This window comes from Pristis pectinata, chromosome 1, assembly GCF_009764475.1.
Source record: "Pristis pectinata isolate sPriPec2 chromosome 1, sPriPec2.1.pri, whole genome shotgun sequence".
NCBI lineage: Eukaryota > Metazoa > Chordata > Chondrichthyes > Rhinopristiformes > Pristidae > Pristis > Pristis pectinata.
The window spans coordinates 4,707,916-5,258,024 of NC_067405.1; the positions used below are offsets into that span (position 1 = coordinate 4,707,916).

The 550,109-nt window shown below is 46.4% G+C and overlaps 9 protein-coding genes across 14 annotated transcripts; 3 read left to right on the plus strand and 6 right to left on the minus strand.

Annotated features, from left to right (window-relative positions):
- Positions 1–25,900: 25,900 nt before the first annotated feature.
- dnpep (aspartyl aminopeptidase) lies at positions 25,901–82,542 on the plus strand. Its single transcript, XM_052014378.1, is given in 16 exon segments — positions 25,901–25,958; positions 29,802–29,892; positions 36,757–36,845; positions 43,089–43,202; positions 46,760–46,885; positions 47,734–47,858; positions 51,273–51,295; positions 51,298–51,356; positions 54,204–54,311; positions 54,540–54,617; positions 56,786–56,869; positions 58,337–58,497; positions 63,288–63,327; positions 73,991–74,092; positions 75,233–75,400; positions 81,980–82,542. Coding segments are annotated over 16 exon segments (1,425 nt in total). The 5' UTR covers positions 25,901–25,952; the 3' UTR covers positions 82,031–82,542.
- A 15,791-nt stretch (positions 82,543–98,333) lies between these two features.
- Positions 98,334–330,554, plus strand: LOC127569516 (receptor-type tyrosine-protein phosphatase-like N). The gene is made up of 22 exons (XM_052014237.1): positions 98,334–98,577; positions 146,298–146,348; positions 157,605–157,718; positions 161,667–161,778; positions 162,724–162,895; positions 170,739–170,946; positions 179,675–179,709; positions 185,376–185,689; positions 187,289–187,375; positions 188,236–188,315; positions 199,268–199,332; positions 282,524–282,736; positions 284,487–284,684; positions 286,755–286,902; positions 300,264–300,337; positions 305,891–305,968; positions 308,999–309,118; positions 309,728–309,894; positions 320,229–320,282; positions 322,352–322,416; positions 327,291–327,364; positions 328,297–330,554. Exons 1-22 carry the CDS (start codon positions 98,481–98,483, stop codon positions 328,366–328,368), a joined length of 2,598 nt encoding a protein of 865 aa, XP_051870197.1. The 5' UTR covers positions 98,334–98,480; the 3' UTR covers positions 328,369–330,554.
- Positions 330,555–340,253: 9,699 nt separating this feature from the next.
- dnajb2 (DnaJ heat shock protein family (Hsp40) member B2) lies at positions 340,254–385,326 on the minus strand. 5 transcript variants are annotated; one of them, XM_052014763.1, is made up of 11 exons: positions 385,196–385,317; positions 372,702–372,788; positions 369,662–369,771; positions 368,581–368,634; positions 366,171–366,287; positions 363,437–363,529; positions 359,341–359,446; positions 353,513–353,583; positions 345,209–345,400; positions 343,426–343,478; positions 340,254–341,224 (listed from the first exon to the last, which is right to left on the minus strand). In XM_052014763.1, the coding sequence occupies exons 2-10, from the start codon at positions 372,764–372,766 to the stop codon at positions 343,450–343,452; spliced, it is 837 nt and encodes a 278-aa protein (XP_051870723.1). In that variant the 5' UTR covers positions 372,767–372,788; positions 385,196–385,317; the 3' UTR covers positions 340,254–341,224; positions 343,426–343,449. The 5 variants fall into 5 exon arrangements, 4 of the variants coding, with proteins under 4 accessions (XP_051870723.1, XP_051870693.1, XP_051870703.1 ...); XM_052014756.1 differs by lacking the exon at positions 340,254–341,224 and adding an exon at positions 342,969–343,270; XR_007956247.1 differs by lacking the exon at positions 340,254–341,224 and adding an exon at positions 342,959–343,270 and having other exon boundaries at positions 343,426–345,400.
- A 13,159-nt stretch (positions 385,327–398,485) lies between these two features.
- Positions 398,486–409,365, minus strand: LOC127569673 (tubulin alpha-1C chain-like). The gene is made up of 4 exons (XM_052014477.1): positions 409,330–409,365; positions 406,578–406,800; positions 401,758–401,906; positions 398,486–399,454 (listed from the first exon to the last, which is right to left on the minus strand). The coding sequence occupies exons 1-4, from the start codon at positions 409,363–409,365 to the stop codon at positions 398,486–398,488; spliced, it is 1,377 nt and encodes a 458-aa protein (XP_051870437.1).
- Positions 409,366–412,923: 3,558 nt separating this feature from the next.
- LOC127569602 (tubulin alpha-1D chain-like) lies at positions 412,924–442,960 on the minus strand. Of its 2 annotated transcripts, none has more exons than XM_052014399.1 (4): positions 442,822–442,960; positions 415,981–416,203; positions 415,687–415,835; positions 412,924–414,703 (listed from the first exon to the last, which is right to left on the minus strand). In XM_052014399.1, exons 1-4 carry the CDS (start codon positions 442,822–442,824, stop codon positions 413,729–413,731), a joined length of 1,350 nt encoding a protein of 449 aa, XP_051870359.1. In that variant the 5' UTR covers positions 442,825–442,960; the 3' UTR covers positions 412,924–413,728. The 2 variants fall into 2 exon arrangements, with proteins under 2 accessions (XP_051870359.1, XP_051870352.1); XM_052014392.1 differs by lacking the exon at positions 442,822–442,960 and adding an exon at positions 423,846–423,917.
- On the minus strand, positions 427,174–442,967 carry LOC127569623 (tubulin alpha-1D chain-like). Its single transcript, XM_052014425.1, has 4 exons — positions 442,822–442,967; positions 433,325–433,547; positions 431,050–431,198; positions 427,174–428,518 (listed from the first exon to the last, which is right to left on the minus strand). Exons 1-4 carry the CDS (start codon positions 442,822–442,824, stop codon positions 427,535–427,537), a joined length of 1,359 nt encoding a protein of 452 aa, XP_051870385.1. The 5' UTR covers positions 442,825–442,967; the 3' UTR covers positions 427,174–427,534.
- Positions 442,968–461,749: 18,782 nt separating this feature from the next.
- On the plus strand, positions 461,750–471,920 carry LOC127569641 (tubulin alpha-1 chain-like). Its single transcript, XM_052014444.1, has 4 exons — positions 461,750–461,820; positions 467,015–467,237; positions 469,967–470,115; positions 470,946–471,920. The coding sequence occupies exons 1-4, from the start codon at positions 461,818–461,820 to the stop codon at positions 471,918–471,920; spliced, it is 1,350 nt and encodes a 449-aa protein (XP_051870404.1). The 5' UTR covers positions 461,750–461,817.
- A 10,910-nt stretch (positions 471,921–482,830) lies between these two features.
- Positions 482,831–494,807, minus strand: LOC127569662 (tubulin alpha chain-like). The gene is made up of 4 exons (XM_052014466.1): positions 494,721–494,807; positions 489,084–489,306; positions 486,317–486,465; positions 482,831–484,429 (listed from the first exon to the last, which is right to left on the minus strand). Exons 1-4 carry the CDS (start codon positions 494,721–494,723, stop codon positions 483,455–483,457), a joined length of 1,350 nt encoding a protein of 449 aa, XP_051870426.1. The 5' UTR covers positions 494,724–494,807; the 3' UTR covers positions 482,831–483,454.
- Positions 494,808–506,145: 11,338 nt separating this feature from the next.
- LOC127569652 (tubulin alpha-8 chain-like) lies at positions 506,146–518,524 on the minus strand. Its single transcript, XM_052014455.1, has 4 exons — positions 518,390–518,524; positions 514,526–514,748; positions 512,682–512,830; positions 506,146–507,467 (listed from the first exon to the last, which is right to left on the minus strand). Exons 1-4 carry the CDS (start codon positions 518,390–518,392, stop codon positions 506,493–506,495), a joined length of 1,350 nt encoding a protein of 449 aa, XP_051870415.1. The 5' UTR covers positions 518,393–518,524; the 3' UTR covers positions 506,146–506,492.
- Positions 518,525–550,109: the final 31,585 nt, after the last annotated feature.

Sequence of the window (550,109 nt, forward strand, 5' to 3'; positions counted from 1 at the left end):
GTTCAATTCCGGCCACTGTCTGTGAAGAGTTTGTACGTTCTCCCAGTGACTGTGTGGGTTTCCTCCGGGTGCTCCGGTTTCCTCCCGCATTCCAAAGACGTACGGGTTAGGAAGTTGTGGGCATGCTATGTTGGCGCCAGAAGCATGGCGACACTTGCGGGCTGCCCCCAGAACACTCCACACAAAAGATGCATTTCACTGTGTGTTTCAATGTACATGTGACTAATAAAGATATCTTATCTTGTCTTAGAGGCTACAGGTGGATATAGATAGATTAAGAGTGTGGGCAGGAATCTGACAAATGGAACTTAAGGAATACCCTCCCATCAGGCAGAAGATACAAAAGCCTGAAAGCACGTACCACCAGCCTCAAGGACAGCTTCTATCCCGCTGTTATGACTAGTAAACGTCCTCTAGTACGATAAGGTGGACTCTTAACTTCACAATCTACCTCGTTATGGTCTTGCACCTTATTGTCTGCCTGCACTGCTCTTTCTCTGTAACTGCAACACTATATTCTGCATTCTGTTATTGTTTTACCCTGTACTACCTCGATGTACTGTTGTAATGAATTGATCTGTACGATCGGTTTGCAAGACAAGTTTTTCACTGTACCTCGGTACATGTGACAATAATAAACCAATTTACCAAAGGTGGAAAAATGTAAAGTTGTCTATTTTGGCAGGGCAAGTAAAAGGAAGCATAACTGGAGAGCAATTGGAGCACCTACTTAAGGCAGTAGAAAACCTGATTAACTGTTTTCTCTCTCAGACGGCTGTGAATCTTTGGATCTCTCTTCCTCAAAGAAGAGTGGATGCCAATTCTCCGTATATTTTAAGGCAGTGTTTAGATAGATTCTTGATAAGATAAGATATCTTTATTAGTCACATGTACATCAAAACATACAGTGAAATGCATCTTTCACGGAGAGTGTTCTGCGGGCAGCCCACAAGTGTCGCCACGCTTCCAGCGCCAACATAGCATGCCCACAACTTCCTAACCCGTATGTCTTTGGAATGTGGGAGGAAACCGGAGCACCTGGAGGAAACCCACGCAGACACGGGAAAAACGTACAAACTCCTTACAGACAGCAGCCAGAATTGAACCCGGGTCAATGGCACTGTGAAAGCATTACGCTAACCGCTACACTACTGTGCCTGCCTGGTGGTGAAAGAGTCATACCACAGGGAGATAGGAATACGGAGTCAATGTTACTATCAGATCAGCCATGACCTTATTGAATAGTAGAACCAGCTCGAGGGGCCGTGTGGCCTAACTCTGCTTCTAGTTTACAAGTGTGTACAGGTGGACTGAAATGTTGAAAGGTGATATAAAAATGTAAGTCTCTTTTTTTTAAACAAACTAAGCTAACTTGCAGGAGCACAATCGGAGAAAGATTGTCAAAGGAAACATTTGGACAGAGTTTGTTCAAAGCGTTGGAAGTTAACGAACATGAGGAGAGGGGCGCGGAGAAGTTTGAAGGTGGAATTCCAGAGCTTAGGGCCTGGGCAGCTGAAGAAGCCATGCTATAAATAGGGCACATGTTTAACCTGCCGTACACTCCATCTTCCCCTCCTGTCACCTCATTGTACTCCTAAACATGTCTCGGTTGACACCAGAGATGTCTGGAAAAATTCCAGGGAAGTTTTGCTGTTGTCAATTATCCTCCACACGTGTTCCGTGTGCTGTTATCTCCCAGATAATTTAAAGCTTTTTTCGTCCTTTCCCTACTGCCTTCCAGACGAGAACAACTCGTTACAGAGCAGCATCTCAGAGCGACGTTATTCCGGTTTAATTCACTTCCCTTCTAATTAATTCTTCGAATTGGACGTTTCCACATTTATCGTCCCAGAAGGCGAGAAGTTCTGCTTGGGCTCCTGGCTAAGATTGATCCCTCAAACTATAGTCACTTAAAAAGATAATTATCACACGCTGTTTGAGGGATCTTTCTGTGTGCACATACGTGTCCATATTTACTGAAGAATTCTGACTGTATTACAGAAACACATCACCAGTTGGGAAGCCAGAGGGAAATTTAAATTCAATAATTAAATAAATATGGAATTAGAAGCTGGTGACCATGAAATTATCAGACTGAGAGAGTGGTGGGTGCCTGGAATGCGTTGCCTGATAGGGTGGTGGAGGCAAATTCATTGGGGAGTTTTGAGGGGCTTGGATGGGCACATGAATGAGAGGAAAATAGAGGGATAGGGACATTCTGTAGGTAGGAGGGTTTAGCTATGTCGGCACAACATTGTGGGCCGAAGGGCCTGTTCTGTGTTGTACTGTTCTATGTTTATAGAGATATATAAAATAATGAGAGACGTGGGTTAGGTGGATGGTCACATTCTCTTTCACAGGGGTAGGGGAGCCTAAAACTAGAGGACATAGGTTTAAGGTGATAGGGGAAAGATTTAAAGGGGACTGAAGGGGAACTTTTTCACCCAGAGGGTGGTGGGTATATAGAACGGGCTACCGGAGGAGGTGGTGGAGGCAGGTACAATTAACATGTTTAAGAGACATTTGGACAGGGACATGGATGGGAAAGGTTTAGAGGGATATGGGCCAATTGTGGGCAAATGGGATTAGTGTTAGATGGGCATCTTGGTCGGCATGGACAAGTTGGGCAGAAGGGCCTGTTTCTGTGCTGTGTGACTCTATGAATGGTGCATTTTGGGAATTTAAACCATACTGGGATGTACACAGTGAATGGCAGGGCCTTGGGGAAGTGCTCTGAAGCAGAGAGACTGAGGGGTACAGGTACATGAAGATACAGGAGCCTCTGAGGGCACATACCACCAGGTTCAAAGACAGCTTCTATCCCACGGTGATAAGACTATTGAACGGTTCCCTTATACAATGAGATGGACTCTTGAACACACAATCTACCTTGTTTGACCTTGCACCTTATTGTCTACCTGCACTGCACTTCCCTGTAGCTGTGACACTTTACTCTGTATTCTGTTTTTGTTTTTACCCTGTACTGCCTCAATGCACTGTGTAATGAATTGACCTGTACGATCGGTATGCAAGACAAGTTTTTCACTGTACCTCGGTACAAGTGACAATAATAAACCAATACCAATACCATAGTTCCCTGAAGGTGGTGACCAGGGTAGACAGGATGATGAAGAAGGTGTGTGGACGGGGCATTGTGTATTGGAGTTTGGACCTCATATTACAACCGTACAAGACCGCTCTAGGAGCACAGTGTGCAGTTCTGGTCACCATACTGTAGGAAGGATGTGATTAGGCTAGAGAGGGTGCAGAAAAATTCACAAGGATGTCACCGGGACTGGAAGGCTTGAGTTATAAGGAGAGACTGGATAGGTTGTAACTCCCTTGAGTACAGGAGGCTTAGGGGTGACCTTATAGAGGTTTATAAAATCATGAGGAGCACAAATGGAATAGATGGTCACAGTATTTTTCCCAGGGTAGGGGAGTCTAAAACCAGACGACATTGGATTAAAGTGAGGGGGGAAAAATTTAAAGGGGACCTGAGGGCCAGGTTTTTCACACAGAGGGTGGTGGATGTATGGAACCAGCTGCCAATGGAGGTTGTAGGTAAAACTACAAGGTGTAAAAAAAACATTTGGGCGGCCATATGAATAGAAAAGGTTCTGAGGGATATGGACAAAACACAGGCTAATGGGATTAGCATTGATAAGCATCTTGGTCAGCATGGATGGGATGGATCCTTGGAACTGTTTCCATGCTGTATAACTCTATGACCCTATGAATGTAAGATAGTAGATAAGATAAAATATCTTTATAAGTCACATGTACATTGAAACACACAGTGAAATGCATCTTTTGCGTAGGGTGTTCTGGGGGCAGCCCACAAGTGTCGTCACACTTCCAGCGCCAACATAGCATACCCACAACTTCCTAACCCGTACGTCTTTGGAATGTGGGAGGAAACCGGAGCACCCGGAGAAAACCCACGCAGACACGGGGAGAACGTACAAACTCCTTGCAGACAGCAGCCGGAATTGAACCCGGGTCGCTGACGCTGTAATAGTGTTATGCTAACCGCTACACTACCAAGCTTGTCATATACTGCTATGCCTGCCCTTATGTACTCAGCAACTGAACAGCTACAGCCCTCCTGGACAGAGAATTCCAAAGGTTCACCACACTCTGGGTGAAGAGATTTCTTTTCTATTCTGTCCTGAATGGCCAACCCCTTAATTTGAGACTGTGACCCCTGGTTCTAGACACCCCAGCCTGGGGAAACATCACCCCTGCATCTGACGAAGGGTCTTTGACCTGAAACATTTTCTCTGCTTCTCTCTCCACAGATGCTGCCTTACCTGCTGAGTGTTTCCAGCATCTTCTGATTTTAAATTTCCACATCTGCAGTTTCTTTGTGATTCTCCACTCGTTGCAAGCCTCTCTCCGCAGATCTACTCATTACTTTTACTATGATCGTTCTAATCGGCTCGGTAGTGTAGCGGTTAGCGTGAACCTATTACAGCGCCAGCAAACCATGTTCAATTCCTGCCGCTGTCTGTAAGGAGTTTGTACGTTCTCCCCGTGTCTGCGTGGGTTTCCTCCGGGTGCTCCAGTTTCCTCCCACATTCCAAAGCTGTACGGGTTAGGAAGCTGTGGGCATGTTATGTTGGTGCCGGAAGTGTGGTGACACTTGCGGGCTGCCCCCAGAACACCCTACACAAAAGATGTACTTCACTGTGTGTTTCGATGTACATGTGACCAATAAAGATATCTATATATCTATGTTTAAAAAAACTTTTAAATTTAAATTCTATGTCACTAACTATTTTGTGACACTTTACTCTGTACTGTTATTGTTTTAACCCGTACTACCTCAATGCACTCTGTACTAACTCAATGTAACTGCACTGTGTAATGAATTGATCTGTACGAACAGTATGCAAGACAAGTTTTGCACTGTACCTTGGTACATGTGACATTAATAAATCAGTACCAATACCAATACCAATCTATCCTGTCAAACCCCTGTTGCTATGACACCCATGGTCATCCAGGCCTTTTACTGATTGTGCAATGGAATAACTGATACAGCCCAAGAGCATTGTTTTAGGAGCTGTCAGTCACAGTGGAATCTGGTGCTGGGGATAGGTCATTGAGAAGTTTGGCGGCATGGAGTGCCTGTCAGTGTGATATCAGCTTTCGAAGCTGTGCAGGACAGGGGCAAGATGACAGGAAAAAGGTCTGTCCTTGCCAATAACTGTTGCAGTTAAAGTTACTTTGAGGTCAAGAACCTCAGTGTACAACACAAGGCTGGGGTCTTCGGTGAAGAGTTCCCTTTCAGAAACAAGAGAAATTAAAAACAACCTCTTCAAATCTAAAATTAAATGAAAACGAACAGTTTTGAGTCACAGATTCGTTGAGTAATACAGCACGGAAACAGGCCCTTCGGCCCAACTCATCCATGCTGACCAAGATGTCTTCCTGAGCCAGTCCGATTTGCCTATGTTTGGCCCATATCCCCCTAAACCTTTCCTATCCATGTACCTCTCAAATTATCTATTAAATTGCTCCAGCATTTTGGGCTGGTGCATGTTCCAGATGGAATGTCTTACTAGTGTTCCGTCCATAGGATTCATCTTGTTTGGTCACAGAAATATTGTGTTTGAGTAGGAACATTGAATCTACCCCTTCACTGCTCATCTCAGCACCACTTTCCTGCACCAACTCTTTATCCCTTAATATCTGAATGATCTACCTTGATTATCCTCAGCAACTGAGTCCCCACATAAGATACCTTCATCCGTCACATGTACAGTGAAATGCATCTTTTGCGTAGAGTGTTCTGGGGGCAGCCCGCAAGTGTCGCCACTCTTCTGGCGCCAACATAGCATGCCCACAACTTCCTAACCCGTACATCTTTGGAATGTGGGAGGAAACCGGAGCACCTGGAGGAAACCCACGCAGACACGGGGAGAACGTACAGACTCCTTACCGACAGCAGCGGGAATTGAACCCGGGTTGTTGGCGCTGTAATAGTGTTACGCTAACCGCTACACTACCATGCCTGCCCACTTGGGTGAAGAATTCCAAAGATTCCCCATCCCCTGAGCCAAGAAATTTCTTCTCATCTTAAACTGGAGAAAGATGTCATTAAATGAAGAGGGTGCTAAAATGATTTACGAGGACGTTACTGGATCAGGAGGGCTTGAGTTATAATCTGGGACTGTTTTCCCTGGAGCGAAGGAGGCTGAGGGGTGACCTCACAGAGGTTTCTAAAATTATGGGGGGCATAGATAAGGTGAGTAGCCAAAGTCTTTTTCCTGGGGTAGGGGAGTCCAAAACTAGAGGGCATAGATTTAAAGTGAGGTGGGGGGGATGATTTAAAGGGGACCTGAGGCGCAACTTTTTCACACAGAGGGTGGTGGGTATATGGAACGAGCTGCCAGAGGAAGTGGTAGAGGCGGGGGCAATTATGACATTTATAAGACATTTGGACAAGTACGTGGGTAGGAAAGGTTTGGAAGGGATATGGACCAACCTCGGGCAAATGGGAGTCGCTCAGTTAAGCAACTTGGCCGGCATGGACAAGTTGGGCCGAAGGGCCTGTTGTATAACTGCATAACTCTACGACTCAACACCCTGAAACCTCATATAGTGACAAGAGTACAAAGGATGGAATTGGTCGCAAGGGGTCAATGATCACAACTTTGGTTTGCCTTATACTTAAATAGGAAAACTAATACTCAAAATCCCAAACTGCAGCAGATGCTGGAAATCTGAAATAAAAACCAAGGATGCTGGAAATGCGCAACAGGTCAGGCAGCATCTGTGGACAGAGAAACAGAGTTAATGTTTTAGGTCTTTGAGGCTTTGGAGAGGAGGTTCACCAGGATGCTGCCTGGATTAGAGGGTATGAGGTTGGACAAACTTGGGGTGTTTTCTCTGGAGTGTCAGAGGCTGAAGGGAGACCTGATAATTATAAAATTACATGAGGCACAGATAAGGTAAATGGGCAGAATCTTTTTCCCAGGGTGGCAATGTCAAATACTAGGGGGCATAGCTTTAAGGTGAGAGGGGAAAGTTTGAGGGAGATGTGCGGGGCAAGTTTTTTTATACACAGTGGTGGGTACCTGGAATGCGCTGCTTGGGGTGGTGGTGGAGGCAGATATGAGCTTCTTAGATAAGAGTTAAGAAGCAGTTAAGAGCTTCTTAGATAGAGACATGAATGTGCAGAGAAAGGAGGGATATGGACATTGTGTAGGCAGAGGGGATTAGATTAGTTAGGCATTTAATTACTAGTTTAATTAGTTCGGCACAACGTTGTGGGCCGAAGGGCCTGTTCCTGTACTGTACTGTTCTATGTTCAAACATGTTTAAGTTGCAGAGAAGTTGTGGCGGGAGGCGGGAGGAGTGGAGAGAACAGAGGGAATGTCTGTGATGGAACAGAGACCAGACTGAATGCGACAAGGGGTGACGGTGCCTGCTGAGAGAGGGTGAGGGGTTCATCGCAGCTGATCGGTCTGGGGGGGGGAGGCGAAAATGGGAGACGTATGTAGGAAGAGAAGGAGAGAGAAAGAAAACGGGAAACTGCGAGATATGAAACCCACAAATACTGGAAATCTGAAATACTCAGCAAGTCAGGCAGCATCTGTGGGGAGAGAAAGACAGAGTTGAGATTGATGACCTTTCATCAGAACTGGTCAGTTGTTTATTTGTTGTTGTTGAATCAAATGTTGAGCCCTGAGGGCTACAACGTGTCCATTCTGAAGGTAAGGTGCTGATCCTCAAGTTGAGCTTCACTGGAACAGCGTGGAGTCATAAATTTATACAGCACAGAAGCAGACCCTTCGGCCCAGCTCGTCCATACTGACCAAGGTGCCTAACTGAGCCAGTCCCATTTGCCTGTATGTGGCCCATATCCCTCTAAACCTTTCCTATCCATATACATAGACATAGAACATAGAACAGTACAGCACAATACAGGCCCTTTGGCCCACAATGTTGTGCTGACCTTTAAACCTTGCCTAAGACTATCTAACCCCTTCCTCCCACATATCCCTCTGTTTTAAATTCCTCCATATGCTTATCTAGTAATCTCTTGAACTTGACCAATGTACCTGCCTCCACCACCACCCCAGGCAGCACATTCCATGCCCCAACCACTCTCTGGGTAAAAAACCTTCTTATGATATCTTCCTTGAACTTCCGACCCATTACTTTAAAGCCATGCCCTCTTGTATTGAGCATTGGTGCCCTGGGAAAGAGGCGCTGGTTGTCCACTCTGTCTATTCCTCTTAGTATTTTGTACACCTCTGTCATGTCTCCTCTCATCCTCCTCCCCTCCAATGAGTAAAGCCCTAGCTCCCTTAGTCTCTCCTCATAATGCATGCTCTCTAAACCAGGCAGCATCCTGGTAAATCTCCTCTGCACCCTCTCCAATGCTTGTACCTGTACTTGTCCATGTGCCTGTCCAAATGTCTTTTAAATGTTGTAATTGTACCCACCTCTACCACTTCCTCTGGCAGCTTGGTCCATATACCCACCACCTTCTGCGTGAAAACAGATCCCCTTTAAATTTTCCCCCTCTCACTTTAAACCTAGGGCCTCTGGTTTTGGAGTCCCCTAACATGGAGAAAGACTTTGGCTATTCACCCTATCTATGCTCCTCATGATTTTATAAACTTCTATCAGGTCACCCCTCAGCCTCCTACACTCCAGGGAAAAAAGTCCCAGCTTATCCAGCCTCTCCCTATAACCCAAGCTCTCCACTCCCCGTAATATTCTCATAGATCTTTTTTGCACCCTTTCCAGTTTAATGACATCCTTCCTGTAGCTGGGTGACCAGAACTGCACACAGTGCTCCAAGTGCGGCCTCATCAACCTCACGCTACAGCTGTCCAAACCCTGTACTCAATATCCCGACCAATGAAGGCCAGCGTGCCAAACGCTTTTTTCACCATCCTGTCTACCTGTGTCACCACTTTCAAGGAACTATTTACCTGCACCCCTAGATCTCTCTGTTCTACAGCAGGTGTGTAGGAGGGGTCCTGACCCGAAACGTTGACCGCCTGCTTTTCTCCACGGATGCCGCCTGGCCTGCTGAGTTCCTCCAGCATCATCGTGTTTTTCATCTAGATTCCAGCATCTGCAGTCCTTTGTTTCTCTAGCTTCTCAACATTCCTGTTAATCATAAAATGGGCTCTCCTGGGATAGGAGCTTTCCCAGCTTGACATACAGTACTTGGCAAGACTTCTCTCTGCCTGTCTGCTCAGAGGCTGCTCAGAGGCTGTCACCTTGATTTGTGTCACCATGGATAGATTCAAAAATAGGAGCAGGAATCCAATTCCCCTCCCTCACCCGCCTTGTGAAATAAGCTCTGTTTTGCCCTTGAAACGTTCCCCACTCAGAGATTAATTACCCCCTACTGTGGCACATTTATAGCAGCACAAGGGTCTTGTGGTTTGGACCTGCTCTGTCATTTAAAGTCAGTCTGGTGTTTGGTGCTGACTGAACGCACCCTGACTCACCCAACCTGTTGCTGTCATTTCTCTGCCATCGCTGCCTTTCTCAGAAGTAGACGCTTGCTAAGGGTTTGTGCAAACAATTAGTTAGGTCTTGCAGGGATGTCTTGCAAGAGGTTTTCTTATGTTCTTGTGACTTGAATTTTGACTGTTAATGAGGTTTAGTGCAGGAACCTGGCACTGAGGTAAAAGATCAGCCACGATCTTCTGAATGATGTCAGGGGCTGAATAGCTTGCCACTGTTCCTTCTGGAGTCTTCTGCAATAATTAGCATCTATTTTTATTTTATTTTACTGCCTGTCAAACATTCCTTGGGCTGGAGGTGATGGACTTTAAAGTGAGTGGCCATTAGGGTCAAGGGTTAGTCAAGAGGAGATCATTGGTCAAGATCGTTGGAGAACTTCTTCCCTCCACCCTGGACGTCCACAACACCCGGTGCACACGCAAGGTCTGCAGAATCATAGGTGACCCCTCTCATCCCTCCCACGACCTATTTGTCCCACTGCCGTCTGGCAAGCGGTACCGGAGCATCCAGGCCAGAACTACTAGACTGTACAACAGCTTTCTCCCCCAGGCTGTCAGGCTCCTGAATACCCTGGAGGCAGTCTCAGACAAATGCCGGGTCAAAAGCCTTGGTTTGCACAATGGCGTACAAGAACTTTGGCTGCTGCTGACCATGTTTATACAATTAGTGCAACGCACTGAGTTCTGTATTTTCTTCGTCCAACTCAGTTTTGCACTAACCCTGCACTAATTTTGTATCCTGTATAGACCGTTTTTTGCACTATATGTGCTTGCACAATATTTTTATCTATGTTTATTGTATGTCCTCTGTTCTATGTATGTCCTCTGTTGTGTGAGTCTGGGGGAAACGACGTTTCGTTCGTCCGTGTGTTTTTATAGCATGTGGGTGACTGACAATAAAGTAACTTGACTTGACTTGACTTGAAGTGTCACGAGTCACAGAGTCAGAGTGTCATAGTGTCACATAGTCCTGGAGTCACACAGCACAGAAACAGGCCCTTCGGCCCACCAAGTCCACGTTGACCATGAGCTACCCATCCCTATTAATGCCTCTTACCAAAACTTGGTCTGTAACCTTCTCTGCCTTGGCAATTCAAGTGCTGGTCTCCCAGTCCAGCAACTTCTTAACTGTTGTGAGTCTCTCCCACCCCAGGCAGTGCGATCCAGATCCCAACCCGATCCCAATCTGGGAGAGAAAATATTCCTTGGATCCCATCAAAACCTCTCACCCCAACTCGAAACCCACCCCCTCTGGTTTTAGACACCTTTGTTATGGGGAAAAGTTTCTACCTCCCCTATCTATGCCCTTGTCATTTTGTACACCCCTATCAGGTTCCCCCCTCGGCTGCCTCCACTCTGGAAAAAAACAACACCAGCCTCTCCTCATGTCTGGAACATTCCATCCCAGGCAGCATCTTGGAAGGCTGAGGGGTGACTCCATAGGGGTTTATAACATCATGAGGGGCATGGGTAAGGTGAATGGTCACAGTCTTTTCTCCAGGGTAGGGGAGTCTAAAACCAGAGGGCAGAGGTTTAAGGTAAGAGGGGAAAGATTTAAAGGGGACCTGAGGGGCAACTTTTTCAAGTACTAGAAGACGTACATTTAAGATGAGATGGTGAAAATATAAAGGGGATGTGTGGGGCATGTTTTTTTACACAGAGGGTGGTAGGTGCCTGGAACGGGCTGCCAGGGATGGTGGTGGAGGCAGATACAAGAGGCCATTGGATAGACACATGAATGTGCAGGGAATGGAGGGAGGGATATGGACCATGTGCAGGCAGAAGGGATTTAGTTTAATTCAGCATTGATAGCTTCTACCCCACTGTGATAAGACTATTGAACGGTTCCCTTATACAATGAGTGGGGCTATGACTTCACGATCTACCTTGTTGTGACCTTACACCTTATTGCACTGCACTTTCTCTGTAGCTGTGACACTTTACTCTGTACTGTTATTGTTTTTACCTGTACTATATCAATGCACTCTGTACTAACCCAATGTAACTGCACTGTGTAATGAATTGACCTTTAAGATCGATATGCAAGGCAAGTTTTTCACTGTACCTCAGTACAAGTGACAATGATAAACCAATGCTAATGCCAATGCCAATACCATTGTGTTCATTGTGGGCCGAAGGGCCTGTTCCTGTGCTGTACTGTTCCATGTTGTATGTTCTAAAAGGTGGAGGTTCCTTTACTTGATTGATATTGAAAGAAAAAACCCTTGGGTTTCTATTGCACTTCACACAATCTCAGGATGCACACGCTCCTGTTTACATTAATGGTGTTGAGGTCGAGAGGGTTGAGAGCTTCAAGTTCCTCGGTGTAAACATCACCAATAGCTTGTCCTGGTCCAACCACATAGACGCAACGGTGAAGAAAGCTCACCAGCGCCTCTGCTTCCTCAGGAGGCTAAGGAAATTTGGCATGTCCCCTTTGACCCTCATCAATTTTTATCGATGCACCATAGAAAGCATCCTATCTGGATGCATCACAGCTTGGTATGGCAACTGCTCTGCCCAAGACCACAAGAAACTGCAGAGAGTTGTGGACACAGCTCAGCACATCACAGACCCCAGCCTCCCCTCCGTGGACTCTTGTCTACACTTCTCGCTGCCTTGGTAAAGCAGCCAACATAATCAAAGACCCAACCCACCCAGGTCATTCTCTCTTCTCTCCTCTCCCATCGGGCAGAAGATACAGGAGCCTGAGGGCATGTACCGTCAGGATCAAGGACAGTTTCTATCCCACTGTTATAAGAATTGGCTGCCTGCACTGCACTTTCTCTGTAGCTGTGACACTTTATTTTGCATTCTGTTATTGTTTTCTCTTGTACTACCTCAGTGCACTGATGTGTATGGATGGCATGCCAAACAAAGTTTTTCACTGTACCTCAGTACATGTGACAATAATAAACCAAATACCAATTACCAAGAATCTCAGAAACATTATGGATGGAATTTTTTCCATAGCCACTCACCAGTTCTCCTGGCATCCCTGGGAGTGATCACTCTCCTGACCTTTGTGTTAGAGCATGTTCTGATGCATCACATGACCAAGAATCCACCAGTCTGTCCCCTCCTGGGAGAAACAGAAAACCTTGGAGATCAGTTGGAAAAAATGGGGAGAAATTTCCATTTGACTGTCTTATCTACTCAATTAAAACCTTGCAGTTGTAACTATAGAAAGCATCCTATCTGGATGCATCACGGCTTGGTACGGCAACTGCTCTGCCCGGGACTGCAAGAAACTGCAGAGAGCTGTGGACACAGCCCAGCGCGTCACGGAAACCAGCCTCCCCTCCATGGACTCTGACTATACCTCTCGCTGCCTTGGTGAAGCAGCCAGCATAATCAAAGACCCCACCCACCCGGGTCATTTTCTCTTCTCCCAACAGGCAGAAGATACAGGAGCCTGAGGGCACATACCACCAGGCTCAGGGACAGCTTCTATCCCACTGTGAAAAGACTATTGAACGGTTCCCTTATATGATGAGATGGACTCTTGACCTCACAATCTACCCCGTTATGACCTTGCACTTTATTGTCTGCCTGCACTGCACTTTCTCTGTAGCTGAGACGTTACTCTGCATTCTGTTATTGTTTTACCCTGCACTACCTCAATGCACTGTGTAATGAATTGATCTGTACAATTGGTATGCAAGACAAGTTTTTCACTGTGCCTCGGTAAAAGTGACAATAATAAACCAATACCAATAATTGCAGATAACCAGTTAAACCAGCAGGTAACCAGATAACTGCAAGTGATTGTCAGCCACCTGTGAGGTTCCTTTTCAATGGGACCTCACAAGTTCTCAGCCACTGAGGCTGATATGTTTTTGCCCACGTTATTATTTATTAGACTTTATAGAGACACGAGACTGCAGATGCTGGATCTGGAGCAACAAACTACATAGCTATATAGGACCCTGGTCAGACCCCACTTTGAGTACCGTGCTCAGTTCTGGTCGCCTCACTACAGGAAGGATGTGGAAGCCATAGAAAAGGTGCAAAAGAGATTTACAAGGATGTTGCCTGGATTGGGGAGCATGCCTTATGAAAACAGGTTGAGGGAACTTGGGCTTTTCTCCTTGGAGTGACGGAGGATGAGAGGTGACCTGATAGAGGTGTATAAAATGATGAGAGGCATTGATCGTGTGGATAGTCAGAGGCTTTTTCCCAGGGCTGAAATGGTGGCCACAAGTGGACACAGGTTTAAGGTGCTGGGGAGTAGGTATAGGGGAGATGTCAGGGGTAAGTTTTTTACTCAGAGAGTGGTGAGTGTGTGGAATGGGCTGCCGGCAATGGTGGTGGAGGCGGATACGATGGGGTCTTTTAAGAGACTTTTGGATAGGTACATGGAGCTGAGAAAAATAGAGGGCTATGGGTAAGCCTGGTAATTTCTAAGGTAGGGACATGTTTGGCACAGCTTTGTGGGCCGAAGGGCCTGAATTGTGCTGTAGGTTTTCTATGTTTCTAAACAATCTGCTGGAGGAACTCAGCGGATCAAGCAGCATCTGTGGGGGGGGGGAAGGAATTGTCAATGTTTTGGGTCGAAATCAATCCTTCAAGCTTCCCAAACAGGTCCATTTTAGGAAGAGTTTTGTGGGACCATCCATTACAGTGTGGGGATATTGCCATATTTGTTGTTGAGCCATCTTTCTTTATGACACAACACATAAAGGTGCTGGAGGAACTCAGCGGGTCAGGTGGAGGGAAACGGACAGTTGACGTTTCGGGTTGAAATCCTTCATCGAGACTGGAAAGGAAGGGGGGAGATTGCCCGTATAAAGAGATGGGGGAAGGGGTAGAGCAGGTAAGGGGAGTGATAGGCAGATTTGGGGGGGGGGGGGCGAGAACGGGAATGATGTAAGGAGCCGGGAGTTAATAGGTGGAAGTGACGCAGGGCTGAAGAAAATGGAATCTGATAGGAGAGGACGGTGGACCATGGAATAAAGGGAAGGAGGTGGGGAGGGGAACCAGAGGGAGGAGTGTGTGGGTGATGACAGATGGAGAGGGAGAGAGAGAGAGGGGAAAGAGATGGAGTAATGGGGACCAATAAGGGGAAAAGGGGACAGAGGGAAGTAGTTACTAGAAGTTAGAGAAATCGATGTTGATGCTGTCAGGTTGGAGACTACCAAGGCGGGATATGAGGTGGCATTCCTTATGGCCACTGTTTCTTTCTGCAAATGCTAAATTTTAGAGCTTAGAGTTATGAAGACAGGCTGGAATTAAGATTAAACAAAATCAGAAAATGTTAGATAAGATTTCTTTATCAGTCACACGTACATCGAAACACACAGTGAAATGCATGTTTTGCATAGGGTGTTCTGGGGGGCAGCCCGCAAGCGTCGCCACGCTTCTGGCACCAACATAGCACGCCCACAACTTCCTAACCCAGACGTCTTTGGAATGTGGGAGGAAACCGGAGCACCCGGAGGAAACCCACGCAGACACGGGGAGAACGTACAAACTCCTTACAGACAGCGGCCGGAATTGAACCCAGGTCGCTGGCGCTGTAATAGTGTCACACTAACCACTACACTACTGTTTGGCCAGCAGGTCAAGCAGCATCTGTGGAGAGAAAAAGAGAAGAGGAACTGAATTAACATTCCAGATTTTTTGGCTTTTTCATTGACGTTGGTTGAGGGATGGATGTTGGCCAAGTCATAATGAGTAACTCACCTACTCTTCTACTCCTACTCACCTAACGACTTGGATGAGAGGGTAGAAGGGTGAGTTGGCAAGTTTGCAGATGACACAAAGGTCAGTGGTGCTGTGGATAGTGTGGAGGACTGTCGAAGATTGTAGAGGGATATTGTTAGGATGCAGAGCTGGGCTGACAAGTGGCAGATGGAGTTCAATCCGGAGAAGTGTGAGGTGGTACACTTTGGAAGGACAAACTCCAAGGAGGAGTACAAGATTAATGGCAGGATTCTGGGTAGTGGAGGAGCAGAGGGATCTGGGGGTTCATATCCACAGATATCTGAAAGTTGCCTCACAGGTGGATAGGGTAGTTAAGAAAGCTTATGGGATGTTAGCTTTCATAAGTCATGGGATCAAGTTTAAGAGCCACGAGGTAATGATGCAGCTCTATAAAACTCTGGTTAGACCACACTTAGAGTACTGTGTCCAGTTCTGGTTGCCTCATTGTAGGAAGGATATGGAAGCGTTGGAAAGGGTGCAGAGGAGATTTACTAGGATGCTGCCTGGTTTAGAGAGTATATATTAGCTAGGGCTTTACTCTTTGGAGAGAAGGAGGATGAGAGGAGACATGATAAAGGTGTACAAAATATTGAGAGGAATAGATACAGTGGACAGCCAGCACCTCTTTCCCAAGGCACCAATACTCAATACAAGAGGGCATGGCTTTAAAGTAATGGGTGGGAAGTTCAAGGGAGATGTCAGAGGAATGTTTTTTACCCAGAGAGTGGTTGGGGCATGGAATGCGCTGCCTGGGGCGGTGGTGGAGGCAGGTACATTGGTCAAATTCAAGAGGTTACCAGATAAGCATATGGAGGAATTTAAAATAGAAGGATATGTAGGAGGAAGGGGTTAGATAGTCTTAGGCGAGGTTTAAAGGTTGGCACAACATTATGGGCCGAAGGGTCTGTATGGTGTTGTACTGTTCTATGTTCTGTGTTGTCTATGTACGCTCCTTTGAACTGACTCTGCAGGTTATCATATCTCTTTGAGAGAGCAGCGGACAGACTGGATTAACATTTCATCTGATCCTACAGTGGGGCCATGACCCGCGTATTAGGGAGCAGGGCAAGGGAGCAGGTGGAAGATGTGGAGGAGGCTAGTGTGGAAATTAAGCACCAGTGTAGCCCCCTGGGCTGAATGGCCTCTTCCCCTGCACTGGGTGCAGAGGAGAAACCTGTCACTGTCCAGCAAGACAACGTCTTCATTAAGGGAAGAGATTAGAGAATTGGGAAGGCGTGGGAGAAGGGAGATGAGACAGAGCAAGGGTAAAGCTGAGAGGGCAGTGGAGCAGCATGTTGGGAGATGAGGACAGAACATCGAACATAGAACAGTACAGCACAGGAACAGGCCCTTCAGCCCACAGTGTCCGTGCCACATTAAATTAAATCTCTTCTGCCTGTACATGATCCATATCCCTCTGTTCCCTGCGTATTCGTGCATCTATCTAAGAGCCTCTAAAACGCCACTATCATATCTGCCTCCACCACCACCCCTGGCAGCACATTCCAGGCACCCACCACTCTCAGTGTGAAAAAACTTGCCCCGCACATCTCCTTTAAACTTTCCCCCTCTCACCTCAAATGCATGTCCTCTAGTACTTGCAACACTCACACTCAGTTAGTGTTAAAGATTCATGGTGTAGTACCACACAGAAATGGGCCCGTCAGCCCACTACATCCGTACTGACCCTTTCTTGCCCTTCTACACTAATCCCAATACCCGCACCAGATGAGATAAGATAGGATATCTTTATTAGTCACATGTACATGTTTTACATGTACTGGTTTTAGATGTTTCAGAAAGGACAGGGTGGGAGGCAAAAGAGGTGGGGAGTGGCACTGTTGATCAGAGTGTCACGGCTGCAGAAAAGGTGGACGTCATGGAGGGACTGTCTATGGAGTCTCTGTGGATGGAGGTTAGGAACAGGAAGGGGTCAATTGCTTTACTGTGTGTTTTTTATAGGCCGCCCAGTAGTAACAGTGATATTGAGGAGCAGATAGGGAAGCAGATCCTAGAAAGGTGTGAGAATAACAGAGTTGTTGTAATGGGAGATTTTAATTTCCCAAACATCAATTGGCATCTCCAGACAGTGAGGGGTTTAGATGGGGTGGAGTTTGTTAAGTGTGTTCAGAAAGGACTCTTGACACAATAAGCCTACAAGAGGAGAGGCTGTGCTTGATTTGGTATTGGGAAATGAACCTGGTCAGGTGTCAGATCTCTCAGTGGGAGAGCACTTTGGTGACAGTGATCATAATTCTGTCTCCTTTACAATAGCATTGGAGAGAGATAGGAACAGACAGAATAGAAAGGTGCTTAATTGGAGTAAAGGGAATTATGAGGCTCTCAGGCAGGAAATTGGAAGCTCGTATTGGGAACAAATGTTCTCAGGGAAAAGTACGGAAGAAATGTGGCAAATATTCAGGGGATATTTGTGTGGAGTTCTGCATAGGCATGTTCCAATGAGACAGGGGAGTCACGAGAGGATACAGGAACCGTGGTGTACAAAGGCTGTAATAAATCGAGTCAAAAGGAAAAGAAAAGCTTACAAAAGGTACAGAGAGCTAGGTAATGTTAGAGAACTGGAAGAGTATAAGGCTAACAGGAAGGACCTTAAGAAGGAGATTAGGAGAGCCAGAAGGGGACATAAGAAAGCCTTGGCGGGCAGGATTAAGGAAAACCCCAAGGCATTCTACAAGTACGTGAAGAGTAAGAGGATAAGATGTGAAAGAATAGGGCCTATCAAGTGCAGCAGTGGGAAAGTGTGTATGGATCCAGAAGAAATAGCGGAGGTACTTAATGAATACTTTACATCAGTATTCACTATGGAAAAAGATCTGGGTGATTGTAGTGAGGACTTGCAGCAGGCTGAAAAGCTTGAGCATGTAGATATTAGGAAAGAGGAGGTGCTGAAACTTTTGGAAAGCATCAAGTTGGATAAGTCACCAGGACCGGATGAGATGTACCCCAGGCTGCTGTGGGAGGTGAGGGAGGAGATTGCGGAGGCTCTGACGATGATCTTTGCATCATCGATGGAGAGGGGAGAGGTTCCAGAAGATTGGAGGGTTGTGGATGTTGTTCTTTTATTCATGAAAGGGAGTAGGGATAGCCCAGGAAGTTATAGACCTGTGAGTCTCACCTCAGTGGTTGGTAAGCTGATGGAGAAGATCCTGAGAAGCAGGATTTATGAACATTTGGAGAGGTGTAATATGATTAGGAATAGTCAGCATGGCTTTGTTAAAGACAGATCCTGCCTTACGAGCCTGATTGAATTTTTTGAGGATGTGACTAAGCACATCGATGAAGGGAGAGCAGTAGATGTAGTGTATATGGATTTCAGCAAGGCATTTGATAAGGTACCCCATGCAAGGCTTATTGAGAAAGTAAGGAGGCATGGGATTCAAGGGGACATTGCAATGTGGATCCAGAACTGGCTGGCCCACAGAAGGCAAAGAGTAGTTGTTGAAGGGTCGTATTCTGCATGGAGGTTGGTGACCAGTGGTATACCTCAGGGATCTGTTCTGGAACCCTTACTTTTTTACTCTTACTGAGTAAGTTTTTACTCAGAGAGTGGTGAGTGTGTGGAATGGGCTGCCGGCAACGGTGGTGGAGGCGAATACGATAGGGTTTTTTAAGAGACTGTTGGATAGGTACATGGAGCTTAGAAAAATAGAGGGCTATGGGTAAGCCTAATAATTTCTAAGGTAGGGACATGTTTGGCACAGCTTTGTGGGCCGAAGGGCCTGAATTGTGCTGTAGGTTTCCTATGTTTCTATGTACATCGAAACACACAGTGAAATGCATCTTTTTGCATAGAGTGTTCTGGGGGCAGCCCGCAAGTGTCGCCACGCTTCCGGCGCCAACATAGCATGCCCACAACTTCCTAACCTGTACGTCTTTGGAATGTGGGAGGAAACCGGAGCACCCGGAGGAAACCCACGCAGACATGGGGAGAACATACAAACTCCTTACAGACAGCGGCGGGAATTGAATCCGGGTCGCTGGCACTGTAATAGCGTTACGCTAATCGCTATACCGTGCCTGCCCTGCCACTAGGACTGTAACCTTCTATGCCTTGCCTATCCAAGTGTCTGACTAAATGCGTCTTAAACATAGTGATTGTATCTGATTCCAACAGCTCATCTGGCAGCTCATTCAAGGTATCAACCACTCTCTGTGTGACTTTCCTTTCAGACCCTTCCTCTCACCTCTTGTTTCGGATGACCTTACCATGGGAAAAAGATTTTGACAAACTGTGAGAGACAACAGACGAATCGCTGCCCCACACACCCTTGATTTTTTTGCTTCTGGGGAAGCTCCTGAATAAAATTCTTGGCAGCAGCTTCAGAGTTTTTAATGTGTTGGATACAGCACTGGAGTTGGAGTCATCTTTCAACAGGACGCCAAGCTTCTTACAACAGGTCCATTTTAGGAATACCTTGTCTTGTTTTCTCTGGTTCTTTCTCATCTTCCCTTCTTGGGGAGATGGAGTTGTTTTGACAAGATTCCCAACATCTGATGAAGGCCTTTGGCATGCACGCTGATGTCATCCTGTTCCCAGAATACCCGAGAGACGAACTGTCCAGAGGTTGGATACTGCTTGTCACGTTGTGGGTTACTGGGATTGTCAGTATGCCAGAACATGGCAAAGTCTGGATGGAGCCCTCCAGAAACTCATCACCAGGACACCCCAGGGCAGAGGTCTAAAGCAGAACATAGAACATGGAACATGGAACAGTACAGGACAGGAACAGGCCCTTCAGCCTATGATGTTTTGCTGCTGTTCTAAGTCTATTGAACTGTGCCCTAGTATGATAAAATGGACTCTTGACCTCACAATCTACCTCGTGGTGACCTTTTTAAGAATCTTTATTAGTCACTTATACACTGAAACACACAGTGAAATGCATCTTTTGCGTAGCGTGCTCTGGGGGCAGCCCGCAAGTGTCGCCACGCTTCTGGTGCCAACATAGTGTGCCCACAACTTCCTAATCCGTACGTCTTTGGAATGTGGGAGGAAACCGGAGTACCGTGAGGAAACCCATGCAGACACGAGGAATGTACAAACTCCTTACAGACAGCAGCCAGAACTGAACCTGGGGCACTGGCGCTGTAATAGCGTTACGCTAACCTCTACACTACCATGCCTGCCTTGCACCTTATTGTCTGCCTGCACTGCACTTTCTCTGCGACTGTAACACTTTATTCTGCATTCTGTTATTGTTTTCCCTTGTACTACCTCAATGCACTGTTGTAATGAAATGATCTGTATGAACAGCATGCAAAACAAAGTTTTTCACTGTACCTCGGTACATGTGGCAATAATAAACCAATTCCAATTCCAAACAAGTAATTAAACGCCCAACTAAACTAATCCCTTCTGCCTGATCCATATCCCTCCATTCTCTGCACATTCATGTGCCTATCTAAAAGCTTCCTAAATGCCTCTATCGTATCTGCCTCCACCAACACCCCTGGCAGCGCATTCCAGGCACCCACCACTCTCTGTGTAAAAAAAATACTAGCCCTGCACATCTCCTTTGAACATACTCCCTCTCACCTTAAATGCATGCTCTATAGTATTAGACATGTCAATGCTGGGGAAAAGATACCGACTGTCTACTCTATCTGTGCCTCTCAAAATTTTATAAACGTCCATCAGGTCTCCCCTCAGCCTCCGATGCTCCAGAGAAAACAATCCAAGTTTGTCCAACCTCTCCTTATAGCACCAGGGGTGCAGAACCTCTTCTGTACCTTCTGCAAAGCTTCCACATCCTACAATGTAATCGTAGGACAGATTAGAGGGGAGGTGAACAAAGCTTTCTCACCCACTGCGTGGTGGCTTCCCATTTCAACTGTACTTGGGTGTGAACTTGAAACACCCAGCGTCTCCAGAAAGTAAACAGATTTAATGCTTCAGGTCAAAAACCCTTCGTCAGAACTGGGAAAGAGGGAAAACCAGTTTGTTTTAAATTATAGAGAAGGTGCTGGGAGCAATGAGGGAGCCATGATTACAGTGGGGATAGGCTGTGGATGAGGACAACTGGTTGGTAGGTGGAGACAGAATGAACTGAGGGCAGTTAGAGAGTAAATTAGTGTGGCTACACACAGAGGAGCTGGAGGAACTCAGTGGGTCAGGCAGCATCTATGCAGGGAAATGGACAGTTGATGTTTCAGGTCGAGCCATTCATCAGGACTGGAAAGATAGAGGGGAGATAGCCACTGTAAAAAGGTGGGGGGGAAGGGGTGAAGCAAAACAGGTCTACAGTGGATGCCATCTCCCTGGCCCTGCACTCATCTCTGGAGCATCTGGACAGTAAAGGCACCTACGTTAGACTATTGTTTATTGACTACAGCTCTGCCTTCAATACTATAATTCCAAGCAAACTCATCACCAAACTCTGAGACCTGGGACTCAACACCTCCCTCTGTAACTAGATCCTTGACTTTCTGACCAACAGACCGCAATCAGTGAGGACAGGCAACAACACCTCCAGCACAATTATTCTCAACACTGGTGCCCCACAAGGATGCGTCCTCAGCCCCCTACTCTACTCCCTATACACTCATGACTGTGTGGCCAGATTCTGCTCTAACTCCATCTACAAATTTGCAGATGATACCACTGTAGAGGGCTGTATCTCAAATAATGATGAGTCAGGGTACGGGAAGGAGATAGAGAGCTCAGTGACATGGTGTCATGACAACCTTTCCCTCAATGTCAGCAAAATAAAAGACTTCAGGAAGTGGGGTGGTGTACATGCACCTGTCTACATCAATGGTGCTGAGGTCGAGAGGGTTGAGAGCTTCAAGTTCCCGGGAGTACACATCACCAATAACCTGTCCTAGTCCAAGCACATAGATGCCATGAACAAGACAGCTCACCAACTCCTCTACTTCCTCAGGAGGCTAAACAAGTTTGGCATGACCCCTTTGAAACTCACCAACTTTTATCAATGCACTACAGAAAGCATCCTATCTGGATGCATTGCAGATTGGTACGGCAACTGCTCTGCCCAGGACCACAAGAAACTGCAAAGGGTTGTGAACACAGCCCAGCACATCACGGAAACCAGCCTCCCCTCCATGGACTCTGTCTACACTTCTTGCTGCCTTTGTGAAGCAGCCAGCATAATCAAAGACCCTACCCACCCGGGTCATTCTCTCTTCTCCCCTCTCCCATCAGGCAGAAGATACGGGAGCCTGAGGGCACGTACCACCAGACTCAAGGACAGCTTCTATCCCGCTGTTATAAGATATTGAATGGTCCCCTTATATGGACTCTTGACCTCACAATCTACCTTGTTATGACCTTGCACCTTATTGTCTACCTGCACTGCACTTCCTCTGTAGCTGTGACACTTTACTCTGTATTCTGTTATTGTTTTAACCCTGTACTGCCTTATTACGCTGTGCAATGAATACAATCCAAGACAACTTTTTCACTGTACCTCGGTACAAGTGACAATAATAAACTAATTCCAATACCAATAATTACCTGTTAACTTCTTGTGATTGTTTTTTGTGATTGATGCTGGAGAAGTGTAGTTGTGAGAGTTTGTTATTAGCTGCGCACTTCCTCCATTGCCTCAGTGACTGCAGCTTAGAATGCTCTCCGGTGCTTGTAAAACACTGGGAGGACCAGGCACTGTGATGTGTCTATCTAAATGAAGCCAAGTTGTTGTTGTATCACAGGTATTTGGTGACTGAGCTGGGATTAAGACACAGATAGACCCGGCCAACATTCCCCCGCCCACCCTTCCCTCCCCCGCATCCTTGTGACTGGAAAGTCACACATTTTTTAATATGATTTATGTTCTCTGTGGAACCAGACACCTCAAAAGCGAAGCTCTGATTTCATGATGGAATTACACCAGATGCTCCCCCTGGTGGACAGGCTGAGTTTTGCACAGACAGACCCCAAATGAACTCTCCAATTTCCCAAAGAAGGGTCCTGACCTGAAACGTTGACCGCCTGCTTTTCTCCACGGATGCTGCCTGGCCCGGTGAGTTCCTCCAGGATCATAGTGTTTCTCATCTAGATTCCAGCATCTGTAGTCCTTTGCTTCTCCAAATGTGAACCCAACTACAGTCTATGCCTTACCCCGTCCACAGTCTACAACATCCCAACCCATAGTCTCCACTACCATCACCCAGTGTTGAGGCCGCACTTGCAGTACTGAGTACGGCTTTGGTCACCCTGTAACAGAAAAGACGTGGTTAAACTGGAAAGAGTGCAGAAAAGATTTACGAGGAAGTTGTCAGGACTCGAGGGCCTGAGTTATAGGGAGAGGCTGTCCAGGCTGGGTCTTTATTCCTTGGAATATAGGAGAATGAGGGGAGACCTTATAGAAGTGTTTAAGGATATGAGAGGTGTAGATAAGGTGGACGATAACAGTCTTTTCCCCAGGGTAGGGGAGTCCAAAACTAGGGGACATAGATTTAGGGTGAGAGGGGAAAGATTTAAAAGGGACCCGAGGGGCAACTTTTTCACACAGAGGGTGGTGAGTGTATGGAACGAGCTGCCAGAGGAAGTGGGTGAGGGAGGTACAACAGGATCATTTAAGAAGCACTTGGATAGGTACATGGAGGGGTGGGGCTTGGAGGGATATGGGCTGAATGCAGGAGATTGGGACTAGTTGGGTGGGCACCATGGTCGGCATGGACTGGTTGGGCTGAAGGGCCTGTATCCGTGCTGTATTGTTCTATGACTCTATGATATTGTCTATCCCAACTCCACACATAGTGTACCCAACCCCTTGCACACAGATTACCCCATTCGATTCTGATCTCCCACCCCAATATACACCAACCACCTCCATAGACTACCCCAAACACACCCACAGTCTACACCGCCCTAACCCACAGAAGGAATGCAGCAGCTCTGCAAAGCCTTCTCAAGAGCATTTGGGGATGTGCAATAAATGCTGATGCCAAGATTCCAATAGAGGAATTATTGCCACTGGACAGCACAGTAGCAGGGCAAGAAGGGCCATTGCCTTCCTACTCCAGCAACCCGGGTTTGATCCTGACCTCCGTTCTTCCTGTAACTGAGTGAGTTTCCTCCGGGTACTCCACATTCCTCCTACATCTGAAGGACGCACAGGTAGTTGGCCGTTGTAAGTTGCCCTGAGTGAATTATAAGACTATTGAATGGTCCCCCTGTACGATAAGATGGACTCTTGACCTCACAATCTACCTCCTTATGACCTTGCACCTTATTGTCTGCCTGCACTGCACTTTCTCTGTAACTGTAACACTTTATTCTGCATTCTGTTATTGTTTTCCCTTGTACTACCTCGATGCACTGATGCAATCTGTATGGATGGTATGCAAAGCAAAGTTTTTCTCTGTACCCCGGGACATGTGACAGTAATAAACCAATTTACTGATTTATATTCTGCATTCTGTTATTGTTTTTCCTTTTGTACTATCTAGATGTACTTATGTATGGAATGATCTGTCTGGATGGCACACAAACAAAAGCTTTCACTGTACTCTGGAGCATCTGGATAGTAAAGACACCTACTTTAGACTAGTGTTTATTGACTACAGCTCTGCCTTCAATACAATAATCCCAAGCAAATTTGTCACCAAACTCCGAGACCTAGGACTCAACATCTCCCTCTGTAACTGGATCCTTGACTTCCTAACCAACAGACTGCAATCAGTGAGGATTCTCTCTTCTCTCCTCTTCCATCAGGTAGAAGATACAGGAGCCTGAGGGCACGTACCACCAGACTTAAGGACAGCTTCTACCCCACTGTGATAAGACTATTGAACGGTTCCCTTATACAATGAGATGGACTCTGATTTCACGATCTACCTTGTTGTGACCTTGCACCTTATTGCACTGCACGTTCTCTGTAGCTGCGACACTTTACTCTGTATTGTTATTGTTTTTACCTGTACTACATCAATGCACCTTGTACTAACTCAATGTAACTGCACTGTGTAATGAATTGACCTGTACGATCGGTATGCAAGACAAGTTTTTCACTGTACCTCGGTACGAGTGACAATAATAAACCAATACCAATACCAATACTTTGGTACATGTGACAATATTTGGTGAGTGAATGTCCATCAGACCACCTTCAGGGGTATGGATCTCCTGGTAATGACCATCAATCAGAGGAGTCCATGCCCAGTGATCTCAATGCCCTGACTGGTGGAGTGATGGTCATTCCTTCACCCAACCAGTATGTCCCTGCCCCGCCCCTACTCTCCACGACCACCAATCAGGGAATGACCATCAGTCTTGCCCGCCAATCGGCCTGGTCTGTGGATGATTGACAGGCTGAACCCGCCCACTTGGGGAGTGATTGACATCCCTGCTCCACCCCTGGGTGAGTGATTGACATCCCAGCCTCCTGCTCCTGAATAGCGATTGACAGCTAGGTCCCGCCCCCGCTCTATCCATTGATTGACAGGTACGCCTCGGTGTGATTGACAGCCCGGTACCGCCTCCCTCATCTGGATTGACATGCTAACACCCCAGTGATTGATTGACATCTAGGTCACGCCCCCTCGCGTGATTGGCTGATTGACCGTCCGTCCACGCCGGATGAGTGATTGACATCCAAACGCCCGAATGATCGATTGAAATCTAGCTCACGCCCCCCTCAGGATTGGTTAATCGTTATTGACGTCACGCGCCCCCTCGGGATTGGTGGATTGGCAGACCGGGCCCCGCCCCCCGTCTCCTCACTCCCCACCGTGGGTCAGAGTTGGGAGCCGGCGGCAGCGATGCAGGTGAGTGGATATGGCGGGGGATCGGGGAGCCCGGGCCGGAGCCGCTACCCGGGTCGGGGGAGGTCGTCCACTCGAGGGGAGAGGGGGCGGGATGACCCGGGGCAGCTGCTGCCACCCCGCCGCGGGTCAGCCGGGGGCCGAGTGGCCGCAGGGCCTGGTCGCCCGGTGAATTCTGACCCCCGCCGACTGGCTCAGGTTAATTGATTGGTATTGATTTATTATTGTCACTTGTACCGAGTTACAGTGAAAAACTTCTCTTGCGTACCGTTCGTACAGGTCAATTCATTACACGGTACAGTTACATTGAGGTGGTACGGGGTGCACTGAGGTGGTACGGGGTGCATTGAGGTGGTGCAGGGTGCATTGGGTTAGTACGGGGTGCATTGAGGTGGTACGGGGTGCATTGGGTTAGTACGGGGTGCATTGAGGTGGTACGGGGTGCATTGGGTTAGTATGGGGTGCATTGAGGTGGTACGGGGTGCATTGAGGTGGTGCAGGGTGCATTGGGTTAGTACGGGGTGCATTGAGGTGGTACGGGGTGCATTGGGTTAGTACGGGGTGCATTGAGGTGGTACGGGGTGCATTGGGTTAGTACGGGGTGCATTGAGGTGGTACGGGGTGCATTGGGTTAGTACGGGGTGCATTGGGTTAGTACGGGGTGCATTGAGGTGGTACGGGGTGCATTGGGTTAGTACGGGGTGCATTGAGGTGGTATGGGGTGCATTGGGTTAGTACGGGGTGCATTGAGGTGGTACGGGGTGCATTGAGGTGATGCAGGGTGCATCGGGTTAGTATGGGGTGCATTGAGGTGGTACAGGGTGCATCGGGTTAGTATGGGGTGCATTGAGGTGGTACAGGGTGCATTGGGTTAGTACAGGGTGCATTGAGGTGGTACAGGGTAAAAGCAATAACAGAATGGAGTAAAGTGTCACAGCTACAGAGAAAATGCACTGCAATAAGGTGCAAGGTCTATTGAAATCTCTGGCTTGCACGGAGCTCATGATGAGCATGATAATAATAGTGCAAAACAGCAGAATGGTGCAAACACACGCAAGGTGCTGGAGGAACTCAGCAGGTCCAGCAGCATCTATTGGTTTATTATTGTCACTTGTATTGAGGTACGGTGAAAAACTTGTATTGGTTTATTATTGTCACTTGTACCGAGGTACAGTGAAAAGCTTGTCTTACAAACCGATCGTGCAGGTCAATTCATTACACAGTGCAGTTACACTGAGTTAGTACAGAGTGCATTGAGGTAGTACAGGTATAAGATAAGATACTTTTATTAGTCATATGTACATCGAAACACACAGTGAAATGCATCTTTTTGCGTAGAATGTTCTGGGGGCAGCCTGCAACTGTCGCCACGCTTCCGGCGCCAACATAGCACATGCCCACAACTTCGTAACCCGTACGTCTTTGGAATGTGGGAGGAAACTGGAGCACCCGGAGGAAACCCACGCAGACACGGGGAGAACATGCAAACTCCTTATAGGCAGCGGCCGGAATTAAACCTGGGTCGCTGGCACTGTAATAGTGTTATGCTAACTGCTAAACTACCGTGCCTGCCGTACTGTATAGAGTAAAGTGTCACAGCTACAGGGACGTGGATTGTAGGTAGGTGCAAGGTCACAACAAGGTAGATTGTGAGGTCAGAGTCCATCTCAACGTATAAAGGAACCATTCAATATTCTTATCACCGTGGGATAGAAGCTGTCCTTGAGCCTGGTGGTACGTGCCCTCAGGCTCCTGTATCTTCTGCCTGATGGGAGAGGAGAAAAGAGAGAATGACCCAGGTGGGTGGGGTCTTTGATTATGCTGGCTGCTCCACCAAGGCAGCGAGAGATATAGACAGAGTCCATGGAGGCGAGACTGGTTTCTGTGACGTTCTGGGCTGTGTCCACAACTCTCTGCAGTTTCTGGAGGGAGATGAACAGTTGACGTTTCAGGTCGAGACCCTTCTTCAGGACTGGAAAGGAAGAGGGCAGAAGCATAATGGTGCAAAGATTGTAGTGCAATCTGAAGTATTGGTTATTGCTTTATTACTGTCACTTGGTAGTGTAGTGGTTAGTGTAACGCTATTACAGCGCCAGCGACCTGGGTTCAATTCCCACTGCTGTCTGTAAGGAGTTTGTACGTTCTCCACGTGCCTGCATGGGTTTCCTCCGGGTGCTCCAGTTTCGTCCTGCATTCCAAAGACATACGGGTTAGGAGTTGTGGGCATGCTGTTGGCGCCAGAAGAGAGGTGACACTTGCGGGCTGCCCCCAGAACATTGTCAGTAATGCAAAAAGACACATTTCACTATGTGTTTCATTGCACATGTGACTAATAAATAAATATCTTATCTTATACCGAGGTACAGTGAAAAGGTTGTCTTGCATACAGTGCAAAAAGAAATGCTAAAGTGACAATAACTGGGTAAATTAGTTTATTACTGTTACATGTACTGAGGTACAGTTAAAAACTTTTTTGCATGTCATCTATACAGATCATTTCATCACATCAGTGCATTGAGGTGGTACAAGGGAAAACAATAACAATGTGGAGTATTGGAATCAGATTAGATAATAAGGTGCAAGGGCCGTAACAAAGCAGATTGTGAGGTCAAGAGTCCATCTTATCGTACTAGGGAACTGTTCAATAGTCTTAAAACATCGGGATAGAAGCTGTCCTTGAGCCTGGTGGTACATGCTTTCAGGCTTGGGGGGGGTGGGGGGAGGAAGAGAGAATGTCTGGGGCAGGTGGGATCTTTGATTATGATGGCTAATTTACTGAGGCAGTGAGAAGTGTAGAATAACTGAGGGAAGATAGAATTAAGAGTTTGAGAATGTAGAAAGTAATTCCACAGCTAGTCTGTCAGGTCTGCAAACTTTCCAGTGTTTATTTTCATTTCAGGGTGCGTCATCTTCCTCATCGTTGGCAGGTGTCCTAAAGAAAATAGACTGTAGATATTCAGGAAGGTCAGACAGCACCTGTGACGAAATAAAAGAGCTCACATTTGCACCTTGACTGTTCCCAGAATGTTAATTCTGTTTTGCTTTTGTCCATATTTTTATTGCAGATCTGCAGTATTTTGTTTTTTAACCTCCAGTGTCCAGTTTGCTTCCCACTGGCTCTCGCTAGCAAAGGACAGTACAGTGACTTTAGTTGAGGATGGAAGTAAGGATATGGAGGCTTTGGGGAGTGCAGAAGAGGTTCACCAGGATACCGCCAGGACTAGGGAGTATTAGCTATAAGGAGTGGTTGGGCTAACTTGGATTATTTTCTCTGGAGTGCAAATCCTTCCTGTAATGGGGTGACCAGAAATGAGTCCAGTACTCCAGTTGCGACCTAACCAGAATTTTATGAAGCTGCAACATAACTTATTGACTGGCCTGCTGAGTTCCTCCAGCATCATTGTGTTTTTCATCTAGATTCCAGCATCTGCAGTCCTTTGTTTCTCTAACTTATTGACTGTTGAACTCAATGCCTTAAGCATGCCATAAGCCTTCTTTACCACCCTATCAACCTGTGCAGCTACTGTACTTTCAGGGAGCTGTTGGGCTGGGACCCCAAGATCCCTCTGTATATCAATACTGTTAAGGGTCCTGCTATTAACAGTATACTGTCCCTTTACATTTGATCTCCCAAAGTGCAACACCTCACATTTAGCTGGTTTAAACTCCATCTGCCATTTCTCTGCCCATATCTGCAATTGATCTGTATCCTGCCACTCCAGTGCACGTTGCCATTGTCTACCTTGGTAGAAATGGTCGCAGATTTGGGGTGTGACGTTGAAGAAGTCATGGTGAAACTGGAATTGTAGTCTTGTTGCTTTTAATCTTATGCTCTTCAACTTTTAGGCCGCAGCTAAGAAAAGTTTGAAAGACGCAGTGCAGAATGCTGCTAAGGAGTTCCTGGCCTTTGTGGATGAGGGGGTGTCTCCTTATCATGGTAAGTTGATCCTGTTGTTTTTTTTAAACCTGAGGACATGCAGCTACCTGTTCCTTTCTGAGCCCTTATTACCATAACTACAGACCTGTATTCAAAGTCAAAGTTCAGTTTATTGTCATCTGCACAAGTCCATGCATGTACAGGTGCAATGAAAAACTTAACTTGCAGCAGCATCACAGGCACAGAGCACCAGATAAGCAGCATTCACATAAATTAAACATAAATTATGCACAATTTTTACAAGAAAACACAACAAGGTCCATTTTAGTGCAGAGTGATCCAAGTGGTCATAGTGTTGCTAAACTGTAGTGATTGGTTGTGCTGGTTGGTTCAAGAACGAATGGTTGAAGGGAAGTAGCTGTTCCTGAACCTGGTGGTGTGGGACTTCAGGCTTGTGTACCTCCTGCCCGATGGGAGCTGTGAAATGATGGCACGGCCTGAATAATGAATGTTGCCACCTTGAGGCAGTGCCTCCTGTAGGTAGGACTGATTGTGTATCCCAGTGATTGTGTAACAAAAGAAAACTACTGCAATCATTCGCTATGTGAAATTGAAACAAAAATTGCAGATCTGGTATAGTTTCTGGAGAGGGAGTTACCATTTCGAGTCTAATGTCTTTTCATCAGAATTGGAGCTCAAAGTGTACAATTTTTGAATGAATAGAGAGCAAGGCAGGGGGTAAGATCCTCCTGGTGCTCCAGTTTCCTCCCACATTCCAAAGGCGTACGGGTTAGGAAGTTGTGGGCGTGTTATGTTGGCGTCGGAAGTGTGGCGACACTTGCAGGCTGCCCCCAGAACACTCTATGCAAAAGACCCATTTTACTGTGCGTTTTGATGTACATGTGACTGATGAAGAAATCTTATCTTGTAGTTGGAGTTGAGCAGCATCTGTGGAGAGCGAGAAGGGGTTAAGGTTTCACTTCTGATGAAGGGTCATCAACATGAAACATTAGCTCTGCTTCTTTCTCTGTGGATGCTGTCTGACCTGCTGAGTGCTTTGAGCATTTCCTGTTATTTCTGTTGAGTCCAGAGGTGTGTCTTCATCTGAGGGACCGATATTTCCTGTCTGGCCCATCATCTAGTACAGCCCCTATCATTTCAATGGGGTTGCTGGCCTATGTTAGAAAGGTTGGTTTAGTCTTTTAGTTTATTGTTCTTTATTTTGCTATATATCAATGAATCTAATATGTTTTTAAATACTGTACATTTATTTTAAATTATTATTTAAATCAATTTCAACTTTTTTTAAGTGGCTCTAATTATCAGAGCAGTTCTACGTTGTTACCATACTGATTTGAAGGAGAGATGGGCATTCTTCTGGTGGTCTGGCTTGTATTTAGCAGTATAGTTCACAACCTGATATTAATGCTACGCACACAAAATGCTGGAGGACCTCAGCGGGTCAGGCAGCATCTATGGAGGGGAATGAACAGGCGATGTTCCAGGTCGAGACCCTTCATCAGGACTGGAAAGGAAGAGGGCGGAAGCCAGAATAAAAGGGTGGGGGGAGGAGCACGAGCTGGCAGGTGATAGGTGAGTCCAGGTGAGAGGGGGAGGGTAGATAGGTGGGGGAGGAGAGATGAAAGGGAATGATGTGGGAAGCTGGGAGGTGTTAGGTAGAAGAGGCAAAGGGCTGAAGAAGAAGGAATCTGATAGGAAAGGACAGTAGACCATGAAATAAAGGGAGGGAGGTAGGCAGGTCGTGAGGGCAGGGGAGGGGGAAGAGAATGGGCCACAGGAATTCTGCCTTCTTCCTTTCCAGTGCTGATGACGGGTCTCAGCCCGAAACATCGACTGTTTATTTCCCTCCATAGATGCTGCCTGACCTGCTGAGTTCCTCCAGCATTTTGCATGTGTTGCTTCAGATTTCCAGCATCTGCAGTCTCTCTTGTGTCTCTGATATTAATGCCATTTGTGGGAGCTTCCTGTGTACAATTTAACTGCCACATTTCCTGCTCTACGGTGGTGTTTACACTTCTCGGCTCCTTCATTGGTTGTTTAGAACCTTGAGATGCTCTGAGGTGTGAAGATGCAAAGACACCTTTGTTTTGAAGTCGAGAGTTACCAACTCATTAAAGCTGTGTGGTAGTAGTAGTTTGAGGGACTGTTGGTGAACTCCTCCACTTAATGCAGGAAAAAAAACTGCTGGGGGAGCTCAGCGGGTCAGGCAGCATTTGTGGAGGCAGGGAGTTGGTCGACGTTTCAGGTCGAGACCCTACATTGCATCATCTGTACTCACCTGCGTCTCCTCCACTTACTATGTCTCTCTCACATACCCTATCCTTTTCACTCTGTCGGGGCTGAAGGTGCAGTAGCACTAAAGCCTTTGTATAGGTCTTCCATTTTGCAATGGAAGGGTGGTTTAGTGGGAAGCGTACCTGCTCTGAGTTGTGCACTTGTGGGTTCAGATGTTCAAGTCATTCCACTAACTGCCTTTTGGATGACACATCGAGGCGTGGCCAGCCTGTCTCTCAAAGTGAGAAAATCTCACTGCATTCACTGGCAAAGGGAGGGCATTCTGACTTGATCCTAAGCCACATACCTGCCTCGTTGCCAGAGGTCGTTGCTGTTTGGAAAAAAAGACTTGTGCATTGCTTCTGTTTTTCTTTCTATTTGGGGTAAGTTACACCCAAAACATTAATCTCTCTCCTTGCACCACAATAAACATTACTGTATCTGAAGTTTCCTTTAAGATTTATTGCACCTCCCCTTCGTGGTAGATGTTCCTTAATGGACGGAGATGTTTTGTTGTTGTTTCCCCAAATTTTGATCAAAGTCATTAGAGACTCAGAATATCAGGGATAACTTCTAGGTTGAGACGCAAGAGGCTGGAATCTGGAGCAGCACCCAAGATGCTGGAGGAACTCGGTGGGTTAGGCAGCATCTGATGAGGAAAATGGACAGTTGACATTTTAGATCGGGACCCTTCTGAATGGAACGTGCTGCCAGGGTTGGTAGTGGAAGCAGATACAATAGTGGTGTTCAAGAGGCTTTTAGATAGGTGGATGAACATGGAGGGATTTGGGTCATATCCCACAGGCAGAAGCAATTAGTTTAACTTGGCATCATGCTCTGGGCCAAAGGGCCTGTTCCTGAGCTGTACTGGTCGATGTATAATGGGTGATTGTCATCTAGAATTGCACAAGGCTGGGGTCAAAAGTGAAAGTTGGTTTGCATAATGTCTGCACTAAGCTCAGAAAATATCAAACTCAGCAATTCCATTATTGTGCAACTTTTCTCTCCAAGATCTCGTGCTGGCTGTGTTTGTCCAGCTTATCTCCTTGTAACCACTGTAAACATGTGTTTGCCCTGAAGGTGACTGCCATGAGACCCAGAGTTGACATAGGAAAAGCTTTTTTTAATACAGTGAGTCACCAGGAATTGGAATGCACTGCTTGAGAAAGTGCACTTCATAAAGAAGGTGCTTTACTTTCTCAGAAGGTTAAGGAGGTGTGGCTTGTCATCTAACACTAACAGACTTCTACAGATGTACTGTTGAAAGTATCCTGACTGGTTGTAATTTGAAATCACAGGAACATAAGCTGCAGAGAGTAGTGGACTCAGCCCAATACATCACAGGCACATCTCTCCCCACCATCAGTAGTATCTACAGGAGCTGCTGCCTCAAGAAGGCAACAACCATCATCAAAGATCCCCACCACCCGGGCCATGCCATCTTCTCGCAGCTACCGTCGGGCAGGAGGTACAGAAGCCTGAAGTCCCACACCACTGGGTTCAGGAACAGCTACTTCCCTGCAACCATTTGGTTCTTGAACCAACTTGCACAACCCTGATCACTACCTCAGTCCAGCAACACTATGAGCACCTTGCACTATAATGCACTTTGTTTTTATTTTGTTATAATTGTGTTCTTCCTTGTAAAATTGTGTATAACGTGTTTAATTTGTTTTCTTGTGAATGCTGTTTATCTGATGCTATGTGCCTGATGCTGCTGCAAGTAAGTTTTTCACTGCACCTGTGCACACATGGACTTGTGCATATGACAATAAATTTGACCTTGATAGGGAGGGAAAAACAGGCGTAATAGCAATTCTCAAAGGAGTATTGGATAAATACAAGTTGGAAAAGAATTCTAGGGGCAGATCAGGAGTATGAAACCGACTGGGTTGCTATTCATGGTGTTAGGGCAGGCTCGAGGGGCTGATGGCCTTGTGTGGTGTTCAGCTCTGCGATGTTTGTGCTGCTGCCCATTCACACCTAATCATTCTGAGCTTGCCAACCTATCCTGGTCCATCAATGCCTTGATTTTAAAATTCACTGCCATGATTAGAACATAGAAAACCTACAGCACAATTCAGGCCCTTCAGCCCACAAAGCTGTGCCGAACATGTCCCTACCTTAGAAATTACTAGGCTTACCCATAGCCCTCTATTTTTCTCAGCTCCATGTACCTATCCAAAAGTCTCTTAAAAGACCCTATCGTATCAGCCTCCACCACCGCTGATGGTAGCCCATTCCACGCACTCGCCACTCTCTGAGTAAAATACTTACCCCCGACATCTCCTCTATACCTACTCCCCAGCACCTTAAACCTGTGTCCTCTTGTGGCCACCATTGCAGCCCTGTGGGGGAAAAGGCTCTGACTATCTACCCGATCAATACCTCTCATCATCTTATACACCTCTATTAGGTCCCCCCTCATCCTCCGTCGCTCCAAGGAGAAAAGGCTCAGTTCCCTCAACCTGTTTTCATAAGGCATGCTCCCCAATCCCGGCAACATCCTTGTAAATCTCCTCTACACCCTTCCGTATCTTTCCTGTAGTGAGGCGACCAGACCTGAGCACAGTGCTCCAAGTGGGGTCTGACCAGGGTCCTATACAGCTGCAACATTACCTCTTGATTTTAAAACCTTTCATGCCCTCGCCTTTCCCCTTTCCCCATTTCCACCTACAGCACTAAATAATGAAACGAAATAAGCTGGGGCTTTTTTTTTCCCCTGGAGTGAAGGAAGCTGAGAGGTGACCTGTTAGATGTATTTAAAATCATGATGGGTATTAATAAGTTGAATGCACAGTCTTTTTCCCAGGGAGGGGAGTCCCAAACTAGAGGGCAGAGGCTTAAGGTGAGAGGGGAAAGATTTAAAGGGGACCTGAGAGGCAACTTTTTCACGTGAGAGGGTGGAGGGTGTATGGAATGAGCTGCCAGAGGAAGTGGTAGAGGCGGGTGCAATTGCAATGTTTAAAAGGTACTTGGAAAGGTTCAGAGAGATATGGGCCAAACAAGCAAATGTCTATCCCAGCTATTCCCATATTGGTTGGCATGGATGAGTTGGGCCAAAGGGCCTGTTTCTGTGTGAAGTAAAACAAAATAAAATGGGATTAGTTTAAATGGGTGTTTGATCAGTGTGGACGCAGTGGAACATAGGGCCTAGTTCTGTGCTGTATAATTCTATAAACCCCCACCACATCCCTCCAAGATCACTATGGTCGTCCACTACAGAGAAGGGTGCTGAAATGTACAATTTGGATGGGGACAATGACAGACATTTACAGAGGGAAGTATTTTCAAGATCCCATCAGAACATTTGATATGGAGGCTCTGTACTAAAACACAGACTGTGAATTCAAATCCCAGCACGGCATGCTGTGGATTTAAATTTCAATAAGTTAACTTGTAAATTGGAACAAATGGAAATCGTTGTTAAAAACAGTAAAAATCAGCAGCTCGTTGTTTGTGGAAGGGTCAGCTGTCAATATACAACTGCTGATCAGGCACTTGGTGGCTGGTTCTTACAGACTCATAGAGTCAAACAACATGGAAGCAGGCTATTCAGCCCACCATGTCCATGATGACCAGCGTGGGCACCCATCTGCAATATCCCTTCTTCCAGCACTTGGTTCATAGCCTTGTTCCCCGCAGCTTGTGTATGAAATGAACACAACCCAGGTTCTTGATTGGTAAGGCTCTGTAGGGTTACAAGGAGAAGGCAGGAGAATGGGGTTGAAAAAAAATCAGCCATGATTGAATGGTGGAGCAGACTTGATGGGCCGAATGGCCTAATTCTTCTGCTGTTGGCCGAATGGTCTAATTCTTATGGTATTGCCCATATCTTATGAGGGCATTTATGAGGGCAACAGCTCTGCCCGGGAGCGCAAGAAACTGCGGAGAGTTGTGGGCACAGCTTAGCACATCACAGAAACCAGCCTCCCCTTCAGGGACTCTGTCTACACTTCTCGCTGCCTCAGGAAAGTAGTCAACATAATCAAAGACCCCACCCACTCCAGACATTCTCTCTTCTCCCCTCTCCCATCAGGCAGAAGATACAAAAGCCTGAAAGCAATACCACCAGGCTCAAGGACAGCTTCTACCCCACTGTGATAAGACTATTGAACAGTTCCCTTATAGGATGAGATGGACTCTTGACCTCTCAGTCTGGAGGCAAACAGGACCAGCTGTGATAGACATAACTATAAAATGTTGGCCTAGTCGAGTCAAGTTGAGTTTATTGTCATGTGCACAACTACAGTGAGGTACAGGTACAGTGAAAAACCTACTTGTAGCAGCAGCATCACAGGCACATAGGTACAGACAACACACAGAATATAAATTATACCACACAGTGAAAACAAAGCTCTTCCAAACCAAAACCTTGGTACAAAAACAAAGACACAATCGAAGATAAGTCGATGGTAGGCATGGCTGGAGCACTGTGTGCAGATCTGGTCACCACACTATAGGAAAGATGTGATTGCACTGAGAGGGGACACAGGAGATTCACTAGGATATTGCCTGGGATGGAACTGTTATGAGGAGAGAGTGGAGAGGCTGGGGTTTCCGGTCTGAATGGTAGGTATCCCGTCATCAGTTCATTGACTCACGATATCCGTACTTTTGTTCTTGCAGTTGTCGAAGAGTGCAAGCGGCGTCTCCGATCAGCTGGCTTCAAGGAGCTCAAGGAGACCGAACACTGGGATGTGAAACCTGCCAGTAAGGTGAGAGGCTGGGTGGGGAGGTGGGAAGCAGAAAAAAGGCAGTGACTCTCCCTGGGTTTTTCCGTCAAAAGCTGCCCACCCAGAAGCATGCACTAACAATCCAGAGAATCAAGCAGTGGTCGAGCATTGAGTTCAAATCAAAGTCGATTTTATTGTCATCTGCACAAGTACATGTGTGCACAGGTGCGATGAAAAACTTACTTACAGCAGCGTCACAGACACATAGCATCAGATATCCAACATTCACAAGAAGAACATAAACAATTTTTACAAGAAAGAACACAATTAGAACAAAAAAAATCCATCGTAGTACAAAGTGGTCATAGTGTTGCTAAACTGTAGTGATTAGGGTTGTGCAGGTTGGTTCAAGAACCAAATGGTTGAAGGGAAGTTGCTGTTCCTGAACCTGGTGGTGTGGGACTTCAGGCCTCTGTACCTCCTGCCCGATGGTAGCTGCGAGAAGATGGCATGGCCTGGATGTTGGGGATCTTTGATAGATCAACTGTTCTGGTCGCCTCATTATAGGAAGGATGTGGAAGTGTTGGAGAGGGTGCAGAGGAGATTTACCAGGCTGCTGCCTGGTTTAGAGAGCATGCATTATGAGGGCAGACTAAGGGAGCTAGGGCTTTACTCCTTCTCTCCAAAGAGAAGGATGAGAGGAGACATGATAGAGGTGTGCAAAATATTCAGAGGAATAGATAGAGTGGACAGCCAGCGCCTCTTTCCCAAGGCACCAATGCTTAATACAAGAGGGCATGGCTTTAAAGTAATGGATGGGAAGTTCAAGGGAGATATCAGAGGGAGGTTTTTTACCCAGAGAGTGGTTGGGGCATGGAATGCGCTGCCTGGGGCGGTGGTGGAGGCAGGTACTTTGGTCAAATTCAAGAGGTTACTAGATAAGCATATGGAGGAATTCAAAATAGAGGGATATGTGGGAGGAAGGGGTTAGATAGTCTTAGGCGAGGTTTCAATGTTGGCACATTGTGAGCCAAAGGGCCTGTATTGTGCTGTACTGTTCTAAACTGTCATAGCTATGGAATTTAAATTCAGTTCATTAAATAATCTGGATTAGCCTAAATAATATGACGGTGAAACTGCTGAACTGTCATAAAATCCTATCAAGGTCACAAATGTCCTCCAGTTGTTCTTACTGGACATTGCCTACTCAGGTTTCCAAATCAGATTTATTATCAGTAGCTCGCTCTGTTCCTGCACCTCTAAAATGGCGATCTGGAACTCCCAGTTGCAAGCGATGTTAATTCTCCCTTCCCATTCCCACACCGATCTGTCTGTCCTCCTCCTCTACTGCCAGAGTGAGGCCAAACACAAATTAAAGGCACAGCTCCTCATATTCTGCCTGGGTCATCTACAACCCGATAGTGTGAACATTGAATTCTCCATTTTCAGGTGACCTGCTCCCCTTCTCTCTCCTCCTGATCTACCCAGGTCTCTGTCTGTCTGTCTGTCTGTCTGTCTCTCTCTCCCTCCCTCCCTCCCTCTCTCTCTCTCTCTCTCTCACACTCACTCACACTCACACACACACTCACACACACACACACACACACACACACACCCTTCTTCCAAAGTACCCCCTTCCAACCCAGCTCTCCCATCTCCCAGTTTGTTTCCCCTCCCTCACCTACTCCATCACCCACATGCTCCTCCCACTGGGTCCCCCTCCCCTCCCCCTCCCCTCCCCCTCCCCCCCCCTCCCCCCCCCTCCCCTGTTTGTCGAACCTGCCACACATGTCAGATGGTGGGTAAACCAAATCAAAACCCCTGTGGCTCCTTTGAAACCAATTCCTGCTTTTGGTGAACCCTTTTCGAAGGTGATTGTGGACTGTGTTGGTCCATTACCAAAGGGACTTTCACTGAGTCTGTAACACCTCCCACCTAAAAAAAAATTTCCCAAGAAAATTTTAACCGCGCATAGTTAGTAATGTTAATAATTATCCTGCTACACAACTACAGGACTATCAGATTAGTACAGATACATGTTTCCCATTTAACATCGGGAAAGACAATCAGCAATCACATTATCTTTGCCTTTAATGTGAGTTATCATGAGATCAAACTCTTGCAAAATTAAACTCCAGTTTAACAGCCTTCTGTTCTTGTTCTTGACCCGGCTCAGAAACACCAATGGGTTATGATCTGTATACACAGTCAATGGTTTCTGAGCGGTGCAAACATATACACTGAAATGTTTGCAAGGCTAAAACAAGCGACAGTAATTCTTTCTCTATGGTGGAATAATTCTTTTGATGCTCATTAAATTTCTTTGAAAAGTAAGCTACAGGATGGTCAATATCATCAAGGTCACCCTTCTGCAACAACACAGCTCCTGCAGCTTCATCACTGTCATCTACTGCTAATGAAAATGGCTTTTCAAAGTCAGGTGTTTTGAGCACAGGATGGTAGCATAAAATGGCTTTCAGCTTCTTAAATGCTTCTTGACAAGAATCTGTCCAAACAAACTTTACTCCCCTCTTCAGAAGATTAGTTAGGGGAAGAGCAATATCAGCAAAATTTTTACAAAATTTTCGATAATATCCAACCATTCCCAAAATCTTCTAACAGTCCTCGTACCTGTGGGAATAGGGAACTCAGATATTGCTTGAACTTTTGCCTTGACCTACAACATAACCAAGATACGTCACAGTGGCATGGCCAAATTCACTTTTAGCCAAGTTAACTGTAGGGTTAGCCTTGGAAAGTCTTTCAAACAACCTTTCTAACGCAGAGATGTGATCCTCCCATGTATCATTCCCAGTCACTAAGTCGTCAATGTAGGCATCTGTATGTTTTAACCCATGAATCACTGAATTAATCATTCTTTGAAATGTTGCCGGAGCATTTTTCATTCCAAATGGCAAAACATTGTATTCATACAATCCAGAAGGGGTTACAAAGGCTGAAATTTCCCTTCCTCTATCTGTTAATGGAACACACCAGTACCCTTTTAATAGGTCAATCTTTGTAAGAAATTTTGCCTTTCCCACTCTGTCTATGCAATCATCCACCCTAGGAATAGGGTAAGCATCTGACTTTGTTACAGCATTCACTTTCCTGTAATCTGTGCAAAATCTAACAGTTCCATCAGGTTTAGGTACAATAACACAGGGCGAACTCCAATTTGAACTAGAATGTCTAATAATATCATTTTCCAACATGTATTTTATTTCCTGATCAACAAGTTGACTTTTTTCCACATTCATTCGATATGGGTGTTGTTTGATACATACACACACACTCTCTATCTTAAAGGGACTTTCACTGAGTCCATAACACCTCCCACCTAAAAAAAAATTTTCCCAAGAAAATTTTAACCACACATAGAGTTAGTAATGTTAATAATTATCATGCTACACAACTACAGACTATCAGATTAGTACAGATACATGTTTCCCATTTATGCAGCTGATTATACCAAGGTAAAACAAGCTATTTTGAATGCCTATGAATTGGTCCCTGAGGCTTATAGACAAAAATTCAGAGACTTGAGGAAATCTGCAGATCAGACTTATATGGAATTTGCCAATGGAAAGAGAATATGTTTTGAACGATGGTGCCTGGCTAAAAATGTAGATGGGGATTATGATAAATTGACAGAATATGTTTGAAAGATGGTGCCTGGCTAAAAATGTAGATGGAGATTATGATAAATTGACAGAATTGATACTAGTGGAAGACTTTAAAAGATGTGTTCCAGCTGGATTAACAACATATTTAAATGAAAAGGCAGTGGAAACTTTACAAGAAACTGCTTAGGTTGGCAGATGATTATGCTTTAACCCATAAATCCAAATGGGGACAACCTAAAACCTTTCAAAAGAGTTACAAAGACAATCCAGGTACACCAGAGATTAAATTGGGAGGTAATCAGAAAGGAAAAGATGAAAAGAAGCCAGGGCTGGAGAAACCTGTTGAGCGTACTTGTTATTACTGTAGGAAACCTGGCCACGTGATATCTAATTGTGCCCTTTTGAAGAAAAAGAAGGGAGCTGGGCCCAATGCTTGCTTTCAGGCAATTAAAAATCAAAAAGGTTTAGAGCCTCTATCTTTGCCAGCTGCACCTGTGCCTCAGAAATTGCTATTTCACTGCCAGGAAACTGTTTTAACACTTCCTTCTCAAACACCTTCTTTTCCACATAATGGCCCTATTCCCATCTGCTCCTCCCCATCTCCCATATTTGGATCCTTTCCTAGCAGATTCCACCAGCTGCAGCCCTTTGTTATTCCCACCCATCACCTCCCAGCCTCCTATCACGGTCTCCACTCTTCCCTTCCCCACCTGACTCCATCTGCCAATCAACCCTGGATCCACCTATCAAACTGCCAGCTCTTGCCCCACCCCTTTCCCCTCACCTCTTTATACTGGCCATCTCCCCTCTTTCAGTCCAGCTTGAAGGCTCTCGACCCAAGTCATCACCTGTCCCTCTCCCTCCACAGATGCTGCCTGACCTGCTGAGTTCCTCCAGCAACTTTTTTTTTGTTCCAGGTTCCAGCATCTGCAGTCTCTTGTGTCTCCTCTAAAATTTTGTCATTTTGTTCCTACTTCCTTTAGTATCTGACCTAAATTTATCAGCTCACTCCTGCTTCTTCAGCTATTAGAGCTTTTCCTTTTTGAGGAGATTTGGGCATCATTGGCAAGGCAAGCATTTATTGCCCCTCCTTATTTGCCCTTGAACTGAGCGGCCTGCTGGGCTATTTGAAGGTGCATTGAAGAATCAACCACGTAGTTGGAGCCAGAATCACATTTCGGCCAGACCAGGTAAGGACAGCAGATTTCTTCCCCAGATGATGTTAGTGAACCAGATTGGTTTCAACGACATTTGTGGTCATCGTTACAAATGACGATTTTATTAACTTGCAGAGTATTAACTGAATTTGAATTCCACAGCCACCTTGGTGAGATTTGAACTCAAACGAATCCAGTCATTTAACTGATGGACTACTGGTCCGTCTCTGTCTTCCCATCTGTTGTATGCAACATTTGCACAGTTTAAAACAACGCACTGTTTACATCTATGAGAAATGCAGTGGTTCTAATGCTGGCTCCTGAGTAACATCACTCAATCCCTCTGCCAGGTTCAAGAACAGCTACTTCCCTTCAACCATTCAGTTCTTGAACCAACTGGCAAAACCCTAATCACTACAGTTTAGCAGCTCTATGACCACTTTGATCACTTTGCACTAAAATAGACCTCAGTTTTTTGTTCTAATTGTGTTCTTTCTTGTAAAAATTGTGTATAATTTATGTTTAATTTATTTTTTTCTTATGGATGCTGCTTATCTGATGCTATGTGCCTGTGATGCTGCTGCAAGTAAGTTTTTCATTGCACCTGTGCACACATGGACTTGTGCATGTCACAATAAACCCGACTTTGATTTTGACTTTGACTCTGGTCTGGAAAAGCAGCTGTTCACCACTGTTCTCTGCTTTCTGTGCTAAGTGTCCCTTTAATCTCATGGGCTTTAATTTTGAGAGCTATTATGTGGTGCTTTGCCATCTGAAAGTCTACATCAAAGGTGCCATCCTCTTCAATGCTCTCATTACATCGTCGAAGGACTTCTGAGACCCTGTAGTCAGAAAGTGCACGTTGCACAAATTTACTACTTACCAACTGAACTTTGTTGTTCTATTTCTGCGGGAATGATCATTCCAATGAAAGATAATTGGAGTACCTCTTCCCTCCATCCTGGATATCTACAATACACGATGCACACACAAGGTCTGCAGAATCATAGATGACCCTTCTCATCTCTCCCACGACCTATTTGTCCCACTGCCGTCTGGCAAGCGGTACCGGAGCATCCGGGCCAGAACTACTAGACTGTACAACAGTTTTTTCCCCCAGGCTGTCAGGCTCCTAAACCTTGGAGACGGTTTCAGACAAATGCCACATCAAAAGCCCTGGTTTGCAGAACGGCATACAAGAACTTTGGCTGCTGCTGACCATGTTAGTACAATTAGTGCAACACACTGAGTTCTGTATTTTCTTCGTCCAACTTGGTTTTGCACTAACTCTGCACTAAATTTGTATTCTGTATATACCGTTCTTTGCACTATTTGTACTTGCACAGTTTTTTTGTCTGTGTTTATTGTATGTCTTCTGTTTTATGTATGTCCTCTGTTGTGTGAGTCTGGGGGAAACGACATTTCATTCTTCCATGTGTTTTTATAGCATGTGGGTGAATGACAATAAAGTAACTTGAACTTGAACTATTTGTTTTAAACAGTATTACATGACCAGGAATTACTCGACAATAATCGCCTTTGCCGTGGGGGCCAAGTACAAACCAGGGAATGGATTCAGCATGATTGGAGCACATACAGACAGTCCCTGCCTGCGGGTGAGTTTGGAGTAGCAGCCAGCCTGGCTCTCGATCTGCAGGGAGAGTCTCTGAACATCACAGCAGCAAGGATCGAGTTGATTGCAAAGCACTCTCTATACCTAGCCATTTGAAGTTCATTGGTGCCACCTGGAGGTTGATATATCAGGACAGTGGGTTGTCCCAAAATGCTTATGGCTAGTGAAGTACTTTCTGAAGTCTTGTCATGTTTAAGATAATAAGATATCTTTGTTAGTCACACGCACATTGAAACACACAGTGAAATGCATCTTTTGCGTAGAGTGTTCTGGGGGCAGCCCGCAAGTGTCACCACACCTCCGGTGCCAACATAGCATGCCCACAACTTCCTAACCCGTACGTCTTTGGAATGTGGGAGGAAACCAGAGCACCTGGAGGAAACCCACGCAGACACACGGGGAGAACGTACAAACTCCTTACAGACAGTGGCCGGATTTGAACCCGGGTCGCTGGTGCTGTAAAGCGTTATGCTAACCGCTACACTACCGTGCCTGTAATAGAGGAAATGTTACAGGCCTTTTGAGCACAGCAAGATCAAGGTAGTGCAAGGTAAAACAAAAACAGAATGCAGAATAAAGTGTTACAGTTACAGAGAAAGTACAGGCAGACAATAAGATGCAAGGGCATGACGAGGTAGATTGTGAGGTCAAGAGTACATTTTATCATACTAGGGAATCGTCTTATAAAACCGTCAATATAACAGTGGGATAGAAGCTATCATTGAGTCTGGTGATACGTGCTTTCAGGCTTTTGTATCTTCTGCCCAATGGGAGGGGGGAGAAGAGAGAATGTCCGGGGTGGGAGGGGTCTTTGATTATGCTGGCTGCTTTACTGAGACAGTCAGAAGTGCAGACAGTCCACGGAGGGGAGGCTGGTTTCTGTGATGTGCTGAGCTGTGTCCACACCTTATAGAGGTATATAAAATCATGAGGGATATATATAGGATGAATGCACACAGTCTTTTTCCCAGGGTTAGGGAATCGAGAACTAGAAGGCATAGGTTTAAAGTGAGAGGGGAAAGATTTAAAAAGGAACTGGGGCGCAACTACTTTATGCAGAGGTTGGTATGCATAAGTGGTTGAGGCAGGTACAATAACAACTTTTAAAAAAAATTTGGATAAGTATTATGGATAGGAAAGGTTTAGAGGAATATGGGCCAAATGCTGGCAAATGGACTAGCATAGGTGGGTAACATGGTCAGCATGGAGGAGTTGGATCGAAGGGCTTTTTTCCAGGCTGTATTACTCTATGACATCGGGGATAAATCCTTCCTGTTCAAAATGGTGCCCTGGGTCACTTTCTGTACAACTATGAGAGCAGACGGAGCCTGGATTTAATGTGCTATCAGAAGTGCAGCACCCCTGACAGTGTACTGTTAGCAGTGCTGTGGTTCTGAACCACATTGTCTCAGCCGATTGCGAGTTCTCCACTGGGACTTCAAGCACTCAACTTTCTGGTTTTCGAGCCAGGGTGCTACTCACTGCAGCCAGCTTTGTTGGGCTCCTGCAGCTGGTGTGAACGGTGGACTGGTTGGTGGAAGAGGTGTAGTTAGTCTATGGATCACCTTGTTGCTGCCCTGAGTGCAATGAACATGCGGAACAATCTGGCTTTGTATGATTGGAGAGAAAGGGAACTGGATAAAGGTTTGAAGATAAATATTTACAGAGCTGTGGGGAAAGAGCAAAACTGCTCTTTCAGTGAACTAGCACAGGTGTGATGGGCTGAATGGTGGTCCTATGCTATCTCATTCTGTGGCTGCTAACATCAATGATTCCTTTCTGTATTCCTTCCCTCCCACATAGCCGCCCATTTCTCTATCATTCATGTGTCTATCTAAGAGTCTCTTAAATGTCCCTAATGTATCTGCCCCCACAACCTTTGCTGGCAGTGCATTCCACGCACCCACCACTCTCTGAATAAAAAAATACATACCCTTGATATCCCCCTTATACCTTCCTCCAATCACCTTAAAATTATGCCCCCTTGTGTTAGCCATTGTCGCCCTGGGAAAAAGTCTCTGATTGTCCACTCGATCTATGCCTCTTCCAACTTAGTTCCTTTCCCCTGTTGCACACAGTTTCTCTTTAAGCATTTTCCTTTTTTGTTACTTTTAGTCTGAGTAGCAAGGCTACAGACGTCACTGGGAATGAAATATTTGGTATTGGTCCATTATTTTCACATGTGCTCACATACAATGAAAAGCTTTTGTGCACTATCCAATTAGTTCATGCCATACCTAAGTCCATCAAGGTAGTAAAAGAAAAACAGAATGGAGGATGTAATGTTACAGTTACAGAGAAAGTGCAGTGCTGGTAGGCAATAAGGTGCCAGGGCCACGACGAGGCAAAGTGGGAGATCAAGAGTTCACTTTTTAGTGTATGGGTGGTCCGTTCAAGAGTCTGATAACAGCGATTAAAGTTGTCGCATGTTTTTGAACCGGTGCCAGTGGTGAGTGTCATTGTGAAACGAGCTGGATACAGTGCAAAGTTGGCTGAAAATTGCCTGCAGGGTGTGAATTATCCCCAGTCACAGAAGAGTAGCCCCTACTACGGCCCCACAACTTCTCAATCAACCTCACACAGAAAGAATAATACAAAAGGCCAGAGGCCATAGACACTGGAAAATTGAAGTTTAAAAGGATGGATTAGCTGGTGAATTTGGAGAGAAAAATAGCGTTAGCATTTCAGGTGGATGATCTTTCATCAGATGAAAGGTCATCACTTTATAAGGTTATCTTGCTGATGAACTAAACATTTTAACACTGCCCATACCTATTGCATGCTGTGCTGGGACTATTTCAGCTGGATGTAGTGCCCTCTAGGTTATATAATGGAAAATTCAGCCAGGTTTATTTCTACACTATAGGAAGGATACACTATATTCCTACGCTATATCACCTAACTATAGGAAGGATATCAGTAAGATTGAAAGAGTGCAGAGAAGATTTACTAGAATGTTGCCGCATCTTCAGGAGTTGAGTTACAGGGAAAGAATGAACAGGTTAGGACTTTATTCCTTGGACCCTAGAAGAATGAGGGGAGATTTGATAGAGGTTTACAAAATTATGAGGGGTATAGACAGAGTAGGCTCTTTCCACTTAGATTAGGAGAGATAAGTACGAGAGGACATGGCTTTAGGATGAAAGGGAAAAGGTTTAGGGGGACATTAGGGGGAACTTCACTCAGAGAGTGGTGGGAGTGTGGAACGAGCTGCCATCTGATGTGGTAAATGCAGGCTCACTCTTAAGTTTTAAGAATAAATTGGATAGATACATGGATGGGAGAGGTCTGGAGAGTTATGGACTAGGTGCAGGTAAATGGAACTAGCAGAATAAAGTTTCAGCACAGACTAGAAGGGCCAAATGGCCTGTTTTCTGTGCTGTAGTGTTCTATGGTTCTACAGACAAGCATGTTGTGTGTCTTCCAAGGTGTGCATACTTTTGTGCAAATGGATGTGCGTCAAAGGGTAATCTTGTATGTAATCTGTATGTAAACTGAGTGCTTAGCTGGTACGGAAGGTCTTGAATTCGTCTTCACCAGGTGAAGCTCAGGTCAAAGAAGACGCAGGTGGGCTACCTGCAGGTGGGAGTGGAATGCTACGGTGGTGGAATCTGGAACACCTGGTTTGACCGCGACCTCACCGTGGCTGGCAGGGTTCTGGTAAAGGTAAGCTGGCTTCATTGATGCCTGGTTAAGTAATGCCCCGAGCATTTTTGACCTCGTTTTCGAATCTCTACCCATTTCTATCTCTGCAAACGCCTCCAGTCCTATAATTCTCTGGATTCCTCTCCTCTCCAGCTCTGGCCTCCAACTCAAACACTAAATTTAATCACCTGCCAGCTATGGCCATGCTTCCAGCTGCTGAAGCCTTAAGTACTGGAATCCTAAACCTCTCTGCACCTTTCTCTCCTTCTGTCCTTTAACGTAGAACATAGAACAGTACAACACAATACAGACCCTTCGGCTCACAATATTTTGCCGACCTTTAAACCTCGCCTAAGACTATCTAACCCCTTCCTCCCACATATTCCTCCATATGTTAAATTCCTCCATATGCTTACCTAGCAATCTCTTGAATTTGACCAATGTACCTGCCTCCACCACCGCCCCAGGCAACGCATTCCATGCCCCAACCACTCTCTGGGTTAAAAAAAACCTTACTCTGAAATCTCCTTTGAACTTCCCACCCATTACTTTAAAGCCATGCCCTCTTGTATTGAGCACTGGTGCCCTGGGAAAGAGGCGCTGGCTGTCCACTCTATATATTCCTCTTAATATTTTGTATACCTCTATCATGTCTCCTCTCATCTTCCTTCTCTCATGCCTCTTAGAAGACTGTCAGAGTTCCTAATACCTCGTAGCTTGTTTGATAATGTCCCTGCAAAGTGCCTCGGTGCTCCCTAATGCCTTTGTGTAATTAGAAATTGTTTGGGCCCTTCCTCAGTCTCCTGTGCGTGCAGACTTTGTGCTTGTGATTTTCCACGGTGCTTATGATTTTCTGCTTCTGTTCCCAGACCGGGTACGGTATGGAGCAGCGTCTGATCAACGTGCGTCACCCAGTCCTTCGCATCCCCCACCTGGCCATCCACCTGCAGAGAGAAATAAACGACAGCTTCGGACTCAACAGGGAGACTCAGCTGTAGGTTTGTGCAGTGGGCGACCCTTGCAATGCAGTCTCTCCCCTTGGCTCAGCTGTCTAGCGGTTCAAGTCAGAGGCTGAGGGGAGACCTCATAGAAGTACATAAACTTATGAAAGGCATGGATATGGTAGATAAGAGTCTTTTCCCCAGGGTGAAAATGTAAAATACTAGACGGCATTGCTCTAAGGTGAGATGGGGAAGCTTAAAGGAGATTTACGGGGCAAGTTTTTAAACAGGGCGGTGGGTACCTGGAACAGGCTGCAAGGGGTAGTGGTGGAAGCAGATACGATAGCAACAGATAGAACATTACAGCACAGTACAGGCCCTTCGGTCCACAGTGTTGTGCCCACATTTTATCCTGCTCTAAGATCTATCTAACCCTTCCCTCCCACGTAGCCCACCCTCTCCCCCCCCCCCCCCCCCCCCCCATTTCTATATCATTCATGTGTCTATCTGAGAGTCTCTTAAATCGTACCTAATGTATCTGCCCCACCAACCTCTGCTGGCAGTGCGTTCCACGTAGCCACCACTCTCTGTGTTTTAAAAAAAAGATTTACCCCTGACATCCCCTTGTATCTTCTTCCAATCACCTTGAAATTATGTTCCCCTCATGTTAGCCATTGTCGCCCTGTGAAAAAGTCTCTGACTGTCCACTCGATCTATGCCTCTTATCATCTTGTAACCTCTATCAAGTCACCTCTCATCCTCCTCCTCTCCAAAGAGGCAATTTAACAGGCATTTAGACAGACGCATGAACAAGCAGGGAATGGAGGGGTATAGATTACGTACAGGCAGATGGGACTAGTGTGGATTGGCATCATGGTTAGCACAGATGTTGTGGGCCAAGGGCTTGTTCTTGTGCTGTACTGTTCTACGTTCTAAGTCTCACTTCGGAGACTTAAGCACATAATTAGTATGTTGCTTCATTTCAGTACTGAGGGGAATGCTGCACTGCTGGTGGTGTGTTCCTGGGATCAGACCTTAAATCCAGGTCCCCTCTGCCTGTTCAGGTGGGTAGTAGGAGAGCCGTGGGGTGTGACTGAGAAAGTATTTTACCTTTACCTGCATAATTCACAAGTAATATTTCACTGAGCATGGATGATGCCTTGTAATTATTTTGCAGGCATTTCTTTGAAAAGAATCTTTCAAACTCTTTCTAATCGCCCAACTTTGGGTCAAAAACAAAGTCTAAGTTGAACCTTGTGAGTGGGTTCATGTGGGGCACTGCATTAAACATGTAGATGAGACTTCAAACCGTCTGCCCCCTCACGTTGATGACCTGAAGATTGTTCATTCAAAACAGATAGCCAGATTTCTGAATATTAGAGGTATCAAAGGTATGGGGATAGTGCAGGAAAATGGCACTAAGAAAGGTGATCAGCTATGATTTCATGATGGTGGGGCAGGCTCAAAGTGCTAAATGGCCTCCTGCTCCTAGAAAATAGAACAGTACAGCACAGGAACAGGCCCTTCGGCTCATGATCTCTGTGCTGAACACGATGCCAAACTAAACTAAATCTCTTCTGCCTGCACGTGATCCATATCCCTCCATATTCATAAACCTGTCTTACAGCTCTTAGACACCAAATCGTATCTGCTTTCACCCTCTACTCCCGGCAGCCCGTTCCAGCACCCACCACTCTCTGTGTTTATAAACAAAACTTTCCCACACATCTTTAAACTTTTCCCTCTCTTACCTTAAGTGCATGTCCCTCTCGCTGTCTGATGTTCTCTGTCTATCATAAAACATATCCTTCCATTACTTGGTTCCTCTTACATTTGTCAAGCTGCTCTGTGAATGCCCTCAAGCTATTTACCTCAGCTACCCCAGCAAGAGTTTCACATTCTTGGCACTCTCCAGATAAAGAACTTCCTCTCGCAACTCTTTTGGATTCATCAACAACTTCCTTTGCACTTATGGGGCCAGTTCTGACCTTAGTCACACAAGGAAGCATCTCTTTCAGACCTTTCTGTAAAGATCTCTGTCAAGTTTTTCCTCTCAAATAAAAGATCCTTACCCGTTCAGTCTTTCTTGATTATAGTGACTTAATTCAATTATCTACTTTAATCTTTTTTATGCACTTTCCCAGTGCCTTTAAATCCCTTTTCAGCTTTGGGGCCAGAACAATTTGCAATATTCCCAGGTTGATTTAAGCAAGACAGGACAAAGGTTCAGTTTACTTTTAACATTATGCTTTCAATTCTATTCCTCTGCAAGTTAACCTCAATGATGTATAATGTTTTATAATTTTTATTCCCTTTTGTTAAATGAGTGGCTGTACTGCTAGATCAACACACAAAATGCTGGAGGAACTCAGCGGGTCTGGCAGCATCTATGGAGGGAACTGGACAGTTGATGTTTGGGTCGAGACTCTTCACCAGGACCGGTGAAGCATCTTGACCTGAAACGTCGACTGTCCACTTCCCTCCACAGATGCTGCCAGACCCGCTGAGTTCCTCCAGTTTCTTTGTTGCTCCATCTTCCAGCAACTGCAGTCTCGTTGTGTCTCGGTATGCTAGATTATTTGTTGCTGTACCTCTTTAAGCTACTCATTTTCCATAAATATGATGCCTCCTTACCCCAAAATATGTCATCCTTACTTTATCTGTATTAGCATCCATACCAAATACCCAGTTCTGTTTTGAATATAGTTCAGTGGCACAATGGTGCAGCAGTTAGTGCCGCTGCCTCACAACACCAGTGACCCGGGTTCAACCTGACCTCAGCTGCTGTCTGTGTGAGTTTGCACATTCGCCCTGTGACTGCATGGTCCCCACTCCTTCCAGGGTACTCTGGTTTCGTCCCACATCCCAAAGATTGTTAGTAGGTTAATTGGCCATTGCAAATGACCCTTGAAGTAGGTAAGGAGCAAAGGAATCAAAGGGGGATTGAAATGAATCATAGAACAGTACAGCACAATACAGGCCCTTGGCCCACAATGTTGTGCCGACCTTTAAACCTCACCTAAGACTATCTAACTCCCTCCTCCCACGTAGCCCTCTACTTTAAATTCCTCCATATGCTATCTGGTAATCTCTTGAATTTGACCAATGACCTGCCTCCACACCGCCCCAGGCAGCGCATTCCATGCCCCAACCACTCTCTGGGTAAAAAACCTTCTCTGATATCTCCCTTGAACTTCCCACCCATTACTTTAAAGCCATGCCTTTTGTATTGAGCATTGGTGCCCTGGGAAAGAGGCGCTGGCTGTCCACTCTATCTATTCCTCTTAATATTTTTGTACACCTCTAATGCATGAGGAAAAGAGAACAAGTTACGGACTACAGGGAAATAAGAAGAGAATGGGATTGAGGGAGCTAGTGGGCTGATTGGCCGCCTCCTATGTTGTAATGACTAGATTCCTTTGCTATCTGGCTGGTGGAGCTAAACACTACCTTGTCTCTCTTTCAAGGGTTCCGATCATAGCTACAGCTGTGGGGAGCAGCTGGAAACAGGAGTGCAAAGCACCGGGAATGCCTGTGAAGCCACCCAAATGGTAAAGCAACCTGTCTAAAGGGATTTTAAACTACAGATTCATCCTCTGCATGGTGGGGCATGGTAACATGATAATGGGCTAGTAATCCAGAATTGGTGGGGGTGTTGGGTATAGAGTAAGGAAGTCATGCTGCAGCTGTGTAAAACTTTGTTCAGACTGCACTTGGAGTATTGAATGCAGTTCTGGTCACCCCATTATATGAAGGATGTGGAGAGGGTGCAGAAGGGTTCACCAGGATGCTGTCTGGTTAGAGGGTATGAGCGAAAAAGTTGGACAAACTTGGGTTGCTCTCCCTAGAGTGGCGGAGGCTGAGGGAGACCTGATTTTTAAGATTATAGAGGCACGGATAGGGTAGACAGAATCTTTTCCCCAGGGTAGAAATGTCAAACACCAGAGGATGTGCTTTTGAGATTAGAAGGGGGAAGTATAAAGGCAACATCAGAGGCAAGTCTTTTACGCAGAGGGTGGTAGGTGCCTGGAATGGGTTACCAGGGGTTAGTAGTGGAAGCAGGCAGTTTGGTGGTTTTAAGAGGCTATTAGATCGACACATGAATATGAAGGGATGGAGGGATGTGGATGAGTACACAGGAGGAGGACATTTAGTGTAAATTGGCATCAAGATCGGTATTGGTTTATTATTGTCACGTACCAAGTTACAGTGAAAAACTTGTCTTGCATACCGATCATACAGGTCAATTCATTACACAGTGCAGTTACATTGAGTAGTCCAGAGTGCATTGATGTAGTACAGGTAAAAACAATAACAGTACAAAGTGTCACAGCTACAGAGAAAGTGCAGGGCAAATAAGGTGCAAGGTCACAACAAGGTAGATCGTGAGTGTCATAGTCCATCTCATTGTATAGGGAACCATTCAATAGTCTTATCACAGTGGGTAGAAGCTGTCCTTAAGTCTGGTGGTACATGCCCTCAGGCTCCTGTATCTTCTACTGATGGTAGACGAGAGAAGAAGAGGAATGTCCCGGGTGGGTGGGGTCTTTGATTATGCTGGATGCTTCGCCAAGACAACAAGAGGTAAAGAGGAGGCGAGGCTGGTGTCCGTGATGCGCTGGGCTGTGTCCACAACTCTCTGCAGTTTCTTGCAGTCCAGGGCAGAGCAGTTGCCGTACCAAGCTGTGATACATCCAGATAGGATGCTTTCTGTGGTGCATCGGTAAAAGTTGGTGAGAGTCAGAGGGGACAAACCAAATTTCTTTAGCTATGGGCCAAACGCGGGCAAACGGGACGAGCTTAGATGGGCATCTGGGTTGATGTGGATGAGTTGGGCCGAAGGGCCTGATTCCGTGCTGTATAACTCTGACCCTAGACGCTCATTAGTTCACAGGTGTCTAGTGAAGGAAATCTGCCTTGTTATACATTCTGGCCCATGTGCGATTTCAAGACCCTGACCAAGTAACTAGTCCTCATCGGCCCTGATGAGCCTCATTAAGCTGGTCAATTTCAGATCTGTTAGGGGAGGGCAGTAACTCCTGACCTTGCCAACAAAGCTCTCATTCCTGAAGGAATAAAAGAAGTGATCTAATGGTACTCATGTATATTCTAATTGGGAGATCGTTAGTTATTTTGTCAGAGTGTAGGAGAAAACGTAATGCAACCTGAGTGGTTAGAGATGAGGGGAAAAGGTACTTTAAGTGTAGACGCAGAGAGTGTCATAGCATAGTTGTTGCGTTAATAGACTAGTATCAGGAACGTGAGTTCAAATACTACTGAACAGCTGAGATTTAAGTTAGTTTAAATAATTTAAAGAGCAAGTATTGGTAAAGGTAACCACATTGCTGCCAGATTGCTGCGTGTAAAAAAAAACACAAATGTGGTTCACTAATCATCAGGGAAAGAAATTTGGCTTACATGTGTGATTGGTTCTTAGCTACACTGAAAACTATCCCAGCAACCCATTTGGTTTAGGGACAGGCAATAAATACTGATCTGGACGGTGAGATCCAAATCCATGAACAAATATATTTTTAAAAAATGGAATCAAAAATGCTTGAAGCATACAGCAAATGATGCTTGCGTCTTATTAGAATGGGTTTAGGGATATTGTTGGAACACAATTTTGGAGTTCAGGGCAGATTAATTAGGTGATATCACTAAAGATGAACTCTCAATGTACCTCGTCATGGCCTTGCACCTTATTGTCTACCTGCATTGCACTTTCTCTGTAACTGTAATACTGTATCCTGCATTCAGTTATTGCTTTTTCTTTTGTACTACCTCGATGTACTTGTGTATGGCATAATTTGTCTGGATGGCACGTCAACAAAAGCTTTCACTGTATCTCGGTACACATGGCAATAATAAACCAATTACAGTTTAAACCAAGATTAGGAAGAGCACAGAGTATTGACCTCAGCGCAGAGGCAAGAGGAGAGAGATTCGTAGGGTGATGTTCAGAGCAATAGAAAAGGTCTGCAGAGTCATCATATTGGTTGGGAGATGGGCCTGGGCCTTGTAGAAAACCACTTGTTGGATGACTTAGATTGCTGCAGTCTGTACGGATGTCAGACTTTGCAAATAGCTGTTTGCATCATTTATCAATCTCAAAATATAGAAGGCCTTCATTTGTTTTTAAATGAATATTATGTGTTGTGCTGACTAATTAAACTAGTAATTAAATGCCTAACTAAGCTAATCCCATCTGCCTACAGATGTCCACATCCCCCAGTCTCTGTACATTCATGTGCCTATCTAAGAGCCTCTTAAACGCCTCTGCCTTTGCCTCCACCCCCCCCTGGCAGTGCATGGAAGTCCACCTCTGCAATAAAGCGGTCTGTTTACCACGCCCATGTTGGTTTCACTGAGTTCTTGCAATGTGCTTTTGCCTGCAGTGTAATAAGCACCATCCTGTCCTGCTGAACCTGATCTGCACAGAGCTGGGAGTGAGCATGGAAAACATCATGGACTTTGAGCTGTGCCTGGCCGATACACAGCCTGCGGTGAGTCCCTGTCCGAGGTGGCTCAGCAGACTGCTGGGGAGAATGGAATGAATGGGCTGGGAACAGACCGCTGGGCAGTTTGCTCTTCAATGGGAGCCAGCCACAAAATCAAGGGGGAAAAGGATACACATGCTAAAGCTCGTGATGTCGGGATGTTTCGGATAGATTGAAGGGGTTGGTGACATCTTGAGTGCTGCTCTTTCATGAAATCCCTGTTCTTCTTTCCAGGCCCTGGGCGGTGCTTTCAAGGAATTTATATTTGCTCCGCGATTGGATAACCTCCACAGCTGCTACTGTGCCCTCCAGGTATAACAGGGAAGTTGGAATTCACTTGCAGAAGGCTGCAGGGACACAAGAGACTGCAGGTGCTGGAATCTCTGCAGCAAAAAGCAGACTGCTGGAGGAAGTCAGCGGCTCGAGCAGCATCTGTGGAGGAAGGGGTGATGGACATTTCATGTCGAGACCCTGCATCACGACTGATTGTGGACCTGAAACATTGACCGTCTGTTTACATAGAACCGTTTTGATGATAAGATATCTTTTATTGGTCACATGTACATCAAAACACACAGTGAAATGCATCTTTTGTGTAGAGTGTTCTGGGGGCAGTCCGCAAGTGTCGTCACGCTTTCAGCGCCAACATAGCATGCCCACAACTTCCTAACCCCTACGTCTTTGGAATGTGGGAGGGAACCGGAGCGCCCAGAGGAAACGCATGCAGACACGGGGAGAATGTACAAAGTCCTTACAGACAGTGGCCGGAATTAAACCAGGGTCAGTGGCGCTGTAAAGTGTTACGCTAACTGCTGCACTACCGTGCCTATCAGTGTTGTCACAAGGTGGAGCATCTTGCACTTATCTGCATTAAGTTGCATCTTCCACCAATCTCTGGTTTAACTTGTCTATGTCCCCTCACAGTTTGTATGTTAACAACTTGCAGAACTGTGTGGCAGACCAGTGGCAAGGAGGATACAAACAGCCGAGGTATTGATCGGTGAAGTGAGTGAGGCACAGAAACAGCATAACGTGGGGAAAATGCCTTCATTTTGGAAGGAAGAGCAAAGAACAGAACATTACTTGAATTGAGCATTCTGCAGCGCAAGGGGATTTGGGAGTCCTTGTGTACAAAACACAGAAAGCTAGTACGTAAATGCAGCAGGTAATAGGGAAGTCTAATGGGACGTTGACCCTTATTTCTAAAAGTGCCCCTGTGCTCACTTCCCCTAACCTTCCCATAATTCATCATCATCCAATGTTGTGCCAAACTAATTAAACAAGTAATTAAAGCCCCAACTAAACTAATCCTTTCTGCCTACACAATGTCCACATCCCTCCATTCTCTGCACATTCGTGTGCCTGTCTAAGAACCTCTTAAACATCACTGTTGTATCTGCTTTCACCACCACCCTTGGCAGCACATTCTAGGCACCCATCACTTTCTGTGTAAGAAAAAAAACTAGCCCTGCACTTCTCCTTGAACTTTCCCCCTCTCACCTTAAATGCATGCCCTCTCGTATTAGATATTTCGAGGGGAAAAGATACCGGCTGTCTACTCTGTCTGTGCCTCATAATCTTACAAACTCCTATCAGGTCTCCCCTCAGCCTCCTCTCAACCCAAGTTTGTCAAACCTCCCCTTATAGCATGTGCCCTCTAATCCAGGCAGCATCCTGGTAAATTTCTGCACCCTCTCCAAAGCCTCCACATCCTTCCTGTTATGGGGTGACCTGAATTGAATGCATTTTGTACCTAGTTTTCCCAGCACTGACATTAGACTGAGTGTTGCTTCCCTTTCATCATCCCTGCTTTCTCCAGGCCAGACTCGGCTCAGTGAGTCGTCTGCTCATCTCTAACTCTGAAGGTGAGTTCACGTGCTAAGGAAAGCACAGTAGCTCCAGTGACCCAGGTTCGGTCCTGACCTCCAGCGCTGTCTGTGTGGAGTTTGCACGTTCTCCCTGTGACTGTGCGGGTTTCCCCCGGGTGCTCCGGTTTCCTCCCATGTCCCAAAGACCTGCAGGTTGTTGGGTTAATTGGCTGCTGCAAATCCTATTCCCCCCCCCCCCCCCCCCCCAAGTGCAGGCAAGGGTTAGAATCTGGGGGGAGTCGATGAGAATGTGGGGAGAATAAAATGGGATTAGTGTAAAACTGGAGAAGTAGGACATTGAGAGAGATTGGTGTAAACCTGTGCTGATGGTCGGTGTGGGCAGTGACTGAAGAGCCTGTTTCTGTGCTGTGTGATTGGATGTCACTAAGGCAAAAGTAAAATGAGTCAAAAGTGTTGTTCACCAAACTATATAGTGGACCCGCCCCCCCCCCCCCCCCCCCCCCCCCCCCCCCCCAAGCAGGTGAGGGGGAGACCCGGTCATGCGCCAGTTTGTCTACCCACTGAGCCGGAGTGTTGCACAGCCTCTACGCTCCCTGTGCCATAACACCTCTACGATAAGACTTCATTCTCTTTATTTTTTTCCCCCCACAGGGCTTGATAGAATCAACTAAGGACAATGGGACGCTGGCAGAAGACACCAATATCCGAATGATTACGCTGTTCGACAATGAAGAGGTAAGGGCAGACGCAGAGAGGATGTTTCCAACTAGGTGGAGGGTCTGATAAGACCACTTAAAAATCATTGTGAAATCCAGGAGAATCTGCCTTACCCCACGAGTAACAAGGAAGTGGGGTTTGCCAATGCAGGGGAAGCAAATAAAACTGCAGATGCTGGAATCTAAAACAACAATGACGTGTGAGACAAGATGATATGGATTAAGACCACTGCCATAATGAGGTCCAATATAAACAAGAAGAACAACACCTTCTGTCTAGGCACTTTGCAACCTTCTGGAATGAACAGAGGAGGAATTTCTTCAGCCAGAGGGTGGTGAATCTGTAGAATTCATTGCCACAGATGGCTGTGGAGGCCATTGGGTGTATTTAAAGTGGAGGTTGACAGGTTCTTGATTAATAAGGGCGTCAAAGGTCGCGGGAGAAGGCAGGAGAAGGGGATTGGGAGGGAAAATTAAATCAGCCATGATTGAATGGTAGAGCAGACTTGATGGGCGGAATGGCCTAATTCTGCTCCAATGTCTATATCCCACCAAATCAACATCCCGTTGACACTAATCCAACATTAATCCCATTTATTCTTCCCACATTCCAATTAACTCTTAAGATTCATAGATATTTATTTATTAGTCACATGTACATGGAAACACACAGTGAAATGCATCTTTTGTGTAGAGTGTTCTGGGGGCAGCCCGCAAGTGTCGCCACGCTTCCAGCACCAACATAGCATGCCCACAACTTCCTAACCCGTACGTCTTTGGAACGTGGGAGGAAACCGGAGCACCCGGAGGAAACCCACGCTGGCACTGGGAGAACGTACGAACTCCTTACAGACAGCGGCCACAAAACAAAATTGAATAACGAGGTAGTGTTCGTGGACCATTCAGAAATCTGATGGCAGAGGGGAAGAAGTTGTTCTTGAATCGTTGAGTGTGGTCTTCAGGCTCCTGTACCTCCTCCCTGATGGTAGTAACGAGAAGAGGGCATGTCCCAGATGCTGAGGGTCCTTAGTGATGGATGCCGCCTTCTTGAGGCATTGCCTCTTGAAGACGTCCTCGATGGTGGGGTGGCTGAGTCTACAATGCTCTGCAGCCTCTTGCGATCCTGCACATTGGAGCCTCCATACCAGGCTGTGATGCAACCAGTCAGAATGCTCTCCACCGTACATCTGTAGAAATTTGCAAGAGTCTTTGGTGACATACCAAATCTCCTCAAACTCCTAATGAACGAGGGCAACTTGAACCATTACTTCATATTTTTGTTTCCACACACGGGGAGGACATTCAGCCTAATGAGTTTGTGCTGTGATGTCTTTGGATTAATAACAAGTTAGGTTCTTGTTTGGTTAACGTTCCGGTGGATGCTTTACTGCACTAAAGAGCAATTTAAGTGAAATCTCAGAAGCCTGAATGTGTCTCGAACCCGAGTTCTAATCATGTTCTTCCCCTTCTCCCCTGCCGTGTCGAGGTTGGTAGTGGCAGTGCTCAAGGTGCAGAGTCCTGCTTGACAGAGTTAGTCCTTCGCCGACTGTCCAGCAGCAACCACAACCTGACTGCGTACGAGGAAGCCATTCCCAAGTCCTTCATGCTCAGCTCTGACATGGCTCATGCTGTGCACCCCAACTACCAGTAAGTGTTCTGTCTTTGCATGCTTCCTAAGCAGGAATACATGTGGCCATTGGCCAGATTATCTGTAGACTGTTGATCTAGAGTCATACAGCATGGAAACGGGCCCTTCAACCCAACTTGTCCATGCTGACCAAGATGCCAGTAAGCTAGTACCATTTGCCTGCATTTGGCCCATACCCCTCTTAAATATGGAACATACAGCACAGAACAGGCCCTTCGGCCCACAATGTTGTGCCGACATAGCTAATCCCTCCTAACTACAGAATGCCCATATCCCTCTATTTTCCCCTCATTCATGTGCCCATCCAAGCCCCTCCTAAAAGCCCCCAATGAATTTGCCTCCGCCACCCTATCAGGCAATGCATTCCAGGCATCCGCCACTCTCTGAGTTAAAAAAAACTTGCCTCTTGCTTCTCTTCTGAACCTACCCCCTCTCACCTTAAATGCACGCCCTCTGGTATTGGATCGCTCAATGATGGGAAAAAGATTTTGCTTGTCCACCCTATCTGTGCCTCTCATAATTTTATACACCTCCAACAGATCACCCCTCAGCCTCCGCCGCTCCAGAGGAAAGATCCCAAGTTTGTCCAGCATCTCCTGATAGCACATGCCCTCTAATCCAGGCAGTATCCTCTGCACCCTCTCTAAAGCCTCTACATCCTTCCTATAATGAGGTGATCAGAATTGCACGCAATACTCTAAAGATGCAGACTAACCAGAATTCTATAGAGATGCATCATAACTTCTTGACTCCTATACTCAATACCTTGATTAATGAGAGCAAGCATTCCATAAGCCTTCTTAACCACTCTGTCTACCTGTGCAGCCACTTTCAATGAGCCATGGACTTACACCCCAAGGTCCCCATCATCATATCTGTCCAAATGTCTTTTAAGTATTCTCAATGTACCTGCCTCTACCACTTCCTCTGGCAGCTCATTCCATATACTCACCACCCTCTGTGTGAAGAAGTTGCCCCTCGAGTCCCTTTTAAATCTCTCCCCTCTCACCTTAGACATATCCCCTCTAATTTTTGAATCCCTTTCCCCTAGGAAAAAGACTGTGTGCTTTCATCCTATCTATGCTCCTCATGATTTTATACTTCTCAGTTCTATGCTCCAGGGAATAAGTTAGATATCATTAGATTAGTCCCTGCAGATGTAGGGATAGAACAGGAAAATAGCATTGAGGTGGAAGATCAGTGGTGATCTTGAATAGCAGAGCCAGCACAAGTGACCATTTGACCCAACCTATTTTTTTTGTTGCTGAGGAGGTGCAAATGAAATGAAATTTTGCACAATCAACAGCTAACCTCCCTGCTTCTGACTTTATAATGGAAGGGAAGTCACTGGTGAAGTATCTGAAGATGATTGGATCTGGGATACTCCTGCAGTGCTGTGCTGTGCTGGGCTGATTGATGTCCAACGATCGCAGCCGTCGTCCCTGGTGCTCCAGTCCTTGATGCCCTCCCTTCAGTTTTACCAGGGCTCCTAGATGCAATATCCAATCAAATGCTGCTTGATGTCACTCTCCTGTCACCTTTGGAATGCAGTTCTTTGGTCCATGTTTGGACCAAGGCTGTCATTAAGTCTAAAGAAACCTCGTCTTTATGGTTAACACGAGGGGACATAATTTTAAGGTGATTGGAGGAAGGTATAAGGGGATGTCAGGGGAAGGTTTTTAACACAGAGAGTGGTAGGTGCGTGGAACGCACTGCCTGCAGAGGTTGTGGGGGCAGATACATTTGGGACATTTAAGAGACTCTTAGATAGACACATGAATGATAGAAAAATAGGGGGCTATGTGGGAGGGAAGGGTTAGATAGACCTTAGAGCAGGGTAAAATGTTGGCACAACATTATGGGCTGAAGGGCCTGTACTGTGCTGTAGTGTTCTATGAAACTCAGGGCATCAATGAGCAGGTGAAGGTGCTGCTTGATAGTACTGCCAACTGATTCAGAGTAGACTGATTGGACAGTAATTAGCTGGTTTGGATTTGTCCTGCTTTTTGTGAACAGGACATATCTGAGCAAGTTCCACACTGTTGGGTAGATGCCAATGCTGCAACTGTATTAGAACAGCTTGACGAGAGGCGCAGCTAGTTCTGGAGCGCAGGTCATCAGTGCTGCAACCGTGCTGGATGTTCAGGTTCCACGTAAGCTCTCCTCATCACACTTTCCTTACACATGTGTTCACCCTGTTCCTTTTAAATGTAACTGGACTCTTTCCCTCAGCCCTGCCTGTGGCATTGAGCTCCACATTTTAACAACCCTCTGGATGAGGAGGTTTCTCCTGAATTCCTGATTGGATTTAGTAATCTTATATTTATGGAAAATAAAGCGCCTTGGTAAACTGGTTTATCATTGTCACATGTATTGACATACAGTGAAAACTTTTCATGCCATCCATACAGATTATTTCGTTAAAGTCTTTGAGTTTATTGTCATATGCACCAGTCTATGTGTGCACAGGTGCAATGAAAAACCTACTTGCAGCAGCATCACAGGCACACAGCACCAGATAAGCAGCATCCACAAGAAAAACATAAAATAAACAAACAATTCTTACAAGAAAGGGGACAGTTATAAAAAAAAAAGTCCATCTTAGTGCAAAGTACAACACTGCATCAAGGTAGTACAAGGGAAAACAATAACAATGCACAATAAAGTGTTATAGAGAAAGTGCAGTGCAGGTAGACTATAAGATGCAAGGCCATAACAGGGTAGATTGTGAGGTCAAAAGTCCATCTTACTGTTCTGGGGACCTTTCAGTAGTCTTATAACAGTGGGATAGAAGCTGTCCTTGAGCCTGGTGGTACGTGCTTTCAGGCTTTTTTATCTTGCGTGCCTCTGGTTTATGGACTCATCGGCAAATAGAAACATCATCTCCGTGTTTACCCTATGTACCACCAGGCTCAAGGACAACTTCTATCCCACCGTTATAAGACTATCGAACAGACCTCTAATAGGCAATCTACCCTGTTATGACCTTGCACCTTATTGTCTGCCTGCACTGCACTTTCTCTGTAACTGTAACACTTTATTCTGCATTCTGTTATCGTTTTACCTTGTACTATCTCAACGCACTGTGTAATGAACTGATCTGTATGAACTGTACGCAAGATAAGTTTTTCACTGTAACTTGGTACATTATGAAAGGATTCAATAGGGTAAATTGGTTTATTATTGTAATAAAACCAATTTATCCTATTGAATTCTTTCATAATTTTAAGGATCTTTATCAGGTTACATTTCAGACTTATCAAAAAAGCCCCAACCTTTTTGATTTTACCTAATTTTGATTCTATTGTCTTCATCATAAATTATAGTCAGCCCACCAGTTTATGCCAATCATCAAGTACCTATCCCTAATCCCATCTGCCAGCACTTCTCTACCTTGGTGAATTAAAGTACACGTCTAGATACTTGCTAAGTGTTGTGGGAGTCTCTGCCTCCACCACCCCCTCAGACAGTGCATTCCAGATTCTAACCTCCCTCTGGGTTCTTTCTCGGGTCCCCTCTAAACCACCTGCCCCTTGCCTTACACCTCTGCACTCTGGTCGTAGACACCTCTGCTATGGTGAAAAGTTTCTCACTCTCTACCCTCTCTGTGCCCCTCATAATTTTGTACACCTCTGTCAGGTCCCCCTTCAGCCTCCTCTGCGCCAAGGAAAATGGAGAGGTTTATAAAATCATGAGGGGCATGGGTAAGGGGAGTCTAAAACTAGAGGGCACAGGTTTAAGGTTAGAGGGAGAAATATTTAAAAGGGACCTGAAGGACAACTTTTTCACACAGAGGGTGGTGAGTATATGGAATGAGCTGCCAGAGGAAGTGGTAGAGTCAGGTACAATTACAATGGTTAGCAGACATTTAGACATGTAGGAAAGGTTTAGAGGGATGTGGGCCAAATGCAGGCAGGTGGGACTAGCTTAGGTAGACAAATTGGTTGGCATGGATGAGTTGGGCTGAAGGGCTTAATTGCTTGATGTACAACTCTAAGGAAAACAAACCCTTTAGAACTCTGGTTAGGCTGCATTTAGAGTATTGCGTGCAATTCTGGTCACCTCACTATAGGAAGGATGTCGAGGCTTTAGAGAGGGTGCAGAGGAGGTTTACTAGGATGCTGCCTGGATTAGAGGGCATGTGCTATCAGGAGAGGCTGGACAAACTTGGGCTCTTTTCTCTGGAGCGGCGGAGACTGAGGGGTGATCTGTTGGAAGTGTATAAAATTATGAGGGGCATAGATAGGGTGGACAAGCAATATCTTTTTCCCCATTATTGAGCAATCCAATACCAGAGGGCATACAAAGGTGAGAGGGGTAGGTTCAGAACAGGCATGAGAGGTACGTTTTATACTCAGAGTGGTGGATGCCTGGAATGCGTTGCCTGATAGGGTGGTGGAGACAAATTCATCGGAGACTTTTAAGAGGGCCTTGGATGGGCACATGAATGAGAGGAAAATGGAGGGATATGGACATTCTGTAGGTAGGAGGGATTAGCTATGTCGGCACAACATTGTGGGCTGAAGGGCCTGTTCTGTGCTGTACTGTTCTATGTTAAACCCAACCTATCCAATCTCTCTTCGTATCTGAAACACTCCGTCCCAGGTAACATCCTGTTGAATCTCCTCTGCACCTCTCTGGTGCAGTCACTTCCTCCTACAGTGTGGAGACCATGCCTGTATTGGTAATGCACCTTCTCCAGTGTCACTTGCAGCAAGAATTGTGGACTTTAGACAAGAAATAACAAGCCAGAACTGAGTGAAACTTGCTTTGTTTTCAATCTTTCCAGAGACAAACATGAGGAGAATCTGAGGCCGGCTCTGCACAAGGTGAGATATCTGGGTCATAATTAAATCCCACAGAGGTTTCGTAATGAATTCATAAAGGGACATAATTTTAAGGTGATTGGAGGAAGATATAAGGGGATGTCAGGGGTAAGTTTTTTTTACACAGAAAGTGGTGGGTGCATGCAATGCACTGCCAGGTTGTGGGGGCAGATACATTAGGGACATTTAAGAGATTCTTAGACAGACACATGAATGATAGAAAAATGAAGGGCTATGTGGGAGGGAAGGGTTAGATGGATCTTAGAGCAGGATAAAATGTCGGCACAACATCGTGGGCCTGTACTGCGCTGTTCTATGTTCACAAATCAACAAAAATATTGGGGGGGGGGGCGGTGAAATGTGAGATTATTCTTCTAAACAAATCTGTTGAAATTTTTTTTAAGATGTGAAATATTAGTAAGTCTTGGTGGCATCTGGGTATGCTGGTTCACAAAACACACAATGATAACTTGCAGTTACAGCAAGCAATCAGGAAAGCAAGTTTTATATTGACCTTTATTTCAATGGAACCTGAAGTAAAGGAGTAAGGAAATCTCACTGTAACTGCACAGGACTGCAAACAGCTTGATCTGAATGCACAAAGCTTGCTCGGTTAGTTTGCAAATGACCAGAAATTAGGAGGTGTTGTTAATAGTGTAGAAGGTTATCGTAGATTACAGGGGGATCTTGATCAGTTAAGAAAGTGGGCTGAGTAGTGGCAAACAGATTTCAATACCGCTAAGTGTGAGGTGATGGATTTTGGAAAGTCAAACCAGCATAGGACTTCTGCTATGAATGGTAGGGTACTAGGGAGTATAATGGAACGGAGGGACCGAGGAGTACATAGTTTGTTGAAAGCAGTGTCACAGGTAGACAGTGTGGTGAAAAAGGTGTTTAGCACGCTGGCCTTCATCAGTCAGGGCACTGAGTATAGGAGTTGGGACGTTATATTGCAGTTGTACAAGTCATTGGTGAGGCTGCACTTGGAGCACTGTGTACAGTTTTGGTCACCCTGTTATGGGAAAGACATAGTTAAACTGGAAAGAGTGCAGAGAAGATTTACCAGGATGTTGCCAGGACTCGAGGGCCTGAGTTATAGGGAGAGGTTGGCCAGGCTGGGACTTTATTCCTTGAAACGTAGGAGAATGAGGGGTGATCTTATAGAAATGTTTAAAATGATGAGAGGCATAGATAAGGTGGACGGTAACAGTCTTTTCCCCAGGGGAGGGGAGTCCAAAACTAGGGGGCATGGGTTTAAGGTGAGAGGGGAAAGATTTAAAAGGGACCTGAGGGGCAACTTTTTCACGCAGAGGGTGGTCAGTATATGGAACGAGCTGCCAGAGGAAGTGGGTGAGGCAGGTACAACAGTATCATTTAAGAAGCACTTGGATAGGTACATGGAGGGGTGGGACAGAGGGATATGGGCCGAACACAGGAAATTGGGACGAGCTGGGTGGGCACCATGGTCGGCATGGACTTAATGGGCCAAAGGGCCGGCATCCGTGGTGTATTGCTCGATGACTCTATGCCTCTGGTAAAACCATAGAACCATACAGCACAAAACAGGCCCTTCAGCCCACCATGTCGTGCCGTCCATCAAACCACCCTCACATTATCTAACCCTTTCCTCCCGCATATCCCTCTATCCCACACTCCTCCATATGCCTATCCAACAAACTCTTGAACCTGTCCAATGTATCTGCCTCCACCGCCACCCCAGGCAGTGCATTCCATGCACCAACCACTCTATGGGTGAAAAACCTCCCCCTGACATCTCCCCTGAACCTCCCACCCATAACCTTAAAGCCATGCCCTCTCGTCTTGAGCATTGGTACCCTGGGAAGGAGGTGCTGACTGTCTATCTATTCCTCTCAATATTTTATATACCTCTATCATGTCTCCTCTCATCCTCCTCCTTTCCAGTGAATTAAGCCCTAGCACCTTAAGCCTCTCCTCATATTCCATACGCTCTAATCCAGGCAGCATCCTGGTAAATCTCTTCTGCACCCTCTCCAACGCCTCCACGTCCTTCCTATAATGCTGCGACCAGAACTGAACACAGTACTCCAAGTGTGGTCTAACTAGAGTTTTGTAAAGCTGCATCATCACCTCGCGGCTCTTAAACTCAATCCCGCGATTTACGAAAGCCAACATCCCATAGGCCTTCTTAACTGCTCTATCCACCTGTGAGGCAACTTTCAGTGAACTGTGAATATGAACCCCCCAGATCCCTCTGCTCCTCTACACTGCCAAGTACCTTGCCATTTACCTTGTACTCTGCCCTGGAGTTTGTCCTTCCAAAGTGTACCACCTCACACTTCTCCGGATTGAACGATTGAACTCTATCTGCCACTTGTCAGCCCAGCTCTGCATCCTATCAATATCCCTCTGTAAGCTCCGACAGCCCTCCACACTATCCACAACACCGCCAGTCTTAGTGTCATCCGCAAACTTACTAACCCAGCCTTCCACCCCTTCATCTAAGTCATCTATAAATATCACAAAAAGTAGAGGTCCCAGAATTGATCCCTGCGGGACACCACTAGTCACTGCCCTCCAATCCAAGGGCACCTCCCTCCACCACAACCCTCTGCTTTCTACATGCAAGCCAATTCCTAATCCACACAGCCAAGCTTCTCTTGATCCCTTGGCCTCTGACCTTCTGAAGAAGCCTACCATGAGGAACCTTATCAAACGCCTTACTAAAATCCATATAGACCACATCCACCGCACTACCCTCATCAATCTTCCTCGTCACCTCCTCAAAGAACTCTATCAGGCGGTGAGGAAAATCTTCCCTTCACAAAGCCATGCTGGCTGTCCCTAATCAGTCCATGATTCTCTAGGTGTTCATAGATCCTATCCCTTAGAATCCTTTCTAACAGCTTACCCACCACAGACGTGAGACTCACCGGTCTATAATTCCCTGGACTATCCCTACTACCTTTTTTGAACAAGGGGACAACATTCGCCACCCTCCAATCCTCCGGTGCCATCCCCATGGACAACGAGGACTCAAAGATCCTTACCAGCGGTTCAATAATCTCCTCCCTTGCCTCTCGAAGCAGCCTGGGGAATATCCCGTCAGGCCCCGGAGATTTATCTGTCTTGATATTATTTAACAACTTCAACACATCCTCTCTCTTGATGTCTGCAACCTCGAGAACATTACCCTTACCAGCACTCCCTTCCGCATCATCAAGACCCCTATCCTCGGTGAGTACCGAAGAGAAGTACTCATTGAGCTTCTCCCACTTCCGCCGCCTCCAGGCACGTTCTGCCACCTTTGTCTTTAATCGGACCTACCTTTACCCTAGCCATCCTCCTACCCTTCACGTACATGAAAAAGGCCTTGGGATTTTTCTTAACTCTACTAGCCAACACCTTTTCATGTCCCCTTCTAGCTCTCCTCAGCCCTTTCTTAAGTTCCTTCCTCGCTACTCTATATTCCTCACAGGCCCTGTCTGAACCTTGCTGCTTATACCTCACGTATGCTACCTTCTTCTCCCTAACAAGTCGTTCCACCTCTCTCGTCACCCACAGTTCCTTCACCCTGCCATTCCTTCTCTGCCTCACCAGGACATATTTATCCCTAACATCCTGCATAAGATCCCTGAACATCAACCACATCTCCATGGTACATTTCCCTTCAAAAAGGACATCCCAATTTACACTCCCAGGTTCTCTCCTTATAGCCTCATAGTTCGCCCTTCCCCAATTAAATATCTTCTTGTCCTCTCTGCACCTGTCCCTGTCCATGAGAATTTTAAAGGTTATGGAGCAATGGTCACTGTCCCCCAAATGCCTCACCCACCAATAGATCCTTCACCTGTCCCGGTTCATTTCCTAAAACTAGATCTAGCATGGCATTCCTCTACTCGGCCTGTCAACATACTGCGTCAGGAATCCCTCCTGGACACATTTAACAAATTCCGTCCCATCTAACCCTTTTGGCACTAAGCAGGTTCCAGTCTATATTTTGGGAAGTTGAAGTCTCCCATTATAACAACACTGTCATTTTTGCGTCTCTCCAAACACTGCCTGCCAATCTGCTCCTCTATATCTCTACTGCTGCCGGGGGGCCTACAGAATACTCCTAGTAGAGTAACTGCTCCTTTCTTGTTCCTTACTTCCACCCATACGGACTCTAGAGATGATCCTTCTACAACATCCATCCTTTCCACAGCCGTAACAGTGTCCCTGACCAGTATCGCCACCCCTCCTCCTCTTCTCCCCCCTTCCCTATCCCTCTTAAAACACCGAAAACCAGGAATATTCAATATCCACTCCTGCCCTGACGTCAGCCACGTCTCAGTAATAGCCACAATATCATAGTCCCCCATACTTATCCAAGCCCTCAGTTCATCTCCCTTATTGCTGACGCTTCTTGCATTTAAGTAAACACACTTCAGTCCATCTACCTTACTACTTTTATAGCCTGTATTCTGCTTCTCCTTCCCCAAAGCCTCTCTACCTGTTTGATCTAACTTTTCCCCATCCCCTTCTTCCTCTGACCTACTCCTCCGGTTCCCTTCCCCCTCACAAACTAGTTTAAATCCTCCCGAACCACCCTAGCAAATCTTGCCACAAGGATATTGGCCCCCTTCTGGTTCGGGTGTAACCCGTCCTCTCTGTACAAGTCCTACCTTCCTGAGAAGAGATCCCAATGATCCAGAAATCTAAAACCCTCCCTCCTGCACCAACTTCTCAGCCACGCATTTATCTGCCACCTCCTCCTACTCCTGCCTTCACTATTGCATGGCACCAGCAGCAATCCTGAGATTGCTACCCTTGAGGTCCTGTTCCTCAATTTTCTGCCTAGCTCCCTGAACTTGCTCTTCAGGACCTCATCCCCCTTCCTACCTATGTCGTTGGTGCCAACATGGACCACAACTTCTGGCTGCTCTTCCTCCCACTCAAGAATCCTGTGGACCCGATCAGTGACATCCCGGACCCTGGCACCTGGGAGGCAACATACCATCCGGGATTCATGCTCACTGCCACAGAGCCTCCTATCTGTTTCCCTGACTATCAAGTCCCCTATCACTACCGCATGTCTCTTTCCCACCCTTCCCTTCTGAGCAGCAGTACCAGTCCCAGTGCCAGAGACCTGGTTACTGCAGCTAGGCCCCTGCAGGTCATCCCCCTCAACAGCCTCCAAGGCGGAAAACCTGTTACTGAGGGGAACAGCCTCCGGGGTTCCCTGCTCAGTCTGCCTGCCTGACTTCTTCTTTCCTCTTCCCTCCCTGACAGTCACCATTCTATCTGCATCCTGTACTTCAGATGTACCTGCTCTAAGGGGGTGACTGCCTCCTGATGGACCGTGTCTACATAACTCTCTCCCTCCCTAATGCTGCGCAGTGTTTGTAGCTGCGACTCCAGCTCATCGACCCTGAGCCGAAGTTCCTCCAGCCTCAAGCACTTACTGCAGATGTGGCCATCTTGGACCGCAGCAAGGTCCACGAGTTCCCACATCAAGCAGCTGCAGCATATGACCATGTCCTCCATCTGACTACCTTTTTTTACCCCTAGTTAATCCCACCTACAAATCTATAATAGACAACAGGTACCACACCCATTGTACTATGCAGTTTTGGTCTCCACGCTAAGGAAGGTTATACTTGGTGAAATTGCCACGTAGGTTTGGCTGCTTAGCCTTTTAATTGCCCCTGAGAAGGTGGTGGTGAGCTGCTGCCTTGAACCGCTGCAGTCCTTGAGGTGTGGGAAGACCCACAGCGCTGTTTGGAAGGGAGCTCCAGCAGCGACGATGAAAGACAGGGATATATTTCTGTCAGGATGGTGTGTGGCTTGGAGGGCAGCTTCCAGGTGGTGGCGTTCCTGTGCTTTTGCTGCCCTTGTCCTCAGGAGGTGCTGCCTAAGGAATCTTGATGAGTTGCTGCAGTGCATCCTAAAGAAACTGCTGCGACTGTGCGTTGGTGGTGGAGTGAGTGAAGGTTGTGGATGGGGTGCCTATCAAGCGGGTAGCTGCGGCCTGTATGGTATCGAGTTCCTTGAATGTTGTTAAAGCTGCACTCTTCCAGGCAAGTGGAGCGTCTACCATCACATTGATGTAGGCGTACGCTATTGGGAGAGATTGAGTAGGGTAGGATTATACCTGTAACTTAGAAGAGTGAAAGATGAGATGAATAAAATTATCCGAGGGGTTCAGAATCAGGTTTATTATTGGTTTATTATTGTCATTTGTACCGAGATAGAGTGGAAAAATTTGTCTTGCATTACAGTTCATACAGATCAATTCATTACACAGTGCAGATACATTGAGTTAATACAGAGTGCATTGAGGTAGTACAGGGTAAAAACAACAACAGTATAGAGTAAAGTGTCACAGCTACAGAGAAGTGCATTGCAGGGTGTAGGGTCATAACAAGGTAGATTGTGAGTTCAAGAGCCATCTCATCATATAAGGGAACCGTTCAATAGTCTTATCACAGTGGGATAGAAGCTGTCCTTGAGCCTGGTGGTACGTGCCCTCAGGCTCCTCTGTCTACTGCCTGATGGGAGAGGAGAGAAGAGAGAATGACCTGGGTAGATGGGGTCTTTGATTATGCTGGCTGCTTCACCAAGGCAGCAAGAGGTATAGACAGAGTCTATGGAGGGGAGGCTGGTTTCCATGATGCGCTGGGCTGTGTCCACAACGCTCTGCAGTTTCTTGTGGTCCTGGGCAGAGCAGTTGCCATTACCAAGCGGTGATGCATCCAGATAGCATGCTTTCTGTGGTGCATTGATAAAAATTAGTGAGTGTCAAAGGGGACAGGCCAAATTTCTTTAGCCTTCTGAGGAAGTAGAGGCGCTGGTGAGCTTTCTTGGCCGTGGCATCTATGTGGTTGGACCAGGACAGGCTATTGGTGATATTCACTCCAAGGAACTTGAAGCTCTCAACCCTCTCGACCTCAGTGCCATTGATGTAGACAGGTGCACATATACTGCCCCCTTTCCTGAAGTCAATGACCAGCTCTTTTGCTTTGTTGACATTGAGGGAAAGGTTGTTGTCATGACACCACTCCACTAAGCTCTCTATCTCCTTCCTGTACTCTGACTCATCGCTGTTTGAGATACGGCCCACTACGGTGGTATCATCTGCAAACTTGTAGATGGAGTTAGAGCAGAATCCGGCCATGCAGTCATGAGTACATAGGGAGTAGAGTTGGGGGCTGAGGACGCAGCCTTGTTGGGGGCACCAGTGTTGAGAATAACCTTCATGGAGGTGTTGCTGCCTGTCCTCACTGACTTGCGGTCTGTTGGTCAGAAAGTCAAGGATCCAGTTACAGAGGGAGGTCTTGAGTCCCAGGTCTCGGTGTTTGATGATGAGTTTGCTTTGAATTATAGTATTGAAGGCAGAGCTGTAGTCAATAAACAATAGTCTAATGTAGGTGTCTTTACTGTCCAGATGCTCCAGAGCTGAGTGTAGGGCTAGGGGATATCACTGACGTATGTCGTGAAATTTGTTGTTTTGTGGAAGCAGTACAGTGCAAGACATAAAAATTACTATAAGTTACAAAAATAAATAAATACTGCAAAAGAGGAATAACGAGGTAGTGTTCATGGGTTCATGGACCGTTCAGAAATCTGATGGCAGAGGGGAAGAAGCTGTTCCTGAAACGTTGAGTGTGGGTCTTCATGCTCCTGTACCTCCTCCCTGATGGTAGTAATGAGAAGAGGCCGGGTGGTAAGGGTCCTTAATGATGGATGCTGCCTTCTTGAGACACCTCCTCTTGAAGATGTTGTCGATGGCTTTGGAGGGGCTGTCTCCCCCTGGCTGGGACGTCTACAACCAAGGGGGATAAATGATTGAACGTTTATGACAGTGAATTTTTTTGCTCAGTTTGTGAATCGTTGGAATCCCTTTCCCGGAGAACTGTGGAAATCTTGGTTATTGAGGATATTTGAGGGTGAAAACAGCAGGTTTTTTGACACTGATGGTATTACAAAATATGAGAAATAGGCCGAAAGATGGCTGTTGGTGGATCATCAGTCACGATCTTATTGAATGGTGGAGCAGACTCAAGGGGATGAATGGTCTCCTGCTATTTTATTTGGCTTGTGAAACTAAAGAGTAAAGTTGAAAGAAATGTCTTGCTTCTGTTGTTTACTGCTCATGAAAACGCCCATTTACATGGGTAAAATGTTTTTCAGAAGGCCTGTAATCTGCTAAAGGTGTATCCCTCCCTAGTCCTCTATCATTCATGCGTCTATCTAAGAGTCTCTTAAATATCCCTAATGTATCTGCCCCCACAACCTCTGCCGCCAGTGCGTTCCATGCACCCACCACTCTCTGTGTGTAAAAAAAACTTAACCCTGACATCCCCGTTATACCTTCCTCCAATCACCTTAAAGTTACGTCCCCTCATGTTAGCCATTGTTGCCCTGGGAAAAAGTCTCTGACAGTCCACTCAATCTATGCCTCTTATCAACGTACACATCTATCAAGTCATCTCTGATCCTCCTCTCCAAAGAGAAAAGCCCTAGCTCACTCAATCTATCTTGTGTCCTAAGGCTGCAGCATCCACCACCTTGAACATTCTTTCCTTCTCATGCCAACACACAGCATCTACCAGTTATTGGCCTGTGCTAATCAGACAGCACCTCCTAAACCTGGCACCTACCACTGAAACATATCACCACTCGCTCATGATGTCTGGGTTTAAATTCACGAAATCCCTCACCAACAGCGCTGGGGGGCACCTTCAACATACGGACTGCAGCAGATCAAGAAAGCAGTTCATTCCCACCTTCACAAGGGCAAAATGGGGTGAGTGATAAATGCTGTTCTTGCCAGTGACACTCATGAATAAAAAAAAGAATTAGGTGATCTGGCAGTGATCTCATAGCTGGGACTTGTTATGTATAAATTGGCTGCCGTGTTTCCTAAGTTACACTTTCCAAGAGATGCCCTGAGGTCTTACTCCACACAGTGTGAAGTCCTTTTGAAGTGTAAGGAAGTCATGGGATCTCTAACACTCAGCCAATGGATGGAGCCTTAATGCGACTTCTGGGTGTCACCTAATAAGCCGGGTGGGAATACTTTAAAGCAGGTCTAGCACTTGTTGCATTTGCAAACACAAGTGAAATATTACAGCATGTGTGACATTGTTGGGGTCTCGAAAAACAATCTTTGAGGCTCCATCCAGCTCCCACACCACCCATCCGTTAAACACACAATGTCGTAAAACTTCATGCTGAAGTGGATCAATGGAATGTGTACACAATGCATGAAAAGAACAAACGTACTTGTGTGGCCACTTCTGACGTATTAAGTCATTCTGTCAGGAATTATCAAACAACAAGTTGCATAAGCTGGTGTTCGAGCAGCTGATCAAAAGCTTAAGAATGTAAGAAACATCAGAATCAGGTTTATTATCACTGACTTGTATGTCATGAAATGTGTTTTCTGGCAGCAGTACAGTACAGAGACATCAAATTACTATACCTTGCAAATTAAAGTGCAAAATAAAAAGGAATAATGAAGTATTGTCCATGGACCGTTTAGAAATCTGATGGCGGAGGGGAAGAAGCTGTTCCTGAAATGTTGAGTGTGGGTCTTCAGGCTCCTGTACCTCCTCCCCGATGGTAGTAATGAGAAGAGGGTGTGTCCCGGGTGCTGAGGGTCCTTAGTGATGGATGCCGCCTTCTTGTGGCACCGCCTCTTGAAGATGTCCTCGATGGTGGGGAGGGTTGTGCCTGTGATGGAGCTGGCTGAGTCTACAACCCTCTACAGCCTCTTGCGATCCTGTACATTGGAGCCTCCATACCAGGCGGTGATGCAACCAGTCAGAATGCTCTCCACCATATATCTGTAGAAATTTGCAAGTCTTTGGTGACGTACCGAATCTCCCCAAACTCCTAATGAAGTAGAGCCACTGGCGTGCCTTCTTTGTGAATGCATCAATGTGTTGGGGCCAGTTAGATCCTCCAAGATGTTGATGGCCAGGAACTGGAAGCAGAAGTAAGCCACTACGCCCTCTGCTTGCCCTGATTACACTAAAACCATGGTTGATCTTTTACCACATCACCACTCTCCATTTCCTTTTATTCCCTTAATGTTTATTAATCTCAGAATTCCACAGTGTTCTGTCTCCAAATCCCATTCACCTGCTACTCCCAGTTTACTGATGTACATTGGTTCAACGCTTTAATTCTCTCATCCTCAATTCCCGCTTCCCTGTAGCGTCCTACAACCCTCTTCCACTTTATTTATTTGTTAAATGGTTGCTTAAAGAAATTTTAAGAAGAACAATTCTACAACTTAAGCTGAAGGCACAGCCTTCAGTAGTGATGAATTCATAGATGCACGAGGGGGCAGAATTGGAGGAGGGCAGAGATCTTGGAAAGTAGTGGGGCTGGAGGAGATTGTCGGGGGTGGGGGTGGGGTGGGTTCGGGATGAGGGAGTGGGGTTTTGAATCTTTGAAGATTGAGGTGTTCCTGAGCCAGCCTGGATCAGTGAACTCCGGGTGACGGGTAAAGGGGTCCAAGAGAGTGGTCCATGATATAGTGATACACCTCGTGAAGTAGAAAGGGCCCAATGCTTAATTGCAGTTCTGTGTTGTTAATTTTAACAGTATCCCCGGTCACACAGCGCAATGTCCTTTCTTTTGGTTCTGTCTCTCTGTGCGATCTGCTAACGAAGCCTTCCTCTTTCCTGTGCAGGGTCCAGTAATTAAATTTAACAGCAACCAGCGATACGCCTCAACGGCTGTGACTGTGGCGATAATCCGAGAGATTGCTAATCGTGTGGCAGTCCCGCTTCAGGTAATCTTGTGTTGCCCCTTCTCTCAGGGTTGTTGGAGGGGGTAAAAGGGGAAATGCATTCATCCTGTTCACATATTGGGAATTTGAGTGAGTTCACTTCAACACCACAAGGTGGCACAGAAGAGCCGCTGCCTTGCTCTGCGGGTTCAATCCCGACCTCCGCTGCTGTCTGTGTGGGGTTTGTGACCACATCGGATTCCATCCACATCCCAAAGACGTGGGGGTTGGTAGGTTAATTGGCCACTGAAAATTGTGTGTGAATCAGGTGGGAGTTGGTGAGAATTTGGGGATAATAAAATGGGATTAGTGTAGGACGGGTGCTTGTTATTCAGTGCAGACTTATTGGGCAAGAGGCCAGTTTCTGTGCTGTATGATTTGATGACCACCAGTAGCCCTGCTAGTAGAGCCACTACCTCACATGTCCAGCGACCCAGGTTTGATCCTGATTTCCGGCTCTGTCTGTGTGGAGTTTACACATTCTCCCTGTAACCACGTGGGTTTCTCCAGTGTGCTCTGGTTTCCTCCCACATCCCACAGATATGTGGATGGCTGGGTTAATTGTCCCCCCTACGTAGGTGAGTGGTAGAACCTAGGGGAATTGATGGGAATGTGGGGAGAATAAAATGGGATTTTTTTGATCTCGGTCAAAGTCGAGTTTATTGTCATATACACAAGTCCATGTGTGCACAGGTGCAATGAAAAACTTACTTGCAGCAGCACCACAGGCTCATAGCATCAGATAAGCAGCATTCACAAGAAAAACATATATTAAACATAAATTGTACACAATTTTTACAAGAAAGAACACAATTAGAACAAAAAAGAAGCCCATTTTAGTGCAAAGTGATCATAGTGTTGTTAAACTGTAGTGATTAGGGTTGTGCCGGTTGGTTCAAGAACCGAATGGTTGAAGGGAAGTAGTTGTTACTGAACCTGGTGGTGTGGGACTTCAGGCTTCTGTACCTCCTGCCCGATGGTAGCTGCGAGAAGATGGCACAGCCCAGATGGTGGGGATCTTTGATGATGGATGTAGGATTAGTGTGAATAGAAAGTTGAATGTCAGCACAGACTCGAAGGGCAGGTTTCTATACTCTATTCTACAATCTCAATGAACTCTGATCAGCTTCCAATTGTTTTTAGGATGTCATGGTGAGGAACGACAGCCCGTGTGGGAGCACAATCGGCCCGATTCTGGCCGCTGGCCTAGGGCTGAGAGTGGTGGACCTTGGCAGCCCACAGTTGTCCATGCACTCCATCCGGGAGATGTGCTGCACCTCCAGCATCCACCAGACCATGGCGCTGTTCAAGGTGAGCGACCCATTGGCAAGATGCTTCACCCTGTGTTCGGTGACCTTCCTTCACTCTTGGTCAAGCATCGACTTGGTTTTAAAATGCTCAGGCTTGTTTGCTGCATGACCTTGTGACTCTATCTATGAAGAAACATAGGCAGGGGTGTTTAGGGAGGAGAAGCCAAAACTTTGGGACCTTGGCGATAGGAGGCATGGTTACCAGTGGTGAAGTATTTAAAATCAAGTTCCAAGTTTATTGGCATACAGACCCAGGGTATAAATGCCATGAAAGTTAGCTTTTTGCAGCAGTAGCACTGTACGTTAGAAACATGAGTTAACATTAATGTTACGTACCAGCAACAAAAGAAACACACCGAGTCATGTATAAGTGTTAGAAACTGTCTTATTAATAACTACTTATGATAATGAGGAAAAAGTAAAAATGTTAGATATTAAACATTAACCCCCCACCCCAAAACTAAACCCGAAGTGTTAGTGTGTGTGGCAAATTCCCAAACTCCAAGTCCAGGAATAGTGTTCAAAGTTGAGTTCAGCAAACCATAATGTGAGGCGTGAGCAAAAGGCTTTTGCAAAACCACCGTTGACTGAAGAGAAAATGTAGAGAGAGAATAGAAATACGAAATCCAAATCCAAATGTTCCCCGATGGAACCCATACAACAGCTCAGTCACTGATGATCTCCACTGCTTTGTTCTGAAGTATCTGCCACCCCGAAAGGCATTCGAGACGTGGCCGTCCACAGAAATACCTGTTTCCTTCTACAGGTTAACGACAAAGTGGACTCCACCGGATTATTCCAAAAATCCATACGTGGATTGTAGTGACACACAGTTATTGTTCTTCATCCATCGATACAGAGACCAGCAGGCAGTGTCTCTCTCTCTCCCTCTCTCTTTCTTTTCTGACTGAACCAAAACGTCAGCACATCGTTGTCTTCTGCTGTTGTCGTAATGACGCCTCACACACTCACACACTACTGTACTATGCCTTAAAGGGATATTCACCAAATAGCAACCTAATCCATAACATTAACATCAAAGATACATAACCTGAACAACAAAATAAACATAACGACACCAGTGTAAGTTGAGAGAAAAAGAAATATAGTCTGAGGTAGTGTGAGGGTTTTTCAGGTGGGTTCAAGAACCTGATGGCAGTGGGGAAGAAGCTGTCGTTGAACCTTGAGGTGTGGGTCTTCAGGCTCCTGTACCTCCTGCCTGATGGCAGCGTTGAGAAGAAGGCACGGCCCAGATGCTGGTGGTTCCTGATGATGGATGCCGCCTTCCTGAGACGTCGCCTCTTGTAGACGTCCTCAATGGTGGGGAGAGCTGTACCTGTGATGGAACTGGCTGAGTCCACCACTCTCTGTAGCCTCTTCAATCAGGGATTGGAGCAGAGAACTCCAGAGGGATTTCAGGCTGGTGTAGATGAGAAACGGAAAAGACATGAAGGAATTTAAGGACAGGTATCGCCAGGATTTATTTCCTTTGCTGGATGAGCTGTGGTCAAGTGTTTGTGTCATGGGGCTGCTTTTAATTTTTAGTGTCATCTCCAGGCCTGCCAGGTGGTGGCAGTCTTGGTCTGTGTTGGAGGGATAGGTTGACGTTTGGCCCGTGATTCACGGAGCATTCCAGCCACTCGCATCATACTGCACACCCCAGGAGCCCCAGCAGCAGATGGCTGCACTCCAGCGCACCTGGGCTGATGTGTCCCTCCCTCTGCACCGCACCCTTCGAATTAAACGGTGCCACGCAGGACATAGAACAGTACAGCGCAGGAACAGGACCTTCGGCCCACCGTGTCTGTGCTGACCACGATGCCAATTTAAACTAATCCCGTCTGCCTGCACATGATCCCTCTCCCTCTGTTCCCTGGACGCAAGAGAGACTGCAGATGCTGGAATCTGGAGCAACAAACAATCTGCTGGAGGAACTCAGCGGGTTGAGCAGCATCTGTGGGGTGGTTGGTGGGGGGGAAGGAATTATCGATGTTAGGACCCTGCGTCAGGACAACAGCATTTCGACCTGAGGTGATCTTGTAGAGGTGTATAAATTATGAGGGGCATAGATAATGCACTCAGGGATGGGGTATCAAGAATTAGAGGGCATAGGTTTAAGGTGAGAGGGGGGAAAATTTAAGAGGAACTTGAGGGGCAACTTTTTTTTTACACCAAAGGTGGTGTCTATGTGGAACGAGCTGCCAGAGGAAGTGGTTGAGGCAGGTACAATAACAACTTTTAAAAGACAGTTGGACAGGTACGTGGATTGGAAAGGTTTAGAAGGTTATGGGCCAAACGCTGGCAAATGGGACTAGCTTGGATGGAGCATCTTGGTTAGCAAGGACCAGTTGGGCCGAAGGGCCTGTTTCCGTGCTGTGTGATGCTATGAACTCTGATTCTAACCTTCTCTGCTGCAAGGTGAACAACCCCAGTATATCCATGGAATTGGTCCCTCACCCCTGGGACCGTTCCAGTCGCTTCCCTTGGTGCCGCTCCAAGGCTATTTTTAATGTTCATTCAAGGGACGTGGGCTTCGCAGGCTGAGCCAGCATTTAATTGCCCTCCCTAGTTACCCTTGAGAAGGTGGTGGTGAGCTGCCTTCTTGAACCGCTGCAGTCCTTGAGGTGTGGGTACACCACAATTCTGTTAGGGAGGGAGTTCCGGGATTGTGACACAGCAACGGTGAAGAACAGCGATACATTTCCAAGTCAGGATAGTGTGTGGCTGGGAGGGCAATTTCCAAGCCACACACCATGTTTTTTTCCCCGTGTGGTGTTCCCCGTGCTTCGTCTGCTCTTGTCCTTCTAGCTGGCAGCGGTGGTGAGTTTGGAAGGTGCTGTCTGAGGCGTCTTGGTGCTTGTGCCTAAGATTCAGAATCAGGTTTATTATCACTGACGTACTGACATGAAATGTGTTGTTTTGCGGCAGCAGTACAGTGCAAGACATAAAATTACTATAAGTTACAAAAATAATAAATGGTGCAAAAGAGGGAATAACGAGGTAGTGTTCATGGACCGTTCAGAAATCTGATGGCAGAGGGGAAGAAGCTGTTCCTGAAACGTTGATTGCGGGTCTTCAGGCTCCTGTACCTCCTCCCCGATTGTAGTAACGAGAAGAAGGAATGTCCTGGATGGTGAGAGTCCTTAGTGATGCATGCGGTCTCCTCGAGGCACCGCCTCTTGAAGATGTCCTCGATGGTGGGGAGGGTTGTGCCCGTGATGGAGCTGGCTGAGTCTACAACCCTCTGCAGCCTCTCGATCCTGCGCATTGGAGCCTCCATACCAGGCAGTGATGCAGCCAGTCAGAATGGTCTCCACCCATCTAGACAGATCATACCAATCAGTACATCGGGGTAGTACAAAAGGAAAAGCAATAGCAGAATGCAGAATATAATGTTACAGTGACGGTGCAGGTACACAAATAAGGTGCAGGGGCCATGACAAGGTGGATTGAGAGATCAAGAATTCATCATTATTGTACAAGAGGTCGATTCAAGAGTTTTATAACAGGTTTTCAGCTGTAAGGTTGAGTTTGAGGAGCTGGTGTTGTTCTCCTTGAAGCAAAGGTTGAGATGAAGTTGAATTGGGATTACGACTATTTAAATAAGAGGGACAAAGAGAATATGTTTTGTTAGCCGATGGTGCAAGAGCAAGGAGACACAGGTTGTGTAGCGGTTAGTGTAACGCTATTACAGCACCAGTGACCCGGGTTCAATTCCGGTCGCTGTCTGTAAGGAGTTTGTACGTTCTTCCCGTGTCTGCGTGGGTTTCCTCCGGGTGCTCCGGTTTCCTCCCACATTCCAAAAGATGTACGGGTTAGGAAGTTGTGGGCATGCTAGGTTGGCGCCAGAAGCGTGGCGACACTTGCGGGCTGCCCCCAGAACACTCTACGCAAAAAGATGCATTTCACTGTGTGTTTCGATGTACATGTGACTAATAAAGATATCTTTGTGCAAGAGGTAAAGGGGGTACAAGGAGCAGGGAGTGGCAGAGACCTGGAACACTGCCTACGAGGGAGGTGGAAGCAGAGACGATCAATGCTTTCACAGGGAATTGGCTCAGAGAAAGGACCGCAGATGCTGGAATCTAGATGAAAAACACATCAGCATCCGTGGAGAGAAGCAGGCGGTCAACGTTTCGGGTCAGGACCCTTCTTCAGGATTGAAGATAGGAAAAGGGGAAGCCCAATATATAGAAGGGCAAAGCAGAGCAGCAATAGATGGACAGAAGAGGGGAGGCGGGGTGGGCACAGGGTGGTGATAGGCCGGTGCAAGTAAGAGATGGTGATAGGCCGGTGCAGGGGAGGAGGGGAGAGCAGGTCCACCGGGGGATGGACCAAAGGTAAGGAGAAAACAAAAAGGGATTAGGAAAAAGAGAGAGAGGCTAGAAAATTGGCTCAGCACTAACTTTTCAGGTCCCCGACAGAGAGAGAATAAAGCTCATCTGCAGGGAGCTGTGATTGTTCCAGTGGGTGGGATGGTGTCCTCCTGCGTGGTGATAATTCTATGCATCTTCAGACGGTCAGGGAACTTTTACATCCAAGATCCAAAGACACATGGTTTTATCATTTCACCCGAAGCTAGTGCAGTACTCCCAGTGGGGCATGAGACCAGATGATATGCTCAAATCCCAGGGAATCTGCTGACTTGAACTAGTGTGGTGCCACTTGACATTCTGCTCTTCATAAGCTGATGTCCATGCTCTCACCTTGCCCAATCCTTTGGAAGTCAAACCAGGGTAGGACTTGTACAGTGAATGGTCAGACCCCGAGGGGTGTTGTGGAACAGAGGGACCGTGGAGAACAAGTACATAGTTCGCTGAAAGTGGTGTCGCAGGTAGACACGGTGGTGAAGAAAGTGTTTGGCACACTGGCCTTCATCAGTCAGGGAGTATAGGAGTTGGGATGTTATGTTGCAGTTGTATAATGCATTGGTGAGGCCGCAAAAGAGTATTATGTTCAGTTTTGGTATTGGTTTATTATTGTCACTTGTACTGAGGTACAGTGAAAAACTTGTCTTGCAAACCGATCATACAGGTCAATTCATTACACAGTGCAGTTACATTGAGTTAGTACAGAGTGCATTGAGGTAGTATAGGTAAAAACAATAACAGTACAGAGTGAAGTGTCACAGCTACAGAGAAAGTGCAGTGCAATAAGGTGCAAGGCCACAACAAGGTAGATTGTGAGGTCAGAGTCCATCTCATTGTATAGGGGAACCGTTCAATAGTCTTATCACAGTGGGGTAGAAGCTGTCCTTAAATCTGGTGGTACGTGCCCTCAGTCTCCTGGATCTTCTACCCGATGGGAGAGGAGAGAGAATGTCCTGGGTGGATGGGGTTTTTGATTATGCTGGCTGCTACACCAAGACAACGAAAGCTAAAGACAAGAGTCCAAGGAGGGGAGACTGGTGTCCGTACTGCGCTGGGCTGTGTCCACAACTCTCTGCAGCTTCTTGCAGTCTTGGGCAGAACAGTTGCCGTACCAAGCCGTGATACATCCAGATAGGATGCTTTCTATGATGCATCGGTAAAAGTTGGTGAGAGTCAAAGGGGACAAACCGAATTTCTTTAGCCTCCTGAGAAAGTAGAGGCGCTGGTGAGCTTTCTTGACCGTGGCATCTACGTGGTTTGTCCAGGACAGGCTGTTGGTGATGTTCACTCCCAGGAACTTAAAGCTCTCAACCCTCTCGACCTCAGCACCATTGATGTAGACAGGTGCATGTACACTGCCCCCTTTCCTGAAGTCAGTGACCAACTCTTTAGTTTTGTTGACATTAAGGGAAAGGTTGTTGTCATGACACCATTCCACTAAGCTCTCTATCTCCTTCCTGTACTCTGACTGACTCATTGCTGTTTGAGATACGGCCTACAACGGTGGTATCATCTGCAAACTTGTAGATGGAGTTAGAGCAGAATCTGGCCACACAGTCGTGAGTGTATAGGGAGTAGAGTAGAGGGCTGAGGACGCAGCCTTGTGGTGCACCAGTGTTGAGAATAATCGTGCCGGAGGAATTGCTGCCTATCCTCACTGATTGCGGTCTGTTTGTTAGAAAGTCAAGGTTGCCCTGTTATAGGAAAGACATCATTAAGCTGGAAGGAGGTGCAGAGAAAATTTACAAGAATGTTACCAGGGCTCAAGGACCTGAGTTATAGGGAGAGGTTGGGCAGGCTAGGCCTTTATTCCTTGGAGCATAGGAGACTGAGGGGTGACCTTATAGAGGTGTATAAAATCATGAGGGGCATAGATAGGGTGAACACGCACAGTCCAAAAACTAGAGGGCGTAGGTTTAAGTTGGGAGGGTGGTGCATATATTGGAATGAGCTGCCAGAGGAAGTAGTTGAAGCAAATACAATAAAAACACTTAAAAGACACTTGGACAGGTACATGGATAGGAAAGGTTTAGAGGGATATGGGCCAAACGTGGGCAAATGGGAGTAGTTTAGATGGGCATCTTGGTCGGCATGGACCAGTTGGGCTGAAGGGCCTGTGACCCGTGGAGACTGTGGTGGGGACGGAAGGGGCTGTAATTCCATGTTGATCCTCTGGATGTTCCGTTTTAACCTCTTGTGTTTCCTCCCAGGGATTCTTTGACTTCTTCCCATCTGTGAACGACACTCTGACCATTGACTGAGGCCACTGCCTTCCTGGCTCCCAGACTGAAGGCCAGTCCATCAGCGGTCAATGTCTCCGGACTGGACACCCCAACTAAAGTGGGCCCAACCCACACAGCCACCTCTCTCTTCCAAAGGACAGCGACTCTTAATAATGTAACGTCTGATTTAGCAAGGAATGGAAACTGCTTATAATCACTGCATTGGGTTGCTTGCAACATTGTGATTTGGGTCTTTGTAACTCTGGATGGAGCCCGTCATGGACACTGGAGATGTTGTACTTGGGGAGCAGAAACTGGGGATGCGACTGTGCTGTGTTCACATAAACCGAGAAGGCTTCTCTCTGTGTGGTCTGTGGCTTCTTGGTGGCAGTGTGCTGTGGGAGCACCCACAGTGTAATGCACCACACTCTCAGGTTGATCGTGCTGCCATTGCTGCCTTCTCCCACTGTCGTGGAGCCTCTGGAAAAGGGCAAAGACACGAGAGACTGCAGAGGCTGGGATCTGGAGCAACACACAATCTGCTGGAGGAACTCAGCGGGTCGGGCAGCATCTGTGTGGGGGGTGGCGGGGGGATTGTCAACGTTTCAGGTCCTGATGCAGGGTTTTGACCTGAGACATTGACAGCTCCTTTCCTCCCACAGATGCTGCTCGACCCCCTGAGTTCCTCCCACAGACTGTTTGTTACTTTGATAAAAACTTTCACTTAATCCCACTCGCCTAATCTCTCCTCATAACCCCTACTCGTTTTACTTTCTCGACATGCATAGGCTTGTTTGCCGGATCCAGCCCTTGTGTAGGAGGGCACAATCTCTAAGTGTACAGGTGGAACGGAGGAGACGGATATCATCCCAAGGACCCTTTCCCCCCATCCCCCTGCAGTGATTGAAATTGTAGAGAGGGCACTGTGAACCATTGGAGCCTTATTGTGTGCAGTTCTGGTCACCTACCTACAGGAAAGATATCAATAAGCTTGAAAGAGTGTAGAGAAAATTCACAAGGATGTTGCTGGGACTTTAGGACCTGAGCTATAGGGAGAGGTTGAATAGGTTAGGACTTTATTCCCTGGACTGCAGGAGAATGAGGGGAGATCTTGCAGAGGTATACAAAATTATGAGGGGTATAGATAGGGTGGATGCATGCAGGCTTTTTCCCCTAAGGTTGGGTGAGACTAGAACTAGAGGTGACAGGTTTAGGGTGAAAGGTGAACTATATAAGGGGAATCTGAGGGGGAACTACTTCACTCAGAGGGTGGAACGAGCTGCCAGCGGAAGTGGTGGATGTGGGTTCAATTGTAACATTTAAGAGAAGTTTGGGTAGGTCCATGGATGGGAGGGGTTTGGAGGGATATGGTTCAGGTGCAGGTAGATGGGACCAGGCAGAAGATCGGGTCGACATGGACTAGATGGGCTGAAGGGCCTGTTTCTGTGCTGTAGTGCTCTATGATTCAGCCATCAATCTCAACCGAGTGCATAGAATTGAACGTACTTGCGGGCATTCACTGCGTCTGTACTGCTGCAGGTACAAGTCTCTGGGTGGGGTTGGTGACAGCTTGAGTGAAGGGCACCGGAGCTGTGATCTTCCTTGATTTCGTTCCTGGATGCAAGTAAATCTTTACCGATTGAACAATCATCGAAGCTATGTTCAAAAATAGAAGAACATGTCATTTGGTACTGGGAGCAATACTAGAACATAGCAGGGGCACAGGCCCTTCAGCCCACCATGTCTGTGCTGAACACAATGCAAAATTAAACTCGATTCCTTCTGCCTGCACATGATCCACATCCCTCCATTCCCTGCCTGTCCATGTGTCTATCTAAAAAGCCTCTAAATGCCACTATAATATCTGCTTCCATCACCAGCCCGTTCCAGGCACCCACCACTGTGTGTAAAACAAAACTTACCCCGCACATCTCCTTTAAACTTCCCCCCTCTCACTTTAAATGCATGTCCTCTTATAGTTGACATTTCTACCCTGGGAAAAAGATTCCGACTGTCTGTGCTTGATAATGTTATAAACTTCTATCCGGTCTCCCCTCAGCCTCCTGCACTCCAGAGAAAACAACCCAAGCTGGTCCAACTTCTCCTAGTAGCCCAAACCCCGTAATCCAGGCACGATCCTGGTGAACTTCTTCTGCACCCTCTCCAAAGCCTCCATATCCTTCGTGTAATGGGGTGACCTGAACTGCACACAATATTCCAAGTGTGACCTAACCAAAGTTTTATACAGCTGCAACATGACTTCCTGCCTCTTGTACTCAGTGCCCCGTTTAATGAATGCAAGAATGCCATATGCCTTCTTTACCACCCTATCTACTTTGGGTGGTCACTTTCAGGGAGCTATGCACCTGAATCTCAAGATCCCCCTGTACATCAATGCTGCCATTAACTCTATACTTTCTGTTTACATTTGACCTCCAAAGTGCAACACCACACACTTGCCTAGATTAAACTCCATTTACCATTTCTCCTCCCATATCTGTAACTGATCTCTATTCTGCTGTGTCCTTTGACAGCCTTCTTCACTATCAACTCCTCCAATCTTTGTGTCATCTTTGAACTTACTAACCCACCCATCTACATGTTCATCCAAGTCATGTGTATGTATCTCAAGCACTGGGATCTGCTGTTTCCGGACAGATATATCCCTGTCAGTGCTGTAGGTGGGATGGGAATGTCTCATAGGCCGCTCAGAGTTGAGGGTCACAGTGGCTTTGCCCTTCTCCACTTCTGACAAGTGGATCGTCCCTGATCTCACTGCCGTTGGCCATGCCTTCAACTGTCCGCCTCTGAACTCTGGAACTCCCTCCCGAAACCTCTCCTCTGTAGAAGATCCACTGTAAAAGGCACCTCTTGACCGAGCTTTTGGTCAGCTGACCAACTAATGTGATTGGCTGCCGTATCCTGTGACACAATAAAAAAGGAGCAAGAGTAGGCCACTCGGCCCCTCAAGCCTACCCTGCCATTCAATATGGTCATTGCTGATCTACACTGGCCTCAACTCCTGTGCCAGTTCCCCATCACCCTCAATCCCTTGACCTGTCAAATGTTTATCTATCTGCACCTTAATGATCTGACCTCCACCACCCTCGGGCAGAGAACTCCAGAGTACTCCACTCTCTGAGTAAAAAAACTTACCCCTGACATCTCCTCTGTACCTACTCCCCAGCACCTTAAACCTATGTCCTCTTGTGGCCACCATTTCAGCCCTGGGAAAAAGCCTCTGACTATCCACACAATCAATGCCTCTCATCATCTTATACACCTCTATCAGGTCCCCCCTCATCCTCCGTTGCTCCAAGGAGAAAAGGCCAAGTTCACTCAACCGGTTTTCATAAGACATGCTCCCCAATCCAGGCAACATCCTTGTAAATCTCCTCTGCACCCTCTGTATGGTTCTACCCTTGTTATGGTTCTCTATGAAGCAGTTTTGGACAGTGCACCTTGTTAAAAGTGCTAAATAAATATTAATTGCTGTTGAGGCTGGCCCTGCCGTTTCCTCCCTCATTTCTCTGACATTGGTTCATGGACAGAATGGGATTCCTCTTTCTTGGCCATTGTTGGCAGCCCTGGTGAAGCTGTCCATGGGGGGCTGTGTTTAGAGTCATATACAGCACGAAAACAGGCCCTTCAGCCCAACTTGTCCATGCCGACTATGTTGCCCAGCGAGCTAGTCCCATCTGCCTGCGTTTGGCCCATAGCCCTCTAAACCTCTCCTATCCATGTACTTATCTGGAGAGCTTTTAAATGTTGCTAATGTGCCTGCCTCAACCACCATTTCTGGCAGCTCATTCCAAATACGCACCACCCTTTGCGTGTAGAAGCTGCCCCTGATGTCCCTTTTAAATCTCCTGCCTCTGATCTTCAACCTATACCCTCTTGTTTTTAGCTCCCCCTCCCTGGGAAGAAGACTGTGTGCTTTCACCCTGTCTATGCCCCTCCTGGTCTTATTTATCTCTATCAGGTCACCCCTCAATCTCCTACGTTTCAGGGAATAAAGTCTTCGTCTACACAACCTCTCCTTGTAACTCAGGCCCCCAAGTCCAGGCGACATCCTGATAAATCTTTTCTGTGCTCTTTCTGGTTTAATAACATGTTTCCTACAACAGGGTGATCAGAACTGTACACAATGCTCCAAGTGTTTGATTGTGCAGGGAAGCAAGGAATCCATTCGGAGTTGCTCTGGCAGCTCCACAGTGGGAAGATCGTGTAAGAACATAAGGAATAGAAGTGGGAGTAGACCATTCAGCCCATCATACCTGCTGTCTTTTCAACAGGTCATGGCTGACCTTTGACTTCAGCACCACTCTCCCTATAATCTCTTGATTCCCTTGGTAGCCAAAATACCATTCTCTGCCCTGAATTTACTCAGTGACTGTCTCCACGGTTCTCATGGGTTGGGAATTCCAAAGATCAGAATCCAAATCAGATTTATTATCACTGACATATGACATGAAATGTGTTGTTTTGCAGCAGCAGTACAGTGCAAGACATAAAATTACTACAAATTACAAAAATAAATAGTGCAAACGAAAAGGAGTAACGGGGTAGTGTTCACGGGTTCATGGACTGTTCAGGAATCGGATGGCAGAGGGGAAGAAGCTGTTCCTGAATCATTGAGTGTGGGTCTTCAAGCTCCTGTACCTCCTCCTCGATGGGCGTAACGAGAAGAGGGCATGTCCCGGGTGGTGAGGGTTCTTAGTGATGGATGCCGCCTTCTTGAGGCACCGCCACTTGAAGATGTCCTCGATGGTGGGGAGGGTTGTGCCCGTGATGGAGCTGGCTGAGTCTACAACCCTCTGCAGCCTCTTGCGATCCTGTGTATTGGTGCCTCCAGACCAGATTCACTTCCTTCTGGGTGAAGAAATTTTCCTTCATCGTGGTGCTACATGGAAGTCGCCTTTTTTTGAGACACTGATTCCTCCAGACACCACAGCCAGGAGAAATATCTACTGTCAACCCCAGTGGGAATTTTGAGACAAAACTGCAGAGGCTGGAATCTGGAGCAAAAAACTTATCTGCTGAAGGAACTCAGCGGGTCGAGCAGCATCTGGGAGGGAAAGGAATTGTCGACATTTTGGGTCCAAATGCTGCACTCAGTCTTGATGCAGGGTTTCTACCCGAAGCACTGGAAATCCTTGACCTCCCACAGATGCTGCTCGACCTGCTGAGTTCCTCCAGCAGATTGTTTGTTGCTCCTGTAGGAATTTTGTACGTTTCAGTGAGATGGGACTTATTTTTCTCACCTCTAGAGAGGGTATAGGTCCAGTCTATTTAATCCCGTTCCTACCTCCTAGGACACATTCTACATCCCAGGAATCGACCTGGTGAACCATTGTTGCATTCCTAATATCCCTCTGTCCTTCTTCAGGCAGGGTGGGGGGGGGGGGGGGGGCCAGACCTCCACACCATTGCAGATATGGTCTTGCCAGAGCTCTATGCAATTGTCATCAGTATTCTAGTACACGAATCCTCTTGCATTGAAGGCCAGCATTGGCCTTCCTGATTCTTCAACGTACTGGAGAGGTGTTTGGGTTTCTGCCTTGGTCAAGCAAAGGATTGCAGTTGATTACTCCTCCACTAGGGAGTGGCTAGAAGAGTGCGGCAGCTTGAGTCAAAATTGGTGCAATGATATTAGATGTTATTTATTAGTCACATACATCGAAACACAGTGAACTGCATCTGTTGCGTTACTGAGAGTGTTGGCAAGTGTCGCCACGCTTCCGGCGCCAACATAGCTTGCCCACAACTTCCTAACCCGTACGTGTTTGGAATGTGGGAGGAAGTCAGAGCACCCGGAGGAAACCCACGCAGACACGGGGAGAACATACAAACTCCTTACAGACAGCAGCGGGAGTTGAACCCGGGTCGCTGGCGCTGTAATAGCGTTACGCTAACCGCTACACTACTGTGCCGCCTCAATGATCTTTCATGGATAAATGAGGATGCATTATGGGCGGGGCTGAGAAAGGGGTTGTTCCGGATATAATGCTGCATCAATATGCACAGTAGTGTAGCGGTTAGCGTAACGCTATTGCAGCGCCAGTGACCCAAGTTCAATTCCGGTATATAAGGAGTTTGTACGTTCTCCCCATATCTGCGTGGGTTTCCTCGGGGTGCTCTCGTTTCCTCCCACGTTCCAAAGACGTACGGGTTAGGAAGATGTGGGCATGCTATGTTGGCGCTGGAAGTGTGGCGATACTTACGGGCTGCCCCCAGAACACTCTATGCAAAAGACACATTTCACTGTGTGTTTCAATGTACATGTGACTAATAAAGGTATCTTGTACTCTGTGGATGGTACAGTGGTGCAGCTGTAGGGCTGCTGCCTCACAGCTCCAGTGACCCGGCTTCAAAGCTGGTCTCCAGTGCTGTCAGTGTAGAGTTCGCACGTTCTCCCTTTCTTTTTCAATCTTTTTATTAATTTCCAAATTAATACAGATTAATATATAACATCGATGATTGTACATGTAATACAAAGTGATCAAGAGAACAGCCATGGCATAGATAATCATAAAGAATAATAAAATATATTTAAAAAATCTTTAGATCTCACGATCTCTTATTAGATGAATATAATATTAAAGAAAGGAAAGAAAAAGATTTATTGTGTATATAAAAGAAAAAAAATCCCCAAATCAATAAAAAATTATAAATAAACCAAACTAAAAAGAAAATTTCAAAGAAAACCAAAAAAAACTGGACTGAAATTTCTCAGTCAAAACAGAGCAATATTATGTCGTCAACTCCATTCCTCTAAATTGAAAAGTTATTGTAAAGGGATCTATATCATATGAAAGTATTGAATAAATAGACTTCAAATATCTTCAAATTTAAGCAGAGGATCAACAGCATCACTCCTAATTTTTTCCAAGTTTAAACATGATATAATTTGAGAGAACCATTGAAAAGTTGTAGGGGGTATTGGATCCTTCCATTTAAGCAAAATGGATCGTTTGACCATTAATGTGACAAAGGCAATCATACGGTTAGCGGAAGCAGATAAATGGCCAGATTCTGTCCTTGGTAATCCAAAAATTGCAGTGATAGGGTGAGATTGTAAATCAATATTCAACACAGTTGAGATAATGTTAAAAATGTCTTTCCAATATTTTTCCAAAAGAGGACAGGACCAAAACATGTTTGTCAGAGAAGCCACATTCGATTTACGTCTGTCACATATAGGATTTATATGGTGACCACGTGGGTTTCCCCTCCCCGGGTGCTCCAGTTTCCTCCCACATCCCAAAAACGTGCAGGTCGGGAGGTTAATCCCCCATGTGTGTGGGTGAGTTGCAAAATATGGGGGGGGGGGGAGGTGATAGTTGATGGGAATGTGGGGACAATGGGATTTATTGAGACACAAGGGACTGCAGACGCTGGGATCTGGAGCAAGAACCAAGCTGCTGGAGAAACTCAGTGGGTCGAGCAGCATCTGTGGGGAGGGGAAGAAATGGTCGATGTTTTGAGTAGAGATCTGCACCAGAACTGGAATGGGATTAATGTAGGATTAGTGTGTAGGTGGTTGATGGTCAGCATAGACTCAGTGGGCCGAAGGGCCTATTCCCATGCTTTAACACCCTGACTGTGGTTATGGTAAAGGGGATTTTCTCCTATGAAGGACTATTTCCAGTGCAGTGTTTTAAGATGAATGGTGTCATCTCAAACCTTGACGTCAATGCTGGCAGTAATTTCTAGCCTCGGCAGTAAGACAGAGAATGCTGAAAATACTCAGCTGGTCAGGCAGCATCTGAGGAGGGATGACCAACGTCAATGGGGACACAGGGCACACCAGATGCCGGAATCTCGAACAGCAAACAATCACACGGGGTTTTGACCAGAAGCGTCGACAATTCCTCTCCTCCCACAGAAGCTGCTCGACCCGCTGAGTTCCTCCAGCAGATTGTTTGCTGCTGAACAATGTTAATGTTGGAGGTTAATCACCTTTCTTCACAACTCCAACTTGCTTTCTGCACTTAGTCAATTAGTTACCTCCCTGAAGTGGAAAAGTTCGACTGTAGCCCAGTTTCGAAGTGAAGTAAATGTTCACTGTACTAATGAAGAAAACCTTCATTTTTCTTAAAATGTATTGCTTCTCTTTGAACAATAAACCTTAAAATTAAATAATGTTGGAGAAATGCCTCTAATTGCTAATGCACAGTGCTTCGTAATAGATGTTATGGGCATTACATAAATTGGTAAATTGGTTTATTATTGTCACATGTACTGAGGTACAGTGAAAAACTTAGTTTTGTATGCCGTCCGTACAGATCATTTCATCACATCAGTGCATTGAGATGGTACAAGGGAAAACAATAACAGACTGCAGAATAAAGTGTTATAGTTACAGAGAAAGTGCAGTGCAGGCAGACAATAAGGTGCAAGGCCATGACGAGGTAGATAGTGAGGTCAAGAGTCCATCTTATTGTTCAATGGTCTTATAACAGCAGGATAGAAGCTGTCCTTGAGCCTGGTGGTACGTGCTTTCATGCTTTTGTATCTTCTGCCCGCTGGGAGAGGGGAGAAGAGAGAATGTCCGGGATGGGTGGACATTTGATTATGCTGGCTGTTTTATCGAGGCAGTGAGAAGTGTAGACAGAGTCCATGGAGGGGAGGCTGGTTTCCGTGATGTGCTGGGCTGTGTCCACAACTCTCTGCAGTTTCTTGCGGTCCTGGGCAGAGCAGTTGCCATACCAAGCCATGATAAGTGATTGTAAAGAGTAGCAGAAATCTTTGAAGATCCTGAACCCCGACTCCACCGTATCCTGTGGGAAGTGGGGTCAGTGGTAGAACCTCAAAGCCCAGGGGGAGCCATTCCATCCTTGCTACACATCCCAGCTAAATGAAGTGGCCAGCAGTGGTCACTGCCCCCTTTCCTCAGCTGACATGGTTTTTCCTGTTCAGAGCTTATGTTGCCAAAGTTACCAATGAATCTGGTTGCCCCACCATTTCAGCCAGCACGTTTTCGGGTAAAAATTAAGACCAAAATGAAAGTGGCGACACAGGAAGATGATGGTGAAAAAGGCACCTTTCACACTTGCCTTCATGTCAGGGCATTGAATACGAGAGTTAGGATGTCGTGTTGCAACTTTACAAGATGTTGGTGAGATCACATTTGGAGTATTGTGTGCAGTTCTGGTTGCCCGGCTATAGGATGGAGGTCATTGAGCTGGAAAGGGTGCAGAGATGATTCATGGGGATGTTACTGGGACTGGAGAGCTTGTGTTATAAGGGGATTGGACAGGCTGGGACTGTTTTCCCTGGAGCGGAGGAGGCTGAGGGGTGACCTTATAGAGGTTTATAAAATCATGAGGGGACATAGATAAGGTGAAGTGTCACAGTCTTTTCACCAGGGTAGGGGAGTAAAACTAGAGCGTATAGATTTAAAGTGGGAGGGGGGGAGATTTTAAAGAGACCTGAGGGGCAAGTTATTCACACAGAAGGTGGTGGGTATGTGGAAGAGCTGCCAGAGGAAGTGGTAGAGGCAGGTATATATACATTTAAAAGATATTTGGACAGGTACACAAATAGGAAAGATTTAGAGGGATATGCATGAAACTTAGGCAGTGTAGCGGTTAGCGTAACGCTATTACAGCGCCAGCAACCCGGGTTCCATTCCCGCCGCTGCCTGTGAGGAGTTTGTACGTTCTCCCCGTGTCTGCGTGGGTTTCCTCCGGGTGCTCCGGTTTCCTCCCACATTCCAAAGACGTACCGGTTAGGAAGTTGTGGGCATGTTATGTTGGTGCCGAAGTGTGGCGACACTTGCGGGCTGCCCCCAGCACGTTCTCAGTAATGCAAAAAGACGCATTTCACTGTCTGTTTCGATGTACATGTGACTAATAAATAAATGTCGTAAAATGGTAGGATCAGGTAGGCAATTTGGTCAGTGTGGATGAGTTGGGCCAAAGGGCCTGTTCCCATGCTGCAGAGCTCTGTGACGATACTAAATGCGTACCTTACATTAGTCTCCACCCAAGGTGAAGATGCTACTGAAGTCTCAGCAAAGGAAGATGCAGTTGAGATCCTGGATGGACTAAAAATTGATAAAGATTTACAGAGGATAAGGTGCCTAGAGAAACAAAAGGACTGCAGTTGCTGGAATCTAGATGAAAAACACTGTGACGCTGGAGGAACTCAGCAGGCCAGGCAGCATTTGTGGAGAAAAGCAGGTGGTCAACGTTTCAGGTTTTAAATCTCCCCCCACTTTAAATCTATACCCTCTAGTTTTAGACTGCCCCTCATGATTTTATAAACCTCTTTAAAGTCACCCCTCAGCCTCCTTCGCTCCAGGGAAAACAGTCCCAGCCTGTCCAGTCTCCCCTTATAACTCAAGCCCTCCGGTCCCGGTAACTTCCTCATGAATCTACTCTGCACCCATTCCAGGATAAGGTACCTGGTCTACATGGGATGCAACCTAGGTTCCTAAAGAAAGTAAGGGAGGAAATTAGAGATTCCCCTGACTGTAATCTTCCAAATATTTATCGATTCCGGTGTACTACCTGAATTTTGGAAAATTGCAAATGTTACCCCTTCTTTAACAATTAATCCATTATTTATTGACCACTCTTGTGGGGTCAATCTTAGACATAATCAGAGTCAGTATCAATAGTCACGTGGACAGGTGTGGATTGTGCGAGAAAGCGATGGTTGAGGTACATTCCCATGGATTTGTTAAAGGTAAATCATTAAATGTTAATGGTGTCAAATTAACAAGGTAGTTTTTTAATGAAGTAACGGGGGAATCAATGTGGGAAATGTGGTTCGAAGGGGATTCAATAAGCTGCCACATAATAGACTTGTCATCAAGATTGAAGGACCTGGAATGAAAGGGACTAACAGCATCGATGGTAAATTAGCTCCGCAGCAGTAGAAACAGAGATTAGACTTGAAAGGTAGTTTTTCAGACCATCGGGAAGTGTACAGTGGAATTCTCCGGGGATTGGAACTAAAGCCACTGCTTTTCTTAATATATTATTAATTATTTGAATTGGGATGCATGGTGCAATTTTCAGATCTGTGTAGATGACAGAAAACTTGGAGTTGTAAAACACGTGAGAAGAATATACTATACCTCAAAGGGAAATAAACCTGCTGATGGAATGGGGTGAAGGGCGGCAGGATGGAATTTAATGCTGAGAAATGTGAAGTGTTACATTTTAGTAGGGAGAATGAGAAGAGACTGTACAAACCTGAAGGCACAGTTCTAAAAGAGATATGGGTATGTACATGCATAGTTCATTAACGGTGGCAGGTGGGTTGAGAAAGTGTTTAAAAAAGATCACAGAGTAATACAGCACGGAAACAGGCCCTTCGGCCCAACTTGTCCTTGCCGACCGAGGTGCCCACCTGAGCTAGTCCCATTTGCCCGCATTTATCCCTCTCTCTTCTCCCCCCTCCCGTCAGGCAGAAGATACAGGAGCCTGAGGGCACGTACCACCAGGCTCAAGGACAGCTTCTACCCCACTGTGATAAGACCATTGAACGGTCCCCTGGTACAATAAGATGGACTCTTGACCTCACAATCTACCTTGTTTGACCTTGCAACTTATTGTCTGCCTGCACTGCACTTTCTCTGTAGCTGCGACACTTTACTCTGTACTGTTATTTTTTTTTACCTGTACTACCTCAATGCACTCTGTACTAACTCAATGTATCTGCACTGTGTAATGAATTGACCTGTACGATCGGTATGCAAGACAAGTTTTTCACTGTACCTCGGTACAAGTGACAATAATAAACCTTTCCTATCTACTGTATGTACCGTCTAAACATCTTTTAAATGTCGTAATTGTCCCCACCTCTATCTCCCTCTGGCAGCTCGTTCCATATACCCACCACCCTCTGTGCAAAGAAGTTGCCCCTCAGGTCCACTTTTAAGTCTTTTGCCTCTCATGTTTAACCTTTGCCCTCTAGTTTTTGCTTCCCTTTCCCTGGAGAAAACGTATGGGACACTAGGCTTCATGGAGGATACAAGAGTAATGAAGCCACAATGAGCCTTTCCAAAGCACCGGTTCAGCCACATGGGGGGAACTATTCTGGGCACCACATTTTAGAGAGAATATGAAGGCTTTGGAGAGGTTGCAGAAGAGATTTACCAAAGTATTCCAGGGATGAGGGAGTTTAGTTCTGTGGACTGGAGAAGCTGGACTTAGAACAGAGGAGAGGGTGAGGGGATCTAATAGAGGGATTTAAATCTATGGAGGGTACAGATGGTGTAGAGACGAGAGAGAGGAACTGTTTCCAGTGACGGAGGGGTCAGGAACAAGGGGACAGAGAATGAAGGTGATGGGCAAAAGAACCAAATGTGACATTTTTGAATATTTGTTGTTCACTGAGTGGTGATGGTATGGAATTCATGTCCAAGGGTAACAGTAGTGGAAGATTCAGTTGTAGCAGTCAAAAGGGAGCTGGATGTATCTGAAAGGAAGGGATGGACGTGAACGTGCAGGGATGTGGGGAGGGGGCAGAGCAGTGGGACTGGCTGCAATGCCATTACATGGAGCTAGTAAGGACTTCATGGCCCAATGGCCTCTTTATGTACAGTAGCCACCCAGTGATTTCGTGTCAGGTGTCAGTCACAGGATCGCCTTGTTCTGATGACAGCCCGGTGTTCATCTGGCTGGCCCAAATGAGCTTCTGGTCACTGCTGACTACCCAGGATGTTGATGGTGATGGAGACCTCCCAAGATGGGGATGTTGATGCAGACCTCTGATGTTGTTGGTGGTGATGGAGACCTCCCAGGTTATTGATGGAGACGGAGACTCCCAGGACGTTGATGGTGATGGAGACGGAGACCTCCCAGGACGTTGATGGTGATGGAGACGGAGACCTCCCAGGACACTGATGGTGATGGAGATGGAGACCTCCCAGGATGGTGATGCTGAGGGAGACGGAGACCTCCTAGGATGTTGATGGTGATGGAGACGGAGACCTCCCAGGACGTTGATGGTGATGGAGATGGAGACCACCCAGGGTGTTGATGATGATGGAGATGGAGACCACCCAGGGCGTTAACAGTGATGGAGATGGAGACCTCCCAGGACGCTGATGGTGATGGAGATGGAGACCTCCCAGGACGTTGATGGTGATGGAGATGGAGACCTCCCAGGACGTTAACAGTGATGGAGATGGAGACCTCCCAGAATGCTGATGGTGATGGAGATGGAGACCTCCCAGGACGTTGATGTTGGTGGACACCTCCCAGGACGTTGATGGTAATGGAGATGGAGACCTCCCAGGGTGTTGATGATGATGGTGACAGAGACCTCCCAGGACGCTGATGGTGATGGAGATGGAGACCTCCCACGATGTTGATGGTGGTGGAGATGGAGACCTCCAAGGACGTTGATGGTGATGGAGATGGAGACCTCCCAGGACGTTGATGGTGATGGAGACAGAGACCTCCCAGGACGTTGATGGTGATGGAGACAGAGACCTCCCAGGACGTTGATGGTGATGGAGATGGAGTCCTCCCAGGACGTTGATGGTGATGGAGATGGAGACCGCCCAGGATGTTGATGGTGGTGGAGATGGAGACCTCCCAGGATGTTGATGGTGGTGGAGATGGAGACCTCCCAGGATGTTGATGGTAGTGAAGAAGGAGACCTCCCAGGATGTTAATGGTGATGGTGATGGAGACCTCCCAGGACATTGATGGTGATGGTGATGGAGATGGAGACCTCCCAGGACGTTGATGGTGATGGAGATGGAGACCTCCCAGGATGTTGATGGTGATGGAGACCTCCCAGGATGTTGATGGTGATGGAGACGGAGACCTCCCAGGATGTTGATGGTGATGGAGATGGAGACCTCCCAGGACGTTGACGGTGATGGAGATGGAGACCTCCCAGGGTGTTGATGATGATGGAGATGGAGACCTCCCAGGACGTTGATGGTGATGGAGATGGAGACCTCCCAGGACGCTAATAGTGATGGTGACAGAGACCTCCCAGGATATTGATGGTGGTGGAGATGGAGACCTCCCAGGACGCTGATGGTGATGGAGATGGAGACCTCCCATAACGTTAATGGTGATGGAGATGGAAACCTCCCAGGATATTGATGGTGGTGGAGATGGAGATCTCCCAGGACGCTGATGGTGATGGGACTGTTTTCCCTGGAGTGAAGGAAGCCGAGTGGTGACTTTATGGAGGTTTTTAAAATCATGAGGTACATAGATAAGGCGAATGGTTACACTCTTTTTCCCAGGGTCGGAGAGTCTAAAACTAGAGGGCATGAGTTTAAGATGAGAGGGGAAAGATTTAAGGGGGACCCAACGGGCAAGTTTTCCACACAGAGGGTGGTGGGTATATGGAACGAGCTGCCACAGGAAGTGGGTGAGGTGGGTCCAATTTCAATGCTTAAGAAACATCTGGACAGGTACATGGATAGGAAATGTTTAGAGGGATATGGGCCAAATGCAGACAAATGGACTTGGCTGGCTTGGACGAGTAGGGCCGAAGGGCCTGTTTCTGTGCTGTGTAATTCCCTGGAGGCTGAATCAATTGCTTATTTTTTAAGAAAAAAACTGCAGATGCTGGAAATCTGAAATAAAACCCGAAAGTGCTGGAAACACTCAGCAGGTCAGGCAGCATTCGTTGGGAGAGAAACAGTGTACGTTTCAGATCGTAGACCCTTGGTCAGGAATTTTCATTCCCCTTGTCTCTGAGCTCTTGTGGAACTGAAATGATTGATTTCCCCCCCCATTGGGCGAAGATAGAAAATGATTCCTTCACACCGGAAGCCCCATCACACACATAGCCCTTACGTACATTAAGGGCTTTGCATTCAGTTTGCATTTGACTTCCTGCTAGAACAGACTCCTTCAAAGATGCAATTCTCTCCGCTCTTGTTCACTAGTACTTTAATCAGCTAATTGAATAATGTGTTCATGTAATTAAATATAAATGCTATTTAAAAAATAGTATATGCAGAATTTAAATAATTGTACACAACTTATACAGGAAATATTCGCATAATATATTTGCATTAAATGCAATGTCAACAATTATGCTTACCAATTGAAATGCATAACAATTCGACCGTAGATATAGAATCATAGAACAGTACAGCACAATACAGGCCCTTCGGCCCACCATGTTGTGCCGACCTTTAAACCTTGGCTAAGACTATCTAACCCCTTCCTCCCACATATCCCTCTATTTTAAATTCCTCCATATGCTTATCTAGCAATCTCTTGAATTTGACCAATGTACCTGCCTCCACCACCACCCCAGGCAGTGCATTCCATGCCCCAACCACTCTCTGGGTAAAAAACCTTCCTCTGATATCTCCCTTGAACTTCCCACCCATTACTTTAAAGCCATGCCCTCTTGTATTGAGCACTGGTGCCCTGGGAAAGAGGCGCTGGCTGTCCACTCTATCTATTCCTCTTAATATTTTGTACACCTCTATCATGTCTCCTCTCATCCTCCTTCGTAGCTCCCTTAGTCTCTCCTCATAATGCATACTCTCTAAACCAGGCAGCATCCTGGTAAATCTCCTCTGCACCCTTTCCAACGCCTCCACATCCTTCCTATAATGAGGCGACCAGAACTGGACACAGTACTCCAAGTGTGGTCTAAGTGTGCTGGTTGGTTCAAGAACTGAATGGTTGAAGGGAAGTAGCTGTTCCTGAACCTGGTGGTTTGGGACTTCAGGCTTCTGTACCTCCTGCCTGATGGGAGCTGCGAGAAGATGGCACGGCCCGGATGGTGGGGATCTTTGATGATGGATATAGGATTAGTCTCCCCTCATCCTCCTTCTCTCCAAACAGTAAAGCCCGAGCTCCCTTGGTCTCTCCTCATAATCCATACTCTCCAATCCAGGCAGCATCCTGGTAAATCTCCTCTGCACCCTTTCCAACGCCTCCACATCCTTCCTATAATGAGGTGACCAGAACTGGACGCCTCATTATAGGACCAGGACCAGAACTGGACTGCATCCAGAATTTAAATAATTATACACAACTTATACAGGATATATTCCTGCAATATTGAATGCAATGTCAACAATTATGCCTACAAATTGAAATGCATAACAATTCCACCGCAGATATCTGGTGTCTATATTATAATTAAATATGCATTCATATTTTTTAATTTAGTTTAATGCAGTTTAATTAAATAATAATTAATACGGTTTAATACAGGGTTTGAACATTCAAATGCATGACCATAATGAACTAGGTGGTTATGTAAATGCAGACAAAGTGGGGTTTGCAACGAGCGATGCTCCGAAGTGAGTTTGCAGGGGGGCGAGGGGATGGTGTTTGATGTAATGCGCGCCCCCGGTTGACGTCATCCCGCGTGCACGCGCCCCCGCGGGCGGACTGCGCGCACCCGTGCGGCAGCGGAGCGCGGCTGGCGCAGCGGAGAGCGCAGCCCGGGAGCGGCACCGGGGCATGTAAGCGGCTGAAGGTCACCCCCGGGGTCCTGCCTTCCCTCCCTCCCTCCAGCCGCCAGCCCGAGGATGAGGAAGCCGAGGAGCGAGCTCCGTGCCCTGCTCTCCCTGCACCTGCTGCTGCTGCTGGCCCCGGGCACGGCCAGACCCGCCGCCCGCATCCACGGTAAGGCAGAGCCGGTCCGACAACGCACGCAGGTCCCGGGTCAGCGGTGACGGACGCACCGGGTGTCAGAATGGGGCTGGATTGGGGGCGTTACTGAACATACCGACAGGGAATGGGGAGGGGTGGGGTTAATGTCTCCACTATGGGGATTTAGGGGGTTACTGTCTCTACTGTGGGGATTGGTGGTGGAGGGGTTACTGTCTGTACTATGGGGATTTAGTGGGTTACTGTCTGTACCATGGGGATTGGTGGTGGGGGGGGGTTAATGTCTGTACCGTGGGGATTGGTGGTGGTGGGGGGTTAATGTCTGTACCGTGGAGATTTGTGGTGAGGGTGGGTTCATGTCTGTACCGTAGGGATTGAGGGGTTACTGTCTGTACAGTGGGGATTGGTGGTGGAGGGGTTACTGTCTGGACAGTGGGGATTGGTGGTGGGGGGTTACTGTCTGTACTGTGGGGATTGGTGGTGGGGGGGTGTTAATGTCTGTACCGTGGGGATTGGTGGTGGGGGGGTGTTAATGTCTGTACCGTGGGGATTGGTGGTGGGGGGGGTTAATGTCTGTACCGTGGGGATTGGTGGTGGTGGGGGGGTTAATGTCTGTACCGTGGAGATTTGTGGTGAGGGTGGGTTCATGTCTGTACTGTGGGGATTGGGGGTTACTGTCTGTACAGTGGGGATTGGTGGTGGTGGGGTTACTGTCTGTACAGTGGGGATTAGGGGGTTAATGTCTGTACTGTAGGGATTTAGGGGGTTAATATCTGTACTGTGGGGATTGGTGGTGGGGGGTTGCTGTCTGTACAGTGGGGATTGGGGGGTTACTGTCTGTGCTGTGGGGATTGGTGGTGGGGGGGTTAATGTCTGTACAGTGGGGATTAGGGGGTTAATGTCTGTACCATGGGGATTGGTGGTGAGGGGGTTAATGTCTGTACCGTGGGGATTGGTGGTGGTGGGTTTAATGTCTGTATCATAGAGATTGGGGGGTTAATGTCTGTACAGTGGGGATTGGTGGGGGGCGGTTAATGTCTTTACTTGGGGATTGGGGGATTAGTATCTGTACTGTAGGGATTTAGGGGGTTAATGTCTGTACCGTGGGGATTGGTGGGTATTAATATCTGTACCTACAGGGATGGGGGTGTGGGGAGTCTAATGTCTGTACTATGGGGGAGTTTAATTACTATCTCCGGGGTTGGGAGTGGTTCATGTGTGTATCTACGTGGTTTGGTGGGGCGGGGGGTAATGTCTGTACCTACAGGAATTGGGGCAGCAAGGGGAGGGGGGAGTTTAACGCCTGTATCTACAGGGAATCGTCAGGGCTGAGTGATGTCTGTGGATTAATGGGATGTGATGTGTGTAATATTGGGAGTGAATTTCAGGCGAGGTTTGTTTGTGAATGTTTACAGCAAGTGGATTTGGAGGCCTTTTACTCTGGGAGTGGCGAAAGAAGGTGATTCAGGAGCCGATCGGTGTATTTGAGTTGAATCGGCAGTGCAAGGGAAGGGCTGAATTAATCCGGACTTCGGCGAGGAGATACCAGGGCAGTGGGGAGTTTGTATCCCTCAGCAGCTCTGAAACTTAAAAGGTCAAGTAATTAAATAAAATGTAGGGTGAAATGCCAGCCTTGGTCATGGTGTTAATGAAGCTAGGAGACTGTTGTAAAATCACATCTGGTTCATTATAGCCTTTCATGGATTTCCCGAATCCAAGTTGCTCCGTGTTCTCTCCTGTTTGTGACTCCAGAACCATCACTGTGATTGATTCTTCCATCCTCGATAATTCAAGATGGATAACAAATGCAGGTGTTGCTGGACAAGTCTGCATTCTATTACCCAGGAACCGGTTTGTCCAACACAGTGTTCCCAAGTAGGTGGTTTTCAGCCTGTCGCAGTGGTTGTCTCATCAGTCTGACCCTCTCCAAACTCAACTGGGTCTGAGGCTCGACAGATCAGAATGAGGAGAGGTGAGACATGGTGACAGCAAATACTGATGCCGGTAATTGGAGTGTCTGTGTGCTCAGGAGGGTGCTGGGGAAGCAGTATTAACCTGCACTGCTTCCCTTTGTCACTCTAAGTATCACCATGCTGCTGTCGATTTCACTTTGCAATCTGCTTCTTCCAGTTAGTCTTGTGTTTAAGCAAAAGAACGTTGCTTTTCCTTTGGTAATCATTTGACCTTGGCAGTGGTCGCTGTCTGGTCCCAGGCAACGAATCTGTGATAATGTAACCCGCAGTGATGGACTTGGGAAGTGTTTTGTTGCTTTACAAAAGGGGCTGTGATGTAAGATTGGTTCAAATGCACGGTAGTGTAGCGGTTAGCGTGACGCTATTACAGCGCCAGCGACCCGGGTTCAATTCCGGCCGCTGTCTGTAAGGAGTTTGTACGTTCTCCCCGTGTCTGCGTGGGTTTCCTCCGGGTGCTTCGGTTTCCTCCCACATTCCAAAGACATATGGGCATGCTACGTTGGCGACGGAAGCGTGGCGACACTTGTGGGCTGCCCCCCAGAACATTCTACGCAAAAGATGCATTTCACTGTGTGTTTGATGTACATGTGACTAATAAAGAAATCTTATAATAATGCCTTCTAAATGTGGCAGGAGTAGAAAATACCTGCTGCTAGAACATAAATAGAGTGGTGGGTGTGTGGAACGCACTGCCCGCAGAGGTTGTGGGGGCAGGTACATTTGGGACATTTAAGAGACTCTTAGATAGACACATGAATGATAGAGAAATGGAGGGCTATGTGGGAGGGAAGGGTTAGATAGATCTTAGAGCAGGATAAAATGTTGGCACAACATTGTGGGCCGAAGGGCCTGTACTGTGCTGTAGTGTTCTATGTTCTAGAAGCAGGAATAGGCCATTTGGCCTCGCGTGTCCATTCTACCATTTACTAAGATCATGGCTGATCTTTAACCTCAGTGACACTGCACCCAGATTTCTCGATTCCCTTTACATTAAGAAATCTATCAGTGTCGGTCTTGAATATAATCAGCAACTGAATCTCCACAGCAATCTTGGGTAGAAAATTCCAGAGAGTCGCTATCCTATCTTCACTCAAAGACATTTCACTACATCTTTGCCCTGAATGACCAGCCCTTTGCACTGGAGACACTGCCATATGCACTATGTCCGACCCTTCAATAATTTTGTATATTTCAAAGCAATCCACTCTTATTCTTCCAAAGAACACAGAGCCTGCATAATCTCTCCTTGTAGGACAATCACACTGTTCCTGAAATCAGCCTGTTGAACCTTTGCTGCACTACCTATCTCCCTTAGATAGGGAGACCAGAACAATGCACAATATATCTGGTGCTATCTCACCAGGGCTTTATATAATTGGAGCAGGCTGTATATCCTGGAGAGGTTGGAGAGGTGAGGACTTTTTTCCTTGGAGCGTAGGAAAATGGGGGGGGGGGTGATCTTATTAGAGGTGTATAAAATCATGAGGGGCATAGATAGGGTGAATGCACTCAGCTTTTTTCCCAGGGTTGGGGAATCAAGAACTAGAGGGCATAGGGTTAAGGTGAGAGGGGAGAGATTTAATAGGAACATGAGGGGCAACTTATTTATACAGAGGGTGGAACGAGCTGCCAGAGGAAGGTTGAGGCAGGTACAGTACATTAACAACATTCAAGAGACACTTGGACAGGTACATGCATAGGAAAGGTTTCGAGTGATATGGGCCAAATGCAGGCAAATGGGACTAGATTAGCTGGGCATCTTGGCTGGCATGGACCAGTTGGGCCGAAGGGCCTGTTTCCTTTCTCTGTGACTCTATGAGAATGTCTCTACTCTCCCTGGAAGATTTTATTTCCAATAGTTTCACGAACCCATTGTGAATCTAGAAGATGACCCAAATGTGGCAGCACAGTGTCACCGCTGTTAGAGCTGCTGCCTCACATCTCCAACGACCCAGGTTCGTTCCTGACCTCCGGCTCTGTCTGTGTGTGGAGGTTGCACGTCCTCCCCGTGACCACATGGGTTCCCCCGGGTGCTCCGGTTTCCTCCCACATCCCAAAGTCTGTTAATTGACTGCTGTAAATTGCATCCCCCATCCACCCCCCCCCCCCCCCCCCGGCATGTAGGTGAGGGGTAGAATCTGGGGGCATGGAGGGAGTTGATGGGAATGTGAGGAGAACCAAATGGGATCCATGTGGTATGTGTAAATGGGTGGTTGATGGTGGGTGCAGAGTCAGTTGGCCAAAAGGCCTGTTTCCGTGCTGTGTGACTGACCCCATGCCTGCTGTGGGAACAAGCACTTTGGGAATCCCATTTGTGGATGAGATCGTGGGTTCAAGTCCCACCCCAGAGAACAGGGTATACAATCCAGGCTGACACTCCCACTGCAGCACTGACAGATGCTACACTGCCAGAAATGCCCTCTGTCAGATAAGATGCCCTCTTTCTAGAGGAATAGAATATAAGAGCTGGGATATGATGTTGAGGCTATATAAGGCATTAGTAAGACCTCACTTGGAGTACTGTGTGCAGCTTTGGGCTCCTTATTTAAGAAAGGATGTGCTGATGTTGGAGAGGGTTCAGAGAAGATTCACTGGAATGATTCCAGGAATGAGAGGGTTAACATATGAGGAACGTTTGACAGCTCTTGGGCTGTACTCCTTCGAGTTCAGAAGAATGAGGGGGGGACCTCATAGAAACATTTTGAATGTTAAAAGGCCTGGACAGAGTAGATGTGGCAAAGTTGTTTCCCATGGTGGGGGAGTCTAGTACAAGAGGGCACGACTTCAGGATTGAAGGGCCCCCATTCAGAACAGAGATGCGGAGAAATTTCTTTAGCCAGAGAGTGGTGAATGTGTGGAATTTGTTGCTACAGGTGGCTGTGGAGGCAAAGTCATTGGGTGTATTTAAGGCAGAGATCGATAGGTATCTGAGTAGCCAGGACATCAAAGGTTATAGTGAGAAGGTGGGGGAGGGGGGCTAATTGGGAGAATGGATCAGCTCATGATAGAATGGCGGAGCAGACTCGATGGGTCGAATGGCCGACTGCTGCTCCTTTGTCTTATGGCCTAAGTGGGTGGCACTGCTGGTGCTTTCCCTAAACCAGAACTGACCTAATATCTTGCTGTTGGTCAGATGTTTCTGTCTGCATATTGGTTGCCACTTTTCTTGAATATCCCCAGGGATGCACTTCAAAGGGTTTACCCTCTGGATAGCCATCTGGTGGAAATTCGTTCTGTCCATGAAAGTTCTGTCTCTACCACCTCCTTCTCCTCCCAAGATAAATCGTCCGGCAGAGTAGACTTCTGACTGGCTTCACATGTCAAGAAAGGTAGTGACATTATAGGGAGGTCCAGTGACCATTGATTGCTACCCCCACCATCCAAGTCCATAGCTCCCAGAAAGATAACATGGTAAATGCGGGCTCACTCTTTAAGAATAAATTGGATAGATACATGGACGGGAGAGGTCTGGAGAGTTATGGACTGGGTGCAGGTCAATGGGACTAGTGGAATAAAGTTTCAGCACTGACTAGAAGGGCCGAATGGCCTGTTTTCTGTGCTGTATGGTTCTATGCTGCACAAGTTGATAGGGTGGTAAAGAAGGCATGAGGCATGCTTGCCTTTATTGGTTGAGGCATTGAGTTCAAGATTCAGGAAGTTATGTTGCAGTTTTCTAGTTAGGCCACATCTGGAGTATTGTGTTCAATACTGGTCACCCCATTTACAGGAAGGATGTGGAGGCTTTGGAGAGAGTGCAGAGGAGGTTTACCAGGATGCTGCCTGGATTAGAGGGTATGTGCTATAAGGAGAGGTTGGAAAGACTGAGGTTCTTTTCTCTGGCGTATCGAAGACTGAGGGGAGACTGGATAGAAATTTATAAAATTATTAGAGGCTAAGATAGCAGATAGTCAGTATCTTTCTCTCAGAGTTTAAATGTCTAACACTAGAGGACATGCATTTAAGGTGAGAGTGGGAAAGTTCAAAGGAGATGTGTGGGGCAAGTTTGGAATTGGTTTATTATTGTCAATTGTACCAAGGTACAGTGAAAAACTTGTTTTGCATACCATTCGTACAGATCAATTCATTACACAGTGCATTGAGGTAGTACAATACAGAATGCAGAGTAAAGTGTTACAGAGACAGAGAAAGTGCAGTGCAGGCAGACAATAAAGTGCAAGGTCATAACGAGGTAAATTGTGAGGTCAAGGGTCCATCTTAACGTACTTAGGAACTGTTCAATAGTCTTATAACAGCGGGACAGAAGCTGTCCTTGAGCTTGGTGGTACGTGCTTTCAGACTTTTGTATCTCCTGCCTGATGGGAGAGGGGAGGAGAGAGAATGTCCGGGGTGGGTGGGGCCTTTGCTTATGCTGGCTGCTTTACCGAGGCAGCAGGAGGTAGAGACAGAATCCATGGAGGGGAGGCTGGTTTCCGTGATGCACTAGGCTGTGTCCACAACTCTCTGCAGTTTCTTGCGATCCTGGGCAGAGCAGTTGCTGTACCAAGTCGCGATGCATCCAGATAGGATGCTTTCTATGGTGCATCAATAAAAGTTGGTGCCAAAGAGTGCATGCCAAATTTCTTTAATGAGGAAGTAGAGGGACTGGTGAGCTTTCTTGGCTGTGTTATCTACGTGGTTGGACCAGGACAGGTGACTGGCGATGTTCGCTCCTAGGAACTTGAAGCTCTCAATCCTTTCGACCTCAGCACCATTGATGTAGACGGGTGCATGTACACTGCCCCCTTTCTTGAAGTCAATGACCAGCTCTTTTGTCTTGCTGACATTGAGGGAAAAGTGGTTGTCATGACATCACGTCACTAAGCTCTCTATCTCGTTTTCTTTTGCAGTGTGCTATCTCGTTTTCTTTTGCAGTGTGGTGGGTGCCTGGAATGTGCTGCCAGGGGTGGTGGTGGAGGCAGATACGATAGAGGTGTTTTAGAGGCTTTTAGATTACATGATATGCAACGAACACAGACACTGTAGGCAGAAGGATGTAGTTTAATGTGCCATCATTAGCTTAGTTAGTTTGTCACAGTATCATGGGCCAAAGGGCCTGTCCTGTGTAATACTGTTCTATGTTCTAAGTAGGCACCTTGACCGTGAGCCTGGCTCTCTGCCCAAGTCAAGGGGTTATGCTTTGTCATGCATCAGGAAGGTCAGCATAAAACACTGCTGTGCCAATACTGAGGGAGTGCTGCACTGCCGGGAGTGCGCGTCCAGCTATCTAATGTTTGGCAAGTCAGATTAAACTTTTAATCTTATCCAGTTTCAAATTTAAGGGCGACATGCGTGGGTTTCCCCCGGATGCTCCGGTTTCCTCCCACATCCCTAAGATGTGTGGGATGGTAGGTTAATTGACTGCTGTAAATTGCCCCTAGTGTGTAGAATCTGGGGGGAGTTGATGGGACTAAATGTGAAGTTTTTAAAATAAAAAAGGATTAAAGTAACAGTTGGTGTAAATGGGTGTTCGATGGTCAGCATGGACTCAATGCACCGAAGGGCCTGTTTCCATGCTGTATCTCTCTTAGATTCTGATAGCCATAGTTTTACAAAAGCCTTTTAGTATGGTGTTTGTGGATCCTGTGTATGTGGAGTGACTGTGCTGATGGTGTTCATGGACTTCAGTCTTCGTGAATTAAGAATATACCAGCTGAAAGTTAAACGGTGAGATGAATTTTTGTTGGACAGATTTGGAAATTCCTGGAGGAGTTTGTTCAGCCCATCTCATCGCTGCTGGCTCTGTGCAGCAGCACTTTAATTAGTCCCATTTCCCTGCTCTTCCCCTGCAGCCTCACAAATCCCTGCTGTAAGGGCACGATGGAATCTGCCTGTTCTGTACTGCAAGCCCCAAGTGATGGTAGCCTCGAGCACATCAAAGTGGAGTTTATTGTCATATGCACAAGTCCATGTGTGCACAGGCGCAATGAAAAACTAGCTTGCAGCAGCATCACAGGCACAGAGCATCAGATACGCAGCATTCACAAGAAAAACATGAACAAATTTTCATAAGAAAGCACAATTAGAACAAAAAAAAAAGACACCAAGTCCATTTTAGTGCCAAGTGGTTGTAGTGTTATAGTGATTAGGGTTGTGCTGATTGGTTCAAGAACTGAATGGTTGAAGGGAAGTAGCTGTTCCTGAACCTGGTAGTGTGGGACTTCAGGCTTCTGTACCTCCCACCTGATGGGAACTGCGAGAAGGTGGCACAGCCCAGATGGTGGGGATCTTTGGATGTTGCTGCCTTGAGGCAGCGCCTCCTGTAGATACTACCGATGGTGGGGAGGGATGTGCCCGTGACGTATTGGGCTGAGTCCACTGCTCTCTGCAGCTTCTCGTGTTCCTGCGCATTCAATTTGCCGTTTCACACCATGATGTACCCAGTCAGGATAGTCAGAGACTATCTGTTGCGGGCACATACCGCCAGGCTCAAGGACAGCTTCTATCCCACAGTGATAAGACCATTGAATAGTTCCCTTATCCGATGAGATGGACTCTGACCTCATGATCTACCTTGTTGTGACCTTGCACTTTACTGCACTGCACTTCCTCCGTAGCTGTGACACTTTACTCTGTACTGTTATTGTTTTTACCTGTACTGCTATTGTTTTTACCTGTACTGCCTCAATGCACTCTGTACTAACCCAATGTAACTGTGCTGTGTAATGAATTGACCTGTACGATTGGTATGCAAGACAAGCTTTTCACTGTACCTCGGTACAAGTGACAATAATATACCAATACCAGGACAGTCAGAGACTTTTCCCCAGGGCGAAAATGGCTAACACGAGGGGCCATAATTTTAAGGTGACTGGAGGAAGGTATAAGGGGGATGTCAGGGGTAAGTTTTTTTTACAGAGAGTGGTGGGTGTGTGGAACGCACTGCCTACAGAGGTTGTGGGGCAGATACATTAGGGATATTTAAGAGACTCTTAGATAGACACATGAATGATAGAGAAATGGAGGGCTATGTGGGAGGGAAGGGTTAGATGGATCTTAGAGCAGGATAAAATGTCGGCACAACATTGTGGGCCGAAGGGCCTGTACTGTGCTGTAATGTTCTATGATACTTACAACAGTATATCTGTAGAAGTTTGTTAGAGTGTTCAGTGACAAGCTGAACCTCCTTAACCTCCTAAGAAAGTAAAGATGCTGGTGTGACTTCCTTGTGATTGCATCTGTGTGCTGGGCCCAGGACGGGTCATCCGATATGTTAACGCCAGGAATTTAAAGCTGCCGACTCTCTGCTGCCAACTCTTCTCTGCTTTTCCTGACTACTTTAGGTCTGTGCGCACTGGTTGCTAGCCCCTCAAACGCAAATTTAAGCAAATTATCTGGTTATTGATCATTGGCACCTGCAGTGCTTGCCCAATGCCAGTGATTCAGTGGGAACTTGTCGGTGCTATATAAATGCAATCCCTCTGAAGTCCACTTTGCTGCATTAGACAGACCGTGGCATAAGAACTAGAAGCAGGAGAGGATCATTTGGCCCCTTGGACCTACTCCACTGTTGAAGAAGATCTTGGCTGATTTTTTGCCTCCCCATTTCCTTTGTGTAACAACCTCCTGTCCCTGACTCCCTGAATATCTAAAAATCTGTGCCTCTCGGAGCTGAATTTTTTTTTTCCACCCAGAAGGTGCTTGGAATCCAGAGTGCACTGCCTGACGGGGTGTCAGAGTCATACAATACAGAAACAGGCCCTTCGGCCCAACTGGTCCATGCAGACCAAGATTCCCATTTAAGCTCGGCCCATTTGCTTGTGTTTGGCCTATATCCTTCTAAACCTTTCCTATCTATGTACCCGTCTAAGTGCCTTTTTAAATGCTTTTGATATACTTGCCTCAACCACTTCCTCTGGCAGGTATATTAAAAGCATTTAAAAGGCATTTTTAATCCTTTTAAACCTACCATTTACAGACTACCCTCTGGGTGAAAAAAATTGCCCCTCAGATTCCTATTAAATCTCTCCCCTCTCACCTTACACCTATGCCCCCTAGTTCTTGATTCCCCAAACCTGGGAAAAGACTGGGCATTCACCCTATCTATGCCCCTTGTGATTTTATCCACCTCTACAAGACCACCCAATCAGTCTCCTATGCTCCAGTGAATAGTCCCAACCTCTCCCTAAAACTCAGTCCCTCAAGTCCCGGCAAAGTCCTCGTAAATCTCTTTCCAGTTTAATGGCATCTTTCCTATAGCAGGGTGAACTCAATACTCCAAGCCTTGGTGCAACTGTAGCATAATATCCCAACTTCTATACTCAACGCTCTAAATGGATGGTGGAGTTCGAAACTCTCGCAATATCTAACAAGTGTTAGGTGGTCACTAGAATCACTGAAGCATAAAGGCTGTGGACCAAGTGCTGGTGATGGGACTAGTGTAGATGCATACTTGATGGTCAGCAGGTACAAGGGCCTGTTTCTGTGCTGTATGACTCCTTGACTGTGAATATATCCAATATCTGAATCTCCACAGCCCTCTCGGGCAGAGAATTCCAATGATTCATCACCCTCTGGGTGAAGAAATCTCGTTCTCAGATCTGCATTGCCGACCCATTACTCTGAGGCAGAAAGAATTGAATGACTGCTTCACGAGGATGTGACCAGAATTAGAAAGGATGTCACTGTCAGGGAATATTAAGAGAGCTGGGGAGAAAATGTTTTTCTTCACGTACCTTCACAGATAAGATTAAAGTGACGGAGTCTGATGGGGGAACCTGGTGAGTGGTCCAGAACTAAGAAGGGAAGGAAATGCAGAGAGCCACAAGCAAGCTAAAACCTGATTTGCACAACTCCATTCCTCCCCTTGGGACATCCCAGAGTGCTTCACACTCAATATTGTCCTTTATAATTTTTCAAAAATCATTCCACCTCTTTTTAAATAGATCCGGCCTCCACAGCCCTCCGGATCAGAGAATTCTGGAGATTCGCCACCCTTTGTGAGGAGTTATTCCTGTGTGCCTCAGTTTTGAATGACTGTCCCCTAATCTTGTAACTCAGACATACAACACCACAATACAGTACAGGCCCTTCGGCCCACGATGTTGTGCCGACATTTTATCCTACTCTAAGATCTATGTAACCCTTCCCTCCCACCTAGCCCTCCATTTCTCTATCATTCATGTGTCTATCTAAGAGTATCTTAAATATCCCTAATGTATCTGCCCCCACAACCTCTGCAGGCAGTGTGTTCCACGCACCCACCACTCTCTGTGTTTAAAAAAAAACACTTACCCCTGACATCCCCCTCGTATCTTCCTCCAATCACGTTCAAATTATGTCCCCTCATGTTAGCCATTATCGCCCTGGGAAAAAGTCTCTGACTGTCCACTCGATCTATGCCTCTTATCTTGTACATCATGTTGTAGGAAAATGTAACATAATTTGAGGTGATGTGGAGCTGATGGTTTGAAGGGCGGGAGTTGGATGTCCCTGGGGAAAAGGGAGGTAAGAGGTACTGGTGTCGGGGTGGGACGAGGGAGTTAGACCGGGAGGGCACTGGGGTGGAGTGTCCAAAGTGGGTGGAATGGCCTGCCCCCATGTCAGAATCAGGTTTATTATCTATGATGTGAAATTTGTTGTTTTGCGGCAGCTGTACAGTGCAAAGACATAAAATTACTGAAGATTACAAAATAAATAAATAGTGCAAAAAAGAGGAATAATGAGATAGTGTTCATGGACCATTCAGAAATCTGATGGAAGGGAAGAAGCTGTTCCTGAATCGCTGCATGTGGGTCTTCAAGCTCCAGTACCTCCTCCCTGAAGAAGACGGCATGTCCCGGATGGTGAGGGTCCTTAGTGATGGATGCCGCTGCCTTGAGGCACAACCTCTTGAAGATGTCCTCGGTGGGGAGGGTTGTGCCCGTGATGGAGCTGGCTGAGTCTACAACCCTCTGCAGCCTCTTGTGATCCTGTGCATTGGAGCCTCCATACCAGGCGGTGATGCAACCAGTCAGAATGCTCTCCACCGTACATCTGTAGGAATTTGCAAGGGTCTTTGGTGACATACCAAATCTCCTCAAACTCCTAATGAAGTAGAGCCACTGGCGTGCCCTCTTCATGAGTGCATCAATGTGTTGGGCCCAGGATAGATCCTCTTGAGGTGTTGACGCCCAGGAACTTGAAGCTGCTCACCCTTTCCACTGCTGACCCCTTGACGAGGACTGGTGTGTGTAACCAAAGTAGGAAGGAGCCCAGAAGCCAGCACAGGCTGTCTAGAGGAAGCTAATCTGTTGATGAGGGTGTCCGCTGTTTTCTCCATAGATGCTCCCTGGCCTTCTGAGCAGCGAGTATGTGGATACGGCTTCGGAATCAGTGTACCCTGGCCCCTTACCGACAGACCCTATCGTTGTTTTTGATCGCTGTGCTTGGGGATGGATTTAGCCGGCCTTCGATTGGAAACCTGAGACTCGGCTGGAAGTTCACAGGAGGTCACTACCGTCCCTTCCAGAAAGAGAGATTGCTCGCCCTTCCGTCCGTCGTACCGGCCGGGATCTCCCGGTGGCCAGCCGTTTCGATTCCACTTCCCATTCCCACATTGACATGTCTGTCCACGGCCTCCTCCACTGCCAGGTCAAGACTAGGCACAGATTAGAGGAACAGCACATATTCCGCCTTGGTGGTCTCCAACCTGACAGCATGAACATCAAATTCACTAACTTCTGGTAATCGCTCCCTCCTCTGTCACTTCCCTCTGTTCTTTCCTCCTGATCCTACTGACCCCCATCACCCTATCTCCTTCCACCCCCCTCCCACATCTCCATCTGCCCATTGCCCACACACTGGTTCCCCTCCCCACATCCCTTTATTCCCTGCTCCACCATCATCTCCTGTCAGATGCCATCTGCTTCGCCCTTTGTCACTTACACCTATCACCCTATCTGCCTGTCACCACCTCTCACCTGGATCCGCCTGTCACCCGCCAGCTCTTGCTCCCCATCTTTTTATACCGGCTATCTTCCCTCTCTTTCCAGTCCTGATGAAGGGGCTCGACCCAAAACATCGACTGTCCATTTCCCTCCATAGATGCTGCCTGACCCGCTGAGTTCCTACAGCAACTTTGTGTGTTGCTCCAGATTTCTAGCATCTTGAGTCTCTTGTGTCTCCTTGTTTGCCTTCCCAGCAACTTTAATCCTTTATTAAATGGATCTGAGGCATTTTACTGTCTCCATCTGCCTCAGTTACTATCGCATGCTTAATGTTTTCTCTGTGAAAGCATAAAATCTTTAATTATGTATGGTTATAACCCACTGGTGTAGTGTTACACAGGAGGCTTCACTGCCATTTGGAAACATGGGATAGTTACTGCACAGGAGGAGGCCACACAGCTCAACAAGCCCATGCTGGCTCCTAGTAGATTGATCCCGTAGCACTAAAATCTCTCTATCTAGTTGCCTTTAGACAGCTTGATTAACTCTTCTTCTGTCCCGAAAGGCTTTTCATAAAAATCAAACTCGCTCTCTCTCGCCTCACTTTGAATTTGTGCTCTGTGATCTTCTGATGGGAGCAGTTTCCCTCAACAGCCCCTGTCCGAATCCGTCGTGATCCTGTCCATCTCCATCCAATCTCGTCCAACCTTCTCTCATCCCAGGAGAACAACCCCAGCTGCTCCAGTCCAAGCCTGGAATGGATGTCCCTCATCCTTGGAGAGCTCTGAGATGCAGAGGGATCTGGATGTTCTAATAATTCAAAGGGCTAGTATTCAGGTACAGCAAGTAATTAGGAATGATATCTTTATTGCCAGGAGAATTTAATACAAAAGTAAGGTTACGTTTCAGGTATGGACATTGAGATCTCTTCTTGGAATCTTTCAAGTCCAGGACCCTTATGGAGGCTCCAATGTGCAGCATCAAAAGAGGCTGCAGATGGTTTTAGACTCAGCCAGCTCCATCACAAGTGAGGACATCTTCAAGAGGCGGTGCCTCAAGAAGGCAGCATCCATCACTAAAGACCCTCACTATCCAGGACATGCCCTCTTCTTGTTACTACCATCAGGGAGGAGGTACAGGAGCCTGAAGACCCATACTCAATGATTTGGGAACAGCTTCTTCCCCTCCGCTATCAGATTTCTGAACGGTCCGTGAACCGATGAACACTGCCTCGTTATTCCTCTTTTGCACTATTTATTTATTTTTGTAACTTATAGTAATTTTTATGTCTTGCACTGTACTGCTGCTGCAAACAACAAATTTCATGACATATGTCAGTGATAATAAACCTGATTCTGAACGGTCTCAGACCTGAAACATGAACAGTTTCTCTCCCTGCAGCTGCTGCCTGACCTGCTGAGTGTTTCCAGCATCTGCAGTTTTGTTGATTTTTCAGGGAGGTTAATGTGTTGGAAAGATTTATGAGAAGAAAAGTGTCAGAGAAGATTTACGAGACACAGCTGGAATGAGCAGGTTGTCTTTTGAAGCAGAGTTGACCAGGCTAGGTTTGTACCCACTGGAGTTTAGAAGAGGTGGCATAGCTGGTAGAGCTGCTGCCTCACAGCTCGAGAGACCTGGGTTGGAATCTGACCTCGGGTGCTGTCTGTGTGGAGTTTGCAAGTGGGTTTCCTCTGGGTGCTCCGGTTTCCCCATACGTCGTCGAGTTTATTGTCACGTGCACAAGTCCATGTGTGTACAGGTGCAATGAAAAACTTACTTTCAGCAGCATCACAGGCACAGAGCATCAGATAAGCAGCATTCACAAGGGGAAAAAAAAACAAATTATACAAAGAACATAATTAGAACAAAAAAGTCCATTGTAGTGCAAAGTGGTCAAAGTGGTCATACTGTTGCTACACTGAGGTAGTGATTAGGGTTGTGCCGGTTGGTTCAAGAACCGAATCCTTGAAGGGAAGTAGCTGTTCTTGAACCTGGTAGGTTGGTGGGTTAATTGGCTGCTGTAAATTACCCCTAGTGTGTAGGTGAGTGGTAGAATTGGTGGGGGGGGGTGGGGGGGGGAAGTGGATGCAAACATGGAGGGAATAAAATAGAATGGAATTAATGTAGGAATGGTGGTAATGGATGGTTGATAGTAAGCGTGGACTTGGTGGGCCGAAGGGCCTGTTTCCATGCTGTTTCTCTCTGTGACCAGTGGGATGATGGAAGTAGCCAAGATCCTGAGGAGTCTTGAGATGGTGGATGTGGAGAGGATTTTCTGTGGAAGGCATGTCATTAAATATACTCAAGGTTGGAGCAGACCTTCAAGCTTGGGGGGAGATGGGGGAACGGACAGGGAAGTGGAGCTGAGGCCAGGAGGGAGAAGCAGATTCTCTGAACGTTCTGTATCTCCAAACAATTCCAGTGTATTTCCACGCTTCACATCGGGAAGCATTTGGAAGGGGAGGGATGAAGTATCCGCTGTGCTGGTTGCTACATCGCTGGCCCATTCCCAGTGTCCGAATAATTAATCCAGTTTATGTTTTCCTTTCAATGAAGCTACAGGATTGCTTTAGGAGACTTGAACCTCTCTCAACATATCAGGTATTGGAGTGTTGCTCTTCAACATCTTCTGTTCTTTCTCCAACAACAGAAGAAATAGGAGCAGGAGGAGGCCCTTCAGCCCATCGAACCTGCTTCACAATTCAAGAGGATCAGGGCTGATGTTGATCTGCCTGTTCCCCTAACATTTATTATCACTGACAGATGACGTGAAATCTGTTGTTTTGCGGCAGCAGTGCAAAGACACAAAATTACGATAAATTACAAAATTAAATAAGTAGTGCAAAAACAAAGGAATAACGAGGTGGTGTTCATGGACCATTCAGAAATCTGATGGCGGAGGGGTTCCTGAATCATTGAATATGGATCTTTCAGGCTCCTGTACCTCCTCCCCGATGGTAGTAACGAGAAGAGGGCATGTCCCAGATGGTGAGGGTCCTTAGTGATGGATGCCACCTTAAGGTACCGCCTCTTGAAGGTGTCCTCGATGGAGGGGAGGGTTGTGCCCGTGATGGAGCTGGCTGAGTCTACAACCCTCTGCAGCCTCTTGCGATCCTGTGCATTGAAGCCTCTGTATTAGGCTGTGATGCAACCAGTCAGAATGCTCTCCACCGTACATCGATAGAAATTTGGAAGAGTCTTTGGTGACGTACCAAGTCTCCTCAAACTCCTAACAAAGTAGATCCTCTGGCGTGACTTCTTTGTGATTACATCAATGGTTGGGCCCAGAATAGATCCTCCGAGATGTGGACACCCAAGAACTTGAAGTTGCTCATACTTTCCACCTCTGAACCCTTGATGTTCAACTCCCGTAGTGTCTGAGTATCTTTTCCAACCTTGAGTACATTTAATGATATGCCCTCCACAGCTCTCTGGCAGAGAGAATTCCAAAGGTTTCCCGAAAGTGGTGTCACAGGTAGACAGGGTGGTGAAGAAGGTGTTTGGCACGCTGGCCTTCATCAGTCAGGGCACAGAGTTGGGGTGTTATATTGCAGTTCTACAGACATTGGTGAGGCTGCACCTGGAGTATTTTTATAGTTGGGAGTACCTGAATACCTGGAGTATTTTCTCAGTCACCCTGTTATAGGAAAGATGTCACTTAAAGCTAGAAAGTGCACAAAGTTTTACAAGGATGCTGCCAGGACTTGAGGGCCTGAGTTATAGGGAGAGGTTGGCAACCTAGGGCTTTATTTCTTGGAGCGTAGGAGACTGGGGGAGGGGGTCACCTAACGGGTGTATGAAATCATGAGGGGCATAGAAGGGGTGAATGCCCACAGTCTTTTTCCCAGGGATAGGGCATCAAAAACTAGAGGGCATAGGTTTAAGTTGAAAGATTTAAAAGGGACCTGAGGGACAACTTCTTCACTCAGGATGGTCCGTATATGGAACGAGCTGCCAGAGGAAGTGGTTGAGGCAGGTACAATAACATTTAAAAGAGACTTGGACAGGTACATGGATAGGAAAGGTTTAGAGGGATATGGGCCAAATGTGGGCAAGAGGGACTGGCTTAGATGGGCATCTTGGTCGGCATGGATGAGTTGGGCCGAAGGGCCTGTTTCCATGTTGTATTACTCAGGCAAGTTTTCATTGCACCCGTGCATTCATATACTTGCGAATATGACAATAAACTCGACTTTGACTCTGAGAGAAGAAATTCCTCCTCATTTCTGTTTCAAGTGGGTGACCCCTCATTCTGAAACTCTGCCCCCTTTTCTGAATACCCCAGTCAAGGGTGAACAACCTCCCAGCATCCTTGATGTTAGTCCCCTCAGAATGACATTAAGCCCACAATGGGTCCTTTTGGGTGTGTTAACCCAAGATTGTTGATGGTAGTGCATTTCTATAGCACCCGCCACAGCCTCAATGTCCCAAAGAGTGAGTCCCAAACAGGCAGTTTGAGTACAATTTTAAACTCTATGTTGCTGCGATAAATGTTGCAGCTAATTTGCACATTCCAAAACTCAGCAAGGAGCAATGTGAGAACCTGTTTCTGAGTGATTTAGTTGGGGCCCAGGTGAAGGTGACAAGAGGGCCGCAGATGGCGGAATCTGATAGGAAAGGAAGGGGGAGCACGGAACCAAATAAGGGAGGTGGGGTGGGCAGAGGGGAGGGGACCCAGTGGGAGGAGTGTGTGGGTAATCGGCTGATGGAGTGGTTGGAGGAAGGGAAGGAGGTGGTACTGTGTGCAGTTCTGGTCGCCCCTTCACAGGAAAGATGTGGAGGCTTTGGAGAGGGTGCAGAAGAGGTTCACCAGGATGCTGCCTGGATTAGAGGGCATGTGCTGCAAGGAGAGGTCGGACAAACTTGGTTTGTTCTCCCTGGAGCGTCGGAGGCTGAGGGGAGACCTGATAGAGGTTTTTTTAAAACTGAGAGGCATAGATAAGGTAGACAGTCAGAGTCTGTTCCCCAGGGTAGAAATGTCAAACACCAGAGGACAGGCTTTTAAGGTTAGAGGCAGGGAAGTTTAAAGGCAATGTGAGGGGTAAATTTTCTACGCAGAGGGTGGTAGGTGCTTGGAATGGGTCACCAGGGGTAGTAGTGGAGGCAGGCGGTTTGGTGGAGTAAGAGGCTTTAGATAGACACATGAATATGGAGGGATGTGGATGATACACAGGAAGAGGATATTTAGTATAAATTGGCATCAAGATCAACACCACATTGTGGGCTGAATGGCCTGTCCAGTGCTGTACTGTTCTATGTTCTAAACGGAGTGTTGGGGTGGGTGTCGAAGGAACTGGGTAGATCAGAAGGAGTGAGAGAAGATGGGGAGCGGTTTACCTGTAATTGGAGAATTCAATGTCCATACCATCAGGTTGTAGACCACACAGGCGGAATGTGAGGCACTGTTCCTCAGGATGTTGCCTAGGATGGAATGATTCAGTTATGAGGAGAGACTGGACTTGTTTTCCTTGAAGCAGTGAGGGCTGAGAGGGTTCCTGAGAGAGATGTACCCATTATGCGGGGAGGGTAGATAGCAAGAAACTCTGCCCCTGAGCAGAACTGTCTAAAACAAAATGGCATGGGCTTTAAGCTGGCGGTGGGAGATTTGGAGAGAATCTGCAGAAGATCTTTTATACCCAAGGGTGGTTGGACTCTGGAACACACTGCCTGAGGGAGTGGTGGAGGCAGAGACTCTCACAATGTTTCAGAAGTATCTGGATGAGCTCTTGGTCCATAGCCTTCTCTGCCTTGGTGATCCAAGTGCTGGTAAATGGGGTTGGTGTAGATGGCTACGATGGTCAGCATAGACAATGTGGGCCGAAGGGCCTGTTTCCACGCTCTGTGACTCTGACTCCAAGACAATGAAGTAGCAGTCCTCAGCCAGGTGCGTCTATAGCCGGCAGGGTTTCTGATCCCACACTCGGACTCGGGACGGCGCTCAGCTGAGACGCTGTTCAGTTGCCAGTTGTGGACACTGCCGGGCTAGGAAAGGTGACTGGAGGAGCAGAACGAGGGTGGTATTGGTTGCGGGGGCAGGAGAGGGGGCTTTGGCTCGGAGAGGGGGCTTCAGGTGGAAGATGTGAGAGTGGTCCTGGGAGATGGGAACTACAGCATGGAACTAGGAGACTGACGCCTCAGAGGAGATGGTCAAGTTCGTTTATTGTCACAGGTGTATATAGGGTATAAATGCCATGAAAATTAGCTTTTTGTGACAGCAGTACTTTACAAATGTGACAAACATAAGATAACATATGTATAATTCATGTGAATTTAAGTTTAACTTACACGACGCAGTGAATAAAAAAAAATAACATAAAATCAGTGCAAGTTGAGGGAAATGTAGTCTGAGGTGGTGTTAAGGTCTTTCAGGTGGGTTCGAGAACCTGACGGCAGTGGGGAAGAAGCTGTTGTTGAACCTTGAGGTGTGGGCCTTCAGGCTTCTGTACCTCCTGCCTGATGGCAGCATCGAGAAGAAGGCACAGCCTGGATGGTGGGGGTCCCTGATGATGGATGTCGCCGTCCTGAGACATCACCTCTTAAAGATGTCCTCGATGGTGGGGAGAGCTGTACCCGTGATGCAACTGGCTGAGTCCCACTGCTCTCTGTAGCCTCTTGCCTTCCTGTGCACTGGAGTTTCCAGAAGACTGGAGTATGGAGCAGACTCGATGGGCCAAATGGCCTACTTCTGCTCCCTTGTCTTGTGAAGATGCATCCAAGTTTGAGTTGCAGGCCTCTTTCCCTGATGTAGCCTTGTTGGAGATGGAGAACAGGAGTTGGAGGCCTGATATCGAGCAGGTGACAGAGGCAGGGGGAATCCAGTGGACCTGGGATCTCTGTAGTGGCCACCAGGAGGAATGCAATATCCCAGAGGGGTGACGCTGGCGTTAAGGAAATGTGAGATCAATCACATGTCCAGCAGTTATCTGAGTTTAATTTATAAATTATTAATATCTGATCATATGTTTAAGTTTAGGTAAATAATTGATGCAATTTATGCAGATTGTCATTAATAGAAGTTTTGATTTAAGGTGTCACGAACCAGCAACAAAAGAAACACACTGAGCATGATTCAGTGTTAAAAACTATTTTATTAATCACTACTTATGACCATACGTAAAATAAAAGTAAAAATGTTAGTATGTTAGAATTCAAAAATGTTAAACCTCGAACGTTAACCCCAAAACTAAACTCTTCGTGTGTGTGACAAAGTCCCAAACTCCACGTTTAGGAATGGTTCTTAAAGTTCAGTTCCGCAAGCCATAAGGTGAAACATGAGCAAGGGCTTCTTCAACAACCACCGTTGTCTGAAGATAAGATGTAGATGTAGAGAAACATAGAGAGAGTAAATACGAAATCCAAATGTTCCACGATGGAACCCAAACGACACCTCAGTGTTTACTCGGTAGTGACTTCCTCACCCCGAAAAGCATCCGAATCGTGGTCGTCCACACACAAATACCTGTTTCATTCTACAGGTCAGCAACAAAGTGAACTCCACTGGATTACTTCCAACTTCCATACATGGATTTCAGTGGCAGACACAGTTATTGTTTCTCATCCATCGATAGAGAAAACTAGCAGGCTGGTGTCTCTCTCCCTTCTCTCTCTCTTCTGACTTCTTCAACAACGTCATTACGTCCTTTATCTTCTATTGACGCAAGCACGCCACACACACACACACACACACACTCTCTCTCTATATCTATCTAAAAGGGACATTCACTGAGTCCGTAACAAAGGGAAATGGATTTCAGCGAAATCTGGGTGCTGACTGTTGTTCACCTTCAATAAAGGATGTTTGACTTGAGGATCTAGCCTCAATCTGAGCAGTAATTACAGGAGAACCCACCAAGGTGTCAGTTTGGGGCTCCCCTGCCTCTGTGGTGTGGACAGGTGGGAGGTCCATTGCTCTGCCGCCTTACAGCTCTCCATCGCCAGCCCTGCCTTCCTAGTGCATGGGCTGACCGCCCTCTGCCTATCATCGACCATCAGATATAAGAGAATTGGGCCATTCGTCCCATCGAGCCTGCTCCACCATTCAATCATTGCTGATTTTTTTTTCAACCCCATTCTTCCGCCTTTGACCCCTTTCCCCTCCTGCCAGTCAAGAACCTATCAATCTCTGCCTTAAATACACCCAGTGACTTGGCCTCCACAGCCGTCTGTGGCAACGAATTCCACAGATTCACCACCCTCTGACTGAAGAAATTCCTCCTTATCTCAGTTCTAAAGGGACGTCCCTTTATTCTGAGGCTGTGTCCTCGGATCCCAGACTCTCCTACTGATGGAAACATCCTCTCCATGTGCACTCTATCCAGGCCTTGTAGTAGTCCTTCCACTGTGGGGTGATGGAAGGTGAGCTGGGTCCCTTGTGTCCGCTGTTGTAGTTCAAGATTGTTGGGTCCATTATTCCCAAACCTGCCAACCTCCGAACTTCACTCAAGTTAGTGCAGTCTCTCTAGGTCATGACCTTTCACCGGTGACCCTTGACCATCAGGCTGGTTGCAGGGAGGATGTTTCTGCTGGGTGGGAGTCTACAGGACAAGGGCTCTCAGTCTCTGAGGGGTGAGTTCCTCAGGCAGAGATGGTGAATCTTTTGAATTGTCTACCCTGGAGGTGTCGGTCTTTGAGTTCATTCAAAACTGAGATTGGTTGCATCGTGGTCTGGTACGGCAATTCGAATGCGCAGGGTGTAGTGGACTCAACCCAATACATCACAGGCACATCCCTCCCCACCATCAGGAGTATCTACAGGAGGTGCTGCCTCAAGAAGGCAACGTCCACCACCAAGGAACCCCACCATCCGGGCCATGCCATCTTCTCGTAGCTCCCATCGGGCAGGAGGTACAGAAGCCTGAGGTCCCACACCACCAGGTTCAGGAACAGCTACTTCCCTTCAACCATTCGGTTCTTGAACCAACTGGTAAAACCTTAATCACTACAGTTTAGCAACACTATGACCACTTTGATCGCTTTGCACCAAAATGGACTTTTTTTATTCCAATTGTGTTCTTTCTCGTAACAAAAAAAATTGTGTATAATTTATGTTAACATGTTTTTCTTGTGAATGCTGCTTATCTGATGCTGTGTGCCTGTGATGCTGCTGCAAGGAAGTTTTTCACTGCACCTGTGCACACATGGACTTGTGCATCTGACAATAAACTCGGCTGTGACTTTGCCTTCTGGACGTTAACGGAATTAAGAGATATCGGGATAATGCTGGAAAATGATGCTGTGTAGGAGGTCAGCCATGATACTGAGTAGGCTTAAGGGCCGAATGGCCTTTTCCTGTTCCTAACTGTGTTCCTATGTTCTTTGATCATAAACCTGTGCTGTGAGAAGTCGGTTGCCATGGTTGTTGGTGGGATTACATGGATGTGAGATAATTAGTGTCACATGGACCAGCTACTGGGGTTTAGCGGAACCTCAAGTCAAGATTATTGTCATGTGAGCTGCAGGTACAGTGAAAATCTTGCTTGCAGAAGCATTACAGGCATGTAGATTCGGACAATACACAGAATATAAATTGTACATAACTTTGTATAACTTGTATAACCTCTCGCTGAGGGCGGCACAGTAGTGTAGCAGTTAGCGTGATGCTTTTACAGCGCCAGTGATCGGGGTTCGATTCCCGTCGCTGTCTGTGGGGAGTTTGTACGTTCTCCCCGTGTGTCTGCGTGGGTTTCCTCCGGGTGCTCCGGTTTCCTCCCACATTCCAAAGACGTACGGGTAGTGTTATGTTTGTTCTTCATCAAGAGACAAACTTCGCGTGGGTTTAACATCTGAACATTTTATTAACCAACACCAGACTGGCTTGCTTTCCCTCTCTTTTTACAGCCACCTCCTGTTCCTCCATGTGACCCCTTGCATTGCCTACTGGGAACTGTAGTCCTTTATTATAACTACATAATAACACAGGTAGATTAACATGGGTTTAAGTGGGCGGCGCAGACTCATTGGGCCGGAAGGGCCTGTTACCATGCTGTATAAATAAAGTTTTAAGGTTTCATACAAGACAGTGAAGAGAGAAAAAAGATATTAGTGCAAAACCAAAAGACACAATCAGACACGAGTCCATGATAGTGCAAGGGGTGGTCTGTAGTGTTCCGTTGCTGAGGGAGGGTTAGGGTTGTGTGGGTCGGTTCAAGAACCTGATGGTTGTAGGAGAGTAGCTGTTCATGAACCTGGTGATGTGGGACTTCAGGCTTCTGTACCTCCTGCCCGATTGGAGCTGTGAGAAGATGGCACGGCCTGGGTGGTGGGGATCTTTGATGATGGATGTTGCCTTCTTGAGGCAGCACCTCCTGTGGATGTTGTCAGTGGTGGGGAGGGCTGTGCCCATGATGGACCAGGCTGTGTCCACTGCTCTCTGCAGTCTCTTGTGTTCGTGTGCGTTGGAATTGCCGTACCAGACTGTGATGCAACCTACTTGTGAGGATCAGTCTGTGATACACACTGCACCTGCTTCCTGTCCATTAATAATACCAGTATGTTTACATAGCTCCCACATCACAGTGAAGTATCCTGGGCCATTTTACAGGAGCATCATGGAACCATCTCTGACACTGAGCCCCACATGGTGTTGGGTCAGCGCCCTGCAGACTGTGGACTTGCTAAGAGGGTGTGGAGAAGGATGCAAGGGTCCTTGTCATGGTCCATCCCTAGCAGCCGCGTTACAGAGGAATTTACGATCTACGGGCTGTTCCCAGGGACACATGCAGAGACAAACATCAACTGCTGATGGAAGGTCATCAACTGGGTGAAAGATGCCCTTTGGTCTGCGCAAAACTTGTTGGTCTCCCGGCACAGCGAGATGTCCGTAGGAGTACGTGCTGAAGCACTGAAGCTCGGTGGAGCCAATGCAAAGGCTCTGCGGAGAAGGACCATAGTCTGGGCTCCTTCCGCTACCACACATGGAGGGGCTAAGCCTTGCGGGGAATCCCCTCAAACATTGAAATGGTGTATCACCCCAGGGGGCCACATAAGTGACAGCGGTGCTATGGAAAATAATTGCCTTCATTAGTCAGGGGATTGAGTTCAAGAGCCGCAAGGTGATATTGCAGCTCTATAGAACTCTGGTGAGACCACACTTGGAGTATTGTGTTCAGTTCTGGTCGCCTCATTATAGGAAGGATGTGGAAGCTTTAGAGAGGGTGCAGAGGAGATTTACCAGGATGTTGCCTGGATTGGAGAGCATGTCTTATGAGGATAGGTAGAGTGAGCTAGCACTTTTCTGTTTGGAGAGGAGGAGGATGAGAGGTGTACAAGATGATAAGAGGCATAGATCGAGTGGACAGTCAGAGACTTTTTCCCAGGGCAACAATGGCTAACACGAGGGGACATAATTTTAAGGTGATTGGAGGAAGGTGTAAGGGGGGATGTCAGGGGTAAGTTTTTTACACAGAGAGTGGTGGGTGCGTGGAACGCACTGCCGGCAGAGGTTGTGGGGGCAGATACATTTGGGACATTTAAGAGACTCTCAGATAGACACATGAATGATAGAGAAATGGGGAGCTTTGTAGGAGGGAAGGGTTAGATAGATCTTTGAGCAGGATAAAATGTCAGCACAACATTGTGGGCCGAAGGGCCTGTACTGTGTTGTAATGTTCTATGTTCTAAAATGTTTGCTAGCATTACAATGTATAGAACCAGCAATACTGAATGTATAGACAAAACAGCACTAAGAATGTAAAGAGCATTGCACTGTGTTCTTCTTTTGTATATTTTTTTATATAATGAAGTTTATTTTTGAAATTTAAAAAAATTGGGGCAGGGTCTGTGAGCTTGGCCTGTGAGCTTGGCTGGAGCGTTTGGTTTCGAGAAATAAAATCCTGGAGACGCTGAAATCCAGGGTCAAAATGAAACGTGCTAGAAATGTTCAGCAGGTCAGGCAGCCTCTGGAGAGAAGAGCAAGGTTGATGTTTCAAGTTAATGAACCACATACTCTCTGCTTTCTGATGAAAGATCATCCATGTGGAAGTTTCTCTCTTGTGCTCTCTCACCATTTCAAGGGGGCTCTTGGAGGGGTGCAGCTGAGGGTACGGCCAATCATTTGTACATCGCTTATATCAGGGGATAAGATAATATATCTTTCTTAGTCACACGTACGTCGAAACACAAGTGAAATGCATCTTTTTGCATAGTGTTCTGGGGGCAACCCGCACGTGTCGCCACGCTTCACGTGCGAGGGTGGACTTGAGAGATGTCGTGATCCGAGTGTTGTAGACCCTGGAGGATGTAGAGTGAGAGAGTAGGTGAGCAAGGCTTGTATCCTAGCAAGTAGAGTGCCATGGTGGGGAGGGTGGTGCCCGTGATGGACCAGGCTGTGTCCACTGCTCTGCAGAGCTGTAGGGAGGGTTCTCGTTGCAGAGGGCTGTGGAGGCCAAGTCATTGGATGTATTTAAGGCAGAGATTGATAGGTTCTTGGTTGGTGAGGGGGTTAAGGGTTACGGGGATAAGGCGAGAGAATGGGTTGAAAAAAATCAGCCATGATCGAATGGCAGAGCAGACTCGATGGGCCGAATGGCCTAATTCTGCTCCTATATTTTATGGATTTGTGGGATTTCAGCCCAGGAATGGAGCAGTGTGTTATTGGCTGCGGCAACTTGCTGACGAGTTAGAGGTCGGGTCAATGTTTCAGCGGCAAACCGAACATTGTACGACCGCAGGCGATTTATTTAAAATGGAGTCTGTTTGTTGAGCACGGGAGACAGATGTTGCAGTTCCCCCTTGGGTTATGGACGTCCCGTACATCCGGACGAGTGTTTGGGAGACCGGCGGGATGGATGGGGACTGATTTGCCGGCTGCTGCGGGGGTGCAGGCATTCCTCCTGCCTTCCCTACCCCTCGAGCCGCAACAATCAGGGGCAGGGAGCGCCGAACAGACTCACTCGCTGAGTCAGTGAGACCGAGTGCCTGCTCGCGCTCTCGTCACCGCTGTTTCTGTGACCCTCTGCCACACACGGTCCATTCCCGACTTGCAGACAGTTCGGGTTATGAGCTGTACTCGGGAACAGAGCCCTGTCGTGACCCGGGGACTGCCTGCACAGCGACTTTTCCCAGTGTTACTCCAGAACGTTGCAGTGAGGGGTGGATTGTGCACAGAACTATCCAAACATCTCCACACTGTGGGTGTGTTCTCCTGTCACACACCCTATTTGTTACAATGCTGGATGAGGCAATTCAGTCCATTCAGGTCCCGCTCTCCCCTCATACAGTCATACAGCAAGGAAACAGGCCCTTCGGCCCGACTCATCCATGCTGACCAAGATGCCCGTCCAAGCTAGTCCCATATGCACTCTGTACTCGGTGTAACTGCACTGTGTAATGAATTGACCTGTACGATCAGTACGCAAGACAAGTTTTTCACTGTAACTCGGTACAAGTGACAATAATAAACCAATACCAATACCAATTTGCCTGTGTTTGGCCCATATCCCTCTAATAAGGATTATTATAATCTAATAAGGATCTAATAAGGATCCTCTAAGGATTGGGCAGGCACAGCAGTGTAGCGGTTAGCATAACGCTTTACAGTGCCAGTGACCCGGGTTCAATTCCGGCCACTCTCTGTAAGGAGTTTGTACGTTCTCCCCGTGTCTGCGTGGGTTTCCTCTGGGTGCTCCGGTTTCCTCCCACATTCCAAAGACGTACAGATTAGGAAGTTGTGTGGGCATGCTATGTTGGTGCCGGAAATGTGGCGACACTTGCGGGCTGCCCCCAAAATATTACGCAAAAAGATGCATTTCACTGTGCGTTCCGATGTACATGTGACTAATAGAGATCTTATCTTATAAACCTTTCCCATCCCTGTGCCTGTCCAAATGTCTTTTTAAACTTTGCAGTTGTACCCACCTCAACCACTTCCTCTGGCAGCTCGTTCCATCTACTCTCTACCCTCTGTGTGAAAACCTTGCCCCTCAGGTCCCCTTTAAATTTTTCCCCTTTCACCTTAAACCTATGCCCTCTGGACTCCCCTACCCTGGGGAAGACTGTGACCATCCATCTTATCTATGCACCACACACCCCCCCCCCCCCCCCCCCATGACTTTATAAACCTCTATAAGGTTGCCCCTCAGAGAATCCCAGCCTGTCCAATCTCTCTTTATAACTACAGCCCTCCATTCCGGGCAGCATCCTGGTGAATCTTTTCTGCACCCTTTTCAGTTTAATGACATCCTTCCTCTAGCTAGGTGACCAGAACTGTACATAACAGTCCAAATGATCTCCGCTTCATAGTATAGCGGTCAGTGTAATGCTGTTACGCTGTGACCCGGGTTCAATTCCGGCCACTGTCTGTAAGGAGTTTGTACGTTCTCCCCGTGTCTGCGCGGGTTTCCTCCGGGTGCTCCGGTTTCCTCCCACATTCCAAAGACGTACGGGTTAGGAAGTTGTGGGAATGCTATGTTGGTGCCGGAAGTGTGGCGACGCTTGCGGGCTGCCCCCAGAACACTCTACGCAAAGGTGCATTTCACTGTGTGTTTCGATGTACATGTGACTGATGAAGAAATCTCACAGAACATAGAACAGGACAGCACAGAACAGGCCCTTTGGCCCACAATGCTGTGCTGACATTGCTAATCCCTCCTACCTACAGAATGCCCATATCCCTCTATCTTCCCTTCATTCATGTGCCCATCCAAGCCCCCAATGAATTTGCCTCCACCACCCTATCAGGTAACATGTTCCAGGCATCCACCACTCTCAGTAAAAAACGTACCCCTCATGTCTGTTCTGAACCTACTCCCTCTCACCTTAAATGCATGTCCTCTGGTGTATTGGATCTCTCAATAATGGGAAAAAGATATTGCTTGTCCACCCTATCTATGCCCCTCATAATTTTATACACTTCCAACAGATCACCCCTCAGCCTCCACCGCTCCAGAGAAAAGAGCCCAAGTTTGTCCAGCCTCTCCTGATAGCACATGCCCTCTAATCCAGGCAGCATCCTAGTAAACCTTCTCTGCACCCTCTCTAAAGCCTCGACATAGTGAGGTGACCAGAGTTGCACGCAATACTCTAAATGCGGCCTAACCAGAGTTTCACCTTAAAATGTTTCTCGAGAACTAGTTCCATCCTAGCTGCCTTCAAGAGTCCTCCACACCTCGATTACGTCTCCCAGAGCCGTCATTTATTCCAGAGAAACAACTAAGCTTGGACAGTCTCTTCCCCATGGTTACCATTCCACATGACGAGCTAAATCCCTGTGAATCCCCCTGCACTCTCTCCAGTGCTGTCACACACCTCCTGCTGTGTGCTGACCAGACATTGTCCCCTGCTGTGACTGTTTTACACAGTTTAAACCAGACATTACTGCTCTGGACTAAAGGATGCCACTGGGAAATGTAATCGAGGTGTGGAAAGTTGTGAGGGGCTTCCCCAGATAGGAAAGAACCAATTCTCTTGAGAAAAGTTTAGAAGCCTCAATTATTTAGAGTCCTGTGTGGAGATCCAGACAGGAAGGGTGTGGAAGCTTTAGAGAGGGTGCAGAAGAGGTTCACTAAAGGAAGGGAATAATATGTTTTCATGATTTATTCCTTGATAACTGTTTTTCATCTTTTGAACAATTGTCTAACAAATACAATCTGTCTGGATCACACTTTTTTCGATATTTGCAGATTAGAAATTTCTTAAAAGTTACTATACCCTCTTTTCCGACACCATATAAAACTGAAATTACGGAAAAAATTTTGGGTCTTAATCCTCATCAGAAGGGCTTGATAGCAATAATCTATGATTTAATTATGAAAATATGTCCAGAATCACTGGACAAAATTAAGAACAATTGGGAAAGTGAGCTCCAGACATCTTTACCTACAGAGACATGGAAGAAAACTCTTTATTTAGTTAATACATCTTCAATGTGTGCCAGACACTCTTTGATACAGTTTAAGGTAGTTCACAGGACCCATATGTTAAAAGATAAGCTAGCCTGTTTTTATCAACATATAAATCCTATATGTGACAGATGTAAATCGAATGTGGCTTCTCTGACACATATGTTTTGGTCCTGTCCTCTTGGAAAACTATCGGAAAGACATTTTTAACATTATCTCAACTGTGTTGAAGATTGATTTACAACCTCACCCTATCACTGCAATTTTTGGATTACCAAGGATAAGAGTCTGGCCATTTATCTGCTTCCGCTAACCGTATGATTGCCTTTGTCACATTAATGGCCAAACGATCCATTTTGCGAAAATGGAAGGATCCGATAACCCCTACAACTTTTCAATGGTTCTCTCAAACTATATCATGTTTAAACTTGGAAAAAAATTAGGAGTGGTACTGTTGATCCTTCGCTTAAATTTGAAGATATTTGGAGTCCATTTATTCAATACTTTCATATGATATAGATCCCGTTTCAATAACTTTTCAATTTAGAGGAACAGAGTTGACGACATAATATTGCTCTGTTTCGACTGAGAATTTTCAGTCCAGTTTTTTTTTCTTTTTTTTGTCTATTTTTTGAAATTTTCATTTTAGTTTGGTTTGATTATTTACAATTTTTTATTGATTTGGGGATTTTTTTTCTTTTATATACACAATAAATCTTTTTCTTTCCTTTCTTTAATATTATATTCATCTACTAAGAGATCCTGAGATCTAAAGTTTTTTTATATTTTGTTATTCTTTATGATTATCTATGCCATGACTGTTCTCTTGATCCCTTTGTATTACATGTACAACCATCGATGTTATATATTAATCTGTATTAATTTGGAAACTAATAAAAAGATTGAAAAAGAAAGAAAGAAGAGGTTCACCAGAATGTTGCCTGGATTAAAGAGAATCTGTTTGAAGGAGAGGTTGGACACTGAGACTGTTTTCTCTGGAGCATCGGAGACTGAGGAGAGACCTGAGAAAAGTTTATAAAATTATGAGAGGCATAGACAGGGTAGACAGCTTTTTTTCTGGGATTATGTTGCTTGACAAAACATTGGTGAGGCCGCATTTGGAATATTGTGTTCAGTTTTGGTCACCCTGATCAGTATTGGTATTGGTTTATTATTGTCACTTGTACCAAGGTACAGTGAAAAGCTTGTCTTACAAACCGATCGTACAGTGCAGTTACATTGAGTTAGTATAAAGAGCAAAGTGCATGATTAAGCTGGAAAGAGTGCAGAGGAGATTTGAGATTGTCATCGGGACTCAAGGGACTGAGTCATGGAGAGAGGTTGAGCAGGTTGGGACTGTTTTCATTGGAGCGTAGGAGACTGAGGGGTGATCTTATAGAGGTGTATAAAATCATGAGGGGCATAGATAGGGTGAATGCACAGTCTTTTTCTTAGGGTTGGGGAATCAACAACTAGAGGGCACAGGTTTAGGGTGAGAGGGGAAAGATTTAATAGAAACCTGAGGGGCAACCTTTTCACCCAGAGGGCGGTCCAGTATATGGAACGAGCTGCCAGAGGAAGTGGTTGAGGCAGGAACACTAACAACATTTAAAAGGCACTTGGACAGGTACATGGATAAGAAATTTTTAGAAGGATATGGGCCAAACACTTGGGCAAATGGGGCTAGCTTGGATGGGCATTTTGGTTGGCATGGACCAGTTGGGCCAAAGGGTCTGTTTTCATGCTGTATGACTATGACCAATAATGTATGATGCCTGAGCCCATATATGTCTGGTTCTTGTTTGGTGGGGTGCGCCTTCTAATAGGACAGAGGTGGCACAGTCACTGCCCTACAGCTTCAGACCCGAGTTCGATCCCGACCTGTGGCACTGTCTGTGTGGAGTTTGCACGTTCTCCCTGTGACTGTGTGGATTTCCCCCTGGGTGCTCCGGTTTCCTCCCACACCCGAAAGACATGCAGGTCAGTAGGTTAATTGGCCGCTGTAAATTGCCCCTAGTGTGTGGGTGAGGGGTAGAATCTGGGGGGCAGTTGACAGCAATGTGGGGAGAATAAAAGGGTGGGCTAGGATAAGTGTGAGAATGGGTGCACTGTAGTCAGCATATATCAGTGGGCCGAAGGGCCTGTTTCAGTCTTGTACCTCTCCCTCTCCCTCTCCCTCTCGAGTGTTTGGGGTTGAGGCAGGTGCCATAACAGCATTTAAAAGACACTTGGGCAGGTACATGGACAGGAAAGGTTTAAGAGGGACATGGGCCAAATGCAGGCAAATGGGAGTAGCTTAGATGGGCATTTTGGTCAGCATGGACTAGTTGGGCTGAAGGGCCTGTTTCCGTGCTGTATTATTCTATGACTTCCTTTGTTCCTGATCAGTATTTGTAGTTTCACCCCTCAATAGATCAGCAGCCTGTTTGAGATCATCATAGTGATGGGGCCCAGGTAGAAAGAAAACGGTAGGTTGTCAGATTTGAAGACCATTCAGAAGGATGAAGGGGGCATCTCATTGAAACCTAACGGCTATTGAAAGCCTTGGATAGAGTGGACGTGGAGAGGATGTTCCCACAAGTAGGAGAGTCCAGGATCCAAGGGCACAGCCTCAGAATAAAGGGACGTCCCTTTAGAACTGTGATGAGGAGGAATTTCTTCAGCCAGACGATGGTGAATCTGTGGAACTTGTTGCCACAGAGGGCTGTGAAGGCCAAGTCATTAGGTGTATTTAAGGCAGAGATTGATTGGTAAAGGGGTTGAGGGTTACGGGGGGAGGGGGGGAAGAAGGTGGGACAATTGGTTTGGAAAAAAAAACCAATCATGATTGAATGGTAGAGCAACCTGATGGGCCAAATGGCCTAATTCTGCTCCTATATCTTTTGGGGTGGGGTGGCGAATTGTATTGGCTGAGTGTGGCTGTGGTGTTAATTTTGTACCCCAACAGATCCCCAATTCCTCCAGCTCTCTCCCACCTCCACAGTGTTGAAAGGGTTAAAGTGTGAAAGGTTATCTTCTCGGCTGGTCACTAGGGTGGCTTGAGCCAAATTTTCACCCTGTTAAGGGGAACGATAGCCTGGATGGAGAGAAACAATTTTAGCCCACTGGGGAGCTTTGGACGGGCGGAATCTAATGATTGCAGGAAGGGTCCAGGGAGTCGTCACTGCTAGGAGAAAGTTGGAGCTCTCCTCCCGAGAGGACATTGATCAGTTTTAAATGGAGATTGATCATCAAGTCAAGTTTATTATCGTGAGATACAGGTACAATGGAAAAACTTGCTTGCAGCAGCAGCACAGGCACATAGATTCAGATATTACACAGAATATAAATTATATATAAACTACAAAGACAGTGAAGAGAGAGAATAAAAAGATGGTGTGAAAATAAGAGCTTGGTGCAAAAAAAAACAAAGACACGATCAGAGACAAGTCCACGGCAGTGCAAGAGGTGGTACGTAGCGTTCCGCTGCTGAGGGAGGGTTGGGTTGTGCAGGTCGGTTCAAGAACCTAGTGGTTGTAGGAAAGTAGCTGTTCCTGAACCTGGTGATGTGGGACTTCAGGCTTCTGTACCTTCTGAGGTCCTAATAAATGGAACAAATGGTATTGGATCACAGGTCAACATGATCCCACTGAACATTGTAGCAGGACATTGGTTTTATTTTTTGAGATGTAGTCATCGCTGTGAGGGAGGGCATAAAAGTGGGGTAAGCATGGTGCAGGCAGTAGTCCGGCTCTGCAGTGTAGCTGTGGCCTACTTTCAAGCTGCGTGACTTGGATAGTGGCTGACAAGGGACTGAGGCAGAGCCTTGATATGCAGCTGAGAAAACGAATCAAATTGAGGACGTGTCAGTACATTGGCTGCTGTTTTTTTTAATAAGCAATACAAAAGTTTATTCAACTACGACAATAATCACTACAAAAGAACTAAACGGATAAAATATCCTTATTAGTCACATGTATATAGAAACACACAGTGAAATGCATCTTTTGCGTAGTGTTCAGGGGGCAGTCCGCAAGTGTCGCCACACTTCTGGCGCCAACATAGCACACCCACAACTTCCTAACCCATATGTCTTTGGAATGTGGGAGTAAACCGGAGCACCCGGAGGAAACCCACGCAGACACGGGGAGAACGTACAAACTCCTTATAGACAGTGGCTGGAATTGAACCCGGGTCGCTGGCACTGTAATACCGTTACGCTAACGCCTGCTTACATATTCATAACTACATCAAACACACCATTTACACTTTCAAGTTAAGTGCTGCTAACGTTATCCACAACACCGATTCCGGGAATCTCCCGTGGAACCCGCTGATATTGCGCAATAATAACTACAAAAACTATACAGGTACAAAACTACAGTAAACACACTATTTACGTTGTCAAATCAAAATGCCGTCATCGCTGTCGGTAACACACCCAATGCCCTGGGGGGCCCACCGTTCCCGGAATTACCCCAGGGTGCCCGCGGATACCACGTGCTTCCTCTCCAAGGACACCCTCTGTGGTTGCATGGAGCAGGGTGACGTGACATGGATCCCCAGACACGGATCACAAACCGTCAAGGAGTGAGAAGTAGGTTTCTGTTTCTGTGTCACTTTGATCAGATGCAGAGGTTTCCCGAACTTTAGGCCATCCCTCACCACTCAGAACTTTGTGATTCCTATCACAAGGACCAGGAATATTGTTGGCAGTCTCCAGTCACATGTGTGCTCTGGCATGGATATGATAGACTTAATGGTCTCATTTTTTGTGTGAACCAGAAGGGTTTTCTTTAAAACAAGAATCCAGTAGTTTACGACTGGTGTTTTAGTCCACAGTTTATTTAATTGAAGCTATATTCTCGAGCTGGAGCTTGTCTCATTGGTCTGGACTTCTGAACGTAACTAGGATATGGTTTAAGGTGCTGGGGAGTAGATATAGAGGAGATGTCAGGGGTAAGTTTTTTACTCAGAGAGTGGTGAGTGTGTGGAATGGGCTGCCGGCAACGGTGGTGGAGGCGGATACGATAGGGTCTTTCAAGAGACTGTTAGGTACATGGAGCGGAGTAATATAGAGGGCTATGGGTAAGCCTAGTAATTTCTAGGGTAGGGACATGTTCGGTACAGCTTTGTGGGCCGAAGGGCCTGGATTGTGCTGTAATTGTTCTATGTTCTATGACCCTGCCCCACGTGACAAGGACAGGCTATTTGGCCTATTTAAAGCCTGTCTCCCAGCGGCGGAGGTGCTGCCTTTATGTCTGCTCTTCAACTGTCACCCTCCCCCCACAGATTCTATCATTCACCCACACACTGGGGGCAATTTACAGCCGCAAATTAACCTACCATTCCACACATCTTTGGGAAGTGGGAGAAAACTGTGGAGCACCCAGAGGAAAGCCACACAGTCACAAGGAGAACATGCAAACTCCACACAGACAGCACCAGGGGTTAGGATTGAACCCGGGTCTCTGGAGCAGTGAGGTCGAGGCTCTACCACCTGAGCCATTCTGTGGCCCATTTAGAATGAACCTGCACAAAGGACAACTGGAGTGTTGAGTGAAGTTCTGGCCTCCGTACATTAGGCAGCAGGTGAGGATGTGAGAGAGATTTGCTGGAATATTTCCAGGGATGAGGGATTCCAGCTCCGGGGTCAGACTGGAGAAGCAGTGGTCATTCTCCCTGGGGCAGAGAAGGTTGGGAGGAGATTGGACAGAGGTCAACGGGGTTAGAGAGAGGGGATAGAGGGAAGTTGTTTCCATTAGCGGATGGTTCAGGGAGCAGGAGATACAGACTGAACATTTTGGACTAAGAGGATATGGTGAAACACTTTTCCCTCTGAGTGGTGACGCTCTGGATTTCTCAGCCTGCGGAAAACAGAATCAATCCGAATCTTCCAAAGGGAATTGGACAGATAATGACAATAACTTGAATAGTAGGGGCTGAAGATAGGGGAATGGGACAAACGGGGTTGCTCTAGTAATCCAATGGCATGAACATTGAATTCTCCAACTTCCGGTAAACTGCTCCCCCTCTGTCCCTTTTCACTCTCCTGATCTACCCAGTTCCTCCCGCACCCACCCCAGTCCCCCATCTCCCAGTTTCTTTCCCCTCCTTCAACCACTCCAAAGGCCCATCACCCACACACTCCTCCCACTGGTTCCTCTTTCCGCCTCCCCCCCATTCCCATCTACCCTCCCTACCTCCCTGCCTTGATTCCATGCTCCTGTCTTCAGCTCTTTGTCACCGCCACCTCTCATCTCCATTCTTCCCTCTCCACTTTGCCAAACACCCCTATCACTTGCTGCACCTCTTTATACGGACTGTCTCCCCTCTACTCTTTAAGTGCAGGTGAAGGGTCTCGACCCGAAATGTCGACTGTCCATCTCCCTCCACAGATGCTGCCTGACCCGCTGAGTTCCTCCAGCAGTATGCATTTTGTTTCCTACATTACGACGCTGGGAATGCCCCAAAGTGTTTCATAGCTTTGGGGGAGCCTCAAGTTGTGAAAAATGCTGTCGAGCTTAATATTTCATACCAATCTTCTTGCTACTGGAGGAGGAACCAGTTAGTGGGTCAGTTACAAAATACTGCCCGTGCTTAAAATAACTGTCTCCTGCTGGGGATTGCGATGTTTCGAAGGTAGCTGATGGAGCCTGGGTCAGAGAGACCAGAATGTTTTGCTGTGATTTTGTAACCGTCACGAAGTACATGGGAAGTGCTGAGGGACAGATGGCAGATGCAGTGCCCTTCTTCGAAAGGGGTGTAAGGACATGTCTGACAACTAGTGACCAGTTTAACTTCACTGGCGGAGAAATTTTTATATCTTTATTAGTCACATGTACATAGAAACACACAGTGAAATGCATCTTTTGCGTAGAGTGTTCTGGAGGGCAGCCCGCAAGTGTCACCACGCTTCCTGCGCCAACATAGCACGCCCACAACTTCCTAACCCGTACGTCTTTGGAATGTGGGAGGAAACCGGAGCACCCGGAGGAAACCCACGCAGACATGGGGAGGACGTACAAACTCCTTACGGACAGTGAAAATCATTAATAGACATTTGAGTTTAGAAGAATGAAGGGGTGACCTTATTCAGACATATCCTGACAGGGTAGTTGTCGAGGTGTTTCTGCTGAGTCTTGAATGAGGGGTCACCGTTATAAGACTAAGGGGCAGTCATTTAAATCTGAGGTGTGTAGGAACTTCGCAGAGTGTGGGCGAATCTCTGGAGGTTGTGGAGGCCGGATCATTAGGGTGATTTAAAGAGGGAGTAGATACGTATTTTGGAAAATGGGGAACTAGCACAGAAGAGCTGGAAAGGATGCAGAGGATATTTATGAAAATGTTGCCAGGACTCGAAGGCCTGAGTTATAGGGAGAGGTTGGACAGCTTAGGTCTTTATTCCTTGGAGTGTAGGAGATTGAGGGGTGAACTTGTAGAGGTGTATGAAACCATGAGGGGCATAGATAGGGTGAGTGCACTCAGTCTTTTTCCCAGGGAAAGGAAATCAAAAACTAGAGAGCATAGGTTAAGGATGAGAGGGGAAAGATTTAATAGGAACATGAGGGGCATAGGTACGTGGATATGGAAGGTTTTGAGGGATATGGGCCAAACGCAGGCAAATGGGGATTAGCTTAGATGAGCATCTTGGTTGGTGTGGACCAGTTGGGCCGAAGGGCCTGTTTCTGTGCTGTATGACTCAATGATAACTTCTTCACCCAGGGGGTGGTGGGTATATGGAACGAGCTGCCAGTCGAAGTGGTTGAGGCGGGTATAATAACAGCATTTAAAAGATATTTGGACAGGTAGTGTAGCGGTTAGCGTAACGCTATTACAGCACCAGCAACCCTGGTTCAATTCCCGCCGCTGTCTGTAAGGAGTTTGTACGTTCTCTCTGTGCCTGTGTGGGTTTCCTCCGGGTGCTCCGGTTTCCTCCCAAATTCCAAAAGATGTACAGGTTAGGAAGTTGTGGGCATGCTATGTTGGCGCCGGAGTCTGCCCCTAGAACACTCAACGCAAAGATACATTTCACTGTGTGTTTTGATGTACATGTGACTAATAAAGATACCTTATCTTACCGAGGAAAGGTTTAAAGGGGTATGGGGCAAATGTGGGCAATTGGGACTAGCTTAGAAGGAAATCTGGGTCAGCATGGACCAGTTGGGCTGAAGGGCCTGTTTCTGTGCTGTATTGTTCTATGATTCTATGACCCCTCTTAGAGATGAGGCCTGGGACAGATCAGTGATGATCAAATTGAATGGTGGGACAGACTTGAGGGGCTGAGTGGTCTATTGTTCTTTTTTCCTTATGTTTTAAGTTTGAACTCCTAAAGGGGAATCAGTGCAGATTTGTTCAAGGCTAATCGTGACTAACCAGCTTTTTACTTCTTCAAGAAATTCAGAGAAGGTTGATGAAAGACATGTAGTGCATGTCGTCAGCATCAAATTTCAGAAGGCAGTTAATAAAGTCAGACATACGAGGCTGGTTGCAAAATATGTCCATGGAATTATAGGGTGAGTAGCTGAATGGTTTGGAAATTGCCTGAAAGGCACAGAGCAGTGGTTAATGGTTGTTTTTCAAACTAGGGTTGGTAGGCAGTGGTGTTCCCCAGGCATTAGTGTTGGGACCATTGCTTTTTAGAGTCTTAGTCAAAGTCGAGTTAATTGTCATCTGCACAAGTCCATGTGTGCACAGGTGCAATGAAAAACTCAATTGCAGCAGCATCACAGGCACAGAGCATCATGTAAGCAGCATTCACAAAGGAAAACATAAATTATGCACAATTTTTACAAGAAAGATTGCACTAAAATGGACTTCTTTTGTTCTAATTGCAAAGAGATCAAAGTGGTCATAGTGTTGCTAAACTGTAGTGATTAGGACATAGAGTTGTACAGCAGCAAAGCAGACCCTTCAGGGCATCTATGTCGATCCCATTTTGCTCTCCCCACATTCTCATCGACTCCTCCCAGGTCCCACCACTCACCCTCACGTGAGGGGCATTTTACAGTGGCCACTGCACCTACCGCACTGCACGCCTTTGGAATGTGGGAGGAAACCGGAGCACCCGGAGGAAACCCACGCGGTCACGGGGAGAACGTGCAAACTCCACACAGACAGCGCCAGAGGTCAGGATCGAATTCGGGTTGCTGGAGCCATGAGGCAGCGGATCCACTGGCTGTGGTACTGCGCCACCTGAGTACATTGAACATTTATGTTGGGAATGGGTGTGCGAGATAGAAGCTTGGAGGTGTGGCCGACACCGAGGAAGATTATAATCAAGGTGCAGTGGATATAGGTTGGGTGAATGGGCAAACGTGGCAGATAAAGTTCAGTAGAGTGAAGCTTCACTTTGGCGGCAGGAATGGGGGTCGACATGTAGAATGAATGAATGGCAAAGGGCCTTCAGGAATGAAGGGACCGGGGTGTACATGTTTTATCTTTCGTTCTTTGAGATGTTGGCATTCAGATTATTGTCATATACACCAGGGTGCAATGATATTCCTTGCTCGCATGAAGCTCACAGGGTAAACAGTAAAAAAAAGTTCCCATTAAATCTTTCCCGTCACCTTAAACACAACAATGAACACAGTGACGAGTGCAAAGACAACAGATTCTCGTGCAATCTGAGGTAGTGCAAAAAAAATTTGCTGAAGTGACAATAACAGAAGAGGTGGAGTTAAGAGTCGGAGAACGTGGCAGCCCCACCAGGAAGGGGATGTGAGAGAGGTGATTGGTTCAGGGGTCTGACAGCAGTGGGGAAAGAAACTGTTCCTGAGTCTGGACATATGGGCTTTCAAGCTCCTGTATCTTCTCCCAGAAGGTAGATAGGCCAGCATTTAATTGCCCATCCCTGCATGCCCTTGAGAAGTTGGTAGTGAGCTGCCTTGTTGAACCACTGCCATCCTTCTGGTGAAGGTGCTCCCACTGTGGTGTTCTGGAACCAGCAACAATGAAGAAACGGCGGTACATCCAAGTCAGGATGGTGTGTTCCTTGGAGGGGAACCTGCAGGTGGTGGTGTTCCACGGGCCAGCTGCCCTTATCGTCCTCGTCGGTAGAGGTCTCGTGTTTGGGAACTAAAGTGCGATGGCCTGACATGGATACAATAGTCGAGATGTAGCCCAACCGGAGTTTTGTTCAGGTTCAACCTAATTCAGGAGCTGCAGTTCACGTAGCTCGGGCAGGTAAATATTTACCTTGTGCATAAATCCTTGAAAGTTGCAGGACTGCAGAGAGTTGTGGACACAGCCCAGCGCATCATGGACACCAGCCTCCCCTCCTTGGACTCTGTCTTTACCTCTCGTTGCCTTGGTGTAGCAGCCAGCATAATCAAAGACCCCACCCACCCGGGACATTCTCTCTTCTCTCCTCCCATCAGGCAGAAGGTACAGGAGCCTGAGGGCACGTACCACCAGGCTCAAGGACAGCTTCTATCCCACTGTGATAAGACTATTGAACAGTTCCCTTATACGATGAGATGGACTCTTGACCTCACAATCTACCTTGTTGTGACCTTGCACCTTATTGTCTACCTGCACTGCACTTCCCTGTAGCTGTGACACTTTACTCTGTATTCCGTTATTGTTTATGCCTGTACTACATCAATGCACTCTGTACTAAGATATATCTTTATTGGTCACATGTACATCAAAACACACAGTGAAATGCATCTTTTTGCGTAGAGTGTTCTGGGGGCAGCCCACAAGTGTTGCCACGCTTCTGGTGCCAACATAGCACGCCCACAACTTCCTAACCCGTACGTGTTTGGAATGTGGGAGGAAACCGGAGCACCCGGAGGAAACCCACGCAGACACGGGGAGAACGTACAAACTCCTTACAGACAGCGGCCGGATTTGAACCCGGGTCGGTGGCGCTGTAAAGCGTTACGCTAACCGCTACACTACCGTGCCTGCCCTAACTCAATGTAACTGCACTGTGTAATGAATTGACCTGTACGATCGGTATGCTAGACAAGTTGTTCAATGTACCTCGATAAAGGTGACAATTATAAACCAGTACTGATACATGCTGTGGTCAGTGAAGTCTCTGGGATCATGGGGTTGAGCTGGAGTTTACAAAAGCAGGGAGGAAATGTTGAACCTGTACAAAGCACCGGTGAGGCCATAACTGGAGTTGGTGCCCAGTTGTGGCCACCACACTTCAAGCTGTGTCGGTCCCAGTGAGGGTGCAGGGACCGTGCTTCATGGGATGAGGGCCTTCAGCTCCAGGCCCAGGATGGAGAAGGGACCAACAGCTCAACCTAGCAGAGCTGCTGCTGTTGGTGTGGAGTTTGCACGGTCTCCCTGTGACGGCGTGGGTTTCCCCCGGGTGCTCCACTTTCCTCCCACAACCCAAAGTCCTGCTGTTTGGAAGGTTAATTGGCCGCTGTAACTTGTCTCTAGTGTGTGGGTGAGCGGTGGAATCTGGGGGCAGTCGATGGATGGGAATGTGGGGAGAACAAAGTGGGATTAGTGTAAATAGGTGGTTGATGGTCGGTGTGGAACCAGGGGGCTGGAGGTTCATTCCCTGCCGTGTGGCACTAATATCCTCACTGCCACCTCCTCTACCTTCATCACCTGCTCTCTGTCTTCTTGACCTCTCTCCCCTCTCTTCAAACACCCACACACACTCCCCCTCCCTCCTCTCTCTCCTGCCCTCTTCCCCAACCCCCTCCTCGTCCCCCTCCCTGTCCCTATTCTTTACCCCTCTGACCCTATCTCCCTCCACTCTCCCCTCTTCCCCCCTCTCTTCCCCCCTCTCTTCCCCCCCTCTCTTCCCCCCCTCTCTTCCCCCCCTCTCTTCCCCCCCTCTCTTCCCCCCCTCTCTTCCCCCCCTCTCTTCCCCCCTCTCTTCCCCCCCTCTCTTCCCCCCCTCTCTTCCCCCCCTCTCTTCCCCCCCTCTCTTCCCCCCCTCTCTTCCCCCCCTCTCTTCCCCCCCTCTCTTCCCCCCCTCTCTTCCCCCCCTCTCTTCCCCCCCTCTCTTCCCCCCCTCTCTTCCCCCCCTCTCTTCCCCCCCTCTCTTCCCCCCTCTCTTCCCCCCCTCTCTTCCCCCCCTCTCTTCCCCCCCTCTCTTCCCCCCCTCTCTTCCCCCCCTCTCTTCCCCCCCTCTCTTCCCCCCCTCTCTTCCCCCCCTCTCTTCCCCCCCTCTCTTCCCCCCCTCTCTTCCCCCCCTCTCTTCCCCCCCTCTCTTCCCCCCCTCTCTTCCCCCCCTCTCTTCCCCCCCTCTCTTCCCCCCCTCTCTTCCCCCCCTCTCTTCCCCCCCTCCACCTCCCTTTCTCTCCTTCCCTCTATTTTCCTCTCCATCCCCCCCCTCTTTCTCTTCCTCCCCCTCCCTCCCTCCCTTCCTCCCTCTCCCTCCCCCCCCTCCCTGTTTTTCCTCTCTCACTTCCCTCTCTCATTCCCCCCATCGGATGACTAGTTTGCATCTTATTACGTTTTATGTTTTGTTCGTCATCGGGCGTGGGGGTGTAAATCATCTTTAGATAGGATTATTTCAGGACAGAAATAAACTCTCTTTTTATAACTGGAGAACAGTTAAAACAATGTCACTTCTTAATTTAAATTACTTCTGACCTGACAGTTCAAGCAAAAGGAAGCTCTAATTCTGAACCTTTTGTTGCTTTCTCTGCAGCTTTCCTGAAATAATTTTCTTTCTGTAGGACCATTTATATCGAGGTTTCCAGTTTATCTGTCAAGCTTCGACACTGAGGCACATGAAAGATAGACAAGCAACACATGGTTAGAGGGGAAAATTCCTCGGGCTCTCACAGAGACTGTAACACTTTATTCTGCATTCTGTTATTGTTTTCCCTCGTACTACCTCAATGTGCCGATGTGATGAAATGATCTGTATGGACGGTATGCAAGACAAGTTTTTCACTGTGCCTCGGTACATGTGACAATAATAAACTAATTTACCAGAAGCAGAGATGATTTGTAATTGGTATTGATTTATTACTGTTTCATGTGTACCGAGATACAGTGAAAAGCTTTTGTTTGCGTGCCATCCAGACAGATCATTCCGTACATAAATGCATTTAGTTAGTAAAAAGAAAAATGAATGCAGAATATAGTGTAGTAGACACAGAGAAAGTGCAGTGCAGGTGGACAAGTCAAGTTCAAGGGCCACGACGAGGTAAGGTATCTTTATTAGTCACATGTACATCGAAACACACAGTGAAATGCATCTTTTTGAGTAGTGTTCTAGGGGCAGCCGCAAGTGTTGCCACGCTTCCGGCGCCAACATAGCATGCCCACAACTTCCTAACCCGTACGTCTTTGGAATGTGGGAGGAAACCGGAGCACCCGGAGGAAACCCACACAGACACGGGGAGAACGTACAAACTCCTTACAGACAGTGGTCGGAATTGAACCCGGGTCGCTGGTGCTGTAAAGCGTTACGCTAACCGCTACACTACCGTAGGAGATCAAGAGTTCATCTATTAGCGTATGAAAGGGCTATTCAGGAGTCTGATAACAGCGGGATAGAAGCTGTCCTTGAACCTGGTCGTACGTGCTTTCAGGCTCTTGAACCTTCTGCACAATGGGAAGGGGGGAGAAGAGAGAATGACCAGAATGGGAGGGGTCCTTGCTTACGTTGGCTGCTTTCCCGAGGCTGCGGGAAGTGTAGACAGAGTCAGTGGAGGGCAGGCTGGTTTGCGTGATGGACTGGGCTGCGTTCACAACTCTCTGCAATTTCTTCCAGGCTTGGGTAGAGCAGTTGCCGTACTGAGCTGTGATGCACCCAGATAGGATTCTTTCTGTGGTGCATCTTTCAAATTTTAAGGGTCACTGGGGACATGCCAAATTTCCTTAGCCTTCTGAGGAAGTAGAGGTGCTGGTGAGCTTTCCTGCTCATAGCATCCACATGATTTACAGAAGATCCAGATGTTGCAAAGGATATATTCACAGTCGCCGAAGAGAAATAGAGGAGGTGGAGATCAGAGGGCTGTAGCTAAAGGAAGGAAGATTAGGGAATTCGCAAGTGGCAAGACTACCAGCATCATCTTGCCTATGAAAATCAATAAATAGCAGATGCTGGAAGTCTGAAAGCAAAACAGAAAATGCTCTAAACACTCAGCAGGCCAGGCAGCGTCTGTGGAGAGAGAAACAGAGACAGTGTTTCACGTCCGAAACCCTCCGTCAGAGAAGGGGGAACGGGTGGGGAGAGAAAGGGGGATGTCGGTGACAGGGTGGAGACTGAGAGACTGAGCGGCACAAGTGTTGGGGGTGCCTGCTGCGAGAGGGAAATGGTTGCTACGTGGTGAATGTGTTGTTGATCGGCGAGCACGGGTGATGGGTGAACAGTGTGTGTAGCAGAGCCTGGGTGGACACTGGTCCACTGAAGTAGTTTGAGCTAAACGGTTGCTATGATCCTGTTGCTATGATGCTGTTGCTAGGCTGCTGGAGGCCTTGAGGCCTGCAGTGCACACAGTGTCTCAAATGCTGTGCATATTTGATAGAAAATCCAATATTTCTGCTGGCTTACTTATTTCCCTTCCTTTCTCGAAATGAGGAGGCAGGAAAGGGTCAAAGTCGAGTTTATTGTCATATGCACAGGTGCAATGAAAAACTTACTTGCAGCAGCATCACAGGCACATAATGTTCACAAGATGACCATAAACTAAACATAACTTGTGCAAGAACACAATTAGAGCAAAAAGAAGTCCTAATGAAGGGTCTTGAACCAAAACGTCGACTGTCCATTTCCCTCCATAGATGCTGCCTGACCCGCTGAGTTCCTCCAGCATTTTGTGTGTTGCTCCATTGTAGTGAAAAGTGGTCACGCTATTGCTATACTGAGGTAGTGATTAGGTTGGTTCAAGAACCGAATGGTTGAAGGGAAGTAGCTGTTCTTGAACCTGGTGATGTGGGACTTCAGGCTTCTGTACCTCCTGCCCGATGGTAGCTGCGAGAAGATGGCATGGCCTGGATGGTGGGGATCTTTGATGATGGATGTTGCCTTCTTGAGGCAGCATCTCCTGTAGATACTCCTGATGGTGGGGAGGGATATGCCTGTGATTTATTGGGCAGAGTCCACTGCTCTCTGCAGCTTCTTGCGTTCCTGCGCATTCGAATTGCCGTACCAGACCGTGATACAACCAATCAGGATACTTTCAAGAGTACATCTGTAGAAGTTTGGAACAATAGAGAATCTGCTGGAGGAACTCGGCGGGTGACACCTGTGGGAGGAAAGGGATTGTCGAAATTTTGGGTTTCAAGTCCTGATGCAGGGGTTTCGACCCAAAACATCAACCAGTTCCTTTCCTCCCACAGATGCTGCTCGACCCGCTGAGTTCCGCCCACAGATTGTTGCTCCAGATTCCAGCCTCTGCAGTCTCCTCTGTCTCATCTGTAGAAGTGTGTTGGAGTGTTCAATGACATGCTGAACCTCCTTAACCTCGGGCGTCTTAGAGAAACAGAGTCTTTTCGTAGCTTGGTTGGTTTGTTTAGTGCTGGGCAAACTATCTAGGTGGAGGGAGGAACGACTCCCTCTTCCATCTCTCCCATATATTTCTGCAGATTATAAGGTGTCAGAGAGAATAGGTTGCAAGGAAATAGAGGGGGAATGGGGCTGGTCGAATCGCTGTGAGATCCTGCACAAACTCACTCTGCCAAATGGTCACGTTTTTAGGAAATATGAGCAAGATTCAAGGAAAATATAAAATATAAGTATCTGTTCACATTCCCTCACACACAGAGTGGTGGGTATATGGAATGTGCTGCCAGAGAAAGTGGTTGAGGCAGGTCCAATAACAACATTTAAAAGGTACTCGGACAGGTACATGGATAGGAAAGGTTTAGAGGGATATGGGCCAAACACAGGCAAATCAGACTAGTTTGGATAGACATATCTTGGTTGGTGTGGATGAGTTGGCCGAAGGGCCTGTTTCCGTGCTGTATTGCTCCGTGACTCTATATATAAACCTCCGAACCCCTCGATTAGGTTCCAGCCTGTACTTGACGCATTTCTGTTTACATTTTAGAGTCATTCTTTTCTATGTAGCTTGTTACCTTTGTGTAATTTCTAATCCATTGAGTTTATGCAGACTCTGGGGTGGCGCAGTGGGTAGAGATGCTGCCTCACAGCTCCAGTGACCCCGGTTCAATCCTGACCTTGGGGTTTGCACTTTCTCCCTGAGATCAGTGGGTTTCCCCGGGGTGTTCAGGTTTCCTCCCACAGCCCAAAGACCTATGGGTCGGTGGGATAATTTGCCGCTGTAAACTCCCCCTAGTGTGTGAGAGGTAGAATCTGGGGGGGACTTGATGGGAATGTGGGGAGAATGATTGGATTAGCAAAGCATTAGTGTGAATGGCTGGTTGATGGTTGGCACAGACTCGGTGGGCAGAAGGGTCTGTTTCCGTGAACTACATTTCCCAGTGTCATTCCACAGTCACCAGGAGGCAGCTCTCCCTGCCTGACCATCGAGGAGGAGGTACAGGAGCCTGAAGACCCCCACTCAATGATCTAGGAACAGCTTCTTCCCCTCCGTCATTGGATTATTGAACGATCCATGAACACTACCTCGTTATTTTTTTTATGCACTATTTGTTTTTCTAATTTATAGATCTTTGTCTTTGCATTGTACTGCAGCCGCAGCACAACACATTTCACATCATGTCTGTGATAATAAACCTGATTCTGATTCTGAACTGGGCTCTCAATCCCATCTAACCTGACGGATTCCCTGTACCCCACAGACGGTGAAACACTTGCCACAAGTAATGGGCAATGTTGCAATGTGGGAGACGTGGTAAACAACTTGTACGCGGCAAGACCCCACAAAACAGCAATAACCAATCAACTCACGATTATTGTGATATTGATTGAGGGATCGATTTTAATTTCATCTGTGGTTCTCAGTGTCAATGTTAGCATGAGTTGTTCATCCCTAATTACCCCTAAATGTGGTGTTATATTTATAATTTATGTTAATTTAAGTTTATGTTAACTGAAATTTGCCGTGTTTATAACATACTGAGCTGATGCTGCAAAAAGCTAGTTTTCATAGTTATACCCTGGGTATGTTTGCCTGTGATAATATAGAACATTACAGCACAGTAAAGGCCCTCAGCCCACAATGTTGTGCCGACATTTTATCCTGCTCTAAGATCTATCTAACCCTTCCCTCCCACGTAGCCCTCCATTTCTCTATCATTCATGTGTCTATCTGAGAGTCTCTTAAACATCCCGAATGTATCTGCCCCCACCACCTCTGCCGGCAGTGCGTTCCACGCACCCACCACTCTCTGTGTAAAAAAAAACTTACCCCTGACATCCCCCTTATACCTTCTTCCAGTCACCTTAAAATTATATCCCTTCGTGTTAGCCATTGTCGCCCTGGGAAAAAGTCTCTGATTGTCCACTCAATCTATGCCTCTTATCAGTGTGTTCACCTCTATTAAGTCACCTCATCATCCTCCTCCTCCTCCCCAGACAGAAAAGCCCTAGCTCACTCAACCTATCCTCGTGAGAATGAACTTGAACTTGCGGTGGCAAACGAAAGTCGACCAATTGGTGGGTCTGGAGCTGAGGGTAAGGGCTGCAGATCTCTCTACTCACAGGATGTACATGAACCGGATGGTTTCCTACAAATGAAGGGTCTCGGCCCAAAACGGCGACTGTCCACTTCCCTTCACAGATGCTGCCTGACCTGCTGAGTTTTTCCAGCTTTTTGTACATGGGGTTTCTACGTCACTCTGATAGTTTCATGGTCACCGTGACTCAGTCGAGCTTTTTATCCTGACTTTCAGTTCATGATGTTACAGCGGTGCAGCCAGTACAGCCGCTGCCTCACCGCTCCAGAGACTCGGGTTCGATCCTGATCTCTGGCGCTGTCTGTGTGGAGTTTGCATGTTCTTCCCGTGACCGTGTGGGTTCCCTCCGGGTGCTCCGGTTTTCTCCCACATCCCAAAGTCGCGCTGGTCAGTGGGTTAACTTGCCGCTGGAATCTGGGGGGAGTTGATGGGAACCTGTGGAGAATAAAATGGGGTTATTGTAGATGGGTGTTTCACGTTCAAGGACACAATGGGCCAAGGGGCCTATTTCCGTGTCTGACTAAATTCCCACATTTCACGTGGTGGGATTTGAACCCGTTTCTCTGTATCAGCAGTCCAGAATCCTTGCTGCTAACGCACTCCCATACAAACCCTGCACTATCTCCCACTAAGAAAACCAGAGGTACATTCACTGCTGTTGGATCTTCTGTGTCTCTCCCCAAGAGAGACCCGTTTCGCACGTTCTCTAAGAGGCAGCACCACTGACAGTGCTGCCCTCCCTCGGTACGGCCCAGGGTTGCATGTTCATGTGTCCGGAGCAAGGCCTGAACCCATGGCCTTGAGTCTGGAGCAGCCTGGAGAAGGCCTGCTGTGGATGTGTCAACACAGGAGCCCGCCCCCCAAGGGAGGGTGAGTCAGGTGGAGGGAGTGGGGGTGGGTTGATGGGGAGGCGGGGGGAGAAAACTTTATCTCCATCTCCTACTGCCAGCTCCAAACTGCTGATCATTCCCTGATGTAGGACGCTGTCCAGTTAAGTAGGCATCAGGAGGCCATTCGACCCTTTGTGCTTCCTACACCATTCTGTGAGATCGTGGGCTGATCCTTTCCCTCAGCACCACTTTCCTGCACCAGCCTCCCCTCCATGGACTCTGTCTATACTTCTCGCTGCCTCAGTAAAGAAGCCAACATAATCAAAGACCCCACTCACCTCGGACATTCTCTCTTCTCCCCCCTCCCAATGGGTAGAAGGTACAAAAGCCTGAAAGCACGTACCACCAGGCTCAAGAACAGCTTCTATCCCACTGTTATAAGACTACTGAATGGTTCCCTAGTATGATAAGGTAGATTCTTGACCTCACAATCCACTTCGTTATGACCTTGCACCTTATTGTCTGCCTTCACTGCACTTTCTCTGTAACTGTAACACTGTATTTTGCATTCTGTTATTGTTTTACCTTGTACTGCCTCAATGCACTGTTGTAATGAATTGATCTGTACAATGCAAGACAAGTTTTTCTCTGTACCTCGGTACGTGACAATAATAAACCAATTTACCAATTGATATTTTTCTCTCTCTGTTGAAGGATGTCTGTTTGACGAGAGGCTCTGCTCAGCTCAGGAGCGCTGTGTGATTGGTGAGTCTTCATCCAGCTACCAATGCAATTAAAATTCTCCTTAGTTATTGTCTTAACAACGCATTTTATGTTTCTCCCAGAAATGGGACAATTAGACTTCCCCAAATTCCCAAAATAAACCCCTCTATGCTGCCCCATCACACACCCCCGGGGTCAGCCACAGAGTGAAGCTCCCTCTACACCGTCCCGTCACACACTCCCAGGGTCAGACACAGAGTGAAGCTCCCTCCACACTGTCCCATAACATACTCCCAGGGTCAGACACAGAGTGAAGCTCCCTCTACACCGTCCCATCACACACTCCCAGAACATAGATTAGATGTAGAGTGAAGCTCCCTCTGCACTGTCCCATTACAAACTCCCAGTTCAGGGAGAGCATGGATTAAACACAGTAAAGATCCCTCTCCACTGACTCATCGCACATTCCCAGGAACAGCACGGTTTGGGTCCAGGATGAAAAGCCTGCCAATGATCCAACACATTAAGAGCTCACGACTCGGCACCAATCAGAAGGGGCTGTGTACTCACATTTTCCCTCCTCCCTGTCCGATGGTCGCTGGATCAGACCAGCACCAAACCCAGAGTAAGACCTCGAGCGGCTGAGGATCAGAGAGCGAGCAGGAGAATATCCAGTCTGTGCTCAACCTCTGAGAACAGTGGGTTTGAAACGCTTGACAACTGAGTCTCCAGCATTTATTGATCAGGTCCCTGTTTAAGATTGTGGCCCATTGAATGGGGGAGGAAGGGTTGTTGAATCCCGGGATCCCGTTGTTTCGGAATGTGGGCACACTTTGTTCATCTCGGTTCTGTGACCTCTGTGTCAGCTGTCAAAGGCTTGACGTGATGCAGTTTACTGTATGTGGGAGATGTTCTCAGTGACTGACTCTCACTGGTCCAGTGGCCTCTGCCCAGTCACAGCTTTTCAAGGCTCTGTACGCCCAGTTCCCACTGATTCCATTTTATTTCAATTAACTCGGCATAATAGCCTTTTAAAGAGCTCTTCTCCTGGACAGCAGGTTCAAAAGAATGTAAAGAACACATCACACGGTGGTGGGTTGCTGAGGTGTGAGGGGGAACAAGGGCATCTCCACAGACCCCTGAATGTAACACGGCAGGTAGATGAAGTGTACAGGACGGAGACACAGGATTAATGAGGAAGGAGGCACATTGGAACAACTGGACCAGGTTCCCTCCCATTCACTGCTGATGAACAAAATTCCAAATGCCCCTTCCCATTTACTCCCAATATACAGAATCCCAACATACTGAATCCCCTCCCATCCAATCCCAATAACCAGAATTTCAAAGGCCCCCTTGTCTAACATGTGCTGTCCAACACAGAGTGGTGGGTACCTGGAATGCTCTGCCGGGGTGGTGGTGGAGGCAGATACGATAGAGGTGTTTAAGAGGCTCTTAGATAGGCATGTGAATATGCAGGAAACAGAGGGATATGGACCACGTGCCGGTAGAAGGGATTAAACGTCATTAGCTTAATTCGTTCGGCACAACATTATGGGCTGAAGGGCCCGTTCCTGTGCTGTACTGTTTAAAACTTTCTTTATACATCACGGTAACAGGCCCTTCCTGCCCAACGAGCCCGCACTGCCCAATTACACCCATGTTAACCTACTAACCCGTACATCTTTGGAATGTGGGAGGAAACCGGAGCACCCGGAGGAAACCCACGCAGTCACGGGGAGAACGTACAAACTCCTTATAGACAGTGGCCGGAATTGAACCCCGGTCGCTGGTGCTGTAATAGTGTCACGCTAACTGCTACACTACCGTGCTGCCCTTGTTCTATGTTCCTATTCTCTCCCAATGTATCGAATCCCAGTAGCCAAACCCCGTTCACTCCTGACGTTCAAATTCCAAACGTCACCCTTCCCATCCACTCCCAATATAAGGAATATCAATAGATCAAAGAGAAACAAAGGACTGCAGATGCTGGAATCTAGATGAGAAACACGATGATGCTGGAGGAACTCAGCAGGCCAGGCAGCATCCGTGGAGAAAAGCAGGCGGTCAACGTTTCGGGTCAGGACCCTTCTTCAGGACTGAAGATAGGAAAAGGGGAAGCCCAATGTATAGGAGGGAAAAGCAGAGCAGTGATAGATGGACAGAAGAGGGGAGGCGGGGTGGGCACGGGGTGGTGATAGGTAGATGCAGGTAAGAGATAGTGATGGGCAGGTGCGAGGGAGGAGGGGAGAGCAGATCCACCGGGGGATGGGTCAAAGGGAAGGAGAGAGAGAAAAAAAGGGGGGTAGAAAAAAGAGACAGAGGCTAGGAAGGGGAAGAAGAGAAGCATGGGGGAGGGTGGGTTTGTGGGGAAGGAGGGGTGGGGATTACTTAAGGTGAGAATTCAATATTCATGCCGTTAGGCTGCAAGGTTCCAAGACAGAAAATGAGGTGCTGTTCCTCCCGTTTGCACTTGGACTTCTCCCAGCAGTGGAGGAGGCCGAGGACTGACATGTCAGTGATGGAGTGGGAGGGGGAGTTGAAGTGACGGGCAACGGGGAGATGCAGGTCGCGGTTACGGACGGAGCGCAGGTGTTCTGCGAAATGGTCACCTAGTCAGCATTTGGTCTCGCCAATGTAGGGGAGGCCACACTTGGAGCACTGAACGCAGTAGATGATATTAAGGGAGGTGCAGGTGAATCTCTGTCTCACCTGAAAGGACTGTTTGGGTCAATAGATCAAACCCCTGCCCATTCACACTCATTGGGCCCCAAATAGACCAAACTTCTGCCCATTCATTCCCAATGCATGCAATTAACTATCCCAGCTTCACACCTTGTAATACCAGCTGTCCTCTCCTACAATTCCTACTGTAGGGGACCTGAGACAACTTTTTTACATAGAGGGTGGTGGGGATATGGAACAAGCTGCCAGAGGAAGTGGTAGGGGCAGGCACAGTTACATTTAAAAGACATTTGGACAGGTACATGGGTAGAAAAGAGGAATATGGGCCAAATGCAGGCAAGTGGGACTAGATCAGGTGGGCACCTTGGTTGGCATGGACTAGTAGGGCCGAAGGGCCTGTTTCTGTGCTGTATAACTCTGTGATTCCATGACTGTCTATAATGACTGGCGGGTGTACCATTTTTGGTTTTCCCATCGATCCCTTTTGGAGATGGGACTGTTCCAGCAGCAAGAAGGTCAGGAGGCCGCAGAGAGAGAAGGGCAGAGGTTGGCACGTAAATTGGTTTATTATTGTCACATGTACTGAGCTGCAGTGGAAAACTTGTCTTGCATACTGTTCGTACAGATCAATTCATCACAACAGTGCATTGAGGTAGTACAAGGGAAAACAATACAGAATGCAGAATAAAGTGTCACAGTTACAGAGAAAGTGCAGTGCAGGCAGACAATAAGGTGCAAGGTCATAACGAGGTAGATTATGAGGTCAAGAGTCCATTTTATTGTATTAGGAAATCGTTCAATAGTTTTATAACAGTAGATAGAAGCTGTCCTTGAGCCTGGTGGTACGTGCTTTCAGGTCTTTGTATCTTCTACCTGATGGAAGAGGAGAGAAGAGAGAATGACCTGGGTGGGTGGGGTCTTTGATTATGCCGGCTGCTTCACCAAGGCAGCGAGAGGTATAGACAGAGTCCATGGAGGGGAGGCTGGTTTCTGTGATGCACTGGGCTGTATCCACAACTCTCTGTAGTTTCTTTTGGTCGCGGGCAGAGCTGTTGTTATACCAAGCCGTGATACATCCAGATAGGATGCTTTCTATGGCGCATCGATAAAAATTGGTGAGGGTCAAAGGGGACATGCTGAATTTCTTCAGCCTCCTGAGGAAGTAGAGGTGCTGGTGAGCTTTCTTGGAACTGCTGTCATCCGGGTCATCTTCCTGAAAGGGCAGTGGAGGCCGATTCAACAGGAGCTTTCTGAAGGGGTGTCGGATAAATACTGCAAGGGAAGGAATTAACAGGATTGAGGAAAAAGAACAAGAGTCGATTCAGAACAAAATCGGGGGCATAGATCGAGTAGCTCGCAGAGACTTTTCCCTATAGTAGAGGCATTTAACATTCAACAAATATCTTTGAATACCCAGTAGGAATCTGCTGTAGGAAGGCTGTGATTCAGCGGGAGATGGTGCAGAAAAGATCCACAGGAACGTTAGCTGGACTGGGCTTGAATTATAAAGGGAGGCTGGATAGACTGTTTACCCTGGAGCATAGGAGGCTGAGGGGGTGACATTGTAGAGGTTTATTAAATTATGAGGGGCATAGATAGGGTAGATTGTCAGTCTTTTTCCCCAGGGTAGGGGAGTCTAAAACTAGAGGCCACAGGTTTAAGGTGAGAGGGGAAAGATTTAAAGGGGACCTGAGGGGCAACTTTGTCATGAACAGGGTGGTGGGTGTATGGAACGAGCTGCCAGAGGAAGTGGTAGAGGCGGGTACAATCAGTGTCTGAAAAAAACATTTGGACAGGAAAGGATTTGAGGGCTGTGGGCCAAATGCATGGTTAGTTAGGCATCTTGGTCGGCATGGACGAGTTGGGCTGAAGGGCCTGTTCCCGTGACTCTATGAATCTATCGAAGAGGACTTGAATCACCGAGGCATAGAAAGCTACAGACTAAGTGCTGGTTAATGGAATTAGAATGGATGGGGTACCTGATGGTCTACATGTACATAATGGGCCGAAGGGCCTGTTTCTGTGCTGTCTGACTCTGTGACTCTCTTTGAAAGAGTCAGAATGGGCTCAATAGGTTGACCGGCCTCCCGAGTCCTGCCTACGCGAAGTGTTGGAGGGATGAATCACTGGCAGTAGTCAGCAGACGGGGTAGGAGAGGGTGATTAACATTACCTTGTGCTGGAGCCTCATTGGTTAACGCGGGAGTTGCTCCCCACAAGTGTGACGTGATTGGAGGCATCCCGTGGAGGCTCTCAGCCTTATTGGTTCCCCAAATGTGCGTCTGATGATACAAGAGAGGGGCGGGCCTTCTGCGACGTCAGGTTCCTATTTTCAGTGCAGGTGGCTTCAGTTGGAGCTGGTGATGTGGATCTCGGCTGCGTCACTGGGGCTGACTCACCCCTGCAGTGGCCAGCGAGGGAGAGGCTTGAGATAAAATGGGGAGGAGTGGGAGAGAAAGCAGCCAGTGCTTTATGTTAAACCAGGTCCCAGGGGGTGTGGAGGGGGGGGGGAGCATGTGCAGACAGGCCCTTTGCATGGGATGGAGAGTGGATTTAATTTAGCCTCGCGGCCAGAGCTGCATTAGAAATGGAGGCTAGGGTTAAATGTGGGCTCTGTCTCCACGGCAACGGCCAAGAAACTAGTCGGCAAATGTGTCGTCAGTGTGCCTGTCTTGAGCGTGAACTGAGAGAGTCAATCGTCACTGAATGCGAACTCTCTCTCCTTTTCTGCATCAATTGTCTGAGTCAAATTACTTGTCTTTTTATTCATTGAAGGAGTTTTGTAAAAAAAAAACATTTATTACAAATATTAACAGTGAGCGAATTACAACGTAGAACAGTCCTACAGGCCCTTCAGCCCACAATATCTGTGCCGGGCATGATGCCAATTTAAACTAATCCCACTCCCTGCATCTTGAATTTATTGTCATGTGCACAAGTACGGTGAGGTACAGGTACAATGAAAAAGTTGCTTGCGGCAGCATCATAGGCTCATAGGTACAGACAACACACAGAATATAAACTATACATATACCATACAGTGGGGGGAAAAGGCTGCAAAATCAAGATCTTTTGTGCAAAAAAAACCCCAAAGACTATTTCTTTCATCCCCTGCCTGTTCACGTGCCTGTATAAGTGCCTCTTAGACATCGATATCGTATCTGTTTCCAGCACCACCCCTGGAAGCATGTTCCAGGCACCCACCGCTTTCTGTGTGGAAAAACTTGCCCCACCAATCTTTAAACTTTCCCCCTCTCACCTTGAGCCTATGTCTTCTAGTATTTAACATCTTTACCCTGGGAATAAGACTCTGGCTATCTACCCTATCTGTGCCTCTCATAATTTTATAAACCTCAGGTTGCTCCTAGCCACCGACACTCTCAAGAAAACAATTTTATCCAACCTCTGCTTATAGATAATACTCTCCAATCCAGGCAGCATCCTGGTGAACCTCTCCTGCAGCATCTCCAAAGCCTCCACATCTTTCCTGTAATGGGGTGACCAGAGCTGCACACAGTGCTCCAAGTGCGGCCTGACCAAAGTTTTATACAGCTGCAATGTGATGTCCTGACTTTTATACCAAACACCCCGACCAATGAAGGCAAGTATGCCGTATGCTCCTTTAGAGTCCCATCTACTTGTGTGGCCACTTTCAGGGAGCTATGCACTTGCACCCAAAGATCTCCCTGTACACCAGTGCTTCTCAGGGTCCTGCCATTTATCATTGTTCATCCTTCCTTTGCTGTCTGACCAGTCCCCACTGGCAGGAGGCTCGGTGAGCAGTGATATCGAGATGATCACCACAAGAACTGGAGGGGGAGATGCGCGGGGACTGCACTTGAATGGCACTGCCTGAAAGGGTGAAGAGTGCCAACCCAACACAAGCTTTTGAAAATGGAAGGGATAAATTCTTCGGGGTGGGGCGTGGGGGAGGGTGGGTGTGGGAGGACGGTGGAATCCACAGGGCTTTGTGGAAAGAGCGGGCAGCGAGGCTAATTAAGGGGCTTTTTCAGAGTCAGCAGAGGCAGAATGGGCTGCTGGGCATCTTGTGCTGTATCATGTTCTGATGCTTTCTCTATCCCCTGCGCAGTCCTATAATGCCCCGTCTGCGGTGCACAATAAACAACAAACATCTGCAGATGCTGGAAACCTGAGGGAGAAGAAAACAGAAAATGCTGGAAACACTCAGCTGGTCAGGCAGCATCTGTGGAGAGAGAAATGGGGTTACTGTTTAAGAACTGGGAAAGTGAGAGGACTAGTTGGTTTTAAGTTGCAGAGAAGGGGGTGTGGATAGGACAAGGGGAATATCTGGAATAGGGTGAGAACAGGGTTGCTATGGGAATAAGTAGTCTTCACTGACCATAAGACATAGGAGCAGAATTAGGCCATTTGGGCCATCGAGTCTGCTGCACCATTCGATCATGGCTGATTTATTTTTCCCTCTCAACCCCATTCTCCTGCCTTCTCCCCGTAACCTTTGACACCCTTACGAATTAAGAATCTATCAACCTCCGCTTTAAATACGCCCAGTGACTTGGTCTCCACAGCCGTCTGTGGCAACGAATTCCACAGACTCACCACCCTCTGGCTAAAGAAATATCTCCTCATCTCAGTTCTAAAGGGATGTCCTTTTATTCTGAAGCCATGCTAATGGGGAGAGCATAATAGAACATAGAACAGTACAGCACAGGAACAGCCCCTTCGGTCCACAATGTTGTGCTGAACCAATTACATTAGTAATAAAATGCTCAACTAAACTAATCCCTTCTGCCTACACAATGTCCATATCCTACCATTTCCCTCACATACATGTGCCTCTCTAGAATGCCCCTATCATATCTGCCTCCACCACCACCCCAGGCAGTGCATTCCAGGCACCCACTGCTCTCTGTGTAAAAAGAAACTTACCCCGCACATCTCCTTTCAACTTTCCCCCTCTCACCTTAAATGCATGCCCTCTGGTATTAGACATTTCCCCCCTGGGGAAAAGATACGGGCTGTCTACTCTCTCTATGTCTCTCATAATCTTATAAACCTCTATCAGGTCTCCCCTTGGCCTCTGCCGCTCCAGAGAGAACAACCCAAGTTTGTCCAACCTCTCCTCATAGCAAATGCCCTCCAATCCAGGCAGCATCTTGATAAACCTCCTCTGCAGCCTCTCCAAAGCCTCGACATCCTTCCTATAATGGGGCGACCTGAACTGAATGCAGCACTCCAGATGCGGCCTAACCAAAGTTTTATAAAGCTGCAGCATAACTTCCTGACTCTTGAGCTCATTGCCTTGACTAATGAAGGCAAGCATACCATATGCCTTCTTTACAACCCTATCAACCTGTGTAGCCATTTGGTATTTGTTTGTTATTGTCACTTGTACCGAGGTACAGTGAAAAACTTGTCTTGCATACCGATCGTACAGGTCAATTCATTACACAGTGCAGTTACATGGGTTAGTACAGAGTGCATTGATGTAGTACAGGTAAAAACAATAACAGTACAGAGTAAAGTGTCACAGCTACAGAGAAAGTGCAGTGCAATAAGGTGCAAGGTAACAACAAGGTAGATCGTGAGGTCAGAGTCCATCTCATCATATAAGGGAACCGTTCAATAGTCTTATCACAGTGGGGTAGAAGCTGTCCTTAGCCTGGTGGTACGTGCCCTCAGGCTCCACTTTCAGGGAGCTGTGAACTTGGACCCAAAGATCCCTCTGCTCATCAACACTGTTTCTTGCCATTAACAGTGTGCTGTCCCTTTACATTTGATCTCCCAAGGTGCAACACCACATTTAGCCGGGTTAGACTCCATCTGCCATTTCTCCGCCCATATCTGCAGCTGATCTGTAACCCGCTGTATCCTTTTCCAATCTTCTACAACACCACTAATTTTCGTATCATCTGCAAATTTACTAACCCACCCGTGTACATTTTCATCCAAGTCATTTATAACTGAGCCAATATCACGTAGCTGACTTACAGCAGGCACAGCCAGTTCTGATACAGGGAAAGTGAGCTCTGGTGACCTGCTGTCTGGAAATGATTAACGGGCTTCCCATCTTCTCTGCTCCTCTCGGGGACCAGAGGGGTTTGGAAGCCAGCCGGAGCTCCCATTTATCATCCAAGCCCTGTAGTTCCTGACCAGTGGCTGCTTGCTCAGGGTTTTGTCTGTGTTGCTCTGTCCTGTGGAACTTACAGTAAAGAGAGAGAGCTCTGTGCTGCCTTCAACCTCCACACCTCCTGTACAAGACATCGGCGAGGCCAATTTTGGAGAATTGTGTTTAGTTTTGGTCACCCTGCTACAGGAAAGACACTATTAAGCTGGAAAGAGCGCAGAGGAGATTTACAGGCAATGTTGCCAGGACTCGAGGGACTGAGTTATAGGAAGTGGTTGGTCAGGTTGGGACTTTTTTCAGGAAAATGAAGGGTGATATTATCGAGGTAAAATCATGAGGGGCATGGATAGCCTTTTTCCCAGGGTTGGGGAATCAAGAAATATAGGGCAAATGGGGCTAGCTTGGTGGGCAACATGGATGAGTTGGGCCAAAGGGCCTGTTTCCCTGCTGTCTTACTCTATAAATGCATCTAGTTCACAGGTATCTAGGGAAGGAAATCTGCCTTGTTACGTATTCTGGCCCATATACGCCAAACACGATGCTGAAATTAAACTAAATCTCTTCTGAATGCACATGATCTATATCCCTCCATTCCCTGCATATTCATGTGTGTAACAGCCACTATCGTATCTGCCTCCACCACTACCCCTGGCAGCCCATTCCAGGCACCCACCACTCTCTGTGTTTAAAACAAAACAACTTGCCCCACACATCTCCTTTAAATCTCCCAGCCTCCCCTCCTTGGATTCTGTCTTTACCTCTCATTGCCTTGGTGAAGCAGCCAGCATAATCAAAGACCCCACCCACCCGGGACATTCTCTCTTCTCTCCTCTACCATCAGGCAGAAGATACAGGAGCCTGAGGGCACGTACCACCAGGCTCAAGGACAGCTTCTACCCCACTGTGATAAGACTTGAACGGTTCCCTTATACGATGAGATAGACTCTGACCTCACAATCTTCCTTGTTGTGACTTTGCACCTTATTGTCTACCTGCACTGCACTTTCTCTGTAGCTGTGACACTTTACTCTGTACTGTTATTGTTTTTACCTGTACTACCTCAATGCACTTTGTACTGACTCAATGTAACTGCACTGTGTAATGAATTGACCTGTACGATCGGTATGCAAGACAAGTTTTTCACTGTACCTCGGTACAAGTGATAATAATAAACCAATACCAATAAACCTTCCCAATGATCCAGTACCTGACATTTATACCCTGGGGAACAGACAGTGGCTGTCTACACTATCTATGCCTCTCATAATTTTATAAGCTTCTATCAGCTCTCCTTTCTCGACCCCTGACACTCCAGAGAAAACAACCCAAGTTTTTTCCCCTCATTGCTGTCATACCACATGCAAACAGGCCTTTTGGCCCATTGAGTCCATGCCGACACCAACCATCCATTGAAAATCCCATTATTTATTCTCCCCCTTGGTTCTACCCCTCGCCTACACGCTGGGGGCAATATACAGCGGCCAATTAAACTACCTGTCTTCAGGATGTGGGAGGAAAGAGGAGCACCCAGGGAAACCCACGCAGTCAGAGGAGGAACGTGCAAACTCCACACAGACACCGCCAGAGCTCAGGATCGAACCTGGGTCTCTGGAGCTGTGAGGCAGTGCCTCTACCCACTGTGTGCTGTGTTGTTACTGAATTTTAAACATAAAGACCACACCAGATTTTCCTGTGGCCTCATTGTTCTGATAAGCCACCTGACTGATGGGTGTGCTGATAATGGTTCTTCATCCAAGGGATAGATGTGTGGCTGACCCCAGGATGCTGGGGCGAAGGAAGGGACTGGATGGAGTAAGTTGGACATGGTATGTCCGTTGATAGGAGGGCAGTAGCCAGAGCACAGAATGTCATCGTAGACCTGCCAGAAGACATCGTGTGTCTCCCCTGATCTGGCGCACATTGCCCAGAAAGGCAATGAAAGTCAAAGTCGAGTTTATTGTCAGATGCACAAGTCCATGTGTGCACAGGTGCAGTGAAAAACTTACTTGCAGCAGCATCACAGGCACATAGCATCAGATAAGCAGCATCACAAGAAAAACATAAACATAAATTTTACACAATTTTTACAAGAAAGAACACCATCGGAACTAAAAAGTTCACAGAAATGCAACACACACAAAATGTTGGAGGAACTCAGCGGGTCAGGCAGCATCTATAGAGGGGAAATAAACAGTCAATGTTTTGGGTCGAGACCCTTCATCAGGACGGGAAAGGAAGAGGGCAGAAGCCAGAACAGGACAGAAGCTTCTGCCCTCTTCCTTGCCAGTCCTGATGAAGGGTCTCGACCCGAAATGTCAACTGTGCACTTTAGGAATCCTGCACTTGGGAATGGTACTATATAAATGCAAGCCTTTCTTTCTCTGTGTCTGCCAGCTTGGCCAACAATTTCCTGCTCCGGGCATGAATTTTGGTTTTGTTTTAGATGTGGTGGAGGTTGAGATGATTGACCCAGTTTAAAAACTAAAGAGAGATTCCTTCTTTGTCTAGATGGACTCTTCGGGCATTGCCAGGATGCCTTGCTGCCAGTCAGGACCGAGTATGACGTGTCCCCTGCTGTCCTGGGGCGACTTCGGGAGGTGTTGAGGCAGCTGTTGCTACAAGGTAGGGGGCAGTGGATGGAGGGACCTCGGCTCTCCTCGCACCCAGTCACACCATGCACTCCTGGGGACGCAGCCCCTTCCCACTCACTTCCCTTGTACAAAATCCCAGGAAATTCAGCCCCTTCCCAGTCACTCCCATTGTATGGAATGTCAGTGGACCCAGTCCCTTCACAGTCACTCCCGTTGTATGGAATCCCAGGAGATCCAACCCCTTCCCATTCACTTCCATTGCACAGAACTCCAGGGGATCCTGTCCATTCCCATTCAATCCCGTTGTACAGAATTCCAGGACATCTAGCCCCTTCCCATTCACTCCCATTGTACGGGGTTCCAGGTGGTCCTGTCCATTCCCATTGCGCCCATTGTATAGAATCCCAGTGGGTTCATTCCCATTGTACAGAATACCAGGAGAATGAATCCCTTCCCATTGACTCCCATTGTAGAGAGTCCCAGGGGACCTTGTCACTGCCATTCACTCCTATTGGGCAGAATTCCAGTGGGTTCACTCCCATTGTACAGAATCCAAGGGAATCCAGTTCCCTCCCATCCAGTCCTTTGTCTGAAACTCCATCACACTGTCTCTTCCTGCTCACCCATTCCGCCGATGGCTACGGAGCAGTGACGGGACTCCCTGTTTGAACTGCCCTGTCACCGTTCACTCCATCTCTGCAGAGATAAGATACCTCATTAGTCACATGTACATCGAAACACACAGTGAAATACATCTTTTGCGTAGAGTGTTCTGGGGGCACCCGCAAGTGTCGCCACGCTTCCGGCGCCAACGTAGCATGCCCAGAACTTCCTAACCCGTACGTCTTTGCAATGTGGGAGGAAACCGGAGCACCTGGAGGAAACCCACGCAGACACGGGGAGAACGTACAAACTCCTTACAGACAGCACGGGAATTGAACCCGGGTCACTGGTGCTGTAACAGCGTTACGCTAACCGCTACACTACCGTACCTGTTGTTGTGTCTGCTTCCACCACCTCCCCTGGCAGCCCACCTTAGGTACCCACCACTCTCTGTGTGTAAAAAAAAACACTTGCCCCGCACATCTTTAAACTTTCCCGCTCTCACCTTAAAGCTATGGCCTCTAGTATTTGATATTTCCACACTGGGGAAAAAGATTCTGGCTGTCTACCCTATCTGTGCCTTGTATAATCTGCTAAATTTCTGTCAGGTCTCTCTTCACACTCCAGCGCTCCAGAGAAATCAACCCAAGTCTGTCCAACCTCTCCTTATAGCTAATACTCTCTAATCCAGGCAGCATCCTGGTGAACCTCTTCTGTACTCTCTCCAAAGACTCCACATCCTTCCTCTGATGAGGCGACCAGAACTGCACACAATCTGTGGAGAGAGAAACAGAGTTAATGTTTCGGGTCAAAGACTCAACTCCACTTCTTCCTCCGCAGATACTGCTGAATGTTTCCAGTATTTTCTACTTCTGTTGTTGGAGATCTCAGTCCTTGGCATCCTGGACCTATCCAGATGCATCACGGCTCGGTACGGCAACTGCTCTCGCCCAAGACCGCAAGAAACTGCAGGGAGTTGTGGACACAGCCCGGTGCATCATGCAAACCAGCCTGCCCTCCGTGGACTCTGTCGACACTTCTCACTGCCTTGGGAAAACAGCCAACATAATCAAGGGCCCCTCCCACCCTGGGCATACTGTCTTCTCCCCCCTCCCATCGGGCAGAAGGACAGCTTCTATCCCACAGTTATCAGACCTCTCATACACTAAAAGATGGACTCTTGGTCTCCCAGTCTACCTCGTCATGGCCCTTGCACCTTATTTGTCACACTGCACTGCACTTTCTCTGTAACTGCAACACGATATTCTTCATTCTGTTTTCCTTTTCACTACCTCGATTACTTACGTATTTCATGGTCTGTCTCGAAGGCATGAAAACACAAGCTTTTCACTCTATCTCAGAACATGTGACAATAATAAACCCAGTTACTGATACCTACGGTAATAGATGGTTACATCGGATTTCCCTACCATTCCGTTCATTGGTATTGGTTTATTATTGTCACTTGTACCAAGGTACAGTGAAAAACTTGTCTTACAAACCAATCGTATGGGTCAATTCATTACACAGTGCAGTTACATTGTGTTAGTACAGAGTGCATTGATGTAGTACAGGTAAAAACAATAACAGTACAGAGTAAAGTGTCACAGCTACAGAGAAAGTGCAGTGCAATAAGGTGCAAGGTCACAACAAGTGACGTGAGGTCAGAGTCCATCTTATTGTATAAGGGAACTGTTCGAGTCTTATCACATTGGGGTAGAAGTTGTCCTTAAGTCTGGTGGTACGTGCCCTCAGGCACCTGTATCTTCTACCTGATGGAAGAGGAGAGAAGAGAGAATGTCCTGGGTGGGTGGGGTCTTTGATTATGCTGGCTGCTTCACCAAGACAACGAGAGGTAAAGACAGTCCAAGGAGGGGAGGCTGGTGTCCATGATGCGCTGGGCTGTGTCCACAACTCTCTGCGGCTTCTTGTGGTCCTGGGCAGAGCAGTTGCCATACCAAGCCGTGACACATCCAGATAGGATGCTTTCTATGGTGCATCGGTAAAAGTTGGTGAGAATCAAAGGGGACAAACCAAATTTCTTTAGCCTCCTGAGGAAGTAGAGGCACTGGTGAGCTTTCTTGGCCGTGGCATCTACGTGATTTGACCAGGACAGGCTGTTGGTGATGTTCACTCCCAGGAACTTGAAGCTCTCAACCCTCTCGACCTCAGCACCATTGATGTAGATGGGTACATGTACACTGCCCCCTTTCCTGAAGTCAATGACCAGCTCTTTTGTTTTGTTGACATTGAGGGAAAGGTTGTTGTCCTGACACCATTACACTAAGCTCTCTATCTCCTTCCTGTACTCCGACTCATCACTGTTTGAGGTACGGCCTCCAACGGTGGTATCATCTGCAAACTTGTAGATAGAGTTAGAGCAGAATCTGGCCACACAGTCATGAGTGTATAGGGAGTAGAGTAGAGGGCTGAGGACGCAGCCTTGTGGGGCACCAGTGTTGAGAATAATCGTGCCGGAGGTATTGCTGCCTATCCTCACTGATTGCGGTCTGTTTGTTAGAAAGTCAAGGATCCAGTTACAGAGGGAGGTGTTGAGTCCTAGGTCTTGGAGTTTGGTGACAAGCTTGCTTGGAATTATTGTAAAGGCAGAGCTGTAGTCAATAAACAATAGTTTAACGTATGTGTCTTTACTGTCCAGATGCTCCAGAGCTGAGTGTAGGGCCAGGGAGATGGCATCCGCTGTAGACCTGTTTCGCCGATAGGCGAATTGCAATGGGTCTAGGTTGTCTGGGAGGCTGGAGTTGATGAGTGCCATGACCAACCTCTCAAAGCACTTCATGATGGTGGATGTCAGAGCCACTGGTCGGTAGTCATTGAGGCATGTTACCTTACTTTTTATTTTTGCTTTTATTGCGCAGTGCTAGCGTTTTAGCTTCAAAGGAGCCTCCTCACCCCTCTCTCCATCAGATTCTCCCATCCTGTTTCCCTTTAAGCCCATTCCCTTATTCCCCTGACCATTCGCAGCGGGAGTGAGTTTCACTCTCACTGCTCTCTGGGTAAAAAGATTCCCCTGAATTTCAGATTAAGGTTAAAGTCGAGTTTATTGTTGCATGCACAAGTCCATGTTGTGCACGGGTGCAATGAAAAACTTACTTGCAGCAGCATCACGGGCACACAGCATTTTCTACACAACGTTAACAAGAAAAGCATCAATTAAACATAGATTATACAAAATTATACAAGAAAGAGCACATTAGGACAACAAAAAGAGTCTGGATTTATTGTATTGCTTCTATCAAAGACTTTTACTGCGCTTGTGCTGTTAATATTTTTCTGCCTTCTTGCCAGTACTCAAACCTTTGTGGATTTTTTTTTTATCTGGAATCTCTCATTCCTCCTGCTATTTTTTCTTTAGGGTTGTCATGGCAAGATGACATCACCCAGTATGTGATCGCCATGGAGATGGAAAAGGTCCCAAAACTCCACCCCCAGCAGCAGCAACTGTCCACTGTGATGGGAGATGAGAGGTAACAGCAGATTGCTTGGTAACTGGGGGAAGGGGTAGGGTCAGGGGCAGGAGAACACACGTCAACACCCACTGCAGGACAGCTTTGCACGGGCAGACCATAGCCAGACCCGAATACTCACAGCATGATTCATCCCTGGTGTAGAATGGGCATAAAAACACTCCCTCAGATTTGCACAAAGCCAAAAGTCACCTCGGTGGAGCTTGCAATCCGAGCCGGAATGCTAGTGCATTCCCCTGGCCAGTGCTGTCAGAGTGTGCACCTTGCAATGAAAGCACTTTCCCCAAAGTCCCGTGGGGCCTCATAGCCAAGGTATCATTGCCGAGTTATCCCACTTGTACCAGGTGCAGAGAAGATTCGGCAGGATGTTACCAGGACCTTGAGTTGTAAGGAGAGGCTGGATAGGTAGGACGTTTTTCCCCGGAGCGAAGGGTATAAGGTTTATAAAATCATGAGGGGCATAGATAAGGTGGCTGGTCACAGACTTTTCCCCAGGGTAGGGGAGAGCACAGGTTTAAGGTGAGAGGGGGAAGTGTAGAGGGAGCTTCACTCTGGGTCTGACACTGAGAATGTGTGATGGGACGGTGCGGAGGGAGCTTCACTCTGTGTCTGACACTGAGAGTGTGTGATGGGATGGTGTAGAGGGAGCTTCACTCTGTGTCTGACCCTGGGAGTGTGTGATGGGACAGCTGTATTCTGAATCTAACTCCAGCTGACACAGTACCAGAAATAATGGGCAAGTATAAAAGTGTACCCCCCGATAAGCAATTAGTCTTTTTATTAAATTATTATTGGAAGCAGCGATTACCGTGCTGAGGTTAAATTTTCCGGTGCAGATCCGAGACCAGCCTGCAGCACACCCTGGAGGCAGACGCTGCCCTGGCACTTAGCTCCACACGTTCCTCCGATTGGAATTCCCAAGCTAACGACAGTTTCCCTTTTCAGATTCCCGTTGCCCACAGGCAAAGGCCAGCGCCCAGCGAGCGTTCCTCTGGAGCAGTGGCCGGCCACAGAGATTATTCGCTACCTGAAGTTCATTCTGTACGGCAGCAAACCCGAGCTGTCTTTGGGTCATGGCGTTAACAGGGATCTCGTGGGGCCCTATCCCATCGGGAAGGTATGTACCGGGGTCACCCTGTAGCCTCCTCATGAGGTTAATCAGCTGGGTAAGTGGACCAAGGAATGGCAAATGGAGTTTAATTCAGCTGAGCATGTTACATTTTGGATAGGCAAATCCAGGGTAGGACTTCCAAAGTGAATGGCAGGGCCTCGGGATGTGTTGCAGAATAGAGGGACCTCGAAGTACAAGTACATAGTTCTCTGAAAGTGGTGTCGGAGGTAGACAGGGTGGTGAAGAAGGCTTTAGGCATGCTGGCCTTCATCGGTCAGGGCATTGAGTTTAGAAGTTAGGATGCTATGTTACAGTTGTACAAGACATTGGTGAGGCCGCATTTGGAATATTGTGTTCGGTTTTGGCCACCCTGCTATAGAAAATATGCCATTAAGCTGGAAAGAGTGCAGAGGAGATTTATGAGGATATTGCCAGGACTTGAGGGACTGTTATTGGGAGAGGTTGGGCAAGTGAGGACTTTATTTCTTGGAGCTTTGGAAATTGAGAGATGATCTTATAGAGGGGTATAAAACCATGAGGGGCATAGATAGGGTGAACATACACAGTCTTTTTCCCAGGGTTGAGGAATCAAGAACTAGGGGGCGCAGGTTCGATCCCGACCTCCGGTGCTACCCGTGTGGACCATTTGGGTTTCCCCTGGCTGCTTTGGTTTCTGACCACGTCCCAGACTGATGGGCACCTGAGAGAGAATCGATCGCAGGGAAATAGTCTGGGGATTGGAATTTCTCTGATAGCCAGCATAGACTCGATGGGCTGAATTACCACCTCCCATGTGGTAAGGAAAATGTGGCCATTCAGCCCCTCAAGGCTGTTGCACAGGAGGATTGGGGGGTGGCAATATTAGTTAAAGAAACAATCAGCTGGGAGAAGGAATGATTTCCTCAATTGAAAATTCCAAATTAAATTCTGAAGAACCATTTCTGCCTGTAGTGTGTGTTTCCAGTGGTGGGAGAGTATTGGTATTGGTTTATTATTGTCAATGTACTGAGGTACAGTGAAAAACTTGTCTTGCATACCAATTGTACAGATCAATTCATTACACGGTGCAGTTACATTGAGTTAGTACAGAGTGCATTGAGGTAGTACAGGTAAAAACAATAACAGTACAGAGTAAAGTGTCACAGCTACAGGGAAGTGCATTGAAGGTAGACAATAAGGTGCAAGGTCACAACAAGGTAGAAAGTCTAGGATCCGAGGGCACAGCCTCAGACTAAAAGGATGTCCCTTTAGAACAGAGATGTGGAGGAATTTCTTTAGCCAGAGGGCGGTGAATCTGTGGAATTCATTGCCACAGACGGCTGTGGAGGCCAAGTCATTGGGTATATTTAAAGCGGAGGTTGATGGGTTCTTGATTATTCAGGATGTCAAAGGTTACAGGGAGAAGGCAGGAGAATGGGGTAGAGAGGGAAAAATAAATCAGCCACGATCAAATGACGGAGCAGACTCGATGGGCCGAATGGCCTAATTATTCTCCTATACCTTATGGTCTGTAAAGTGGGTGGCACTGCTGGATTTGGCTTTGGGTAATGAAGCTGGAAGGTATTCATCTGCGAGCATTTTGTGGGACTGGTAAATTGGTTTATTATTATTGCATGTACTTTGTTTTGCATGCGATCCATATGTCATTTCATCACATCAGTGCATTGAGGTAGTACAAGGGAAAAGCAATAGTAGAACATCGAACACTACAGCACAGTACAGGCCCTTTGGCCCACAGTGTTGTGCCAACATTTTATCCTGCTTTAAGATCTATCTAACCCTTCCCTCCCACATAGCCTCCCACTTTTCTATCATTCATGTGTCTATCTGAGAGTCTCTTAAATGTCCCTAATGTATCTGCCCCCACAACCTCTGCCGGCAGTGCGTTCCACACACCCACCACTCTCTGTGTAAAAAAAAACTTACCCCTGACATCCCCCTTATACCTTCCTCCAATCACCTTAAAATTATGCCCCCTCATGTTAGCCATTGTCGCCCTGGGAAAAAGTCTCTGACTGTCCACTTGATCTATGCCCCTTATCATCTTGTACACCTCTATCAAGTCACCTCTCATCCTCCTCATCTCCAAAGAGAAAAGCCCTTAGCTCGCTCAACCTATCCTTATAAGACATGCTCTCCAATCCAGGCAGCATCCTGGTAAATCTCCTCTGCACCCTATCTAGAGCAGAATAAAGTGTTACAGTTACAGAGAAAGTGCAGTGCAGGCAGACAATAAGGTGCAAGGTCATAATGAGGTAGATTGTGAGGGCAAGAGTCCATCTTATCGTATGAGGGAACCATTCAATGGTCTTATAACAGGGGGATAGAAGCTGTCTTTGAGCCTGGTGGTACGTGCTCTCAGGCTTTTGTATCGTCTGCCCGATGGGAGAACATAATGCAGTTAGATTTAGGACTGTTATGAAAAAGGGAAAAGATGGGCAGGCACAGGGGTGAAGATACAGCTTCAGCTCCAGAGACCAGGGTTAGCTAGGGTAGACAGTAGTAAACTTCTCCACAAACCCAGGTAGGACTTTCACAGTGAACAGCAGGGCCCTGGGGAGTGTTGTAGAACAGAGGGACCTTGAAGTAAAAGTACATGGTTCCCTGAAAACGGAGTCATAAGTAGACAGGGTGGTGAAGAAGGCTTTTGGCAAGCTGGCCTTCGTCAGTCAGGGCACTGAGTATGAACGTTAGGAGATCATGGTGCGGCTGTACAGGATTCTGGTGAGGCCACACTTGGAGTATTGTGTTCAATTTTGGTTGCCCTGCTATACGAAACGTGTTATTAAATTGGAAAGAGTGTAGAAAAGATTTATAAGGATGTTGCCAGGACTTGAGGGACTGAGTAATAGGGAGAGATTGGGCAGGCTGGGACTTTATTCCTTAGAGTGTAGGAAGGACTGAGGGGTGACCTTATAAAGGTGTAGAAAATCATAAGGGGCATAGATAGGGTGAATGCACACAGTCTTATCCTAAGGAAAAGAAATCAAAAACTAGAGGGCGTAGAGTTAAGGTGAGAGGGAAGAGACTTAATAGGTACTTGAGGGGCAACTTTTTTTTTACACAAAGCATGGTATGTATGTGGAACGAGCTGCCAGAGGAAGTGGTTGAGGCAGGTACAATAACAACTTTTAAAAGACAGTTGGACAGGTACATGGATAGGAAAGGTTTAGGGGATATGGGCCAAACACTGGCAAATGTGACCAGCTTAGATGGGCACCTTGATCAGCATGGACCAGTTGGGTTGAAGGGCCTGTTTCCATGCTGTATGACTCTATGACTCTGACTCTTAGAGTCTATAACAAGAGAGAGGTTTAAGGTAAGGGGTAGGCGGTTTAGATAAGATTTAAGGAAGAATTTTTTCACCCAGAGCATGGTTGGAATCTGGAACACACTGCCTGAGGTGATTCAAATGTAGCTAAATACATTTTAGAAGTATTTAGATGAGAACTTGAATCACCAAGGCATAGAAGGCTACCGACCAAGTGCTGGAAAGTCGCAAAGAGCAGGCGTCTCCAAGTGTGGTCTGACCAGAGTTCTGTAGAGCTGCAACATCACCTCGCGGCTCTTGAACTCAATACCCCAACTAATGAAGGCCAAGCCTTCCTAACAACCCCGTTGACCTGCTTGGCAACCTTGAGGGATCTATGAACGTGGACCCCAAGATCCCTCTGTTCCTCCACACTGCTAAGAGTCCTGCCATTAACCTTGTATTCTGCCTTTGAATTCGATCTCCCGAAGTGTATCACTTCACACTTATCCAGGATGAACTCCATCTGCCACTTCTCAGCCCAGCTCTGCATTGGTGGTGTTGTGAATAGTGTGGAAGGTTACTGTAGATTACAACAGGATAATGATAAACCCTCATCCAAGTCATTTATAAAAATCACGATGAGCAGGGGTCCCAGAACAGATCCCTGCGGAACACCACTGGTCACCGACCTCCAGGCAGAATACGCTCCATCTACCACCATCCTCTGTCTTCTATGGGTGAGCCAATTCTGAATCCACACAGCCAAGTTTCCCTGGCTCCCATGCTCCTGACTTTCTGAATGAGCCTTCCATGAGGAACCTTATCAAACGCCTTACTAAAATCCATGTACACCACATCCACTGCTCTACCTTCATCAATGTGCTTTGTCACATCCTCAAAGAATTCAATCAGGCTCGTGAGGCACGACCTGCCCCTCACAAAGCCATACTGACTGTTCCTAATCAGCCTATGCTTATCTAAATGCCCATAAATCCTGTCTCTCAGAATCTTCTCCAGTAATTTGCCCACCACTGAAGTAAGACTCACTGGTCTGTAATTCCCAGGGTTATCCCTACTCCCTTTCTTAAACAAAGGAACAACATTTGCCACCCTCCAATCATCTGGCACTAATCCTGTGGCCAGTGGCATAGGTTAAGGGCAAGAGGGGAAAGATTTAATAGGAATCTGAGGGGCAACTTGGACAGGTACATGGATAGGAAAGGTTTTGAGGGATATGGGCCAAACGCAGGCAAATGGGACCAGCTTAGATGGGCATCTTGGTCAGCACGGATGAGACGGGCCGAAGGCCCTGTTTCCATGCTGTGTGGCTCTGAGTCAATAATCCATGTTTTCACAGTGAGAAGGAAAATTGGCCATTAGTTTATTATTGTCACATGTACCAAGATACAGTGAGAAACTTCTGTTTGCGTGCCGCCCAGACAGATCATTCCATACACAAGTACGTCGAGGTAGTGAAAAGGAAAACAGAATGTAGGATGTAGTGAAGACGCACAAAATTCTGCAGATGTTGGAATCTGGAGCAATATATAAAAGGTGCTGGAGGAACTCAGCAGGTCAGGCAGCGTCTATGGAGGAAAATACACAGTCGATGTTTTGGGCCAAGACCCTTCATCAGGACTGGAAAGAAAGAGGGCAGAAGCCAGAAGAAGGTGTGGGAAGGGGGAGGAGCACACGCAGGCAGGTGATACGTAAGTCCAGGTGAGGGGGGAAGGTAGGTGGGAGGAGATGTAATAAGCTGAGAGGTGATGGGCAAAGGGCTGAAGAAGAAGGAATCCGGTAGGAGAGGGCAGTTACAGAGAATGCACAGTGCAGGCAGACAAATGAAGTGCAAGGGCCATGACGAGGTAGATTGAGAGATCAGAGTTCAAGAGTTCATCTTTTAGTGTATGATATCTGTGGGCGGCTGTGGAGGCAAAGTCATTGGGTGTATTTAAGGCCGAGGTTGATAGGTATCTGAGTAGCCAGGGCATCAAAGGTTATGGTGAGAAGGCGGGGGAGTGCGGCTAAATGGGGGAATGGATCAGCTCATGATAGAATGGCGGAGCAGACTCGGTGGGCCGAATGGCCGCTTCTGCTCCTTTGTCTTATGATATCAGTGATCTGGTCGGTTGGACAGAAAAGTGGCAAATGGAATTTAACCAGAGAAATGTGAGGTAAGGCAGAGTGAGAGGTGTCTCAACTGAAAGGAATACACGGTGGATAGGAGGGGACTGAGCTGTGAAGGAACAAGGGGATCTTGGACAACCTACAGGTCCTTAAAGGCAGCAGAGCAGGGCAGTAAAGTGGGGAAAAAGACAAGTGGAATGTTTTCCTTCATTAGCATGAAATATAAAAGCAGAGGGGTTATCTTTATTTTATGAAAAAAAGCTTTAAAACTTATATAAAAAAACACTTTATTAAAACTTGTATACAGCACGGTAACAGGCCCTTCTGGCCCAACGAGCCCACGCTGCCTGATTACACCCATGTTAATGTGGGAGGAAACCGGAGCACCCGGAGGAAACCCACGCAGACACGGGGAGAACGTACAAACTCCTTACAGGCAGCGGCCGGAATTGAACCCGGGTCGCTGGTGCTGTAATAGCGTTATGCTAACCGCTACACTACCGTGCACTGTGGACAGTATACAACATGAAGGTGATTGATGAAGGTAGAGCTGTGGAAGTTTTCTACGTGGATTTTAGTAAGGCATTTGACAAGGTCCCTCATTGTAGGCTCATCCAGAAGACTAAGATGCATGGGATCCATGGTGACTTGGCTGTTTGGATTCAGAATTGTGGGTGCTGGAATGCACTGCCAGGGTAGGTCCTTGGAGGCAAATACAATAGAGATGTTCAAGAGGCTCTTAGATAGTGTCGGATCCAGTTATTTTTGAATCCGCAGGTTCTTTCGGGAATCCAAGAATGAGTTGAAAACAACTTGGTGCTTCACAAAGTTTTATTGGAAAAGTTTAAAACAAAGAAACAGTCACAGAGCAGATGGCACTAGCTTTACTGGGAGATGAGCCGAGACAAAAGGAACTAAAATGACCTAGGGGAAGAGAGCAAGATAAGCAAGAGAGAGAGACGATAGGGAGAGTGAGAGGCCAGACGGTGATTAACAAAAAACACCTATTGGATACCTCTGGCAAAACCAACCAATGAGAAAACACGTATTCACCTGATGGACGAACCAATAAGCTAGGAAGCGGCCATTCCTCGTGCAGCCACTTGAGGTGTATTAAACACTATACATGTTAACAAAAACTACTTAAAACAGTCGAATCCAACAATAGGCACATGAATATTCAGAATATAGAGGGATATGGACATTGTATAGGCAGAGGAATTAGTTTGGTGTTTAATTACTAGTTTAATTAGTTTGGCACAACATTGTGGGCTGAAGGGCCTGTTCCTGGGCTGAATCGAGTACTGCCTACAGTTCTGGTCACCAGGTTACAGGAAAGATGTGACCACACTGGAGAGGGTGCAGGGATTTACAAGGATATTGCCAGGACTGGGAGGAAAGCTCGGATGGGCTGGGGTTGTCCTCTTTGGTACAGAGGAAGCTGAGGTGAGACTGAATGGGGACAAGATTCCGCAGACGCAGGAATCTGGAGCAATCGACAAACAGCTGGAGGAACTCAGCGGGTCAGGCAGCATCTGTGGAGGGAAACAGACAGTCGACACTTTGGGTCGGGGTCCTACGTGTGGAGACTGAATTGAGGTGCACACAGTGAAGAAGGGTCCAGATAAAGTAAGTAGGAATGGTGTAATTCCTTTAGCAGAGGAGTCAGAAATGGGGGATTGTGGAGGAGAGGAGGAGGGGGCTGGTGGGACCTGGAATTCACTGCTTGGATATAGGGTGCAGTTCTGGTCGCCCCATTACAGGAAGGATGTGGAGACTGTTGAGAGGGTGCAGAAGAGGTTCACCAGGATGCTACCTGGATTAGAGGGTATGAGCTATAAAGGAGAGGTTGGACAAGCTTGGGTTGTTTTCTCTGGAGTGGCGAAGGCTGATGGGAGACCTGATAGAAGTTTATAAAATTATGAGGGGCAGAGATAGGGTGGACATTCAGAGACTTTTTTCCAGGGAAGAAATGTCAAGTACTGGAGGACGTGCATTTTAAGGTGAGAGAGGGAAAGTTTAAAGTTTTTTATGCAGAGAGTGGTAGTTGCTTGGAACGAGATGCCAGGGGCATTGGTGGAAGCAGATACGATAGAGGTGTTTAAGAGGCTGTTATGTAGAGGCATGAACATGCAGGGACTGGAGGGATGTGGATCATGTGCAGGCAGACGAGATTTAGTTTAATTTGGCATCCTGTTCAGCGCAGACGTTGTGGGCCGAAGGGCCTGTTCCTGTGCTGTACTGTTCTACGTTCTATGGAGATAGAAACCTTCCCCACATTTAAACAGTATTTCGGTGTGATGTCAAAGAGCTGTGACCTGTATGGGCCAGGGCTGGAGGTGAGATTAGGTTGGATGGCTCCTTTTTATTTTCAACCAGCACAGTCTCGATGGGCTGAATGGCTTCCTTCGCCGTTGTAAGGTCTCAGCACTGCCCCAGGCGTTAACAGAGCCCCTTTTCTCCGAGCAGAGTGGGAACGTGTTGGACCTGAGGGGCGAGGAGGAGAGGAGCCCGCAGAGGAGGGCAGGCCTCGATGGGGTCAACGACCCGGACTATCCCAGTGACCACGGCAACCGCTACTGGCCAACCTATGACGACTCCCAGGACCAAAGACTAAAATACCCAAACAGGATAAAGGACATCAATGTTGGGTCCAACACACCTCGACCTCAGGCAGGTAAGATCAACGTGTGATACACGTACTGATGTTGGTTCATTATTGGTAATTGGTTTATTATTGTCACACGTACCGAGATACAGTGAAAAGCTTTTGTTTGCGTGTCATCCACAGATTGGAATTAGTTTATTATTGTCACTTGTATCGAGGTACAGTCTGTGCTCAGTTCTGGTCGCCTCACTACAGGAAGGATGTGGAAGCCATAGAGAGGGTGCAGAGGAGATTTACAAGGATGCTGCCTGGAACGCGGAGCATGCCTTATGAAAGCAAGTTGAGGGAACGCGGCCTTTTCTCCTTGGAGCGACGGAGGATGAGGGGGGACCTGATAGAGGTGTATAAGATGATGAGAGGTATCGATTGGGTAGATAGAGGCTTTTCCCCAGGGCTGAAATGGTGGCCACAAGAGGACATAGGTTTAAGGTGCTGGGGAGTAGGTATAGAGGAGATGTCAGGGGTAAGTTTTTTACTCAGAGAGTGGTGAGTGTGTGGAATGGGCTGCCGGCAACGGTGGTGGAGACGGATACGATAGGGTCTTTTAAGAGACTGTTGGATAGGTACATGGAGCTGAGAAAAATAGAGGGCTATGGGTAAGCCTAGTAATTTCTAGGGTAGGGTCATGTTCGGCACAGCTTTGTGGGCTGAAGGGTTTGAATTGTGCTGTAGTTTTTCTATGTTTCTATGAGTTAGTACAGAGTGTATTGATGTAGTACAGGTAAAAACAATATCAGTACAGAGTAAAGTGTCACAACTACAGAAAAAGTGCAGTGCAATAAGGTGCAAGGTCACAACAAGGTAGATTGTGAGGTCAGAGTCCATCTCATCGTATAAGGGAACGGTTCAATAGTCTTATCACAGTGGGATAGAAGCTGTCCTTAAGTCTGGTGGTACGTGCCCTCAGGCTCCTGTATCTTCTACCTAATGGAAGAGGAGAGAAGAGAGAATGTCCCGGGTGGGTGGGGCCTTTGATTATGGTGGCTGCTTCACCAAGACAATGAGAGGTAAAGACAGAGTCCAAGGAGGGGAGGCTGGTGTCCGTGATGCGCTGGGCTGTGTCCAAACTATCTGCAGTTTCTTGCAGTCCTGGGCAGAGCAGTTGCTGTACCAAGCCGTGATACATCCAGATAGGATGCATTGGTAAAAGTTGGTGAGGGTCAAAGGGGACAAACCAAATTTCTTTAGCCTCCTGAGGAAGTAGAGGCGCTGGTGAGCTTTCTTGGCCATGGCATCTACATGACTTGACCAGGACAGGCTGTTGATGATGTTCACTCCCAGAAACTTGAAGCTCTCAACCCTCCCGACCTCAGCACCATTGATGTAGACAGGTGCATGCCATCCACAGATCATTCCATCTGGGAGTACATCAAGGTAGTAAAAAGGAAAAACAACTGCAGAATATATTGTTTGTGCACACAGCAGCCATGGCTTGACCAATGGTAGCGTGAGCTGGTCAAACATACCCAAATATGGGTATGCCTGTGTAGTAGGTGGACACCCACTGGAGAACAATGTATTTGAGTTTGTTAGCACCCTGTATTCCTTGAGTTGGGCCATGTGCAAGGAAGAGCAGCACTGACTGTTTGCTCCTCCATGTACCCTCACTCCCGCTAGTGTTAAACTAATAAAGCATTAATCGTAAGTTCTTTGGTTCTGCTGTTGTCTGATTTACTACAGAGTGCTGGTTGACTTTCACAAAGGTAGGGGTACCTAAAACAAGAGGGCTTAGGTTTAAGTTGAAAGGAAGGAGGTTTAAAAGGGATCTGAGGGAAAAGTTTTTTTTACAGAGAGCGGGTGATATCTGGAACTTGCTGCCAGAGGAGGCGGTGGACTCAGATACAATCACTCTGTTTAAGGGATATTTAGACAGGTACTTAAATAAGCAGGGTGTAATAAAGAATGGACAAAGTGCAGGCAAATGGGATTAGTGTAGATGGGCAAAAAGGTCAGCAGGGAATGGTGGGCTGAAGGGCCTCTTTCTGTGTGGTATAACGTGATTTGAGGGTATCCAGCATCATTGAGTCTGCCATGTAGTAGCAACCTCTGTCCACTCAGTGGCAGTGCGGAGCACATTTCTCTCGTACCTCCAGTTGGTCTTTGGTGATAATCCCCTCCAGGTCACCAGTGCCACAAAGTTTTGGGATTCCCCAAACCAAGAGGGTTATTGAGACAGAGGTCAATGGATTTTTAGATGTTAATGAAATCAAGGGATCTGGAATCGGTGGCAGGTTAAAAGATAAGCCATAATCCTAATGGATCGGAAAGGTTTGGAGGGATATGCCCCAAACATGGGCAAATGGGACTAGTTTAGATGAGTATCTTGGTCAGAATGGACTGGTTGGGCTGAAGGGCCTGTTTCCACGCTGTATGACTCTATTGAATGCCAGAGCTGGCGTGAGGGGCCAAATGGCCTCTTCCTGCTCTATTTCCTATTGGAGACCCATCTCTGATGGCCCCTGAGAAGGTTGAGGAGGTGACCTGCCTTCTGGAACCACTGCAGGCCTTCTGGTGAAGGTGCTTCCCCAGTGCTGACGGGCAGAGATTCCAGCATTCAGACCCAGGGACGATGAAGGAGCAGTGATATATTTCCAAGTTGGGATGGCGTCGACAGGAAGGGGAATGCCCTCTGGCAGGTTGTGGGTGAAAGTCCCAGTTTAAGCTGGCCCAGCACTGAGGGAGTGCTGCACTGTCAGAAGTGCCATCATTTGGACACAGCGTCTCATCAGCCCCCTTTTGATTCAAAGTCAAACTGGAGTTTATTGTCAGATGCACAAGTCCATGTGTGCACAGGTGCAATGAAAAACTTACTTGCAGCAGCATCACAGGCACAGAGCATCAGATAATCAGCATTCACAAGAAAAACATAAAAACATAAAACATAAATTTTGCAAGAAAGAAGACAATTAGAATAAAAAAAATTTTCATTTTAGTGCAAAGATGCTAAACTAGTGATTAGGGTTGTGCCGGTTGGTTCAAGAACCGAATGGTTGAAGGGAAGTAGCTGTTTCTGAACCTGGTGGTGTGGGACTTCAGGCTTCTGTACCTCCTGCCCGATGGGAGCTGTGAGAAGATGGCATGGCCTGGATGGTGGGGACCTTTGACAATGGATGTTGCCTTCTTGGGGCAGCACCTCGTGTAGATACTACCGATAGTGGGGAGGGAGGTGCCCGTGATGTGTTGGGCAGAGTTCACTACTCTCTGCAGCTTTTTACATTCCGGTGCATTCGAATTGCCGTACCAGACCAGGATGCACCCAGTCAGGACACTTTCAAAGGTACACCTGTAGAAGTTTGTTAGCATGTTCAGTGACAAGCCGAACCTCTTTAACCGCCTAAGAAAGTAAAGACGGTGGTGTGCCTTGCTTGTGATTGCATCTAAATGCTGGGCCCAGAACAGGTCATCTGATGTAGTGTCATGGAGTCATACAGCACGGAAACAGGCCCTTCGGCCCAACTCGTCCATGCCGACTGTGTTGCCCAGCGAGCTAGTCCCATTTACCCACGTTTGGCCCATGGCCCTCTAAACCTCTCCCATCCATGTACTTATCTAGATGGCTTTTAAAAGTTGCTAATGTGCCCGCCTCAACCACTATTTCTGGCAGCTCATTCCAAATACGCACCACTCTTTGTGTGAAGAAGCTGCCCCTGATGTCCCTTTTAAATCTTTCGCCTCTGATCTTAAACCTATGCCCTCTTGTTTTTGGCACCCCCTCCCTGGGTAAAAGACTGTGTGCTTTCTCCCTGTCTATGCCCCTCATGGTCTTGTACACCTCTATCAGATCACACCTCAAACTCCTATGTTCCAGGGAATGAAGTCCTCGTCTACGCAACCTCTCCTTGTAACTCAGGCCCCTAAGTCCAGGCAACATGCTGATAAATCTTTCTGCATTCTTTCTAATATAATAACATCTTTCCTATAACAGGGTGACCAGAACAGTACACAATACTCCAAGTGCGGCTTCACCAATATCTTATATAGCTGCAACATAACTTCCCAACTCTTTTACTCAATGCCCTGACTGATGAAGGCCAGCGTGCCAAACACCTTCTTCACCACCCTGTCTACCTGTGACACCACTTTCAGTGAACTATACTTTTGTACTGCTAGGTCTCTCAACACTCCCTAGGGCCCTACCATTCACTGTATAAATCCTGCCCTGGTTTGATCTTCCAAAATGCAGTACGTCACATTTATCTGGATTGAAAGCCATTTGCCAATCCTCAGCCCACATACCCAGCTGATCAAGACCCCCTATACTTTTTCATAACCTTCTGCACTATCTACAGCACCACCTATTTTAAGTATCATCTGTAAATTTACTAACCACGTCTTGTACGTTCGGATCCAAATCATCTATATAACTTACAAACAAGATATGTTAATGATATGTATTCAGTGTGGGAGACCACTTCAGGCAGTGCTCCTCTCTTCCTGGAGATGACACACTGGCCGTCGCGGTGCTGTGGGATCTTGCTGTGTGAAAATTTGTCTGCCATGTTTCCTAGATTACAACAGTTGCTTCAAAACCAGAACTGCCTGACTGGCGGGGGGATGCTGTAACAGTTTGGTGTCCCGATTTCCCAACGGAGCCCTCCCTGCCTGAGTCACAGTTGACGTTGTCTGCACTTCTCCCACACAGCCTCTCAACTAAAATTAAACCTGCGTGGGTTTATTCCATTCTCTTCAACACACTGGTTACACTTCTGTGAAGTGCGTATGTGGTTATTGCTGTCACAGAGAGAGTGACGAGATTACTCCCGGTGAGTCACTCACTCAGAGCCAACAACTTGCACCTGTTTTTAGTTCACATGGGAGGAACTCTTCCTGAATAAATTTCATGAACAGAAGTTTGGAACTTTGCATCAAACTTTGAGGGCAAGTCTCTCTGGGATCTCCATCTCTCCGCTTTGGCTGTTGGAAGCTGGGATCGGTTTATTTTGGTATTGGAATTGGTTTATTACTGTCACTTGTTCTGAGATACAGCGAAAAACTTGTCTTGCATACCGATCGTACAGGTCAATTCATTACACAGTGCAGTTACATTAAGTTGGTACAGGGTGCATTGAGATAGTACAGGTAAAAACAGTAACAGTACAGAGTAAAGTGTCACAGCTACAGAGGAAGTGCAGTGCAGGTAGACAATAAGGTGCAAGGTCATAACGAGCTAGATTGTGAGGTCAAGAGTCCATCATCATATAAAGGGACCGTTCAATAGTCTTATCATCGTGGGATAGAAGCTGTCCTTGATGCTGGTGGTACGTGCCCTCAGGCTCCTGTATCTTCTGCCTGATGGGAGAGGGGAGAAGAGAGAATATTCAGCACAGGCTTCTCGGCCCAATTTGTTCATACCGACCAAGCCGCCTTCCTGAGCAAGGTGCCAGCCGTCACTAAGGACCCTCGCCATCCGGGACGTGGCCTCTTCCCATTACTACCATCGGGGAGGAGGTACAGGAGCCTGAAGACCCACACTCAGCGATACAGGAACAGCTTCTTTCCCTCCGCCATCAGATTTCTGAACAGTCCATGAACACTACCTCTTTATTCCTTCTGTTTTTGCACCATTTATTTATTTATTTTTGTAATTTATAGTAATTTTATGTCTCTGCACTGCACTGCTGCTGCAAAACAACACACTTCGTCTTATAAGTCAGTGTTGATAATTATGATTCTCGTCCCTGTTGCCTGCATTTGACCCATATCCCACTAAACCTTTCCTCTCCATGTACCTGTCCAAATGTCTTTTAAACGTTGTTATTTTACCTGCCTCAACCACTTCCTCAGCTCGTTCCATATACCCAACACCCTCTATGTGGAAAAACCTGCCGCTCAGATCTCCTTTAAATCTTTATCTTCTCACTTTAAACTTGTGCCTTCTAGTTTTAGACTTCTCTATCCTGGAAAAAAGACTATGTCCCTCATGACTTTATATCAAACTCCTACACTCCAGGGGAAAACATTCCACCTTATCCAGCCTTCCTTTTCACTGAAGCCCTCCAAACCCAGCAACATCCTTGTGGATCTTTTCTGCATCCTTTCCAACTTAATGACATCCCTCCAATAGCTGGGCGACCAGAACTGCGCACAGTACTCCATGTGTGGTCTCCTCAATGACCTGTCCAGCTGCAACATGACATCCCAACTCCTGTACTTAACGCCCTGACCGATGAAGGCTATCGTGCCAAATGCCTTCTTCACCACCCTGTGTCGCCACTTTCAGGGAACTATGTGCCATACCCTTGCCTGTTGTACAACACTGTCCAGGGCCCTGGTATCTCCTGTGTAAGTCCTGCCCAGATTTAACCAAGGTGCATCATCTCTCACACCCAAGTTAAATTCAATTTGCCTTTCTTTTGTCCACTTTCCCAGTTGATCTAGATCTAGTTGTAATCTTAGATAACTATCTTCACTGTCCACTGTACCATCAATTTTCGCGTCACCCACAAAGGTACTAACCATGCATTCAAAACTGAGAACACTGTCTGTATCAATGGTATTGAGGTGGAGATGGTTGAGAGCTTCAAGTTCCTGGGTGTAAACATCACCAGTAGCTTGTCGTGGTCCAACCACGATGACATTACAGCCAAGAAAGCTCACCAGCGCCTCTACTTCCTCAGAAGACTAATGAAATTTGGCCTGTCCCCTTTGACGCTCACCGATTTTTACAGATGCATCGTAGAAAGCATCCTATCCGGATGCATTGCAGCTTGGTATGGCAACTGCTCTGCCCAGGACCGCAAGAAACTGCACAGAGTTGTGGACACAGCCCAGCGCATCACTAACCCTTCCCTACCACATAGCCCTCCCCCATTTCTCTATCATCCATGTGCCTGTCTAAGAATCTCTTAGATGTCCCTAATGTATCTGCCCCCACAATCTCTGCCGGCAGTGCGTTCCACGCACCCACCACTCTCTGTGTAAAAAAAAAACTTACCCCTGACATCCCCCTTATATCTTCCTCAAATCACCTTAAAATGATGTCCCCTCATGTTAGCCATTGTTGCCCTGGGAAAAAGTCTCTGACTGGCCACTCGATCTATTCCTCTTATCATCTTGTACACCTCTATCAAGTCACCTCTCATCCTCCTCCTCTCCAAAGAGAAAAGCCCTAGCTCGCTCAACCTATCCTCATAAGACATGCTCTCCAATCCTGGTAAATCTCCTCTGCACCCTCTCTAAAGCTTCCACATCCTTCCTATAATGAGGCGACCAGAACTGAACACAATATTTGGCCCACTCTCTCTGTTGTGCGCAGTTCTGGTCGCCCCAATACAGGTGGGAAGTGGAGGCTTTGGAGATGGTGCAGAAGAGGTTCACTGGGATGCTGCCTGGATTAGAGGGCATGTGCTATAAGGAGAGGTTGGACAGACTTGGGTTGCTTTCTCTGGAGTGGCGAAGGCTGAGGGGAGACCTGATAGAAGTTTGTAAGATTACGAGAGGCAGAGGTAGACAGTCAGTATTTTTTTTTCCCCAGGGTAGAACAGTCAAGTACTAGAGGACATGCATTTAAGGTGAGAGAGTAAGGAGATGTGCAGGATAAGTTTATTTTACACAGAGTGGTGGGTGTCTGGAACAGGCTGCCAGGAGTGGTGGAGGCAGATACGATAGTGAGGTTTAAGAGGCTGTTAGACACGTGAATGTGCAGGGAATGGAGGGATGTGGATCATGTGCAGGCAGAAGGGATTTAGTTTAATTTGGCCTTGTGTTCATCATAGATATGGGCTGAAGGGCCTGTTCCTGCACTGTACTGTTCTATGTTCAATGTACATGCTGATGACAAAGTACTCATCCCGTTTACCATCACCTAGTACGGGGGTCTAGTACAAGAGGGCACGACTTCAGGATTGAGGGGCGCCCATTCAGAACAGAGATGCGGAGAAATCTCTTTAGCCAGAGAAGTGGTGAATCTGTGGAATTTGTTGCCACGGGCAGCTGTGGAAGCAAAGTCATTGGGTGTATTTAAGGCAGAGATTGATAGGTATCTGAGTAGCCAGGGCATCAAAGGTTACGGTGAGAAGGCGGGGGAGTTGGGCTAAATGGGAGAATGGATCAGTTCACGATAGAATGGCGGAGCAGACTCGATGGGCCGAATGGCCAACTTCTGCTCCTTTGTCTTATGGTCACCTGTAGCCTCTCCGCCTTGACGATTCAAGTGCTGGTCCAGATATTTCTCAAACATTGTGAGAGTCTCTGCCTCCATCACCCCCTCAAGCAGTGAGTTCCAGTTCCAGCCACCCTCTGGGGCAAAAGGTTCTTCCTCAGATACCCCCCTAACCTTCCAGCTCCTTACCTTAATCCTATGCCCTTGGACTTCCGATATCTCCGCCGTTGGGAAAGTTTTCTACCATCTACCTGATGGCCGTGATGTTTCTTTCATTGGACAGAGTTAACGTTTGGGGTCTAGAGAAGGATGATTCATTGAACGCGGAGGCAGCTGGGGTGGGAGATGAGGACCAGGGGACCTCTGCTCGTGCTCAGTAGGAGAGGAGGGTGAGAGCAGAGGTGCAGGAAACAGATGGGACGTTGACAAGGATAGGTACATGAAGGGGCAGGGCTTAGAGGAACATGGTCTGAACGCAGGAAATTGGGACTAGCTGGATGGGCACCATGGTCGGCATGGACTGGTTGGGCCGAAGGGCCTGTATCCATGCTGTATTGCTTGACGAACTTGTAGAACTTTCTCTGTTTTCTTGCACTGAGTGGTTTCAGGAATAATGTCTCCTTATTTCCCCTCCAGCTGCAGAGGACTTGGGCGGCCTACTTCAGAAGAAGGTAAGACCCATCATCTATAAATGGGGTACAGAATGCCAACTTGTTGGTATCACGGAGGCACCTCAGAGGTCGATAGTGTTGTTAAGAAGGCATATGGAGTGTTGGCCTTCATTAGTTGGGGTATTGAGTTCAAGAGCCGCGAGGTGATGTTGCAGCTCTGTAGAACTCCGGTCAGACCACACTTGGGAGTATTGTGTTCAGTTCTGGTTGCCTCATTATAGGAAGGATGTGGAAGCTTTAGAGAAGGTGCAGAGGAGATTGATCAGGATGCTGCCTGGATTGGAGAGCATGTCTTATGAGGATAGGTTGAGTGAGCTAGGGCTTTTCTCTTTGGAGAGGAGGAGGATGAGAGGTGACTTGATAGAGGTGTACAAGATGATAAGAGGCATAGATCGAGTGGACAGTCAGAGACTTTTTCCCAGGGCGACAATGGCTTAACACGAGGGGACGTAATTTTAAGGTGATTGGAGGAAGGTATAAGGGGGATGTCAGGGGTAAGTTTTTTTACACAGAGAGTGATGGGTGTGTGGAACGCACTGCCAGCAGAGGTTGTGGGGGCAGATACGTTAGGGACGTTTAAGAGATGCTTAGATAGGTGAATGATAGAAAAATAGGGGGCTATGGGGGAGGGAAGGGTTAGATGGATCTTAGAGCAGGATAAAATGTCGGCACAACGTTATGGGCCTGTTCTGTGCTGTAGTGTTCTATGTTCTTACCCCTCGATCCTTCTGAGGAGTTCCTTTGGGATCGGTGGGGGGGGGGGGGGGGGAATGACTTGATTCTTCTCTGGTTCTGTAGGTTCTGAGGTAGCTGATGAGGCCAGTGTTGGAACCACAGACTCTCCTGCAGATGCGTCAGGAGGAGGCTGATGGGGTGGGTAGGCAGTTTGTGAGGGGCAGTTTCCTTCTGACCCTGAGCCCCCTACCATATGGTCCCAGTGCATGGACTCAAGGTTCTCCACACCATCCCGAATGCTCCTTCTCTATTCCAAGTGGTCATGAGCCAGAGATTCCTGGGATTCAGTGGGATTGTTGCATTTCTCCAAGGGATCGTTGAGCTCACCCTTGAATCTTTTCCTACGTCCATTGGTAATCTGTTCCCGTGACGGAGATGCACGCTTCGGGAGACTGGTGTTGGCCGTGCTAACAAGACCGGCTGCTCAGTGGATCTGACTGAGTGTAGGTAGGACCTCGTTGTTGGGAATGTTGTCTGAGAGAGGACACTGACATCAGTGCACTTTCTCTTCCAGGGAATTTTGGGGGATCTTATGGATACCGTGTTGGTGGTATCTCTCCCATTGCCTTGGGATGTCTGCCATAGGTAGTTCAGGTCTCAGACACACAAACTAGTGCAGAGATCACTGCTGCCAGGTAGCCTATGAGTTTTAGGTCATCGACCATAAGACATAGGAGCATAATTAGGCCATTCGGCCCATCATGTCTGCTCTGCCATTCAATAATGGCTGATTTCTTTTTTCAACATCATTCTCCTGCCTTCTCCCTGTAACCTTTAACCCCCATAGAACAGAGAACAGTACAGCACTGGACAGGCCATTCGGCCCGCAATGTTGTGCCAATCTTGATGCCAATTTATGTTAAATGTCCTCCTCCTGTGTACCATCCAAATCCCCCCATTCCCTTCATATTCATGTGTCGATCTAAAGCCTCTTAAACTCCACCAAACCGCCTGCCTCCACTGCTACCCCTGGTAACCCATTCCAGGCACCGACCACTCTCTGTGTAAAAAAAAACTTGCCCCTCACATCTCCTTTAAACTTCCCCCCTCCAACCTTAAAAGCATGTCCTCTGGTGTTTGATATTTCTACCCTGGGGAAAAGATTCTGATTGTCTACCCTTACCAATCATTAACCTATCAATTTCTGCCTTAAATACACCCAATGACTTGGCCTCCACAGCCCTCTGTGGCAATGAATACCACAGATTCGCCACCATCTGGCTGAAGAAATTCCTCCTCATCTCAGTTTTAAAGGAACGTTTCTTTATCCTGTGCCCTCGGATCCTGGACTCTCCCACTGATGGAAACATCCTCTCCACGTCCACTCTATCCAGGCCTTTCAGTATCCGGTAGGTTTCAATGTGATCTGCCCTCATCCTTCTGAACTCCAGAGTTCAGGCCCAGAGACACCAAACGCTCCTCATATGTTAACCCTTTCATTCCTGGGATCATTCTTATGAACCTCCTCTGGATCCTTTCCAGGGCCAGAATATCTTTCCTTAGATACAGGGCCCAAAATTGCTCACAATATTCCGAACGCCATCATACTAATGCCTTATAAAGCCTCAGCAGTATATACTTGCTTTTATATTTCCAGTCGTCTCGAAACGAATGCTAACATTGCATCTGCCTTCCTTATTAGTGAATTTTGTGCTGGTTTGAGGTCCTGATTTGAAATGCCCTTCTTCCTTTGGCCAAAGTCTGCACTGGTGACTGAAGCTGATGATGAATTTTATTATTGGTATTGGTTTATTATTGTCACTTGTACTGAGGTACAGTGAACGTACAGATCAATTCATTCACAGTGCAGTTACATTCAGTCAGTACACAGTTCATTGATGTAGTACAGGTAAAAACGATAACAGTACAGAGTAAAGAGTCACAGCTACAGAGAAAGTGCAGTGCAGGTAGACAATAAGGTGCAAGGTTCCAACAAGGTAGATCGTGAGGTCAGAGTCCATCGCATCGTATAAAGGAACCGTTCAATAGGCTTATCACAGTGGGATAGAAGCTGTCCTTAAGCCTGGTGGTACATGCCCTCAGGCTCCTGTATCTTCTACCTGATGGAAGAGGGGAGAAGAGAGAATGTCCCAGGTGGGTGGGGTCTTTGACTATGCTGGCTGTTTCACCAAGGCAGCGAGAGGTAAAGACAGAGTCCATGGAGGGGAGGCTGGTGTCTGTGATGCGCTGGGCTGCGTCCACAACTCTCTGCAGTTTCTTGCAGTCCTGGGCAGAGCAGTTGCCCAGGTTTGTGGAGAGAACATCGTAGCTTCCCGGACACAAGGCACTGAAATTCTGATTGACAAGTTAACGTCAGATCCCCCTCAACAACCTACTCGTGACTGCACCGCTGGCTCTGATACTGTGTCTCACATGTTAGGAAGTCTTTCTAATTACTCTGATCCATGGTTAATGCAATTAGAGTCATTCTTCCCTTGGATATTTTCCATTGTTCAGCCAGAACACATTCTGATTCACCCCAGTTTCTGTTGCTGCACTTGGCCCTCAGTTATGGAATTCCCTTCCTAAACTGCTCTGCCCTTCAGCCCATCAAGTCCATCCCGGCCCTTTGTAAAGCATTGCAATCTGCCCCATTTCCTACAACGCTGGTGTATTTATGATACAGAATCAGATTTATTATCACTGATTTTATATGACGTGAAATTTGATGTTTTAAGATAAGATATTTATTTGTTAGTCATATGTACATCGAAACACATAGTAAAATGTGTATTTTTGCATCACTGAGAACCTGCTGGGGGCAGCCTGCAAGTGTCGCCACTCTTCCAGCGCCAACATAGCATGCCCACAGCTCCTAACCCGTACGTATTTGGAATGTGAGAGGGAACCACAGCACCCGGAGGAAACCCACGCAGACACGGGGGAGAACATACAAACTTCTTACAGACAACGGCGGAAATTGAAACTGTGTCGCTGGCGCATTACGCTAACTGCTACACTACCGATATTGCAAAAAAATAGGAATAACGAGGTAGTGTTCATGGGTTTGTGGACCATTCAGAAATCTGATGGCGGAGGAGAAGAAGCTGTTCCTGTATCGTTGAGTGTGGGTCTTCAGGCTCCTGTACCTCCTGCCCGATGGTAGTAAGATAGAAGATATAAGATTTCTTTATTAGTCACATGTACATCGAAACACACAGTGAAATGCATCTTTTGTGTAGAGTGTGCTGGGGGCAGCCCGCAAGTGTCGCCACGCTTCCGGCGCCAACATAGCACGCCCACAACTTCCTAACCCGTACATCTTTGGAATGTGGGAGGAAGCCAGAGCACCCGGAGGAAACCCACGCAGACGGGGAGGACGTACAAACTCCTCACAGACAGCGGCGGGAATTGAACCCAGGTCACTGGTGCTCTAATAGCGTTATGCCAACTGCTACACTTGACCAGTTGAATTACTGGGCTAGTCATCCAGAATCAAATCCCACTGTGGCAATCAGTGCTGCTTAAATTCAGTTCATTAAGAAATCTGGGATTGTTTTAAATTAAAACTGTTCTTGGTGTAAAAGCCAGCCTGGTTCATTGATGCCTGTCACCAGAGGGAACCTGCCATCCTTACCCAGTCTGTGACTCTGGATCCAGCAACGTGACTGCCCTCTAGAATGACCCAATTGGCTGGCTTCTCGAGGGTTGTTTGGGACAGGCAAAGGACACGCAGTAACACCTCCACCCCCCACCCCCACCCCCCCCCCCCCCCCCCCCCCCCCCCCCCCCCCCCCCCACAGTCTCCTCCCTGTCCCTGTCCCAATAAGGAAAAGCCAAAAAATAAACCCTTTTGAAAGCCAGGGTTGTTTCCACTGCTCCTACCGTCAGTGACTTCCATTCAACGCCAGACTCTACCTTAGAAACTTTCACCTCATTCCCCCCAGAGCAGAACAGTGACACAGCTGGTGGAGCCGCTACCTCAGCGCCAGAGACCCAGGTTAGATCCTGACCTCAGCTGCTGTCTGTGTGGAGTTTGCATGTTCTCCCTGTGACTGTGTGGGTTTCCTCCCACATTCCAAAGACGTGGGGTTTCAAAGTCAAAGTTGAAATTATTGTCACGTGCACAAGTCTGTGTGGGCGCAGGTGCAATGAAAAACTTACTTGCAGCAGCATCACAGGCACGTAGCGTCAGATACACAACATTCACAAAAAAACCCATAAATTAACAACATAAATTAAACAAAATTATACAAGAGTGAACAGGACACAATTAAAACAAGAAAAGCTTAGTCCATTATAGTGCAAAGTGGTCCCAGTGTTGCTATACTGAGCTAGTGATAGGCAGGTTGGTTCAAGACCTGAATGGTTGAAGGTAAATTGGTTTATTATTGTCACTTGTACTGAGGTACAGTAAAAAAAACTTGCCTTGCGTACAGTGCATTGAGGTAGTACAAGTGAAAGCAATAACAGAATGCAGAATAAAGTGTTACAGTTACAGAGAAAGTGCAGTGCAGGCAGACAAGGTCCAAGGGCACAACTAGGTCGATGGTGAGGTCAAGAGTCCACCTTATCGTACTAGGAGGGGGGAGAAGAGAGGATGTGTGGGGTGGGTGGGGTCTTTGATTATGTTGGCTGCTTTACCGAGGCAGCGAGAAGTGCGGACAGAGTCCATGGAGGGGAGGCTGGTTTCCGTGATGTGCTGAGCTGTGTCCACAACTCTCTGCAGTTTCTTGCGGTCATGGGCCAAGCAGTTGATGTTCTTGAACCTGGTGGTGTGGGATTTCAGGCTTCTGTACCTCCTGCCCGATGGTAGCTGCGAGAAGATGGCATGACCTGGATGGTGGGGATCTTTGATGATGGATGTTGCCTTCTTGAGGCAGCACCTCCTGTAGGTACTACTGATGGTGGGGAAGGATGTGCCCGTGATATATTGGGCAGAGTCCACTACTCTCTGCAGCTTCCGGCTAAATCTAGTTGTGTTGTTAAAGGCCTCTGCGTTGGATGGACACAGGCAGCAGCGGAAAGGGGTGGAATCCCGGATCATGGACACACCGCCTCCCAACCGAGCTGGCGCCTGGAGCCAGGAGTGGAGGGCTGGCAAGGAAGTGGGATCCGCCGGGAACAGGGAGGCAAGCGGCCGGAGAGTCCAGGCGGCGGCTGTGGAGCTGGGGCTGTCCCAGGAGGAGGTGGATCTGCCCCCCAAGGGCTTTCCGAAAGCCGGTGAAGGTCACCAACCGGAGTGGGCTCCCACTGCAGCCTCACCCAACAAGGAAGAGTACGCCTACATCGTCACTGACAAGAAGTAAGTCCTGGTTCCATCACAAGGGGGTCGGGTTGATGTTTCCAGGGCATCAGCTGGTGGGGTGGATCTGGGGAAACAATAAGATAAGATATCTTTATTAGTCACATGTACATCGAAACACACAGTGAAATGCATCTTTTGCGTAGAGTGTTCTGGGGGCAGCCCGCAAGTGTCACCACATTTCCAGTGCCAATATAACATGCCCACAACTTCCTAACCCGTACGTCTTTGGAATGTGGGAGGAAACCGGAGCACCCGGAGGAAACCCACGCAGACACAGGGAGAACGTACAAACTCTTTACAGACAGTGGCCGGAATTGAACCCGGGTTGCTGGCGCTTTAATAGTGTTACGCTAACCGCTACACTACCATGCCTGTCCAAACAATACAACCTGCGATGGCTGGGAAGTGAACCGGGGTCAAATGCTTAGGAAGCAGCTACGCCCACCACTATACCACTCGGAGACTCTGGGAAGATGGGAATGGGGGAGAGACACAATGCAAGGTCGGGAGAGAAACTTGGAGCTCTCCCCTGTAAATGGTGGCAGATGTGGGGGCAGTTGGTGGAATTTTGTTAATCAGAAGTGTTCATGGATACAGGGAAAAGCCAGGAGATTGAACAAGGCTGGAGAGACACTGTTTCTTTCCATGTAGTGACTGGGTTGGGCTGCTTCTGGTGGCCGAGACCCTGGGCAAGAGCAGTGACTGAAGTTCAGTCGTGAGGGTGGGGCTCTGTGACGACGGACATGACGGGTGGCCAATGGTGGGCGTTATGCAACGTCTAGAATTGCATCCAATCACAGTGGACGACACCTGGGACAGCCCAGTAGCGCAGCTGGTAGAGTCGCCGTCTCACAGATCCAGCGATGCGGGTTCGATCCCGACCTCTGGCGCTGTCTATATGGAGTTTGCACGTTCTCCCTGCGGCCGCGTGGGTTTACCCCGGGGGCTCCTCCCACATCCCAAAGACGTGCGGGTTGGTTAGTTGGCCGCTGTAGGTTGTCCCTGGTGTGTGGCGGGGGGGGGGGGGGGGTGGTGTGGTGACAGGAAAATCAAGAGGGAGTTGAAGGGACAGAATAGGCTACTGGGAAAGAAATAAGGGCCAGAATACAGTTGATGGGCTGAATGGCCTTCTGTGTTGTGAGGGATATGTGACTGGTATGCAACATGTTAATATTTCACCATAGAGGGATACTTGCTGATACCAAACTCGCACTGTCCGATGGTGAGTGCAGACTTCTGCTGTTTCCCTGCTGGTCTATGTTAACACTCTCTCCCTGGCTTCTCCTCTCCCTCCCCTCTCTCCCCCCCTCTCCCTTCTCCCTCCTCTCTCCCTCTCTCTCTCTCCCCCCTACTCTGTCTCTCTCTCTCTCTCCCCTCTACTCTGTCTGTCTGTCTCTCTCTCTCCCCCCTACTGTCTCTCTCTCTCCCCCCTACTCTGTCTCTCTCTCTCTTTCTCCCCCCACTCTGTCTCTCTCTCTTTCTCCCCCCACTGTCTCTCTCTCTCTCTCCCCCCTACTCTGTCTGTCTCTCTCTCTCTCCCCCCAACTCTGTCTCTCTCTCCCCCCCACCTCCTCCCCCCCCCTCGTGTATGAACAGACCCCTGACTCTATCCGATGGGATCAAGTTACTGGAATCCTTGGCTCTGAGGCTGCATCTTGCCACCGTGAATTTCATCAACATCAGGCAAGTGTCCACGCTCCAGAGCAGGGATGAGATAAGGGAACATAGCGGGTCGGGAACTGTGGATCAGACACACTGCATCCCCTCCCTCCCCAAACCTCGAACCCCTCACCAAATGACCGAGGCTCCTCACCCTCTGCCCTCAGAGATGTCAGTTCGAAATCACAGAGGGTTGGAACTGCTGATGTTTCTGACGGATCCGATCTCCTTCCTCAGTGATATTGGTCCCATCTCTCCTTATCCCTGTCTGCACCACTCCCACCTGACCAATTCCATGGCCGGTGAGTCAAGAACCAACGTCAAAGGGATGCAAAGACTTCACTCCCACCTTCGAGCCCCAACCCCCTGAAATCTTGCTGCCCCCAATCCTAGTCATCCTCATTTAATTACCCTGCCATTGGCAGCCATGCCTTCTGCTGTCTGGGTCCTGAGCTCCATCCCTAAACCTCTGCCCCTCTCTCCCCTTTTTAAGGTGATCCTTAAAACTGACCAGGTATGGTTGACCTGCCCCAGAACCTCCATTTTGTGGCCTAAGTTTTCTGCTTTGGAAGTTGACTATATTAAAGAGTGCAAGTTCAAGTTTATTGTCACAGGCAGACATACCCAGGGTACAAATGCCAAGATCCCTCTGTACATCAGTGCTCCTGAGGGTCCTCCCATTAACTGTATACTTACCCCTTACATTTGACCTCCCAAAATGCAACACCTCACACTTGCTCGGATTAAACTCCAGGCAATCAAACGCCCAACACCAGACCACCAAAGCAGACACTCTATTCCGGGGAGCAGCAGGGGATGGGATTGGGGACTGTCGAGTCGCTAAATGAACGCCTTTGTCATGAAGATTTTCCTTTTTTTTCCAGTGTCATTGGACCAGCGTTGACTTTCAGACTGAGGCACAATGACCACAACCTGACGGTCGAAGAAGTGGCCAGTAAAGCTGGTGAGTGGATCGAAGGCTACAGCACAGGAACGGGCCCTTTGGCCCACTATGTCTGTGCCGAACAGGGCGTCAAATTAAACTAAATTCCTTCTGCCTGCACATGATCCACAACCCTCCATTCCCTGCATGTTCGTATGTCAATCTAAAGTGCCACAATTGTATCTGCCTCCAGCACCACCCCTGACAGCACATTCCAGGCACCCACCACTCTCGGTGTAAAACAAAACCTGCCCCGCACATCTCCTTTGAACTTTCCCCCTCTCACCTTAAATGCATGGCCTCTAGTATTAGACATTTCTACTCTGGGGGGGGGGGAAAAGACTGACTACCTACCCTATCTGTGCCTCTCATAATTTTATAAACTTCTATCAGATGTCCTCAGCCAGTCCCCTCCATGGGCCCTGCATCAAAAGCACGGGAGAGACCGTGCGTACTCAGTGGCGGAAGTGCAATGGTAGCCAATGGCTCAGTTCAGCGAGGGTGTGATGATTCTGGAGAAGGCCACAGGAAGGATGTGACTAACCCAGAGAGGATGCAAGAAAGATTCATAGATAGATGTAGATATTTCTTTATTAGTCACATGTATATCAAAACACACAGTGAAATGCACTTTTTGCGTAGAGTGTTCTGGGGGCAGCCCGCAAGTGTCGTCACGCTTCTGGCGCCAACATAGCACGCCCACGACTTCCTAACCCGTACGTCTTTGGAATGTAGGAGGAAACCGGAGCACCCGGAGGAAACCCACGCAGACACGGGGAGAACGTATAAACTCCTTGCAGGCAGCGGTGGGAATTGAACCCGGGTCGCTGGCACTGTAACAGCATTACGCTAACCGCTACACTACCGTGCCGCCCACAAGGATGTTGCCAGGACTGGAGGGCTTGAGTTATAAGGAGGGACTGGACAGGCCGGGACTGTTTTCCCTGGAGTGAAGGAGGCTGAGGGGTGACCTTGTAGAGGTTTATAAAATCATGAGAGGCGTAGCTTGGGTGGGTAGTTACAGTCTTTTCCACAAGGTAGGGGAGTCTAAAACTAGAGGGCACAGTTTTAAGGTGAGAGGGGAAAGATTTAAAGGGGACTTTTCACACAGAGGGTGGTGGGTGTGTGGAACGAGCTGCCAGAGGAAGTGGTAGAGATAGGTTCAATTACGGTGTGTAAAGATACTTGGACAGGTCCATGGATGGGAAGGGTTGAGAGGGATATGGGCCAAATGCAGGCAAATAGGATGGGCTTAAATGGGCATCTTGGTTGGCAGGGACGGGTTGGGCAGAAGGGTCTCTTTCTGTGCTGTATGACTATGAATCCAAGGCATGGAAGCAATTCAGTGGTAGTGTTCTAGAGATGAGTGGTTAGACAGGAGAAGCTGGGGACATTCTCCTTGGAGCAGAGAAGGTTGGGAGATTGGATAGAGGTGGACAGGATCATGACACATGTAGAGAGGGGACAGAGGGAAGTTGTTCCCGTTAGCCGATTGGTCAAAGACCAGTGATACAGATATAAAATATTGAGTAAAGACATGAGAGAAATGCTTTTACTAAGCACAGCGACAATGAGGGCCTTTGAGAGGGAGCTAGACCAGCAGGCAAGGATAAGTAATTTGCAAGGCTATGGGGATGGAGTGCGGGAATGGGATTAACGGGAGCGGTCTACCAAGGGCCAGCACTGTCTCACTGAGGTGAATGGCCTCTTCCTGTGCTGAAACTATTGGGTAATTCCAAGTTACAGAAACTTGCACCGCGCACTGATATAGAACATAGAACAGTGCAGGAAGAGGCCCTTCAGCCCACTATGTCTGTACTGACCATGATGCCAAAGTTACTAATCCCACCTGCCTGCACACGTTTCATATCCCTCCATTCCCTGCCTGTTCATGTGTCTGTCTAAGTGTCTCTTAAACATTGCTGATGTAACAGCTTCCACTGCCTCCCCTAGCACCACGTTCCAGCATCCACCCTCTGTGTAAAAAAGACTTGCCCCACACATCTCCTTTAAACTCTGCCAGCAGTGTGTTCCATGCACCCACCACTCTGTGTGAAAAAACTTAGCCGTAACATCCCCCTTATATCTTCCACCAATCACCTTAAGATTATGCCCCCTCGTGTTAGCCATTGCCGCCCTGGGAAAAAGTCTCTGACTGTCCACTCGATCTATGCCTCTTATCATCTTGTACACCTCTATCAAGTCACCTCCCATCCTCCTCTCCAAAGAGAAAAGCCCTAGCTCACTCAACCTATCCTCATAAGACATGCTCTCCAATCCAGACAGCATCCTGGTAGATCTCCTCAGCATCCTCTCTAAAGCGTGCACATCCTTCCTATAACGAGGTGACCAGAACTGAACACAATGCTCCAAGTGTGGTCTCACCAGAGTTCTATAGAGCTGCAACATTACCTTGTGGCTCTTGAAGTCAATCCCCCGACTAATGAAGGGCAACACTCCATACGCCGCCTTAACAACCCTATCGACCTGTGTGGCAACTTTGAGGGATCTATGGATGTGGGCCCCAATATCCCTCTGTTCCTCCACACTGCTAAGAGTCAATCCTGGAATGCATGCAGGAATTGAATCTTCACAGGGTGGGCGATAATTTTCTGGGATTTGGGAAAAGAGTGGGTGATTAGGTCTGAAGGGATTGCATTGCAGAGGGCTGACATAAACTGGATGGGTTGATGGCCTCATTCTATGGCCAATGTAGAAGACTGGCGATGGATACTGCGTGATATAGATCAGTTGCAGATGTGGGCAGAGAAATGGCAGATGGAGTTTAACCCGGATAAATGTGAGCTGTTGTGCCTTGGTAGGACTAATGTCAAGAGGCAGTACACTCTTAAGGCAAGAGTCTTAACAATGTTGAAGAGCAGAGAGACCTTGGGGTGCAAGTCCATGGCTCATTGAAAGTGGCTACACAGGTAGACAGGGTCGTTAAGAAGGCTTATGGAATGCTTGCTCTCATTAATCCAGGTATTGAGTACAGGAGTCAAGAAGTTATGATGCATCTCTATAGAACTCTGGTTAGGCTGCATTTAGAGTATTGCGTGCAATTCTGGTCACCTCACTATAGGAAGGATGTCGAGGCTTTAGAGAGGGTGCAGAGGAGGTTTACTAGGATGCTGCCTGGATTAGAGGGCATGTGCTATCAGGAGAGGCTGGGCAAACTTGGGGTCTTTTCTCTGGAGCGGTGGAGGCTGAGGGGTGATCTGTTGGAAGTGTATAAAATTATGAGGGGCATAGATAGGGTGGACAAGCAATATCTTTTTCCCATTATTGAGCAATCCAATACCAGAGGGCATGCATTTAAGGTGAGAGGGGGTAGGTTCAGAACAGACGTGAGGGGTAAGTTTTTTACTCAGAGAGTGGTGGATGCCTGGAATGCGTTGCCTGATAGGGTGGTGGAGACAACTTCATTGGGGGCTTTTGAGAGGGGCTTGGATGGGCACATGAATGAGAGGAAAATGGAGGGATATGGACATTCTATAGGTAGGAGGGATTAGCTACGTCGGCAGAACATTGTGGGCCGAAGGGCCTGTTCTGTGCTGTATTGTTCGCTGTTCTATGTTCAAATGCTTCTGGTAACATTGGTTTATTATTTTCACATGTATCAAGGTACAGTGAAAAACTTCTGTTTGCTTGCCATCCAGCGGATCATTTCTATACATCAGTACATCGAGGTAATACAAAAGGAAAACAGAATGCAGAATATAGAGCAACAAACGATCTGCTGGTGGAGCTCAGTGGGTTGAACTGCATCTGTGGGAGGAACAAAATTGTCAACGTTTTGGGTCGAAACCCTGCAGCACTCCTGATGCAGGACTGTCGTCTGTTCATTTCCCTCCAGAGATGCTGCCTGACTCGCTGAGTTCCTCCAGCATTTTGTGTGTGTGTTGCCCCAGAGTTCCCCCAGCAAATTGTTTGTTGCTCCATATTCCAGCATCTGCAGTCTCTTGTGTCTCCATGCAGGATATAGTGTTACAGTTACAGAGAAAGTACAGTGCAGGTAGACAAATAAAGCACAAGGGTCATGGCGAGGTAGATTGGGATGTCAAGACATTTTAGCGTCCGGAGCCTGGTGAGCAGCCGCCACCCTTGCTCATTTATAGGGTCCGATATCAAGGTGTGGGGTGGAGCTGCTGTAATGTCTCGCACTCCGTGTGCTGGAAGTCCTCGCACACTGAACGTTTACCTCCTCTCTCCTCCGCTCCTTGGACGGTGCAGTCACCTCTGACGTGGAGGGGAGGGAGAGGCGTGTGTTACTCAGCAGACATCTCTGGCTTTTCCCCCACGTCCCTGGGTGGCCGTCTGTCCCCACCCCACAGCCACGATCCAAGGGCTGCGTGCGGGGCTCAACACAGCTGCCCTGAGCCTCGAGAGTCGGGCGAGGAGTGCAGGGCGGCCACGCTGTACAACGCTGATGTGTCAGGTGTGCTGCAGTGGCCACCGCTTTCTCCTCGAGAGTTGAGGGTCTGTAGGTCCTCCCCACGCACTCGAGCCCAAAGTTGGGCTGGAAGTGCTGATGGAGCAGAGCCTCGGTGCTGAGGGAGTGCTGTACTGCGGAGGGAGAGCTGCAGTGTGGAGGGAACTCTGCTGTGCAAGGGAGTGCTGAGGGAGCACTGCAGTAGGCGGGAGTGCGGAACCACAGTGCTGAGGGCATACTGAGGGAGTGCTGCACTGCGGAGGGCATGCAGAGGGAGAGCTGCAGTGTGGAGGGAACTCTGCAGTGCGAGGGAGTGCTGAGGGAGCACTGTATTGCTGAGGGAGGTCTGCAGTGTGGAGGGAGATCTACATTGCTATGGGAGTGTTTCAGTGTTAAGGGAGCACAAGAAGTGTTGCAGCGGGAGGGAGCGCTGCATTGCAGAGGGAGCACTGAGGGAGCGTTGCAGCAGGAAGGGGTGCTGAGGGAGTGCTGCATTGCGGAGGGAAGTACTTCAGTGTTGAGGGAGCATTGCAGCAGGAGGGAGCGCGGCATTACTGAGGGAGCGTTGCAGTGCTGAGAGCATGCCGCAGTGTCAGGGAGCTGTAAGAGGTGACATGCTCTGCACGAGATACCCAACAGACAGTGGGTGGAAAAACAAAATCACAGCTGTACTTCCAAACAGCTTTCTCCGCTGCATCCTCTGGCCAAGGTTTACCCCTCAACCAACATTGTCATGGGCTCGTTGTCACATGGCTGACTGTGGGATCTTGCTGTGTGTTAGTTAGTTGCCGGTCTCCTACAACAACAGCCACCCTCCAGAAAGCGCTGCATCAGCACTTGGCTGGGGAGGGTGCTACAGAGATGCAAGTTACTATTTTTACATAAACAAGTTTATTACAAGTGCTACAACAAATCACTGCAAACTACAACAATAAATAAATTTCAGCTAAATTAAAGTATTACCATCTCTGATCCAGGATGCAGTTAATTCCCCGTGGCGCCCAATGGTCTAGGAACACCTCTGTTTTTTTTTACGAAAGTAAGTTTATTTCAAGTGCGACAATACTACAATAAAACACTATTAACTACAGCAATAATGAGCACCAACTAAATTAGAATATTCCTATTCCTTTCTAGGATGCAATTTATTCCCCGCGGTGCCCAACAGTCCCAGACACCTCCATGGTGTCCGTGGACACCGCGTGTTCTTTCTCAAGGGATACCCGAGCACAAACATCGCCCCTGGAAGATGGGCAAGCAGTCAGCTTGGGGTGGAGCCCTTGGCTGTCTGCCTCCCTGACCCGCGAATAGCCAGTTTGGCCAGGGAGATGCAAGTCACAACAGAAAAAAAGCAGCAATAGTCACGTCTCAGAGAGAAGGGGGGGGAGGGCGGTCAAATTTCTGCAAGAGCTTCAGACGGTTTCGTACTGAAATGAGCGTCTTGGTCTATTGAGGATGCCTCTCTCCGCCTCATTCATCTGGAATCTTAATAAAGAAACATGGGTGATTACTGCACAGTTAGCAACGCCATCGACTGTCAGTTTTCGATTAACGGGTGGCTGTGAGCGCTTGACAGAGCAGTTTAGAAAAGGGATTCTGTATTCTGTGAACTCCCGCTGAATATGGATGTGACCTTTAGGTTGAATCTGGGTCACAAGAAGTGCTGGCAAACTCCTGCTACACCTGCTGCAGAGAGTGAGGAGGATTAATTAAACATCTCCACACTCGGAACAAGGGGCCAGGGACACTCCAGTGTCACAGTCGCCCCGGCAGAGCCCCCAACTCTTTGTCTGATAATCCAGCAACATTCCCCCTCCCCACCCCCTCACACAACCAGTCTGTATGCTCCTCCCACTCTGAACCTGCCTGTCTGAAATTCGGAATGGGTCTGTTACCCATAGTTTGGGGGGAGGGTGTTGTGTGGTGCTGAAGGATTCCAGTGCTTTCCTTCACTTTATGGCTTTAGAACATAGGACAGAGAACAGTACAGCACTGGACAGGCCATTCGGCCCACGATGTTGTGCCGATCTTGATGCCAATTTATACTAAATGCCCTCCTCCTGTGTATCATCCACATCCCCCCCATTCCCTTCGTATTCATGTGTCTGTCTAAAAGTCTCTTAAACCACCAAACTGCCTGCTTCCACTACTACCCCGGTAACCCATTCCAAGCACCTGCCACTCTCTGCGTAAAAAAAAACTTGCCCCTCACGTCGCCTGTAAACTTCCCCCCTCTAACCTTAAAAGCCTGTCCTCTGGTGTTTGACGTTTCTACCCTGGGGAAAAGATTCTGATTGTCTACTCTATCCATGCCTCTCATGGTTTTAAAAACCTCTATCAGGTCTCCCCTCAATCTCCGTCAGTCTAGGGAGAACAACCCAAGTTTGTCCAACCTCTCCTGATAGCTCATACCCTCTAATCCAGACAGCACCCTGGTGAACCTCTCCTGCATTGAGTGAATGCACTCAGGCTTTTTCCCAGAGTTGGGGTAACAAGGGCACAGATTTAAGGTGAGAGAGGAAAGATTTAATAGGAACTTGAGGGGCAACTTTTCTACACAAAGGATGTTATCTATGTGGAATCAGCTGCCAGAGGAGGTGGTTGAGACAGGTACCGTAACAATTGGACAGGTACACGGATGGGAAAGGTTTAGAAGGTTATGGGCCAAATGCTGGCAAATGGGACTCGCTTGGATGGGGCATCTTGGTCGGCATGGACCACTTGGGCCGAAGGGCCTGTTTCCGTGTTGTACGACTTTCTGCACCCTCCCATAGTCTCCACATTCTTCCTGTAATGGGGCAACCAGAACTGCACACAATACTCCACGTGCGGTCTGACTGAAGTTTTATACAGCTGCAGCACGACTTCCTTAGGCTTGGACCTTTCACCAGACCTTCGTCAGGGACCAAGGTCGAGCTGCGTGTTCTCAGAGAGTCAGTGAAGGCTGTTGGGACATTGAAACAACGGTTAAGCAACTGCTTCCTGCTATTCCTTGAGCCCCACCCTGACCTCTTTCTCTCCACCCCTCCCCATCCCCATCTCCTCCCTCCCTCCTGTGTTTCTCTTCATCTTGAAACCCTCTTTGCTCTTCCCCCCGAGTCCTCCCGTAGGAGTGGCATCCAAAAGACCATAAGATATAGGAGCACAGTTAGGCCATTCAGCCCATCAACACTGCCCCGCCATTCAATCCTGGCTGATTTTTTTCAATCCCATTCTCCCGCTTTCACCTCGTAACCCTTAACCCCCCCTTACCAATCGAGAACCTATCAATCTCTGCCTTAAATACACCCAATGACTTGGCCTCCACAGCTCTCAGTGGCAACGAGTTCCACAGATGCACCACCCTCTGGCTGAAGAAATTCCTCCTCACCTCAGTTCTAAAGGGACGTCCCTTTATTCTGAGGCTGTGCCCTTGGATCCTAGACTCTCCCCCTGATGGAAACATCCTCTCCACGTCCACTCTTGGCCTTTAAGTATTTGGTAGGTTTCAATCCTTCATCCTTCTGAACTCCATTGAGTACAGGCCCAGAGATATCAAACGCTCCTCATACGTTAAGCTCATCATTTACAGTCTCACAGCTTCCTGGATAAAAAAGCCTTTCTTTCAAATTCTCGATGGATTTCTGAGCATCTATCTTCCATTTATGAGACCAGGCCTGGTTCTCCCTATCTGCCATATTCCTCTCAATGCCTTTTAGAAGCACAGAAAATGGGAGCAGACCATTCAGCCCATCATCTACTTTACCATTCAACATGGTCATCACTGATCATCCACCTTCAGTCCCCTGTTGCTGCTTTTTCCCTGCATCACTCGATCTCTTTAGCCGTTAGTCTGGTGAAACTCCACTGCACTCCCTCCACAGCAAGAATACCCTTCCTTAGGTAGAGAGACCAAACCTGCATCCAATACTCAAGGGATGGTCCAACCAAGCTGTGTACAATTGCAATAAGACATCCCTGCTCCTGTAGTCAAGTCCTCCCATAATGAATGCCAATATATTATTTGCCTTATTAAACTCTACTGCACAAACAATATCTTTTTCCCATTATTGAGCAATCCAATACCAGAGGGCATGCATTTAAGGTGAGGGGGGGTAGGTTCAGAAGAGATGTGAGGAGTAAGCTTTTTACTCAGAGAGTGGTGGATGCCTGGAATGCGTTGCCTGATAGGGTAGTGGAGGCAAACTCATTGGGGGCTTTTAAGAGGGGCTTGGATGGGCACATGAATGAGAGGAAAATAGAGGGATATGGGCATTCTGTAGGTAGGAGGGATTAGCTATGTCGGCACAACATTGTGGGCTGAAGAGCCTGTTCTATGCTGTACTGTTCTATGCACCTGGATGCTGACTTTGTTCGACTGGTGTACATTGACCCCAAGGTCTCGTTACATCTAAATCCCTAATCTAATTCATTAATATGTAATGTGAATAGCTGTGTCCAGTCACTGAATCATAAGATACCCCATTACTCACAGCCCGCCACTTGGGAGAGGACCCATTTGTTCCCAGGCTTCGTTCCTTGTCTACCAACCAGTTCTCTATCCATGACTGTACATTGCCCCCAACCCATGTCCTTTAATGTTGCACACTAACATCTTACGTGGGACCTTGTTAAAACCCTTCAAGTACCAAACCCCATATCCACTGGTTTTCCCCCATCCAGTCTACGAGTTACAATTCTAAAACTTCCAGTAAGTTTGTCAAACATTGATTTCCCTTCCATTGTTTGAACGGTCCCCTTGTACGATGTTGGACTCTTGGCCTCATAATCTATCTCGTCAGGGCCTTGCACCTTATTGTCTGCCTGCACTGCACTTTCTCTGTAACTGTAACACATTATTCTGCATTCTGTTATTGTTTTACCTTGTACTATCTCAATGTACTGTTGTAATGAAATGATCTAGCTGAATGGCATGCAAGACAAAGTTTTTCGACTGGACCTCGGTACATGTGACTATAATAAACCAATTTACCACTATAAATATCTGTGCTGGCTTTGACCAATGGTTCTCCAAGTGATCTGTTATTGCATCTTTATTAACGGACTCTACCATTTCCCCACTATTGACGTCAGGCTGACTGCTCTCTAATTCTGTTCACTCACTCCCTCCTTTGTTTCTTAAGTGGTGGGCTTACATTAGCTACCCTCCAATCCATTTTAACTGATTAAAAGTCTAAGGAATGACCGCCAATGCAAGCAATGGTTTTAGAGCCACTTCCCTCTGATCTTACAAACCTCTGCCCAGTCTAACCTTCTCTTTTGTAAAACAAGGGAGCCCCAACCTGTTTGACCATTGTTACTGATCACCTTGTCTCTGTTCTGGTATCACCTCTGTGTCATTCCATCCTTTCATTATACATAGTGATCTGAACAGTGTAAGGTATGGCTCTACTGAACTCTCTGGAGATCCTCAGAAAACTGGATGGTACCCCAAGTGTAGTTCAACTGAAAGCTATGTAGACCAGTGTACTGTACTCCAAGTGTGGTTTGACTGAACCCCAGACCCCAAAATAGTACAGTTCTCTAGTTGAAGTCCAGCTGAATACTATGGAGACCAGAACAGTAAATGGTCCTCCAAGTACAGTCCAACTGAAGTAAATTAGTAAATTGGCTTCTTAGTATCACATGTGCCAAGGTACAGTGAAAAACTTGTCTTGCATACTGTTCATACAGATCAATTCATTACACAGTGCATTGAGGTAGTACAAGGGAAAACAATAACAGAATGCAGGATAAAGTGTTACAGTTACAGAGAAAGTGCAGTGCGGGCAGATAATAAGGTGCAAGGTATTGGTTTATTATTGTCACTTGTACTGAGGTACAGTGAAAAACTTGTCTTGCATACCATTCCTACAGATCAATTCATTACACAGTGCATTAAGGTAGTACAGCGTAAAAACAATAACAGAATACAGAGTAAAGTGTCACAGCTACAGGGAAGGGCATTGCTGGTAGACAGTAAGGTGCAAGGCCATATCGAGGTTGATTGTGAGGTCAAGAGTCCATCTTATCGTACCAGGGGACCGTTCAATAGTCTTATAACAGCGGGATAGAAGCTGTCCTTGAGCCTGGTGGTACGTGCTTTCAGGCTTTTGTATCTTCTGCTTGATGGGAGAGGGGAGAAGAGAGAATGTCCAGGGTGGGTGGGGTCTTTGATTATGTTGGCTGCTTTACCGAAGCAGCGGGAAGTGTAGACAGAGTCGGTGGAGGATACTGAGTTGTAGAGCAGGAATGAGGGGCTGAATGGCCAACTCCTGCTTCTATTTCTTGTCTTCTTGTGTGAGAGGTTGGATGAGGAGCCAGCAACAGGGTACAGCTGGTGTGTGTGGATGAGCTCGTGACAGAGGACATAACGCCTGCCGTTTGTGGCACCGTGTAATTGCTCGAGCAACACACAAAATGCCTGAGGAATTCAGCGGGTCTTGTGTCTCCATGTAATTGCTCAAGGTGCTACCCGCACGTGTGGTTACTGGGTCACCAGTGTGTGTGTGTGTGTTCCCCCTTCCCCCAGTACTGAACTCCTCTCCTCTCTCCCCTGCAGTTGCTGACAAAGCCGATTTGGAAGCGGAGACTGGTCTGAAGATCATCCAGGCGGGTGTTGGTGAGGTAGGTGGTGATGTCCATCTCTGAGCGCTCAGCCGATGGAGGGGTAGGAGGGGGGAGCTCATCTTCCAAGGACCGCAGGCCAAGTGGGGGTCCTGGCTACAGGAACTGGCTCTCCTGCCGCCTCCGGATCAAATAGGCCCTTTCCAACTCTCCATGAGCTCAAGGGACAGACAGCACCGAAACTAGTGTAACACCGAAGTGAGTACTTTGTGCAGTTTTGGGCTCCTTATTTAAGAAAGGATGTGCTGACGTTGGAGAGGGTTCAGAGAAGATTCACTTGAATGATTGCAGGAATGAGAGGGTTAACATATGAGGAACATTTGACGGCTCTTGGGCTGTACTCCTTGGAGTTCAGAAGAATGGAGGGGGACCTTGTAGAAACATTTTGAATGTTAAAAGACCTGGACAGAGTAGATGTGGCAAAGTTGTTTCCCGTGGTTGGGGAGTCTAGTACAAGAGGGCACGACTTCAGGATTGAAGGGCGCCCATTCAGAACAGAGATGCGGAGAAATTTCTTTAGCCAGGGAGTGGTGAATCTGTGGAATTTGTTGCCACGGGCGGCTGTGGAGGCAAAGTCATTGGGTGTATTTAAGGCAGAGATTGATAGGTATCTGAGTAGCCAGGGCATCAAAGGTGAGAAGGCGGGAGAGTGGGGCTAAATGGGAGAATGGATCAGCTCATGATAGAATAGCGGAGCAGACTCAATGGGCTGAATGGCCGACTTCTGCTCCTTTGTCTTATGGTCAGTCTCCGCACCTCTCCCCTTGGTCTCTCCCTCCATTCCTCTCCCCTCCCCCTCTCCCCCTCTCCCTCATGTGTCTCTCCAGCTTCCCCTTAACCCACCCTGTTTCTGTGAGAGTGAGTTCCTCACTCCCTCCACCCCCTGTGGAAGGATCTTCCTCCAGGATTCTTGATTTGATTTATTGGTGACCGACTACAATAAATCTCTCCACAGCCCCACCTACTCACAAGCAGTGAATAAAGTCAAAGTCGAGTTTACTGTCATAGGCACAAGTCCATGTGTGCACAGGTGCAATGAAAAACTTGCAGCAGCATCACAGGCACATAGCACCAGATAAGCAGCATTCACAAGAAAAACATAAATTAAACAATTTTTACAGAAGGTACACAATTAGAACAAAATGAAGTTCATTGTAGTGCAAAAGTAGTCATAGTGTTGCTATACTGAGGTAGTGATTAGGGTTGTGCCGGTTGGTTCAAGAACCGAATAGTTGAAGGGAAGTAGCTGTTCCTGAACCTGGTGGTGTGGGACTTCAGGCTTCTGTACCTCCTACTTGATGGGAGCTGCGAGAAGATGGCATGGCCTGGATGGTGGGGATCTTTGATGATGGATGTTGCCTTCATGAGGCAGCGCCTCCTGTAGATACTCTCGATGGTGGGGAGGGATGTGCCCGTGATGTATTGGGCTGAGTCCACTGCCCTCTGCAGCTTCTTGTGTTCCTGCGTATTTGAATTGCCGTCCCAGACCATGATGCAACCAGTCAGGATACTTTCAAAAGTTTTGTAGAAGTTTGTTAGAGTGTTCGGTGACAAGCCGAACCCCCTTAACCTTCAAAGAAAGTAAAGTCGCTTGTGCACCTTCCTTGTGATCGCAACTATGTGCTGGGCCCAGGACAGGTCATCCGATATGTTAACGCCCAGGAATTTAAAGCTGCTGACTCTCTCCACTGCCAATCCCCCAATGTAGACTGGTGCATGTTCGCCCTCCTTTCCCTTCCTGAAGTCAACAAGCAGCTCTTTAGTTTCACTGCTGTTGAGTGAGAGGTTGTTGATGGGGGCTACACTCATCTCGCTCCTGTATGCTGACATGTTGTGCCCCCTCTCATCTCCACCCCCCCCCCCACTGAGTCCATTTGCCTCCATTGCCCCCCTAACTATCTCGACGCCCCATTTGCTACATTCTGCTCCTGTCAGGTGCCGCCCCAGGGGTCGGATCTGCGACACTTGGGTGCGGAGGGTGCTAAGGTTAATTGAGCCATACATGCCCCTCCTGCATGCACACCTTGTATGCGCGTGCCTCCTGCATAAATCCCTGTCACGTGCATGCATGTACATGCACACACAAGTGTGTCTCTCACATACATGTGACTTTGCACACGTGCTTCCTACGCACACACCCTTCCCACCTGCAACCCTTGTATGCACACAAGCATGCATTGCTCACAGCACATGCCTCCCTTCTGTGCTCTGGTACACACACGCCCCTCCCACACACCCGTGCGTGCACCCATCAAGTTCAAGTTGAGTCTATTGTCATGTGCACAAGTACGGTGAGGTACAGGTACAGTGAGAAACTTGCTTGCAGCAGTGTCACAGGCACCTAGATTCAGACGACATGCAGAGTATGTTATACATAAATTATACCCTACAGAGGAAAAAAGCCCTCACACACATGGCTTTTGCACTCACACCCTTTGTGCAGACACACACACACACATACACACACCCTTTACAAACACTCTCTGTACACAAGCACTCTCACACTCACCCTCGCCCCTCTGTGCACTGCAACAGTTACACAGACTGAGTTGAACAAAGAGGGGTTGACACGTTTACTGGTGCTCTAATGGTTGCCTGCCCCTCTCACCCATTGTGTTACACTGATTGGGGAGGTGTGGACACCTCGCGCACAGTGACCTCATAAAAGGCAAAGAATATATTCCAGTTGGCACTGTGCCAGGCCTGGCTCCAGCTCCATTGTTCGGGTAAGATTGGATGTTTAAGATTCTTTACAAACCTCGTCAATAAAATGCTATTTTTATTTTAATTATAACTTCCATTCATTTAACTCCTATAAAGTGGTTACAAAAAAATATTCCAAGGCATTCGTAGAGTCATACAGCACGGAAGCAGGCCCTTTGGCCCAACTGGTCCCTGCTGACCAAGATTCCCATCTAAGCTCGTCCCATTTGGCCCATATCCCTCTAAACCTTTCCTATCCATGTACCTAAGTACCTTTTAAGTGTGGCCTCAACCACTTCCTCTGGCAGCTCGTTCCCTACACTGACCACCCTCTGGGTGAAAAAGTTGCCCCTCAAGTTCCTATTAAATCTCTCCCCTCTCACCTTTAACCTGTGCCCTCTAGTTCTTGATTCCCCAACCCTGGGAAACAGACTGTGTGCATTCACCCTGTCTATACCACACACATGATTTTATACACCTCGAGTGAGTATTGAACAAGAGGTTAATTCCACAAGAGAATCATTAATACTGTTTGACATTTCCGTAATTCCCCAATGACGTGTATTGATCCACACACGAGGACAGGTGCCAGAGGAAGTGGTGGAGGGAGATACAATTGCAGTGGTTAGAAGGCACTTGGACAAGTACTTGGATAGGAAATGAGTGGAGGGATATGGGGCTACTGCGGGCAAATGGGAGAAGTGTGGGTAGACATCACGGTCGTCGTGGACAGGTTGGGCCACAACAACCTGCTATATGATTCTGTGACTCTATATCACCAAATGTTAGGTCAAAGAGGGCAGATGTTAAAGGTACCTCACCCATTGTTTGGTGCCTCATGCTGCCCCCATGAGAAAGGAGCTCAGTCTGGTTCATGCCTCACATTTATCTCGTTCATAAAAATTAGTAAGTTGGTTTATTATTGTCACATGTACCGAGGTACAGTGAATAACTTTGTTTTGCGTGCCATCCATACAGATCATTGCATTACAACAGTGCACTGAGGTAGTACAGGGGAAAACAATAACAGAATGCAGAATAAAGTGTTACAGTTACAGAGAAAGTGCAGTGCAGGCAGACAATAAGGTGCAAGGCCACGATGAGGTAGATTGTGAGGTCAAGAGTCCATCTTATCGTACCAGGGAAACGTTCAATAGTCTTATAACAGCGGGTTAGAAGCTGTCCTTGAGCCTGGTGGTACGTGCTTTCAGGCTTTTGTATCTTCTGCCCGATGGGAGGCGGGGAGAAGAGAGAATGTCCAGGGTGGGTGGGGTCTTCGATTGTGTTGGCTGCTTTACTGAGGCAGCGAGAAGTGTAGACAGAGTCCATGGAGGGGAGGCTGGTTTCCATAATGTGCTGGGCTGTGTCCACAACTCTCTGCAGTTTCCTGTTGTCTCGGGCAGAGCAATTGCCGTACCAAGCCGTGATGCATCCGGATCAGATGCTTTCTCTGGTGCATCTTTAAAAATTGGTGAGGGTCAAAAGAGACATGCCAAATTTCTTTAGCCTGAGGTTCACCTCCCCAGCTCATTTGGGTTGAAACATTCCTGGATCAAATAAACTTGAGCCCAGAATCTTTGTTGACAACCCCAATGAAGAGCTGAGTGTCTTCAGGAAAGAAAATCTCACCCCTTCTGGTCCATTTTGAATGCACAATAACTGCCAGCTACATGAACTGAGAATTCTTCTGAGTCATTCAGTTGTAGTGTCTTCTCCTCGAGGATGTTGAGAAAATTCACAGAGGCCATGCCAGTGAAGGTTAAGGGCCACAAGTGAATGGGTGACTTCTTCTAAGGTTAGGTAAATATCGACTCCCTCAAGGGCTCAGCCGTGCTCAAGGAACCTTGGCTTCAGTTACAAGTTCCCGTCCTCCAGAGATGGAAAAGGTGGAAACTCCTTTGGGAGTCCAAAGCAAACAGTTCAATGGAAAGAGATGAGTGATTCACCCCCTGACACTCCCAAGACCTTTCTATCATTCACGAGGCGCAAGTAACGGAAAATTCTCCACCTGCCTGGATGAGTTCAGCGCCAAGAAGCTCGACACCATCCAAGACAAAGCCTTCCACTCGATCGGCACCCCATCCACCACCCTTCACGTTCATCGCCTCCTCCACGGGTGCAGTGTGCGCAATCCACAGAACGCACTGCAGTTGCTCACTCATGATACTCTGACAGCGTCTCTTAACCCCATGGTCTCCACCAGCAAGAAGGAGAAGGACAACAATGCAGGAATCACCACCACCTGCAGGTTCCTCTCCACGTGGCGCACCATCCCCACTTGGAAATGTATCACCGTTCCTTCAGCGTCACAAGGTCTCAATCCTGGAACTCCCTCCCCAACAGCACAGTGGGAGCACCTTCCATAGAACCATAGAACAACACAGCACAAAACAGGCCCTTCGGCCCACCATGTTGTGCCAACCTTTAAACCTCGCCTAAGACTATCTAACCCCTTCCTCCCACATATCCCCCTATTTTAAATTCCTCCATATGCTTACCTAACAATCTCTTGAACTTGACCGGTATACCAGCCTCCACCACTACCCCAGGCAGCGCACTCCATGCACCAACCACTCACTGGGTGAAAAACCTCCCTCTGACATCTCCCTTGAACTTCCCACCCATTACCTTAAAGCCATGCCCTCTTGTATTGAGTATTGGTGCCAGGAGGACTGCAGCAGTGCAAGAAGGCAACTCACTACCACCTTCTCAAGGTCAGTGAGGGATGGGCAGTAAGTGCGGCCTTGATCAGACCCCAAAAAGTAAAGGAATAAAGAAAAATAAAGGTACTACCTCGCACAAAGAGGGGTGGGAATTTGGCCCTCTCCCTTTCCCTGCCCCACCCCAGTGTGACGGTGCGGTGGAGTTTCCAGATCGGGAGAATTGTGTAGCCAGTGTGGCCACATGGAATCAATGTACAGACACAGAAAGTGACCACCCAAGTAGATAGGGTGGTAAAGAAGGCATACGGCACGCTTGCCTCATTGGTTGGGGCCTTGAGTATAAGAGTCAAGAAGTCATGTTGCAGCTGTATAAAACTTTGGGTTAGGCCGCACTTGGAGCATGGTGTGCATTTTTGGATGCCCCATTACAGGAAGGATGTGGAGGCTTTGGAGAGGGTGCAGAAGAGGTTCACCGGGATGCTGCCTGGATTAGAGGGTATGAGCTACAAGGAGAGGTTGGGCAAACTTGGGTTGTTTTCTCTGGAGTGTCAGAGGCTGAGGGGAGACCTATAATTTTATGAAGTTATGAGAGGCATAGATAGGGTAGATAAAATCCTTTACTCAGAATAGAAATGTCTAATACTAGAGGGCATGCATATTGGGTGCAAGGGGGAAAGCTTAACGAAGATGTGCAGAGTAAGTTGTTTTACACAGAGAGTGGTGGGTGCCTGGAATGGGCTGCCGGGGATGGTGTTGGAGGCAGATACAACAGAAGCTGTTAGACACATGGATATGCAGGGAATGGAGGGATGTGGATCATGTGCAGGCAGAAGAGAATTAGTTTAATTCAGCATCGTGTTTAGACCATAAGACCATGAGACATAGGAGCAGAATTAGGCCATTCAGCCCATCGAGTCTGCTCCGCCATTCAAACATGGCCGATCTTTTTTTCAACCCCATTCTCCTGCCTTCTCCCTATAACCCTAAACCCCCTTACCAATCAAGAACCTGTCAACCTCTGCCAATGGCTTGGCCTTCGCAGCCCTCTGTGGCAACGAATTCCTTCTCATCTCAGTTTTAAAGGGACGTCCCTTTATCCTGAGACTTTGCCCTCGGACCCTGGACTCTCCCACTGATGGAAACCTCCTCTCCACATCCACTCTATCCAGGCCTTTCAGTATCCAGTAGGTTTAAATAAGATTCACCCCCCCCCCACCCCCATCCAAAACTGTGATAGATCTGCATTGATTTGTCAGCCCCAGCTGGGCAATTTCCAACCATTTTACCCACACGTTCCACTGGCCACTCAACACCTACATCTTCAGGGCAGACTGCCTTCCCACAACAATTGCAATGAGATCAGAATGTCCATTTCCTTGATCGGCTGTTGTAGGATTGTAGAAATCCATCGCAAAGATGGAGGCCATTCAACCCATCGTGTCTATGCCAGCCAAAAAAAGAACGTTAAATTAATCTAATTTACCAACTCTTAGTCCATTGCCTTGTAGATTATGGTTCTTACAGCCATCCATATATATCTTATCTGTGATGATAACTTCTCCATTCACCAGTCTCTCCGCTAATGAGCTCCAGAACTTCAACATTCATTGTTCCTCTATTTCCCCATTTGTAATCTTCCTAACAGCATTAGTCAATGTGCCTCATCGCTGCCCTCTCTGCTAGGGGAGATAGATTCTTGTTCATTATTTCTCAGGGCTTTAGAAACCGCAATCAAATCTTCCATCTGTTCCAAAGAAAGCGACCCTTGCCCCCGTCAGTCCGTCAGTTGTGGCACAGTAGTGTAGCGGTTTGCGTGACGCTATTACAGCGCCAGCGACCCAGGTTCAATTCCCGCTGCTGTCTGTAGGGAGTTTGTACGTTCTCCCCATGTCTGCGTGGGTTTCCTCCGGGTGCTCCGGTTTCCTCCCACATTCCAAAGACGTACGGGTTAGGAAGTTGTAGGCATGCTATGTTGGTGCTGGAAGCATGGCGACACTTGTGGGCTGCCCCCAGCACATTCTCAGTAATGCAGAAAGATGCATTTCACTGTGTCTTTCGATGTGCATGTGACTCATGAATAAATATCTATATCTATATATCATACTTCAAAGGTGATGCATTTTGGTCAGCCAAGTAGGGGTGGGACATATATATGGTGGGGCACTTTGAGGAACGTTGATGAACAGGGGGACCTTGGGGTTCAAATCAATAGTTCTCTTAAACTGGCCACATGGGCAGATGGGGTTGACGCAGACATTGTAGGTTGAAGGCCTGTTCCTGTGCTGCACTGTTCCATGTTCTGTGTTCTAACAGCCATGTTCTGGTTGAACATGCAGGATAGATTCAGGGGATGGCCACCCATCAATCCTCCCAGATGAGGTGAATTCCCTTGTCTCGATTGGCAGTTGCTTTTACACCAGCCTTTCGTGATTACTCCTGGTCTAAAGATAGAAGGGGGTAGTCTCTAAGGGATGATGGGCTGAATGGCCTCTTCCTACCTGATGCTTGGGAGTCCGTTGGCCATGGGCGGGGGATGAAAGAATTGATGGCAGCTGTGAAGGACTGTTAGCTCTGGGAAACTGAGCAGAGTCCCTCGGTCATCGCCCCTCCTCCCTCAAGTAATTGCTATAGATGTACAAGACGTTGGTAAGGCCACACTTGGAGTACTGCATACAGTTCTGGTCACCCTGCTTTAAGAAGGATGTCACTTAATGGGAGAGGGTACAAATGAAGGTTGAAAGGAGAGGCTGGATAGACTGGGACAGTCTTCCCTGGAGCGAAGGAGGCTGAGGGGTGACCTTATAGAGGTTTATAAAATGTGAATAGCTGCAGTCTTTTCCCCAGGGTAGGGGAGTTCAAAACCAGAGGGCATAGGGTTTAAAGTGAGATGGGGGGGTGGATTTAAAAGGGATCTGAGGGGCAACCTTTTCCACACAGGGTGGTGGGTACATGGAACGAGCTGCCAGAGGAACTGGTAGAGACTGGTACAATTACGACATTTAAAAGGCGCTTGGACAGGTTCATGGATAGGAAAGGATTAGGGGGATATGGGCCAAATGAAGGCAAATTGGACGAGCTCAATTCAGAAACTTGGTCGGCATGGACAAGTTGGGCCAAAGGGCCTGTTTCTCGTGCTGTATAGCTCGATGACATTAATTATTACTCATGCTTTGACCTCCATGCCTCTCCTGAAAACCACTGAATTCTCTCTTGGGATGTGTGCCCTATTGATTGGCATGGGCAGTGGTGGCGCAATGTTTACATCACTGGCTATTGATCCAGAGATGAGTTCTGATCCCACCAGGACAGCTAGGGAATTTTAATCTGGGATCAAAAGCTGGTGTTAGTAGCAGTGTCCATTAGACCTAATGCTTCACCCACAGTTTTGTGCATAGCCTTAGATGACATTGAGGATCTGTGCACGATTCACATAAACTCAGTAAGCAGGGCCAGTGAGTAATTAAGAAGGCTAACAGAATATTGTTTATTGGAAGGGGAGCTACAAAAGTAGACAGATTATGCTCAAGTTCAAGGACATCTTCAACCTCTCACTGCTGCAGTCGGAGGTTCCCACCTGCTTCAAAAGGGCATCAATCATACCGGTGCCCAAGAAGAGCAGGGTGAGCTGCCTCAGCGACTCACCCAGTAGCACTCACGTCTACTGTGATGAAGTGCTTTGAGAGGTTGATCATGGTTAGAATTAACTCCTGCCTGATCAAGGACCTGGACCTGCTGCAATTTGCCTACTGCCACAACAGGTCTACAGCGAACGCAATCTCACTGGCTCTCCACTCAGCTCCGGATGTACAGCAAAACGTACATCAGGCTGCTGTTTATCGATTCCAGCTTGGCGTTCAACACCATCATCCCCTCAGTACTAATCAACATGCTTCAAAACCTGGGCCTCTGTACCTCCTTCTGCAGTTGGATCCTCAACTTCCTTATTGGGAGACCACAGTCAGTGCGGATCGGTAGTAACATCTCCTCACTGACAATCAACACAGATGCACCTCAAGGATGCGTGCTTAGCCCACTGCTCTACTCTCTCTACGCTCACGATTGTGTGGCTCGGCACAGCTCAAACAGCATCTATAAATTCGCCAATGTCACCACTGCTGTTGGATGAGGAGGTGTACAGGAGTGAGATAGATCGGCTGGTTGAGTGGTGTCGCAACAACAACCTCACACTCAACATCTGCAAGACTAAGGAATTGATTGTGGATTCAGGAAGGGGAAGTTGGGAGAACACACACCAGTCCTCACTGACAGGTCAGCGGTGGAAAGGGTGAGCAGCTTCAACCTCCTGGGTGTCAACATCTCAGAAGATCTATCTTGAGCTCAACACATTGATGCAATTACGAAGGCATGCCAGCGGCTCTACTTCATTAGGGGTTTGAGGAGATTTGGTCTGTCACCAAAGACTCTTGCAAATTTCTATAGATGTCCTGGATGGTGAGGGTCCTTAGTGATGGATGCCGCCACCTTGAGACACTTCCTCTTGAAGATGTCCTCGATGGCAGGGAGGGTTATGCCGTTGATGGAGCTGGCTGAGTCTACAACCCTCTGCAGCCTCTTGCGATCCTGTGCATTGGAGCCTCCATACCAGGTGGTGATGCAACCAGTCAGAATGCTCTCACTGTACATCTATAGAAATTTGGTGACATACCGAATCTCCTCAAACTCCTAACAAAGTAGAGCCTCTGGCGTGTCTTCTTCGTGATTGCATCAATGTGTTGGGCCCAGGATAGATCCTCCGAGATGTTGACGCCCAGGAACTTGAAGCTGCTCACCCTTTCCACCACGGACCTTCGATGAGGACTGGTGTGTGTGCTCCCGACTTCCCCTTCCTGAAGTCCATAGTGGGGTGGTACAACATACTTGCCTTCATTGATCAGGGTGCTGGGTATAAAGGTTGGGAATTTATATTGCTGCTGTATAAAACTTTGGTAAGGCCACATTTGGAATATTGTGTGCAGTTCTGGTTGCTACATTACAGGAAGGTTGTGGAGGCTTTGGAGCGGGTGCAGAAATGGTTCACCAGGATGTTGCCTGGATTCGGTATAAGGAGAGTTTGGACAAACTTGGATTGTTTTCTTTGGAATGTCGGAAGCTGAGCGGAGACCTGATTGTAATATATAAAATTATGGGAGGCAGAGAGAGGGTAGATAGAGTCTTTTTCCCAGGGTGGAAGTTTCAAATACCAGAGGACGTGGGTTTAAGATGAGAAGGGGAAAGTTTAAAGGAGATTTATGAGGTAAGTTATTTACACAGAGAGTGGTAGGTATTGGTATTGGTTTATTATTGTCACTTGTACTGAGGTACAGTGAAAAACTTGTCTTACATACCGATCGTACAGGTCAATTCATTACACAGTGCAGTTACATTGAGTCAGTACAGAGTGCATTGATGTAGTACAGGTAAAAACAATAACAGTACAGAGTAAAGTGTCACAGCTACAGAGAAAGTGCATTGCAGATAGACAATAAGGTGCAAGGTCCCAACAAGGTAGATTGTGAGGTCAAGAGTCCATCTCATCATATAAGGGAACTGTTCAATAGACTTATCACCGTGGGATAGAAGCTGTCTTTGAGCCTGTATCTTCTGTCTGACGGGAGAGGAGAGAAGAGAGAATGACCCGGGTGGATGGGGTCTTTGATTATGCTGGCTGCTTCACCAAGGCAGCGAGAGGTATAGACTCTGTATAGTCCCTGGAATGCACTGCCTGGGCAAGTGCTCAAAGCAAGTACAATAGGCAGCTGAACAGGCAAACAATGGAGGGATATAGACCACGTGCAGGCAGGTGGGATTAGTTTGGATTTGTGTCATGATTGGTACAGCCTTCGTGAGCTGAGGGGTCTATTCCTGTGCGATACTGTTCCATGTTCTAGGTAAGGATGTTTGTGCATTGCACAGGTTAGATTTAAGTGACATATCTGAAATGGGTGAGTTTTCTGAAATGGTAAGGTTGAACAGGCAAGAGCCAGAAAGTGATAGATTCATATAAGCATGGGAAGAGGCTCTTTGGCCAACTCTGTCTCTGCGAGCCAACGATGCTCATCTCATTTTCCAGCATTTACATGGATATATACACTGGAGATCAGAAAAGAGGGAACAAGATTTTCCCTTGTGGGAAAATCTAGAACAGGGGTCACTGTTGAAAAATATGGGGTCACCCATGTGAGGCAGAGATAAGGCCAGGGTTTCTCTGTCAGAGAGTTGTGAGTTTTGGAAATTCTGAAGAAGAGAAGAAGAAGGGCAGTGGAAGAAGAATCTGAATATTTTTGGGTAAATAGAAAGGTCACCAGGGTTAGAGGGGAATACAGAGTTGAAGTTGCAGTCAAATCTTATTAAATTGTGGGGACCTGAGACTGTAGATGCTGGAATCTGGAGCAACACACAATGTGCTGGAGGAACTCAGCGGGTCGAGCAGCATCTGTGGGGATGAAAGGAATTCTCAGTGTTTCAGGTGGAAACCCTGCATCAGGTCTGGTTGAATTATCCCTTGGGACAATGTTTGCAGACGACACGAAGGTCGGTGTTGTTGTGGATAGTCTGGAGGACTGTTGAAGATTGCAGAGGGATATTGATAGGATGCAGAGCTGGGCTGAGAAGTGGCAGATGGAGTTCAATACGGAGAAGTGTGAGGTGGTACACTTTGGAATGCTTGTAGTGCGCTGTACTTTCTATGATTCTATGAATAGGGAGCACATTCCTCTTGAATGAGTGTGGGTTGATCAGGGAATTGAGGGTGATGGGGAACTAGCACAGAAGAGGAGTTGAGGCCTGAGGCAGAAATTCAATGGTGGGACACGCTTGAGGGGCCGAGTGGCCTACTCCTGCTTCTATTTTCTTGTGTTCTTTCACAATCCTGCCAGTTGACAGTCCAAGGAAGGCCTTTAATGAGTCAGAATTCTACAGCACAGAAACAGGCCCTTCGGCCCAACTCATCCATGCTGCCCAAGATGTCTACCTGAGCTAGTCCCATTTGCCTGCATTTGACCCACATCCCTCTAAACCTGTCCTATCCATGTACCGATCGGTGTCTTTTAATTTTACCGCCCTCTGGCAGCTCGTTCCATATACCCACCACTCTCTGTGTGAAGTTGTCCCTCGGATCCCTTTTAAATTTTTTCCCTCACCTTAATCCCATGCCCTCTAGTTTTAGACTCCCCTACCCTGGGAAAAAGGCTGTGACCATCCACCTTATCTGTGCCCTTCATGAGTTTATAAACCTCTGTAAGGTCACCCCTCAGCCTCCTTCACTCCAGGGAAAACAGTCCCGGCCCATCCAGTCTCTCCTTACAACTCAAGCCCTCCAGTCCCGGTAACATCCTCATGAATCTTTGCTGCACCCTTTCCAGCTAATGACATCTCAGAATCAGGTTTATTATCACTGACATAGGTCGTGAAATTTGTTGTTTTGCGGCAGCAGTACAATGCAGGATGTAAAAATTACTATCAGTTACAAAAATAGATAAATTGTGCAAAAGAGGAATAACGTGGTAGCGTTCATGGACCTGCAGGCTTTCTGAAGTGTTCTCGCCAAAAGTTAACATGCAGATACAGCAAGTGTTGGGAAGGCAAACAGTACATTGGCATTTATTGCAAGCGGATTTGAGTACAGGAATAGAGCACTGAGACAGAACGGTGCAGTTTTAAAGTGGGTGCGGGATTCTTCCCCCCCCCCCCCCCCCCCCCAGAGAGCTGTAGGTGTTGAGTATATTTGCAGTGTGTTAAGGATTATGGGAACCAGCAGGGGAATTATTGGATCACCCATGATGTTATTGAACAGTGGAGCAAGCTTGGTTGGTTGAAGAGCAAACTCCTCCCATTAGGTTCACAGAGAGAGATTGCGTCACAAGTCTTTGACTGTGGCTTGAGATAAAAACTGTTGAAAAAGGAAATACATGCTGCCCTTGACTTCATTAACAATTTCAAAATCGATGAAGCTACGTCAAGCCTTTAGCATCATATCCAATCCTGCATATCTCATTCTGCGAGAAGGACATCCAAGGTTTTGGAGAGTGCATAGGATGGATTTATAACAGCGGTCCCAAGGATGAAGGATTTCAGTTCTGTGGAGAATCGGGAGAAGTCAAAGTAGTGTGCTGTACTTTCTATGATTCTATGACTAGGGAACACATTCCTCTTGAATGAGTGTCGGTTGATCAGGGAATTGAGGGTGATGGGGAACTGACACAGAAGAGGAGTTGAGTACAGTGTCTCAATTACAGAGGAACTACAAAGTCCCAGGTTAGGGAAGTCAAAATATTGTCACATGCACAAGTCCATGTGTGCACAGGTGCAATGAAAAACTTACTTGCAGCAGCATCACAGGCACCTAGCATCAGATAAGCAGCATTCACAAGAAAAACATTAATTAAACAGAAACTATACACATTTTTTTTACAAGGAAGGACTCAATTAGAACAAAAAAAAGGCCATTTTAGTATAAAGTGGTCATAGTGCTGCTATTACTGAGGTAGTGGTTAGAGTTGTGCCGGTTGGTTCAAGAACTGAACGGTTGAAGGGAAGTAGTGGCACAGTAGCGTAGTAGTTAGTGTAACGCTATTACAGCGCCAGCGACCCAGGTTCAATTCCCGCCATGGCCCAACTCGTCCATGCTGACCAAGGTGCCCACCTGAGCTAGTCCCATTTGCCTGTGTTTGGCCCATATCCCTCTAAACCTTTCCTATCCATGTACTTACCCAAATGTTTTCTTTGTTGTACCTGCCTCAACCACTTCCTCTGGCAGCTCATTCTATATTCTCACGGTGGTGTAGCGGCTAGCGTAACGCTATTACGGTGTCCGCGACCCAGGTTCAATTCTGGCCGCTGTCTGTAAGTTGTTTGTACGTTCTCCATGTGACTGCGTGGGTTTCCTCCAGGTGCTCCGGTTTCCTCCCACATTCCAAAGAAGTACGGGTTAGGAAGTTGTGGGCATGCTATGTTGGCGCCGGAAGCGTGGTGACACTTGCGGGCTGCCCCCAGCACATTTTCAGTAATGCAAGAAGACACATTTCTTTCCGTGTTTCGATGTACATGTGACTAATAATATCTTATCTTGAACGTAGTGGTGTGGGACTCAAGGCTTGTGGAGAAGCTTGGGGTTGGAGAAAAGGTTCATCGAGGCTTGTCAAACCTTGCTGTGATTTCAGTTGACTGTTTCCTGTGTTGGGGTGGGTCACTAACCAGAGGATACGGATAGAACAGGGACAGAAGCAGGTTCAACAGGATTGTTCAAAAGGCAAAGGGGGGAAGATACCTGAAAACGAGAATTTTTCAGGGTTGCATGGAATGGGAAGACCAGTAGACAAACTGGAGAACCTCCTTCACAGAGCCAGGACACACACAAAGGGCTGAATAGCCTCGCTTTGATTGCATGTGGGAAATTTGCTGTGGATTGGGTATTGGTATTGGTTTATTATTGTCACTTGTACCGAGGTACAGTGAAAAACTTGTCTTACAAACCAATCGTACAGGTCAATTCATTACACAGTGCAGTTACATTGAGTTAGTATAAAGTGCATTGATGTAGTACAGGTAAAAACAATAACAGTACAGAGTAAAGTGTCACAGCTGCAGAGGAAGTGCGGTGCAATAAGGTGCAAGGTCACAACAAGGTAGATCGTGAGGTCAGAGTCCATCTCATTGAATAAAGGAACCATTCAATAGTCTTATCACAGTGGGGTAGATCTTCTACCCAATGGAAGAGGAGAGAAAAGAGAACATCCCAGGTGGATGGGGTCTAACTAAACTCAAGGCCAGCACTACACACCAAGGTGCAACACACAACATGCTGGAGGAACACAGTGGGTCAGGCAGCATCTAGGGAGAGAACTAGACAGTCGACGTTTTGGGCAGAGACCCTTCATCAGTCCTGAAGAAGGGTCTTGACCTGAAACATCGACTGTCCATTTCCCTCCACAGATGCTGCCTGAACTGCTGAGTTCCTCCAGTGTTTTGTCTGTTGCTCCAGATTCCAGCATTTGTATCTCCATTACATACCAAGCTGCTTGGGAAGGAGAAGGCGAGAGGTGGGTTGTTGCAAACCCAATACACAATATGGGTGGCCAAACTGTTGGAAACAAGGCCAGTCTCTCACTAAATTTGCGATGTCAAACAAAAATTGCACAAACATTACATGCAGGGTGCTTCAGCGGAGTATTATCAGATGCAGTTTACTGAACCACCTATTAGGAGACCAGAATCTTGCTTGAAGAGGTCAAGTTGAGTTTATTGTCATGTGCACAAGTACAGTGAGCTACAGGTACAATGAAATCTTGCTTGCAGCAGCATCACAGGCACCTAGGTACAGACAACCCCACACAGAACGTAAGTTGTAGGAAAAAATGTCTTTAACCTCTTGTTGTCTTGGTGTAGCAGCCAGCACAATCAAAGACCCCACCCACCCGGGACAGCTCTCCTCTTCCATCGGGTAGGAAATACAGGAGCCTGAGGGCACGTACCACCAGACTTAAGGACAGCTTCTACCCCACTGTGATAAGATTATTGAACAGTTCCCTTATACAATGAGATGGACTCTGACCTCACGATCTACCTTGTTGTGACCTTGCACCTTGTTGCACTGCACTTCCTCTGTAGTTGTGACACTTTACTCTGTACTGTTATTGTTTTTACCTGTACTATCTCAATGCACTCTGTACTAACCCAATGTAACCGCACTGTGTAATGAGTTGATCTGTACGATCGGTATGCAAGACAAGTTTTTCACTGTACCTCGGTACAAGTGACAATAATAAACCAATACCAAATTATACAGGACAGAGAAGAAAAACAATACTGTGCCAAACAAGATATTGTTTTAGGGAACGTCTTAAAGGATACTGAGAGGTTTGGGGTTTGGGGGCAGGGTTGTAGGCAGTGAAGTGGGGCCAGGTCTGAATCGGGGCACGGATGTGTGGCAGATTCCAGGCCTGGCTCCAAACGGAGCTGAGCTTTCACCCGCTCTGCTGAGCTTCGTTGCTCCCTCCATCAACATCAGCACAAGCAAAGGCAGTTTGGCTGGTGGTTGCTAATGGTGGGATGCTGCTGTGCACAGAAGTGGCTGTGGTGTTCGGCTGGAGGATGGATCCTATCCAGACACAATTTCAGTGCAGGACCTTTCTTACGGTGGGTGGTGAGGCTATCAAAAGGTAGTGTGAGCATTCAGTGCATCCAACTGAAAACCCTGCAAAATGCACCCATTTAGCACTTGTTCTTGTTGTGGGAGTTGGTGACACCAGCATTTATTGCCCATCCCTAATTGCCCTTGAGAAGGTGGTGGTGAGCTTCCTTCTTGACCCACCTCTGGTGAAGGTGCTCCTATGGTGGCACTGGGGAAGGAGGTCCAGGATTCAGACCCAGTGACAATGAGGGAACGGAGATGTGTTCCCAAGTCGGGGTGGTGTTGCGACTCGGAGGGGAACCTGCAGGTGGTGGTGTTTCCCCTGCACCTGCTGCCCTTCTTGGTGGGAGATGCAGTGGGTGTGGGAGGTACTGGGTGAGCAACTGCAGAGCATTGTGTAGACAGTGCGCACTGCAGCCACTGTGCGCCGGTGGCGGAGGGAGGGGAGTGTTTAGTGTGGCAGAGGGGGTGCCGATCGAGCGGCCTGCTCCGCCCTGGATGGTGTCGAGCTTCTTGAGTTGTTGGCGCTGCATTCAACCCGAGTGGAGAGCATTCCGTCGCTCTCCTGACTCGTGTCTTGTAGATGGTTGAAAGGCCTTGGGGGTTGTCAGGAGGTGAGTCACTCACCACAGGATCCCCAGCTTCCGATACTCTTGTACCCAAGGTCTTTATGCTGCTGATCCCGTGGTGTTTGATGCAGATTCGTGGGTTTCTCCCTGATGTTTGTCTGCCAGTAAGATCACGCATTCGGTCTCCTCCTACGCTCGGACGTATCCGCAACCTTCACCTGTGCTCACCCATCAATGGCAGAGGACACTATCAATGTATCTGCCCTGGGCTCACACACCCCACCCCACCCCACCCCGCCCCATCCCTTTGACGTATCTGCCCTGGGTTCACCAACCACCCCCCCCCCCCCCCACTCCCCGCCCCATCCTTGGCAGGCAAGGGTTAAACCCCAGGGTTCCTGTGCACAAGGGTAGCGTCACATTGCATTGAATGCTTCTTTTTTTAAAATGTAGGCAGGACGGAGAGAAAATCCTTGGGTTGATCAACAGAAACGTCCACTAGCCGTCAGCAACATGTGGAGAGGCTACCATGGCAACTCTCCTTTTTGATGTTTGACAAGGCAAGAGGAAACAAATGGTGGTGGGGAGCTTATAAGGCGGGTTTGGAGCTGACTGGGAGCATTACAGGCCCCTCTCGCTCTCACAGTCTCTGCTTCGCTCTCTGGTGCTGCTCTCTCTCGCTCTCGCTCTCTCTCTCTCTCTCTCTCTCTCACTCTCACTCTCTCTATTTTGTCCTCTTCTTTCCCTCTTGCAGTCTGCTCTTTTGCTCTTTCTCCGTTTTCCATCTTCTGTCTTTCTTATCTATCGCACTCTGTCTTGCTCTCCCTCCCCCTTCCCCCTCCCTCTCTCTCCTGTATCACTCTCTCCCCTTCCCCCCTTTGCTTTACCCTACCCCTCTCCCTCCTCCCCATCCTCCTCTCCCTCTCTCCTCCCCACTCTCCCTCCCTCTCCCTCCCCTTCCCTCTCCTCATTTCCCCTTCCCTCTGTCTCCTCTCCCCCTTCTCCCCATCCTCCCCTCCCACTCCCCCATCCTTCTCCCCTTTTCCTTTCCCCTCTGCCTCCTCCCACCTCCCCCTCTCCCTCTCTCCTTTCTTACCTCTCCTTTTCTCTCTCTCTGCCCCCACCCTCTCTACCCGCCCACTGTTATATTTTGACTCTATTTTCAACAGAGATTCTTGTCTAAAGACAACCAGGGAGAGGTAAGCCAAGCGTTACCAAATATATTTCCTTCAGATCGCCTGCCAACATTACTTAGTGTTTGTCACTTTAGTGTGTAATTATCTTTTATTGTCTACAAGTGTGAAAGCCCTAGGGGCGGGGGTGGTGGGGTTTGGGCGGGCTGTGGGATATGTGCCTGGGGAGGGGAGGAGGGGGTGGAGACTGGAGTGTGCAATCCCTCCCTTGTACTGACATGGGGACAGAGGAGGAGGCTGAAAGCTCGCTAAGTCCTGAGCAAACGGGGAGAAACCGTGGGTGAGAAGTGAAATTAGCAAATAGATTTACTCCAGGGTTTGAAGGGTCTTTGCAAATGCGGTCCGAGGAACGGGGAGGGGGGTGAACGAGGAGACTGCAGGTTGGATTTGTGGCAGTTGTTGACGATTGTCAAAAGGGACATAAATTGTGCAAAAGCAGGTATTATTGTGGGTGAACATTGTGACTGAGGGGATTTAATGCTTTTGTTTAATATCTTGAGTAATGTTATACATTTGTTAAAGGAATCAACTATACTTCATACTGGACTTTGGGGAGTATATTTAATATATATGCATGTGTATATTACAGTGCACATACATGGTTTATACACAAGTACTACCTGTGTTATATATGTATACTTGTACAATGAATTTTTAAAACTTGCAATCATTCTGTTATCTGTAAGATGTACAAAACGGAGGGATGTCCATTCTGTGTGGTTCTGTGATTTCTCGGACAGGATGCAAAGTGCCATTAGCAAGTGCAATAGTTCCTGATTTCTTCGGAAAAATTCCTGCATTTTTCAAACTCTTCCCTTCAATGTATATCTCGCCCACTCTCCCAGTCCCTTTCAGTCCCCTAAGCAAAGCTGAGAGTTTCTCGCTCTGGGACAATATTTCCAATCCCATTTCAATGCAGAATCTGTTTCTAACCAATCTCTCTCTGATCTGCAGTTCCAATATTCCCAATTCACAATCATTTGCAATTCCAACATCTTTTTAATCTTCTCAATTATCGATTCCAATGTTTCTCAATCCCTCTTTAATGTGGAGTTCTGGAATATTTATCCCTGCCTAACAGAGATTTTAAATATTCCCCCTCCTTGGTTACTGATTTCTGAATGGTCCATGAACCCATGAACACTACCTCATTATTCCTTTTTGCACTTTTATTTCTGTAATTTATGGTAATTTTATAGCTTTGCGCTATACTGTTGCACAAAACAACAAATTTCACGACATATGTCAGTGATAATAAACCTGATTCTGATGATGTGTCTGTCCATCCATGTGCGTTTGGAAGGCTTGTGAGTGACCTTATTTCCCTTCACACTTGCCTCCACCATATCCTCTGGAGTGTTTGCTGTTGCGGTCACTGTGGTTTCCGGGTCTTTGTCTGGGGTTGGGTTGCTAAAGGCACCATTGTCATCAGTGTGGCAGGACTGCCGTACACTATTCCCTGCTTCACAGCTTCAAAACATCAGTAATTAATCATGCAAAATATGTAAAGGGAGAAACACGGCTTGGCCCAGCAAAGTGCATGCATGTGGCACGGAGCCACTGCCTCACATCTCCAGAGACACTGGTTCAATCCTGACCTCCAGCACTGTCTGTGTGGAGTTTGCACATTCCCCCTGTGACCCCGTGGGTTTCCCCCGGGTGCTCCGGTTTCCTCCCACATCCCAAAGACGTGTGGGTTGGTGGGTTAATTGGCTGCTGTAAATTGACCCCATTGTGTAGGTGAGTTCGTAATTGGTTTATTATTGTCATATGTACAGAGGTAAGTGATAAACTTTGTTTCACATACAGGTTATTTCAAGACAAGGCAAGATTTCTTTATTCATCACATGTAGATCAAAACACACAGTGAAATGCATCTTTGCAGGGAAAAGAAATAACAATGCAGAAAGTAGTATTACGGTTACAGAGAAAGTGCAGTGCAGGTAGACAATAAGGTGCAAGAGCCACAATGAAGTAGATTGAGTAATCAAGAGTTTGTCTCTCTCATACAAGAGGTCCGTTCAAGACTCTTATAACAGCGGGATAGAAGCTGTCCTTAAGCCTGGTGGTACGTGTTGTCAGGCTTTTGTATCTTCTGCCCGATGGGAGGGGGGAGAAGAGGGAATGTTCAGGGTGGGTGGGGTCTTTGATTATGCTGGCTGCTTTACCAAGGTAGCGAGAAGTATAGACAGAGTCCACGGAGGCTGGTTTCCGTGATGTGCTGAGCTGTGTCCACAACTCTCTGCAGTTTCTCGCCGTCTCGAGCAGAGCAGTTGCCGTGATGATGTAAATTGTACAATCTGAGGAGAGTTGATGAGAGTGTGGGGGGGATGAAAGGGGATTAGTGTAGGATTAGTGTAAGTGGACCGAGTGGCCTGTTTGTATGCTCTATTACACCCTATGGCTCTAATGTATGGATGGAGGGTGATTAAGTAATATTAGAACTGCAATTCCACAGCAGCCTACACCATCCTCCTCGAGCATCACATAGCCAGTGAAGTTCGGTCCTTGTTGTAATTGTAGGAAGTGTCAGCCATTTTGTGCACAGCAAGCTCGCACCCATGAAGACACAGGAGACCACAGAGGCTGGAATCTGGAGCAGCAAACAATCTGCTGGAAGAACTCAGCGGGTCGAGCAGCATCTGTGGGGGAGAGGAACATGGCTTGGCCCATGCTCCAGAGACGCGGGTTCACTCCTGACCTCAGCTGCTGTCTGTGTGGAGTTTGCACGTTCTCCCTGTGACTGCATGGGTTTCCCCCAGGTGCTCCGGTTTCCTCCCACATTACTTTCCCCCCCAACAAATGCTGCTCGACTTGCTGAGTTCTTCCTGCAGATTGAAGATCCCACCAATTATGAGTCACAGAGCAATACAGCACGGATACAGGCCCTTCGGCCCAAACAGTCCATGCCAACCATGGTGCCCACCCAGCTAGTCCCAATTTCCTGTGTTCGGCCCATATCCCTCCAAGCCCCGCCCCTCCATGTACCTATCCAAGTGCTTCTTAGATGATCCTGTTGTACCTGCTTCACCCACTTCCTCTGGCAGCTCGTTCCATATACTCACCACCCTCTGCGTGAAAAAGTTGCCCCTTGGGACCCTTTTAAATCTTTCCCCTCTCACCCTAAACCTATGCCCCCTAGTTTTGGACTCCCCTCCCCTGGGGAAAAGACTGTTCCCATCTACTTTATCTATGCCTCTTATAATTTTAAACACTTCTATAAGGTCGCCCCTCGTTCTCCTACGTTCCAAGGAATAAAGACCTAGCCTGTCCATCCTCTCCCTGTAACTCAGGCCCTCGAGTCCTGGCAACATCCTCGTAAATCTTTTCTGCGCTCTTTCCAGTTTAAACACGTCTTTCCTATAACAGGGTGACCAAAACTGTACACAGCCCTCCAAGTGCAGCCTCGCCAATGACGTGTACAACTGCAACATAACATCCCAGCACCTGCACTCAGTGCCCTGACTGATGAAGGCCAGTGTGCTAAATGCCCTTTTCACCACTCTGTCTACCTGTGACGCTGCTTTCGATGAGTGATGTACTTGTACCCCTGGGTCCCTCTGCTCCATTACACTCCCTAGTGCCCTACCGTTCACAGTACAAGTCCTACACTGGTTTGACTTTCCAAAATGCATCACCTCACACTTATCTATATTGAAATCCATTTGCCACTCCTCAGCCCACTTCCCTAACTGATGAAGATCCCCCTGTAATCTACGGTAACCTTCTTCACTAGCAACAGCACCTCCTGATTTCACGTCATCTGTAAACTTACTGATCAAGCCTCGTGAGCGGACTATCTGTGTTGGTTGAAAGTTTGCTGTCGGTCAGTCCACAGGAGAGAACTGCTGTTTTCTTCCATGTATCTTATGCCCACAAGGCAGCGTCCTGATCTAATTTTTTAAGGATGGCGCCTCTGACAGTGTGGCACTCCACCAGACCTGGATCAGCCTGGAGTTCTCCATTCCGTCCTCGAGTGAGATTTGAACCATAACCTCTCTGACACCGAGGCAGGAGGGAATGCTGTCAACTCAGCCATAGCTTTCTCTTCCACATTGAGCCTGTTTTCTCTTGTGCCCATACGGGCAGTTTCATAGCAAGCACAGGAAGAGGAGCAGGTCTCTCAGACCCTTGAGACACCAACATAGATCATGGCTGATTTTCATGTGAACTCTATTAACCTGCTGTGGTTCTATGACCAGTAACTTACCCCCCTACACCATCCTTACCCTGGCCTATATGTAACTACAGACCCACTAACAACAAGATGCTGGAGGAACTCAGCAGACCAGGCAGCATCCGTGGAGAAAAGCAGGCGGTCAACGTTTCGGGTCAGGACCCTTCTTCAGGACTGAAGATAGGAAAAGGGGAAGCTCAATATATAGGAGGGAAAAGCAGAGCAGTGATAGGTGGACAAAAGAGAGGAGGCGGGGTGGGCACAAGGTGGTGATAGGTAGACGCAGGTAAGAGATAGTGATGGGCAGGTGTGGGGGAGGAGGGGAGAGCAGATCCACCGGGGGATGGGTCAAAAGTATGGCACCCCATGGGGGGAGGGGAGGGGAAAAATATAGGTGATGAGAAAAGAGAGAGATGGGCTAGGAAAGGGCAGAAGAGGCGGGGTGGGGGGGTGTGGTTTACTTTACTTAAAGTAGGAGAATTCGAATTCAATGTTCATGCTGTTAGGCTGCAAGGTTCCAAGACGGAAAATGAGGCGCTGTTCCTCCAGTTTGCGCTTGGAATTCTCCCGGCAGTGGAGGAGGCTGAGGACTGACATATCAATGATGGAGTGGGAGGGGGAGTTGAAGTGACGGGCAACGGGGAGACGCAGATCGCGGTTACGGACAGAGCGCAGGTGTTCTGCGAAACGGTCACCTAGTCTGTGTTTGGTCTCACTTGGAGCACCGGATGCAGTGGATGATATTAAGGGAGGTGCAGGTGAATCTCTGTCTCACCTGGCTTTCCACTCCAGGACATCAGAGATGTCTCACTTCTTTACTAAGCATGGCTTCCCTCCTCATGTGGTCGAGAGAACTCGCACCCACATCTCTGCCATTTCCCGCACCTCTGCTCTCACCCCCACCCCTCCCAGACCCAGCAGAGATAGGGACCCCCTTGTCCTCACATTTCACTCCATCAGCCTATGTATCCAACACACCATTCTCCGCCACTTCCGCCATCTCCAACGGGACCCCACCACTGAGCACATCTTCCCCTCCCCACACCTTTCTGCCTTTCGCAGGGACTGCTCTCTCCGTTTTCCCTAGTTCACTTCTCCCTCCCTACCCATCCCGCTCCCACCCTGAGAACTTTCCACTGCCCCCGCCATAGGTGCAACACCTTCCCCGACACCACCTCCATCCAGGGACCCAAACAGTCCTTTCAGGTGAGACAGAGATTCACCTGCACCTCCCTTAATATCATCTACTGCATTCGGTGCTCCAAGTGTGGCCTCCTCTACATTGGGGAGACCAAACGCAGACTAGGTGACCATTTCGCAGAACACCTGCGCTCCGTCCGTAACCGCGATCTGCATCTCCCCGTCGCCAGTCACTTCAACTCCCCCTCCCACACTATCACTGATATGTCAGTCCTCGGCCCCCTCCACTGCCAGGAGAATTCCAAGCACAAATTGGAGGAACAGCACCTCATTTTTCATCTTGGGATCTTACAGCCTAATGGGATGAACATTGAATTCTACCACTTTAAATAAATTAGCCCCCCCCACCTGCCTCTTTTTTTCCCCCTTTTTTTGCCTCTTTTATCTCCTCTCTTTTTTTCCTTCCCTCCTTTTCCTCTCCTCCCCTCCCCCCGTGGGGAGCTTGCCTCCATACCTTTGACCCATACCCCCGTGGATCTGCTCTCCCCTCCTCCCCCACACCTGCCTATCACTATCTCTTACCTGCATCTACCTATCACCACCCTGTGCCCACCCCACCTCCCCTCTTTTGTCCACCTATCACTGCTCTGCTTTTCCCTCCTATATATCGGGCTTCCCCTTTTCCTATCTTCAGTCCTGAAGAAGGGTCCTGACCCGAAACGTTGACTGCCTGCTTTTCTCCGCGGATGCTGCCTGGCCTGCTGAGTTCCCCCAGCATCTTGTTCTTTCATCTAGATTCCAGCATCTGCAGTCCTTTGTTTCTCTTTTTCCACAGATCCATTAATGTGGCTAACTCTTAATTACCCCTCAGTTTAGGGGAAATCAGGGACGGACAATAGTTCAGGATGGCTGCACGGTAATATACTTTTCCCCATACAGTGTCTTATGAGGAAAGGTTGAGTGAGATCGGGCTTTTCTCTTTGGGGGCGACGCAGGATGAGGGGTGATGATAGAGGTGTATAAGATTATGAGGGGCATAGATAGAGTGGACAGCCAGCACCTTTTCCCCAGGGTGGCAACGGCCGATACCAGAGGACATCGGTTTAAGGCCAGAGGAGGAAGATTTAGGGGAGATGTCAGAGGTAGGTTTTTTACACAGAGAGTGGTGGGTGCCTGGAACGTATTGCCGGGAGTGGTGGTAGAGGCTGATACAACAGGGACATTTAAAAGACTCTTAGATAGGCATATGGATGTAAGAAAAATGGAGGGTTATCGGCTAGATTGATCATAGAGTAGGTTTATATAGGTCAGCTCACCACCATGGGCTGTAGGGCCTGTACTGTGCTGTACTGTTCTATGTTCAGTAGTGTCAAATACCGAAAGGGCATAGGTTTAACATAAGGAATAAGAGGTTTAGAGCAGGATACAAGGAAGAATATTTTTCACTCAGAGGCTGGTTGGATCTGGAACGCACTTCCTGAGGGAGTGGTGAAAGCAGAGACCCTCACAGCATTTAAGAAATATTTAGAGCAGCATTTGAATCACTGAGGTACAGAGAGCCACAGACCTGCCAAATAGAATTAGCTAAATAGGTACAAGTGACCACCACATTATGGGAGGGTTACGTTCCTAGAAAACAGTCTTTATCACGATCTTCCGTGACGCAAATCACGTCATCTGTGCAAGCGTCAAGAAACGCAAGTTGAAAACAAAACCGTGTTTACTTATTTTCACATAAATTCCATGAGAACGAATTTTATTCCATATCTCATAGTGATTTACGAATTCAGTAAGGGCGAGTTTCTGTTCCACAAATAGCCGTGACGCAGGGTTCGCCTGCACTTCATGTCGGGTCTTAAGGAGTTGAGTTACAGGGAAAGATTGAACAGGTTAGGACTTTATTCCTTGGAGCATAGAAGAATGAGGGGAGATTTAATAGAGGTTTACAAAATTATGAGGGGTATAGACAGAGTAAATGCCAGTAGGCTCTTTCCACCTAGATTAAGGAGAGATTAGTACAAGAGGACATGGCTTTAGGGTGAAAGGGGAAAGGTTTAGGGGAACATTAGGGGGAACTTCTTCACTCAAAGAGTGGTGGGAGTATGGAACGAGCTGCCATCTGACGTGGTAGATGCGGGCTCACTCCTAAGTTTTAAGAATAAATTGGATAGATACATGGACGGGAGAGGTCTGGAGGGTTATGGACTGGGTGCAGGTCAATGGGACTAGTGGAATAAAGTTTCGGCACAGACTAGAAGGGCCGAATGGCCTGTTTTCTGTGCTGTAGTGTTCTATGGTTCTATGATGGTCAGCATGAACAAAGTGGTCCAAATGGCTCCATGACTCTCATAAATGCCAGTGACACTCACATCCAGTTAACAAAAAATCTCGATCGTAGAGGGAATCCCTTTATCAGATTTAACCCAGAACCATAAAGTCACGGAGTACTACAGCACGGAAACAGGCCCTTCGGCCCAACTCGTCCATGCTGACCAAGGTGCCCACCTGAGCTTGTGCCATTTGCCTGTGTCTGGCCTATATCCCTCTAAACCTTTCCTATCCATGCACAGTACTTATCCAAATGTCTTTTAAATGTCGTTATTGTACCTGCCTCAACCACTTCTTCTGGCAGCTCATTCTATATAGTCTCGTTAGTGTAACGCTATTACAGTGTCAGCGACCCGGCTTCAATCCCGGCTGCTGTCTGTAAGGAGTTTATACGTTCTCCCCGTGTCTGCGTGGGTTTCCTCCGGGTGCTCCGGTTTCCTCTCACATTGGTATTGGTATTGGTTTATTATTGTCACTTGTACCGAGGTACAGTGAAAAACTTGTCTTACAATCCGATCGTACAGGTCAATTCATTACACAGTGCAGTTACATTGGGTTAGTACAAAGTGCATTGATGTCGTACAGGTAAAAACAATAACAGTACAGAGTAAAGTGTCACAGCTACAGAGAAGGTGCAGTGCAATAAGGTGCGGGGTTAGGAAGTTGTGGGCTTGCTATGTTGGCGCCAGAAGTGTGGTGACACTTGCGGGCTGCCCCCAGAACATTCTCAGTAACACAAAAAGACGCATTTCACTGTGTGTTTCGATGTACATGTGACTAATAAATAAATATCTTATCTTATCACCACCCTATGCGTAGAAGAAGTTGCTCCTCATGTCCCTATTAAATCTCTCCCCTCTCACCTTGAAACCTATGCCCACTAGTTTTTGGTTCCCTTTCCCTGGGAAAAGACTGTGAATCCACCCTGTCTATGCCCCTCACGATTTTATACACCTCTAAAAGATCACCCCTCATTTTCCTATGCATGAAGGAATAAAGACCTAGCCTGGCCCTCGAGTCCTGGCAACATCCTCGTAAATCTTCTCTGCACTCTTTCCAGCTTAATGACCTCTTGAACATTTCCTGTAACCTGTCCTCTGCTCAAAATTTTAGATATTAAGGGAATCAATGGATGTAGGTTGAGTGCAGGAAAGCGATTGGTGCTGAGGTGGGAAGTCAACCGAGATCCTATTGAACAGCAGAACATGGAACGTTACAGCACAGTACAGGTCCTTCGGCCCACAATGTTGTGCTGACATTTTATCCTGCTCTAATATCTACCTAACCCTTCCCTCCCAAATGTTACCCCTTCTCTCCCATTTCTTTATCGTTCATGTGGCTATCTAAGAGAAGACATGAAGGGCTGAATGTCCTCCTATAGCCTTGTGTAAGTAAACCTGGTGAAGTGGAGCCTTTGTGAATCAGGGCCAAGGTCATAGACCGGCGGTGGGGAGGGACTGGGAAGTGGTGATGAGTGATCATCGAGGCCTTGAGGAGATGGTTACACAGCAAGGTGCTAGTTCCTGATGAGCGCAGAGTCCTGGGAGAGGGGCAACTCATTGCGTTTAGTAGCACCTCTAACATGGGTAAAATAAAAGCCCAGGCACTTCACCAGAAGTGATTGTGCATTGAGGTGTTTAAGAGATTGCAGGGGTTGGCTTTAAAGGAGAGGTTATAGAACATAGAACAGCACAGCACAGAAACAGGCCCTTCAGCCCACCATGTTGTGCCGAACTAAGCTAATGACACCTCATCCCTTCTGCCTGCACAAGGTCCACACCCTCCATTCCCTGCACATTCATGTGCCTATCTAAGAGCCTCTTAAACACGCCTCTATCGTATCTGCCTCCACCACCACCCCTGGCAGTGCACTCCAGGCACCCACCGCTCTCTGTGTAAAAAAAAATTCGCCCCACACATCTCCTCTGAACTGTAATAGCGTTACGCTAACCGCTACACCCTCTCCAAAGCCTCCACATCCTTCCTATAATGGGGCGACCAGAATTGAATGCAATACTCCAGATGCGGCCTAACCAGAGTTTTATAAAGCTGCCACGTAACTTGCTGGTGGAGGAGGAAAATCCCTTGGCCATTGAAGGAGCAGCACCGATACTGCAGAAAATTGGGAGATGGATGGGAAGCCAAGGGAATGTTTTAGGACTGTAGGGGAGAGCGGGTGCGGAGGCATTTGGAAATGAGTGTTGTAAAGTGGTGGTGTTAGGAACTGTGAGGGGTGGTGGGGTTTTGACAAGAGGAGCAGGTTCTCCCAGTGACAGGAGAAAGGCACGAGTAGAAGCTGATCTAGCTCAGAGACTATCATACAGCACAGACACAGGCCCTTCAGCCCATCGAGTCCATACCAACCATTGACCCCCCATTTACACCAATTCTACACTAATCCCCACATTCCCATCAACATCCCCCTTTTCCCCCCTCCCCCCACCCCCACCGTTTCCCAAATTCTACCCCTCATACGCACACCCGGGACAATTTACAGCGGCCAATTAACCCACCAACCCCGCACGTCTTTGGGACGTGGGAGAAACCGGAGCACCCGGGGGGGAGTCCCACGCAGTCACAGGGAGAACGTGCAAACTCTGCACAGACAGCGCCGGAGGTCGGGATCGAACCTGGGTCACTGGAACGGTGGGGCAGCAATTGTGCCACTGAGCCAGGCCAAGGGGAGAACCACCACCCCCACAGAGGGGGTGGGAATCCCTGTCACTCCAAGTCAGCAACCCTGCTTGGCCAGGCGCTTCCATCACAAGGTCAATCAGCTTCTCTCACCCCAACACTCTCCTCCGCAATGGCATTTTGGTATTGGTATTGGTTTATTATTGTCACTTGTACAGAAGTACAGTGAAAAACTTGTCTTACAAACCAATCGTACAGGTCAATTCATTACACAGTGCAGTTATATTGAGTTAGTACAGAGTGCATTGATGTAGTACAGGTAAAAACAGTAACAGTACAGAGTAAAAGTTTCTCAGCTACAGAGAAAGTGCAGTGCAATAGGGCGCAAGGTCAGGTAGATCGTGAGGTCAGAGTCCATCTCATTGTATAAGAGAACTGTTCAATAGTCTTATCACAGTGGGGTAGGAGCTGTCCTTCAGTCTGGTGGTACATGCCCTCAGGCTCCTATCAGGGGGATTGTTGAAAGGAAGTCAGGGTTAAGTGCCACATATGACTTTTATTTAAGATATTCCTCCTGAATTATTTCCCCAAGGCGGAAGTGAATTGTGGACTCCAGGAGCCTCCTGGATTCTGCAAGGATGGATGTGATTGCCCTGGAGAGGGTGTGGAGGAGATCCACCGGAATGGTGCCCGGATTGGAGGGCTTTAGTTATGGGGAGATATTGCATAGGCTGGGCTTGTTTTCCCTGGAGTGAAGGAGGCTGAGGGGTGACCTGATATCAAATTATGAGAGACCAAGACAGGGTAGAGAGTCAGAATTTCTTTTCGATGGTGGGAGTGTCCAAAACGAGGGCATAGGTTTGTGAGAGGGAGGGGGCTTAAGAGGGGATCTGAGGGGTAAGTTCCTCACACAGCGAATGGTTGATGTCTGGAATACGCTGCCAGAGGAGCTGGTGGAATAAAACTACATTTAAGAGGCATTTACGCAGGCAGTTGAACCACCAAGGCATAGAAGGATACGGATCTAATGGGATCAGTGTAGATAGGTGCAGCGGTCAGTATAGACATGATGGGCCAAAGGGCCTGTTTCTGTGCTGTAGGACTCTATGACTCTGGGACCCCTGAAGTGTAGCAGCCAGGCAGTGGCCAAGTGTGAGGCTTCCTCCCCAGGTTGAACAGCTCACTGTCAGGACTGTCACTGTGGGATTGGGTAGATGGGAGACATCTCAATAGAATGATACAGCACAGTAAGCTATTCATCCCATTGTAATCCTGGGAGCCCAGAGATATTCATTTAGTCCGAATGCCCTTGACATTCCCACTCCCACATTCCTCAAAGGCCCAAGATTCTCCTGCCCCTCATACAACATTCAAAAGACAGGTACATGGATGGGAAAGGTTTAGAGGGATAAGGGCCAAACACAGGCAAATGATACGAGCTTAGAATCCCTCATCCCCAGAACTGTGCCTGCATCTATAGAACTCTGGTTAGGCTGCATTCAGAGTATTGCATGCAATTCCAGTCCCTCACTATAGGCAGGATGTCGAGGCTTTAGAGAGGGTGCAGAGGAGGTTTACCAGGATGCTGCCTGGATTAGAGGGCATGTGCTATCAGGAGAGGCTGGACAAACTTGGGCTCTTTTCTCTGGAGCGGTGAAGGCTGAGGGGTGATCAGTTGGAAGTGTATAAAATTATGAGGGGCATAGATAGGGTGGACAAGCAATATCTTTTTCCCATTATTGAGAGATCCAATACCAGAGGGCATGCATTTAGGGTGAGAGGGGGTAGGTTCAGAACAGACGTGAGGGAAACTTTTTTTACTGACAGAGTGGTGGATGCCTGGAATGCGTTCCCTGATAGGGTGGTGGAGGCAAATTCATTGGGGGCTTTTAAGAGGGGCTTGGATGGGCACATGAATGAGAGGAAAATAGAGGGACATGGGCATCCTGTAGGTAGGAGGGATTAGCTATGTCGGCACAACATTGTGGGCCGAAGGGCCTGTTCTGTGCTGTTCTATGTTCATATGTTCCAACATTCCTTTTGATGGGCAGCGTCACCATCTCTTCCTAGCCTATTTCCTTGCCCTTTTTAAGCTTTCCCATCTTTGTTCCTTGGTCTGTCCTGCCTCTTTTCCTAGCTTCCAATATCATCCTTTATCTTTCCTCTTTCCCAACCTTTGCCCTGGGAAACTCCCTATTTTGGGGCAGGTTCCTTTCCTAATCGCTGTTAAACCACATCTCGTCGGTGAAAACATTGTGGAGGACACAGGAGGGACGGGAATTATTTTCTCTGATTGAAAGAAACAACAAGATGCTGGAGGAACTCAGCAGGCGAGGCAGCGTCCATGGAGAGAAGCAGGCAACCCGTCTTCAGGAGGGTCCTGACCCGAAACAGTGACCCGTCTGTTTTTCTCCACGGATACTGCCTGACCTGCTGAGTTCCTCCAGCATCTTGTTGTTTTTTCATCTAGATTCCAGCATATGCAGTCCTTTGTTTCTCTACGATTATTTTCCCTGCCATGTTCTGCTTCCTTTACCCTGCCTATGAATCCAACAGAGGGTCCGATCCTGGTACAGACCAGTAGAACCACACACCTGCCTGTCAAGCTGTTCCTGCACTGACAATCAGAGAGGGCAAAATCCACTTCGTCCCTCAAGCCTACTCCACCATTCAAAGGTATCTGATCATAACCACATCTCCGCATACCCCCAGTAACCCTTGCTTATGAGGAAAATTATCAAAATTACCGGGGGGATCTCGATCAGCTGAGTAAGTGGGCCGAGGAATGGCAAATGGAGTTTAATTCGGAGAAGTGCGAGGTGTTGTAATTTGGAAAGTCAAATCCAGGTAGGACTTTCACAGTGGTAAATTGGTTTATTATTGTCAGTTGTACCGCGGTATAGTCAAAAACTTGTCTTGCATACCGTTCATACAGATCAATTCATTACACAATGCATTGAGGTAGTGCAAGTGAAAACAATAACAGAACGCAGAGTAAAGTGTCATGGCTACAGAGAAAGTGCAGTGCAGGCAGATAATAAGGTGTAAGGTCATAACAAAGTAAATTGTGAAGTCAAGAGTCCATCTTATCATACTAGGGGACCATTCAATAGTCTTATAACAGCAGGATAGAAGCTGTCCTTGAGCCTGGTGGTATGTGCTTTTGTATCTTCTGCCTGATGGGAGGAGGGAGGGACCCAGTCAGAGAATGTCTGGGCTGGGTTGGGTCTTTGATCATGTTGGCTGCTTTACTGAAGCAGCGAGAATTGTAGACAGAGTCCATGGAGGAGAGGCTGGTTTCCATGATGTGTTGGGCTGTGTCCACAACTCTGCAGTTTCCATACCAAGCCGTGATGCATTCAGATAGGAGGCTTTCTATGGTGCATCAATAAAAATTGGTGAGTGTCAAAGGGGACAGGCCAAATTTCTTTAGCCTCCTGAGGAAGTAGAGGCGCTGGTGAGCTTTCTTGGCCGTGGCATCTAGATGGTTGGATCAGGACAGGCTATTGGTGATGTTCACTCCTAGGAACTTGAATCTCTCAACCATGACGAGGTAGATTTTGAGGTCAAGAGTCCATCTTATCGTACTAGGGGACTGTTTAATAGTCTCATAACAGCAGGATAGAAGCTGTCCTTGAGCCTGGTGGTGCGTGCTCTCAGGCTTTTGTACCTTCTGCCCAATGGGAGGGGGGAGAAGACCCTAAGGTGTGTTGTAGAACAGAGGGACCTTGTGCAAGTACATGGTTCACTGAAAGTGGAGTCAAAGGTAGACAGGGTGATGAAGAAGGTTTTGGCATGGTGGCCTTCATCAGTCAGGGGAATGAGTATAAATGTTGGGAGGTCATGGTGCAGTTGTGTTCCATGGCATGGCTCTGTTCTGTTTTGGTTGTCCTGCTATAGGAACGATGTTGTTAAACTGGAAAGAGTACAAATGAGACTAGCTGGATGGGGTATCTTGTTCAGCCTAGACCAGATGGGCCAAAAGGCCTGTTTCTGTGCTGCATAACTCTTTAACACTTACCAAGAATCTATCTACCTCCACCATATGCATTTCCAGTGTCCCTTGAGGAAGACAGATCCAATGACCCTGGCCTTCTGACAGAATATATTTTGCCTTATCTCTATCTTAAATCTTTAAAGTGACTCCCCCAGTTCTGGATTCTCCCACAGGAGGAAAAAATCCTCTCCGCATCCATCCTGGCAAGACTCCTCAGGATCTGATGTGTTTCTATCAAGAAGTTGTTCCGATATGTTTCTCCTTAATTTTCACAAAAGAACTTGGCAGATGTGCAGAGACCCGGGTAAAGTGCGTCATTTAATCGGACATGGCATTCTGGTTTAAGGCTAAATATTTTTTTCTCACAAGACATCCTTTCCCTCCGAAGGTTTGATGCTGATGTGATGGAGCATGTTTAAAATGAAATGAGATCTTTTTTTTAAAATTTCAAACCCAACCGGATTTCGGAGGAATTTTGAAACTTGTGGCAAAATGCATCTGTTTAGCAGCAGGGTCAAAAAGATAAAGCCATTGGACACTTGAACCTTCCCTGGGCCCCATCCCGACCATCTTAAAAGCTCTTGTTGTCGACAGTGCAGGCTGCACACTGATGCAGCTAGCCTGCTCTCAGCTGCCGCCAGTGAATCGGCTTTCAGCTTGAAACAATAGGCTACATGATCTCAGCAAGAGGACCAACAAAGGCTGGATTGTGGGAGGGAGGGAGGGAAGGGAATCCAACGTCAAATTAATAACCTCCTTCATGGGAAGAGAAACGGCCGAGGCAAGACCCGCACTGGAAGAGGGAAAGCACACTTCCGTCTGGGTAAATCTCATCTTTATCGATTCTGATATTTTGTTAAGCTCTTCTGACATAATCACTTGACCAATTCTTCAATGTCTTCATTGAAGATTGAGCGAAGAATTGTGGGACCAGTTTCTTTAGAAGAATGAGAGGAGACCTTGCTGAAAATTCTTACGGGGCTTGACAGGGGAGGTGATGATTCCCCCCTTGCGTGGGGTGTCTAAAACCAGGGGTCACGTCTCAAAATGGGAGGTCGGTCATTCAGGATGAAGGAATTTTACCAGAGGGTGGTGAATCCTCGGAATTTTCTTCCCCGGAAAGCTGTGGAGGCTCCAGTGTAGTCACTGAGTGTGCTCCAGTGTAGTCACTGAGTGTTCTCCAGTGATCAATAGATTTTTGGATATGAAAGGAATCAGAGGATATGGAGCAGGTGTAGGAAAGTGGCACTGAGGTAAAATGTCTCACGGATTTGATTGAGTTTATTGAAAAGTACCCAAGAAGGTCAATGAGGGCAGCATGGTAGACGTGGTCTATCTAGACTTCAGTAAGGCGGTGGTGGGCTGCTATGAAAGGTTAAATCGGATGGGATCCAGGGACAGCTGGCTAATTGGATACACAAATGGCTTGATGGTAGGAAGCAGAAGGTGAATGGTGGAAGGTTGTTTCTTGGACTGGAGGCCCGTGACTAGTGGTGTTCCCCAGGGATCAGTGCCAGGCCCATTGCTCTTTGTCATCTATATCAATGACTTAGATGAGAATGTGCACGGCATGGTTTGTAAGTTTGCAGACGACACTAAAATAGGTGGTGTTGTTGAGAGTGGATATCAGGATTTACAGGGGGATCTTGGTCAGCTGGGTAAGTGAGCCAAGGAATGGCAAATGGAGTTTAATTCAAATGTGCAAAGTGTTGCAATTTAGGAAGACAAATGAGGGTAGGACTTTCACAGTGAATGGTAGGGTCCTGGGGAGTGTGGTAGAACAGAGGGACCTAGGAGTACAGTACACGGTTCCCTAAAAGTGGTGTCACAGGTAGACAGGGTGGTGAAGACAGGGTAAGGAGGGCAGATTTCCTTCCCTGAAGGACGTGGAACATAGAACAGTACAGCAATGGACAGGCTAAATGCCCTCCTCCTGTGTACCATCCCTATCCCTCCACTCCCTTCATATTCATGTGCCTATCTAAAAGCCTCTTAAACTCCACCAAACTGCCTGCTTCCACTACTACCCCTGGTGACCCATTCCAGGCACCGACCACTCTCTGTATAAAAAAAACCTTGCCCTTCACATCACCTTTAAACTTCTCCCCTCTAACCTTAAAAGCACGTCCTCTGGTGTTTGACGTTTCTGTCCTGAGAAAAAGACTACCCTATCGATGCCTCTCATAATTATAAAAACCTCTGTCAGGTCTCCCCTCAGCCTCCGACGCTTTAGGGAGAACAACTCAAGTTTGTCCAACCTCTCCTTATACCTTGTACCCTGTAATCCAGGCAACATCCTGGTGAACCTCCTCTGCACCCTCTCCACAGTCTCCACATCCTTCCCATAACGGGGTGACCAGTACTGGACTCCAAGTGCAGTCTGACCAAAGTTTTATAAGGACATTGGTGAACCAGATGGATTTTCCCGATAATCCTGTAGTTTTTACGAAGACTGGTTGCGAATTCCTGATTATTAATTGAATTTAAATTCCTCCACTGCGATTGGAACTTGAGTCTCTCGATCACTAGTTAGGTAAGTTAACCAGAGCACGCAGTGCTAGTGGGATCTCTAAGGGGTGTGAGGTCCATGATTTGAACATCCTGTCTCGTGGTGTTGGCTTGACACTTGGTCGCAGCCTTATCTTACAGTGGGTGTAAGGTCAAGGGCAACAAGTGATCAGCAATTGATGCCACATTGACAACAGCAGTATCTATATTCACCCACCTATATGTTCAGGCAACTGCTAAGGCACATGAACCATGCTGCCCCCTTCCAACCATGCACAGATTTGCATGCATGAACATGTGAATCAGGAGTAGGAGTAGTCCATTCGGCCCCTCGAACCTGTTCTGCCAGTCAATGAGATCAGGGCTGATCCATCGAGGCCTCAACACCACTACCTTGTTATGACCTTGCACCTTATTGTCTACCTGCACTGCACTTCCTCTGTAGCTGTGACACTTTACTCTGTATTCTGTTATTGTTTTACCTTGTACTACCTCAATGCACTGTGCAATGAATTGACCTGTATGAACGGTACGCAAGACAAGTTTTTCACTGTACCTTGATACAAGTGACAACAATAAACCAATACCAATACCTTTGCTTTCTCTGCACCCCTTGACGCCTTGTAGTACAAATGTCTGTCAGTCTCTGTGTTCAGTGACCCACCTCCACTATCAGCTCCTTCCCAGCTGGGGCTGTATTTTGGGTAGGGGACTGAAGATGGATTCATTACAGCTTGGCTGATGTACAATTAACTCCTGCCTCGCCAGAGGCATTCATTAGCGTTTAAATCTTCAGGAGCAGGTTGAGGGATCTGGGCAAGTGTCTCCCTCTGGGATTCACCAGGGAACTGATGTCTTCCCTGTATCTCTGGAGGATCTTTTAACTATTTCCCATGTGAGAATGATACTTCCCGCACTCCCATTCCATAAACATCCCTTTCTTGGCCACCAGCTGTTTGAACACCAACCCTCCCCTCACACACACACCTGCCATTGGCCCATTCTTCACAGCCAATTAGAGGTAAACTATTTATCAACAAAGTAATACATCAGGCACGGTTAGCGTAACGCTATTACAGCGCCAGCGACCTGGGTTCAATTCCCGCCGCTGTCTGTAAGGAGTTTGTACGTTCTCCCTGCGTCTGCGTGGGTTTCCTCCGGGTGCTCCGGTTTCCTCCCACGTTCCTAAGACGTACGGGTTAGGAGCCAGAAGAGAGGCGACACTTGCGGGCTGCCCCCAGCAGATTCTCAGTAACGCAAAAAGACGCATTTCATCATGTGTTCCAATGTACATGTGACTAATAAATAAATATCTAATTGTCAGAAGCAATAAGCAATCTGCTGGAGGAACTCAGCAGGTCGAGCAGCATCTGTGGGGGGAAGGAATTGGAAATGCTTTATTATTGTCACTTTTACCAAGGTACAGTGAAAAACTTGTCTTGCATACCATTCATACAGATCAATTCATTACACTGTGCATTGAGGTAGTACAAGGGAAAACAAAACAGAATGCAGAATAAAGTGCAGTGCAGGTAGACAATAAGCTGCAAGACCATAACGAAACTCTGCATCAGGACCAGAAAGGGCGTAAAACCCTGAACCAGTCCTGATGCAGGGTTTCGACCCGACACATCGACAGTTCCTTTCACCTAACTGTAGGAAGGATATCAGTAAGATTGAAAGAGTGCAGAGAAGATTTACTAGAATGTTGCCAAGTCTTCAGGAGTTGAGTTACAGGGAAAGATTGAACAGGTTAGGACTTTATTCCTTGGAGCGCAGAAGAATGAGGGGAGATTCGATAGAGGTTTACAAAATTATGAGGGTATAGACAGAGTTAATGCGAGTAGGCTCTTTCCACCTAGATTAGGAGAGATAAATACGAGAGGACATGGCTTTAGGGTGAAAGGGGAAAGGTTTAGGGGGAACATTAGGGGGAACTTCTTCACTCAGAGTGGTGGGAGTGTGGAACGAGCTGGCATCTGACGTGGTAAATGCAGGCTCACTCTTAAGTTTTAAGAATAAATTGGATAGATACATGGACGGGAGAGGTCTGGAGGGTCATGGATGGTGCAGGTAAATGGGACTAGTGGAATAAAGTTTCGGCACAGACTAGAAGGGCCAAATGGCCTGTTTTCTGTGCTTTAGTGTTCTATGGTTCTTTGGTTCCTCCCACAGAAGCTGCTCGACCCACTGAGTTCCTCTAGCAGATTGTTTGTTGCTCCACATTCCAGTATCTGCAGCCTCCTGTGTCTCCACTGGATTAATTGTCATTTGAACTGTTCCCCCGCCCACCTCCTCCTACCTATCTACAATTCTTTTACATTCATTGACTGGACGTGGGCAGCATTTATTGCCCGTCACTATTGACCCTGCGTTGTGCTTGCTGGGCTATGTGAGAACCAACCCACTGGTGGCTCTGTAGTGGCCGCAGTGGGTAAGGATGGCAGATCTCCTTCCTTGAAGAGCATCAATGAACCAGAGGGGCTTTTCTGACAATCCTGTGGTTTTAAGGTCAACATTACCGATACTTGCCTTTCAATGTTTTTATGATGAATCGGAATTGGTTTATTATTGTCACTTGTACTGAGGTACAGTGAAAAACTTGTCTTGCATACCATTCATGCAGATCAATTCATTACAACAGTACGTTGAGGTAGTGCAGGGTAAAACAATAACAGAATGCAGAATAAAGTGTAACAGCTATAGAGGAAGTACAGTGCAGGTAGACAATAAGGTGCAATTAACAGAGTTTTGTCTATGATTTTCCATATTTGAATGGGACTGTAATTGGGATGGTTAGTAAGTCAGCAAAATTGGTGGTATACTGGACAGTGAAGAAGGGTGTCTAAGGTTACAGCAGGATGTAGATCCACTGGGAAAGGTGGGCAAAGGAATGGCAGAGGGAATTTAACCCAGACAAGTGTGAGCTGATCCATTTTGGGAAGTTAAACCAGGGCCGGACTTGCGTAGTGAATGGCAGGACCCTGGGGAGTGTTGTGGAACAGGGAGACCTTGGGATATAGGTACATAGTTTCCTGAAGGTGGTGACACAGGTAGACATGGTAGTGAAGAAGGAGTGTGGTATGCTTGCCTTCATTGGCCGAGGCATTGAGCACAAGAGTTGGGACGTGATGTTACAGTTGTACATAACATTGGTTATAAGATTTCTTTGTTAGTCACATGTACATCGAAACACACAGTGAAATGCATCTTTTGCGTAGAGTGTCCTGGGGGCAGCCCGCAAGTGTCGCCACGCTTCCGGCGCCAACATAGCACGCCCACAACTTCCTAACCCGTACGTCTTTGGAATGTGGGAGGAAACCGGAGCAGCCGGAGGAAACCCATGCAGTCACGGGGAGAACGTACAAACTCCTTACAGACAGCGGCCAGAATTGAACCCGGGTCACTGGCGCTGTAATAGCGTTACGCTAACTGCTACGTTACCGTGCCTGCCCTGGGCACTGGGCATATTGCACTGGGCGTATTGCGTGCTGTTCTGGTCACCAGACTATAGGGAAACTGTGATTAATCTGGAGAGGGTCTATGAACCCACGAACATTACCTCGTTATTCCTTTTTTGCACTATTTATTTATTTTGTAATTTATAGTAATTTTATGTCTTTGCACTGTACTGCTGCCGCAAAACAACACATTTCAGAACATATAAGTCAGTTATAATAAACCTGATTCTGAAAAAATTCATAAGGATGTTGACTGGAGTAAAAGGCTTGAGTTATAAGGAGACATTGGATAGGCTTGGTTGGTTTTCCCTGGAACAAAGGAGGCTGAGGGATGACATGAATGAGGTGTGTAAGGTTATGAGAGGCAGAGACTGGGTAGATAGCCAGAGTCTGTTTCCCGTGGTAGGGGTGTCTAAAACTAGAGGGCACAGGTTCAAGGTGAGAGGGAGGAAGTTTAAAGGCAATCTGAGGAGTAAATGTTTCACACACAGTAGTTGGTGTCTGGAATGAGCTGCCAGAGGAGGAGGTGGAGGCAGGAACAGTAGCAACATTTAAGAGGCATCTGGACAGGTACTTGAATGAGCAGGGCATAGAGGCAGGTGGGACTAGTATAGATAGGCATGATGGTCAGCATAGACACAGTGGGCCAAATGGCCTGTTTCCATGTACAACTCTATGACTCTAAGATAAGGGCCCAGTCATTTAAAAAGGAGGTGTGTATAGAGCGTAGTGAATCTCTTGAATTCTCTACCCCTGAGGGTTGTGGAGATCAGATCATTAGATATACTTAAGGTGGAGGGAGATAAATATTTAAAAGACTGGGGAATTAAGGGCTGTGGGGAACTGTCACAGAAGAGGAACCGAGGCCAGTGTAGATCAGCCACTCTCATGCCAAATGGGGCAGGATTGAGGGGCCGAGTGGCCTGCTCCTGCTCCTATTTGATATTGTTCTTGCCTGAGAGGTCCCACTGATCAAGATTTGACCACACTCTTCCTCTGCGCCTCTCACATGGGGTTTTGGGGAGGGGGGCACGGGCTGTTGGGGGGTGGAATCATAGGTCATAGGGGTGTTATGGTATGTCATGCTGCAGCTGTATAAAGTTTTAGTCAGACCGCACTTGGAGCATTGTTTGCAGTTCTGGTCGCCCCGTTATAGGAAAGATGTGGAAACTGTCGAAGAGGTGCTGAAGAGATTTACTAGATTATCAGAATCAGGTTTATTATCACTGACTTATATGACATGAAATGTGTTGTTTTGTGGCAGCAGTACAATGCAAAGACATAAAAATCACTATAAATTATGAAATAAATAAATAGTGCAAATAAAAAAGGAATAACGAGGTAGTGTTCATGGGTTCATGGACCGTTCAGAAATCTGATGGCGAGGGCAAGAAGCTGTTCCTGAATCATTGAGTTTGGGTCTTCAGGCTCCTGTACCTCCTCCTGATGGCAGTAACGAGAAGAGGGTGTGTCCCGGGTGGTGAGGGTCCTTAGTGACGGATGCCACCTTCTTGAGGCACCACCTCTTGAAGATGTCCTCGATGGTGGGGAGGGTTGTGCCCATGATGGAGCTGGCTGAGTCTACAACCCTCTGCAGCCTCTTGCGATCCCACATGTTGGAGCCTCCATACCAGGCTGTGATGCAACCATTCAGGATGCTCTCCACCATACATCTGTAGAAATTTGCAAGTCTTTGGTGACATACCAAATCTCCTCAAACTGCTAATGAAGTAGAGCTGCTGGCATGCCTTCTTCATGATTACATCAGTTAGAGGGTATGAGCAATAGGGAACGGTTGGACAAACTTGGGTTGTTCTCCCTGGAGCGTCGGAGGCTGAGGGGAGACCTGATAGAGGTTTTTAAAATTATGAGAGGCATAGATAGGGTAGACAGTCAGAATCTGTTCCCCAGGGTAGAAATGCTAAACACCAGAGGAGATGCTTTTAAGGTTAGAGGGGGGAAGTTTAAAGGTGACGTGAGGGGCAAGTTTTTTTACGCAGAGAGTGGTAGGTGCCTGGAATGGGTTACCGGGGGTAGTTGTGGAAGCAGTTTGGTGGGGTTTAAGTTTTTAGATCGACACATGAATATGAAGGGAATGGAGGGATGTGGATGATACACAGGAGGAGAGCATATAGTATAAATTGGCATCAAGGTCAGTACAACATTGTGGGCCGAATGGCCAGGCCAGGTTATATGTTCCATGCCATAAGCTCTGTTGTCTCCTGGGTCAGACCAGTTTCAAAAGAGCAAAACCTATTTGCACGGGACGGCGGTTTTGCAGGAGGTGAAACTCACTCAGTGTCAGGTCTGCCACTCTCTGCATTGCTTGTGTGCTCTCTCAACCCTCCCCACTGCTTATCCATCCCCCCCCCCACCCCTCGAGTAGCCCTAACGACGTGATTCTGAGCTGTAAGCGGTGGCATTGTGTTTATTGCTCTGCGGTCCAATGGGAGTTTGGAGCCAGCCGGCGAGGGAGACGAGGGATGGAAGTGGTGATTACGGCAGACAGGCTGGTGATTTCTGTCTCTGACCTTCTGCTCAGGGCTGGCGCAGTGAGGGGTTTCCCCAGACTCCTTCGCCACAACCTTTGCCTGTTGGGGAATTATTTTCAATGCATTCATTTTTCTTCCCAATCCTCAAATGCTTTCCATTTTTGAGAGCGAGCGATTATCGTCACCCTGGAGGAGGCCTTTTGAAACGTTAAGGACTGGCGGTGCATGCATGTCACTCGGGAGAGGTTAGTTTGGACAGGCACTTCACTGAAAGCCTAATTAATTACGAGGGAGGGAGCCTGGAACATGTGGGGGGAGGGGAAACCAAGTGAGAAGGATTGGCAGCCCACAAAGGGTTAACAAGCATTTTTACTTTCCATGTTATGTCCACTCAAATGGATGCTCCTGCTTAGCTGTCTGCTTACTTTGTTATGTGGAGAGTGCTGGACAGCAGCTGTTCACACCACATCTGGAGTAACCACTTAGGCTGCACCTGGAGTATTGCATTCATTTCTGGTCACCCCATTACAGGGAGGATGTGGAGGCTTTGGAGAGGGTGCAGAAGAGGTTCACCAGGGTGCTGCCTGGATTAGAGGGCATGAGCTACAAGGAGAGGTTAGACAGACTTGGGTTGTTTTCTCCGGAGCAGTGGGGGCTGAGGGGAGACCTGATCGAAGCTTATAAGATTACGAGAGGTATAGATAGGGGAGACAACCAGTATCTTTTTCCCAGGGTCGAAGTGTCTAATACTAGAAATCATGTATTTAAGGTGAGAGGGGAAAGTTCAGAGGAGATGTGTGGGGCAAATTTTTTTACACAGAGTGGTGGGTGCCTGGAATGTGCTGCCAGGGGTGGGTGTGGAGGCAGATACGATAGAGGTGTTTAAGAGGCTCTTAGAAAGATACATGAATATGCAGAGAATGAAGGATATGGACCATATGCATGGGGAAGGATTAGTTTAATTAGAACCATAGAACCATACAGCACAAAACAGGCCCTTCGGCCCACCGTGTCGTGCCGTCCATCAGACCACCCTCACACTACCTAACCCCTTCCTTCCGCATATCCCCCCATCCCACACTCCTCCATATGCCTATCCAACAAGCTCTTGAACCTGTCCAATGTATCTGCCTCCACCGCCACCCCAGGCAGTGCATTCCATGCACCAACCACTCTTTGGGTGAAAAACCTCCCTCTGACATCTCCCCTGAACCTCCCACCCATAACCTTAAAGCCATGACCTCTCGTCTTGAGCATTGGTGCCCTGGGAAGGAGGCGCTGACTGTCTTTAGTTTAAATAGTTCGGCACAACATGGAGCGTATTCTGGTTGGAGGTCGGTGACCAGTGGTGTTCCGCAGGGATCTGTTCTGGGACCCCTGCTCTTTGTGATTTTTATAAATGACTTGGATAAGGATGTGGAAGGGTGGGTTAGTAAGTCTGCTGATGATACAAAGGTTGGTGGTGGTGTGGATCATGTAGAAGGTTGCTATAGATTACAACAGGATATTGAGAGAATGCAGAGCTGGGCTGAGATGTGGCAGATGGAGTTCAACCGGGAAAAGTGTGAAGTGATACTCTTCAGGAGATCAAATTCGAAGGCAGAATACAAGGTTAATGGCAGGACTCTTAGCAGTGCGGAGAAACAGAGGGATCTTGGGGTCCACGTCCATAGGTCCCTCAAGGTTGTCGCACAGGTCGATAGGGTTGTTAAGAAGGCATATGGAGTGTTGGCCTTCATTAGTCGGGGTATTGAGTTCAAGAGCTACAAGGTGATGTTGCAGCTCTATGGTTAGACCACACTTGGAGTATTGTGTTCATTTCTGGTTGCCTCATTATAGAAAGGATGTGGAAGCTTTAGAGAGGATGCAGAGGAGATTTACCAGGATGCTGCCTGGATTGGAGAGCATATCTTATGAGGATAGGTTGAGTGAGCTAGGGCTTTTCTCTTTGGGGAGAAGAAGGATGAGAGGTGACTTGATAGAGGTGCACAAGATGATAAGAGGCACAGATCGAGTGGACAGTCAGAGACTTTTTCCCAGGGCGACAATGGCTAACATGAGGGGACATAATTTTAAAGTGATTGGAGGAAGATATAAGGGGGATGTCAAGGGTATGCTTTTTACACAGAGTGGTGGGTATGTGGAACACACTGCCTGCAGAGGTTGTGGGGCAGATATATTAAGGACGTTTAAGAAACTCTTAGATAGACACATGAACGATAGAGAAATAGGGGGCGATGTGGGAGGGAAGACTTAGATAGATAGTAGAGCAGGACAAAATGTTAGCACATCGTGGGCCTGTTCCTGTGCTGTAGTGTTGTATGTTGTATGTTCTATGAATTCAGCACTGTTGAATGGCTGAACAAAATCCTATAAGAATGAGTAGCCCACTAGAGCACAGCGTGTGGGATGCACAGCTCTGACTAGACTACCAGACACAGGCAGACGCTCCATCAGTACATGAAGAAGGGAACACTGTACTTTGGTTGGACAGCTACAATTGCAAATTTATACAGAATCCGTGGTGAAGCAGAGATTTATGCAGCTTCAGTGTATCAACTGATTATAGAAGCCACCTGTGCTGTTTTAGCTTGTAGATTGTTACGGAACCGTCAGTGCCCAGGTACGTATTGATTTGTAGATTGTTGCGGATCCAGGTGATTCCTTATACTGAGTCAATTTGTAGATTGTTACTAAACCAGATTAGATTATTACTCCAAAACCCGATTAGATTAGTATAGAACCAATTAACAGTTTGTAATGCAGGCATGATAGTGTAGCGGTTGGCGTAACGCTATCACAGAGCCAGCAACCCGGGTTCAATTCCGGCCGCTGTCTGTAAGGAGCTTGTACGTTCTCCCCGTGTCTGCATAGGTTTCCTCCGGGTGATCCGGTTTCCTCCCACATTCCAAAGACGTACGGGTTAGGAAGTTGTGGGCATGCTATGTTGGTGCCGGAAGCGTGGTGACACTTGCGGACTGCCCCCAGAACACTCTACACAAAAGATGCATTTTGCTGTGTGTTTCGATGCACATGTGACTAATAAAGATATCTTAATGTATCAGTTTGCATATTATTACAGAACCAGATGATAGCCTGTGATGTATGGGATGGTAGATTGTTACAGAGCTTGATGATACCTTGTAATGAATTGCATTTGTAATGTGATACCCTGTAATGTGAGGGTTTTTAGATTGTTACAGAGCCCCACGGTACCCTGAAATGTATTGGTTTATAGCCTGTTATAGAACCCGGAAATACTCCACAATGTATCACTTTTTAGATGGTTACAGAGCCTGCCGATATGTAGTACATTGGTTTGCAGGTTGCTATACACCACGTGATATCCTGTCCTGCATTCCACAGAACCATAGAACAATACAGCATAATACAGGCCCTTTGGACCACCATGTTGTGCCGACCTTCAAACCGCTCCTAAGACTATCTAACCCCTTCCTCCCCCATATCCCTCTATCTTAAATTCCTCCATATGCTTATCTAACAATCTCTTGAACTTGACCAACGTATCAGCCTCCACCACCACCCCTGGCAACGCATTTCATGCACCAACCACTCTCTTGGTGAAAAACCTCCCCCTGACTTCTCCCTTGAACTCCCCCCCCCCCATTACCTTAAAACCATTGGTGCCCTGGGAAAGAGGCGCTGGCTGTCCACTCTATCTATTCCTCTTAATATTTTGTATACCTCTATTATGTCTCCCCTCATCTCCTCTCCAATGAGTAAAGCCCTAGCTCTAGTCTCCATACTCTCTAATCCAGGCAGCATCCTGGTAAATCTCCTCTGCACCCTTTCCAACACATCCTTCCTATAATGAGGCGACCAGAACTGGACACAGTACTCTAAGTGTGATCTAACCAGAGTTTTGTAAAGCTGCATCATTACTTCGTGGCTCTTAAACTTGATCCCTTGACTTATGAAAGCTAACACCCCATAAGCTTTCTTAACTATCCTATCCACCTGTGTGGCAACTTTCAGTGATCTGTGGATATGAACCCCCAGATCCCTCTGCTCCTCCACACTGCCCAGAATCCTGCCATTTTTTTGTACTCCGCCTTGGAGTTTGTCCTTCCAAAGTGTACCACCTAACACTTCTCCGGATTGAACTCCATCTGCCACTTGTCAGCCCAGCTCTGCATCCTATCAATATCCTTCTGTAAGCTTCGACATCCCTCCACACTATCCACAACACCACTGATCTTTGTGTCATCTGCAAACTTGCTAACCCACCCTTCCACCCCCTCATCTAAGTCATTAATAAATATCACAAAAAGTAGAGGTCACAGAACCGATCCCTGCGGGACACCACTAGTCACAGTCCTCCAGTCCGAATGCACTCCCTCCACCACAACCCTCTGCTTTCTACAGGCAAGCCAATTCTGAATCCATACAGCCAAGCCTTCCTGGATCCCTTGGCCTCTGACCTTCTGAAAAAGCCCACCATGCGGATCCTTGTCAAGCACCTTATTAAAATCCATGTAGACCACATCTACTGCACTATCCTCATCAATCTTCCTGGTCACCTCCTCAAAGAACCCTATCGGGCTAGTGAGGCAAGATCTTCCCTTCACAAATCCATGCTGGCTGTCCCTAATCAGTCCCTGATTCTCTAAATGATCATGGATCCCATCTCTTAGAATCCTTCCTAGCAGCTTGCCCACCACAGACGTAAGGCTCACCGGTCTGTAATTCCCTGGACAATCCCTACTGCCTGTTTTGAATAAGGGGACAACATTCGCCACCCTCCAATCCTCCGGTACCATTCCCATGGACAACGAGGACTCAAAGATCCTTACCAGCGGTTCAACAATCTCCTCCCTCGCCTCCCGAAGCAGCCTGGGGAATATTCCATCAGGTCCCGGGGACTTACCTGTCCTAATATTTTCTAACAACTCCAACACATCCTCTCTCTTGATATCTACATACTCTAGAACATTACCCTCACCTACACTGTCCTCAGCATCATCAAGACCCCTCTCCTTGGTGAATACTGAAGAGAAGTATTCATTTGAGAACCTCACCCACTTCCACAGCTTCCAGGCACATCCTCCCACCTTTGTCTTTAATCGGACCTACCTTTACTTTAGCCATCCTTCTGCTCTTTACGTACGAGAAAAAAGCCTTGGGATTCTACTTAACCCTACTCGCCAAAGCCTTTTCATGTCCCCTTCTCGCTCTCCTCAGCCCCTTCTTAAGTTCCCTCCTTGCTACTCTATATTCCTCACGAGCCCTGTCCGATCCTTGCTGCTTACACCTTATGTACGCTGCCTTCTTCTTCCTAACTAGTTGTTCCACCTCTCTCATCACCCACAGTTCCTTCACCCTGCCATTCCTTCTCTGCCTCACCGGGACAAATTTATCCTATTCCTTGTCCTATATCCTATTCGTTGTGAAAGTCTTTGATGGTGCCTCTCCCTTTGGGAGAGGAGTACATCAGGGATGCCCCATGACTCCCAGCCGTACTCCATCTGAGTGGAGCCAATCCTGTGGAGGAAGTTGACAAGCCTGGCTTTGTGCGAACTGGACGTGGAGGTTGTCCTCCTGGTTTATTGCGATGACTGCTCCTTGTGGTCACAGATCCTGTTGACCTGTGTGGGGATGCATGAGTGCCCCCAGGTCTTTTTGGCACGGATCAATTAGGAAAAATATTATGGGCTCTTGGCAGATCAGTCATGGGTAGACTTCTTGCCAAAGGAGATGAGTCCATTTGTATGGAGCACCATGCACCTCCTTTATCTGGGAGTCTACGTGAGCCTGGCAGGAGCTGGAGGTGAATGTCTCCATCCTGTTAGGGTCCTGGACAGAACTGCTCGAAGTGCTTTCCTACAGGGGCCAAGGATCATAAACCAGCTGGTGACCTCCATGCTGTGGTACCGTTGGTCAGTTTGGTTCTGACTCCTGCCTTTGCCACCAAGATCCAGAAGAAGCCAGTTGCTTTCTTCTGGGACAAGGGGAAACACTGGGTCTCTGCTGCGGTCCTGACTCTCCCAATTGGAGAGGTGGTCGGTCGCAGGTGTGAGTCTGAACCCAGATGGTGACTCTCCGTCTTCAGATCCTGCAGAGATACCTGTACGTGGAGCATAGAGCTGGAACATAGAGCTAGAACAAATAGCTAGGACATAGAGCTGGAACAAAGATCTAGAACATAAAGCTGGAACAGAGCTAGAATATAGAGCTGGAACAGAGCTAGAACAAAGAGCTGGAACATAGTGCTAGAACAGAGCTAGAATATAGAGCTGGAACATAGCTAGAGCAAGGATCTAGAACATAGAGCTAGAACGAACAGTACAGCACATTGTCCCACAATGTCTGCACCAAACACGATGCAAAATTAAACTAAATCTCTTCTGTCTGTACACGATCCATATTCCCTCCATTCCCTGCATGTTCATGTGTCTATCTAAAAGCCTCTGGAACGCCACTATCATATCTGCTTCCCCCACCATCCCCGGCAGCCCACCAGTCCTTGGTAAAAAAAAATCTTGCCCCCCCCCCCCCACCGCCCCCCGCACATCCCCTTTAAACTTACCCGCTCTCACCCTAAATGCATGTCCTCTGATATTTGACATTTGGCTGGACCCAGGCCCCAGAACCCTGCTCAGGAGCCGGTCCCACACAACATGAGCCATCTCTCGGAGATGCTCTCCATGCCGTTCCTCGCCACCTAGAGATGTTTCCTAACCGGGCTGCTCCTGCACACACTCTCCACTTCCTCACCTTCATCTGCTGACTGGACACGTAACAGTGGTCCGTTCTGCCATCGGCAGTGAGGAGGGGGACCAGTGGAAGGCTTTCTACATCACGGAGAGTGTTGCGCAGAATGGTACAATGGGTTTTCAAGTTTGGTATATACATGGAACACAGACTCCCAGACCACCTGCCCCTTCTGTGGCCTGGAGGAGTCCATGCTCCATGTATGTACCAAATGTGAGAGACTGCAGCCCGTGTTTGAGTATTTGAAGGGGCTGCTCGTCAAGTTCTGGGTTACACTTCAGCCCCAGCTATCAAGGGTTCCACCCAACCTGACTATCTGCCCTTCTCTGAAGGTACGTCCGTACCTGGTGTTCCTGGAGACGGAGCACGTGGTGTCCGCTGGCTCTCTGGAGGCTTTCTGGAACCAGTGGGCGCCACAGGGGCTGAAGTGCATTCTGGACAAGGATGGCAGTGCTTTAATTTGATGTACATTTTGTAAATACTGCATTGAGAATGTTGTAAATACGTCAATACAACCTCTTTTTTGAGAATTGGATCAGTAGATGAGTTTGCTGTGTCACAAACCAGCAACAAAAGAAACACACTGAGCATGATTTAGTGTTAAAAACTATTTTATTAATCACTACTTATGATAATACGTAAAATAAAAGTAAAAATGTTAGTATGTTAGAATTCAAGAATGTTAAACCTCGAACGTTAACCCCAAAACTAAACTCTTCGTGTGTGTGTGTGTGACAAAGTCCAAAACTCCCAGTTCCTGAATGGTTCTTAAAGTTCAGTTCCGCAAGTCATAAGGTGAAACATGAGCAAGGGCTTCTTCAACAACCACCGTTGTCTGAAGATAAGATGTAGATGTAGAAAAACATAGAGAGAGTACATACGAAAACCAAATGTTCCACGATGGAACCCAAACGACACTTCAGTGTTTACTCGGTAGTGACTTCCTCACCCCGAAAAGCATCCGAACCGTGGTCGTCCACATACAAATACCTGTTTCCTTCTACAGGTCAGCAACAAAGTGAACTCCACCGGATTACTTCCAACTTCCATACATGGATTTCAGTGGCAAACACAGTTATTGTTTCTCATCCATCGATAGAGAAAACAAGCAGGCTGGTGTCTCTCTCCCTACTCTCTCTCTCTTTCTTCTTCTTCTTCTTCTTCAACAACGTCATTAAGTCCTTTATCTTCTATTGACGTAAGCACGCCCCACACACACATACACACACACTCTCTATCTTAAAGGGACTTTCACTGAGTCCATAACACCTCCCACCTAAAAAAAAAATTTTCCCAAGAAAATTTTTAACCGCGCATAGAGTTAGTAATGTTAATAATTATCACGCTACACACACACACACACACACACGAAGAGTTTAGTTTTGGGGTTAACGTTCGAGGTTTAACATTCTTGAATTCTAACATACTAACATTTTTACTTTTATTTTACGTATTATCATAAGTAGTGATTAATAAAATAGTTTTTAACACTGAATCATGCTCAGTGTGTTTCTTTTGTTGCTGGTTCGTGACAAAATTGGGGGCTCGTCCGGGATAAACCCGGGACCTCTCGCATCCCAAGCGAGAATCATACCCCTAGACCTTAATTGCCTGAAAGCAAGCATTGGGCCCAGCTTCCTTCTTTTTCTTCAAAAGGGCACAATTAGATATCATGTGGCCAGGTTTCCTACAGTAATAACAAGTACGCTCAACAGGTTTCTCCAGGATATTTTGGTTTTTTAGTTTCGATGGAACAATATTTGGTCTAAATTGGCCTTCCTCAACATCAACATCAGGCATTCTAGAAACAACCTTTACACCATCCACCAAGGTGATCTCAGCAGGAGTGCAACTTTATGGACCTTCACTGTCAACAACAAAACCCCCTGTGGCTCCTTTGAAACCAATTCCTGCTTTTGGTGAACCCTTTTCGAAGGTGATTGTGGACTGTGTTGGCCCCTTACCAAAGTCTAAGACTGGAAATCAGTATTTGTTAACCATCATGTGTGCCACTTCTAGATTTCCAGAGGCAATACCCCTTAGAAATATTAAGGCCTTGGTGGATGGTGTAAAGGTTGTTTCTAGAATGCCTGATGTTGATGTTGAGGAAGGCCAATTTAGACCAAATATTGTTCCATCGAAACTAAAAAACCAAAATATCCTGGAGAAACCTGTTGAGCGTACTTGTTATTACTGTAGGAAACCTGGCCACATGATATCTAATTGTGCCCTTTTGAAGAAAAAGAAGGAAGCTGGGCCCAATGCTTGCTTTCAGGCAATTAAAAATCAAAAAGGTTTAGGAGATGCTGTTAAAGACCAGTCCTTGCAAGAGGGAAAAGCGGAAAAGTTGGAGGAGGTGAGAAAGGAATTCCGTTCGTATGTATCAGAGGGTTTTGTTTCACTGAATGATGAGTCACCCCAGGTGCCAGTGAAAATTCTTAGAGATACTGGGGCTAGTCAATCTCTCTTGCTGGACAGTGTTTTAAATTTTGGTGAAGAAAGTGACACTGGTGAAGTAAATCTAGTACGAGGCGTTACAGGTGAGACCATGTCTGTCCCTTTTCACAGGGTGATTTTAAAGTCAAAGTTCGTAGAAGGACCAGTCGAGATAGGGATAAGACCTAGTTTGCCAGTGGAAGGAGTTTCTTTGTTATTGGGAAATGACCTTGCAAATGGAGAAAGTGATCCTGTGGTACGGTTAACAACCAAACCAAGGATTGATGAGTCTGAGGATGATTCAGATGTTTACCCATCATGTGCGGTGACTCGAGCTAGAGCTAAAGAATTAGCCAAGACAGACAGTCCGGTGCAGTCTGATGTGGTTCCTTGTGACAGTCCTAAACAGGAAGAAAATTATGATGCCTTATCTGAGACTTTTCTGTCTTCACTGGAGGATCAACATCCTTATAGTGAGCCTGAATTTAAAGATTTGTCTTTGTCGAGGAAGGATTTTATGGTGGAACAGACAAAGGACCCTGAGTTGACAGAATTGAAAGAAAAAGTACTCTCATGTGAGGAGATTGACGTAAGCACGCCCCACACACACATACACACACACTCTCTATCTTAAAGGGACTTTCACTGAGTCCATAACAGCTGATACCTCGTAATGTATCAATTTTTAGATCGTAACGAAACCTGGCCAAACCCAGCAAAGTTTTGGCTTGTGGATTGTTACAGAGCATATCAATATTGTTACAGAAACTGGTGATATCCTGTAATACATCAATGTTTAGAATGTTACAGAACCTGTCGATTGTTACTGAACCTGATGATACTCTATAATGTATCATTTGTTAGATTGTTACTAAACTGGGTATTATCCTGTAATGCACGGGAATGTAGCTTGTTACTGAGCTCATTGATACCTTGTAATGTATTGATTTTAGATTGTTACAGAACCCAGTGATATCCTGTGATGTAGTGGTTTGTAGTTTGCTTGATCACCATAAGATGTCAGACCTTAGATGTTTTTCCCTTTTCCAAAGGAGGTTTATTCAGTGAATAAGCATCACATTATTACAATACTACAGTATTCCACGATTCACACTATTTATAGTCAATAGCTTCAAATTATAACGCAGTCATGTCTATCCAGGATGCCCTCAAGCCTTACACTTTTACACTTTATTCTGCATTCTGTATCATTTTACCTTGTACTACCTCAATGCACTGTGGTAATGAATTGACCTGTACGATCGGTATGCAAGACAAGCTTTTCACTGTACCTCGGTACAAGTGACAATAATAAACCAATTCCCCTGTGGCACCCACCAGGCCCAGAAAGCTTCCAATGTACCCATGTGCTCCTTCTCCAGGGACACACAGGCACGGACGTAACCCCGGAAGAGGCACAGGCACTCAGCTTGGGCAGAACCCTCGACTATCAGATCTTAGATTGTTGAACATGACTAGACCCTCTATTGTATTAGTTTGTAGATAGTTACAGAACCAAGCGATATCTTGTAATCTATCAGTTTGCTGAATATCCAGTATCATATCAGTTTGTAGTTTGTTACTGAACCTGGTAATCCCCTTAAAAGTGTCATCTTATGGATGGTTGCAGAGCCCACAATACCCTGTCATTTGTGTATTTGTGGATTGTTACAGAATCCAGCGTTACCCTGAATACATCTGTTTGTAAGTTGTTAATGACCCCAGCAATATCCTGTAATGTGTCTGAAGTTTGTTACTGAAACTGATGCTACTTTTATAAGAAAAGATTTCTTTATTAGTCACATGTACATCGAAACACACAGTGAAATGTATCTTTTGCATAGAGTGTTCTGGGGGCAGCCTGCAAGTGTCGCCACGCTTCCGGCGCCAACATAGCATGCCCACAACTTCCTAACCTGTATGTCTTTGGAATGTGGGAGGAAGCCCATGCAGACACGGGGAAAATGTACAAACTCCTTACAGACCGTGGCAGGAATTGAACCCGGGTCATTGGTGCTGTAATAGTGTTACGCTAACCGCTACACTACCGTGCCTGATGTATTACTTTGTAATATATCTAAATAGAGTTTTATATTTCCTTTTCCAAAGGAGGTTCATACAGTGATTACAGCATCACATTATTACAATATTACAGTACTTCATGATACACGCTATCTACAGTTTCAAATTATAACAGGGTCATCTCTATCTAGAACACACTTGAGCCCCTGTGGTTCCCACCAGTCACGGAAATCCCTCATTGTACCCCTGGATACTGCATGCTCCTTCTCCTGTGACACACGGGCACGGAAATAACCCCAGAAGAGGGGCAGGCAAGTGGCTTAAGCAGAACCCGTCTAGATCCATGAACAAACCTACCAGGAGGTCCCCTGACCGACCAACCCACCCTCCGCACCAACTGACTGAAGATCAGGAGCGTGGGGCTGAAGTGCAGCCAAGGACGAGCAGCCCCTTCAGATGCGCATTGAGAGGCTGCAACCTCTCACACTCCATATACACACGATACACCGGCTTCTCCCAGCCGCAGAAATGACAGGCAGCTGGGGAGTCCGTAAAACTGACTTAAGAATCTGTTCCCCAGTACTGTTCTGTGCAACACTTCCCACCCCCAGGTCTGCAATGTAGAAATACAGGTTTTAATCAAAACCTGGTGATACCTTGTTAGGTTTCATATTGTCGGTGTCACAGATCCTGCCAATTCCTTCTAATGCATGGGTTTGTAAATAGGTACAGAACCTAGAGGTATCCCATTACGTATCCATTTGTTGATTGCTGCAATGTATTGGTTTGCAGTTTCTTGCAGAATCCAAAGAAAAACCGTAATTCATCCGTTTCTAGGTTGTTACTGAAAATGGAAATGCTGTACTCCCCTCCCCAGGTTACAACGGGGTTCCATTCCTGAGAACTGCTCGTAGCCCAAACTGTTTGTAAGTCAGAAATGAACAGACGTAGATCGGGTAGATAGTCAGAATCTGTTCCCCAGGGTAGAAGTGCCAAACACCAGAGGAGATGCTTTTAAGGTTAGAGGGGGGGAAGTTTAAAGGTGACGTGAGGGGCAAGTTTTTTTACGCAGAGGGTGGTAGGTGCCTGGAATGAGTTACCAGGGGTAGCAGTGGAAGCAGGCAGCTTGGTGGAGTTTAAGAGGCTTTTAGACAGACACATGAATATGAAGGGAATGGAGGGATGTGGATGATACACAGGAGGAGGGCATTTAGTATAAATTGGCATCAAGATCAGCACAACATCGTGGACCAAATGGCCTGTCTGGTGCTGCCTGGATTAGAGAGTATGGATTATGAGGAGAGAATAAAGGAGCTAGGGCTTTACTCATTGGAGAGAAGGAGATGAGGGGAGACATGATAGAGGTGTACAAAATATTAAGAGGAATAAATAGAGTGGGCAGCCAGCGCTTCTTTCCCAGGACACCAATGCTCAATACAACAGGGCATGGCTTTAAAGTAATGGGTGGGAAGTTCATGGGAGATGTCAGAGGGAAGTTTTTCACCCAGAGGGTGGTTGGTGCATGGAATGCGCTGCCTGGGGTAGTGGTGGAGGCTGATACGTTGGTCAAGTTCAAGAGATTGTTAGATAAGCATATGGAGGAATTTAAGATAGAGGGATATGTGGGAGGAAGGGGTTAGATAGTCTTAGGTGTGGTTAGAAGGTCGGCACAACATGGTGGTCCGAACGGCCTGTATTGTGCTGTATTGTTCTATGGTTCTAACAGTGTTTGGGAGAGGGTCACAGAAACAGCTGTGTACGGGAGAGCAAGCATGCGCGGGAAGAGTGGCTGCCAGCCGGTCTCACTGACTCAGTGAGTGAGCAGGTGAGTCCGCGCAGCGCTCCTGGCTCTGCCTGGTTCAGTTGTTGAGGCTTGGGGAGTGGCGGAGAAGTGGTGCTAGGACAGAAGGCACACGGAAATGCCCCGTTCCCACCCAGCAGAAGATGCCGGAAAATCCATCGCCATCCATCCCGCCGGTCTCCCAAACGCTCATTCGTATGTATGGGGTGTCCAGAGGTCAGGGAGGACCTGTACCCAATTGTAGATTGTTACTGAACCAAATAACATGCTGTAATGCTTTGTAGATTGATAAACCTCTTATTTCACCTTGTAGTCTAGGAATCACAGAAACTAGAGAGGATTTGGTTCATCATACTGCTGTAGGATTTGGTAAAATCTTGTAGTTTACAGATCTTGGATTTCTAATAATCCCATATGCTATAATCCCCAGACGTCCATTAAACAGGATTTGGTTAGCTCTGCAGTGTGTAGAATTATAGATCACAGCCACCGATGTCTGTGGTTTGGGGTTTGGAAGTCAAAGGTTGCTTCCAGCATCCTTTGGGAAACAGAATTCTGAAAACTTGTTAGGGTAATGGAATAAAACAGCATGGAAACAGGCCCTTCGGCCCAACTCGTCCATGCCGACTAAGATGCCCATCTAAGCCAGTCCCATTTGCCTGCATTTGGCCCATACCCCTCTAAACCTTTCCTATCCATGTACCTGTCCAAGTGTCTTCTAAATGTTGTTATTGTACCTGCCTCGACCACTTCCTCTGGCAGCTCGTTCCATATACCGACCACCCTCTGTGTGAAGAAGTTGCCCTTTTAAATCTTGCCCCTCTCACCTTAAACCTATGCTCCCTAGTTCCTGATTCCATTTCCCTGGGAAAAAGACTGTGTGCATTCACCCTATCTATGCCCCACATGATTTTATACACCTCTATAAGCTCAGCCCTCAGTCTCCTACGCTCCAAGGAAAAACGTTCCAGCCTGTCCAACCTCTTCCAATAACTCAGGCTCTTGAGTCGTGGCAGTATTCTCGTAAATCTTTGCACTCTTTCCGGCTTAATGACAGCTGAGGGAAAATATTTCAATTCAGATGGGAGATCCCAAGATAATTTTTCCTCATTCAAGGGACCTGGGCTTCACAGGCTGATTCAGCATTTAATTGCCTGTCCCTAGTTACCCTTGAGGAGGTGGTGGTGAGCTGCCTTCTTGAACAACAATGCTGTCGGGGGGGGAGATCCAGGATTTTGACCCAGCGACAGTGAAGGAATGGCGATATATTTCCAAGTTCGGAAAGTGTGTGTCCTAGAGGACAACTTCCAGGGGCTCGTGTTCCCCAGGCTTTTGCTGCCCTTTCCTTCTCAGTGGTCAAGGGGGTGGGTTTGGAAGGTGCTGTCTAAGGAGCCTTGGTGAGTTGCTGCAATGCATCCTGTAGATGGTACAAACTGCTGCTGCTGTGTGTCGGTGGTGGAGTGAGTGAATGGTTGTGAATGGGGCGCCTATTCTAGATTCTTCCACATGAAGAAACATCCTCTTGAGACCCCTCAGGATCTTCTGATTCGTGGTCAGTGATCTTAGATATTAACTGCTTCTGTCCCCACAGATGCTGCCTGACCTTCTGCGCGTATCACCAGCATTTTTATTTTTTACTTTCAAGTGGAAATTGGATAAATAGTTCAGGGATTTAAATAGTGGGGACCCTTCAACTGGATAGTATAGGAGTGGCCGTCTGTGCAACAAGAATTCTTTGAAAAAGGCAGCATTTCCAACAGCGAATTGTTAGACTAATTTATGGACTCCTAGAGACAGACTTGAACTGGGCTAGAACTCACAGGATCGGATCTCTCACAACCCCACCCCCATGGGGACCCATGCCCGGTCCCACTTGGCTGGGTTGCAGAATGTCAATCACGTGCCCTGGTGTGATCTGGTTGGTGGCAAGGCATGGAAGCCCCTCCTCCAAATGCCACTGGTATTGGTTTATTATTGTCACTTGTACCAAGGTACAGTGAAAAACTTGTCTTGCATACCAATCGTACAGGTCAATTCATTACACAGTGCAGTTACATTGAGTCAGTACAGAGTGCATTGATGTAGTACAGGTAAAAACAATAACAGTACAGAGTAAAGTGTCACAGCTACAGAGAAAGTGCAGTGCAATAAGGTGCAAGGTCACAACAAGGTAGATCGTGAGGTCAGAGTCCATCTCATTGTATAAGGGAACCGTTCAATAGTCTTATCACAGTGGGGTAGAAGCTGTCCTTGAGCCTGGTGGTATGTGCCCTCAGGCTCCTGTATCTTCTACCCGATGGAAGAGGAGAGAAGAGAGAATGTCCCGGGTGGGTGGGGTCTTTGATTATGCTGGCTGCTACACCAAGACAATGAGGGGTAAAGGCAGAGTCCATGGAGGGGAGGCTGGTGTCTGTGATGTACTGAGCTGTGTCCACAACTCTCTGCAGTTTCTTGCTGCCTTGGGCAGAGCAGTTGCTGTACCAAGCCGTGATACATCCAGATAGGATGCTTTCTATGGTGCATCGGTAAAAGTTGGTGAGAGTCAATCAGTATGCAAGACAAGTTTTTCACTGTACCTTGGTACAAGTGACAATAATAAACCAATACCAATTGCCGATGTTTTGGGTCAAAACCTTGCATCAGGACTTGTGCTACATGCTCTATGTTCTGTGTCACTCCTCAAGTTCTTATTGCTTTTGTTTAATGTTTATAAGTGATTCCATGCAACTTTAAAATTTTTCTAATTATTGTTTTTGTTTTAAATTTGTGCATTCAATTTTGATGGTTTTGAATCATCTCGGAACATCAGAGGTATTTAAGAACTAATCTTAAAACCTTGCACAGCTTTTACAAGTGGTAAGATAGGGGACAGGGAGTAGAGCTTTGCCACAAGTCAATGCCATCAGTGGACTCTCGTTGCCTTGGTGAAGCAGCCAGCATAATCAAAGACTCCACGCACCCGGGACATTCTCTCTTCTCTCCTCTTCCATCAGGTAGAAGGTACAGGAGCCTGAGGGCACGTACCACCAGACTTACAGACAGACTATTGAACAGTTCCCTTATACAATGAGATGGACTCTGACCTCACGATCTACCTTGTTGTGACCTTGCACCTTATTGCTCTGCACTTTCTCTGTAGCTGTGACACTTTACTCTGTACTGTTATTGTTTTTACCTGTACTACATCAATGGACTCTGTACTAACTCAATGTAACTGCACTGTGTAATGAATTGACCTGTACGATCGGTTGTAAGATAAGTTTTTCACTGCACCTTGGTACAAGTGACAATAATAAACCAATACCAATACCAACCAATACCAAATAGGCAGGGCATAGAAGGATATGGTCCTAATGCAGGCAAATGGGATTAGTGTAGATGGCAAAAAGGTCGGCATGGATGTGGTGGGCCGAAGGGCCTATTTCTGTGATGTAGGACTTGGCCTTAACATCCTCTTGGATGCAGGAAGTTCCAGTTTGCTGTTAATGTGTTTCCTCAACTCAATGGACAACAGTTTTACCTCTGAGTTGGGAGACTCTGGGTTCAAGTCCGAGTCAAGCACAGTGCTGAGGGAGTGCTGGACTGCCAGAGGTGGCATTGACCCTCACAGGTGGATATCAAAGTTCAGTCACCCACTTCTTCAACAGTGGGAGTGTTTTCTATCCCTCATGCACACAAGAGATATAAAACAGTCCCACTCCAGAAGAAGAATGGGACTGTTTTATCTACCTTGTGTGAAGAACTGGGATAGATACCATAGAGGCAGGAAAGTTGTTTCCAATGGTAGCTGAGACTAGAAATCGGAGACATAGCCTCAAGATTCGGAGGAGTAGATTTAGGATGAAGATGATGAGGAACTTCTTTTCTCAGAGAGTATTGGTATTGGTTTATTATTGTCACTTGTGCTGAGATACAGTGAAAAATTTGTCTTGCATACCATTCGTACAGATCAATTCATTACACAGTGCAATTACACTGAGTTAGTACAGAGTGCATTGAGGTAGTACAGATAAAAACAATAACAGAATTCAGAATAAAGTGCCACAGCTGCAGAGGAAGTGCAGTGCAGGTAGACAATAAGGTGCAAGATCACAACAAGGTAGATTGTGAGATCAAGAGTCCATCTTATTGTATAGGGAACCGTTTAATAGTCTTATCACACTGGGATAGAAGCTGTCCTGGAGTCTGATGGTACGTGCCCTCAGGCTCCTGTATCTTCCGCCTGATTGGAGAGGGGAGAAGAGAGAACGACCTGGATGGGTGGGGTCTTTGATTATGCTGGCTGCTTCACCAAGGCAACGAGAGGTAAAGACAGAGTCCATGGAGGGGAGGCTGGTTTCCGTGACACACTGGGCTGTCTCCACAACTCTCTGTAGTTTCTTGCAGTCCTGGGCAGAGCAGTTGCCGTACCAAGCCATGATGCATCCAGATAGGATGCTTTCTATGGTGCATTGATAAAAGTTGGTGAGAGTCAAAGGGCACAAACCAAATTTCTTTAGCCTCCTGAGGAAGTAGAGGCGTTGGTGAGCTTTCTTGGCCGTGGCATCTACATGATTTGACCAGGACAGGCTGTGGTGATGTTCACTCCCAGGAACTTGAAGCTCTCAACCCTCTCGACCTCAGCACCATTGATGTAGACAGGTGTATGTACACCGCCCCCTTTCCTGAAGTCAATGACCAGCTCTTTTGTTTTGTTGACATTGAGGGAAAGGTTGTTGTCATGACACCATTCCACTAAGCTCTCTATCTCCTTCCTGTACCCTGACTCAAAGTTATTTGAGATACAGCCTACTATGATGGTGTCATCTGCAAACTTGTAGATGGAGTTAGAGCAGAATCTGGCCATGCAGTCATGAGTATATAGGGAGTAGAGTAGAGGGCTGAGGACGCAGCCTTGTGAGTAGTGAATCTGTGGAATTCTCTGCCCAGGGAAGCAGTAGAGGCTACCTCATTAAATATATTTAAGACATAGATAGATAGATTTTTGCATTGTAGGGGAATTAAGGGCTATGGGTAAAAGGCAGGTAGGTGGAGCTGAGTTCACAGCCAGATCAGCCGTGATATTATTGAATGGCGGAGCAGGCTCGACGGACTAGATGGCCGACTCCTGCTTCTGTTTCTTATGTTCTTATGTAACTGTGATTTCGTTCCTCTGACTTGAACCTGGCTACCTGACCCAAATTCAATGACGCTCGACTTGAAGTGTTGAGTCAACTATCCTCAGGTTGGCTTTGCACTGGCCAAGTCAGGTTTCAATTTCATACCCTGACAGATCACAGCTTCAAGGCCTGGTGCTAATTTTGAGGTGTTTGGATCACTCCTGTCAGCCTCTCGCACCTACTCCAGCATTCAATAAGGCCACCTCAACCCCACTCTCCCAACTAATCCACAGAGAAGCTCGAACAGTACGGCACAGGAACAGGCCCTTCAGCCCACGACGTCTGTGCCGAACACAATACCGAATTAAGCTAAATCTCTTGTGCCTGCACACGATCCATATCCTCTCATTCCCTGCGTATTCATGTGTCTATCCAACAGCCTCTTAAACATCACCATCGTATCTGCTTCCACCACCACCCCTGGCAGCCTGTTCCAGGCACCTACCACAAACTTGCCCCAGCACATCTTTAAACTTTCCCCCTCTCTCCCTAAATGCATGTCCTCTAGCATTTGACATTTCTACCCTGGGAAAAAGATTCTGGCTGTCTACTGTATCTATGCCTCTCATAATTTTATAAACTTCTATCAGGTCTTCCCTCCAGAGAAGACAACCCAAGTTTACCCAACCTCTCCTTATGGTTCTTCTGCACCCTCTCCAAAGCCTCCACATTACACCTGTAATGGGGTGACCAAAATTGCACACAATACTCCGTTTGGCCAAACCAAGATGTTATATCCCTTGATTCCCTTAATATCTAAAAATCGGTCGATCTCTGTGTTGAATGTACTCAGCGACGGAGCCTCCAAAGAATTCCAAAGATTCACCACCCCCTGGCTGAAGAAGTATCTTCTCACCTCTGTCCTGAGTAGCCAACCCCTGATTCTGACACTGTGATCCCTTGCCCTAACACTGCAGCCAGGGAAGCATCCTCCCCACATCCACCCTGTCGAGCCCGATAACAATTTTGTATATTTTAGAGATATCGCCTCTCATTCTCCTAAATTCGAGAAAATACAGGCCCAGTTTAGTTTCCATTTATAGGACCAACCCACTTTTCCAAGAATCAGTCTGATGAACCTTCACTGGAAGTATATTTCCCCTTTGATGTGGGGAAACTGTGCACACCTCGACCTTCACATGCCTTTTCTATCTTTATGTGCATGTGTACATCTTAAGCTAGCCAGTGGGTGCGTTTCCCTGCATGCTTGGGCTAAGGATTCGGCCTAGCATTGTGCTGTTGCCATGGCGACCTGGGTTGGCCTAGGCTCCAGTGTCCTGCTGCCGGCTTTGTGTTGGTAGTTTCTTTTGTTCCTCGGCCGTTTCCACAGTGACCTCGGTGGGAGCAAGAGAGTGTGGGAGACAAAGCCACGAGGCCTTCTCCCTCCCCCCCCCCCCCCACCCCTCCACCCCTTCCTTGGCCCTCAACCCCGCCATCAATCAAGGCCTTTTGTGTGGCAGAGATTAACCAGAGGGTGGCTGAGAGAGCCTCCCTCCTCCCTTCTTTGAAGGATTTTCATTAATCGTGTACATGGACTAATTAAATATCCCAGGCGCCTAATCAGCTTGCACTAATTGTCACCAGTGAAACCGTGCAAACTATTTGTTCCAGAATGCTGTCCCTGATTAGGAAGCAATGATTCCTCTGTGTCCACACACAAAGGCAGAACCAGTGAAAACAAAGACCATCTCAAAAGCCCACGACCACACACAAGAACCCAACAAACCACCTTAAAAAAAACACAGAAAGTCCACCTATTTCTCATTCTTTATTTTAAGGGTTTTTTTTGTTTTTTATAAATCATTATAGATCACGCCAACCCTTCCCCCCTGCTTCTTGTCCTACTTCCCTCAATTAGCCCCTATAGCCCCCGTTCCCTCAATCGGTGCCTCCCCTCCCCCATCTCTTGATCAGCCCTTTCTGTTCCCCTCAGTCGACTCCTCCCCTCCTTTATCCCCTCATCAGCCTCCGTCCCACTTATTTGCATTCATGTCAATCAACCCCAGCCACCCAATCAAAATGCTTCACAAGCTCAATACCCCACTGAAGCTCCTGCTCCGTTCTCCAGCAAAATAGAAACACTCTCAGTGAATACCATCGGGTAGAAGATACAGGAGCCTGAGGGCACGTACCACCAGACTTAAGGACAGCTTCTACCCCACTGTGAGAAGACTATTGAACGGTTCCCCTATACACTGAGATGGACTCTGACCTCACGATCTACCTTGTTGTGACCTTGCACCTTATTGCACTGCACCTTCTCTGTAGCTGTGACACTTTACTCTGTACTGTTATTGTTTTTACCTGTACTACCTCAATACACTCTGTACTAACCCAATGTAACTGCACTGTGTAATGAATTGACCTGCACAAGTTTTTCAAGCCAAGTTTTTCACTGTACCTCGGTACAAGTGACAATAATAAACCAATACCAATATCAATACCTCACCTTGAGTACAAGAGTCGGGACATCGTGTTACAGCTATACAAGACATTGGTGAGACTGCACCTGGAATATTGTGCGCAGTTCTGGTCGCCACACTATGGGAAGGACGTGATGAAGCTGTAGAGGGTGAAGCAAACATTCATGTTACCAGGACTGGAGGGTTTGAATTATAAGGGGATTGGATAGGCTGAGACTGTTTTCCCAGAGCATAAGAGGCTGAGGGGTGACCCTATAGCCGTTTATAAATGGATAAAACAGATGGTCACAGTCTTTTAGGAGTTTGTAGATTCTCCCCGTGACTGCCTGGGTTTCCTCCGAGTGCTCCGGTTTCCTCCCACATTCCAAAGACGAACGGGTTAGGAAGTTGTGGGCATGCTATGTTGGCGCCAGAAGTGTGGCGACACTTGCAGGCTGCCCCCAGAACACTCTACACAAAAGATGCATTTCACTGTGTGTTTCAATGCACATGTGGCTAATAAAGATATCTTATCTTTTTCCCAGGGTAGCGGAGTCTAAAACTAGAGGGCATAGATTTAAGGTGAGGGGGGAAAGATCTAAAGGGGACTTGACAGGCAAGTTTTTCACACAGAGGGTGGTGGGTGTATGGAACGAGCTGCCAGAGGAAGTGTAGATGCGGGTACAATTACAATGTTTAAAAGACATTTAGACAGGTGCGTGGATAGGATAGGGATATGGGCCAAATGGAGGCAAGTGAGACTAGCGGAGAGAAACACCTTGGTTGGCATGGACAAGTTGAGCCGAAGGGCCTGTTTCCGTACTGTATATAACTTTGTGACTCTCTATGACCTTTCATGCTCTCAGGGCATCCCCAGAGTGCTCCACAGTGTACCTCCACATTACAGAGGGGTTGCATTCCTAGAAAACTTTCCTATTGACAATTTTCCATTTCACAAGCCCTTTTTTTCCCATTGGATCCCATGTTATAAGTGGAGATGTGTTCCAGCGGGAAAGTTTTCTCCCAAAGGTAATGCCCTAGGTACATGTGACAGTAATAAACCAGTTGACCAATTTACCCCTGTGGGTGTGTGGTCTATAGGCAAGGGGATTCTGATTCTATTGTAGGCAGAAGAGAAAGGGTTCTTGTTTTAATTGACTAGAAATGGATGTTACATTGTTTGATAAAGTATCATCATACAAGTATCATAGAAGAAACACACGAGACTGCAGATACTGGAATCTGGAACAACAAACAATCTGCTGGAGGAACTCAGCGGGTTGAGCAGCATCCATGGGGGGAGAGGAATTGTCGACGTTTCAGGTCGAAACCCTGCATCAGGACTGAGAGTGGAGGGGGGAGATGGCCGGTGTAAAGAGGAGAGGGGGAGTGGTGAGAAAGGGTTCCAAGGAATCCAAGGATTCCAATCGCCTCAGAATCCTTTCACACCACTCCCCCCTCCTCTTTATACCGGCCATCCCCCCTTTCCACTCTCAGTCCTGATGCAGGGTTTCGACCTGAAACGTCGACAATTCCTGCTTCCCCCCCCCCCCCCCCTCACAGATGCTGCTCGACCCACTGAGTTCCTCCAGGAGGTTATTTGTTGCTATCAGTAGGGGAGATTGCCTTGTCAGTTTCCAAAGCAAATCCCTTAAGTGGCTTCCTGCTGTGAACCAGCAGCCTGCAATCATTGTCCTTGGTAAACTAGTTTTGTTCTTTCTGATAATATTTTTCACGTAAGTTCCATAGATTTTTATTTCATATCTCAAATTTTTTGGTACTGATTTGTGAATTCTGTAAGTGTGAATTTCGTTACCCAGAGCCAGTACCACAAGCCAGAACCACGAGTTGCACTGAATAGTTACTGTTGTAACATAGGAAAAGCAGTAGCCAATTTGCAAATAGCGTGATCCCAGGAAGAGCAATATGATAATGATAGGACCAGTTGCTTACTCATCATTTTGATTGACCCCAGGAGCCAACAACTCCTGGAAATAGAGGTGGTTTATGGGAGATGTGATACGGCCTCAATTCAGCACTCCATCTGATGGACAGCTCCTCCAGCACGAACTCAGTACCTCGCTGGGAATGTCTGCCTGGATCTTATGCTCAGGTCTCTGGCATGGAGATGTGAACCCGTAACTTCCTGACTCGGGAGGTGCCGACCACCAAAGAGGGGCCAGGGAAACTGGAAAACAAGGGTTTCATTTTAAAGAAGTGGGGAAGGAATCCGGGAAAGAGATCGTTATAGATTTAAAGAGGAAAGCATCAACTTTGGTAATGACAAGAGTGTGAGAGAGATAGCAGAGACTTAATAGTGATCTGTTTGCAAGATAAATAGTTAAAATTAAAGGTGCTTATCTGAATGCATAAAGTGTTCCAAACAAGCCAGACAAATTAATGGCACAAGTAAGAACATTTAGAGTCATACAGCACAGAAACAGGCCTTTTGGCCCAACTGGTCCATGCCGACCAAAATTCCCATCTAAGCCAGTCCCATTTGCTCGTGTTTGGCCCATATCCCTCTAAACCTTTCCTATCCATGTACCTGTCCAAGTACCTTTTAAATGTTGTAATTGTACCCGCCTGTACCACTTCCTCTGGCAGCTCGTTCCATATACAGACCACCCTCTGGGTGAAAAAGTTGCCCCTCAGGTTCCTATTAAATCTCTCCTCTCACTTCAAACCTGTGCCCTCTAGTTCCTGATTCCCCAACCTTGGGAAACAGATTGTGCGCATTCACCCTATCTATGCCCCTCATGATTTTATACACCTCTATAAGATCACCCCTCATTCTCCTATGCTCCAAGGAATAAAGTTCTAACCTGCTCAACCTCTCTCCATAACTCAATCCCTCGAATCCCAGCAACATCCTTGTAAATCTCCTCTGCACTCTTTCCAGCTTAATGGCATCTTTCCTATAGCAGGGTGACCAAAGCTGAACACAACATTTCCAAGTTGTGGCTTCACCAATGTTTTGTACAACTGCAATATAACATCCCACTTCTGGTCTCAGTGCCCTGACAGCTGAAGGCAGCGTGCCAAAAACCTTCACCACCCTGTCTAATCTAACAATTAGCAGAGAGATGCAACTACGAAATGACTAAGATGTGGATAATAAGATATTCTGGGAGCAAAGTACTGCAGGTGAAGTAAAACAGAAAATAGTCAGCAGGTCAGGCAGCATCTGTGGAGGAAGAAGTAGGGTTACTGTTGCAGGTCCACCTGAAACATTTCATCTAGCACCTCACCTTCAATGGCCACAGAATTGGTGCTAGGTAACTGCATGACAGCAAATGTTGTCTTTTTATTCAAAAAGGGCAGCAGAGATAAGCCAGGTAATTATAGATCTGAGAGCTTTATCTCTATGGTAGGGAAGTTATGGAAAAGAATTTGAGGGACAGGATTAATTTACACTTGGAAAGACGGGGGTTAATCAAAGGTAGTCAGCACGACTTTGTTAGTGGGAGACCCTGTCAGGCCAATGTGATTGAATTTTTCAAAGAGTTAAATTGGTAAATTGGTTTATTATTGTCATGTGTACCGAGCTACAGTGAAAAACTTTGTTTTGCATGTCATCCATACAGATCATTTCATTAAGATAAGATTTCTTTATTAGTCACATGTACATCGAAACACACAGTGAAATACATCTTTTGCGTAGAGTGTTCTGGGGGCAGCCCGCAAGTGTCGCCATGCTTCCGGCGCCAACATAGCATGCCCACAACTTCCTAACCCGTACGTCTTTGGAATGTGGGAGGAAACCGGAGCACCCGGAGGAAACCCACGCAGACACAGGGAGAACATACAAGCTCCTTACAGACAGTGGCCGGAATTGAACTCAGGTCACAGGCGCTGTAATAGTGTTACATTAACTGCTATAATGAGGTAGTACAAGGGAAAACAATAACAGAATGCAGAATGAAGTGTTAATGGTACAGGGAAAGTGCAGTGCAATAAGGTGCAAAACCATGATGAGGTAGATTGTGAGGTCAAGGGTCCATTTTATCGTACTAGGGGACCACTCTATAGTCTTATAACAGCAAGATAGAAGCTGTCCTTGAGCCTGGTGGTATGTGCTTTCAGGCTTTTGTATCTTCTGCTCGATGGGAGAGGGGAGAAGAGAGAATCTCCAGGCCAGATAATGTCTTTGATTATATTGGCCGCTTTACTGAGGCAGTGAGAAGTGTAGACAGAGTCCATGGAGGGGAGGCTGGTTTCTGTGATGTGCTGAGCTGTGTCCACAACTCTCTGCAGTTTCTTGCGGTCCCGAGCAGAGCAGTTGCCGTACCGAGCCGCGATGCATCCAGATAGGATGCTTTCTTTGGTGCATCTAAAAAAACTGTTGAGCATCACCAGGGACATGCTGAATTTCTTTAGTTTCCTGAGGAAGTAGAGGTACTGGTGAGCTTTCTTGGAGTTAACAAATTGTATTGATGAGGCCCGTGCAGTTGCTGAAGTCTATGTAGACTTCAGTAAGGCCTTTGACAAGGTCTCACTTGGGAAAATGGTCCATAAGGTTAGCATCCATGGCATCCAAGGCAAGTTGGCAAATTGGATCCAAAATTGGCTTGATGATTGGAGGCAAATGGCGATGACGAGCTTTGTTTTTGTGACTGTATTGGAGGAACTGATGCTGGGATCCTTGCTATTTATTGTATGTGTTAATGACTTGGATGTGAATGTGGGAGTCTGATTAGTAAGTTTGCAGATGTCACTAAACTTGGTGGTGTTGACAGTGGGGAGGATAATCAGACCACAGCATGATGTTGACGAGTTAGGAATGTGGGCAGAGTAATGGCTGAAGGAAATTAATTCCTATAAGTGTGACCTGGTGTACTTTGAGAAGCGTAGCAAAGGTAGGACGTACACAATGAATGGCAGGGCCTTAGGGAGTCATCGAGCAACACAGCACGGATACAGGCCCTTCGGCCCAACCAGTCCATGCCAACCAAGTTTTCCACCCAGCTAGTCCCAATTTCCTGCATTCGGCCCATATCCCTCTAAGCCCTGCCCCTCCATGTACCTATCCAAGTGCTTCTTAAATGATACTGTTGTACCTGCCTCACCCACTTCCTCTGGCAGCTCATTCCATATACTCACCACCCTCTGCGTGAAGAAATTGCCCCTCAGGTCCCTTTTAAATCTTTCTCCCCTCTCATCCAAAATGTAATTCCCCTACCCTGAAGAAAACTCTTCCCATTTACCTTATCTATGTCTCTCATAATTTTAAACATTTCTGTAAGGCGCCAGAGCGTGGTGACATGTTGCAAGCTGCTCTCTACAGATCTACTCATTACCTTTACTATAATCATTCTACACTTTTAAATTTACACTTTACTCTGTACTGTTATTGTTTTTACCTGTACTACATCAATGCACTCTGTACTGACTCAATGTAACTGCACTGTGTAATGAATTGACCTGTACAATTGGTTTGTAAGGCAAGCTTTTCACTGTACCTCGGTACAAATGACAATAATAAACCAATACTAATACCCTCATTCTCCTACCTTCCAAGGAATAAAGACCTAGCCTGGTCAACCTCTCCCTATAACTCAGGCCCTCGAGTCCTGGCAACATCCTCGTAAATCTTCTCTGCACCCTTTCCAGTTTAATCACGTCTTTCCTATAACAGGGTGACCAAAACTGTGCACAGCCCTCCAAGTGCAGCCTCACCAACAACTTATGCAACTGCAACATAATGTCTCAACTCCTGTACTCACTGCCCTGACTGATGAAGGCCGGCATGCTAAACCCTCTTTTCACCACCCTGTCTACCTGTGATGCCGCTTTCAATGAGTTATGCAGTTGTACACCTAGGTCCCTGTTCCATTACGCTCCCTAGTGCCCTACCATTCCTACGCTGGTTTGACTTTCCAAAATGCATCACCTCACAGTTATCTGTATTGAAATCCATTTGCCACTCCTCGGCCCACTTCCTGAACTGATCAAGATCCTCTTGTAAACTACAACAACCTTCTTCACTATCAACAACACCTCCTAATTTTGTGTCTTCCGCAAATTTACTGATCAAGCCTTGTACATTCATATCCAAATCATTTATATAACGAATAACAAGTGTCCCAACACCGACCCCTGCGGCACACCACTAGTCCTGAGCATTGAGGAACAGGGGGAACTTGACGTACAATCCAAGGCACATGGAATACTTGCCTTCATTAACCAGGGCATAAAATATAAGAGCAGGGAAGTTGTGGTACAACTATATAAGACATTAATTAGGCCATAGCTGGAGTGCGGTGTTTAGTTCTGGTTGCCACATTAGGAAGGAGGTGCCAACAAATAATCTGCTGGAGAACTCGGCGTATCGAGCAGCATCTGTGGGAGGAAAGGGATTGTCGATGTTTTGGGTCGAAACCTTGCATGAGGCAACAATTCCTTTCCCCCCACAGATGCTGCCCGACCCACTGAGTTCCTCTGGCAGATTGTTTGCTTCCCTAGATTCCAGCATCTGCAGTCTCTTGTGTCTCCTAGGAAGGATGTGCACTGGAGAGGGTGCCGAAGAGATCCACCAGGATGTTGCCTGGGATGGCGAGTCTGTCATGAGGAGAGTCTAGATAGGCTGGGTTTGTTTCCTTTGGATCAAAGGAGGCTGCAGGGTATCTGATACAGGAATACAAAATTATGAGGGGCATAGACAGGGTGGATGGTAGGAAACTTTTCCCCCATACAGAGGTATCTAAAACTAGAGGGCATAAGTTTGCAGTGAGGAGCACCAGAATTGGAATCAGAATCAGATTTATTATCACTGACATATCATGTGAAATGTGTTGTTTTGCAGCAGCAGTACAGTGCAAAGGCATGAAGACATAAAAATCGCTATAAGTTACAAAAATAAATAAATAGTGCGAAAGAGGAATAATGAGTTAGAGTTCATGGACCGTTCAGAAATCTGATGGCGGAGGGGAAGAAGCTATTTCTGAATAGTTGAGTGTGGGTCTTCAGGTTCCTGTACCTCCTCCCCAATGGTAGTAGCAAGAAGAGGGCATGTCCTAGACGGTGAGGGTCCTTAGTGATGGATGCCGCCTTCTTGAGGCACCGCCTCTTGAAGACGTCCTTGATGGTGAGGAGGGTTGTGCCCGTGATGGATCTGGCTGAGCCTACAACCCTCTGCAGGCTCCTGCAATCCTGTGCATTGGAGCCTCCATACCAGGCTGTGATGCAACCAGTCAGAATGCTCTCCACTGTTCATCTGCAGAAATGTATAATTATAGAGTCAGAGGTTTAGAGGAGATCTGAGGAAGAACTTTTTCACCCCTAGGGAGGTTGGAATCTGGAACACACTGGAGGCAGAGACTCTCACAGCATTTAAAATCTAGAAGAGTACTAGAATCACCAAGACTTAGAAGACTACGGACCAAGTGCTGGTGAATGGTGGGCTGAAGGGCCAGTTTCTATGCTATATGGCTTTCTCACTCTACAACTCCTTGACATATCATCAGAAGAGCCAAAAGTTAATATATCAAATTTTAAAATGCAAGTAAAGTGGGAGGGGAGGGGAGCGGAGAACAAAATGGAAGGTCTGGTAGAGTGAAGATCAGGGTGGATTCCGTGCTTACGTCTGTGCACGGGTGTCCTTGGAGAGGGAGCACGCGGTCTCTGCGGGCACCCTGGTTGAGTTCTGCGCTCGGTGGGCCCCTCAGGGGATCGCGTGTGTCATGGATGGTTGAAGTGTTGTGTGGTGCACTTAGCGGTTGTTCTTCTCTGTTGTGTTGCGTGTGCTTTTCGCGGGTGTTTAGTTCACGTTATTTTGCTGTAGTTACGTAGTTTGTTTTCTTCTCTTTTGTATTAGTTGTGGTATATTGACACTGGTTGTCCTTTTGTAGTGCTTTTAGTTAATAAATGTTTATATTAAAAAAAATCAGGGTGGAAAAATAGAATGCCAATTTGGCAATGAGGCCAGTTGAAGAGAGTGGTAAATGCTGGTAAATAACAAAAGGTAGGTCTGAAGGAGATCTGGACAGAAGAAGATGAAGAAATGTGTGAAATTATCAGCAAAAAGAGAAAAAGAGGACTGTGAATGCTGGGAATGTGAGGTACAAGGACTGGAAACAGTGATCGTTGAAACTGTTGACCCTGGAAAGCAGCAATGTGCCAGGTCAGAAGAAGAGGTGCTGTTCCTCAAGCTGACATTCAGCTCTGTTGGACCAAAATATTCTGGGGAACTTAACATTGCAGAAAGACAGACAAAATGTTAAGGAGTAATGGTTGGACAGTGAGATAGAGGAGGGATAAAACTGATTGGGTAACTCTGACAATGCCCAACGTGAGGAAGGTCCTTGCCTCAGGAGATTGGTAAGTTGGTAAATTGTTTTTTTAATTGTCACATGGACCGAGGTACGGTGAAAAATCTTGTCGTGCATACCGTCCATGTAGATCAATTCATTGCACAGTGCATTGAGGGAGTACAAGGTAAAACGATAACGGAATGCAGAATAAAGTGTTACGGTTACAGAGAAAGTGCAGTGCAGGCAGACAATAAGGTGCAAGGTCATAATGAGGTAGATTGTGAGGTCAAGAAACTATCTTATCGTACTAGGGAACCATTCAGTAGTCTCATAACAGCAGGGTAGGGACTGTCCATCATCCTGGTGGTACGTGCTTTCAGGCTTCTGATCTTCTGTCCGATGGGAGAGGGGAGAAGAGAAAATGTCCGGGGTGGGTGGGATCTTTGATTATGTTGGCTGCTTTACTGAGGCAGTGAGAAATGCAGACAGAGTCCATGGAGGGGAGGCTGGTTTCCGTGATGTGCTGAGCTGTGTCCACAACTCTCAGAAGTTTCTTGTGGTCCCGGGCAGAGCAGTTGCCATACCAAGCCATGATGCATCCAGATAGGATGCTTTCTATGGTGCATCGATAAAAGTTGGTGAGTGTCAAAGGGGACATGCCAAATTTCTTTAGCCTCCTGAGGAAGTAGAGGCGCTGGAGCTTTCTTGGCTGTGGCGTCTACGTGGTTGGACCAGGACAGGCTATTGGTGATGTTCACTCCTAGGAACTTGAAGCTCTCAACCCTCTCGCCCTCAGCACCATTGGCGTAGAGAGGAGCATGTACACCGCCCCCTTTCCTGAAGTCAATGACCACTCTTTTGTTTTGCTGACATTGAGGGAAAGGTTTTTGTCATAACACCATGTTACTAAGCTCTCTATCTCCTTCCTGTACACAACTCATTGTTATTTGAGATACGGCCCACTACAGTGGTATCACCTGCAAACTTGTAGATGGAGTTAGAGCAGAATCTGGCCACACAGTCATGAGTGTATAGGGAGTAGAGTAGGAGGCTGATGATGCAGCCTGGTGGGGCACCAGTGTTGAGAATAATCGTGCCGGAGCTATTGCTGCCTATCCTCACTGATTGCGGCCTGTTGGTTAGAAAGTCAAGGATCCAGTTGCAGAGGGAGGTGTTGACTCGCAGGTCTCGGAGATTAAAAGGTAGACAGGTATGGGTGGAGACAAAAGCTTAAAAAGGGACAAGATAAAACCACCACAAGGAAGAGTATAGATCCCTAACAGTAAGTTTATGGATGGGCAAAATATTATCAAAAAGTAGAGCATTGTGTAATAAAGGTAATGGTATCATCAAGGGATTCTTTAATCTGTATATTGAATCAGCAAGTCAAATTGTTTGGAGGACAAGTTTGTGGACTGTTTCTGGGAGAGTTCCGTGAAGTGATATCTCATGGAACTAGCGAGGAATGGATAACCTTCAATCTGTAATGTGGCAGAGTTACTTTGTACTCCCACAGTAAGGGATCCTGTAGAGAAGTATGATTTAAAAGAAGGCTACAATTTTTCACTGAGTTTGCAAGAGACATACTTGAATCAGAAACTAGTCTAGAATATGAATATAAAGCTATTTATACATGTTTGAGAGCCAAATTGACAAAGGTAGGTGTGGAAAATAGATAAAGCTATAAGATATAAGATATCTTTTTACTAGTCACATGTACATCGAAACACACAGTGAAATGCATCTTTTGTGCAGAGTGTTCTGGGGGCAGCCCGCAAGTGTCGCCACGCTTCCGGCACCAGCATAGCATGCCCAAAACTTGGTATTGGTATTGGTTTATTATTGTCACTTGTACCGAGGTACAGCAAAAAGCTTGTCTACAAACCGATCGTACAGGTCAATTCATTACACAGGGCAGTTACATTGAGTTAGTACAGAGTGCATTGAGGTAGTACAGGTAAAAACAATAATAGTACAGAGTAAAGTGTCACAGCTACAGAGAAAGTGCAGTGCAATAAGGTGCAAGGTCACAACAAGGTAGATCGTGAGGTCAGAGTCCATCTCATCATATAAGGGAACTGTTCAATAGTCATCACAGTGAGGTAGAAGCTGTCCTTAAGTCTGGTGGTACGTGCCCTCAGGCTCCTGTATCTTCTACCCAATGGAAGAGGAGAAAAGAGAGAATGTCCCGGGTGGGTGGGGTCTTTGATTATGCCGGCTGCTTCACCAAGACAATGAGAGGTAAAGACAAGAGTCCAAGGAGGGGAGGCTGGTGTCCGCAATGCGCTGAGCTGTGCCCACGACTCTCTGCAGCTTCTTGCGGTCCTGGGCAGAGCAGTTGCTGTACCAAGCCGTGATACATCCAGATAGGATGCTTTCTATGGTGCATCGGTAAAAGTTGGTGAGTTCCTAACCCGTACGTCTTTGGAATGTGGGAGGAAACTGGAGCACCCGGAGGAAACCCACACAGACACGGCAGAACGTACAAACTCCTTACAGACAGTGACAGGAATGGCAGATGAATAATAGCAAATGTTTAAGTATAAACAACTCAAAGGATAAAGAGAAATAAAAAATTCTATTATAAACAGGTTTCATCGAAGGCTAATTGAGGTAACTTTCGATCATTTGTATTGTGTACAACTCTGGTCACCACACTACAGGAAGGATGTGGTAGCAATGGAGAGAGTACAGAAGAGATTCACCGGGATGTTGCCTGGAATGGAGGGGATGTAGTTATAAGGAGAGAGTGGATGGCCTGGGTTTATTCTCACTAGAATGTAGGAGGCTGAGGATGACCTTTTAAAGGTTTCTAAAATTCTGAGGGACATAGATGGGATAGAGTCTTTTCCAAACGGCAATGAGTCTAGAATTAGAGGGTACGGGTTTAAGATGAGAAGGGAGAATTTTTAAGGAGATCTAAGTTTCTCACACAGAGGGCGGTGAATATTTGGAGGGAGCTACCAGAGGAGGTGGTAGAGGCAGATACAATTACATTGTTTAGGCAGATACCTGGAGAGGAAAGGCATGGAGGGATATGGGCCTAATGCAGGCAATGGGATTAGCATAGATATACATCATGGTTGACATGGACGAGGTGGCCCAAAGAGCCTGTTTCTGTTCTGTAATATTCTATGAAAGGCTTATAAAGTTGTTACAAAGAAGTAAATCTGGGGAATGGATGAGGTCAGAAACCAGAAGAGGATGACCAAAGTACTGATAAAGATTGATAGATTGCAAGTAAATTGGCAAGAAATATTCCAGTGTGGTTAGCACAACGTTTTACAGCGCCAGCAACCCATATTCAATTCCGGCCGTTGTCTGTAAGGAGTTTGTACGTTCTCCCCGTGACTGCGTGGGTTTCCTCCGGGTGCTCCGGTTTCCTCCCATATTCCAAAGACGTACGGGTTAGGAGCTGTAAGCATGCTATGTTGGCGCCAGAAGCGTGGCGACACTCGCGGGCTGCCCCCAGAACACTCTACGCAAAAGGTGCATTTCACTGTGTGTTTCGATGTACGTGACTAATAAAGAAATTTTATCTTAGAAGGAGAAAAAGAATAACTGCTGGAGGAACTCAGTGGGTCAGGCGGCACCTGTGGAGGGAAATGGATGGTCGATGTTTTGAGTCAGCACCCTTCATTGGAGCAGACCCGCTGAGTTCCTCCAGCAGATTGTGTGTTGCTCCAGGTTCCAGCGTCTGCAGCCTGTTGTGTCTCCATTTTAGAAGGAGCAACTATGGAGATAATGAACATTCTGGTTATTATCATCCCAGATTGTACAGATCCTGGAATTGTTCCTTGGCTTGGAGGACAGCAGACCTCACTGTTTGGGAACGGAAGCAAAGGAAACAAGAGAACCACCAACCTGTCAGCCTAACGTCAGTGGTAGGGAAATGCTGGAATCTATAATGAAGAATGTAACAACAGAACACCTTGAAAACAATAATACAATTGAGCAGAGTTAGCAGGATTTTACAAAAGGAAACATGTTTGACTGATCTCCTGGAGTTTTTTGAGGATGTGACTGATAGAGTAGAAAAGGGGGAACTAGTAGATGTGGTGTATTTAGATTTTTAGAAGGTGTTCTACAGAGACTCACACAGGAAGTTGGTTAACAAGGTTGGAGCACACAGAGGTTAACGTACTGCCATGGGCTGAAGATTGGTTATCAGACAGAAAGCAGAAGTGTGAAATTCCAGAAACACCTTCATTACTGTTATGCATCAGTCATTGAGTTCATTTAAAACAGAGGTCGATAGGTCTCTAGATAGTCATAGAGCACCACAGCGCAGAAAGAGGCCTTCGGCCCATCTAGTCCATGCCAGCCTGGCTTTCTGCCTAGTTCCATCTACCTGCACCCGGACCATATCCCTCCATACCTCTCTCATCCATGTAACTATCCAAACTTCTCTCAAATGTTACAATTGAACCCGCATCCACCACTTCTGCTGGCAGCTCGTTCCACACTCGCACCACCCTCTGAGTGAAGTAGTTTCCCCTCAGATTCCCCTTAAATATTTCACCTTTCACCCTAAACATATGACCTCTAGTTCTAGTCTCAATAGTTCTAGATAGTAAGACAACTGAAATATTCTAGATATTAAGGAAATCAAGGGATATTGAGTTAGTTCAAGAAAACAGAACCGAGCTAGAAAGGGCAGCCGTGATCTTGATGAAGTCCTTTACTATTTCTTGCTCCTGATGCAGAGGGTTTCAACCCAAAACATCAACAAATTCTTTCCTCTCACAGATGCTGCTCGACCCGCTGAGTTCCTCCAGCACATTGTTTGTTGCTCCAGATTCCAGCATCTGCAGTCTCTTGTGTCTCTACTACTTCTTTCTGTTTATAAAAGGCAAATTGGAGTTTATTGTCATCTGCACAAGTCCATGTGTGCACAGGTGCAATAAAAAACTTACTTGCAGCAGCATCACAGGCACAGAGCCTCAGATAAGCAGCATTCACAAGAAAAACATAAATTAAACATAAATTGTACACAATTTTTGCAAGAAAGAACATGATTAGAACAAAAAATATCCATTTTATTGCAAAGTGATCAAAGTGGTTATAGTGTTGCTAAACTATAGTGATTAGGGTTGTGCTGGTTGGTTCAAGAACCGAATGGTTGAAGGGAAGTAGCTGTTCCTGAACCTGGTGGTGTGGGACTTCAGGCTTCTGTACCTCCTGCCCAAAGTTAAGAGCTTCTACATATATTCGATAAGGAAGAAACCAGCAGAATTAAATATGGGTCTCTTAAAGGCAAAGACAGGAGAAATAAGGATATGGCTGATTTATTAAGCAAATATTTTCTTTCTTTTTCAATCTTTTTATTGAATTTAAAATTAATTCAAATTAATATACGTAACTGATAATGATACATATGATGCAAAGAGATCGGGATAACAGTAATAACAGTTAATATATACTCACAAGGAGTAAGATATGTAATCTGGACCTCCCACTCTCTTGCTAAGTGAACATGATACAGAAAAAAAAAAGAAATTGAAAAGAAATTGATTATATGAAAAGAAAACCCCCAAATCAATAAAAAAAAGTATAATAATAATCAAAAGCAAACCAAAAACTTCAAAAAAAAACTGGACTGATATTTCTTCGGTTCAAAAAAACATTATTATGTCGTCAGTTCCGCTCCTCTCTATTTCAAAGGTTATTGAAAGGTCAGTTTATGTCATATGGAAATATTGAATAAATGGACTCTAAACTTCCTCAAATTTAAGCAAAGGAAGGAAGGAAAACAAATATTTTATATTTTATTCATTTCGGGAGGGCTAGAATATAAAAGCAAGGATGTAATGCTAAGGCTTCATAAGGCGTTGGTCAGACCACATTTGGAGTATTGTGAACAGTTTTGGGCCCCATATCTAAGGAAGGATGTGCTAGCGTTGGAGAGGGTCCAGAAGAGGTTTACGCGAATGATCCCAGAACAAAGGGGTTAATGTATGAAGAGCATTCGATGGCTCTGGGCCTGTACTCACTGGAGTTTAGAAGGATGAGGGGGGGGATCTCATTGAAACCTACTGAATATTGAAAGGCCTGGATAGAGTGGACGTGGAGAGGATGTTTGCAGTAGTGGGAGAGTCTAGGACCAGAGGGCTCAGAATAGACAGATGTTTCTTTGGAATAGAGATGAGGAATTCCTTTAGCCAGAGGGTGGTGAATCTGTGGAATTCATTGCCACAGACGGCTGTGGAGGCCAAGTCATTTGGGATACTTAAAGCGGAGGTTGATAGGTTCTTGATGAGTAAGGGAGTCAAAGGTTATGGGAGAAGGCAGGAGAATGGGGTTGAGAGGGAAAAAGAAATCAGCCATGATCGAATGGCGGAGCAGACTCAATGGGCCGAATGGTCTAATTCTGCTCCTGTGTCTTATAGTCTTTAAAGGGGGCATAGGTTTACGATAAGAGGGGAAAGATTTAAAAGGGATCTGAGGGACAAGTTTTTCACACAGAGGGTGGTGGGAATATGGAACAAGCTGTCAGCGGAAGTGGTTGAGGCAGGTCCAATAACAACGTTTAAAAGATATTTCGATAGGTGCATGGATAGGAAAGGTTTAGAGTGATATGGGCCAAACATTGGCAAATGGGACTATCTGAAGTAGACAACTTGGTTGGCATGGATAAGTTGGGTCGAAGGGCCTGTTTCCATGCTGTATATGCTGTACTTGGGTTGTTTTGTCTGATAGAGACCTGATAGAAGTTTATAAGATTACAAGAGGCATAGATAGGGCAGCACAGGAACAGGCCCTTCCACACACAACGTTGTGCCAAACTAATTAAACTAGTAATTAAATGCCAAACTATGAGATTCCAGACAAAACCCATTGAATTTACGGAAAGCTGGCATAGCTCTGCAGCATACTGCCATTTCTAAATCACCACTCTCTAAATTCTGGAACTTCCTCCCCAACTGCACTGTGGGAGCACCTTCACCAAAAAGCCACTTAATCCACCTGTCACCACCATACCTGGGTGTGGGTTTACAGAAAGCAGCCATTGTTTACTTGGTGCTCAGTAGTGGGTCCATTTAATTAATCACAAACATAAGGACTGACACAGTCATAGTTCACAATATTCAGCATTTAAAGACCCTGTGTGCACACTGCAGAAGAAGAGGAGTGAGTTTGTCTTGGTACGTTGACCAACATTTATCACTCAGTCTACTGAAGAATGCATTTAGCCATTTATCTCTGTACTGCTTGAGGGATTTTGCTGTGCCTAAATTGGCTGCTGTATGGAGACAGTGATTGCACTTCAGAGAAACGCATTAGCTGTGAAGGACTTTGAAAGGCCCAGAGGTTGTGAAAGGTTCTATAGCAATGCAAAGTCTTTTCTTCCCCCACTCAGTGTGGAATGGGTTTATGGGATGTACTGGCTTGTGTCAGTAGATGGTGGACTAACTTGGGTTGTTTTGTCTGATAGAAGCCTGATAGAAGTTTATAAGATTACAAGAGACATAGATAGGGTAGACAGCCACTATCTTTTTCCCAGGGTCGAAATGTCTAATACTAGAGGACATGCATTTAAGTTGAGGGGGTTAAGTTCAAAAGAGATGTGCGGGTCATGTTTTTTTACACAGAGAGTGGTGGGTGCCTGGAATGTGCTGCCAGGGGTGGTGGTGGAGGCGTTTAAGGGGCTCTTCGACACATGAATGTGCAGAGAATGGAAGGATATGGACATTGTGTAGGCAGAAGGGATTAGCTTAGTTAGGCAGTTAATTACTAGTTTAGTCAGTTTGGCACAACGTTGTGTGTGGAAGGGCCTGTTCCTGTGCTGAACTGTTCTATGTTCTACGTATCCAAGACTTTGGACTCTAGGATCGAGCTTCCTCACGCCCAGTAATAACTCCACAAATAAACCTCTTGCTGACTATTGGTTGGAGGACAGAGAACATACAGTTAATGTTTCAGGTTGATTATCTTCTGTCAGAATTGCAGGACACCCCAGGTCAGTATCCTGGTCCCATCCTGCTTCATGAATGGTCTTCCTTCCATCAAAAGTGGGATGTTCACTGATTGATCAACGTTCAGATCTATTCACATCTCCTCAACATCTGAAGCAGCCCATGCCTGCAGGCAGCAAGACCCAGACACCATTCAGGTCAAGAAATGACCATATCTGATAAGAGAGAGAATACTGCCCACCTTGACACTGATTACCATCTCCACCAACATCCTGGGAGTCTTCATTGAGCAGGAACTCAGCTGGACCAGCTACATGTATAGTGTGGCTTCAAGACAAGTTAGAGGCTGGGTACCTATGCGGACTGACTCCCCTTAAAAGCCTTTGTACCATCCACAAGACACAAATGAGGAGTGTGAAGGAACACTCTCCACTTGCTTGGGTGAGTGCAGTTCTAGCAAGTCTGAAGAATTTGATAACGTTGAGGATGAAACAGCCAGCTTTGGACCATAAGACCATAAGACATAGGAACAGAATTAGGCCATTCAATCATGGCTGATTTTTTCAACCCCATTCTCCCGCCTTGTCCCCTTAACCCCCTCACCAATCAAGAACCTATCAATCTCTGCCTTAAATACACCCAATGACTTGGCCTCCACAGTCGTCTGTGGCAACAAATTCCACAGATCCACCACCTCTGGCTGAAGAAATTCCTCCTCATCTCAGTTCTAAGGGGACGTCCCTTTATTCTGAGGCTGTGTCCTCGGATCCTAGACTCTCCTACTGATGGAAACATCCTCTCCATGTCCACCCTATCCAGGCCTGGTTGGTTTCAATGAGATCCCCCCTCACCCTTCTGAATTCCATCGAGTACAGGCCCAGATACATCAAACCCTCGAATATAAAGCCTTTTATTTGTGGGATCGTTCTTGTGAACCTCCTCTGGACCCTCTCCAGGACCAGCACATCCTTCCTTAGATACGGGGCCCAAAATTGCTCACAATATTCCAAACGTTGTCCGACCAACACCTTATAAAGCCTCAGCAGCACATCCTTGCTTTTATGTTCTAGTCCTCTCGAAATGAATGCTAGCATTATATTTGCTTTCCTTACTACTGACTCAACCTGCAAGTTAACCGTCAGGGAATCCTGAACTAGGGCTCCCAAGTCCCCTTTCACATCTGACTTCTGAATTTTCTGCCCATTTAGAAAATAGTCTACACCTTTATTCTTCCTACCAAAGTGCATGACCATACAATTCCCTACACTGAGATTCTTAGATAGCCACATGAATGATAGAAAAATGGAGGGCTATGTGGGAGGGAAGGGTTAGATAGATCTTAGAGCAGGATAAAATGTCGGCACAACATTGTGGGCTGAAGGACCTGTACTGTGCTGTAGTGTTCTATGTTCTATGTATTCTATCTGCCACTTCTTTGCCCACTCTCCCAACCTGTCCAAGTCCTTCTGCAGACTCCCTGCCTCACTGCACATCGTTCTTTAGATATGGGGCCCAAAATTGCTCACAATATTCCAAGTGCCTTATTCCAAATGTCTGACCAATCCCTTATAAAGCCTCCGTATTACATCCTTGCTTTTATATTCTAGTCCTCTCAGAATGAATGCTAACATTTTATTTGCCTTCTTTACTATCGACTCAACCTGCAAGTTAACCTTTAGGGAATCCTGCACTAGGACTCCCAAGTCCCTTTGCACCTCTTGATTGGTGTCCCAACCATCATTCTACAGGTAGAGAAGTAAAGTTACCTGAAGCTGTAGATTTCAATACTGCATCCACAAGGCTGCAATGTGTCCAGGTGGAAAGTGAGATGTTGTTACTTCAACTTCAAGTAACTTGGTTTCTCTGTATCAGTGAACCATCTATGATAAATGCTCAACTTGTTTGCATTTTTTTTTCCTTTTTATTCTCTCTGGGAATGGAGGACATACCCGACCTGACCTGAGGGGCGTCTTTCTGCTCTGCTCTTCACACATGCTATGTTTTTTGTCTATGTTCTCACAAAGTCGTACAGTACGGAAACAGGCCCTTCGGCCCAACCGGTCCATGCCAACCAAGATGCCAATCAAAGCTAGTCCCATTCTCACTGCTCCCATTTACTCACTGACCAGACACGCTGGTTGACAGCTTATCCCCATGGTTATTCCAGTTTCATCCTATCAGAGACATCCCCATCCCCACCCTCCCTGCAGATCAACGAGCTCCTTTCCTCTCCTTCCCCGTTCTGATATGGGTCTTCGACCTGAAATGGTAACTCTGCTTCTTTTCCCACAGATGCTGCCTGACCTGTTGAGTATCTATTTTTATTTGAGAATTCCAGCATCAGCATTTTTTCAATATATTTTCAATCTCTACTCAGTCAAGAATGACAGAAGCAGCGAGTGCAGGGTAACACTGCCACCTGCTTGTTCCCCCCCCCCCCCCGCCCCCCAAATTCCACACCATTCCAACTTGGAGTATATTGGAACACAGGACAGTACAGCACAGGATGTTGTGCCGAATTAAATGAGTAATCAAATGCCCAACTAAACTAATCCCTTCTGCCTGCACAACATCCATACCCCTCCACTTCCTGCACATTCATGTGCCTATCTGAGAGCCTCTTGAACACGTCTATCATATCTGTCTCCACCACCGCCTCAGGCACCCACCGCTCCCTGTGTAAATAAACGCCCCACACATCTCCTTTGAACTCACCCCTTCTCACCTTAAATGCATGCCCTCTGGTATTAGACATTTCAACCCTGGGGTAAAGATAACGGCTGTCTACCACTTCAGAGAAAACAACCCAAGTTTGTCCAACCTCTCCTTATAGCACATGCCCTCTAATCCAGGCAGCATCCTGGTAAACCTCTTCTGCACCCTCTTCAAAGCTCCCACACCCTTCCTGTAATGGGGTAACCAGAATTGAATGCAGTATTCCAGATGCAGCCTAACAAGAGTTTTATAAAGCTGCAACATAACTTCCCAGCTCTTTAACTCAATGCCTCTATTAATAAAGGCAAGCATGCCATATGCCTTCTTTACCACCCTATCAACCTGTGAAGCTATTTCAGGGAGCTATGAACTTAGACCCCAAGATCCCTTTGCTCATCAACACTGTTCAAGGTCTTGCCATTAACAGTGTACTGTCCCTTAACATTTGATCTCCCAAAGTGCACCACCTCGCATTTGGCCGGGTTAGACTCCATCTGCCATTTCTCCGCCCATATCTGCAGCTGATCTGTAACCCGCTGTATCCTTTGGCAATCTTCTACAACACCACCAATCTTCGTATCATCTGCAAATTTACTAGCCCACCCATGTACATTTTCATCCAGGTCATCTATATATATCACAAACAGCAGAGGTTCCAGTACAGATCCCCGTGGAACACCTCTAGTCTCAGACCTCCAGCCAGAATAAGTCCCATCGACCATTACCTCCTCTATGGGCAAGCCAATTCTGAATCCAAACAGCCAATTCACTGTGGATCCCATGACTGCCCTTCATCTTGGAACTCCCTCCCCAACTACACTGGAAGGACTGAAATATCCTGAAATATTAATGAATAAAAGGAATAAGCCCCTTTCCTTTTATTCTCAACGGACAGAAACCCAGTAGGGGAAACACCTTCACTCCCATTGTACAGATCCCACTGGAATCAAACTCTTGACCTCTCAATCTAATTTGTTATGACCTTACATCTTATTGTCTACCTGCACTGCACTTTCTCTGTAACTGCAACACTTTATTCTGCATTCTGTATATTTTCCCTTGTACTATCTCAAAGCACTGTGTAATGAACTGATCTGTACGAACAGTATGCAAGACAAGTTTTTCACTGTACCTCAGTACATGTGACAATAATAAACCAATTCCAATTCCATTCATTCAGGCATGGTAGTGTAGCGGTTAGTGTAACGCTATTACAGCGCCAGAGACCCGGGTTTGATTCTGGCCGTTGTCTGTAAGGAGTTTGTACACTCTCCCCGTGTCTGTGTGGGTTTCCTCCGGGTGCTCCGGTTTCCTCCCACATTCCAAAGACGTACGGGTTAGGAAGTTGTGGGCATGCTATGTTGGTGCCGGAAGTGTGGCGACACTTGTGGGCTGCCCCCAGAACACTCTACGCAAAAGATGCATTTCACTGTGTGTTTTGACGTACGTGTGACTACTGAAGATATCTTCATCTTTGTACATAATCCTAGTGGATCAAGCTCTTCCCCATCCACACTTCCCATTTGCCCCCATTGCACACAGTGTTAGTGCACTAAACTCCAATTGATAATGGTTTATTATTGTAACATGTACCAAGATACAGTGAAAAACTTTTGCCTTGCATGCCTTCCAGACAGGTCATGCCGTACATAAGTGCATTGAGGTAAAAAAAAGGGAAAAAACAGAATGTAGAATATAGAGCAACACATAAAACTGTTGTAGGAACTCAGTGGGTCAGGCAGCATCTGTGGAGGGAAATGAACAGTCGACGTTTCAGGTTGAGACCTTTCATGCAGAATATAGTGCTGCAGCTATAGAGAAAGGCAGTGCAGGTAGACAAATAAAGTGCAAGGGCCACAGCGAAGTAGACTGGATCAAGGGTTCATCTTTAGCATATGAGAGGTCCATTCAAGAGTCTGATGGCAGGGACAGAAGCTGTCCTTGAGCCTGGTGGTACGTGCTTTCAGGCTTTTGTATCTTCTGCCCGATGGGAAGGGCGAGAAGAGAGGATGACTGGGACTGGAGGGGTCCTTGGTTGCTTTCCCGAGGCAGTGAGAAGTGTAGACAGAGTCACTGGAGGGGAGGCTGGTTTGCGTGATGGACTGGGCTGTGTTCACAGCTCACTGCAATTGGATGTGGCCTAACTTGTTATCTCTCGATCTGTATGACACAGGGGGACTAAGGTCCACCTCATTCACGATCTGTCCATCATTAAGAATGCACCAGGTCCTTTTTTATCCAATCCCAGTGGAGAGTATCCTCTTGAATCCAAGCCTTTCCCATTCACTCCCATTGGACACAGGCTGAAGGGAACCAACCTTTCGAGGAGACACACGAGACTGCAGATTCCAGAATCCGGAGCAAAAAAACAAACAGCTGGAGGAACTCAGTGGGCCAGGCAGCATCTGTGGAGGGAAATGGACAGTCAACATTTTGGGTTGAGACCCCTTCATCTGAGCTGAAAGATTAGAGGGGAGATCGCCGGTATGAAGAGGTTAGGGGAAGGGACGGGGCAAGAGCTGGCAGGTGATTGGTGGATCCAGGTGGGGGAGGGAAGGGTGGCGATAGCGACAGAGGCTGGGAGGTGGTGGGTGGTGACAAAGGGCTGTAGATGATGCAACCTGATAGGAGAGGAAGGTGTACTGAGGTTTTCCCTTCTGCTGCTGCCCAGTCTACCTCACATCCTGGGGACTGTACCCCATGACTCCATGACATGCCCGGTCCTGTGTTACTCACCGATTTCTGGCTGGGATGTTTTCACAGAGGAACACCTTTCACCTGCTGCCAAAGCCAGCGAGGCACAGCGACACCTTCCGATTCCTGCTTCTGACGTTCATCGCCGTGGCCTGCATCGCGGGAATACTGATCGCGGGAGCCGTCATCTTCTGCCTGAGGCAAAATGCCAAGCAGCGGCAGAAGGAGAAGCTGGCTGGGATGGGTGGTGAGGGGGCGACGGACACCTCCCTCGAATATCAGGTACACTCCCAGCAGGATTGGGAACTTGCCGTCCCATCTCACCTGTGTCCCCCCCAACGTCACCTCCCGCCCCAATGTAACCTCCAACGTACCTCCACCCCCCCCAGCGTCACCTCCCGTCCCAATGTAACCTCCAACGTACCTCCACCCCCCCAACGTCACCTCCCGCCGCAATGTAACCTCCAACGTACCTCCACCCCCCCCCAACATCACCTCCCGCCGCAATGTAACCTCCAATGTACCTCCACCCCCCCAACGTCACCTCCCGCCCCAATGTAACCTCCAACGTACCTCCCCCCCCCCCAGCGTCACCTCCCGTCCCAATGTAACCTCCAACGTACCTCCACCCCCCCAACGTCACCTCCCGCCGCAATGTAACCTCCAACGTACCTCCACCCCCCCCAACATCACCTCCCGCCGCAATGTAACCTCCAATGTACCTCCACCCCCCCAACGTCACCTCCCGCCCCAATGTAACCTCCAACGTACCTCCACCCCCCCCAGCGTCACCTCCCGTCCCAATGTAACCTCCAACGTACCTCCACCCCCCCAACGTCACCTCCCGCCGCAATGTAACCTCCAACGTACCTCCACCCCCCCAACATCACCTCCCGCCCCAATGTAACCTCCAATGTACCTCCACCCCCCCAACATCACCTCCCGCCCCAATGTAACCTCCAATGTACCTCCACCCCCCCAACATCACCTCCCGCCCCAATGTAACCTCCAATGTACCTCCACCCCCCAACGTCACCTCTCGCCCCAATGTAACCTCCAATGTACCTCCACCCCCCAACGTCACCTCTCGCCCCAATGTAACCTCCAACGTACCTCCACCCCCCCCAACGTCACCTCCCGCCGCAATGTAACCTCCAACGTACCTCCACCCCCCCAACATCACCTCCCGCCCCAATGTAACCTCCAATGTACCTCCACCCCCCAATGTACCTCTACTCCTCCAATGTACCCTCCACCCCCCCAAAATCACCTCCACCCCTCCAATGTACCCTCCATCCCATCAACGTCACCTCCACTCCTCCAATGCACCCTCCATCCCTCCAACGTAACCTCCACCCCTCCAGTTTCCCCTCCAATGTACCCTCCATTGCCCCAACATAACATCTACCCCTCCAACATAACGTCCACTCTTCCAAGGTAACCCCCAACCCTACAATATAACTATCCCTCCCATATACATCAGACCACTCCAATATAACCCTAATCCCTCCAATATAACCCCACTGCTCCAGTATACCCCCACCCCTCCAGCATACCCTCCACCCCATAACCCCCATCCCTCCAATATCTCTACCCATCCAATTTAACTTTAGCCTCTCCAATATAACCATCCTCCCACCAATCCAACTCCACCCCTCCAACACAACCTATCCCCTTCAACATACCCTCCACTCCTCCATATACCCTCCAATCTACCCTCCAATATCAGCTCCACCCCTCATATATATCCTCCAAGCCTATAATAAACCCTCCAATATAACCCCCACCTCCCCAATACGCCCTCCACCCCAGAACATAACCTCCACCCCTCCAATATCACCTCCATCCCTACATCACCTCCATCCCTACAATATCACCTCCAAGGCACCTTCTGCCCCTCCAATATCATCTCCCCCCTTACAGTGTGGACTCTACCCAACCCATACACCCTGTGTGTGTAGCTGATGGTGATGACAACTGCTGCAAGCCATCTTCAGCCAATGAACAGATTGGGCATCCTCTGTCTTGACAGGAACTGTGCAGACAGCACATGGCGGCCAAGTCGTCCTACAGCCGCACGGAAACGGTGGACACCTCCCGGGTCAGCAGCGTCTCCTCGCAGTTCAGCGACGCTCCCCAGGCCAGCCCCAGCTCCCACAGCAGCACCCCCTCCTGGTGCGAGGAGCCCGTGCAGTCCAACATGGACATCTCCACCGGTCACATGATCCTGGTGAGTGACCGGAGTGGACAGGAGGTGAGGGTGGTCCCAGGAGGGAATGGTGCGCTGGTGGGCAGGGGCAGTGGAGTGAGAGTGAGGGGACACGGAGGGGGGAAGGGGATAGGTGTTGAGGGGAAGTGAAGGGAGAGTGAAAGGTGAGAGAGTGGAGGTGAGGGGAGGGAGTGAGGGTTGATGGAGTGAAGGTTAAAGAGAAGAAGGAAAGTCAAAGTGGAATTTATTGTCACCTACACAAGTCCGTGTGTGCACAGGTGCAGGGAAAAACTTACTTGCAGCAGCATCGCAGGTACATGGCAATTAGGCACACAACATTCATAAGAAAAGTATAAATTAAGCATAAATTATACAAAAATTATACAAGAAACAGCACAATTAGAACAAAAAAAAACAAAGTTCATTGAATTGCAAAGTGGCCATGGTGTTGTTATACTGAGGTAGTGATCAGGGTTTCGCCGGTCGGTTCAAGAATTGAATGGTTGAAGGGAAGTAGCTGTTCCTGAACCTGGTGGTGTGGGACTTCAGGCTTCTGTACATCCTGCACAATGGCAGCTGTGAGAAGATGGCATGGCCCAGATGGTAGGGACCTTTGATGATGGATGTTGCCTTCTTGAGGCAGCACCTCCTGTGGATACTCCCGATGGTGGGGAAGGATGTGCCTGTGATGTATCGGGCTGAGTCCACTACTCTCTGCAACTTCTTACATTCCTGCGCATTTGAATTACCATACCAGACCAGTCAGGACACCTTCAGCAGTAAACCGATAGCTTTGTTAGATAGTTCGGTGACAAACTGAACCTCCTTAACTTCCTAAGAAAGTAAAGACACTGGCACATCTTCCTTGTGATTACATCTATGTGCTGGGCCCAGGACAGGTCATCCGAAATGTTAATGGCCAGGAATTTAAAGCTGCTGACTCTCTCCACCGCTGATTCCCCCAATGTAGACCGGCACATATTCGCCCTCCTTCCCCTTCCTGAAGTCAAAAGTCAGTTCTTTAGTTTGACTGACGTTGAGTGAGAGGTCGGTGTTACAGCACCACTCGGCCAGATGTCCTCTCTTGCTCCTGTACGCTGACTCGTCCAACAACAATGGTGTCGTTGGCAGATTTGTATGTGCCATTGGAGCTGTGCTTAGCCACAAGTGAGGGGAATAGTATGGAGGGAAGAGGAGTTTGGTGGAGGAGTGAGATGAGGGGTGTCCAGCCTGAGGGGACAGGATTTGATCAGAGGTTTTGGATACACTGATCCATGATAAGGTAAGATATCTTAATTAGTCACATGTACATTTGAAACACACAGTGAAATGCATCTTTTGCGTTGAGTGTTCTGGGGGCAGCCCACAAGTGTCGCCACGCTTCCGGGACCAACATAGCATGCCCACAACTTCCTAACCTGTATGTCTTTGGAATGTGGGAGGAAACCGGAGCACCCAGAGGAAACCCACGCGGACACGGGGAGAACATACAAACTCTTTACAGACAACGGCGGGAATTGAACCCGGGTCACTGGCGCTGTAATAGCGTTACGCTAACGGCTATGCTACCGTGGTTTATCCAAAATCCCACGGGTAGGAATGCCAACACTGATGCCAGTGTGAGGTGGCTGGTTGTGGGCAGTGCCACAGCAAGCCCCACTGTGTGACAACACATCCTGGCAGCAGTACAGTCTCAATAGGCCAAACAGCCTCGTAGCCATGGCAACACTCCTCGTCCATGCCGACCAAGGTGTCTATCCAAGCCTGTCCCATTCGCCTGCGTTTAGCCCAAGTCCCTCCAAACCTTATTAATCAAAGCAAAAAAATACAAAGACAAGGAACTAAGAGTGCCCTTTTATAACTCAACAGTGAGGTCTCAGCGGGGATATTGTGGTTGGTTCTGGGGCCAGACGAGTTGTCAAATCTTGGGGAGGAGGTTCACCAGAAGGGTCCAGGGAATAAAGACATCCTATACCACTGGGAGACCAGAGGTGCTGAGGCTGTACCCCTGAGACTAGCAGAGGTCAAGGAAGAGGTTAGAGGGGCTTCTGAAACCCCGTTGAAATTTTGACGTCTTTACTTCTCTTCCAGTCGTACATGGAGGACCACCTGAAGATCAAGGACCGTCTGCACAAGGAGTGGGAGGCCCTGTGTGCCTACCAGGCTGAGCCCAATGCTTGCTCCATCGCACAGAGCGAGGCTAACATCAAAAAATGCCGGAATCCCACCTTTGTTCCTTGTACGTGTGAGCCTGCGTGTTTTACTTAATTCATTCATATTTCGTTTTGCATCCTTTCAGAGGATGTGGGTCCAGTGTTCATTGTCCACCTCTAATTGCCCATCAGATCACTGGCTTTCTCAGGGAAGGAGTCACCCATATAGTGTGGCCTGGAGTCACATACAGGCTGCACCAGGACAAGATGGTGGATCCCTTCCCAGCAACAGGGGCATCCTGAGTCAACCATTCTCATTATCAATAGATAGCATTCATTCTAAACTGGTTTATTATTGTCACATGTACCGAGGTACAGTGAAAAACTTTGTTTTGCATGCCATCCATACAGATCATTTCATCACATCAGTGCATTGAGGTAGTACAAGGGAAAACAATAACAGAATGCAGAATAAAGTGTTACAGTTACAGAGAAAGTGCAGTGCAGGCAGACAATAAGGTGCAAGGGCCATGATGAGGTAGAATGTGAAATCAAGAGTCCATCTTATCGTACTAGGGAACCGTTGAATAGTCTCATAACAGCGGGTAGAAGCTGTCCTTGAGCCTGGTGGTACGTGCTTTTAGGCTTTTGTATCTTCTGCTCGATGGGAGGGGGGAGAAGAGAGAATGTCCAGGGTGGGTGGGGTCTTTGATTATGTTGGCTGCTTTACCGAAGCAGCAAGAAGTGCAGACAGAGTCCGTGGAGGGGAGGCTGGTTTCCATGATGTGCTGGGCTGTGTCCACAACTCTCTGCAGTTTCTTGCAGTCATAGGCAGAGCAGTTGCTGTACCAAGCCGTGATGCATCCAGATAGGATGCTTTCTGTGATGCATTAATAAAAATTGAAGGTCAAAGGGGACATGCCAAATTTCTTTAGCCTCCTGAGGAAGTAGAGGCGCTGCTGAGCTTTCTTGGCTACGTGGTTGGACCAGGACAGGTTGTTGGTGATGTTCACTCCCAGGAACTCGAAGCTCTCAACCCTCTCGACCTCAGCACCATTGATGTAGACAGGAGCATGTGCACCACCCCCATTCCTGAAGTCAATGACCAGCTCTTTTGTTTTGCTGACATTAAGTACTTCTCCTGTTCTTATGTCTTTAAATGCCCTTTGCACCTTCACCAAGGTCTTGGCTTCCTTCCCAAAGTGTGGTGTCCAGAACTGGGCCCATACTGCAGCTGGGAATCAGCCAGTTCTTTATACAACGGCACAATCTCCTTGCTCTGGTACATTGTTTACACTGCAATAATCTAGTACACATTTCACCTGCCATCTCAGCATCCTTGCCTCCTTCCAAGAGTTGTGTCCACACTCTTTGGTTCCGGATCAATCCACCCCTTGAGAGATTCCGGCGTTTGATGCCATCTTCATCCAATCGCACCCTTACCATAGAACCACAGAACCATAGAACACTACAGCACAGAAAACAGGCCATTCAGCCCTTCTAGTCTGTGCTGAAACTTTATTCCGCTAGTCCCATTTACCTGCACCCAGTCCATAACCCTCCAGACCTTTCCCGTCCATGTATCTATCCGATTTATTCTTAAAACTTAAGAGTGAGCCCGCATTTACTATGTCAGATGGCAGCCCGTTCCACACCCCCACCACCCTCTGCGTGAAGAAGTTCCCCCTAATGTTCCCCCTAAACCTTTCCCCCTTCACCCTATAGCCATGTCCTCTCGTCCTTATCTCTCCTAATCTAGGTGGAAAGAGCCTACTTGCATTTACTCTGTCTATACCCCTCATAATTTTGTAAACCTCTATCAGATCTCCCCTCATTCTTCTACATTCCAAGGAATAAGTCCTAACCTGTTCAATCTTTCCCTGTAATTCAACTCCTGAAGACCCAGCAACATTCTAGTAAATCTCCTCTGCCTCGAGGTCTAAAAGTCCTCAAGGTGCGAGTTTTGATTTTCAAGCACAACGTTCTGTTAATTATGAAAGAACATCACAAGAACATTCAGTAACACAACTGCTGTTGGCACAGAGACGGAGCTGGGTTTGTCCAGAGTTTGAGCTAATCAGATTTCTATTTAAAAGCCCAATGGCAAACATCCATTGACAGCAGTGCCTCCTTAGTTTATTGAGATAGCCAGGTGAATATATATTACCTGCACGGATTGGGCCTCATCTGGAGAACTGCATCTATTTCGTGGCATTATTCTAGAACATTGTCAACTTCTTGGAAAGGGCATGGCCTGGATTTACTGCAGTAGTCTCTGTGGTGAGAGACCTTCATCTTGCACAGTCCAGTTCTCCTTGGAGTAGAGGAGCTTATTAAATGGAGGTGTTCAAAATTAGTGATAGAGTAAATCGGGAGAAACTTCAGAGGCAGAAGGTCCAGTGACTGAAGAAATGAAGGTGATCTGCAGGAGTAACAGAGAGGAGGTGAGTTTTCCCATGTAGATTCATAAAGTCAAAGAGCAATAGAGCATGGATACAGGCCCTTCAGCCCAACCAGTCCATGCCGACCATGGTGCCCACCCAGCTAGTCCCAATTTCCTGCGTTAAGCCCATATCCCTCCAAGCCCCGCCCCTCCGTGTACCTATCCAAGTGCTTCCTAAATCATACAATTGTATCTTACTCACCCACTTCATCTGGCAGCTCGTTCCATATAACTCACCACCTTCTGCGTGAAAAGTTGCCCCTTTTAAATCTTTCCCCTCTCACCCTAAACCTTTGCCCCCTAGTTTTGGACCCTGGGGAAAAGACTGTTACCGTCCACCTTATCTCTGCCTCTCATAATTTTAAACACTTCTGTAAGGTCACCCCTCATTCTCCTACATTCCAAGAATAAAGACCTAGCCTGGCCAACCTCTCCCTATAACTCACACCCTCTAGTCCTGGCAACATCCTTGTAAATCTTTTCTGTAAGTTCTGTAGATTTTCTGCTGTGAGTTGCCATGATCTGGATACAACACTAAAAGAGCAGTGAAAGCAGATTCAACAGGAGCTTTCAAAAGGGATTCAGAGAAAGGGTCAGGCTGCACTTGGAGTATTGTGTGCAAATCGGGTCACCCCATTACAGGAAGGATGTGGAGGCTTTGGAGAGGGTGCAGAAGAGGTTCACCAGGATGCTGCCTGGATTAGATGGTATGAGCTACAAGGAGAGGTTGGACAAACATGGATTGTTTTCTCTGGAGTGTTGGACGCTGAGGGGAGACCTGATAGAAGTTTAGCAAATTACAAGAGGAATCGATAGAGTGGACAGTTGGAATCTTTTTCCCAGGGTAGAAATGTCAAGTACTACAGGACATGCATTTAAGATGTCAGGGGGAAAGTTTAAAGGAGATGTGTGGGGCAAGTTTGTTTACACGGAGAGTGGTGGGTGCCTGGAACGGGCTGCTGGGGGTGGGGGTGGAGGCAGATATGATAGAGGCATTTAAGAGGTTTTCAGACAGACACATGAATATGCAGGGAATGGAGGAATAGGATCATGTGCAGAAAGAAGAGACTTAGTTTAATCTGCATCCTGTTCGGCACAGACATCGTAGGGTGAAGGGCCTGTTCCTGTGCTGTACAGTTCTATGTTCTAAATACTCGAGCTGGGAACATTGGCAGGTCGGTGGGAAAGGAGCAGGCAAGGGGCCTCATTGGAGAGCTATTTCTGAGCAGATGGCCTTTAGCACTGTGCCATTCCAGAGCAACACACGAGTTTATTGCCCAGTATGGATGAGGTGGCATCCAGCTCCCTTATTCAAACGAGTTTGGATGTTGAAGGTCAGACTGAGGAAGACAATAGATTGAAGGGCAGGAGAAGCACATCCATCGATGGCACATGGAAACGGAAGTGATTTTGGAATTTACTGAGACAAGAAAGGAACACCTAGAGGACCATTGACTTGAGAAAGGAGGAGGCCATTTGGCCCATTGCGTCTATGCTGGCTCACAGAGCAATCCCATCTCCCCCCTGTTCTATTCCAATTAACATCTCAATCACCCATCTAGGGGCAATTTACAGTGGCCACTTAACCTACCAGCAACTGGAGTGTTTACCCCTTGATGCCCATTGACTTCAGTCTAACCAAGGTTCGCTGAAGTCACACTCAGTCAAATGTTGGCTTGACGTCAGGGAAGCCACTCCCGCCTCACCTCTGGCTTTCAGCTCTTTGGACTAAGGCTGTGATGAGATCTGGAACCAAGCTGGGGTCCTGGTAAAACCCAAACGGAGCAGGTTAATGGTGAGTAAGTTCCACTTGATAAAAATTGGTAAATTGGTTTATTGTCACGTGTACCGAGGTACAGTGAAAAACTTTGTTTTGCATACCATCCATACAGATCATTTCATATCAGTGCATTGAGGTAGTACAAGGGAAAATAATAACACAATGTAGAGTAAAGTGTTACAGTTACGGAGAAAGTGCAAAGCAGGCAGACAATAAGGTAAAAGGTCATAATGTGGTAGATTGTGAGGTCAAGAATCCATCTTATTGTACTAGGGAACCGTTCAATAGTTTTATAACAGCGGGATAGAAGCTGTCTTTGAGCCTGGTGGTACGTGCTTTCAGGCTTTTGTATCTTCTGCCCGATGGAAACAGGGAGAAGAGAGAATGTCCAGGGTGGGTGGGGTCTTTGATTATGCTGGCTGCTTTACCGAGGCAGCGAGAAATGTAGATAGAGTTCATGGAGGGGAGGCTGGTTTCCATGATGTGCTGAGCTGTGTCCACAACTCTCTGCAGTTTCTTGCAGTCTCGGGCAGAGCAGTTGCCATACCAAGCCATGATGCATCCAAATAAGATGCTTTCTATGGTGCATCGGTAAAAATTGGTGAGGGACGACGGGGACATGCCAGATTTCTTTAGCCTCTTGAGGAAGTAGAGGCACTGGTGAGCTTTCTTGGCCATGGTAACTCTGGATGATTTTGACCATGGCAAACTGATTAGGCAGATGGATTTCGACAGCATTTTGTAAACAGGACATACCTGGGCAATTTTCCACATTGCTGGGGAGATGCCTGTGTTGTATTGGTTTATTGGAGGGTGGCAAAGTTCCTTTGTTCAAGAAAGGGAGTAGGGATAACCCTGGGAATTACAAACCAGTAAGTCTTAGTTCAGTGGTGGGCAAATTACTGGAGAAGGTTCTTAGAGACAGGATATATGGGCATTTGGAGAAGCATAGGCTGATTAAGGACGGTCAGCATGGCTTTGTGAGGGGCAGGTCGTGCCTCACAAGCCTGATTGAACTCTTTGAGGATGTGACAAAGCACATTGATGAAGGTAGAGCAGTGGATGTGGTGTACACGGATTTTAGTAAGGCGTTTGATAAATTTCCTCATGGAAGACTCATTCAGAAAGTCAGGAGACATGGTATCCAAGGTTACTTGGCTGTGTGGATTCAGAATTGGTTCACCCGTAGAAGATAGAGGCTGGTGGTAGATGGAGCATATTCTGCCTAGAGGTCAGTGACCAGTGGTGTTCTGCAGGGATCTGTTCTGGGACCCCTGCTCTTCGTGATTTTTATAAATGACTTGGATGAGGATGTGGAAGGGTGGGTTAGTAAGTTTGCTGATGATACAAAGGTTAGTGGTGTTGTGGATAGTGTAGAAGTTTGCTGTAGGTTACAGCAGGACATTGATAGGATGCAGACCTGGGCTGAGAAGTGGCAGATGGAGTTCAACCGAGAAAAGTGTGAAATGATACACTTTGGAAGATCGAATTTGAAGGCAGAGTACAAGGTTAATGCCAGGACTCTTAGCAGTGTGGAGGAACAGAGTCATCTTGGTGTCCACGTCCATAGATAGGGTTGTTAAGAAGGCGTATGGAGTGTTGGCCTTCATTAGTCGGGGTACTGAGTTCAAGAGCCGCGAGGTGATGTTGCCGCTCTATGGAACTCTGGTCAGACCACACTTGGGGTATTGTGTTCAGTTCTGGTCACCTCATTATAGGAAGGATGTAGAAGCTTTAGAGAGGGTGCGGAGGAGATTTACCAGGATGCTGCCTGGATTGAAGAGCGTGTCTCAAGAGGATAGGTTGAGTGAGCTAGGGCTTTTCTCTTTGGAGAGAAGGAGGATGAGAGGGGACTTGATAGAGGTATAGAAGATGATAAGAGGCATAAATCATGTGGGCAGTCACGGACATTTTCCCAGGGTGAAAATGGCAAACACAAGGGGGTATAATTTTGCGGTGACTGGAGGAAGGTATAGGGGGAATGTCAGGGGTAAGTTTTTTACACAGAGAGTAGTGGGTGCGTGGAACACACTGCCAGCAGAGGTGGTGAAGGCAAATACATTAGGGACATTTAAGAGACTCTTAGATTGCCACATGAATGATAGAAAAATGTAGGGCTATGTGGTTAGGTAGATCTCAGAGCAGAATAAAATGTTGGTACAACATCGTGGGCCAAAGGGCCTGTACTGTGCTGTAATATTCTATATTCTATTGGTTTATTATTGCCACGTGTACCAAGATACAGTGAAAAGTTTTGTGTGCCATGCATAATTATATTGAGGTAATAAAAAGAAAACAGAATGCAGAATATAGTGTTGCAGTTACAGAGAAAGTGCAGTGCAGGTGGACAAATAAAGTGCAAGGGCCACAACGAGGTAAACTGAGATTAAGAGTTCATCTTTTAGTGTATGAGAGGTCCATTCAAGAATATGATAACAGCAGGATAGAAGCTGTCCGTGAGCCTGGTGGTACGTGCTTTCAAGGTTTTGTATCTTCTGCCCGATGGGAGAGGGGAGAAGTGAGAATGACCGGGGTGGGAGAGGTCTTTGCTGATGTTAGCCACTTTCCTGAAACAGTGGAAAGTGTAGACAGAAGCTGATTTGTGTGATGCGCTGGGCTATGTCCACAACTCTGCAATTTTTTGTGGTCTTCGGCAGAGCAGTTGCCATACCAAGCTGTGATGCATCCAGAGAGGATGTGGCTGTCCAGCAGCCAGGAGGTGCAGCAAGTTCTGGAGAGCAGATCTTTTGTACTACAGCTAGATGGTTATTTGGTGCCTGAGCCTTTGCAGTATCCATTGCACTCAACCATTGCTGGATAGCGTGCCGAACCAAATTGGCTGAAGACTGACATCTGTAACAGTGGGATCTCAGGAGGGAGCGGAAATGGATTCTTCACTTGGCACTTCAGGCTGAACAGGTTGCAAGTCCATCAGTCTTGTCTTTAGCTCCCTCATGCTGGGCTCTGCCAGCATCGAGAACACAGGTGTTCTGGGAGTCTTCTCCTCCATTAACTGTTAATGTGCACCACCATTCATGGCAAAATGTGATAAGACAGCAGCATAGAGTCATACAGCACGGAAACAGGCCCTTCAGTCCATCTGGTCCATGCCGACCAAGATTCCCATCTAAGCTAATCCCATTTGCCCATGTTTGGCCCGTATCCCTCTAAACCTTTCCTATCCATGTACCTGTCCAAGTGTCTTTCAAATGTTGTTAATGTACCTGCCTCAACCACTTCCTCTGGCAGCTTGTTCCATATACGGACCACCCTCTGGGTGAAGACACAACAGACTGCAGATGCTAGAATCTGGAGCAACAAACAATCTGCTGGAGGAACTCAGCGGATCGAGAAGCATCTGTGGAAGGAAAGGAATTGTCAGTGTTTCGGGTTGAAACCCTACATCAAGGTGCAGGGTTTCGATCCAAAACATCGACAATTCCTTTCCTCCCACAGATGCTGCTGAGTTCGTCCAGCAGATTGTTTGTTGCTGGGAGGAATACAGACCATGTGCAGGCAGATAGGTTAATTTGGCATCATGGTCAGCACTGACATGGTGGGCCGAAGGGCCTGTTCCTATGCTGTACTGTTCTATGTTCAGTGGTACACCTGGTACACATGGAGGAGCCCTGATTCACCAGCTGAGGGAGGGAATCAGGACGAGCTTTCCTTGCTGACCTGATGCCATGAAACATTGTAGGGTCTGGGGTCAGTGTTGAGGACTCCCTGAGCCACTCCCTCCCACCTGTACAACCGCCATGCACCCCCTCTGGTGGCTCTGCCTTGACGGTGAGACAGCATACACCCAAGGGATTGTGATGGAGGAGTCTGGAACATTGTGAGGTCTGATCCTGTGAGTACAACTGTTAAAGACTAGTCTGTAGGACAGCTCTCTCCCAAGGTACACACCAGTGCCCAGGTGTTTGTGAGGACTTTGCACGGTCAACCAGTCTATGAGCAATGTGGTAGTGTCCAGGTCAATCCACAGGGAAAGCTGCCTTTAAATTTTAATATTTTACTTTTTGCTTCCTTTTATTGTTTAAAGTTAGAAAATAGGGATGATGCAATGTCTGGCCCACCTGCTGCGTCTATCAGAGATCAGCAGGCACACCATTCGTGAACTTCCATTTATTAAATCTAATAGGCTCAGGCAGTGGGTGAGGATCCCTGCTGGTGACACACTCAGAGGGTCTCGTTAAAGAAAAATTCTAATTATACAGTTCCTTTCAGGAAACAGTTACTGCCTACAACATGAAACAGGTTGTAAGCCCTGGTAGGTTTTAAAGTCATGCAGCACAGAATGGAACATAGAACAGTACAGCTCAGGAACAGGCTCTTCGGCCCACAATGTCTGTGCCGACCATGATGCCAAATTAGATTAAACCTATCTGCCTGCACATGATCTATATCCCTCCATTCCCTGCATATTCATGTGTCTGTCTGAAAACCTCTTAAATGCCTCTATCATATCTGCTTCCACCACCAACCCTGGCAGTCCATTCCACTCTCTGTGTAAAAAGAACCTGCCCCACACATCTCCTTTAAACTTTCCCCGTCTCACCTTAAAGCTATGCCCTCTAGTACTTGACATTTCTACCCTGTGTAAAAAAACTCTATCTACCCTATCTATGCCTCTCATAATTTGATAAATTATATTAAGCCTCGGCTGCTCCAGAGGAAACAACCCACATTGGTCCAAGCTCTCCTTATAGCTCAGACCCTCTAATCCAGGCAGCATCCTGGTGAACCTCTCTGCACCCTCTCCACAGTCTCCACATCCTTCCTATAATGAGACGACCAGAACTGCACACAAAACTCCAAGTGTGGCCTAACCAAACCTGCAACATGAATAAACTGTGACTTCTGACGAAAGTTCAAATGAATGCAAGGAGATACAGAATGATTCTGTCTGTTTCCTTCTCTGTTAGAGCACTTTGTGTTGCTAGAATGTAGACAAACTGAGAGCACAAAGTGAAATGCATTGAAGTTCCAACAATCCAGCACCCTCGAGAATTTGCTGATGCCATAAGATAAAGCAGCCAGCGTAATCAAAAGCCCCACCCACCCCAGGTATCCCCTCTTCTCCCCCCTCTCATCGGGCAGAAGATACAAAAGCCTGAAAGCACGTACCACCAGGCTCAAGGACAGCTTCTACCCCGCTGTTACAAGACTATTGAATGGTTCCCTAGTACGATAAGATGGACTCTTGACCTCACAAGCTCCCTTGTAATGGCCTTGCACCTTATTGTCTGCCTGCACTGCACTTTCTCTGTAACTGTACCACTTTAGTCTGCGTTCTGTTATTGTTTTCCCTTGTACTACCTCAATGCACTGTGTAATAATTTGTTTGAATGGTATGCGAGACAAGTTTTTCACTGTACCTCAGTGCATGTGAATAATAAACCAATTTACCAATTTATGGGAGCAGAATTAGGCCATTCGGCCCATCAAGTCAGCTCCACCATTCAATCATGTCTGATATTTTCTCTCAACCCCAATCTCCTGCCTTCTCCACATAATCCTTACCAATCAAGAACCTACCAATCTCTGCCTTAAATACCCCCAATGACTTGGCCTCCACAGCCCTCGGTGGCAATGATTCCACAGATTCACCACTGTCTGGCTGAAGAGATTCCTCCTCATCTCAGTTCTAAAGGAACATCACTTTATTCGGAGGCTGTGCCCTCGGATCCTAGACTCTCCCCCTGATGGAAACATCCTCTCCACGTCCACTCTATCCAGGCCTTTCATTACCCAGTAGATATGAGATCCCCCCTCATCCTTCTGAACTCCCGAGTACAGGTGCAGAGACTTTAAATGCTCCTCATGGACTGTCTTAGGACGATTGAATGTAGCTCCAAATTACTTCAATACTCATTTATTTCACCTTATTCCAGAAAATGTTACACAGTGGTACAATAATTCGCACAGAGTTTAAAGAGATTAAAAAACTTAGCCCAGGTGAGTTTAAAGGAAGTGAGAAGTAGATCCTGGTGAGTTTCAGCTTGTAACTTTCAGCTTGTCAAAACCCCAGGTCCAACCACCAGCTACCCATGTTCCTGACCACTGCTGTTCCTGACCTCGAGCCCAGCCTGATTGTACATCTGGCCAACCTCTGGACCCCAGCTCACACCCTGGACCCTCACTCACAGTCCAGACTGATGAGTGAACCAGTTACTCAATCAATTGGAATTGGTTTATTGTTGTCACATGTACCGAGGTCCAGCGAAAAACCTGTCTTGCCTACCTTTCATACAGATCAATTCATTACACAGTGCATTGAGTTAGTACAAGGTAAAACAATAACAGAATGCAGAGTAAAGTGTTACAGCTACAGAGAAAGTGCAGTGCAGGCAGACAATAAGGTGCACGGCCATACTGAGGTAGATTGTGAGGTCAAAGTTCCATCTTATCGTACTAGGGGACCATTCAATAGACATAACAGAGGGATAGAAGCTGTCCTTGAGCCTGGTGGTACATGCTTTCAGGCTTTTGTATCTTCTGCCCGATGAGAGGAGGGAGAAGAGAGAGTGTCCGGGGTGGGTGGGGTCTTTGATTATGTTGGCTGCTTTACTGAGGCAGCGAGAAGTATAGACAGAGTCCATGGAGGGGAGGCTGGTTTCCGTGATGTGCTGAGCTGTGTCCACAACACTCTGCAGTTTCTTGCAGTCTTGAGCAGAGCAGTTGCCATACCAATAGCAATCATTGAGATTTCCTGTAAATACATGTGATGTGCTGGCCAATGTAGAGATATGGCTGCAAGACAACATGGCCTGAGTTCTGAATATTCCTAGATACGGAGACCCCCACCTTCTTTCTGGCTTCTGCCCTCTTCCTTTCCAGTCCTGATGAAGGGTCTCGGCCTGAAAGGTCGACTGTTTATTTCCCCCCATAGATGCTGCCTGACCTGCTGAGCTCCTCCAGCTCCTTTTGTCTATTGTCTTTTAAATGTTGTAATTGTACCCGTCTCTACAGCTGCCTCTGGCAGCTTGTTCCATATATGCACCACCTTCTGCATGAAAAGTTACCCCTCAGGTCCCTTTTAAATCTTTCCCCCCTCACCTTAAACCTGTGCCCTCTAGTTCTAGAGGAACTCAGCAGGGCCAAGCCTTCTGAATTCCTCGTATCATCATGTTTTTCATCTAAATTCCAGCATCCCTCTAGTTCTAGGGCAGAATGTAAAGAGGACATAAAAGGAGCTTGCCAGAAAAGTCTGGCAATATCAATGTCCATTCGGTGTCCATACGGACCGAATATGTTGAAGAAGGTTACAAATAGTTTCTCGTGGCTCCAGAGGCAGAGGGATATGGCCAGAAAGCAGGAAGGGGGGACTGAATTTGGATGAACAGCCATGATCATATTGAATGTTAAGAACAGGTTTGAAGGGCTGAATGGCCTCCTCCTCCTCCTAATATCCAAGTTCCTCTGTAAGTGGTGGCTCTTCCAGCAACATCAATATCCCACATATTAAACATGGAACAGTACAGCACAGGAACAGGCCCTTCGGCCCACGATGTCTGTGCTGAAAACTATGCCAAATTAAACTAATCCCTCCTGCCTGCACACGATCCTATCCCTGCATTCCCTGCATATTCAAGTGTCTATCTAATAGCCTCTTAAACACAACTGTCATATCTGCTTCTACCACCACTCCTGGCAGCCCGTTCCAGGTACCTACCACTCTCTCTGTAAAGGAAGAGCCAAGATAATGGATGGTGATGGGTCACCAACCAGATTGGTATTGGTTTATTATTGTCACTTGTACAAAAGTACAGTGAAAAACTTGTTTGTGAGGTCAAGAGCCTATTTCGTCATATCAGGGAACCATTCAATAGTCTTATCATAGTGGGATAGAAGCTGTCCTTGAGCCTGGTGGTACGTGCTCTCAGGCTCTGGTATCTTCTGCCTGATGGGAGAGGGGAGAAGAGGGAATCCTCCTGAGGAAGTAGAGGCAGTGGTGAGCTTTCTTGGCCGTGGCGTCTACGTGGTTGGACCAGGACAGGCTGTTGGTGATGTTCACTCCTGGGAACTTGAAGCTTTCAACCCTCTTGACCTCAGCACCATTGATGTAGACAGGTGCATGTACTCTGCCCCCTTTCCTGAAGTCAATGACCAGCTCTTTTGTTCTGCTGACATTGAGGAAAAGCTTGTTGTCATGACACCACGTCACTAAGCTTTCTATCTCCTTCCTGTACTCCGACATCATTATTTGAGATGCAGTCTCATTCAAGATTGAATAGTCTCCTGTCCCTCAGGGGCTGTTCACTGAGGTCTTTGGGACATCATGAGAGTTCTAGCACATCAGGCAGCACAGTAGCACAGCAGGTAGAGCCACTGCCTCCCAGCACCAGAGACCGGGTTCAATCCTGATCCCCCAGTGCAGTCTGTGTGGAGTTTGCACGTTCTGCCTGTGACCGTGTAGATTTCCCCCGGGTGCTCCGGTCTCCTCCCACATCCCAAAGGCATGCAGGTCGGTAGTTAGTTGACATACTGTGTAGATATGAGTGTTGGAATCTTGGGGAGAGTTGATGGGAATGTGGGGAGAATAAAATGAGATTAGTGTAGGAATAGAGTAAATGGGTGGTTGATGGTTGGCATGGACTCTTGTGGGCCAAAGGGCCTGTCTCCATGCTGTATCTCCTTCCCCCTCTCTCCCCCCTTTCCCTCCCTCCCTCTCTCTCTCTCTCTCCTCTTTCTCTCTCTGTCTATTCCTCTCTCTCTCTCTCCCTCTCTCCTTTGCCCTCCCTCTTCCTCCATCCCCTGTCTCTCTCTCCTCCCTATTACAGCGCCAGCGACCCGGGTTCAATTCCAGCCACTGTCTGTGAGGAGTTTGTACGTTCTCCCCGTGTCTGCGTGGGTTTCCTCCGGGTGCTCCGGTTTCCTCCCACATTCCAAAGATGTACGGGTTAGGAAGTTGTGGGCATGCTATGTTGGCGCCGGAAGCGTGGCAACACTTGCGGGCTGCCCCCAGAACACTCTACGCAAAAGATGTATTTCACTGTGTGTTTCGATGTACATGTGACTAATAAAGATCTTATCTTATTTCCACCTCTCTCTCCCCACCTCCCTCTCCCCCTCGCTCTCTCCCCCTCTAGCTGGGAGTCGAGTCAGTGCGAGATAAAATCCCCCCACACCGTGCATTAGAACAGAGGGCAGAGAGAGCCAGTTCAAGTCACAATGTGAACAAGACCCTACTGATTTTTGTTTTTCTATTAACCTTACAGATGACCATAACCGCATGGTCCTGAAAGCCGAGGTCAATCCATCGCGGACAGACTTCATCAATGCCAGCCCGATCGTAAGTGTATATATTGTGGGGTCCGCATGTGGGGCACAGAGTCAATTCCCCCACGGCATCGCTTTGGCCTCTGTACCCAGGGAGAGCCTTGCCGTGTAGTCAATGAAGCACAGATTCACTGCATCCAGTTCTGGGTTGTCCAAAGAGAAGAAGTTGAGTAGGTTTGGTTGATACTCACTGGAGCTTGGAAGAGTACTCTGGTGTGGCCTAACCAGAGTTTTGTAAAGCTGCATCATTACTTCACGGATCTTAAACTCAATCCCACGACTTATGAAAGCTAACGTCCCATAAGCTTTCTTAACTACCCTATCTACCTGTGAGGCGACTTTCAGTGATCTGTGGATATGAACCCCCAGATCCCTCTGCTCCTCTACACTGCCCAGAATCCTGCCATTTACCTTGAATTCCGCCTTAGAGTTTGTCCTTCCAAAGTGTACCACTTCACACTTCTCTGGATTGAACTCCATCTGCCACTTGTCAGCCCTGCTCTGCATCCTATCAATATCCCTCTGTAAGCTTCGACAGCCCTCCACACTATCCACAACACTTCCGACCTTTGTGTCGTCTGCAAACTTGCTAACCCACCCTTCCACCCCCTCATCTAAGTCATTAATAAATATCACAAAAAGTAGAGGTCCCAGAACAGATCCCTGCGGGACACCACTAGTCACCGCCCTCCAATCTGAATGCACTCCCTCCACCACAACCCTCTGCTTTCTACAGGCAAACCAATTCTGAATTCACACGGCCAAGCCTCCCTGGATCCCTTGGCCTCTGACCTTCTGAAGAGGCCTACCATGTGGAACCTTGTCAAACGCCTTACTAAAATCCATGTAGACCACATCCACTGCACTACCCTCATCAATCTTCCTGGTCACCTCCTCAAAGAACCCTATCAGGCTTGTGAGTCAAGATCTTCCCTTCACAAAGCCATGCTGGCTGTCCCTAATCAGTCCCTGATTCTCTAAATGCTCATAGATCCTATCTCTTAGAATCCTTTCTAACAGCTTACCCACCACAGACGTAAGGCTCACCGGCCTGTAATTCCCTGGACTATCCCTACTACCTTTTTTGAATAAGGGGACAACATTCGCCACCGTCCAATCTTCCGGTACCATCCCAGTGGACAACAAGGACTCAAAGATCCTAACCGACGGTTCAGCAATCTCCTCCCTCGCCTCACAAAGCAGCCTGGGGAATATTCCATCAGGCCCCGGGGACTTAACTGTCCTAATATTTTCTAACAACTCCAATGCATATTCTCTCTTGATATCTACATACTCTAGAACATTACCCTCACCTACACTGTCCTCAGCATCATCAAGACCCCTCTCCTTGGTGAATACTGAAGAGAAGTATTCATTGGGAACCTCACCCACTTCCACAGCTTCCAGGCACATCCTCCCACCTTTGTCTTTAATCGGACCTACCTTTACCCTAGCCATCCTTCTGCTCTTTACGTACGAGAAAAAAGCCTTGGGATTCTCCTTAACCCTACTCGCCAAAGCCTTTTCATGTCCCCATCTCGCTCTCCTCAGCCCCTTCTTAAGTTCCCTCCTTGCTACTCTATATTCCTCACCAGCCCTGTCTGATCCTTGCTGCTTACACCTTATGTCTGCTGCCTTCTTCTTCCTAACTAGTTGTTCCACCTCTCTCGTCACCCATGGTTCCTTCACCCTGCCATTCCTTCTCTGCCTCACCGGGACAAATTTATCCCTAACATCCTGCAAAAGATCCCTGAACATCGACCACATCTCCATAGTACATTTCCCTTCAAAAATGTCATCCCAATTTACACTCTCAAGTTCTCGCCTTATAGCCTCATAATTTGCCTTTCCCCAATTTAATATCTTCCTGTCCTCTTTGCTCCTATCCCTGTCCATGACAATTCTAAAGGTTATGGAGCAATGGTCACTGTCCCCCAAATGCTCACCCACCGATAGATCTGTCACCTGACCTGGCTCATTACCTGAAACTAGATCTAATATGGCATTTCCTCTAGTCAGCCTGTCAACGTACTGTGTCAGGAATCCGTCCTGGACACATTTAACAAACTGCATCCCTTCTAAACCCTTGGCACTAAGTAGGTGCCAATCAATATTTGGAAAGTTGAAGTCTCCCATTATAATAACCCTGTTATTTTGCATCTTCCCAAAAACTGCCTCCCAATCTGCTCCTCAGTGTCCCTACTGCTACCAGGGGGCCCATAGAATACTCCCAGTAGAGTAACTGCTCCTTTCTTGTTCCTAACTTCCACCCATATTGACTCTAGAGAGGATCCTTCTACACTATCTACCCTTTCTGCAGCTGTAACAGTGTCCCTGACCAGTATTGCCACCCCTCCTCCTCTTCTCACCCCCTCCCTATCCCTTCTAAAACACTGAAAACCAGGAATATTCAATATCCATTCCTGCCCTGATGTCAGCCATGTCTCTGTAATAGCCACAATATCGTAGTCCCATGTACTAATCCAAGCTCTCAGTTCATCTCCCTTATTCCTGATGCTTCTTGCATTTAAGTAAATGCACTTTAGCCCATCCACCTCAGAGACTTTTGATGATTATTCATCAAAAATGATGGAATATGTCTGGCACCCATCCAACAGGTAACAAGGGCCCTTTCTGATTAGCTGTGGGAAGGAGTTGTTGCTGAGGTTGGAGCTGGTGGCTGACCAATAGCAGGAGTGTTTGTCGGGGATGGGGTGGGAGGCCATACCAAGCAAGGTGGGCAGCTCCACCAGGGCTGTGGTGGAGCAGGGGACGGTGGGAGGATGGGACAATGCATTTGGAGCGTTGGAAAAACAGCTGAAATGCACCTTTTAATCACTGGAGCGATTTGAGTTTGAGCACAGCTCCCGAAATTCACTTCCTTCATATGGACCTGAGTTATGGAAGCAGAGCTCAGCTTGAACAAGGCACTGTTTCACCACCAATTCAAGGACAAGTTCAAGAGCAAAACATCTGAGGGAATCCAAAGGGCGGGAGGGCACAGTGGTGCAGCTGGTAGGAGCCGCTGCCCTGCAGCTCCAGGGACACAGGTTCGATCCTGACCTCTGGCGCTGTCTGTGTGGAGTTTGCACGTTCTCCCTGTGAGTTATAAGGAGAGATTGGATAGGCTGGGACTGTTTTCCCTGAGTGTAGGAGGCTGAGGGATGACCTTATAGAGGTTTATAAAGTCATGAGGGGCATAGATAGGGTAAATGGTCATGGTCTTTTTCCCAGGGTAGGAAAGTCTAAAACTAGAGGGCATGGGTTTAAGGTGAGAGAGGTAAGACCATAGATATAGGAGTAGAATTAGGCCATTCAGCCCATCGAGTCTGCTCTGCCATTCAATCATGGCTAACCCCTTACCGACCAAAGATTTAAAGGGGACCTGAGGGGCAACTTTTTCACACAGAGGGTGGTGGGTATTTGGAACGAGCTGCCAGAGGAAGTGCTAGAGGCAGGTAATTTACCAATTTAAATTATAATGTTTAAAAGACGTTTGGACAGGTACATGGATAGGAAAGGTTTAGAAAGATACTGGTCAAATGCAGGCAAATGGGACTAGATTGGATGGTCATCTTGGTCAGCACGTATGTGTTGGGCTGAAGGGCCTGTTGCCGTGCTGTGTAACTCTAGGACTCTATATCCTCTGCCATTACTGCAGTAATGGACTCCTTAATCAATACTGCAAGAATATCTCTTATACATCCCATCAGGACTGAAGAGTCTATGCCCTGAATGTTGACTTGCCAGTCCTGCCCTTCCTTCATCTCTGTGACAGCAACAGTGTGGACATCAGGGAATGGGAATTGGGGAATGTATATAGTCAGTAAAAGGGATTCCTGTGGAAGGTACAGTGGGAAAAGGGAAATGTTTGGAATGTGGACTGTTAGGAAAGGGAACCTTCTGTACATTTTACAGTGTCAGGAATGTGAAGAATTTGTGAAATGTACACTGGGAATGTGGTAAATTGGTTTATTATTGTCACATATACCAGGGTACAGTGAAAACTTCTCTTGCATACCGTCCATACAGATCATTTCATTACAACAGTGCATTGAGGTAGTATAAGGGAAAACAATAACAGAATGCAGAGTAAATGTTACAGAGAAAGTGCAGTGCAGGCAGACAATAAGGTGCAAGGTCATAATGAGGTAGATTGTGAGGTCAAGAGTCCATCTTATTGTACTAGGGGACCGTTCAATAGTCTTATAACAGCGGGATAGAAGCTGTCCTTGAGCCTGGTGGTACGTGCTTTCAGGCTTTTGTACCTTCTGCCCGATGGGAGGGGGGAGAAGAGAGAATGTCCGGGGTGGGTGGGGTCTTTGATTATGTTGGCTGCTTTACTGAGGCAGCGAGAAGTGTAGACAGAGTCCATGGAGGGGAGGCTGGTTTCCGTGATACGCTGGGCTGTGTCCACAACTCTCTGCGGTTTCTTGCAGTTGTGGAGCGTGTGTGGAGTGTATACTGATGGGAATGCGGAGAGCGTGTGGAGTGGATTCTGTCCGGATCCTGTGTGCAACTGGACCGGAAGGCCAGAATGAAAAAAAATCTGGGAATTGGAACTGAAATCAATGCCATTAGTTGCTTCTCCTGGGAGAAGCCACAAGCTGTAAGAGGTCAGGGGAAAGCCGCTTTTCGTCAGACGATAGCATTTTGTACCTTTGTTAACAGAGTGAGGCCGACCCTGTCACAGATAAAGGCAGGCAGCAGTAGTGTGATCCAAGGCTGTGAATGGAACTGTGCATGAGGTGGTGAGATGAGATAAGATGGAGTGAAGAAGGCTGAGGCGTGACCTTATAGAGTTTATAAAATCATGAGGACCATAGATAAGGTGAATGGTCACAGTTATTTCCCCAGGGTAGGGGAGTCTAAAATGAGAGGATGCAGAAAGGTGAGAGGGGAAAGATTTAAAGGGGACCTGAGGGGCAACCTTTTCACGCAGAGGGTGGTGGGTACGTGGAACCAGCTGCCAGACGAAGCTGTAGAGGCGGGTACAATTACAGCATTAATAAGACATTTGGACAGGTACATGCATAGGAAATGTTTAGAGGGATATGGGCCAAACACAGGCAAATGGGACTAGCCCTGATAGACATCTTGGTTGGCATGGATGTTGGGCCGAGGGGCCTGTTTCCGTGCTGTATGACTCCATGACTTGGTGGGATGGAGACTGAGGAGCAGCTGACACTGTGGGTCAGAGATAGCGGGGTAGGGACAGTGTTGAGGTGGGGACGGCGAAACGGAGAATGTGTCTGGGACTGGACGGGGGCAGTGTGATGGAGAGATGGGACAGAGGCTTTGGGACAGTGACGGTGGGCTGGAATGGGTGGAGAGAGTGGGTCAGGTGTGGTGGGACAGGGTTGGTGAGGAGTGGGTGGAACGGACAGGGACGGTGTGATGCGGGCAGGGAGGGACACTACGCGCGAGCTACAGGAAGCGGGAGACGGTGCGATGGATGCCCTCTGCCGGGGCTGACGCAGAGTGATGGATCGGGGAAGTGAGGGACCACTTCCCTCTGCCGGGACTCTCTCCGCACTGGCGTTCCCTCTTCTGTGTTTGCCTGCAGATCGACCACGACCCCCGGATGCCGGCCTACATCGCCACCCAAGGACCCCTCTCGCACACCATCCCCGACTTCTGGCAGGTGAGCCGACCCCGCAACGATTCAGATTCATTTACCATCATATACACCTGGGTGCAATGGAACTCCTTGCTCACATGAAGCTCAGTGTATACTTGGTAAGAATAAATAGAACAATACACACAGCAACGAGTGCAAAACAGCAGAATGGTGCAAAGTATAGTAGTGCACACTGAGGTAGTGCAAAAAGAAATGCTAAAGTGACAGTAACGGAGGAGGTAGAACTAAGAGTCCAAGAACGTGGCAGCACCACCAGGAAGGGGATGTGACAGAGGTGATTGGTTCAGGAGTCTGACCTATCTATATCTCTCGGTAGACTCTCCACATCCTCTGCTACATCTATTTCTTGGTTTATTGCCTGTATACAACTCCCACCACTTATTTTCCCCTTTACTATTCCTAAGGTCAGGCACAGTAGTGTAGCGGTTAGTGTAACGCTATTACAGCACCAGCGACCCGGGTTCAATTCCGGCCGCTGTCTGTAAGGAGTTTGTACGTGCTCCCCGTGTCTGCGTGGGTTTCCTCCGGGTGCTCCGGTTTCCTCCCACATTCCAAAGACGTACAGGTTAGGAAGTTGTGGGCATGCGATGTTGGCGCCGGAAGTGTGGCGACACTTGCGGGCTGCCCCCAGAACACTCTGCGCAAAAGATGCATTTCACTGTGTGTTTCGATGTACACGTGACTAATAAAGATGTCTTGTCTTGTCTTGTCTTTTCTTGGGGAAGAAGCTGTTCTTGAGTCTGGATGTCTGGGCTTTCAAACTCCTGTATCTTCTCCCAGAAGGCAGAAGAGAGATAAGGGAATGGCCAGGGTGGCAGGTGTCCTTGACGATACCTTTAGCCTTCCTGATGCAACGCACGGTGAAGATCAGATTTCTTTATTAGTCACAGGTACACTGAAACACACAGTGAAATGCATCTTTTGCGTAGAGTGTTCTGGGGGCAGCCCGCAAGTGTCGTGACGCTTCCGGCGCCAACATAGCATGCACACAACTTCCTAACCTGTACGTCTTTGGAATGTGGGAGGAAACCAGAGCACCCGGAGGAAATCCACGCAGACACACGGGGAGAACACACAAACTCCTTACAGACAGTGGCCAGAATTGAACCAGTGTCGCTGGTGCTGTAATAGCGTTACGCTAACCGTACACTACCATGCCTGCCCACTTTACACACTATCTCTGCTATTTTTACACAGTAAGATCCCACCAAAGCCGCTGTGACAGCTGACCAGTCGATGCAGTTGAAAATATCAGTCAGGATACCCAGAGGGACTCACCAGGTTCTCTTCGAGGCGAGCGCTGGGATGCGAGGGGGCTGATCCTTTGATCTGACAGTGCAGCACTCCCCTGGTACCGCACGGGGTGTGAGGGGTTGGGAGCACGGGCTCGGACACCTGGAGTGGGGCTTGAACCCCTGACTCAGGAGTGACTGTGGTATCCGAGCCAAGGTCAGCAGCTGTGCCAAATGTCCTCCGACTCCGCAAACTGGAAGCGTTAATTCCTGAATTCTGTGTCACGTGTCAATGTGGATCTGGTGCACTTACACACATTGGTATTGGTATTGGTTTATTATTGTCACTTGTACCGAGATACAGTGAAAAACTTGTCTTGCAAACCAATCATACAGGTCAATTCATTACACAGTGCAGTTACATTGAATTAGTACAGAGTGCATTGAGGTAGTACAGGTGAAAACAATAACAGTACAAAGTGTCACAGCTACAGAGAAAGTGCAGTGCAATAAGGTGCAAGGTCACAACATGGTTCGTTTTGGAAGGTCAAATATGTTGGCGGAATATAACGGTAGGACTCTTGGCAGTGTGGAGGATCAGAGGGATCTTGGGGTCCGAGTCCATAGGACGCTCAAAGCGGCTGCGCAGGTTGACTCTGTGGTTAAGAAGGCATATGGTGTATTGTCCTTCATCAATCGGGGAATTGAATTTAGGAGCCGAGAGGCACTGTTGCAGCTATATAGGTCCCTGGTCAGACCCCACTCGGAGTACTGTGCTCAGTTCTGGTCGCCTCACTACAGGAAAGATGTGGAAGCCATAGAGGGGAGATTTACAAGGATGCTGCCTGGGGTGCGGAGCATGCCTTAGGAAGCAGGTTGAGGGAACTCGGCCTTTTCTCCTTGGAGAGACGGAGGATGAGGGGGGACCTGATAGAGGTGTATAAGATGATGAGAGGTATTGATCGGGTAGATAGTCAGAGGCTTATCCCCAGGGCTGAAATGGTTGCCACAAGAGGACACAGGTTTAAGGTGCTGGGGAGTAGGTACAGAGGAGATGTCAGGGGTAAGTTTTTTACTCAGAGAGTGGTGAGTGTGTGGAATGGGCTGCCGGCAACGTTGGTGGAGGCGGATACGATAGGGTCTTTTAAGACACTGTTAGATAGGTACATGGAACTGAGTAAAATAGAGGGCTATGGGTAAGCCTAGTAATTTCTAGGGTAGGGACATGTTCGGCACAGCTTTGTGGGCCCAAGGGCCTGAATTGTGCTGTAATTGTTCTATGTTCTAAGGTAGATTGTGAGGTCAGAGTCCATCTTATCGTATAAGGGAACCGTTCAATAGTCTTATCACAGTGGGGTAGAAGCTGTCCTTAAGTCTGGTGGGACGTGCCCTCAGGCTCCTGTATCTTCTACCTGATGGAAGAGGAGAGAAGAGAGAATGACCCGGGTGGGTGGGGTCTTTGATTATGCTGGCTGCTACACCAAGACAATGAGAGGTAAAGACAGAGTCTAAGGAGGGGAGGCTGGTGTCCGTGATGCACTGGGCTGTGTCCACAACTCTCTGCAGTTTCTTGTGGTCCTGGGCAGAGCAGTTGCCGTACCAGGCCATGAAGCATCCAGATAGGATGCTTTCTATGGTGCATCGGTAAAAGTTGGTGAGAGTCAAAGGGGACAAACCGTATTTCTTTAGCCTCCTGAGGAAGCAGAGGCATTGTGATGAACATACAGTGGTGGGCTCAGCTCTGGTCTCCCCAGCGGTGGGATCGGTCCGCCCCGCTAATGGTGGCTCTGTCCCATTGCAGATGGTCTGGGAGAATGGCTGCACGGTGATCGTCATGCTGACCCCGCTGGTGGAGGACAGTGTTCGGCACTGCGACCGCTACTGGCCCGACGAAGGCTCTTCCCTCTACCACATCTACGAGGTGAGTGAGCCCGGCAGAGAGGTACCAGAGGGGAGTACCCCGAGCAGGGCAGGCAGCTGGGATTGTGCTGTGCGGGGTGGTAAGACAGTGAGCTGGGATCGCAATGTGCAGTGAATTGGGATCGCACTGTGCTGTGACCTGGGTCATACGTGCAGAAAGTAAGCTGGAATCGCACTGTGCAGACATTGAGCTGCGATCACCCCTGCAGACCATGACCTGGGATCGCACTGTGCTGTGGCCTGGAATTGTACTGTGGAGGCAGTGAGCTGGGATCGCACTGTGCAGACAGTGAACTGGGATCGAACTGTGCAGACAGTCGGGATCCCACTGAGCAGATAGTGAGCTGGGATCGCACTGTGCAGACTGGGACGGGGATGGACACATCACTCAGGACTCTGTCAGTACGCTAAGCCACCCCACCCGTCCGTACGTTAACCTTCTCCCACCCGACCTGTCCACATGTTAAACCTTTCCCACCCCACTTGTCTTTATGTTAAGCCTCTCCCACCCCACCTGTCCATACGTTAACCCTCTCCCACCCCTGCCCGTAAGTGAACCCTCTCCCACCCCACCCGACCGTAAGTTAACCCTCTCCCACTGCACCTACAGGTCAACCTGGTCTCTGAGCACATCTGGTGTGAGGACTTCCTGGTCCGCAGCTTCTACCTCAAGAACCTGCAGTCACAAGAGACGCGCACCCTCACCCAGTTCCACTTCCTCAGCTGGCCCGCCGAGGGAATCCCTTCCTCCACCCGCCCGTTGCTGGACTTCCGCAGGTACGGAGCATGGGAGCTGGGATTTGGGGGAGCTGGAGGGGTGGGTATCACCCTCGGGCATGGACGGTGATCGTGGGCCAGGGCAGATGGCAGACTGTGACTTCCCCTTTCCAAGAGGGATCAACCGTGTCGATCGCCAGAGCAATAACCAGGCTACAGATAACCACTGCCACTCAGCACAGACCAGACCAGCCGCAGGGGCGCCTCATGAAACAAAGGAATGAAGCTCCCTCTACCCTGTTCCATCACGAAGAACCAGCATTCCACAATGACTTACACCCTAACAGTTTGGAAATGATTCCAACCCACGCACGTGGTCCAAAGATACTACAGTTTATTTTGTATCTAACCCATGCTGTCCCTACCCTGGGAGTGTGCGATGGGACGGTGTAGAGGGAGCTTCACTCTACGCCTGACCCTGGAAGTGTGCGATGGGACGGTGTGGAGGGAGCTTCACTCTACGCCTGACCCTGGAAGTGTGCGATGGGACGGTGTAGAGGGAGCTTCACTCTACGCCTGACCCTGGAAGTGTGCGATGGGACGGTGTAGAGGTAGCTTCACTCTACGCCTGACCCTGGAAGTGTGTGATGGGACGGTGTAGAGGGAGCTTCACTCTACGCCTGACCCTGGAAGTGTGCGATGGGACGGTGTAGAGGGAGCTTCACTCTACGCCTGACCCTGGAAGTGTGCGATGGGACGGTGTAGAGGGAGCTTCACTCTACGCCTGACCCTGGAAGTGTGCGATGGGACGGTGTAGAGGGAGCTTCACTCTACGCCTGACCCTGGAAGTGTGCGATGGGACGGTGTAGAGGGAGTTTCACTCTATACTTAACCCATCTTATTATATCTAACCTGTGCTGTCCTTGCTCAGGGACTGTTTAATAGGCTGAGCTGTCGACTGCGTGCTATTAATGTTGAAGTGTTGCATATCCCAGATACTTGGGCTATTCATCTCCTAACTCAATGCCTATTTTGCTCTTCGAACCAGGTTAACTGACAGTATCAGTAGGGAGGGGAAAAGAGATTTCATCCCTTCACCCAACCCATCGTGACTCCTGTCTAGCGCGATGGATTAAAATCTCCCCCTGGTGTCTCTCCCCCAAGTGCGTACGAAAAGTTAATGCCTGATTGTTATCTGGGGTTGCCTGATGGGTTGGACCATTGCTGTTCAAGGCTACCGGCTGATACTCCTGCCTCCGCAGCATGAGGGGTGGATGGATGGGAACTAACTGGCGTGTGTGTTAACCAATGGGGAGCTTTAACCTGCTGACGGGGTTTGCTGTCTGCCTAATCTCTCCTTCCTCCCTCTTTAACCAGCATTTCATTAACCCTGTGATGGCTGTCTCCGTGACACTCCTTTCTGATGGCTCCCAGTGTCATTTTTGTGATTTGCAGCTAGTAATGTCAAATCCAGTTGCATAGTCACAAAAGTGATCATTGGAGGCCGTGCTTACCACACACCGCAATGGTGGAACCAGCTCCCCGTCTAACGCCTTAAACATCTTGTGTGGCTGATGGCTTTTCTCCCCCCCCACCTCCCCCACTGAGCAAGGCCGGGAGAGGTGGGACTTCTGGAGCAGAGGCGACGGGGGAAGGTCCCGTCCCCTTCTCCCTCACCGCTGGCGAGATGTAACACCAACACTGCCCCACCATCACCTCCGCCTCGTACAGTAGTTGCTGGGCTCCTTCAGATCAATAAAGGGGATTCCCTGATGTTCCTCAGACTTTCCAGCTTGATGACCTCTTGCAAGAGAGACATCGTTAAGCTGGAAAGAGGGCAAATGTTTCCAGGACTCGAGGGCCTGAGTTATAGGGAGAGGTTGGGCAGGCTAGAACTTTACTCCTTGGAGTGTAGGAGACTGAGGGGGTGACCTCATAGAGGTGTATAAAATCATAAGGAGCATAGACAGGGTGAACGCACAGTCTTTTTCCCAGAGAAAGGGAATCAACAACCAGAGGGCATAGGTTTAAGGTGAGGGGGGAGAGATTCAAAAGAGACCTGAGGGGTAACTTCTTCACACAGAGGGTGGTGAGTATATGGAACGAGCTGCCAGAGGAATTGGTTGAGGCAGCTACAATAACAACATTTAAAGAGACATTTGGATAAGTACAAGGATAGGAAGGGTGTAGAGGGATATGGGCCAAATGCTGGCAAATGGGACTAGCTGAGGTGGGCACCTTGGTCAGCATGGACGAGTTGGGCCGAAGGGCCTGCTTTTGTGCTGTGTCAGTCTATAACTCTAATTCTTACCCGAGAGAGGCTCAGTCATAGAGGAAATTTGGACACAGGGCATTGGGCATTTTTCTTAATTTATCCAATCACAGGGTATGGACATCACTGGCAATGCCAGCATTTATTGCCCATCCCCAATTGCCCCTGACCTGCGTAAGACCAACCACATTGCTGGTCTGGAGTCACATATAAGCCAGACAGGAGAAGAAGGGCAGTTTTTCTAACCGGCAGTTCTTTCATGGTCTCGCTGAGTTTTTACAACAATATGATGGTTTTATAGTCACCACTACCAAGGCTAACATGTCACTCTAGATGTAGAGTCACAGAGTCATGCAGCACAGAGACAGGCCCTTCTTTCCATCATGTCTCTGCTGCCCATCAAGTACTGTACCTACCTATACAAATCCCACTTCCAGCACTTGGTCCATAGATTCTTTGCCTTGGCAACTCAAGTGCTCATCCAGTGAGAGGAACAGAGGACTTCAGATGCTGGAATCTGCAATCAAGTGCTCATCCAACTGGTTCTTGAATGTTGTGATGGTCTCTGCCTCCACTATGCCCTCATTCACTGTGTTCCATACTCCAACCACCCCCTGGGTTAAAACTTCTTCCTTAGATCCCCTTTAACCCCTCATCTTAGACCTATGGACAACCTGGAAGTTGCCCTCCAAGCCACACACCACCCTGACTTGGAAATACATCGCTGTTCCTTCACCATCGCTGGGTCACAATCCTGGAACTCCCTCCCTAACAGTTGTGGGTGTACCCACACATCAAGGACTGCACTGGTTCAAGAAGGCAGCTCACCGCCACCTTCTCAGGGACTATCAGGGATGGGGAATTAAATACTGGCTCAGCCCGTGAAACCCACATCCCCTCAAATGAATTTTAAAACAATTCCTTCTGGTCTATCTGGTCTTTATGAGGATGTTTCCAGGACTAGAGGGCCAGAGTTATAGGGAGACGGTGTCCAGGCTAGGTCTTTATTCCTTGGAATTTCAGAGAATGAGGGGCGACCGTATAGAAGTATTTAAAATTATGAGAGGCATAGATAAGGTGGATGGTAACAGTCTTTTTCCCAGGGGAGGGGAGTCCAAAACTAGGGGGCATGGGTTTAGGGTGAGAGGGGAAAGATTTAAAAGGGACCTGAGGGACAACTTTTTCACACAGAGGGTGGTGAGTATATGGAACGAGCTGCCAGAGGAAGTGGGTGAGGCAGGTACAATAGTATCATTGAAGAAGCACTTGGATAGGTACACGGAGGGGCGGGGCTTGGAGGGATATGGGCCGAACGCAGGAAATTGGGACTAGCTGGGTGGGCACTGTGGTCGGCATGGACTGGTTGGGCCAAAGGGCCTGTATCCTTGCTGTATTGCTCGATGACTCCATAACGCTATCTTTAGCATGAGGAAAAGTTTTCTATCTACCCATTCCATGCCTCGCATCTGAAGTCCTCTGTTTCTCTCGCTGGATGAGCACTTGAGTTGCCAAGGCAAATCTCTCTGTCGTCACCCCTCCGTCTCCTCCGCTCCAGAGAGACCAACCCAGCACATCCAGTCCCTCTTCGTAACTGAAATGTTCCATCCCATTTATTTAATGATTTGAATTTGATTTTCCCAATTGCCTTCAACTCAGGGACCTAACGTTTTAGCTTCAGGGTCACACAGTTTACAAAAAGGCATTTTTTCTACGATGAAGGCCTGACTAACAACTGGCATTGCAAGGGCCAGTTGAACTTGCAGTTCTGTCTGAAAGGACTTTGCCCATGGACCATCTTAGAAATGAAGGATCCATCTCAGTGAAGAGTCAACCGCACCCCGAGGGACTGAGGTCACGTATGGAACGCAGACAGCTCCAGGACACAGGACGCCCCGTTGTGAAACACTGGTGTCCCAGATGGGATTTTACCACAATGGTTAACAAGTGCAGATACCTTCACAAGACTTGATCTCCCAACCTACCTCAGCATGGCCCTTGCACTTTATTTGTCTGCCTGCACTGCACCCTCTCGGGAGCTACAACACTATATTCTGCATTCTGTTTTCTTTTAGAACATAGAACAGCACAGGAACAGGCCCTTCAGCCCATGATGTTGTACCAAGCTAACTAAACTAGTAGCTAGATGTCTGACTAAATTGATCCCTTCTGCCTGCAGAAGGTCCATATCCCTCCATTCCCTGCACGTTCATGCGCCTGTGTAAGAGCCTCTTAAACCCCTCGATCGTACCTACCTCCACCACCACCACCCCTGGCAGCGCATTCCAGGCACCCACTCTGTGTGTTTAAAAAAACTTACCCCGCACATTTGAAGTTACACCCTCTAGTATTAGACATTGTGACCCTGGGAAAAAGATACTGACTGTCTACTCTACCTATGTCCCTCATAATCTTATAAACCTCTATCAGGTCCCCCCTCAGCCTCTGCCGCTCCAGAGAAAACAACCCAAGTTTGTCCAACCTCTCCTTATAGCTCACACCCTCTAATCCAGTCAGCGTACAGGTTTTACCACCTTGATGTATTCATGTACGGCATGATCTGTCCAGATGGCACGCAAACAAAGTTTTTCACTGTGTCTCAGTACATGTGGCAATAATAAACCAATTTCCAATATGGATTGCTGCTTCATCAGCGGGACCTCAAGACCATGTCGCTCGGAAGGGCACGGCCTCTCTCGGCCCCGTTGGAAGGTTAGAGGGGCAGACATTCTGTGGCTGATTTTCATAAAAGCACTCGGTGCAGGAGGAGGGGGTTTGACCAAGCGTGTGCTGGCCACTGCTGACCTCCCAACCCCTCTCCCTCACCCCTGTAACCTTCTCCCTTTCAACTATTTGTTCCCTCTTGCAAGCTGGTACTGGTATTGGTTTATTATTGTCACTTGTACCAAGGTACAGTGAAAAACTTGTCTTGCATACCGATCGTACAGATCAATTCATTACACAGAGCAGTTACATTGGGTTAGTACAGAGTGCATTGATGAAGTACAGGTAAAAACAATAACAGTACAGAGTAAAGTGTCACAGCTACAGAGAAAGTGCAGTGCAATAAGGTGCAAGGTCACAACAAGGTAGATCGTGAGGTCAAAGAGTCCATCTCATTGTATAAGGGAACCATTCGATAGTCTTATCACAGTGGGGTAGAAGCTGTCCTTCAGCCTGGTGGTACGTGCCCTCAGGCTCCTGTATCTTCTACCCGATGGGAGAGGAGAGGAGAGAAGCTCCTGTCAAATCTGCTTCCACTGCCCTTTTGGGCAGCGTGATTCACAGCTCTGGTTCCCTGGTTTGTTCTGCCAGTTCCCTTCAGTCGGTGAGCTGTGGTTCCCAACCCTCCTGTCTCTGGGAGCACTTGCTCCCAGAGCTGCCTTCATTCATACTCTGCTTTGAAATCTCTGCTCACCCGCCCCCCCCCCCTGCTCACTGCACTAACCTTGAATTGTGGAGAGTTGTAGTTTAAGGACAGAGGTCTCCCAATTTCCCTGATTGGAGGCTGTGTGGAATTGTGACCCTCAGATTCACTACCTTTTATTCATCCAGGTGATAGAGACATAGAACTTAGAACACTATAGCACAGTACAGGCCCCTCGGCCCACGATGTTGTGTCGACATTTTATCCTGCTCTAAGATCTGTCTAACCCTTCCCTCCCACATAGCCCCCCATTTCTCTATCATTCATGTGTCTATCTCTCTTAAATGTCCCTAATGTATCTGCCCCCACAACCTCTGCCGGCAGTGCGTTCCACACACCCACCGCTCTCTGTGTAAAAAACTTACCCCTGACATCCCCCTTATATCTTCCTCCAGTCACCTTAAAATTATGCCCCCTTGTGTTAGCCATTGTTGCCCTGGGAAAAAGTCTCTGACTGTCCACTCGATCTATGCCCCTCATCATCTTGTACACCTCTATCAAGTCACCTCTCCTCCTCCTTCCCTCCAAAGAGAAAAGCCCTAACTCGCTCAACCTATCCTCATAAGACATGCTCTCCAATCCAGGCAGCATCCTGGTAAATCTCCTCTACACCCTCTCTAAAGCTTCCACATCCTTCCTATAATGAGGCGACCAGAACTGGCAATGCCAGGATTTATTGCCCATTCCTTATTGCTCCTGAGCTGAAGGAGACATAGGACATAGGACAGTACAGCACAGGAACAGGCCCTTCAGCCCACATTGTCTGTGCTGAACACGATGCCTATTAAAACTAATCCTATCTGCCTGCATGTGTTCTATACCCCCACCCACCCACCCATTCCCTGCCGGTTCATGTGCCTGCCTGAATGCCTCTTAAATATTTCTGTTGTATCTGCCTCCACCACCACCCCTGCAGCCCGTTCCAGGCACCCACCAGTCTCCGTGTAAAAAAACTTGCCTCGTACATCTCCTTTAAACTTTTCCCCTCTCACCTTAAACCTATGTCACGAATCAGCAACAAAAGAAACACACTGAGCATGATTCAGTGTTAAAAACTATTTTATTAATCACTACTTATGATAATACGTAAAATAAAAGTAAAAATGTTAGTATGTTAGAATTCAAGAATGTTAAACCTCGAACGTTAACCCCAAAACTAAACTCTTCATGTGTGTGTGTGGCAAAGTCCCAAACTCCAAGTTCAGGAATGGTTCTTAAAGTTCAGTTCCGCAAGCCATAAGGTGAAACATGAGCAAGGGCTTCTTCAACAACCACCGTTGTCTGAAGATAAGACGTAGACGTAGAGAAACATAGAGAGAGTAAATACGAAATCCAAATGTTCCACGATGGAACCCAAACGACACTTCAGTGTTTACTCGGTAGTGACTTCCTCACCCCGAAAAGCATCCGAATCGTGGTCGTCCACACACAAATACCTGTTTCCTTCTACAGGTCAGCAACAAAGTGAACTCCACCGGATTTCTTCCAACTTCCATACATGGATTTCAGTGGCAGACACAGTTATAGTTTCTCATCCATCGATAGAGAAAACTAGCAGGCTGGTGTCTCTCTCCCTTCTCTCTCTCTCTCTCTCCTTCTGACTTCTTCAACAACGTCATTACGTCCTTTATCTTCTATTGACGTAAGCACGCCCCACACACACATACACACACATTCTCTATTTTAAAGGGACTTTCACTGAGTCCGTAACACCTCCCACCTAAAAAAAATTTTTCCCAAGAAAAATTTAACTGCGCATACAGTTAGTAATTTTAATAATTATCATGCTACACAACTACAGACTATCAGATTAGTACAGATACATGTTTCCCATTTAACATCGGGAAAGACAATCAGAAATCACATTATCTTTGCCTTTAATGTGAGTTATCATGAGATCAAACTCTTGCAAAATTAAACTCCAGTTTAACAGCCTTCTGTTCTTGTTTTTGACTCGGCTCAGAAACACCAATGGGTTATGATCTGTATATACAGTCAATGGTTTCTGAGCAGTGCAAACATATACACTGAAATGTTGCAAGGCTAAAACAAGCGACAGTAATTCTTTCTCTATGGTGGAATAATTCTTTTGATGCTCATTAAATTTCTTTGAAAAGTAAGCTACAGGATGGTCAATATCATCAAGGTCACCCTTCTGCAACAACACAGCTCCTGCAGCTTCATCACTGGCATCTACTGCTAATGAAAATGGCTTTTCAAAGTCAGGTGTTTTGAGCACAGGATGGTAGCATAAAATGGCTTTCAGTTTCTCAAATGCTTCTTGACAAGAATCTGTCCAAACAAACTTTACTCCCTTCTTCAGAAGATTAGTTAGGGGAAGAGCAATATCAGCAAAATTTTTACAAAATTTTCGATAATATCCAACCATTCCCACAAATCTTCTAACAGTCCTGGTACCTGTGGGAATAGGGAACTCAGATATTGCTTGAACTTTTGCCTAAACAGGAGCTTGCTTGCCTTGACCTACAACATAACCAAGATACGTCACAGTGGCATGGCCAAATTCACTTTTAGCCAAGTTAACTGTAAGGTTAGCCTTGGAAAGTCTTTCAAACAACCTTTCTAACGCAGAGATGTGATCTTCCCAAGTATCATTCCCAGTCACTAAGTCGTCAATGTAGGCATCTGTATGTTTTAACCCATGAATCACTGAATTAATCATTCTTTGAAATGTTGCCGGAGCATTTTTCATTCCAAATGGTAAAACATTGTATTCATACAATCCAGAAGGGGTTACAAAGGCTGAAATCTCCCTTCCTCTATCTGTTAATGGAACACACCAGTACCCTTTTAATAGGTCAATCTTTGTAATAAATTTTGCCTTTCCCACTCTGTCTATGCAATCATCCACCCTAGGAATAGGGTAAGCATCTGACTTTGTTACAGCATTCACTTTCCTGTAATCTGTGCAAAATTTAACAGTTCCATCAGGTTTAGGTACAATAACACAGGGCGAACTCCAATTTGAACTAGAATGTCTAATAATATCATTTTCCAACATGTATTTTATTTCCTGATCAACGTTTACTATTTTCCACATTCATTCGATATGGGTGTTGTTTGATTGGTTTTGCATCCCCAACATCAACATCATGGGTAATTATCGATGTTCTGTTTGGAACATCTGGGAACAGATTTTTAAATTTTAAAATTTTCAATTTTGTCACGAACCAGCAACAAAAGAAACACACTGAGCATGATTCAGTGTTAAAAACTATTTTATTAATCACTACTTATGATAATACGTAAAATAAAAGTAAAAATGTTAGTATGTTAGAATTCAAAAATGTTAAACCTCGAACGTTAACCCCAAAACTAAACTCTTCGTGTGTGTGTGTGACAAAGTCCCAAACTCCAAGTTCAGGAATGGTTCTTAAAGTTCAGTTCCGCAAGCCATAAGGTGAAACATGAGCAAGGGCTTCTTCAACAGCCACCGTTGTCTGAAGATAAGACGTAGACGTAGAGAAACAGAGAGAGAGTACATACGAAATCCAAATGTTCCACGATGGAACCCAAACGACACTCCAGTGTTTACTCGGTAGTGACTTCCTCACCCCGAAAAGCATCCGAACCGTGGTCGTCCACACACAAATACCTGTTTCCTTCTACAGGTCAGCAACAAAGTGAACTCCACCGGATTACTTCCAACTTCCATACATGGATTTCAGTGGCAAACACAGTTATTGTTTCTCATCCATCGATAGAGAAAACTAGCAGGCTGGTGTCTCTCTCCCTTCTCTCTCTCTCTCCTTCTGACTTCTTCAACAACGTCATTACGTCCTTTATCTTCTATTGACGTAAGCACGCCCCACACACATACACACACACTCTCTATCTTAAAGGGACTTTCACTGAGTCCGTAACACCTAGCATTTGACATTTCCACCCTGGGGAGAAAGACTCTGATCATCTGCTCTATCTGTGCCTCTCATAATTCTGTATACCATACTAGTGGGTCTGGAGTCACATATAGGTCAGACTGGGCGAAGATGGCAGATTAATTATGCAGAAAATTAGGCTAACACAAGGGGACATAATTTTAAGGTGATTGGAGGAAGGTATAAGGGGGATGTCAGGGGTAAGTTTTTTACACAGAGAGTGGTGGGTGCGTGGAACACACTGTTGGCAGAGGTTGTGGGGGCAGATACATTAGGGACATTTAAGTGACTCTTAGATAGCCACATTAGTGATAGAGAAACGGAGGGCTATGTGGGAGGGAAGGGTTAGATAGATCTTAGAGTTGGATAAAATGTCGGCACAACATTGTGGGCTGAAGGGCCTGTACTGTGCTGTAGTGTTCTATGTTCTATGTTCCTTCCCTGAAGGACAGGAGTGAACAAGATGGGTTGTGTGGTAGTTCCATGGTTACTGTGACTTTACTTAATGTCTTGAAGTTTAATTTCCCAGTGTCTGGGGTGGGATTCGGACTCGTATTTCTGCATCATTGGTCCTGAATCCCAGCTGCTGGTCCAGTAGCATAGCCACTCTGCTTAAGTCTTCACTGGATGTTTCTGGTTCTGTCCACACTTGAAGGAGGAAGGAACAAGGGGGTTTGTTAATTGGATGTTGTGGACACAGGTTCATTCAGGACCTAAGAGCCCAGCATGGATCTGTGGTGCTATATGGCATGTTTCTCTGCTGTAAACACTGTGTATTGCATTTCATTCTGTTCTACAGGAAAGTCAACAAGTGCTACAGAGGCCGTTCCTGCCCCATAATCGTACACTGCAGGTAAGATCCCTTGGGCACAGTTCTTCCCATTCCATCCAGCTGTGTGAGAGTTCCCAACCCCTTCAACTAGGGAAGAGAGGACAAAAATAAGAGGCCATTTGGCCCATCATGGTTGAAAGAGCCATGGTAACACAAGAAAAACCACTGCCTCCCAGTTCCAGGGACCTGGGTTCAATTCCGACCTCCGGTGCTGTCTGTGCAGAGTTTGCACGTTCTCCCTGTGACTGCACAACTTTCCCCTTTTCTCTCCTCTGTCCCAAAGACGTGCGGGTTGGTAGGTGAAGTGGCCACTGTAAATTATCCGTAGTAGGTAGCTGAGTGGTCGGGTTTGGGAGGAGTTGATGGGAATGGGGGAGAGAATAAAATGGGATTAGTGTAGGATTGATGTAAATGGGGTGGACTGTGGTCAGCATGGACACTGTGGGCCAAATGGCCTGTTTCCGTGCTGTGTGACTTTGACTTGTGCACTCTCTTCTATTAGTCCTCCCATTCCCTTTACAAATCTGTTTTCGCTACCCTTTTCAGGCAGCATGTTCCAGTTGTAAGAACCACTGCCACTACGTACAGTATCAGTGGCTCCATTGTTCCATAAACTTACCGAGCAGCGAGGGACTTCCATTTCAGTGGAAGAGGCTGCCCTCCAGTGGTTGGCTGAGCAAATTGGCAGCGGTTATGAGGAGCCACACACAGTCTTGCTGGTGGAACTCAGCGGGTCGAGCAGCACCTGTGGAGGGAGAGGAATCGTCGAGGTCTCGGATCGAAACTCTGGATCGAGTCCTGATGCAGGGTTTCGACCCGAAACATTGGCAATTTCTATACCCACCCCCCCCCCCCCCCCCCCCCCCCCACAGATGCTGGTCGAGCTGCTGAGTTCCTCGAGCAGATAGTTTGTCGCTCCACATTCCAGCATCTGCGGTCTCTCGTGTCTCCAGATGTTACGAGGAGTTAACTTTAGGTCACCCCTTTAGACCTTAAAAGAGTAAATGGTACCAGAACACAAGGGAGCTAGGAGGTTGGATTCCAGCTCGTGGACCATCGTAATCTCGTGGGAAGCTATGTAAAAGGCTAAAGGCTGGTCATTTTGTTCCAGAGATCAGGAGTGGTGCTCTTAGGACACAAAGCCCTGGTTAGACCCTCCCGGGAGCACCCTGGTCAAAGCTGTAGACCCCATCCCTCAGGGAGAAGGGATTGACCGAGGAGGGGAAGAGAGAGAAGGCAGGATTCAAAGGGTTAAATCACAAGGAGCAGTTCCACTCGATGTAGGGAGTGTTCCTTGGAACTGAGAGGAGCGGATGGTATTGAACTCACTGTTTTACGGATGGATCTTGAGAAGGTATTTCTGATGGTCGGGAATTCTGGGATCAGGGTCAGGGTCAAAACATTGGACTTGAGGGACGTTGGCAAACATCGCCATTCCCAAAACTTTGGAGAAGATTGGAACTCTCTGCAGTGAAGGGTAAATCGATGCCAGGTCAGTGGTTAACTTTAAACTTGTGATTGATGGATTTTTATCAACTAAACCTACTTAGTTGGGTGTATGTTATTGGGTTATAGTTAATACATGATCTTATAAAACAGTGGGACAGTCTCGAGGGGCTGAAAGGCCTCCTCCTGTTCCTGCGTTCAGTCACAGCCACAGGCTGAGTGGGGGAAAGTGTGTTGCGTTGCGTTCCCCCAACCCAGTCACTGCTGCTTCTCAACACTGCCTCTGAGTCTGGATCCCCCGCACTCCCTCCTCCCCCAACCCCTCCGTCAGCTGAGTTCTCCAGCTGAGACCCCTACCCTCCCTGGATGGCCACTCTCCTGGAGGTTCGCCTCCAATGGTCCAATGGTCCACTGGCCTCCCAACACATCACATGACCAACTGGAGCATCAGCAAACTCGTTATCCAATTGGACAGTTTTTCCCCTCTGCATTACCTTTCAAGAGCCAATTAGGTGCCTTCAGATCAGTAGCCCGATGGGTTTCCCATAGGCTTTGCCTAGGCTGGTTAGGGTGCCACCACACCACACACTCCTGGACTGACGTCTGTCGAGCAGGTGATTAACTCAACTGTCTTTGTTCTACAGTGATGGCGTGGGAAGAACTGGAACCTACACTTTAATCGATATGGTCCTCAACAGAATGTCCAAAGGTAATGCTCGTAGGATCAGGTCTGTAACTGTCCTGGTCCTGTTCCCCGGTCCTATCTCAGATTAGGCCTGAAGTTATCCAGTATCTCCATTCAAGGGCGTGGGAGGAGCAGCATCTAATTCAGGAACCATCATATGGAAGAATCAATGGGTATCCTACCCCTGCTCTGGGATTGTGTGTGATGGGGCTGTGTAGACGGGGCTTCACTCTGTGTCTGAGCCCGGGAGTGTGTGATGGGACAAGGTAGAGGGAGCTTCACTCTGTGTCTGACCCTGGGAGTGTGTGATGGGACATTCACTTTGTGTCAGACCCTGGGAGTGTGTGATGGGACGGTGTAGAGGGAGCTTCACTCTGTGTCTGACCCTGAGAGTATGTGATGGGACGGTGTGGAGGGAGCTTCACTCTGTGTCTGACCCTGAGAGTGTGTGATGGGACGGTGTAGAGGGAGCTTCACTCTGTGTCTGACCCTGGGAGTGTGTGATGGGACGGTGTAGAGGGAGCTTCACTCTGTGTCTGACCCTGGGAGTGTGTGATGGGACGGTGTAGAGGGAGCTTCACTCTGTGTCTGACCCCAGGAGTGTGTAATGGGACGGTGTAGAGGGAGCTTCACTCTGTGTCTGACCCATACAATTCGTGGACGTTTACTGAAACCACATATCATTATGCTATTCCTTCCTCAATCTGTTGACCTCAAAATTAATGACAAGGAGTTCTATTTGTTGTGTCCATTAATATGCACTGTATGTGTACTGTTGGTGTTTGGGATGGGACCTCTCCACCCTGAGATCTGTGTGATGTGGTTGGGGGGTGTTGTTCCCCACCCAGCGTTGTCTCCATATCCTCCTTCACTGGGCTTTGTGTCAGCGTACACTTCCCCACCCTGCTACTCATTGTTTCCACATTATGAAGCTTCTCTTGGCCTCTCACATTTCCTTTATTTTCCCATTTCACCTAATGAGCTATTTGTGATTCGTTGTTATGAGTGCCCTCATTTATAGAATGTAGAACAGTGTAGCACAGGACAGGCCCTTCGGCCCACGATGTTGTGCCAAATAAATTAAACCACTCCCTCCCTAATTAATCTACTCCCTCTTCCCAGCACATTGACCATATCCCTCCCTTCTCTGCATATCCATGTGCCTATCTAAAACTTTCTTAAACACTCCTATCCTATCTGCCTCCACCACCGCCCCTGGCAGCACATTGCACACTCCCACCACTCTCTGTGTAAAAATCTGCCCCACACACCTCCTTTGTACGTTTCCCCTCTCACCTTCAATACATGCCCTCTAGTACCAGACATTTCAATCCTGGGAAAAAGATACCGGTTGTCTGTCTCTGCCTTGCATAATTTTATAAACTTCTATCAGATCTCCCCTCAGCCTCTGCCGCTCCAGAGAAAACAGCCCCAGCTTGTCCAGCGTCTCCTCATAGCACATGTCCTCCAATCCGGGCAGCATCCTGGTGAACCTCTTCTGCACCCTCTCCAAAGCCTCCGCATCCTTCCTGTAATGGGGCGACCAGAATTGAATGCAATACTCTAAATGTGGCCTAACCAGAGTTTTGTGGAGCTGTAGCATAACTTCCTGACTCTTGAACTCAGTGCCTCGACTAATAAAGGCAAGTACGCCATATGCCTTCTTTACCACCCTGTCAACCTGTGCGGGAGCTTTGAGGGATCCATGTACCTGGATCCTACATCATCTCCTGTTGCCCAGTGGATCACTTTATTGATGCTTCTGACACCTTTCTCATGCAGTTCCAACCTTCCTTTCCCCTCACCCTCCACTCTTCGTTTAACCCACCCTTCCCCTCCCATCACACTGTCCCCTCTCCCACTCCTTTCCTCACCTAGTGCCTCACAAGATGGAATTCTGCCAGAAAAACACAGTGATTTACTTGGTGGATCCAGTAGTGCACAGGCCAAGACCAGTAGTACAGAGCTTGTATTCAGGATCTACCCTGGAAGTTTGCAGATTAAAGTTTTAAAAATAATGAAGATGTTTTCGTGCAAGTTTGCTAGATTTCTTTGAGTATGTAACAGTCAACAGAGAGAAACCTCTAGATGTAGTGCATTTGGATCTCCAGAAAGTGTCTCGTACAAAGCTGTGTTGACCCCTACCTCAGTCAACTAACTTAGGTAAACGACACACAAATCCGAATTAATTCAAATTCGCAAATTTACTGTATCAACTTTATTATATCAAATGCAAATATCCATGTAAGATATGTTGGCCCCGGGTCAACAATTCCGAAATGCTATTGTTCCTTTCGGACCGGTACTCACCCGAACTACTTTGCTCACAACACCGAAATAGTGGATCACCTGTTGGCCAAACGATTGGTCCTTCTTCTCCCTGCCCCAGGCATGGGGATCTTCCTTGAGATAGTTGGTATCCCCAGAGTTCTTACTGGTTGGGCTCCTGAGTTCTCGCTGCTCTACCTCCGAAAACCTTCATTCTTATTCTTTCCCCTTATCAGTTCTGTACTGTTATTACTTCGTTGGCTCTGATTCACTGGGCTACCCTATGTCCACCCCTTACTGGACAGGTGGCCCCACCTCACCACTCTTCCCCCAGACAAGGACATGCCTCCGATGTCATTCCTTTGTTTTTTTGCTGAATCAGCCCATTTCACACCAACTACAGTCAGTTCAAGTCGGACACTGGGCTCAGGCCACTCCAGTTCACGGACACAGACTCCTCCTCTTATAAGCCCACGTTGATTCTTCTACCTTATCAAAGAGTGTCCCATAAATAACTTATTTGGAAATGGTCTCTGAGACCTTGGGGTGCAAGTCCATGACTTATTGAAAGTGGCTACACAGGTAGACAGGGTGGTGAAGAAGGCTGATGGAATGCTTGCATTTATTAATCAGGGTATTGAGTACAGGAGTCAAGAATCATAGAATCATAGAACAGTACAGCACAATACAGGCCCTTCAGCCCACCATGTTGTGCTGACCTTTAAACCTCACCTAAGACTATCTAACCCCTTCCTCCCACATATCCCCCTATTTTAAATTCCTCCATATGCTTATCTAGCAATTTCTTGAATTTGACCAATGTACCTGCCTCCATCACCACCCCAGGCAGCGCATTCCATGCCCCAACCACTCTCTGGGTAAAAAACCTTCCTCTGATATCTCCCTTGAACTTCCCACCCATTACTTTAAAGCCATGCCCTCTTGTATTAAGCATTGGTGCCCTGGGAAAGAGGCGCTGGCTGTCCATTCTATCTATTCTTCTTATTATTTTGTATACCTCTATCATGTCTCCTCTCATCCTCCTCTTTGGAGTATATGATGCATTTCTTTAGAACTCTAGTTAGGCCGCATTTAGAGTACTGCGTGCAATTCTGGTCACCTCACTATAGGAAGGATGTCGAGGCTTTAGAGAGGGTGCAGAGGAGGTTTACCAGGATGCTGCCCAGATTAGAGGACATGTGCTATCAGGAGAGGCTGGACAAACTTGGGCTCTTTTCTCTGGAGCGGTGGAGGCTGAGGGATGATCTGTTGGAAGTGTATAAAATGAGATGCATTGATAGGGTGGACAAGCAGTATCATTTTCCCATTATTGAGCGATCCAATACTGGAGGGCATGCATTTAAGGTGAGAGGGGGTAGGTTCAGAACAGACGTGAGGGGTACGTTTTTTACTATGAGTGGTGGATGCCTGGAATGTGCTGCCTGATAGGGTGGTGGAGGCAAATTCATTGGGGGCTTTTAAGAGGGGCTTGGATGGGCACATGAATGAGAGGAAAATGGAGGGATATGGACATTCTGTACGTAGGAGGGATTAGATATGTCGGCACAACATTGTGGGCCGAAGGGCCTGTTCTGCACTGAACTGTTCTATGTTCTATATAGCAGATTATCGGTAGGGGCTTTCGTTATGTCCATTTTTGATTTCTTCAATCCAGAAAGAATAATTCAGAAAACGACAGCCTCCACTTCTTCCACTGCAGCGTGAGAACTAAGACAGTTTTGTCCACTTGTTAACTATCCTTGACCTGATCCAGCTCACTGTTCCACATTTCTTCAGGCCAACAGCTGGTGGACAAGAGAAGAGTTCATGGTATTGGGCGAATTGTGTTAACACGGCTTGAAGACTTGTAGAAGACAGGGAGTTGGAATAAGTGGGTCATTTTGAGGCAAGAGGATTGGAGTTTAGAAATAGGGATGTATTGCTACAATTGTACAAGGTGTTGGTAAGGCTTCAGCTGGAATACTGTGTATGATTTTGGTCTCCTTATTTAACCACTGACATTGGAAGCAATCCAGGCCAGACTCACCAGGCTAATTCCTGGGATGAGAGGGATGTCTTATCACGAATGGCTACAAAAGGATCTGTACCTGTTTTGAAGAAATGAGGGGTAATTTTATTGAAACGTTAAGATCCAAGGGGTCTTGACAGAGTAGATGTTGGGAACTTCTTCTCATAGAGAGTGGTGAATCTCTGGAATTTATCATGGAGGATGACCTTACCTAGCCTGGTCTGTGCATCCTTCCGCAGCCCAGACCATGTGAGTGGTAATTAGCTGTACTGGATTTTTCATGCTCTTGATGAACATACCCGATCAGTGTTCCACATTGTCGGTAGATGCTCACGCTGTGTGGTGGAACAGTTTATCTGGAGAGGCAGGTATATCTAGAATGCAGGGTTAATTCTAGATATCAGTGTAACCCGGGCAACACCAATCAACCAATGTTCTGTAGCCATTTTCATTTCCATTGATATTTCCAAAGCTCAAAGTCGGTATCACCCCATGGGGCTGGTCACGTGTGTTAAGCTAGCTTCACACGCATGTGTTATATTATCACACTAATTCACACCTTTATTACGTGTGTTTCATGTGGATCTGCTCCGTGCTCCAGGTGTGAAGGAGATCGATATTGCTGCTACTCTGGAACACATACGAGACCAAAGGCCGGGAATGGTGTGCACCAAGGTAGGTCCTCGCCAGCCGGGATTGCAGGTGGTTTCAGCGACGGGACAGGCAGATCCGCCCCATCGGTAAATGTTCAGAGAGGGGAGCAGAAGGAGCCATCGAGTTCAACTTCCCCCCCTTTTAGGAGGCTCGGTCCTAAGCATCACTGCCCACCCCATTCCCAAACCCAAGCCTGCCAATGGCACACCGTACTGTGGCCATGAAGAGGAGGCAGTTAGCCCCGTTGTGCCTTTGCCAGCTCCTTCGAAAGACCTTCTCTCCCCATCTTACCTCATTATCCACAAAACTTCCCCGCTCTTAAACTAATGATCCTTGGAAAGTTCCCATTGAGTCTGCTTCTGCCACCCTTTCAGGCAGCTCATGCCATAAGATAGGATAGAATCAGGCCATTCGGCCCATCGAGTCTGCTCCGCCATTCAATCGTGGCTGATTTTTTTTAACCCTTAACCCCCCCTTACCAATCAAGAACCTGCCTTAAATACACCCAGTGGCTTGGCCTCCACAGCCCTTTCTGGCAACAAATTCCACAGATTCACTGCCCTCATCTCAGTTCTGAAGGGATGTCCCTTTATTCTGAGGCTGTGCCCTCAGATCCTAGACTCTCCCACTGATGGAAACATCCTCTCCACGTCCACTCTACCCAGATTGCAGGAGCTCACTGCGTGATACAGAACCTTCTCATCGTCCCCCACTCTGGTCCCAATCATATTGGATCTAGGATTTCTGGTTGTCGAACTCTCTCTGCGGCAGGAAACAATTTCACTTTGTTTGGCTCAGTCTTACAGTGACTGCCTTAAGAGTAACAATGCTCCCACAACTTTGTAGTCTCCCCACATAAACCTCCAGGGTCATTCAGAGAAATAAATTGGAAATGCAGGCTCAGGAAATGGGTTTGACTTTCTAACAAGACCGCTCTTTGTTTTTGGCACCAGGACCAGTTTGAATTCGCCTTGACCGCCGTGGCAGAGGAAGTCAACGCCATCCTGAAGGCGTTGCCCCAGTGAACTCGCTGCATTCTGCTCGACTGGCCTCCCCCCGTCCCCTGAGCCACAGCCAGTCACCACAGCTGCTTCATCCTCCATCGTTTACCCCCAGCGCAGCCTGTACCTCCTTTGTGTCCTCTGTTCCGTTTCGTGTCTCTCCGCGGAAAACGCCAGTGCGCAGTGCAGTACGCTTCCCGTGAAGGGGTTCCTCCTCGTGTGCAATGGTTCAGAGTTCCTCAAGGGCGCTCCCTACTAAATGGTGGGTCCCCTACTGTTGGTCGGGGTTCAATCCCAGCTATCCCCCAGTAGAACTTAACAGACACAGCCCCTGGATCCCCTGATCCCCTTCTCTCTCCGCCATCACCGATCTCTGAGTGAACGTAAAACTGTGAGTAAACCTGACTAATAGCACCCTGCTGAACCTCGCTCTATCATTGGAGCGTAAGTACCTGGGAACACCAGAAACAGTGCGGGGAGGGAAGCTGGCGATAGCTGGTGACAGTGGTTACCACAACCACTCTTACATCTCTCCTGATGGAATTAAATGGGAATAGAAGGGAGAAAGGCAGCCTTTATACAAAGGGATTTGGGTATGAGATTTAGGCGGTACAGTGGCCTACCTTTCAGCTTCAGGGACCCGGTTTGAACCTGACCTCGGGTCTTGTTTGTGTAGAATTTACACCTTCTCTCCATGACTATGTTGACTTCCTCCCACTTTGCAAAGGCGCGCTGGGAGGTTAATTGACTGTAAATTGTCCCTGGTATAGGTTAGTGACAAAAGGAATTGAAAGGCAAGACAATGGGCATGTGAGTGAGTGCGAGGGAGGGAGGGAGGATAAGTTGCAGAGGTGAAGGCAAATATGAACAAGGGGAATTGGGACTGATGGGATTGGATGGGAGCTATTATGGAGCCAAAGGGCTGAATGGCTGCCTCCTGTCTCATTTACAAGAGCAAGAAATAAAATCACAAAATGTGAGCCATACTTAGCGGGGCAGTTGGTGTCTGCGGAGTGAGTAAAGGAGTTAACGTTTCAGGTCGATGACTTTCCTCCAGTTCTGACCAAGGGTCTTCAACCTAAAACATTGACTCTCTTCCTCTGTCCACAGAAGCTGTCTGACCTGCCGAGCATTTTTTTGTTTTTAGTACAGATTTCAAGCGACCTGTGAGCTTTCTGATTTTTGATATCTGAGGTGGTGGTAATTTTTAGGTACTGCATAGGTGGGTATTCCCCCAGGCTGGGTGAAAAGGCAGGTTTAACATGACATCAGCCCTGATCCTCAAATGTGTTGTGTAACAGAACATAGAACATAGAACACTACACCACAGTACAGGCCCTTCGGCCCACAATGTTGTGCCAACGTTTTATCCTGCTCTAAGATCTATCTAACCCTTCCCTCCCACAGCACATGCCAACAGTCAAATTGGATCAAAATTGGCCCCTTACAACTGTTACACTCTTTGACTGATTGATCTGCACACTATTTATTCCAACTGTAGACTTTTTTTCGTTTCAGAACCTGCTACAAATGGTGAGATGGTTAGCTGTAACAATCAACACCAGGGAAATTTTTTTTTAATCAATTCTTTTAAATATAAGGCATTAAACACACACTGAACCCTTGCTCTCAAACCCTTATCGCATTTGTGACACAGTTCCAGTGGATCCTGTTATTTGGCACAGATTACTGATGGAGCAGTTCTCCACCTATTTCAAAGCCCCAGCTCTCTTTCTCTCGGTCTACTTTGGTCCCTCCCTTGCGTGGGACCTCCAACAACAGTCTCCCTCGCTGAGATGGTCCAACTGATGGGACCTGTTCCATGACATTTTAATGCAAGACGATGAAGGAAATCACCAGCTATCTGCATCCTTGGCTTGGCTTTGTACAGGGTGAGGGCAGGAGGGAAGGAAGGGAATCCCATGCAGCTTCCAAATTGGGTGTGACAACTAACGTGCATCCAATCGGTTTCAGCGCTCCCTGAGTTAAAGTTCAGACAGAAATCCGAGCCCCTGAGACTGATGCATTACTCTGTGTGTGTGGGGGGAGAAAAAACGTGATATAAATAACCTGCTGCTTTGTGACTCCCAAACTTGTGGTCAAACCTCCCAGTGCAGCATCTCATTCCAAACCTTCAGAGAAAATTTCTAAAAAAAAAATTTAAATTTAATTTTGTATTTTGATGTGAATAAAGTTGTTTGTGAGGTCTGTGCAAATTGCAGATGAAAGGCTCTTGTGTCCTTCCTGGGTTTCTGTCTTTTTGCAATCTTGAGGCTTACAAGCTCACTTCACCGCTGCCAGGGGAGAGGGCTGGCTAACAGGAGGTACCAGAACATGTGGGTCCTCTGCAGGTGGGTAAGCTGTAATTTGGAGGGGATGCCATTAGGAATCAGTGCTGAGACTTCAATTGTTCACAGTGCATCTTAGTGACCAAGCTGAAGGAACCAAGTGCACAGCAGAAAAGTTTTCTGTCAACAACAGAAGTTTCAAGGAGGGCAAACAATCCACCAAAGGATTATAACTACGTTAAGTGAGTAGGCAAAAATTTGGCAGAAAGTAGAATGTGGGGGAGTGTGCGGTTACACGTGTTTAGGAAATTTAGGAAAATGGAGAGAAGCAATATAAGGCAGCCAGTCAAAGTGTTCTGAATATCCTTGTGCATAAAATATAGAAAGTTAGCATGAAGGCAATGGAAGTAATTGGGAAGCAAACAGAACGTTGATCTTTATTGCAAAAGCCACAGAATTTTAAAAGTAGGGAAGTTGCGAATTGTACAGAGCATTTGTGTAAGCAAACCCATGTACTGTGTATAGTTTGGGTCTCATGTCGGGAGAGAGCAGGAAAGATTGATTCCTGGGGATGAAGTGGTTAACCTTACGAGGAAATTTGGGCTGGTACATATCGGAGGTTAGAAGAATGAGAGGTAATCTTACTAAAAACATGCAAGATTGTAAGGGGGCAGATGCTGAAAGTAGCATGCGCATGGGGCAGTCTAATACTGAGGGGCATAGCTGCAGGATTGGGGGTCACCCAATTAAGACAGGTGAGGTGAAACTTCTCCAAAGGTTGATAGATCGTCAGAATTCCCACCACAGAGGTGGCATGACTGAAGCATTGAATATGTTAAAGGCTGAGCTGGATTTTAGACCTTAGGAGGTCCAAGGGCTAAAATTGAGAGGCATAGATAGACTGCAAGTATCTTTTTCCCCAGGGTCGAAATGTCTAATACTGGAGGGCATGCATTTAAGGTGAGAGGAGGAAAGTTCAAAGGAGGTTTGCAGGACAAGTTTTTGTTTTACACAGGGAGTGGTGGGTGCCTGGAATGCGCTGCCAGGGGTGGTGGTGGAGGCAGACATGGTAGAGGTGTTTAAGAGGCTCTTAGATAGACACATGAATGTGCAGGGAATGGAGGGATATGGACCACGTGCAAGCAGATGGGATGTGGTGTCATTGGCTTAATTAATTCGGCACAACATCGTGGGCTGAAGGGCCTGTCCCTGTGCTGTGCTGTTCTAGGTTCTAAAGGGTAAGGGAACAGGCAGGAGAGACCAAGATCAGATCTGTCATGATCCTACTGAATGAATGAACAGGGTTGAGGGGCTGGATGGCTAACTCCCCCCGTTTCTTATTTTCTATCTTGTCAAAGCATGCATATACATGTAACAAGCATGTTTTCATACAGCTTCATGCATCAACACAGCCATTCACACATGCACACTGACTGATGTTCTACCAGGCCTATCGATACCAGTCAGAAGGAGCAGGGCAGCAAGCACGTTAAAAAGATAAGATCTGCGTTCGCCTCCAAGTCACATTCAAACTTGATCTGGAATCATATTGCCAACTCTTCATGGTCACTGGGTCAAAACCCTGCAACTCCCATCCCCACAGTATCTTCACAACATGACCTTCATGGCAACAGTCCACGAAGGGTAATTAAGGATGGACAATAATACAGGCCTTCCTCAAATCCCAAGAAGGAATCAAAGAAAAAGTTTTAAGAACTACTGCCATAAATAAAACTGAATAATTTCTGAATATCAATAACCTTGGTTCTTCAGTTGTAGCTTAGTCATCTGGCCAGGAGAGGGCGATGCTGGGGTATTGGTTGCTAAACATTGACCAAGCCTACTCCATGCACAGTATGCAATCAAACAGTTTGTGTTTCTGGGATCCTAAGGCAGCCTGCAGGGTGTTTGCCACATACAGCTCGATGACAGACTGGATGGATGAGCCTCTAACAGCCAATGGGATTTCTTTTTAACATTCTTGACTGTCTCTTGCTGGTCTAATGGGGCAGTTCAATCATTGGAAGGCTCGTTAAGCAGAAAGACCACCAAAAGCAAATCCTACATCAGCTGTCAGTCCAGGCAACAACGAGGGATGCCGAGGGGTGGGGTCAGTAAGTCGAGAGACTCCAGATAGCGTCACAGAACCTTACAGGACAGGAAAGAGGCTAAGCATTCCACTAGACGTATACCGTGCCTTGGAAAATGCTCTCCATCAATTGAATTCCCTTCCTCTTCCCCATTGACCTACCGATCCCCTTCTCCCCCGAAAATCCCCGTGGAAGAATCTGCTCCAGCACGCTTTCAGCAGCACATTCTAGATCGTGACTTCTTGTTGGTTAAAACACTTCTTGTCCAATTCTTTCTAAAGTTGTGTTAATTGTGTGTCCTCGGCTTCCTGACTCTCCTGTCAGAAGCATTTCTCTCTGCCCATCAAAACTCCTCATAACATTGACTACCTCTTGAATATTTCCTTCACTACCATAGAACAATACAGCACAATACAGGCCCTTCGGCCCACCATGTTGTGCCGACCTTCAAACCACACCTATGACTATCTAACCCCTTCCTCCCACATATCCCTCTATCTTAAATTCCTCCATATGCCTATCTAACAATCTCTTGAACTTGACCAACGTATCAGCCTCCACCACCACCCCAGGCAGCGCATTCCATGCACCCAACCACTCTCTGGGTGAAAAACCTCCCTCTGACATCTCCCTTGAACTTCCCACCCATTACCTTAAAGGCATGCCCTCTTGTATTGAGCATTGGTGCCCTGGGAAAGGCACTGGCTGTCCACTCTATCTATTCCCCTTAATATTTTGTACACCTCTATCATGTTTCCCCTCATCCTCCTCCTCTCCTAGCTCCTGTAGTCTCCCTCATAATCCATACTCTCTAATCCAAGCAGCATCCTGGTAAATCTCCTCTGCACCCTTTCCAATGCCTCCACATCCTTCCTATAATGAGGCGACCAGAACTGGACACAGTACTCTAAGTGTGGTCTAACCAGAGTTTTGTAAAGCTGCATCATTACTTCGCGGCTCTTAAACTCGATCCCCCGACTTATGAAAGCTAACATCCCATAAGCTTTCTTAACTACCCTATCCACCTGTGAGGCCCCAGATCCCTCTGCTCCTCCACAATGCCCAGAATCCTGCCATTAACCTTGTACTCCGCCTTGGAGTTTGTCCTTCCAAAGTGTACTACCTCACACTTCTCCGGATTGAACTCCATCTGCCACTTCTCAGCCCAGCTCTGCATCCTATCAATATCCCTCTGTAAGCTTCGACAGCCCTCCACACTATCCACAACACCACCGATCCTTGTGTCATCTGCAAACTTGCTAACCCACCCTTCCACCCCCTCATCCAAGTCATTAATAAATATCACAAAAAGTAGAGGTCCCAGAACCGATCCCTGTGGGACACCACTAGTCACAGCTGTCCAATCCGAATGCACTCCCTCCACCACAACCTTCTGCTTTCTACAGGCAAGCCTCCCTGGATCCCTTGGCCTCTGACCTTCTGAAGAAGCCTACCATGTGGAACCTTGTCAAACGCCTTACTAAAATCCATGTAGACCACATCAACTACACTACCCTCATCAATCTTCCTGGTCACCTCTCCAAGAACCCTATCAGGTTTGTGAGGCAAGATATTCCCTTCACAAATCAATGCTGGCTGTCCCTAATCAGTCCATGATTCTCTAAATGCTCATACATCCTATCTCTTAGAATCCTTTCTAACAGCTTAGCCACCACAGACATAAGGCTCACGGGTCTGTAATTCCCTGGACTATCCCTACTACCTTTTTTGAATAAGGGGACAACATTCACCACCCTCCAATCCTCCGGTACCATCCCCGTGGACGAGTACTCAAAGATCCTAGCCAACGGTTCAGCAATCTCCTCCCTCGCCTCACAAAGCAGCCTGGGGAATATTCTACCAGGTCCCGGGGATTTATCCGTCCTAATATTTTCTAACAACTCCAACACATCCTCTCTTGATATCTACATACTCTAGAACATTACCCTCACCAACACTGTCCTCAGCATCATCAAGACCCCTCTCCTTGGTGAATATGGCAGAGAAATATTCATTCATTGAGAACCTCACCCACTTCCACAGCTTCCAGGCACATCTTCCCACCTTTGTCTTTAATCAGACCTAGCCATCCTTCTGCTCCACGTAGGAGAAAAAAGCCTTGGGATTCTCCTTAACCCTACTCACCAAAGCCTTTTCATGTCACCTTCTCGCTCTCCTCAGACCCTTCTTAAGTTCCTTCCCAGCTACTCTATATTCCTCACAAGCCCTGTCTGATCCTTGCTTCTTCCTCCTAACTAGTTGTTCCACCTCTCTCGTCACCCATGGTTCCTTCACCCTGGCATTCTTTCTCTGCCTCACTGGGACAAATTTATCCCTAACATCCTGCAAGAGATCCCTGAACATCGACCACATCTCCACATCTCCATTTCCCTTCAAAAATGTCATTCCAATTTACAGTCTCAAGTTCTCGCCTTATAGCCTCATAATTCGCCTTTCCCCAATTAAATATCTTCCTGTCCTCTTTGCTCCTATCCCTGTCCATGACAATGCTAAAGGTTATGGAGCAATGGTCACTGTCCCCCAAATGCTCACCCACCGAGAGATCTCTCACCTGACCCGGTTCATTACCTAAAACTAGATCTAATATGGCATTCCCTCTAGTCAGCCTGTCAACATACTGTGCCAATCAATATTTAGGAAGTTGAAATCTTCCATTATAATAACCCTGTTACTTCTGCATCTTTCCAACATCTGCCTCCCAATCTGCTCCTCGGTATCCCTACTGCTACCTGGGGGGGGGGGGGGGGCCAATATAATACTCCCAGTAGAGTAACTGCTCCTTTCTTATTCCTAACTTCCACCCATATTGACTCCAGAGAGGATCCTTCTACACTATCTACCCTTTCTGCAGCTGTAACAGTGTCCCTGACCAGTATTGCCACCCCTCCCCCCATACCTTTTCAAACACTGAAAACCAGGAATATTCAATATCCATTCCTGCCCTGATGTCAGCCATGTCTCTGTAATAGCCACAATATCATAGTCCCATGTACTAATCCAAGCTCTCAGTTCATCTCCTTTATTCCTGATGCTTCTCGCATTTAAGTAAATGCACTTTAGCCCATCCACTTCACTACTTTTACAGCCTGTACTCTGCCTTTCCTTCCTCAAAGCCTCGCTGCCTGTTAGATCTGACTTTTCCCCATCCCCTTTTTTCACTGACCTACTCCTCCAGTTCCCTTCCCCCTCACAATCTAGTTTAAACCCTCCTGAACCACCCTAGCAAACCTGGCTGCAAGGATATTGGTCCCCCTCAGGTTCGGGTGTAACCCGTCCTCTCTGTACAGGTCCCCCCTTCCCCAGAAGAGATCCCAATGATCCAAAAATCTAAAACCTTCCCTCCTGCACCAACTTCTCAGCCACGCATTTAGTTGCCATCTCTTCCTATTCCTCCCTTCACTATCGCGTGGCACTGGCATCAATCCTGAGATCGCTACCCTCGAGGTCCTGCTCTTCAGCCTTCTGCCTAGCTCGCTAAACTCACTTTTCAGGACCTCATCCCTCTTCCCATCTATGTCGTTGGTACCAACATGAACCACGACTTCTGGCTGTTCTCCCTCCCGTTCTAGAATCCTGTGGACTCGATCAGAGACATCCCAGACCCTGGCACCTGGGAGACAACATACCATCTGGGATTCATGCTCACTGCCACAGAGCCTCCTATCTGTTTCCCTGACTATCGAGTCCCCTATCACTACTGCCTTCCTCTTCTCCTCCCTTCCCTTCAGAGCAACAGGACCGGTCCCAGTGCCACAGACCTGGCTACTGCTGCTTGATCCCTGCAAGTCATCGCCCTCAACAGCCTCCAAAGAAGAAGACCTGTTATTGAGGAGAACAGCCTCCGGGGTCCTCTGCTCTATCTGCCTGTTCGTTTTCTCTCCCCTGACAGTCACCCTTCTATCTACCTCCTGGACTCCAGAAGTACTTGCTCTAAGGGGGGGTGACTGTCTCCTGATGTACAGCATCTACATAACTCTCCCCCTCCCTGATGCTCTGCAGTGTTTGAAGCTGCAACTCCAGATCATCAATTTTGAGCCAAGGTTCCTCCAGCCTCAAGCACTTACTGCAGACGTGGTCATCGTGGACCGCAGCAAGGTCCACAAGCTCCCACATCAAGCAGCTGCATGTCCTCCATCTGAACTAATTCTTTTTTCTCCCCCTCCCTAGTTTTCTCCCTACTTAAAAATTTATAACAGGTAAAACCTTACCTTTACTTAACAGCTACTCTCCCGCCCTGCCCCTTTACGCTGAAGCCCCTTAAGCCAAAGCCCAAAACACTCTGCTCCCACTCACTCCGCTGCCTGCTCTGACACTGCCTGCTGGATATGGCGGTCGTCTTTTTAAACTGAGCGCGCGCTTCCAACTGACGTCACGCGCCTGCGCAGTTACTCCCCGCTACCCCCAAAACCGTTAGAGAAAAAAACATTTATCTCTTCGGAACTCCTCGGCTGCTCGCCTATCGCTCCCGATCGAGACACCAAAGACTTCCCTTCACTGTTCCAAAAGAAACTGCAGTTTCTTCAGATAACCTATTCCCATTGACCCTTGGGGAGGGACCATTCTGCTTAAATCTAGGATGCACCTCTCCAAGGTTTTGACATTCCATTGTGATGTCTGGCCCTGGATACAACAATCCAGCAAGTGTTTATAAAGGTTGAGGAGCTTCCTTTTGTAGACTAGACCTCAATAACGGAGCAGTCCACACACATACCTCAAATGGCCTTTTGGTCTTCAGAAGTTTGAAGAGATTTGGTATGTCACTAAAGGCTCTTGCAAATTTCTATTGATATATGGTGGAGAGCATTCTGACTGGTTGCATCACCACCTGGTATGGAGGCTCCAATGCACAGGATCGCAAGAGGCTGCAGAGGGTTGTAGACTCAGCCAGCTCCATCACGGGCACAACCCACCCCACCATCGAGGACACCTTCAATAAGCGGTGACTCAAGAAAGTGGCATCCATTACCAAGGACCCTCACTATCCGGGACATGCCCTCTTCTTGTTACTACCATCAGGGAGGAGGTACAGGAGCCTGAAGACCCACACTCAATGATTCAGGAACAGCTTCTTCCCCTCCGTCATCAGATTTCTAAATGGTCCATGAACACCACCTCATTATTCCTTTTATTTTGCACTGTTTATTTATTTATTTTTGTAATTTATAGTAATTTTATGTCTTGCACTGTACTGCTGCCGCAAAACAACAGATTTCACGTCATATATGTCAGTGATAATAAACCTGATTCTGATCCTACACCTTCAGGATGTCACTCACTTCCTTTAAAACTGGTCAACGTTAATGGTGAATGGGTTCCAATTCAATGTGACAAAGACCCTTTCCTCAATCCCTTGCTCTGGGTTGTGGTAGTTGTATTGAACAACACACGCAAAATGCTGGAGGAACTCAGCGGGTCAGGCAGCATCTACGGAGGGAAATGGACAGTCGACGTTTCAGGTCGAGACCCTTGATTAGGGCTGGAAAGAAGGGGAGAAGCCACAATGGAATGGTGGGGGGAGAGGGAGGAGCACGAGCCGGCGGGCGATAAGTGAATCCAGGTGTGGGGGGGGGGGGGTTTGGGAATGAAGTGAGAAGCTAGGAGGTGATAGGAGGAAGAGGCAAAGGGCTGAAGAAGATGGAATCTGGTAGGAGAGGACAGGAGAGCATGGAATAAAGGGAAGGAGGTGGGGAATGAGAGGGAGGAAGGTGTGGGTGAGAGGACAGATCATGAGAGGAAAGAGAAGGGGTAAAAGAGCCAAAGGGAAAACAAAGATGGGGGTGTGGGAACAGATGGGAGTGGTTAGCCCTCAGTTAAAGAGAAATTGATGTTGATGCTGTCAGGTTGGAGACTACCAAGACGGAACTAGAGGTGTTGTTCCTCTAATCTGTGTCTAGCCTCAATCTGCGTCTAGGCTGTGGACAGACATGTCAGTGTGGGAATGGGAAGTGGAATTAAAATGGCTGGCCACCGGGAGATCCTCTCTGTTATGGCAGATGAAGCGGTCCCCCTATCTACATCCGGTCTCACCTATGCAGAGGAGACCACACCGGGAGCACCAGATGCAATAAATGACACCAAAATGTATTTGGTGCTTTTCAAAGCAATAAACCAACAGGAGAATGTCAGGTTCAGAAGTCACACTAATGGTCTCTTTTACCCAAAGACATTCTCCATTTCTAATCGCTCCTGCTCCCTAAATTTAATTGCTTCATCAAAGGTGGCCACATTTTTCAACATCCAAGGCCCTTCCTAAACCTCCCAACCCTCTCTCTATTCCTTAAAATCTCCTTCATTGACTGAACTTCTACTTGCCTCTCGTGTGGTTCTGTGTCGTAGATTATTTGATAAATGGTTGTGAAATATTTTGGAACATTTCAAGGTGCCTCACTGCCCCCTTCTCAAGGTGTGTAGGGATGGGCAATTGATGCTCACCTCGCATGTGATGCTCACTGCCTGAAAGATGAATGAACAAGAGGTTCTCTACAAATGCAACTGTACACGCATAAAACCCCAGAGAGGTTCAATGGCCATTTACTTCCATTGCTCATGAATCTGGGGGTTCTGAGTTCCCATTTTGTTGCCTTAGTGTCATTACAAGAGCCCTTTGTGTGAAGAGAGGCTCAGAGGAAACTTCCAGCTCCACATTTTACTTCAGTGAGTCCATTGTTCTTTGACAAGCTCTCCCCTCCTCTGTCCCCATGGCTCTGTACCGTTCCCCCGCCGGACTCACTGTCGGGGGAGGTGATGGAAGCGGATACAATAGTGAGGTTTAAGAAGCACTTAGAACCATAGAACACTACAGCACAGAAAACAGGCCATTTGGCCCTTCTAGTCTGTGCCAAAACTTTATTCCGCTAGTCCCATTTACCTGCACCCAGTCCATAACCCTCCAGACCTCTCCCGTCCATGTATCTATCCAATTTATTCTTAAAACACAAGTGTGAGCCCGCATTTAATACATCAGATGGCAGCTGGGAGTGACCACACTCCCACCACTTTCTGAGTGAAGAAGTTCCCCCTAATGTTCCCCCTAAACCTTTCCCCTTTCACCCTAAAGCCATGTCCTCTCGTACTTATCTCTCCTAATCTAGGTGGAAAGAGCCTACTCGCATTTACTCTGTCTATACCGTCATAATTTTGTAAACCTCTATCAGATCTCCCCTCATTCTTCTACGCTCCAAGGAATAAAGTCCTAACCTGTTCAATCTTTCCCTGTAACTCAACTCCTGAAGACCCGGCAACATGCTAGTAAATCTCCTCTGTACTCTTTCAATCTTACTGATATCCTTCCTATAGTTAGGTGACCAGAACTGCACAAAATACTCCAAATTTGGCCTCACCAATGACTTATACTGTTTAGACAGGCACATGAGCATACAGGGAATGGAGATGTAGAGACCACAAGCAGGCAGATGGAATTAGTTTAATTTGGCATCATAGTCGGCACAGGCATCATGGGCCAAAGGGCCTGTTCCTGTGCCGTACTGTTCTATGTTCTTCTTTGAGTTTTCATCCAATTCTTTTTTCCACAGATTTTTTTATATCCATTCAAGAGATGTGGGCTCCAGAGGCTGAGGCAGCATTTAATTGCCCATCCCTAGTTCCCCTTGAGAAGGTGGTGGTGAGCTGCCTTTTTGAACCGCTGCAGTCCTTGAGGTGTGGGTGTACACACGATGCTAACTCACCACCAGGAAGCAACTTCCCTTCCCAACTCTGGTTCCCTTCCCAGTTTGTCTCCTCTGATTAACTGTTCTCCTGCCAGTGGAAGAGAGTTTTCTTCCCACTCAAATCCACATAGCTCCCAATCTGAACCATATTATCTGCTCCAAGGGGAATAATCCCAGTTGCGCCAGTCCTTCAAGATAACCAATGCCCCTCAGCCATGAGACCTTTCTCATAAATTTTCTCCACAGTCCATCACAGCCCTTGACAACTAAACAACAGGAACACTCAAAAAGATGGATTCTCTTGTAACCTCCCCAACCAATGGTTGTTCTCTAATCCATGGGCCAAGCCCCCAACCTCTATATAGAGTATGACAGTTAAACAGTGAACTTGTACCACAGACCACACTATCCAACCTTGCCACCAACTCTACACCTCCTCCTCCCTCTCAGCAAGTTTGATCCAGAGGCAACTGCCCATCAGCTTTCCATGGGAGATAACCCCCTTGATCAGTTAGGGAAGTGGGCCGAGGAATGGCAAATGGATTTCAATACAGATAAGTGCGAGGTGATGCATTTTGGAAAGTCAAACCAGCGTAGGACTTGTACTATGAATGGCAGTGCAATGGAACAGAGGGACCTAGGAGTACAAGTGCATAGCTCATTGAAAGTGGCGTCACAGGTAGACAGGGTGGTGAAAAGGGCATTTAGCACACTGGCCTTCATCAGTCGGGGCGTAGAGTTGAGACGTTATGTTGCAGTTGTTTCAGTTGTTGGTGATGTTGCACTTGGAGCACTGTCTACAGTTTTGGTTGCCCTGTTGTAGAAAAGACATGGTTAAACTGGAAAGAGTGCAGAGAAGATTTACGAGGATGTTGTCAGGACTCGAGGGCATGAGTTACAGGGAGAGGTTGGCCAGGCTGTGTCTTTATTCCTTGGAACATAGGAGAATGAGGGGTGATCTTATAGAAGTGTTTAAAATTATGAGAGGCAGAGATAAGGTGGACAGTAACAGTCTTTTCCCCAGGGTAGGGGAGTCCAAAACTAGGGGGCGTAGGTTTAGGGTGAGAGGGGAAAGATTTAAAAGGGTCCCGAGGGTGGTGGGTATATGGAACGAGCTGCCAGAGGAAGTGGGTGAGGCAGATACAATGGTATCATTTAAGAAGCACTTGGATAGGTACACGGAGGGGCAGGGCTTGGAGGGATATGGGCCTAACACCGGAAATTAGGACTAGCTGGGTGTGCACTGTGGTCAGCATGGATTTGTTGGGCCAAAGGGCCTGTATCCATGCTGTATTTCTCTGGGACTCCATGGAATCCCCGGTTGAGTCTGTTCCTAAGGCTGCCAGCAGCACACCTCAACTCCCCACAATTCTCTCCATGCCCAGGGTCCTGCTGACAATTGCAGACCTCCTCACAGACCTCAGTACCAAACACAGAAACTTCCTAGTCTGATAGGGTGCAGTATTATGCAGAAATCGAATAATGGCCATCCAACGAGACCACGATCAACAGGTTTGGAGAATACCTAGACTAAGGATTAAGTGTAAACCAGAAGGTGGAAAAATGAGGAACTGACAAAAGCCTCAGGAAACCACAGGAGCAACCAATCCTAAGTGGTCGTGGAGAAACTTCGAGGTAGCAGCTTCCTACCTCCGCAACCTGCTCCAGAGCCTACACTTCCAACTTGGACCTTTTCATCATCCCCAGATGTAATTGTTGTGTCATTGATGGCTACAGTTTCAATCCCCTTGACCTAGCATTTACACACTCTCCCCAAACCATCCTGTCTCTCTCTCTCCCTCCCGATGCAGGGTTTCAACCTGAAACATCAACAGTGCCTCCCCCCCCCCCCCCCCACAACAGATGCTGCTCGACCTGCTGAGTTCCTCCAGCAGATTGTTTGTTGCTCCAGGTTCCAGCATCTGCAGTCTCTTGTATCTCTGTCTCTCTTGCTTCCCTAAAAACCACCTATTTAGCCAAGCTTCCACACATCTGACTGAACATCTCCCTGCATGATCCCATCTCAGGATTTATCTGATAATTCCTCTTATAACATGCCAGGGAGTGTTTCAAGATTCAGAATTAGGGGTCTTGTATATAAGATAGAGGCCAGGAGGAATTTCTTCTCTCAGTGGGGAAAGGGCTGTGGAAGTAGAGTTATTGATTAACCTCAAGGAAGAGAATGGCAGGTTCAATTCTGGCTGCTGTCTGTGAGTTTGTACGTTCTCCCCATGTCTCCGTGGGTTTCCTCCAGGTGCTCCGGTTTCCTCCCGCATTCCAAATAGTAACAAAACATACAGGTTAGGAAGTTGTGGGCATGCTATGTTGGTGCCGGAAGATATCTTTAGTAGTCACATGTACATCAAAACACACAGTGAAATGCATCTTTTGCAATAGAGTGTTCTGGGGGCAGCCCGCAAGTGTCGCCACACTTCCGGCGGCAACATAGCACGCCCACAACTTCCTAACCCGTATGTCTTTGGAATGTGGGTGGAAACCAGAGCACCCGGAGGAAACCCACGCAGACACAGGGATCCTTTTAAAGGGGCAAGTAATGTAAAAACTCAAACATTGACCCATCACGCCACACTTCTCCACAAAGCATCAAAGACAAAAGTTCAGAACAGAATATTTCATTAAAACAGTAAATAAATGTGTACACATGGTGTACTTTAAATTGTCCAATCATTTTCAAACATACAAGGAACTTTTCTATACATTCCCAGTTAAAGTGCTCCTGTATAAAATGTAGATGGAGAGACATTTTAATAAGTGTTATAATACTGATCAGACAGCCATCGCGAGCACGGTCTCCCAAATACGCCTCGGTTGGGTTAGTTTCCACACTTGCTTTCCAATCCTAGAAATGGGCAGCGAAGGTTTCGGGAGAGAAAATCGAAGAGCAGCAAGCAAAGGAAAAAACATGTAACATGGTTACACACAAGAATCACGCAGTGCCGATAAACAAGGGATGAATTAAACAAACATTAACAAGTAAAGGAATGAAAGCTTTACCTGCTGGAAAATAACTGCAGCTAGTCAGCCTGAATAAGCCTGGAATTCTGCGTCTGATAAAGAGAGGAAAGAGGGAGAGAGCGAGAGAGGCTGTGGTTCGAAATGCAACACACTAAGCTGTGCAACTTGTGTTTAAATTCTGCCACGATAATTTGTCACCTAGGTTGGTGCAGTGCAAGTTAGCAACTTAATAGAGAATAAACACAGCCCTGGCCATTCACACCCTGTGATCCAAAACGTGAAGGTATTTGGGGCTGATAAAGATGCTGTCAAACCCTCCCTGTGCAGGTCAAAGTAAAACATCATCCATGTTGTCCCATGAGGCATTCCCGGAGGAGGCACAGTATGGGTTAGATACAGAGTAAAGCTCCCTCTACACTGTCCCAGCGCACATTCCTGGAGGAAGGACAGTATGGGTTAGATACAGAGTAAAGCTCCCACTACACCGTCCCATGCACGGAAAGGATAGTATGGGTCAGACACAGAGTAAAACTGTGCATTACCCCAAATGACCCCCTTTATTCTACCAGTGAGGGACGCTGCACCCCCTATACATCATTCCCGAGTTCTCTCTCTGGGCACAGGACTAATAAATATCTAAGTGGGCTGGGTTCCCTTGAGTATTCTTCATCTCCCAGGCACAGGTCGTCCTGTTGGGTTCCGATCCTGTGAATGTGTCTGGTCTCCCAAATGCTCATGTGTATGTTGAACATAAGTTGGACTTCCGTTGGCCGGGGAGGAGCTGTACTAGGGGTGGGGTTTGGAATTCATGCAAGGACATGACAGGCAGAAGACAAGTATGTTCCATTTTAAGCCAACCTGCGCCTTGTGACTGTGCAGACACAAGAGATGGCAGATGCTGGAAATCTGGAGCAACACACAAAGGAGCTGGAGGAACTCAGCGGGTCAGGCAGCATCTGTGGAGGGAAATGGACAGTCGACATTTCGCGTTGAGACCCTTCACGCCCTGTCCTACATCAGGTCCAGATGAACGTCGACTGTCCATTTCCCTCCATAGATGCTGCCTGACCCTGTGAAATCCTCAGGCTTCATTCTGTGTTTCCTTGTGACTGTGTCAGGATTGGGTGTATTGTTGGTTTTGAGATCAAGCTCCACTTTTAGAGTGTGACCTGGGGTGTAAATCACCATCCCGGACACGATAGGCTGGATGCTCACCATCCGCACCGTTAAAGTATTTATGCTTTGAAAATCCAGTGTACCAGTCAAAAACATAGCCGGCAGCAAGTCAATCAAGGAGTGTTAATCCATACAAATTCACAAAACCCCGAGAGAGGGAGGGAGAGAAAGGGAGGGAAGGAGGGGGAGAGAGAGAGAGGGAGAGAGAGAGAGAGAGAGAGAGAGGGAGGGAGGGAGGGAGGGAGGGAGGGAGGGAGAAGCAGCAAAGGCCTATTCACTTCATATACCCATTTCTCAGCCCCAATATAAGGCTTTGGCATTGTGAGTTTGAGCAGGGGAAGGGGAGCAGGTGAGGAGTTGGATAGAGATGGAGTTAAGGGTTAGGGGAAGGCAGTCAACATGAGTTGGACCACGGCCAACACTCAGCTGATGAGACACTTCCACCGACTCTTTTTCTTCTCTGCTTCCTCCTCAGCAGAGGACTGAGGCACCTCAGCCGTGCCCCCATGACCCCCGACTTCCTTGGTCCGGCTCGTGCCCCTGGGGCCGGCACTGTTCACTGTTCCCACGGGGCCCCTGCCCCCAGGCACTCTCCCCTCCTCTGCCACCACACGGGCGCGGTCTCTTCCCCTCCCTCTGCTCCCACCTGCTCCTCGCCCCTGGGCTTCCATCTCGGAGAGGCTGTAGGCCATCGCCAGCTGGAGATCCTCATCTTCCTCGTCCTCCTCCTCAAAACCGTAGCTGGGCTGGGGGTGCGCTGCTCTCGACGGCTCGCCCTGAAGTTGTTGCTGCTCCCGCTTGCTCAGCTCCAGAGCAAGAGCCATCTGGTCTTCCACACCTGGACAGGACGGACCAACAGTGAACAGCAACATCTGCCCACAAAGCCCCAGCGTCAGGGCCGGATCCCACCCAACGCACTGCACACAAGCCACATCCTCAACACGTCCCATCCCTTGGCCACAACCCTCCAGCCCCACCTTCTCACGCTATGAGCCATCACCTACAACCCTCTCCCTGTCAGAATGCCCACCCACAGGACAGGATAGAGACCCACCACAGAACACAATTCCTGCCCACTTACCGAGCAATCCACTGACCCCACCGAGAAACCACAGAACAGTACAGTGCAGGAACAGGCCCTTCAACCCACCACGTCTGTGCCAAACATGATGCCAAATTAAACCAGATCTCTTCTGCCTGCACATGATCCATACCCCTCCATTCCCTGCATATTCATGTGTCTAACAGCCTCTTAAATGCCTCTATCGTATCTGCTTCCACCACTCCCCCCAGCAGTCAGTTCCAGGCACCTACCGCTCCCTGTGTAAAAAGCTTGCCCCACACATCTCCTTTAAACTTTCCCCCTCTCACCTTAAATGTCCTCTAGTACTTGACATTTCTACCCTGGGAAAAAGATTCATGTCTATCCTATCTATGCCTCGCATAATCTTATAAACTTCTATCACGTCTTCCCTCAGTCTCCGAGGCTTCAGAGAAAACAACCCAAGTTTGTCCAACCTCCCCTTATAGCTCATAACCTCTAATCCAGGCAGCATCCTGGTAAACCTCTTCTGCACTCTCTCCAAAGCCTTTCCATCCTTCCTGCATTGGGGCGACCATGTTACCCCACACCCAGATCAACAAACCTCATTCCCATCTTGTCCACTGGTGCCCCACAAGGCTGCGTCCTCAGCCCTCTACTCTACTCCTTATACCCTCATGACTATGTTGGCAGATCCTGCTCTACCTCCATCTACAAGTTTGCAGATGATACCACCATTATAGGCTGTATCTCAAATAATGATGAGTCAGAGCACAGCAAGGAGATAGAGAGCTTAGTGGAATGGTGTCATGACAACAACCTTGTCCTCTGTCAACAAAACAAAAGAGCTGGTCATTGACTTAGGAAAGGGAACGGTGTACATGCACCTGTCTACATCAATGGTACTGAGGTCGAGAGGGTTGAGAGCTTCAAGTTCCTGGGAGTGAACATCACCAACAGCCTATCCTGGTCAAATCACGTAGATGCCATGGCCAAGAAAGCTCACCAGCGCCTCTACTTCCTCAGGAGGCTAAAGAAATTTGGTTTGTCCCCTTTGACTCTCACCAACTTTTATTGATTCACCATAGAAAGCATCCTATCTGGATGTATCATGGCTTGATATGGCAACTGCTCTGCCCAGGACCGCAAGAAACTGCAGAGAGTTGTGGACACTGCCCAGTGCATCACATACACCAACCTCCCCTCCTTGGACTGTCTTTACCTCTCGCTGTCTTGGTGAAGCGAGCAGCATAATCAAAGACCCCACCCACCCGGGACATTCTCTCTTCTCTCCTCTTCCATCAGGTAGAAGATACAGAAGCCTGAGGGCACGTACCACCAGACTGAAGGACAGCTTCTACCCCACTGTGATAAGACTACTGAACAGTTCCCTTATACGATGAGATGGACTATGACCTCACGATCTACCTTGTTGTGACCTCACACCTTATTGCACTGCACTTTCTCTGTAGCTGTGACACTTTACTCTGTACTGTTATTGTTTTTACCTGTACTACCTCAATGCACTCTGTACTAACTCAATGTAACTGCACTGTGTAATGAATTGACCTGCACTATCGGTTTGCAAGACAAGTTTTTCACTGCACCTCGGTACAAGTGACAATAATAAACCAATACCAATACCCACGTGGAGCTGTCCAGCCCTCAGGCGCTGACTGCCACATGTGGATTTGTCAGTCCTGCCTCCCACAGGCACCCATCTCTACTCAAAGATCCTACATTTTGCCTTCTAGATGTTTGTATATTAACATGGATCCTGGCAGGAGGGTCAGTGACCAGAGGACACCAATATAGAAGGTTCAGCTAAAGAAATGGGGTGGGCTGGGTGGAATGAGGATTAGATTCTCCTGAAAGGGTGACAGAAGCAGATTTGATAAGAACTTTCAAAAGGAAACTGGATAAACACTTAAAAGGGAACAATTAGCAAGGCTTTAGGGAAAAGAGCAGGGAATGTAAATCCAATTGGATGGTTCCTTCAAAGAGTAGGCATCAGCAGGATGGGACGAACAGCCTCCCTCCGCGGCACATCTTTCTGATTACCCCTCACTATGGAAGCAGCTGTTGCTACTGGAGTACTTCTCTCCACTTTGGCCATGAGGATGCAATGTAAAGCCCCTTTCACCATGAGCAGTGGATGCACTTGGACTCACAACTCCAACCCAATCCCCTGTGTTGGATACATGGTGCGAATGGGAGGGGTGGGTGGTGGGGGTTGTGGATCAGCATGTTAGTTAGATCCTACATTGGACTCACTAGCCACCTCAGAATGCCCAGGCAGTAACAAATCATCCTTGACCCCAAAGGGAAAACCTGAGAACAAGAAGGAACTTGTTACAAACTCATCCCACTGCTTGATTCAAACTTGAGCAGTTTTGAAAGGGGAGTGATGTGCAAGTCAATAACTTGAGATTGCTGGATGCTTTAAATAGCATAAACAACCTAAAAGCAGGGTCAAAGAGTAGGTTTCAAAACACATTTAGAGCAGAGAGGGGTGTGGAGGTATAGGATACAAAAGCCTGAAAGCACATACCACCAGGCTCAAGGTCAGCTTCTATCCTACCGTTGTAAGGCTATTGAACAGTTCCCTAGTACAATAAATTGGACTCTTGACCTCACAATCTATCTCGTTATGACCTTGCACCTTATTGTCTCCTTGCACTAGTAGCTGTGACACTTTACTCTGCATTCTGTATTGTTTTACCTTGTACTAACTCAATGCACTGTGTAATGAATTGATCTGTATGAACAGTATGCAAGAGAAGTTTTTTTTTACTGTACCTTGGTACAAGTTACAATAATAAACCAATTTACCAATTTAGGGAGGGAGTTCCAAAGCTCGGGGTCCAGGGAGCTGCCAGTGGTGATGCACCAGAGACGAAAATTTGAAACAGTCAGGCTTGGAGATTCCCGTAAAAGGTAGAAGCACCACCACAAACTGGTGGAGATCGAGAAGGACATGAGGAACAGTTCCATTCACTCACAACATTCATCACTGAAGGGTGGCCGTATAAATGTGAAAGATTATCCTTCAGTCATTCACAGAAGCCATCACCAAGCTGTGTAATCATTTCCATGGAGAACAGTACAAGGAATGTAGTTGTGGTTGTTGGAGGTCAATCATCCCAGCCCCATGATATCACTGCAGGAGTTCCTCGGAGCAGTGACCCAGGCCCAACCATCTCCAGTGGGTTCATCAATGATCTTCCGTTAATCATAAGGTCAGAAACAGAAATGTCTCTGATCGTATTGATCCTCATTGTGGGGATGGTTGAACAATGATCAACTCATTCACAACTCCTCAGCAAATGAAGCTGTCCATGTCTGCCTGTAGCAAGACCCGGACAACATTCAGACATGAGATGATAAGTGGTGGCTAACAATTGTGTCGTAAAGTGCCAGGAAAGATCCAGTCACCAACATCAGGAATGGGGGCAGTGCACACGCTCCCATCAATGGTGATGAGGTCAAGAGGGTTGAGAGCTTCACGTACCTAGGAGTGAGCATCAACAATAGCCTGCCCTGGTCCAACCACGTGGACAGCATGGACAAGAAAGCTCTCCAGTGCCTCTACTTTCTCAGGAGGCTAAAGAAATTCAGCATGTTCCTGTTGACCCTCACCAATTTTTATAGATGCACCATAGAAAGTATCCTATCTGGATGCATCGCAGCTTGGTTGAGACCACAAGAAACTGCAGAGAATTGTGGACACAGCTCAGCACATCACAGAAACCAGCCTCCCCTCCATGGACTCTTGTCTACACTTCTTGCTGCCTCAGTAAAGCAGCAACATAATCAAAGACCACACCCACCCAGTCATCCTCTCTTCTCCCCTCTCCCATCGGGTAGAATATACAAAAGCCTGAAAGCACGTACCACCAAGCTCAAGGACAGCTTCTATCCTGCTGTTATAAGACTATTGAACAATAAGATGGACTCTTGACCTCACATCTACCTTGTTATGGCCTTGTACCTTATTGTCTGCCTGCACTTTCTCTGTAACTGTAACACTTTATTCTGCATTCTGTTATTGCTTTTCCCTTGTACTACCTCAAGGCACTGTTGTAATGAAATCATTAAAACAGAGGTTTTCACTGTACCTCAGTACATGTGACAATAATAAACCAATTTACCAATCTCCAACAAGGGAGAGTCTAACTAGCTACCTTTGACATTTGACAGGCACGGTAGTGTAGCGGTTAGTGTAACGCTTTACAGCGTCAGTGACCCGGGTTCAATTCTGGCCGCTGTCTGTAAGGAGTTTGTATGTTCTCCCCGTGTCTGCATGGATTTCCTCCGGGTGTTCCGGTTTCCTCCCACATTCCAAAGACGTACGGGTTAGGATGCTGTGGGCGTGCTATGTTGGCACCAGAAGCGTGGCGACACTTGCAGGCTGCCCCCAGAACACTCTACGCAAGAGATGCATTTCACTGTTTGTTTCGATGTACATGTTACTAATAAAGATATCTTATCTTATCAATGGCATAACAGTTGCTGAGCTTCCAGTCATAAATGTGCCAGGGTCACTAGTTAACTGGGCCAGCCACATATATATGGTGACTAGAGGTGTAGGTCAGAAGCTGGGCATCCTGCAGGCAAGAGACTCTCCATATGACACTGTAATGTCTTCTCACAGTCTATAGGGCACGAGTCAGGAGCATGATGAAATATTCTCCACTTACCTGGATGAGCACAGCTCAACACCATCCAGAACAAAGCAACCTATTTAATTGGTACCACATCTACCAGCTTAAACCACCGTACAGTAGCACAGTAGCAGTGCCGATCATCTACAGAACGCACTGCAGTTACTCATCCAGGCTACCCCAACTGCACTGCCCAAACCTGTGACATCTGTCACAAAGTAGGAGGAGAGCTGCAGGCATGAGGGAACACCACCCCTTGCATTTTCCAAACTGGACACCAACCTGACTTCTCATCACCGGTTCCAAATCCCGGAGCTCCCTACCAAACAGCAGTGCCAGAGCACCTTCATCACAAGGCTGGTAGAGATTCAAGAAGGTGACTCACCACCACCGTTGAGAGTATGGCAGTATACTGGTTAAGTAGCTATCTTGGGCCCAATCCATCGATGCAATCACGAAGAAGGCACGCCAGTGGCTCTACATTAGGCGTTTGAGGAGATTTGGTACGTCATCAAAGACTCTTGCAAATTTCTACAGATGTACAGTGGAGAGCATTCTGACTGGCTGCATCACCACCTGGTACAGAGGCTCCAATGGGCAGGATCACAAGAGGCTGCAGAGGGTTGTAGACTCAGCCAGCTCCATCACGGGCACAACCCTCCCCACCATTGAGGACATCTTCAAAAGGCAGTGCCTCAAGAAGGCGGCATCCATCACTAAGGACCCTCACCACCCAGTTCATGTTACTACCATTAGGGGAGGGGGTACAGGAGCCTGAAGACCAAACTCAATGATTCAGGCACAGCTTCTTCCCCTCTGCCATCAGATTTCTGAACGGTCCATGAACCCATGAACACTACCTTGTTATTCCTCTTTTGCACCATTTATATATTTTTCTAACTTATATTCTTATGTCTTTATGTCTTGCACTGTACTGCTGCCACAAAACAATACATTTCATGACATCTGTCAGTGATTATAAACCTCAGTATTCTGGACCAGTGACACACAGCAAGTTTAGATCCCACCATTGCAGATGAATTACAGGAATTAAATAGCCATGAAGTTATAAATGTAAAGCTTGCTTCAGTAATGGTAACTAAAAATACCCACCCATCGGGTTCACTAATGCTTTTCATGGAATAAAACCAGGCAAGGATTTCTGTGCAGAACGACATCCAGAGCCAGTGGCTTTAGTAAAGGAAAAAAAGATGCAGTGCTCAAAGTATTCTCCATACCCCAAGGCTTAAGAGTCAGGTGCTGAGTGACTAACTCATACTCTAGCGAGGGGCTTTCTAGTGACCAAACAAACTAAATTTAGTCTATTCCAGATCCCCTGATGTATGGTCCCTCCCTAGACGAGAGACCGCAGATGCTGGAATCTGGAGCAACAAACAAAACGCTGGAGGAACTCAGCGGGTCAGGCAGCATCTGCGGAGGGAAATGGACCGTCGACGTTTCAGGTCGAGATCCTTCATCTGGGCTGAAAGATAGAGGGGAGATGAGGGCATTGGTTTATTATTGTCACTTGTACCGAGGCACCGGAGCGTGGCAACTCATTGCAAGCTGCTCTCTGCAGATCTATTCATTACTTTTACTATAATCATTCTACTCTATTAAATTCTATGTCGCTGGGTATTACTAATAACATTCTTTGGTCTGGAGCGTTGCGAAGAGGGAGACCATCCTCCCACTGGTTCCTCTCCCCCACTACTCCCACCTCCCTCCCTTTACTCCATGATCCACTTTCCTCTCCCTATCAAATTCCGTCATCTTCTGCCCTTTGTCCCTTCCATCTATCACCTCCCAGCTTCTGTCACTATTCCCACTTATCCCTCCCTCACCTGCTGTAAGTTAAATTAGCCAAAAGTCATTTCTGATTCCTCCTTAGTATGTAACACAAAATGGTGGTTGTAAGACAAAATGGTGTCAGCTTGGAACGTGGGAACGTTTTGAGAACTTACGGGAGCACTGACACACAGCCTTGAGAGCAGGTAAGGATGACCAACATGTCTTCCTTCAGACCTGCTGTCTCTGGTTCTAAGTTATGCATCTAGGCTGAAGGTCACAAGTGATTAGAAGGTATAGGCTGGTACCACTATGGAATGGAAAAGCACTGGGGTGAAAGTTATGTTAAGTTTTTGAAGGGTATAAAAAGGGGCACCTTCTTTGTACAAATCGGAATCTTCCCTTAGGCTGGGTCGCGACTGCTGCTGAGAAACAGAGAGAAGATGTGTGAAAGGCTATTGGACACCTGAGGTTCCCTCCAGCATTATATAGATCGGTTCATTGATTGGTTGATAAGTATTATTTTGCTTCCTTCTGTATTTTATTTTCTTCTTCCTTTCTGTATTTTATTCTTTATACTCTTGACCTCACAATCTACCTTGTTATGACCTTGCACCTTATTGTCTAGCTGCAATGCACTTCCCTGTAGCTGTGGACACTTTGCTCTGTATTCTGTTATTGTTTTTACCCTGTACTGCCTCAATGCACTGTGTAATGAATTGACCTGTACGATCGGTATGCAAGACAAGTCCTTCACTGTACCTCGGTACAAGTGACATAATAAACCAATACCAATATAGCTCCAATAAAGTAGCTTCTATAGTACTTAACACATGTATAGTACCTTCTTTGTTTGTGAATATCTCTTGATGGTGAATCAGGAAAGAACAAGGAACAAACTTTAAAATATTTTCATTACACCTGCCCATCACCCCCCCCTCACCTGGATCCACCTATCACCTGCCAGCTCTTGCTCCACCCCTTCCCTGCCCCTCTTTACACCGGCCATCACCCCTCTATCTTTCAGTCCAGACGAAGGGTCTCAGACCAAAGCGTCGACTGTCCATTTCCATCCAATAGATGCTGCCTGACCTGCTGAGTTCCTCCAGCTTTCTGTGCGTTGCCCCTTCTGGCTGGCAATTCAGGTGGTGGAAACAGCCTAAGACCAGAATTTTCCCTAAAACCAGCTGGTTCCATTGAGAATAAACAAGGCTTGGGGGGTGGGGCGAGGGAAGGTGAGTCTTTATTTCTACAATATAATTATTCAGGATTCTTGCATGTAATGCAGAATATCTCTAATCAAAGTTCCTAATCGCTGGTGTGGTCTATCCTTCCAGTCTCGCTGCCATTGGCTTCCCACTGATCTCTTCACTAGCTCTTCCCCAGGATTCCCTGTTGCTCCCGTCGTGTTGGCCTCACATGGTCTACTCTCTCATGAGCCTCCTATCTTGCTTACCGTTGACTCGAACCGATTTCAGCTGTCCATCTTCTTCAATTTCCACTGTCTCTTTGCCATTCTCCACAATCCTACAGTGGGTCAAAAACACATGGGTTATTCTTTGGAGATGGAAATTAATTGAGGCAAGAGGAAAATAAGTGCTCCCAGAGCAGGGACAACACAAGGTTAGATATAGTGTAAAGCTCCCCCCCTTCCACACTGTCCCACCAAATAGTCCCAGGGCAGGCCCTTCAGCCCACGATGTTGTGCCGACATTTTATCCTGCTCTAGGATCTATCTGACCCTTCCTTCCCACATAGCCCTCTCCTTCTCTATCATTCATGTAACTATCTAAGAGACTCTTAAATGTCCCTAATGTATCTGCCCCCACAACCTCTGCCAGCAGTGCGTTCCACACGCCCACCACTCTCTGTGTAAAAAAACTTGCCTCTGACATCCCCCTTATACCCTCCTCCAATCACCTTAAAATTATTCATGTTAGCCATTTTTGCCCTGGGAAAAAGTCTCTGACTGTCCACTCGATCAATGCCTCTTATTATCTTGTACACCTCTAACTTAATGTCAGCAAAGCAAAAGATCTGGTCATTGACTTCAGGAAGTGAGGTGGAGCACACGCCCTTGTCTGTATCAAAAGTGCTGAGGTGGAGATGGTTCCTAGGTGTAAACATCACTAATAGTTTGTCCTGGTCCAAGTACATAGATGCTATGGCCAAGAAAGCTCACCAGCATCTCTACTTCCTCAGAAGGCTAATGAAATGCAGCATGTCCCCATTGACCCTCACCAATTTTTATGGATACACCACTGAAAGCATCTTATCCAGTTGTATCACAGCTTGGTACGGCAACTGCTCTGCCCAAGACCACAAGAAATTACAGAGTATTGTGGACACAGCTCAGCACATCACGGAAACCAGCCTTCCCTCCATGGACTCTGTCTACACTTCTTGCCGCCTCAGTAAAACAGCCAGCATAATCAAAGACCCCACCCACCCCGGACATTCTCTCTTCTTGCCCCTCCCATCGGGCAGAAGATACAAAAGCTTGGAAACACACACCACCAAGCTCAAGGACAGCTTCTATCCCGCTATTAAAAGACTCTTGAATGGACCTGTTGAACCCTTGACCTCACAATCTACCTTAGCATGGCCCTTGCACCTTATTGTCTACCTGTACTGCACTTTTTCTGTAACCATAAAACACTATATTCTGCATTCTGTCACTGCTTTTCCCTTTGTACTACCTCATGTACTTACATTATGAAATGATCTGTATGGATGACTTGTAAAACTAAGTTTTTCGCTGTATCTCAGTACATGTGCCAACTCCAAAGACAGCAAGAATTAGAGACAGAGTAAAACTTCCTCTACACCTTCTAATCAAATAGTTCTAGGGCAGGGACAGCACGGGTAAGCTCCAACTGTACTCTCATTTAAGTTAGGTTTTGTCTATGAAGTCTACGTAGACATGATTGTCTACGGAGTCTCTGTGGGTGGAGGTTAGGAACAGGAAGGGGTTGATAACGGTGCTGGGCGTTTTTTTATAGGCCGCCCAATAAGTGACAGGGTTATTGAGGAGCAGATAGGGAAGCAGATCCTGGAAAGGTGTGAGAATAACAGAGTTGTTGTGATGGGGGATTTTAATTTCCCAAACATCGATTGGCATCTCCAGACAGTGAGGGGTTTAGATGGGGTGGAGTTTGTTAGGTGTGTTCAGGAAGGGTTCTTGACAGTATGTAGAACGACCTACAAGAGGAGAGGCTGTGCTTGATTTGATATTGGGAAATGAACCTGGTCAGGTGTCAGATCTCTCAGTGGGTGAACATTTTGGTGATATTGATCATAATTCTATCTCCTTTACGTTAGCATTAGAGAGGGATAGGAACAGACAGACTAGAAAGGCGTTTACTTGGAGTAAAGGGAATTATGAGGCTCTCAGGCAGGAAATTGGAAAATTAAATTGGGAACAGATGTTCTCTGGGAAAAGTACGGAAGATATGTGGCAAATGTTCAGGGGGTATTTGTGTGGAGTTCCGCATAGACATGTTCCGATGAGACAGGGGAGTCATGATAGGATACAGGAAACGTGGTGTACGAAGGCTATAATAAATCTAGTCAAAAGGAAAAGAAAAGCATACAAAAGGTACAGAGAGCTAGGTAATGTGAGAGATCTGGCTAAAAGGAAGGAGCTTAAGAAAGAGATTAGGAGAGCCAGAAGGGGACATGAGAAGGCCTTGGCAGGCAGGATTAAGGAAAACCCCAAGGCGTTCTACAAGTATGTGAAGAGTAAGAGGATGAGATGCGAAAGGATAGGGCCTATCAAGTGCAGCAGTGGGAAAGTGTGTAAGAATCCGGAAGAAATAGCGGAGATACTTAATGAATACTTTACATCAGTATTCACCATGGAAAAAGATCTGGGGGATTGTAGTTGGGACTTGCAGTGGCCTGAAAAGCTTGGGCATGTAGATATTAGAAAAGAGGTGGTGCTGAAACTTTTGTAAAGCATCAAGTTAGATAAGTTGCCGGGACCGGATGAGATGTACCCTAGGTTGCAGTGGGAGCCGAGGGAGGAGATTGTGGAACCTCCGACGATGATCTTTGTGTCGTCCATGGAGACGGGAGAGGTTCTGGAAGATTGGAGGGTTGCGGATCTTGTTCTCTTATTCAAGAAGGGGAGTAGGGATAGCCCAGGAAATTATAGACCAGTGAGTCTTACCTCAGTGGTTGGTAAGCTGATGGAGAAGATCCTGAGAGGCAGGATTTATGAATATTTGGAGAGGTATAATATGATTAGGAATAGTCAGCATGGCTTTGTTAAGGGCAGGTCCTGCCTTACGAGCCTGATTGAATTTTTTGAGGATGTGACTAAGCACATCGATGAAGGGAGAGCAGTAGATGTAGTGTATATGGATTTCAGCAAGGTGTTTGATAAGGTACCCCATGCGAGACTTATGGAGAAGGTGAGGAGACATGGGATCCAAGGGGACATTGCAGTGTGGATCCAGAACTGGCTGGCCCACAGAAGGCAAAGAGTGGTTGTTGAAGGGTCGTATTCTGCATGGAGGTCGGTGACCAGCGGTGTACCTCAGGGATCTGTACTGGGACCCTTACTGTTTGTGATTTTTATAAATGACCTGGATGAGGAAGTGGAGGGGTGGGTTAGCAAGTTTGCGGATGACATGAAGGTTGGGGGAGTTGTGGATAGTTTGGAGGGCTGTCAGAGGTTACAGAGGGATATAGATAGGATACAGATGCAGTTCAACCCAGATAAGTGTGAAGTGGTTCATTTTGGTAGGTCAAATATGTTGGCGGAATATAGTATTAATGGTAGGACTCTTGGCAGTGTGGAGGATCAGAGGGATCTTGGGGTCCGGGTCCATAGGACGCTCAAAGTGGCAGCGCAGGTTGACTGTGTGGTTAAGAAGGCATATGGTGTATTGTCCTTCATCAATCGGGGAATTGAATTTAGGAGCCGTGAGGTATTGTTGCAGCTATATAGGTCCCTTGTCAGACCCCACTGTGCTGTTCTGGTCGCCTCACTACAGGAAAGATGTGGAAGCCATAAAGGGGGTACAGAGGAGATTTACAAGGATGTTGCCTGAGATGCGGAGCATGCCTTATGAAAGCAGGTTGAAGGAACTCGGCCTTTTCTCCTTAGAGAGACGGAGGATGAGGGGGGACCTGATAGAGGTGTATAAGATGATGACAGGTATTGATCGGGTAGATAGACGCTTTTCCCCAGGGCTGAATTGGTGGCCACAAGAGGATATAGGTTTAAGGTGCTGGGGATTAGATATAGAGGAGATGTCAGGGGTAAGTTTTTTTACTCAGGGAGTGTTGAGTGTGTGGAATGGGCTGCCAGAAATGGTGGTGGAGGCTGATATGATAGGATCTTTCAAGAGACTGTTAGATCGGTATATGGAGCTGAGTAAAATAGAGGGCTATGGGTAAGCCTAGTAATTTCTAGGGTAGGGACATGTTCAGCACAGCTTTGTGGGCCGAAGGGCCTGAATTGTGCTGTAATTGTTCTATGTTCTACGGTTGCGAGTTCAATCCCCACTTCAGAAACTAGAGAACCAAATGCACCCTGATACTCGCAGTACTGAGTGCTGTACTGTCACTCCAAGCCTTCATCCAGAGCACATGCTGAACTAAGGTTGCAACTGCACTCCCGAAAGGACAAAAGGGATCCTGTGGGCCATAGCAGAAAAGATGTGCACAGCAAGATTCCACAAAAGCAACAAAACCTTGGCCACACAAGAGACTGCAGATACTGGAATCTGGAGCAACAAACAATCTGCCAGACGAACTCAGCGGGTCAGGCAGCGTCTGTGGAGGGGGGAAGGAATCGTCGACATCTCAGGTCGAAACCCTGCATCGATAATCCGTTTCCTCTCACAGATGCTGCTCGATCCGCTGAGTCCCTCCTGCAGATCGTTTGTAACGTTGGGCCAGATGTTCAGTTTTAATGCTGGTCAATAGATAAATACCCACTGGAACACTGCTGTTCTTTGAAATAATGGTTCATGGGATAGAGGTTTATAAAATTATGATAGGCATAGATAGAGCAGATAGAGATATTTTCCCCGAGGGTGAAAATGTCAAATACTAGAGGGCAAAGGTTTAAGGTGAGAGAGGAATGTGCCTGGAACATGCAGCCAGGGGAATTTGTGGAAGCGGATATGACAGCAACATTTAACAGGAACAGGCAGGGGATGGAGGGGTATACACTACGTGCAGGCAGATGGAATTAGCACACGCAAGGTCCGCAGAATCATAGATGACCCTTCTCATCCCTCCCACGACCTATTTGTCCCACTGCCGTCTGGCAAGTGGTACTGGAGCGTCCGGGCCAGAATTACTAGACTGTACAATAGATTTTTCCCCAGGCTGTCAGGCTCCTGAATACCCTGGAAGCAGTTTCAGACAAATGCCACATCAAAAGCCTTGGTTTGCACAACGGTGTACAAGAACTTTGGCTGCTGCTGACCATGTTTATACAATTAGTGCAACACACTGAGTTCTGTATTTTCTTCGTCCAACTCAGTTTTGCACTAATTTTGTATTCTGTATATACTGTTTTTTGCACTATATGTTCTTGCACAATTTTTTTGTCTGCGTTTATTGTATGTCCTCTGTTCTATGTATGTCCTCTGTTGTGAGAGTCTGGGGGAAATGACATTTCATTCCTTCATGTGTTTTACAGCACGTGGGTGACTGACAATAACGTATAACTTGAACTTGAAATTAGCTCCATGGTCGAGACAGACATCATGTGCCGAAGGATCTGTTTCTGCGCTGTACTGTTCTATGTTTCAGGTCAAAGAAAAACAAAAGGAGAAAAGATGCTTGTTAAACTTCAGGGAGGGTGGAGGGCAGAGGCATTGTCCCTGATAAAGTAAAGCCAGGGAGACCAGCAGCTGCAAGCAAAGTCATCTGGTCAATGGGTGAGTGGGAGCAGATAAAGAGCAAGAACATAGACAAAGAACACAAGAGTACACTAGAGGAACAACACCTGGGTAGTCTACAACCCTATGGTGTGATCTGCAGTCTCTTGTGTCTCCATAGACATTAGAACGTAGGAGTTGTGAAGAGCAGAGCAGGAAGATGTTCTCAGCAGGTCACTCTTCCCACAGATGCAGCCTAACCTGCTGAATACATCCAGCATTTTCTGTTTTTATTTCCTGATTTCCAGCATCTGCAGCTTCACTTTGATGTTCAACAAACAGTTGACGCCAGATTGATTGCTGTGAAGGCGCATTTGTCATACAAGAGATTAAGCTGACAAGGTCCCTTCAGAATGCTCGGAATCTCATCCTGGATACTCACTTTCTGGTGGTTACACGTTTGCCATTGACGATCTTCGTGGAGGTCGAGACTGATCGGAAACTGCCCATTCCACCCCCGCCAATGTTGGTGGAGAACGATGAGAACTCTGCCAACAGTAAAGGGTACTCATTAATTCGGAGAAAGGAGACAGAGAGTAACAGGCAACTTAACAACTGAATGAAACACAGGACCAGAGGGTGACCATTCAGCCCCTCTAACCTGTGCCACCATTTACTTAGATCACTACATAGAATCATAGAACAGTACAGCGCAGGAACAGGCCCTTCAGCCCACCATGTCTGTGCTGACCACATCAATCTAACTAATCCCATCTGCCTGAACATGATCCATATCCCTCCATTCCCTGCATATTCATGTGCCTGTCTAGATTTCTCTTAAACGTTACTGTCATATCTGCTTCCACCACTTCCCCCGGCAGCGCATTCCAGGCACCCACCACCTCTCTGTGTTTAAAAAAATTTGCTTTGTAAATCTGTTTTAAACTTTCCCCCTCTCACCTTAAAGCTACGTCTTCTGGTGTTTGACATTTCCACTCTGGGAAAAAGACTCTATCTACCATATATATGTTTCTCAAAACTTTATAAACTTCTATCAGGTCTTCCCTCAGCCTCCGACACTCCAAAGAAAACAACACAATTTTGTCCAACCTCTCCTTACAGCACATACCCTCTAATCCAGGCAGTATCCTGATAAACCTCTTCTGCACACTCTCTAAAGCCTTGACATCCTTCCTGTAGTAAGGCAACCAGAACTGCACACAATACTCCAAGTGCAGCCAAGCCAAAGTTTTATACAACTGCATCATGACTTCCTGACTCTTGTGCTCTCTGCCCCAGCAATGAAGCCAAGTATGTCATACACCTTCTTTACCACTCTATCTACTTGCGTTCCCACTCTCAGAGACTTGGACCCCAAGGTCGCTCTGTACATAAATGCTGTTAAGGGTCCTGCCATTAACTGTTTACTTTAAACTACAAGATACCAAATATAGTATGAGGCGCTGCCTCAAGAAGGCAACATCTATCATCAAAGATCCCCACCATCTGGGCTATGCCATCTTCTTGCAGCTACCATCGGGCAGGAGGTACAGAAGCCTGAAGTCCCACACCACCAGGTTCAGGAACAGCTACTTCCCTTCAACCATTCGGTTCTTGAACCAACCTGCACAACCTTAATCACTACCTCAGTATAGCAACACTATGACCACATTGCACTACAATAGACTTTTTTTTTGCTCTACTTGTATCCCTTCTTGTACATTTTGTATAATTTATGTTTTTCTTATCAATGTCGTGTGCTACATACCTGTGATGCTGCTGCAAGAAAGTTTTTCATTGCACCTGTGCACACATGTACTTGTGCATAGTACTTATATAGACTTTGACCTTGACTCCATGTCATAGAATTATAGATCACATCACATCTACAGCAGAGAAAACAGCCATTTGGCCCAAAAGTTTCATGCTATGCTCATGCTTCACACAAGCTCTCACTCCCTAAGAGCATGACCTTCCTTCATTCTACGTTCACATCTCCTGTTACCTCAAACACTCCCAGTGGAAGCAAATTTCATGTTTTGGCTACACTCTGGTTAAAGATTTTATTCTGCCCCTTTCTCAGACCCGAAATGGAGGCAACCAGACAAACTCTTCATTTTATTGATATAACTACCTGAACCATTCTCTCCACACCTTCTCCCAAAGAAAGAGTTCCTTCGGGCTCAGCTGCCACTCAGAAGCGACCTGAGGCAGGCTACTTAACCACGTGGAGAGAAACGAGGGGAGGCATTCAGTCCTTTGTGGTTGGTCTACCAATCAATGAGACTGAGGCCAACTGGAACCTTAGCACAACTTTGCTACACTCATCCAAGTGTTGAGCTACATTTTCTCAAACAGATGTAGAAATTATAGCTGCCTCTGCACTCCATGAGCAATCAACACTGACTGTGGGAGACTGCTCCAACCTTCTATTACCTTCTGCATGACGATGTGTTTTCTAACCTCTCCCTGAACATGCTGGCTCCAGTCTTAAGGTAATCTCCCTATATCCTAAGTTCCACAACAACAAAAGCACCTTTCCTCAACCAATTCCTTACCAACTCCAAAAGAAAATACAATCCACGTTGCAGGGATTGCAAACCTAATTTCGGTAATCTTCTAATTTAACCCTTGGAGTCTGGTAAAATCCTGCATTGTACTCCGGGAAATCAGAATCAGATTTATTATCAATGACTTACATGATGTGAAATTTATTGTTTTGTGGCAGCTGTACAGTGCAAAGACATAAAACTACAAAAATAAAAAAAGTGCAAAAAAAAAGGAATAATAGTGTTCATGGACCGCTCAAAAATTTGATGGCAGAGGGGAAGAAGCTGTTTCTGAAATGTTGAGTATGGGTCTTCAGACTCCTGTACCTCCTCCTTGATGGTAGTTGTGAAGGTCAGGACATACCTTTCAGAAGCTTTACAAAACTCTGGTTAGGCCACATTTAGAGTATTGCATTCAATTCTGGTTGACTCATTACAGGAAGGATGTGGAGGCTTTGGAGAGGGTGCAGAGGAGGTTTACCAGGATGCTGCCTGGTTTGGAGGACATGTGCTATGAGGAGAGGTTGGACAAACTGGAACTGTGTTCTCTGGAGCGGCGGAGGCTGAGGGAAGATTTGATAGAAGTTTATAAAATTATGCAACGCATAGATAGAGTAAGCACTAGTATCTTTTTCCGAGGATTTTAATGTCTTGTACTATAGGGCATGTATTTAAGGTGAGAGGGGTAAAGTACAAAGGAGATGCGCGAGGCAAGTTTTTATTTACACAGAGAGTGGTGGGAGCCTGGAATGTACTGCCAGGGGCGGTGGTAGAGGCAGATAGCATGGGAGCGTTTAAGAGAGTCTTAGATAGGCACATGGATATGCAGGGAAGGGAGGGATATGGTCAATGTGTGGGGAAGAGGGATTAGATTAATTAGGAGTCATTAGCTTAATTAGTTCGACCCAACATTTTGGGTTGAAGGACCTGTCCTGTGCTGTAGTATTCTACGTTCTATGTTCTACCTACAACCACACAGAAGGAGTGCATACCAGCAGCTCCAGTGACCCAGGTTCAATCCTGACCTCAAGTGTTGTCTGTGTGAAGTTTGCAGGTTCTCCCCCGTGACTGCCTGATTTTCCCCCGGGTGCTCTGAAGTCGTGCAGGTTAGTAGGTTAATTGGTCACTGTAAATTGCCCCTAGTGTGTAGGTGAGGCGTAGAATCCGGGGGGGGGGGGGGGGGGGGGGGGGGGGGGAGCGGTGGGAGTTGATGGGAATGTGGGGAGAATAAAATGGGATTAATGTAGGGTTAGTGTAAATGGGTGGTTGATGGTCAGGGCGGACGGTGGCTGTTTCCTATTCTGCATGGATCTATGATTCTACAGCTATACCATCAGACCCAACTCCCCTCTCCTTACTTCCCTGTAGCACTGCAACTTATTCCCTCTCTGATGAAGATACAGGAGCCTGAGGGCACGTACCACCAGACTTAAGGACAGCTTCTACCCCACTGTGATAAGACTATTGAACGGTTCCCTTATACAATGAGATGGACTCTGACCTCATGATCTACCTTGTTGTGACCTTGCACCTTATTGCACTGCACTTTCTCTGTAGCTGTGACACTTTACTCTGTACTGTTATTGCTTTTTTACCTGTACTACATCAATGCACTCTGTACTAACTCAATGTATCTGCACTGTGTAATGAATTGACCTGTACGATCGGTATGCAAGACAAGTTTTTCACTGTACGTTGGTAAGTGACAATAATGAACCAATACCAATTCCTGATTCTTTTACCACTCACTTACACTGAAGGGTAAGTTACATTGGCCAATTAACATACTAGCACACCTTTGGGCACACGGGAAACCCATGCAAGGAGAATGTGCAAACTCCGCACAGACACACCCCAGGCCAGGGTCAAACCAGTGTCCCCAGAAATACAAGGCAGCAGCACTAACTGTGGCAGCACCGTGCCACCTCTTCTTAAGAGACGTTACGCAGAACCTCCTTCAACTGAACAACGTCCCAGTTTTCAACGTACCTGATCCAGTGGGAAACGAGAAGGAAAACAGCGATCCAGGTGCCTGTCGAGATCGGTCAATCCCACCCAATTCAGAAAACGGACCAAAGTCATCTATTGAAAGAATTAAACGAGAAAGTAAAAACATCTATCTGTTCAAGAAACTCAACCTAGAGTTAATATTTCCATTATTGAAAATGTTTTGTTTCTTAAAACAACTTATTATGGGCAAGCAGACATTTATTGTCCATCCTTAATGGCCTCTGAGAAGTTATTGGTGAGCCACCTGCTGCAATCCTTCTAGTGAAGGTGCTTCCACAATGCCATAGGGAGGGAGTTTCAGGATTTAGACCCAGTGACAAGGGAAAACCAGTAATTATATTTCCAAATCGGGATGGGTTTATGACTTGGAGGGGAACCTGCAGGTAGTGATGTTCCCCTACACCTGCTGCCTTTGTCCTTGAAGGGAGAGGTTGCGGGTTTGGGAAGTTCTGATGAAGAATCATGGTGCAGTGTGTACTATGGATGGTTAATTTCTTTGAAGCCTGTTCTGCCACTCAATTAAATCACAGCTAGTCGGTAACTCACGTTCACTTTGATACTTTTCTCTGCACCCCTTGATGCAGAAACCTAAAGATTAATTGATCTTATTTCTGAAAATCCCTCTCAGGTTCCACAACCTTTTGGAGGGGGTGTGGTGCAGAAATAAAAAGAGGAAGCCATTCCAGATTTCCATTGTTTGAACGAGATGCCTCCCAATTTGATTCATTGACACTTTAATGTTAACACTGCTCTTAAAAGGGATTTGACATGAGAATTAGAAAGAGTTGGTCATTTCAAGCCCACTGCAGCATTAAATATCATGGCTGATTTCACGTTACCTTATAACATAGGAGGCCATTCAGCCTATTAAGCCCACTCTAGCTCTCAGAGCAATCTATTCAACATCATTCCTCAGCTTGTTTCCCTGCAACATATTCTCTTACACATGCCCATTAACACTATCCCTGCACCCTCCCCAAATCTCCACCCAAAATGGGGGGTCAATTTACAGTGGCCAATTCACCGGACAGCCAGCAGGGAAGGAAACTGTTGCACCCAGAGGAAATCAAAGGGAGAATGTGAAAAACTCCACACAGACAGCACCAGAGGCGAGAATCAAACCAGGGTCACTGGAGGTGTGAGGAAGCTGCACTACCTGGAGCACCACTGCACCACCCAAAGGAAAACAACAACAACCCAAGGTCACCTGTTGAAAGGCAATAGCATTGAATCTCAGATACAGGAGCCTGAGGGCACGTACCACCAGACTTAGGGACAGCTTCTACCCCACTGTGATAGGACTATTGAACGGTTCCCTTATACAATGAGATGGACTACGACCTCACAATCTACCTTGTTGTGACCTTGCACCTTATTGCCCTGCACTTTCTCTGTAGCTGTGACACTTTACTCTGTACTGTTATTGTTTTTACCTGTACTACCTCAATGCACTCTGTACTGACTCAATGTAACTGCACTGTGTAGTGAATTGACCTGTACGATCGGTATGCAAGACAAGTTTTTCACTGTACCTCGGTACAAGGTACAACGTCAATACCAAAGATTCACAACCCTCTGATCAAGGGGAATCTCTTCTCATCTCAGTCCCAAATGACCAACCCCTTTATTCTAGATACAAGAGATATGCTCCCAGTATCTACTCTGTCAAAGACATTAAGGAATGTACATCTTTCAAGGAGATCATTATTGATTCTTCTACATCCCAGGAACTATAGTCTTGGTCCACTTCATCTCTCCAGGGAGATCAAGTTCCTATTCCCAGGAACTAATGTAGTGAACTAGAATCATGACAGGACCAGGAGTAGTCCACATCATCATTCAAGCTTGCTCCACCATTCAAAAGGGTCATGGTTCCTCAAATCCACCATCACCATATCCATCACCAGGAGATGGACTCTTGACTTCACAATCTACCTTGTTGCAAATTGCACCTTATTGTCTACCTGCACTGCACTTCCCTGTAGCTGTGAAACTTTACTCTGTTACTGCTTTTTACCTGTACTACCTCAATGCACTCTGTGCTAACTCAGTGTAACTGCACTGTGTAATGAATTGATCTGCATGATCGGTTTGCAAGACAAGTTTTTCACTGTTCCTCGGTACAAGTGACAATAATAAACCAATACCAATATCCTGTGAATTAGAAGTTTAGAAGGATGAGAGGGGACTTGATTGAAACATTCAAGATCCTGAGGAGTCTTGACTAGGTGAATACGGAGGAAAGGATTCATCAGTGTGGGAAAATCTAAAACTAGGGATCACTATTTAAAAATGAAGGAATCGCTCATTTAAAACAGAAATGAGGTGAATTTATTTTGTTTCAGATGGTTTTGAGTCTTTGGAATTTTCCTCCTTAAAGATTGTTGGAAGAAGAGGCTTTGATATCTTTTAATGACAGAGTTAGATAATTCTTGAAAATGAAAATCTAAGCAAGGGGGTGAAAAGTTACCATGGGTAGCTGAGGTTACAACCAGATCAGTCACGATCTGATTAAATATGAGAGTAGGCTCCAAGGTTGAGTTGCCTTCTCCTGCTCCCAATTCACACACCTGCATGCAAGAGACGTAGTTTCCTGAGCCAGTAATGCCCCACAGACATGGGCCACTGCAGATCTGCAGCTGGCGAGCTCGAAAGGTAACAGACAGGAACAACACAGCGCAGAATGAGAAACAAAGACAGAGCATTTGCTCACCAAACAACTCTGCAAAAGGATCCCGGCCACCAAAGAACTCCCTAAATACTTCATCAGGGCTACGGAACGAGAAGATAAAATCTGGAAACTCTGTTCCCATGCTGGGACCTCTGCCACCTATTGAAAAATGAAAAGATAGAACACACTTTAAAAAATGAAATACAAGTCACAGTTTATAAATGCACTTATCACTATATGTAGAAAGGCAGCCAACATAATCAAGGACCCCTCCCACCCTAGTCATTCTCTCTTCTCCCTTCTCCCGCCGGGCAGAAGGTACAAAAGCTTGGAAGCACATACCACCAGACTCAAGGACAGTTTCTATCCCACTGTGATTAGAACCTTGAATGGACCTCTCATATGCTCAAAGATGAATTCTTGATCTCCCAATATACCTCGTCGTGGCCCTTGTGTTTTATTTGCTTACCTGCACTGCACTTTCTCTACGCCAGTAACACTATATTCCACACTTTTTTAACTCCCTTTTGCACTACCTCGATGTACTTATGTATGGAATGATCTGTCTGGATGGCATGCAAACAAAAGCTTTCCGCTGTATCTCGGTACATGTGCCAATAATAAACCAATTACCAATCAGGATAATAAAGACATAACATTAAAAACTACAGCATCATGACACATCTCAAAAACAGAGAAATCAAAATAAACTAGCACAGAATATAGACACGAGAGACTGCAGATGCTGGAATCTGGAGCAACACACAAGATGCTGGAGGAACTCAACGCGTCAGGCAGCATCTGTGGAGGGAAATGGACAGTCGAAGTTTCAGGTCGAGACCCTTCATCTGGACTAATAGAGGGGAGATCGCAACAGAGGTGAGGGGAAGAGGTGGTAGGTGATCGGTGGATCCAGGTGAGGAGGGGTGATAGGCAGATGGAGGAGATAGCGACAGAGGCTGGGAGGTGATAGGTCTGCAATCCGATAAAGGGCTGCAGATGATGGAGTCTGATAGGAGATGAAGGCGGAACATGGAACCAAATAAGGGAGGTGGGGAGGGCAGATGAGAACAGTGGGAGGAGGGGAATATACTTAGTCCAGACCACACTTAGAGTACTGTCCTCAGTTCCGGTCACCTCATTATAGGAAGGATGTGGAAGTGTTGGAAAGGGTGCAGAGGAGATTTACCAGGATGCTGCCTGGTTTAGAGAGTATGCATTATGAGGAGAGACTAAGGGAGCTAGGGCTTTACTCTTTGGAGAGAAGGAGGATGAGAGGAGACATGATAGAAGTGTACAAAATATTAAGAGGAATAGATAGAGTGGACAGCCAGCGCCTCTTTCCCAGGGCACCAGTGCTCAATACAAGAGGGCATGGCTTTAAAGTAATGGGTGGGAAGTTCAAAGGAGATATCAGAGGAAAGTTTTTTACCCAGAGAGTGGTTGGGGCATGGAATGCGCTGCCTGGGGTGGTGGTGGAGGCAGGTACATTGGTCAAATTCAAGGGACTACTAGATAAGCATATGGAGGAATTTAAAATAGGGGGATATGTGGGAGGAAGGGGTTAGATAGTCTTAGGCGAGGTTTAAAGGTCGGCACAACATTGTGGGCTGAAGGGTCTGTATTGTGGTGTCCTGTTCTACGTTCTAATATACTTCTGGTAAAAAGGATAATAAAACTTACTACAAGACCAAAATGGAGATTTTACAAAATTACAAAATGGAGATAGTAAAAGTTTGGTTATTTAGCCGGATTTAACGGATACTAGTTAATCAACGATGCCAGTTCACCCGATATTGACCCAGGGAACTCCCTCAGCACTGCCCCAATGTCAGCCTGGGATGGTAAGGAAGACACACCTTTATCACTTGGGGCATAGAATATAACAGCTGGGGAATCAAATTGCAGCTGTATAAAATTTTGCACACAATACTCCAAATGTGGGCTAACCAGTTCTGGTCAACGTACTATAGGAAGGATGGGGAGAGGGTGCAGAAGAAGTTCACCAGGATGTTGCCTGGACTGGAGAGTATTGGCTATAAGGAGACGTTGGACAAACTTGGATTGTTTTCTCTGGAGCATCAGAGGGGCAACCTGATCAAAGTTTAAAAGATTATGAGAGGCATAGATAAAATAGATAGAATCTTTTCTGCCAGGTGGAAATGTTAAAATCTAGAGGGCATAGAGGGGGAAAGGTTTAAAGGAAATTTGTGAGGGAAGTTTTTTTATACATAGAGACCGGTAGGTGCCTGGAGCAGGCTGCCAGGGGAAGTGGTGGAAGCAGATACAATAGTGACATTCAAGAGGCATTTAAAAAGACACATGAATAGACAGGGAACGGAGGGATACAGACCACGTGCAACAGGTGGGATTAGTTTGGAGTGGAATAATGGCCGGCACAGACGTGGTGGGCCGAAGGGCCTGTTCCTGTGCTGTACTGTTCTATGCTTACCTGCTCCAGTTAATCCGTCTTTTCCATACTTGTCATAAACTTCTCGTTTATTTCCTACAAGGAAAAGATTAGATAAAATTAAGCAGCACATAGTTCAGACAGGGCATGAAAATAGGCCATCCAACACAGTAGCAACACCACCCCCCACCTCATTTATTTACCCAGGGAGTAGGCTCCACGTTCAACCCACTCTCCTGGCAAGGTGAATCAAATAGAACATGAAGGCTGAGATACAGAACAAGATCCTCAAATCAGTGAAAATTGTGACACAATTTGTGAATCTGTCCCTACTACGAAAGGAGATCTTTCCAGTCCAATCGTACTTTCTCCTTTTACTTCAAAGAATCACTGAAATTTATGGCACTGAAGCCCACACTGACCAAAAGTAGACTTTATTTTAATCCCATTCCCTATCTCAGCCTGCAGGTCACAGTTCTTAGAGTCATAGAGCAATACAGCACAGATACAGGCCCTTCAGCCCAACCAGTCCATGCCAACCATGGTGTCTACCCAGCTAGTCCCAATTTCCTGCGTTTGGCCCATATCCCTGCAAGCCCCACCCCTCCACGTACCTATCCAAGTGCTTCTTAAGTGATACTATTGTACCTGCCTCACCCACTTCCTCTGGCAGCTCGTTCCACACACTCACCACCCTCTGTGTGAAAGGTTGCCCATCAGGTCTCTGTTAAATCTTTCCCCTCTCACCCTAAACCTGTGCCCCCTAGTTTTGGACTCCCCTACCCTGGGGAAAAGACTGTTACCATCCACCTTATCTATGCCTCCCATAATTTTAAACATTTCTATAAAGTTGCCCCTTATTCTCCTATGTTCCAAGGAATAAAGACCCAGCAGAGATATGGGAAGCTGGGAGGTGATAGGTGGAAGAGGCAAAGGCCTGAAGAAGAAATCTGTTAGGAACTCGTGAAGAGCCAGCACCACTTCAATGGGCCAAATGGCCTAATGACGTGCCACAAATTCCAAAGGTGCTTGTGAAGTGCCTCCCCTTTTCTTGCAACAAATCATCCACTACACTGCTTACATCCATCCAACAAACAGGAAGTAACTCAGGATGCAAACTTACTGTCTGATAGCACTTCATAAGCCTCCGCAATCTCCTTAAACTTCTGCTCTGCAAATTCTTTATTATCTGGGTTCTTGTCAGGGTGCCAGCGCAGTGCTAGCTTCCGGTATCTGCGAGGGAGGGGGAATGGAATGAAAAGAGAAAGGTAATTTCAACTCACAACGGATCATTATGATCAAAGCTTGGAGAAACCCAGCGACCATCACATCCTGTAAATCCATGGACCCATCTGCATCTCATCGCCCAGATACTCCATCACCTTCCCAGCTGCAAAATAGACACCTCAACTTTACAATCCCTCCGTGGCCTCTCCCCGCACCAACTCTATCTCCTTCCAGACCTACAACTTTTAGATCTTGCCTCTTCTCCATTTCCTGTATCCCACTGTTATCAGACTCTTGAACTGAACTCTCGTATGGTACAGCTGAACGCTTGATCTCTCAATCTACTTCATCGTGGCCCTTGCACCTTATTGTCTGCCTGCACTGCACTTTCTCTGTAACTGCAACACTATATTCTGCATTCTGTTATTGCTTTTCCCTTGTACCACCTCAATGCAGTGTTGTAATGAAATAATCTGTATGAATTGCATGCAAAACAAAGTTTTTCACTGTAGCTTGGTACCTGTGACAATAATAAACCAAATACATGCCCCCAGAGGTGATTCCCCCATTGTTAGCAGCCATGTCATCTGCTGCCTGGGTCCTAGTTTCTCCTATTCCTTCCCTAAACTTTTGCACCTCTCCTACTCTATTCTAAGATGCCCCTTTGACTCCTCTTTTGGAAATCTGCCCAAATGTCTCAGCGTTAAATTTTAAGACCATTGGACCATAAGATATAGGAGCCGAATTAGGCCATTTGGCCCATTGAATCTGGTCCGCCATTCAATCATGGCTGATCTTTCTCCTCAACCCCATTCTCCTACTTTCTCCCCTTAACCCTTAACCCCCTTACCAATCAAGAACCTATCAATCTCTGCCTTAAATACACCCAATGACTTGGCCTCAACACATCTACCTTGTTATGACCTTGCACCTTATTGTCTGCCTGCACTGCACTTTCTTTGTAACTGTTACACTTTATTCTGCATTCTGTATTGTTTTACCCTGTACTACCTCAATGCACTGTGTAATGAATTGATCTGTATGGATGGTATGCAAGACGTTTTTGTTTTAAACATGTGACAATAATAAACCAATTCCAATTCCTCTGCAGCAACAAATTCCACAGATTCACCACCCTCTGGCTGAAGAAATTCCTTCTCAACTCAGTTTTAAAGGGACGTCCCTTTATTCTGAGGCTGTGCCCTCAGATCCCATAGATTTTATTTGATTTGTTCTTTGATATGCAAGAAGAACTCTTTTGTCTAATTCAAGGAACATGGACATTGATGGCAGGATCAGTGTTTACTGCCCATCCCGTTAACAAAGAGGCTGGCTGGATTGTGATTATGATTGAACCACATTCCCAGTCTGGAATTACATATGGGCCAGACTGGGTGAGGACATCAGATTTCCACCTTTTAAAGTCTTCAGTGAACAAGGTGGGATTTTCAATAGTCCCAGTAGTTTCATGGCCACCTTTAGTGATATTCCAGATTTGTTTGATTGCTTGAATTTAAATTATCCGGCTGCTGTGGTGGGATTTGAACTCACATCTCCGGGGTGGTGTGGGCCATGGAGTGCGAAGGCTCCAGAGGAACCTTTGTGCATGAACACAGCAGGTAAGAGGTCCGTACCCAAGCCGAGGGTCAGAAGTTCGGCAACAGGTAAGGGCTGAGCACCAAGCCTCGAGTTTAACTAACAGCTGGATCTGAGGAGAATCAGCATAAGTTTCAGTAACATGGTGGGCCACCACACTGGGGACTGACTCAGCTCTCTGACACCCCCTCTCCCACTTTCATAGAACATAGAACAGTGCAACACAGGAACAGGTCCTTCAGCCCACGATGTCTGTGCCGACGACCACGCCGCCAATTTAAACTAATCCCATCTGCCTGCACATGGTCCATATCCCTCCATCCCCTGCCTATTCATGTGTCTGTCTAAATGTCTCCTAAACAGGCAGTAATGGGAGTACTGTCTACAGGTATGGTCACCCTATTGTAGGAAAGACATCGTTAAACTGGAAAGAGTACAAAGAATATTTGCGAGGATGTTGCCAGGCCTCAAAGGCCTGAGTTATAGGGAGAGGTTGGCCAGAGTCAGAGTCAGTTTTATTATCACTGACATACAAGACAAGATAAGATATCTTCATTAGTCACATGTATATCGAAACACACAGTGAAATGCACTTTTTGCATAGAGTGTTCTGGGGGCAGCCTGCAAGAGTCGCCACGCTTCCAGCACCAACATAGCATGCCCACAACTTCCTAACCCATACGTCTTTGGAATGTGGGGGGAAACCGGAGCACCTGGAGGAAGCCCACGCAGACACAAGGAGAACGTACAAACTCCTTACAGACAGCGGCGGGAATTGAACCCGGGTCGTTGGTGCTGTAATAGTGTCACGCTAACCGCTGCACTACTGTGCCTGCCTGTGTCGTGAAACTTGAATAAGTAAATAGTGCAAAAGAAGAATAACGAGGTAGTGTTCATGGGTTCATGGACCGTTCAGAAATCTGATGGCGGAGGGGAAGACGCTGTTCCTGAAACATTGAGTGTGGGTCTTCAGGCTCCTGTACCTCCTCCCCGATGGTAGAAACGTGAAGAGGGCATGTCCCGGATGGTGAGGGTCCTTAGTGATGGATACTGCCTTCTTGAGGCACCTTATAGAGATGTATAAAATCATGAAGGCAGATAGACCGAGGTCAATTGTTAATATAAATTAGATCAATGCCTATTTGTTACATGGAAACATTGGGTTATGTGTAGTTAAGTCACAGGTATGATTGCAATGGATAGTAGAACAGGTTTGAGGAGCTTAAAGTTCTCCCAGTGTATCTGCAGAAACACATTGTTACCGCATGCACTTCAGAAACATCTGCACTGCCAGAGATGATCAGCGTACATCTGTGGAGGAAGATAAGGCTCACACTTACGCTTTCTTGATGTCTTCTTGAGAGGAATTGCGAGAGATTCCCAAAATATTGTAGTAGTCCACCATTGCTTCCACAACTGTCTTCCTGCTGAGAAAAAAAAGCAGCACATCAGATCTTCTTGTAACAATTAAAACCTCATTCTGATTTTCAAATCCCTCCCTTGTCTCACTCCTCCCCATCTTCTCCAACCCCAAACTCTTTCTCCTGTTCTGTGGCTGAGAGAAGATTTGACAAAGGTGCACAGATCCTAAGGGGGTTAGATAGGATAGAGGAAACTGATCTCATTCGTTGTCGTCCACAGATTATGTTATGGACACAACGTGCAGGGAACACAAAGAAAATCCATTTTTTACACAGAGTGTTTATGATCTGGAACTCACTGCCTGTAGAGATCGTTGAATCACAATAGGGTCATAGGGTTATACAGCACAGAAACAGGCCCTTCAGCCCAGCTCGTCCATGCTGACCAAGTTGCCTAACTGAGCTATTCCCATTTGCCTGCATTTAGCACATATTTCTCTAAACCTTTCCTATCCACGTACCTGCTTAAATATACTTTAAACATTGTAGTTGTACTGCCTCAACCATGTCTTCTGGCAGCTCGTTCCACATACCAACTACCCTCCGTGTGAAAAGGTTGTCCGTCAGGTCCCCTTTAAATTTTTTCCTTCCCACCTTAAACCCGTGCCCTCTAGTTTTAGACTCCGCTATCCTAAGAAAAATACTGTGACCATCCACCTTATCTATGCCCCTCATGTGTAAAAGATAACTGGGAATGCAAGGGTTAATGACTGGCAATGTAAAGGTTAGTAGTATGCAGCTATTCTTCCCATGCTGTGATAATGCCTCAGCCATGGGATGACTATAGTTATGGCTGGAAAAAAGTCCAGGTGCGGGTGAGAAAGAACGAAGTTTTTTAGACCTATCTTGTTTTGCTAAAAGCTTGCTGTAAGCAACTGCCTTAGTAAGTACAACTTCCCACAAAGGTTTCTCATGAAGTGGGTATAGAAGTACACACTGACCAGTGCATCTCTGAGTGGGGTTCAGTACAGAGCTCGGGTTATACTGTTTACTCTTTCTCTGTATCCCTCACTCCCACTAGCGTTAAACTTATAAAGCATTAATCATATTTTCTTTGGTTCTGCGGTTGTCTGATTTATTACAGTGCCAGTTGACTTTCACACATGATTTTATAAACCTCTATAAGGTCACCCCTCTGCCTCCTGCACTCCAGGAAAAACAGTCTCAGCTTATCCAGTCTCTCCTTATAACCCAAGCCCTCCAGTCCTGGTAACATCCTTGTGAATCTTTCCTGAGCCCTTTCCAGCTTATTATGACATTCTTCCTACAGCAGGGCAACCAGAACTGCACACAATACTCCAAGGTCTCACCAACGTATTGTACAGCTGTAACATGGTAGCCCCAACTCCTGTACTCAATGCCCTGACCGAAGAAGGCAAGCATGCAAAATGCCTTCTTCACCACCTTGTCTACCTGATCAATGGACTTCGAAAAGGTGTTGATGGGCACTTGAGGGCAGGGGAATTCAGACTGAATGATTTGCTCTGCAAGGAATTATGTCAATTAACCTCCTTCTGTGCTGTAATGATTTTACAACCACCCCGAGTCACACCATCGGACAATGGTGGCCTTGGCTTCAGTTGCCTGGGTTCTATGTTCTGCAATACCCTCCCAAAACCCTTCCATCTGCCTTGCTTCAAAAAAATTACCTCTTTGAGCAAACTTCAACTCATTTGCTCTGGTACCTCATATCAGACCCCACCCACCCAGACATTCTCTCTTCTCCCCCCTCCCATCAGGCAGAAGATACAAAAGCCTGAAAGCACGTACCACCAGGCTCAAGGACAGCTTCTACCCCGCTCTTATAAGACAATTGAATGGACCTCTTGCACGATAAGATGGACTCTTGACTTCACAACCTACCTCGTTATGGCCTTGCACCCTATTGTCTACCTGCACTGCACTTTCTCTGTAACTGTAGCACTTTATTCTGCATTCTGTTATTGTTTTCCCTTGTACTACCTCAATGCACTGATGTGATGAAATGATCTGTGTGGATGGCATGCAAAACAAAGTTTTTCACTGTACCTCGGTACATTTGACAATAATAAACCAATTAATTTATTGACAACAAAATGTTCAGTCTTGAAAGTGTGCCCTCACAGTACTAGTGATCCGTTTACTGTCAATGTTTGTGGAGAGGTGATATTAGCCCAGGACACTGGGGTAATCTCCTGGGAGGGCTTGGACTTTCAGTACCACTCCAACAGCGGACTGCTCAGAACTGATAGGCAGCAGAGTCTTGTGTGTAAATTGGTTATCGTATTTTCCACAATGACTGCAGATTTAGTGATATAGGACAACAAGGTTGAAGAATAATTGCTGAGCTCACCAGCTACACCACATCCTGCTATATAATTTCTTTATAGAAACTTCCTTGTGATAATTTAATGAATGAAAGTCCTACATAAAGCCACAAGTTATTTTATTTATTTTACATTAAACGAGTAGAATCCTGGGCTGTTATTTTCAGCCGCTGAGGATTAAGTCTGTGGTATTTATGGCCTATTTATGGCCACGGCATGGTCACGCTGATTATGGCTCATTGCCACACTGCCCATCAACTCTGAGCACACTGCACAGCCGCTTGCCCAGAAACCGAGCCACTCCATGACTCAGCACTCCAGCAAGTCGACCAAGATAAGGTTCGGAGAAGGATCACCATACGAATACCTGGAATCCGTGGGTTGCCCGAGATGGAAAGATTAAACAGGCCAGGCTTGTATCCACTGGAGTTAGGTCAAGTGAAAGGGGACTTAATTCATTAGATCTTGAGGGGTCTTGTATTCACTAGAGTTATGTAGAATGAAAGAGGAGTCTGACTGTGTGAATGTGAAAATAATGTTTCCTCTGTGGGATAATCTATAATGAGGAGACACTCTTTAAGACAGAGATAAAGTGAAATTATTTCAAGCTCTCTTCGTCAAAAAAGTTGGTGAAGGAAGATTCTTTGAATATTTTCAGGGCAGAGGTAATAGATTCTCTTAAATGGTGGGGCAGAGTTATGAGGCCAAATGGCCTGTTCCCACTCCTAGTTCAATTTATACAATTGACTGCATCACAACCCACACCCTCAATTCCTCCACACCCGCGATTCCAACCTGACGAGAGACAACACTTACGTAACACCTTCTAACATAATGAAACAGATAGAGTGGTTTTACAAGGGCAATTACCAAAACCATTACTGACCTTAAATACTTTGGCATCATTATTTTTGCACACAGTCTGTTTCCCCAGGGTTGGGGAATCAAGAACTAGAGGGCATAGGTTAAGGGTGAGGGGGGAGAGATTTAGTAGGAACTTGAGGGGCAACTTGTTCACCCAGAGGATGGTCAGTCTATGGAATGAGCTGCCAGAGGAAGTGGTTGAGGCAGGTACATTAACAACATTTAAAAGGTACATGGACAGGTATGTGGATAGGAAAGATTTAAAGAGATATGGGCCAAACGCAGGCAAATGGGACTAGCTTAGATGGGAACCCTGGTCGGCATGGACCATTTGGTATTGGTTTACTATTGTCACTTGTACCGAGGTAAAGTGAAAAACTTGTCTTGCATACCGATCATACAGGTCAATTCATTACACAGTGCAGTTACATTGGGTTAGTACAGAGTGCATTGATGTAGTACAGGTAAAAACAATAACAGTACAGAGTAAAGTGTCACAGCTGCAGAGAAAGTGCAGTGCAATAAGGTGCAAGGTCACAACAAGGTAGATCGTGAGGTCATAGTCCATCTCATCGTATAAGGGAACCGTTCAATAGTCTTATAACAGTGGGGTAGAAGCTGTCCTTAAGTCTGGTGGTACGTGCCCTCAGGCACCTGTATCTTCTACCTGATGGAAGAGGCGAGAAGAGAGAATGACCCGGGTGGGTAGGGTCTTTGATTAATTGGGCCAAAGGGCCTATTTCCGTACTGTATGACTCTATGACACTCACCAACCAGTTGAAGAAGAACTACCTTGGCAAGATGCAGAGCTCTGTAGTTGGCTCCTGCGTGATCATTCCCTTCCCACCACACCATTCTGACTTGAAAGTATAGCTGTTCCTTCACCTCCACCGAACTTAAATCCTGCAATTCTTACCCCCAAGGGTATTATTCACCAGAAGGATGACAGCGGTTCAAGGCAGCAGCTCACCCTCATCGTAGATAATAAATGTTGGCTCTACCCACCTCCCACAGAAGGAAGAAAGAAAAATAATCCATAGCTTTCCAAACGCGTCATATTACCTGTCACATAGCAAAATATCCCAAGGCACTTCACGTGAGCAATCATGCAGTATTTGCCACCAAACCTATAAATATATTAAGGCAGATGTTTGCTTGATATTGATCATAAGGGAACTACTTGGCTTTGTCCATGTTATTCCAGTTATCTTTTGATAGGAGAGGCTTAGAGGGATTCGGTTCAAACGCAGGCAAATGGAGCACCTTGGTTGGCATGGATGAGTTTGGCTGTAGGGCCTGTTTCCGTACTGTATGACCGTGATGGTGGCACTCCGACCAGTGAGTTAGCACCAGCAGTCTAGATATTGTTCACGTCTCTGATTCCAGTAAACGGACTCATCGTCTTGGTGAAGCAGCCAGCATAATCAAAGACCCCACCCATTCTCTCTTCTCTCCTCTTCCATCAGGTAGAAGATACAGGTGCCTGAGGGCATGTACCACCAGACTTAAGGACAGCTTCTATCCCACTGTGATAAGACTATTGAAGGGTTCCCTTATACAATGAGATGGACTATGACCTCACGACCTACCTTGTTGTGACCTTGCACCTTATTGCACTGCACTTTCTCTGTAGCTGTGACACTTTACTCTGTACTGTTACTGTTTTTACCTGTACTACCTCAATGCACTCTGTACTAACCCAATGTAACTGCACTGTGTAATGAATTGACCTGTACAATCGGTATGCAAGACAAGTTTTTCACTGTACCTCGGTACAAGTGACAATAATAAACCAATACCAAATCGACATGCCGCCCCTTGCTGATATTATTCCACATCACGGAGACAGCTTCCACATAAAATGACATCCAACCCTGCCTCTGTCTGGACCCATCCGCTACCTCTACATCGTCAGTTTGGATAAGCTGGACCTTGTCCAGATCAAAACCACTGCCATTGGCTGTTGCCATAAATCAGTTGAGGAATCCAGGCTTCTCACACCAAGCCTGTAACAGGTAACTGTTGGATTAGGGTCCAGATTGTTGCTTTAATTGTGCTTTTCCTTGTAGTTTTAGCTTTCTTTACACTTGCTTATATGTTTGTATAATCACCTGTTTGTAAACTTTTAGTAACGTAGTACATTTGGTTCTATACTTCTGTAGTTTCTTTGTCTGCAAAGCTGAAGTGTGATTCAGTCAGTGCCTGCTAAACAAGTTACTTATCTAAACCAGTCCAGTCCAGATTGCAGTATAAAAGGGAAGGTTCCTTTGTTACTTCTCTTTACTGTTACATTGCTGGCTGGTATAGGCTGACCCTGTCTGACCTGTACTATGATGAACACCTAATAAAATGGCTGTATCCATAAGATTGTCGCCTCATTCTTGACTTCTGGACAACATCCCCTCCATATCTAACGTAACCCAAATACACCTTCTTCACCACCCAATCTCCCCACGTTGCCACTTCCAGGGAACTATGGACTTTAACCCCCAAGGTCCCTCTGTTCGTTAACATTCCTTAATGCTGTACTACTTACAGTTCTACAATTACCATTGTACACTTTGCTGCTTCAGTCTTTCTCTGCTGCATAATATTTTGAACATCAACATATGTAGATATGTTTTTGATATATTTTAGTGTCTTAATGCATTATAGTTTTTTAACAGATTGTTGAAACAACTACAAAATTGTAAATTGGTTTATTACTGTCACCTGTACTGAGGTACAGTGAAAAACATTGTTTTGCATGCCATCCATACAGATCATTTCATCACATCAGTACATTGAGGTAGCACAATGCATTGAGGTAGTCTCTTCTCTCCTCTTCCATCAGGTAGAAGATACAGGAGCCTGAGGGCACGTACCACCCACTGTGATAAGACTATTGAATGGTTCCCTTATACATTGAGATGGACTATGACCTCACGATCTACCTTGTTGTGACCTTGCACCTTATTGCACTGCACTTTCTCTGCAGCTGTGACACTTTACTCTGTACTGTTATTGTTTTTACCTGTACTACATCAATGCACTCTGTACTAACCCAATGTAACTGCACTGTGTAATGAATTGACCTGTATGATCGGTATGCAAGACAGGTTTTTCACTGTACCTCGGTACAAGTGACAATAATAAACCAATACAAGGGAAAACAATAACAGAATGTAGAATAAAGTTTTACAGCTACAGAGAAAGTGCAGTGCAGGCAGACAGTAAGGTGCAAGGCCATGACGAGGTAGGTTGTAAGGTCAAGAGTCCATCCTATCACACGAGGGAACCATTCAATAGCCTTATAACAGCGGGATAGAAGCTGTCCTTATATATTAACTGAGCAGATAACTATAATGCATAAATGATGACAATGCACAGCAACTCAGTATTAACATGGAGTAAGGTCAAGAAGCAGAACATGATGGTTCAACGAATCAAAAAGAAAGTCACCGAGAAAGACTGAAACAGCAATGTATACAACCTGAACACTGTGAACATCAGGGAGTATGCTGGGAACAGAATGGTAACTGTAGAACAGTAAACAGTACAGCGCTAACGAATGTTGATGAACAAAGGGACCTTGGGATTCAATTCTATAGTTTCCTGAAAATGGCAACAGAGGACCATAAGGTGGTGAATAAGTCACATGGCATACTTGCCTTCATAAGTAGGAACATAGAGATATAGAAGTTGGGATGTTATGTTGCAACTTTACAGAACACTGGTTAGACCGCGACACAAGAAATTCTGCAGATGCTGGAATCTGGAGCAATGCACAAAAAATGCTGGAGGAAAGGAGGTCAGGCAGCATCTATGGAGAGAAATAAATAGTCAATGTTTCAGGCCGAGACCCTTCATCAGGACTGGGAAGGAAGAGGGCAGACCCCAGAATAAGAAGGTGATGGTTAGACTGCACCTGATGTATTGTGTGCAGTTCTGGTCACCACACCATAGGAAGGATGTGATTGCACTGGAGAGGGTGCAGAAGAGATTCACCAGGATGTTGTCTGTTCCATGTTCATTACTACAATGAAAGAAGCCACACTACACAGCCTGCGGGGTTACAAAGCAATCCAATTAGAATTACCACAGGGCAGAAGAAAGGCATTCAGCCCATCAAGTCTGGGATAGGATGTGGACCCATTTCCCCAAATTTTTTTCTTCAAAACCTAGAAGGCTACAGGCTAAGTGCTGGAGACTGGGATTAGTACAGATGACCAGCCAAGGAACCAATTTCTGTGCTGTAAGACTCTTTACTTATTGAAGAGGCTGCAGAGGGTTGTAGTCTCAGCGAGCTTCATCACAGGCACAACCCTCCCCACCATTGAGGACATCTTCAAGAACCCTCACCATCCAGAACGCGCCCTCTTTGTGTCACTACCATCGGGGAGGAGGTACAGGAGCCTGAAGACCCACACTCAATGATTCAGGAACAGCTTCTTCCCTTCCACCATCAGATTTCTGAATGGTCCATGAACCCATGAACACTACCTCGTTATTCCTCTTTTTGCATTATTTATTTATTTTTGTAACTTGTAGTAATTTTTATGTCTTGCACTGTACTGCTACCGCAAAAAAAACAAATTTCACGTCATACGTCAGTGATAATAAACCTGATTCCGAACCTTGCAAGTCTCTTTCACCTTCAACTGCTTATGCAATTTCCTTTCAGGAAGCCATCATTTAGGGTATGTAATGGGTACAGTAGCACCGCAGTTAAACAGTAGCTGGAGTTAGAGGATAGAGTATGGAAGAGAACAACACAGGAACAGGCCCTTTGGCCCACCATATCTATGCTGAACGCGATGTCAAATTAAACTAAACCTATCTGCCTGCACATGATCCATATCCCTCCAATCCCTGAAACACACACAAAATGCTGGAGGAACTCAGCAGGTCAGGCAGCATCAATGGAAGGAAATAAAAAGTCGACGTTTCGGGTCGAAACCCTTCATTAAGACTGGTGAAGGGTCTCGGCCCAAAACATTGACAGTTTATTTCCCTCCACAGATGCTGCCTGACCTGCTGAGTTCCTCCAGCATTTTGTGTGTTGCTCCAAATTCCAGCATCTGCAGAATCTCATGTCCCCCTCCAATCCCTTCACGTTCATGTGCCTGTATAAATCAAAGTCAAAGTTGAGTTTATTGTCAGATGCACAAGTACGTGTGCACAGGTGCAATGAAAAACTTGCTTGCAGCAGCATCACAGGCACATAGCATCAGATAAGCAACATTCACAAGAAAAACATAAATTTAACATAATTTTTTTACAAGAAAGAACACAATTGGAGCAAAACAAAATCAAAATCCATTTTAGTGCAAAGTGATCAAAGTTGAACTGGCTGGTTCAAGAACCGAATGGTTGAAGGGAAGTCATTGTTCTTGAACTTGGTGGTGTGGGACTTCAGGCTTCTGTACCTCCTGCCTGATGGTAGCTGTGAGAAGATGGCATGGCCCGGATGGTGGGAATCTTTGATAATGGATGTTGCCTTCCTGAGGCAACACCTCCTGTAGATAGTCCCAATGGTGGGGAGGGATGTGTCCGTGATGTATTGGACAGAGTCCACTGCGCTCTGCAGCTTCTTACAATCCTGCACATTCGAATTGCCCCTGGCAGCCCGTTCCAGGCACCCACCACTCTCTGTGTAAACAAAAACTTAACCCACACATCTCCTTTAAACATTCCCCCTCTCACCTTAAAGCTATGCCCTCTAGTTCTGGACCATTGATCCCTGAGAAGCCAACTGGGAAATGTAAATTCAAGTGATTAAACTAAAACAAAATAATAGAAGACAAAGCTTAATCTCACTATTGATTACGTTGAAATGACCGAGTTGTGGTCAAAAACGCATCCAGTTCACTGATATCCTTCAGGGAAGGAACCCTGCCACCCTTACCCAATCAACCTACCTGTGACGCCAGACCGACCACTGTGGCTGTCTCTTAACTGCCCTTCAGCCCAGTGGGATATAGGAAAGGACAATAAATGTGGGTGTTGTCAGTGACATATACATCTTGGCAAACCTCCTCTGCACTGCCTCCAAATCCAGTATATCTTTCCTCAAGTAAGGAGACCAGAAATGCACGCAGTACTCCAGGTGCGGCCTCACCAGTACCCTGTGCAGTTGCAGCAAACCAACCTTTTGCGATTCATGCTGCACAACAGCATGCTGCAATCTTTCACCATTTAAATAATAAGCTGATCTTCTATTTTTCCTTCCAAAGTGGATGACCTTGCATTTACCAACATTGTACTCCATCTGCCAGACCCTTGCCCACTCACTTAACCTATCTATATCTCTCTGTAGACTCTCCGCATCCTCCGCTACATTTATTTCTTGGTTTATTGCCTGTGCTACTATAGTGTTATTAGTTGGTGGCCTATAGACAACTCCCACCAGCTATTTTTCCCTTTACTCTTCCTAAAGGCAGGCACGGTAGTGTAGCAGTTAGCGTAACGCTATTACAGTACCAGCGACCCGGGTTCAATTCCGGCCACTGTCTGTAAGGAGTTTGTACGTTCTCCCCGTGTGTCTGTGTGGGTTTCCTCCGGGTGCTCCGGTTTCCTCCCACATTCCAAAGACGTACGGGTTAGGAAGCTGTGGGCATGCTATGTTGGTGCCGGAAGCGTGGCGACACTTGCAGGCTGCCCCAGAACACTCTACGCTAAAAGGTGTATATCACTGTTTGTTTCAATGTACATGTGACTAATGAAAATATCTTATCTTGTGAACAAATAAACAAAACACTGAGTTTGCTTGAACCACCCTTCAACGTTGTGCATTCAGATCATAATAACTCAGGGAAAGAGCCCGCCTGTCTCCTTTGACACTTTTGCCAGTCACTTTGTTTCTTTCTATTGACTCTCTCAAAGAATCATGGAGAGGAACAGCATGGAATCAGGCCCTTCAGTCCGAGTGCATGCTGACCATCAAGCACCCATTTTTACACTAACCCAACCCTAATCCCATTTTATTCATAGAACAGTACAGCACAATACAGGCCCTTTGGCCCACAATGTTGTGCCGACCTTTAAAACTCCTAAGACTATCTAACCCCTTCCTCCTACATATCCCTCTATTTTAAATTCCTCCATATGTTTATCTAACAATCTCTTGAATTTGACCAATGTACCTGCCTCCACCACTGCCCCAGGCAGCGCATTCCATGCCCCAACCACTCTCTGGGTAAAAAACCTCCCTCTGATATCTCCCTTGAACTTCCCACCCATTACTTTAAAGCCATGCCCTCTTGTATTGAGCATTGGTGCCCTGGGAAAGAAGCGCTGACTGTCCACTCTATCTATTCCTCTCAATATTCCTTATTCTCCCCACATTGCCATCAACTCCCGGAGTGTGGTGACTCGTTGCAGGCTGCTCTCTGCAGAGCTACTCATTATTTCTATTATAATCATTCTACTCTTTTAAATCTAAACTCTATGTACACTTTATTCTGTGTTCTGTTATTGTTTTCCCTTCTACTACCTCAATGCACTGTGTAATGAAATGATCTGTATGCCTTCGTAATGGCAACTCCTCTGCCCTCCATGGACTCTGTCTACACTTCTTGCTGCCTCGGTCAAGCAGCCAACATAATCAAAGACCCCTCCCACCTCGGACATTCTCTCTTCTCCCCCCTCCCACTGGGCAGAAGATACAAAAGCCTGAGAGCACGTACCACCAGGCTCAAAGACAGCTTCTATCCCGCTGTAATAAGACTATTGGACGGTTCCCTAGTACGATAAAATGGGCTCTTGATCTCACAATCTACCTCGTTATGGCCTTGCACCTTATTATCTGCCTGCACTGCACTTTCTCTGTAACTGTAACACTTTATTCTGCATTCTGTTATTGTTTTCCCTTGTACTACCTCCATGCACTGCTGTAATGAAATGATCTGTATGGATGGCATGCAAAACAAAGTTTTTCACTGTACCTTGTTACATGCGACAATAATAAACCAATTTAACTCCCCCCAGATTCCACCCCTCACCCACACACTTGGCGTCATTTACAGCAGCCAATTAATCCACCAACCCGCATGTCTTTGGGATGTGGGGGGGGGGGGGGAAGAGACCAGAGCACCTGGGGGAACTCCACACAGATGGCACTGGAGGTCAGGATTGAAGTTGGGTCAGTGGAGCTGTGAGGCAGCAGTTACCCAATGGGATCTTCACTAATGGGATCAGGTTGCAAGTCAAGTCAAGTCGAGTTTATTGTCATGTGCACAAGTACGGTGAGGTACAGGTACAATGAAAAACTTGCTTGAAGCATCACAGGCACATAGATTCAGACACCTCACGAAACATAAATTAGTCATAAGTTACACAAGACATTTTCCATTTATATACAGAACAGGTCAATTAGGAAAAACTTATTAAATCTTTTATCCTCTTTTCTCTCTTCCCCTTCCATCAGGCAGAAGATACAAAAGCTTAAGAACACATACCACCAGGCTCAAGAACAGCTTTTATCCCGCTGTGAGGAGTCTCTTGAACTGACCTCTTGTAAGAACTCTTGATCTCTCAATCTACTTTGTTGTGACCCTTGCACCTTATTGTCTACCTGCACTGCACTTTCTCTGGAACTGTAACACCATATGTTACATTCTGTTTTCCTTTTTACTACCTCAATGTATGGAATGATCTGTCTGGATGGCACGCACACAAAAGCTTTTCACTGTATTTTGGTACATGTGATAATAACACACCAATTACCATAGAGCTAGGACGAGCACAGCGGACCGAATGGCTTCGCACGAAGGGGGCGGGGCAGAAGCCAAGGCACTCGTCCCGACTGACAGCGTGAGCGACCAATGGGAAGGAGGCCGGGAGGCTGAGTGCCCAATGAACGCGCGGGGAGCGCGCCGGCAGGTTCGCGCGCGTTCCCGTGAGGGTAAGTGCGGGGGGGGGGGGGTGTTGCGGCGTCTGTAGCCGAGTACAGGGGAAAGCGGGCAACAATGTAACCAGTGGGCAACAATGTAACCAGCGGCAACAATGAAACCAGTGGGCAACAATGTAACCAGCGGCAACAATGAAACCAGTGGGCAACAATGAAACCAGTGGGCAACAATGAAACCAGTGGGCAACAATGTATCCGCCCGGCAGGGCAGCAGCTGCAACATTGTAACCCCCGGGCGCGCTGCCGCCGGCTGCTCGGCCACATGTGTCGGTGGCCAGCCGTTCGCCTCAGGGAACAGCTGGCAGAGTAACCCGGTGGGTAGGGAGCTGTTCTGGGCACCTCTCCGTCCCTACCTGCTGTGAGTGCCGGCTCTCCTTCTCTCCCCTCCCGCCCTCCGCCCTTGTTGCCGGACGCGCTCACTCTGATCTCACCGCGACGTCGACAATAAAAGCTGCAGAAACGTCCAGAAACCTGCCCCTCCCCCCCCACCCCTCCCGGCCCGGGACACGGGAGGCGCGCAGGCGCGGACGTGCCCACGGCGCTCCGCTACCCCCGCAACATTAGCGAGAGCGGAGGGTGAATGTTGGTGTAGGCGGGGAGGGCAGCCTCTCAGCAAGTTCAGGGCGCTCTTAGTCGCTCGGGGGTAGTGTAGAGGAACAAACGGGTGCTCCTGTGGCCGTAGAGCTGAATCCAGCAGCTGCATACTTTTTGCAGACACAGGAGACTGCAGGTGCTGGAATCTGGAGCAGCAAACAAAATGCTGGAGGAACTCAGCGTTCGACCGGCACCTGTGGGAGAAAAGGAATTGAAAGCAATTCCTATCTTGCTCTAAGGTAGAAGCTACAGGAGCCTGAGGGCACATACCACCAGACTTAGGGACAGCTTCTACCCCACTGTGATAAGACTATTGAACGGTTCCCTTATACGATGGACTCTGACCTCACGATCTACCTTGTTGTGACCTTGCACCTTATTGCACTGCACTTTCTCTGTAGCTGTGACACTTTACTCTGTACTGTGATTGTTTTTTTACCTGTACTACATCAATGCACTCTGTACTAACCCAGTGTAATTGCACTGTAATGAATTGACCTATACGATCAGTATGCAAGACAAGTTTTTCACTGTACCTCGGTTCAAGTGACAATAATAAACCAATACAAATACCAATACCAAAAGCTAGAAAATGGTAGCTCAAGTGCAAGCAAGATTCAGATTAGTTTACTGTCATATATTGGTATTGGTTTATTATTGTCACTTGTACCGAGGTACAGTGAAAAATTTGTCTTACATACCATTCATAACAGATCAATTCATTACATGGTGCATTGAGGTAGTACAAGGTAAAACAATAACAATACAGAATAAAGTGTCCCAGCTACAGGGAAGTGCAGTGCAGGTAGACAATAAAGTGCAAGGTCAAAACAAGGTAGATTGTTAGGTCAAGAGTCCATCTCATCGTATAAGGGAACTGTTCAATAGTCTTATCACCGTGGGATAGAAGCTGTTCTTGAGACTGGTGGTACATGTTTTCAGGCTCCTGTATCTTCTGCCTGATGGGAGGGGGAAGAAGTGAGAATGTCCGGGGTGAGTGGGGTCTTTGATTATGCTGGCTGCTTTACCAAGGCAGCAGGAAGTGTAGACAGAGTCCATGGAGGGAAGGCTGGTGTCCGTGATGCACTGGGCTGTGTCCACATCTCTCTGCAGTTTCTTGTGGTCCTGGGCAGAGCAGTTGCCATACCAAGCCATGATGCATCTGGATAGGATGCTTTCTATGGTGCATTGATAAAAGTTGGCGAGTGTCAAAGGGGAAATTCCTTGCTCACATGAAGGTCACAGAGTAAACAGTGTACAGGGTAATAATAAATACAACAGTAAATACAGCAATAATTGGAAAACAGCAGAATGGTGAAAAGATGTAATTTGAAGCAGTGCAAAAAGAAATGTTAAAGTGACAATAACAGAAGAAGTCGAGTTAAGGTTTCGAGAACATGGCAGCACCACCGGGAAGGGGATGTGAGGGAGGTGATTGGTTCAGGAGTCTGACAGCAGTGGGGAGGAAGCTGTTCCTGAGTCTGGACATCTGGGCTTTCAACCTCCTGTATCTTCTCCCAGAAGGTAGAAGAGAGATAAGGGAATGGCCGAGGTGGCAGGTATCCTTGACGATGCCATTAGCCTTCCTGATGCAACAGATGGTGAAGATGGGTTGCATGGAAGGGAGTGAGGAGCCTGTGATGGACTGGGCAGTGTTTACCGCCCTCTGCGGTTTCCGCCAGTCCAGAGCAGAGCAGTTGCCAGTGCGCAACAAAGCTTGTGAATCATGGAGAATATGGTACCACCAGACTTGGACAGCTTCTAGCCCACTGTTATCAGACACCTGAATGGACCTCCCATATCCTAAAGATTAACTCCTTATCTCCCAGTCAAGTGAATGTGGCCTTTGCACTTTATTTGTTTACCTGCACTGCACTTTCTCTGTAACTGCAACACTAGATTCTGCATTCTGTTTTCTTTTTTTACCTCAATGCAATTATGTGTGGCATGATCTGCGTAGATGGCACACAAAATAAAATCTTTTCTTTTGCCTTTAGTTCTTCAGGAGGCTAAAGAAATTTGGCATGTCCCCCTTGACACTCAGCAATTTTTATTGATGCACCACAGAAAGCATCCTATCTGGACGCATCACAGCTTGGTATGGCAACTGCTCTGCCTGGGACCGCAAGAAACTGCAGATAGTTGTGGACACAGCTCAGCACATCACGGAAACCAGCCTCCCCTCCATGGACTCTGTCTACACTTCTCGCTGCTTCGGTAAAGCAGCTAGCATAATCAAAGACCCAACCCACCCCAGACATTCTCTCTTCTCCCCCCTCCCATCGGGCACAAGGTACAAAAGCCTGAAAGCACGTACTACCAGGCTCAAGGACAGCTTCTATCCCACTCGGTAGTGTAGCGGTTAGCATAACGCTATTACAGCGCCAGTGACCCGGGTTCAATTTTCGCCACTGTCTGTAAGGAGTTTGCATGTTCTCCCCGTGTCTGCATGGGTCTCCTCCAGGTGCTCTGGTTTCCTCCCACATTCCAAAGACGTACAGGTTAGGAAATTGTGGGCGTGCTATGTTGGCGCCGGAAGTGTGGCGACACTTGGGGGCTGCCCCCAGAACACTACGCAAAAAGATGCATTTCACTGTGTGTTTCGATGTACATGTGACTAATAAAGATAGCTTATCTTATAAGACTATTGAACGGTCCCCTAGTACGATAAGATGGACTCCTGACCTCACAATCTTCCTCGTCATGGCCTTGCACCTTATTGTCTGCCTGCACTGCACTGCACTGCACTTTCTATATAATTTACATTTTAATCTGCATTCTGTTACTGTTTTCTCTTGTACTACTGCAATGTAATGAAATGGCCTGTATGGGTGGCATGCAAACCAAAAGGTCTTCACTGTACCTCGGTACAGATGACAATAAACCAAGTGCTTCTCATGTCCAATAATACGGGGTTGAAGAGAGTGCTGAAAATGTGCAGGCTTCAAGTCCTACATTGAGGGAATGTAAGAAAGACATTTTGCTTGTGAAACCACTCTGGAGCACAGCACACGCACAAACTAACTTAGGAGCTAAAGGCACCCTGTTCACAGAAGTTGAATACTTCAGCCAGTGTGATAGTGGAGAATTGTAAATTCACCCTCAGAACATGTGGGAGACTGGGAGACAGTAAGCGATGCATCATCGCACTGAAAGACTCCCAAGGCACTGAAACATAAGCAAACTTAGAACATTGCCAGAGGAAGTGGTTGAGGCAGGTACAATAGCAGGGGGAAATGGCTCACATGAGAGGGCATAATTTTAAGGTGATTGGAGGAAGGTATAGGGGGGATGTCAGAGTCAAGTTTTTACACAGAGAGTGGTGGGTGTGTGGAACGCACTGCCGGCAGAGGTTGTGGGGGCAGATACATTAGGGACATTTAAGAGACTCTTAGATAGACACATGAATGACAGAAAAATGGAGGGCTATGTGGGAGGGAAGGGTTAGATAGATCTTAGAGCGGGATAAAATGTCGGCACAACATTGTGGGCCGAAGGGCCTGTACTGTGCTGTAACGTTCTATGTTCTATAAGCACTTGGATAGGTACATGGAGGGGGCGGGGCTTGGAGGGATATGGGCTGAACGCAGGAAATTGGCACTAGCTATGTGGGCACTGTGGTTAGCATGGACTCGTTGAGCTGAAGGGCCTGTATCCATTGCTGTACTGCTCTATGACTCTATAAGAAGATGGGAGCAGGAATAGGCCACTTGACCCCTTAAGCCTCCCTCCCCATTCAATAGGATCATGGATGATTTGACCCAGGTCTCATCTCCTCTTCTGTGTCGGTCCTCGATAGCCCTCAATTCCCTCATCTTTCAAAGATTGATCTACTTCCTCTTCAAATTCCACCAATGGTCTAACCCCCACAACCCTCTGAGATAGACAATTTCAGAGACTCACAACCTCCTGCAAGGCATTCCTATGCATGTCTGGATTAGAGGGTATAAGCTATAAGGAGAGGATGGACAAACTCGGATTGTTTTCTCTGGAGCATCAGAGGCTGAGAGGAGACCTGGTAGAATTTTATAAACATAGAGTAGGGAGTCAGAGTCTTCTTCAAGGGTAGAAGGGTCAAATACTAGAGGGCATAGCTTTAAGGTGAGAGGGGGAATGTTTAAGGAAGACGTGCGGGGAAAATCTTTCACACAGAGAGTGGTGGGTGCCTGGAACAGGCTGCGACCGGTGGTGGTGGAAGCAGATACAACAGTGGCATTTAAGAGGCTGTTAGATAGACACATGAATATGCAGGGAATGGAGGGATAGGATCATGTGCAGACAGATGGGATTAGTTTAATTTGGCATCATGGTCGGCACAGACATCGTGGACCGAAGGGCCTGTCCCTGTGCTGTACTGTTCTATGTTCTATGTCAGTTTTAAAAGAGACAAGGTCATGTGCAGTTCAAGCTGCTTGGCACGAAAAAGCCTTGTGTTTGATTTGGCATGTAGGACTGCGACTTTTATGAAGATGCTCAAAGATGCCAGGGATTTGTGTCCTGTTCCAGCCACTAATGCAATGGTAGTCTATGGTTAAAGTTCAGCTCCCACAGCTTTGGCCCAGAAACAAGACAGGCATCAAGTGACCACAAATGACATGAGTCAGTATTACAGATGCATTGGCAGCCATTCCCCACAGTACTGTTACACATTTCAGAGTAGAGGAGAGAGATCATGTCAGCTTGAAAATCATCGGTTTGCAAGACAAGTTTTTCACTGTACCTCGGTACAAGCGACAATAATAAACCAAAACCAAAAAAAACCAAAACTCAATCAACAAGAGCTCTGCTTCTGGCACAACATAGGACATAGAACAGTACAGCATAGGGACAGGCCCTTCGGCCCACGATGTCTATGCTGACCATGATGTTAAAGTAAACTAAACCCATCTGCCTGCACATGATCCCTATCCCTCCATGTTCATGCGCCTCTTAAACACCACCATCGTATCTGCCTCCACCTCCACCCCTGGCAGCCCGTTCCAGGCACCCACCACTCTCTTTGTAAAAATATAACCCTGCACATCTCCTTTAAACTTTCCCCTCTCACCTTAAAACTATGCCCTCTAGTACTTGATATTTCTACCGTGGGACAAAGATTCTGACCGTCTACCCTGTCTATGCCTCTCCTAATTTTATAAACCTCCAACTGGTCTCCCCTCAGCCTCTAACACTCCAGAGAAAACAATCCAAGTTTCACCAACCTTTCCTTATAGCTAATACTCTCCAATCCAGGCAACATCAGCACATACGGAACAATTTTCTCATATGAAGTCACAAAGGGATAACCTACACAACATTATGACTGCTTCAAATGATACAGAATTTACTTTGTTTAGCATCTATGTTACAATCATGGACTCTGTCTACACTTCTCACTGCCTTGGTAAAGCAGCCAACATAATCAAAGACCCCACCCACCCCGGACATTCTCTCTTCTCCCCCTCCCATCGGGCAGAAGATACAAAAGCCTGAAAGCATGTGCCACCAGGCTCAAGGACAGCCTATATCCCACTGTTATAAGACGGTCCCCTAGTAGGATAAGATGGACCCTTGACCTCACAGTCTATCTTACACCTTATTGTCCGCCTGCACTGCACTTTCTCTGTAACTGTAACACTTTATTCTGCAATCCATTATTGTTTTCCCTTGTACTGTCTGGATGTACTGTTGTAATGAATTGACCTGTACGATCGGTATGCAAGACAAGTTTTTTACTGTACCTCAGTACGTGACAATAATAAATTTACCAATTTATGTAAGGTGATTGAATTTTAAGGTCTCGTTCCTGATTGATGAAAAGTTATTTGAGATGCACATCTTCACAGCTGCAGATTGTTGCACTATGAGGAAGGTACCTATGGACAACCAGTTGGTGAAGAGTACAGTCATTCCTGAGACATATTCAGGACAAGTTTTGAAAGTTTTGGGATAGATACTGTACATGGTTTGGTATGGTGGCCAGAGATTTAGTTACCACTAGTTATGATGGACAATACTGAGTTGGGAAATTACCAATAACTGTTAAAATGCATCTGATTCATGAATGCCTTCAGGGAGGAAGAACAGCTGTCCCTATCCAGACCTGACCAGCTCTCTGGTACTGAGCCTGGTCGTGTAGCGCAGAAGGGAAGGGGAGACGAGGAGAATGGTAGTGATAGGGGATTCCATAGTAAGTGGGGGGGGGGGGGGCAGACAGGAAATTCTGTGGACATGAAAGAGACTCCCGGATGGTAGGTTGCCTCCCTGGTGCCGCAGTCAGGGACGTCTCAGATCGGATCCACGGCATTCTGAAGGAGGAAGGTGAACAGCCAGAGGTCGTGCTGCATATTGGCACTAATGACATAGGTAGAAAAAGAGATGACGTCCTGAAGAGGGAATATAGGGAGTTAGGTAGGAAGCTGGGTAGTAATCTCTGGATTCCCACATGCCAGTGAGGGTAAGAATAGGATGATTTGGTAGATGAATGTGAGGCTGAGAAATTGGTGCAGGGGGCAGGGTTTTAGACTTGTGGATCATTGGGATCTCTTCTGGGAAAGGTACGACCTGTACAAAAGAGACGGGTTACACCTGAACTGGAGAGGGGCCAATATTCTTGCGGGCAGGTTTGCTAGAACTGTTGGGGAGGGTTTAAACTAGTTTGGCAGGGGGATGGGGACCAGAGTGATAGGTCAAAGGTTGGTGCATTTAGTGTACAAGTAGATGCAGAGTGTAGAAAGACTGTGAGGAAGGATAGGTAGTTAAAAGGGCAAAATTGCAGTCAGTTGGATGGGCTGAAATGTCTACTTTAATGTGAGAAGTATCAGGAACAAGGCTGATGAACTTAGAGCGTGGGTAAGTACATGGAACTATGACATGGTGGCCGTTAGAGAGACTTGGCTGTCACAAGGGCAGGAATGGCTGCTGGATATTCTGGGATTTAGATGTTTTGAATGGGAAAGGACGGAGGTAAAAGAGGTGGGGGAGTGGCTTTGCTGATCAGGGACAGTGTTACAGCTGTAGAAAGGGAGGATGTCTTGGAGGGATCGTCTACTGAGTCAGTGTGGGTGGAAGTCAGAAACAGGAAGGGAGCGATCACTCTATTGGGAGTATTCTACAGACCCCCCGATAGCAGCAGAGATGCTGAGGAGCAGATCGGGAGGCAGATTTTGGAGAGGTGCAAAAATAACAGGGTTGTTGTCATGGGTGATTTCAACTTCCCTAATATTGATTGGCACCTCCTTAGTGTAAAGGGGATAGATGGGGTGGAGTTTGTTCGGTGTGTCCAGGAAGGATTCCTGACACAGTATGTGGACAGGCTGACTAGAGGAGAGGCCATTCTGGACCTGGTACTGGGCAATGAGCCTGATCAGGTTTCAGATCTCTTGGTGGGAGACCATTTTGAAGATAGTGACCATAACTCCTTGACCTTTACCATAGCCTTGGAGAGGGATAGGAGCAGACGATATGGGAAAGTATTTAACTGGGGGAGGGGGAATTATGATGCTATTAGGCAGGAACTTGGGTGTGTAAATTGGGAACAGATGTTCTTGGGGAAGTGCACAGCAGAAATGTGGAGGTTGTTGAGGGAGTACTTGCATGGGGCTCTGGATAGGTTTGTCCCATTGAGGCAGGGTAAGGATGGTAGAGTGAAGGAACCATGGTTGACAAGAGACATGGAATATCTTGTCAAGAGGAAGAAAGAAGCTTACCTGAGGTTAGAAAGCATGGATCAGACAGTGCTCTGGAGAGTTACAAGGTAGCCAGGAGGGAGCTTAAGAATGGACAGGAGAGCTAGAAGGGGGCATAAGAAGTCTTTGGTGAGTAGGACCAAGGAAAACCCCAAGGCGTCCTACACATATGTGAAGAATAGGAGGATGACTAGAGATGACTAGGACCGATCAGGGATAAAAGAGGAAACATGTGCCTGGAGTCGGAAGAGGTACGGGAGGTCCATAATGAATGCTTTGCTTCAGTATTCACCAGTGAGAGAGACCTTGACGATTGTGAGGATGGCATACAACAGGCTGATATGCTAGGGCATGTCAATGTGAGGAAGGAGGATGTGCTGGAACTTTTGAAAAACATTAGGATAGATAAGTCACCGGGACAGGACGGGATATCCAAGGTTATTATGGGAAGCGAGGGAAGAGATTGCTGCACCTTTGGCGATGATCTTTGCGTCCTCACTGGCCACAGGAGTAGTGCCAGATGATTGGAGGGTGGCAAATGTTGTTCCTATGTTCAAGAAAGGGAGTACGAATAACCCTGGGAATTACAGACCAGTGAGTCTTACTTCAGTGGTGGGCAAATTACTGGAGAAGATTCTTAGAGACAGGATGTATGGGCATTTGGAGAAGCATAGGCTGATTAGGGACAGTCAGCATGGCTTTGTGAGGGGCAGGTCATGCCTCATGAGCCTGATTGAATTCTTTGAAGATGTGATAAAGTACATTAATGAAGGTAGACCAGTGGATGTGGTGGATTATGTACCAGCAACAATAGAAACACAACGAGCAAGGTTTCAATGTTAAAATCTATTTATTAATAACTACTTGTAATAAGAAAAACGTTAGATATCAGACATTGACCAAAGTAAGCTGAAGTGTGTGTGTGGCTCGTTCCCAAACCACCAAGTCCAGGAACAGTTCTCAAAGTCTTACAGTGGTAAACCAATTCAGTTCAGCAAGTCACAAAGCAAAATGATGAGCAAAGGCTTCTGAAAACCATGTCAGAATGTAGAGTAGAATGTAGAGAGAAGGAGTTTACGAATTCCACAAGTTCCACTTTGGAACTAATACAACGCCCCAATCGCTGAAGATCTCCATTGTTTTGTTCCGAAATATCTGCCACACCGAGGACACTTGATACGTGGCCGCCCACAGATATACCTGATTCCCGGTACAGGTTAGCGACGAAGTGGATGCCACAGATTGCTCCAAAAATCCATGTATGGATTGCAAAGTGACAGTCACACAACTAATGGGTTTCACCCATAGATACAGAGGCTGGCAGCCAGTGCTACCAACTCTCATGTCTCTCTCTCTCTCTCTCTCTCTCTCTCTCTCTCTCTCTCTCTATGTGGCTGCGTTCAGGAATCAGCTCACAGATATCTCCGCAGTTGCCAGCACTACAATAAATCAGCCTTCAGACACCTGCAACATTCCAATTATCCCGGTCATAGAAGCTCCCCGCTCCCACTCGCAGCAGTCAGACAAAGCCATACATTACTGTTCAGGTGCCTTAAAGGGACACTCACTAAGTAGCAACCTGGGCTCGTAACAGGTGTACATGGATTTTAGTAAGGCGTTTGATAAGGTTCCTCATGGAAGGTTTATTCAGAAAGTCATGAGGCATGGGATCCAGGGAAACTTGGCTGTGTGGATTCAGAATTGGCTCATTCATAGAAGAGGGTGGTGGTAGATGGAGCATATTCTGCCCCAATCCAGGCAGCAACCTGGTAAATCTCCTCCGCACCCTCTCTAAAGCTTAATGAGGTGACCAGAACTGAACACAATACTCCAAGTGTGGTCTAACCAGTGGTGTTCCGCAGGGATCTGTTCTGGGACTTCTGCTCTTTGTGATTTTTATAAGTGACTCGGATGAGGATGTGGGAGGGCGGGTTAGTAAGTTTGCTGATGATACAAAGGGTGGTGTTGTGGATAGTGTAGAAGGTTGCTGTAGATTACAACAGGTTATTGATAGAATGCAGAGCTGGGCTGAGAAGTGGCAGATGGAGTTCAACCCGGAAAAGTGTAAAATGATACACTACGGGAGATTGAATTTGAAGGCAGAATACAAGGTTAATGGCAGGACTCTTAGCAGTGTGGAGGAACAGAGGGATCTTGGGGTCCATGTCCATAGATCCCTCAAGGTTGCCGCGCAGGTCAATAGGTTTGTTAAGAAGGCATATGGTGTGTTGGCCTTCATTAGACAGGGGATTGAGTTCAAGAACCGTGAGGTAATGTTGCAGCTGTATAGAACTCTGGTTAGACCACACTTGGAGTATTGTGTTCAGTTCTGGTTGCTTCATTAAGCTTTAGAGAGGGTGCGGAGGAGATTTACCAGGATGCTGCCTGGATTAGAGAGCATATTTTATGAGGATAGGCTGAGCGAGCTGGGGTTTTTCTCTTTGGTGAGAAGGAGGATGAGAGGTGACTTGATAAAGGTGTACAAGATGATAAGAGACATAGATCGAGTGGACAGTCAGAAACTTTTTCCCAGGGCAAACATGGCTAACACGAGGGGGCATAATTTTAAGCTGATTGGAGGAAGATATAAGGGGGATGTCAGAGGTAGGTTTTTTACACAGAGTGGTGGGTGCGTGGAACGCACTGACGGCAGAGGTTGTGGGGGCAGATACATTAGGGATATTTAAGACACTCTTGGATAGCCACATGAATGATGGAGAAATGGAGGGCTATGTGGGGGGGAAGGGTTAAATAGATATTAGAGCAGGATAAAATGTCAGCACAACATCGTTGGCTGAAGGGCCTGTACTGTGCTATGTTCTATGTTCTATGAAAATTGTCTGATGCCGGTATTATAATGGAAAATATAAAGATTTTGAGAGCTAGGCCTGTATTCACTAGAGGAAAGAATGAAATGTGACTTCAAGGTGTTTGGCAGAATGATTTTCCTGGGTAAGAAGCCTAGATCTTGGGGTCAGGATTGAGGGCTGACCATTCAGGACTGCAATGAAGGGAAATCTCTTCAAAATGTTGTGCACTTTGGGAATACTGTACTTCAGGAGTCTGTGGATGCTTAGTAATTGAGGGATCCAGAGCAATCCTTGTACGATAAGATGGACTCTTGACCTCATCATGGCCTTGGACCTTATTGTCTACCTCCACTGCACTTTCTTTTTAACCGTAACACTTTATTCTGCGTTCTGTTATTGCTTTTCCCTTGTACTATTGCAATGCATTGATGTGATGAATGGCATGCAAAACAAAGTATTTCACTGTACCTTTGGTACATGTGACAATAATGAACGAATTTACTAATTTACCAACTGTCCAGTAATTAACCATCACAATACCATAATATTCCTATTTTCTTCTCCTTCCTCCCTATCTACAATTTCCTCTTGTCCTAAAATATTCAAGATCTCCACATTACTCCATTTCTGGCTATATCCCATGTTCTTCTCCAAAGGCAGCCATGTCCTCATCTGCCTTGTACTGCCAGGTCTGGAATTTCCTCCTGCATCTTTCTCTCTCCCCCCCTCCCTCTTTCAGACCCTCATTCAAACATCTCTTTAACAATGGTGGCTTTGTGGCAGATTTTGTTTAAATTTTACTGTGGACTTTGCACAGAATTATTACTTAAAAGGTGTTATATGTATGCAAATTGTTGTCCTCAGAAAGTAGTGAGATTAAACTATGTGATTGAAACACTTAGCAGGTCATGAGCAACTGCAGAAAAGGGAAATTGTAATATAATATATAAAACAAAATGTTTTCTTGTGTATTTCTTTATTCAATAATATTCAATGATTGATGGACTTGCCACAAACAGGATCAATATTGCTTCATGTTAACAAAGCATTATTAAAATAATAAGACACTATATTTATTTACATTACATAATTTAATGTGCTATAAGGATTAGTAAATAGTCAGTTATTACTCTGGAGTAACTTTAACTTGGAAAATAGTCCTTTTTGTTTTGTAAAACTCTTCACTCCAATACCTGGGAAATTGATTTACTTCTGACACCTACTGTTACCTGTTCAAATCTTAAAAATAGCTTGAATCATAATTCAAAATTTTCTCTTAATAACTTCTTTCCCTTTGTTCATTGGCTGCCTCCTCCTCCTCCCATGTGATTCCACAGCCCAAGTACTTCATCTCCATGGGAGACTGGATCGTGAATATGTCAACTGAAAGCTGCCCCCACAGTTACGCATTGACATGTCCCGACCGACATGCACATTTCAAAGCAAGACTCACAAATGGGCACCCCAGTCAATTTAGCCAACCTGGCTTCACAAAGCCAACTGCAGGGCACCTGCAACAGTGTAAATGGAACCTGGCGTATTTTCAGTCTCTTTATTGCTCAGGTAGACACTTACTGCTTTAGTCAACAAGGTTACTAGGATGCCACAAACAAGATGCTGCAGGGAACACAGTGGGCCAAGAAGCATCTCCCCTTTGACCCTCATCAATTTTTATTGATGCACCATAGAAAACATCCTATCCGGATGCATCATGGCAACTGCTCTGCCCGTAACTGCAAGAAACTGCAGAGAGTTGTGGTCACAGCTCAGCATATCGTGAAAACCAGCCTCCCCTCTATGGACTCTTATTTAACTTCTCGCTTACTTGGTAAAGCAGCCAGCATAACCACCCACCCCAGACATTCTCTCATATCCCCCCTCCCATCGGGCAGAAGATACAAAAGCCTGAAAGCACGTACCACCAGGCTCAAAGACAGCTTCTATCTCGCTGTTGTAAGACAATTGAACAGTCCCCTAGTACAATAAGATGGACTCTTGACCTCACAATCTACCTCGTCATTGCCTTGAACCTTATTGTCTACCTGCACTTCACTGCACTTTCTCTTAACTGTAACACTTTATTCTGCGAATGCTTTATTGCCTTTCTCTGGTACTACCTCAATGCATTGATGTGATGAAATGATCTGTATGGATGACATGCAAAACAAAGTTTTTCACTGTATCTCGGTACATGTGACAATAATAAACCAATTTACCAATTTATCAATTAACCATCTGTGGATAGAAATGGGCAGTTGATGTTTTGGATCAAGATCCTTCATCTGGATTCCATATGCAGGGTCTCAACCCAATATGTCGACTATCCATTTCCCCCCACAGATGTTGCCTGACCCACTGAGTTCCTCCTGCAGATTGTTTGTTGCTCCAGATTCCAGCATCAGCCTCTTGTCTCTGCAAGGTTATTAGGATGATTAGCCAGCACCATTTTAAATAGTGACAAAATAAGACAATTCTGGGGTAGTTACAAGCCATGATGAAGAGTCAGCCAAATAAACCTAATTATTTTATTAACATGTACCTACTTCATTATTGGGAGAAGGTGTCAGCATTTCTAATACTCATCACGATCAAGTTCAGAACTGTCCTTGCCAACTTCTTCATAATCTTTCTCCAGGGCTGCCAGATCATCACGGGCCTCGGAGAACTCCCCCTCCTCCATCCCCTCCCCCACATACCAATGCACAAAGGCGCGCTTGGCGTACATCAGGTCAAACTTGTGATTGAGACGAGCCCAAGCTTCAGCAATGGCCGTACTGTTGCTCAGCATACACACCGCACGGAGCACCTTGGCCAGGTCCCCACCAGGCACCACTGTGGGAGGCTGGTAGTTGATGCCAACCTTGAAGCCAGTTGGACACCAGTCAACAAATCTAATGGAACGCTTGGTCTTGATGTTAGCAATGGATGCATTGACATCTTTCGGCACCACATCACCTCGATATAAGAGACAGCAAGCCATGTATTTTCCATGACGAGGATCACACTTGACCATCTGGTTGGCTGGCTCAAAACAGGCATTGGTGAGTTGAGCCACAGACAATTGCTCATGGTAAGCCTTCTCAGCTGAGACTACCGGTGCGTAAGCAACTAATGGAAAATGGATGCGTGGATATGGAACCAAGTTAGTCTGGAACTCTATCAGATCAACATTCAGAGCACCTTCAAAGCGAAGAGAGCATGTAATACAGGAAACAACCTGAGCAAGCAGCCGGTTCAAGTTGGTGTAAGTCGGACGCTCAATGTCCAAATTCCTGCGGCAGATATCATACAAGGCTTCGTTGTCTGCAATGAAGCAACAGTCTGAGTGTTCCAGGGTGGTGTGGGTAGTGAGGATGGAGTTGTAGGGTTCGACCACAGCTGTTGAGATCTGGGGAGCTGGATAGATGGTAAATTCAAACTTTGTCTTTTTGCCGTAGTCAACAGAAAGGCACTGCATCAACAGGGAAGTGAACCCAGAACCAGTCCCTCCACCAAAGCTGTGGAACACCAGGAAACCCTGGAGTCCTGTGCATTCATCAGCCTATGGTAAATAGGACATAGTCTAAATTTAGATTCTGAATCAGACCCTTCTAGTTGTAAACAAAATCACTTTGTTTAAATTCTTAAAACATTCTTAAATAACTAAGTAAATGTCAAAAGGTATGGTTCATATTTTTGATTGACATTTCTGTTCATTAAACGTGCTTTTCAAGGCCCTGGGACATCCCAAAAAAATTCACCAGTGCCTCTACTTCCTCAGGAGGCTAAAGAAGTTTGACATGTCCCCCTTGACACTCACTGACTTTTATCGATGCATCATAGAAAGCATCCGATCTGGATGCATCACGGCTTGGTATGGCAACTGCTCTGCCAGGGACCGCAAGAAACTGCAGAGAGTTGTGGACACAGCCCAGCACATCACAGAAACCAGCCTCCCCTCCATGGATTCTGTCTGCACTTCTCGCTGCCTTGGTGAAGCAGCCAGCATAATCAAAGACCCCATCCACCCTGGACATTTTCTCTTCTCCCCTCTCCCATCAGGCAGAAGATACAAAATAGTCATTTTTTCCCCTAGAAAATTCTTCATCTCTCCCCTTGCATGAGAACTTAATTGGTTAGGGGAAGAATACTCCAAATTCACATTATAATAAAATGCTGATAATCCGATGTCCAATGTTTTGGAAACCCCAATGGTTCGTTATCTGGCTTACTCGTAAATACATTAAATCCTCATTATCTGCAGACCTATCATCCACAGATCTACCTACTTGTGAGGTCAGCGGTATATTACTGGGAGTGTGGGTCGTGATTGTAGCTGGAGCCAAGGTCGCCGTCAGGAACCAGGGGCCAGAAATGTGTGTGGATCTGTGGCTGAAGCTGGGATCCAGGGCACTTGCATGTTTCAGTTTTCCGTGGATTCTGTTTCCTGTGCCCCCTTCAATATCGCCGGTTTCACTGTCAAACTTATTATACTACTGTGTTACATATCATAGAATCATAGAACAGTACAGCACAATACAGGCCCTTCGGACCACAATGTTGTGCCGACCTTTAAACCTCACCTAAGACTATCTAACCCCTTCCTCCCACATATCCTCTATTTTAAATTCCTCCATATGCTTATCTAGTAATCTCTTGAATTTGACCAATGTACCTGCCTCCACCACCACCCCAGACAGCGCAATAGTTGGTGGCCTATAGACAACTCCCACCAGCTATTTTTCCCTTTACTCTTCCTAAAGGCAGGCACGGTAGTGTAGCAGTTAGCGTAACGCTATTACAGTACCAGCGACCCGGGTTCAATTCCGGCCACTGTCTGTAAGGAGTTTGTACATTCTCCCCGTGTGTCTGCGTGGGTTTCCTCCGGGTGCTCCGGTTTCCTCCCACATTCCAAAGACGTACGGGTTAGGAAGCTGTGGGCATGCTATGTTGGTGCCAGAAGCGTGGCGACACTTGCGGGCTGCCCCAGAACACTCTACACAAAAAGATGTATTTCACTGTGTGTTTCAATGTACATGTGACTAATGAAGATATCTTATCTTGTGAACAAATAAACAAAACACTGAGTTTGCTTGAACCACCCTTCAACGTTGTGCATTCAGATCATAATGACTCAGGGAAAGAGCCCGCCTGTCTCCTTTGACACTTTTGCCAGTCACTTTGTTTCTTTCTATTGACTCTCTCAAAGAATCACGGAGAGGAACAGCATGGAATCAGGCCCTTCAGCCCGAGTGCATGCTGACCATCAAGCACCCATTTTTACACTAACCCAACCCTAATCCCATTTTATTCATAGAACAGTACAGCACAATACAGGCCCTTTGGCCCACAATGTTGTGCCGACCTTTAAAATGCCTAAGACTATCTAACCCCTTCCTCCTACATATCCCTCTATTTTAAATTCCTCCATATGTTTATCTAACAATCTCTTGAATTTGACCAATGTACCTGCCTCCACCACTGCCCCAGGCAGCGCATTCCACACCCCAACCACTCTCTGGGTAAAAAAACCTCCCTCTGATATCTCCCTTGAACTTCCCACCCATTACTTTAAAGCCATGCCCTCTTGTATTGAGCATTGGTGCCCTGGGAAAGAGGCACTTGCTGTCTACTCTTATCTATTCCTCTTAATATTTTGTACACCTCTATCATGTCTCCTCTCATCCTCCATCCATGAAAATATGTTGGGGGTAACATGATTAACATCCAATGGTCTGGAAGATCTGCTGGTCTAGCACCACCAAAATCCTAAGGGTGCCACATTATCAAAGTTTTATGGTACTTAATTTGCAGAGCCTTAAGGCAAAGATTTGGACTTCTACATTCCATTAAAAAGCCTCTCACCAGTTTGCGTATTCTATCCAGAGCTAGATCGATGATCTCTCTGCCAATTGTGTAGTGCCCACGGGCGTAATTGTTGGCAGCATCTTCCTTGCCGGTGATGAGCTGCTCAGGATGGAACAGCTGTCGATAGGTACCAGTACGGACCTCATCTGGAATGAGGAATAACAAGTTTTCAGGAACCATGATAGGGAGAAGCAGCAATGGTCAGAAAGTATTCTCTGGTCTCCATATGGCCCACTCAAAGTCACAACAAACTAAATGGATGTCACATTCAACAGTTTGTGACTGGGAATAATAATTTTTGTCACAGAGTGAAAGCATGTCTCCCACCAAAGGAAATAATTTCCATCTATCCAACCTATCAACTCTAGCCAGCCTAAAACACCCCACTTAAATCCCCTAAGATGTTCCTCAAGAAGGCAACATCCATCATCAAAGATCCCCACCATCTGGGCCATGCCATCTTCTCACAGCTACCATCAGCCAGGAGGTACAGTACTGAAGTCCCACACCAACAGGTTCAAGAACAGCTACTTCCCTTCAACCATTCGGTTCTCAAACCAACCTAATCACTACAGTATAGCAACACTTGACCACTTTGATCATTTTGCACAACAATGGACTTTGCTTTGTTTTTGTTTTAATTGTGTTCTTTCTCATAAAAATTGTGTATAATTTATGTTTTTCTTGTGAATGCTGCTTATATGATGCTATTGCCTGTGATGCTGCTGCAAGTAAGTTTTTCATTGCACCTGTGCACACATGTACTTGTGCATATGACAATAAACTCGACCTTGGCTTTGACTTTAATCCTCTAAACTCAAAGGTATTTGAGATTAATTTAACGAATCGTGGAATAGGGACAGGATTCTGCCATTCAGTCCAGTACAGTCCGAAGGGCCAGTTTCCGTGCTGTATGACTCTATGACTCATTCCGTAACTATGCCTCTAATTCTAGATATCCTGACTACTGGAAAAATGCTCTCAGGTCCACCCTACCAAGCCCTTTCAGAATGGCATATGTTTCAAAAAGAAAACCTCTCATTCTTCTAAATTCCAATGAACAAAGGCCCAACCTACTCAGTCTTTTTACATGTCAATCCCTTCCTCCCAGGATTCTGCTTAGTGCCCTGACCTGCACGGCCTTCAGTGTACTTCAACATAAAAAGATCACCTTTTATTCTTCTGAATCCTACTCCACCATTCAACCAGATCACGTACCTGAAGCACAATTTTCCTACCCTTATCCCTTCATACCCCTAATATCCAGAACTCCATCAATCCCAGTTTTCATTTCAATTCATGACTGAGCCACCTCAGCCCTCCAAGGTAAAGAATTCCAAAAATTCACCACCTATTGAGTGTAGATGTTTCTTGTTACTTCAGAGCTAAAAGGCCTACCACTTATTTTGAAACTGTGACCCCCAGTTCTAGACTCTTTGGCCAAAAGAAACATTCTTCCCTCAGCTACTCTACGGAGCCCTCAAAGGATTTAAAAAATTTCATTAGAACATGAAAAACAGGAGCAGGAATAGGCCAATCAGCTCCTCTGCAATTCAATAAGATCATGGCTGGTCCAATCTTGGCCTGAACACCAACTTCCCACACTTTTCTCATAGCCTTTGACTCCCTTCCAGTTCAAATTCCTGTCAATCTCCACCCTGAGTATATTCAGTGATTCTGTCTCCACAGATCAATGGGGTAGCAAATTCCAAAGATTCACAACCCCATAAGAGAAGTAATTCCTCCTAATCGCTATCTTAAATGGGTGAGATCTCATTCTCTGAGGAGATCTCTCTCTCTGAGGAGATTTATGAGGATGTGGCTGGGAGTCGAGGGACTGAATTATGGTTGAGCAGTTTGGAACGTCTTTCATTGGAGTGTAGAAGAATGAGAGGTGATCTTATAGGGGTGTATAAAATCATGAGGGGCATAAACAGGGTGAATGCACACAGTCTATTTCCCAGGGTTGGGGAATCAAGAACTTAGAGGGCACAGGCTTAAGGTGAGAGGGGAGAGATTTAGTTGGAACTTGAGCGGCAACCTTTTTCACCCAGAGGGTGCTCAGTACATGGAATGAGCAGCCAGAGGAAGTGGTTGAGGTAGTGGAAGCAGTTAACAACATTTAAAAGGTACATAGAACAGTACAGCACAGGAACAGGCCTTTCGGACCACAGTGTTGTGCCGAACTAATTAAACTAGTCATTAAGAGCCTACTAAACTAATCCGTTCTGCCTACACATCCATATTCCTCCATTCTCTGCATATTTGTGTGCCTATCTAAGAGCCTCTTAAACGTCGCTGTCGTATCTGCCTCCACCACCACCCCTGGCAGCACATTCCAGGAACCCACTACTCTCTGTGTAAAAAACTCACCCCGCACATCTCCTTTGAACTTAGCCCCTCTCAACTTAAATGCATGCCCTCTGGTATTAGACATTTCGACCCTGGGAAGAAGATGCCGGCTGTCTATTCTAGCTATGCCTCTCATAATTTTATAAACTTCTATCAGCCTCTGCCACTCCAGAGAAATGGGGTGACCAGAATTGAATGCACTTGGACAGGTACATGGATTGGAAAGGTTTCGAGGGATATGAGCCAAATGTAGGCAAATGGGACTAGCTTAGATGGGAATCTTGGTCGGCATGGACCAGTTGGGCCGAAGGGCCAGTTTCCGTGCTGTATGACTCTATGATTCATTCCGTAACTATGCCCTCTAATTCTAGATATCCTGACTAGTGGAAAAATGCTCCAAGGTCCACCCTACCAAGCCCTTTCAGAATCATATATGTTTAAAAAAGATCACCTCTCATTCTTCTAAATTCCAATGAACAAAGGCCCAACCTACTCAGTCTTTTTACATGTCAATTCCTTCCTCCCAGGATTCTGCCTAGTGACTCTGACCTGCACGGCCTTCAGTGTACTTCAACATAAAAAGGTCACCTTCTATTCTTCTAAATCCTAGAGAATAGAGCCCTAATCTACTCAAATCTCTCCTCATACATCATCCTTGCCATCCAAGGATGATTCTGGTGAACTGCATGCCTTCCAAAGCAACTCTTTTAGATAAGAAGGCCAAAATTGTACATAATACTCCAGGTGGGGTCTGATAAGCCCTAGGTGATTGTAGTAATCTTTACTTTTGTACTCAAATCCTCGTGCAATAAAGGCCAAGATACCATTTGCTTTCCCAACTGTCTGCTGGATCTTTCAGAGACTTATGTACAAGGAACGCAAGCTTCCTTTGATCATGTTGCCTTCTCTAGAATTAGTATATTTTGATCACTTTGTAATATTTTGTGTGCGTGCATGCACACAGTCCTCAATAGACATTTTCTGGAAAAGGTCATCTTCTGAGACTGCACTTGGAGTGCTGTTTGCAACTCTGATCACTTGGCTACAGGAAGGATGTCATTAAGCCAGAAGAGGTTCAGAAAAGATTCACAAGGATGTTACCAGATCTGGATGGCTTGAGTTGTAAGGAGAGACTGAATAGGCTGGAACTCTTTTCACAAGAGCGTAGGAGGGGTCACCTTATTAATGTATATAAACTCATGAAGGGTGTAAATAAGGTGGATGGTTTACAGTCTTTTTCCCAGGGTAGGTGTAAGGAAAGAGTTAAATTTTCCAGAAGTCATATTTAATTCCTCCTTGGTATGTACAAAAATGTTTAACACAGAACGGTGGTTGTAAGACAAAATGGTGTTATGTTGGAATGTGGGAATGTTTTGAGAAAGTAAAAGGGTACCAGTCCACAGCCTTGAGAGAGAATAACGATGAAAAACATGCTCATCTGGGAAAGGAAGAATGATGTGCAGGTGCAGGTGTAGCCTGGTACTGTACCCATGGGAAAGTACTAGAGTAAGGGGTTTTAAGGGTATAAAAAGGGGCTACTTCTTTGTGCAGGGCACTCTTGCTTTAGGCTGGAGTTGCAATCAGACCTAAGGGGTAGACACAGCGAGAGCAAGAACAGTGGAAGCGGCTGCCAGAGACCTCCAGCAACTGTGTAGATCAGTTCACTGAGTGGTGGATAAGTATTCTTTGTATTCTATTGTTCTGTAGGTTTTTGAAGTGGTTAATGAATAGTTTTCATATCATCCTAATAAAGTAGCATCTTTATAACCTTTAACACGTGCACAGTGTCTCCTTTGTGTGAAAATACCTTTTGCTGCTGAATCAGAAAAGAACAGGGAACAAATTTTAAAATATTCTCATTACAGTAGGGGAGACTAAAATTAGAGGACATAGATTGAAGGTGAGAAGGGATAGATTTAAAGGGGACCACACAGACAGCAGTGGGTATATGGGACTATTTTTAACTCCTTCTTCAATATATTTAATCTGTATTAATATTAAACCACCCATTCATATCGCTAGACTTTTCTGGCAAGCTCCTTTTATGTCTTCCTTATATTCTGCCCTAAAACTAGAGTGCGCAGGGTTAAGGTAAGAGGGGAAAGATTTAAAGGGGACCTGAGGGGCAAGTTTTTCACACAGAGGTGGAGGGTATATAAAACCAGCTGCCAGTGGAAGTGGTCGAGATGGGTACAATTACATCATTTAAAAGACATTTAGGATGGTACATAGGAAAGGTTTAGAGGGAAGAAGGCCAAATGCAGGCAAATGGGACTAGCTCAGGGAGACACCTTGCTCGACATGGACGAGTTATGCCAAAGGGCCTGGTTGTATGGTGTATAACTCTATGATCCCTGCTGCTTGTAAGTAGTATTCCCAATATTCAAAATTCCTTTTACCATTTAGATTCTAAAATAATACACGGATGGAATTAAAAATATGGCGCAGAACTACATTACACTCACCAATGACAGTGGGTTCTAAGTCAATGAACAGAGCTCTTGGGACAAGCTTTCCACCACCTGTCTCAGAAAAGAAAGTGTTGTAGGAATTATCTGCAGCTCCGTAAGTCCAATCCCTGGGCATAAATCCATTAGGTTGGATACCATGTTCTAAACAGTATAACTCCCAACAGGCATTTCCGATCTGGACACCAGCCTGACCAATATGGATGGAGATACATTCATGCTGTGAACCAATAAATGCAAAATTATTACAAAGCGGGTCAGGCTAAGATAGTAATAGCAAGTCATAGCAATCTCAGTTTATTACATATTCCAAAAACATCTTCATCTGACTTTGTTGTCATCAGACAGGCAATAACTGCTGCCACCATGAATCCAGTGATCTCTCTGGTTGTATTTCCCCTTTCCCAGCACTTTCTATTGTTGGGTATGAATTCTGCAAACTGGGGATGGGCTGGTGCTGTCAATATTTGGGGGTGGGTTGCTGGCAGTAGGTAGGGGATGGGTTGCTGGGTGTAGGTGGGGTTAGGCTTGATGGTACTGTTAGTTGGCTGGGTTGAAAGAGAAAGTGATTAAGTAGGGTGAGATGGATTGCTAATAATGGGTGGGGTTGGGCTGGCAGTGGAATGTGGATGGGAACTGAGTTGATGGCAGTGGAAGAGGATAGGTTGCTGCATGTGGAAGGAGGATGTTACTGAGGTAGGGTGGGAACTGAGGTATTGACATTGGGTGGGGAGGGGATGCTGGCAGTGGGAAGGGTTGAACTGGCCAAAGGTTGGGGATGAGTTGCCAGTGTTGGTGAGGGAGTGGTTGTTGTTGGAGAGGGGTGGTTAGTGTTGGGGTGGGGTGGTTGGTGTTGGGTAGGGGGTGGGTGTTGTGGAGGGGTTGGTGTGGGGGTGGTGTTGGGGAGGGCTGGGTGGTGATGGGGAGAGGTGGCTGGTGATGGGGAGGGGTTGGTGTTGGGGTGGGGTAGTGTTGGGGAGGAGTGGGTATTGATGGGGTGGGGTGGTGTTGGGAAGGTGTGGGTGGTGATGGGGAGGGTTTGGCGTTGAAGAGGGGGTGGTGGGTGGTGATGGGTTGGGGGTGGGGTGGGCGGTGTTGGGTTTGGGTGGGTGGTGATGGGGAGGGGTTGGGTGGGTGGTGATGGGGAGAGGTTGGAGTGGGTGGTGTTGGGTTTGGATGGGTGGTGGGGAGGGATAGGGTGGGTGGTGTTGGGGTGGGGTGGGTGGTGATGAGGAGGAGTGGGTGTTGATGGGGTGGGGCGGTGTTGGGAAGGTGTGGGTGGTGATGGGGAGGGTTTGGTGTTGAAGAGGGGGTGGTGGGGTGGGGATAGGTGGTGATGGGTTGGGGGTGGGTGGTGATGGGATGGGGAGGGTGGTGATGGGATGGGATGGGGAGGGGGTGGGTGGTTACGGGTTGCGGTGGTTGGTGATGGGGAGGGGTGGGGTGGGTGGTTGGTGATGGGGAGGGGTGGGGTGGGTGGGTGGTGATGGGGAGGGGTGGGCGGTGTTGGGTTTGGGTGGGTGGTGATGGGTTGGGGGTGAGTGGTATTGGGTTTGGGTGGGTGGTGATGGGGAGGGATAGGGTGGGTGGTGTTGGGGTGGGGTGGGTGGTGATGGGTTGGGGGTGGGTGGTGTTCAGTTTGGCTGGGTGGTGATGAGGAGGGATGGGGTGGGCTGTGTTGGGTTTGGGTGGGTGGTGATGGGGTTGGTGTGGGCGGTGTTGGGATTGGAGTGGGTGGTGATGGGGTTGGGGTGGGCTATGTTGGGTTTGGGTTTGGATGGGTGGTGACGGGGAGGGATAGGGTGGGCGGTGTTGGGGTGGGGTGGGTGGTGATGGGGAGGGGTGGGGTGGGCTGTGTTGGGTTTGGGTGGGTGGTGATGGGTTGGGGGTGGGCGGTGTTGGGGTGGGGTGGGTGGTGATGAGGTGGGCGGTGTTGGGGTGGGGTGGGTGGTGATGGGTTGGGGGTGGGTTGGGTTGTGTTGGGTTTGGGTGGGTGGTGATGGGTTGGGGGTGGGCAGTGTTGGGGTGGGTGGTGATGAGGAGGGGTGGGGTGGGCTGTGTTGGGTTTGGGTGGGTGGTGATGGGGTGGGGTGGGTGGTGTTGGGGTGGGGTGGGCTGTGTTGGGTTTGGGTGGGTGGTGATGGGTTGGGGTGGGTGGTGATGGGGTGGGCGGTGTTGGGGTGGGGTGGGTGGTGATGGGGTGGGGTGGGTGGTGATGGGGAGGGGATGGGTAGTGATGGGTGTGGGCGGGGTGGCTCCGCAGCCGGTCCCCTACCATGTTGGAGCTCGACGCCGCCTCCCGCGCACGTTCCGCCGCCGCGCTTTCCCGCCAAAACCTTCACCGCCCGCTGCGCATGCGTTGCCCTTCAGGCGCGCATGCCCGTCTCAGTGACAAACAATCGCTCTGACTACGCATGCGTTGCAGCAACGGCTTTCCTGCACAAGGTGACTGCGCATGTCCCTGCTGTTGCACATGCGCGGGTTACTGACGCTTTCTGGGTGTTGTAGTTCATACTGAAAACTCATTGACAAAACTTCTGCTTTTTAAACAAAACCAACATTAGAACCTTTCAGCTCATTTATGCATCAGTTCTGGCTCATCCAGCCAGCAATCTTGCCTTTCAGACTTCAGATGGTGGATGGTGGATGGTGGCCTGTTGTCTATGTAAATCAATATGATACAAGGGTGTGACATATGTGTCTTCAAACAAAAAGTTTATTAACATATTTGGTATTGGTTTATACCAACACTGAGGTACAGTGAAAAACTTGTCTTGCAGACCATTCTTACAGATCATTTCATTACACAGTGCATTGAGGTAGTACAGGGTAAAAACAAAAACAGAATACAGAGTAAAGTGTCACAGCTACTCTGTGATTTACAATATTCACAATGTTTTGATTCAGTATTTACAACATTTATAATATCTTTAGACTAAGACATTGCCATCCTTGTCTACTTGAAGACGACAAATGCTACACCAAAGCATTGAGCATCTCTTTTCCAGGATTGGGGAATCAAGAACTGGAGGGCATAGGTTTAAGGTGAGAGGGGAAAGATTTAATAGGAACATGAGGGGTAACTTTTTCACCCAGAGGGTGGTCTGTATATGAAGTGATCTGCCAGAGGAAGTGGTTGAGACAGGTACATTAACAACACAGGCAAATGGGACTAGCTTAGTTGGGAATCTTGGTTGGCATGGATCAGTTGAGCCCAAGGGCCTGTTTCTGTGCTTATTACTCTATGACTTTAAGGATGCACATCAGCCCCTGTGGTGCCCCTCAGTCCTGGAAGGCCTCCAGAGAACCAGTAAAGACTGCATGCTCGTTGAGTCCTAGGGAGTATTGAGGAACAGAGGGACCTTGACGTGCAAGTCCAAAGAAGGTGGTAGCGCAGTTAGATAATGTGGTTAAGGTGGCAGATAGTAGACTGGCCTTCATTAGTCAGGGCATTGAATATAAGAGCAGGGAAGTTATGTTCCAACCTCATAAAACACTGGTCAGACCTCAGCTGGAGTACCATGTGCCGTTTTGGTCATCAGACTAGCAAAGATGTGATAGTACTGGAGAGGGTGCAGAGGAGATTCACCCGCATGATGCACGGGATAGAGCATTTTCTTTACGAGGAGGGACTGGAGAGGTTGGGTCTGTTCTCCCTGAAGCAGGACATGATTCAGGTATATAAGATTATGAGGGGTATAGAAAGGGTAGACCGCAGGATATTTTCCCCTCGTCAAACATCAATAGAACTAGAGGACATAGATTTAGGATAAGGGGTAAGAAATTTAGAGGGGATCCAAGGGGGACCTTTCTCACCCAGAGAGTGGTGAGTACCTGGAATGCACTGCCTGAGAGAGTGGTGGAAGCAGAGTTGCTGTATTTAAGTGGTACCTAGATGAGCACTTCGATCACCTTGGCATAGAAGACTATGGACCAAATGTTGGACAATGAGATTAATATGGATGGGTGCCTACTGATCGGGGTGGACAGTGGCCTGTTTCTAAGACTGTCTACTCTCTGTATTTGTTGCTTTCAGTGCAAATGAAAAGGTGGCCAAGAAGGATAACAACCTGAAATGTTGCACTACTCCACAGATGCAGCCCAATTTGCAAAATACTTCCTGTTTTTTCAACTTTCAGGATTTTTTTCTTGTTTTTCTATATCTGTGGGTCTTAAGAACCAATGCCGGCTGCAAAGATCCAATCTACCTCACAAAGAATTAAGACTTAACAGTTTATTTACTTCAAAGTGGTGGCAATTTTGAAGGAACTGCCATCGGTGTACAATTGCAGCTCTGGCTGGTCAATTTCCTTTCTGATGCAGAAGTTGAAAATAGCATGGGCAGACTTGGAACTCACCTGATCTACACTTGTAGTTTTATCTTGAAGCATCATGAAAGGTACTTAAATGGATTTCAGCACGACCAGATATTCTGAGGAATCATCACTGACCTGAAACATCAATTGTTTCTTTCTCCACAGATGCTGTTTAACTTGCTGAGTATTTCCAGCCTTTTGGAATGAAAATATATGTAACTGACTGGTCAAGGAATTTGCTCCATGCTGGACTCCAAAACACAATTTCTGGATCAAATAGATTAATCCTTTGCGAGTTGAATCTGTTTATTTTTTGTGCTCCTGTGAGGTGATATGTCCAATATAGATGCTGGTAATGTTCTCTCCTTCAAATGTGAAGAGATGGCCATGGGCTTTCCTGTCACCAGTTTACAACGAGATGTGAATGTCATACAGCACAGAACAGGCTCTTCAGCCCAACTGATCCATAAAGGCCAAATGTCCATCCAAGCTCGTCCCATTTGCCCACATTTGCCCCATATCCCTCTAAACCTTTCCTATCCATGTATCTGTCCAGATGACTTTTAAATGTTGCTATTGTACCTGCCTCAACCACGTCCTCTGACAGCTCATTCCACATACGTACCACCCTGTGTTTAAAAAACCTTTTCCCTCTCACCTTAAACCTATGCCCTCTAGTTCTTGATTCTGCAAACCTGGGAAAAAGATAGTGTACAGTCACCCCATTCATGCCCCTCATGATTTTATACACCTCTATAAGATCACCCCTCAGTCTCCTACTCTCCAAGGAAAAAAGTCCTAACCTGTCCATCCTCTCCCAATAACTCAGTCCCTTGAGTCCTGGCAACACCTTTGTAAATCTTTTCTGCACTCTTTCCAGTTTACACCTTTCCTATAGCAGGGTGACCAAAATTATGGCATTTAGTCATCCAATCTTATTGAAGTCTTCAACAATTCAATGGCATTACCCTGACCAAATACCCCACCATCAAAATCCTGGGATCATCATTGACCAGAAACTCAACTGGACCAAAACCATAAATACAGTACCTACGAGGAGGGTTAAGGTTATAGTGAGAAACCTTTCCCCATAATGAGAATATCCAAAACTAGAGGACAAAAGTTTAAGGTGAGGAGTGAAAGGGGATGACATTTTTTCTCACACAGAGGGTGTTGCAATCTATATCATAATGCGTGAGAAAGCAGCAGAGGCAGATACTCTCACATTTAAAAAGTAGCTTTATGAGAACTTGAATCACCAAGTTACAGAAGGCCATGGACCAAGTATTAATAAATAGGACTAATACAGGTGGATACTTAATGGTCAGCATGGACAAAGTGGGCTGAAAGGCCTGTTTGTGTTGCGTGACTCTAAGAGCAAGTCAGAGGCTGAATATCCTCGGTGAGTAGCTTACCTCGTGACGTCTCAAGGCCTTTCTACCACCAAGTCAGGAATGTGATTGAGTACTATTTCTCTGTGGATGAGTACAGCTCCAACGATTCTCAGGAATTATGAAATCCAGGCTGACCACTTCTATGTATAATGCCAATGACAAAGTAAAAGTATCATGAGCCACTGAGCAAAAGTAAAATTTGCCTGAACCATAAAAGGAAACATCAGGACAGATAAGCTAAAGCTTGACAAAAGAATAGGGTTTTTAAGGACCACACAAGGCAAGGTCTTGACTGGGCAACTGAAGAGGGAGCGTGAATAGTGTGAAGGTAATGAATACAGCACATAACCAGCCATACTGCTGGTTCCAGATATTGTTCATTTAGAATGATAAATGTTCTTGAACATTTCATTGGTTCTTCCAATGTAGAAATCGCATCTTAACCATTAATAAAAGTGAATCAATGATAGTGCAAAGTACAAAAATTTAAATAGGCAGACTCCAACTTATTGTAAAGGCACCCCAATCCTACTAGACCTTGGAGTCAATTTCCTCAAATAGCTGCTGGTGGTTATGTAGGTCCACAGCCACATATTTCAGAAGTTTGTGGAAATTAAACAAGAACCGCAGATGTTCAATTTAACTTTTAGTTTATTGAAATGCTTTGTTCTAAACATTACAAGTATTGAGAATGGTTAATTATTTCAAAACATTTTAAGTTGGAAGCTGTGTCATTCTGGCACAACACATACCATTTTACACTAATACTGTGTTCTAGTTCAGAGCGGTCAACGGGAATCACCTGAATTACAGTTCTGTTGAAGTGGGCTTTTTGCAATTACTTGGCCCTAATTATATTGCAGGACGACATTAAAAAGGCATAATTCCTTCCACTGAAACTTTGTTAAAGAATATAATTTTGGATTATGTCAATCAATCAGTTACTGTTAGCTGTGTTGCTCAGTTGGGGTGGTGGTGGTAGTGATAAATGAGGGAAGCTCTATCATCACAAGCAGTTGGAATAAGCAGGTCTAATTACCTGCTTGTATGTGAGGTTATTAGATTGAGTAATCCAAACTTCAAGAAATTAGATGACAAGTCAAAAGTCTCACTATGGTTCAAGCATGGATTAAACTGCAACATTTACTTCCACTGTTTATGATATACAACTATTTTGCTGTAGTTGAAATATGGTTAATAACTCATCCTTTTGTGATACAAATGTTTACTATCTATCTACGCTGTTCAAGGTTTTTACATTTTCTTACAATTGCAATATCCAGCAAAATTACTACAAAAAGCAGAATTTTAAACAATAAGAGCACAACTTCCGTTTGACAGAAAAAAAGCTTAGAAATCATATGTTTCCCCTGAAGTACAGAATGAATCCAACCAGCAAATTAACCTCAACCAACAATTAGGAATGGTTTCAGATTACCTAATATTCTTCTTCTTCACCTTGATCCTCAACACTATCTGCACCAACTTCCTCATAATCCTTCTCCAAGGCTGCCATGTCTTCCCGGGCCTCGGAGAACTCCCCCTCCTCCATCCCCTCCCCAACATACCAATGCACAAAGGCGCGCTTGGCGTACATCAGGTCAAATTTGTGGTCAAGACGTGCCCAAGCTTCAGCGATGGCAGTGGTGTTGCTCAGCATACACACCGCACGCTGCACCTTGGCCAGGTCCCCACCAGGCACCACAGTGGGAGGCTGGTAGTTGATGCCAACCTTGAAGCCAGTCGGGCACCAGTCGACAAACTGGATGCTGCGTTTGGTCTTAATGGTGGCGATGGCAGCATTGACATCTTTTGGTACCACATCACCCCGGTAAAGCAGGCAGCAAGCCATGTACTTGCCATGGCGAGGGTCACACTTCACCATCTGATTTGCTGGCTCAAAGCAGGAATTTGTAATTTCAGACACAGATAGTTGCTCATGGTAAGCCTTCTCAGATGAGGTTACAGGAGCATAGGTAGCCAGGGGGAAGTGGATACGTGGGTATGGTACCAAATTGGTCTGGAACTCTGTCAGATCAACATTCAAGGCACCATCAAAGCGCAAGGACACTGTAATAGAGGACACAATCTGACCTATTAGTCGATTCAAATTGGTGTACGTTGGGCGCTCAATGTCCAGGTTTCTGCGACAGATATCATAGATGGCTTCATTGTCTACCATGAAGGCGCAGTCTGAATGCTCAAGGGTTGTGTGGGTGGTCAGGATGGAGTTGTAGGGTTCGACCACTGCAGTCGAGATCTGAGGAGCTGGGTAGATGGCAAACTCTAACTTGGATTTTTTGCCATAATCCACAGAGAGACGTTCCATCAGAAGGGAAGTGAAACCAGACCCAGTGCCACCGCCAAAGCTGTGGAAGATGAGGAAACCCTGGAGTCCTGTGCACTGGTCAGCCTGTGATGGGAGAATAGAAAGGGAACATGTTACAATACAGCTCAAAATTATCGTTAGAAGGTAGAAAATCTCAATTTTCTCCAATGTAAACAGTTTCTTCTACGATTCACTTTACTGATTCACCAAGTCCTGAAACCATTGATCTGCTCTGAATCCATTTGTGCCCTTTTTGAGTATTTTTTTAAAAAAACCCTAATGTTTCAAATAATTCAGCCAAAATTCAAGTTTGATTAAATGAATTATTGCTTGGTGAATGATCAATAAGCCAAAAGCTAATTCCTTGTCAATGCCATTTTGGTATTATAACTGTAATTCCTTGGATTTCTGTGCTTCTTCTCAACTTGCATTTTATAATTCATGAGTTTAATTGTCCCAGATTGTTTTGAATGGGATTTAAGTCACCCATCATGCCAGCTGTCAAATATAAAACTACAAAATAACTTTAGGTATATGATCTACCAACAGAATAATCAGCAGCTAAAGCAGAAGGAGCACTGGAATTTCACTCCTTATGGGCACTTGAATGCTTTACTAATTCACTGAACCTTTATCTTTTCTGCTCGCTCTTGATCCTGGACCCTTCTATTTTTGTGCATTTTCAGGTGCCAATTCAATGATCTACACCTTCAAACCACCCAAGACAGGGGTACCTTAAGAGCTGTGGACAGATGTTTACCAGCAGCTAGTTTGGAAACTATAAGAAGGCATTTCACTTGAGACTCTTAACATGCATCAAGGAGATGTGATCTTTTAGTTATCCACTCCCTGTCCAGGCCTGGTCAGGATTGAAACACAGGTTTTCGGAGGTGAAGGGAAAATCGCTGAAGCCGCCGCCATAGCCGATTGCACCATCAGGTCCTCTGATAAAATATATGAAAATAGATCATATATGAGTAATGTGGTAATGATCATATTCCATTAAACCAATGAACAAATTACTGTTAGCACCCCTCATTTAATGGATTATAATGCAAAAATCTTACCAGCTTTCGCAGTTTGTCAAGGACCAAGTCAATCAGCTCCTTGCCAATGGTGTAATGGCCACGGGCATAATTGTTGGCAGCATCCTCCTTCCCGGTGATGAGCTGCTCAGGGTGGAATAACTGCCGGTAGGTACCACCACGTACTTCATCTAGAATGCAGAACAACAGCAAATCTTTTCCCATTCTTCCATTCACACACAGAATTGCAACAAGGTGGTGAAATACTGTTTGACTTTCTAGCAAGAGGCTCCATAAACAGGAGGATTATAACCATTTCTCTCTTGCAGGACTTACCAATCACTGTTGGTTCTAGGTCAACAAAGACAGCTCGTGGGACATGCTTCCCCGCTCCAGTCTCACTGAAGAAGGTGTTGAAGGAGTCATCTCCACCTCCAATGGTCTTGTCACTGGGCATCTGTCCATCAGGCTGGATACCATGTTCCAGACAGTACAGCTCCCAGCAGGCATTGCCCATCTGGACACCAGCCTGGCCAACATGGATGGAGATACACTCACGCTGTGAAATAAAAAATAAATGCTTAGCACAAAGCACAACTTGGAAAAGAATAACACAAGATGTTACGAGTGCAGCATGATATGCTATTGGTTCCTTATCAAACACATGAAGCAGTTGGGTTTTTGTATACAAACACCACTGGGTTCTATGATGCAATTTTACTCCTGCAAACTGATTTTCTTTATTAGTAGCAGTTGTGGGAGATGCTCAATTGGATGGTATACACCAAGTCGGCTTTTGCTTCATACTTGTTGATTTGTGCATTACGTTCATGCTCAGCGACAAATCTGTACGTATGGCCCAGCAACACCATTTTCAATACGTTTTTACCACGCTGTTTGTCCACATTTTATGATGAGAAAGGTAGGGATAGATTGAATTGATTTTCTTAATTACAGATGTTTTAATCAATGTGAATGAGAAAATAATGCTAGTTTCCACTTACAGAAGAATCTGTAAATAGGCAAAGGAAATTTAAGGTGATCAGAAGTAGAAGAGGACTGATCAAGAATTCAGACTGTTTTAAAGGGATGTGGAAGCAGATGCAAGTGAATTTCTCTAGTAATTTTCCTTTTATTCAATTCACTTTTGAACTGTGCTTCAAAAGGCCCAAGCAGAGAATTCCACATTTTAGTCCCAGTGTGTAAAAAAAAAGAATTTTTGAAAAATAATCCTTTAGGTCTTTTTTTTGATTATCCCAATTTCATCCTCTTATTGCTTCACTATTTGCTGCCATTAAAACCAACTATACCAAGTTTCCCATTAAACCTCTGGTGAAAGGCAACATTTCTCTGCTTGCAGATGTTACCTGACCATCTCCCTATTTTCAACATGTGCATTTTACCTTTCAATCCCCAGCACAATTTTCCCCTTAACCTATTCAATTCCCCGCTGTCAATATCCTGGGAGTTACCATTGATCAGAATTTGAATTGGAGTAGCCATATACACAATATTCAAGTCAGAATTCTGCTAGGAATCCTGCAGCAAGCAACTCACCTCTGAACTCCCCCAAAGCCTGTCCACCATCTACAAGGCTCAGGTTAGGAGTGTGATGGAACACTGTGCACTTGCCTGAACTTCAGCAACACTTAAGAAGCTCGACACCATACAGGACACAGCAGTCCGCTTGATAGGCATCTCATCCACAACCACTCACTCACTCCACCACTTACGCAGAGAAGCAGCAGTTTGAATCATCAACAGGATACACTGCAGCAAGTCACCAAAACTCCTTAGACACCACCTTCCAAATTCACCACCTCAACAAGCTAGAAGGATTAAGGGCAGCAAAAGCACAGGACCAACACCACCTCAAAGTTACCCTCCAAGCCACACACCATCCCAGCTTGGAAATATATCCCCTGTTCTTTCACTGTCATTGGGTCAAAATTCTGGAATACCCTCCCTAACTGCATTGTAGGCACACCCACACCTCAATGACTGCAGCGATTCAAGGCATCAGCTCACCGGCACTTTCCCAAGGGCCACTTGGGATGGGTAATTAAATACTGGCTCAGCCTGCGAAGCCCATGTTCCTTGAATGAAATATATAAATTAAAAAATATATACATGCAGGGAATAAAACTCGATGCTCTCCTGACACTGCACCCATCCCCCCCAACTTAAGCCTGTGGCAATTCTATCACAATGCACACACATCCTTCGTATAATACGATTACCCAAATCTCTGTAATACCCAAAAATGTATCCCAGCTGAATCATCACCTCTGTGCCCATTCATTTGTATTGGCTCCCTATTTCCTCAAAATCTCATATTTAAAAACCCTTCCTATTTCTACAATCCCCTCCATAGGTCTCCCTCCAGTTCTTAGATTCTTATCTCTTGTACACCCTATCTTCCCTCACTCCAATTAGCACTGCGCAGGTACCTCCTCAAATACAAGATAATTAGAAGTAGACCACAGATCACTTGAATCTGGTCCGCCAATCAGTTAAGATCATGACTGATTCTGAACCTCAACTCCACTTTGCACAAGTCTAGTTTATTGTCATATGCACAAGTAAATGCATGCATAGGTACAATGAAAAAACTTACTTGCAGCAGCTTCACAGGCACATAGCATTAGTGACACAACATTCACAAGAAAAACAAATTAAAAAGTCTCCATACTGAATGCCAGATCAGGTGCAAGTGATGCAAGGTCTACTATTTATCTTGTGTTTTATGTTGTACCAAAAAAAACCTCAGTCTCTACCTTCAATGTATATTTTATGACTGAACAACCCAGGCCTTTGCAGGTGGAGAATATTAAAGATCACAACCTTTTGGGTAACAAAATTTATTGTTACTCAACCTTAAATGGTTGACTATTCTAGACCCCACCAGCAGAAAAAGAATCTCACCCATTACCTCCTCAGTCCTTCTCAGAATTCTCAAGTTTCACTGAGGTCACCTCTCATTTTTCTGAACTCCAATAAAACATGCCCATCCAATGCAACCTCTTCCCAAAGGCCAATTCTCTCATGCTAAGGATCCATCTAGTGAATCTAAACTGCACCATTCTCCAAATATGGGAACCAAAGTTACGCATGGTGATTCAGTTTGTTTTAACTTCTACAATTGGAGTCATACTTCAACCTTCTTTCCATAGAACCATAAAATAATGCAGAACAATACAGGCCCTTCGGCCCACCATGTTGTGCCGACCTTTAAACCACGCCTAAGGCTATCTACCCCCTTCCTCCCACATATCCCCCTATTTTAAATTCCTCCATACGCTTATCTAACAATCTCTTGAACTTGACCAACGTATCAGCCTCCACTACCACCCCAGGCAGCGCATTCCATACACCAACCATTCTCTGGGTGAAATACCTCCCTCTGATATCTCTCTTGAACTTCCCACCCATTACCTTAAAGCCATGCCTCTTGTATTGAGCATTGGTGCCCTGGGAAAGAGGTGCTGGCTGTCCACTGTTACGGACTCAGTGAAAGTCCCTTTAAGAAGTGTGTGTATGTGTGTGTGGGGCGTGCTTACGTCAATAGAAGATAAAGGACGTAATGATGTTGTAGAAGAAGAAGAAGGAGAGAGGGAGAGAGAAGGGAGAGAGACACCAGCCTGCTAGTTTTCTCTATTGATGGATGAGAAACAATAACTGTGTCTGCCACAGAAATCCATGTATGGAAGCTGGAAGTAATCCGGTGGAGTTCACTTTGTTGCTGACCTGTAGAGGGAAACAGGTATTTGTGTGTGGACGACCACGATTCGGATGCTTTTCGGGGTGAGAAAGTCACTACCGAGTAAACCCTGTAGTGTTGTTTGGGTTCCATCGTGGAACATTTGGATTTCGTATTTACTCTCTCTATGTTCTCTACATCTACGTCTTATCTTCTGACAACGGTGGTTGTTGAAGAAACCCTTGCTCATGTTTCACCTTATGGCTTGCGGAACTGAACTTTAAGAACCATTCCGGAACTGGGAGTTTTGGACTTTGCCACACACACACACAAAGAGTTTAGTTTTGGGGTTAACGTTCGAGGTTTAACATTTTTGAATTCTAACATACTAACATTTTTACTTTTATTTTACGTATTATCATAAGTAGTAATTAATAAAATAGTTTTTAACACTGAATCATGCTCAGTGTGTTTCTTTTGTTGCTGGTTCGTGACACCACTCTATTCCTCTTACTATTTTGTATACCTCTGTCATGTCTCCCCTGATCCTCCTCCTCCTCTCATACGAGTAGAGCCCCAACTCCCTTAGTCTCTCCTCATAATGCATACTCTCTAAACCAGGCAGCATCCTGGTAAATCTCCTCTGCACCTTCTCCAACGCACCCTCTGCACCATTCCACATCCTTCCTATAATGAGGCAACCAGACCTGGACACAGTACTAAGTGTGGCCTAACCAGAGTTTTGTAGAGCTGCATCATTACCTTGCGGCTCTTAAATTCGATCCCCCAACTTATGAAAGCTAACATTCCATAAGCTTTCTTAACTACCCTATCCACCTGTGAGGCAACTTTCAGTGATCTGTGGATATGAACCCCCATATCCCTCTGCTCCTCCACACTCCCCAGAATCCAGAATCAGAAAGTTAGCATACCATCTGCCCTAATTCTTTGCCATACCTGCACGTTCATGTATCATGTAACAGTTCGCCCAGTCCCTTTCCTCACTGGCTTCTCACCATGTAAATTTTTTTCCATTTCCCCCCCAACACAATGAATAACCCTACTTCCCCATATTTTATTTCATCTTAGTCAACCAATAAACCCATTTCGCTCAGCACCCTTTCCATTGTCCTCAACTATTTCTTTCTTAACTTTGTAACATCAACAAACTTGAATACATACATTCTGTCTTCTTCACCATTCCCAAGTCATTATTAAAGGTTGCAAACTTGAGGGCACCTCAGAACTGCTCTTTTTGGCCTCAAATACTGGCCATCTAACTACAAAAAAGGTACATTTATTCCTATTAATAATCTAATCAATCCTTTATCCATGCTAATTTATTCCCCCAATCCTACATGACCATTTCTTTTACAACTTTTCATGTAACATTTTATTAAATAATGAGAACCCACATTCACTGTGTACTAGTTCTTTCTTGCATACATCAATAAACCCTTCTAAATGTAGAAATCTTTTTAAATTATTGAAATCTTTTATATTTATGATTCTAGTAAACACACAGGGATGACCTATTAAGGACAATATAAAGAACATAAAGGTGGAGTACAATTTAAAGGCTATAAATAAATTCATCATTAATCCTATGCAAGTTTCTTTGAAATGCAATTACAGTACGAATACTGAATTTAACAGACATTACTTGAGGCATAGGGTTTCACAAAACATAGTCTATTGCGTTTGCCTACGTTAGATCAGAACAGAACTGCATGCATTAAACAGCTGAACCTGTTCAAGAGCAAACAAAAATCCCCTAATAAGGCTCACTGTTCTATGCAACGGACATAGTTAGGAACAATGAAAAATGTTTGAAATGGTTTAAAAGTTGGAATTTGCTGATACAACAACTGCTCATGCATGGATTTCACCGACTATGGGAATAAGCAGAGTTGCCAAATTCCACAAGGATTAATCATTCAGAAACCTGATTATATCCCTTCCCACAACTACATCAACCCAATGTTTTAAGAAAAATGAAAATCACTGAAAAGTATCTCTCTAACATTTGGTCATTAAAAACTAAACCACTGGACTAAATACTCAAGCAAGGAAGTCTTTCTGCTTAAATAAAGATGGGGGCTTCACCTAAATACACAGCATCCTGAATACATTAACAATATACTAAGTAAAACAGAAAATGCTGATAATATTCAGGTCAGGCAGCATCTGTGGATAAAGAAATAGATAATATTTCAGTTCAGAGACCCTTCATCAGAATTAAGAGATTTAAAAAAAAAGTGCTTTAAGTTGCAGTGAATGTGGTGGGAGGGATAGATAGTACAAAGGGAATATCTGTGATAGATGAGACTAGGGCTGTCAGAGGGATGAGTCATCTGATGAAATTGGCTAATGGGGACAGTTAGAGGATTACTATGGTTATTTGTCTGCAATATGCATTGCTAACAACAGGGCTGTGGAACATGTCCAGGTCAGGCTGTACTGAAAGAAAGAAACTAAGCCAATATTATAGATGGATGACTTACAGTAGAACGAGCCAGTTCTAATATGTACAAAAAAAAGTGAGCAAGTTATATAAAGCTGGAGAACTCAATACAGAGTCCTAAAGGCTGCAACGCATGGAAAATGAGGTGTTTCTTCTCTGGATTGTGTTGGGCCTCATTTTAACAGTGTAGGAAGCTGCTAGCAGAGGATCAAAGTAGGAGTAGGATACAGAATTAAAGTGGCAAGCAAACAGAAAGGGTTGCTTCATTCTTACACTTTGTCCTAGAAGATAGAACCGTCAGTATTCTATTTAAATCTTTAAAAAGATACTTGTTGGTTTGTTATGGAGTTTCAGAATTCACACCAAAGGATGTGTGTTCAAGAGTATCCAGTGCAAAAACATTAGGTCACTAGAGCAACAAACAATTTTCTGGGAGAACTCATGGGTCAAGCAGCATCTGTGGAAGGAAAGGAACTGATGATGACTTGGGTCAAAACCCAACATCAGGACTCAGACCCAAATGGTAGGACACTACTGATTCTGCTCAATCCAGAGAGTTCTTCCAGCATCTGCAGTCTCTCGTGTTAATATTAGGATGTTGCCTGCTCTGGTGCAAGGGAATAAAAAATTGTTTGAGAAATAATAATTGGTTTCCTTGAGAATAGAAGAAATGATGGATAGGGTGATTGAAATGGAGAGGGGGGGTGAAATAAACAGAAGAACTTTGAAGAAAATCAAGAGACACAGAAGTTGTGATGAAGTTTAGGAATAGCAACCAGGAGAGATGTTTCCTCCCTGTGCTCCCCCCACCCACACACAAGGGCTCAGAGGCCATGTCACAGATACAGAGAAAGTGCAATGCAATAAGGTGCAAGGTCACAACAAGGTAGGTGGTGAGGTCATAGTCCATCTCATTGTATCAGTGGGATAGAAGCTGTCCTTAAGTCTGGTGGTACGTGCCCTCAGGCTCCTTCTACCCGATGGAAGAGAAGAGAAAATATCCCAAGTGGGTGGGGACTTTGATTATGCTGGCTGCTTCACCAAGACAACGAGAGGTAAAGACAGAGTCCAAGTAGGAGAGGCTGGTGTCTGTGATGTGCTGGGCTGTGTCCACAACTCTCTGCAGTTTCTTGTGGTCCTGGGCAGAGCAGTTGCCGTACTAAGCCGTGATACATCCAGATAGGATGCTTTCTATACCATTTACTTGAGAATTCCAACAATGAAAGTTTTGTAAATGATAAAGAGAATGCACATTGAGGCAGGCACAGTAGTGTAGCGGTTAGCCTAACACTATTACAGCGCCAGTGACCCGGGTTCAATTCCTGTCACTGTCTGTAAGGAGTTTGTACGTTCTCCCCGTGTCTGTGTGGGTTTCCTCCGGGTGCTCCAGTTTCCTCCCACATTCCAAAGACGTACGGGTTAGGAAGTTGTGGGCATGCTATGTTGGTGCCAGAAGCGTGGCAACACTCGTGGGCTGCCCCCAGAACACTCTACCCAAAAGATGCATTTCATTGCGTGTTTCAATGTGCATGTGACTAATAAAGATCTTACGCCCTCAGACGCACCAGCCGAAAACACGCATGCGCAAGCAAAACTGCCGGCTCTCCCCGCATGCGCACAACGCCTCAAACGGCAGCGGGCGGTGCCGTCAGTCTCCCGCAGTCGGCGCCGCGCATGCGCCTCCGCACCTTGGCGGTGCCGCCATCTTCAGCGACCACGGTCCGCCGGGGGAGGGGGGGGTTGGGAGGAAGAGAAATTCCTGCCGCAACAATCGCGTCCAACACAGATTAAAATGTGTGCTGGCCGCCGAGCGAGAGCCGGATCAGCCCTACTTCCCGCCCGTCCCGCAGCCACCAAAAAAAAATTCAACGCCGGCGGCCGCAGCGCCGAGCGCGGGAAGCCGAAACCTGTGAGGAGAATTATCGAAAGGGCGTTCAAAATAATACCGCGGGCGCTCGCCGACCCCACACTGAACATCATTGCCGCCACTCCCGGGGGAAGAAATGCAGTTATTGTAACGGAAGAAGTTACACCAACCATTCTCGTCCTCCGCCTGCCTGCGTCAGCCACGAGTTGTCGGGAGTCCGCTTCCGCAATGCGCATGCGCAACCGCGCCTCTGCGCTGGGGGGAGGAGGACAACCGGCGCGCATGCGCGGCCCGAGCCCGCGCTGCGACGACTGGAGCCAATCGCGGAGCGGCTCTGGTGATGGCCAAGGCCATTCGGTCCGTCGCGTCCGTACTGGTTGAAGTCCAGTTGAGTTTATTCTTCTGCGCACCAGTTCGGTGAGGTGCAAGTGCAATGAAAAACTTGCAGCATCACAGGTACAGACAACAGACAGAATATAAGGTGGTGGTGGAGGCAGTACATTGGTCAAATTCAAGAGATTACTAGATAAGCATATGGAGGAATTTAAAATAGAGGGATATGTGGGAGGAAGGGGTTAACATCTTTCATTAATTAAGGAGACCAACATTGTTTTACAGTACTCCAGATGTTGTTTCATCAATGCCCTATGTAATTAAAGCACAACCTTGTTACTTTTGTATTTGATTTTCCTGGCAATAAACAATAATATTCTGTTAGCTTTCCTAGAGCTGAGGTTTGCGCTGCTGTTTCTTAGCTCTAGCTACTGCTTTCATCCTGACCTCTGGTGATGTTGTATGGAGTTTGCCACCTTCCCCTGGGATGTCGTGGGTTTCTCTCGGGTCTTTGGGATATTTGTTTTCCTCCCATATCCCAAATTCATGTTGGTTGGCAAATTAATTGGCTATTATAAATTGCCCTAATGTGGGTGGATGCAGGAGAATCAGGCTGAGTTGATGGGTGTGTGAGGGAGAATATATTACAGGAAAATAAGTAGTAAAACCAGAAAATGCTGAAAACACTCAGGTCAGGAGCATCTGTGGAAAAAGAAACAGCTAGCGTTTCAGATCCAAGACCCTTTATCAGAACTGCTGAGTGTTTGCAACATTATCTGATTTTATTTTAGGTTTTCAGCATCTGCAGTTGCTTTTCGATTTTCAGGGGTCTGAGACCCCTGAATGCTGTGAGAGCTGCCATTGACTCGTTGGGCTGAATGACCCACGTCATATCACAAAGAAAGCTGTAAAAGGGGAGAATAATAACCTCCATAGTCCAGTACCAGATTGTTCGGAAATCCCAATAGTTCATCACCTGGCTCACTCTATTCTGTATTTTATTTTACCACCTCAATGTACGGAATGATCTGTCTAGATGGCATGCAAACAAAGTTTTTCACTATCTTAGTACATGTGAAAATAATAAACCAATTACAATTACAATTCCATTCTTCCTTTAAATACACCAGAGTCCTATTCCCCCTGCTCATTTGAGCTGACTGGGTTCAGTTTCCTGCACACCATTTAAACTCACTTGGATCCCTCTATCCTTGACCACTGAATGAATCTAAACTGTTATCTGCCCTAAGGAGGATCAAAGTGTCAAGATAATTCTCCCCTCTGTGTTTCATCACAATAAATGAAGCTGAGCAATCAAAGCCAAAGTTCCTGAAAGTACAGATGTTCAGAGCAAATGTGGTACCATGGGATCTGCCTGGGCTCCACTAACTCCCAAAGCTGCAGTTATGATGCATCCATACCCTGATATCGCAGTTTAGTTCCAGACACTACCAAAAGTAGAGATTTCTGTTCTGGCATCCTCAATTATGTAGAAATATATTGGCCTTGGGAAGTATAGTGCAAATTTGCCAGAATGAATAAAGGGTAAAATGAGGACAGGTTGCAGAGACTAGGTTTATAATCTCTTGAGCACCATACATTTAGTATTTATGGTAGTAAAGGGGTTAAAATATAGACTAGCATTTAGACATTCCAGTTTGAATCCACTATGGCATTTGGGAAAAGTAAATTCAAGAGTTTAAATAAATCTGGAATAAAAAAACTGGTAGCAGTAGCGGTGCCCATGAAACTATTTCGCTGTTGTAAAAACCTATTTGTTTCACTAATATCCTTCATGGAAGGGTGTCTGCTGTCCTTATATGTGGCACCAGACTTACAACATTATTTCTTAACTGCTATCAGAAGCAAGCTAGCCGATCAGTTAGTTCAGGGGCAAATCGCAACATCTGTTTCTCGCAAACAGATAAATGAGTACTGTGTCTAAGATTAAGGATGATGGAATTGCAGTTTTAAGGTAACTGCAGAACTCTGATGCTCGGTGTGTAGAACAAAAAGTCATCAACTTAAAATTAGAGCTGGGTCATTCAAGGGTAATGCCAAGAAAACGTCTTCATACAAAGTACATCTTAAGTAAAGAGTCCTCTCCCCAAAATACTGTTGAAGTTAGGTTTAGTAGAAAATTTTGTAAGTGAAGTTTGTGGTGTAAGGGGATTAAGGGTATTGGAAGCATTGAAGATAAATGGAGTCGAAAGTCAATTGAACCACAGTCCAGCTGAGTAACAGTGGCTTTTCCCACTCCCACCTCATCAGAAAATTGGTAAATTGTTTTATTATTGTCACATGTACCACAGTGAAATACTTGTCTCTCGTTCTGTCAATACAGATCAATTCATTACAACAGTGCATTGAGGTAGTACAAGGTAAAAACAATGACAGAGTACGGAATAAAGTGTTACAGTACAGAGAAAGTGCAGTGCAGGTAGACAATAAGGTGCAAGGTCACAACGAGGTAGATTGTGAGGTCAAGAGTCCATCTTATCGTACTAGGGGATCATTCAATAATCCTATAACAGCAGGATAGACACTGTCCTTGAGACTGGTGGTACGTGCTTTCATGCTTTTGTATCTTCTGCCCAATGGGAGGGGGGAGAAGGGAGAATGTCCAGAGTGGGTGGGATCTTTGATTATGTTGGCTGCTTTACCGAGGCAGTGAGAAGTGTAAACAGAGTCCATGGAGGGGAGGCTGGTTTCCATGCTAAGCTGTGTCCACAACTCTCGGAAGTTTCTTGCGGTCTCAGGCAGAGCAGTTGCCATACCAAACCATGATGCATCCGGATAGGATGCTTTCTATGGTGCATCGATAAAAATTGGTGAGGGTCAAAGGGGACATGGCAAATTTCTTCAGCCTCCTGAGGGTGCTGATGAGCTTTCTTGTCTGTGGTGTCAACGTGGTTGGACCAGGACAAGCTGTTGGTGATGCCCACTCCTAGGAACTTGAAACTCTGAACCATCTCGACCTCAGCAACATTGATGTAAACAGCAGCATGTGCACTGCCCTCGTTCCTGAAGTCAATGACCAGCTTTTTTGTTTTGCTGACATTGAGGGAAAGGTTGTTGTCATGACACCATGTTAGCAGGCTCTCTATCTCTTTCTTGTACTCTGACTCATCATTATTTGAGATATTTGAAAATCACATAGACAGGTTGCGGAATAGCGACAGGATTTTATTCAGTTAATATGCTGTACATACACCATACATTCCAACCATACGGTTTGCGATATTATTTTGTTGACAATTACAGAATGACTAATTGTGTTTTCTTTTGATTAAACTAGATAATATCAATTTCCTGCACAATTTTGTGTTATTAAGAGAAAGATAGGGATCTATGAAAATTGCAATAAAACAGGTCAAGCATCAATGAGGTCAATTCTCTTTGTCTTTTCTGGTTTCATGTTTATTAAGAATGTTAGAGAGCATAGCCTTTTCTTTTGCAGCTCAAGTTGAATCATATCAGCTTACTGATCCCAAATGTTATCACCATTTGGATTACATTCAGTGGGCTAATATTCCTCTCCTTCTTCTGCCTCCCCTTCCCCTTCCATAGTCTCAGTGCCAACCTCTTCGTAGTCTTTCTCCAAGGCTGCCATGTCTTCCCGGGCCTCAGAGAACTCCCCCTCCTCCATCCCCTCCCCAACATACCAATGCACAAAGGCGCGCTTGGCGTACATCAGGTCAAACTTGTGGTCAAGACGTGCCCAAGCTTCAGCAATGGCAGTGGTGTTGCTCAGCATACACACCGCACGCTGCACTTTGGCCAGGTCCCCACCAGGCACCACAGTGGGAGGCTGGTAGTTGATGCCAACCTTGAAGCCAGTTGGACACCAGTCAACAAACTGGATGGTGCGTTTGGTCTTGATGGTGGCGATGGCAGCATTGACATCTTTTGGCACCACATCGCCCCGGTAAAGCAGGCAGCAAGCCATGTATTTGCCATGGCGAGGGTCACACTTCACCATCTGGTTCGCTGGCTCAAAGCAGGCATTGGTGATCTCAGCCACAGAGAGTTGTTCATGGTAAGCCTTCTCAGCTGAGATCACAGGGGCATAGGTAGCCAGAGGGAAGTGGATACGTGGGTACGGGACTAAATTGGTCTGGAACTCCGTCAGATCAACATTCAAGGCACCATCAAAGCGAAGGGAGGCTGTGATGGAGGACACAATCTGACCAATTAGTCGATTCAAATTGGTGTATGTTGGACGCTCAATGTCCAGGTTTCTGCGACAGATATCATAGATGGCTTCATTGTCTACCATGAAGGCGCAGTCTGAATGCTCAAGGGTTGTGTGGGTGGTCAGGATGGAGTTGTAGGGTTCGACCACTGCAGTGGAGATCTGAGGAGCTGGGTAGATGGAGAATTCCAGCTTGGATTTTTTGCCATAATCCACAGAGAGACGTTCCATCAGCAGAGAGGTGAAACCTGAGCCGGTGCCTCCACCAAAGCTGTGGAAGATGAGGAAGCCCTGGAGCCCTGTGCACTGATCAGCCTGTGAATGAAACACATAGGTTTAACCACGTTCTAGGAAATAAAAGCAAAGGACATGAGAGGAGGCGTTCCTCAATAACACAAAGAATCTCTTCAGCAAAAGGTGTGAATTAAAGCCACTGGCCTTCTTAAAATCATCTTAGTGAGACAGGCTAAAAGAAATGGGACTCCCAGATACTTCAGAGTTAGTGATGATGAATCAAGGTTGATACAAAATTGACAGGATTAGATTATATTCACTCAGGGAACAAAGGTTCAAAATCATTGGCCAAAGATGTAGAGGGGACTTTTGGGGTCTGAATGCTCTAACTGTAAAGCAGATAACATAAATAATTTCAAGGTGTTGAACAAATACTGGAGGATGAGGCTCAATGGGATAAATAGTCTTCTCCCGTATGTTTCTATGATTCCACGCTGGCAGTTTTATTCCAATTACATGGTGACGGAGGATCAGGTGTGAAGGTCAGGCCCAAGCTACTTAAAAAAAACATAGAAAAATAAGAGTATTTGGCACTTTGAGCTTGCTCCACCTTTCAATCCATTCATGGCCGATCCTCCATCTCAATATCATATTCCTACTCTCTTCCCATACTCCTTGATGCTTTCAATGTCTAAAAACTGTCCTCTCTCCTTCTTAAAAATATTCAGCAAATTAGCGTCTGTCACTTTCAGTGGAAGAGAATTCCACATTCACTCCGCACCTCGGTCCTAATTCTCTTTCCCTGTAACATGAAATTATGACCCCCTCATTCTAAACATCTCAGCCAGGGGAAATGTCATCCCCTAAGCCAGTCTGTCTAGCGCCATCTGAATTTTGTAACTTTCAATGTGATTCCCTCATTCTTCTAAACTCTAGTGAATACCAACATATACGACTTAACTTGTCCTCATATGACAGCCTGTCACCCCAGAAATCTGTCTGGTGAACTTTTGCTGAACTACTTCTATGGCAAGTACATCTTTTCTTGAGTTTGCAGACCAAAACTGCACACAATGCACCAATATAGCTTCACCAAGGCTCTGTTTCATTGTAGCTAGATAGCCTTGCTCCTGTACTCAAAGCCTCTGGCTACGCCTGAATTGGAGTGTATTAGCTATAAGGACAAACATTGATGGTTTTCTCTGGAGTGTTGAAGGGTAAGGATCGACATAATAGAAGTATATAAAAGTATGAGAGGCATAGATTGGGTAGAGTCTTTTTGCTGTGATGGAAATGTCATATACTGGAGGGCATCATGGTTGGTACAGACATGTTGGGCTGAAGGGCCTGTTCCTGTGCTGTACTTTTCTAAGTTTTATGAAGGTCAACGTACCATTTGCCTTCTTAACTTCTTGCTGCACCTGCATTATTGCCTTCAGTGACTGGTGTGCAAGGACCCCCAAGTCTCTAAAACCAATTAAATATTATGTCGTCTTTCTGTTTTTCAACATGAAGTGGATAATTTCACCTTTATCCACATTATGCTGCATTTGTCCAAGTCACCTCGAAGCCACTCTGCCTCCTCCTCACAACGCACAATCCTACCCACTTCTGTGTCATTGGCAAACTTAGAAATATTGTAACAACAAGCAATCTGCTGGAGGAACAGCGGGTCGAGCAGCGTCCGTGAGGGGGGAAGGAATTGTGGACATTTCAGGTCGAGACCCTGGATCAGGGTCAGACCAGCGTCTAGAGCATCTGCTCCGGATTCCTGCATCTGCAGTCTCTTGCGTCTCCTTCCCGGAATGAAAGGGCTTACGTATGATGAGCGTTTGTCAGCTCTTGGACTGTACTCATTGGAGTACAGAAGAATGAGAGGGGACCTCATAGAGACATTTAAAATGTTGAAAGGACTGGACAGAGTAGATGTGGCTAGGCTGTTTCCCTTGGTGGGTAAGTCCAGGACCAGAGGGCACAATTTTAGAATTAGAGGGTACAGGTTTAAAACAGAGATGAGGAGAAATTTCTTTAGCCAGAAGGTGGTGAATTTGTGGAATTCCTTGCCACGTACAGCAGTGGAGGCCAGATCATTGGAGGCGTTTAAGGAAGAGATAGATAGATATCTAAATAGTCGGGGTATCAAGGGATATGGGGATAAGGCCGGAAATTGGGGTTAGAATAGTGTTTTATTTGCGCCCCCCCCACCCCCCCAATTTCTCATTTCTTTTTCTTTTTTCCCTTTTCTTTGGAGCAGACTCGACGGGGCGAATGGCCTACTTCTGCTCCCTTGTCTTGTGATCTTAGAAATATTGTATTCTGTTCCCTCATCTAAATCATTGATATATATTATGAATAGCTAAGGCCAAATGCTGATCCCTGCAGTACCCCACTAGTTACTACCTGCCACTCCAAAGAAGAACGTTTTAATCCTCCATTTTGTTTCCTGCTCCCAACCAATGTCAGGAGGAGGGTCTTTTTCCTTTGTGGAACAGGCTTCCACTTTATTTGGACATCATGCTTGGACATTCCAAAGTTATGAGAAGTGCTACATTTATGCAATTCTTTAAGCAGTTTATGACATGTGAACCCATTCTCGTTGGGTCCATTCTCACCAGTTTACGAAGTCTGTCCAGAACCAGATCAATCAGTTCCTTGCCAATGGTGTAGTGCCCACGAGCATAATTGTTGGCAGCATCTTCCTTGCCAGTGATTAGCTGCTCAGGATGAAACAGCTGGCGATAGGTGCCAGTGCGAACCTCATCTGCAATGCATAATTGCAAGGTTTATTTACTTAAGGAAGGTTTACATAATGACTCATAGGTTTGTACTTGCATGTAGATTCTTTATATACTTCAAAATGATAAAGGCCAGGGTCCATTAGAAAGGAAACTACCACAGCTATTTACATCTGGAGCTCAGGAACAGTCAAATTAGTAATGAATCTCAAATTAAGTGCGTTATTAACTTTGCAGTACTTCATCTAGAGTCTCTGGCAATCATGTTTGAATTCATTATTCAAAAAAGGTAGTAGGGATAGTCCAGGGAATTACAGACCAGTGAGCCTTATATCTGTGGTGGGCAAGCCGTTGGAAAGGATTCTTAGAGGTAGGATCTATGAGCATTTAGAGAATCATGGACTGATTAGGGACAGCCAGCATGGCTTGTGAAGGGAAGATCATGTCTCACAAGCCTGATAGGATTCTTTGAGGAGGTGACCAGGAAGATTGATGAGTGTAGTGTAGTACATGTGGTCTACATGGATTTTAGTAAGGCGTTTGACAAGGTTCCACATGGTAGGCTTCTTCAGAAGGTCAGAGGGCGTGGGATCCAGGGACGCTTGGGTGGGTGGATTCAGAATTGGCTTGCCTGTAGAAAGCAGAGGGTTGTGGTGGAGGGGGTGCATTCAGATTGTAGGGCTGTGACTAGTGGTGTCCCACAAGGGTCGGTTCTGGGACCTCTACCTTTTGTGATATTTATTAATGACTTGGATGAGGGGGTAGAAGGGTGGGTTAGCAAGTTTGCAGACGACACAAAGGTCAGAGGTGTTGTGGATAGTGTGGAGGTCTGTAGGAGATTACAGAGGGATATTGATAGGATGCAGAGCAGGGCTGACAAGTGGCAGATGGAGTTCTATCCGGAGAAGTGTGAGGTGGTACACTTTGGAAGGACAAACTCCAAGGTTAATGGCAGGATTCTGGGTAGTGTGGAGGAGCAGAGGGATCTTGGGGTTCATATCCACAGATCACTTAAAGTTGCCTTGCACATGGATAAGGTAGCTTTCATAAGTCGGGGGATCGAGTTTAAGAGCTGCGAGGTAATGATGCAGCTTTACAAAACTCTGGTTAGACCACACTTAGAGTACTGTGTCCAGTTCTGGTCGCCTCATTATAGGAAGGAGTGGAAGCATTGGAAAGGGTGCAGAGGAGATTTACCAGGATGCTGCCTGGTTTGGAGAGTATGGATTATGAGGAGAGACTAAGGGAGCTAGGGCTTTACTCTTTGGAGAGAAGGAGGATGAGGGGAGACATGATAGACGTATACAAAATATTAAGAGGAATAGATAGAGTAGACAGCCAGCGCCTCTTTCCCACAGCACCAGTGCTCAATACAAGAGGGCATGGCTTTAAAGTAATGGGTGGGAGGTTCAAGGGAGATATCAGAGGGAGGTTTTTCACCCCGAGTGTTTGGTGCATGGAATGCGCTGTCTGGGGTAGTGATGGAGGCAGGTACTCTGGTCAAGTTCAAGAGATTGTTAGATAAGCATATGGAAGAATTTAAAATAGGGGGATATGTGGGAGGAAGGGGTTAAATAGTTTTAAGCGAGGTTTAAAGGTTGGCACAGTGGGCCAAAGGGCCTGTATTGTGCTGTATGGTTCTTTGGTTCTATGGTTTTATGGTTCATTGTACCACCTTTCTAACTGAGGTGGTACAATGATTAAAGAGTTTAATGAGTTAAATAGAACTATTTCTGATGATAGTTGGGGGGAAGTTGGGCAAATAATTTAAGGGTCCAGTGAGGTCATTCAGCACTGATATAAGGAATAATTGCTTCACACAAGAGGCAGAAGAAACTGGAAGTCCTCAGCTCTCACCAGTCTTTATCCTTGCTACTCCTACCCAGACAAAAAGCTGTGGAGAATAGAGGTTTATTAAAAATGTATAAATGAATAGAATTTTGTTGCTAAGGATTACATGACTATTGATGAATTTAACATACAAATCAGCAATGATCTATCCAAAGAGCTGAGCAGGCTAGTGAGCTTAATGGTTGGCTTTCTCTTCTGGTATTTCCATGAGTAACACAATTGAAAATATAATTGAAGAGAATTATGCCCCCATTTTTACACATCCCCCCCCCCCAACAGTCCATTCTTTCATTGACCTTACCGATTACAGTTGGTTCTAGATCAACAAAGACAGCTCGTGGGACATGCTTCCCTGCTCCAGTCTCACTGAAGAAGGTGTTGAAGGAGTCATCTCCACCTCCAATGGTCTTGTCACTGGGCATCTGTCCATCAGGCTGGATACCATGTTCCAAGCAGTACAGCTCCCAGCAGGCATTGCCCATCTGGACACCAGCCTGGCCAACATGGATGGAGATACACTCACGCTGTGGGACAAAAATGAACAATTGTTAATACTCAGAAATTTTAACACTTCAACAAGCCATTCAACCCAGTAGATCCAAGCTGGCTTCCTCCCACTTCATTGTACCCTTTCAGCATATCTTCCTCATATATTTATCCTGGAATGGAATGCAACATTCATGGTTTATGAATCCAAGACTTTGGTGGATAGGCATAAGACCTCAACCACTCCAACATGGAGTGAGTTCCACCTTTCAATGACTCTCTCCATTAAGATGGTTCTCCTGAACATTAAAGTGTCACAGTTATAGAGAAAGTGCAGTGCAAGTTGACAAATGAAGTGCAATGGCCATGATGAGGTAGATTGGAAATCTACCTCGTCATCTTTTAGTGTATGAGAGGTCTGTTTAAGAGCCTGATAACAACGGGATAGAAGCTGTCCTTGACACTGGTGGTTTATGCTCTCAGGCTTTTGTATATTCCATCTGATGGGAAATGGGAGAAGAGAGAATGACCAGGGTGGGGGAGGTCCTAGGTTATGTTAGCTGATTTCCCGAGGCAGTGGGAAGTGTAGACTGAGTCAATGGAGAGGATTTTCGTTTGCGTGATGGACTGAGCTGCGTGCACAACTCCCTGCAATTTCTTGTGGTCTTGGGCACATTTTGGGAAAATTTGTCAAAAGGTACATGATTGTGACAGGTTTAGATAAGGTAAACAAAGAAAATCTGTTTTCATTGGGTGATGCTACAAGGACTAGGTGACACAGGTTAAAGTTTTTGAGCAGCATGTACAAAGGAGATGAGGAAAAGAGATTTTTTTAACATAGTGACTGGTAATGAGGCCAATGGAAGCAGAGGCAGTGATTTCAAAATGGAATTGGACAGGTAACTTTAAAACAAGGCGATGTGATTACAGGAGTAATGATGCCTTGATGAAGCTGCATCGGGAGTACTATCTACAGTTTTGGTTTCCTTACTGAAAAAAATGGATATGTTTACCATGAAGGAATGCAATGAAAGTTCACTACAAGGAGAAAATTAGTTGGCTAGAGCTTTATATTTTAGTTTGGAAGAATGAGTGGTGATCCCCTTGAACTTAGGAAATTCTTACAGGTCTGGACAGGTTAGATGATGGGAGAGTGTTTCCTTTGACTGAACCAGGAGTCACGGTCTCAGAATAAAGGGGTGGACCATTTAGGACTGAGATTTGGAGAAATTTCTTCACATGGAGAATGGTGAATCCTCAGAGTTGGCTGTGGTCCCAGTCCAAAACAGAGATTGATGGGCTTCTGGAAATTAAGAAAATCAAGGGATATGTGATGGTGCAGGAAATTGGATCAGAGGTAGAAGGTCAGCTGTTATCCTGATGAATGACAAAACAAACTCAAATGCCTACTCCTGTTCCTATTTCTTATGTTTTCTTATGTATTCACTGTACCTTGGTACATGTGACAATAATAAAGCAATTACCAATTCTTATGTTGTGGGAAGTAAATTTGCAGGGCCACAGAGATAGAGTCGGGTATTGGGACTGACTGGATACAGAGAGGTGGCAGGGACTAGAGAGGCCAAGTGGCCTCCTTCTATGCCATAATGACTCCAAGAGAAGAGAAAGAGAAAGGAGAGACTGATCCCAGCATCTGGAATTGATTTAAACTTAGATTCCTGTCCACAACATCAAACATTTTTTTTGCATGGCTGCACAACTTGAATTTCTTGGGCCAAGACTCCAAAGGAAATCCTGAAAATTCCAAGATATCCAAATGGGTGGAGTTATTTGCTGCCACACAAATTCTAATTGCTCCCGAGATCCCAAGATTTTAAATTACTGTTCAAAGTTTCTGACCTCCACTTCAATGCCTTTTTTTTAACCTTCTCCTTTCAAACAAAGCCACATTCCCTGTGCAGCATGCATTTTTCAAGCTGCCAGTTTTAACATGTGTCAAAATATCTTTTACTCAAGTGGTGATTTAGTCAACTTATCATAGAACACATGTGGGTTATGAACATGCACATTAGGAGAGGAGTAGGCCACTCGGCCCCTCAGGTCTGCTCCACTGTTTTATAAATTGAGGTCGATTTGATTGCAACCTCAACTCTGCATTCCCATCTACCCTTTGGTAACTTTTCATTTCATTGTTTATCAAGGATTAAAAATAATTAAAGACTACTTCCACTGTCCTTTGAAGAGGAGAATTCCAAAGATTCATGGCCCTGAGAAAGAAAAGAAAAATCACCTCATCTCAGTGTTGAATGGGTGACCCCTTATTTTTATAGTGACCCCTATTTCTAGATTGTCTCATAAGAGGAAACACCCTCTTCACACTCACTCTGTCAAGACCCCTCAGGATCTCTTATGTTTTAATCGTGTTGCCTCTCAGTCTTTTAAATTCAAGTGGATACATGTAGAAGACAATGGGAAGGGAGGTCTGGTGAATAAAGGGTTACTCTCTCTCTCTCTGCTGGTAAACAGCTTGAGCCACCTGCTCGTGTAGTTGCTAAGGAGTTGCTGAGCTTCAAGGCCACAAGGAAACAGGGTTGTTAGGGACTAACTGTGAAAGATGTGTTAACCTGTCTGGCTGAACACAGCAGCCTCAGCTTGACCAATGGTAGCGTGAGCTGGTCAAGCATACCCAAATATGGGTATGCCTGTGCAGTAGGTGGACACCCACTGGAGAACAATGTATTTAAGTTTGTTAGCACCCTGTATTCCTGGAGTCAGGCAATGTGCAGGGAAGAGCAGCACTAACTGTTTGCTCCTCCATGTGCCCCCAACTCCCACTAGTGTTAAACAATAAAGAACTTTTTGTACATTCCTTGGTTCTGCTGTTGTTTGCTTCATTACAGTGAGGGTCGACTTTCACATACAGGCCTAGCTTATCCAACCTTTTCTCACAAAGCAACCCAATCGTCCTAGGTAGAGAGACTGCAGATGCTGGAATCTGAAGCAACAAACAATCTGCTGGAGGAACCCAGCGGGTTGAGCAGCGTCTGTAGAGGGAAAGGAATTGTTGACGTTTCGGGTCAAAGCCTTGCCTGATGTTTTCCTTTCCTCCCACAGATGCTGTTCAACCTGCTGAGTTCCTCCAGCAGATTGTTTGTAATTCCAGGCAGGGGTCTGGTAAATGCTGAACTGCTTCCAACATTTAACATTCTTAAGTAAGGGCCTAATCTGTGCACTTAACTCCACATGTGGTCACTCCAATGCCCTATATAACTGAAACATAACAATTCCACTCCCTACTTCTGAGTGTTTGTTCTCCAGCCCACTACAGACATGAAGACTTGGAAAGGGGGAAGCAGTTATTTATCCCAGAGGGAAGCAGCATGTTCGTCATTCATTTAGATCATAGCTGACTTAACACCTTATAGCGGTCCTTTTCCCATATCCCTGGGTTAAGACAAACCTATCAAGCTCAGATTTAAAATTGGCCATGGAACAATTGCAGTTTGCAGAAGAGAGTTCCAAGCTTTGACCACCCTGGGTGCGTACAAGTGTTTCCTAATTTTCTGACCATATCCCTTAGTTCTAAAGAAGGCGTATGGCATGCTTGCCTTCATTAGTCGGCGCAGAAGTCAGGAAGTCATGTTGCAGCTGCATAAAACTTTGGTTAGGCCACACTTGGAGTATTGTGTGCAGTTCTGGTCACCCCATTACAGGAAGGATGTGGAGGCTTTGGAAAGGGTGTAGAAGAGGCTTACCAGGATGCTGCCTGGATTAGAGGGTATGAGCTATAAGGAGAGACTGAACAGACTTGGTTTGTTTTCACTGGACTGTTGGAGGCTGAGGGGCGATCCGATATAAGTTTATAAATTTATGAGAGGCATAGATAGGCTAGACAGTCTTTCTCCCACGGCAGAAATGTCAAGTACTAGAGGATGTTTAAGGTGAGAGGGGAATAGGATTTGTGCGGGGCAAGTTTTTTACACAAAGTGTGGTGGGTGCCTGGAATGGGCTGCCGGGGTGGTGGTGGAAGCAGATATGATAATGGCATTTAAGAGGCTATTAGATAGACACATGAATATGCAGGGAATGGAGAGATATGGATCATGTACAGGCAGAAGAGATTTCATTTAGTTTGGCATCTTGTTCAGTGCAGACATCGTAGGCCTGTTCCTGTGCTGTATGTTTTAAATTCTATCTTCTATATTCTATGTCCTAGAGTTACCAAATATCAGATGTGTAGTTATTCTCCATCTATCCCATCAATTCCCCTAATACCTTGAACATTTTAATCAAATCATTCCTTAATGTTCTAAATTCCAGAGATTGCAACCCATATTTGTGTAATTTCTTCTTGTAATTCAACCTTTGGGGTCAAGGTAACGTTTTGGTATATCTGTGCTACCAGACCAAATATATACTCGAATATGGGGAAAGAGAAGAGCCACTAACTATGGACATGTCAAAGAAAGGGAGTTCTAATAAAGAGGGAGGAGAGTGACACCTAATAGAGGTCTATAAAATAGTGAACGCTTAATATCTTTGATATCTTTTACATAATGAAGATGTTTCCACAAATGCAAAGAAGTATGAAAGTAAAGAAATCTTGTTACAACTGTACTTGGTATTGATGAGACCATAACAGGAATACTGCTTGTAATTTTAGCCTCCTTATTTAAGGAGGACTATGCTTGGGTTGGGCGGTTCAGAAAAGCTTCACTAGATTGATTCCTGGGATTAAGGAGTTGTTTTTTGAGTCTAATCTCACTGTTGATTGTAGTTAAGAAATGTGACCTTACTGATGAGATGAAAGGTGAGGACCAAGGAAACTCTCACTATCTCTGGAGACCCAAGAGACTGCAGATGCTGGAATCTGGAGCAACAGACAACCTGCTGGAGGATCTTGGGTCCTGATGAAGGGTTTCAACCTGGAACGTCGACAATTCCTTTCCTCCCACAGATGCTGCTCGACCCGCTGTTCCTCCAGCAGATTGTTTGTTGCTCTCTCTATCTCCACTCTGGTTAGGGGTGGGGTTTGGGAGAGCAAACGTTTGGGAAATGGAGGAAGTGCAGGTGAGGGCTCCATCAGATGTGGGAAACCACGTCTACTGATAAAGGAGGACATTTCATAAGTCCTGGAATGGAAAGCCTCATCTTGAGAACAGGTGTGGCGGAGGTGGAGAAACTGAGAAAAAGGGATGGTGTCCTTACAGGAGACAGGATGGGACGAGGTGTAGTCGAGGTTCTGAGGGGTGTTGACAGGGCAGATGGTGAGAGGATGTTTCCCCTTTTAGTGCAACACAGAACTAGGTATAGTTTCAGGTTAAGGGGATATGGAGATGAGGGGGAATTTCACCTCTTAGTGGGTCATGCATCTTTGGAACTCTCTACCTCAGAGAGCTGTGGATGTGGGGTCATTGAATACATTCAAGGCTGAGACAGACAGACACTTGGGCTATAGTGGAGTCAAGGGTAATGGAGGGCAGGCAGGAAAATGGACAAAGCCAAGATCAGATCAGTGATTATTTTATTAAGCGGTGGAGCAGGCTTATTGCCTTCTCCTACTTCCTTTTCTTGTGTTTGTATTACGGAGCGTCGAAAAATAACTCCAATAAGAAATTCAAGGAAAAATTTCTTTACCCGAGATTGGTGAGACTGTGGAACTTGCTATCATTGAGAGTATTTGAGGTGATGATCACAGGTGGAACACAAGGGAATGGGAGCAGTGGCAGGTCATCAGGTCTCTCAAGCCTGTCCAGCCACTTATTATGATCACGGCTGATCTATGCTGGCCTCAACTTCTCTTCTGTGCTGTTTCTCCATATCCCTCTATTCTACGATCTATCAAATACTTATCCACCTCTACTTTAAATACATCTAATGATCCAACTTCCATGAGCTGCCGGGCCAGAGAACTCCACGGATTCACCACCCTCTGCGAGAAGAAATTTCCATGTAGTTCAGTTTTTGGTATTGGTATTGGTTTATTATTGTCACTTGTACCGAGGTACAGTGGAAAGCTTATCTTACAAACCAATCATACAGGTCAATTCATCACACAGTACAGTTACATTGAGTCAGTACAGAGTGCATTGATGTAGTACAGGTAAAAACAATAACAGTACAGAGTAAAGTGTCACAGCTACAGAGAAAGTGCAGTGCAATAAGGTGCGAGGTCACAGCAAGGTAGATCGTGAGGTCATAGTCCATCTCATTGTATAAGGGAACCGTTCAATAGACTTATCACAGTGGGGTAGAAGCTGTCCTTAAGTCTGGTGGTACGTGCCTTCAGGCTCCTGTATCTTCTACCTGATGGAGCCTGAAGGCTCCATTTTAAATGACTCGCCCCTCATCCTGTAGTTATGTCCCCTTGTTCAGATTCTCCCAATGGTGCAAACATCTATCCTGTCAAACCCCCTTAGGATCTTATATGTTTGAATAAGGTCACCCCTCAAATCTTCTAAACTCCAAGGAATACTAATAGGAACACTCATTATAGGAAGGATGTGGAAGCGTTGGAAAGGGTGCAGAAGAGATTTACCAGGATGCTGCCTGGTTTGGAGAGTGTGCATTATGAGGAGAGACTAAGGGAGCTAGGGCTTTACTCTTTGGAGAGAAGGAGGATGAGAGGAGACATGATAGAGATGTACAAAATATTGAGAGGAATAGATACAGTGGACAGCCAGCACCTCTTTCCCAGAGCACCAGTGCTCAATACAAGAGGGCATGGCTTTAAAGTAATGGGTGGGAAGTTCAAAGGAGATATCAGAGGAAGGTTTTTTACCCAGAGAGTGGTTGGTGCATGGAATGCGCTGCCTGGGGCGGTGGTGGAGGCAGGTACTTTGGTCAAATTCAAGAGATTACTAGATAAGCATATGGAGGAATTTAAAATGGAGGGATATGTGGGAGAAAAGGGTTAGATAGTCTTAGGCGAGGTTTAAAGGTCGGCACAACATTGTGGCCCAAAGGGCCTGTATTGTGCTGTACTGTTCTATGTTCTATGAATACAAGCCCAGACTATTTAGTCTCTCTTAGTGGCATATAAGAGGAAACTGGATAAACATGGGGAAGAACAGAAGGATTTAGTTATGAGCTAAGATAAAGAGAGATGGAAAGAAAGTCATCTGGAGCATAACTAATACCTACCATTTGATAATGGGCTATTTCCATGATATAAGTAGTATGTAATTCTGTACCAACTGAGGATGCATGAAAGGCTATCAACTCATTGGAAAAAAAAGCGGAAGAAACTTGGTGGCAAACTATTGAGCAGAACTGTGGAGAAATAACCCCCAATGGGAGGATAGCAAGTGGCTCCGATTACAAGTGTATTAACTGTGGGATCCAGCAGATGAAACTTTCTCATGAAGTCACAGTCATTCTTTACAACTGTTAATTATGTGTGCTGGGAAAAACAAATCATTTGAGATGTGCTGTCGCACTACAATGCCCTACAGAGGATTTGGCAATACCAACAGAAGCAAACTCCTTTGCAGAATACTGAAAGCAGACCACTTGGAAATGTTGGATTGGAGGTATAACAAATGAGCAGCAGCTCACTGAACTCTAACTCTCCCTGCTCCTTCAGATTCTCTGCCCCCTTTCGAGTCAAGAGGCAAAGTGTCCAACCGTGGCATGGCTGACTTAATGGTAACATAGCAACAGTTCCAGGCAGACAATGTTGGCATCTATCCCAACATTTTCTTGGTGCATTTCCAATAACCCTGGACTCTGCACATTGACAAGCTCTCTCTCTGGTCTTTTGAAACCCATTGCTGATATTTCGTTCCAGTACCTTTGTCTGCAATGTGATCTGTGCACTTCATCTGCAAAGAATCTCAAATGTGAATGTACGTTCCATCCACATGTTAAGCTAGACACAGCGAAGAAACAAACTGGACAGAGAACCCTCAGACACAAATACCCCAGGTGCAGAGACTCATACTTCCCAGGCTTAGCAAGTCAGAGATTCCCTGAGATGCACCAGCAGACCCCAGCTAAGAAGAACAATAAGCAATTACAGGTAACAAGACTGCCCAGGCAACAAAGATCCACGGTCAACAAGAGTCTCCATGCAATGAGCAACCAGAGGCAAAAAGACTGTCCAAGCAACAAGACCCCAAGCAACGAACATCTACAGACATAAGGACTCCTAGACTATACTAGAAGAGACTTTTAGCATCGAGACTGCATGGGCAGTAACATTCCGATAGAGACACCAGACTGAACACAAGTATCAGAGAGCAAGATTTTTAAGGAGTGAAAAGCACCAGATGGAACTGGTCTTGAAGAGCTTGGACTCTCCCGCTGAAAATCCCCAGCTAGAGTCATAGAGCACAACAGCACAGAAACAGGCCATTCGGCCCATCTAATCCACGCCAGCCTGGCTTTCTGCCTAGTCCCATCTATCTGCACCCGGACCATAGCCCTCCATACCTCTCTCATTCATGTACCCATCCAAACTTCTCTTAAGTGTTACAATTGAACCGGCATGCACCTCTTCCTCTACCAGCCCTCTTCCTCACACCTACTGATCTTCCATCACACAACATATTGAGAGATATGCTGTGGCACAGAACTTGCCAGACTAGCCTGACACTTTTAATTATGCATGTAACATTGAGCTCATTGCGTAGTTACTCCACAACTACCCCACTGTGATAAGACTATTGAACGGTTCCCTTATACGATGAGATGGACTCTGACCTCACGATCTACCTTGTTGTGAACTTGCACCTTATTGCACTGCACTTTCTCTGTAGCTGTGACACTTTACTCTGTACTGTTATTGTTTTTACCCGTACTACATCAATGCACTCTGTACTAACTCAATGTAACTGCACTGTGTAATGAATTGACCTGTACGATCGGTATGCAAGACAAGTTTTTCACTGTACCTCGGTACAAGTGACAATAATAAATCAATATCAATACCAATAGTTGCAAACGTTTTATTTTCACTACTTGAATTAAACATTCTCATTTTTATATGACCTAACCTTCCATATAATCTCCTCCAGCCCTACAACCCCCTGAGATCTTGATCTTATTCCTTCTAAGTCTGGCCTCATCAACATCAGCCACCCTGCCATTGGCTACTTAGGCCCCAAGCTCTGGAATTCCATCATCTCTCTCTCTCTCTCTCTCTCTCTCTCTCTCTCTCTCTCTCTTAATTTTTATAACACTGCTTAAAAATCTAATCTTTCTAGCCAAGATCTTGATAACCTACCCTTTTGCGGTTCAGTGTAAAATTTTTGCCTGATTACACTTCTGTGAAAAACTTCTTTTACATTAAAGGCTCTGTTTAAATGCAAGCTGTTGGGCAGTACTTATAGATAAAGCCAGAACACTCACCATGGTTATAGATCTCCGACAGTGCGACCTTCAGGAATCGACCAAGAAGTTCTTCAGCAGACTGAAGGCTATCTCCTTCCCTGGATTTATAGAAGTGATGCCACAAAGGGTTGCGAGGGGAAGCTCAGAGGTTTGTTGGTAGCAACCAACGGACAGATACGATTGCTTTTCACAATCAGCACTCTCCAGGAGACCAGTGTTCAAGTTACCAACTCGGTCACCAACACAACGCACTTCCACAGACTCCCAGGCTGCCAAGGGGCTGACCTCTTCGTGACGAGAAGTTAATTAAACACAGTAGTTGCAAACTCACCGAAGCTGGCCCAGCAGGGTGGCTCCATTATGTTAGTGCCCCACCTACCCTCCAAGCAGTCAGTTTACTTGCAGCTTGAATTTCATGCCTAAGCACACCACTCGTGCTGGCTCTCTTAACCCTTTGTGTGAAGTGACCTTGCAGGAACAGGCTGGTGTAGTGCAAAAGGGAAGTAACAACTTGCACATAACGACAGGCAATCACAATATAGAGTCTTGGACCAGGAGTGCATCAACTGTACTGGGGAACAGAGGGGCTGGGGTTAATCAGGAGGGAGATGTGATAATGGTGGTGAGTTGAGGAGGTGAAGTAAATAATGCCTTCAGTTAAAACATGAATTTAGTGATTCTACAACCTTAGGTAGTCCTAAAGTGCTTTAAATCTAAAGAAGAAATTCTCTATAATCACTGTATTAGTGTAGAAAATTGAGACAGTTATTGCAAACACAGCATGATCCCAAAAACAGCAATCAGGCAACAACTGGATAAACAAACAGACTGCTGGAAGAACTCAGCGGGTCGAGCAGCATCTGTGGGGGGGGGGGGGGCGGTGGGGTGGGAAGGAATTTTCAACATTCCGGGTTGAAATCCTGTATCAGGACAACTGGATAAACCATTGTACGCTTGCCACGCAATGACATGCAAGCCAGTATCCTAAATCAACATATCCATTACTGCCACTACTGCAGTGGAAGTGCTCAGCCATAGTAGCATCTCAGTAGCATCTCTGGAGAAAAATAAAACAGAACCTGCAAGAAGCGAGAGATTTAATGTATTTTTTCCTAAGCAAGCATAGAACCAGGGAGAATGGTGGGTCAGGTGGGATGTGTGCACGGGAGAAATACACAAAGGGGAGATGAAAAAAAAACAAAAATACTGGAAACACTCAACTTTTGAGCTTAGGAGACTGAGGAGTGACCTTATAGAGGTGTATAAAATGATGAGGGTGAATGCATGCAGTCTTTTTCCCAGGGTTGGGGAATCAAATATAAGGGGGCATAGATTTAGAGTAAGAGGGGAAGGATTGAGAGGAGGCAATTTTTCACACAGAGGGTGGTGTGTATATGGAACAAGCTGACAAAGGAAGTGGTTGAGGCAGGTACAATAACAGTATGTAAAAGACACTGAACAGGCACATGGATAGACACAAAAGATTCTGCAGATGCTGGAATTCTGGAGCAACATACACAACATGCTGGAGGAACTCAGCGGGTCAGCCAGCATCTATGGAGGGAAATGAACAGTTGATGTTTCGGGCTGAGACCCTTCATCAGAACTGGAAAGAAAGAGGGCAGAAGCCAGAATAAAAGGGTGGGGGGAGGGGGAGGAACGCGAGCTGATGAAGGCTCTCGGCTGATTGCATACTGTTTATACAGATCAATTCATTACACAGTGCATTGAGGTAGTACAAGGGAAAACAATAACAGAATGCAGAGTAAAGTGTTACAGTTCCAGAGAAAGTGCAGAGCAAGTAGACAGGTACAAGGCCATAACGAGGTAGATTGTGAGGTCAAGAGTCCATTTTATCGTACTAGGGGACCATTCAATAGTATTATCACAGTGGTATGGAAGCTATTCCTGAGCCTGGTGGTATGTGCTTTCAGGCTTTTGTATCTTCTGCCTGATGGGAGAGGGGGAGAAGAGAGAATGCCTGGGGTGTGTGGGGTCTTTGATTATGCTGGATCCTTCACCAAGGTAGCGAGTAGTGTTGGGAGGGGAGGTTTCCATGATGTGCACAACACTCTGCAGTTTCTTACAGTCATGGGCAAAGCAGTTGCCATACCAAGCTGTGATGCATCAGGATAGGATGCTTTCTGTAAAAATTGATGAGGGACAAAGGGGACATACCAAATTTCTTTAGCCTCCTGAGGAAGAGGCGCTGGTGCACTTTCTTGGCTGTGGTGAATAGGTGGTTGGACCAGGACAGACTATTGGTGATGTTCACTCCTGGGAACATGAAACTTTCAATCCTCTTGACCTCAGCAATGTTGATGTTAATGGGAACGTGTGCACAAATCAGAATATCACTCCTGTTTTTTGACTGAATGTTACTCTTCTTCAAACACCTTGAACTGCACCATGGATAGCACTTGCTATAAGCAGATACGTTAATTGTTAAAAAGAAGCCCAGCCATAAGTTCCCATCTCTTCTTCCTCGGCACCTGAGAACCTGTCCTGCACTCAGCAACAAAATCTGGAAACACATTGTGAAAGTTGGTTTCATAGGAGCAAATAAATGCACAACCAAACAGCAAATACACAATTGGCCATTGTAATTAAGTAATTGGCAGATTGAAGTTTAGGCTCCCTTCAACTGACAAAGTATATGTCCAGGAGACTTATAAATAATTAGAGCCATAGTATGGATACAGGCCCTTCAGTCCACCAAATCCACACCAGCTATCAAGTATCCAATTACACTAATCCTACGCTAATCCCATTTTATACTCCCCATACACTAGAGGCAATTTACAGTGGCAGATTAACCTACCAACCCACACGTCTTTGAGATGTAGGAGGAACCCAGGTCTCTGGGGCTGTGAGGCAACAGCTCTTTTGGCTGAGCCACTGTGCCACGTAAAGCAAAGGGAGAAACCATTGAAGGAAAAGCATGGAAGCAAACTATTTGACCCAGTCTTGTTCATGCTGGCTCTCTGGAAGAACTGTACAATTAATTCTACTTCTCTCATCTTCCCCCTTCCTTTGGTATTTATTTCACTCCGTTTTGAGCACCACCCTTTCAGACAGCACATCCCAGATCATAACAACTCACTATGTAAAAAGTTGTTTTCTCTAGAGCCTTTCTGTTGAAAATGGCTTTAAATGTGTGTCCTCAGATTGCTGACCCTCGGGAGAGGGTCTCTATCAAAGGCAATTGTGATTCAGAATGCTCTGTTAAATCTCCCCTCAGGTTTCCCAGGCCTATGGGGAAAATTCCCAGAAGGAAGTGCAGGAAATTGGCCACCAAGAGCAGAAAGCTTCAATTTCTGCAGCAGCGTTCACAATTTCAGGACATCCCAATGCAATTTATAGCCAATGAAGTACCACTTTTGAAATGTAGTTCTAGTCTAATGTACAAAGGCAGCAGCCAATGTGTGTACAAAAAGGTCCCAGGGACACCAAAGTAAAAATGACCTAATAATTTATTTTAGCAATGCCAGTTGAGGAATATCTTTTGACTAGGACATCGAGGTTAACTCCTCAAAATAGTGCTGTGTATTATTTTATGTCCTCCTGGGATAACAGACAGGACCCATTTTAACTTCTCGTGCCAGATGACACCTTTGTATTGCACTAGCGTGTCAACCTGGATTTTTGCAATTAGGCAGATAATTATAAAATTTAGATCCAATGTCAGTATCTGAATGGAGGCCTAGAAATTTATATGTGCCTCTTTAATGGTATTAAAACTTCATTACACATTCCTCTAATACTCTTTAAAAAAAAAGAGCCCTTAAATGGTTGTAGTATTTGGTTTTGCTGTGCCCTTAAAGATACCCGTGCACTGTGCTTCCAGCTACTGCACAGTGCTGGTTAATTGTTGATAGTAGCACCAATGATTTCTGAGGGCAGGCAGCATGCTCCTAGGTTTAGTGATATAAGATATATAAGGTATAAGATATTTATTTATTAGTCACATGTACATGGAAACACACAGTGAAATATGTCTTTTTGTGTTACTGAGAATGTGCTGGGGGCAGCCCGCAAGTGTCACCACTCTTCCGACGCCAACATAGCCTGCCCACACAACTTCCTAACCCGTACGTCTTTGGAGTGTGTGAGGAAACTGGAGCACCCGGAGGAAACCTACGCAGACACGGGGAGAACATACAAACTCCTTACAGGCAGCAGCGGGAATTGAACCCAGGTCGCTGGTGCTGTAATAGTGTTACGCTAACCGCTATGCTGGAGAGGCTAGTGGATTATGTCAACTGCAGGAGGGATGTCCTCCATTCAAGGGGACCAGGCAGATCCTCCAACGCCATAGGCAGGTGCTTCTGGCAGGAAGAGGATAAGAAAGTCAGCAAATACAAGCCAGTGCACTACAGGGCGGTGAGTCTGACATCAGTGGTGGGTAAGTTGGAGGGGATTCTGAGGGATAGGAAAACCAACATCCGATAAGTAGGAGGCATTTAAAAGCAAAATAATAAGACTTCAGAGCCCGTAAGGGTAAGAAGCAAAGATGATAGGATTAGAGAACTTTGGTTAACAAAGGATAAGATAAGATATCCTTATTAGTCACATGTACATGGAAACACACAGTGAAATGCATCTTTTGCGTAGAGTGTTCTGGGGGAAGCCCGCAAATGTCGCCATGCTTCCGGCACCAACATAGCATGCCCACAACTCCCTTACCTATATGCCTTTGGAATGTGGGAGAAAACCAGAGCACCCGGAGGAAACCCACACAGACACAGGGAGAACATACAAACAGACAGACAGCGGCCGGAATTGTACCTGGGTTGCTGGCGCTGTAATAGCATTATGTTAACTGCTGCACTACTGTGCCTGCCCCAGGAACATAGAACATATGTTCAATTTCAGCTGCTGTGAGGAGTTTGTACGTTCTCCCAGTGTCTGTGTGGGTTTCCTCCGGGTGCTCCGGTTTCCTCCCACATTCCAAAGACGTATGGGATAGGAAGTTGTGGGCATCCTATGTTGGCGCCGGAAGCATGGCGACACTTGCGGGCTGCCTCCAGAACACTCTACGCAAAAGATGTATTTAACTCTGTGTTTCAATGTACATGTATCTAATAAAGATATCTTATTTCTTTTCTTTTATCACAACAGTAACTAGACTAAAATGAGCACACAGTGCATGTGAAGGGTGCTACATAAATGAGTATTTTTAAAAATCAGGTAAGTGTAAAGGTGGTGATTATGGTTGTGAGTTCCTCCCTGCTCACTTGTTGCCAGGGAAGTCTGAGTTTGTTTACAGTAGGTGTAGAAACTATAGAACGCTCAGTACCAGCACTCTGTTCTAAGTGCGCAGTCGGATCAACATGAGGAATGCAGCATTGATACAGGGTATTGTGTAGAAATCACATTCCCTCACCTCCCCAGCCCTCCTCCATTCACCTCCACACCATATCCCAACCATCAGCTTCACCCTCCCTTTTGCTTCTCTGTGCTTTCCAATACCTTGGATTTAGCTGTGTTTCTTGTGCCTATGCTGGAGTGTAACATTATTCCTTTGTCGGTTGAAGAGAGCCTAAACTCCAATCAGACAATTACTTAATTACAATGGCCAATTGTGTATTTGCTGTTTGGTTGTGCATTCATTTGCTTCTATGAGACCAGCTTTCACAATGTGTTTTCAAGATTATGTTACTGGGTGCCGGACAGGATCTAAGGTGCTGAGAAAGGGAGGAAGAAGAGACGGGAGCTTGTGGCTGGGCTTCTTTTTAACAATTAATGTTTCTGCTTATGGCAAGCGCAGTCAATGGTTCAGTTGAAGAACAAATGGGCGTTTGAAGAAGAGCGACATTCAGTCAACAAACAGGAGGGATATTCTGATCTGTGCACACTTTCCTGTTTACATCAATGCTGCTGAGGTTGAGAGGTTTGAAAGCTTCAAGTTCCAAGGAGTGAACATCACCAACAGCTTATCCTGGTCCAACCACCTAGAAGCCATGGCCAAGGAAGTTCACCAGCACCTCTACTTCCTCAGGAGGCTAAAGAAATTTGGCATGTCCCCTTTGACCCTCACCAATTTTTACCAATGTACCATAGAAAGCATCCTATCCGGATGCATCACGGCTTGGTACGGCAACTGCTCTGCCCATGACCGCAAGAAACTGCAGAGAGTTGTCTCAGCTCAGCACATCACGGAAACCAGCCTCCCCTCCATTGTTTCCGTCTACACTTGCCTTTGTAAAGCAGCCAACATAATCAAAGACCCCACTCACCCCGGACATTCTCTCTTCTCCCCCCTCCCATCGGGCAGAAGGTACAAAAACCTGAAAGTATGTACCACCAGGCTCAAGGACAGCTTCTATCCCTCTGTTATAAGGCTATTGAACGGTTCCCTAGTACGATAAGATGGATTCTTGACCTCAGAATCTACCTCGTTATGACCTTGCACCTTATTGTCTGCCTGCACTGCACTTTCTCTGTAACTGTGACACTTTTGTCTGCATTCTGTTACTGCTTTTCCCTTGTACTACCTCAATTCACTGATGTGATGAAATGATCTGTATGGATGGCATGCTAAACAAAGTTTTTCACTGTACCCTGGTACATATGACAATAATAAACCAATTTACCAATTTATACAGCACAGAAAACAGGCCCTTTGGCCCAATTTATCCATGCTGACTAAGTGGCATAACTAAGCAAGTCCCATTTGCCTGTGTTTGGCCCATATCCCTCTAAACCTTTCCTATCCATGTACCTCTCCAAATGACTTTTAAATGTCGTGTTTAGAGTATTGCATTCAATTCTGGTGGCCCCATTATAGGAAGGATCTGGAGGCTTTGGAGAGGGTGCAGAAGAGGCTTTGGAGAGGGTTCACCAGGATGTTGCCTGGGTTAGAGGATGTGTTATAAGGAGAGGCTGGACAAACTAAGGGTGTTTTCTCTGGAGCGGCGGAGGCTGAGAGGAGACCTGATAGAAGTTTATAAAATTATGAGAGGCATAGATAGAGTAGACAGCCGGTATCCTTTTCCCAGGGTCAAAATGTCTAATATAAGAGAAGGGAGGGGGGGGAGTTCTAACGAGATATGTGGGGCAAGTTTGTTTTTTTACACAGAGAGTGGTGGGTGGCCTGGAATGTACTGCCAAGAGTGGTTCTGGAGGCAGATACAATAAGTGGTGTTTAAGAGGCTCTTAGATAGGCACATGAGTATGCAGAGAATGGAGGGATATGGACCATGTTCTGGCAGAAGGGATTCGTTTAATTAGGTGTCATTAGATTAATTAGTTGAGCATAACATTGTGGGCTGAAGAGCCTGATCCTGCGCTGTACAATTCTATGTTCTATAAATGTACCCTCCTCTACCACTTCCTCTGGCAGCTCTTTCCATACACTCACCACCCTCTGTGTGAAAAAGTTGCCCCTCAAGTCTCTTTCAAAGCTATCCCCTCATTTTAAACCTATGCCATATAGTTTTGTACTCACCTACTCTGGGGAAAAGACTGTGTCTATTCACCTTATCTGTGACCCTCATAATTTTATAAACCTCTATAAGGTCACCCCTCAGCCTCCTACGCTCCAGGAAAAGAAAATCCTAGCCTATCCAGCCTCTCCTTATAACTCGAACCCTCTAGACCAGGAAACATCCTGGTATATCTTTTCTGCACCCAGTTTAATGACACCCTTCCTATAGCAGGGTGACCAGAACATGTGCTTGGAAGTGGAAGATGTGGGTGAGGTCCTTAATGAGTACTTTGCATCTGTACTTACCAAGGAATAGGGTGTGGAGGATAGGGAGATCAGTGTGGAGCGTGCTAATATGCTAGGGCACTTCGAGATAAAGAGGTAGTGTTGGATCTCTTAAACATCATTGAGGTGGATATGTCCCCAGGGCCTGATGGGATATACCCCAGGTTGTTGACAGAGGCAAGAGATGAGATTGCTGGGGCCATGACCAAGATCTTCATGTCCTCTCTAGCCATAGGCGAGGTCCAGGAGGACTGGCGAGTAGCTAATGTTGTCCCATTATTCAAGAAGGGAAACAGGAATAATCCTGGAAACTATGGACCGCTGAGTCTCATGGCAATGGTAGGGAAGTTACTGGAGAGGATTCTTAGGGATAGGATTTATGAGCATCTGAAAAATCATGGCCTAATTAGGGACAGTCAGCATAGCTTTGTGCGGGACAAGTTGTGTCTTTCTAACTTGATTGAGTTTTTTGAGGAGGTGACAAGGGTGATTGATGAAGGTAGAACTGTGGATGTTGTCTACATGTATTTTAGTAAGGCATTTGATAAGGTCCCTTATAGGAGGCTCACTCAGAAGATTAAAATGCATGGGATCCACGGTGAGTTGGCCGTTTAGATTCAGAATTGGCTTGCCCATAGAAGCCAGAGGGTAGTGGTCGATGGGACTTATTCCAGCTGGAGGTCTGTGACTAGTGGTGTTCCTCAGGGATCCATACTGGGACCTCTGCTGTTTGTGATGTATATAAATGACCTGGATGAAAATGTACATGGGTGGGTTAGTAAGTTTGCAGATGATATGAAGATTGGTGGTGTTGTGGATATTGTAGAAGAATGCCAAAGGATACAGCGGGGCATAGATCACTTGCAGATATGGCAGAGAAATGGCAGATGGAGTTCAACCCGGCCAAATGTGAAGTGTTGCACCTTGGGAGGTCAAATGTAAAGGGACAGTACACTGTTGATGGCAAGACCCTGAACAGTGTTGATGAGCAGAGGGGTCTTGGGGTCCAAGTTCATAGCTCCCTGAAGTTGGCTACACAGGTTGATAGGGTGGTAAAGAAGGCATATGGCATGCTTGCCTTCATTAGTCGAGGCATTGAATTCAAGAGTCAGGAAGTTATGCTGCAACTTTATAAAACTCTGGTTAGGCTGCGTCTGGAGTGTTGCATTCAGTTCTGGTCTCCCCATTACAGGAAGGGTGTGGAGGCTTTGGAGAGGGTGCAGATGAGGTTCACCAGGATGCTGCCTGGATTAGAGGGCATGTGCTATAAGGAAAGGTTGGACAAACTTGGGTTGTTTTCTCTGGAGCGGCGGAGGCCAAGGGGAGATCTGATTGATATTTATAAGATTATGAGAGGAACAGATAGAGTAGACAGCCAGTATCTTTTCCCGAGGGTTGAAGTGTCTAATACCGGAGTATTAAGGTGAGAGGGGGCAAGTTCAAAGCAGATGTACAGGACAAGTTTTTTACACAGAATGGTGGGTGCCTGGAATGCGCTGCCTAGGGTGGTGGTGGAGGCAAATATGATAGGGGCCATTCAATAGGCTCTTAGATAGGCACATGAATGTGCAAGAAATGTAAAGATATGAATATTTAGGCAGAAGGGATTAGTTTAGTTGGGCATTTGATCACTAATTTAATTAGATTGGCACAACATTGTGGGCTGAAGGGCCTGTTCCATGCTGTACTGTTCTATGTTCTAACTGCAATATTCCAAGTGTGGTCTCACCAACGTCTTGTACAGCTGTAAAATGACATCCCAACTCCTGTATTCAATACCCTGACCGATGAAGGCAAGTCTGCCAAACGCCTTCTTCAACCAAAATGTAACAAGGGGCAGTAAGGTCAGCATTGACTCACTCACCGTGGCATAGGCCTTATACTCAACATGCTTTAACACCCTGCCCCCTCTATACCATATCACTTTTTGACAATGAAGGTGAGCCTCTGGAAAATGTGGACCATTTTCTATAACTCAGGACCACTGATTGATAGTGACAGTCACATTCTCCTTCAGTGCACCAGCGCAGGCTTTGGTTGACTGAGAAGACGGATGTTTGAAGATCAATACCTCAAAACTCAGAGTCTAGCAGGCAGCAGTGATCCCCGCACTTGTGTATGCATCTGAGACTTACACGACCTACAAGCAGTCACCTTAAGGCTCTGCAAAGATACCAGAAACTCCTTCTTGGGTGGGGACATCTAAAACATGGAAATTTAGGCTCAGGAAAAGGAGTAAACTATTTAGCTCCTCAAACCTATGCCACCATTTACTGAGATCACAGTTGATCTGTGATCTACTGCCTTTGCTCCAGATTGCATTTCACATCTTTAGTTCACAAAGGAGCATAACTAGATCTTTGAATTTGAAGGCAGAATACAGGATTAATGGCAAGATTCTTAGCAGTGTGGAGGAACAGAGGGATCTTGGGGTCCAAGTCCATAGATCCGTCAAGGTTGCTGCGCAAGTTGATAGGGTTGTTAAGAAGGCATATGGCGTGTTGGCCTTCATTAGTCGGGAGGTTGAGTTCAAGAGCCGTGAGGTAACGTTGCAGCTCTATAGAACACTGGTTAGACCAAACTTAGAATATTGTGTTCAGTTTTGGTCACCTCACTATAGGAAGGATATGGAAGCTTTAGAAAGGGCGCAGAGGAGATTTACCAGGATGCTACCTGGATTGGAGAGCATGTCTTGTGAGGATAGGTTGAGTGAGTTAGGGCTTTTCTCTTTGGAGCGAAGGAGGATGAGAGGTGACCTGACAGAGGTGTACAAGATGATAAGAGGCATAGATCAAGTGGACAGCCAGAGACTTTTTCCCAGGGTGGACATGGCTAACACAAGGGGGCATAACTTTAAGGTGATTGGAGGAAAATACAGGGGAGATATCAGAGGTAAGTTTTTTACACAGAGAGCGGTGGGTGCATGGAACGCGCTGCCAGGGGTGCTGGTAGAGGCAGATACATTAGGGACATTTAAGATACCCTTAGATAGGCATATGGATGATAGAAAAATGGAGGGCTATGTAGGAGGGAAGGGTTAGATTGATCTTAGAGTAGGTTAAAAGGTCGGCACAACATCATGGGCTGAAGGCCTGTACTGTGCTGTAATGTCCTATGTCCTTGCCTGTGGCGTCTATGTGGTGGGACCAGGACAGGCTATTGGTGATGTTCACTCCTATGAACTTGAAGCTCTCAACCCTCCTTCTGTTCCTAAGTTCCTACATTGCTGCATTAAAAGCTGATGAATAAAAAGTCACTGCCAAAACTCGTTTTATGAATCTCCATTCCTCCTTGCAGAAGGATGCAAGGAGCCTCCGTAATTTACTTCGACGGAGAGTGTTATGATCTCACCCACAGTTCCTGACATCCGACACCTCACAGCTGGATTTCACCATGAAATAAGTTGCAGATTTACACTTTTATTTACTTCCACTCAATTTTGTGGAGATTCCTCTTTAATAACGACCAGAAATGTTATGGAGCAGCCATTGGTTTATCTAGCTTTATACATGAAAAACATTAGTGCACCCCTGAGATTAGAGCTCCATAGAACCATAGAACAATACAGCACAATAAAGGCCTTTCGGCCCACCATGTTGTGCCACCCTTCAAACCACACCTAAGACTATCTAACCCCTTCCTCCCACATATCCCTCTTACTTAAATTCCTCCATATGCTTATCTAACAATCTCTTGAACTTGTCCAATGTATCAGCCTCCAACACCACCCCAGGCAGCGCATTCCATGCACCAACCACTCTCTGGGTGAAACACCTCCCTCTGACATCTCCCCTGTACTTCCCACCCATTACCTTAAAGCCATGTCCTCTTGTTTTGAGCATTGGTGCCCTGGGAAAGAGGTGCTGGCTGTCCACTCTATCTATTCCTCTCAATATCTTGTATACCTCTATCATGTCTCCCCTCATCCTCCTTCTCTCCAATGAGAACAGTCCTAGCTCCCTTAGTCTCTCCTCATAATCCATACTCTCTAATCTAGGCAGCATCCTGGGAAATCTCCTCTGCACCCTTTCCAATGCCTCCACATCCTTCCTGTAATGAGGCGACCAGAACTGGACACAGTACTCTAAATGTGGCCTAACCAGAGTTTTGTAAAGCTGCATTATCACTTCTCGGCTCTTAAACTCGATCCCCCGACTTATGAAAGTTAACATCCCATAGGCCTTCTTAACTACCCTATCTACCTGTGAGGCGACTTTCAGTGATCTGTAGATATGAACCCCCAGATCCCTCTGCTCCTCCACACTGCCCAGAATCCTGCCATTCACCTTGTACTCCGCCTTGGAGTTTGTCCTTCCAAAGTGTACGACCTCAGACTTCTCCAGATTGAACTCCATCTGCCACTTGTCAGCCCAGCTCTGCATCCTATCAATATCCCTCTGTAAGCTTCGACAGCCCTCCACACTATCCACAACACCACCACTCTTTGTGTCATCTGCAAACTTGCCAACCCACCCTTCCACCCCCTCATCTAAGTCGTTAATAAATATCACAAAAAGTAGAGGTCCCAGAACCGATCCTTGTGGGACACCAATAGTCACAGCCCTCCAATCCGAATGCACTCCCTCCACCACAACCCTCTGCTTTCTACAGGCAAGCCAATTCTGAATCCACACAGCCAAGCCTCCCTGGATCCCTTGGCCTCTGACCTTCTGAAGAAGCCTACCATGTGGATCCTTGTCAAACGCCTTACGAAAATCCATGTAGACCACATCCACTGCACTACCCTCATCAATCTTCCTGGTCACCTCCTCAAAGAACCCTATCAGGTTTGTGAGGCAAGATCTTCCCTTCACAAATCCATGCTGGCTGTCCCTAATCAGTCCATGATTCTCTAAATGCTCATAGATCCTGTCTCTTAGAATCATTTCTAACAGCTTAGCCACCACAGACGTAAGGCTCACCGCCTGTAGTTCCCTGGACTATCCCTACTACCTTTCTTGAATAAGAGGACAACATTCGCCACCCTCCAATCCTCCGGTACCATCCCCGTGGACAATGAAGACTCAAAGATCCTAACCGACGGTTCAGCAATTTCCTCCCTCACCTCATGAAGCAGCCTGGGGAATATTCCGTCAGGCCCCGGGGACTTATTTGTCCTAATATTTTCTAACAACTCCAACACATCCTTTCTCTTAATATCTACATACTCCAGAACATTACCCTCACCAACACTGTCCTCAGCATCATCAAGACCCCTCTCCTTGGTGAATACTGAAGAGAAGTATTCATTGGGAACCTCGCCCACTTCCACAGCTTCCAGGCACATCCTCCCACCTTTGTCTTTAATCGGACCTACCTTTACCCTAGCCATCCTTCTGCTCTTCATGTACGAGAAAAGAGCCTTGGGATTCTCCTTAACCCTACTCGCCAAAGCCTTTTCATGTCCCCTTCTCGCTTTCCTCAGCCCTTTCTTAAGTTCCTTGCTTGCTACTCTATATTCCTCACGAGCCCTGTCTGATCCTTGCTGCTTACGCCTTATGTCTGCTGCCTTCTTCTTCCTAACTAGTTGTTCCACGTCTCTCGTCACCCATGGTTCCTTCACCCTGCCATTCCTTCTCTGCCTCACCGGTACAAATTTATCCCTAACACCCTGTAAAAGATCCCTGAACATCGATCACATCTCCATAGTACTTTTCCCTTCAAAAATGTCACCCCAATTTACACTCCCAAGTTCTCACTTTATAGCCTCATAATTCGCCTTTCCCCAATTAAATATCTTCCCATCCTCTTTGCTCCTATCCCTGTCCATGACAATTCTAAAGGTTATGGAGCAATGGTCACTGTCCCCCCAAATGCTCACCCACCGATAGATCTGTCACCTGTCCCGGTTCATTACCTAAAACTAGATCTAATATGGCATTCCCTCTAGTCAGCCAGTCAACATACTGTGTCAGGAATCTGTCCTGGACACACCTAACAAACTGTACCCCATCTAAACCCTTGGCACTAAGTAGGTGCCAATCAATACTTGGAAAGTTGAAGTCTCCTATTATAATAACTCTGTTATTTTCACAAATTTCCAAAAACTGCCTCCCAATCTGCTCCTCAGTATCTCTACTGCTACCCGGGGGCCTATAGAATACTCCCAGGAGGGTAGCTGCTCCTTTCTTGTTCCTAACTTCCACCCATATTGACTCTAGAGAGGATCCTTCTACACTATCTACCCTTTCTGCAGCTGTAACAGTGTCCCTGACCAATATTGCCACCCCTCCTCCTCTTCTGCCCCCCTCCCTATCCCTTTTAAAACACTGAAAACCAGGAATATTCAATATCCATTCCTGCCCTGATGTCAGCCATGTCTCTGTAATAGCCACAATATCATAGTCCCATGTACTAATCTAAGCTCTCAGTTCATCTCCCTTATTCCTGATGCTTCTCGCATTTAAGTAAATGCACTTTAGCCCATCCACTTCACTACTTTTATAGCCTGTACTCTGCTTCTCCTTCCTCAAAGCCTCTCTACCTGTCAGATCTGACTTTTCCCCATCCCCTTTTTCAACTGACCTACTCCTCCGGTTCCCTTCCCCCTCACAATCTAATTTAAACCCTCCTGAACCACCCTAGCAAACCTGGCTGCAAGGATATTGGTCCCCCTCAGGTTCAGGTGTAACCTGTCCTCTCTGTACAGGTCCCACCTTCCCCAGAAGAGATCCGAATGATCTAAAAATCTAAAACCCTCCCACATGCACCAACTTCTCAGCCATCTCCTCCTATTCCTCCCTTTACTATCCTGTGGCACTGGCAGCAATCCTGAGATCGCTACCCTCGAGGTCCTATTCTTCAGCCTTCTGCCTAGCTCGCTAAACTCACTTTTCAGGACCTCATCCCTCTTCCCACCTATGTCGTTGGTACCAACATGAACCACAACTTCTGGCTGCTCTCCATCCCGTTCTAGAATCCTGTGGACCTGATCAGTGATATCCCGGACCCTGGCACCTGGGAGGCAACATACCATCCGGGATTCATGCTTACTGCCACAGAACCTTCTATCTGTTTCCCTATCGAGGTGACAGATTGCTACAATGGGGACACTTCTAAAGGGCTTGAGCCAATCAGCTGAGATAGTCAAGATGGAGCAGGCGTGAAGGAGGGAATGGGCAGATCCTTTGGGAGAAAGTTAAGATATCACTTTGGCTCTGATTCCTGAGGTGCCTCACTGTTTCTAAATCCCTCTGTGGCATTGTCCCTCTCTACCTCTGAGACCTCCTTCGACTTTAAGGCCAATCAGGATCTCAACAATCTTCCAGTTTTGGCCTTTTGTATATCCCTCACACCCACATGAAATGGGCTGTGTCTTCAGCATCCAATGCCCCAAGTTTTAGATGTTCCTCCTTGAAGTATTAAATACCCTACTCTCTTTTAAAACAATCTTTAAAAAAAACACATTTTTTTGTTGTCAGCTTTTGACCGTTTGCCCTAATATCTCCTTACACGGTCTGGTGTCAGTTTTTTTCCCCGAAATATTTCTGTGAGGCAAAATGTGTTCCACAGGGGTCAGTGCAGAGACCTCTGCTGTTCATGATATATATAAATGATTTGGATGAAAATATAGATAGGATGATAAGTAAGTTTTCAGACAACATAAAAATTGTGGCGTTCTCTATAGTGAAGAAGGTGGTCAAAGAATAATGCAGGATATAGATCAGTTAGAGATATGGGCAGAGAAATGGCAGATGCAGTTTAATCCGACAAGAACATAGACCAGTACAGCACAGGAACAGGCTCTTTGGCCCACCATATCTGTGTCAAGTATGATGCTAAAATGAATCCCTTCTGCCTGCACATGATCCATATCCTCCATTCCCTATATTCATGTGCCTATCTAAAAGCCTCTTGAACGCCACTCTCATAACTGCTTCCACTACCACCCGACAGCACGTTCCAGGCACCTAGTGCTCTGTGTAAAAAAACTTGTCTCGCAGTTCCCCTACATTCTGGGAGGCCAAATGTAGGTGGAAAAATAAATGGCAGGACCTTAGGAACATAGGACATAAAACATAGAACATCACAGCACATTGCAGGCCCTTCGGCCCACTATGTTGTGCCGACATTTTATCCTGCTCTAAGATCCATCTGACCCTTTCCTCCCACATAGCCCTCCATTTTTCTATCATTTTTGTGCCTATCTAGGAGACTGTTAAATGTCCCTCATGTATCTGCCTCCACCACCTCTGCCGGCAGTGCTTTCCACGCACCCACCACTCTCTGTGTTAAAAACTTACCTCTGACATCCCCCTTACACCTTTCTCCAATCACCTTAAAATTATGCCCCCTTGTGTTAGCCATTATCGCCCTGGGAAAAAGTCTCTGACTATCCACTTGATCTATGCCTCTTATCATCTTGTACGCCTCTATCAAGTCACCTCTCATCCTCCTTGCTCAAAGGCCGTACCTTGCTCAACCTATCCTCATAAGACATGCTCTCCAATCTAGGCAGCATCCTGGTAAATCTCCTCTGCACCATCTTTAAGGCTTCCACATCCTTCCTTTCATGAGGTGACCAGAACTGAACACAATACTCTATGGTGTGGTCTAACCAGAATTTTATAGAGTTGCAACATTACCTTACGGCTCTTGAACTCAACCCCCCTGACTAATGAAGGCCAACACACCATATGCCTTTTTAACAACCCTATCAACCTGCGGGGCAAACTTGAGGAATCTATGGACATGGACCCCAAGATCCCTCTGTCCCTCCACACTAAGAGTCCTGCTTTTAACTTTATATTCTGCCTTCAAATTCGATCTTCCAAAGTTTATCATTTCACACTTTTCCGCATTGAACTCCATTTGCCACTTCTCAGCCCAGCTCTGCATCCTATGAATCTCCTGCTGTAACCTACAGCAACATTCTACACGATCCACAACACCACCAATCTTTGTATCATCAGCAACCTTACTAACCCACCCTTCCACATCCTCATCCAAGTCATTTATAAAAATCACAAAGAGCAGGGGTCCCAGAACAGATCCCTGCGGAACACCACTGGTCACCAACCTCCAGGCAGAATACACTCCATCTCCCACCACCCACTGTCTTCTACGGGTGAGCCGATTCTGAATCCACACAGCCAAGTTACCCTGGATCCCATGCCTCCTGACTTTCTGAATAAGCCTTCCATGAGGAAACTTATCAAATGCCTTACTAAAATCCATGTACACCACATCCCCTGCTCTACCTTCATCAATGTACTTTGTCACATCCTCAAAGAATTCAATCAGGCTCGTGAGACATGACCTACCCCTCACAAAGCCATGCTGACCGTCCCTAATCAGCCAATGCTTCTCGAAATGCCATGGTCGGCACAGACATGGTGGGCTGAAGGGCCTGTATCTGTGCTGTTCTAAATGCATATTATCATCCCTGGTCTTTGTGTTCAGTAAAACAATGGTGGGGAGAGATGCAGGGTTCCCTCTGGCTATATTTGTCAGCTTGAAGAAAAATACCTTACAAGTTAAATCCCCAACAAATTGACCTAAGAGGCAAGTTTTTCACACAGAGGTGGTGGGTATATGGAACAAGCTGCCAGAGGAAGCTGTAGAGGTGAGTAAAATTATAATGTTTAAAATACATTTGGACAAGCATTTAGATAGGAAAGGTTAAGAGGAATATGGGCCAAATGCAGGATCAGAATCAGGTTTATTATCACTGACACATGACGTGAAATGTGTTGTTTTGCAGCAGCTGTACAGTACAAAGACATAAAAATCTATAACTTACAAAAATAAATAAATAGCACAAAAAAAAGGAATAATGAGGTAGTTCATGGGTTCATGGGCCGTTCAGAAATATAATGGCGGAGGAGAAGAAGCTGTTCCTGAATCATTGAGTGTGGGTCTTCAGGCTCCTGTACCTCCTCCCCGATGGTAGTAACGAGAAGAGGGCAGGTCCCAGATGATGAGGGTCCTTAGTGATGGATGCTGCCTTCTTGAGGCACCGCCTCTTGAAGGTGCCGTCGATGGTGCTTAGATAGGCTTCTTGGAGACACAAGAGACTGCAGATGCTGGAATCTGGTGCAAAAAAACAAACAGCTGGAGGAACTCAGCGGGCCAGGCAGCATCTGTGGAGGAAAATGGACAGTTAATGTTTTGGATAGAGACTCTTCATCTGGACTGAAAGAATCGAGGGGAGATAACCATCTTGGACAAGTAGGGCCAAAGGGCATGTTTCCATGCTGTATAACTCTATGACTCTAAGAGAAGGAATTCTTGCATCATTCCCCAGTCTGGCCAGTGTATGTGTCTCTAGCCCCTAACCTACGGGGTCAACTCTTCATTGTTCAACAAGACAATAATGTATCACAGACTGCTATTAAATTATGGACTATAAACATCAAGCTTATCAGTGGTGCCCTGAGTGTGAGGATATAATAATATCTCTTTATTCTGTTGGTTACACATTATATTCAGGATCAGGTTAATTATCACTGACTTACATGTCATGAAATTTGTTGTTTTGCAGCATCAGTACAGTGCAAGTCATAAAAATTACTATAAATTATAACATAAATAAATAGTGCAAATTGAAAGAATAATGAAGTAGTGTTCATGGGTTAATGAACCGTTAAGAAATCTGATGGCGGAGGGGAAGAAGCTGTTCCTGAATCATTGAGTGTGGGTCTTCAGGCTCCTGTATCTCCTCCCCGATGGTAGTAACGAGAAGAGGGCAGGTCCCAGATGATGAGGGTCGTTAGTGATGGATGCCGCCTTCTTGAGGCACCACCTCTTGAAGATGTCCTCGATGGCAGGGAGGGTTGTGCCCGTGATGGAGCTGGCTGAGTCTACAACCCTCTGCAGCCTCTCTCAATCCTGTACATTGGAGTTTCTATACCAGGCTGTGTTGCAACCCCTCAGAAGGCTTTCCACTGTACATTATAGAAACTTGCAATTTCTATATTAATATTAATAATATAAGTAAGGTATAAAAAATAAATGTACCTTTAAAAAGGAACAGAAGTTCTTTTAGAAATATTGAGTGTGAACACACAGTCATAGAAAGAGAAAGCCAAGGGGAGACTGATAAATACAAGAGCTGGTACAGAATGATAAGAGACACCAGCAGAGAACTGGAAGGTATGCAAACACAGCAGGTTGTAATTTTCTTGATTGCAATCACTTATTTCTTAACCAATCCCCAACTTGCACAGTGAGCAGCTGCATAAATAGGGTCTCGGGAAAGTCTGTTGTTTATTCTCTTTCCATCTTGCCCTACTTTTGGACATTTTGTATAAGTCTTGTCTCAGCCTGTTTAGAGCGAGGGAAATAAAGAAAAACATAAAATGGTGAGTGGTTTGTAAAAAGTCTAGTGTGCCCCAGATCTTTTAAACTATTAAAACTGGAAGAATATTTGAAATCTTTCAATCTAGTTGTGGATCTGAGCTGGTGTTTTATGGAGGCATCCTTGCTTCAAGAATTGTCTCCCGTTAAAGAAGAGTGTGTGATTTTTTTTTTGGTGGGATGGTTGAGTGTGGATGATATTGCATGTCTGTGGAAGCCAGGGGGAACAATGAAGGGGCAGAATTGTTCCTTCATGGGTACTGCTCTCCCCACCATTGAGGATATCTACAAGAGGTGATGTCTCAGGAAAGTGACATCCATCACCAGGGACCCCCACCACCTGGGCCATGCCCTCTTATTGCTGGCATCAAGCAGGAGGCACAAGAGCCAGGAGACCCACACCTCAAGGTTCAACAACAGCTTCTTCCCCACTGCCATCAGGTTCTTGAACTGATCTTAATAATGCTACCTTGGGCTATACATTTATTCTGTCTCTGGTCATTATGTTTATTTTGCTTGTGTAAGTTATATAATTTAAGTTTGTTAAATTATGTTTGTTATCTTGTAATGTACTGTGTTACTGGGGAATATTTGGGGGTTAAAGTTAGACGATAAATTGGAAGGGGGTCAAATAGAATTAATGTTTAAATGGAGAAATGTTAGTTGCAATGGTCAAAAATGACGAGGATGCGGGGTGACTTGATAGAGGTGTATAAGATTGAGAGGCATAGATAGTGGACAGCCAGCACCTTTTCCCCAGGGTGGCAATGGCCAATACCAGAGGACATCTGTTTAAGGTCACAGGAGGAAAGTCTAGGGGAGATGTCGGAGGTAGGTTTTTGACACAGTGGTGGGTGCCTGGAGCGCATTGCCGGGGTGGTGGTAGAGGCTGATACAATAGAGATATTTAAAAGGCTCTTAGATAGGCACATGATTGTAGAAAAAATGGAGGGTTATGGGCTGTGAAGAGTTAGACATATCATAGAGTAGGCTTACATAGGTTGGCACAACATTGTGGGCTGAAGGGCCTGTACTATCCTGTGCTGTTCTATAAGCTGACAACCTGACCTAAGGAACTAACATCCTTTCTAACTATATATGTCCTTGTCCCTGAACCACATCATTTGCCTCTCAGAATCCTTGCCCTGTATTAGGAGACAATAACACTGAACTATCTTAAGGCTTACACATTCACTTCAGAATGTCCTTGTATTTTGCTAACTAGCGTCTTCATGATATTAGAACACGTGGCAGCCAATTTATCAACAGCTGGTTCCTACAAATAATCATTATGATAAACAATGTTAGAAATGTTGGTTTGAGACTAAATATTGTATACTAAACTGAAGAGAACATGACTGCCTCTTTGAAATTGTGCCATGGAGTTATGTTCATGAGAATAGACAAGGCCTTGGTTTGAAGTCGCCTCTGAAAAGCAGCACTGGAGTGTCAGCCTACATTTGAGTGGAGGCTAAAATCATCAGATCTGAGCCATTTTTTTGATACAGTTTGCAGTATTTTTACACCATGCAATGTTTTTAATCCTTGTGCACAGTTTGTTCCCATTATGCCAAATGCAGCAAATAGACTACTTCTGGGTGGGAGTGGATTGAATAGAGAATTTCCACCAGACAGTTGTAAACTTGAAACTGGAGGCAAAGACTTAAATTAATCTTATCAGATTGAAGTTAAATGACTGCAGAGGTTTTGATGTCTTGTACAAATCTAAATACTTGCACTTGTGTATACAAATCCATTTTGGCATTCCATTTATTTATAAGTGACATGGATGGCAGCTATCTTCCATGATAACAAGTTCATAATGATTTGAAGGCCAGGGATGTTTTAATTGCACTAAAAACACAATTTTGCTGTTGAGTTACCATTTCAAAAAGGGGTGCTTACTCTTTGTTTTTTTTATATAAACATGAGGGGCCATTCAGCTTATTCCTGTCCTGGTTCTGAGTTGTTCTTGAGTCTCGCATCTGTTTTTCCCCTGCATCCTACTACAAATGTGCTGTAAATGTACAAATCCCTGTAAGATTTGATTCCTCAACCTTCTTCAGGTGTCCCAGTTCATGTCCTACTAGTCTATTATTGTCACATGTACCATGATGCAGTCAGAAGCTTTTATTTCTGTGCCACCCAGACTAATCATTCTATACATAAGTACATCGAGGTGGTACAAAAGGGAAAGAAAACAAACAATGCAGAATAGAGTGTGACAATTGCAGAGAAAGTGCAGGCAGACAAATAAATTGCAAGGGCCATGATGAGGTAGATTGAGAGAGCAGGAGTTCATCTTTATCACCTGAGGGGACTGTTCAATAGTTTTATAACAATGGGATAGAAGCTGTCCTTGAGCCTGGTGGTACATGCCCTCAAGCTTTTGGGAGGGGGGAGAAGAGAATGACCAGGGTGAGAGGGGTCTTTGATTATGTTGGATGCTTTCCTGAAGTGGTGGGAAGTGTAGACAGAGTCAATGGAGGGGAGGCTGGTTTTTGTGATGGACTGGGCTGCATTCACAACTCCCTACAGTTTCTTGTGGCCTTGGGCAGAACAGTTGCTGTACTAAGCTGTCAGAAGGAAAAAATAGCCTTGTTCTGTCAAAACCTCTCAATTCTGAATAACTTTTGGATTCCTAATCTATCCACCCCCTGCTCTGTAAAACAACTTGTTTCTCCAGCCTCCCCAGATGGTTGAAGTCCTTTTCTCCTGGCCCTTGTTCCATTGAACTTGTTTACGTCACTTCCAAGGACTTGGTGTACTTCTGAAAGTATGGTTGTCGGAACTGTAGACAGTTTAGTGCAAAGTTTAATTTTAGCACAGTTCCTTTTTAACCAACAACATTTTTACTGAGCCCCTTGCTTGGGTTGATCTTGTTCTGAAATTACCTTTTTAAACCATTTAAGTGTTGTGTAAAACAGTAGTACCAAAGCAAAATTCTTGCTGGAATTCTAAAGTGAAAACTGAATGTTCAAGTTGTCCTGAAAAGTTACTGTGCTCTTTTCTTCGTGGATTGTCCCAGACATGAACATGTTTATTTTTGCCTGCAAGCAATGTGGCAGCACAACAAGATAACTGGTTTCATTGTCAAGATTAAATTCAAAGCAATAACCAGAATTTGACATCTCCAGTTGAGTGGCCAGGATGGGGTAATGAATGTTTTAAGAGCTGGGAGGTCTTCCAGCCATCATGGTTAATATCAATCTTCAAATCTCTAAGGATCCTGGATCTTCTCATTTTGAATGCTTCAAGGAGTACCTCAAGTCTGCCTTTGGCTATAAAATTCTTTGGGATGTTCTCGGGCCAGGAAATGTGCTTGGGAATTGTTGTCTGATGACTGTCATATGTGACTGATCTGTCCCTGCCAAAGGAACAGGACTTTCTTGGGTCAACTCTCCCTCTGATTACAGCTCACCTGCTTCTGACTGTAGTGCTGAGACTTCTACCTGTTGTTCTTTACCTTAGTTGCCCAATGGTTTGGGTGTGTGATCACTAGCTGAGTAGCCATCTGTGCAATCACCTCTGGCTCCTGTCTCACCACTTCCCTTCTCTTTACACTGGCTGCTTCCCCTCTCCAGTCTCAATCCTGATGCATGATTTCAGCCCGAAACATTCCTCACTGCTCAACCCACTGAGTTCCTTCAGCAGATTGTTGCTCTAGATTCTAGCATCTGCAGTCCCTTGCATCTCCATGTTTCTTCATAGAACATAGAACAGTACAGCACAGAACAGGCCCTTCGGCCCACAATGTTGTGCTGACATAGCTAATCCCTCCTACCTACAGAATGCCCATATCCCTCCATTTTCCTCTCATTCATGTGCCCATCCAAGCCCCTCTTAAAAGCCCCCAGTGAATTTGCCTCCACCACCTTATCAGGCAACATATTCCAGCCATCCACCACTCTGAGTAAAAGATGTACCCCTCGTGTCTGTTCTGGACCTACCCCCTCTCACCTTAAATGCATGCCCTCTGGTACTGGATCACTCAATAATGGGGAAAAAGATATTGCTTGTCCCTCTATCTATGCCCCTCATAATTTTATACACTTCCAACAGATCACCCCTCAGCCTCCACTGAAGCTGTATAAACCAGTTGTGGTTGTGTAAACCAGGCTGCTAGTTTCTGATGTGAGCAGTTCACCATGCACAGCAAGGTTTAGCAACCTGCTAGTCCCTTGTGGAAAACTTAATCAGGTCTATGAGTAGATTCCACCATCTTTTTGTGTTGTAGTTTTCCCAACTTTTATTTAACTTTCAGGGGGAAGGGTGTTAGCAGGATAATTCCCCAGTGATTTGACAGTAGATGTAGAGATTTGTTTCTCCCACACTGAACTAAAGGTCATCAATATAAATATCAGATAAGATGCATCGAAACACAGTGAAATGCATCTTTTAAATGGAGTGTTCTGGGGGCAGCCTGCAAGTGTCACCACAATTCCAGCGCCATCATGGCATACCCACAACTTCCTAACCCGTATGTCTTTGTAATGTGGGGGGGGAAACTGGAGCACCTGGAGGAAACCCATGCAGACACGGAGAATGTACAAACTCCTTACAGACTGACTGGAATTAAACCCAGATTGCTGGTGCTGTAATAGTGTTATGCTAACTGCTACACTACCATGCCTGCCCTTATCAATGAATTCCACTAAGGAATTCCCTGGAACGTAGGAGATTGGGGGGTGATCTGATAGAGGTGTATAAGATCATGAGGGGCATAGGGTGAAAGCACATAGTCTTTTTCCCAGGGAGGGGGTGCTAAAAACAAGAGGGCATAGGTTTAAGATCAGAGGGGAGAGATTTAAAAGGGACATCAGGGGCAGCTTCTTCATGCAAAGAGTGGTGCATATTTGGAATGAGCTGCCAGAAATGGTGGTTGAGGTGGGCACATCAGCATCATTTAAAAGCCATCTAGATAAGTACATGGACAGGAGAGGGTTGGGCCAAACACAGGCAGGTGGGACTAGCTTGCTCGGCAATGGTCAGCAGGGACGAGTTGGGCCGAAGGGCCTGTTTCTGTGCTGTATGACTCTAATATAGGAGAAACATTTACTAGTGAATGGTGAGAATGAACTTCTTAACACAAGGAAGAATGTCAGGATGGTTTTGACAATGGATTGCTGCACTATTTTAGACGAGCAGGATCTTGCAAGTGTTCTAATTCCTCATTCTCTTTCTAATCCACTCCTGCAGCGTGAATGTATCTCCATCCACATTGGTCAGGCTGGTGTCCAGATGGGCAATGCTTGCTGGGAACTGTACTGTTTGGAGCATGGTGTCCAGTCTGATGGCTATAAACCAGACGGCAGAAGCACTGGGAGTGTGGATGACTCTTTCAACACCTTCTTCTGTGAGACAACAGCTGGAAAACACGTGCCCAGGGCTGTCTTTGTGGACTTGGAGCCCTCTGTGATCGGTAATAAATGCTCCAATATTATTGAATCCTAATGTCTTAAGTCTTTAATTTTTAGCAGGCTTCCTAACACAAGGGATGTCAGATAGTTTTAAGCTTGATTAAAATTGATTTCCTGCCCAGCTTGTGTTTGTAACTCTCCTCAACCATGCTGGAGAGGCAACCAGAATCTACCTAAACCAAGCAAGAATTCCCTTGGAGACATGAGATTTTCCAGATGCTGGAATCTGGAGCAAAACACACACAAAATGCTGGAGGAACTCAGCAGGTCAGGCAGCATCTATGGAGGGAAATAAACAGTCGACATTTCGGGCTGAGACCCTTCATCAGGACTGGAAAGGAAGAGGGCAGAATGGAAGGTAGGGGGAGAAATACAGGCAGGTGATAGGTGAGTCCAGGTGTGAGAGGGAAGGTAGGTAGGTGGGAGGGGGAGAAGATATAATAAGCTGAGAGGTGATAGGTAGAAGAGGCAAAGGGCTGAATGAGGAGGAATCCGGTAGCAGAGGGCAGTGGACCATGGAATAGAGAAAATTGGCAGGTCATTAAGGTGTGGGAAGGACAGGAGTTGGGGAGGGGGAGAAAAAGAAGGGGAGGGGTTACTGGAAGTTACAGAAATTAATGTTGAGGCCATCAGGTTGGAGACTCTCGAGGCAGAATATGAGGTGTGTTCCTCCAACCTGTATCTGGCCTCAACGTGGCAGTAGAGGAGGCCGTGGATAGACATGTCAGTGTGGGAGTGGGATGTGGAATTGAAGTGGATGGCCACCAGGAGGTCCTGGCTGCTGTGGCAGACAGAGCAATGGTGCTCGACAAAGCGGTCACCCAATCTGCGTCGGGTCTCACTGATGTACAGGAGGCTGCACCGGATGCAATAAATGACACCCTCGGACTCAGGTGAAGTGCTGCCTCACCTGGAAGGACTGTCTGGGTCCCTGAATGGTGGTGAGGGAGAAGGTGTAGGGACAGGTGTAGCACTTGGTGCGGTTGCAGGTATAAATGCCAGGGAGCTTATTGGTGGGGAGTGACGAGTGGACCAGGAAGCTGTGGAGAGAGCAATCCCTGTGGAAAGCAGAGAGGGGTGAGGGGAAAATGTGCATGGTGGTAGGATCCCATTGGAGGGGGCAGAAGTTGTGGAGAATGATGTGTTGGATGTGGAGGCTCGTGGGGTAGGTGAGGACAAGGGAAACCCTGTCCCTGTTACATTGGGGGAGTGGAAGAAGAGGGGGGTGAGGGCAAATGTGTGGGAAGTGGAGGAGATATGGGTATGGCAGCATTGATGATGGAAGTGAAACCCTGGTCACGGGGTGGGGGGGGGGGGGGGGAAGAAGGACATCTGATGTCCTGGAGTGGAAAGCCTCATCATGGGAACAGATGAGGCGGAGGAACTAGGAGAAGGGGATGGCGTCCTTACAAGTGACAGGGTGGGAAGAGGAGTAGTCAGGTAACTGGGAATCAGTGGGATCATAAATGTCTCTGGTTAATCTGTCTCTGGAGATGAAGGCAGAGATCCAGAAAGGGGAGAGGGGTGTCAGAGATACATTCCCCTGGAGATGTAGCACAGATTTGTGGGGTTATAAGGAGAATGCAATGCATAGTTAGGAGTTTACTTGAGCATTGTAGGTTAAGAAATGACATAACTGGGGTTAAGATTTAAAAGAATGTCTGATTGCATAATGTAACTCTGGATCCCTTCCAAAAATCTTGGGGTTGAGCTCATAAGTTTCAATCTAGGTTCTTGCTAGGTGAGGGGGTAGGTAATGAGTATGTAGTAAAGGTGGGCAAGTTAATTGTGGACTAATTGGTGAGACTATATATTTGTATGGTGCACAACACAAATGCCAAACATGTCTGGGTTGTGCCAAGAACTATGGCATTCCCTGTTTTCCATTTGGACTGTGCACATTGAATAGTTTTTAATCCTATTTGCAATACAGTTGTACTGTTTTAAGTGTCCAGAATCTAGCAAAATAAAATCAATATTGGAAATACTCAACAGGCAGCAGCAACAAAGGGATGGAAGCTGGCACACAGTCATAGAGCTATATAGCAAGGATACAGGCCCTTCAGCCCAACCAGTCCATGCTGACTATGGTGCCCACCCAGCTAGTCCCAATTTCCTGTGTTCGGCCCATATCCCTCCAAGCCCCGCCCCTCCATTTACCTATCCAAGTGCTTCTTAAATGATACTGTTGTACCCGCCTCACCCACTTCCTCTGGCAGCTCGTTCCATATACTCACCACCCTCTGTGTGAGGGTGGAAAAGATTGCCCCTTGGGTCACTTTTAAATCTTCCCCTCACCCTAAACCTGTGCCCCCTAGTTTTGGACTCCCCTACCCTGGGGAAAAGACTGTTACTGTCCACCTTATCTCTGCCTCTCATAATTTTAAACGCTTCTATAAGATCACCCCTCATTCTCCTACGTTCCAAGGAATAAAGACCTAGCCTGGCCAACCTCTCCCTATAATTCAGGCCCTCTAATCTTGGCAACATCCTTGTAAATCTTGGTTAAACTTGAAAGAGTTCAGACCTGCCTTTTCCATAACAGGGTTACCAAAACGGTACGCAAATCTCCAAGTGTGGCCTCACCAATGACTTGTACAACTGTAACATAATGTCCCAGTTCCTTTGCACAACTGCTGGAATAACCCTGTCCTGTGTCACAATAAGAGAAGTGAAATATTAATTTGTATTGAATATCATGAGTATTAATTTGTTGCCCTGCCTTTTCCAGATGAGGTCCGTAGTGGTACCTACCGACAGCTGTTCCACCCTGAGCAGCTCATCACTGGGAAGGAGGACGCTGCCAACAATTATGCCCGTGGCCACTATGCCATCGGCAAGCAGCTGATTGACTCTGTCTTGGACAGGATTCGTAAATTGGTACGATACTGGTTTTTCATTTGTGGATTGTGCATGGTAGTGTAGCAGTTAGCATAATGCTTCACAGTGCCAGTGACCCAGGTTCAATTCAGGCCACTGTCTGTAAGGAGATTGTACGTTCTCCCCATGTCTGCGTGGGTTTCCTCTGGGTGTTCTGGTTTCCTCCCACATTCCAGAGACATATGGGTTGGGAAGTTGTGGACATGCTATATCACCACCAGAAGCGTGGTGACACTTGCAGGCTGCCCCCCAAAACACTCTACACAAAAGATGCATTTCATTGTGTTTTGATGTACATATGACTAATAAAGATATCTTATAAGGCACACCAGATACTGATTGTTGACTCCATGAAGTCTGGTCAGATTAATGTATCAATTTTTCATTGGTCATATGTCCAAAGCCCTTCCTCCTGACATGCCTTCAACAGTAAGCCATGATGTTGCAAAAGCAAGTGTTTGAAGGAATTGGAGCCTGGGGTTTTCATTGTGCAATGCAGGTTAGGCAGGTCCCAGGTTTGATCATGGTTCATGGTGGGACATGCTACTCAGAATCGGATCAGAAGATGTCCCATGTGGCTCCCTATGTTGAATCATTCTAATTCTGTGATTTCTACCCAGGCACTTTAAAACTGGCTTTGCTTATCTGGGTTGGGGACCAAGAGCCCTTGAAACTTGCCTTGATGCCTCTGAACATGCTGTTTGCATTTGAGGATCCATTTTGAATGATGCCTCCTTGGAAAAGAACAGGAACCCCCATGAGGAAACCAAAACTTAACCTAGATAATAAGAATGTTGTTGAAGTAACTGAGGTGCTTTTTCTATCCCCAGAGTGACCAGTGTACTGGTCTTCAAGGCTTCTTGGTGTTTCACAGCTTTGGTGGTGGTACCGGTTCTGGTTTCACCTCTCTGTTGATGGAACGTCTGTCTGCTGACTACGGCAAGAAGTCCAAGCTGGAGTTCTCAGTCTACCCAGCTCCAAGGATTTCCACAGCTGTGGTGGAGCCCTACAATTCAATTCTGACCACCCACACCACACTGGAACATACAGACTGTGCTTTCATGGTTGACAATGAAGCCATCTATGACATCTGCCAGAAGAACCTTGACATTGAACATCCAGGTTACGTCAACTTAAACAGGCTGATTGGTCAGATTGTGTCATCAATCACAGCTTCTCTTCGCTTTGATGGAGCTCTGAATGTTGATTTAGCAGAATTCCAGACTAATTTGGTGCCTTATCCCCGAATCCACTTCCCTCTGGTGACATATGCTCCAGTGATCTCAGCTGAGAAAGCTAACCATGAGCATTTGTCCGTGGCTGAGATCACCAGTTCCTGCTTCGAGCCAGGCAATCAGTTGGTCAAGTGTGACCCTCGCCATGGCAAGTACATGGCTTGCTGCCTGCTGTATCGGGGTGATGTGGTGCCGAAAGATGTCAATGCTGCTATTGCAGCCATCAAGACCAGGCGCAGCATCCAGTTTGTCGACTGGTGCCCAACTGGCTTCAAGGTTGGCATCAACTACCAGCCTCCCACCGTGGTGCCTGGTGGGGACCTGGCCAAGGTGCAGCGTGCAGTGTGTATGCTGAGCAACACCACTGCCATCGCTGAAGCTTGGGCACGTCTTGACCACAAGTTTGACCTGATGTACGCCAAGCGCGCCTTTGTGCATTGGTATGTTGGGGAGGGGATGGAGGAGGGAGAGTTCTCTGAGGCCCGGGAAGACCTGGCAGCCTTGGAGAAGGATTATGAAGAGGTTGGAACAGACAGTACAGCAGAAGTTGAAGATGATGTGGAATACTGAAGTCAAGCTGCAGGATTTCTAATTGATTTAATGTGGTTATTGAAATAGATAGTTTCATCAATAAATTCTACTTGCCAAATGCCAGCCATCTGTGACTTGTATGTGTCTAAAACTTGATCCTTTCTATTACTGTGTAGATGAGAGGCTGATGTGATAGAAACATTAACTGATTGCAAATACATTTGAAGTAGGTGCAGTCATAGAGCAATACAACATTGTATACAGGCCCTTTGGCCCAACGAGTGCATGGTGCCCACCCAGCTAGTCCCAGTTTCCTGCATTCAGTCGTATCCCTCAAAGTCCTGCCCTCCCTCCATGTATCTATCAAAGTGCCTCTAAATGATATTATTGTACCTGCCTCACCCACTTCCTCTGGCAGCTTGTTCCATATACTCACCACCCTCTGTGTGGGGGTGAAAAAAAATTGCCCTGCAGGTCCCTTTTAAATCTTTCCCCTCTCACCCTAAACCTATGCCCCCTAGTTTTGGACTCCCCTCCCCTGGAGAAAAGACTGTTTTCATCCACCTTATCTACGCCTCCCATCATTTTAAACGCTTCTATAAGGTCACCCCTCATTGTCCTACATTCCAAGGAATAAAGACCTAGCCTGGTCAACCTCTCCCTATAACTCGAGACTTCTAGTCCTGGCAACATCATAATCCATGTACGCTTAATTTGCATTGATGTTGGGCACCATCTCAAATTCATTTATCCATCTTGGTTCCATAACACTCCATTCCCTTGCAGAATCTAATCTTGGTTTAGCAACTTTCAATTGACCTTGTCCCATATTCACCCCTCTTGCTGTTTATGGAAAATGTTTCCTGATGTATTGGTTTATTATTGTCACTTGTACTAAGGTACAGTGAAAAACTTGTCTTGCAAACCGATCTTACAGGTCAATTCATTACACAGTGCAGTTACATTGAGTTAGTACAGAGTGCATTGAGGTAGTACAGGTATTAAAAAAAAAACAACAGTACAGAGTAAAGTGTCACAGCTACAGAGAGAGTGCAGTGAAATAAGGTGCAAGGTCACAACAAGGTAGATCGTGAGGTCATAGGTTGTAGTCCATCTCATCGTATAAGGGAACTGTTCAATAGTCTTATCACTGTGGGATAGAAGCTGTCCTTAAGTCTGGTGGTACGTGTCCTCAGGCTCCTGTATCTTCTACCCGATGGAAGAGGAGAGAAGAGAGAATGTCCTGGGTGGGTGGGGTCTTTGATTATGCTGGCTGCTTAACCAAGACAGCGAGAGGTAAGACAGAGTCCAAGGAGGGGAGACTGGTGTCTGTAATGCACTGGGCTGTGTCCACAACTCTGCAGCTTCTTGCGGTCTTGGGCAGAGCAGTTGCCGTACCAAGCCGTGATACATCCTCATAGGATGCTTTCTATGGTGCATCGGTAAAAGTTGGTGAGAGTTAAAGGGGACAAACCAAATTTCTTTAGCCTCCTGAGGAAGTAGAGGCACTGGTGAGCTTTCTTGGCCATGGCATCCATGTGGTTTGTCCAGGACAGGTGGTTGGTGATGTTCACTCCCAGGAACTTGAAGCTCTCGACCTCAGCACCATTGATGTAGACAGGTGCATGTACACTGCCCCCTTTCCTGCAGTCAATGACCAGCTCTTTTGTTGACACTGAGGGAAAGGTTGTTGTCATGACACCATTCCACTAAGCTCTCTATCTCCTTCCTGGACTCCGATTCATCACTGTTTGAGATACGGCCTACAACGGTATCATCTGCAAACTTGTAGATGGAGTTAGAGCAGTATCTGGCCACACAGTCATGAGTGTATAGGGATTAGAATAGATGGCTGAGGATGCAGCCTTGAGGTGCACCAGTGTTGAGAATATTGCTGCCTATCCTCACTGATTGCGGTCTGTTTTTTTTAGAAAGTTAAGGATCCAGTTACAGAGAGATGTTGAGTCCTAGGTCTTGGAGTTTGGTGACAAGCTTGCTTGGTATTATTGTATTGAAGGCAGAGCTGTAGTCTCTTAGCTGTAGATGTGCCTTCCTCCTGAACTGATTGCATCCCACAAATGTTCACTGAGAGGAAATTATTTCCCTATCTACTTATAGACTCTCATGCCTGAAGTATTAATAAGATATTGGAGCTCATCTACCTCATTATGACCTTGCAGCTTATTATCTACCTGCACTGCACTTTCTCTGTAACTGTGACACTTTACTCCACATTCTGTTAGGCAGTGTAGCGGTTCACGTAACACTATTACTGCGCCAGCAACCCAGGTTCAATTCTGGCTACTGTCTGTGAGGAGTATCTTCTGCCTAATGGGAGAGGAGAAAAGAGAGACTGTCTGGGGACGGTGGGGTCTTTGATTATGTTGGCTGCTTTACCGAAGCAGTGAGAAGTGTAGGGGGAGGCTGGTTTCTGTGTCTGCAACTCTCTGCAGTTTCTTGCAGAAATGTGTACCTATGAACATGAGGTAGCTTCAGAGATGCAAGAGGCTGTTGATGCAAACAACAAACTGCTGGAGGAACTCAGCAGGTCAAGGAGCATCTGTGGAGGTGGAGGGATTGTTGACATTTTGGGTTGAGACCCTGCATTAGGTAGTTTTGGGCACTACCTTACATAGAAAATTACAGCACAGTACAGGCCCTTTGGCCCACAATGTTGTGCTGACATTTTATCCTGCTCTAAGATCTATCTAACCCTTCCCTCCCACATAGCCCTCCATTTTTCTATCATTATTGTGTCTAAGAGTCTCTTAAATGTCCCTAATATATCTGCCCCCACAACCTCTGCTGGCAGTGCGTTCCACACACCCACCACGCTCTGTTTTTAAAAAAAACTTGCCTCTGACATCCCCCTTATATATTCCTCCAATCACCTTAAAATAATGCCCCCTTGTGTTAGCAATATTTGCCCTGGGAAAAAGTCTCTGACTGTCCACTCGAACTATGCCTCTTATCATTTTGTACACCTCTATCAAGTCACCTCTCATCCTCTTTCTCTCCAAAGAGAAAAGCCCCAGCTCACTCAACCTATCCTCAAGACATGCTCTCCAATCCAGGCAGCATCCTAGTAAGTCTCCTCTGCACTCTCTCTAAATCTTCCACATCCTTCCTATAATGAGGAGACCAGAACTGAACACAATTCTTAGTATTGTGTTTTTGATTTTTGAACTTAAAAACTATCATTACCACTTCATTACCAAAGTAACTTAGTGAAAGTATAGTCTAGGTTGCCTTAAATCAGAACACTTTCCTATAATTTGTACTTGGCCTTCAATTTTCTTGCTGTTCATAATGCAAAAGAGCTGGAATAGCAGGATCAGAATGGTTTAGAAAACAGATCTTTGCTGGTTTGGTAGGCAAATGCCAACAGGACCTAACAATGGTTTATCACCAGTTGGGCTACATATGGTAGACCCTACATGGAGGTTTTAATCTGTCCCTGTGTATTCTAACGTGCCAGCTTGCTCATCCAGAGATGTGTGGACTCAGTCCTTTCAGTAATGCCATAAATGTCCATAGAATAGTACAGCACAATACAGGCCCTTTGGCCCACCATGTTGTGCCGACCTTTAAACCTCGCCTAAGACCTTGACCCCTTCTTCCCACATGTCCCCCCTATTTTAAATTCCTCCATATGCTTATCTAACAATCCCTTGAATTTGACCAAAGTACCTGCCTCCACCACCACCCCAGGCAGTGCATTCCATGCCCCAACCACATTCTGGGTAAAAAAAAAACTCCCTCTGATATGTCCCTTGAACTTCCCACCCATTACCTTAAAGCTACGCCTTCTTGTATTGAGCACTGGTGCCCTGGAAAAGAGGTGCTGGCTGTCTACTCTATCTATTCCTCTGAATATTTTGTATACTTCTATCATGTCTCCCCTCATCCTCTTCCTCTCCAAAGAGTAAAGCCCTAGCTCCCTTAGTCTTTCCTCATAATCCATACTTTCTAATCCAGGCAGCATCCTGGTAAATCTCCTCTGCACCCTTTCCAACGCTTTCACATCCATCCTATAATGAGGTGACCAGAACTGGACACAGTATTCCAAGTGTGGTCTAACCAGAATTTTGTAGAGCTGTATCATTACCTCACAGCTCTTAAACATGATCCCACTAACATGTCAAACAGCAGGAATAATGTGCGGAGCCTGAGTTACACTGCCTGCTCAGTGGCTTTTGCTGCTGTGGAGAAAATTAGTAAATTGGACTGACTGTCCCCTTCATACCCTAATGTTCTTCTGATAAATCTGCAGGTGAAGTTGGAATGCTGAGGCAGCAAATACAAGATGATGAACAGGAAATGTACCTGGAGAAACCTGCTCGGGCAACAGGTTGACAAATGCACTATTCTGAAACTATGGCTCTTGATATCACACTAAATCATAATTCTGAGTAGGAACTGCGTGAATGTCCATTGGAACGGAAGTGATGAGTATTACCACTTTTGACATTAAGCAGCTGGAGATGGTTAGCCTGATGGCAGTGCCCTAGGGTTGAGAGATATCTGGACCCTTGCAACATCCAAACCATTTCGTTTTGACACCAGCTAGTGAAGGCTTTAGTTTTAGAGCTCCCTGATTATGATCAAATGTTGCAAGGATGTCAGACTACCCCCTCTCCTCTGAACTTCCAATGTTCAACTGGTGAAGGCTTCAGTTTTAGATCTCCCTGAAATGGTTAAATGTTGCAAAGAACATCAGAGTATCTCCTCTCCTCTGAACTTCCATTGGCTACACTTTTTATTAAGGCTGCAACAAGAATTGTATCAGAGTGGACTTGGCCAAATCCAAATTGAACAACTGGGTTTTTAATGGCACCTTGGCTTTTGACTGACAGAAAGATTATCTGAGTATCACTATTTTGCATCAGGAGGTATGGCTAGATGCTTGTACAATTCTGGAAAAAAAATCAAAAGCAGATCGCATCTGTTAGAGGGGGTAGGGAGGAGGGCATGTGTAGGGGAAGAGAGTTAACATTTCAATTAAGACTTTGGTTATGCCATCTGAGATTCCAGCATTTTGTTTTATTTCAGTTTCATAGAGTTATTCGGCCCACCTGGTCCATGCTGACCAAGATTTCCCATCAAATCCAGTCCCATTTGCCTGCATCAGCCTCTGAAGTTTTGAATTTTCAATGATTAGATCCCTGCTGGAAAAGGTCACTGGCCTAAATGTTACTTGCCACTTATCAGTCCTTGCCTGGACATCATCCACATCTTGGACGTTGACATGAGCAGGAAACTTTTCTCAAGAAGCTTGGACTTGGCTCAAGTCCTCCCCAGTTGCCAGAACCAGGGCCAAGTTTCTGGTCAAGATTTGGGCTGAGCTACAGAAATCATGCTTTGCATAGGAATCTACAATGCATGAGTTGAAGTCCCATCAGGTGGTTTCAGGCAGCTGACGAAGTTAAATGAACTGAAGTGGTTGCCATGTGAGTTGTTTATAGCTGTGCACAGTGGAAACACACAGGTGTAGTGTGTGAGTATTAAGACTTGAAAGCAGCACACACAAAATGCTGGAGGCATTCAGCAGGTCAGGCAGCATCTATGGAGGGAAATGAACAGTCAACGTTTCAGGCCGAGACCCTTCATTAGGACCCTAATTGAAAACACTCCAGTCCATTACTATCCTCAAATTGTAGGGTCCAACATCTCATCAAAAGCTGATGTATTTACAACTACATCCAGCCAGAACTGCCAAGAGCTGATGATCTTTCAGCTTCCTCGCAAGGTTCCCAGCATCACAGCAACCTGTCTTCAGTAAATTCAATTGACTTCACTTTTTGTATTAATTCAAGGCAGAACCAGCAATTAATTGCCCATCCCTAATTGCCCTTGGTGGAAATGATGAGCTGCCTTCTTGAACTGCTGCAGTTCTTGAGGTGTAGGTATACCCACAGTGCTGTTAGGGAGTTCCAGGACTTTGTCCCAGAAATTACAATATATTTCCAAGTCAGGATGGTGTGTGGCTTGGAGGGCCATGTTCCCCATGGTTTTGCTGCCCTTGTCCTTCTAGTTGGTAGAGGTGGTGTCTAAGGAGTCTTAGTGAGTTACTTCAGTGCATCCTGTAGATGGTACCAACTGCTGCTACTGCATGTCAGTGGTGGAGTGAGTGAATGGTTTATGGGGTGCCTATCAAATGGGCCGTAACGTCCTTTATGTCAAGCTTCTTGAGTGTTGTTGAAGCTGCACTCAACTCAAAACACTGGTTATAACAGAGGGGTATTGATTAGATGCCATCACAGTGGACTTCAGAACTAGCTGTACCTCTGAGCTGTACTAGTTTGCTTATAATACTGGCATCTACCCAACAGTGTAGAAAATTATTCAGGGATGTCACATTAACAAGTTGGGCAAATCTAATCCAGCTAATTACCAACCTCTCATTCAACAGAAGGCAGGCATCATTAATAACCACAATCAAGTGATACTTACCTATACCATATTTAGGGAGAATTCAGGGCCAACCTGTTCTGTTAAATTGAAGGACAAAGCTGGCAGGATTAGGGAACCCTTGCTGATGAGAGATATCAAGGGTCTGGTCAGGAAAAAGGAGGCATACGTCAGGTATAGGTAGCTGGGATCAAGCAAGGAACATAAAGGATGTAAGAGTACGCTTAAGGAAATCAAGAGGGCACAGAGGGACACAGGATATTCTTGGCAGAAAAGGTAAAGGAGAACCCTATGTACATTAAGAGCAAAAGGGTAACTAGAGAAAGAATAGGTCCTCTTAAAGATCATTGTGGTCATCTATGTGTGGAAGCATGGGTGATGTCTTAAAGGAATACTGTTCAAGTTTATTGTTGTCATAGGCATACATGGGGTATAAATGCCATGAAAACTTAACTTTTTGCAGCAGCAGTATAGTACATTACAGGTCAAGGACAAACAAGTTAACAAAATTAACAAGTTATACACAACATCTATGCAAAATAATGACACTAATGCAAGATTGAGAGAGGAGAAAAAAAAGAATGAGGTAGTGTTAAGGTTTTCCAGGTCAGTTCAAGAACCTGACAGCAGTGGGGAAGAAGCCATTGTTGAACCTTAGGTCTTCAGGCTCTTGTACCTCCTGCCTGATGGCAGAACTGAGAAGAGGGCATAGCCTGAGGTGGTGCGGGTCCCTGATGATGGATGTCACCTTCCTGAGACATTACCTCTTGTGATGGTGTAGAGAGTCATATCCATGATAGAACTGGCCAAGTCCACCACTTTCCGTAGCGTCTTGTGTTCCTGTGTGCATCAGAGTTTCCATATCAAGCTGTGATGTGACCAGTCAGAATGCTTTATACTGTATATCTGTAGAAGTTTGTCAGTTTTTGACATGCTAAATCTCCTTAAACTGAGAAAGTAGAGATGCTGGCACATGTTCTTGACCCAGCACAGATGCAACCCATGAAGTTGTACAAGTCTTCAGAGACACCCAGGAACTTGAATCCACTTACTCTTTCCACCACAGACCCTTCTATGAGGACTGGTGCACGTTCATCCAACTTCTCCTTCCTGAAGTCCACAATCATTTCCTTGGTCTTGCTGAGATTGAGTGCAAGGTTGTTGTTATTACTATGCTGTCTTGTCACCTGATCAAGTGTATCCTAGGACATTGTGGGAAGCAAGTGAAGAAATTGCTGGGGCCCTAGCAGAGATGTTTGTATCTTTGTTAGCCATGGGCGAGGTACTGGAAGACTGGAGGGTGGCTAGTGTTCCCTTAAGGGCTGCAAGGGCGAATCAAGTAACTGCAAGTCAGTGAGCCTAACATCTGGGGTGGGAAATATACTGGAGAGACAGGCTCTATTTGCATTTGTAAAGGCAAGGACTGATTAGCAAGTGTCAGTATGGCTTTGTGCATGGGAAATCACTTCAAATTTAATTGAATTTTTTTCTCCCTCATAGGAGGTGACGAAGGGGATTGATGAGGGCAGCAGTAGACATTGTCTACATGGACTTTAGCAAAGCTTTTGACAAAGTCTGCATGCTAGGCTGGTCTGGAAGGTTGGATCACATGCAATCCAGGGAGAGCTAGCCAACTGGATTCAAAATTGGTTTAGTGGCAAGAGCAGGGGGATGATTGTGGAGGGTTGTTTTTCCACATTGAAGGGATGTGACCAATGGTGTGCCACAGGGATTGGTGCTGGGTTCCCTGTTATGTATATTGACAAGAGTGTAGTTGGCATTGTTAGCAAGTTTGTGGGTGACACCAAAATTCATGGTGTAGTGAACAACAATAGAAGGTTGTCCAAGGTTACAACAGGATCTAGATAAAGTGGGAATGTGGGCAAAGGAAATGCAGAAGGAATTTAATTCAAGTGCAGCAATGCATTTGGAAAGTTAAACCAGGACAGGACATGCACAATGAGTGGCAGGGCCTGAGGAAGTGTTGTACTCCAAGGTCTCTGTTCTACGTACATAGTTCCCTGAACATGGCAACAGTTAGACAGGGTGGTGAAGGTGGCATATTGCACACTTGCCTTCATTGGTTGGGGTATTGAGTCAACATGTTATAGCTGTACAAGACATTACTGAGACTACCTGGTGAGCAGTTCTGGTTGCCATGCTATAGGAAGGATATGATTAAGCTGGAGGGTGTACAGGAAATATTTGAGGATGTTACCAGGACTGGAGGGCTCAAGTTACAAGCAGAAACCGGATAGGCTGGGACTGTCTTCCCTGGGGTGAAGGAGGCAGAGGGGCAACTTCCTAGAGGTATACAAAATCATGAGGGACATAGAAGGTGAATGGTCAGTCTTTCCCCCACCCCCACTAGGGTAAGGGAGTCTAAAGCTAGAAGGCATAGGTTTAAGGTGTGAAATGAAAGATTTAAAAGGAGGACCCAAGGGGCAAGTTGTTCCACAGAAGGTGGACAGTATATGGAGCGAGCAGCCAGAGGTGGTTGAGGCAGGTACAATTACAACAGGTGAAGGACATTTAGGTACGTGGATAGGAAAGGTTCAGAGGGATCTGGGCCAAATACTTTGTTTTCTCCTGTCAAGCTGCCTGTGCTTCAAGAATATTATGAAGGGGATAGACAACAAGAAACTTTCCCCATGGCAGTGGTGTCCAACACTAGCAGCATAGATTCAAGGTGAATAGCAAGAGTTTGAGGGGATCTACATTGCCAGAGGGTGTGGAAGCAGGTACACTCAATATTTGAGCATCTGGACAAGCATTCAAGTCACCAAGGCATAGAAAGCTACAGACCACTGGTAAATAGGTATAGATAGGTACTTGGTCAGCACAGACATGGTGGGCTAGTGGGCCCATTTCTGTGATGTACGACTCTGACTTTGCAGAGCAAAGCCACCGGCTTGTTAGACAGCCTACCTGGCACTAGCACATAGCTGCAGCCTCTGCCATAACAGAGAAAGGTTATATTGCAAGATGCTGACCTTTGGCCTAACAAGACATGCTAAGTCTTTGGAAGTCCACGTCAACTATTCCTACATTCCAGCCTCTTCCCCACTGCACTTATTCCTCTAGTACTGATCCAGTACACTTTTGGATGCCATGGTTCTTGTGGCTCTTGCACTTCATACCCATTTACCCATGGCAGTTACTCCTCTAGAATAGAACCATACAGATAGAACACTACAGCACAGAAAACAGGCCAATCAGCCCTTCTAGTCTGTGCCAAAACTTTATTCCACTCGTCCCATTTACCTGCACCCAGTCCGTAACCCTCCAGACCTCTCCCATCCATGTATCTATCCAATTTATTCTTAAAACTTAAGAATGAGCCCGCATTTACCACGTCAGTTGGCAGCTCTTTCTGCACTCCCACCACTGAGTGAGGAGATATACACTGTAGATGCTGGAATTTGAATACTCCAACTGCATCTCCCAAACACAACTCCTACCACCAAGAACAAAAGCAGCAGGCTTATGGGAACACCACCCACTGCAGGTTCCTACAAATCATACAGCACCCTGATTCGCTTGGTCCAAGTCTTGGAATACAGTAGCTTTGCAGACCATCTTCACAAATGTGATTGCAATACTTCAGTGATGGTCCCTTGCCATTTTTAAGGAAGTAAGGGGAGGGCAATAAATGCCAACTTTTGGTACATCACAGCCACCTCTTCCCCCTACATAAAGTCATACAGCACAGCAGGCCCTTTGGCCCAACTTGTCCCTGCTGAGCAAGATGCCCAGATAAGCTAGTCCCACTTGCCTGCATTTGGCCCATCTCCCCTTAAACCTATCCATGTACATCCCCACAAAAAATCCACATTCAATTCTCATCTCATGAGCATCTTCGACTGATAACAGGTCATTTAACATTGCCCCACAAAAACATTGTCAATTTAAAAATCTTCTCCTTCAGTCCATTGCAGGATTGGAAACCAATAGAATTCCAGGGTATGTAGAGACCACCTTATTTGTTTGGTTTTGATTAACATCTAGACCAGCAAAATACACTGTAGGTGCTGGAATTTGAAGTGAAAGCAAAGTTGCATAGAACAAGGATGGAGGGGTTTATGATTCCAGGGCTCACTAGGGGGAACGAGAAACTATTTCCTCAGAGAGCAAGCAGTGGTTCAGTATGAACCTGAGGGCATGTACCACAAGACTTAAGGACAGCTTCTACCCCGCTGTGATAAGACTATTGAACGGTTCCCTTATACAATAAGATGGACTACGACCTCACGTCACTTGTTGTGACCTTGCACCTTATTGCACTGCACTCTCTCTGTAGCTGTGACACTACTGTTATTGTTTTTACTTGTACTACATCAATGCACTCTGTACTGACTCAATGTAACTGCACTGTGTAATGAATTGACCTGTACAATCGGTTTGCAAGACAAGTTTTTCCTACTGTACCTCGGTACCAATGACAATAATAGACCAATACTGTTAGAACTCTCATTGTAGTAAACAAAATCTAGAATACAATCAAGTGTTGAGCAACTAAAAAATCAAAACAGACAGGTGCAGAAAAGTGCAAATATTTAATAACTGCAATTAATTTAACATTTCTACATCTCCATTTTCTCTCCCCACCACCCCAAAGAAAGGACAAAAAAGTTTAAATACATTGGGAAGGCATTTCCAAAGCAAGTCTTTAGACATGACTACTTCAATTCATCGGGAGCTCAGATTTCTGCAGTACTGCCACTACAGACAGCCCACTCATCGATTTATCCCTTTCCTGCCCCATGGTGGCATCCAAATTCAGAAAGGGATAAATGCTTGTTAGATGTTCATCTAATCCCGAGCAGCAAACCTCAATCTTCAAAAACTTTTGTACTCTTATACACAGCAGCAGGTGAAGTGGTCAGATCTCAAGGATGACTTCTATAGATGTACCTTTGATAGTTCTGCCTCTGGGAATAATAATTCTCAAATCCAAGTTATATTGCACTGTACTTGCTATTACAGCAGTGTTTATAATTATCCATTTACAGAACTTGCCAGCATTAAGCAGACAATTGAAATCCAAATCCTTTACCTGTTCAGTTTACGTACAGAGTGACACTAATCCGGATCAAAGAAATTCAAAATCTTCAGATTTGCACAAATTAGAATGGCAACAAAATAAACTATGATTAAATAGTTCAGAAATCGTCTTCCTCCTCCTCCACACCAAAGTCATCAGCTCCAACCTCTTCATAATCCTTCTCCAAGTCTGCCATGTCTTCCCGGGCCTCAGCAAACTCCCCCTCCTCCATCCCCTCCCCAACATACCAATGCACAAAGGCACGTTTGGCATACATCAGGTCAAACTTGTGGTCAAGGCGTGCCCAAGCTTCAGCGATGGCAGTGGTGTTGCTTAGCATACACACTGCTCGCTGCACCTTTGCCAGGTCCCCACCAGGCACCACAGTGGGAGGCTGGTAGTTGATGCCAACCTTGAAGCCAGTCGGGCACCAGTCGACAAACTGGATCGTACGCCTGCTTTTGATGGCTGCAATAGCAGCGTTGACATCTTTTGGCACCACGTCGCCCCGATACAGCAGGCAGCAAGCCATGTACTTGCCATGGCGAGGGTCACACTTGACCATCTGGTTGCCTGGCTTGAAACACGAACTGGTGATCTCAGCCACAGACATTTGCTCATGGTAGGCTTTCTCAGCTGAGATCACCGGTGCATACATCACCAGAGGGAAGTGGATTCGAGGATAAGGCACCAAATTGGTCTGGAATTCTATCAAATCAACATTCAGAGCTCCATCGAAGCGAAGAGAAGCTGTGATCGATGACACAATCTGACCAATCAGCCTGTTTAAGTTGACGTACCCTGGATGTTCAACGTCAAGGTTCTTCTGGCAGATGTCATAGATGGCTTCATTGTCAACCATGAAAGCACAGTCTGTATGTTCCAGTGTGGTGTGGGTGGTCAGAATTGAATTGTAGGGCTCCACCACAGCTGTGGAAATCCTTGGAGCTGGGTAGACTGAGAACTCCAGCTTGGACTTCTTGCCGTAGTCAGCAGACAGACGTTCCATCAACAGAGAGGTGAAACCAGAACCAGTACCACCACCAAAGCTGTGAAACACCAAGAAGCCTTGAAGACCAGTACACTGGTCAGCCTGCAATAAAAAGCACCTCAATTACTTCCAAGTTAACATCACAACTAACATCACTAAAGTAGGTGGTGTCATTGACAGTGAAGATGATTATCAGGATTTAGAGGGATCTTGATCAGCTGCGTGGGTGGGCTGAGCAATGGCAAATGGAGCTTAATTTGGACAAGTGTGAGGTGTTGAATTTTGGGAAGACAAGTGAGGGTGGGACTTCCAGTGACCGCAGGGCCCTGGGTAGTGTTGTACTCCTAGGTCCCTGTGTTCTACAAGTACATCGTTCCCTGAAAGTGACACCTCTGGCAGACAGGGTGAAGGCTTTTGGCATGCTGGCCTTCATCAGTCAGGGCACTGAGTATAAAAGTCGTTCAACTGCAACATAGCATCCCAAGACATTGGTGAGGCTGCATTTGGAATGTTGTGTTCAGTTTTGGTCTTCCTGCTATAGGAAAGATGCCATTAAGCTGGAAAGAGTGTAGAGGAGATTTGAGAATGTTGCTGGGACTCAGTTATGGAGAGAGGTTGAGACTTTCCCCTCCTCTCCCCACTCACCCACCCACCAGAGCCTAGGAGAATGAGGGGCATAGATACAGTGAATGCAGTCTTTTTCCCAGGGTTGGGGAACCAAGAACTAGAGGGCATTGGTTTAAGGTGAGAGATTTAATAGGAACCCAAGGGGCAACTTTTTTTTTTAAACCCAGAAGGTGGTCTCTATATGGAACGAGCTGTCAGAGGAAGTGGTTGAGGCAGGTACATTAACAATATTTAAAAGGCACTTGGACAAGTTCAATGATAAGAAAGGTTTAAGAGGGATATGGGCCAAATGCAGGCAAGTGGGACTGGCTTGGATGGGAATCTTGGTTGGCATGGATCAGTTGGACTGAAGGGCCTATTACTGTGCTTTATGACAATTCCTATTAACAAGGCTGATTTTCCCCCTCCCTACATTTCCCCAATGGGATTTGGCTTGATCTTTCATTGTTTCAATTGAATTCTTTTGGAATAAGGTTTAAGTGACAATACCTACATATCCAGCAGGAGCTCCAGTTTCCAAATGTTTCACTTGCCCTGGGACTGACACGTAGCCTCAACAGAGCAGTCCACAACAGAAGATAACTTGGATCTGCCCAGCCTTTACTGGTCACTCACCATTACAAGGACAATCTAGATCCAAAACTCAGGATACTTAATAATTTAGAGGAATGTATCCTGAACATGTTTTGGGAGGGTCACAAGGATGAAGGTTTAACACTAGGAAGCTGGAAGGCAATGGAATAATTTGAACTCCTTCAAAGAGTATTGCTTTAAGGCAATCACAACACACTGGATTAAATCATATTAGACCTGCCACTGGATGCTATTTGAAACAATTACTTTTCTCAAATTCAATGTTCACGTAAATGATGATGCGAGATTGCAGAACCTGGAGCAACAAACAGTCTGCTGGAGGAACTCAGTGGGTCAATCAGCATTGATTGGGGGTGGGGGGTGGGGAAGAGAGAAAAGGGGTAGAACTTTCGACACTTCAGGCCGCAACCCTACAGCAGGACAGGGTGGAGGGGGGAGAGATAGCCAGTATAAAGAGGAGGGGGGGGGGGGGGGGGGGGGGGGAAAGTGGTGAGAAAGGAGTCCAAGGTGATTTGTGGACTGAGGAGGGGTGCAAGATGATGGGCAGGTTTATAGAGTCATACAACACAGAAACAAGCCCTTCGGCCCAACTGGTCCATGCTCTCCAAGCTAGTCCCATTTCCAGCATTTGGCCCATAACCTTCTAAACCTTTCCAATCCATACAAATCCAGGTTGTGGCAAGTAGGGGAAGGGGACAGGGGATGGAGTTAGGAGACAGTTGCAGGTGAATGATAGATGGAGGCAGACAAAGTAAATAATATCCGTACCAATTTCCGAATCCTGTCCAGGACCGGCTCTATAATTCCCTTGCCAACAGTATAGTGCCCACGAGCATAGTTATTGGCAGCGTCCTCCTTCCCAGTGATGAGCTGCTCAGGGTGGAACAGCTGTCGGTAGGTCCCAACACGGACCTGATCTGCAAGTTACAAATATACACCTGGAGTTGAATACAAATCATTCCTCTAGCAGCACTGTTGTGGCAAATTGGATAATTTGCTGATCTTCCATTATTTTGGATTAAACATACCCACACACCGTTTTAGCCCATGATGTTTTGCCAAACTAATAACATCTAATTAAACTGATCCCTTCTGCCTGCATATGGTCCATATCCCTTTATTACAATATTATTGTCAACAAATTATTGACACCCCTCCAATCTTTTCTCTCATTTGTAAGACTTGCTAAATTATTGTCACATGTACTGAGGTACAGTGAAAAACTGTTTTGCATGCCATCCATACAGATCAATTCATTACAACAGTGCACTGAGGTAGTACAAGGGAAAACAATAACAATGCAGAATAAAGTGTCACAGTTAGAGAAAGTGCAGTGCAGGCAGACAATAAGGTGCAAGAGCCACAACAAGGTAGATTGTGAGATCAAGAGTCCATCTTATTGTACTAGGGGACCATTCAATAGTCTTATAACAGCTGGAAAGGAACAGACAGAACAGTTTTAGCCAAGCTCACTTCAAATGAACTTCATTCATAGAATCATCAACCATAGAATAGTGAAGAACCGAAGGAAGCCACTCAGTCCACAACCCCAGTGCCATCCCTCTAAAAAAAGCTACCATTAAATTCCTTCCTCATAAGAGAATGTAACTAATGGAAAATGCTTTCATTAGACCAGGAGCATTCATTTTTCCTTGGACTTCTTTTGTCCCCCTGAAATTAAAAGGTAGGATAAGAGGGACCTTGGCAGTGATACCTCCCGTACTCAAAGAATCCAACAACATGGTCAAGGCTGGCATGTGTCCCAACAGCCAGCTGTGCTACACTTGGAATTTCCATTCAAGATGTAAATAGGCCATACTGCACAAGTTCTTAACCCAAAAGTGGTTGATGACTGATAATAGCCGTGCACTATAGACATAGTAGTCTACTGTTCTTCCAACAGTCTTGGCTAATCTGGAATCATTTCAGCTTGCCCATTTTTTTTTACCCACCACTGTATGGTCTCAAACCCAAACATCAATTGTATCAGTCTTCTGACAGCTTCAATGGGTTTTTGGAGCAAAAGTTCCCAATTACTATCAGTGTGAAGTGCTTCATGGATATCACTTCTCCCAAAGAGGGCAGCAGTAGACTTGGAGAGGATGCCAGTGGGATGGAGAAGTGGGCAGATACATACCAGAGGAAATTTAATGCCAAAATGCAAGGTATTTTATTTCTGTGTAAATTACAAGGAAATACAATACAAATTAAAGAGCACAATTCTAAACAATTTGGGTAATATTTGCCTCATTGAAAAAATAACAGGGCAGGTTGAGAAAGTAGTTGAAAAACATAGGATCCAGAGCTTTAGAGTACAAGCAAGGAAGTGGATGAACCGGTTTGGCCACTTGGATCCACTTCAGGAAGATATTGGAAAGATGCAAAGGCTTTGGAGAGGGCAAGAAGAAATTTAACAAAATGATTCCAGAGATGAACTTTAGTACTGTGGATAGACTAGAGCAGCTGGCGTTCATAGAGTTGTATAGCACCAAAACAGGCCCTTCAGCCCACCACATCCTTGCTGACCTTTCTGCCCAAGGTTACTCTCCTTGGAATTGAAAAGGTTGTGAGGAGATCTGATTAAAAGACACCTCTGCCAATGGAAGAACCAGGAAACATAGAACATAAGACACTTGACAAATGGGTCAAAAGCAACACGACAAAAAAAAACCCTATGCAGCAAGTGGTTAGGATCTGGAGAGTACTGACAAGGGCAATAGTGGGGACAGATTCAAATGCTAAGTATCCAAAAAAGGAAAGAATTTTCAGGCTTGTGGGGAGAGGACGTGGTGGTGGAACTAGGTGGATTGCTCGCATAGAGCAATGGGCTGAATGGCCTTCTTCCATGCTAGAATCTGATTCTGTGAATACCCCACGCCCAATGTTAAGGTTACACTTTTGTTTTCGGATTCCAACTCCCTCCCTCATCCTGTAATCAACTTGAGCTTAGTTATTAGATACAGAGGAAAACCACTCTACTTTGCAAACCTGTCCCCAAATTATTGGTATGCGAGGCAAATTTTTCCACTGTACCTCAGTACAAGTGACATTAATAAATCAATACCAATGAATTCATGCTCCATGTTGTCCACATCCAATATATATTGATGTGGGTAGGGATAGAAACACATACTATTTAACAATTTAGGCAATTCTCGACCTCACAATCTCCCTCGTTATAACCTTGCACCTTATTGTCTACCTGTACTGCACTTTCTCTGTAGCTGTGACACGTTATTCTGCATTCTGTTATTATTTTACTTTGTGCTACCTCAGTGCACTGTGTACTGAATTGATCTGTATAAACAGTATGCAAGACAAGCTTTTCACTGTACCAAGTGACAATAATAAATCAATTCCAACTCCTGCATACAACGATACACCACCAAATGCTTACAGATACATTGCCTCTTGTCTCAGTGCCAGGAAGGATTTCATTTAAGCTGCTGACTTATCCTAACATCCCTTAAAATTGATTATTTTTCCTGCAATTTTTTTCGGCAAAATGAATTAAGAGTTTGAGTGTCCCGATTACCGATCACGGAGGGCTCCAAGTCCACAAAGACGGCCCTGGGCACGTGCTTTCCAGCTGCTGTCTCACAGAAGAAAGTGTCGAAGGAGCCATCTGTCCCTCCTGTGCTTCTGCTGTCTGGTCTGTAGCCGTTGGACTCGATACCGTGCTCCAGACAGTACAGCTCCCAGCAGGCATTGCCCATCTGGACACCAGCCTGGCCAACATGGATGGAGATACATTCACGCTGGGGGAATGAATCACAACGTTATGCTTATACAGTCAAACTTTCAAAATAGAACGCACCACCAAATTTACATGTACTCCAGTGAGCTTCCACCATTATCTCACATCGTAGGATCTTGATCATGTTCACTGGATTAACTGTTGGAGCTCTGGACATTCAAATCCCACCACGGCAATTCAAGTAAAATGACAAACCCTGGAATTTTTTTTTAAAATACAAAATGAAGAGTCATTCCTAGTAATGGAAACCAGCAGATTATTATACGAAATCCATTGGGTTCACCAATATCCTTCAGGGAGGAAACTAGACATCTTTACAGGTCTGACTTGCATGAGACTGGTTAGCGAGTTTCCAGATGACACCAAAATGAGTGGTGTAGTGGACAGTGAAGGTTATTAGGATTATAACAGGATCTAGAACTGGGAAAGTGGGCCAAGGAGCGGCAGATGGAATTTAACTCTGACTAGCATTTGGGAAGCTAAGCCAGGGCAGGACTCTGGATTGTGTTGTAGAACGGAGACCCCTAGGGGTACAAGTATATAGTTCACCAAAAGTGGCAACAGGGGTAGACAGGGAAGGTATTTGGCAGACTTGCCTTCAGTCAGGGCATTGAGTACAGGAGTTGGAATGCCACATTACAACTATACAGGATGTTGGTGAGACTGCACTTGGAGTATTGTGTGCAGTTCTGGTCACCTAGCTATAGGAAGGATGTCATTAAGCTAGAAAAGGTGCAGAACAGATTCAAAAGGATGTTGCCAGGACTGGAGGGCTTGAGTTATAAGAGACTGGATAGGCTAGGGCTTATTTCCCCTGGAGCAGAGGAGATTTGGCGCCAGGAGCGTGGTGACATTTGCAGGCTGACCCCAGAACACTATGCAAAAGATGCATTTCACTGCGTGTTTCGATGTACATGTGACTAATAAAGATCTTTTTCCCCAGGGCAGGACAGTCTAAAACTAGAAGGCATCGATTTAAAGAGAGGGGAAAGATTTACAGGGGAACATGTGGAGCAACTTTTCACAGATGGTAGTGGGTATGTGGAACAAGCTGCCAGAGGAAGTGGTAGAGGCAGGTACCATGACAAAGCTTAAAATGTAGTTAGACAGGTACACGGATAGGAATGGTTTAAGATATGGGATAAATACAGGCATATGGGACTAGCTCAGGTAGGCATGGACCAGTAGGGCCAAAGGGTCTATTTCTGTGCTATATAACTGAATCTAACACCAGACCCACCAATTTACAATAATCTTGACTTCCTCAAGCAATCGGGGAAGGAGAATAAATTCCAATGACGTTAATATCCCATGGATATACAAATAATATTCTCCCCATGTACTTTTCTTTCAACCTTTGCCATTTGCTTCAATGCATTGGCAAATGCTTACATTGGCAATTTGAATTTAATTTGCCCCACAAGAAAAATCTCTTCTCTGGACCAACTCTTTACAAAAGGTCTTTTTTTTTTTGCTTATCCCTCACCCAGAGCAAAATCCTAGGCAGATGAAATAAAACTGCAAATGCAAAAATCTGAAATATAAATAGAAAACACTGCAGGTCAGGCAGCATCTGTGGAAAGAGGAAGGTTAACATTTCAGGTTTGATTCCCTTCACCAATTATCACACCCAAAACATTAACCATATCTTTCCACGGGGGGGTGGGGGGTTGCTGGACTTGTTGAGTGCTTTCAGCATTTTCTGTTTCATTTCAAAATCCTAGACAGAATGAGTCTTTCCCCAATTAATTAATTTGGCATCATTTCCAAATAAAAGATAAGGAACATTTACAATCAAAGTACAAGCAGCATTAGGGAGGTAGTTTAAGTATAGCTTCATGATAATGATCTGGGCTTGAGAAGGAGAAATCATGCAAGTATTGAATAACAAAAATATTGCTCACAAGAATTGATGCATTAGTTTTTTTGCACAATGTAGAACTTCCTTAATGCAACTATAACTGGAGATAGACTGCAAAAGACTGGAGTACCAAGTGATCCAGATGTTCTTATTGCATGAAACAGGAAAGTTAACAAGCAGGTGCAGCAAGTAATTAAGGAAGCAAGTAGCACATTGACCTCAATTACTAGGGAGTTAGACTTAATGTTACATGGTATTCTTGACATCACACCTGGAATACTGTGCACAGTTTTGGTCCCCTTATTTAAAACTTAGGTAATTTATTGTAGCACTGGTGTGTAGATGAGACTTACAAGGATGTTGCCAGATTTGGAGAATCAGTTACAAGGAAACTGATGGTCCATATCCACAGTTGCCTTACAGGTGGATAGGTAGTTATGAAAGCTAACATTCCTAAGCTTCAAGTCAAGGGATCGAGTTTAAGAGCCGTGAAGTAATGATGCAGCTCTATAAAACTCTGGTTGCACCACACTTAGAGTACTGTATCCAGTTCTGGTCACCTCATTATAGGATGGATGTAGAAGCGTTGGAAAGGGTGCAGAGGAGATTTACCAGGATGCTGTCTGGTTTAGAGAGTATGCATTATGAGGAGAGACTAAGGGTGCTAGGGCTTTACTCTTTGGAGAGGAGGAGGATGAGGGGAGAGACGATAGAGATGTTTGACAATGTTCCACATGGTAGGCTTCTTCAGAAGGTCAGAGGCCAAGGGATCCAGGGAAGCTTGGCCGTGTGGATTCAAAATTGGCTTGCCTGTAGAAAGCAGAGGGTTGTGGTGGAGGGAAGTGCATTTGGATTGGAGGGCTGTGACTATTGGTGTCCCACAGGGATCGGTTCTGGGACCTCTACTTCTTGTGATATTTATTAACAACTTAGATGAGGGGGTGGAAGGCTGGGTTAACAAGTTTGCAGATGACAAAGATTGGTGGTGTTGTGGATAGTGTGAAGGGCTGTCGAAGCTTGCAGAGGGATATTGATAGGATGCAGAGCTGGGCTGACAAGTGGCAGATGGAGTTCAATCCAGAAGTGCGAGGTAGTACACTTTGGAAGGACAAACTCCAAGGCGGAGTACAAGGTAAATGGCAGGATTCTGGGCAGTGTAGAGGAGCAGAGGGATCTGGGGGTTCATATCCACAGATCACTGAAAGTTGCCTCGCAGGTGGATAGGGTAGTTAAGAAAGCTTATGGGATGTCAGCCTTCATAAGTTGGAGGGATCGAGTTTAAGAGCCGTGAAGTGATGATGCAGCTTTACAAAACTCTGGTTAGGCCACACTTAGAGTACTATGTCTAGTTCTGGTCACCTCATTATAGGAAGGATGTGGAGATGTTGGAAAGGGTGCAGAGGAGATTTACCAGGATACTGCCTGGATTAGAGAGTATGGATTATGAGGAGAGACTAAAGGAGCTAGGGCTGTTCTCATTGGAGGGGATGAGGGGAGACATGATAGAGGTATACAAGATATTAAGAGGAATAAATAGAGTGGACAGCCAGCACCACTTTTCCAAGGCACCAATGCTCAAAACAAGAGGACATGGCTTTAAGGTATTGAGTGGGAAGTTCAAGGGAGATGTCAAAGGAAGGTTTTTTTACCCAGAGTGTGGTTGGTGCATGGAATGCGCTGCCTGGGGCAGTGGTAGAGGCAGGTACGTTGGTCAAATTCAAGAGATTACTAGATAAGCATATGGAGGAATTTAAAATAGAGGGATATGTGGGAGGAAGGGGTTAGATAGTCTTAGCCAAGGTTTAAAGGTCAGCACAACATTCTGGGCCGAAGCGCCTGTATTGTGCTGTACTGTTCTATGTTCTAAACAAAACTAAATAAAAGCCTGAAAGCACGTACTACCAGGCTCAAGGACAGCTTCTATCCCGCTGTTATGACTATTGAACAGGCCCCTAGTAATGATAAGATGGACTCTTAGCCTCAGTCTACCTCGTTATAGCCTTGCACCTTACTGTCTGCCTACACTTTCTCTGTAACACATCATTCTGCATTGTTTTACCTTGTACTACCTCAATGCACCACGTAATGAATTGATCTGTCTGGACGGTATGCAAGATAAGTTTTTCCACTGTACTTCAGTACAAGTGACAGTAATAAACCAATTCCAAACAAGTTGAAAGATCCCAGATGAAGAGAGTGAGGGGATAAAGTATTATTGCGTGAATTTCCCTCCACCTGTGCACCCTTACAGAATTATTTTTAATTGCAATATTGGGAGTGTAAGTGGGATTTTAAATTCATCAAGTCAGTCATACACCACCAACAGGCTCCTCAGCCATTGACATCTATGTTGACAATTCATTACCTATCTGTACTGATCCCATTTTCCAGCACTTGGTCCATAGCCTTAGTAATTCAAGTAGTCGTCTAGAGCCATGTGTTTAGTGTCTTTACATGAATTGGTAGAGACGGTATATTCCAGATTCCAACCACCCTTTGGGTGAAAAAATTATCCTTCAACAATTTTTAAACCTCCCATCTCTTTTCTTAAGCCGACCCATCAGTTTCATAGTTGGATGTCTCCATCAGTAGAGGAGTCTAGGATCCAAGGGCACAGCCTCAGAATAAAGTGACATCTCTTTAGAACTGAGATGAGGAGGAGGAACGAGGTGAAACATCCTTCACCACTAACCGTACTGACAGGGAAAGAAGCCACCAATAAGAATAACCACAAAATTACCAATCCTACTTGCATCGAAGGTCTGCTAGGTCTTTACAACCATGCAAGCTTACCTAGCTGTTACATCAGAATTACATCATATGAAATTTGTTGTTTTGCAGCAGCAGCAGTACAGTGCAAAGAAATTACTATAAGTTACTAAAATAAATTTACAGTGCAAAAAAAAACAAGGTAGTGTTCATGGACCATTCAGAAATCTGATGGCAGAGGAGCAGAAGCTGTTTCTGAACCATTGAGTGTGGGCCTTAGCCAGTATAAAAGGGGTGAAGGGCGAGACAGGGGCTGATGGGTGATAGGTGCAACCAGGTGAGGAGGGGGTTGATGGTATGTGGGAGAGGGAGGCTAGGAGGTGATGTGGAGACAAGAAAGGCTACAGATTATGGAATCTGATAAGAAAGGTGGTGAGTGGAACCAGGTGGGGGAAAGATGTGGGGAGATGGGAACAGTGGGGGAGGGTAGAAGGGATGGGACCAGGAGTGAAGGGGTGATAGATCCCCATTGGAATCAATCTGGGTTAGAAAGATTCCATGTGCCCCTTCAAACACCTTCCATCTCAACTCCACTTCACTATGACTGAAGAAACATAACCTCCGTCACCTCACTCTCAGCCTTACCACAGGAGACTCAGCCTCTGCATCCTTTTCAAATTCACATGATCCTTCCCAAGCAGGACCAGTTGTTCAAACCAAGTTCTGGACCCCCACACCCGGGGGAACATACTCCCTACATTCAGCCAACTGAGTCCTTCCTGTCAGAACTTTGTACCCGTCCTCACTCACTCTTTAAAGCGTGGGGCCATTTTCAACACACTCACCATTTTTAATTTCTTTCACTCTCTCTGAGCTGACTGATGCAGGTGAGAAGATTGTCCCCAACCAGGAATAAAACAAAAGGTATCAACAACAATTAGCTGACCTGGTAGCCTATTTATACAACTGTTGATGCACCAAAAGTGATTGGTTAAAACATAAATGATTACAATTAGGATAATTTAGAAACTGCTGCAATTGCACATCTTTCAAGTGGGAGTCAACCCCTTTGGTGTGGGACTAGAACCACAAATATCCAAAGTAACCTGTTGAGAACGACAGGTTTCTTTCTCTAGAGGGCGTTAGTGGACCAACTGAGTTTTGTGTTCTCAAGGTTATTGATCCAGACTACTGGGATAACTAATTCAGTAAAGTAAGAGAGAGTTGTTCAACACTGCAGGAGATTTATAACCAACTAGGCACTTTGGCAGTGTAGTCACTGCTGTAGTGGAGGATGATGCAGCCAATTTTTGCACAGCAAGCTCCCACAAGCAGCAATGTGATAATGACATTTTGGGAACATTGGGGGAGAGGTGAATATTGGACTGAGCACCAGGCACTTATTCTTTGAAATAGTCCCACATGGTCTTTTACATCTGCATGTGTGAGAGCAAACAGAATCTCAACTTAATTTCAAAGTCCATTTAGATTCAGAATCAGGTTTATTATCACTGATATATGTTGTGAAATTTGTTGTTTTGTGGCAGCAGTACAGTGCAAGACATAAAAATTACTATAACTTACAAAAATAAATAAATAGTGCAAAAGAAGAATAATGAGGTAGTGTTCATGGGTTCATGGACCGTTCAGAAATCTGATGGCGGAGGGGGAGAAGCTGTTCATGAAACCTTGAGTGTGGGTTTTCAGGCTCCTGTACCTCCTCCCCGATGGTATAATGTGCCTTCTTCATGATTGCATCAATGTGTTGGGCCCAAGGCAGATCCTCTGAGATGTTGACACCGAAGAACATGAAGCTGCTCGCCCTTTCCACCGCTGACCCCTCAATGAGGACTGATGTGTGTTCTCCTGACTTCCCCTTCCTGAAGTCCACAATCAATTCCTTGGTCTTGCTGACATTTAGTGCGAGGTTATTGTTGCGACACCACTCAACCAGCCGATCTATCTCACTCCTGTACACCTCCTCATCGCCATCTGAGATTCTGGCAACAACAGTGGTGTCATTGGCAAATTTAGAGATGGCATTTGAGCTGGGCCTAGCCACACAGTCATGAGTGTAGAGACAGTAGAGCAGTGGGCGAAGCACGCATCCTTGAGGTGTGCCTGTGTTGATTGTCAGTGAGGAGAAGATGTTACTACCGATCTGCACTGACTGTGGTCTCTCGATAAGGAAGTCGAGGATCCAGTTGCAGAGGGAGGTACAGATGCCCAGGTTTTGAAGCTTGTTGATTAGTACAGAGAGGATGATGGTGTTGAACACTGAGCTGTTAGCGATAAACAGCAGCCTGACATATGTTTTGCTGTTGTCCTGGTGCTCCAAAGCTGAGTGGAGAGCCATTGAGATTGCGTCTGCTGTAGACCTGTTGTGGCGGTAGGCAAATTGCAGTGGGTCCAGGTCCTTGCTCAGGCAGGAGTTAATTCTAACCATGACCAACCTCTCAAAGCACTTCATCACAGTAGATGTGAGTGCTACCGGGTGATAGTTGCTGAGGCAGCTCACCCTGCTCTTCTTGGGCACCGGTATGATTGATGGACTTTTGAAGCAGGTGGGAACCTCTGACTGCAGCAGTGAGATGTTGAAGATGTCCTTGAACCAGTTGGTTGGCACAGATTTTCAGTACCCTGCCAGATACACTGTTGGGGCCTGACACCTTGCGAGGGTTCACCCTCTTGAAGGATGTTCTGACGTCGACCTCCAAGACAGAGATCACAGGGTCACCAGATGCTGTGGGGATTTGCACAGGTGTAGTGTTATTCTCCCTTTCAAAGCATGAATAAAAGGTGTTGAGCTCATCAGAGAGTGAAGCATCACTGCCATTTATAAGATAAGGTGTCTTTATGAGTCACGTACATCGAAACACACAGTGAAATGCAACTTTTGTGTAGAGTGTTCTGGGGGCAGCCCGCAAGTGTCACCACACTTCCGGCACCAACATAGCATGCCCACAACTTTCTAACCTGTACGTCTTTGGAATGTGGGAGGAAACCGGAGCACCCGGAGGAAACCCACACAGACACATGGGGAGAACGTACAAGCTCCTTACAGACAGTAGCTGGAATAGAACCCGGGTTGCTGGCGCTGTAATAGTGTTATGCCAACCACTACATGAAGTAATGGCATGCATACCCTGCCACAGCTGTCATGTGTCTGATTGTGTCCCTAACTTCACACAGAATTGCCTTTTTGCTCTCACAATCGCCTTCCGTAGGTCGTACCTGAAATTCTTGTAGGGTTCTGGATCGCCGGTCTTGAACGTCATAAATCTAGCCCTCAGCAGACTGTGAATCTCCTAGTTCATCCAGGACTTCTGGTTTGGGAAAACTCAGTATGTTCTTGACGGCACACACAGGTCTTGATGAAGTCGGTGACGGCTGTGACGTATTCATTCAGATCCAAAGATGAACCCCTGAGTATGGTCCAGTCCACTGATTCAAAGCAGTCCTGTAAACGATCCTCCACCTCCCTGGACCAGACCTTCATGGTCCTCACCACTGGTGCTGCGGTCCTCAGTCTCTGCCTGTGTGTCATGAGTAGAAGTACAGCCAGGTGATCAGACTTGCCAAAGTGCGGGTGTGGGATGGCATGGTAAGCGTTCTTGATGATGGTGTAACAGTGATCGAGTGTGTTGGCTCCTCTGGTTGCACAGGTGACATGTCGGTGGTAGTTTGTCAGAGACTTCTTCACGCTGGCCTGGTTGAAGTCTTCTGTGGTGATCAGGAAGGCATCAGGGTGCACTGTCTCGTGACTGTTGATCACGGTGCTCAGCTCCTCCAGTGCCAGACTGACGTATGCCAGGGGAGAATGTTCACAGCTACCAGGAAGACTGCGGAGAACTCCCTCGGCAGGTAGTGCGGACGAACACTTGACCACCAGATGTTCCAGGTCATTTATTGTCATCTGTACAAGTCCATGTGTGCACGGGTGCAATGAAAAACTTACCTGCAGCAGCATCACAAGCACATAGCATCATGTAAGCAACATTCACGAGAAAAACATAAATTAAACATAAATTGTACACCATTTTTACAGAAAGAACACAATTAGAACAAAACAAAGACAGTCTATTGTAGTGCAAAGTGGTCACAATGTTGCTCATCTGTAGTGCTTAGGGTTGTGTTGGTTGGTTCAAAAACCAAATGGTTGAAGGGAAGTAGCTGTTCCTGAACCTGGTGGTGTGGGACTTCAGGTTTCTGTACCTCCTGCCCGGTGGTAGCTACAAGAAGATGGCATGGTCCAGCTGGTGGGGGATCTTTGATGATAGATAAGGTATCTTTATTACTGACATGTACATCGAAGCATACAGTGAAATGTATCTTTGCGTAGGCTGTTCTGGGGGCAGCCCACAAGTGTCGCCACACTTCCGGCGCCAACATAGCATGCCCACAACTTCCTAACCCATATGTATTTTGGAATGTGGGAGGAAACCCACGCAGTCATAGGGAGAACGTACAAACTCCTTACAGACAGCGGCTGGAATTGAACCCAGGTCGCTGGGGCTATAATAGCGTTACGCTAACTGCTACTCTACCGTGCCTGCCCACAGATGTTGCCTTCTTGAAGCAGCGCCTCATGTATCAGAATCAGAATTAGAATCAGGTTTATTATCACTGACATTTGTCATGAAATGTGTTGTTTTGCAGCAGCAGTACCGTACAAGGCATGAAAATAACTATAAGTTACAAAAATAAATAAATAGTGCAAAAGAGGAATAACGAGGTAGTGTTCATGGACCATTCAGAAATCTGATGTTGGAGGGGAAGATTCTGATTCAAATTAATTTATTGAATTAACTTCCAAAGGCAACATTGAGGAGGAAAATGACCAGCATACTCAGTTCTGATCATTAATTGAAAACTATAATGTGTTTGAAGAACTGCATCAGTCTAGAATTAAGTAGCACCTTTAACCTAGTAAAACATCCCTAAGTGCTCTTTGAGTGTAATAAAAGAGGTGTATGAGGTGACTGTCTGAAAAAATTACCAGCCACATCAAAGTTAACGGGTAAAGTCTGCAAAGTAAAAGAAGTGATAAAGGGGAATATATGTCTATTAAAGACAGACAACAACATTACAATGTCTGTAACGGTCAATAACAAAATGGCAAATGTGTTGAATGAGTATTTTTGATTGCACCTTCACTGTAGGAGAAGAGAATAAAATAATAATGATACAATAATGAACCTTATTGAGGCCCTGGTTGGAAAGTTCTGTTGATTTTGGAAAGTTTCCATTGGATTGGAAATCTGTAAATTCCGTTCTATTCTTTAAGCAAGGGAGAAAAATCAAGTAACCACACAAGTTCAGTTAGTGAGACTTGATTCCTAGAATCTGGAGGTTATTATAATGGCAGGTAAGGTGTGAGAACACGTGGTATCTGTATGGAGAAATTTAACGCAACACACACAAGAAGATGGAGGAACTCAGCAGGTCAGGCAGCATCTATGGAGGGAAATAAACAGTCAATGCTTCAGGTTGAGACAACAAGTCCTTACTTTAAATACCAAAAGTGAAAGGGAATACAATTGTATAGTAGTATGTTCGATATTGGTTAGGAAGCAGGAGAAGGTAGGGAAACTTTGATTGATGGAATCTGATGAGCTCCCTAGTGATACCTTTTATTTTAAACTAAGGATCCATCTGCTGTCTAGGCCACAAGTAAAAGATCTTGTGTCACTATTCACATGCGAAATTCTCCTCGGAGTGCAGTGCCAATATTTATCTCTCAGTTAACATCACTGAAGAAACAGATCATACAACTGTTTATTTAAGATAAGACTTTTTTATTAGTCACATGTACATCGAAACACACTGTGAAATGCATCTTTTGCGTAGAGTGTTCTGGGGGCAGCCCACAAGTGTCACCACACTTCCGGCGCCAACATAGCATGCCCACAACCTCCTAATTCCGTATGTCTTTGGAATGTGGGAGGAAACCGGAGCACCCGGAGGAAACCCACACAGACACGGGGAGAACATACAAACTCCTTACAGACAGCGGCTGGAATTGAACCTGGGTCGCTAGTGCTGTAATAGCGTTAGGTTAACCGTTACACTGCCGTACCATTGCTGTGATGCCAATTGCCGAGATGCTCCCTGCACTGCAAGAGTGTACACACTTGGAAAAATATATGGTCAACTATAATGCACTTTGGGATGTCCATTAAACATTCTATAAGTTTACAATATTATAGCGGGTTTCTCCTGGTTGCATTCCTTTTACTGTTCTGGCCCTTATAGAGTCATGGAGTCATACAGCACGGAAACAGGTCCTTCAGCTTAACAGGTCCACATCGACCAAGATGCCCATCCAAGCTAGCCATCCACCCATTTGCCCATGTTTGGCCTATAACCTTCTAAACCTTTCCAATCTATGTACCTGTCCAATTGGCACAGTAGTGTAGTGGTTAATGTAACGCTATTAGAGCACCAGCAACCTGGGTTCAATTCCAGCCGCTGTCTGTAAGGAGTTTGTATGTTCTCCCCGTGTCTGCGTGGGTTTCCTCCGGGTGCTCCGGCTTCCTCCCGCATTCCTATGGGTTAGGAGCTGTGGGCATGCTATGTTGGCGCTGGAAGAGTGGCGACACTTGCGGGCTGCCCCCAGTGCATTCTCAGTAACGCCAGAAGATGCATTTCACTGTGTGTTTCGATGTGCATGTGACTAACAAATAAATATGTTAAATATCTTATTGTACCTGCCTCAACCACTTCTTCTAGCAGCTCGTTCCACATACATACCACCTTCAGTGTAAAAAAGTTGTCCCTCAAGTTCCTATTAAATCTCTCCACTTTCACCTTAAACCCATGCCCTCTAGTTCTTGATTCTCCAACCCTGGGAGTAAGACTGACTGCATTCACCCTATCTATGCCCCTCATGATTTTATACACCTCTATAAGATCACCTCTCAGTCTCCTACGCTCCAAGGAAAAAAGGCCTATCCTGTCCAACCTCTCCCTATAACTCAGTCCCTCAAGTCCTGGCAGATTCCTTGTAAATCTTTTCTGCACTCTTTCCAGTTTAATGACATCTTTCCTATAGCAGGGTGACCAAAACTGACACAATACTCCAAGTGCAGCCTCACCAACGTCTTGTACAACTGCAACATAACATCCCAGCTTCTATACTCAATGCCCTGACTAATGAGGGCCAAATGTTGAGATGCTCCCTGCACTGCAAGAATGTACACACCAGGAAAATATAATCAACCATAAAGCACTTTGGGATGGCCTCATGTCATTAAACGTTCTAAAATCTCTCTCCTTTTCATGTTGACAAAGGCTAATGAAATATTGAACTTTATTTGAAAATGACCAGAATACAAAGCAGGAGGAACATAAAACATAGAAAACAGTACAGCACAGAACAAGACCTTTGGCCCACAATGTTGTGCCAACATATCTATTCCCTCCTACCTACAGGATGTCCATATCCCTCTATTTTCCTCTCATTCATGTGCCCATCCAAGCCGCTCTTAAAAGCCCCAAATGAATTTGCCTCCACCACCCTATCAGGCAACGCATTCTAGGCATCCACCACTCTCTCAGTAAAAAACATAACCCTCATGTCTGTTCTGAACCTACCCCCCTCACCTTAAATGCATGCCCTCTGGTATTGGAAGGAAGCTTCAGGAGAGTTTTGATCATTATCACACTTTAGAACTTCAACATGCAGCTAATCCTGATACCCGGTTCCAGCTAAGTGCAGGCACTCCCCTGACATCATGCTATTGACAATACTATTCTTGTTAACAGTGAATTTTATTAAATCAAAGGCAATTTTACAATTTTATAGTTCATATTATGCAAGCAGTACATGTGTTGTGATAGTTGCATTCCTATTACTGTCCTGGCACTTGGCAGGTGGCTCAGCAGTCAACTTCTCTTCTAGTCTTTTACTTTCTCTAGGTCTTTCCTTCTGAATCTTTGGAATTCATTGCCACCGGGAGCTGTGGAGGCCAAGACATTGGATGTATTTAAGACAGAGATTGACAGGTTCTTTAGGGGGTTAGGGGTTATGGGGAGAATGGGGCTGAGACAAAAAAAATCAGCCATGAATGAATGGTGGCACAGACTCGATGGGCTGAATGACCTAATTCTGTTCCCATGTCTCTTATGGTCTTCTTAATTGTCTCTATTTATAAAGTTTAATTTAGGCACTTTTCCTCTTTTTAATCATTTTGGTTGACTTTACCCATCCTCTCAATTGTCCTGTTACAGTGGGACACGCATGCAAGATATGCTCCCTGTGTTCAGGATCCAGCCTTGGGTACACATCTCTTCCCTTACCTCCAGTGCATACATTGTGTTGATCTCCAAGACAGCTGAATCAACAATGAACGCAAAGTGCTGGAGGAACTCAGCAGGTCAGGCAGTATCTATGGAGGGAAATAAAGAGTCGACATTTCGGGTTGAGACCCTTCATCAGGGCTGGAGAGGAAGAGAGCAGAAGCCAGAATCTCTCTCCCACTCCCAAACTCTATCGGGTTCATCTGTACACACACAGAGGTCTGTTTCCCACTAGTCATGATGCCCTTGGAAATTAGTGGTCCATGTGTGACACTTTATAATGCAAACATACTGATTTAATCAATCAATATAAAGAGCAGAGATGATTTGTTGAAACTATCAATAGCCTTTGCCATTTATAGACCAGGTGGCTCTGTGGAAGGAAGACGGGAGATGGTTGATGGGTGGGCTTTCTTCTATACTTGTGCAGCATTTGCCTCAAAGCTCTTGGAGCCCAGTTTCTTCTCATGAATTACTAGGGGATTGGGTGAAGTCATGGTATTCCCAGGTAAGGAATCAACTGAAGTTACTTCATTCAATTTTGACTCAGAAGGTACTGGGGATGGACAGGGCACAATTCTGATTTGTGTAATGAAACGGGAACTGAAAGGGTTAAGTTATAAGGTCAGGATATATAAACGTGTATTCCCTTGTGCTTGGGAGCTTGAGAGGGTGGAGTGAGGAGGTGTTTAAGATGACAAAGGATTGGCAGGATAGATAGAAATCATTTCTACTGGTGATGTGTCCAGAAGAAAGAGGCTCCAACCTCCAAATTAGAATTAGGTCATCAGCGGTGAAGTCCTGAGGCATTTGAGGAAATTTGGAACTCTCTCCTCATGTGTAATGAGGTCAGGTTGGAAACATTCAAGGCCGAGTTGTGGTTGGGCTGGTTTGGCAGTGATTATGTGGTTTGCTCATGATCTAATTGAATAGCGGAACAGGCTCAAGGAGATGAATGTCCCTGTACTCTTCTGATCCCAGACAGAAGCCTAATAACACCAGTAAGTCCAATTTAAAAGGCAATGAAGAACTGGGAACTGTGCAGTCTAACTTCTTGTTATCCATTTGGTTCTATGCAAATTGTAGCTGTTTATAATAATATATTTGTTTAAAGTCTTTGTATAAAGAATGCAAACAGCATGAGTTGCCAGCATACATAACAAGACTTTCTCTATTTAGTCTTTGTTTTATGCTGACTGGTTGCATCACAGTCTGGTACATCAATTCGAATGCACAGAAGTGTAAGAAGCTGCAGAGAGTAGTGGACTCAGCCCAATACATCATGGGCACATCCCTCCCCACCATCGGGAGTATCTACAGGAGGTGCTGCCTCAAGAAGGCACCATCCATCATCAAAGATCCCCACCATCCGGGCCATGCCATCTTCTCACAGCTCCCATTGGGCAGGAGGTACAGAAGCCCGAAGTCCCACACCACCAGGTTCAAGAACAGCTATGTCCCTTCAACCATTTGGTTCTTGAACCAACCAGCACAACTCTAATCACTGCAGTTTAGCAACACTATGACCATTTTGACCTCTTTGCACTACAATGGTCATCTGTTTTGTTCTAATTGCATTCTTTCCTGTAGATATTGTGTATGATTGATGTTTTTTTTATGAATGCTCCAGTTTCCTCCCACATTCCAAAGACGTACAGGTTAGGAAGTTGTGGGCATACTATGTTGGCACCACAAGCGTGGCGACACTTGCGGGCTGCCTCCAAAACATTCTACGCAAAAAATGTACTTCACTGTGTGTTTCGATGTACATGTGACTAATAAAGAAATCTTGTCATATCTGATGCTATGTGCCTGTGGTGCTGCTGCAAGTTTTTCATTGCACCTGTGCACACATGTACTTGTACATCTGACTTCGACTTTGAAATAAGAACAACCTTCCATTACCCCAGCAGATATTTCACCACTGCACTTGGACTCTTCTTAATTAAGTGTACTTATTTGATTTGTTGCTTCCTAAGGCATTGATACAAATCAGCTGTAGATCAGTTGGTAGCATTGTTGTTTCAGGGTTAAAAACTAGTCAGTTTAAGTCCCGCTTCATGGATTTAAGAACTTAACCTGGGATGAAGTCCTGGTGTAGCAGTAAAGGAGTCTAAGGTTTCTTCTTTCATATAAGATGTTAAATGGAAGCCCTGCCTGCATTTAGGGTGAATATAAAAAATACCAAGGCACGAATTTGAATAGCAGGGGAGCTCCCACCAGTGTTATGGTCATTACCTCATTCTGATCTAGAGGAGCCAGAAGGCTGCTGAGTTTCCAGTGTTACAACGTGAAACTCCATTTTAAAAGAACTTCATTGGTTACAAGGTCCCTTGGACCCTTTTTAGGTTTGCAATGTGCTTTCTCTCTGAGAGTATTACTGTCTTTCCCCTACCCTTTCCTGTCCACCTGAAGATTTGGAGGGCCTCAGTTTAATGTCTGTTCTGGAAGCAACAACTCTGATGTTGTGGTACTCCTTCCACACTGAATGGGAAGTGAGTCAAAGCTTTTAAGACACAACCTTTTGCCCTGAGGCGAGAGTTCTACCACTGGGAGTCTGTGAATGTGGGAGTGTCTTCTGCACATCCTGAGCTCTTGAGAACTATTATTGGTGAAAAATTATTGAGAACTATTAATGAGCAATTCTTATTAGAGTCATAGAGCAATACAGCATAGACACAGGCTCTTCAGCCCAATTCATCCATGCTGACCAAGATGCCCATCTAAGCTAGTACCATTTGCCTGCATTTGGCCCATATCCCTCTAAACCTTTCCTATCCATGTACAAGTCCAAATGTCTTTTAAAACCAACACCAAATGTTGTTATTATACCTGCCTCAACAACTTTCTCTAGCACATATTCTCTTCAAATTTCAGCACATCAGATCTATGGGTTCTGGGATCTCACAACAACTGAGGCAGGATCACACAGATCTTACTAATTTTTAGTGTATGGGCGTCATGGGCAAGCCCAACATTCAGATCATCCCCAGAACAGTGATGGGTGTGATTTAACACACAAAATGTTGGAGGAACTCAGCGGGTCAGGCAGCATCTGTGGAGGGAAATGGACAGTCGACGTTTCGGGTCGAGACCCTTCATCTGGACTGGAGAGAAAGAGGGGAGATCGCCGGTATAAAGAGGTGGGGGGAAGGGGTGAAGCAAGAGCTGGCAGGTGATAGGTGGATCCAGGTGAGGGGCTTGATAGGCAGGTGAGGATGGGAATGATGTCAGAAGCTGGGAGGTGATAGGTGGAAGTGACAGGGCTGAAGATGATGGAATCTGATAGGAGAGGAAGGTGGGGCAAGGAATAAAGGGAGGGAGGTGGGGAGGGGAACCAGTAGGAGGAGTGTGTGGGTGATGGGCAGATGGAGAGGGAGGGGAAAGAGATGGGGTGATGGGGGCCAGTTAGATCAGGGGGAAAGAGGGAAAGAAAAAGGAAAAATAGGGGAAAAGGGACAGAGGGGGAGCAGCTACCAGAAATGTGAGGATTCGATGCGGAATATGAGCTGTTGTTCCTCCAAGTTTCGTTTGGACGTGACCTGGCCATGGAGGAGGCCGAGGACAGTCACGTCTGTGTGAGAATGTGGAGTTGAAATGGCTGGCCACCGGGAGATCTGGCACGGCAGACAGAGTTGAGGTGCTCGACGAAGTGGTCCCCCAATCCGTGTCCGGTCTCACCGATAAGAGAGGAGGCCACACCGGGAGCACCGGATGCAACGTGCATTTAGCTTGTTAACCTAATTGAGGGGAATGTTTAAGGAGATTACAGCATCGATGTGAGGCAGGAGAGGAATAAAAAAGGCCTGAGCACAGAAAGATGGCAAGGTTCCTTCCTTGAAGGCTGTACATGAAGATGCTAGATCTTATTGTGACAATCCAAGTCACTTTTACCAATTCCAGATTCTTATTTCTGGAATTCCTTTTAAAATGAATTCATATTCCCAGGGTGGGAGTGCACTCATCGTCTATGGAATGTAATTACTTTATTATTGCAGGCTGTGACTAAGAAATGGAACATTTAGCATATCACAAGGCACCATGTCCACTGTAACAGTATACTCGATCTCCATGAGGAACATCAAAGGTATTTCCAATGCATTACTGCAGCAGTTACTTTCATTAGATGAAAACAGATGTGTTTCCAATTAAATATGCCAAACCGATCAGTCTAACATGCTCAACATTTTCAACTTTTTACACAATGATTAATTCAAGTGGAAAACACATTAAAGTCCTCAATAGTAATGTGGTTTCATTCAAATCTAATTTATGTAGCGCATAAGTGAAAAGATCTGCACGGGGATGGATGGAATTCAAAATTCCTCTCCATCATTATCATCCGCTGTGCTATCTGCACAGACCTCCTCGTAATCCTTCTCCAGGGCTGCTAGATCTTCCCGGGCCTCGGAGAACTCCCCCTCCTCCATACCCTCCCCAACATACCAATGCACAAAGGCGCGCTTGGCGTACATCAGGTCAAACTTGTGGTCGAGACGTGCCCAAGCTTCAGCGATGGCAGTGGTGTTGCTCAGCATACACACCGCACGCTGCACCTTGGCCAGGTCCCCACCAGGCACCACAGTGGGAGGCTGGTAGTTGATGCCAACCTTGAAGCCAGTCGGGCACCAGTCGACAAACTGGATGCTCCGCCTGGTCTTGATGGCTGCAATAGCAGCGTTGACATCTTTCGGCACCACATCACCCCGATACAGCAGGCAGCAAGCCATGTACTTGCCATGGCGAGGGTCACACTTGACCATCTGGTTGCCCGGCTCAAAGCAGGAACTGGTGATCTCAGCCACACTTAATTGCTCATGGTAAGCTTTCTCAGCCGAGATCACTGGAGCATACGTCACCAGAGGGAAATGGATTCGGGGATAAGGCACCAAATTGGTCTGGAACTCTGTCAGATCAACATTCAGAGCTCCATCGAAGCGAAGAGAAGCTGTGATCGACGACACAATCTGACCAATCAGCCTGTTGAGGTTTACATAGCCGGGGCGCTCGATATCCAGATTTCTGCGACAGATGTTGTAGATGGCCTCATTGTCCACCATGAAGGAACAATCGGTGTGCTCCAGTGTGGTGTGGGTAGTCAGAATGGCGTTGTAGGGCTCCACCACAGCTGTTGAGATCTGAGGAGCTGGGTAGATGCAGAACTCCAGCTTGGACTTCTTGCCGTAGTCAACGGAAAGACGTTCCATCAACAGGGAGGTGAAACCAGAGCCGGTACCACCACCAAAGCTGTGGAACACAAAGAAGCCTTGCAGCCCCGTACACTGGTCAGCCTGAGTGAGTAGAAGAGAAAGAGCAAAAGGAACAAACGTTAGCTCCCAAAGAGAAGCAAATGCTGCAAGATCTCGGCATCACAGGTAGACAGGGTGGTGAAGAAGGTGTTCAGCACGCTGGCCTTCATCAGTCAGGGCAATGAGTGCAGGAATTACGACATTATGTTGCAGTTGTATAAGTTGTTGGGGAGGCCACACGTCTACAGTTTTGGTCACCCCGTTATAGGAAAGACGTGGTTAAACTGGAAAGAGCGCAGAGAAGATTTACGAGGATGTTGCCAGGACCAGAGGGCCTGAGTTATAGGGAGAGGTTGGGCAGGCTGGGTCTTTATTCCTTGGAACGTAGGAGAATGAGGGGTGACCTTATGGAAATGTTTAAAATTATGGGAGGCATAGATAAGGTGGACGGTAACAGTCTTTTCCCCAGGGTTGGGGAGTCCAAAACTAGGGGGCATGGGTTTAGGGTGAGAGGGGCAAGATTTAAAAGGGACCTGAGGGGCAACTTTTTCACACAGAGGGTGGTGAATATATGGAATTAGCTGCCAGAGGAAGTGGGTGAGGCAGGAACAATAGTATCATTTAAGTACATGAGAACATAAGAAATAGGAGCAGGAGGAGGCCATCTGGCTCATCGAGCCTGTTCCGCCATTCAATATCATGGCTGATCTGGCCGTGGACTCAGCTCCACCTTCCTGCCTTTTCCCCATAACCCTTAATTCCTCTACTATGCAAAAACTTATCTAATTTGTTTTAAATTTATTTAATGAGGTAGCCTCCACTGCTTCCCTGGGCAGAGAATTCCACAGATTCACTACCCTCTGGGAAAAGCAGTTTCTCCTCATCTCCATCCTAAATATTTAACCCTGAATCTTGAGGCTATGTCCCCCAGTTCTAGTCTCACCTGCCAGAGGAAACAACTTTCTTGCCTCTATCTTATCTATCCCTTTCATAATTATATATGTTTCTATAAGACCCCCTCTCATTCTTCTAAATTCCAGCAAGTATAATTCCAGGCGACTCAATCTCACCTCATAGGCTAACCCCCTCATCTCCCGAATCAATGGAGACCAGAACTGCACGCAGTACTCCAGGTGCGGCCTCACCAGTACCCTGTACAGTTGCAGCATAACCTCCCTGTTCTTTAATTCAATCCCTCTAGCAATGAAGACCAACATTCCATCTGTCTTCTTAATAACCTGTTGCACCTGCAAACCAACCTTTTGCGATTCATGCACAAGGACTCCCAAGTCCCTCTGCACAACAGCATGCTGCAATCTTTCACCATTTAAATAATAATCTGATCTTCTATTTTTCCTTCCAAAGTGGATGACCTCACATTTACCAACATTGTACTCCATCTTCCCACTCACTTAACCTGTCTATATCTCTCTGCAGACTCTCCACATCCTCTGCACAATTTGCTTTTCCATTCAATTTAATGTCATCAGCAAACTTAGATACACGACACTCTGTACCCGCTTCCAAATCCTTAATGTATATTGTTAACAGTTGCAGGCCCAGCACCGACCCCTGTGGCACCCCGCTCACCACTGATTGCTAACCAGAGAAACACCCATTTATCCCAACTGTCTGCCTTCTATTGGTTAACCAATCCTCTATCCATGCTAATACATTACCCCCAACTCCATGCATCCTTATCTTATTGATAAGCCTTTTATGTGGCACCTTATCGAATACCTTCTGGAAATCCAAGTATACAACATCCACCTGTTCCCCTCCATCCACTGCACTCATATATCCTCAAAGAACTCCAGTAAGAATGTCAAGCAGGACCTGCCCTTCCTGAATCCATGCTGTGTCTGCCTGATGGAACCACTTCTATCCAGATGTCTTACTATTTCTTCCTGAATGATAGCTTCAAGCATTTTCCTGACTACAGATGTTAAGCTAACTGGTCTATAGTTACCTGCCTTTTGCCTACACCCTGCTTTAAACAGTAGTATGACATTCGCTGTCTTCCAATTCACCGGGACCTGCCCAGAGTCCAGAGAAGCACTTGGATAGGTACATGGAGGGGTGGGGCTTGGAGGGATATGGGCTGAATGCAGGAAATTGGGACTAGCTGGGTGGGCACCATGGTCAGCATGGACCTGTTGGGCTGAAGGGCCTCTATCCATCCTGTATTGCTCTATGACTGTCAATAAAGGCATCTGGATCACAAGAATATTTCAGGAAAGCCAGCAGTTCCTGACCTCCTTGATAATGGATGGAGCATCATTACAGGTCCTTACTTCCTCTTAGACATAGAGTCCTAGACTAGAGTCATGCAGCATGGAAACGGGCCCTTCAGCCCAACTCATTCACACTGACTGAGGTCCCATCTAAGCCAGTTCGATTTGCCCGCGTTTAGCCCATATCCCTCTAAACCTTTCCTATCCGTGCATGTACTGGCAGAGGCAAAAATTCCATTTAAAAATTCCTGGGATTAAATGGGAAAAGTACTCTGGAAAACTCCTCAGATGATTGTTTTACTGATGTGAAAGTGAGTTACATAGAACATAGAACACTACAGCACAGTACAGGCCCTTTGGGCCACAATGTTGTGCCGACATTTTATCCTGCTCTAAGATCTATCTAACCCTTCCCTCCCACACAGCTCCCCATTTCTCTATCATTCATGTGTCTATCTAAGAGTGTCTTAAATGTCCCTAATGTAACTGTCCCCACAACCTCTGCCGGCAGTGCATTCCATGCACCCACCACTCTGTGTGTAAAAAAACTTACCCCTGACATCCCCCTTATATCTTCCTCCAGTCACCATAAAATTATGCCCCCTCGTGTTAGCCATTGTCACCCTGGGAAAAAGTCTCTGACTGTCCACTCGATCTATGCCTCTTATCATCTTGTGCACCTCTATCAAGTCCCCTCTCATCCTCCTTCTCTCCAAGGAGAAAAGCCCCAGCTCACTCAACCTATCCTCATAAGACATGCTCTCCAATCCAGGCAATATCCTGGTAAATCTCCTCTGCACCCTCTCTAAAGCTTCCACATCCTTCCTATAATGAGGCAACCTGAGCTGAACACAATACTCCAAGTGTGGTCCAATCTGAGTTCTATAGAGCAGCAACATTACCTCGCGGCTCTTGAACTCAATACCCCAACTAATGAAGGCCAACACTTAAGGCCTTCTTAACAACTCTATCGACCTGCGTGGCAACCCTGAGGGATCTATGGACGTGGACCCCAAGATCCCTCCGTTCCTCCACACTGCTTGATCCTATTCACCAAGGACTTCTCATGCCCCCTTCTAGCTCTCCTAAGTCCATTCTTAAGCTCTGTCCTGGCTACCTTGTAACTCTCCAGAGCCCTGTATGATCCATGCTTTCTAAACCTCAGGTAAGCTTCTTTCTTCCTTTTGACAAGACATTCTACATCTCATGTCAACCACGGTTCCTTCACTCTACCATCCTTACCCTGCCTCAATGGGACAAACCTATCCAGAGCCCCATGCAAGTATTCCTTAAACAACCTCCACATTTCCGCTGTGCACTTCCCCAAGAACATCTGTTCCCAATTTACGCTCCCAAGTTCCTGCCTAATAGCATCATAATTCCCCCTCCCCCTGTTAAATACTTTCCCCTATCATCTGCTCCTATCCCTCTCCAAGGCTATGGTAAAGGTCAAGGAGTTATGGTCACTATCTCCAAAATGCTCTCCCACCAAGATATCTGAAACCTGATCAGGCTCATTGCCCAGTACCATGTCCAGCATGGCCTCTCCTCTAGTCGGCCTGTCCATATACTGTGTCAGGAATCCTTCCTGTACACACTGAACAAACTCCGCCCCATCTATCCCCTTTACACTAAGGAGGTGCCAATCAATATTAGGGAAGTTGAAATCACCCATGACAACAACCCTGTTATTTTTGCACCTCTCCAAAATCTGCCTCCCGATCTGCTCCTCAGAATCTCTGCTGCTATTGGGGGGTCTGTAGAATACTCCCAATAGAGTGATCACTCCCTTCCTGCTTCTGACTTCCACCCACACTGACTCAGTGGATGATACCGCCAGGACGTCCTCCCTTTCTACAGCTGTGACACTGTCCCTGATCGGCAAAACCACTCCCCCACTGTACAGAGGATCAGAATCAGAGTCAGAATCAGATTTATTATCACTGACATACGACGTGAAATTTGTTGTTTTGCAGCAGCAGTACAGTGCAAGACATAAAGTTATTATAAATTACAAAAATAAATAAATAGTGCAAAAAACCCCAGAATAACGAGATAGTGTTCATGGGTTTGTGGATCGTTCAGAAATCTGATGGTGGAGGGGAAGAAGCTGTTCCTGAATCGTTGAGTGTGGGATGTAAGAAGGAATGTGGATGGGTTAAGGTGAATGGACAAAGATCTGACAAATGTGGGAAAATGTGAAATTCTCTATTTTGGCATATTATCTAAGCAGTGAGAGTTTGAGTAGATCTGAAAGACAGAGGGATCTAAATGTCCTCGTGAGATTTGCAAAATGCTGGTATGTGGGTGCAGCAAGTAACGAGAAAAGCTGACAGAGTTGGGAGGTTGGTGTAGGTTATAAAAGAGCACCACTGAGATCACATCTGGAGTACTGAATGCAGAAGTGCTCTCCTTATTTAGGAAAAGAGACCGTAAATCAAGATTTGAAGCACTTTGAACAGCACACACACACGCACACACACACACACACACACACACACACACACACACACACACACACACACACACACACACACACCCATCAGACAGAACCACACACACACAGAGTCAGACAGATCCACATACGCATACACACACAACACAGTCAGATAGAACCACACACACATACGTATACAGTCAGACAGAACCCCCCCAACACACACACACACACACACACACACACACCCATCAGACAGAACCACACACACACAGATTCAGACAGAACCACATACGCATACACACACAACACAGTCAGATAGAGCCACACACACATACGTATACAGTCAGACAGAACACCCCAACACACACACACACACACACACACACACAGAGTCAGACAGAACCACACACACACACACACACACACACACACACAGAGTCAAACAGGACCACACACACAGACACCCATATGCGCGCGCACACACACACACACACACACACACACACACACACACACAAGCACTCAATACACAACAGACTCATATCATTCCACGACTGAACCTTACACCCTAAATATCCATACCAGTTTCCGAAGTCTCTCCAAGACGGGATCAATCAGTTCCTTGCCAATGGTGTAGTGCCCACGGGCATAATTGTTGGCAGCATCTTCCTTGCCAGAGATGAGCTGCTCAGGATGGAAGAGCTGGCGATAGGCACCAGTACGGACCTCATCTGAACAAAGAATGGGAACAACATCAACTCAGCTTGGCTTGTGCGGAATATAGAGAAGCTGTTGTTGTTCCCCTTACAGCAGAGAAGATTAAGGGGAGATTTAACAGAGGCAGTCAAAATTATGAAAGGTGTTGATAGATCAGGTGAAACACTGTTTCTACTGACAGATGGGGTCAGTAAATAGATGCACAGATTTGAGGTACTTGGTAAGAGGGGAAGATGAGAAGATTGTTGTGATCTGGAATCGCGGAGTGCAGAAAGGGGGGGACTAATTAGAGAGATTGTTGAAATGGCTGATGCAGGCACAACACAGCAGACAGATCCTGCTTTGTATCATTCCTTCTCTTCAGGCACTTGGCTGTGGATCATTTCAACATTCAAATGAAAGTGAACACATCTATGCAATGGAAGATAAAAATTATACCCATCTTCAACCCCTTCAGCTGCTTTTCCAACCAGTTTTAATATTTATCTTTAACCTCAAAGTAGAGATGACAAAATACTCTAATGGGTTTTAATTCTTGCACCAGTAGATGGCAGTGGACATCATCTTGACTGTCTTGACAGTCCCATCACAATTTGCTACTCATAAGGACTGGTCTCCTACCACCTGGTGGTTTGAACACAACTGGATGTTCAGGGTAGAGATGTTCCTGTGAGATAGATGGCAACTGCTCTGCCCGAGACCGCAAGAAACTGCAGAGAGTTGTGGACACAGCTCAGCACATCACAGAAACCAGCCTCCCCTCCATGTCTACACTTCTCACTGCCCCGGTAAAGCAGCCAACATAATCAAAGACCCCACCCATCCCGGACATTCTCTCTTCTCCCCCCTCCCATTGGGCAGAAGATACAAAAGCCTGAAAGCACGTACCACCAGGCTCAAGGACAGCTTCTATCCCGCTGTTATAAGACTATTGAATGGTCTCCTTGTACGATAAGATGGACTCTTGACCTTACAGTCTACCTCTTTATGACCTTGCACCTTATTGTCTGCCTGCACTGCACTTTCTCTGTAATGGTAACACTTTATTCTGCATTCTGTTATTGTTTTCCCTTGTACTACCTCAATGCACTGTTGAAATGAATTGATCTGTATGGATGGCATGCAAAACAAAGTTTTTCACAGTACCTCGGTACATGTGACTATAATAAACCAATTTACCAATTTTCAATTTGTCCTTTCTTGGGACAGCACTTTTAAAGAATTGGAATTGGAATTGGTTTATTATTGTCACTTGTACTGAGGTACAGTGAAAAACCTTTCTTGCATACCGTTCGTACAGGTCAAATCATTACACAGTGCATTGTGGTAGTACAAGGGAAAACAATAACAGAATGCAGAAAACAATAACAGTGTTACAGCTACAGAGAAAGTGCAGTGCAGGCAGACAATAAGGTGCAAGGCCATAACGTGGTAGATTGTGAGGTCAGGAGTTCATTTTATCGTACTAGGGGACTGTTCAATAGTCTTATAACAGTGGGACAGAAGCTGTCCTTGAGCCTGGGGGTATGTGCTTTCAGACTATCCAATTAACCCCACTACCCTCCTACTGCATTGCACTGCAAGGAACTTCTTTTTCAGAAATGTATTCAATTGTCTTTGTAGTTACTGATGAATCCAGTTTCAGATAACAGAGAACCAGATTCTCACTGCTAAGTATCAACCTTCTAGTCATTGAACATTTCCATTACCGATCACAGATGGTTCCAGGTCCAGAAAGATCGCCCTGGGCACATGTTTCCCAGACCCCATCTCACAGAAGAAGGTGTCGAATGAGTCGTCAGCCTCCGCGTTGCTTTTGCCGTCCAGTCTATGGCCATTGGGCTGGATGCCATGTTCGAGACAGTACAGCTCCCAGCAGGCATTGCCCATCTGGACACCAGCCTGGCCAACATGGATGGAGATACATTCACGCTGTGGGAGAAGTGAGTTATTCTATTAGTTTATTATTCATCTGAGGGAAATGGATGTCCTGAGCTAGGTCTAGACCTTAGTGCCCATCCCTAACTGCATCCTAACTACTTAAGAAGCCACTAAGGACCCTCACCTTCCGAGACATGCCCCCTTCATGTTACTACATCAGGGAGGAGGTACAGGAGACCTACACTCAGCGATTCAGGAACAGCTTCTTCCCGTCTGCCTTCAGATTTCTGAACGGTCCATGAACCTATGAACACTACCTCGTTATCCCTTTTGTTTTTGCACTATTTATTTATTTTTGTAATTTATAGATTTTTATATCTTACACTGTACTGCTGCCGCAAAACAACACATTTCATATCATATAAGTTAGTGATTCTGATTCCTGAAAATGGAGGATAGTCAAGAGAGACATGCACTGATTAGTTAGCATCAACCCCAGATGGATTAGTAATAAGAGCTGGAAATGTCCAGGTCAGAAATGGCCTTTCAGTCCAATAACCTTAAATGCTGCTTGATCTGCTGAGCACTTGCAGCGTTCTCTGTTTAAAACCCAGCTTTACCCCATTCACAGAGTCCGCACTTGTTTTCTGGCTCTGTGCAAGAAGATGGTTTGGATCGATTATTGACCACATGAACTTTGCATTGCGATGCCCAGCCTCTGAACAGTTTAATTTAAGCAGAAGATGTTCAGAGTCAGAAAGAGTACACAAGGCTTACAGAAAGATATCTTTAGTAGTCACATGTACATCGAAACACACAGTGAAATGCATCTTTTGCGTAGAGTGTTCTGGGGGCAGCCGCAAGTGTCGCCACACTTCTTGTGCCAACATAGCATGCCCACAACTTCCTAACCCGTACATTTTATCTTCTCTTATGTCTCATGGGGAAAGGTTGAGCGAGTTCGGGCTTTTCTCTTTGGAGTGATGCAGGATGAGAGGTGACTTGATAGAGGTGTATAAGATTATGAGGGGCATAGATAGAGTGGACAGCCAGCACCTTTTCCCCAGGGCGGCAATGGCCAATACCAGAGGACATCCGTTTAAGGTCAGAGGAGGAATGTTCAGGGGAGATGTCAGAGGTAGGTTCGTTACACAGAGAGTGGTGGGTGCCTGGAATGCACTGCTGGGGGTGGTGGTAGAGGCTGATACAATGGGGACATTTAAAAGGCTCTTAGATAGGCACATAGAAGTAAGAAAAATGAAGGATTATGGGCTGTGCAGGAAAAAAAGGTTCGATTGATTGTGGAGAAGGTGTTTATATAGGTCAGCACAATATCATGGGCCAAAGGGCCTGTACTGTGCTGTACTGTTCTATGTTCTAAACTGCTTTTCCCAGAGCGCAGTGAATCTGTGGAATTCTCTGCTGTAGAGGCTACCTCATTAAATATATTTAAGAGACAGTTAGATAGATTTTTGCATAGCAGGGGAATTAAGGGTTATGGGGAAAAGGCAGGTAGGTGGATCTGAGTCCATGGCCAGATCAGCCATGATCTTATTGAATGGTGGAGTAGGTTTGATGGGCCAAATGGCCTCCTCCTGCTCCTATTTCTTATGTTCTTATGAGGGGCATACATTGGGTGAATGGACATAGTTTTTTTCCCAGGGTTGGGGAATCAAGAACTTGATGGCATAGGTTTAGGGCGAGAGGGGAGAGATTGAATAGGAACCTGAGGAGCAACTTTTTCACCCAGAGGGTGGCCCGTATATGGAACGAGCTGCCAGAGGAAGTGGTTGAGGCAGGTACAATAACAACATTTAGAAGACACTTGGACAGGTACATGGATAGGAACGGTTTAGAGGGATATGCGCCAAATGCGGGCAAATGGGACTAGATTAGGTGGACATCTCGGTCGGCATAGACCAGTTGGGCCGAGGGGCCTGTTTCCCTGCTGTATGACTCTGTGACTCTGATCAAAGAAAGAGAAAGAGAGAAAGGATGAGAAGGAGAAATGAAAATGATCGTGGAAAAAAAGACAAAAAGATAAAAAGGAACAGAGGCAAGGGAAGGGAAAGGGAAAGAGATCAAGAGAGGTATTCCCATGTTGAGCTTCCTTTGTGGATACACATACGTGTACACATATGGACATACACAGGCATGCACACACGCATACATTCAGCTGATTCCTGCCTAGACATGGATCCCAGTGCAACGCAAGTGTTGGCAGCAGCAAGTTGTGCACAGGTGTCGGTGTAACTACAGCCCAAATTCCACAGACGCCAGAAGACTGCTGAATGGAAACAGAAGGTGGCCAATCACAGCACTGCCAGGAAATGGGGGAGATTGGCAGAAGGCCAAGAGAAAGGGCGAAAAATGCACTTTGCAAAAAAACTTATAAAGCTCCCATTTCACGGCTAGTTGCCGTCACACAATTGGAATGCGTTGCACACAGCTAACCTGAACGTGTTAGATTAGGTTAATATAAACCATTTGCCTCTTCATGATAAAGTTGCATTAACCCAGTCAAAAAAGTCCCATCTGCAGATTTTTAAAATGTACACAGAGCCTGAGATAAGCTCTGAACTCAGCCAAGTTCTGAATCCCCCCTTCGCTCCTTCTTAAATCACATTTTTTCAAATTCAGAAATGGCCCCTAAGAAGCAATAAAAGGAATGAGAGTGAAGCAGGACACACACTTACACACTCACACACTCACACACACACACTCAGACACACACTCAGTCTCACACACACACACGAAACAGACACTCAGAGAAACACACACACGCACACACTCAGACAGCAACACACACACAGTCACTTAGAAACACACGCACACACTCAGACAGAAACACACACACAGAAAGCCACACAGTCACTCAGAAACACACATACACACACACGCGCACGCACACATGCACACACACGCACGCGCACGCACACACGCGCACACACGCACACATGCAGTCAGACCTGCAGACAGACAGATACACACAGACACAATCAGACAGAAACACACAGAGTCAGTCAGACCTACAGACAGACAGATACACACACACACACACACACACACACACACACACTCCCAAATACATACTCAGAAAGACAGAAACACACACAGGCACACACACTGTCAGACAGACACATTTCCACTTGCATTAGATTCTCCAACACAGGGGAAAGTGCACCCCTTAAAAATTTGCAGCATTTTTTAGTTTGTGTTAAGTGGTTGGCTTTCATTGTCAGTGCATAGCTGCAGTTGTGATAGCTGGCAACTCGAACTCCCGTGACTTGGACTGTCCCTGGGATGACCTAGCCCCCAAAGATAGGCGCACATGGAGAGTTCAGTGAGGATGAGGACTCCCTGGAGAATTAGCCCAAGTGGACACTGAGATCGTCTCCCTTTACTCAAAAGAAATCCTTCCCTGACTCCAGCAGAATTTTTGGGGCCCTCAGTTTAGCCGTACTTAAAGCAATTCGATGAAACCCTTACTCTCTGACTTCACCCCGAGTAACTGCTCCCCAAACTGTCTCCCCATTGTTTCCCATCAGAGTGATCCCTCCTCTGTAACCAGAACTGACCCCTAAGACAACAGCTTGGGTTCACATCATCAGATTAAAAGAAATCGTAACACTCCACCTTTAGTTTCAACAGTTTAAAGGTTTGGGTCCACCAGCTGTGTTCAAGCCACTTACCATTTTAAATGTCCTTCCTTCTCGCTGTGTCTCTTTATCTCTCTCTCAACTGCCTGAGGTGGGATGAGAGATTGTACGAAAGCCAACCACCTCAGACAGGGAACAATAGAGAATGAGCCAGAGGTAGAAGAAAACGGAAAACAGCTGTCCCGGGACCTTATTTATACAGCTGTGCACGTCACAGAATGGGGGATTGGTTTAGAAAAAACATCATGGCAATCAAAAGTACTAAATGCTATGATTATATGAAAGGGGGTTACAGGGAAGATGAATTTAAAAAAACCTTTCAACTCCAATAGGCTGAGGGTTAGTGTGCCTGGTCACAATATGCAAAAGATGCTGAACAACAGAACATTAACAAACTCATTTGCATACATCTATTCTACGGTGCAAATAGATCAAATGGCTTCTGGGTGCAACGCACCTTCTCGGAAGTGATGGAAGGGAGAGGGGAAGAAAAAGTGAGAGAGAAAGGGAGAAAAAGAGGTAAAAGTGATGGAGAGGAGGAGAAAAACTTGAGCGATGTGGAATCAGATCAGAAGCAGGTTTATCATCTGTGACTTAGATGACGTGAAATTTGTTGTTTTTGCGGCAACAGTACAGCGCAAAGGCATCAAATTATGAAAAAATTACAAAAGTAAATAAACAGTGCAAAAAAAAAGGAATAACGAGGTAGTGTTCATGGGTTCATGGACCGTTCAGAAATCTGATGGCGGAGGGGAATAAGCTGTTCCTGAATCATTAGGTCTTCAGGCTCCTGTACCTCCTCCCCGATGGCAGTAACGAGAAGAGGGCATGTCCCGGGTGGCGAGGGTCCTTAGTGACGGATGCTGCCTTCTTGAGGCACCGCCTCTTGAAGATGTCCTCGATGGCGGGGAGGGTTGTGCCTGTGATGGAGCTGGCTGAGTCTACGACCCTCTGCAGGATTGGGTCAGTGTCCATAACAGTGCGTTAAACAATTGCTGGTCAGTATTTTCTGTGTATATTTTCATGAATAAGGTTTATTTTTGAAGTAAAAACTGGCCAAAATATGTTCCACACATGGGCCATAGCGTCATAGAGCACTACAGCACAGAAACAGTCCCTTTGGCCCATCTAGTCCATGCCAGCCTGGTTTTCTACCTAGTCCCATCTATCTGCGCCTGGACCATATCCCTCCGTACCTCTCTCATCCATGTACCTATCCAAACCTCTCTTAAATGTTACAATTGAACACGCATCCACCACTTCCGCTGGCAGCTCGTTCCACACTTGCACCACCCTCTGAGTGAAGAAGTTCCCCCTCAGATTCCCCTTAAATATTTCACCTTTCACCCTAAACCTATGACCTCTAGTTCTAGTCTTAGGGGAACCTGAGTGGAAATTTCAACCTGAGAGGAAAAAGCCTGCATGCATATATATACCCCTCATAGTTTTGTATACCTCTATAAGATCTCCCCTCATTCTCCTGTGCTCCAGGGAATAAAGTCCGAACCTATTCAACCTATCCCTATAACTCAAGTTCTGGCAACATCTGTGTAAATTTTCTCTGCACTCTTTCAAGCTTATTGATATCTTTCCTGTAGGTAGGTGACCAGAACTGCACACAATACTCTAAATTTGGCCTCACCAAAGTTTTATACAACTCCAACATAACAGCCCAACTCCTGTACTCGATGCCCTGATTTATGAAGGCCAATGTGCCAAAAGCTCTTTTTATGACCCTATTTACCTGGGATGCCACTTTCAAGGAATTATGGATCTGTATTCCCACATCCCTCTGTTCTACCACACACCTCAGAGCCCTACCATTCACTGTGTAAGTCTTACCCTGGTTTCTCCTCCCAAAGTGCATCACCTCACACTTGTCTGCATTAAATTCTATCTGCCATTTTTCAGTCCATTTTCCCGGCTAGTCCAGATCACGCTGCAAGCTTTGATAGCCTTCCTCGCTGTCCACTATGCCCCCAGTCTTGGTGTCATCCACAAATTTGCTGGTCCAGTTTACCACATTATCATCTAAATCATTAATATAGATGATAAACAACAATGGACCCAGCACTGATCCCTGCAGCACACCACTAGTCACAGGCCTCCAGTCAGAGAGACAACCATCTATTACCACTCTCTGGCTTCTCCCACTAAGCCAACGTTGAATCTATTGAGGAAACTTCTGTAGTACATGCCTAAGGCATACGTCTTGTGCACGGCTGCATCAGGCTACATTGAGGTAACATCTTACTTACCTGAGCACTGTCAGTGCAGATGTATGAAGGAGATCTGGTGTGTTTGGGAGTCAGAGTTTGATGGGGAAGGCCAGGGAAATGGACCAGAAGTGGTTGGGGTGAGGGTTAGGGAGAGAATTGCAGTGAGAACCAATTGTTGGGGATTGGTGTGGACAGCAGGTGGCCAAAGGTCATAGAGTCACAGTTATACAGCATGGAAACAGGTCCTTTGCCCCAACTCATCCAGGCCAACCAAGTTGTCTACCTGAGCTAGTCCCATTTGCTTGTCTTGACCCCTGTTCCTCAAAACCTTTTCTATCCATGTACCTCTATTTCCTCAGGAGGCTAAAGAAATTTGACATGTTGCCATTGACCCTCACCAACTTTTATCGATGCACCATAGAAAGCATCCTATCCGGATGCATCACGGCTTGGTATGGCAACTGCTCTGCCTGTGATCACAAGAAACTGCAGAGAGTTGTGAACACAGCTCAGCACATCACGGAAATCAGCCTCCCCTCAATGGACTCTGTCTGCACTTCTCGCTGCCTCGGTAAAGCAGCCAACATAATCAAAGACCCCACCCACCCCGGACGTTCTCTCTTCTCCCCCTCCCATTGGGCAGAAGATACAAAAACCTGAAAGCACGTACCACCAGGCTCAAGGACAGCTTCTATCCCACTGTTACAAGACTATTGAATGGTTCCCTAGTACGATGAGATGGACTCTTGACCTCACAATCTACCTTGTTATGACCTTGCACCTTATTGTCTGCCTGCACTGCACTTTCTCTGTAGTTGTTACACTTTACTCTGAATTCTGTATTGTTTTACTTTGTACTACCTCAGTGCACTGTGTAATGAATTGATCTGTATGAACGATATGCAAGTTTTTCACTGTACCTTGGTACATGTGACAACAATAAACCAATTCTAATTCCAATTCCAAATGTCCATTTGCAATGTTAGAGGGAAAAAGCCAGGGCAGGGATTCAATCAACATTTCTAAAAAAAACTCTGGTCATTATCACATTGTGGGATCTTGCTGTCTAACCTGGCCAAGACATTTCTCACATTACAGCAGTGAGTTCACTCCCAAAAGGACTGTAATGTGCTACTGTTTCATCCTGAAAGGGGAACTGGAAGTACCATACCATTGCAAGCCTAAATAGAGTCACAGAGTCATACAGCACGGAAGCAGGCCATTCGGCCCAACTCGTTCGTGCTGTCCAAGTTGCCTAACTGAGCTATTGTCATTTGCCTGCATTTGGCCCGTATCACTCTAAACCTTCCTTACCTCTGTACCTGTCCAAGTATCTTCTAAATGTCATAATTGTACCCGCTTCTAATACTTTCTCTGGCAGCTCGTTCCATATACCCACCATCTTCTGCGTGAAAATCTTGCCCCAGGTCCCTTTGAAATCTTTTCCCTCTCACCTTAAACCTGTGCCCTCTAGTTCCAGACTCCCCTACCCTGGAACAGAGACTGTGACCATCCACCTTATATATGCCACTCATGATGTTATTATCCCTCAACCCCCGATGCTGAGGGAAAGAAGTCCCAGCCTATCCAACTTCTCATAACTCAAGCCCTCCAGTCCCAGTAACACCCTTGCAAATCTTTTCTGCACTCTGTCCAGCTTAATGACATCTGTTCTTTAGCTGGGTGACCAGAACTGAGCATAATGATCCGAGTGTGGTCTCACCAACATCTTGCATGGCTGCAACATAATGTCCCAAGTCCTGTAATCAATGCCCTGACCAATGAAAGCAAGCACATCAACCATCTTCTTCACCACCCTGTCTACTTGTGTCACCACTTGCAGGGAACTATGTACCTGTACCCCTTGGTCTCTCTGTTCTACAACTCTCCCCAGGGCCCCACCATTTACTGTGTAAGTCCTGCCCTGGTATAACTGACCAAAGCCCAACATCTCGCACGTTTCCAAGTTAAATTGCATCTGGCCATTCCTTGGCCCACTTGTCCAGTTCAACCAGATCCTGTTGTAGTCTTAGACAACCTTCTTCACTGTCCACTACAGCATCAATTTTGGTGGCATCTGCAAACTTACTAATCATGTTAACAACATTAATATATATGACGAACAACAAGTGGACCCAGCACCGATCCCTGCGGCACACCACTGGTCACAGGCCTCCAATCTGAATAACAACCCTCCACTACCACCCACCGAGCCAATTTTGTATCCAATTGTCTCACCCTGGATCACGGGTGCTCTAACCTTCCAGAATAGCCTACCTGGCGGGAACTTGACAAAGGCCTTGCTAAAGTCCATGTAGGCAATGTCGACTGCCCTGCCCTGGTCAATCCTCTTCATCACCTCTTTGAAAAAGCTCAATCAACTTTGTGAGACACAATATCCCACACACAAAGCCCTGCTGAGTATCCCTTGCTTTTCCAAATGCAGGTAGATCCTGTCCCTCAGAATTCCCTCCAGTAACTTTCTCACCACTAATGTAAGGTCACTATTTATTTCCCTTAACTCCTTAGTTTCCATGATCATGGTAAGTACAGATGAAAAATATTCATTTCATAGCTCGGCCATCTCCTGTGGCTCCACACATAGATGGCCACATTAACCCTTAAGGGGACCTATTCTTTCTCTGGATACCCTTTTGCTCTTAATTTATTTGTAGAATCTCTTAGGATTCTCCTTTAAGATAGAAGATATACATCAGATAAGATATTTATTTATTAGTCACAGGTACATCGAAACACACAGTGAAATGCGTCTTTTTGCGTTCCTGAGAATGTGCTGGGGGCAGCCCGCAAGTGTGGCCACTCTTCCGGCACCAACATAGCATGCCCACAGCCCTAACCTGAACATCTTTGGACCTGATCTGCCAAAGCTATCTCATGCCCTCTTTTGCCGTCCTGATTCCCCTCTGAAGTATACTCCGCAAGGGGTTCCCTTGATCCCACCTGACATATGCCTCCTTTTTCCTGACCAGAGCCTCAATATCCCTCGTCAGCCAGGGTTCCCTGATCCTACCAGCCTTGCCCTTCATCCTAACAGGAACATACTGCCCCTGAACCCTTCCAATCCACTTGTAGAAGCCTCCCACTTGCCAGACATCCCTTTACCTGCAAACAGCCTCTCCCAAACAATCTTTGCTAGTTAGTCTAGTGCCTTCAAAATTTGCCTTGCCCCAATTTAAGATTTTAATTTGTGGGCCTATCCCATCTTCTTCCATAACTATTTTAAACCTAGTAGCATTAGGGTCACTGATCCCAAAGTGCTCCCCCACTGACACTTCAGTCATTTACCCTGCCTCATTTCCCAACAGGAGGTCAAGTGTTGTCCCCTCTTTAGTAGGGCCATCTCCATATTTCTTGAGGAAACTTTCCTGGACACATTAAACAGACTCTGACCCCTCCAAGCCCTTTGCACTATAGCAGTCCCAGGCAATATGAGGTAAGTTGAAATCATCTACTTTTATTCCTGCAGCTTTCTACATATTTGCTCCTCTAATTCCCGCTGATGATTAGGGGGCCTATAATACAATCCCTTCAAAGTGATCATCCCCTGTTTCAAAGTTCCATCCATAAAGCCTCACTGATCATCCTCTCCCAAATCAAAAACACAATTCCCCCTCCTCTCTTACCCCTACCTCTGTCACATCTGTAGCATCTGTATCCTGCATCACTGAGCTGCCAGTCCTGCCCCTCCCTCAGCCATATTTCTGTTATGGCTACAGTATCCCAGTCCCATGTTTTGTTTCTTGCCCTGAGTTCCTCTGCCTCAAGGACAGCTTCTACCCCACTGTAATATTGAATGGTCCCCTTATACGAAGAGATGGACTCTTGACCTCACAATCTACCTTGTTATGACGCTGCACCTTATTGTCTGCCTGCACTGCTGTGACACTCCACTCTGCATTCTGTTATTGTTTTTACCCTGTACTACATCAATGCAATGAATTGACCTGTACGATCAGTATGCAAGACAAGTTTTTCACTGTACCTCGGTTCAAGTGACAATAATAAACCAATACCTGTCAGGCTTTTTGCATTAAAATAAATGCAGTTTAGTTTATCAGACCTTCCTCGCTCCCTGCTCTGCCCCTGCCTGTCCTGTCTACTGAACCTGCTCACTTTAACATTTATATTTGCCTCAACTTCCCCATCAGCCACACTACTGCTTTGGGTCCCACCGCAAGAAATTGCAGAGGGTTGTGAACACAGCCCAGTCTATTACAAAAACCAGCCTCCATTGACTACTTCGGGAAAGCAGCCAACAAAATCAAGGACTCCTCCCATCCTGGTCGTTCTCTCTTCCCCCCCTTCCCATCGGGCAGAAGATACAAAAGCCTGAAAACACGTATCACCAGGCTAAAGCACAGCTTCTATCCCGCTGTTATCAGACTCTTGAATGGACCTCGTATGTGAGGTAGATCTCTCAATCTACCTCATTATGGCCCTTGCACTTTCTCTGTAACTGTTACACTGCATTCCACATTCTGGTTTCCTTTTGTACTCCTCGATGTACTTATGTACGGACTGATCTGTCTGGATGGCACGCAAACAAAAGCTTTTCATTGTATCTGGGTACATGTGACAATAATAAACCAATTACCCCGCCCCTCCCAAACTAGTTTAAACCCTCCTCAGTAGCACTAACAAATCTCCCCTCCGGGATATTGAAGTATTGGGGATAGTCAGTGGTTGCGATTGGGTGTTGGGGTTTGATTGGCTGTTGGGGAGTGATTGTTGGTGTTCTGGGCTGGAATCCGATGGGTTGGAGGGGGAGTGTGACTGTGCCAGGTACAATGGTAGTGGGCTGTTGCATTGGAAGGCCCAAGGGAGAGTTGGGTAGGTCGATTATTTAAAGAGGACCTACGCCCCAGATTCCCTGCACCCCATGAAACCCGCTCATCATTGGATGATGGACACTGTGCATGTCAGGGGTCACGTGTGTGTTGTGCATTGGAAACACAGAAGATTGGGAAGGATGATAAGACCCTGATTTCCGTTAACCCTGTCTATATCCCAGAAACTCAAACACACCGTATGCACAAAATCATGGCACCTTGTGCTCCAATCTCCAGGCAACAGGCAGAGGGAGGAAAAGGAGAGTAAGGAACATGGTGCAGTTAACCAGGGGAGATTGAAGTCAGTGTGAATAATGAAATGAGAATGAAGGGGGGGGGGGGAGGATCTTCAGTGGAATTTTATACCTCTGGATCGATCTCTGGAGTAAAGCTGATGTAAAACAGGAAATCATAAGCTCAAATCCATCAGTGCAGACAGACACTTCCTCCCCAGTTACCTCCTCCTGCAGCCAAAGCAAACAGCAGACTCAGCAGAATCATCTAATTGCCAAATTATTCCCCTGCATTGAAATCTATTTTCCTTTTGTACTTTTCCCAAGTTCTTCCCACTCTCTCCTTTTGGAATATGAGTCCACAATCACCTTCCCTTCCCCTCTCTTGGCCATGGAGTCATGGAGTCTTACAGCACAGAAACAGGCCCTTTGGCCCAACTCGTCCATGCCGACCAAGATTCCCATCTAAGCTGGTCCCATTTGCCCGCATTTGGCCCATATTCCTCTAAACCTTTCCTATCCATGTATCTGTCCAAGTGCCTTTTAAATGTCATTACTGTACCTGCCTCAACACTTCCTCTGGCAGCTCCTTCCATATACGGACCACCCTCTGGGTGAAAAAGTTGTCCCTCAGGTTCCTACTAAATCTTTCCCCTCGCACCTTAAACCTATGCCCTCTAGTTCTTCATTCTCCAACCCTGCGAAAAAGACTATGCATATTCACCCTATTTATGCCCCTCATGATTTTATACACCTCTATTTAAGTTCACCCCTCATTCTCCTATGATCCGATGAATAAAGTCCCGACCTGCTCAACCTCTCTCCATGACAGTCCCTCGAGTCCTGGTAACTCTGCACTCTTTCCTGCTTAATAGCTTAATGCAGACGCTGTAGTGTAGCGGTTAGTGTAACGCTATTACAGTGCCTGTGACCCAGGTTCAATTCTGGCCACTGTCTGTAAAGAATTTGTACTTTCTCTCCGTGTCTGCGTGGGTTTCCTCCGGGTGCTCCGGTTTCCTCCCACATTCCAAAGACGTACGGGTTAGGAAGTTGTGGGCATGCTATGTTGGCACTGGAAGCGTGGCAACACTTGTGGGCTGTCCCCAGAACACTCTACGCAAAAGATGTATTTCACTGTGTGTTTCAATGTACATGTGACTAATAAAGATATCTTATCTTTCCTTTTTGTAGAATGACCAAAACTGAATACAATATTCCAAATGCGGCCTCACCAACGTCTTGTACAACTCAACATAACGTCCCAACTTCTATTCAGGAGCTTCTGATGAAGGCCAGCGTGGTGATGCCTGGTCTCTTTGGGATACAGTTCAGCTGGCATTAGGTACCAGGCATCCTTTGGTTCTTTACCCATTGAAGTTGTTAGCAAGGAGACCCGGGCTGGAAATATTATCAAGACAGTGGGCATAGAGAGGATTCACAACCAAGCCAAGTCCAGCTTTTCCCAAAGACCACATCCCAGGAGGTGTAGTGATCAGGTGGGGAAAGGCCACTCATGATGCTGGGACCACCACTGTTACCCCTACCCAAGGTGGCACTGCAGAGACAGGACACTGGACTTGGGAGCTTACCTACCTGCATTGCTCAGTTGTTCATTGTCTTAACTAATCCAACTCTGTCTCCCACACAAAGGGGCTGGAGGAATTCAGTGGGTCAGGCAGCCATCTATGGAAGGAAATGGCCAGCCGGTCCAGATGAAGGGTCTCAACGCAAAATGTCAACTCTCCATTTCTCTCCACAGATGCTTCCTGACCCGCTGAGTTCCTCCAGATTTCCAGCATCTGCCACCTCTTGTGTCTCCTGCTCTTGTCTTCCCATCATTCTCGCCACTACCATTGGGCAGGAAGTACAGAAGCCTGAAGTACCACACCACCAGGTTCAGGAACAGCGACTGTCCCACAATCGTTAGGTTCTTGAACTGACTTGCACAACCCTAACCCTAGCTCAGCAACGGAACACTATGGATAATTTATTAAATGCATCTGTATTTACTCTGGAGACAGACACATAGTCCATAGAGCTGAGGCAAAAGAGTAGTAAGGTCATGGACCGTATCCGGATTACGGAAGAGGAGATGCTGGCTGGCTTGAGGCAAATGAAGATGGATAAATCCCCAGGGCCTGACGAGGTTTCCCCTCGGACCTTGTGGGAAGCTAGTGCAGAAATTTCGGAGGCCCTGGCAGAGATATTTAAAACGTCCTTAGCCACGGGTGAAGTGCCAGAGGACTGGAGGATAGCTGATGTTGTTCCATTGTTCAAGAAAGGCTCCAAGAATAAACCAGGAAATTATGGGCCGGTGAGCCTGACATCAGTTGTGGGTAAATTATTGGAAGGTATTCTAAGGGACAGGATATATAAATATTTGGATAGACAGGGCCAGATTAGGGATAGTCAACATGACTTTGTGTGTGGTACGTCATGTCTAACCAATCTTATGGAGTTTTTCAAGGAGGTTGCCAAGAAGGTCGGTGAGGGAAAGGCGGTGGATGTTGTCTACATGGAATTTAGCAAGAAATTTGACAAAGTCCCCATGGGAGGCTGGTCCAGAAAGTTAAGTTGTGTGGCATTCAGGATGAAGTACCCAATTGGATTCAACGTTGACTTAGCGGGAGAAGCCAGAGAGTGGTAGTAGATGGTTGTCTCTCTGACTGGAAGCCTGTGGTGTGCTGCAGGGATCGGTGCTGGGTCCATTGTTGTTTATCATCTATATTAATGATTTAATGTGGGACCTGTACAGAGAGGACGGGTTACACCCGAACCAGAAGGGGGCCAATATCCTTGCGGCGAGATTTGCTAGGGTGGTTCAGGAGGGTTTAAACTAGTTTGTGAGGGGGAAGGGAACCGGAGGAGTAGGTCAGAGGAAGAAGGGAATGGGGAAAAGTTAGATCAAACAGGTAGAGAGGCTTTGGGGAAGGTGAAGCAGAATACAGGCTATAAAAGTAGTAAGGTAGATGGACTGAAGTGTGTTTACTTAAATGCAAGAAGTGTCAGGAATAAGGGGGATGAACTGACGGCTTGGATAAGTATGGGGGACTATGATATCGTGGCTATTACTGAGACGTGGCTGATGTCAGGAGAGGAGTGGATATTGAATATTCCTGGTTTTCGGTGTTTTAAGAGGGATAGGGAAGGGGGGAGAAGAGGGGGAGGGGTGGCGATACTGTTCAGGGACACTGTTACGGCTGTGGAAAAGATGGATGTTGTAGAAGGATCATCTCTAGAGTCCATATGGGTGGAATTAAGGAACAAGAAAGGAGCAGTTACTCTAATAGGAGTATTCTATAGGCCCCCCGGTAGCAGTAGAGATATAGAGGAGCAGATTGGCAGGCAGTGTTTGGAGAGAAGCAAAAATAACAGGGTTGTTATAATGGGAGACTTCAACTTCCCAAATATAGACTGGAACCTGCTTAGTGCCAAAGGTTTAGATGGGACGGAATTTGTTAAATATGTCCAGGAGGGATTCCTGACGCAGTATGTTGACAGGCCGACTAGAGGGAATGCCATATTAGATCTAGTTTTAGGTAATGAACCGGGTCAGGTGAGAGATCTCTCGGTGGGTGAGCATTTGGGGGACAGTGACCATTGCTCCATAACCTTTAAAATTGTCATGGACAGGGACAGGTGCAGAGAGGACAAGAGGTTTTTCAATTGGGGAAGGGCTAACTACGAGGCTATAAGGAGAGAACTTGGGAGTGTAAATTGGGATGTCCTTTTTGAAGGAAAATGTACCATGGAGATGTGGTCGATGTTCAGGGATCTTATGCAGGATGTTAGGGATAAATATATCCCGGTGAGGCAGAGAAGGAATGGCAGGGTGAAGGAACCGTGGGTGACGAGAGAGGTGGAACGACTTGTTAGGGAGAAGAAGGTAGCATACGTGAGGTATAAGTAGCAAGGTTCAGACAGGGCCCGTGAGGAATATAGGGTAGCAAGGAAGGAACTTAAGAAAGAGCTGAGGAGAGCTAGAAGGGGACATGAAAAGGCTTTGGCTAGTAGGGTTAAGGAAAATCCCAAGGCCTTTTTCAAGTACGTGAAGGGTAGGAGGATGGCTAGGGTGAAGGTAGGTCCGATTAAGGACAAAGGTGGGAGAATGTGCCTGGAGGCGGCGGAAGTGGGAGAAGTTCTCAATGAGTACTTCTCTTCGGTATTCACCAGGGAGAGGGGTCTTGATGATGCGGAAGGGAGTGCTGGTAGGGGTATTGTTCTCGAGGTTGTTGATATAAAGAGGGAGGATGTGTTGAAGTTGTTAAATAATATTAAGACAGATAAATCTCCAGGGCCTGACAGGATTTTCCCCAGGCTGCTTCGAGAGGCTAGGGAGGAGATTGCTGAACCGCTGGTAAGGATCTTTGAGTCCTCGTTGTCTACAGGGGTGGTGCCGGAGGATTGGAGGGTTGCGAATGTTGTCCCCTTGTTCAAAAAAGGTAATAGGGATAGGCCAGGGAATTATAGACCAGTGAGTCTCACGTCTGTGGTGGGTAAGCTGTTAGAAAGGATTCTAAGGGATAGGATTTATGAACACCTTGAAAATCATGGACTGATTAGGGACAGCCAACATGGCTTTGTGAAGGGAAGATCTTGCCTCACAAGCCTAATAGAGTTCTTTGAGGAGGTGACCAGGAAGATTGATGAGGGCAGTGTGGTGGATGTGGTTTACATGGATTTTAGTAAGGCATTTGATAAGGTTCCTCATGGTAGGCTTCTTCAGAAGGTCAGAGGCCAAGGGATCCAAGGAAGCTTGGCTGTGTGGATTAGGAATTGGCTTGCATGTAGAAAGCAGAGGGTTGTGGTGGAAGGAGTGCCCTTGGATTGGAAGGCAGTGACTAGTGGTGTCCCGCAGGGATCGGTTCTGGGACCTCTACTTTTTGTGATATTTATAGATGACTTAGATGACGGGGTGGAGGGCTGGGTTAGTAAGTTTGCGGACGACACTAAGATCGGCGGTGTTGTGGATAGTGTGGAGGGCTGTCAGAGCTTACAGAGGGATATTGATAGGATGCAGAGCTGGACTGACAAGTGGCAGATGGAGTTCAATCTGGAGAAGTGTGAGGTGGTACACTTTGGAAGGACAAACTCCAGGGCAGAGTACAAGGTAAGTGGCAAGGTACTTGGCAGTGTGGAGGAGCAGAGGAATCTGGGGGTTCATATTCACAGTTCATTGAAAGTTGCCTCACAGGTGGAAAGAGCAGTTAAGAAGGCCAATGGGATGTTGGCTTTCATAAATCGCGGGATTGAGTTTAAGAGCCGTGAGGTGATGATGCAGCTTTACAAAACTCTAGTTAGGCCACACTTAGAGTACTGTGTTCAGTTCTGGTCGCCTCATTATAGGAAGGATGTGGAGGCATTGGAGAGGGTGCAGAGGATGTTTACCAGGATGCTGCCTGGATTGGAGAGTATTGAATATGAGGAGAGGCTTAAGGTGCTAGGGCTTTATTCACTGGAAAGGAGGAGGATGAGAGGAGACATGATAGAGGTATATAAAATATTGAGAGGAATAGATAGAGTAGACGGTCAGCGCCTCCTTCCCAGGGCACCAATGCTCAAGACGAGAGGTCATGGCTTTAAAGTTCAGGGGAGATGTCAGGTTCAGGGGAGGTTCAGGGGAGATGTCAGAGGGAGGTTTTTCACCCAGAGAGTGGTTGGTGCATGGAATGCACTGCCTGGGGTGGTGGTGGAGGCAGATACATTGAACAGGTTCAAGAGCTTGTTGGATAGGCATATGGAGGAACGTGAGATAGAGGGATATGCGGGAGGAAGGGGTTAGGTAGTGTGAGGGTGGTCTGATGGACGGCACAACATGGTGGGCCAAAGGGCCTGTTTTGTGCTGTATGGTTCTATGGTTCTATGGTTCTATGGAAAGTGGCATCACAGGTAGATAGGGTCATAAGGAGAACTTTTGGCACTTTGGCCTTCATAAATCAAGGCATTGAGTACAGGAGTTGGGATGTTATGTTGAAGTTGTACAAGATGTTGGTGAGGCCGAGTTTAGAGTGTTGTGTGCAGTTCTGGTCACCTACCTACAGGAAAGACATCAATAGAGAAAATTTACATGGATGTTGCCGAGACTTGAGGACCTGAGTTATAGGGAAAGGTTGAATAGGTTCGGACTTTATTCCCTGGAGCGCAGGAGAATGAGGTGAGATCTTGTAGAGGTATACAAAATTATGAGGGGTATAGATAGGGTGAATGCACGCAGGCTTTTTCCCCTCAGGTTGGGTGAGACTAGAACTATAGGCTTAGGGTGAAAGGTGAAATATTTAAGGGGAATCTGAGGGGGAACTTCTTCACTCAGAGGGTGGTGTGAGTGTGGAACGAGCTGCCAGCGGAAGTGGTGGACGCGGGTTCAATTGTAACATTTAAGAGCGGTTTGGATAGGTACATGGATGGGAGGGGTTTGGAGGGATATGGTCTGGGTGCAGGTAGATGGGACTAGTCAGAAGATCAGGTCGGCATGGACTAGATGGGCCGAAGGGCCTGTTTCTGTACTGTAATACTCTATGACTCTATGACACCTCTTGCACTATCATGGACTTGTGTCTGATTGTGTCTTTTTGCACTGACGTCTGGTTTTGAACACAGCGTTTATTTTTTCTTCATGGCCTTGTATAATTTATGTATAATTGAAATTCTCTGTTGTCTTAAGCCACATGCCTGTGATGCTGCTGCAAGCAAGTTTTTCACTGCACCTGTACCTCACCGCACTCGTGCACATGACAGTAAACTCGACTTGACTTGATGCCTCTCTCTGTCCTCACTTGCCCCCCACTCTCCTTGCAGTTCTCTGTGAATTGTACCTGGCTTCATTTTCCGCTGGTATGAAAACCCATGAATTACGAAAACCCACTAATCAAGTCCTTAGCTCCCTGAAAGTTGCAACACCAGTAGGTAAGGTGGTAAAGAAGGTGTACAGCATTCTTGCCTTCATCAGTTGGGGTGCTGAGTATAAAATTCAGGAGGTCATGTGCAGCTGTATAAAACTTAGGTCTGGCCATAATGGGAGCAGAAACATAGAAACATAGAAAACCTACAGCACTTACAGGCCCTTTGGCCCACAAAGTTGTGCCAAACATGCCCCTACCGTAGAAATTACTAGGCTTACGGATCCATGTACCTATAGCTCCATGTACCCATCCAAAAGTCTCTTAAAAGACCCTATCATATCCGCCTCCACCACCATTGCCGGCAGCCCATTCCACACACTCACCACTCTCTGAGTAAAAAACTTACCCCTGATTTCTCCTCTGTACCTACTCCCCATCACCTTAAACCTGTGTCCTCTTGTGGCAACTATTTCAGCCCTGGGAAAAAGCCTCTGACTATCCACACGATCAATGCCTCTCATCATCTGATTGTGTGAGTATTGTGCGCGGTTCTGGTCGCCCCATTACAGGAAGGAATGGGAAGGTTTTGGAGAGGGTGCAGAAGAGGTTTACTGGGATGTTGTCTGGTTTAGAGAATATTAGGAGAGGTTGGACAAACTAAAGCTGTTTACTCTGCAGCGTCAGAGGCTGAGGGGTGACCTAATTGAAGTATATAAAATTATGAGAGGCGTAGGGTAAATAGCCAGAATCTTTTTCCCAGGGTGGAAATGTCAAATACTAAGAGGGCATAATGTTCTGGTGAGAGGGGAAAGTTTAAAGGAGATGTGCGGGGCAAGTTTTTTTACACAGGCAGTGGTGGGTGCCTGGAACGGGCTGCCAGGGGTGTTGGTGGAAACAGATATGATAGCAACGTTTAAGGGACATTTAAATAAGCACATGAACATGCAGGGAATGGAGCGATATAGACCATGTGCAGTTTAAATTAGCATTGTGGATCAAAGTTCCTGTGCTGTACTGTCCTTTGTTCTATATGTTCTATTGTAAGTATTTCTAAGTATATTAAGGCACCATCTAAATGCAAATCATTATTTCCACACAGAATCCATCTCTACAATGGCTGTATGTACAAACACTCTTTCTAGTCATTGAAAGCCTTCATCTCTCTCTAACAACTAGGATCCCTCTGTGCAATTCTTCTGCTCCCACTTCCCGATTTGGGACCCGCATTCCGCTACTCCCCCGACAGTGGACAATGTGCTGGGGGTGTTCCTCCCTTTCACCCTCTCGCTTCTACTCCAGTTGCCTCAATGCCTCCTCTCTCCAGCCCCACCTAGCACAAGACTAGTTCTTTGTATCTTCCCTGTGGCTTTGCATACGTTGTGGTAGGATTTGCAACTGTTTTCCATCTTTCATAGAAACAGAAAATGCAAATTCTCGTGATTCTGAGTTAGCCTTAGGGGATCATTGAACAATACAGCAGGGAAGAAGGCCATTCGGCCCATAGTGTCCTGCCAGCACTGCAGAAGAGTTTCCCAATTAGTCCACTCACTCTCCTCTTTCCTCCTTGCCCATTCAAAACATTTCACACTGTTGCTACAGAGAATCCAGCTCCTCCCTGAAGCCAGACTGAGTTTTGGTGTAATTTTAAGTTGAGCTGATGCCATTAAACAGATGACATCAATTCAGCTCTCCTACCTCACCCCTTTCCCCCGCTAAAGCATCTCCCCCTATTTCTATGCCAGTGGAACCAGTTTCACTCACAGTATCCCCACCAACCTGCATCTTATGCTGACAAAATATGTGCTCAAATATATATTTTTATATTTAATACCTACTTTAAAACATTAAACATCATTCCTACAAGACGGGACTGGCTTTCAGTAAAACTGCTAAGATTTCTTTATTAGTCACATGTACATTGAAACACACAGTGAAATGCATCTTTCGCGTAGAGTGTTCTGGGGGCAGCCCGCAAGTGTCGCCACACTTCCAGCGCCAACATAGCATGCCCACAGCATCCTAACCCGTACGTCTTTGGAATGTGGGAGGAAACCCACGCACACACGGGGAGAACATACAAACTCCTTACAGACAGTGGCCGGAATTGAACACGGGTCGCTGGCGCTGTAATAGTACCACTACACTAGAGATTCCGAAACAACACAATAAATGGGAATATTCTGTTCACTGCAAACCAGGAATGGGCATCGGAATGTTGTTCAACCCCTATCGATGAATTTTTTGAAGACAATCACTTTTATTACTGTGATGTTTGTGTTGTGGCAAGGTGTCCCATAAGACCATCAGATATAGGAACAGGATTAGGCCATTTGGCCCACTGAGAATTTGTGACTTGAGCCCTTCAGCCCTTTGGCGTGTTACAGCTTTATAAAATTCTGGTTAGGCCGCATCTGGAGTGTTGCGTTCAATTCTGGTCGCCTCATTATAGGAAGGAAGTGGAGGATTTGGAGGGGGTGCAGAAGAGGTTTACCAGGATGCTGCCTGGATTAGAGGGCATGAGCTATAAGGAAAGGTTGGACAAACTTGGGTTGTTTTCTCTGGAGCAGCGGAGGCTGAGGGGAGACCTGATAGAAGCTTACCAGATTATGAGAGGCATAGATAGACAGCCGGTATCTTTTTCCCAAGGTCGAAATGTCTAACACTAGAGGGCATGCATTTACGGTGCGGGGATAAGTTCAAAGGAGATGTGTGGGGCAAGTTTTTTACACAGAGAGTGGTGGGTGCCTGCAATGCGCTGCCAGGGGTGGTGGTGGAGGCAAACAGAGACGTTTCAGAGGCTCTTAAATAAGCACATGAATGTGCAGAGAATGGAAGGATATGGACATTGTGTAGGCAGAAGGGATTAGTTAAACTAGGCATTTCATTACTGGTTTAATTAGTTCAGCACAACATTGTGGGCCGAAGGACCTGTTCCTGTGCTGTACTGTTCTACGTTCTATGTTCTATGTTCTATGATTCTGCTCTGCCGTTCCATCATGGTTGAGTTTTTCTTCAACCCCATTATCCCGCCTTCTCCCCTTAACCCTTAACCCCCCCTTACCAATCAAGAACCTATCAATCTCTGCCTTAAATACACCCAATGACTTGGTCTCCACAGTCCTCTGTGGCACAGATTTACCATCCTCTGGCTGAAGAAATTCCTCCTCATCTCAGTTTTAAAGGGATGTCCCTTTATTCTGAGGCTGTGCCCTCAAATCCTAGACTCTCCTACTGATGGAAACATCCTCTCCACGTCCACTCTATCCAGGCCTTTCAGTATCCAGTAGGTTTCAATGATTACAGGCCCAGAGCCATCAAACACTCCTCATACTCCTCATACATTCCCAAGATCGTTCTTGTGAACCTCCTCTGGACCCTCTCCAGGGCCAGCACATCTCAATGTGCTTCATGGGAGTATTGTCAAACAAAGTGTGATGCCTGTTCACATAAGGAGCTATTTGGACAGGTAACCTAACCAACAGCCTTGTCACTGAGAAGTGTTTTACGAAGCTTCTTCAGAACAGGGAGAGAGAGAGCTGGAGAGGTTGAGGGAGGGAATTCCTTAGAAGGTTGGTGGTTAAAGGCATGGCAGCCAGTGGTAGATCAAAATTGGGGTATTCGAGAGGCCAGAATTCGAGAAGAGGAGAGTTTGTGGGGAGAGAAAAACAGAATTAACATTTGAGGTCAACAGACCTTCGATCAGAACTATAGAAAACAGACTTGTGTTAAGCTGCAGGGAGGTTGGAGAGATGGAGAAAACAATATATGTGATAGGATGGTGACCAGGAAAAGGCAGATGACACAAACGTAGGATGAAAATGTAGGTGGGCTGATTAGTATTGGTATTGGTATTGGTTTATTATTGTCACTTGTACCGAGGTACAGAGAAAAGCTTGTCTTACAAACTGATCGTACAGGTCAATTCATTACACAGTGCAGTTACATTGGGTTAGTACAGAGTGCATTGATGTAGTACAGGTAAAAACAATAACAGTACAGAGTAAAGTGTCACAGCTACAGAGAAAGTGCAGTGCAATAAGGTGCAAGGTCACAACAAGGTAGATCGTGAGGTCAGAGTCCATCTCATTGTATAAGGGAACTGTTCAATAGTCTTATCACAGTGGGTTTGCAGATGACACAAAAATTGATTCAGTTGGAGATAGCAAGCAAGGCTGTCGAAGGTTACAGCAGGATATAGACCAGTTGAAAATATGGGCAGAGAAATGGCAGATGGAGTTTAACATGGACAAATGTTAGGTGTTGCACTTTGGGAAGTCAAATTAAAGTCTACAGTAATTGGCAGGACCCTCAGGAGCATTAATGTACAGAGGGATCTTGGGGTGCAAGTCCATAGTTCCCTAAAAGTGGCAACACAAGTAGACAGGGTGGTAAGGAAGGTGTACGACGTGCTTGCTTTCATCAGCCAGGAAGTTGAGTATAAAAGTTGGGAAATCATGTTGCAGCTGTATAAAACTTTGGAATATTGTGTGCAATTCTGGTCGTCACATTACAGGAAGGATGTGGAGGCTTTGGAGAGGGTGCAGAAAAGGTTCACCAGGATGTTACCTGGATTAGAGAGTATTAGATATAATGAGAGGTTGAAAAAACTTGGATTGTTTTCTCTGGAGTGTCGGATGCTGAGGGGAGACCTGATAGAAGTTTATAAAATTATGAGAGGCATAGATAGGTAGACAGTCAGAATCTTTTTCTCAGGGTGGAAATGTCAAATACTAGAGGACATAGATTTAAGCTGAGAGAAGGAAGTTTGAAGGAGATTTATGTGGCAGGTTTTTTTACAGAGAGAGTGGTGGGTGCCAGGAATATGCCGATAGGGGAAGTGGTGGAAGCAGATACTATGGAAAAGTTTAAAAGGCATTTAGATAAACATGCGAACAGGCAGGGAATGGAGGGATATAGACCATCTACAGGCAGTTTAAATTGACACTATGGTCGGCGCAGACATCTTACGTTCCTGCACATTTGAATATGAGAGGCATAGATAGTCATTCAATCCAACATTCAATCAATGCTCGTGTATTACCCACAATTCCACATGCCTCTAACCGCTTGGCCTACTTCTTGCATAGGGTCTTGTCAAAAGTCTAACAAAATTCCAGAGATATCATGGTCTGGTACGGCAATTCAAATGTGCAGGAACACAAGAAGCTGCAGAGAGTAGTGGACTCAGCCCAATACATCACGGGCACATCCCTCCCACCATCGGGAGTATCTACAGGAGCTGCTGCTTCAAGAAGGCAACATCCATCATCAAAGATCCCCACCATCCGGGCCGTGCCATCTTCTCACAGCTCCCATCGGGCAAGAGGTACAGAAGCCTGAAGTCCCACACCACCAGGTTCAAGGACACTGACTTCCCTACAGCTGTAGCTGAGATATTTTACTCTGCATGCTGCATTGTTTTCCTTTGTACTACCTCAATGCACTGTGTAATGAATTGATCTGCATGAACAGTATGCAAGACAAGTTTTTCACTGTACCTCGGTACAAGTGACAGTAATAAACCAATTCCAATTCCAATTCCAATTCCAATAACTGGGTCACATCTGTTGCCCTCCAATCCATAGGAACCGTTCCAGAATCCATAGAGTTTGGAAGACAATGGCCAAAGTATTTGCTATCTCTGAAGCCATTCTGGGATGTAGGTCATTGGGTTTTTGGGGTTTATCACTTTTCAGACTCATTAACTTATCCAGTCGTATTTCTTTATTATTAGTAGTTTGCACTGGAGACTTAGTCCTTCTGTATTTCTGGAAGGTTTTTTATATCTTCTTCTATGAAGACAGACACAAAGTATTTGATTAATTCCTCTGCCATTTCATAGATCGTAGAACAGTACAGCACATGAACAGGAGTTTCAGCGCATATTGTCTGTGCTGGTCATGATGCCAATTAAACTGATCCCACCTGCCTGCACATGGTCTGTATCCCTCCATTCCCTGCCTGTTCATGTGACTGTCTAAATACCTCTTAAACATTGCTATAGTATCTGCTTCCAACACCTCCCCTGGCAGCGCGTTTCAGTCACCCACCACTCTCTAAAAAACTTGCCTCGTAAATCTCCTTTAAACTTTCCCCCTCTCATCTTAAAGCTGTGCCCTCTAGTATTTGACATTTCCACCCTGGGAAAAACATTCTGTCTACCCTATCTGTGCCTCTCACAATCTTATACACAGTCAAGCCTCCACTCAGCCTCCAACACTCCAGAGAAAAACAATCCAAGTTTGTCCAACCTCTCCTTATAGCTCATACTCTTTAATCCAGGCAACATTGTGGGGAACCTCTTCTGCACCCTCTACAAAGCCTCCACATCCTTCCTGTAATGGGGTGACCAGAACTGCACACAATATTTCAAATGTGGCCTCACCAAAGTTTTATACAGCTGCAACATGACTTCCCAACTTTTATACTCAACGTCCCAACTGATGAAGGCAAGCATGCTGTATGCCTTCTTTACAACCCAATCTACTTGTGTTTCCTTACTTCCCATTCTAATTTCTCCTGTCTCTTCTGTAAAGGACTCAGTTGGGCCTCATTAATCTGTTCCTCTTTAATACCAAGCAAAGTCTTACTGTTTCTTGCTACTTTACTTTATAGTCTATATTCCATTTCTTTATCAATTTTATGGTCATCCCTTGTTGATTTCTAATCAACTCACAATTCTCAGATCTACTGCGCTTTCAGGCAACTTTACAGCAACTTTACAAGATTTGAGGGACTGAGTCAGGACTTGAGGGCCTGAGTTAAAGGGAGAAGTTGGATGGCCTCGGACTTCATTCTTCAGAATCTGAAAGTTGATCTTCTAGAGGTGTATAAAATCATGAAGGGCATAGACGGGGTGAACGCGCCAGTCTTTTTCCCAGGTTTGGGGAATCAAGGTTTAAGGTGAGAGGGGAGAGATTTAATGGAACTTGAGGGGCAATTTTTTTACACAGAGGGTGGTCAGTATATGGAACAAGCTGCCAGAGGAAGTGGTTGAGGCAAGTACAAAAACAACTTCTAAAAAACAGTTGGACAGGTACATGGATTGGAAAGGTTTAGAAGTTTATGGGCCAAAAACTGGCAAATGGGACTAGCTTAGATGGCATCTTGGTCAGCGTGGACCAGTTGGGCTGAAGGTCCTGGTGTATGACCCTATGACTCTTTCCTTAGATTTACTATTGTCTTTAATTTCTCTTGTAATTGAGGGTTGGACAACTTTTCTTGTTGTTTTTATTCTGTATTGAAGAACCTATATTTACTGCAATTCATGTGCTATCTTTCTAAGTGCTACCCATTTCCTGTTCACTGTTATATTTTTCAATGTAATTTTCCAGTTCTCCTTTGCTTAAATTGGAAATCCTGGTTTAGAGCTGCAACTTTATGACTTATTGTAAAATTTCATGATACTTTGGTCACTCTTGTGTTACGAACCAGCAACAAAAGAAACACACTGAGTCATGATTCAGTGTTAAAAACTATTTTATTAATAACTACTTATGATAATAAGAAAAATAAATGTAAAAATGTTAGAATGTTAGAAGTAAAAATGTTAAACCTTGAACATTAACCCCAAAAACTAAACTCGTCGTGTGTGTGGCAAAGTCCCAAACTCCAAGTCCGGGAATGGTTCCTAAAGTTCAGTCCCGCAAGCCATAAGGTGAAACATGAGCAAGGGCTTCTTCAACAACCACCGTTGTCTGAAGATAAAATGTAGATGTAGAGAGAACATAGAGAGAGTATGTTCCACGATGGAACCCAAACCACACCTCAGTGTTTACTCGGTAGTGACTTCCTCACCCCAAAAAGCATCCGAATCGTGGTCGTCCACACAAATACCTGTTTTCCTCTACAGGTCAGCAACAAAGTGAACTCCACCGGATTACTTCCAATTTCCATACGTGGATTGCAGTGACAGACACAGTTATTGTTTCTCATCCATCGATAGAGAAACTAGCAGGCTGGTGTCTCTCTCTCTTCTCTCTCTCTCTCTCTCTCTCTCCTCTGACTGACTTTGACTGACTTCTTCAACAATGTCATTACATCCTTTATCTTCTGTTGATGTAAGCATGCCACACACACGCACGCACGCACGCACGCACACACACTACTAGCTCTATCTTAAAGGGACATTCACCGAGTCCGTAACACTTGCCAAGGGACCCCTTTATAAAAAGATTACCAATTAACCCTTTCTTGTTGCACAGTTCCTAGACATAAAATAGGCTGTTCCTTGGACAGTTCCTCAGCATTCTGATCTGCAAATCCATCTGGTATGCATCCCAGGATTTCATCCACAACATTGTAGTATGAAACAATCTGCTGGAGGAACTAGTGTGTCGAGTGGCATCTGTGGGGTGAGATAAACTGTTGATCATTAAGGACCCTCATCATCCGGAACATGCCCCCTTCACATAACTACCATTGGGGAGGAGGTACAGGAGCCTGAAGACCCACACTCGGTGTTTTAGGAACAGCTTCTTCCCCTTCGCCATTAGATTTCTGAACAGTCCATGAACCCATGAACACTACCTCATTATTCCTCTTTTGCATTATTTATTTATTTTTGTAACTTATAGCAACTTTTATGTCTTGCACTGTACTGCTACCACAAAACAACACATTTCACGACATACGTCAGTGATAATAAACCTGATTCTGGTTCTGATGATTTAGGTCGAAGCTCTGCTTTCTACTGCCATTCCTTTCTCTCTACAGATGCTGCTCAACCTGCTGAGTTACTCTAGCAGATTGTTTGTTGGTAAGTGGTAATTGGTTATTGGTTTAGTATTGTCACATGTACCAAGGTACAGTGAAAACCTTTGTTTTGCATGCCATCCATACGGATCACTTCAAGACATAAGAACATTGATCGGTAAGGGGGTTAAGGGTTACGGGGAGAAGGTGCGAGAATGGGGTTGAAAAAAAAGTCAGTCATGATTGAATGGCGGAACAGACATGATGGGCTGAATGGCCTAATTCTGCTGTTATATCTTATGGTCTATTGAGGTAGTACAAAGGGAAAAGCAATAACAGAATGCAGTGTTACATTTATAGAGAAAGTCCAGTCCAGGCAGACAGTAAGGTTCAAGGGCCACGACGAGGTAGATTGTGAGATCAAGAGTTCATCTTTATCATACAGGAAGTCCTTTCTAGAATCGTATAACAGCGGGATAGAAGCTGTCCTTGAGCCTAGTGGTGTGTGTTTTCAAGCTTTTGTATCTTCTGCCTGATGGAAGGGGGGAGAAGAGAGAATGTCCGGGGTGGGAAGGGTCCTTGAGGTATTGCTCCAGATTCCAGCATCTGCAGTCTCTTGCATCTCCATTGTTCGTACTAATTTGATTTATCCAGATTAAAGTCCGCCGTGATTGCTACAAGATGCAATCAATGATTTGGCTGAGATGACTAAAGGAACGCGAATGCTGATGAGGTGTTAAGAGGTTTCAAGAGGATGCGGACAAGATGAGTGGGTAACAACACGGCAGGTGGAGAACAATGAGGTGAGAAAGACAAAAGTAAAAATATTTTTTAAGTAGTGAGAGATTGGGAAATGCTAATGCTCAAAGGGACCTTGGTGTCCTTGTACGCAGGTCACCGAAAGTCAAAATCACTCTGTACTACCTCGATGCACTGTGTAATGAATTGATCTGTACAAATGGTATGCAAGACAAGTTTTTCACTGTACCTCGGTACAAGTGACAATAATAAACCAATACCAATACCAACTCTATGAATCTAATTGCCACAGAGCGACGCTGTTACTGGACCTGTGAATTACCCGTTATTGCCAGGGGGTGGTGCTGTAACTGGCCTTGCACCTCATTGCCTGCCTGCACTTTCTCTGTAGCTGGGATACTTTACTCTGCATTCTGTTGTTGTTTTCCCTTGTACTACCTCAATGCACTGATGTGATGAAATGATCTGTATAGATCAAAGTCAAAATCGAGTTTATTGCCATCTGCACAAGTACAGGTGCAATGAAAAACTTACTTGCAGCAGCATCACAGGCAGATAGCATCAGATAAGCAGCATTCACAAGAAAAACATAAATTAAACATAAATTTTACACAATTCTTACAAAGAAGAACACAATTAGAACAAAAAAAACAAACACACACAAAATGCTGGAGGAACTCAGCAGGTCAGACAGCATCTATGGAGGGAAATAAACAGTCGACGTTTCGGGTCGAGACCCTTCATCAGGACTGGAAGGGAAGAGGGCAGAAGCCAGAATAAACAGGTTGGGGGAGGGGGAGGATAGGTGAGTCCAGGTGAGAGGGGGAGAGTGGGGGTGGGGGTGGGGGGGTGCTGACAGGGAATGATGTAAGAAGCTGAGAGGTGAGGGGTAGAAGAGGCAAAGGGCTGAAGAAGAAGGAATCCGGTCGGAGAGGGCAGTGGACCATGGAATAAAGGATGGGGGAGGGGAGGAGAGGAGGTGGGCAGGTCATCAAGGCGGGGGAAGGGAGCCACAGAAATGGGGGAAGGCAAAGGAGTTGGGGGGGGGGGAAGAAAAAGAAGGCGAGGGGTTACCGGAAGTTGGAGAAATCGATGTTGAGGCCGTCAGGTTGGAGACTCCCAAGGCAGAATATGAGGTGTTGTTCCTCCAAGCTGTATCTGGCCTCAACATGGCAGTAGAGGAGGCCGTGGACAGACATGTCGGTATGGGAGTGAGGTGTGGAATTGAAGTGGGTGGCCACCAGGAGGTCCTGGCTGTTGTGGCGGACGGAGCAAAGGTGCTTGACGAAGCGGTCACCCAATCTGCGTTGGGTCTCACCAATGTACGGGAGACTGCACCAGGAACACCGGATGCAATAAATGACTCCCTCGGACTGACAGGTGAAGCGCTGCCTCACCTGGAAGGATTGTCTGGGACCCTGAATGGTGCTGAGGGAGGAGGTGTAGGGACAGGTGTAGCCCGGTGCAGTTGCAGGGATAAGTGCCGGGGGTGTTATCGGTGGGGAGAGAGAGAGAGGAAACTAGTTCTACCGTTCTTGAGAATGAAGGTACGTACGTACATCGGACTTTTGAATTTAATAATGTTATAGGAATTTGTTTGTATGCAGGGCTGTCCATAAATCGGGCATTCGTAACCTGGGAATGGCCTATACAAGGGTAAACGTCTATTAAGATATCTTTATTAATCACATGTACATCGAAACACACAATGAAATGCATCTTTTGCGTAGAGTGTTCTGGGGGCAGCCCGCAAGTGTCGCCACGTTTCCGGCGCCAACATAGCATGCCCACAACTTCCTAACCCGTACATCTTTGGAATGTGGGAGGAAACCGGACAACCAGAGGAAACCCACACAGACACAGGGAGAAGGTACAAACTCCTTACAGACAGCGGCCGGAATTGAACCCGGGTCGCTGGCGCTGTAATAGCGTTATGCTAACTGCTACACTACCGTGCCTGCCCTCTCCAATTATCTAGGGCCTAAGTCCGACCACATCTGGACTACTGTGTACAATTCCAGTCTCCTTACCTTCAAAGGCACATACCTTGTCTGGAAGGGCTGCAACAAGATTCACCAGGCTAGGTCCTGGGATGGCAGGCCTATTGTATGAGGAGATCGAGTAAGTTAGTCCTCTGTTTAGAGTTTAGGACAATGCGAGGTGACTGCATTTACATGTACAAATCCTTGGGGGGGCTTGACAAGCTGGGTACAGCGAGGCTGCTTCCCACTGGCTGAGGAGACAACCTCTTGAGTTAGATGGTGGTGAATCTTTGGAATTCTCAACCCAAGAAGCTCAGTCACTGAGTTGATTCAGAACATAGCAAAAAGAGTGCTGGAGGAACTCAGTGCGTCCCCATTATCCAGAACAGAGACTGACAGCTCCCTGGATATTGAAGGAGTCAGGGGATATGGGGATTAGTGCAAGAAAATGGAGCTGAGGTAGAAGTCAGCCACGAGCTTATTGGGTCACACGGCAGGCTTAATGAGTCCCTGTAGCCTTGAGTTCTTATGTTCCTACTTAAAAGAAAATGCAGTCCTGAACTAATCAATCTCACCCCTGAGGATAAATGGGGCAATCAATATCAATACCAGAGAGAATAGAAGGAATTATCTGGGGTGAAATTTTATTTGCATTTCTTTGGAAACAGAAGCCTCCACAACTGTGGCAATTTCTTACAATTGATCTTAGAGAGGTGATCGTATAGAGGTGTATAAAATCATGAGGGGCAGAGATAGGGTGAATGCACACAGTCTTTTTCCCAGGGTTGGGGAATCAAGAACTGGAGGGTGTAGGTTTAAGGTGAGAGGGGAGAGATTTACTCGGAACATGAGGGGAAACCTTTTTACACAAAGGATGTGGAACGAGTTGCCAGAGGAAGTGGTTGAGGCAGGTACAATAATAACTTTTGAAAGACTGTTGTACATAGAACATAGAACAGTACAGCACAATACAGGCCCTTCAGCCCACAATGTTGTGTTGACCTTTAAACCTCGCCTAAGACTATCTAACCCGTTCCTCCCACAGGTACATGGATTGGAAAGGGTTAGAAAGTAATGCGCCAAACGCTGGCAAATGGCGCACCTTGGTCAGCATGGAACGGTTGGGCTGAAGGGCCTGCTTCCTTGCTGTACTACCTCAATGCCTTCTGTACTACTTCGATGCACTCTGTACTACCTCAATGCACTCTGTACTACTTTGATGCACTCTGTATTACCTCGATGCACTGTTTACTGAATTGATCTGCACGGACGGTATGCAAAACAAGTTCTTCACTGTACCTCGGTACAAGTGACAATAATAAACCAATACCAATTCCAATACCAATACTAATACCAACTCTATGAATCTAATTGCCACAGAGTGATGCTGTTACTGGACCTGTGAATTACCCGTTATTGCCTGGGGGTGGTGCTGTAACTGGCCTTGCGCCTGATTGCCTGCCTGCACTTTCTCTGTAGCTGGGACACTTTACTCTTCAATCTGTAATTGTTTTCCCTTGTACTGCTGCGATGTACTGATGTGATGAAATGATCTGTATGGATCAAAGTCAAAGTCGAATTTATTGTCACATGCACAAGTCCATGTGTGCACAGGTGCAATGAAAATCTTACTTGCAGCAGCATCACAGGCACATAGCATCAGATAAGCAGCATTCACAATAAAAACATAAATTAAACATAAATTGTACACAATTTTTATAAGAAAAAAATACAACTAAAACAAAAAAAAACAAAGTATATTTTAGTGCAATGTGATCAGAATGGTCATAGTGTTGCTAAACTGTAGTGATTAGGGTTGTGCTGGTTGGTTCAAGAACCGAATGGTTGAAGGGAAGTAGCTGTTCCTGAACCTGGTGGTGTGGGACTTCAGGCTTCTGTACCTCCTGCCCGGTGGGAGCTGTGAGAAGATGGCATAGCCCGGATGGTGGGGATCTTTGATGATGGATGTTGCCTTCTTGAGGCAGCGCCTCCTGTAGATACTCCCGATGGTGGGGAGGGATGTGCCCGTGATGTATTGGGCTGAGTCCACTACTCTCTGCAGCTTCTTACATTCCTGTGCTTTGGAATTGCCGCACCAGACCGTGATGCAACCAGTCAGGACACCTTCAACAGTACCTCTGTGGAAGTTTGTTGGAGTGTTTGGTGACGAGCTGAACCTCCTCAACCTCCTAAGAAAGTTCCCCCCATCTCTGTAACTTCCCAGCAAGATACCCAGTTGTGGTCTATCAGTCCGGCTGACCTTAATCCCTCCACATCTGGTTCCCTCACTGAACCTCCTGTTCAGCCTTGACGCTGCTCCTTAAGGTCGATCTCTTTGCTCAAGGTTTTACTCATAAACCCCCATGTGATCAGTGAGGCATCTTGTCTGGTAATCCTCTTGTGAAGAACCAGAGGGATATTTTATTGCACTAAATAAGCTGTACAAGTACCAGCTCGGGCATAAGGAATGGAAGCAGCAATTGGTCATTCAGCCCATGTGCCTGCTCTGACAGTCAAGAGTGAAGCCAAACTTGGTGATGAGTTTAACATGATCACCTTAAGTTATTATTGATTCAGAACATTGATCTTAAGGTGGAGACACAAGAGACTGCAGATGCAGACTGGGTGGGTTTCCCCTGGGTGCTCCGGTTTCCTCCCACGTCTTTTGTGCCAGGTGCCAGGTACCCCCTCCTGTCTGAGGGGGTATTCTCATATGACCCCTCCCCAAACATGCAAGCGTGCATCATTTACACAAGGGGAGGTAAGTTTAAGGCAGGTTATTTAAGATTTCTTTATTAGTCACATGTATATCGAAACGCACAGTGAAATGCATCTTTTGCGTAGAGTGTTCTGGGGGCAGCCCGCAAGTGTCGCCACACTTCTGGCGCCAACATGGCACGCCCACAACTTCCTAACCCGTACGTCTTTGGAATGTGGGAGGAAACCGGAGCACCCGGAGGAAACCCACGCAGACACAGGGAGAACATACAAACTCCTTGCCCCAGAATTGAATCAGGGGTTATTTTATTAAAATAATAACTTTCAATCTCCAAAGAGCCTTTCATTAACTTGAGGCCACTTGCAGTGTGCTTTACAACCAATTACCAGCATATGAAATACAACTTCATCAGAGCTCCACATTCAAGCCGGTTCTGCCATTCAATTAGATGGTGGCTGATCCAACTGTAACCTTGACTCCACATTCCTGTCTACCTACAAGAACCTTTCACCTCCATGTTTATCAAGAATCTATCTCCCTCTGCCTTAAAAATATTCAAAATACTCTATTTCCACCGAAGAGAGATCCAAAAACTCACAACCCTCTGAGAGAAAAAGTTGCCTCGTCTCAATCTCTGAAAGAGTCAAAGAGTCATACAGCATGGAAGCAGGCCCTTTGGTGACAATGAAGGGCCAATGACCAGAAACATTTTGTGTTTCTCTCATCACAGATGCTGCCCGACCTGTTGAGCATTTTTTGGAATTTTCTGCTCTTGTTTCAGATTCCCAGCATCTGCTGTTTTTTTGATTCTACAATAACCTTCTGCAACTTACTTAATGATTTGCTGTGTCTGTGTACTGATACCTTCTGCCACTAATCTTTTTCATACACTAAGACTCCCAGATCCTTCTGCATTTCACTTCTCTGCAAACCCTCACCATTTGAATAATTTGAAAGGGCAGGCACGGTAGTATATCGGTTAGCCTAACACTTTACAGTGCTAGAGACCAGGGTTCAATTCCGGCCTCTGTCTGTAATTAGTTTGTATGTTCTCCCCGTGTCTGCGTGGGTTTCCTCCGGGTGCTCCGGTTTCCTCCCACATTCCAAAGACGTACGGGTTAGGAAGTTGTGGGCATGCTATGTTGGCGCCAGAAGCGTGGCGACACTTGCGGGCTGCCCCCAGAACACTCTACGCAAAAAGATGCCTTTCACTGTGCGTTTTGATGTACATGTGACTAATAAAGAAATCTTATCTTATCTACCAGAATAGAAACAGAAATTGCTGAAAATTTGCCTGTATTTTAAGGATCCATTCCACTCCCACTCTGAACACGTGCTGGAGGAACAGCACCTCACCTTCTGTCTGGGCAAACCGTAGTCTTCTAGACTCAATATCAAATTTAATAATTTAAGATAACTCTCTTTTCCTATTCAGATCATAACTGGTCAGTTATGCGGGAAGGTTATCTGTCTGTAATATTTACTCATTTGTTTTCTCTCTGTAGGATTTCTGATTTATCTGGCATTTCCAGCGTTTTCTAGTTTCAGCATAGCTCTGACCTACATTTCACAGGTTAATCTCTCTCTCTCTCTCTCACACACACACAGACGGTTCAATAAACTGGGTAACTCTAGCCTTACTCTGCCTTTGTTCTGTTCCCCCAACCCTCCCTCTCTGCAATTTAAGACTATAGGCCCTCCCCAGGTTATGAATCCCTGACTTATAGTCACCCCTTACACATGAATGAGCTCCCATAAAATATTATTAAATTCAAACAAGAACCAGTTCTGAAAAAGCCCTGCTTACATGTAACCTCTCCGCAGTAATCAGACACCATTGTCTCTTACAAACGCAGGCTGCCAGTTTCACCGCGGGAGGCCACTTAAAAGAGTTGCTTTGGAAACTGACAAGCAATCATTTCCATTGATACCTGTGCAACGATGCTCTGTTAAACAATGTAACATCCATTGATACTCTAGCCCATCGAAACCAGCCATTTAGCATGGGACATCCTGATTCTGTTCCATTGTAACCAGGGGAAGACAATAAGTAAATGTTCATGTTACTTGGTACTCACCAACACCATTCATTACAATACTGAGGAGATATGGTCAGCATATCGAATGATTTTGTGTATTTTCTGACTTACGGACAAACTGAATTACGAACATCTGTAAAAATGAAACCTGTTCGTAACCCAGGAATAACCTGTAACTTGTTCTCTCTTTCCCAGTTCTGACAAAACATCATTGATCAGAAACGTTAACTGTTTCTCCACAGATGCTGCCTGGCCTGCTGAGTATTTCCAGCATTTTCTGCTTTTGTTTCAGATTTCAAGCTTCTGCGGTGTTTTTTGTGTTTGATGATACTTTCCATTTATTCTGCCAAAGAGAACAATTTCACATTTTCCCCCATTATACTTAATTTTCCACAACTTTGCCAAATTGGTATTGGTTTATTATTGTCACTTGTACCGAGGTACAGTGAAAAACTTGTCTTGCAAACCGATCGTACAGATCAATTCATTACACAGTGCAGTTACATTGAGTTAGCACACAGTGCATTGAGATAGTACAGAGTGCATTGAGGTAGTACAAGGTAAAAACAATAATAGAATGCAGAGTAAAGTGTCACAGCTACAGGGAAGTGCAGTGCAGGTAGACAATAAGGTGAAAAGTCATAACAAGGTAGATTGTGAGGTCAAGAGTCTATCTCATCGTATAATGGAACCGTTCAATAGTCTTATCACCATGGGATAGAAGCTGTCCTTGAGCCTGGTGGTACGTGCCCTCAGGCTCCTGTATCTTCTGCCTGATAAGAAAGGGGAGAAGAGAGAATGACCCGGGTGGGTGGGGCCTTTGATTATGCTGGCTGCTTCACCAAGGCAGCGAGAGGTATAGACAAGAGTCCAAGAAGGGGAGGCTGGTTTCCATGACGTGCTGGGCTGTGTCCACAACTCTCTGCAGTTTCTTACGGACCTGGGCAGAGCAGTTGCAGTACCGAGCTGTGATGCATCCAGATAGGATGCTTTCTATGGTGCATCGATAAAAATTGGTGAGTGTCAAAGAGGACATGCCAAATTTCTTTAGCCTCCTGAGGAAGTAGATGCTCTGGTGAGCTTTCTTGACTCTATCTATGTCTCCTTCACAACTTACTTTCCTATCAGCATATGTGTCTCTCCAGTAAATAAAGTGACCATAACCTCAGTACCTTAATCTGAGTCATCTATATATATCGTTAAAGTTGTGCTTCCACTCCAGTCCCTGTGGAACACAGTAGCACATCTTTCTAACCAGAAGTTTAAACACTTGTCATTACAGTAATGATGGAAATTAAAGCAAATCCTGTTTTCTGTTTCCTTTTTCAAAGGAGGTTTAGTCATTGATTGCAGCATCACTTCATTACAATACTACAATATTCCATGGTTCACACTATTTACTGTCAATAGTTTCAAATT

Coding starts and splice junctions, on each gene's coding strand:
- LOC127569516 (XM_052014237.1), top strand. CDS start 98,481: ATGAGGAAGCCGAGGAGCGAGCTCCGTGCCCTGCTCTCCCTGCACCTG. Junction 170,947..179,674: donor CACACCTCGACCTCAGGCAG/GTAAGATCAACG, acceptor TTTCCCCTCCAG/CTGCAGAGGACTTGGGCGGC. Junction 300,338..305,890: donor TCATCAATGCCAGCCCGATC/GTAAGTGTATAT, acceptor GTTTGCCTGCAG/ATCGACCACGACCCCCGGAT.
- dnajb2 (XM_052014733.1), bottom strand. CDS start 372,766: ATGGTGGACTACTACAATATTTTGGGAATCTCTCGCAATTCCTCTCAA. Junction 363,530..366,170: donor TCCTTTTGCAGAGTTGTTTG/GTGAGCAAATGC, acceptor TTCTTTCAATAG/ATGACTTTGGTCCGTTTTCT. Junction 345,401..353,512: donor GAAATCGGTTCGAGTCAACG/GTAAGCAAGATA, acceptor CGTCCTGTCCAG/GTGTGGAAGACCAGATGGCT.
- LOC127569673 (XM_052014477.1), bottom strand. CDS start 409,365: ATGGTCTGCAAGACAAGTTTTTCACTGTACCTCAGT. Junction 401,907..406,577: donor CTTAGAACCCACTGTCATTG/GTGAGTGTAATG, acceptor TCCTCATTCCAG/ATGAGGTCCGTACTGGTACC. Junction 399,455..401,757: donor TGGATAGAATACGCAAACTG/GTGAGAGGCTTT, acceptor TATTTACCATAG/GCTGATGAATGCACAGGACT.
- LOC127569602 (XM_052014392.1), bottom strand. CDS start 423,911: ATGCGCATTGCGGAAGCGGACTCCCGACAACTCGTGGCTGACGCAGGC. Junction 416,204..423,845: donor GCAGGCGGAGGACGAGAATG/GTTGGTGTAACT, acceptor TTTATTTCACAG/CGTGAGTGTATCTCCATCCA. Junction 414,704..415,686: donor TTGACAAACTGCGAAAGCTG/GTAAGATTTTTG, acceptor CTCCCATCACAG/GCTGACCAGTGCACAGGACT.
- LOC127569623 (XM_052014425.1), bottom strand. Junction 431,199..433,324: donor TCTAGAACCAACTGTAATCG/GTAAGGTCAATG, acceptor TATGCATTGCAG/ATGAGGTTCGCACTGGCACC. Junction 428,519..431,049: donor TGGACAGACTTCGTAAACTG/GTGAGAATGGAC, acceptor TTTCATTCACAG/GCTGATCAGTGCACAGGGCT.
- LOC127569641 (XM_052014444.1), top strand. Junction 467,238..469,966: donor CTTGGAGCCCTCTGTGATCG/GTAATAAATGCT, acceptor TGCCTTTTCCAG/ATGAGGTCCGTAGTGGTACC. Junction 470,116..470,945: donor TGGACAGGATTCGTAAATTG/GTACGATACTGG, acceptor TTCTATCCCCAG/AGTGACCAGTGTACTGGTCT.
- LOC127569662 (XM_052014466.1), bottom strand. Junction 486,466..489,083: donor CTTGGAGCCCTCCGTGATCG/GTAATCGGGACA, acceptor TGTAACTTGCAG/ATCAGGTCCGTGTTGGGACC. Junction 484,430..486,316: donor TGGACAGGATTCGGAAATTG/GTACGGATATTA, acceptor TTTTTATTGCAG/GCTGACCAGTGTACTGGTCT.
- LOC127569652 (XM_052014455.1), bottom strand. Junction 512,831..514,525: donor CCTGGAACCATCTGTGATCG/GTAATGGAAATG, acceptor TTCTTTGTTCAG/ATGAGGTCCGTACTGGTGCC. Junction 507,468..512,681: donor TGGAGAGACTTCGGAAACTG/GTATGGATATTT, acceptor CTACTCACTCAG/GCTGACCAGTGTACGGGGCT.